Source organism: Pristiophorus japonicus, chromosome 1 (assembly GCF_044704955.1).
Source record: "Pristiophorus japonicus isolate sPriJap1 chromosome 1, sPriJap1.hap1, whole genome shotgun sequence".
NCBI lineage: Eukaryota > Metazoa > Chordata > Chondrichthyes > Pristiophoridae > Pristiophorus > Pristiophorus japonicus.
In genome coordinates this window covers 515,617,765-516,194,480 of record NC_091977.1, presented here as the reverse complement: position 1 = coordinate 516,194,480, position 576,716 = coordinate 515,617,765, and the positions used below count along the sequence as shown (strand labels likewise).

Genomic DNA, 576,716 nt, shown 5'->3' with positions numbered 1-576,716 from the left:
TGATCTGGCCGTGGACTCAGCTCCACTTACCCGCCCGCTCCCCGTAACCCTTAATTCCCTTATTGGTTAAAAATCTATCTATCTGTGACTTGAATACATTCAATGAGGTAGCCTCAACTGCTTCCTTGGGCAGAGAATTCCACAGATTCACAACCCTCTGGGAGAAGAAATTCCTTCTCAACTCGGTTTTAAATTGGCTCCCCCGTATTTTGAGGCTGTGCCCCCTAGTTCTAGTCTCCCCGACCAGTGGAAACAACCTCTCTGCCTCTATCTAGTCTATCCCTTTCATTATTTTAAATGTTTCTATGAGATCACCCCTCATCCTTCTGAACTCCAACGAGTAAAGACCCAGTCTACTCAATCTATCATCATAAGGTAACTCCCTCATCTCCGGAATCGGCCAAGTGAATCGTCTCTTTACCCCCTCCAAAGCTAGTATATCCTTCCTTAAGTAAGGTGACCAAAACTGCACGCAGTACTCCAGGTGCGGCCTCACCAATACCCTATACAGTTGCAGAAGGACCTCCCTGCTTTTGTACTCCATCCCTCTCGCAATGAAGGCCAACATTCCATTCGCCTTCCTGATTACCTGCTGCACCTGCAAACTAACTTTTTGGGATTCATGCACAAGGCCCCCCAGGTCCCTCTGCACCGCAGCATGTTGTAATTTCTCCTCATTCAAATAATATTCCCTTTTACTGTTTTTTTTCCCAAGGTGGATGACCTCACACTTTCCAACATTGTATTCCATCTGCCAAACCTTAGCCCATTCGCTTAACCTATCTAAATCTCTTTGCAGCCTCTCTGTGTCCTCTACACAACCCGCTTTCCCATTAATCTTTGTGTCATCTGTAAATTTTGTTATACTACATTCTGTCCCCTCTTCCAGGTCATCTATATATATTGTAAACAGTTGTAGTCCCAGCACCGATCCCTGTGGCACACCACTAACCACCGATTTCCAACCTGAAAAGGACCCATTTATCCCAACTCTCTGCTTTCTGTTAGCCAGCCAATTCTCTATCCATGCTAATACATTTCTTCTGACTCCACGTACCTTTATCTTCTGCAGTAACCTTTTGTGTGGCACCTTATCGAATGCCTTTTGGAAATCTAAATACACCACATCCATCGATACACCTCTATCCACCATGCTCGTTATATCCTCAAAGAATTCCAGTAAATTAGTTAAAAATGATTTCCCCTTCATGAATCCATGTTGCGTCTGCTTGATTGCACTATTCCTATCTAGATGTCCCGCTATTTCTTCCTTAATGACAGTTTCAAGCATTTTCCCCACTACAGATGTTAAACTAACCGGCCTATAGTTACCTTCCTTTTGCCTGCCCCCTTTTTTAAACAGAGGTGTTACATTAGCTGCTTTCCAATCCGCTGGTACCTCCCCAGAGTCCAGAGAATTTTGGTAGATTATAACGAATGCATCTGCTATAACTTCCGCCATCTCTTTTAATACCCTGGGATGCATTTCATCAGGACCAGGGGACTTGTCTACCTTGAGTCCCATTAGCCTGTCCAGCACTACCCCCCTAGTGATAGTGATTGTCTCAAGGTCCTCCCTTCCCACATTCCTGTGACCAGCAATTTTTGGCATGGTTTTTGTGTCTTCCACTGTGAAGACCGAAGCAAAATAATTGTTTAAGGTCTCAGCCATTTCCCATTATTAAATCCCCCTTCTCATCTTCTAAGGGACCAACATTTACTTTAGTCACTCTTTTCCGTTTTATATATCTGTAAAAGCTTTTACTATCTGTTTTTATGTTTTGCGCAAGTTTACTTTCGTAATCTATCTTTCCTTTCTTTATTGCTTTCTTAGTCATTCTTTGCTGTCATTTAAAATTCTCCCAATCTTCTAGTTTCCCACTAACCTTGGCCACCTTATACGCATTGGTTTTTAATTTGATACTCTCCTTTATTTCCTTGGTTATCCACGGCTGGTTATCCCTTCTCTTACCTCCCTTCTTTTTCACTGGAATATATTTTTGTTGCGCACTATGAAAGAGCTCCTTAAAAGTCCTCCACTGTTCCCCAATTGTGCCACCGTTTAGTCTGTGTTCCCAGTCTACTTTAGCCAACTCTGCCCTCATCCCACTGTAGTCCCCTTTGTTTAAGCATAGTATGCTCGTTTGAGACACTACTTCCTCACCCTCAATCTGTATTACAAATTCAACCATACTGTGATCACTCATTCCGAGAGGATCTTTTACTAGGAGATCGGTTATTATTCCTGTCTCATTGCACAGGACCAGATCTAAGATAGCTTGCTCCCTTGTAGGTTCTGTAACATACTGTTCTAAGAAACAATCCCGTATGCATTCTATGAATTCCTCCTCCAGGCTACCCCGTGCGACCAATCGATATGTAGGTTAAAATCCCCCATGATTACTGCCGTTCCTTTTTCACATGCCTCCATTATTCCCTTAATTATTGCCCGCCCCACCGTGAAGTTATTATTTGGGGGCCTATAAACTACGCCCACCAGTGACTTTTTCCCCTTACTATCTCTAATCTCCACCCACAATGATTCAACATTTTGTTCATTAGAGCCAATATCGTCTCTCACAACTGCCCTGATATCATCCTTTATTAACAGAGCTACCCCACCTCCTTTCCCTTCTTGTCTATCTTAACTCGAGAGAAGCGTTTTAAAGGCACACAGTGGGAAGAAATGACTTCCATCCAATTCTCCTCAGAAAATTTCCACTTCATTTTCTGATAATGCGCTACCTTTGATCTGAACAGCGATTCCATAGAAACATAGTGATAGACCTGTGATAATTCTATAACTGGGAACCATTGAATTCAAAGCAGGCCAACAAATTCCCATTGGGCAAGGACTGGCTCTCTTTATTCCAACCAACCATTTACTTCAAATAACAGAGAAGATTAATCTTAAGAATTCCTCAACATACACAAAAAGCAAGACCTATTGTAAATATTAGATAGTCTGCAGTCGTTGAATTGGTGAGTACTGGCAATATTTTATTAGTGCTTATTTCTCCCAAGGGCTGGAACTTGTATAGGTAGTCCAGTCACATAGAGAACGGCATCATTTTAAAGGCTCTAGTACCGCAAAGATCAAATAAATAAGCATTTTAAAAAGTGATAATTGGTACATTTAAACAATCAATCAATGGTCACAGAAAGAAAGACTTGCATTTATAAAGCACGTTTCACGATCTCAGGATTGGCTCCCAAATAATAATGACCAAATAATCTATTTTTGTTTTGTTGGTTGAGGGATAAATATTGGCCAGGACACCTGCCATAACTCCCCTGCTCTTCTTCGAAATAGTGCCCTGGGATCCGTTACATTCACCTGAGAGAGCAGACAGCGCCTCGGTTTAACGTCTCATCCAAAAGACAGCACCTCCAACAGCGCAACGCTACCTCAGTACTGTGCTGGAGGGTCAGCCTAGATTTTTGTACTCAAAACTCCGGAGTGGCACTTGAACCCACAACTTTCTGAATCAGAGGCAAGGGAGCCACCGACTGAGTCACAGCTGACACTGTTCAGTAACTGTTCAGAGCGTTATGATAGTTTTATGAAAAGATGTGATCAAATATAAGAGGAAACATATGCTGCTCATGGAATTAATACAATATACTGCACCATTCAATCCCGGAAGACCACAGGTTTAACCGTTGATCTCAGCTGAGGGAGCAGCAGGGATTTCATAATTGGGCTGCCCTGGGCCAGGGGAGGATATAAATCAGTCAGGTTCCATTGTTATTCAACAACCTGTGTCTAAAGGTCTGCAGACATTGGATAAGGGCAAGAATGGGTTCAGCTGCGATGTCTTTCCATAGTAAAATAGCCTGCTGAAAAAACATAAGTAATATTTTTATGTCCTCGTACAACATTTTAAACTAAAACTATCGTGGTAAAATGCCTTCAATGTCTCCCAAGCCACAAAGGCGTATGTGAGCTCTAACAGTCGTTTGTACAAGTACACACTGCCTCAGACTCCTACTCTTGATGAACTACTGTGCTTGTTGCTTTTGCAGTTTTTTCTCCCCCCACCACCCCTCCACCCTCCCACTCCTGAAGGTGCTGCCTCTTCCTGGGGTGTGGTTTAGGACATGCCAGCAGCCATACTAATCCTGACAAGTGACCATTCTTCATTTGTGAGGATGGACGATGAATACCAGCTCACCCATGGAGCACATCGCTGCCAAACCCAATCCTTGTTTGCACCCAGTATCCGCACAAATGCAGATAGCGGAGATGAGAACTAGGGTGCATAATCTTAGAATAAGGGGCCGCCCATTTAAAACTGAGATGGGGAGGAATTTCTTCTCTCAGAGGGTTATAAATCTGTGGAATTCGCTGCCTCAGAGAGCTGTGGAAGCTGGGACATTGAATAAATTTAAGACAGATAGTTTCTTAACCGATAAGGGTTTAAGGGTTATGGGGAGCGGGCAGGGAAATGGACCTGAGTCCATGATCGGATCAGCCATGATTGTATTAAAAGCGGAGCAGGCTCGAGAGGCCGTATGGCCTACTCCTGCTCCTATTTCTTATGTTCTTATAAATGGTGGTAATTTTGACTTTGTGCGGGCATGTAAAACAGGTGACTTCAATTCAAATAAAAATCAGGAGAGGTGTAGAGCGGGCTGTCGATTCGCTACCACTTCTTTTACTCTATCGCACAAAGTCAGAGTTACCCATACGCACTTTCTCAAAGCAGTAAGTTGATAGCAGCCAAGAATGGGAACCTTGACTAATCTTTCCCCTTCAGGGGCACTGAGTACAACTGCAATATCACAACGCATGCTCCGGTTGAGAATAGCTAACTCAGTCTGTCTGGGAATTTCATCTGGGACCTTCGAAGTATGATTGGCTTGGTGTTACACTGCACGGCATCTTTATCCATGAGCTCATCAGGACGACTCCTGAAAATGAATACTTAATGTTGCATATTCATGAAATGAATCACGAGCTTACCGACCCATTAGTGGGCATGCTTGTGATGGTCCTGTGGTGAGCAGACCCTTTCATTTCTTCCCGCGGGAAGCCTCTGAAAGCAAAATGTGGGCCGTTATATTACATTAGAATATAAATTAATTACACACTCTATCCTTCACAAGATTCCTCCGACCTAACTTGTGGATCTCGGGTAGAGATGTCTATTGGACATTGACTGGTGGCATGCAGGTAATAGGGAGAGTGGTGCTCAGAGTTCATGGGACTGGTGTTGAGCACGGTATTCCAGAGCCCCAGCACTAATGCAAAAGTGCCTTCATTAACCATCATATTGACAGCCTATATGGAACAGTTTATAATGATAGCCCAATAAAATTCACAGCAGCAACAAAAGTAATTGCATTCCAGAAACTTACATTTCTCCACAAGAAAATACAAATTTTAATCATCAGTTATGCAGCAGCACCCATGCTGAGCTCCATTCCTAACTGTCACGCCATCCACTTTAGCTTGATGAACAGTGCTTTGTCCCACAGAAGTCATTTCTAATGATAAAAAAAGTGTTTCGGTGCGAATCATCAACTGGTAACGACAGTGAACGTTACATTGTGGTATGTATTTTCATATTTTTAGATGTGGGAGACTGACTCATATAGAAATGTGATTTATATACTTGTTATTGTGATTTGTAGAAGAAAAACATGGAGAATAAGTGCGAGATGTTTACGTTGGAATCAATGGCCCCAAGTTTCCACATGATTTGCTCCTGATTTTTAGGAGCAACTGGTGGAGAACGGAGTATCTCAGAAATCGGAATTCTCCATATTTAAGTTTTCTGCAGTTCTAGTCAGGTAGAACAGTTTCACTTTTGAACAGAATTTTTTTTTCAAAAGGGGGCGTGTCCGGCCACTGACGCCTGCTCTGAAAGTTTCCACAGTGAAAACGTACTCCAAACTAACTTAGAATGGAGCAAGTGAAGATTTTTGTAGGCCTGAAAAAACCTTGTCTACACATTAAAAATTCAGGCGCAGGTTGCAAATTAGGCGTCGGGAACGAGGTGGGGGGGGAGGGGGGGGAAGTCATTACATTCTACAATAAATCCTTAGTTATACTTATACAAATATTATACAAATAATTCCAACCTGAATAAAAATTTATAAGCAAAGAAAAGATTAAATAAACCATCTTCCTACCTGTGTGAAAGTGCTTCAGGCAGGGAGAATGCTGCAGGAAGCCTCACAAGTTGAGGCAGCCGTTCCCGACAGCAGGGGGGGGGTGCGGGAGGCAGTGAGGGCCCGACCGACCGCAGCCTGGGGCAGGCAGTGAGGGCCCGACCGACGGCAGGGAGAAGGCTGCAGGAAGCTTCAGAAGTTGAGGCAGCCATTCCCTCCCCGCTCTCCCCCCTGCCGTCGGTCGGGCCCATCGGGAAACGGCTGCCTCAACTTCTGAGGCTTCCTGCAGCCTTCTCACTGCTGCAAGAAGCCTCAGTGCTGATCATGGAAGGGCAATGTGGTTTTATTAAAAAATGTTAACAATTGAACAGCTACAAAGAACTACAAAAATGGCCGAGTGCCAATGTTTCCTTCGCACTGCGCATGCGCGAACGCTCCAACGCGCACGCGCAGGGTTGCCGGCACGAAAAAAACTCATTTAAATGGTACCCGCCCCCTCCTACTTACAAAATCAGCGCGAGTGGTAGGCTCCGCCCCCTGGGCGCCGCGCCAAGCAGACATCGAGCTGCAAAGCGCTCGAGAATGGCGCGTTTTTTTTTCGGGCGGCGTTTTCGGCGCGAAAAACGGGCGCCCAGCTCGTGGGGCGCCTGTTTTGCCGCGTGTGGAAACTTGGGGCCATTATTTCCAGCATTCGCGCATGGAGTCATAAATATTCCCTTCTGGTGAGCATTCTGCTAACTGGTGAAGTACTCCTTCAGTAACTGTTTAAAACAGCACTAACCTAGCTGTAGACTTGCCAGAATGCACTTTGGCCCCGATATTGGTGGCCTTACCACCCACTGCTGCCTGCTGCCACCGACTGCTACCGAGTTTTCCTGACGTTTTTCTCTCCTCGACATTTTCCTCTTGGGCTGGATCGGGCGGGAGGGGAGCATCGCCCGGAACCGCCCGCTGACATCCTCTGGTGGCCAAGTCGCGCAAGTGGTCTCCCACCTGCTGAGATGCCGGATTGGTGTGGGTGGGAGTCGCCGGGAGTCGGCGGGACTCGGTGCCAGCAGGGGGATGGACCGCTGCATGGAGGTTGTTCGTACCCCGACGGTAGGTATGAAGACCTGCAAAAGAAGGATAGCGAACATCTTTAACATTTTTTTTTTACAGCGACTTACCTGGATAGGATCCCCTGAAGGTGTTCCGGTGATTTTTTTTTTTGTGATGTTTTTTACTTTTCAGATCTTCCGCCCTCCCTGGGCCAGCATTTATTGCCCATCCCTAATTTCCCTTGAGTGGTTTGCTGGGCCATTTCAGAGAGAAATTAAGAGTTAACCACATTGCTGTAGGTCTGGAGTCACATGTAGGCCAGACAGGGTAAGGACGGCAGATTTCTTTCCCTGAAAGACATTTGTGAATCAGATGGGCTTTTATGATAATCCAATAGATTCATGAGGCTTGAAATTGATTCCAAACTGCCACCGTCGGTATACCACCCAAAAAACCGCTAAGATTATTAAATTAAGGTCGGGGGAAAATTAATCAAAAAATGGAAAAAAATCCGCCCGGTGGGAAAAATCGCTGTTGTACGCGGATTCTCGGCGGAACACTGAGCCTCGTCAAATTTAGATTGAATGTTGATCAGGATACTGGAAGTACTTGATTTAACATCCCATCTGAAATGCCACATTTCAAATAATGCAGCATTCCCTCAGTAATGCACTGACATCTTAGCCTAGATTATGTGCTCCAGTCTGCTATGGGCTTGAATTTAGAATTGCGGGTATTGTATATACATTTAGTCAAGTTGGGCCTATGGAGGGAGGAAAACACAAAAAAATATTTTTCAATAAAACAAAAAAATAAAAAAATCGGAAAACATTCTCAGGGCCCTTTTCCACTGAATTACTGCAAAAGAATTTAAAAAATCTTTAGCTCTCCTTTTTTTGCAGGGTTTCATACCTACCGGCGAACAACGGCTGATTTCATGGGAGCATTTCTTTTTTCCTCACCTACGGGTCACGGCTATGACCAAACTTGGGCGGTCGTGGTTTTTCCGGCGGTGCATGCCAGCAGTCCGCTCCCCGGTGGTATTTCGAAGGCTGGTGGTTTTCCGCCGAAAACAAAGAATAACGCCAGAAAACCCAGCCCACGGTCACCGTTACAGAAACTAGCCTTTTTATTTAAATTCCAGAATAATTAATTAACTGGCAGGACTGACATATGAGGAGGGACTGGATCAACTGGACCTTTATACCTGGGAGTTTAGAAGGATGAGAGGGGGTCTCATAGAAACGTATAAGATTCTGACGGGACTGGACAGGTTAGATGCAGGTAGAATGTTCTTGATGTTGGAGAAATCCAGAACCAGGGGACAGAGTCTTAGGATAAGGGGTAGGCCATTTAGGACTGAGATGAGGGGAAACTTCTTCACTCAGAGAGTTGTTAACCTGTGGAATTCCCTACCGCAGAGAGTTGTTGATGCCAGTTCATTGGATCTATTCAAGAGGGAGTTAGATATGGTCCTTACGGCTAAAGGGATCAAGGGGTATGGAGAGAAAGCAGGAAAGGGGTACTGAGGTGAATGATCAACCATGATCTTATTCAATGTTGGTGCAGGCTTGAAGGGCCGAATGGCGTACTCCTGCACCTATTTTCTATGTTTCTATGTTTCTATGTAACTGAATTTAAACTCCCCAGTTGCCATGGTGGGATTTGAACTCATTAGTCCAGGCCTCTGGATAGCTCAGAAACATAATCATTATGCTACCGTACCCAATATTTGAAGAAATGTGATTTGAAAAGGTTTGTGATGCGATGTGCCTGTAAATAAATAACAAACTTGCATTTATAAAGCGCCTTATTATTCCTGAGGTTGTCCTAATGCACTTTACAACTGCCAGATTACTTTTGAAATTTAGTCGCTGTTATGTCGGCAAACATAGCAACCAATTTGTGCACAGCAAGGTCCCACAAATAGAAAATGGATGAATAATCAGTTAATCTGCTTTGGTTGTGTTGTTGAGGATTGAATGTTGACCAGGCCACGGGGAGAACTTGATTTAACATCCCATCTGAAATACCGCATTTCCAATAATGCAACATTCCCTCGGTAGTGCATTAGTGTCTTAACCTAGATTATATACTCTAGTCTGCTGTGGGTTTGAATTTAGAATTGCGGTGTATAATTATGGTATATAACACATTTAGCTTGCTGTCTGGGAACCAAAAATAATTATTTTTGTCTTTGATGTTTGTGATGCTTGCAGTCTCTGCCTGATGTTGTTTTGCTGACTCCTTCCCATCTTTCCCCTCATCTTCTTCTGACAATCCCTATCCACATTTTCACTTTATTTAAAACCAGGATTCCACTGAGCCAAACCCTGTCAATAAGGGAGCGTTTTTTTTTAATTACATAACCAAATCCACTACATAACAAAAGTTTAAAATACTGCATGCATTTTATGCCAATGCTTGACTTTGTTCCTCCTGCAGTTCTCCTTTCATTTTACTTCTCATATCGTTGACAGTACATGTACCATTTACAAGACGCACTGCAGGAACTCACCACGGCTTCTTAGACAGCACCACCCAAACCCACCGAGAAGGACAAGGGCAGCAGGCGCATTGGAACACCACCCCCCACCTCCACGTTCCCCTCCAAGTCACACACCATCCTGACTTGGAAACATATTGCCATTCCTTCATCGTCGCTGGGTCAAAATCGTGAAACTTCCTCCCTTACAGTACTGTAAAAGAACCTTCACCACACGGACTGCAGCGGTTCAAAATGGCGGCTCACCATCACCTTCTCAAGGGCCATTAGGGATGGGCAATTAATGCTGGCTTTGCCAAAGATGCCCACATCCCAAAAACAAATAAAAAATAACATGTGGACCATAGTTCTATTAAAAGGCCTGTACCTCAACCATTCTTAATTCTTCATGGCTAAGCCTACAGCAGGCTATTTGAGGAGAAGCATTGGAGTTAAGTGCTTGATTCACCTTTAACTGCTATTCACACGCAAGTACCTTCTAATAGAAAACATTTCAAGGCTGAGGAGAAAGAGCAGAGGTCTGGGACTAATTGGATAGCTCTTTCAAAGTGCCTGCACAGGCACAATGGGCTGAATGGCCTCCTTCTGTGCTGTATGATTTTATAATTCAAATAGGTGTCAGTGAGTAGAAATCTTGAGTGTGAACCCTGACTGATCTTTCATGTCCCTATCCAGGGGACACTTTGGCCAAATCCACCTTCCATTGCAGTCCCTGCTCAGATCAGCTAACTTAAGGGGCTCAATTTTCCCCAGTTATGTACACCGCCTTTTTTGGTTTAAATTTTAAAATCCAAGTTTCCCCAATCTTTCTACACTAGCGTAACTCAGTTAGTTACAAGTTTTTTTATGTTAGTTTCTTTTTGCGTCATGGTGGCGTCACATAGAAACATAGAAACATAGAAAATAGGTGCAGGAGTAGCCATTCAGCCCTTCGAGCCTGCACCACCTTTCAATAAGATCATGGCTGATCATTCACCTCAGTACCCCTTTCCTGCTTTCTCTCCATTCTCCTTGATCCCTTTAGCCGTAAGGGCCATATCTAACTCCCTCTTGAATACATCCAATGAACTGACATCAACAACTCTCTGTGGCAGGGAATTCCACAGGTTAACAACTGTCTGAGTGAAGAAGTTTCTACTTACCTCAGTCCTAAATGGCTTACCCCTTATCCTTAGACTGTGTCCCCTGGTTCTGGACTTCCCCAACATCGGGAACATTCTACCTGCATCTAACCTGTCCCGTCCCGTCAGAATTTTATATGTTTCTATGAGATTCCCTCTCATCCTTCTAAACTCCAGTGAATACAGGCTCAGTCGATCCAATCTCTCCGCGTATGTCAGTCCTGCCATCCCGGGAATCAGTCTGGTGAACCTTCCCTCAATAGCAAGAACGTCCTTCCTCAGATTAGGAGACCAAAATTGAACACAATATTCCAGGTGAGGCCTCACTAAGGCCCTGTACAACTGTAATAAGACCTCCCTGCTCCTATACTCAAATCTCCTAGCTATGAAGGCCTTCTTCACCGCCTACTGTACCTGCATGCCAACTTTCAATGACTGATGAACCATGACACCCAGGTCTCATTGCACCTCCCCTTTTCCTCATCTGCCCCCATTCAGATAATATTCTGCCTTCGTGTTTTTGCAACCAAAGTGGATAACCTCACATTTATCCACATTGTATTGCATCTGCCATGCATTTGCCCACTCACCTAACCTGTCCAAGTCACCCTGCAGCCTCTTAGCGTCCTCCTCACAGCTCACACTGCCACCCAGCTTAGTGTCATCTGCAAACTTGGAGATATTACACTCAATTCCTTCATCTAAATCATTAATTTATATTGCCTGATGTCAGCACCAGTTTTTCACAATTATGGAAGTTTGGCCAATTTACATTTCTCCTAGGACGGCCTATGTGACCACTCCCACTTAAGAGAAACCAACGGACATAAAAAAATCGGTGCAGAAAGATGCCGTTGTTTTTATGCGATGTTTTGGAGGGAGTCAAAAACACATAAATATCCATAAACAAGCTAAATTGCTAAAACATAAAACGCAGTAAATGGAAGTTTAATGGAATTCCTAAAGTTTTCATTTTTTTAAACCTGACACGCCACCACCAAACATCTCCAAACTGGGCTCAAGGGTCGGAGCGTCATCCGGCAGAATCAGTCCCTCGCCCGGACACGGGCTCAGGGCTCGGCTTGAAAAGAGGCTCGTGGGGAGGGGAGTGGGGGGATGTGCAAAGCGAATGGAAGGCATGAGAAGCCTATGCCACGCATCAAATGAAGCCCGTGGGGGAGGGGAGAGGTTCCTAATCGTTGTGCCTACTCAGACTTGGGTGTGGTCCATACTAGGACATCGACCTTTGGGAGAGTGAACAAAGAACCTGGTCCTGTCTGCCGTTTTGAGCTTCTTGCAAAAGTACAATTTAATCATGGGGGCAATATTGACAATGCCATACCTCGTGCCAGCCTTCTGCATGATGGTGCTGCGGAGGAGACAATTGATTCAACGTCATCGCATGAAAAACCTCAGAGCATGTAGAGTGATGGGCAGGAGACCTTACCCATGTCAGGTATATCGAGGCAAGCTTTCGTACCTGCACTTGAGTGACACAGACTGTGTGAGAAGACTGCGTTTCTGCAAAGAAGTTGTAACTGAGATCTGTGAGTTAGTAAAAGCAGACCTGCAACTTCGAAGTGTCAGGAGGACTGTTTTGCCAGTTGAAGTGAAAGTTACAGCCGTACTTTAATTCTATGCATCTGGATCATTCAAGGCCACAACTGGGGATGTGTGCACCATTTTTCAACATGCAACACATATCTGCATTCGGCAGGTGACTGCTGCACTATATGCCCGGAGGAATGATCGCCCAGGCAATGCGTGAAAGGGTTGTGGATTGCTGGCTTCCCAAAGGTACAGGGCTGCGTTGATTGTAGCCACAGCCTCCATTATTTCTTGATTTATATTCCATCCAACCGTGTAGCTACTATTAGGGGGTCTATAGATTACGCCCATCAGCGCCTTTTTCCCTTTATTATTCCTTATCTCCAACCTAATGATTCAACCTCTTAATCCTGTGAGCCAATATTGTTTCTCACTAATGCACTGATCCCATATTTTATTAACAGTGCTACTCCACCTCTTTTTCCTTTCTGTCTGTCCTTCTGAATTGTCTAATACCCCTGAATTTTTAGTTCCCAGTCCTGGTCACCTTGCAACCACGTACCTGTGATGGCTATCAGATCATACCCATTTGTATCTATTTGTGCCGTCAACTCATCTATTTTGTTACGACTGCTATGTGCATTTAGACAAAGGTGCTAATTAAATGGTGATAGCTTGGGAAATGTCGATGTAAAAAGGCATCAGTCATTGAAAGCAAACATACAGGTGCAGCAAACAGTTAGGAAGGCAAATGGTATGTTGGCCTTTATTGCAAGAGGATTTGAGTACAGGAGCAAGGATGTCTTACTACAGTTATACAGGGCCTTAGTGTGGCAACACCTTAAGTATTGTGTGCAGTTTTGGTCTCCTTACCATAGAGGGAGTGCAGCGAAAGTTCACCAGCCTGATTCCTGGGATGCCAGGACTGTCGTATGAGGAGAGATTGGGTAAACTAGGCCTGTATTTACTAGAGTTTAGAAGAATGAGAGGGAATCTCATTGACATGTATAAAATTCTGATGGGTTGGGACATACTGGATGCAGGGAGGATGTTTCCCCTGGCTGGGAAATCTAGAACAAGAGATCACAGTCTCAGGATACGGAGTAGAAATTTAGGACTGAGATGAGGAGAAATTTCTTCACTCAGAGGGTGGTCAACCTGTGGAATTCTCTACCACAGAAGGCACTGAATATATTTAAGAAGGAGATAGATAGATTTCTAAATACAAAAGGCTTCAAGGGATATTGGGAGAAAGCAGGAATATGATGTTGAGATAGAGGATCAGCCATGATCATATTGAATGGTGGTGCTGCCCTAAAGGGCTGAATGGCCTACTAGTGCTCCTATTTTCTATGTTTCTATATATATTTTCTGAACTTTATGAAGGTTGAAATTAAATGTTTAATGAGAGCACCTACATTTTGAATATTTATAATCAAGAAATTCATTTCAACACACAGAAAATATGCTGTGTAAAAGTGCAGTGAGAAAACTAGTGAGGCAAAAGAGATTAAAACATGTTCATTTCAAGAGTACTAAATAAAACATTGTTCTTACAGTTTATTAAATAGTCACTCTATTTTTGATTTCCATTTCCTACATTCACAATAAAGTGGAAACATCGCAAGGATACTCATTTCATTTGATATTATTGCAATGTGTCATCAGTGTGTATTTGTTGATCATACTAAAATGATCCATGTTATGATTTGGAAGTCAAGCTGGGCGCTTTGCAATCAGAATCACTCGATGCTATGTTGTGTTTCTTTCATAACATTTGAATTGTAAGGAAATTATTATCAAAATAAATAACTTCACTTTTTTCCGTTCATCAGGTTGTAAACAGAGGAGTTAATGACTTTACCCAGAAATTCTACATTTTTACAACACATTGGAGGTGGTGAGAAAGACGTTTCCTCTGTGTCTGCAAATGCACGTTGTGATAGAATAATAGTGTTATGTATGGAATAAAGGTTCAAACTGAGTACTGTTTAACTAAGCAAGGTACAACCTTGTCTCTTTTTTATTTAGGCCCAAAGTGCCTGACTCTCAAAATGGCTGGCCTTTTATATCTGAGCAGCACCATGTGCGTGCTGCTCAGTGGCCTCCAACAATGACATCATCTGAATGTACATACATGACAATATCCCCCTCTGAGATCTTATCACAGTCTTTCACAGGTTGAGACGGTCCGGTGCTTTGCGCTCCCGGGTTGACCGTCTCAGTTCGATTCCAGCCTTGAGTGAGTGTGCGGGGCCTGTTGTGACTGATGGCTGGATGACTGACTTGTTGGGAGTGGCAGCGGCCATATCAGGAATTGCAAGTCCATTTTTATTGAACAGGTCCGTGATGGAAATTCCAGGTTCACTGATGACCCTTGAGTCCTCTGAAGACTGCTGGTAGGTTGGTTGGTCGGTCATCGATGGTTTCTTCGTCTGACTGTTCTGGTTCGTCTATGTGCCTCAGCTTTGTCTGATCCATGTGTTTCCTGCAAGTTTGCTCATTCTTGAGCTTAATAACGAATACTCTGTTGCCCTCCTTGGCCATGACCGTACCAGCGATCCATTTGGGACCCTGACCATAGTTCAACGCATATACATGATCATTAACAGAAATCTCGCGTGACACAGTTGCGCGATCATGGTACCCCTGTTGACTTTGTCTTCTGTATTCAACATGATTATTTAAATCTGGGTGTACCAGAGATAGCTTGGTCTTAAGACCTCTTTTCATCATGAGTTCAGCAGGCGAGACCACTGTGAGTGTGTGGGGTCTTGTCCTGTAACTCAACAGTATGTAGGACAAGCGGGTCTGCAGTGACCCTTGGGTTACTCTCCTCATGCTTTGCTTGATCTTTTGTACATGATATATGCCATTAAGTTTCACAAACTCCTGAAACTCCTGACTGGTGAAGCATGACCCATTGTCGCTCACCACTATGTCAGGCAGACAAGACCATGTGTCGCGAACATGACATTGAGATTCTCTATGGTTGCCGTGAACGTGCTGGATGACATGATTATGCATTCTATCCACTTTGAATAAGCATCTACCATCACTAAAAACATCTTGCCCAGGAAGGGACTTGCAAAATCTACATGGATCCTCAACCAAGGTTTGGATGGCCACGACCACAGATTCAGCGGCGATTCTGCTGGTGTTTTGCTGAGCTGCATGCAAGTGTTGCACTGATGCACCCATGCTTCCAGCTCAGAATCAATTCCTGGCCACCATACATGGGACCTGGCGATGGCCTTCATCATCACTATACCTGGATGTGTGCTATGTAACTTACGCACGAATTTCCTTCTCCCTTTCTTGGGCATTACAATGCGATTGTCCCACAATATGCAATCTGTTTAAATAGACAGTTCATCCTTGCGACGAATATATGGTTTGGCCTCCTCGCACATTTGCTTAGGTATGGCAGACCAATCCCCTTTGAGGATGCAACCTTTTACCACTGATAAAATTGGGTCCTGGCTGGTCCAGGTCTTAACTTGTTGAGCCGTGACAGATGTTCCTTCAAAAGCACCATGATTAACATTAGATCCGCCGGTTGTGGCATTTCCACCTCCGGTGTGGGCAACCGGCTCAAAGCATCGGCACAATTCTCTGTGCCAGGTCTGTGGTGAATGACATAATCATAGGCAGATAATGTCAGCGCCCACCTTTGGATGCGGGATGAAGCATTGTTATTGATACCTTTGCTCTCGGAAAACAATGAAATGAGCGGCTTATGATCAGTCTCTAATCGAACCACAGACCAAACAGGTATTGATGCATCTTTTTAACATCGTACACACACGCTAAAGCTTATTTTTCTACCATGCTATTGGCTCTTTCTGCTTTAGACAAATTTTTGGGTGCATACGCGACAGGTTGAAGTTTCCCTGACTCATTGGCTTGTTGGAGTATGCAACCAATTCCATATGACGATGCGTCACAGGCCAAAACTAAACATTTACATGGGTCATAATGTACCAGCAGCTTGTTCGAGCAAAGCAGATTGGTGGCTTTCTCGAAAGCTCTGACTTGCGATACGCCTCACATCCAGTTGTCGTCTTTTCTCAATAGCATGTGCAGTGGTTCTAGTAAGGTGCTCAATTTAGGTAGGAAGTTACCAAAGTAGTTGAGTAGACCCAAGAACGAATGCAGCTCCGTCACATTCTGCAGCTTGGGTGCATTCTTGATGGCCTTGGATTTCACGTCAGTAGGTCTGATGCCATCAGCAGCGATTTTCCTCCCGAGGAATTCGACCGCTGGTGCCATGAAGACGCACTTCAAGCTTTTCAGTCTGAGTCCCACTCTATACAAACGCAGTAGAACCTCTTCCAGGTTGTTCAGATGTTCCTTGGAGTCACGAACAGTGATCAGGATGTCATCTTGGAACACGACGGTTCTGGGAACGGACTTCAATAGACTTTCCATATTCCTCTGGAATATTGTTGCAGCCGAGCGAATTCCAAAAGGGCACCTATGGTAAATAAACAGTCCTTTGTGCGTGTTAATGCATGTAAGTCTCTTCGATGTCTCGTCCAACTTCTGTGTCATATCTGTAGGGGATGGTGTCAGTGGGGTCAGCTTACCTTCCCTGACCCAGAGCGGTTACGAGTCGCTCCCACTCCCTGGTTCTCGAGCCTGGATTTATTAATCAGGGTGTGATAAAGTACAGCAGACAACTGTTTTGTACACTTTAAATGAGAGAAAACTCATCACTCTAATGGGGAATCCTTTACTCAAACACAAGAGAATACACAGCAGTACAATACCTCCCACCTCCCAATTCCCTCTATCTAACCAGGTTAGGCTCTGGGGCTTCAGGGACTATGCTCACCAATCCTTCCTTGACAGTCGGTATTGGGTCACGGTTTCGAGGTGCGTTGGATTTTGTCGATTCTGCTCACCGTATTAGGAAAAGGGGAGGTGCAAAGAGACCTGGGTGTCATGGTACATCAGTCATTGAAGGTTGGCATGCAGGTGCAGCAGGCGGTTAAGAAAGCAAATGGCATGTTGGCCTTCATAGCAAGGGGATTTGAGTACAGGGGCAGGGAGGTGTTGCTACAGTTGTACAGGGCATTGGTGAGGCCACACCTGGAGTATTGTGTACAGTTTTGGTCTCCTAACCTGAGGAAGGACATTCTTGCTATTGAGGGAGTGCAGCGAAGGTTCACCAGACAGATTCCCGGGATGGCGGGACTGACCTATCAAGAAAGACTGGATCAACTGGGCTTGTATTCACTGGAGTTCAGAAGAATGAGAGGGGACCTCATAGAAACATATAAAATTCTGACGGGGTTAGACAGGTTAGATGCAGGAAGAATGTTCCCAATGTTGGGGAAGTCCAGAACCAGGGGCCACAGTCTAAGGATAAGGGGTAAGCCATTTAGGACCGAGATGCGGAGGAACTTCTTCACCCAGAGAGTGGTGAACCTGTGGAATTCTCTACCACAGAAAGTTGTTGAGGCCAATTCACTAAATATATTCAAAAAGGAGTTAGATGAGGTCCTTACTGCTAGGGGGATCAAGGGGTATGGCGAGAAAGCAGGAATGGGGTACTGAAGTTGAATGTTCAGCCATGAACTCATTGAATGGCGGTGCAGGCTAGAAGGGCCGAATGGCCTACTCCTGCACCTATTTTCTATGTTTCTATGTTTCTATCCCGAATGTAGGAGAGGACGTCTTGCTGCGTGTTCCTCAGTTGGGTGGTGTCCGCTGATGCGGTAGGGTGCGTATTGAATTTATGGGGTAAGTACCCACTTTCTTCCTTCAGCAGTAGGTTTTAAAGTTCTTTCAGGTAATGTTTTACTCGTTGGTAGCTCAGGGATAGCTTGTAGAGTGGTAACAGCTTGCGAATCTTTGCGTTTTTGTAGAGTTGACTACGGTTTGGAAATCATTGGTCGCGGTGGCTCAATATTACCAATTTGGTTGCTGGTAATATCTTGGTGGTTGCTTCATGAGCCTCTTGCTGCCGTGGCGTGCTTGGTGTCCTGGTCGTTTGCGATGCTGTCTTGGTTGATGTTCTGAAGAATTAGGTTAACGAAGCTAGTGTGCTGGTCTTGAAGTCTGCCAGGTTTGAAGCATACGAAGCTGGTGGAGAAGCCAAGTGCAGTCCTGGCTGTAAAAACAGGCCTTAATTATACTTTGAGAGACTTCCTTATCTGTCCCCAAATCAACCTTGGTTCTTTGTTAAAGGTGTTGGAATATGTATGTGACATTTGGGTCCTCTAGGTAGGGTGATAATGTTTCTTCAGTGGTCGATTGTTTAAATGCTAATGTTTTCTAGGGGCAGGTTTCGGGGGTAAACAGTTCCCAGACAATTTGATTAGCTCCAATGTCCAAACTGGCCTTTCAGAGATTAACTCCACCCCTTTTCTTGCAGATCCAACATTCACCTTTTAAAAATCCCAAGCTTGGTTAAAACTCGTAGATTTCTTCCATAAGTATTTTAGGATCCCAAACTTTCTGGTAGATAGATCCAAATTAAATTTCCTTTCCAATGAGTCCAAACACTGGGGGGTTTTCCCATGAATTTTGCAACTCTACATATAGGCCGACGTCAAGTCCAGTTTTGTTAACGACTTCCCTCCGGCTAGCGTCGCAAACAAGTCACCATCAGCCTTCGGTAAAGGGTACTGATCTTGTTTTCAAATCCTGTTGATCGTAGCTTTGTAGTCTCCACAGATTCTGACTGTGCCATTATTTTTCAGCACAGGAACAATGGGTTTGGCCCATTCATTAAATTCGACCGGTGATATGATCCCTTCATGCTGGAGTCTGTCCAGTTCAATTTCGACCTTCTGCCTCATCATATACGACACTGCCCGAGCTTTATGATGGACGGGTCTTGCATCTGAGTCCACGTGGATCTGCACCTTGGCTCCCGTGAAGTTGCCGATACCCGGTTCGAAAAGCATGGGGAACTTGCTCAATACTTGGGCACATGTATCTCCCTCTGATGACAATGCCTTTATGTTGTTCCAGTCGTATCTGATTTTCTCCAACCAGCTCCTGCCGAGCAGCGTTGGGCCATTGCCTGGACCAATCCACAGCGGTAACTCGTGAACCGCACTGTAATATGACACATTAATTTGTGCGCTGCCAATCACCTTTATCAGTTCTTTGGTGTACGTGCGCAGCTTGGCGTTAACAGGGCTCAGCCTGGGCTTCACAGTCTTAGTATCCCACAGCTTATTAAATGCCCTCTCGTTCATGATCGATTGACTCGCCTTTGCAACTATATTGCTTAAATTGGCACTGCTGGTGCCGATGAGTTCCCCCACAACGCCAACACGGAGAAGTTGGATACATTCTTACTGGCGGACTTTGGGCAGCCACAGGTTTCGCGAACACAGCCGGATAGGCCCTGCCATGTGCCGCTCTGCCGAACACCGAATCAATCACATTTACAGTACTTGCCGGGGTTCGGTTCTTCACCGCTATTTGCTTTAGACTCCTGTCCGTCGTCATACATGATTGAGCGATCTGGATGGCCCTTTTTAAATCCAAATCCTCCACTGCCAGAAGTTTGCGTAGAATCACCTCGTGGTTGATACTGATAACAAAGAAGTCCCGCAGCATGTCTGCCAACACCGTCCCGAACTTGCACGGTCCCGCTAGACATCTCAGGTCGGCAACAAATTCTGCCGCGCTCTGGCCTTCCGATCGAACGTGTGTATAAAACCTGTATCTCAAGATAATGATGCCGTCATCTGGCTTGAGGTGCTCCCGTACCAATGTACAGAACTCCTCGTACGTTTTCTCTGTTGGATCACTAGGTATGAGTAGATTCTTTATCAGACCGCAGATCTTTGAACCGTACACAGTGAGGAACACGGCCCGGTGCCGATCTGCATCGTCAACCCCCTTCATTTCGTTGGCTACGAAGTACTGGTTCAAATGACTCACAAAGTCTGCCCAATCTTCTCCCTCCACAAATCGCTCAAAAAATCCAATCGTGCTAATTTTGCAAACAAAGGTTCTTGCATTCTTGTCGCCAAATGTTATGCATACAATAAAGGTTCAAACTGAGTACTGTTTAACTAAGCAAGGTACAGCCTTGGCTCTGCTTTATTTAGGCCCAAAGTGCCTGACTCTCAAAATGGCTGGCCTTTTATACCTGAGCAGCACCATGTGCGTGCTGCTCAGTGGCCTCCAACAATGACGCCATCTGGTGGCTACAAACAGAATGTACACACATGACACATAGAATCCTAGAAATTTACAGCACGGAAGGAGGCCATTTCAGCCCATCGTGTCCGTGCCGGCCGGACAAGGGCTACCCAAGCTAATCCCACTTTCCAGCTCTTGGTCCATAGCCCTGTTGGTTACGGCATTTTAAATGCACATCCAAGTATTTTTTAAATGTGATGATATCATCTGACTTGTAAAAACCTCCAAGGTTTAAAAAGAAGGCTGGTCATTTCTTGAGATATCCTGCGAACACTTGGAAAGCAGGGAAACCACTCTATTCCCAATCAAATATGTGGTACAGTGGGCCATGAAAAGGTGTGGTGAGGATGGAGGACAATATCAAGCCAGGATGGAGGGAAAGCACTTATCCTCTGATCTTGCAAATAGTGGGAAGAGGCTCTGGAGATCAAAGCTTTTAATTGAACAGAGGAGGACAGAGAAGTATATGATTGATCAGGGCGGGAAAGAAGTGGGCAAGTCACCCACTCCATTTTAACTGATTTCCGGAGGGTGGTGGGGTGTCTGGGCGGGGAAGGGTGGGGGTGGGCAGAGGAATTCAAATCGGGGGCATTTTTCTTGAATTTCTAATGAGAATACACTGCAGTGAGTATGATGGGGAATTATAAATGGCACCGCCATCATTCTAGACACAATTCCAGACACCTTCATTTAAAGCCGTCCTGACGATGCTTGGTTTTGCCTACCACTAATTAAACAGCTGTACACATATAGATTCATAATTGGTGAATTGCTTCTGTTTTGCCAAATTCTAGTATTAAGATGTTTCACTCATCCAAGATATAATGTTGGATCGGCATTTGAATATTACAGGAAAAGCTGGTACCAGCATTGTGGCAGGAGGGTCGAGCTGTGAGTCATCGCCGTACACACAGAAGCTGACCCTAAGTTTGTGGATGATGCTGTTGAGCAGGCCAGGCGTAGATGATGATTGGTGACCAATGGTAGAGCTCTGGACCTCACCAGAGGCAGATCATGTGGAGATGGGAGGATAAACGGTGTGAGGAGATGTAGTCACTGCATTGGGATGAGTAGGAGTGGAAGTAGAGACACAGGGAAACCGTGAAGGAGCAGGTGATGGAGGAGAATGGAGTGGCCTACAATGGCGAATGTGATAGAGACATTGAAGAAGACAAGGTGGAACAGTAAGCTGAAGCTGTAGTCACACAAGACATCATCGGTGGCTTTGACTAGGTGCTATTGCCTAGTGGGAAGCAATGTTAGTGACAGTACTAGAGTTACACATGCTTCATGTGTCTAGCATCTGCATTACCTTGTTTATATCACAAACTTCTCTGTATTGGTTGTGGATGTGCCCTTATTTGAGGGAGCATCCCCTAGTGAATGATTGGAAGGGATACAGAGACCCACTGTAATGGTTCAGGCTTTTGTCCCAGGTTTTTGTGGATATTGCAGGAATCAAGGGATATGGGGATTGGGCAGGAAAGTGGAGTTGAGGTAAAAGATCAGCTATGATGGTGCAAGGCAAAAGGAGAGGGTAATGGGACAAGTTAAGAAACAAAAGATGAATCTAGATAGGGTGTAAATGGAGATGGCAGAATCATCAACAGCTTCCACGGGAAAGAGAAAAAAGCAGAAAAAAAGAAAAAAAGTAGGGGCAGAGGTTATGATTTGAAATTGTTGAACTCGATGTTGAGTTCAGAAAGCTGTAAATTTCCTAAACTGACGATGAGATGCTGTTCCTCACGCTTGCGTTGAACTTCATTGGAACAGTGCTTCATTTACATACACTGGGTTGCAAATCCCAGTTTATTCATGGCGTACAGTTTTGGTCTCCGTATTTAAGAAAGGTTATACTTGCATTGGAGGCTGTTCAGAGAAGGTTCACTAGGTTGATTCCGGAGATGAGGGGCTTGACTTATGAGGAAAGGTTGAATAAATTGGTCCTCTACTCATTGGAGTTCAGAAGAATGAAAGGTGATCTTATTGAAACTTATAAGATAATGAGGGGGCTCGACAAGCTGGATGCAGAGAGGATATTTCCACTCATAGGGGAAACTAAAACTAGGGGACATAGTCTTAGAATAAGGGGCCGCCCATTTAAAACTGATATGAGGAGAAATTTATTCTCTCAGACGGTTGTAAATCTGTGGAATTCTCTGCCCCAGAGAGCTGTGGAGGCTGGGTCATTGAATATATTTAACACGGAGATAGACAGATTTTTGAGCGATAACAGAGTAAAGGATTATGGGGAGCGGGCAGGGAAGTGGAGCTGAGTCCATGATCAGATCAGCCAGGATCTTATTAAATGATGGAGCAGGCTTGAGAGGCCAAATGGCCTACTCCTGTTCCTATTTCTTATGCTCTTATGTTTCCCGATCTCTTTCCAGAACTGAAGCTGAGTAAGCAGAGCTGTGATTTATTCCTGTTATATTCATTTCCTTAATATAAACAAACAGACTGAGAGACTGACAAACGTCTCACCTCGTGAGGCGAGGTGTTAATATCGGAATGTTGCTGCTTCTTCCATAGTTTTTCCTAAATGGATCAGCAATCAGAGAGACTAGAATTGTCTTTTCAATTATCTATCAATCTGCATGTGTCAACGTTTCAAATAAATTATTCTTGCCGCCAAGCAACTTTTAATTTGTTTCTGCACAAATGCATTGAAACAAAAAGAACCCATTTAGGACAGACATTTCTCATTGAATACATAGTGAAAATCTAACTGTGTATCGGTTACCACTGTCACAAACTAATGGGGCCCTCTCAGAACTACAGCTGGATGAAATGAACTTTTTAAATCCGATTTCCACTATCTAACATCACGTAAAATGAAAATACAGAAATCTTCCCAACTGTTACACTTCCAAGTGCATCAGCAACTAACTAGTGACCTAGCAAGCCATTCCGTTGTATCACCTGCCATCAGCAGCTTAAGAAGGTCCACTGCCATCTTCTCAGGGCAACTGAAGTGGGGCTTTCAAGCTCTGCTATAATTAAAGGGTTCTTTCTAAGTTGCTTAAAGGGCAGAAGAGATACGTCAGAATGATTAACTGTTACAAGCTGTGTAACCTCAGGACAATTACAAATAGCCAAATTGTTGAACCACAGGAGGCTCAGAGGGGCAGTTAAACAGGACAAGGGGTCAAAAGTGACCCATTGGAGAAACTTCATCTGGTATGAGACATAGGCCAATGATTGTGTGACGCGAAAGGGAATTCGTCAATCAGCAATTGTGCACCCGGGCTTTGGGCCAATTAAACGGCATAGGGGGACCGTGCACAAGGCTGTGCACGGTCCCCCTATGTGTATAAAAGATTGCTTGTAACTTTGTATCATCGGAGAAGCCTGGCTACAGACAATCAGCAGGCAGGCTCACCACCGGTGCAAAATAAAGACTACTTGAATCTTCGAAACCAGACCTAGTGTTGAGTGTTTATTTTCAATACTCCACTACAGCAACTAGGGTTTGGGCAATAAATGTGGCCTTGCCAGCGATACCCAAATCCTGAAAATGAATAATCAAATAAAGCTCATCATCATCATCATCATAGGCAGTCCCTCGAAACCAAGGAAGACTTGCTTCCACTCTAAAATTGAGATATCAGGTGACTGAACAGTCAAATATGGGAATTACCGTCTCTGTCACAGGTGGGGCAGACAGTGGTTGAAGGAAAGGGTGGGTGGGGAGTCCGGTTTGCCGCACGCTCCTTCCGCTGTCTGCGCTTGGTTTCTGCATGCTCTCGGCGATGAGACTCGAGGTGCTCAGCGCCCTCCCGGATGCTCTTCCTCCACTTAGGGCTGGTCTTGGGCCAGGGACTCCCAGGTGTTAGTGGGGATGTTACACTTTATCAAGGAGGCTTTGAGGGCATCCTTGAAATGTTTCCTTTGCCCACCTGGGGCTCGCTTGCCGTGAAGGAGCTCCGAGTAGAGCGCTTGCTCAAATAAAGCGATAAGGTTTTAGAATCCCTTGTTCATGGTCTCTGTAACTATGTTCCAAGTGAGATAAAAGCAGCCATTCATTTGAACCCCAAATATTCCATAGCAGCAGCAGATTGCAGTATAGTCAACTATTGCCCCGTGAGTAAATAAATAGAAACTGCTTCCAATGGTTAAAGGACCAATAAGCAGAGGGCAGAGATTTAAGGTGATTGGCAAAAGAACCAGGCCAACATGAGGAAAAGCTTTTTTACACAACGAGTGTTTAGGATTTGGAATGGGCAGCCTGATGGGTGGTGGAAATAGCTTCAATAGTAGCCTTCAAAATGGAATTGGATAAATACTTGAAGGAGAAAGAATTTCAGGGATATGGGGAAAGAGCGGAGGAGAAAGAGCCAACTTAATGAGCCTAATGGCCTGGCCTCCTTTTGTGTAGTAATATTTTGTGGTTCTATGGGTGATTTTTTTTTTCTTTCCTTAACTAGGATCATTTAGTGCAAAGCGGGATCCTGGTCTGTATGCTTTAGTAGCAGAACCATTCGACTGCTACTCAACCCACTGGGCCATCTGTAGACTGTGAATTAAACAGAATACCTATTGTGAACCCTGAAAATGCAATAATAAAAGCTAATTTCAAACCACTGTGGTTCAAGCCGGAGCTCATTATATAGCCCAAAATTCCAAAAATGTGAAAAATGTTACCTACTTGTCAGTCTGACTGTTGCAGCTTTTATTAGGGATGGGGAGCAGGGTGAATGGATATTCTCTCTGTCGGCCCCATGGTAAGCATTGGCCGTTAATTCGAGGCCCCTACGGGTGCATACAAGGTGCGCATGTGGCAGTAGGGGCCCCACAAGTTCCGGGTTTAGGCACCTAAACCCGGGACTTGAGATCGCACGCATCCGGAAGTAAGGGGCCTCCGCAGGCGGAGAGTTGGACTATTTGCCCAACTTCCTATGACTGATAAAAGCAGGTATAAGGCTGCTCTTTTCTCAGCGTAAGACTTTTAAAGGACATAAAAATACATTTATTTCAATAATTTGTTGATTTAAAAACCTCTGAAATAAGGTAGGTTTATTTTTAGACCCTTTAAAATATGTAAATTTAGTTTTCAAAAAACTAAGTTTAGTTTTAAATAATTAGTTCAATTCCATTTTGATTAATTTTAAATATGTGATGTTTTTTAAAATGTATTTGAAGTGTTTGCATATTATTGGGGGTATTCCCATTCATATTTATGGTGATTCTGTACAAACAGAACTCAGCCCAAGTATGAATGGGAATATCCCTACTTTGATTGGTTGGGCTGGCCCACGTGATCCCAGGGACGCTTGCGAAGCACCTATGTCCCTGGGATACGTGGGCCTCTACGCAGGCCTTTGCGTAAATACCAGGACCGCAAGTCTCCGAATCTCCCAGACCACCAAGTAAGTTCGTAGAAATTTTTCAGGTCGGAGGCATCCGCCCACAGGAAGCCGCTGACCACAATTTCTGCATTGTTGTTTACTACCTGTGCAATATAGATATACAGAAGTTAGAAATTCAAGAGCTATGGAGGATGTGAGAGAAGGGAAGGCAAAAAACAAACCACGCAGTGATTGAATACTTCTTCCATGCCTTTGCAACCTCTAGACTTGGCAACGCACTCCTAGCTGGCCCCCTACGTTTCACCCTACTTGAGGTCACCCAAAACTCAGCTGTCCATGTCAAAACTCGCACCAAGTCCAGTTCACCCATCGCCTCTGTGCTCGCTGACCTACATTGGCTCCCAGTTAAGCCTCGATTTCAAAATTCTCATCCTTGTTTTCAAATCCCTTCATAGCCTCACCCCTCCCTATCTCTGTAATCTCCTCCAGCCCCTCAACCCCCCCGAGATACCTTCGCTCCTCTAATTCTGCCCTCTTGAGCATCGCTGATTTTAATCGCTCAACCATTGGTGCCAGTGCCTTCTGTTGCCTAAGTCCTCAGCTCTGGAATACCCTGCCTAAACCTCTCTGCCTTTTTACCTCTCTTTCTTCCTTTAAGACGCTCCTTAAAACCTACATCTTTCACCAAGCTTTTGGTCATCTGCCCTAATTTCTCCTTATATGGCTCGGTGTCAAGACTTTTGTCTCATAATACTCCTGTGAAACGCCTTGGGATGTTTTACTGCGTTAAAGCCGCTATATAAATACAAATTGTTGTTGAATCAAAGATGAATTTTCATTCTTGGATTGTGATGTTAGTTTTATGTTAGGTTAAGCAGCAGTCCAATGAATGAGCTCTGATCAAGGCACAATGTCCTCTATACTGTATTTTATATTCCTTTGACTCTCAATTAGACTACTTTCAGGAATAAAACCAGAAAATGCTGGAAACACTCAGCAGGTCAGCCAGCATAGTTAGCGTTACAGATCGATGACCTTTCAATGTCATCGACCTGAAACATTAACTCAGTTTCTCTCTCCACAGAGGCTGCCTGATCTGCTGAGTGTTCCCAGTATTTTCTGGTGCTATTGCTGATTTCCATCATCCGCAGTATTTTGTTTCTACTTTAAGGAGCTCTATACAAAATGATTTCTAATTCTCAGATTTCTATGAGGATATAGTTAGCCACAAGCTGAAATGGCAGCTACATGAATTGCACAAGTATTGATGTTTGTAACTTGTGTTAGGATTCCGTGAGGAATGAAATATATGATTTCTTTTGGTTTTCTTGGGGTGGAACATTAAAAACATCCTGTGATGATTCCGTTCCTTTATTGTGGCAAGACTTGTGAAAGTATGGTCATAATTCCTATACCATTGCAAGAAATTATCCCACAAACTGGTTTGGGAATCTGAATTTATTTTTACAAAGCTATAAGTGTAAATTCTATCAGATTGACAAAGGCAAGTTGAATTCATATTTCTTCCCAAATGGTTGATGTTTGTAGAGAGTGAAAATCCCATTAATTCCTGATCATTTTGTTTTCAGAAGTATTTAGTTGCGCTCCTACATTACAATGAAAAGCTTCCTGGATTGCTGTCAGATCTCCTGTGAGACCTTGCTGCTGCCATTCCTTCACATTGTAATTTATGTTCCTGCACTGTATTTTTTCTGGGATGTTCTTTAGTATTCGCATCCTTTAAACTACATCACTGGAGATGGAACTATTCTATTTTTATATGACCTTCACCAATACATCAGAAAATGACTCTCAGGATTGCTGCTGTACTTGGGAGGTATGTACTTGATGAATCTTCAGTCTGAATTCACTTCCAGAACTATTAAACATCCACTGCCTCCACCATTGGCACACCGTGGCTGCAGTGTGTACTATCCACTGGATGCACTGCAGCAAATCACCGAGGCTTCTTCTGCAGCGCCTTCCAAACCCGTGACCTCTACCACCTAGAAGGACAAGGGGGATGGTAACACAACCACCTCCAAGATCCCCTCCAAGTCACACACCACCCCGACTTGGACATATATCGCCGTTCCTTCATCGTGGCTGGGTCAAAATGCTGGTCCCCTTCCCTGACAGCACTGTGGGAGTGCCTTCACGACATGGACTGCAGCGGTTCAAGATGAAGGCCCACCACCCCCTTCTCAAAGGGCATCTAGGGATGGGCAATAAATGCTGGCCTTGCTACAGGCACCCATATCCTAAGAATGAATCAAAAAACTCTGTCGAGTGGAGGGTAGCCAATGTAACCCCACTTTTTAAAAAAGGAGGGAGAGAGAAAGCAGGGAATTATAGACCGGTCAGCCTGACCTCAGTAGTGGGTAAAATGATGGAATCAATTATTAAGGATGTCATAGCAGCGCATTTGGAAAATGGTGACATGATAGGTCCAAGTCAGCATGGATTTGTGAAAGGGAGATCATGCTTGACAAATCTTCTGGAATTTTTTGAGGATGTTTCCAATAAAGTGGACAAAGGAGTACCAGTTGATGTGGTATATTTGGACTTTCAGAAGGCTTTCGACAAGGTCCCACACAGGAGATTAATGTGCAAAGTTAAAGCACATGGGATTGGGGGTAGTGTGCTGACGTGGATTGAGAACTGGTTGTCAGACAGGAAGCAAAGAGTAGGAGTAAATGGGTACTTTTCGGAATGGCAGCCAGTGACTAGTGGGGTACCGCAGGGTTCTGTGCTGGGGCCCCAGCTGTTTACATTGTACATTAATGATTTAGACGAGGGGATTAAATGTAGTATCTCCAAATTTGCGGATGACACTAAGTTGGGTGGCAGTGTGAGCTGCGAGGAGGATGCTATGAGGCTACAGAGTGACTTGGATAGGTTAGGTGAGTGGGCAAATGCGTGGCAGATGAAGTATAATGTGGATAAATGTGAGGTTATCCACTTTGGTGGTAAAAACAGAGAGACAGACTATTATCTGAATGGTGACAGATTAGGAAAAGGGAAGGTGCAACGAGACCTGGGTGTCATGGTACATCAGTCATTGAAGGTTGGCATGCAGGTACAGCAGGCGGTTAAGAAAGCAAATGGCATGTTGGCCTTCACAGCGAGGGGATTTGAGTACAGGGGCAGGGAGGTGTTGCTACAGTTGTACAGGGCCTTGGTGAGGCCACACCTGGAGTATTGTGTACAGTTTTGGTCTCCTAACTTGAGGAAGGACATACATGCTATTGAGGGAGTGCAGCGAAGATTCACCAGACTGATTCCCGGGATGGTGGGACTGACCTATCAAGAAAGACTGGATCAACTGGGCTTGTATTCACTGGAGTTCAGAAGAGTGAGAAGGGACCTCATAGAAACGTTTAAAATTCTGACGGGTTTGGACAGGTTGGATGCAGGAAGAATGTTCCCAATGTTGGGGAAGTCCAGAACCAGGGGTCACAGTCTAAGGATAAGGGGTAAGCCATTTAGGACCGAGATAAGGAGAAACTTCTTCACCCAGAGAGTGGTGAACCTGTGGAATTCTCTACCACAGGAAGTAGTTGAGGCCAATTCACTAAATATATTCAAAAGGGAGTTAGATGAAGTCCTTACTACTCGGGGGATCAAGGGGTATGGCGTGAAAGCAGGAAGTGGGTACTGAAGTTTCATGTTCAGCCATGAACTCGTTGAATGGCTGTGCAGGCTAGAAGGGCTGAATGGCCTGCTCCTGCACCTATTTTCTATGTTTCTATGTTTCTATGAGATTATTTATAAGGTTTTGTAGAGGGCATGGTTCTGAAGCATGTTGGTGATAAAGACTCGGATTTGTACCCAATTTTCCAAGTCAAAATGTTCTAATCTGCTATACAAGGGTGGAACTAAGCAAATGCATGCCAAACGGATACAGGAAATACCAGAGGAAAGGCACACCAGCCTACTATTGCAGCCCCGCTAGATGTACATTAGTGGGTTCTGCCAGATTACAAACTCTGTTTTACAGACTGAATCTGACTGGTTGCCCAACTGATGCACTGATAGTTAAGGGACTGACTATAAATGCTCAGAATCAAACTGATTGATAATTACTGGAATAAAAGCAGCATCTGTAAATATTTGTATTGTTGGTCAGTAGAGCCCTGCTGCCCTCCACTCTTCCCAAACTACTTCCACTTCCCTTTAGGCTGGGAAATGGGACTTGGTCCTAAATGAGCAAACTAAAATGGTGTTGAATAGCAATCGAAAAGTTCCTTATAAAAATTGGAGTTAGAACTCATTGTTAGTGATTCTAATAGAAAGCTAATTGTCGGCTGTGATAATGGCTGGGGTAAGTGCATTTGGAAGTTGGCACCACAGATCTTTATGATGATAGCATTGTAACTAAGCAAACCAGCTGGCTATGAAGATTAAAGCAGCCTGAATAATAAAAAAACATTTTAAAGTTATAGAACTATATAGTTTTGGAGAAGTTTAGAGAAGTTTAGAGAAGTTTAGAGAAGATTAGAGAAGTTTAGAGAAGTTTAGAGAAGATTAGAGAAGTTTAGAGAAGTTTAGAGAAGATTAGAGAAGATTAGAGAAGTTTAGAGAAGTTTAGAGAAGTTTAGAGAAGATTAGGGGGCCGAAATTGTCTCTTAACACTGGAAAGTTTCAGCCATGGCTGCCATTATCAAAATTCTGCTCCTGCGGTATGCCGGCAGTGACAAGCTCCTTCCACTGCGACTCCGCTGCTGCAATCCGTCCTAAGTGGATCATCACAGTGCGCGCCGCCAATGTTCCTCCCGACGGCGAAATTCCGCCGTGAAAATCTTTGGCCCGGCAAGATTTCGGGCAGTGCCAAAACAAGTGAGGCTGAGGCCTTCTGCAATGGTGGTGCAGCTCCCCTTAAAGGGGATCTCCCACTGCCGCTGCCACCATATTTTTTTTTGTTGGCCACCTCTCTTGGGTGCCAGGCTGCTGGCCCGGCTGAAACTCTCCCTGGTGGCCCAGTGGACCGAAGTTAAAACATCGTGGCGGCTCTCTGCTTTAAGTGAAGGGGAGAACCGAGGTGATGCGGCGCCGTGATTATGTCCTCGCGGCAGTCATGACACTCCCCCACCCCCGTCCCGCCCAAACCTCCGCCGCATATCATCCCCTCTCGTGTAGTCACCGCCCTGCCAGGGAAAAAAACAAGAGTGGAATTTTGCTCAAGAAACCACATCAACCTCCGCGGCAGTAAAAACCATAGAAACGGGGTGCGTGCACCCCATTTCGGGCAGGGGGCGGGGAGCAGAGGGCAATTTCAGCCTCTCGAAGTTTGCAGAAAGACTGGCATTTATATAGCACCTTTCACGATCACTGAACATCACAAAGCACTTTATTGCCAATGAAGTACTTTTTGAAGAGCAGACACTGTTGTAACGTAGGAAACACAGCAGCCAATTTGCACGCAGCAAGCTTCCACAAACAGCAATGTGAAAATGACCAGATAATCTGTTTTTGTTACGTTGATTGTGGGATAACTCCCCTACTTTTTTTCAAAGCAGTGCCATAGGATCTTTTATGTCCACCTGAGAGGGGCCACAGTTTAACATCACATCTGAAAGGCAGCACCTCCAATAATGCAGCACAACCAACCTAGAGTTTTGTGCTCAATGTCTGGAGAGGGACTTGAACCCACAACAGTCTGACTGAGAGACACAGGTGCTTCCAGCTGAGCCACAGCACAGACAAGGCCGTTCAGCCTGTCATTCTAGGACAATCCAAAACTTATCCCAACTGCCCTGCTCTCCCTGCAGCCCTGTACCTTCCTTTTTGGCATGTATTCAACCAGCATTGTAACCCATGTATAAACTGACCTAAGTTGTACACTGTGAGAACAATGACCATTAGGTGGTGAACTTGTGGGAGACATTCCTAACCTGGACCTTCAGAGATAAAAGGGGAAGCTCCACCCATTTCCATGACTTGAGTGCTAAGGAATAAAGGACAGGTCACAGACTGATCTTCTCTCAAGCATGGGCCTCGTGTGCATTTATACTGTATAGTGAGGACGTATCAATGGCGAAGAGAAACTGGGATTTAAACCACGCGAGCATGGCCACAAGCAGAACAGACGAGAGGTACTGTGTTAAGCAATATTTGGGACAGAGATTCAACATTGTTAAAGCAGCACACAGTTCTCCAGGCAGACAAGGGCAATCGGGCATGCCCCAACATGTAGTCGAACCCAGAGGGGGAGTTCGACAGAGACAATGGCAAGCTGAACGGCGATTCACGCCATTGCAAGAGACAATGTGGCCAGTAATGGGGCCATCAACACCTGTTAATGGCGCACTCAAGGACAATCACAGGGGCAGTCAGGGACGATTGACTGGCAAGGGACCTTTTGTTTCCAACAACAGCTCAGGTTGGAGGTGGGGAGGCACACACTCAGCCGGAGTTTACAGAGATGAGCAAAATACCTGCAGAAATTGCAGAAATGAACGCTGGGGGAAATCGCTGGAAGCTGAAGTTCAGCGAGTTCATGTGGAGCACGTATACAGTTCATACACCAGGACGCCACCGATAATGATGAAAGTGCTCGTCCTCAATGGCATCCCAGTATCAATGGAGCTAGACACGGGGGCCAGCCAGTCCCTGATGGGTATCAAACAGCCAGCGAGGGAATGGAAGACCAGCAGGAAGAGTAGTGCAAGGAAGGTAGTGCAGGGATCCCCTGTGGTCATCCCACAGCAAAACAGATACACTGCTTTGAGTACTGTTGAGGGGGATGACTCATCAGGAGAGTGCAGCAGCAGTCAAGTTCATGGCACCGTGGCTGGCTCTGTTGCACAGGAGGGCAGGAAAAAGAGTGGGGGAGCGATAGTGATAGGGGATTCAATTGTAAGGGGAATAGATAGGCGTTTCTGCGGCCGCAACCGAGACTCCAGGATGGTATGTTGCCTCCCTGGTGCAAGGGTCAAGGATGTCTCGGAGCGCGTGCAGGACATTCTAAAAAGGGAGGGAGGACAGCCAGTTGTCGTGGTGCACGTTGGTACCAACGACATAGGTAAAAAAAGGGATGAGGTCCTACGAAATGAATTTAGGGAGCTAGGAGCTAAATTAAAAAGTAGGACCTCAAAAGTAGTAATCTCGGGATTGCTACCAGTGCCACGTGCTAGTCAGAGTAGGAATCGCAGGATAGCTCAGATGAATACGTGGCTTGAGCAATGGTGCAGCAGGGAGGGATTCAAATTCCTGGGGCATTGGAACCGGTTCTGGGGGAGGTGGGACCAGTACAATCTGGACGGTCTGCACCTGGGCAGAATCGGAACCAATGTCCTCGGGGGAGTGTTTGCTAGTGCTGTTGGGGAGGAGTTAAACTAATATGGCAGGGGGATGGGAACCAATGCAGGGAGATAGAGGGAAACAAAAAGGAGGCAAAAGCAAAAGACAGAAAGGAGATGAGGAAAAGTGGAGGGCAGAGAAACCCAAGGCAAAGAACAAAAAGGACCATTGTACAGCAAAATTCTAAAAGGACAGAGGGTGTTAAAAAAACAAGCCTGAAGGCTTTGTGTCTTAATGCAAGGAGTATCCGCAATAAGGTGGATGAATTAACTGTGCAAATAGATGTTAACAAATATGATGTGATTGGGATAATGGAGACGTGGCTCCAGGATGATCAGGGCTGGGAACTCAACATCCAGGGGTATTCAACATTCAGGAAGGATAGAATAAAAGGAAAAGGAGGTGGGGTAGCATTGCTGGTTAAGGAGGAGATTAAGGCAATAGTTAGGAAGGACATTAGCTTGGATGATGTGGAATCTATATGGGTAGAGCTACAGAACACCAAAGGGCAAAAAACGTTAGTGGGAGTTGTGTACAGACCTCCAAACAGTAGTAGTGATGTTCGGGAGGGCATCAAACAGGAAATTAGGGGTGCATGCAATAAAGGTGCAGCAGTTATAATGGGTGACTTTAATATGCACATAGATTGGGCTAACCAAACTGGAAGCAATACGGTGGAGGAGGATTTCCTGGAGTGCATAAGGGATGGTTTTTTAGACCAATATGTCGAGGAACCAACTAGGGGGGAGGCCATCTTAGTCTGGGTGTTATGTAATGAGAGAGGATTAATTAGCAATCTCGTTGTGCGAGGCCCCTTGGGGAAGAGTGACCATAATATGGTGGAATTCTGCATTAGGATGGAGAATGAAACAGTTAATTCAGAGACCATGGTCCAGAACTTCAAGAAGGCTAACTTTGAAGGTATGAGGCGTGAATTGGCTGGGATGGATTGGTGAATGATACTTAAGGGGTTGACTGTGGATGGGCAATGGCAGACATTTAGAGACTGCATGGATGAACTACAACAATTGTACATTCCTGTCTGGCATAAAAATAAAAAAGGGAAGGTGGCTCAACCGTGGCTATCAAGGGAAATCAGGGATAGTATTAAAGCCAAGGAAGTGGCATACAAATTGGCCAGAAATAGCAGCGAACCTGGGGACTGGGAGAAATTTAGAACTCAGCAGAGGAGGACAAAGGGTTTGATTAGGGCAGGGAAAATGGAGTATGAGAAGAAGCTTGCAGGGAACATTAAGACGGATTGCAAAAGCTTCTATAGATATGTAAAGAGAAAAAGGTTAGTAAAGACAAACGTAGGTCCCCTGCAGTCAGAATCAGGGGAAGTCATAACGGGGAACAAAGAAATGGCGGACCAATTGAACAAGTACTTTGGTTCGGTATTCACGAAGGAGGACACAAACAACCTTCCGGTTATAAAAGGGGTCAGGGGGTCTAGTAAGGAGGAGGAACTGAGGGAAATCCTTATTAGCCGGGAAATTGTGTTGGGGAAATTGATGGGATTGAAGGCCGATAAATCCCCAGGGCCTGATGGACTGCATCCCAGAGTACTTAAGGAGGTGGCCTTGGAAATAGTGGATGCATTGACAGTCATTTTCCAACATTCCATTGACTCTGGATCAGTTCCTATAGAGTGGAGGGTAGCCAATGTGACCCCACTTTTTAAAAAAGGAGGGAGAGATAAAACAGGGAATTATAGACCGGTCAGCCTGACATCGGTAGTGGGTAAAATGATGGAATCAATTATTAAGGATGTCATAGCAGTGCATTTGGAAAGAGGTGACATGATAGGTCCAAGTCAGCATGGATTTGTGAAAGGGAAATCATGCTTGACAAATCTTCTGGAATTTTTTGAGGATGTTTCCAGTAGAGTGGACAAGGGAGAACCAGTTGATGTGGTATATTTGGACTTTCAGAAGGCGTTCGACAAGGTCCCACACAAGAGATTGATGTGCAAAGTTAGAGCACATGGGATTGGGGGTAGTGTGCTGACATGGATTGAGAACTGGTTGTCAGACAGGAAGCAAAGAGTAGGAGTAAATGGGTACTTTTCAGAATGGCAGGCAGTGACTAGTGGGGTACCGCAAGTTTCTGTGCTGGGGCCCCAGCTGTTTACACTGTACCTTAATGATTTAGATGAGGGGATTAAATGTAGTATCTCCAAATTTGCGGATGACACTAAGTTGGGTGGCAGTGTGAGCTGCGAGGAGGATGCTGTGAGGCTGCAGAGCGACTTGGATAGGTTAGGTGAGTGGGCAAATGCATGGCAGATGAAGTATAATGTGGATAAATGTGAGGTTATCCACTTTGGTGGTAAAAACAGAGAGACAGACTATTATCTGAATGGTGACAGATTAGGAAAAGGGGAGGTGCAAAGAGACCTGGGTGTCGTGGTACATTAGTCATTGAAGGTTGGCATGCAGGTGCAGCAGGCGGTTAAGAAAGAAAATGGCATGTTGGCCTTCATAGCAAGGGGATTTGAGTACAGGGGCAGGGAGGTGTTGCTACAGTTGTACAGGGCATTGGTGAGGCCACACCTGGAGTATTGTGTACAGTTTTGGTCTCCTAACCTGAGGAAGGACATTCTTGCTATTAAGGGAGTGCAGCGAAGGTTCACCAGACTGATTCCCGGGATGGCGGGACTGACCTATCAAGAAAGACTGGATCAACTGGACTTGTATTCACTGGAGTTCAGAAGAATGAGAGGGGACCTCATAGAAACATTTAAAATTCTGACGGGGTTAGACAGGTTAGATGCAGGAAGAATGTTCCCAATGTTGGGGAAGTCCAGAACCAGGGGTCACAGTCTAAGGATAAGGGGTAAGCCATTTAGGACCGAGATGCGGAGGAACTTATTCACCCAGAGAGTGGTGAACCTGTGGAATTCTCTACCACAGAAAGTTGTTGAGGCCAATTCACTAAATATATTCAAAAAGGAGTTAGATGAGGTCCTTACTACTAGGGGGATCAAGGGGTATGGCGAGAAAGCAGGAATGGGGTACTGAAGTTGAATGTTCAGCCATGAACTCATTGAATGGCGGTGCAGGCTAGAAGGGCCGAATGGCCTACTCCTGCACCTATTTTCTATGTTTCTATGTTTCTATGAAAAGTTGTGGCCGTTCAAGGCCAGGATGCCAAAATTATCGCCGATTGACGCACAGCTGCAGAAATACACAAAGGAGGTCATTCTGGTGCTAGGCAGCGCCACGGTAGTCGTGACCCACAAAGATTCGGAGAACAGGTTGCCACTCTGGGTTGTCCCGGGGGAAAGTCCTGCACTGCTGGGGAGGAGTTGGCTTGCTATCATGAACTGGAAATGGGGCGATGTCAATGCAATTTCCTCTGTGGAGCAAGTATCATGCTCACAGATCCTGGACAAATTTGACTTATTATTTCAACCCGGCATTGGCACTTTCATGGGGGCCAAGGTAGTGATTTACATAAACCCGGACGCCAGGCCAGTACACCACAAGGTCAGAGCGGTGCCGTACGTGATGCGGGAAAAGATAGAAAGCGAATTGGACCGCCTGCTGAGGGAAGGCATCATCTCGCCAGTCGAATTCAATGACTGGGCGAGCCCAATTGTGCCGGTGCTCAAGGCGGATGGGTCGGTCAGGATATGTGGTGATTACAATGGTGATTAAATGAAATAGCAGGGCATTTGGAAAGCAGTGACAGGATCGGTCCAAGTCAGCATGGATTTATGAAAGGGAAATCATGTTTGACGAATCTTCCGGAATTTTTTGAGGATGCACCGAGCAGAGTGGACAAGGGAGAACCAGTGGATGTGGTGTATTTGGACTTTCAAAAGGCTTTTGACAAGGTCCCACACAAGAAATTGGTGTGCAAAGTCAAAGCGCATGGTATTGGGGGTAATGTACTTACGATAGAGAACTGGTTCGCAGACAGGAAGCAGAGAGTCGGGATAAACGGGTCCTTTTCAGAATGGCAGGCAGTGACTAGTGGAGTGCCGCAGTGCTCAGTGCTGGGACCCCAGCTCTTTACGATATACATTAACGATTTAGATGAAGGAATTGAATGTAATATCTCCAAGTTCGCAGATGACACCAAACTGGGTGTCGGTGTGAACTGTGAGGGGGACGCTAAGAGGCTGCAGGGTGACTTGGACAGGCTAGGTGAGTGGGCAAATGCATGGAGCTTGGAGCCTAGGCAACAGAAGGCATGGCCACCTATGGTTGAGCGATTATAGGGATGCTCAAGAGGGCAGAATTAGAGGAGCGCAGACATTTCGGTGGGTTGTGAGGCTGAAGGACATGACAGGTATAGGGAGGGGCGAGGCCATGGAGGGATTTGAAAATAAGATTGAGAATTTTGAAATCGAGGCGTTGCTTAACCAGGAGCCAATGTAGGCAGCAAGCACAGGGGTGATGGATGAGCGGGACTTGGTGCGAGTTAGGACACGGGCAGTTGAGCTTTGGTAGTGTAGAATGTGGCAGGCTAGCCACGAGTGTGTTGGAATAGTTAAATTTAGAGCTAACAAAGGCATGAATGAGGGCTTCAGCAGCTGAGGCAAGGACGGAGATATAAGAACATAAGAACATAAGAATTAGGAACAGGAGTAGGCCATCTAGCCCCTCGAGCCTGCTCCGCCATTCAACAAGATCATGGCTGATCTGGCCGTGGACTCAGCTGCACTTACCCGCCCGCTCCCCGTAATCCTTAATTCCCTTATTGGTTAAAAATCTATCTATCTGTGATTTGAATACATTCAATGAGCTAGCCTCAACTGCTTCCTTGGGCAGAGAATTCCACAGATTCACAACTCTCTGGGAGAAGAAACTCCTTCTCAACTCGGTTTTAAATTGGCTCCCCCATATTTTGAGGCTGTGCCCCCTAATTCTAGTCTCCCCGACCAGTGGAAACAACCTCTCTGCCTCTATCTTGTCTATCCCTTTCATTATTTTAAATGTTTCTATAAGATCACCCCTCATCCTTCTGAACTCCAATGAGTAAAGACCCAGTCTACTCAATCTATCATCATAAGGTGACCCCCTCATCTCCGGAATCAGCCTAGTGAATCGTCTCTGTACTCCATCCAAAGCTAGTATATCCTTCCTTAAGTAAGTTGACCAAAACTGCACGCAGTATTCCAGGTGCGGCCTCACCAATACCCTATACAGTTGCAGAAGGACCTCCCTGCTTTTGTACTCCATCCCTCTCGCAATGAAGGCCAACATTCCATTCGCTTTCCTGATTACCTGTTGCACCTGCAAACTAACTTTTTGGGATTCATGCACAAGGACCCCCAGGTCTCTCTGCACCACAGCATGTTGTAATTTCTCCCCATTCAAATAATATTCTCTTTTACTGTTTTTTTTCCCAAGGTGGATGACCTCACACTTTCCGACATTGTATTCCATCTGCCAAACCTTAGCCCATTCGCTTAACCTATCTAAATCTCTTTGCAGCCTTTCTGTGTCCTCTACACAACCTGCTTTCCCATTAATCTTTGTGTCATCTGCAAATTTTGTTACACTACACTCTGTCCCCTCTTCCAGGTCATCTATGTATATTGTAAACAGTTGTGGTCCCAGCACCGATCCCTGTGGCACACCACTAACCACCGATTTCCAACCCGAAAAGGACCCATTTATCCCGACTCTCTGCTTTCTGTTAGCCAGCCAATTCTCTATCCATGCTAATACATTTCCTCTGACTCCGCGTAATCTTTTGTGTGGCACCTTATCGAATGCCTTTTGAAAATCTAAACACACCACATCCATCGGTACACCTCTATCCACCATGCTCGTTATATCCTCAAAGAATTCCAGTAAATTAGTTAAACATGATTTCCCTTTCATGAATCCATGCTGCGCCTGCTTGATTGCACTATTCCTATCTAGATGTCCCGCTATTTCTTCCTTAATGATAGTTTCAAGCATTTTCCCCACTACAAATGTTAAACTATAGTTACCTGCCTTTTGTCTGCCCCCTTTTTTAAACAGAAGCGTTAGATTAGCTGCTTTCCAATCCGCTGGTACCTCCCCAGAGTCCAGAGAATTTTGGTAGATTATAACGAATGCATTTGCTATAACTTCCGCCATCTCTTTAATACCCTGGGATGCATTTCATCAGGACCAGGGGACTTGAGTTCCATTAGCCTGTCCAGCACTACCCCGCCTAGTGATAGTGATTGTCTCAAGGTCCTCCCTTCCCACATTCCTGTGACCAGCAATTTTTGGCATGGTTTTTGTGTCTTCCACTGTGAAGACCAAAGCAAAATAATTGTTAAAGGTCTCAGCCATTTCCACATTTCCCATTATTAAATCCCCCTTCTTATCTTCTAAGGGACCAACATTTACGTTAATCACTCTTTTCCATTTTATGTATCTGTAACAGCTTTTACTATCCGTTTTTATGTTTTGCGCAAGTTTACCTTCGTAATCTATCTTTTCTTTCTTTATTGCTTTCTTATTCATTCTTTGCTGTCGTTTAAAATCTTCCCAATCTTCTAGTTTCCCACTAACCTTGGCCACCTTATACGCATTGGTTTTTAATTTGATACTCTCCTTTATTTCCTTGGTTATCCACGGCTGGTTATCCCTTCTCTTACCGCCCTTCTTTTTCACTGGAATATATTTTTGTTGAGCACGATGAAAGAGCTCCTTAAAAGTCCTCCACTGTTCCTCAATTGTGCCACCGTTTAGTCTGTGTTCCCAGTCTACTTTAGCCAACTCTGCCCTCATCCCACTGTAGTCCCCTCTGTTTAAGCATAGTACACTCGTTTCTGACACAACTTCCTCACCCTCAATCTGTAATACAAATTCAACCATACTGTGATCACTCATTCCGAGATGATCTTTTACTAGGAGATCGTTTATTATTCCTGTCTCATTACACAGGACCAGATCTAAGATAGCTTGCTCCCTTGTAGGTTCTGTAACATACTGTTCTAAGAAACAATCCCGTATGCATTCTATGAATTCCTCCTCCAAGCTACCCCGTGCGATTTGATTTGACCAATCGATATGTAGGTTAAAATCCCCCATGATTACTGCCGTTCCTTTTTCACATGCCTCCATTATTCCCTTGATTATTGCCCGCCCCACCGTGAAGTTATTATTTGGGGGCCTATAAACTACACCCACCAGTGACTTTTTCCCCTTACTATCTCTAATCTCCACCCACAATGATTCAACATTTTGTTCATTAGAGCCAATATCTCACAACTGCCCTGATATCATCCTTTATTAACAGAGCTACACCACCTCCTTTCCCTTCTTGTCTATCTTTCCGAATCGTCAGATACCCCTGTATGTTTAATTCCCAGTCTTGGCCACCCTGCAACCACGTTTCTGTAATGGCCACCAAATCATACCCATTTGTAATGATTCGTGCCGTCAACTCATTTACTTTATTTCGAATGCTGCGTGCATTTAGGTAGAGTGTTTTAATACTAGTTTTTAAACCATGATTTTTAGTTTTGACCCCTCCTGCAGCCCCTTTATATTCAGTGGCTCTTTTTGTTTTTTGCCTTGGGTTTGTCTGCCCTCCACTTTTACTCATCTCCTTTCTGTCTTTTGCTTTTGTCTCCATTTTGTTTCCCTCTGTCTCCCTGCATTGGTTCCCATCCCCCTGCCATATAAGTTTAACTCCTCCCCAACAGCACTAGCAAACACTCCCCCGAGGACATTGGTTCCGGTCCTGCCCAGGTGCAGACCCTCCGGTTTGTACTGGTCCCACCTCCCCCAGAACCGGTTCCAATGCCCCAGGAATTTGAATCCCTCCCTGCTGCACCACTGCTCAAGCCACATATTCATCTTAGCTATCCTGCGATTCCTACTCTGACTAGCACGTGGCACTGGTAGCAATCCTGAGATTACTACTTTTGAGGTCCTACGTTTTAATTTAGCTCCTAGCTCCTTAAATTCGTCTCGTAGGACCTCATCCCTTTTTTTTACCTATATTGTTGGTATCAATGTGCACCACGACAACTGGCTGTTCACCCTCCCTTTTCAGAATGTCCTGCACCCGCTCTGAGACATCCTTGACCCTTGCACCAGGGAGGCAACATACCATCCTGGAGACTTGGTTGCGGCCGCAGAAACACCTATCTATTCCCCTTACAATTGAATCCCCTATCACTATTGCTCTCCAACTCTTTTTCCTGCCCTCCTGTGCAGAAGAGCCAGCCACGGTGCCATGAACTTAGCTGCTGCTGCCCTCCCCTGATGAGCCATCCCCCTCAACAGTACTCAAAACGGTGTATCTGTTTTGCAGGGGGATGACCGCAGGGGACCCCTGCACTACCTTTCTTGCACTGCTCTTCCTGCTGGTCTTCCATTCCCTATCTGGCTGTGGACCCTTCACCTGCAGTAAGACCAACTCGTTACATGTGCTACTCACGTCATTCTCAGCATCGTGGATGCTCCAGAGTGAATCCACCCTCAGCTCCAATTCCGCAACGCGGACCGTCAGGAGCTGGAGGCGGATACACTTCCCACACACGTATTCGTCAGGGACACCGGAAGTGTCCCTGAGCTCCCACATGGTACAGGAGGAACATATAACGTGACCGAGCTCTCCTGCCATGACTTAACCCTTAGATGCACTTAAATTGGCAACAACAATGCTAAAGTTTACTCACTGATACAGAAGAGAAAAAAGAAAAACTACTCACGAGCGATGTTACGGAGGTTGAGATAGGTGGTCTTAGTTATGCTGCGGATATGTCATTTCAGGATCATGTGATAGCTCATCTCAGGGTCAAATATGACATTAAGGTTGCGAACAGTCTGGTTCAGCCTCAGACAGAAGTTGGGAAGAGAGATGGAGTCAGCGGCTAGGGAACAGAGTTTGTGGTGGGGACCGGAAACAATGGTTTCGGTCTTCCCAATATTCCATTGGAGAAAATTTCTGCTCATCTGGAACTGGATATTGGGCAAGCAGTCTGACAATTCTGAGACCATGGAGGAGAAAAGAACAAAAGGGAAGGTCTGTGATAGGGTGGAAGGCAGGAGAGATTAAATGACAAAAGGGATGATGGTACGAGGCAAAAAGGAGATGGTAATGGGACAGGTAAAGAAACAAAAGATGGGTCTAGAAGAGGTGTAAATGGGAATTTCAGAATCAACAAGAACAGCAGTTGTCCGAAAAATGGGGGCAGAGGATTTACTCAAAAATGGTTGACCTCAATGTTGAGGCCAGAAGGCTGTAAAATGCCTAATCGAAAAATGAGGTGATGTTCGTCGAGCTTGCGTTCAGCTTCATTGGAAAAGTGTAGGAAGCCGAGGATGGAGAGGTCAGAGTGGGAGTGGAACGAAGAATTAATGTGACAGGCAACCGGAAGCTCGGGGTCACCCTTGCGAACTGAACGGAGGTGTTCCGCAAAGCGGGCACCTAATCTGCTGAGTATTTCCAGCATTTACCGTTTTTATTTCCGATTTCCACAACTATTTTGCTCCTGTTTTTCTTTTGTTTAAATGTGTTGAAAGCCTCTGTGTCTCACTCGCTGGGCTTCACTGACATCCTAGCTGTGAACACCGTGCCAGCTTGAACTGCTGATGTTGCGAGAACGCGGGGGACCAATGATTGGGCAAATGCATCAAATGATTGAGGAGTTTGTTTGGTACGGAAATGCTTCTTTTTTAATAACAGGATTACGTGTGAATGCTGGATGCGTGATGAACTAGTGCCAGAAGGAGCAGTACCCCTGGCTCTTTGGAATGCTGGCGTGCTGTCAAGCACCCTTGGAACCCTGGTTCAGCATTCTGGTGACGCCTTATTTAAACAAGCCCTGTCAGAGCTGCAGAGATTGCCCACTCGTTTAAGGTACGTGTTTCAGCCATAAATATATAAAACTCCGAGTTCTTTCAACCTTTTACTTCGAACCTTTCACAACCACAAACCTATATTTTGGTCTGAACAGTGGCAAACCTAACTTATATCCATATCAGCAATGGATCAAAACTTTTTGGTGTCTGTGAATGAACAATTACTGTTACTCTCTTTTAAGACCCTCTTTAAAACCTATCTTTTTGACCAAGCTTTTTGTCTCCTCTCTTAATAGCTCCTTCTTTGGCTCAGTGTGCATTTTCTGTCCGATTATGCATCTGTGAAGCATCCTGAGACTTTTTCCGACTTTAAAGGTGTTATATAAATGTAAGTTGCAGTCGTTATAAAGTATGTGCTGTCACTTGAGTGCTTATAGGAACTTCTCTATCTCACCTATTTAATCACTGGAGGGAAAAGTCATGCAAAGATTATAAATAGAAATTCAGCACATTCATCCATCTTCCTATCTCGACTGTTCAACCCTGGCAAGCTGCCCTACATAGATGAGGGGGATCTATGTATGTTGTCCTGCCCCAAACCCCAGGGCTAGAGGCACCAACTTGTTCCATGATCGTGTAAAATACAAGAGCAGGGAGGTTATGCTTGGATTGTGTAAAACATTAGTTAGGCCACAGCTAGAGTACTGCGTGCAGTTCTGGTCACCGCATTACAGGAAAGATGTGATTGGACCAGAGAGTGTACAGAGGAGATTTACGAGGATGTTGCCTGGATTGAGAATTTTAGCTTTGAGGAAAGATTGGATAGGCTTGGGCTTGTTTTCGTTGGAACAGAGGAGGATGAGGTGATCTTATTGAGGTGTATAAAATTATGAGGGACCTAGATAGAGTGGATAGGAAGGATCCATTTCCCTTAGCAGAGGAGTCAACAACAAGGGGGCATAAATTTAAAATAATTGGTGGGAGGTTAGTGTTGTGTATCTGTAAAGCATGCACTCCCATGTTCCGCCACCAGGGAGCACATCCCCTGAAGTCCCAAGGGATCCCAGCATCCCTTGGGAGCACTGTATATAAGCCGGCCCCTAAGTTACTCACTCTGGAGTGTCTTAATAAAGACTGAGGTCACTGTCGCTTTAACCTCCCTGAGTGCAGTCTCATCTGTGTTAGGAACACAACAACTGGTGACGAGTACACAAATCCAACGCAAAGATGCAGCAAACTGTGGGCATCCTGGAGAAGTTCTTGGAGGGTGAGGACTGGGAAGCCTATGTCGAATGGTTAGACCAGTACTTTGTAGCCAACGAGCTGGATGGAGAAGGAAGCGCTGCAAAAAGTAGAGGGGTCCTCCTCACGGTCTGCGGGGCACCAACCTACAGCCTCATGAAGAATCTTCTGGCTCCGGTGAAATCCATAGATAAGTCGTATGAGGAGCTGTGTACGTTCGGGAGCATCTTAACCCGAGGGAGAGCATGCTGATGGCGAGGTATCGGTTCTATACGTACCAGCGATCTGAAGGTCAGCAAGTGGCAAGCTATATCGCTGAGCTAAGGCGACTTGCAGGACAATGTGAGTTTGATGGCTACCTGGAGCAAATGCTCTGAGACTTATTTGTACTGGGCATTGGCCACGAGACCATCCTACGAAAACTTTTGACTGGAGAGACACCGACCCTCAGCAAGGCCATTGCGATAGCACAGGCGTTTATGTCCACCAGTGATAACACCAATCAAATCTCTCAGCACACAAGTGCTAGCAATGTTCATAAATTAACTGGAACTGTGTTTGCGAGTAGAAATGTGCAGGGCTGGAACCACGAGTCTGCAACTGCCAGCAGGCCTCAGGTGATCCAGATGACTCAGAGTCTGCAGAGAATGCAAGGCAATTCACACCTCGTTGGCATTGTGGAGGCTTCCATTCAGCCTATTCATGCCGCTTCAAAGGGTATGTTTGCAAGAGCTGTGGAACAATGGGGCACCTTCAACGAGCTTGCAGACGAGCCGCAAGCTCTGCAAAATCTGCTAACCACCACGTGGCAGAGGAAGATCGGTCCATGGTGGATCAAAGCAATTTCGAGCCTCAGAGAGAGGAAGCAGATGCTGAAGTACACGGGGTGCACACATTTTCGACAAAATGTCCACCTATAATGCTAAATGTAAAATTGAATGGCTTACTCGTAGCCATGGAAGTGGACACTGGCGCTAGCCAATCCATCATGAATAAAAAGATGTTTGAGAGACTGTGGTGCAACAAGTCACTCAGACCAGCCCTGAGCCCCATCCACACGAAACTGAGAACGTACACCAAAGAGCTTATCACTGTCCTGTGCAGCACCATGATCAAGGTTACCTACGAGGGCACGGTGCATGAACTGCCACTCTGGATTGTCCCGGGCGATGGTCCCACACTGCTTGGAAGGAGCTGGCTGGGCAAAATCCACTGGAACTGGGATGACATCCGAGAGCTATCACATGTCGATGAGGCCTCATGTACCCAGGTTCTTTACAAATTTCCTTCCCTTTTTGAGCCAGGCATTGGAAACTTTTCCGGGTCGAAGGTGTGGATCCACTTGGTCCCAGAGGCACGACACATTCACAACAAGGCGCGAGCGGTACCTCGCATGATGAGGGAGAGAGTGGAAATTGAGCTAGACAGGCTGCAACGCGAGGGCATCATCTCCCCAGTGGAATTCAGTGAGTGGGCCAGCCCGATTGTTCCAGTACTCAAAAGTGATGGCCCGGTCAGGATTTGCGGCGATTATAAAGTAACTATTAATCGCTACAGGAGCAATACCCGCTACCTAAAGCAGACGACCTATTTGCGACGCTAGCAGGAGGCAAGATGTTCACCAAGCTCGACCTGACTTCGGCCTACATGACGCAGGAGCTGGAGGAGTCTTCGAAGGGCCTCACCTGCATCAACACGCACAAGGGACTGTTCATCTACAACAGATGCCCGTTTGGAATTTGGTCGGCTGCAGCAATCTTCCAGAGAAACATGGAGAGTCTACTCAAGTCGGTACCACGCACGGTGGTTTTCCAGGACCACATATTGGTCATGGGCCGGGACACCGTCGAGCACCTACAAAACCTGGAGGAGGTCGTGCAGCGACTGGATCGTGTAGGGCTGCGGCTGAAGAGGTCGAAATGCGTCTTCATGGCAACAGAAGTGGAATTCTTGGGGAGAAAGCTCGCGGCGGACGGCATTCGGCCCACAGACACCAAGACGGAGGCTATCAGGAATGCGCCCAGGCCACAGAACGTCATGGAGCTGCGGTCATTCCTGAGACTCCTCAACTATTTTGGTAACTTCCTACCAGGGTTAAGCACCCTCTTAGAGCCCCTACATGCGTTATTGCGTAAAGGTGAGAACTGGGTAAGGGGGAAAAAACCAAGTAATTGCTTTTGAGAAAACCAGAAACATTTTATGCTCCAACAAGCTGCTTGTATTGTATGACCCGTGTAAAAGACTTGTGCTAGCATGTGATGCATTGTCGTAAGGAGTCGGGTGTGTATTACAACAAGCCAACGTTGCGGGGAAGTTGCAACCTGTCATCTATGCTTTCAGGAGCTTGTCTAAGGCCGAGAGGGCCTACAGCATGATTGAGAAAGAGGCATTAGCGTGTGTGTTTGGGGTAACGAAAATGCATCAGTATCTGTTTGGCCTCAAATTTGCACTGGAAACCGATCACAAGCCCCTCACATCCCTGTTCGCTGAAAACAAGGGGATAAATACTAATGCCTCAGCCCGCATACAAAGTTGGGCACTCGCGCTATCAACGCATAACTATACCATCCGCCACAGGCCAGGCACCGAGAACTGTGTGGATGCTCTCAGTCGGCTACCATTGCCCACCACGGGGGTGGAAATGGCGCAGCCTGCAAACCTGTTGATGGTGGCGCAGCCCACAGACTTGTTGATGGTCATGGAAGCATTTGAAAATGATAAATCACCTGTCACGGCCTGCCAGATTAGGACTTGGACCAACCAAGATCCTCTGCTGTCCCCACTAAAAAACTGTGTACTGCATGGGAGTTGGGCCAGCATCCCCGTTGAAATGCAAGAGCTAATCAAGCCGTTCCAGTGGCGAAAGGACGAGCTGTCCATTCGATTGCCTGTTGTGGGTAACCGTGTAGTGCTACCCAAAAAGGGCAGGGAGATGTTCATCTCGGATCTCCACAGCACACACCCGGGTATAGTAATGATGAAAGCGATAGCCAGATCCCATGTGTGGTGACCCGGTATCGACTCTGACTTTGAGTCCTTTGTACGGCAATGTAGCGTGTGTGCTCAGTTGAGCAACGCGTACAGAGAGGCACCACTGAGTTTGTGATCCTGGCCCTCCAGACCATGGTCGAGGATCCATGTCGACTATGCAGGCCCGTTTCTCGGTAAAATGTACCTGGTGGTGGTGGATGCTTTTTCAAAATGGATTGAATGTGAAATAATGTCGGGAAGCACCGCCGCCACCACCATTGAAAGCCTGAGGGCCATGTTTGCCACCCAAGGCCTGCCTGACATACTGGTCAGTGACAACGTGCCATGTTTCACCAGTACCGAATTTAAAGAATTCATGACCTGCAATGGGATCAAACATGTCACCTCAGCCCTGTTTAAACCAGCCTCCAATGGGCAGGCAGAGCAGGCAGTACAAACAATCAAACAGAGCCTCAAACGAGTCACAGAAGGCTCACTCCAAACCCGCCTGTCCCGAGTACTGCTCAGCTATTGCACGAGACCCCACTCGCTCACAGGGGTGCCCTTGGCTGAGCTACTCATGAAAAGGACACTTAAAACCAGACTCTCGCTGGTTCGCCCCAACCTGCATGATCAGGTAGAGAGCAGGCGGCAGCAACAAAATGTAAACGATGGTCACGCCACTGTGTCACGGGAAATTGATCTGAATGATCCTGTGTATGTGCTAAACTATGGACATGGTCCCAAGTGGATCGCTGGCACGGTGATAGCTAAAGAAGGGAATAGGGTGTTTGTATTCAAACTGGACAATGGACAAATTTGCAGAAAGCACCTGGACCAAACGAGGCTGCGGTTCACAGACTGCCCTGAACAACCCACAGCAGACACCATCTTTTTCGAGCCCACAACTCATACCCAAAGGATCAACGACACCACACCGGACCAGGAAATCGAACCCATCACGTCCAACAGCCCAGCAAGGCCAGGCTCACCCAGCAGCCCTGCAGGGCCAACAACACGCCAGCCCAGCGAGGGCACAGCCAACACACCAGAACAGACATTTGTACCGAGGCGGTCCACCAGGGAAAGAAAGGCTCCCGACCGCCTCACCTTATAAATAGTTTTCACTTTGACTTTAGCGGGGGGAGTAATGTTGTGTATCTGTAAAGCATGCACTCCCATGTTCCGCCACCAGGGAGTGCGTTCCCTGAAGTCCCAAGGGATCCCAGCATCCCTTGGGAGCACTGAATATAAGCCAGCCCCTAAGGCCTGTTACTCACTCTGGAGTGTCTTAATAAAGACTGAGATCACTGTCACTTTAACCTCCCTGGGTGCAGTCTCATCTGTGTTAGGAACACAACAGTTAGTATGCAGGTACAGCAAGTGATCAGGAAGGCCAATGGAATCTTGGCCTTTATTGCAAAGGGGATGGAGTATAAAAGCAGGGAAGTCTTGCGACAGTTGTACAGGGTATTGGTGAGGCCACACCTGGAATACTGCGTGCAGTTTTGGTTTCCATATTTACGAATGGATATACTTGCTTTGGAGGCAGTTCAGAGAAGGTTCACTAGGTTAATTCCAGAGATGAGCGGGTTGATTTATGAGGAAAGGTTGTGTAGGTTGAATTAGAATTCAGAAGAATGAGAGGTGACCTTATCGAAACGTATAAGATTATGAGGGGGCTTGACAAGATGGATACAGAGAGAATGTTTCCACTGATAGGGGAGACTAGAACTAGAGGGCAGAATCTTAGAATAAGGGGCCACCCATTTAAAACTGAGATGAGGAGAAATTTCTTCTCTCAGAGGATTATGGATCTGTGGAATTTGCTGCCTCAGAGAACTGCGGAAGCTGGGACATTGAATAAATTTAAGACAGAAATAGACAGTTTTTTAAACAATAATGGAATAAGGGGTTATGGAAAGCGGGCAGGGAAGTGGACCTGAGTCCATGACCAGATTAGGCATGATCATATTAAATGGCGGAGCAGGCTCTATGGCCTTCTCCTGCTCCTATTTCTTATGTTCTTAAGGTGTTATGTTTAGAGGGGATTTGAGGGGAAAAGTCTTTACCAAAGGGTGGTGGGGGTCTGGAACTCACTGCCTGAAAGGTTGGTAGAGGCAGAAACCCGCACCACATTTAAAAAGTACTTCGATGTGCACTTCAAGTGCTGTAACCTACAAGGCTATGGACCAAGAGCTGGAAAATGGGATTAGGCTGGATCGCTCTTTGTCGGCCGGCACGGACATGATGGGCCAAAGTGGCCTCCGTTCATTCTGTAAATGTCTATGATTCTATGATTTTATGTACCAATTGATCATGTCAATCTACACCTATCCCTGTATCCTACAGTTCCTTTCATAATCATATATTTATCTGGCTGTAATTATAAAAAATGATTACAAAATCACAGTTAGCTCGATCTATCTTCCCCATCCTCAACAGCAACAGAGTAAGGGAGTGGTAGCATAGTGGTTATGTTATGAGACTAGTAATCTATGAGCCCTGGATGAATGATGTGAAGACATGAGTTCCAATCTCACCACAGTAGCTGGGGAATTTCATTCCAGTTCATTAAATAAATCTGGAATATTTACAAGAATTTTGAATCTGCTTCCACCAACCTTTCAGGCTGTGCATTCCAGAGCCTAATAACTCGCATTGTACAGTAATCTCGCCTCTGGCTCTTTTTCCAATCGCCTTAAATCTGTGTCCTCTGGTTACCGATATTCCTCCCAGTGAAAACAACTGAGCATAAATAGCAACTGATGCACACAGGGCAACAAGACAATTTAGATGGGTGGGCGGAGGGAGAGGCTGGATCTTGACCAGAATTAACATTTTGAGGCCAGCATTCCTCAAGTTGGGTGGCCCTAGTGGAAAATTAAGACCGCCCAAAGGAAAAAAATTGTAACATTTCCCTACACCCCTTCCTAGGAACAGGTGCAGGGTGATTGTTGTATTTCTAAGCATGGTAGCTACATCATGGGATGTGTGATTATTTGTTCTCAGATTGTGGGCGTCGCTGGCAAGGCTGCATTTATTGCTCCTCCCATTATGCCCCAAGGACAATGAGAGTCAGTCGTGTAGTGTGGGTCGGGAGTCACATGTAGACCAGGCCAGCTAGGAATGGAACGTTTCATTCCTTTAAGGAGAGATGTGCTTGTGTTGGAGGCTGTTGAGAGTGGGTGCACTGGATTGATTCCAGAGATGAGGGGGTTGACTTATGAGGATAGGTTGAGTAGGTTGGGCCTATACACATTGGAGTTCAGAAGAATGAGAGGTGATCTCATTGAAACTTATAAGATAATGAGGGGGCTCGACAAGGTGGATGCAGAGAGGATATTTCCACTCATAGGGGAAACTAAAACTAGAGGACATAGTCTGAGAATAAGGGGCCGCCCATTTAAAACTGAGATGGGAGAAATTTCTTCTCTCAGAGGGTTGTAAATCTATGGAATTCTATTCCCCAGAAAGCTGTGGAGACTGGGTCATTGAATATATTTAAGGCGGAGATAGACAGATTTTTGAGCAATAAGGGTATAAAGGGTTATGGGGAGCGGGCAGGGAAGTGGTGCTGAGTCCATGATCAGATCAGCCATGATCTTATTGAATGGCAGAGCAGGCTCAAGGGGCCAAATGGCCTACTCTTGCTCCTATTTCTTATGTTCTTAAGTTTCCCGAAGGATATTAATGAACCACTTGGGTTTTTACAACAATCCGGTATCCGGTAGCATTTGTGGTTATTTTATCTGATGCCAGCCCGCAAATGACCAGATTTACTAAATTCGACTTCCCGACTTACTTTGCTTCCCGACGGTCTCTGGATTTCTAGTGCAGCGGTAGGTTGTCCTACCCTGTACAGTCGGCATAACCGACCCCTGGCACCCTGGGCGCTTGAAGCAGCATTGGCCTGCGCGCAGTGCAATGAACACAGCGAGTTCCTCACACCACTGCAACCACCAGTGGGAATGGTAACATAGTGGTTATGTTACTGGACTAACAACCCAGAGGCCTGGACTAGTGATCTGGCAGATGTGAGTTCAAATCCCACCATAGCAGCTGGGGAATTTAAATTTAATTCAACAAATCTGGAATGAAATGCTAGTATCAGTAATGGTAACCATGAAACTACCAGATTGTTGTTAAAAACCCATCTGGTTCACTAATGTCCTTTAGGGAAGGAAATCTGTCATCCTTTCCCAGTCTGGCAATGGGGTTGACTCTTTGTTGCCCTCTGAAATGGCCAAGCAAGCCACTCAGTTATTCAAGGGCAATTGGAGATGGGCAGGCCGTCCCATGAATGAATATAAATAAATTAACACAGGATGGTGCTTTGGACACACAGGCCACATTATCAGACCCAGCGGGTTTGTGATGATACTGATAGAATTACTAGTATCAATCCGCAAAGAATTACAGCATATTTCACCAGATAACTAGAGATGAGTGAGATTATTTGCCCCGTCTTTGCTCGTTCACATAGGAACAGCTTTGGTGGGCTGAATAGCTGGCTCCTGCATTGACGTTTTGTTTCTAGCCTAAAGCACTTCAACCAGCTTCGTCACCGCATCCAACAAGTGAACCCAAGTCAAGATTGAATACCCTTGTTTATCTGTCATATGAATATACTCATATATGAAGAGCCCTGAATTTTGAGTTAATTTTTGACTCCCCTCTCCCTGCTTTGAAACATGTCTACAATATTCTGTGGCATATTTTTACTATGGGAATGGCAGCACAATGGTTATGTTACTAGACTAGTAATCCATCCAATCACTCATAACAAACTGCCTTTTACTCTTTCTTACTGGTGTTGTGCTAGATTAAGCATTGAAGTGATTATCATCTGTCAATGAGTTCAAATCCCACCATGACAGTTAAGTTAAAAAATCTGGAATAAAAAGCGAGTGTGACCATAAATGGTGTAGTAAATATCCATCTGGTTTATTAATGTCCTTTAGGGAAAGAAATCTGCCGTCCTTACCCAGTGGTTGGCTCTTAACTGCCCTCTGAAATAGCATAGCAAGCCACCCAGCTGTATAAAACTGCTATGAAAGCAACAATAATAAGAATAAAACCAGATGGACCACCTAGGCACCGGTTTCAAACATGAAGCGACACACCTAGCCCAGTCCTCCTCACTAACATCTAGTTCCAAAATTGGGAGAGCTGTCCCACAGACTAGTCAAGCAACAGCCTGACGTACTCATACTCACCGAATCATACCTTTTAGCCAATCTCACCATCCCAGGGTATGTCCTGTCCCACTGGCAGGACTGAGCCACCTGAAGTAGCGGCACAGTGGTACACAGTCAGGAGGGATTGGTCCTGGGAGTCCTCAACATTGACTCCAGACTCTATATGGAGTACCTTTATCGCACAGACTGCAACAGTTCAAGAAGGTAGCTCACCCACCACCTTCTCAAGGGCAATTAGGGATGGGCAATAAATGCTAACCTTGCCAGCGACGCCTACATCCCAGGTACGAGTTTAAAGCATTTTTTTTATCCTAAAAGTACCTGACCCTGACTTCAAAGTGCTGATTCCTGTTGGACAAGATCATGGGCCAAATGTATTTCAGAGCAATGCAACAAGAGTTTGAAAGGTGAGAGGATGTGTTCAATGTGCATTTGGAAAATATTGCTGCAAATATGTAACATATGTCTCAATCACTCATAAACTGTCTTACTCTTTCTTATTGGTGCTGTGCTAGACTATGCATTGAAGTGATTATCATCTGTCAAGTACAATCTGTCTGTAGAATCTATAAGGCAAGGTGAGTGATTGACTTGTGAAAATGGAACATGGTTAATAATAATAGTATGTTTTATGATAATGCATTCACAGCTATTAGCATAGTTTTGATTCCATTCACTAGGTAACGTGATTACTTATTATTATTTGGGTAAATGAAGCAAAAATTATGAGTACTTTAATAGGACATGACAGTCAGTTCATTTTTGTTTTCCCTCTTTAGAAAAGCCCTGCTATAGTTTTATCGCACGCTCATTATCCTCTTTCTGCGAGGTTCAGCGATTATACAAGTTCAAGAGCCTGGCCTGGCATGTTTTCTGAAGCACCACTTTACATTATTGAATAGAGACTGTCACTTTTAAAAGCAAACAAGTAATGCATCAATCCATTTTCACTTCCTCCTACCGAGATTTGCGTTCAAATTAATGAACCTCCTGCCTGCCATGTACCAGATAAAGCCACATTTTAATCAAAGCACTATCAACGGCAGATATGAGTTCTAATATATTTATGTAAGATGTTCATTAGTGCAGCTCTAATAAGCTCATTAATAGTCTCCTAAAGCATCACTGTGTAATTACCAAGCTGCCCAGTATAAACAAGTGCTTCCTTGTTTACTTGCCCGTTTGACCCTTTCCCTCCAATCAGCTACCTCTTCCGTACACAGTTCTACTTTGGTCGTGAGCTATAATCACCTTTGAGAATTGTGGGTCATCAATTATCTGCTCGCATTTGATTCACCTTCTGTTTCACATCATACACTCATAGAAATTTACAGCACAGAAGGAGGCCATTCAGCCCATTGTGTCCATGCTGGCCGACAAAGAGCTATCCATTCCAGTCCCATTTTCCAGCTCTTGGTGCATAGCCATGTAGGTTACAGCACTTCAAGTGCATATTCAAGTACTTTTTAAATGCTATGAGGGTTTCTTCCTCTAACCACCCTTTCAGGCAGTGAGTTCCAGACTCCCACCACTCTCAGGGTCAAAAATTTCTCCTCAAATTCCCTTTAAACCAATTACTTTAAATCTATGCCCCCGGGTTATTGACCCCTCTGCTAAGAGAAATAGGTCCTTCCTATCCACTCTATCTCGGCCCCTCATAATTTTATACACCTCAATTAGGTCTCCCCTCAGCCTCCTCTGTTCCAAAGAAAACAAACCCAGCCTATCCAATCTTTCCTCTTAGCTAAAATTCTCCAGTCCAGGCAACATCTTCGTAAATCTCCTCTGTACCCTCTCTAGTGCAATCACATCTTTCCTGTAATGTGGTGACCAGAACTGCACGCAGTACTGTAGCTGTGGCCTAACTAATGTTTTACACAGCCCAAGCATAATCTCCCTGGTCTTATATTCTGTGCCTCAGCTAATAAAGGCAAGTATCCTGAATGCCTTCTTAACCATCTTATTTACCTGTCTTGCTACCTGCACTCCAAGGTTCCTCTATTCCTCTACACTTCTCAGTGTCCTACCATTTATTGTGTATTCTCTTGCCTTGTTAGTCCTCCCCAAATGCATTACCTCACACTGCTCCAGATTGAATTCCATTTGCCACTGTTCTGCCCACCTGACCAGTTCATTGATATCTTCCTGCAATCCGCAGCTTTCTTCTTCATTATTAACCACACAGCCAATTTTTGTATCATCTGCAAACTTCTTAATCATACCCCCTACATTCAAGTCTAAATCATTGATATATATACCACAAAAAACAAGGGACCTAGTACTGAGCCCTGCGGAACCCCACTCGAAACAGCCTTCTAGTCACAAAAACATCCATCAATCATTACCCTTTGCTTCCTGCCTCTGAGCCGATGTTGGATCCAACTTGCCACTTTGCCTTGGATCCCATGGGCTTTTACTTTCATGACCAGTCTGCCATGTAGGACCTTATCAACAGCCTTGCTAAAATCCATATACACCATGCACTACCCTCATTGACCCTCCTGGTTACCTCCTCAAAAAATTCAATCAAGTTAGTCAGACATGACCTTCCCGTAACAAATCTGTGCTGACTCTCCTTGATTAATCTGTGTCTTTCTAAATTAAGATTTATCTTGTTCCACAGAATTTATTCCAATAATTTTCCCACCACTGAGGTTAGGCTGACTGGCCTGTAATTACTCAGTCTTTCCCTTTCTCCCTTTTAAACAACGATTAAACGTTAGCAGTCCTCCAGTTCACCGGCGCCACACCTGTAGCCAGGGAGGATTGGAAAATAATGGTCAGAGCCTCTGCTATTTCCTCTCTTGCTTCTCTTAATAGCCTGGGATACATTTCATCCAGGCCTGGGAATTTATCTACTTTCAAAGCTGCTAAACCTCTTAATACTTCCTCTCTCGTTATGTTTATTTCAGCTAATATTTCACACTCTTTCTCCCTGATTGCAATGTCTGCATTGTCCCTCTCTTTTGTGAAAACAGGCGCAAAGTATTCATTAAGAACCATACCCACATCTTCCGCCTCCACACACAGGTTACCTTTATGGTCTCTAATAGGCCCTACTCTTTCTTTAGTTATCCTCTTGCTCTTAATATATTTATAAAACAGTTTTGGGTTGTCCTTGATTTTACTTGCCAATATTTTTTCATGCTCTCTCTTTGCTTTCCTAATTTCCTTTCTAATTTCACCTCTGCACTTTCTATACTCCTCGAGGGTTTCTGCAGTATTGAGCCCTCGGTATCTGTCATAAGCTTTCATTTTTTTCTTTATCCTACCCTGTATGCCCCCTGACATCAAGGGGGCTCTAGATGTCTTAGTCCCACCCTTTTTCTTTAAGGAACATACTAGCTCTGTACCGTCAAGATCTCCTCCTTGAATGCCTCACACTGCTCTGACCTTCAAGCAGCTGTTTCCAGTCCATTTTGGCTAAATCACATCTCAGCTTAGTATGGCTTTTCCCCAATTGAGAACTTTTATTCCTGGTCTATCTTTGTCCTTTTCCATAATTACCTAAATCTAACTGAATTATGATCATTACCACCAAAATGCTCTCCCACTGATACCCCTTCCACCTGCCCAGTTTCATTCCCTAAAACTAAGTCCAGAACCACACCCACTCTTGTTGGGATTGCTACGTGCTGACTAAAAAAGCTTTCCTGAATATATTTTAAGAATTCTGCTCCCTGTATACCTTTCACACTAATTCTATCCCAGTTAATACTAGGGTAGTTGAATCCCCAACTGTTACTTCACTATTGTCTTTGCACTTCTCAGAAATTTGCCTACATATTTGCTCTTCTATCTTCCTCCAACTGTTTGGGTGCTATAGTCCAACTGTGTGATTGCCCCTTGTTTGTTCTTCAGTTCAATGCATATGACCTCATTTGATGATCCTTCTAACATATCATCCCTCCTCACAGCTGTAATTGTTTCTTTAATCAATACTGCGACCCCCCCTCTTTTTTACCCCCCTCTCTATCCTGTCTGAAAACCCTGTAATCAGGAATGTTGAGCTGCCATTCCTGCCCTTCTTTCAGCCATGTCTCAATAATAGCTATAATATCATATTCCCACATAGCTATCTGTGACCTCAACTCAAGTGCCTTATTTCTTAGACTCCTTGCATTGAAGTATATGCCATTTAGTACTGCCAAACTGCCTTGTTATCTATTTTCTAGCCTTTGTTTTTGTTATATATGTAAACTTGTATTTACTCTGTACAGCCACCAGAGGGCTCATCCCCTGGAGTCCCAAGGGATCCCATAATCCCTTGGGAGCACAGGTATTGAAGGAGGCTTCACAGGTTGGAGAGCACTCTGGAGACCTGCAATAAAAGACTACGGTCACACTTTACTTTGAGCTCACTGTATTCAGTCTGACTCTTTCTCCATACACAACAATTGGCGATGAGATACAGATAGCGAATCCAAAGATGCAGAGAACAGTGGGCACCCTGGAGAAATTCTCGGAGGGAGATGATTGGGAAACTTTTGTGGAGCGACTCGACCAATACTTCGTGGCCAATGAGCTGGATGGGGAAGAGAGCGCTGCCAAACAAAGGGCGATCCTCCTTACCGTCTGTGGGGCACCAACATATGGCCTCATGAAGAATCTGCTCACTCCAGCGAAACCCACGGAGAAATCGTATGACAATTTGTACACACTGGTCCGAGAGCATTTGAACCCAAAGGAAAGCATTCTGATGGCGAGGTACGCGTTCCACACCTACAAAAGGTCTGAAGGCCAGGAAGTGGCGAGTTATGTCGCCGAGCTATGACGCTTTGCAGGACATTGTGAATTTGAAGGATATATGGAGCACATGCTAAGAGACTTTTTCATACTTGGCATTGACCACGAAACCATACTTCGCAAAATTTTGAATGTAGAGACCCCAACCTTGAGTAAGGCCATAGCGATAGCCCAGGCGTTCATTGCCACCAGTGACAATACAAAGCAAATCTCTCAGCACACAAGGGCTGCTACAAGTACTGTGAACAAAGTGATGTTGTTTTTGAATCGCAACCTACAGGGCAGGTCACATACCGGCAGCTACACGTCCGCAGATGTCTCAGAGTCCACCACCAAGGGTGATGAATGCAAGGCCATTAACACCTTGTTGACGCTGCGGGGGTGATCATCATTTCCATTCATGCCAATTCAAAGAGTATGTTTGCAAGGGCTGTGGAACAATGGGACACCTCCAACGAGTGTGCAGGCGAGCTGCACAGCCTGTTAAACCTGCAAACCACCATGTTGCAGCGGAGGACAGATCCATGGAGGATCACTATGAACCAGAGCCTCAGATCGAGGAGGCAGAGGTACATGGGGTGCACAATTCACCACGAATTGTCCCCCGATAATGCTGAATGTTGAACTAAATGGACTCCCGATGTCAATGGAGCCGGACACGGGCACGAGCCAGTCGATCATGGACAAAAAGACTTTCAAAAGGTTGTGGTGCAACAAGGCCTCAAGGCCAGTCTGAACTCCAGTTCGCATGAAATTAAGAACTTACATGAAAGAACTGATACCTGTAATCGGCAGTGCTACCGTAAAGGTCTTCTACAATGGAGCGGTGCACAAGCTACCACTCTGGGTGGTACCGGGCGATGGTCCCACGCTGCTCGGCAGGAGCTGGCTGGGAAAGATATGCTGGAACTGGGACGACATCCGAGCGCTATCGCCCGCTGACGACACTTCATGTGCCTAGGTCTTAAACAAATTTCCTTCACTGTTCGAACCAGGCATCGGGAAATTCCAAGGAGCAAAAGTGCAGATCTACCTAATTCCGGGGACACAACCCATTCATCATAAGGTGAGAGCAGTACGGTACATGATGAGAGAAAGGGTAGAAATTGAGCTAGACCGGCTGCAAAGAGAGGGCATAATTTCCCCGATCGAGTTCAACGAGTGGGCCAGTCCTATCGCCCCAGTCCTCAAGGGAGACGGCACCGTCAGAATCTGTTCTGTGGCGATTACAAAGTAACTATCAATCGTTTCTTCCTGCTGGACCAATACCCACTACCAAAGACCGACGACCTCTTTGCAACACTGGCAGGAGGAAAGACATTCACAAAGCTGGATCTGACTTCAGCCTACATGATGCAGGAACTGGAGGAGTCATCGAAGGCCCTCACCTGCATCAACACACACACAGGTCTTTTTGTTTATAACACATGCCCATTTGGAATCCGATCGGCGGTGGCGATATTCTAGAGAAACATGGAAAGCTTACTGCAGTCGGTCCTGCACACCCTGGTCTTCCAGGACGACATCCTGGTCACAGGTCGGAACACAGACGAGCATCTGCAGAACCTGGAGGAGGTTCTTAGTCGACTCAACTGCGTGGAGCTCAGGTTAAAACGCTCAAAGTGTGTTTTCCTTGCGCCTGAAGCGGAGTTCCTGCGAAGGAGGATTGCGGCGGATGGCATCAGGCCCACCAACGCGAAGACGGAGGCAATCGAGAACGCATCGAGGCCACAGAATGTGACGGAGCTGCTTCATTTCTGGGACTCCCGAACTACTTTGGTAACTTCTTACCGGGTCTCAGCACACTGTTAGAACCATTGCATGTCTTACTATGAAAAGGGGATGAATGTGTTTGGGGCAAAAGCCAAGAAAATGCATTTGTAAAGAAATGCATTTGCAAGAAAATTGTTATGCTCAAACAAATTGCTTGTGTTGTATGATCCATGTAAGCGCTTGATACTCGCATTTGATGCGTCATCATATGGCGTCGGGCGTGTATTGCAACAAGCTAATGATTTCGGTAAACTGCAACCGGTTGCTTATGCATCCAGGAGTCTGTCTAAGGCTGAGAGAGCCTACAGCATGATTGAGAAAGAAGCGATAGCATGTGTTTATGGGGTAAAGAAAATGCATCAATACCTGTTTGGGCTAAAATTCGAATTGGAAACTGACAATAAGCCACTTATATCCCTGTTCTCCGAGAGTAAAGCGCTAAATGCCAACGCACAGCCCGCACCCAGAGATGGGCGCTCACGTTGTCTGCATAAAACTACGCCATCCGCCACAGGTCAGGCACAGAAAACTGCACCGATGCTCTCAGTAGGCTGCCATTGCCCACCAAGGGGGTGAAAATGGTGCAGTCCGCAGCTCTAGCCATGGTTATGGAAGCATTTGAGAGTGAGCAATCACCCGTCACTGCCCGGCAGATCAAAACCTGGACAAGCCAGGACCCCTTATTATCTCTAGTCAAAAGCTGTGTGCTTCACGGGAGCTGGTCCAGTATTCTAGTGGAAATGCAGGAAGAGATAAAGCCGTTCCAGCGACGCAAAGATGAAATGTCTATACAGGCAGACTGCCTTCTGTGGGGCAATCGAGTAGTGGTCCCCAGGAAGGGCAGAGACACCTTTATCAATGACCTCCACAGTACCCACCCAGGCATCATAATAATGAAATTGATAGCCGGATCCCACGTGTGGTGGCCCGGTATCAATGCGGACTTAGAGTCCTGCATTCATAGTTGTAATACATGCTTGCAGTTAAGCAATGCACCCAGGGAGGCGCCGTTAAGTTTATGGTCTTGGCCCTCCAAACCGTGGTCTAGGGTACACGTCGAGTATACAGGCCCGTTCTTGGGTAAAATGTTCCTTGTGGTTGTAGATGCATACTCCAAGTGGATTGAATGTGAGATAATGTAGGCTAGCATGTCCGCTGTCACTACTGAAAGCCTGCAGGCCATGATTGCCACACACGGCCTACCCGATGTCCTGGTGAGTGACAACGGGCCATGTTTTCCCAGTGCTGAGTTCAAAGAATTCATAACCTGTAACGGGATCAAACATGCCACATCTGCCCCATTTAAACCAGCGTCCAATGGTCAGGCAGAGAAAGCAGTGCAAACCATCAAGCAAGGCTTGAAGAGGGTAACTGAAGGCTCACTGCAGACTCGCCTATCTCAAGTCCTGCTTAGCTACCGCATGAGACCTCACTCACTCGCTGGGATCCCACCTGCTGAACTGCTCATGAAAAGAGCACTTAAGACAAGGCTCTCGTTAATTCACCCTGATCTACATGAACAGGTAGAGAGCAGGCGGCTTCAACAAAGTGCATACTATGATAGCGCAAATGTGTCACGCGAGATTGAAATCAATGATCCTGTATTTGTATTAAATTATGGACAAGATCCCAAGTGGCTTCCCGGCACTGTTGTGGCCAAAGAGGAGAGCAGGGTGTTTCAGGTCAAACTTTCAAATGGACTCATTCACCGGAAACACTTGGACCAAATCAAATTCAGATTCACGGACTATCCTGAGCAACCCACCTTAGACCCTACCTTTTTTGATCCCCCAACATACATACCAATGGCAACCGGCACCACGGTTGACCATGAAGCAGAACCCTTCAACCACTGCAGCCCAGCGAGGGCCCAACAAATGATTCAACAACACCAGCTTTCACACCGAGACGATCAACCAGGGAAAGATGGGCCCCAGATCGACTCACATTGTAAATAGTTACACTATTGACTTTGGAGGGGTGTGTTGTTATATATGTAACCTTGCATTTACTCTGTACAGCCACCAGAGGGCTCATCCCCTGGAGCCCCAAGGGATCCCATAATCCCTTGACAGCACAGGTATTTAAGGAGGCTTCACAGGTTGGAGAGGCACTCTGGAGACCTGCAATAATAGACTAAGGTCACATTTTACTTTGAGCTCACAGTATTGAGTCTGATTCTATCTCAATACACAACAGTTTTCTCTGTCTTCCAAATTTGCTTACTAATTTTCTGCCTTCCATTTCCAGCTTTGCTTCTCGCCCTTCTGAATCTACTTTCAGGTTCCCACCCCAATGCCAAACTAGTTTAAAACTTCCCTAATAGCAACCCCCCACCCCCACAAGGATATTGGTCTCGGCTTGTTTGACTTGTTCAGGTCCCATCGCCCCCAGAAACTATTCCAATGCCTCAGGAATCTAAAGCCCTCCCTCTGGCACCATCTCTCCAGCCACGCATTCATCTGCTCTATCCTCTTATTTCTGTATTCACTAGCACGTGGCACCGGCAGTAACCCGGAGATTACTATCTTTAAGATCCTGTTTTTTAATCTCTTTCATAGCTCGCTAAGTTTCTACATGCAAGACCTCATCCCTCTTTCTACCTATGTCATTGACACCGATATGGAACATGACCTCTGGCTGATCACAATCTCCCCCTCAGAATATCCTGGAGACGTTCAGTGACATCCTTGACCCTGGCACCAGGGAGGCAACATACCATCCTGGAGTCACATCTGCAGCTGCAAAAACGCCTGTCTGTTCTCCTAACTATCGAATCCTCTATCACTATTGCTCTTCCACTCTCCTTCCTCCCCCCTGTGCAGCTGAGCCGCCCGTGGTGCCATGGACTTGGTTCTGGCTGCAGTCCCCAGAGGGCCCTCCCCAGTATCCAGGTCTGAAAACCAGATAGCGAGCGAGATGCACTCAGGTCACTCCTGACTTACCTGCCAGGTGCTCCTTGTCTGTCTGGCAGTCACCCATTCCCTCCCTGCCTGCATACTCTAAAGCTGCGGGGTGACCACCTCCTAAACATGCTATCCACGAAGTTCTCAGCCTCGCGGATGCACTGCAGTGATGTCAGCCGCCGCTCAAGCTCTGAAACCCGGAGCTCGAGCTGCTCTAGCTGGTGCCACTTCCCGCACACATGGTCGTCCAGGCCATGAGAAGCATCCAGGACTTCCCACATGGCACAGGATGCGCATTCCAAGGAACTGAGCTGCCCTGCCATGCCTCTATTTAATAGGCTATAGAAACATAGAAAATAGGTGCAGGAGTAGGCCATTCAGCCCTTCGAGCCTGCACCACCATTCAATAAGATCATGGCTGATCATTCACCTCAGTACCCCTTTCCTGCTTTCTCTCCATACCCCTTGATCCTCTTTAGCCGTAAGGGCCACATATAACCTCCTCTTGAATATATCCAATGAACTGGCATCAACAACTCTCTGCGGCCGGAAATTCCACCAGTTAACAACTCTCTGAGTGAAGAAGTTTCTCCTCATCTCAGTCCTAAATGGCCTACCCCTTATCCTAAGACTGTGTCCCCTGGTTCTGGACTTCCCCAACATCGGGAACAATCTACCCGTATCTAACCTGTCCAGTCCTGTCAGAATTTTATATGTTTCTATGAGATCCCCTCTCATCCTTCTAAACTCCAATGTATAAAGGCCCAGTTGATCCAGTCTCTCCTCATATGTCAGTCCAGCCATCCCGGGAATCAGTCTGGTGAACCTTCGCTGTACTCCCTCAATAGCAAGAATGTCCTTCCTCAGATTAGGACACCAAAACTGAACACAATATTCCAGGTGAGGCCTCACCAAGGCCCCGTACAACTGCAGTAAGACCTTCCTGCTCCTATACTCAAATCCCCTAGCTATGAAGGCCAACATACCATTTGCTTTCTTCACCGCCTGCTGTACCTGTATGCCAATTTTCAATGACTGATGAACCATGACACCCAGGTCTTGTTGCACCTCCCCTTTTCCTAATCTGCCGCCATTCAGATAATATTCTGTCTTCGCGTTTTTGCCCCCAAAGTGGATAACCTCACATTTATCCACATTATACTGCATCTGCCATGCGTTTGCCCACTCACCTAACCTGTCCAAGTCACCCTGCAGCCTCTTCGCTTCCTCCTCACAGCTCACACTGCCACCCAGTTTAGTGTCATCCGCAAACTTGGAGATATTACACTCTATTCCTTCATCTAAATCATTGATGTATATTGTAAATAGCTGAGGTCTCAGCACTGAGCCCTGCGGCACTCCACTAGTCACTGCCTGCTATTCTGAAAAGGACCCGTTTATCCCGACTCTCTGCTTCCTGTCTGCCAACCAGTTCTCTATCCACGTCAGTATATTACCCCCAATACCATGTGCTTTAATTTTGCACACCAATCTCTTGTGTGGGTCCTTGTCAAAAGCCTTTTGAAAGTCCAAATACACCACATCCACTGATTCTCCCTTGTCCATTCTACTAGTTACATCCTCTAAAAATTCCAGAACATTTGTCAAGCATGATTTCCCCTTCATAAATCCATGCTGACTTGGACCAATCCTGTCACTACTTTCCAAATGTGCTTCTATTTCATCCTTAATAATTGATTCCAACATTTTCCCCACCACTGATGTCAGGCTAACCGGTCTATAATTACCCGTTTTCTCTCTCCCTCCATTTTTAAAAAGTGGTGTTACATTAGCTACCCTCCAGTCCATAGGAACTGATCCAGATTCGATAGACTGTTGGAAAATGATCACCAATACATCCAGTATTTCTTGGGACACTTCCTTAAGTACTCTGGGATGCAGACTATAAGGCCCTGGGGATTTATCGGTCGTCAATCCCATCAATTTCCCAAACACAATTTCTTGGCAATAAGGATATCCTTCAGTTCCTCCTTCTCACTAAACCCTCGGTCTCCTAGTACTTCCGGAAGGTTATTTGTGTCTTCCTTCGTGAAGCCAGAACCAAAGTATTTGTTCAATTGGTCTGCCATTTCTTTGTTCCCCATTATAAATTCACCTGGATCTGACTGTCTTCACTAATCTTTTTCTCTTCACATATCTATAGAAGCTTTTGCAGTCAGTTTTTATGTTCCCGGCAAACTTCTTCTCGTACTCTATTTTCGCTCTCTTAATTAAACCCTTTGTCCTCCTCTGCTGAATTCTAAATTTCTCCCAGTCCTCAGGTTTGCTGCTTTTTCTGGCCAATTTATATGCCTCTTCCTTGGATTTAACATTATCCTTAATTTCCCTTGTTAGCCACGGTTGAGCCACCTTCCCCGTTTTATTTTTACTCCAGACAGGGATGTACAATTGTTGATCTTTAAATGTTTGCCATTGCCTATCCACCGACAACCCATTAAGAATCATTTGCTAGTCTATTCTAGCCAATTCACGCCTCAAACCATCAAAGTTATCTTTCCTTAAGCTATGAACTTACTTAGCAGAAATAAACTTTAAAATGTTAAAAAAACACTCAACAGCTACTCACCAATCAGCTTCTTTTCTTGTGCCGATGTCACTTAGGTTTTTCACTCTGACATCACACCTTCAAATGCTGCCTGTGTTAAGTTGCTCCCAGCTTGGGTCCTGCTCAGGTCTGATGCCTGTGGAACTTTGCATTGGTCTAATGGTTATGCTAGATCTGGGTTGCCAGCCACTGGATTTTGGATCAGACAGTACAGTTTTGGAGTATTAGCAATTGGAACTGGGATCGGCCATTCAATCCTTGAGCCTATTTTGGCAACAGCAACAACAACTTGTATTTAAATAGCATCTTTAACATAGTAAAGTATCTCAAGGCGCTTCACAGGAGTGTTTTAAGTCAAAAAGTTTGACACTGAATCACATAAGGAGAAATTAGGGCAAGTGACCAAAAGCTTGGTCAAAGAGGTAGGTTTTAAGGAGTGTTTTAAAGGAGAAAATAGAGGTAAATAGGCAGAGAGGTTTAGGGAGGGAATTCCAGAGCTTAGGGAATTCCAGGCAGTTTAAAGCATGGCCACCAATGGTTGAGGGATTAAAATCAGGGATGCTCAAGAGGGCAGAATTAGAGTAGCGCAGAACTCTCAGGCGGTTGTGGGGCTGGAGGAAATTACAGAGACAGGGATTCAATCAGAAGTGGTGTTTCATACAGACCGGTGCTGGGACCACTATTGTTCACCATTTACATAAATGATTTGGACTCGGGAATTAGAAATGTAATATCAAAATTTGCAGATGACACCAAAGTGGGAAGTATAGTTAATACTGAGGAAGACTGCGACAGAGTACAAGACGTTAAGAAACTTGAAGAGTGGGCGTGTAAATGGCAACTGAATTTCAATGTGGATAAGGGTGAGATGGAACCTTGTGGTTAGCGGAATAAGGAGAGGCTACCACCTCATTGGACAATAAGAGTCGAAGATCCGGAAATTGGGGGCGGTAACAGCCACGAGGCGGGAATTCCTGCGGCAGGCGCAGCAGTCCCGTCCCATGAGCTTTATTGGGCTTACCGCCCCCGAGAGGAAGTGAAACATAAAATATCGCGCTCCAGTTCCTCTTGCGGGCGGGACGGGGGCGCAAAGGGATGCGAATTTCCCAGCGCTTTGCGGGGCAGCTTTATGGAGCATAACCGAATTTTTGCTCCGGGGCACTACCGGTTTGTGCCGCCACTAATCTCCTGTGGAATTTCGTGGGAGTCGATAGCGGCCCTGTGCCTGTGTGAAAAGCCCTTTGCTAACGGGAGGCGCAAAGGACCCGAATTTTTCCCCCCCAAATGGGAAAGAGTCACATTTTTGCTGAAAGTGTGGTAGAAACTCCATTTATTTGTGTAAACGAGGTTTCTGTCCCACCTCCAGTGAAGATACAGTGGCGGAACAGGAACAGCTCCAAAAAAATTGAGGCCCCAGTCTTTATCTCATTGATGTTTGTGGGACCTTGCTCTATGCGTATTGGCTGCCGTGTTCACAGAAGTTACAACAGTGTCAAAAGTAATTAATTAGCTGCAAAGTATTTGGGACATCATGAGGATGTGAAAGGTGTATAAATGCAAGTTCTGCCTTTCATTGTCTTAACAGTGGTGAGCAAGCATCACACCAACCTCTCGGCCCACTGTTGACGCCGAATCGCTTTCATTTTTAGCATGATCGGCAAATAATTTGAAAACCAATTAGAACAAAAAGGAAGCCCTTGATTAATATGTTTATTTTCTAATTAGTCATACTAGAACAAGTAGACTATTTAAATGAATGAATAACAAATGAGCCAGGCAGGCTACCAAAAGAATTGAAGGATTACCCTGAACCTCAGATTTAGCTAAAATATGCATTTATGCACAAGGACTCCAGCATCCCAGTTAATGCTGTGAATCACTGTAATTAAGGGGATTCATTCTGAATGCAATTAGAGACCTCGTCAAAATTTCAATTCTCATTGATTGACAAGCTGGATCAATGTCAAAATACCAAGATATGTTTTCAACAAGAATTTAGACAGATTAATACGATAACAAATGATGAGAATTAAAGGAAATTATTTGGTTATTTTGGTGTTTTATGGTTAATAGATTATAAGAACATAAGACACATGGCTCCTCAACTTGCTCCGCCGTTCAATAAAATCATGGCTGATCTTCGACCTCAACTCCACTTTCCCGCCTGATCTCCATATCCCTTGATTCCCCTAGACTCCAAAAATCTATCTATCTCAGCCTTGAATATATTCAAAGATTCAGCATCCACAGCCCTCTGGGGCAGAGAATTCCAAAGGTTCACAACCCTCTGCGTGAAGAAATTCCTCCTCTTCTCTGTCTTAAATGGCCAACCCTTTATCCTGAGACTATGCCCTCTAGTTCTAGACACGCCAGCCAGGGTAAACAACTTCTCAGCATCTACCCTGTCAATCCCCTTCAGAATCGTGTATGTTTCAATGAGATCATCTATCATTCTTCTAAACTCCAGAGAATGTAGGCCCATTCTGCACAATCTCACATTATAAGATAAACTTCTCATCTCAGGGATCAATCTAGTGAACCTTCGTTGCATCGCCTCCAAGGCAAGTATATCTTTCCTTAGATAAGGAGACCAAAACTGTGCACAGTACTCCAGATCTGGTCTCACCAAGGCCCTGTACAATTGTAGCAAGACTTCCTTACTCTTATACTCCTACCCCCTTGCAATAAAGGCCAACATTCCATTTGCCTTCCTAATTGCTTGCTGTACCTGCATGCTAGCTTTTGGTGTATCTTGTACAAGGATACCCAAATCACTCTGAACACCAACATTTAAAAGTTTCTCACCATTTAAAAAATATTATGTTTTTCTATTCTTCCTAACAAAGTGAATAACCTCACATTTTCCCCACATTATACTCCACCTTACTGCCCACTCACTTAGTCTATCTATATCCTGGTGAGTGATACTTAAAGGGTTGATGGTGGATCGGCAATGGCAAACATTTAAAGATCACATGGATGAACTTCAACAATTGTACATCCCTGTCTGGAGTAAAAATAAAATGGGGAAGGTGGCTCAACCGTGGCTAACAAGGGAAATTAAGGATCGTGTTAAATCCAAGGAAGAGGTATATAAATTGGTCAGAAAAAACAGCAAACCTGAGGACTGGGAGAAATTTATAATACAGCAGTGGAGGACAAAGGGTTTAATTAGGAGGGGGAAAATAGAGTATGAGAGGAAGCTTGCTGGGAACATAAAAACTGACTGCAAAAGCTTCTATAGAAATGTGAAGAGAAAAAGATTAGTGAAAACAAACATAGGTACCTTGCAGTCAGATTCAAGTGAATTTATAATGGGGAACAAAGAAATGGTGGACCAGTTAAACAAATACTTTGGTTCTGTTTTCACAAAGGAAGACACAAATAACCTTCCGGAAATACGAGGGGACCGAGGGTCTCATGAGAAGGAGGAACTGAAGGAAATCCTGATTAGGCGGGAAATTGTGTTAGGGAAATTGATGGGATTGAAGGGCAATAAATTCCCAGGGCCTGATAGTCTGCATCCCAGAGTTCTTAAGGAAGTGGCCATAGAAATAGTGGATGCATTGGTGATCATTTTCCAACATTCTATCGACTCTGGATCGGTTCCTATGGACTGGAGGGTAGCTAATCTAACACCATTTTTTAAGAAAGGAGAGAGAGAGAAAACGGGTAATTATAGACCGGTTAGCCTGACATCAGTAGTGGGGAAAATGTTGGAATCAATTATTAAAGATGAAATAGCAGCACATTTGGAAAGCAGTGACCGGATTGGTCCAAGTCAGCATGGATTTATGAAAGGGAAATCCTGCTTGACAAATTTTCTAGAATTTTTTGAAGATGTAACTGGTAGTGTGGACAAGGGAGAACCAATGGATATGGTGTATTTGGACTTTCAAAAGGCTTTTTACAAGGTCCCACACAAGAGATTGGTGTGCAAAATTAAAGCACAGGGTATTGGGGGTAATGTACTGACGTGGATAGAGAACTGGTTGGCAGTCAGGAAGCAGAGAATCGGGATAAACAGGTCTTTTTCAGAATGGCAGGCAGTGACTAGTGGGGTGCCGCAGGGATCAGTGCTGGGAACCCAGCTCTTTACAATATACATTAATGATTTGGATGAGGGAATTGAGTGTAATATCTCCAAGTTTGCAGATTACACTAAGCTGGGTGGCGGTGTGAGCTGTGAGGAGGAGGCTAAAAGGCTGCAAGGTGACTTGGACAGGTTAGGTGAGTGGGCAAATGCATGGCAGATGCAGTATAATGTGGATAAATGTGAGGTTATCCACTTTGGTGGCAAAAACATGAAGGCAGAATATTATCTGAATGGTGGCAGATTAGGAAAAGGGGAGCTGCTACGAGAACTGGGTGTCATGGTACATCAGTCATTGAAAGTTAGCATGCAGGTACAGCAGGCAGTGAAGAAGGCAAATGGTATGTTGGCCTTCATAGTTAAGGGATTTGAGTATAGTAGCAGGGAGGTCTTACTGCAGTTATACAGGGCCTTAGTGAGGCCTCACCGAGAATATTGTGTTCAGTTTTGGTCTCTTAATCTGAGGAAGGACCTTCTTGCTCTTGGGGGAGTGCAGCGAAGGTTCACCAGACTGATTCCCGGGATGGCAGGACTGACATATGAGGAGAGACAGGATTGACTGGGTCTGTATTCACTGGAGTTTAGAAGGATGAGAGAGGATCTCATAGAAACAATATAAAATTCTGACGGGACTGGACAGGTTAGATGCAGGAAGAATGTTCCCGATGTTGGGGAAGTCCAGAACCAGGGGACATAGTCTAAGGATAAGGGATAAGCCATTTAGGACTGAGATGCGAAGAAACGTCTTCACTCAGAAAGTTGTTAACCTGTGGCATTCCCTACCGCAGAGAGTTGTTGAGGCCAGTTGATTGGATATATTCAAGAGGGAGTTAGATATGGCCCTTACGGCTAAAGGGATCAAGGGGTATGGAGAGAAAGCAGGAAAGAGGTGAATGATCAACCATGATCTTATTGAATGGTGTTGCAGGCTCGAAGGGCCGAATGGCCTACTCCTGCACCTATTTTCTATGTTTCTATCCCTTTGCAAATGCTTTGTGTTCTCTTCACAATTTACTGTCCCACCTAGCTTTGTATCATCAGCAAACTTGGACACATTACACGCGGTCCCTTCATCTAAGTCATTACTATAGATTGTAAATAGCTGAGGCCCCAGCATTGATCCTTGTGGCAGCCCACTAGTTACAGCCTGCCAACCTGCGACCAATATGCATGCTCATTAACCTACTCAAACATATTTACAAAATACTCAGTGCTGGTCAACTGAAAAGAACAACTAAAGAGATTTCTAGATAATTTTATCTGTAAACATATGGTATAATATTGCAATAATTACGAGAGATCCGGTAGCAATGAGTTATTTTAAAATCTCGACCTTGACTAGCATGCAAATTCAGGGCAATAACATGCAACGCTGAGCAACGTTGAGATACTTTGCTAGTAAGAGGAGGGGAAAGATTCCAATTTAGGTCAAACTTCAACCTCGAGCAGTTTCAGTGGAGATATTTCTGGGAACTTTTTTTTATTCATTCACGGGATATGGGCGTTGCTGGCAAGGCTGGTATTTATTGTCCATCCCTTATTGCCCTTTGATAAGGTGGTGATGATTCGCTGCAGTACGTGTGGTGAAGGTACCCTTCAATTAATTTAGCTGAACTTCAGGTAACATGGCTATAAAAAGGAAGTAATACACATAATTATATCAAGAAAACAAAACTGCATGGAGTAAAGTTGTGTTGTCTAAAGTTTGATTGTTTAAATATTAGCCTTGATAGAGCAGCATTTTTTCCTATACATCTATTCATATTTTCAAGTGATCCAGTAGTGACAAACATTCCTTTTTATCATATATAAAAGTAAAATACTGCGGATGCTGGAATCTGACATAAAAAACAAAATGCTTGAAATCTCAGCGGGTCAGGCAGCATCTGTGGAGGGAAACAGAGTTAATATTTTGGGTTGATGACCCTTTGTCAGAACTGGCAAAAGTTTGAAATTAGCAGATTCTTAAGGAGCAGTGAAAGGGGGAGGGGAGTAAAGAACAAATGGGAAGGTCTGTGATAGGGTGCAAGACAGAAGAGATTTGAGAGACAAAAGGGATGATGGGTAACTTGAGATGGTAAATGCAGAAGTTAGAAAAAGATGAGTCTAGATAGGGTGTGAATGGTGGAATAATTACTAGCCATGGGCGAGTTTTGGCAGATACTTGATCAAACACGAGAAAAGGAAACAGAAAGAACATAAGAACATAAGAAATAGGAGCAGGAGTAGACCATTTGGCCCCTCGAGCCTGCTCCGCTATTTAATAAGATCATGGCTGATCTGACCATGGACTCAGCTCCACTTCCCCGCCCGCTCCCCATAACCCTTGACCCCTTTATCGCTCAAAAATTTGTCTATTTCCACCTTAAATATATTCAATGACCCATTCTCCACAGCTCTCTGGGGCAGAGAATTCCATAGATTTACAACCCTCTGAGTGAAGAAGTTCTTCCGCCTCTCAGTTTTAATTGGGCGGCCCCTTATTCTGAGACTATGGACTAGAATTTCCCCTGGGATTGCTGCCACCGGATTCTTAGCGGTATTCCGGCAGTTGTGTCTTTTGAACCGTGGGAGTACTGCTGCAATTTTCAGTGGTTGAGTCTTGGCGGTGGCGATGTGTTGCTGTTGCAGTAGCAGGCCGGTAGCGGGCGGTGGCGAGGGGCCTAAAAGTCGGCGAAAGGCAAGCAGCACCCCTGGAAAACGTGCATTTTTTCTTCTCTGCGCATGCACGGGCATTCTCCCGCGAATTCGGGGTCAAAGGTGACCCTGCGCATGCGCAGAGAACACTGAGAGAGTGCTGGACATTTTGAAAGTGCAGAGGTGGGTCAATCTGAGAGAGAGGAGCTGTTGAATAAAATCTGTGTATAAAATGATTTGGAGTAGTATATTCACTATTAATTGATAATATAATATAACTTTTAATAATAATAGTAATAATAGTACATCATAAAAAATAATACTACTAATAAATAATAAATAATTATTTAAATGTAAATATATAAATCAGTATAAATAAGATGGAAAATCAAGCCATAGAAGTGGAGAGGGAGGTAGGTGATAGGAGGAGGGCTGTTTGTTTCTTCGAAGAAGCCCAGGAATCATTGTTCCACGAAGTGGAGGCCCGCTGGGATCAACTAACACGGGTGGGCGAGGAAGACCTGCACCAAACGTGTATCAAAGGTTATGGCGAGGGATCGCTGAGGCAATGTCATCCGTCGCACCCATGATGCGGGGGCCGAACTAATGTCGCAAACAGTGGAATGACATTGTTGGGTCTGCGAGAGTAAGTGATAACTTTTATCATGCACTGACTAATTAGTGCCACGTTTTATTATGTTGTAAAGCTTGGCGACATTTTTTATTACCCATCATCGATCTCATTGTGTTAGTCCTCTGTATTTTCATGTGTTCATTATGCAGCACTTGCGTGCTAACAGAACTTAACTGGTGCACTCATTGACGAAAAGACTGGGGACGGTTAATTGGGGATGTGTACATATATATGTGTATGTATGTGTTCCGTATTAGTAGCTGTGAAATTAGTTAACACATATTTTTTTTCACCTTTGCAGAAAAAATTAGCTGGCAATAGGGCGGAGGTCCGCAAAATGGGCGAAGGTCAGCCAAAGACTATTCCCTTAATAGACCTACAGGAACGCGCAGCAGCCCTGACAGGAGCATATGATTGCACTGCCATGTGTGTTGGTGCCGAACCAGTTCTCCAGGAGGGTACGTTTGCATAAGCTCTGGACTGTACTGTGGTCATTTAATTCAATCTTGTTTGGCAATATAATGTAGAATGTAATGTAATGCTGGGAGCATGAAATGTTGTTAGTTCTGACATGATTTTTTGGTTGATCACACTGTGCCACTTGGAAAACAAGTTTTGTTATGTCATGTAGTTTCTGTCTACTTTGCTTATGATAGTTTCATGTAATGATTCTCGGTAATATATGTGTGTTCTCGACACAAGCCTGTGTAAAGTGAATTGCTCTGGCATTACCTCTGACCCCTCTCCTCCCCTGTAGGCAACCATTAATGTTGTGTTTTTACAGTTGCACAGCTGGAGCCGCCTGCCCACCCCTGAGAGGAGTCATTCCAATAAGGAATGAAGAGACGGTGGTGGAAGAGATGGAAGAGATGGTGCTGCAGGAGCAGGAGGAATACAGTCCTCAAAACTTTGTCACGGTGGTGATGCAGGAGGAGGGAGGCGTGGCATGACTTCCTTTTTACCGGCGGCCACCGGTTGCTCGTCGGATTCCAACTTTCCTGGATCACGGTCAGAGGAAGTGGGACCAAGCGGCATGCAGCAATGCACACTGACCCCCATGCTGAATCCTCGGCGGCTGATCCGGCAAGGTGGGAATGCTGCGAGACAGGCAGATGCAAGCCTGGACATGGTGGGACTGTCCAGGATGAGCATCGACTTGAGTCGAGAGCTCCTCCACGCCATTGCTGGGTTGTCCGAAAACATCAGCCCGTCAATCGGAGGATATGCCGGAGCTGATTGCGGTGGTGAGGGAGAACACCCGGACCGCCAAAGCCAATGTTATGTGGCAATCGATGGTCATGGGATATGGCACTGCAACCCAAGATGTGGCCCTTACGGGAGTCGTGGTGCATCGGTGAGAGGCTCGGGAGGTGCGTGGAGAGACCTATAAAAAGGCCCAGCGTCTGAGAGTCATTGGGAGTCATGCTGCGTCAGCGAGAGGCACGGGAGGTGCGTGGAGAGGCCTATAAAAAGGCCCAGCGTCCGTGAGTCATCGGGAATCGTGGTACGTTGGCGAGAGGCTCGAGAGGTGCTTGGAGAGGCCTATAAAAAGGCCCAGCGTCCGTGAGTCGTCAGGAATCATGGTGCGTTGGCGAGAGGCTCGGGAGGTGCTTGGAGGGGCCTATAAAAAGGCCCAGCGTCCGTGAGTCATCAGGAATCGTGGTGCGTTGGCGAGAGGCTCGGGAGGTGCTTGGAGGGGCCTATAAAAAGGCCCAGCATCCGAGAGTCATTGGGAGTCATGGTGCGTCGGCGAGAGGCACGGGAGGTGCGTGGAGAGACCTATAAAAAGGCCCAGCGTCCGCAAGTCGTCGGGAATCGCGGTGCGTCGGCGAGAGGCTCGGGAGGTGCGTGGAGAGGCCAGCTGGTGCAGCTACAGGGAGAAGGCAAAAAAAGAAGTAGAAAGAAATCGAAAGGTGACGTCACAGCTGTGGCGTATGTAGCACACAAATCACTGACTCCACACGGTCTGGTGTTAATCTAACTGCGGTGACCTTCGTCCTTTATTGAACAGCTCCAGAGTGACTCTCAGGTGTGGTGGTCAGCCTTTTATACTGCCTCTTGCAGGTACTTTCAGGTCTCCCACCACAGCGCCCTCTGTGGTGTACCATTGTGCTTATTATGCATTTAAGGTACCAGGACGATACACACATCGACACATCACATCTCACTTCCCCCCCCAGGACGCAGGACGATACACACATCGATACATAACATCTCACTTCCCCCCCCAGTCCCGAAGCCGTTGCCGGGGATCTCGACCTTATTTGTCCAATGGAAGGCAGGTATGCATAGACATGTATGCTACATGTTTGTATGGTACATGTTATCTGGTACAGATGTTGTGTCAAAGGGTTGCGGGTACACTGAGCAGTTACATTAAATAGTTATTAACTGGTAACGGATCCCTGATTTCCTTATTACCTCTTAGCATTAATTGTACTTCATAGCCATTATTTTACACAAACACAGTGACCATTCAGCATTAAAATATTAATTCTTATTATAAATCCGTCATCTCACATTAACATAGCTCATTTTAGACTTGCTCTTGCCTTACAGAAGTCACTTTGTGGGGACCACCACTTGGTAAGGCCCTTTTAAGACTCCCGGGTGCATTTCCTTTTTAAGGCACCATCTTTGATGCAGCAGGATTCCACGAGGCTTCTCCTTGGGCGCCACCATCTTTGATGCTCTGCTGCTCTGCTGCTCTGGACACGAGGCCACCGCCATCTTGCTCTCCGCAGCTCCGGATGCCCTCCGCCACCGCAGTCTCCGCTCCCCTCCGCTGCCACCTGACTTGCCACCTCTCCTGCGGCCGTCATCATCGCTTCTCCGGTGGCCACCATAGCCGCCTCCCCTCGGCCGTCATGGCCACTCCAGCCGCCATACTTGCCGCCTCTCCTGCAGCCTCCGTAGAGGCCTCCTCTGCGGCCATCATGGCCGCCGACCTCCAGCTGCTGCTGCCGCCCGACTCTCCCTCCGCGCGGGCCCCTCCGATCCGCCGGCCATCCTGGATCCCTCGCACCCCGCCCGCAGCGCCCCGCCGGCTCACCCCCACCCCCCCCGCCCCCCACCCCACTAGGTCCGCCTCTGCAGGGCTGCATGCCTGTGGGGGCTAAGGCTGCAGGATCTCTGTGGCTTGAGCTCCGGGGCTGGGGCTTGCTCTGCTTGCCTGTGGGTGGATTGAGGCTGCAGCTCCAGCTCGGTCGGCGCTGCTCTCTGGGGACCCGGGGCACGGCAGCACCCCGGGGAGCAGCAGCCTGTGGAGTGGTGAAGTCTTCCCAGCTCCCACGGACCGTCCCCATCCACCTCCAGCCGAGGAGCGTCGGCCCATCGCCTGCAACGACCCACAAAGGTAAACTGTGCGTCTCGTCCCCGTGGGATACCTGCACCATCGCTCTGCCAAGAACAGATATCAGTTCCCTGGTGTAGGTACGCAGCTTCGCCGTGACAGGGACCAGCTTGGGTCATGCATCTGGGTTAATCCACAGTTTATCAAAAGTTCTCCGACTCATCAACGACGGACCCGAGCAGGTGTCCACTTCCATACTCAAAGGGACTCCGTTGATTTTTACTTCCATTATCACTGGGGCGAATTGTCGGTGCACGTGTACAGTCCCAACACCTCATCTTCTTCTGCCTGCTCCTCACTGAACAGTGGATCATCCCCCATCTTCTCAGCCACATGGTGAGTCTGATTTCTTTTACACATACGCTGAAGGTGGCCTTTCAGGTGGCAGGTATTGCACGTGTACTCCGCAAACCTGCACCGGTGAGCCCCATGGCTTCCTCCGCAGCGCCAGCATGGTGTTACTCGATTAGCCCCCCTCGGCGGACTCTGAGTTCCCGGACCCCGAGTTCCATGCTCTCTGCCCCGGGCACAGCCACGTTCGGCAGTTTTGTCCGTGGTGGGCGCTATCCTGTGGACAGTGCCTGCCGGGTTCGCGACTGTGTGGATCATTTGTTTGGTGCTGCACATCAAGGTCATATGTGCCCGGCTGATGATGATGGCCTTTGTCAGGGTGACTGTGGGTTTCGTGACTAGCAGCTTGTGAAGGAGGCCCTCATGGCCAATCCCCATAACAAAAACGTCCTGCAACGCCTCGTCAAGGTGTGCGCCAAAATCACACGGCGCCACGAGTCTCCTGAGGTCTGCAGCATATTTGGTGATATCCTGGCCCTCAGGTCTGCAGTGATGGTAAAATTTGTATCTGGCCGTGAGGATGCTCTCCTTCGGTTTCAACTGGTCATGAATAAGTTCAGTCAGCTCCTCATATGACTTGTCCCTGGCGCTCCCAGGTGCCAGCAAATCCCTGACGAAACAATAAACCTCATCGCCACAACTGGAAAGCAATATTGCCTTACGCTTCTCTCTCAGTGCGTTTGTGTCCTCCGTCAGATCGTTTGCTGTGAAGTAGTACTCGAGCCTTTCCGTAAAGGCCTCCCAATCATTGCCCACAGTAAAATCTTTTAGGGAGCCCAGAGTAGCCATGGTTGCGTGGAATTCATCCGCTTCCTTGTCGCCAATGTTGTGTCTGTAGCACACAAATCACTGACTCCACACGGTCTGGTGTTAATCTAACTGCTGTGACCTTCGTCCTTTATTGAACAGCTCCAGAGTGACTCTCAGGTGTGGTGGTCAGCCTTTTATACTGCCTCTTGCAGGTACTTTCAGGTCTCCCACCACAGCACCCTCTGTGGTGTACCATTGTGCTTATACATTTAAGGTACCAGGACGATACACACATCAATACATAACAACAGTCAAGGGGGTAAGTGATTGGCTGGTGATTGGTGAGTAGCTTTTCTTTTTCTTTGTTAAACAGTAAGTAACATTTAGCATTGTTGTTGCCAACTTAAGTGTATCTAAGAGTTAAGTCGTGGCTGGAGAGCTCGGACACGTGTTATGCTCCTCCTGTACTATGTGGGAAGTCAGGGACGCTTCCGGTGTCCCTGACGACTACATATGCGGGAAGTGCATCCGCCTGCAGCTCCTGACGGACCGCATTGTGGCACTGGAGCTGCGGGTGGATACACTCTGGAGCATCCACGATGCTGAGAATGACGTGAATAGCACGTTTAGCGAGTTGGTCACACCACAGGTAAAGGGTACTCAGCCAGATAGTAAATGGGTGACCAGCAGGAAGAGCAGTGTAAGGAAGGTAGTGCAAGGGTCCCCTGCTGTCATCCCCCTGCAAATCTGATACTGTTGAGGGGGGTGACTCATCAGGGGAGGGCAGCAGCAGCCAAGTTCATGGCACCGTGGGTGGCTCTGCTGCACAGGAGGGCAGGAAAAAGAGTGGGAGAGCTATAGTGATAGGGGATTCGATTGCAAGGGGAATAGATAGGCGTTTCTGCGGCCGCAACCGAGATTTCCTGGTGTAAGGGTCAAGGATGTCTCGGAGCGGGTGCAGGACATTCTGAAAAGGGAGGGTGAACAGCCAGTTGTCGTGGTACACATAGGTACCAACGATATAGGTAAAAAACGGGATGAGGTCCTACGAGACGAATTTAGGGAGCTAGGAGCTAAATTAAAAAGTAGGACCTCAAAAGTAGTAATCTCAGGATTGCTACCAGTGCCACGTGCTAGTCAGAGTAGGAATCGCAGGATAGCTCCGATGAATACGTGGCTTGAGGATTGGTGCAGAAGGAAGCGATTCAAATTCCTGGGGCATTGGAACTGTTTCTGGGGGAGGTGGGACCAGTACAAACCGGGCGGTCTACACCTGGGCAGAAGCGGAACCAATGTCCTAGGGGAAATGTTTGCTAGTGCTGTTGGGGAGGAGTTAAACAAATATGGCAGGGGGATGGGAACCTATGCAGGGAGGCAGAGGGAAATAAAAGGGAGACAGAGGCAAAAGATAGAAAGGAGAATAGTAAAAGTGGAGGGCAGAGAATCCCAAGGCAAAAAACAAAAAGGGCCACATTACAGCAAAATTCTAAAGGGGCAAGGTGTATTAAAAAGACAAGCTTGAAGGCTCTGTGCCTCAATGCGAGAAGTATTCGGAATAAGGTGGACAAATTAACTGTGCAGATAGCAGTTAATGGATACGATGTAATTGGCATCACAGAGACATGACTCCAGGGTGACCAAGGCTGGGAACTCAACATCCAGGGGTATTCAACATTTAGGAAGGATAGGCAGAGAGGAAAAGGAGGTGGGGTGACGTTGCTGGCTAAAGAGGAAATTAATGCAATAGTAAGGAAGAACATTGGCTTGGATGATGTGGAATCGGTATGGATGGAGCTGCGGAATACCAAGGGCAGAAAACGCTGGTGGGAGTTGTGTACAGGCCACCAAACAGTAGTAGTGAGGTTGGGGAAAGCATAAAACAAGAAATAAAGGATGTGTGCAATAAAGGTACAGCAGTTATCATGGGCGACTTTAATTTACATATAGATTGGGTTAACCAAACTGGTAGCAATGCGGTAGAGGAGGATTTCCTGGAGTGTATTAGGGATGGCTTTCTTGACCAATATGTGGAGGAACTGACTAGAGAGCTGACCATCCTAGACTGGTTGGTGTGTAATGAGAAGGGACTAATTAGCAATCTTGTTGTGCGAGGCCCCTTGGGGAAGAGTGACCATAATGTGGTAGAATTCTTTATTAAGATTGAGAGTGATACAATTAATTCAGAAACTAGGGTCCTAAACTTAAGGAAAGCTAACTTCGATGGCATGAGGCGTGAATTGGCTAGAATAAACTGGCAAATGATACTTAAAGGGTTGACGGTGGAGAGGCAATGGCAAACATTTATAGATCATATGGATGAACTTCAACAGTTGTACATCACTGTCTGGAGTCAAAATAAAACAGGGAAGGTGGCTCAACCATGGCTAACAAGGGAAATTAAGGATCGTGTTAGATTCAAGGAAGAGGCATATAAATTGGCCAGAAAAAGTAGCAAACCTGAGGACTGCGAGAAATTTAGAATTCAGCAGAGGAGGACAAAGGGTTTAATTAGCAGGGGGGAAATAGAGTATGAGAGGAAGCTTGCCGGCAACATAAAAACTGACTGCAAAAGCTTTTATAGATATGTGAAGAGAAAAAGATTGGTGAAAACAAACGTAGGTCCCTTGCAGTCGGACTCAGGTGAATTAATAATGGGGAACAAAGAAATGGCAGACCAATTGAACAAATACTTTGGTTCTGTCTTCACGAAGGAAGACACAAATGACCTTCCGGATGTACTAGGGGACTGAGGGGCTAGTGAGAAGGAGGAACTGAAGGATATCCTTATTAGGTGGGAAATTGTGTTGGGGAAATTGATGGGATTGAGGGCCGATAAATCCCCAGGGCCTGATAGTCTGCATCCCAGAGTACTTAAGGAGGTGGCCCTAGAAATAGTGGATACATTGGTAATCATTTTCCAGCAGTCTATCAACTCTGGATCAGTTCCTATGGACTGGTGGGTAGCTAATATAACATCACTTTTTAAAAAAGGATGGAGAGTGAAAATGGGTAATTATAGACCAGTTAGCCTGACATCAGTAGTGGGGAAAATGTTGGAATCTATTATTAAGGATGAAATAGCAGCGCATTTGGAAAGCAGTGACAGGATCGGTCCAAGTCAGCATGAATTTAAGAAAGGAAAATCATGTTTCACCAACCTTCTGGAATTTTTTGAGGATGTAACCAGTAGAGTGGACAAGGGAGAACTAGTGGATGTAGTGTATTTGGACTTTCAAAAGGCCTTTGACAAGGTACCACATAAGAGATTGGTGTACAAGATCAAGGCACATGGTATTGGCGATAATATATTGGCGTGGATAGAGAATTGGTTGGCAGGCAGGAAGCAGAGAGTCGGGATAAACGGGTACTTTTCGGAATGGGAGGCAGTAACTAGTGGAGTACCGCAGGGCTCAGTGCTGGGACCCCAGCTCTTCACAATATACATTAATGATTTGGATGAAGGAATTGAGGGTAATATCTCCAAGTTTACAGATGACACTAAACTGGGTGGCGGTGTGAACTGTGAGGAGGATGCTAAGAGGCTGCAGGGTGATTTGGACAGGTTAGGAGAGTGGGCAAATACATGGCAGATGCAGTATAATGTGGATAAATGTGAGGTTATCCACTTTGGTGGCAGAATATTATCTGAATGGCGGCAGATTAGGAAAAAGGGAGGTGCAACGAGACCTGGGTGTCATGGTTCATTAGTCATTGAAAGTTGGCATGCAGGTGAAGAAGGCAAATGGCATGTTGGCCTTCATAGCTAGGGGATTTGAGTATAGGAGCAGGGAGGTCTTATTGCAGTTGTACAGGGTCTTGGTGAGGCCTCACCTGGAATATTGTGTTCAGTTTTGGTCTCCTAATCTGAGGAAGGACGTTCTTGTTATTGAGCGAGTGCAGCGAAGGTTCACCAGACTGATTCCAGGGATGGCTGGACTGACATATGAGGAGAGACTGGATCAACTGGGCCTTTATACATTGGAGTTTAGAAGGATGAGAGGGGATCTCATAGAAATGTATAAGATTCTGACGGGACGGGACAGGTTAGATGCGGGAAGAATGTTCCCGATGTTGGGGAAGTCCAGAACCAGGGGACACAGTCTTAGGATAAGGGGTAGGCCATTTAGGACTGAGATGAGGAGAAACTTCTTCACTCAAAGAGTTGTTAACCTGTGGAATTCCCTGCCGCAGAGAGTTGTTGATGCCAGTTCATTGGATATATTCAAGAGGGAGTTAGATGTGGCCCTTACGGCTAAAGGGATCAAGGGATATGGAGAGAAAGCGGGAAAGGGGTACTGAGGTGAATGATCAGCCATGATCATATTGAATGATGGTGCAGGCTCGAAGGCCGAATGCCCTACTCCTGCACCTATTTTCTATGTTTCTATATTTCTATACCACCTTTGGTGACAGCACCTGATCGTCGGGAGGAACTAGTTTCTTCCAACTTTGAAGGTGGGTCCTCAGCAGCCCCATCTTCTCCAGGGCCTCCACACATAGTGCTGCCATTGTCGCCCACCCCCTCAGCAGTCATGCTCGAGGTGCTCTGCTGCTGCATGATGTACTAGTCCCGGCGTGGGCAGGGCCAGGGGTATTGATAGCGGGAGGAGGAGGAGGGGGTCAGAGCCAAGGATTGGCGGGGGGAGGGAGGGGTGGGATTGGGGAGGAAAGGCGTTGGGCAAGGTGGCCGCAGGTAGAATTGTGGGAGGGTACAGGGGTGGTTTGAGTGTTGTTTATACTGTTGTTGATGTTGTTGTTGCTGGTTGTTGTTGATAATGTTTTGTTTTGTAAAATTTTCATTCAGAAGAATTTTGTTATTTTATTACATTGTTAAAGTTTAATAGAAATTACAAATTTTAATAAACAATTTATTCAATTAAACCAAACTAATTCAACTAAACGACTGAGTCTCACTCACTTCTGTGACGGGGAAAATATGTCCCATATGACAACTTTTAGGAAACACAACTTTAAATGTGTGATTGCTGGTGTCCCTTGTAACTGTGTTGTTTGGGTTTTACTGTTGCCATATCTTAAGTTTTTAATACATCTATCAGAAACCAACCCAGCAGTGGAGGAAACAACTCAAAATACAACAGAAAATGTGGGAAAAACGTAGCAGTCAGTGAAAATTTGCAACGAGAAAATATACTTTATTATGCTTTAGATGTGTCCCCTTCACTAGATCTAAAAGCTGAAAAATAATATCAAAAATCCTTCTTTCTTTCATAAGGTGTAGTATTTTCTGGTAATCATCTGCAGATTGTCATTTGTTAAATCTGCAGTGATTTAATAATTTGCCAAGGCTTCAACTCGTGTCCAGTAACTCCCCCCACCCACCAATGCTCAAATAGCCTGTCAACACTGACTATCTAAGCTTACACATCAGAATGTCCTCTTGGCTGAGGCAATAGATGTTCCACTGTACCCAAGGGGAACCAGTGGATGTGGTGTATTTGGACTTCCAAAAGGCATCTGACAAGGTGCCACATAAAAGGTTACTGCACTAGATAAAAGTTCACAGGGTTGGGGGTAATATATTAGCATGGATAGAAAATTGGCTAACTAACAGAAAACAGAAAGTCGGGATAAGTGGTTCATTCTCTGGTTGGCAATCAGTTACTAGTGGGGTGCCATTGGGGTCAGTGCTGGGACCCCAACTATTTACAATCTATATTAACGACTTGGAAGAAGGGACTGAGTGTAACGTAGCCAAGTTTGCTGACAATACAACGATGGGAGGAAAAGCAATGTGTGAGGAGGACACCAAAACTCTGCAAAAGGACATACAGACTAAGTGAGTGGGCAAAAATTTAGCAGATGGAGTATAATGTTGGAAAGTGTGAGGTCATGCACTTTGGCAGAAAAAAAAATCAAAGAACAAGTTATTATTTAAATGGAGAAAGATTGCAAAGTACTGCAGTACAGAGGGATCTGGTGGTACTTGTGCATGAAACATAAAAGGATAGTATGCAGGTACAGCAAATGATCAGGAAGGCCGTGGGAATCTTGGTCTTTATTGCAAAGGGGATGGAGTATAAAAACAGGTAAGTCTTGCGACAGCTATATAGGGTATTCCAGCTATACCTGGAATACTGCGTGCAGTTTTGGTTTCCATATTTACGAAAGGATATATTGCCTTGGAGGCAGTTTAGAGAAGGTTCACTAGGTTGATTCCGGAGATGAGGGGGATTGACTTCTGAGGAAAGGTTGAGTAGGTTGGACCTCTACTCATTGGAATTCAGAAGAATGAGAGGTGATCTTATCAAAACGTATAAGATTATGAGGGGGCTTGACAAGGTGGATGTAGAGAGGATGTTTCCACTGATGGGGGAGACTAGAACTAGAGGGCATGATCTTAGAATAAAGGGCCGCCCATTTAAAACTGAGATGAGGAGAAATTTCTTCTCTCAGAGGGTTGCAAATCTGTGGAATTCGCTGCTCCAGAGAGCTGTGGAAGCTGGGTCATTGAATAAATTTAAGACAAAAATAGACAGATTTTTAAACGATAAGAGGATAAAGGGTTATGGGGAGCGGGTGGGGAAGTGGACCTGAGTCCATGATTGGATCAGCCATGATCGTATTGAATGGCGGAGCAGGCTCGAGGGGACGTATGGCCTACTCCTGTTCCTATTTCTTATGTTCTTATACTCCAGCAAGGTTCAATATTTTCAGAACATAAAAGCGGGGGAGGAGGTGGGAGGGGGGTGCATGGCAGTAACTCATCTTTATTAGGGGCAGATTTAAAAAATGGAATAAAATTTAGTCAGCCTAACCGCTGCAAATTCGGGGGAAATATTTTGAAGCAATAGAATTTTACTGATTGAGCTACTAATGTTCTCTGAATTGTGAGTGAATGGCAACAGTTGGGAACCCTGCAAAAGCAAGGAAGGGTTTCTGTAAGATTTTAGGGTAACAATACTTGTTTGAAAACACTGCAAAATAAAACAAGAGACAGGAAACAATTTGAATTAGCTAGCAATTTAAACCTCAGTTGCAATATTTTCTATGAGGCCTCGAGATTGCTGGGCTGACTGATTATCATTTGTTGCACATCAAATGCCCCTGTTTCTTCTTGTCCTCCTTCAATATACATTGGGAGTGAAAGGTAAACTAAAAACGCAGCCGTTTCTCCACAGAGAAAAAACAAAACAAAATGGAGGCATAACGCCGGGCCCAAGTAGGGTAAGTACCTAAAAAAATGGGCGATTTCAATCCTGAGCAATAACGGGCAGTAGCGGGTGGTAAAAACAACATTTTTGTGGAAATTTGCGCTGCAGCGGAATTTTGATCGATTTTTGGGCGGGAAACGTGGGCGGCGAAGTGCAGATAGTCGGGAGTAAAACGGGCATCCCGCTCATCTCTGGAATCAACCTAGTAAACCTTCTCTGAACTGCCTCCAAAGCAAATATCCTCCATCTCCAATTATCTGCAAAATATTTGCCCACTCACTTAGCCTGTCTGTATCCCTTTGCAGATTTTTTGTGTCCTCCTCACAATTTGCTTTCCCACCCATCTTTGTACATAGAAACATAGAAACATAGAAAATAGGTGCAGGAGTAGGCCATTTGGCCCTTCTAGCCTGCACCGCCATTCAATGAGTTCATGGCTGAACATTCAACTTCAGTACCCCATTCCTGCTTTCTCGCCATACCCCTTGATCCCTCTAGCAGTAAGGACCTCATCTAACTCCTTTTTGAATATATTTAGTGTATCATCAGCAAACTTGGCAACATTACACTCGGTCCCTTTATCCAAGTCATTAATATAAATTTTAAATAATTGAGGCCCCAGCACCGAACCCTGAGGCACCCCACTAGTTACTGTTTGCCAACCGGAAAATGACCCGTTTATTCCGGCTCTCTGTTTTCTGTTAGTTCGGCAATCCCCTATCCATTACCCCCAACCCTGTTAAGTTTTATCTGTGTTGTAACCTTTTATGTGGCACCTTATCGAATGCCTTCTGGAAATCCAAATACACCACATCCCCTTATTCACCCTGCTCGTTACATTCTCAAAGAACTCCAGTAAATTTGTCAAACATGATTTCCCTTTCATAATACCATGTTGGCTCTGCTTGATTGAATCATGCTTTCCCAAATGTTCTGCTGCTGCTTCCTTAATAATGGACTCCAGAATTTTCCCAACGACAGATGTTAGGCTAACTAGTCTATAGTTCCCTGCTTTCTGTCTGCCTCCCTTTTTAAATAGGGGCGTAAATTTGTGGTTTTCCAATCCGCTGGGATCTCCCCAGAATCCGGGGAATTTTGGTAAATTACAACCAATGCTTCCACTCTCTCTGCAGCCACTTCCTTTAAGACCCTAGGATTTAAGCCATTAGGTCCAGGGGATGTGTCCACCTTTAGTCCCATTATTTTACCGAGTTCTACTTCTTTAGTGATAGTGATTGTATGAAGTTCCTCCCTCACTATAGCCCCTTGATTATCCACTATTGGGATGTTTTTAATGTCTTCTACCATGAAGACCGATACAAAATATTTGTTCAACATCTCTGCCATTTCCCTGTTCCTCAGTATTAATTCCCCAGTTCCATCCTCTAAGGGACCAACATTTACTTTAGCCACTCTTTTCCTTTTTATGTACCTATTACTATCTGTTTTTATATTTCATGCTAATTTACTTATCTTCCCTCTCTTTATCATTTTTTTAATCGTTCTCTGCTGGCTTTTAAAAATTTCCCAATCCTCTGGCCTCCCACTAGTCTTGGCCACATTGTATGCCCTTGTTTTCAATTGCAATGAAGATGAACAAGGTAAAAGAGACAAACAGAAATCCCGTCTGAGGGAAGGGCATCTCAGCTCTCCTCTCCTTTCCTCTCCTGAAGGCAAAGACTGATAAAATTCTTCATGTGCAAGTGTAAATTTTGGGGAATTTTGAGCATGCTTCTACAGGGGGGCCGTTGTATAATATTTATTAAAAATGCTACTTTGAGCTAGGTGTAACTCTTAAGCGTAAACTCATGGGGCAGCATGGCTGGGAAAAGTAGATTAAGATTCAGATAGAGGTCTGAACCAGTGGGTTTGGAGAATGAAAGCTAGTGTAACATTCTAACGCTCATTCACACTCGTTGCCGTTGCGACAACTTTATTCAATTAAACTCATTGCCACATATTAGGCTGATGGATTACGTTCTGGAGGTGGTGGGGGGGTTGGCGGGGTGGGTGGGTGAGGGGGGGGGTGGGGTGGTGTAGTTAAAAAAAAGACAGGATATTGCAGAGGAAGGAGGTTAGACAGAGGTTCTGCCCTGGCCTGAAGGGGTTAATCACCAAGAATTTCTTCGGGGGTTTCTCTTGATCGTCCATCGTAACTTCGGTATAAGAACGGTGGAAACCTCAGATAGACATGTAAATGGAGTTGGTGCTGATCTTCCACTGAAGCTATGCTGGCCCCTGAGGAAATTGCTGTCAATTCTGTTTAAGCCAAATAAGATGATCCACTGATGTGGGAAGCAGAGCACGCGGTCTTTGCGTAAAGGTGCACTATTTTGTACTCTTATACAAAGACCAGAAATAAATTAATACGATCGTAACTGTTGCTCTGTATGTTCATGTGCCCTGAAATAAAGCGACTGACTGATTTGTATTAAGCCTTAAATCAGCAAGTGTTCTCTTAGTTTGTCTTGGGGGAGATTGAAGAAGCAGTCATGCAAAAGATTGAACCTGAGAAGATATCTAGAGCAGATCCAAATTTGTAACAGCGATCTCTTCTCAGAAGTGAGCTGGCTGCTAAATTAGAATGCAGCAAGTTCTAGGTGTACAGGATGCCTGCTCAAAACAGGCATTAGGCATCTGGCATATACTAATCGGGGTCTTAATACTGGTTGTAGGACCCCGATGCAAATTGGTTCTCAAATGGGTGAATACTGGGCCGTGCACTAACTGTCCAGTTGTTGTGGGTCTTCAGTGGCCTAACTAGCATTCATTAATGGAACCACTGGAGGCTATCTTCAAAGAAAAGGAAAGACTTGCATTTATATTCCCAACCTCAGTTCAGCATTAATGATCTGTCACTGGATCTCATACCATAATCATATTTACAGGGCACAATAAAGATACTTAGGAGTAAACATCATTATCACGCTAGCATTGAGTTCTTTAATCCGATAGTGAATTCCTGTAATTTGGAATTCAAATGGATTCCTAGTTTTGGAATCCCAAAAGCAAGCGAAGAGACGAGTGAAAAGATAATGGGAAAAATTTTCCGAGTTTGCCACCAAACACTAAAACATAAAAAAGTGAGTCAGGTACCCAAGGGTTCAGTAGTTCATAGAAATATAGAAACATAGAAAATAGGTGCAGGAATAGGCCATTCGGCCCTTCGAGCCTGCACCACCATTTAATATGATCATGGCTATCATATTACATCCCTGTGCCAAAAATGTGTGTAACCAGGTTTGGCAATCAAAGAATCAACTTGTCGAGTGAGGTCTCTTGAAAGGCAAGACATATAAGGTTGAATTCCTGTGGCAATTTGACTGACTGTCTGTCACACTGGTGAAAGAGCCTCAGATATTCAGGAATAATGGCATCAATGGTATATGAGAACAAAAGCAGGTTCTGGAAAGCGCCCAAGTAGTATAACAGCTGGTATTGATCCTGCAAAAAATGCCAATCTGAAAATTTATCTGAACTATGAAGGCAACGATGAAACTCCTGAGGAAACCACAGCATTTTTTTTGTTATAATGAAGGAAAGTCAATTCTGGGACCAAACCATTAGTGAACAAAGAACCAAGTAATAAAGCTTCAGAGGACAAAGTCTCGAGGGTTGATTCACAAACCTTTTATCGCAATGAAGAAGTAGCGGGGGTGAATTTCAGTGGGGGAAGCAGGGAGATGGGGGGCGGGGGAAGGGAGGAAACCAAGGGCGTCTTTGTCAGAAGCTTGGAAAAAAATGGCATGTTTTCATCCATGAGTTTTATTTTCCCTTTGGCACAAACGAAATGCATTCGGCCTATAAATGTGCCAGTTCTGTCGATTTAGTATGATTTACATTGTATCATGTTTAATTGGGTCCAATCCTTCAGCAAGGTGCGAACAAAATGCTGAAAGTGGTGGTTTTGAACATTTACTCCCTGGCTACAGACTATGTCTCATCTCCGCCAAAGAAAATAACAGTTGAAAGATTGGGGTCTTAGTCTGTTCAAATATCTTCACGTCTCTTTATGCTCCCGTCAGCCAACAAAGGTTAAACTGATGAGACACATGTGCTTGTTGGGGTGCCTCTGGCTTCATTCTGTTGTTATGATGCCTAACACAAATTTAGAAAACAGATAAAGCACCTGGCTGGTTTCGTATCAAATATCCAATATATGCGGTGGTAGTCTGAAGGGGATTATTATGATATCTGCAGTGGTCTGCAGAAAATGGATGGACTGTTCCCATTTTAAATCCCAACATATTATACATTAGAAATGCAAAATTTTTCATTCGTGGACTATCAATGGGCATAAAATCTACCAGTGTCTTTCCCATAGGCTTATCTTAAACAGAACTAGTGTCTATCTCTTTAAGCCGTTCCATCTTAATCTGTCTGCTCAAATCAAAGGTGTCTCATAATGATCTAATTAATGAGCCATGCTGATGTATCAAAGTTAGACTGTTGTACTTTCTCTGACCTTTGTGTCGGCTTGCTATGATATGAAATGATTTATAACTTCCCTTTGTGCAGAAGCCATCTTTCCTTTGCATTGCATTAATTGGAAAAGAGCTGATATTCAATGCAGTGTTAAACGGTCGGCCAGAGTAAATTTCCCCTAAAGCTACATTTTTGCAGGCAGCCTGACTTTTCACCCAACAGTCTACATTACATTTCATAACAAAAAAGAGGTGGACTGGGACATTGCACTGTCTTAAGCGATCATATTTCATGTAGCTTTAATGGCACACATGTTAATCTAAGAAAAGGAAAATCACTACCAAATTGTGCAGAAGTTTCATTTCTGAGTTGGCTCATTCATTTTCATAGGAACATAGGAACAGAAGTAGGCCATTCAGCCCCTTGAGCCTGTTATGCCATTCGATGAGATTATGGCTGATCTGCGACCAAACTCCATATAACCGTCTTTGGCCCATATCCCTTAATATCTTCGTTAACAAAAATCTATCAATCTCAGATTTAAAATTAATAATTGATCTAACATCATTTCACGTTTGCGGAAGAGAATTCCAACATTCTATCACCCTTTGTGTGGAAGTGTTTCCTAATTTCACTCCTGTAAGGTCTGCTTCTAATTTTTACACAATGCTCCCCTATTCCTAGACCTCTCAACCAGTGGAAATAGTTTCTCTCTATCTACCCTATCTACTGGGCTCTCCTCCCTTTGGTTCCGGTGTTTGGTCACCTTTGGTGGAGTGAAGTCTATATCGTGTTCTTCCTCTGCTTCTTCTATGGGGTTGCTGAACCTGATTTTTGTTTGATCTTTACGTGTTTGCGGCAGATTTATCCATTGGTGAGTTTAACTACCAGAATCCTATTTCCCTCTTTGGCAATCACAGTGCCTGCGAGCCATTTGGGCCCTGCAACGTAGTTGAGGACCAAAACAGGGTAATTTACATCAATACATCGCGCCCTCGCATTCCTGTCATGGTAGTTATATTATGATTGTCGCCTGCTCTCGACAATTTCTTTCATGGTGGGGTGTATAAGGGATAACCGGGTTTGAGCGTCCTTTTCATTAGCAGCTCTGTGGGTGGAACCCCTGTGAGCGAGTGTGGTCAGGATCTGTAAATAGGAAGCATGATAAGCGGGTTTGTACGGAATCCCCTTGGATTCTGAGCATCCCCTGTTTGATTATCTGCACTGCTCGTTCTGCCTGGCTGTTTGAGGCCGGCTTGAATGGTGCCGTTCTGACATGGTTAATTCCATTGCCTGCCATGAAGTCCTGGAATTCAATGCTTGTGAAGCACGGGCCATTGTCGCTGACCAAGATGTCCGGTAGACCGTGGGCGGTGAACATTGCCCGTAAACTTTCTACCGTGGCAGAGGATGTGCTTGAATTTAAAATGTCACACTCGATCCATTTGGAGTAGGCGTTTACTACAACCAAAAACATTATTCCCATGAAAGAACCTACGTAGTCCTCATGGATGCGTGACCAAGGCTTGGCGGGCCATGGCCAGGGGCTAAGAGGGGTTTCCTTGGGCGCATTGCCCAACTGGGCACACGTGTTGCACCTGCGATCACAAAGTTTCAGATCTGCGTCTATCCCTGGCCATCAAACGTGTGACCTGGCAATTGCCTTCATCATGACAATGCCCGGGTGCTCATTGTGGAGTTCTCTGATGAACACCTCTCTGCCCATCTTAGGCATGACTACGCGGTTTGCCCACAGTAGGCAATCGACATGAATCGAGAGTTCATCCCTGTGCCTGTGAAATGGTTTAAATTCCTCAGGGCATGCCCTGCACGTGGCTGCCCAGTCCCCATTCAGAACACATTTCTTGACTAGAGACAATAGCGGGTCTCTATTTGTCCAGACTTTAATCTGACGGGCTGTCACGGGTGAGCCTTCGCTTCCGAAAGCTTCAACAGCCATGACCATCTCAGCAGCATGCTCGGTAGCCCCCTCAGTGGTGGCTAGTGGGAACCTGCTGAGTGCATCGGCGCAGTTTTCGGTGCCCGGTCTGTGCCGAATTGTATAGTCATAGGCGACTAACGTGAGTGCCCACCTCTGTATGCGGGCCGATGTGTTTGCATTTATGGCCTTGTTGTCGGCCAAAAGGAACGTTAGGGGTTTGTGATCTGTCTCCAGCTCAAATTTCCTGCCAAACAGGTACTGGTGCATTTTCTTTACCGCATATACACATGTGAGCGCCTCCTTTGCTACCATTCCGTAGCCCCTTTCTGCCTGGGACAGACATCTGGTGGCATAAGCTATCGGCTGTAACTGACCCTTGGCATTGACATGCTGCAACACACACCCGACCCCATAGGACGACGCATCGCCCGTTAAAACAAGTTTCTTACATGGGTCATATAGTGTTAACAGATTGTTGGAACATAACAAATTGCGTGCTCTATTAAAAGCCCTTTCCTGGCTGTCCCCCCAGACCCATTCACGACTTTTGCATAGGAGCACGTGTAGCGGCTCTAGCAGCGTGCTCAATTTGGGAAGAAAGTTACCAAAATAGTTCAGGAGCCCCAGGAACGAACGCAGCTCCGTCGTGTTACAGGGTCTGGGTGCTCTCTGGATCGCTTCCGTCTTGGACGCAGTAGGGCTGATCCCGTCTGCTGCTACCCTCATCCCCAGGAATTCTACCTCTGGAGCTAGGAAGACACACTTCGCCTTTTTCAGTCGCAGCCCTACCTGGTTCAGTCTGCGTAGCACCTCCTCCAGGTTGTGGAGGTGTTCTTCAGTATTGTAACCCGTGATGAGGATGTCATCCTGAAAAACCACCGTCCCTGGAATCGACTTGAGGAGGCTTTCCATATTTTGTTGGAAGATCGCGGCGGCCGAGCGAATCCCGAACGGACATCTGTTGTACTCAAACAACCCCTTGTGTGTCATGATGGTGGTCAGCTTCTTCGACTCACTCGCCAGCTCCTGGGTCATGTAAGCCGAGGTCAGGTCCAATTTTGAAAAAAGTTTGCCACCGGATAGCGTCGCAAAGAGGTCCTCCGCTCTCGGTAGCGGGTACTGGTCTTGGAATGACACCCGATTGATGGTGACCTTATAATCACCACATATCCTGACCGACTCATCCGCCTTGAGCACCGGCACAATCGGGCTCGCCCAATCACTGAATTCGACTGGCGAGATGATGCCTTCCCTCAGCAGGCGGTCCAATTCGCCTTCTATCTTTTCCCGCATCATGTACGGCACCGCTCTGGCCTTGTGGTGTACTGGCCTGGCGTCCGGGTTTATGTGAATCACTACCTTGGCCCCCATGAAAGTGCCAATGCCGGGTTGAAATAATGAGTCAAATTTGTCCAGGATCTGTGAGCATGATACTCGCTCCACAGAGGAAATTGCATTGACATCGCCCCATTTCCAGTTCATGACAGCAAGCCAACTCCTCCCCAGTAGTGCGGGACCGTCCCCCAGGATAACCCAGAGTGGCAACCTGTTCTCCGAATCTTTGTGGGCCACGACTATCGTGGCGCTGCCTAGCACCGGAATGATCTCCTTTGTGTATGTCCGTAGCTGTGCGTCAATTGCCGATAATTTTGACCTCCTGGCCTTAGATGCCCACAACTTTTCGAACTGTTTGATACCCATCAGGGACCTGCTGGCCCCCGTGTCTAGCTCCATTGATACTGGGATGCCATTGAGGAGCACTTTCATCATTATCGGTGGTGTCCTGGTGTATGAACTGTATACGTGCTCCACATGAACTTGCTGAACTTCAGCTTCCAGCGATTTCCCCAGTGTCCATTTCTGCAATTTCTGCAGGTATTTTGTTCATCTCTGCAAACTCCGGCTGAGTGTGTGCCTCCACGTCCCCAACATGAGCTGTTGTTGGAAACAAAAGGTCCCTTGCCAGTCGATCGTCCCTGACTGCCCCTGTTATTGCCCTTAAGTGCGCCATTAACAGGTGTTGATGGTCCCATTACTGGCCGCATTGTCCCTTGCAATGGCGTGAATCGCCGTTCAGCTTACCATTGTTTCTGTCGAACTCCCACTCTGGGTTCGACTACATGTTGGGGCATGCCCGATTGCCCTTGTCTGCCTGGAGAACTGTGTGCTGCTTTAATAATGTTGAATCTCTGTCCCAACCATTCCTTACCACAGTATCTCTCGTCTGTTCTGCTAGTGGCCATGCTCGCGTGGTTTAAATCCCAGTTTCTCGTCGCTATTGATATGTCCTTACTACACAGTATAAATGCACACGAGGCCCATGCTTGAGAGAAGGTCAGTCTGTGACCTGTCCTTTATTCCTTAGCACTCAAGTGATGAAAGTGGGTGGAGGTTCCCTTTTTATACCTGAAGGTCCAGGTTAGGAGTATTTCCCACAAGTTCACCACCTAGTGGTCACTGTTCTCACAGTGCACAACTTAGGTCATATTAATAATGGGTTACAATGCTGGTTGAATACATGACAGTAAGCATTGTAATACCATCACCTGAGTGTCAGCTGTGTCTCAGTGTGTAGCACTCTCTTGCCTCTGAATCAGAAGGTTGTGGGTTCAAGTCCTACTTCAGAGACTTGAGCACAAATATCCAGGCTGACACTCCAGTGCAGTGCTGAGGGAGCAATGCACTGTCGGAGGTGCTGTCTTTCAGATGAGACATTAAACCGAGGCCCCGTCTGCTCTCTCAGGTGGATGTAAAAGATCCCATGGCACTATTTCAAAGAAGAGCAGCGGAGTTATCCCTGGTGTCCTGGCCAATATTTACCTATCAATCAAATAACAAAACAGATTATCTGGTCATTATCACATTGCTGTTTGTGGAAGCTTGCTGTGCGCAAATTGGCCGTCGTGTTTCCAATATTACAACAGTGACTACACTTCTGTATGCATGCTGTAAAGTGCTTTGGGACGTTTGGTGGTTGTGAAAGGCGCTATATAAATGCAAGTCTTTCTTTTTTTATATATCAATGTACTCCTCGAGTAAATACCATGTAATGAAAATGGACAATAATTTCATAAGATCTATGTATCTTTAAGAACTCAATTATAAAAGCTATAAAACATGTCTCAAAACTGACAGAAGAGAGAATTACTCACCTTTAGGAATAGATGTGAGTGTTCGAATAAAGGTACAGTCCACAAAATGATTAATGCTATTGTCAAAATCAGAGGAATGCTACCCCTTTAAGAGACTTTGGCCAGGACCCACATCAGTTCCCCTTATGCTGTCCTGTACAGCCCCTTCTCCTCAGGCAGTTACTCTCTTTTTCTTTTGATCAGAGCAGGAATTTCTGCATTGGCTCAGTATGATTCCACACGATCGCAGTTCCTTTGCAAAGGACATTGAAATATTCCTCCTGTTACATTTGAGATAGATTAACCATTCAAATATTAATGAAACAAGTTTACACACTAAAATTACATTTATTGTCATAAGAAATCCTCCCAGCAATATACAAAAAACAATTGAGAATAACAGTTAAATTAACCTTTAAAACATGACTACGGCTGTCTAGATTAGCATCCTAAACAAACCTGACGGTGCGGATAAATACACTGGATAACTAAATACCCCGAGAGAACAGCAACATGCAGACTGAATGGGATGAGTGGGAAATATGTGTGTTACGCTTTCATGTGAAGAATGAGGACTAAGCTGTACCTTTCTTTGTTTATTAAAGTCCACATACCTTCAATTAGTATCCCACGGTAGTTCATGGAGGAAAAAAAAGAAGCTTGTTCACTACGTATCCAGAGCAGGGCAAAGCTCTGTCATATTGCCCAGAGGTTGGAGAGCAGCGGGAGGCCCAGAGGTCGGAGGGCAGCAGGAGGCCCAGAGGTCGGAGAGCAGCGGGAGGCCCAGAGGTCAGAGAGCAGCGGGAGGTCCAGAGGTCGGAGAGCAGCGGGAGGCCCAGAGGTCAGAGAGCAGCGGGAGGTCCAGTGGTCAGAGAGCAGCGGGAGGCCCAGAGGTCGGAGGGCAGCAGGAGGCCCAGAGGTCGGAGAGCAGCGGGAGGCCCAGAGGTCAGAGAGCAGCGGGAGGTCCAGAGGTCGGAGAGCAGCGGGAGGCCCAGAGGTCAGAGAGCAGCGGGAGGCCCAGAGGTCGGAGAGCAGCGGGAGGCCCAGAGGTCAGAGAGCAGCGGGAGGCCCAGAGGTCGGAGAGCAGCGGGAGGTCCAGAGGTCAGAGAGCAGCGGGAGGTCCAGTGGTCAGAGAGCAGCGGGAGGCCCAGAGGTCAGAGGGCAGTGGGAGGCCCAGAGGTTAGAGAGCAGCGGGAGGCCCAGAGGTCAGAGGACAGCGGGATGCCCAGAGGTTGGAGAACAGCGGGAGGTATCGCGGTCGACGAAGCCTGGAGGTCGGAAGCATGGACCAACAGCGGGGTCGTGGCCCAGGAGCAGCGCAGCACGGACCAACAGCGAGTTCGTGAGGCCGCCATTGTCTATTAAACCTAGGGAGAGAGTTCCTGCGGAAGGAGGAAGGAGGACAGTAGGAGTATGCATGTGAATCAACAAGGCCCATACAGCAGAGCTGGTCTCCAGGCATCTTGGATCCCCATGCCACTGGACCAAGACCTTGCTCTGTCAAGCCCGTGTGGTAGCTGGGGTGCAACGACCAGGCATCGTTCACACTTTAAGATGAAGTTCGGGACCTGGAATGTCAGGTCCCTCATGGACAACTCCAACAGCAACAGAGCGGAATGCCGCACCGCTATCATTTCCCGGGAACTCAGGTGCTTCAACAAAGACATCGCTGCCCTAAGCGAGACCCAGCAGGCAGGGGAAGGCCAGCTCCAAGAACAAAGTGGTGGCTACACCTTCTTCTGGAAATGCAAACCAGAAGCAGAACGCTGCCTCAGTGGGGTTGGCTTCGCCGTAAAAAATTAACTAGTGGGCCGCCTCAGAGACACTGCAGGATAAACGAACGCTTCATGATACTTCGGCTCACCCTAGCCCGGAACCAATGTGCTACGGTCTTCAGTGCGTACACCCCAACACTGAAAGCTACAGACGAGACCAAAGAGGAACTCTACTCCAGCCTCAAACAATCCCTGTACCAAGTCCCAACGAGCGACAAACTGATCCTCCTTGGCGGCTTCAACGCCAGAGTCGGAAAGGACATTGACTTCTGGGGAGGTGTGATTGGCAGAGAGGGGCCAGGGAAAGCCAACTCCAGCGGTACCCTCCTCCTGATGAAACGCTTAGAACACGGCCTCTTCATGACCAATACCTTGTTCCATCAGAAGGACAAATATAAGGCCTCACTCCAAGCACTGGCATCTGCTAAATTATGTCATCGTCCGAGCGAGGGACCGCGAAGACGTGCACAGAAACATAGAAAATAGGTGCAGGAGTAGGCCATTCAGCCCTTCGAGCCTGCACTGCCATTCAATGAGTTCATGGCTGAACATGCAACTTCAGTACCCCATTCCTGCTTTCTCGCCATACCCCTTGATCCCCCTAGTAGTAAGGACTACCTCTAACTCCTTTTTGAATATATTTAGTGGGTTGGCCTCAACAACTTTCTGTGGTAGAGAATTCCACAGGTTCACCACTCTCTGGGTGAAGAAGTTTCTCCTCATCTCGGTCCTAAATGGCTTACCCCTTATCCTTAGACTGTGACCCCTGGTTCTGGACTTCCCCAACATTGGGAACATTCTTCCTGCATCTAACCTGTCTAAACCCGTCAGAATTTTAAACGTTTCTATGAGGTCCCCTCTCATTCTTCTGAACTCCAGTGAATACAAGCCCAGTTGATCCAGTCTTTCTTGATATGTCAGTCCCGCCATCCCGGGAATCAGTCTGGTGAACCTTCGCTGCACTCCCTCAATAGCAAGAATGTCCTTCCTCAAGTTAGGAGACCAAAACTATACACAATACTCCAGGTGTGGCCTCACCAAGGCCCTGTACAACTGTAGTAACACCTCCCTGCCCCTGTACTCAAATCCCCTCGCTATGAAGGCCAACATGCCATTTGCTTTCTTAACCGCCTGCTGTACCTGCATGCCAACCTTCAATGACTGATGTACCATGACACCCAGGTCTCATTGCACCTCCCCTTTTCCTAATCTGTCACCATTCAGATAATAGTCTGTCTCTCTGTTTTTACCACCAAAGTGGATAACCTCACATTTATCCACATTATACTTCATCTGCCATGCATTTGCCCACTCACCTAACCTATCCAAGTCACTTTGCAGCCTCATAGCATTCTCCTCGCAGCTCACACTGCCACCCAACTTAGTGTCATCCACAAATTTGGAGATACTACATGTAATCTCCTTGTCTAAATCATTAATGTACAATTTAAACAGCTGGGCCCCAGCACAGAACCTTGCGGTACCCCACTAGTCACTGCCTGCCATTCTGAAAAGTACTCATTCACTCCTACTCTTTGCTTCCTGTCTGCCAACCAGTTCTTGATCCACGTCAGCACACTACCCCCAATCCTATGTGCTTTGACTTTGCACATTAATCTCTTGTGTGGGACCTTGTCGAAAGCCTTCTGAAAGTCCAAATACACCACATCAACTGGTTCTCCCTTGTCCACTATACTGGAAACATCCTCAAAAAATTCCAGAAGATTTGTCAAGCATGATTTCCCTTTCATAAATCCATGCTGACTTGGACCTATCATGTCACCTCTTTCCAAATGTGCTGCTATGACATCCTTAATAATTGATTCCATCATTTTACCCACTACCAATGTCAGGCTGACCAGTCTATAATTCCCTGTTTTCTCTCTCCCTCCTTTTTTAAAAAGTGGGGTTACATTGGCTACCCTCCACTTCATAGGAACTGATCCAGAGTCAATGGAATGTTGGAAAATGACTGTTAATGCATCCACTATTTCCAAGGCCACCTCCTTAAGTACTCTGGGATGCAGTCCATTGGCCCTGGGGATTTATCGGCCTTCAATTCCATCAATTTCACCAACACAATTTCCCAACTAATAAGGATTTCCCTCAGTTCCTTCTCCTTACTAGACCCTCTGACCCCTTTTATATCCAGAAGGTTGTTTGTGTCCTCCTTAGTGAATACCGAACCAAAGTACTTGTTCAATTGGTCTGCCATTTATTTGTTCCTCGTTATGACTTCCCCTGATTCTAACTGCAGGGGACCTACGTTTGTCTTTACTAACCTTTACTAACCCACGCCACAACAGGAGCTGACAACTGCTGGACGGACCACCGCCTAATCCGCTCTGTCATCACCATCAACATTGACCCAAAACTGCGATGGCGACGGAAACAATGCCGCAGGAAAATCAACGCCGGTGCGCTCAAAGATCCTGCTAAGAAAGGCCTATTCAGCCAGCGCCTCGCTACCAACCTAACGACCCAGAGATGTAGAGTGTCCACAGTGCCTTGTCAACCCTCAAGGCTTCCATAACCAGCGCCTGCGAAGAGACGCTCAGTCACGTGACCAGAAAACACCCAAGACTGATTCAACAAGAATGACCAGGAGATCCAGGAGCTAATATGCTGCAAGCGCAAGGCATTCTTGGACAGGAAGCAGCAACACAACTCGAGGGCAAGAAAGCAGCTTTTCAGATGTCTGAAGGCCGAGGTCCAACAGAAAACTTGTGACCTAAAGAACAGATGGTGGGTGGAGAAAACACAAGAAATCCAGCAGCTAGCCGACAACCACGCCGTGCGGTGATTGTTCAGTACAGACGACCTACGGCCCAAGCACCCAAGGCCTTCCCCCATTGCGGGCCAAAAACAGAGAGGTATTCATCAAGGACAGAGAGGCAGTCAGTGCCCGCTGGAAGGAGCACGTCGAGGATCTCCTCAACCGAGACTCTGTCTTCGACGTGAGTGTCCTCGACCCCATCCCGCAGCATGCCACCCGCCACCATCTCAGCACAACCCCAGCCCGGCACGAGGTTGAAAAGGCCATCCGATAACTGAAGAACAACAAGTCATCAGGAGCAGATGGAATCCCCGCCGAAGCACTAAAACATGGCGGAGAAGCATTACTGGCGCGGATTCATGACCTCATCTTTCTTATCTGGACGGAGGAGAACATGCCAGGAGATCTCAGAGACACTGCAATTGTGACCATCTTCAAGAAAGGTGACAAGTCCGACTGCGGTAACTACAGAGGAATCTCCCTGCTGTCGACCACCGGGAAAGTCGTCGCAAGAATCCTCCTCAACCGCCTTCTCCCTGTAGCTGAAGAGCTCCTCCCAGAGTCGCAATGCAGATTCCGATCACTAAGGGGCACAATGGACATAATCTTCACCGCACGGCAGATACAAGAGAAATGCAGGGAACAGCACCAACCGTTGTACATGAGCTTCTTTGACCTCACAAAAGCCTTCGGCACTGTCAAATGTGAAGGATTTTGGGGCTTAATCCTCAGATTTGGCTGCCCTCAAAAGTTTGTCACCATCATCCGCCTGCTCCACGATGACATGCAAGCCGTGATCCTGATCAACGGATTCCACGTTCGGACCGGGGTCAAGCAAGGCTGTGACATCGCACCAACACTCTTCTCGATCTTCCTTGCTGCAATGCTTCATCTCACCCTCAGCAAGCTCCCCGCTGGAGTGGAGCTAAATTACAAGACAAACTGGAATCTGTTCAACCTGCGCTGCCTCCAGGCCAGATCTAAGGTCATCCCATCCTCAATCATCGAATTACTGTACGCAGGCGATGCCTGCGTCTGCGCACACTCAGCGGATGAACTCCATCGTCAACACCTTCACTGAGGCTTACAAGAGCATGGGCCTTACACAAAACATCCATAACAGACAGGTCCTCTGCCAACCTGCCCCTGCCACAATGCACTGCCCCACCGGTTATCAAAATCCACGACGAGGCCTTGAACCATTTTCCATACCTCGGGAGCCTACAGTCAACAAGCACAGACATTGACAATGAGGTCCAACACCGCCTTCAGTGTGCTAGAACAGCCTTCGGTCACCTGAGGAAGAGAGTGTTTGAAGACCAGGACCTCAAACCCGGCACCAAGCTCATAGTCTACAGAGCAGTGGTGGTACCCGCCCTTCTATATGGCTCGGAGACATGGACTATGTACAGCAGACACCTCAAAGCACCAAACGTTACCTCCGCAATATCCTGCAATCCATTGTCACTCAGGCCAACATCCCCAGCATCGAAGCATTGACCACGCTCGATCAGCTCTGATGGATGGGCCACATTATTTGTATGCCTGACATGAGACTCCCAAAGCAAACACTCTACTTGGAGCTCCGACTTGGTAAGCGAACACCAGGTGGGCAGAGGAAACACTTCAAGGACACCCTCAAAGCCTCCTTGATAAAGTGCAACATCCTCACTGGCACCTGGGAATTCCTGGCCCAAGACCACCCAAATTGGAGGAGAAGAATCCGGGAAGGTGCTGAACACCTCGAATCTCTTTGCCGAGAGCAAGCTGAAGCCATGCGTCGACAGCGGAAGGAGCGCGTGGCAACCAAGCCCCCCAATCTCCTGTTCCTCCAACCACTGCTGCCCCACCTGTGACAGCAACTGTAATTCTCACATTGGATTCTTCAGTCACCCCTGAGAACTCATTTGTAATGTGGAAGCAAGTCATCCTCGACTCTGAGGGACTGCCTATGATGATGATGAGTAAAATTAACATTACCCAGCAGAAGTAAAATTAGTAGCACTTGTTGAAAGAGAGTTGATAGCGAACAGCTTTCTTGGAACATCACTAACCTAACACAATAGGCAATAGAGTTTGGCTGAGTACCCCTTGATTCCATTAGGATTCCCTAATCCTTTAAGCTCATGGCAAAGAATGATGCAATGAACTAGCTAAGAAGTTGGTCATCGTTTTGACATAAAGGGTTGGATTTTCGGTCTTCTGCCGGCCCTCTTAGCGACCCTGAGGGGCGGCGATGGCAGTGGAAAGCACGTGCCCAGGCGGCCAGCTTCCAGGACCTTGCTGGGACATTTGGTGCCGGTATCGACGGGGCATCGAGCAGTATCGCCCGGGAGAGGCGATCTGGTGTGCAACGCGCCTGGTTGTGAGAGCGGCTCGATTTCTGGTTGCCGCCCAACCCTGAGCCGTCCATAGCGCCCCCTGCTGGGAACGCCTGTGAAAGCAGACTTTCCAAGTTTTAGCGGCCGCAGTGAGGGAAGTAATGCCGACCGCAGGTAACTGAATGTTTAAAAAAAAAAATTTGCGATTTATGTAGTGATGGAGTGAGCTCTGTATTGGGAATGTTTTTGGTGTATCTGATATGGCGCTCCACGGCCGGCTGTTTAGCTCTGGAGTTTCCTTGCTCAGCCAGCCTAGCGCCCTAAAAGAGGCGTACAAGGCCTCCTTTAGTGCCCTGCTCCAAACTCCGGGCCCAGCTGAGGAATTTTGTGGCGACAGATGCAAACCATTTGCCGGCGGAAAAATTTACCGCTCCGCCCGACACACCGCCCCAACTGAGACGCGACCAAATTTCTTCCCCCAAAGGCTTTGTTCTGTTAGACGCAGCATTGTCGGATTGTCTTGGTTATATGATTAGTTTAATAGAGTTCGCCTAATGCTTACATAGTGAAGTTCATAGTTCTTTTCAGACATGTTTAGCAACAAGGTAGAGGAGGCACCATAACATCCGCCACATGCAACTTAGACAGCACTGATTGCAGGAATTCCAGAATACTAATAGGTCAATCAGTTTTTAATAGTCGGCCGATAGGTGCTGGAATCCCTATCTTTTCTAGCACGGGTGATTCGTTCTGTGCCACCAAGCTGAGTCTTCAGTTAGAGCAGGATTCCGTCAACAAAAATGAGGTGCTACCTTGAAATTCCAGCCTGCCTGTTTTTGTGCCAAGTGGACTGAAGCTTCCTTGGCACTAATTCACCCACTGCATAAGCTCTCCAGACAGTGAACGGGTGTGAGCAGTAATGAATCAGAGATGGAGAAGGAGAATAAAGAGCATTTCCACGAGAATGTTGTGCTAAATTCTGACAGGTTTCTGCGACGCTTGGACCCAGTCTTATTAACATAGAAACATAGAAACATAGAAAATAGGTGCAGGAGTAGGCCATTCAACCCTTCGAGCCTGCACCGCCATTCAATAAGATCATGGTTGATCATTCACCTCAGTACCCTTTTCCCGCTTTCTCTCCATACCCCTTGATCCCTTTAGCTGTAAGGGCCATATCTAACTCCCTCTTGAATATATCTAACAAACTGGCATCAACAACTCTCTGCTGTAGAGAATTCCACAGGTTAACAACTCTCTGAGTGAAGAAGTTTCTCCTCATCTCAGTCCTAAATGGCTTGCCCCTTATCCTTAGACTGTGACCCTTGGTTCTTGACTTCCCCAACATTGGGAACATTCTTCCTGCATCTAACCTGTCCAGTCCCGTCTTTATATGTTTCTATGAGATCTCCTCTCATTGTTCTAAACTCCAGTGAATACAGGCCCAATTGATCCAGTCTCTCCTCATATGTCAGTCCTGCTATCCCGGGAATCAGTCTGGTGAACCTTCGCTGCACTCCCTCAATAGCAAGAACGTCCTTCCTCAGATTAGGAGACCAAAACGGAACACAATATTCCAGGTGAGGCCTCACCAAATGTTTAAAGAGTGTGTGTTTGGGCTGAGGGTTCATGCACCTGAAAATATGCAGTTGACACCTGCCAACAATCCCAAAACTCTAAGGTTGGCTTTTGCTGTGACTGTACTGTCTGAAAAATGAAAGGAAGGAAGACTGGCATTTATATAGCGCCTTTTACTACCACCAGATGTCTCAAAGCACTTTACAACCAATTAAGTACTTTTGGAATGTAGTCACTGTTGTAATCAGGGCTGGATTAAGGCTGCGAGGGGCCTAAGGCTAATAGGAGGGAAGGGCCTATATATGTACTATATATTGCATGCAATTCATAAAATCATCAAACAAATATAATTGTATATTTATCCAAATTTAACAACTAACAAAAATCAAAGTTATGTACATTAAAAACAGCATACAATTCAAACAGAGAATGGTTTCTTCCTGGTTTTAAACTGTGATATCAAAAACAAAATTCTTTGAATACATATTTTCAAACAAAGACTGGTAAGTTCCTGGCCTTGACTGTGGCAAACAAATGACAAAAATCAAAGCTATGTACATTAAAAAACCCAGCAAAAACAGCATACAGTTCAAACAGAGATTGGTTTCTTCCTTGCTTAAACTGCGATATCAAACTAAAAATTCTCTGAATAGTTCTCTTCAAACAAAGACTGGCCTTAGCTGTGGCAAAGTCGTGAATAATATAATCAAAATTTAAAGACATATAAAAAAAACTATTCAAAATGGTTTGTTTGGCACACATATATGAATAAGCTAACAGTAAATAACGTGTTGTCATTTTGATGACGTTATGAGGACAAATACTGACATGTTGATAAAACGAGGGGATGGCAAAGCTGAATCCTTACATCGTTACATGAACTGCAAAATTTAACATTTTGAAAGCCAGGCCAGAAAGTATTTTAGTGAATCCATTTTTCCCAAAGAAAACAGTATTGAGATGACTTTCTTGACTCAAAAACTACTTGACTTGAGAAAACAGGTCAGAATAACATAAGAATATAGGAACAAGAGCCGCTCAGGGTCACAAGGGTTTATTGAAGCTGCCCTCCCCCAAAAAACAAATGTTTAATTCCAATATAGTCTTTCAGACTTAATTTGGAGTATTCCTGTTTTACCCCCAGTAGTTTCTAGTAGGATATCGAGGGGTATCAATGAGGGATATGTAGAGGTATTCATGAGGGATATGTAGGGGTATCTATGAGGGATATCTAGGGGTATCTATGAGGGATATCTAGGGGTATCTATGAGGGATTTCTATGAGGGATATCTAGGGGTATCTATGAGGGATATGTAGGAGTATCTATGAGGGATATATAGGGGTATCTATGAAGGATATGTAGAGGTACCTATGAGGACATATATACTGTACTAAATACTTTTGACATTTGACTTTGATATCTACATTTCCACTTTCAAAGAATAAATGAAAATTCTTCATCCTTTCGTAAGGAAGGTGCAATGAGACCTGGGTGTCATGGTACATCAGTCATTGAAGGTTAGCATGCAGGTACAGCAGGCGGTTAAGAAAGCAAATGGCATGTTGGCCTTCATAGCGAGGGGATTTGAATACAGGGGCAGGGAGGTGTTGCTACAGTTGTACAGGGCCTTGGTGAGGCCACACCTGGAGTATTGTGTACAGTTTTGGTCTCCTAACTTGAGGAAGGACATTCTTGCTATTGAGGGAGTGCAGCGAAGGTTCACCAGACTGATTCCCGGGATGGCGGGACTGACCTATCAAGAAAGATTGGATCAACTGGGCTTGTATTCACTGGAGTTCAGAAGAATGAGAGGGGACCTCATAGAAACGTTTAAAATTCTGACGGGTTTAGACAGGTTAGATGCAGAAAGAATGTTCCCAATGTTGGGGAAGTCCAGAACCAGGGGTCACAGTCTGAGGATAAGGGGTAAGCCATTTAGGACCGAGATGAGGAGAAACTTCTTCACCCAGAGAGTGGTGAACCTGTGGAATTCTCTACCACAGAAAGTAGTTGAGGCCAATTCACTAAATATATTCAAAAGGGAGTTAGATGAAGTCCTTACTACTCGGGGGATCAAGGGTTATGGCGAGAAAGCAGGAAGGGGGTACTGAAGTTTCATGTTCAGCCATGAACTCATTGAATGGCGGTGCAGGCTAGAAGGGCTGAATGGCCTGCTCCTGCACCTATTTTCTATGTTCTATATTTCTATGTAAGCATTGACAATTATCAAACCTGATATTAATTATGCATTTATCCTATGAACAGCGTACATAACTCTCCAGATGAATTTTTGGGGGATGTTTATACATGTTTCAAGATTTATACACTCTTTGAGCCATAAGGACACAATGTTTTGCATCTCTGAAGATATAATTATGCAGTTATATAAGATATTGCTTAACCAAACTTGTGACAAAGATTTAGGGTTACTGATATAAAAATTAGGGTCTAAAGTCGAGGGCCTAAAAATATGAGGGCCTAAGGTTAATCTGGCCCTGGTTGTAATGTGGGAAACGCGGCAGCCAATTTGTACACAGGAAGCTCTAATAAAGCCATGTGATAATGACCAGATAATCTGTTTGCTTATGTTGATTGAGGGATAACTATTGGCCAGGAGACCGGCGATAACTCTTCTGCTCCTCTTCGAAATAGTGGCCATGGGATCTTTTGCGTCCACCTGAGAGAGCAGACAGGGCTTCAGTTTAACGTCTATACTGAAAGACGGCACCTCCGACAGTGCAACACTCCCTCAGCACACTGCACTGGAGTGTCAGCCCACATTTATGTGCTCAAGAACCCACAACCTTCTGACTCAGAGATGAGTGTGCTACCCACTGAGCCACAACTGAGCTGAAAGCAAGACAACAAAGACTTGTATTCCTATAGCACTTTGCACGGCTTCAGGACACCCCGAAGCATTTTACAGCCAATGAACTTTTGGTGTGTAGTCACTGTTGTGGCGGAGGTGCGGCGAATGAGTGTACGGGGCCCAGAAGAACCGAGGGCCCAGGGGCAGCACGGGCCAGCCCACACTGCGATATGTGTGTGCACTAGGTCCGTGCAGCAGAGCAGGTCACCCCGTCGTCCTGGTTAATCCTTGCCACTGGATAAAGGCCTAGCTCTGTCAAGCCCGTGTGGTGGCTGATGTGCAATGGTCACTACACGTTAAAAAAATCCACGCACAGGCATCTTCCACCCACCAACTGGAGTTTAGGACTGGAACATCGGGTCCTTCATTGAAACATCTGTGAACTCTCATAGAAGCAAGTCATCCTCATTCGAGGGACCGCCTATGAGGCTGAATGAACAACATTTTCTCTTTATTTACTCTATCTAATCCCTTCATGATTTAAAACTCCTCTATCAAATCTGCTTCAAGGAGAACAACCCAGCTTCTCTAGCCTATCCACATAACTGAACTCCCTCATCCCTGGAACCATTCAGTAAATCTCTTCTGCACCCTCTCTAAAGCCTTCACATCCTTCCTAAATTGTGGTGCCCAGAATTGGACACAGTACTCCAGCTGCGGCCGAATTAGTATTTTATATAGGTTTAGCAGAACTTCCTGGCTTTTGTACTCTATAATATGCCTCTATTTATAAAGGCCAGGATCCCATATACTTTATTAACTGCTTTGTTAACCTGTCCTGCCACCTGCAAAGATTTGTGCACAAGCAACCCCAGGTCTCTCTGTTCTTGCACCTTCATTAAAATTGTATTGTGTCATATGTATGGGTTTTCCTCAATTTTCCTACCACATGGTGTTTGCTGGGAGTTCAGTTAAGTCAAGGCAGCAGTACATGGTGTATATTTTAACACTGACGTCAGCCTATTAATCCATGATGTAGTAGGCTTGCCAGAGATAGATGGTTACCAGCAAATCTCAATGGTAAACTACTTGAATGATAATGCTTGCTCTATCAAAAAGTCTTTCCTTTTAAGAATTGTTTTCAAACTTCTGAAGCTGAGAATGGAGTGAGCCATTCTATTAGGTACCAGAAATTATTAGGAAAAGAAACTGTTGCCTTATCAGATAAAATTGTAATAAAAGAAATGTTGCCACCTTGAGGGAAAGTTCAGAAGAGGAGACGTGACATGTGACTGTGATTTTAGTAGAACCACTTTAAATTGTAGAATGTATCTTTATAGTGTTTCCCAAGCATGAACAATCCTACATTCCTATGGACATTTGGGAATTAGGGAAGAAGGAACTGCATTAGTTAAGTACATCTAGTGATTTTTTTTACCTTAACCTCTCCACAGAGTTGCATTTGCCATCTTCTTCCACTGCCACTTCTCCATGGTTTGCCTCCATGGGACTGCTCCTGTTTGGTTCCAGTCAGTGCATTCCAGCAAAGGTTTCTCCTTCGACTCCTGCACTTTCACCTCTGTTGTACCTCAAGGCTTCTTTCTTGGCTCCCCTTCTTTTCCTCATTTAGATGTTGCTTCTTGGTGATATCTTCCATAGCCATGGGGCCAGTTTCTATCTCTCAGTTGATGACAACCCGCTCTACCTTGTTGGCAGTGAATGGGTTAAAGCGGCGGGTGGAATACTGTGAGGATAACATGCACTGTTCTTATGCTGGGCACATAATGGAAAAGTATTGAATGCTGTTAGGCAATAGTTGGTAGAAATTGTTCAGTCTCATTTATGATTATAGGGATGAGAATGTACCAAGGAGTGGAAAAGTCTGAGCCAGCAGGAAAGACTTTAAGTATGTGAAAGGCAGGAGGTAACTCAGTGAGTATGTAAGATCCTGGCTACAGAACTGGAACAGTCTAGTTTTCTAGTGGGAGAACATTTAAACATTTTTGAGAGGCCATAGTATGCCATGATCATAGATGTTAAATGAGTGTATGTATTTGTTGTAGTATAAGGGGCCGATTTTCAGCATCTCACCGCCCATTGCTGCCGACTGTCATCGACATTCCTCCTGAAGATCCGCCCAGTGCCACTTTCGGGGTGGCCTGGAGCGGGCGGGAGGGGTGAGCCGCCGGGAGCCGCCCGTTGACGTCAGCGAATGGCCAAGTGGTGCAACTGAGCTCCCGCCCGCCGAGCTCCCAGATTCCTGTGGGTGGGAATCGGCGGGACTCAGTGGCAGAACAGGGGTGGACGGCTAGCTGGAGGCTGGTCTGTCCCAACGGTGAGTATGAAGAACCTGAAAAAAAAAGGTAAGTGAACATTTTAATATTTTTTTTCAACAGCGACTTACCTGGATGGGATCCCCTGAAGGTCTTCGGATACTTTAAACATTTTTTCCTGTTGTTTTTTTTTCAGGTCTTCGACCCTCCGTGGGCCCGACGCCATCCTCGGCGGCACTTGGGCGGCAAGCGCCTCTGCCACCGAGAATGAGACCTCCCGCCGCTGCTGCCCAGATTGGCGGTGTACGTCATCCATTTGCCACCCGCCAATCTTCGAGGGACCTCGGCCATGAATATCCCGCCCAAAGTACCGTCCGGTACCTCAGCAGCCATCGGCGGCACTTTGAGCAGCACTTGGCTGGGCAGAGGCCTTGATCAAAATCGGCCCCTAGGTGTGCAAACTACACTGGGGGCTTTGAGTACTCTGTTCCCAAGGGCTTTGAGCCAAGTCCCGATAGGTCTGCTATTTGTAAGTATTGCTTGCAGATATTATGCTACTTTGCTAATAAAATATTATCTTAAGTGTTTGCCAGCCTTATTTGGATGGAAGAAAGTTCAATATACTACTCCACCTCTTTCCTCAACTCCAAAACTATTTCTATGGTATCAGATTATCTGTCTAACATCAAGTTTTCGATCAGCAAGATTTTCCTCCAATTGATCATTCGGAAAAGGCAGTTGTCACATTCTTCCCCATGCCAAAAATACTGTTCTGATCCAGATTCAAACTCTCATATCCTGGACATCAGTCATTGAAGGTTTGCATGCAGGTACAGCAGGCGGTTAAGAAAGCAAATGGCATGTTGGCCTTCATAGCGAGGAGATTTGAGTACAGGGGCAGGGAGGTGTTACTACAGTTGTACAGGGCCTTGGTGAGGCCACACCTGGAGTATTGTGTACAGTTTTGGTCTCCTAACTTGAGGAAGGACATTCTTGCTATTGAGGGAGTGCAGCGAAGGTTCACCAGACTGATTCCCGGGATGGTGGGACTAACATATCAAGAAAGACTGGATCAACTGGGCTTGTATTCACTGGAGTTCAGAAGAATGAGAGGGGACCTCATAGAAATGTTTAAAATTCTGACGGGTTTAGACAGGTTAGATGCAGGAAGAATGTTCCCAATGTTGGGGAAGTCCAGAACCAGGGGTCACAGTCTAAGGATAAGGGGTAAGCCATTTAGGACCGAGATGAGGAGAAACTTCTTCACCCAGAGAGTGGTGAACCTGTGGAATTCTCTACCACAGAAAGTTGTTGAAGCCAATTCACTAACTATATTCAAAAAGGAGTTAGATGTAGCCCTTACTACTAGGGGGATCAAGGGGTATGGTGAGAAAGCAGGAATGGGGTACTGAAGTTGCATGTTCAGCCATGAACTCATTGAATGGCGGTGCAGGCTCGAATGGCCGAATAGCCTACTCCTGCACCTATTTTCTATCTTTCTATGTTTCTACACCACCAAGACCTCTATGCATTATGCTTAGTGCAAATAGCTTCACCGTCTAAAGGATAGGGTAAATATTTGATCCCTTTAGCCGTAAGGGCCACATTTAACTCCCTTTTGAATATATCTAACAAACTGGCCTCAACAACTTTCTGTGGTAGAGAATTCCACAGGTTCACAATTCTCTGAGTGAAGAAGATTCTCCTCATCTCGGTCCTAAATGGCTTACCCCTTATCCTTAAACTGTGACCCCTGGTTCTGGACTTCCCCAACATCGGGAACATTCTTCCTGCATCTAACCTGTTCAATTCCGTCAGAATTTTATATTGCCTACCCAACACTGTGGCATCCTTTGCCCTTAAACCTCGTCCCAAACCCTTTATTTCCCATAAATATGCCCTCCTGTGCATTTCCTGTTCCATTTCATTATTGGAGCAATTCTTTCAGATATCCATGAAACTCCCTCCCTAAATCCATATGCCTTGCTCCTCATCTTTAAATGCCTTCTCGAAACAAATCCAATCATTGATGGGCTTGCCGGTCTTTACTTTCACTTTCTTTTTGTACATCTTTGGATTAGAGAAAATACGTGTGAATTGCTGCCTCATATGGAAGGAGTGTCTGGGGCCCTGGGGGGTTGTGTGGGAGGAGGTAACTAGATACATGTTGCGTCCCCTGTGGCTGCATGGGACAGGGCAGGGGAAATGATAGTTGGAAGTCGGGATGGTGGAAGATGAATTGGGAATCATGGAGAAACGCTGGTCCTTCCCAAAGGCAGAGAGGAGAACATTTGCTTGGTGGTAGGATTGTGTTGTAAGTGGAGGAATGGGAGAAGACGACTTGCCAAATGCAGAGGTTGGTGAGGTGGAAGGTGAAAGAAACCCTGCACACACCTGTAACTTAAGCTACAAAGCCCTATTTTCTATGTTTCTATAATGGGGTACTGAAGTTGCATGTTCAGCCATGAACTCATTGAATGGCGGTGCAGGCTAGAAGGGCCGAATGGCCTACTCCTGCACCTATTTTCTATGTCTCTATGTTTCTAACCACCTGTTTTCACACATTGCTTTATAATCAAGGCCAGTCTTGGAGTGTCAGGTTTTGGGGAGATTGCCAGCTTTTCTGAGGCTGTTGGCCAACTTTTGCTGCTTTTCTAAGTTGGCATACACTCCTTCTTGTGCCAGGGACTGAGAATGAAAATATTATCTGGGTTTGTGATCTTAATTCTCTCGAGGTTCTAATGTTTGGATTCAGACCAGAGATGGTGCAATCTGTGAACAACAGTTCCTCTTTTGAATGTAGCATCCAGCAACTGGAAAGATCTGTTTTGTTTTCTAAAATGACTTTCGCTTACCAAATAAAGCAGGAATAGTGGAGACTTATCCTGTGCACAGCCATCTATCCTTTTACCTAGTACAGAATCAAAGAAATAACTGCAGAGGCAGCTCTAGTATGACCTGGTCCATGTCCTTGAGTTCCCCCCTCCCCTCCCCAACCCCGCTATCCTGAAGATATTGGCTCCTTGACAGGATATGATTCCACAGGCACAGGGTACCTTCCATTGCTTCACCCAATCACCACTTCTGTGTGAATCTTGACAGTTAGTGTGGCCGGAGATTTTTACAATGGCGGGGCAAGCATCACAACTGAATCCTATCCTATCCTCATATAACATCCACAAATACATCCTGGACAGACATGAGGAATGGGAACCCTGGATGATTTCTCCCCCCTCCCGAACCTCGGAGTGCTAACACTGCCTGGATGTGATCAACTAATTCAACCCAGACTGGAGGTCAAAGCAGGGAACCCTCCTGGCCTGTCGAGTTCAGCTACTTAATGCATAGATTTGCTGAGCCATTTGGGTTGCTCAAAATCAATTTAAAAGAGATATAAATATAGTGCACCCTGAAGGAATTACAAAATGCAAGTAATTAAATATTAAGACGTGCATTTATATAGTGCCTTTCATGGCCATCAGACGTCTCAAAGCACTTTACAGCCAATTAAGTAATTTTGGAGTGTAGTCAATGTTGTAATGTAGGAAACACAGAGGCAATTTGTGCACAGCAACTCCCACAAACAGCAATGTGATAATGACCAGATAATCTGTTTTTGTTTTGTTGATTGAGGGATAAATATTGGCCAGGACACCGGGTAACTCCACTGCTCTTCTTCAAAATGGTGCGATGGGATCTTTTACATCCACCTGAGAGGGCAGACAGGGCCTTATCTGCAAGACCTCCAACAGTGCAGCAGCCCCTAAGCACTGCACTGGAGTGTCAGCCTAACTTTTTGTGCTCAAGTCCCAGTAGCAGGATTGGAACCCTCAATCTTCTGACTCAGAGGCAAGTGTGCTACTCACTTAGCCACAGCTGACATCTGTGTGCAAATTGCGTGCAAATACTTTTATGCTTTTTCATAAAATGAAGCTTACTCTCAGTTTTATGTTGGCAGTTACCTGATAATTTAAATCTTTCAAATTTATATGTTCTTCTAACAACTTACTGTACGAAATTGTGGTTGATCCATTTTGGTTGCTAGCAGTCTTAGTCACACACACACACACACACACACACACACATACTCATACTCACAAAGATGGGCTGGGACATTATATTAATAAGCCCTTTCACACTTCACTCCAAATGAATTTGAAAAGCAACATCAGATGTTGGAAATTCGGACTTTTTATTTACGGGTAAGTTATGTCTTACACTGAACCCTAAAGACATCCATTACAATATTAAGTCTGAACAATATCTCAATATTTTCCAAAAAATTATCAATACTGTACACAGACAGTTGAACTGTTACAATAATTTAGTTAAAAATGCTTTCTCCCTAGTTAATGCAAGAAACACCAATAATTAAAATACAGTACATGATTAACCTCACAACTTCATTACAGTGGATTCTTCGTCTTTTTATTCCTCATAATTATGAGTGATGTTGGGGTACAGTAGCTATATACATGCACTAAAGTGCTATGGACCCAATGGCATGCAAGTCAAGTATTGTACCATCATACAGCTAACGTATTAAGACTGTCTGTATCTCTCCTTTTTTTTGCCTTTTACTCTAGCAAAAAAAAAATTAAAACTCTATTCAATATAATTTTTTTTTCTTGTCCCTAAACCTGTACGATGCAGCTCGCTTTGGTCGAGTTGCACCATGGACTCTTTGTATCAATTTATAACTAATGCTTCAATCAATAAGAAGCACTTTTACAAACTCGCACTGGCACCAATAGTAGAATAAAATTAATGCTTTATAAAATAATATTATTAGGACTATATTACATGGAAAACAATACAGTGCAATGTAAAAGAAAGGCAGCCCAAGTTACTGAGAGATCACTCCAACCCCATCAACTTCTCAGGATTCTGATTCATTTCTCTTCTTCCCTTGCTGCATAGACTTACTTGTTACAGGCAAATACCTGGACACCATAACCGTCATACTGAGGCGTGCAACGCTGTATGGTGATACTGAGGAAACTACTGTAAGCAATGAATTACAAGACTTTGTTGATATAATAGTTACAAATTTTATTGTAGATAATACTTAACATTTTTTTTTTTTGCATTTATTGGAATTTTTTGCTTGAAGAAGAATTCCTCCCACTTGACTTGACCTGATGCCCCCACGCAACCTTCAGGGATGGCAGGGCAATCTGAGCTGTCGACATCTCCACAGCCACTGCTGCTCCGTGATCAGCCAACAGAAGTTGCAACTTTGACAGGACGGGACCAACCATGTCGATTCCCATCTCTCCCCCCTTCCTCACCAGTGGACCACAAGGTCCTGTGGCTGATGGTCTGGTCCATAGAAAACAGACAAACTCATCCCAACTGCGGTTGCAGGTCTGATTAACAAGCCTCCCTGGGAACATAAACCGGTGTCCTCCATTTTAATAAGGAGCTCAACGCTATTACCGCAAGGCTTCCAGCTGTCCTGCACTGAATACAAATCACATGGTTTAAGAATTTAACTTGGTCCCTGCCTGTAGGCAGCAGTGGAAAAATAAATCCTCACTGCACAGCCCAAATGGTGGAAGAACAGAGAGGGGAGCCTTCACAGTCTATACTGTGTACATTTCAAATTGCTTTGTCTACTCTCCATAATGGCTAAATAAAAATAACAGAGACTCCTAAACAACTGTTCTACAAGCAAAGAAATCTCCATCTTTACAGCCATGTGTGCTAGCTGGTCTCAGGTTGGAGTACAGACATAGTGTTATAGGTTTGGTACACAACAGTTACTTCTCCATTCCTGATCTGTCGAATCCTTCGCAATTCCAACTGCGGACTAGGTTTGGCCAATTTGTTGAGCTGCTGTGACTGTGAATGGCAGTGTTTCTTGTCTTATTCACCTGTGGATCACGCAGACTTGTGCTCTGGGTCATGGTCTGGCACTGTTGCGGGCGGTTCACTGCTTCTGGGTTGTTCGGCGCAAGCTAAATCCCCAGAGGACGAAGACCGGGAGGCAGAGGGGGAGCGTGAAGCCCATCGCGATGGTGGACGTTGGTTGGCAGGTCTGGCGGGGCGTGAGAAGCAGGGTTCGAGTGGTGGAGCTACTGAGGACCAAGGTAACTCCTTTCAAGCAGAAAATAGAAGGAAAAAGGGAAGATTAGAACATTGCAATGGAAGAAAAACAATCAGATCCTATCAATCGGGTCTATCATCAGCTCAACTCAGCCTTCACTATTTCTTTCACTTCAATGAATTCTTGCTGCAGTTTTATAGAGATCACGTGTTAAGAGCACCATAGTTACCACTGGTCATTACTCCTGTTCTAGACTGTTCTCCACAGATATAAATGAGTTAATGACGTCAACAATGCCAGTCGATTAAACAAATGATTGAAAGAAACATGAAGTATTGTGTGATCAGGAGTACATTTCAAACTCATGGAGTATCTGTGCTCAGCCAGCCTTGTTCAATAATAACTGCTCACTTAATCTCACTCATTGGAAGCAGCCCAATTCTTACAACAATGCCAGTGTAATAGATCATATACATTTCTACGCGCAATGAATCCATTCCTTGCCAAGATTTTTCACAGAATCGAGTTTCAGGATCCCACATGACAAATCGTTCCCAGTATCCAATAACTGAATGGTTTTTAACTAGGGCTGAAGCACAGTGGATTTATTTTTTAAGCTCATGAAATTTGACAGCCATAATATTCGATTGCTCTTTACCCTGAAAGCTGACTGATGGAAAAATATCCTGGACAGAGGGCAGTTGAATTTGATTCAGGTTCCCGGGTAAGACCTGCGTGTGAAGCATCATGTAACTGAACAGCGAGCAGGGAATGGAGGGCTAGATAAATAGCAGAGGTCTTCTTGAAAAATCTTTGCTGGAAAGTATGGGTGTGTGGAAGTCATGGTCTCCACAGCAGAACCATATCCCAACACTCACTCTCCGGGCTCAAACATGAAGGCTAGCCATTTGGGAAAGATGGCTGTTCATTAGACTATATTTCAGCCAAAGTCAGCACCTTCACGGGAAGTGGAGCGACAAAGTCCAAATACTGGCACATGGCAGCTAGAGACATGTGGAAGCTGGAAAGTATCCTGCCGGTTGACATAATGATTTTGTTATTTATGTTTGGCAATGGGTGAGCATTTTCTTCGGAGCCCCTGAAGCTCCGTGAAGTCAAGGTGGTTCGAAGCACTTCATAGGAACATGCTACAATCTGTGTAGAACACCTCTAGGAAGTATTTTGGGCCTTTCCAACTTAGTGGAACCTTAGGGTTGTCCATGAAACAATAAACTCTGTGCAAAAGGTACACCCCTATCCATGGGTTTCGTTGCTTGGATCATAAGTGAACTTTTTGCAATACATCTCACATTTCTACTATGAAAGTACTGAAAACTGGAAGTAATCCTATAATGTAAAGTTTAAGGGGCAGCATTTTGACGCACCCATGATGTAGAAAGATGTGTGTTTGCATCCATGCCTCCCCACAGAGTAGGTTCCCTATCTCAGTTATGTCATCAATAGGAAGCACTGAGTGCAATCCAGGTACAGGTTGAATCTCCCTTATCCAGAACCACCCCTCGTCCAGACCATTCCCGGCCACCGGGTGGCGCATGCGCAGAACTCCGACATGAACAAATTGAAGTCCTTCCTCGCGGCCGACTCCCGCAATCGCTGGTCTGAGCCCGTGATCCACTACTTCCCCCCCCCATGATCTCCCTGACGCACGCCCAGCCCCAAGCCAGCCAGCCCCAGTATCCTCTTGCTCAATACCCATACCATCCAATTTAACTTGACCACCCCTCGCCCAGAAAAATCCATTATCCAGAACAGGCCAAGTCCTGAAGGTTCTGCATAAGGGAGGATCAACCTGTAGTTCCTAAACAGCGAGGGGAGGGTGAGGGAACACTGTAGAGCTACTTATCTAGGGCATCATCACCACACTCCCAGTGGCTGGCTGGACAGTGCCATCTGCGGAAGTCTGAGATCTACTTTGTCCTCTAGCCAAGGGAAGGTGAATACGACAGGAAGACTTCAGGGGGAGTAAAAAGGGAAACTACAATAAAATGAAAAACAAAAACCTGAACTATAGTCTCAACCTGTTCTGTGTTGTTAGTGTAGGGTCAGAGTACAAGACTGACAAAGAGTTAACCTTCGACCCATTCTTGTTATAGCAACTGAGTGCGTAGCATTCAGTCCGACCAACACTAAACAGGCTCAGGGAACCTGGAGACTAATAGGCTGCAAGATCAATTTGGGGTGTTTAAAATCAGGCACAGGCCATTTTCAAAGGTTGGAAAATTCTGAGGCTTAAACGAGAAAAGGTGCCACTTACACTCAAATAATTGAAAAAATACAAAAGGGTGGATGCAGTTGACTCCAAGTAGATACACACATGCACCTGATTCATAGGTAATCCAGATTAAAATCTATTATATATTAAAATAAAAGAGTGGGTTCCAACATTGCATTTCAAATTGCATTAAAAATGCCATTGTCTCTCTATAGGTAAATCCATTTTAAAATGTCAACATTTGCATGCGGTACCTGGCATGGTGCTGTGCTAGGGCATTTATACGTTAAATATGTCACATAACGCTATGTTGAAACGTAGGAGCTGATACTGTAATTTGAAAGTTGCGAGCCTTCATGCTGTTCCACATCCTGGTCTCTGGGTGGCTCTACCAGTATTTCAGTCCCACATTGACTCTGACGAGTATTATTTCCAAAGTGGAATATTGGAATGAAGGTAATGGATGTAAGCTAAGAAAACGAACCAACTTCCAGTCCATTTGTTTCCTTCCCCAACCTTTGAAAATGACCTGTTCCTTATTTGAAATTTCCCGTATTGATCTTATACTTGAGCAGTCTGCAGCTTCCTTGCATTCTGCATTAATGACCCAAACCGACATCCACCCTGAACAATTCTTCAGACTTGCCCCCACACTATGCTGTGACCTGTCGCACATTTTCATTGCCCCATTTATTCATTCCTTCTAATTCTGGCCTCCTGTGTATCCCTGGTTTTAATCGTTCCACCATCGGTGGCCGTGCCTTCAGCTGCCTGGGCCCTAAGCTCTGAAATTCCTTCCCTAACCTCTCCACCTCTCCTTTCTTTTCTCCTTTAAGACGCTCATTAAAACTTACCTTTTTCCCTCTTCCACCCTCCCCCTCTCCTTCCCTCCCACCCCCTCTCCATCCCTCCCTCTCCCTCCCCTTTCCTCCTTCCCTCCCTCCCCTTCCCTCCTTCCCTCCCTCTCTCTCTCCCTCTACCCTGCACTGACCGAGAATGGGTGTATTCCCTGTTTGTCCAGTGAATTGTGTCTCGAATTGTCCTTATCGATGTATGTTTTCCGAAAAAAACTGAGCCTGATGACTTGATGGGCTCACAATTGCCTTTTTAAATGATGTGTCTTCTGGTAGTGTGAATTTTATACTTCATTATTGTACCAAATATATATAGGGATTTGGTCATCTGCCCTAATATCTCCTTTTGTGACTCGGTGTCAAATTTTGTTTTATAACGCTCCTGTGAAGCGCCTTGGGACATTTCACTGCGTTAAAGACGCTATATAAATACAAGTTATTGTTAGTGGCAGCTCTCGCACCCCCTTGATGGTGATTGGGTGTGTGGCCCTGGCCAGTGGAACCTTCTCCAAGGAGCAGGAGTACACATCCTGAATGTTTTACATACTTGTTTTGGGCCCTGGTGTTTGATAATGTCCAATTGGGTGCCCCGAGTCCTTTAATTCCCAATTCTCACTCCTGTTGATTTGGCTTTTTGCAGATGCAGCCCACATTTCACCCCCCTCCTTTCCGAGTTGCCGCCCCCATATTCTGCTCTGCTACAATGAAAATCCAGACCTTGGGCTCAAGCGGGAGGAAAGAGAAACTTCATCCAAACCTCCCTCTGGGTCTGAGGGAGGGAAGGGAAGCTCAACACAATGCCCCCGCCCCGCTGAGCCAAGATTTCAGCCCTGCCTGAGGGAAGAGGGACTCACTGGAGCCCTCCCCTCCTCACTGAGATAGTCTCCGTGTCTCTCTCCTCCATCACATCCTTCTCCCCATCATTCTCCCCCCTTTCCCATCTTCCTCCTCTCCCCACTCCCCATCTCCTCCTTCATTCCCTCTCTTCTCCTCCTTTTCACCCACCCCCCTTTCCTCCTCTGCATACAGGGTGGAGTTATCCGCCGACCTACTTGACCTGAATACTGAATTTGGACTTGGCTCCCCAGGTGCCTGTCGCAGGAATCAACTTGTACAGTAGTAAAACCAATTCCCATTTATTCCTACTGTACAACATTCCTGGCAGAAGCATCATAATTCTTCCCTGTAAATTCCCTAAGCCAAGCGTAAAATATTCCTAGATTGCCTGGCTTAAACTGTTCAAAACATTAGATATAGTTCGTCTGCTGTCTGGTTTCAACGAGAGCCAGCAGAAATCCAAACTCTTTTGTGTCAAATCGAGGTTTTTATTCAGACTGAATAACTGAATGGGCGATTAAGGAGCTACATTACAAAAAATGGCTACTTCTATCCATAAATACAAAAAAAATAACATTTACAATTAATCCTGACCAAACAGTTCTAGACAAGCTGGGTAAAATATTTTTAAAGGGATTTAAAAGAAAGAAACTCTTCCATTTATATAGTGCCTTTCATGACCACTGGATGCCCCAAAGCGCTTTACAGTTGAAATACTTTTGAAGTGTAGTCACTGTTGTAATGTGGGAAACACGCCAGCCAATATGCGTACAGCAAACTCCCACAAACAGTAATGACCAGATAATCTGTCTTTGTTATGTTGATTGAGGGATATATACTGGCCAGGACACTGGGGATTACTCCCTTGCTCTTCTTCGAAATAGCACCATGGGATCTTTTACATCCACCTGAGAGAGCAGACCGGGGCCTTGGTTTAACGTCCGATCTGAAAGATGGCACCTCCGACACTGCAGCACTCCCTCAGCACTGCATTGGAGTATCAGCCTAGATTTTTGTGCTCAAGTCGCTGGAGTGGGACTTGAACCCACAGCCTTCTGACTCAGAAGCGAGGGTGCTACCCACTGATATACGCAAAGATTGTTCGCCAGACCCTGCAGGGAACTTCCGCAGTTGCATGGGACTGTCTCTTGCTGCTCTTTTGAGGGTTTACTATTACTTTGGGTGTTTGAGGTTTGCAAAGGAAAGTATTTAACATCTAATTTTAGTTTTCAGTAGGCGCAGCTAAAACGTGTTGCAGGTACTTAACACCTGACCAGCAGGCCAGCCAATCGAACAGAAGAAGTAAAGATTGTGATACTCTGGTGTGAACTGCAATTCAAAACCATTGAAACACCTGACATGGTAATGGGGAGAACAGGGCAACTATTTACTCTGAGTAATGTTGTTGTGCAATAGGTCTCTGCAGAGAAGGAGTCAGGAGGAAGGACACGCTATATAAGGCCCCATGACCCCCCTCGCTCAAGCACCTCGTGCAGCAGGTAAGGGAAGAAGTTGCAGACAGGGTGAATGCAGTGTCTGGGACCCGCAAAAGCTGCAGAAAGAGCAGGAAATATATGTCAGACCTCAGTAAATCTGCTGAGCAAGACAACAATATTTTCCTGCACGAAAAACACCTGCCCCAAGTGCGCAGACAAACAGTTTCTAACAGATGAATCCTTCCATGCTTGAAGATCCTAACAGTATGGTACCTGGATGAGTGCTGCCAAAATAGACCCAGGGGGAAAAGAATGCTTTGCTAGAATGGATGGCATCAAAGTATGCAAAGTTATTGTTACAATTAAGAATGCATCCAGCAACCTATGTCCACCCCAATAATTCTAAAAGGAGCTTTACACAAGCAAAATTCATTCTCATTAAGTAGCGCACTGTATGGGCCTGAAACTGTACAGCTCCAGCGCATAATCATGGCTCTATGTATTTTCAATATCTCTATAATATTCTTTGCTTGCAGGACAAATTGGCATATAATCGACAAGAACAGACATATACTGGTCCCAAGCAACTTAATGTTGACTCCTTTTGAAGAGGCCAGTACAGAAATCATTGGCTTGGAAATCATCAACGCAATGGGGAAGGCAAAACTGGAGGCCTCACCTGACCTCAGAGCCCGTAGCACCGTGTTCATGTCACGCTATGTGCCCCGACTAAGTGACTGTCACACATTCATGCACTCATCCGCAGTAGCACCATACAGCAGCAGAACTGAATTCTCCTCCGCAAACCCACCCTAAATCCTGCGGGATAGTGGTGGAAATGGTGGGAAAATGAGGCAGTGAGGCATACCGTCTCCACCCCCATTCTGACCTGTACTTTCCTCCCCAAGCCCCCACTCGGATTGCAGCTAGCCACCCCTTCCTCCACTGGTTACATATAAAGGCCAATAGGGGCCTGGCCTCCTACATAAGAATTAGGAACAGGAGTAGACCATCTAGCCCCTCGAGCCTGCTCCGCCATTCAATAAGATCATGGCTGATCTGGCCGTGGACTCAGCTCCACTTACCCGCCTGCTCCCCGTAACCCTTAATTCCCTTATTGGTTAAAAATCTATCTATCTGTGATTTGAATACATTCAATAAGCTAGCCTCAACTGCTTCCTTGGGCAGAGAATTCCACAGATTCACAACCCTCTGGGAGAAGAAATTCCTTCTCAACTCGGTTTTAAATTGGCTCCCCCGTATTTTGAGGCTGTGCCCCCTAGTTCTAGTCTCCCCGACCAGTAGAAACAACCTCTCTGCCTCTATCTTGTCTATCCCTTTCATTATTTTAAATGTTTCTATAAGATCACCCCGCATCCTTCTGAACTCCAACGAGTAAAGACCCAGTCTACTCAATCTATCATCATAAGGTAACCCCCTCATCTCCGGAATCAGCCTAGTGAATTGTCTCTGTACCCCTCCAAAGCTAGTATATCCTTCCTTAAGTAAGGTGACCAAAACTGCACGCAGTACTCCAGGTGCGGCCTCACCAATACCCTATACAGTTGCAGCAGGACCTCCCTGCTTTTGTACTCCATCCCTCTCGCAATGAAGGCCAACATTCCATTCGCCTTCCTGATTACCTGCTGCACCTGCAAACTAACTTTTTGGGATTCATGCACAAGGACCCCCAGTAATTCCTATTGCATTTCTCTCCTGCCTATCCCTGCTATTGCTGGTCCCCCCGTGACCACCTAGCAGAAGGTAGCGACAGGCCTGGGGTAGCGGAGTAATGGCCCCAAGTTGCAGTAATGGAGGGTGAGGCCTTCACAGATGCCTCCAATTTGGCCTCTACTCACTTACCCACATCGGCTTCGGCCTCAGGAGACTGAAAGGCTGCTCCTCCTGTCATCTTCAGGGCTCTTCTGCCCTTTTAAGGTCCCATTTGTAACGTTCCCCACTGCAGCACCACCAGAGTTTCCTCAGAGGGTCTTTTCTTGGCTATGGGACTCCGGCTGGGAGCCCATCCAAGGGTAATGAATCTTAACCCAGGAAGACAAGTCGAGGTTATGGCGGTGGCAGTGAGGATGGTTTTCTACGTCATGTTCAACAGGTTTCCCACACGATTCCCAACATCTGCAGATTTCTGCCTCCCATCAGATTTGTGTATTTTTCTGCACTTGTTGCATACTAATAAAAATACATTTTCTATATCTATAACACTGTTTCCCTTTGAGCAGCTGAAAGTAGGATGGGGGGAGGGCTCTGTGGGAGTGTGCCAATATTTACAGAGGACCCCTGACAATACGTTTACACTTGCAGAGGTCCCTGATTATGCCCGACACGAGATTCCAAAAACAAGTGCTCTACTCGGAGCTCCGACACAGTAAGCGAGCCCCAGGTGGGCAGAGGAAACGCTTCATGGACAGCCTCAAAGCCTCCTTGAAAAAATGTAACATCCCCACCAGCACCTGGGAATCCCTGGCCCAAGACTGCCCAACGTGTAGGAAGAGCATCCAGGAAGGCGCTGAACACCTCGACTCTCTTCGCCGAGAGCAAGCTGAAGCCAAACATCGACAACAGAAGCAGCGTGTAACAACCCAGGCCCCCCCACCCGCCCGTTCCTTCAACCACTGTCTGCCCCACCTGTGACAGAGACTGTAGGTCCCGCATTGGACTCTTCAGTCACCCTGAGAACTCATTTCTATTGTGGAAGCAAGTCATCCTCGACTCCGAGGGACTGTCCATGATGATGATGATCCCTGATCATGTGTTAATATTTGCAGGGGGGCGCCCCCAAAAAGAAAAGTTTGTAAGGTAACAGTTCTGATGTTAAGTCACATTGTGGATGGTCGCAATGCAGCAACTCGCCAAGGCTTCTTCGACAGCACCTCCCAAACCCAAGACTTCCACGATCTAGAAGGACAAGGGCAGCAGGTGCATAGGAACACAATCACCTCCAAATTCTCCTCCAAGTCAGACTCAGTTGGAACTTGCGCTTTGTAAGCTAGAATTTCTGGATCTTGAGAACCATAACCAGCGGAACCTAAAGGGATCCAGCTGGGAGCTGCTCAAACAAAAAAGCCCCAAAACTTTCAGAAATATCATTTCTTGTGGAGTCAGAAGGAATAGCAGTGTTTCTCATGGCTACAGAAAGCAATAGTGGAATACTGCCAGCCTGGTCTCACTCCCCTCCCGATCGCCTCACCGCCCCCTCCTGATCGCTCCCCACTACACCCCCCCGACCCCACCCCCCGCCCAACCCCCGCCCAACCCCTACCAGGCAAGCCATAGCACCGACTGAAAGTGGTTAGCTTCCAAGTGACCTGTGACAGGGTGTCGATGTCCTGGTCCCCCATGATGTTCAGATGATCAAAGTCTCACCATGACACCAGTCAGCATGTCTGTTGTCCACACCTTCTGGTCCGAGGCCACCAAATGAGATTTTACTCACAGAAGCAAGCTTGTAGAGAATCACTTCAATGCCTGGCCAAAACACGACAATTAGATGAGATATAACAGCTAATCTTGGAGTATAGTATCATTGTCCTTCACTTGTTCCTGGTGTCAGGACTGAGGTTTTATCTTGGGGATCTAGCTTAGCATTTATGGCTGAATGATTAAGGTGTACTTATGACTCATAATCAGCACAGTACATATCAGATTAGTTTAGTCAATCTAGGATTTACCTAATAATATTCTGCTTGACTCTCAGTATCAGTATCAAATAAATTTTATTAAAAATTACAATTGAAATATCTTCCTCTTTCAGGTAAATGCTATTTAGATAGGAAGGTTATAATTTGGCAAAATCATTGGATGGCAGAGATGTAATGATACAAGGTTGAAGATGATTAAAACACACTACTAGTGTTCAGCTCATTATGGATTTTAACATGAATTCTTAATGATTTTGGTACTGATATATTTAATTTTGGTTCACCAAATTAAGCTTACCCTAGAGTAGCTCAGCCAGTTGGAGGCTGGCTTAACAGACTGATTTATATTCTGTTCCCTTTTATCCTGCTGTTAAAATCCATTTTGCCTCACTCATATTGTTGTGTTGCATATTTAGCTTCCCATCCACAGTGTCTCTTGAATTGGTGAAGGGATGAGGGAGATAAGCGCCTTGACCCATTAGTGTTTTGCCACTTTGCCCTATGACAGCATTAGATGTAGTTAAGAACTCCATCCACAATGTGACTTAACATCAGCCTCAGGACTGTACTTTAAAAACTTTTCACATGCATCCTGACTTGGACATGAATCTCCATTCCTTCTACGTCACTGAGTCAAAATCCTGGACCTCCCTACAGTTTATGTGAGCACCTTCACCACACAGACTGCAGAGTTTCAAGAAAACGGCCCACCTTCTCCGGGCAACTGGGCAATAAATGTTGGCCTTGCTATCAATCCCAAAAATGAATATTAAAACAAACTCCAGCCTAATCGCTCATCCTCCTCCTGTCAGCCTCACTTATTGGGGGTAATTTTGACTTTGTGTAATAGAGTAAAATGTTGATTCAGCCACTCATTATTTATTTATTTTGTATTTATGAGATGTGGGCGTCGCTAGCAAGGCCAGCATTTATTGCCCATCACTAACTGTCCTTGAGAAGGTGGTGGTGAGCCGCCTTCTTGAATACAACTGAGTAGCAGAGGGCAGGTAAGAGTCAACTACATTGCTGTAGGTCTGGAGCCACACAAAGGCCAGACCGGGTAAGAACAGCAGATTTCCTTCCTTAAAGGACATTAGTGAACCAGATGGGTTTTTACAATTATCATGGTTGCCATTACTGATACTAGCTTTTTATTCCAGATTTATTTAATTAAATTTAAAATCACCAGCTGCTGTGGTGGGATTTGAACCCATCTCTAACAGATCATTAGTCCAGACCTCTGGATATTAGTCCAGTAACATAACCACTATGCTGCCATTTTCTTTAGATCTCCTTATGTTCCTGGGACAGCCTGCAGTGGTGAATTTAATGGAAAGGAAAATGGTTGATTCGTCATCGCTGTTTTACACGATCGCCCCAAAGGCAAAATTACCCCCATTGAAACCCAAACTAATCACATATCCCTCTACCTTAACACTTTTCTCCCTTACTCCTACGTGTCCCGTAGTGCGAACCTCGGCTGTTCAAATCAAAATTAAATTGCTAGGCCAAAAGAGACCAGATAGCAATTCAGTGAAACATCAGGGAGCGTGTGGATATGGACCTCGAGTGATTGGTTCATACCATTAAATCAGCACAAAATATAAAATATTAAAAATGTAATAAAAACATAAAATGCTGGAAACACACTGCAGGCAAATCAGCATGTGTGAAGAACAGAACAAAATATAAAAGGTGTTGTCATCGCCAGCAGATAGCAACTGCCATTGTGTAAGGGTCAACTTCGGGCAAGATAAACAGTGGAGCGCGTAGAGGGACCATCAACCTGTCTGCCTCTCATAAGAGCACTGAATATTTTTAAAGGATTAGGTGGATCTAACTCTTCCAATGTCTGAGCTGTGCCAAATTCACATTTTTCTAAAATAAATCCAAATTGGTGTAGGCTAGACTATTCTGGATTCAAACGTAATCTGCTAAATTGTTGGCCAAAATCAGTGGGTCAAAGTTCAAATGTAAACCAGTGATTAAGATCCTTAATTTGCACTTGAAACAGTCCTTTATCAAAGTGACATTAATTTAATATCGTCATTGAAAACGTGAATTTTGGAATAGATTGCAATCTGGCTAGGCCGGAGGGCATCACACAGTAACACTGGTGTAAATAGATTCTGCAGCTGTGCTGTAATCAGAGACACAGGCCCATTATTACTTAATACCCACTCTTTTCATTTTCAATGCAATGTGATACGCTGAACTTTGCTTTACAAACGCTCTCCAGTAAAAGGCAAAGTGGCACTGCCTTTGTACAAAAGTGTTTCGGTAAACTTTTTGAAGAACTATGTAAGATTTTTGTCATACCATCCCATGTTATGGAACGATGAGATCCAATTTAAGTAGCGTCTTCTGTCGTGTGTTTGCAAGGTAATGAAATACGTTTTTATGATGTTGTTATCCCTTTAAGGTTGCAGAATTACAATCACAAAAATTAAAAATATTTATTATTACATCCTAAATAATCGCGATGTTCGGACACATTTGTTCGACACTTTGCTTGTAAAGCAAAACAACTGCAGATTATCTATCAGAATGAATGGAAATATGAACCCAATAGTGAAAAAGGGTACAATTCCTGCCTCTTGCTCTGTTGAAACTCTCGATAATGTGCTATTCATTTAAAAAGGGGCTCTGTTAAGGTCTTGGCAGTGATACTGGATTATAGGAATTTATTATTGCTTTTTATTACTTACTCAGAGCTTCTGAATTGAAAAATGTAATGCCCCCTTTTTTAACTAGCTTGTAAACAGTGCTGGTAGATGTCACAGAAAATGAGTGGTCAAATATGCTGTGACATAATTAGAGACCTTTAGAATCACTTCTTATCGTTTGCCAACGATAATTTCTTACATTTTTGTGGGTTATTAGTAAAAAAACGATTTTTGACTAGTTTTTATCCTGAAAAATACCCCAATTCTGCTCCATGTGGATCCTGATAGGCACACATGACATACTGGTGATGTCATCACATACACGCAATTTACACCTCGTCCAGGCTAACATCCCCAGCATTGAAGCACTGACCATACTCGATCAGCTCCGCTGGGCAGGCCACAAAGTTCACTTGCCAGACACGAGACTCCCAAAGCAAGCGCTCTACTTGGAACTCCTTCACGGCAAATGAGCGGAAACGCTGCAAGGACACCCTCAAAGCCTCCCTGATAAAGTGCGACATCCCCACTGACACTTGGGAGTCCCTGGCCAAAGATCGCCCCAAGTGGAGGACGTGCATCCGAGAGGGCGCTGAGCACCTCGAGTCAGGCATCGGAAAGAGCGTGTGGCAAACCAGTTCCATCCACCCTTTCCCTCAATGACTATCTGTCCCACCATGACAGAGTCTGTGGCTCTCGTATTGGACTGTTCAGCCACCAAAGAACTCACTTCAGGAGTGGAAGCAAGTCTTCCTTGATTCCGAGGGACTGCCTATAATGATGATGATGATAATGACATCACCGGCATGATGTGTGCGCTTCCTGGGACTGATGTTAAGTGCCCTATTCTGGAGGTAAAGCCAGCTTAGGTCAGCCCACTTGTTCATATTGCTAGTCAAATTGCTTAACGCCTGTCTCACAAGCTGCTTTCTCACTGATAACACTGGGCTAAAGCAACCGAAAGCAGAGGGTAAAGGTCACCATCAGCTGACGTGTGACCAATGGATCAGTGCATGAGGTGTACAGAATAGTAGGGGATCTGAAGGTATTCCAGGATGATCCTAGAGTAGTGAGCAACAAGGTTAATTGCATTTATGTAGCACCTTTAAAGTAGCATAACATCCCAAGATGTTTCACCAGGAGGGTTATCAAGAAAAATCTGACACTGAGCAATATAAGGAGAAATTGGGATCGATGACCAAAACCTTGGTCAAAGAGGTAGGTTTTAAGGAATGTCTTAAAGGAGGGGAGGGAGGTAGAGAGGCGGAGAGGTTTAAGGAGGGAATTCCAGGGCCTCAGGCCCAGGCAGCTGAAGGCACGGCCACCAATGGTGGAATAATTAAAATTGGGGGATGTGTCATCATCATCATAGGCAATCACTCGAAACGAGGATGACTTGCTTCCACGCCAAAAAGGGATGAGTTCACAGGTGTTTCAAACTACATGTTGAAGGGTGGAAGATGCCTGTGCATGGATTTTTTTAACGTGTGGTGGCCGTTGCACACCAGCCACCACACGGGCTTGACAGAGCTAGGTCTTGGTCCAGTGGCAAGGGTTAACCAGGACGACTGGAGACTAGCTCTGCCACACGGACCTAGTGCGCATACACATATCACAGTGTAAGAGGCCAGAATTAGAGGAGCAGAGAGATCGCGGCGAGATGTAAAGCTGGAGGAGATTACAGAGATAGGGAGGGGCAAGGCCATGGCGGGATTTGAAAACAAGGATGCCAATTAAAAAACTGAGGCAATGCTGGATCGGGAGGCAATGTAGGTCAGCGAGTTTTGGGAGAGGAGAGCAGGGTCCGATAGTGTTTGTTCTGGTCCAGACAGATCTGATTGAACTAGTTGTGCACCATATACCTTCCAAGTCTGTACCCCATGGATATAAGGGAGTGAAAATTGGGAGGAGGGGGGGGGGGGGGGTTGGGCTTACTAGGAGGAATGACCAGGATGGGAGAGAGTCAGGGTTTTACTGGGGACAAGGGCATCAAAGGCGGAGACGAGGGAGCGATTGAGCAGATTGACAGATGCAGGATTATTGTGGTGACAGCAGGGCCAAAGGCTGGGCAGTTGGGAGTCTGAAAGTGCCGACGTAAGTGACTTGGGGGAAGTGTTTTTACCAGAACACAGAAGGAAGTGGGTTGGAAGACGGATGTGTGTGGTGAGGGAGATAAGATAGTGATCAGATATTGTCTTGTTTGTGAGTGAGACGATGGTAATAGAGTGGCCTTGTAAGATAGCCAGTATAGTCAGTTTTATGATGTCGGCAAATGTGGCATCCAGTTTGCATACTGCAAGTTCCCACAAACAGCAGAGGGAAAAATGACCAGCTAATCTGTTGTAACAACCATGTCCGAACATTCACATGTCTCTCCTGCTCCTACTCGTCTCTTAACTTGGATTATAGAGTCTGCGAGAGAACTGGTCAGCAGTGCGATAATTTTATTGCCAACAATCAATAAATAATTTCAACATCCTTAAGCCTGAAATGAATATTGCTATGAAGCTGCAGGTTATAACTTCATATCATAAAGAACACCTGCAGCAGCTGAATGGCCAGTTTTCAAGATCCTAAGTCGCAATTTAGTCATAGCCCAAAGGACAATGTGCAACTTATCTGTCTAGTTGTTAAGTCTCTTTGCAGTTTATACTTTCCTCGGGAACAACTGCTTTACCCATATGATTTAGCACAATCTGCAAACTTATGACACTCTGTATTTAATGCCGATATAGAAATAATTTATTACTACTAGCCTGCGTATGCTAAATAATAATAATTAATGCTCGTTAATTTCTTGGCCACTGGGAATTTTTTTTTAACGTGAACTAAAAAGGAAATGCTGCAAGGCATATGGAGAGGGCCAAAGAAAAAGAAAGAAAGACTTGGATTTATATAGCGCCTTTCATGACCACCGGACGTCTCAAAGTGCTTTATAGCCAATGAAGTAATTTTGGAGTGTAGTCACTACTGTAATGTGGGAAACAGTAAAAGGGAAGACATGCAGGAAAGCAGAGAGGTAGTCAGAAAGAACGACAAAAGAGTCGGCCAGAAGGAGAATCACAATTACGAAGACAAAATTTAAAAAAAAATTAACATGTTGAAAACACACATCAGGTCAGTCAGGACAAATAAAGAGAAATGACAGATTATGACAGCTAGCAGATAAACAGGCATTTTAGTTCAGGTTGGAAACAGAAAGAAAAAGCAGAGAGTAATGCAAAGAAAAAACAGATGGACTAATCGCAGAGAGGGAGCTGATGTGTTAATGACCTACAAACTGTTAAATTAAAGATTATTTGTGCTTCAAGATTGAAAACGAGCTATAACTGGCGCAGGACATGGATTTGCGTATACAAACAGCCTTCTGACTATTTCTGGGAGGAATGCTGGGTACCAGGTGTCCGAGAGGTGGTGCTGTTTCCATCCATTTGTAACTGCTGGACGTAAACTGGGTGGGCGGCCGCTGAAAACTCCAATTTTTAATAAGTGTTGTAGATTCATAGAATCATGGAAGTTTACAGCACGGAAGGAGGCCATTTCAGCCCATCGTGTTCATGCCGGCCAACAAGTGGTTATCGAACCTAATCCCACTTTCCAGCTCTAGGTCCGTAACCCTGCAGGTTACGGCACTTCAGATATTGGCAGAGTGCTTCTTTTTTTAAACAAAATTTACAATGTTTACTCAATGAATGAGGAAATGACTCTCTAATTAATTAATCTGTTTAGACCATTATGCCCGAGAAGCTAATGGTCGATACAAGTCTAATGGTTGGACTGAATGGCCTGTTTCTGTGCCATATGTCCGATGTAATCCTTTGTAATGCAGTAACATTAAAGAAGATGGATGGGAGGGGAAGGACCAAAGAGGATTCAGGAACCACATACGTTTTATAACTTTCTTATCTGAAAATCATTGTGGAAGCTGATTAAGAAAAATACTTTTTAAATGACTTGTACTATAGGGATTGTTTATAAAATCTAAAACTAATAAAAGAACAAAAAGAGATCCAGATTGAGAGAGGTTCGTTCTGCCCACTTTATCCAGAGTCCATGTATGATTACTGTATCAAAGACTTCCCTCCCACTCGCTTCCTTGATCCGCTACTTTAGGGAATGCTAATTTCCTTCCCCAGCCTTCAATGAAAAAATTACAATGTAATCTTTCTGGTCTGTCAAAATCGCTCCATGTATAATAAACAGAGAATCCTCAATGATGTTTCAGACGTTGATTTTAAATAATGAGGGAGCCCTGGGCTTCATTGAGAAATAAAACCACTATCGTCCCTCTCTGTCTATGACTTTGGCCGCATTGTGATAATGTAGAGAACAACTTATGAATAAACATCAACGTGTGCTTCACAAGGGTGCACGGCTTAGTGGGGTTTAAGGAGAGTCTCAAAGGAGAACATAAGAACAAAAGAACATAAGAAATAGGAGCGGGAGTCGAGCCTGCTACACCATTCAATAAGATCATGTCTGACCTGATCTTGGCCTTAACTCCACTTTCCTGCCTGCTCCCATAACCCTTGACTCCCTTAACATTCAAAGAGAGAGAGGGAGGAAAGAGAGGGAGAGGGATTTAGGGAAGGAATTCCAGAGAGAGGGACCTAAACGTACCTTTCCTCTCCAATGTCCTTGAACGTGTTCTCGCCTCCAAAATCCGTGCCCATCTATCTCGGAACTCCAGGTTTGAATCTCTCCAATCAGGTTTTCGCCCCTGCTGCAGTACCAAAAAGGCTCTTATCAAAGTCACAAATTACATCCTATGTGACTGTGACAGAGGTAAGTTATCTCTCCTCGTCCTTCCAGACCAGGCTGCAGCCTTTGACCATTCCATCCATCACCAACGCTTCTTCATCGTCGTCCAGCTGGGTGGGACTGCACTCGCCTTTTCTATTCTTTACCTATCTAATCGTAGCCAGAGAATCACCTGCAATGGTTTCTCTTCCCATTCTCGCAACGTTACCTCTGGTGTCCCCAAGGATCTATCCTTAGCCCTCTCCCATTTCTCATCTACATGTTGCCCCTCGGCGACATCATCTGGAAACACAGCGTCAGTTTCCACATGTACGCCGATGACACCCAGCTCTACCTCACCACCACTGCTCTCGACCCCTCCACGGTCTCTAAATTGTCAGACTGCTTGTCCGACATCCAGTTCTGCATGAGCAGAAATTTCCTCCAACTAAATATTGGGAAAACAGAAGCCAATGTCTTCAGTCCCCACCACAAACTCTATTCCCTGACCACCAACTCCATCCCTCTCCCTAACATCTGTCGGAGGCTGAACTCGACTGTTTGCAACCTTGATGTCATATTTCACCCTGAAATGAGCTTCCGACCACATATCCACAGCTTAACTAAGACCACCTATTTCCTCCTCCATAACACTGCCCAACTCTACCCCTGCCTCAGCTCATCTGCTGCTGAAACTCTCATCCATGACTTTGCCACCTCTAGACTCTCTCCCTAAACCTCTCTGCCTTGTTTTCCTCCTTTAAGACGCTTCTTAAAACCTACCTCTTTGTCCAAGCCTGCCTTAATTTCTCTTTATGTGGCTCAAGGTCAAACTTTGTTTTATAATACTCCTGTGTTGCGCCTTGGGATGTTTTACTACATTAAAGGCGCTATATAAATACAAATTGTTCTTGTTGCTGCTGTTGTAGTTGATAGTTGTAGTATCGCCTGCAAATTTCAACATCACTTCCTCGAGCTCTATATCTGAATCATTGATGCACACAGTAGCAGGAGCAGTGCCAGAACAGATCCCTGTTATCCACTTCCACTCGAAGAAATTGCCCGATTTTGTATTTCCTCCTTTTCACCAGTTTCCAATGCAATTTGCCGTCCTTCCACTAATCCATACCCCTTAATCTTCTCCAGCACTTTCCTGTGTGGGATCGAATTCAATTCCATATCTTGCCATGGTGGGATTTGCACTCACGAACGACACTCTGTGTTTCTATTCCAGTGCCGTAATCACTAGGCCACCATTCCCTGCCTCATAGACAGTTTTTGAATGTTCTGCAATACCAATAGCCGCTGAGCTTAACTTGATAGCATTTTCTAAGTAACAGTAAGCATAGAGGCAAAAAGAGAGAGGGAGAGATTCTATGAGATCAATCTCCATTAAAATGAGCTGTCTGTTGGGTGCAGCACTGACTCTCATTTAAGTTGCCGAACAGCCAGAATACAATGCAACCATGTAGTATGTATTCCAAACTGAGTTCTGACGAAGGATCACAGACTGAAACATTAGCTCTGTTTCTCTCTCCACAAATGCTGCCTGACCTGCTGAGTATTTCCAGCATTTTCTGTTTTTATATTATATATGTGGTGAGTATTGTTCAATCCCTGCAGTGCCCCCTTCACACCCAACAACATGGTTCCACTTTTATCCATCTCAATAACAAGCGATGTTGAGCGAACCCTGCTGGGATTTGAATCCAGGGCCTATTTAGCCCTGGGGCTGATAGTTAGCCGACCGAGCTGCCTAAACTCACAGCTACTGTGCACACATAAAAGAAGAATGAACTTGTGTTTATACGGAGCTTTTCACCTCAATCCAAAATGCTTCAAAAACAATGGAGTCATTTTGAAACGGAGTCACTATTGTAATGTTGGCAAATCCGGATCTAATTTGCACACATGAAAACATGTGGATGTTTTATGTCCACTTTAGCAGGTAGACGTAGTCTCCCATTTATGTCTCATCTGAAAGATGGCACCTCTGGCAATACAGCACTCCCTCTGTACTGCACTGAAATGTCAGTCTAGTTTATTGGCTCAAGTGCACCCAAATTTCAGAATATATATTTCAGCCACCCGAGCTCCATCACTACTCGGACATCACCAGCCTTATCTCGGAGTGGCATATCTTGGAGATCTAATAATGTGATATCAAGCTTCAAATGTATAAGCATCATTTACAAACAGAACTTTGTCTATTGGCTATCATATCACACTGCCCTTCAGTCAGTTCCTCAGCTGGAGCAGTTTACTTCCATAAAGGATTTGTTATGATTGTGTTCTGCTCTGAAGTGAAGAGTGACTGAGCACTGTTTCCGCTTTTTGTGCAGTGAAAGGAATAGATGCAGTACACATGAGCTAGAAACACGATGTTCCCAACATTGGCCCAACAACGAACATCAACCCTTGAATCTCAGTGGTCCTAAATTCCAAATCAGTCCTGGGGTGGCGGGGGGGGGGGAGGAAATGTGGTAGATCTACCGTCAGGAGAGCCAGAATGCAATTGGTGGAATGCAGTTCTGCTGGAATTCCCTTCCCCGCCTTTGCACTCCCGATCTCCCAGCTGCGGGGAAGGAAGCGTGATTCTTCTGCTTGCCGCCTTGCCACAACAAGGAAACATATCTCGGGAGAGTCCCCAGGCTCTCCTGGGAATTTCGCCCATTCCAGTCTCGGAGGAACTGATGCCAGCTGAGAGCTGGGGTGAGTCCGCACGAGGCACCAGTAAAAGCTCCAGAGGCCATTGATTACCCTGAGTCCAAGGCCATTCCCAAGCCTCTTCTCAGCTATCGGAGCGGCATGATGCCACTGGTCCATCCTTGCAGACATGGGTCGCCCGTCTCCATTATTTGGAACAGGGTCGGGGATTCCTGGATTTGGGAGACTTAGGGCTCGCTCTGCCACACTTGCGCCGATGAAGTGGGCCCATTGGAATTTTGGGGCCTAGGAAATCATCTTATATTGCATCAGTGTTGCCTTTCCACGCCCCATATTCTATCCTTAGGTCTTAAGTACATTTAATACATGTTGACTTAAGAGAAACCTCATGCTTTGACTTAAATGCTCTAGTTTTAGTACAGAGACTGGTCAAACACACTTCATTGAAGACAAAGTATTGGCCACCAAAGAGTTAGTGAGGAGACGCTATTGCCATCTATATGGACTGGATCCAGTTCCAGAGATTAACTGATTGTGCTGTAATCCCCGGTACCACCTAGCCTTTCCCTTCACCCCAACTTCCGTCAATGCCACTCAAATCTCATTCTCCTGAAATTGTATAACTCAGAATGTTTGGCAATGATAAACGTGATCAAAGAACATTCGATCCAGTTTCAACGCAGTAACACAGGTAACTCTTTCTTAAACTAAAACCAAGAATCTCTCAGCCAGTATTTATTAAACGGATAGTTCAAACGGCACTAAGGTTGGAAACAAAGAACTTACAGCAGTGAGGCAGGCAGGGTTAGAGTCCCCAGGGAGTGGTTAGTAAGAGAGTTTGGCTCTGGGCAGAACAGACAGGAGAAAAAAAATAAGACAAGATAAAGAGCAAAGTTACACATTGAAACAGTTGTTATTAAACAGGGGCAATAGGATCAGGTTTCTGAAGGCTGTAGGTAGTACTGCATTGCAGGACGCTCTCCAAATAGGTCTATCACAGATGAACAGGCAGATACTCGTACAACATGTCAGGGCTTATGATTTATTGTTTTACTAAAATAGTTGTTGAGATTATTTGACCATTTAAAGTTTAAAGTTTAATTTGTCGGTTTTAGTGCCCCTTTAATAAGGGAGCATTTGATTTACAGGTTCAATTAAAATAGTTGTAAACTTTCCCCACTGACTCAGTTACAGAATGGGAACTTTCCAACACGAGCAACCTATTGTAGCTCATTTGTAATTCTATTGTGGCATGTGCTAATTGTTCACTAACCGAAAATCGATTGACATCGGGTTTGACCAAAGTGTCTCCGATTTACTGTATTAGATGCAATGAGGTTTTGCAAATTTTCGGTAGACCTTGGGAGCAAAAGAGAACTGAAGATCTCAACATCCGCTGACTGTGCACATGCCCAGCAGCACAGACCTCCTATAGATGTCAGCAGTAGTTCTTAAAGGCTAACAACCCCTTCACCAGCCATTGAGTTAATACAAAACCTCATGCCCATTTACCCACAAGTACTGTAAACCCACAGATTATATACAAACGTTTAGAAATCAAAAAGAAACAGCTGAAAAATATAAATTTGATGTAAGATTACATATATATATATATAAATAGTTTAGACCTCGCAAATATAGCAAGGTATACAATTTCAAAGCTTTTTGTGTCTTCATTGCTGATGAAAATATAATCAATTTAAAATGCTTCAGTTCTGAGAGCAATGGCTGCCCACTGTAGTCAGCTGGGGACTCGTTCCTGTTTCTGGAATGCTGCTCATGTGCAGGCTTCTTCCTGAGATCATGCACATTATAGTAAACTGGCTTATTCACGTTGAAAACCCATGTCTAGGGCACATATGAACGCAATTCCTCTCTTCTTGCGGGAGAAGCTGGCACATAACAGTAAGGAGACAACCAGCAATGGTTTTATGAAAAGGAAATCATGTTTGACAAATTTGCTGGAGTTCTTTGAGGATGTAACGAGCAGGGTGGATAAGGGGGAACCAGGAGATGTCATGTATTTGGATTTCCAGAAAGCATTCGATAAGGTGCCACATAAAAGGTTACTGCACAAGATAAGAGTTCACGGGGTTGGGGGTAATATAATAGTGTGGATAGAGGATTGGCTAATTAACAGAAACCAGAGAGTTGGGATAAATGGGTCATGTTAAGGTTGGCAAACTGTAACTAGTAACTATTTACAATTTATGTTAATGACTTGAATGAAGGGGCCGAGTGTAATATAGGCAAATTTGTTGATAGGTGGGAAAGCAAGTTGTGAGGAGGACGCAAAGAATCTACAAAGGGATATAGATAGGATAAGTGAGTGGGCAAAAATTTGGCAGATGGGAGTATAATGTGGGAAAATGTGAGGTTATCTTGGTAGGGAAAATAAAAAAGCAAATTAGTATTTAAATAGGAAGAGATTACAAAATGCTGCGGTACAAAGGGATCTGGGGGTCGTTGTACATGAAACACAAATAGTATGCAGGTACAGCAAGTAATTAGGAAGGCAAATGGAATGTTGCCTTTATTGCAAGGGGGATGGAGTATAAAAGTAGGGAAGTCCTGCTACAACTGTACAGGATGTTGGTGAGGTCACACCTGGAGTACTGCGTACAGTTTTGGTCTCCTTATTTAAGGAAGGATATACTTGCATCGGAGGCTGTTCAGAGAAGGTTCACTCGGTTGATTCCTGAGATGAAGGGGTTGTCAAATGAAGAAAGGTTGTGTAGATTGGGCCTATACACATTGGAGTTTAGAAGACTGAAAGGTGATCTCATTGAAATATATAAGATTCTGAGGGGGATTGACAGGGTAGATGCAGAGAGGATGTTTCCCCTCGTGGGGGAATCCAGAATGAGTGGGGCATAGTTTCAGAATAAGGGGTCGCACATTTAAAACGGAAATTAGGAGAAATTTCTTCTCGCAGAGGGTCGTGAATCTTTGGAATTCTCTACCTCAGAGAGCTGTGGAAGCTGGGTCATTGAATATATTCAAGGCTGAGATAGACAGACTTTTGAACGATAAGGGAGTCATGGTTTATGGGGAGCAAGCGGAGAAGTGTTGAATGGCGGAGCAGGCTCGAGGGGCCAAATGGCCTGCTCCTGCTCCTATTTCTTATGGTCTTATGTTCAAAGGAGGAGGGCACGCTTCACAGCAGCATTGACCCCTGTGGAAAAGATCACCATTGACATCATAGGAAGACACACAGCAGTCAGCATTGGAGATGATGAGGGTCAGACCTAGCACAGCAGAGAGTGTGTCGGCATCTTACTTGGAATTTACAACACAGAGACAGGAAATTCGGCTCAACAGGTCCATGGCGGTGTTTATACTCCACACGAACCTACCCCCACCCCTCTTCATCTAACTCTATCAGCATATCCTTCTATTCCTTTCTCCCCATGTGCTTATCGAGTTCCCCCTTAAATGCATCAATGCTATTTGCCTCAACTACTCTTTGTGGTAGCCACTCTCTGGGTGAAGAAGTTTCTAACCACTCTCTGGGTGAAGAAGTTTCTGAATTCCTTATTGGATTTTGTTAGTGACTAACTTAGAAAGTCCCTAGTTCTGGTCTTGTCTAATGCGGTCATTAGTGCCAGACAGAGAGTCATGAGGCTAACCCTGGTGACCTGGGATCGGTGGGCTTGGACCTATTTACCAAGCTGGTGCTTGGCAGGGTAAGAGCTGCATTGGCATTTTGACGGTGATTCCATTTAAATATTTTTTATTTTAAAATAGCTGCTCCTTTCTCCCCCAAAGTGAATTCCTGACATCTTCATTGTTCTTCAGTTGGGAGGGTGGAGCTTCTCAGCACACAGACTCACAGATCTGATCTGACTTGCCTGAAAGTTTCTATAAATGTAGCAAATGGATACACCCACCCACGCCAGGTTCTCCCCGCTCCCATCCCTCACGGACCAACCAGACTGGACTGCCGGTTGTAGGGATCCCGAGTTCCAAATACCAGACAGGATGGGGTTTCCAGCCAGGAGTCTAATAACTGCAGTCAAGATTGGAGCTTGAACTGGAATTTCCAGGGAGGAGCATGCTGATATCATTTTCACCTGAACGGGAAGGCATCAGAGTAAGTGGCTATATTAGCACCAATAACACAATATACTGTATATTAGAACTGTTTATTTTCTAAAAATGTTGAAACCTAACATAAAGTTTAGGCCAGTGAAAGGGTTAGTAGCTTTCCAAATATACTTTTTGGAACATAAAATAAAATTGAAAATATTGCTGGTATTGTAGTTCTGTTTATAAAATCAACATAAATTGTTGCATTAATTGCAGTGAGCGCTGTTTCAGCTCACAGGTTGTTTATGACAATTACTACCCTTATAGTTGTGCACTGAGTTGCGCTGTAGGTTCACTCTGGACTCTGGTCCAATGTCCCCAGTTGTTTCAGTGTTTCTAACTCCAGACCTTTTAGATTAGATCGTGTGGCCGTGCAACAAAGATGGCCGTGCGATGAAACCTCGTCACAGAGGTTCTCTCGGAGACCCATGAGTTATATCGAATATTGGTTTGTGATGTTACAGCAAGCACTTGCTTATTCTGTGGGTCAGCAGGCTCCAACACCCCTGCACTCACGTCACTAGGAGGGGCCTTGCACTGCTCGGCTTGCTCTGGAGTTTTTCAAACTGAACTGAAGCATAAACTTTGAAATGTAAATTAGGTATCAGCCTCGTAGGAACAGGGGTAGGTCATTCAGCCCCTCAAGCCTGTTCCGCAATTTAATGAGATCACAGCTGATCTGTATCCTAACTCCATTTAACCTGCTTGGCTCCCTATCTCATAATACCCGTGTCTAGCTAAAATCTACCGATCTCAGATTGAAAATGATTAATTGAGTTAGCATCTACTGTTTTTTCGTGGGAGAAGATCACATTTCTACCGCCCTTTATGCAATGCAGTGTTTCCGAACTTTTCTCCTGAGTGGCCTGGCTCTGATTTTAAGGTCATGTCCCCGTCTCCTAGACTCTCCCACCAGCAGATAAAGTTTCTCTCTACCTACCCTATCAAGGCCTTTCAAAATCCTCAAAACCTAATTCCTAAAAGTCTCCTAATTGTAGGTGACTTATTTGTTAGCTTCTTCTTTCAGTCCTAGGCATTCACTGTGTAAACCAAAAGCAGTCTCAGGCTTATAGGGGTAAAAGGAATCATTTTCGACGGACTTATTCATCCTACAGATGGGGCAACATCTCAGTTGCAAGGCTCACTCGAGCTCATTTTAATTCCTGCCACTATCTCAGTCCTGACTGCTCGCACGCTCTTTCAGTAATTTCCTGCTCCCCTTTGCTGGCTCCTTCCTCTCCCACCACCACTGCTTCCCAAGAAAATTATGGATAAAAATAAAGTTAACAATTTTTCGAGGCCCTCTGACAGCTCAGTGACTTTGCTCAGTGAACCCCGAAGATCAAAAGTCCCTGCGTTCAGTTACTGGTCTGTGCTGAGCGAACTGATCTCAGATTGGACAGTGCTGCACATGCCTCAGTGCTCTTGGGTCATGCCGGGGAAATCGTTCAGGGTCCTGATCACTATCCAGCCACCCTTGCTGGAAAACATATGGACGGGGCCGTCAGGCAATGGTAGGATTGTGGTGTCCCATATGGTTAAATCACCAGCCAACTCTGGAAGTCCAAGTCACACGTGACCAATGCACCGAATGGATGCGGTACCAAAGGGCAAATGGTGCCAGTGGAAACACATCAGTGTCAGATCGGGTCTTTCAGGAGACGAAAGGAGAAAACTTACTCGTGGCCATACGCATGAAGTAAATCGACCTTCGCGCTGCCGACCCAAGATGAGATGCGACGGTGGTGGTAGGGGAAAAAAGGTCATGGCAACAGGGCTGGGGAACTGGCATCGTGAAAGTGGGCAGCATGTGCAGAATTTTCTAGCCACTGGAGTTGCCATGCAGTACAATATCAGGTCAGTCCAGCGGGAGGAGCAAATCTGGACCCTGAGTCTGGAATGAAGCACTAGCTCTCAGCATAAACCAGGCACTCAAGTGAGATCCAAAATAGAAGTTACAAACTGAGCCAATCCATCAGCTCCCCCCCGTGATTTTAATGTGACCTCAACAGATTAGCCACTGATCCGCAACTGCACCACAAAACAGACCAAGTCTAGGACAGGTTTCAAAGTGAGCACATTGAGATCCAATCCCTTGAGGTGGTGGCCCGAGAAGATATGCTTTTACTTTCGCTCTGATTACTGCAACACTTTGGCTAGGAAAGAGACTTGCAGATATTTACAAGGTGCAAAAGCCACTTGCTTTGTTTATTGCGGCAATTTGACAAATTTCCCAGCTCTCAGAGCTAAACCTGACACTGATTTAGAATCCAGGCTGGCTTTGTACATGCTCACCATGAACAAGGTCAAGAACTGGCTGAGAAAAAGCAGCAGCCTTTAACAGCAACCAATGTGAGAGGAATTTCATCTCGCTGCCTTGACCCACAATTAGATCCTTCAGTAAATCAATTCACCATCACTCGCATGGTGCGAGGATTTAGTTGACTGTCAAGTCCCAAATACAACTCTTGAGGCACAGAATTGGCTTGCCTCCCCTTGACCTGGAACCGTTTTGTGAATGCAACCACAGATCTTCTGCAAAGCACGCAGAAATATATATAGTTTTTTAATGATTAAAGTTTTACCTCAGCAACATAACGTAAACACCGCGATTCCAAGCAGAAAGCATAAAGAAAAAATATTACCTCAAGGGAGCCCGGGGAAGCTCCTTCTGCATCTTCTGCCTTCGTATCATCATTGGCAGGTTTCTGGTCGTTCAGCGCTTGAATTTGTTCCTCATTAAAGGCCTGCTCAAGAAGTTGTTTCTTTAAGGCCCTGGCAGGACTTTCAACAAGTGTGTATCCTGGAGAAATAGAGAGTTCCTGCTTCAGAACGAGATCCTCGCCGTCTGTTTCCAACTCTGATTCTAAGGTCACGCAGACTGGGCTTGGCGATCTGCCACGAACACTCTTCAAAAACTCTTGAACTAAGACATAGTTTGACCTGGCTTCTGCGGGCTTCGACCTACTTACGGGCCTGGACAACCTCTGTACAGTGTCACAAACTATGGGCGTGTGATCTATAATATTGAACAAGCTCGAAAGGCCATCATTAATGGTAGTGTGAACTGGGCTGTCTCGGGTGGTAGTCGACCTTGCCCAGGCTGATTCATTAAATCCTTTCTGTGGGTTGGCGGGCAAAACTCGATCTTTTGGCTGATCAGGTTTCAGTGGGGTTTTTCTTTGAAGCTTTGGGGAGCCATATTTTGGCGAACAGCACGCACGTTCAAATTTTGCCTGCATCTTCTCAACTCCAGGAGCCACCTGTTTGTTCCGCAAACTGCGCGAGGGCGATGAAACTGGGGTTGAGCCCCCCTTTGGTGTCAGACACTTGTGTGGACTGCTGGTGATGCTCCGAAGACACTCCGTCTGCAGACCTACACTGATGGTCTGGGTGGTCTGCGTTCCTGTACTTGTCACACCATTAGTCTGACATGCAATGTCTTTGAACTGGGGCTCCATCGAGTTAGAACGTATTCGACTTATGACTGAATGAGCTACTTCTTTCATGTCGTCACTCATGTTGCCAGATATTTTCAGATCATGCAGGGATGAAGCAAAGCCAACAGTACTACAGATCGGGTGCTCCATGGGATGGAGACTGCCCTCCAGCAGGTCTTTATGGTGTTTGCCAATGTCACACGGCCATCTTCCAAATACATCTGGGGATCCTCCCTTTGGCTCAGTTACATTCCCATTTGGCTTGATCTTGGAAAAAGTATAGTCTGAGTCAACCAATTTCGTCCCATCATTATTAGGATGTGCTGACCCATCAAACCTACGGATCACTGGTGGGCTGTGATAGAGTCGCAATCCTATTTTATCCGGAACCATGCTGCTTCGTTGTAGCTGCTTTTCAGCATAATCTTGGCTGCTCACTGTGTTGGTTGTCATAGTGACGCTAGTTGTGAGGTACCATGAAGTCGCTTGGAAAGGTTCTGAAGGTAAACCGCCAACCATTTTATCACTCTCAGTCTTTTCCGTCCAGGCTTCCGTTGGTTTATCCCGGTTGGTGTATTCCCAGTTTTTTCTGTTGAACTCTTCAATGTACTTCAGGTCATCTGGAGACAATGGTGGGGTCGTCTCATCCTTAGTTGTGTATCGGGGTGGTTCAGGATCACCAGGCAAATACTTCTCGGGGAGGAAAGGGGAACTGTCCATCAAACGTTGGAACTCGGACATGGAGGAAACCGACTTTGCCCTTTGAATAAAACAAGAACATTTTTAGTTGTATTTTGTGAATAAAAAATGACAGTGTACTGCTAACAATAATAGTGCTTGCGCCACTTCACACAATCAATTTCTTCGAGTCCCGTGACTGTTGTTATGTGGACAAATGCTTCAGCTGTTCTGCACCAGCGTTCCACAGTCAGGAACGAGGTGAAAAGATTATTAATCTGCTTTATTTTTGTGGTACTGGATGAAATGGGAATGTTGGCCAATACGTTGGGAAAGCTCCCTGCTCTGAATATTGCCATGTGATCATTATTGTCCACCTGAACCATTGGAAAAGGCAGTCAGGACCTCAGTTTGGCATTTCAACCAAAGGATGGCACCTCTGACACAGCAGCATTACTGCACTGATGCATCAGCCTCGATGGTGTACTCAAGTCCTGGTGCGGGACTCAAATCCGCAATCTTCTGACGCATACAAGAGAATTCAACCAATTGGTCCAAGATGTTATTGGAATACTTATTTTCACTGACTCATGCTGGGTTACAGGTCCATGGGTGTTGTTATCCCTTCACAACTTCACCAACCACATTCTTCACGCATGAACCTCAACAGTAAATGGTACACAAAGTTACATAGAATGAGTTACATAGCACAGAAACAGGCCATTTGGCCTAACAGGTCTATGCCGGTGTTTATGCTCCATACATGCCTCCTCCCCCTGCTCTTCAGCTAAACCTATCAGCATATCCTTCTATTCCTTTCTTCCTCAAGTGCTTATCTAGCTTCCCCTAAAATGGATCTATGCTATTTACCTCAACTACTCCTTATGGTAGCGAGTTACACATCTTTACCACTCTTTGGGTAAAGAAGTTTCTCCTTAATTTCCTATTGGATTTATTGATGACTATCTTATACATATGGCCCCTAATTTTGGTCTCCCCCACAAGTGGAAACATCTCTCTCCATCTACCCCATCAAACCCTTTCATAACCTTAAAGACCTCTGTCAGGTCTGTTTCCAATGGCTGAAGGGTCCAAAGAACCAGAAACGAGTGGTTAGGATTTGGAATCCACGGCCTGATAGGGTGGTGGATAAAGATTCAATAGTAGTTTTCAAAAGTGAATTGGATGAACCCTTAAAGGAGAAATTTGCAGGGATATGGGGAAAGGGCCAGGGAGTGGGACTAAGTGGATTGCTCTTCAAAAGAGCCAGTGCAGACTGGATGGGCCGAATGGCCTCCTTCTGTGCTGCACTATTTATGATTATGATTCTTTTCTAGAGAAAAGAGTGGGACCAATTGTGTCCTCATCCAACATCCACGTGCACTTTTCTTGGGCTCACTGGGTCGTGAATAGTTGCTGGACCTTAGCTGATTTTGTTCCTTTACCTAACCCAGAGATACAGCCACCAATTCCAGCATCTCTGCAGCTACCCCATCTGAGATCAGCTAACTCACCACACGTTAGTGATCAAACCCTGAGATCCTCCTGGTCTATATTGGGCTGTGCCATTACCAACTGAAAACTGGGGGGAGGGGGACACTAGGAAATGCGATCACTGTTGAGAGCTTTGGCTTTTTTTGATCACTAACAGACTAAGGAAAAGTGACGTTCTTCCAATTCACCCTAAAATTAATGCAGATAATTCGGCCCAAAGTCGATCAGCTAAAGTGATTTGCTGGAAGCATTTCTGCTCTCAATTCACATTTGGTATTAAAAGCTGAAACAGGGTTGGGATTTAAATGTCATAGCCCAGTATAATCACAATGGATTGAAAGACATGACAGGAAAACTTGAGGTGGAAGAATCATCTTTTGTCCTAGCTGATGTCAAAAAACAAGACAAACCCAAAAATACATTCGGAAGAAAGTAAGAGGGAAAAATTGATTGTCGGTCATTTTGAGGTGCTAACATTGCCTGGTTGCTAATTTTAGCGTCTGGTGATATTTAGCGCCTGTGGTAGCGATATTAATTTTTAGCACCCGAAGAGTGGCGTGAAGCGCTAAGGGAAGTGTTCCACACTTCTCTTAGGGTGCTAAGCCAATAGCGCTACTGAAGTTCTGGTGCTATAATACCGGCAAAGTAGTGCTCAAAGAGGAGGTCAGCTGGACCACCTGAAGAGTGAAAATAAATGGAAGGGAAGTGAGTCGAACATTTTTAAGCATCGGACAAAGTGAAACAAAGCTAAATAAAGTGCAAGTAAATGAAAAAATCTCACCTTCTAACTACTCACTTGATGATTTGTTTCAGTATCACCCCGGGAGCTTCTGGCATGTCTGCTTTCACCGGCACAATGAGCGCCAGGCGGTAAGGCAGGCGGACCCATTGAAGTCCCCGACCATGGCGCTACCGGGGCGTTCTACACGCATTGACGTCACCAAGTCGTCGGTGCTAGAGTGCGCAGTGCTAACTGGTAGTGCCGCCATTAATCCTCCAATCAAGTCCTCGGGAGGCACTGACAGTGCGGCACTCCAGCGGTAAGCGCTTAGCGCCCCTCTCCGGTGCTAACGGGTGGCGCTGTTCCATTCAATTTGTTTGCCCAAGGCATCTAATCAAACTTATTTTTCCTTAGGAAAATTGAAAACTGACGGACAGGAAAAGACCAGCTGGTACATCAAGCCTGTTCCTTCTACTCTAATTTCTCCCCCTCCCTTCAGGAAGGAACCAATTCGTGATGGCTCTACTGGCATCAGGTGATCGCTCGGAGTTTGTCCCCATGACCATTATTCATGTGTGAGTGGAGACAGTGCGGTAGACCTTTATGTGTGGTCCTTTTCGGGAAGGCAGAGTCACCAGGACCCATTTTGATGGTCAGGCCTCATGTCAGTCTGACGGGAAAGCTGGTGACATATTTTCCGTGCTGCTTCTCAACTTGCCGATAGGGGGAATGAGGGGGTGGGGGGGGGGGGGGGCGTCATAAAACCAGCAACTCCTTTGCAGAGCTGAGATGGCCATTTCAATTTAAAGGGGATTTTGAGGGGGGCGGGCGGCAATGGAGGCTCTGCAGATGGTCCAGCATTAGGCGGGAAGATTTCTGAGGGGCCAGAAGATGCAGTCATGCTCCTCCTGGCTCCACAAAAATCCGTAAAACCACTCACCTCTGGCAGTTTAGGAGCGGCCTCCAGTGAAGCCTTTAGGTTCCGCTGGTTAGACCACTCTGTATAGAGTTCCACTGGGCAGGGCATGCCACCCATTGGCACTCTGAAATGGCATTGGGGTCCTATGTACATGGTGTCCCGCCTATTTCCAGTGGCAGCTTTCCTATTTCCCAGCCTGGACCAAAATGGAAGTGGGGCAGGTGCCAGTGGCAGCGGGATGATAATTATTTTTTTCTTAAGCGCTTTCGATCTCGTTGCTGCCCCATTCGACAGGGCGGTAGAGGGATAAATATTGGCCCTAGTAAGTGCTGTGGGCTATTTTACCACATAGGGGTATCACAGCAGAACCCAGTCCCTGTCTTCACCCGATGTTCATAAACGTGCACATGCCTGCGGGCATCACAGTGGGCACATTTTCCGGCCCTAGCGCCAAGGCGAACTGTACAGTGGGAATAAAACACTGCTCGGAGAGCCAGCAAGCACTCATTGAACATCACACAACAAAACCCGATCGTGTACCTCTGAAGATTCGCTTTACGAGTTTCTTCTTCTTCTTGGAACTCAGCCGTGTCCTTCGTCTCACAGATTTCATTCAGAGCCTATAAAATGGAAAGAAGCACTTAAAGAACTTGGCATTTTACGCAGTGCTTATGCTGCAGCACATTGTTAACACTTGCACCGTTACACCCCATCGTTATGTCGCCCAATATAAAAAACGTTAGCAACAACCTTCCAGAGAAATCGGAACCCGCCACCATATCAATGTGTCAAACGGCGTATTACAGCAAGTGATGGTGAGTTCCAAATGTTCTTCAGCTTATGAAACAGATCTCTGCGGGTGACCTGGAGTGCCCTTGAACAGCTGATCTTTCATGCTCATTGAGAAATAAAGGAGCACAGCATTACCATGCAATGCATTGTATGCCTTTAAATACAATATTATAAGCTGCTCAATCACACTTCATTAAATACTATAATCAGACATACTGAAAGGCATCCTTAATTCATTATTAGGGGCAGTTCAACTTGGTTACTTTGATGATATAATTAGCACTGGAAAAATGTTATTCCTTGCTTCACAAGTTTGGGCTCTCTACTACAGGCAAATGTTGTCAAACTTGCACTTGTATAGTGCCTTTAATGTCGCAATCTGTCCAAGGCACCTGGCAGTTGGGTGCCAGGCCTAAGGAGGATTGGGTGGGGTGAAGAGCACCGTCTGCGAGATAGGCTTTAAGGGAACATTTGAAGGGAGGGAAAGATGCAGCAAAGGAAAGGGGTTTCGGGAGTGACTTCCAAAGCATGGAAGTGAGATAGCTGATGGCCCTGCCGCTGATGTTAAAGTGGTGGGAGGGGAAAATTTACAGCAGTCACAAATGGAAGAGGGGAGATGGTAGACAGGGGTGTAGTGTTGGAAGAATTGAATATTTAAGAGAGGGCAAGAGGGATTTGAGGACAAAGACGAGGATTTTGAAATCGATGCACTGAGGGACAGTGAGCCAATGGAAGGTGGCGACGATAAGGTCAATAGGTGAGCAGGATTTTAGCAGAACAGAATATGGACAATGGAGATCTGGGTGATTTGATATAAGGTTTATATAAGGTGAAACCAAAAGGCCAGCAAACAGGCATTGGAAAAATTGTCTGAAGGGGATAAATGTGTGGATAAGGGTTTCAACCGTGAAGTAGAGACAAAGACGGTTGATATTTCAGAGGTGGAAGTAGGCAGTCTTAGTAATCAATTAGATTTGGGTGTTGAAGCTCAGCTCAGGGACGAAGACATTGAGGCTGTGTACGATTGGGTTGAGCATGAGAGGGTATCCTGGAAGGGGGAATGTGATCTGCTGATCAGGATGAAGAGTTTCTGATGGCAACCAAACCGGATGCCTTTGCGCACTGTTGAGATATAGTTCATCCACAACTTGAGATGCCTGGCAGGCATTATTATTACACTGTAACAGGCATGGAAGTGGGTAGATAAAGCTGGGCATCATCAGCACACCCAACGCACATGCAATGTTTTTGGATAATGTTGCCAAGGGGCAACATGTTGATGAGGAATAGGAGGCGGTCAAGGATGGCACCCTAAAATGGAAACAAAAACTGGTCACTTGCCAAAACCTGCTTCTTGAACTTTAACCAGAACAAAACCTTGTAATCAAATAAGGACCTGAGGCAGAGGAGTGTTGCATCAAGGATAAGTTAGAAAAAGGAATAGCACTGAAGGATTGGAAATTAGAATGCAACAGGGATAGAAGTTATGCTACAGCTGTACAAAGCCCTGGTTAGACCACAGGTGGAGTAGTGTGAGCAGTTCTGGCACCACACCTTAGGAAAGATATATTGGCCTTGGAGGGAGTGCAGCTTGGATTTACCAGAATGTTACCCAGACACCAAAGGTTAAATTACGAACAGAGATTACACAAATTAGAGTTATATTCCCTAGAATTTAGAAGGTTAAGGAGTGATCTGATCGAGGCTTTCAGGATGTTAAGGGGGACAGATAGGGTAGATATAGAGAAACTATGTCCACTGGTTGGGGATTGTCTAAAAATTAGAGCCAGACCTTTCAGTAGTGAAATTAGGAAACACTTCTACACACAAAGGGTGGTAGAAGTTTGGAACTCCCTTCTGCAAATGACAATTGATGCTAGATCGATTGTTAATTTTAAATCTGAGGTTGACAAGATATTTGTTAACCAAAGATATTAAGGTATATGGGCCAAAGGCAGTATATGGAGTTAGGTCGCAGATTAGCTGTGATTTAATTGAATGGCAGAACATACTTAAGGGGCTAAACGTCCTACTCCTGTTCCTATGTTAACAGAGACAAAAACATTAATGTTACTTATAATCTGACCCCAGAAAAGTTGTCACGTGGAATATTCCAACCCTGGTCATATTATCATAATATGATTAATTCAATCATAAATACCAATTGTCTATATAGTCATCCTGAAAGAGTGACAGATTTGCCTGCAACGTGATTTCAAAGCTCTGCATTGACAGGATGCAAAGATGTGAGCTGAGGAAAGTATATTTTTGCCATTGTACTAGGGCATATTGGGTTAAAAAAGTTGCCGTAGCCAATTAGGCTCATCGCCGTAGGCAATTAGGCTCATACAGCAGTGCCTGGTCTCCAGTTGTCTTGGAGCCCTTTGCCACTGGACCAAGACCTTGCTGAGCTAAGCCCGTGCGGTTGCCAGTGTGCAACGGCCATCCCATGTTAAAAGAACTCACGCACAGGCATCTTCCACTTCGTTAACATGAAGTTCGGGACCTGGAACATCAGGACTCTCATGGACAACTCCAACAGCGACAGGCCAGAACACTGCGGGGTTAACGAACACCTCATGACTCTTCAACTCATCCTATCCCGGAACCAATGCGCCACAGTCATCAGTGCGTACGACCCAACACTCGATGCAATGGATGAGACCAAAGAGGGTTTTTATTCCAACCTGTCCTGCGTCCCCGCGGGTGACAAACTGATCCTCCGAGGTAACTTCAATGCCAGGGTCGGCAAAGACGCAGCCCTCTGGGGAGGCGTGATTGGCAGAGAGGGGGTAGGGAAAGCCAACTCCAGCGGTAAGCTACTCCGGATAAAATGTCTAGAACATGAACTTCTCATCACCAACACCCTGTTCTGCCAGAGGGACAAATACAAGGCATCGTGGCAACACCCTCGCTCCAAACACTGGCACCTGCTAGACTATGTCACTGTCCGAGCCAGGGATCGCAAGGATGTGCGCATCACCCGCGCCATGACAGGAGCTGACAACTGCTGGACGGACCACCCATTGGATCCATCATCAACATTAAAATAGCCCCAAAGCAGAAGGGGCAGCAGAAGCAGTCCCGGGGCACTAAAAGACCCAGCTAAGAGAGCCCTTTCCAGCCAGCACCTCACAGTTAACCTGGCACGCCTTGATGGCCCTGAGATGCTGAATGCCCACAGTGCTTAGTCTGCCCTCCAGGCCTCCATAACCAGTGCCTGTGAAGAGACACTTGGTCACTCAACCAGAAAATACCAGGACTGGTGTTGTTGAGAATGATCAGGAGATCCAAGAACTAATAGATCGCAAGCGCAGAGCATTTCTGAGCCTCAAGCAACAACCCAACTCAGGAGCAGCAAAGCAACATTACAGGCGGCTCAAGGCTGAGGTCAAACAAAAAACCCGGGACCTAAAGAACAGGCGGTGGATGGAGAAAGCAGAGGAGCTACAAAAACTGGCCGACAGCCAAGTTTTGCGAGATTCTTCATTGCAGTCAAGGCCATCTATGGTCCAAACTCCCACAGCCCCACCCCACTGCTGGCCAAGAACGGGGAAACACTCATCAAGGACACTGAGACTGTCAGGGCCCGCTGGAAGAAGCACTTCGAAGATCTCCTCAATCGAGACTCTGTCTTTGACTCGAGTGTTCTCGACTCCATCCCACAGCATGCGACCCGCCACCACCTCAGTGAAACCCCAACGCTGCACGAGGTAGGAAAGGCCATAAAACAGCTCAAGAATAACAAGGCTACGGGAGCGGATGGAATCCCTGCTGAGGCGCTAAAGTATGGGAGCTGTTAGCGTGGATACATAGCCTCATCTCTCTCATCTGGAGGGAGGAGAGCATGCCGGGAGATCTCAGAGATGCAGTGATTGTGACCATCTTTAAAAAAGGGGACAAGTCCGACTGCGGCAATTACAGGGGAATCTCCCTGCTATCAGCCACTGCGAAAGTTGTCACTAGAGTTCTCCTCAACCGTCTTCTCCCTGTGGCCAAGGAGCTCCTCCCGGAATCATAGTGCAGATTTCGTCCCCTTCGGGGCACAATGGACATGATCTTTGCAGCGCGACAGCTGCAGGAGAAATGCAGGGAGCAGCACCAGCCCTTATACATGGCCTTTTTCAACCTTACAAAGGCTTTTGACACTGTCAACTGTGAGGGTCTATGGAGTGCCCTCCTCTGTTTCGGATGCCCCCAAAAGTTTGTCAACATCCTTCGCCTGTTCCACGACGACATGCAGGCCAGGATCCTTACCAATGGATCCATTACAGACCCAATCCACATCCGGACCGGGGTCAAACAGGGCTGCTTCTTCGCTCCAACCCTCTTCTCAATCTTCTCGCTGCCATGTTCCACTTCACAGTCCGCTGGAGTGGAACTAAACTACAGAACCAGTGGGAAGCTGTTTAACCTACACCGCCTCCAGGCCAGGTCCAAGGTCACCCCAACCTCTGTCGTTGAGCTGCAGTATGCGGACAACGCCTGCATCTGCGCACATTCTGAGGCTGAACTCCAGGATATAGTCAATGTATTCACTGAGGCATATGAAAGCATGGGCCTGACGCTTAACACCCGTAAGACAAAGATCCTCCACCAGCCTGTCCTCGCCGCACAGCACTGCCCCCCCAGTCATCAAGATCCACAGCGTGGCCCTCGACAATGTGGACCATTTCCCACATCTCGGGAGCCTCTTATCAACAAAAGCAGACTTTGGTGCGGAGATTCAGTATCGCCTCCAGTGCGCCAGTGCAGCCTTTGGTCGCCTGAGGAAAAGAGTGTTCGAAGACCAGGCCCTCAAATCGACCACCAAGTGCATGGTCTACAGGGCTGTAGTAATACCCGCTTTCCTGTATGGCTCAGAGGCATGGACGATGTACAGAAGACACCTCAAGTCGCTGGAGATAGATCACCAACGATGTCTCCGCAAGATCCTACAAATCCCCTGGGAGGACAGGCGCACCAACATCAGTGTCCTCGTCCAGGCTAAGATCCCCAGCATTGAAGCACTGACCATACTTGATCAGCTCCGCTGAGCAGGCCACATAGTTCGCATGCCGGACATGAGACTCCCAAAGCAAGTGCTTTATGCGGAACTCCTTCGCGCCACCGAGCCAAAGGTGGGCAACGGAAACGTTACAGGGACACCCTCAAAGCCTCCCTGGTAAAGTGCGACATCACCATTGACACCTGGGAGTCCCTGGTCAAATACCGCCCTTAGTGGAGAAAGCGCATCCGGGAGGGCGCTAAGTACCTCGAGTCTCAACGCTGAGAACGTGCAGAAATCAAGCGCAGGCAACGGAAAGAGCGTGTGGCAAACGAGTCCCACTCACCCTTTCCCTCAACGACTCTCTGTCCCACCTGTGACAAAGTCTGTGACTCTTGTATTGGACTGTTCAGCCATCAAAGAACTCACTTCAGGAGTGGAAGCAAGTCTTCCTCGATTCCGAGGGATTGCGTATGATGATGATAATGGGATAAAAAAAACAAATTGTACATAACATGAGATCATGACCTGAGTAGATATAGAGCTCTATTTGGTGAGCCAAAATTGGGAAAAAATATATTTGAAGTTTCTAACTAAATAGCCATTAACTTGCCCTCCTTCTCCTCTCAAGGAGTATCCTGCTATCCCTTCACCCATACGAGAGGTGAAGCAGCTGGTGCTGTGAGACACCGCATGTAGATGTAGTATACGCACAGGCGGCCAGTATCATGCCTGAGTCCCAGTTGAGGCTCTGATGAAAATACAGCTGAGCATCCCCGTCCATTGCTGAGACAGCTCGCAAGAAGCAGCAACTCCTGTTGGCTGACATCTCCGCCAGGCACATTTCAAAAAGTTTTGCCTGTCCTTGACTAGGTCAAAGAACAGCTTACAACAGCAAAGGACTTCATCTTATCATTGCCCCCCTCCCCCACCCTTCCTTAGTTCACACAACAAATGCCGTTTGTGTGAAGTTAAGAACCATCTTATGTTATTTTGGGACATTTACCATAAATATACTTGAACAATAAGTGCTAAAATGGGAAATGATGACAGGGAGAAAATGTCTTTAAAAAAAAATGCTGACCACGATATAACAGAATTTGCTTCCGTACAAAACTACAGGCAGAGGCCGAGAAATTCGGTTATCATTGGTGCGGAGATGATGACACTTTTAGAGTGCGTGCCTGAAGATCTCAGACCCACGGCTTGCTCCAAATTAGGCCCGAGGCCTCATCTCCACGTCCTTTCTGGGGCGGTAGTGTGGCAGGCGGGTCGGGAGCGGGGCACGGCGCTCCGCACTGGGCCAAGTAGCAGGGGCTCTCCCCTTCATTAAAGGGGAGGGCCCTAGCTACAAACTCTGCAGGTAAGAACCGGGCCTCCATGGACAACCGGAGAGCGTGGGGTGCCGTGCCAAAAGCCCGGCAGTCAAGCAGAGTGCCGGGTTGAACGATCACGCACGGACCCCACGATTGCGACGCTCTGAAGAAAAACTGCACTTTTGTTTTTAAGATGGCCACCACCTCCCCTTTAAGTACCCCCCCTCGAGCAGCCTACAGCCCGGTTCATGTCCCTTGAAGCTGTCGCTGCCATCAACAGCTATAGGGAGCGCTCCCCAATTCTTATTCGAGAGAAATTGGGGTGCTGCGCAAGGTGATGACGTCGTCGGTGCTATGGATTACCGCTGCCGCTAAACTCTCACGGAATTTAGGAGTCGTTAGCGGTACTGCGCCCGGGCGGAAAGTCGTTTGTGAGGCGCTAACAAGATGTGCAAACAACTCGAATTTCTAGGCCTGTATGTTTCTTTGATGAAAAAAAATGTGGCATTTTCCCCAAATTAATAATGAACTGGCTGCTGTAAAGCCTCAGCATTCCCTGCCAGGTGTCTGCTTTGACAGTAGTTCAATTATGCAGCACCGAGTTATTTGGCCCCACTCACACCACTCTGTGCTCAGACAAAGTGGATCTCTCTCTCTATGCATACTTAACGGCATAAGCAGAGCTCTGCTCACCGCTGTCTGACAGCCAGGGAAATGTTTGATGTAGTTACTGTTCTGATGGTTCTTTATTAAAAATATCGGAGCTTTTATAAACTTTCAAAAGTCAGTTTTAACTTTTTTTTTATTCATTCATGGGATGAGGGCATCGCTGGTAAGGCCAGCATTTATTGCCCATCCCTAATTGCCTTTGAGCAGGTGGTGGTGAGCCGCCTTCTTGAACTGCTGCAGTCCATACAGTGGGTTGGTACAACTGAGTCACTTGCTAGGTCATTTCAGAGTCAAACACATTGCTGTGGGTCTGGAGTCACATATAATCAGGTACGGATGGCAGACTTCCTTCCCGAAAGGACATTAGTGAACCAGATAGATTTTTACAACAACCCAGTAATTTCACCATTACTGATACTAACTTTTAAAATTCCAGACTTATTTAATTAACTGAATTTAAATTGCCCAGTTGCCATGGTGCGAATTGAACGCATGTCTCCGGATCATTCACCCAGTAACATAGCCACTGTACCATACTGGCTGATGTAAGGTGCAGCCGTTTTACTGGCCGCAGCTGAGACTCCAGAATGGTATGTTGCCTCCCTGGTGCAAGGGTCAAGGATGTCTCGGAGCGGGTGCAGGACATTCTAAAAAGGGAGGGAGAACAGCCATTTGTCGTGGTGCACATTGGTACCAACGACATAGGTAAAAAAGGGATGAGGTCCTACAAAACGAATTTAAGGAGCTAGGAGCTAAATTAAAAAGTAGGACCTCAAAAGTAGTAATCTCGGGATTGCTACCAGTGCCACATGCTAGTCAGAGTAGCAATAGCAGGATAGTGCAGATGAATACGTGGCTTGAGCAGTGGTGCAGCTGGGAGGGATTCAAATTCCTGGGGCATTGGAACCGGTTCTGGGGGAGGTGGGACCAGTACAAACCGGACGGTCTGCACCTGGACAGGACCGGAACCGATGTCCTCGGGGGAGTGTTTGCTAGTGCTGTTGGGGAGGAGTTAAACTAATATGGCAGGGGGATGGGAACCAATGCAGGGAGATAGAGGGAAACAAAAAGGAGACAATAGCAAAAGACAGAAAGGAGATGAGGAAAAGTGGAGGGCAGAGAAACCCAAGGCAAAGAACAAAAAGGGCCACTGTACAGCAAAATTCAAAAAGGACAAATGGTGTTAAAAAAACAAGCCTGAAGGATTTGTGTCTTAATGCAAGGAGTATCCGTAATAAGGTGGATGAATTAACTGTGCAAATCGATGTTAACAAATATGATGTGATTGGGATTATGGAGATGTGGCTCCAGGATGATCAGGGCTGGGAACTCAACATCCAGGGGTATTCAACATTCAGGAAGGATAGAATAAAAGGAAAAGGAGATGGGGTAGCATTGCTGGTTAAAGAGGAGATTAATGCAATAGTTAGGAAGGACATTAGCTTGCATGATGTGGAATCTATATGGGTAGAGCTGCAGAACACCAAAGGGCAAAAAACGTTAGTGGGAGTTGTGTACAGACCTCCAAACAGTAGTAGTGATGTTGGGGAGGGCATCAAACAGGAAATTAGGGGTGCATGCAATAAAGGTGCAGCAGTTATAATGGGTGACTTTAATATGCACATAGATTGGGCTAACCAAACTGGAAGCAATACGGTGGAGGAGGATTTCCTGGAGTGCATAAGGGATGGTTTTCTAGACCAATATGTCGAAGAACCAACTAGGGGGGAGGCCATCTTAGAATGGGTGTTGTGTAATGAGAGAGGATTAATTAGCAACCTCGTTGTGCGAGGTCCCTTGGGGAAGAGTGACCATAATATGGTGGAATTCTGCATTAGGATGGAGAATGAAACAGTTAATTCAGAGACCATGGTCCAGAACTTAAAGAAGGGTAACTTTGAAGGTATGAGGCGTGAATTGGTTAGGATAGATTGGCGAATGATACTTAAGGGGTGGATGGGCAATGGCAGACATTTAGAGACCGCCTGGATGAACTACAACAATTGTACATTCCTGTCTGGCGTAAAAATAAAAAAGGGAAGGTGGCTCAACCGTGGCTATCAAGGGAAATCAGGGATAGTATTAAAGCCAAGGAAGTGGCATACAAATTGGCCAGAAATAGCAGCGAACCTGGAGACTGGGAGAAATTTAGAACTCAGCAGAGGAGGACAAAGGGTTTGATTAGGGCAGGGAAAATGGAGTATGAGAAGAAGTTTGCAGGGAACATTAAGACGGATTGCAAAAGTTTCTATAGATATGTAAACAGAAAAAGATTAGTAAAGACAAACGTAGGTCCCCTGCAGTCAGAATCAGGGGAAGTCATAACGGGGAACAAAGAAATGGCGGACCAATTGAACAAGTACTTTGGTTCGGTATTCACTAAGGAGGACACTAACAACCTTCCGGATATAAAAGGGGTCAGAGGGTCTAGTAAGGGGGAGGAACTGAGGGAAATCCTTATTAGTCGGGAAATTGTGTTGGGGAAATTGATGGGATTGAAGGCCGATAAATCCCCAGGGCCTGATGGACTGCATCCCAGAGTACTTAAGGAGGTGGCCTTTGAAATAGCAGATACATTGACAATCATTTTCCAACATTCCATTGACTCTGAATCAGTTCCTATCGAGTGGAGGGTAGCCAATGTAACCCCACTTTTTAAAAAAGGAGGGAGAGAAAACAGGGAATTATAGACTGGTCAGTCTGACATTGGTAGTGGGTAAAATGATGGAATCAATTATTAAGGATGTCATAGCAGCGCATTTGGAAAGAGGTGACATGATAGGTCCAAGTCAGCATGGATTTGTGAAAGAGAAATCATGCTTGACAAATCTTCTGGAATTTTTTGAGGATGTTTCCAGTAGAGTGGACAAGGGAGAACCAGTTGATGTGGTATATTTGGACTTTCAGAAGGCTTTCGACAAGGTCCCACACAAGAGATTAATGTGCAAAGTTAAAGCACATGGGATTGGGGGTAGTGTGCTGACATGGATTGAGAACTGGTTGTCAGACAGGAAGCAAAGAGTAGGAGTAAATGGGGACTTTTCAGAATGGCAGGCGGTGACTAGTGGGGTACCGCAAGGTTCTGTGCTGGGGCCCCAGCTGTTTACACTGTACATTAATGATTTGGACGAGGGGATTAAATGTAGTATCTCCAAATTTGCGGATGACACTAAGTTGGGTGGCAATGTGAGCTGTGAGGAGGATGCTATGAGGCTGCAGAGTGACTTGGATAGGTTAGGTGAGTGGGCAAATGCATGGCAGATGAAGTATAATGTGGATAAATGTGAGGTTATCCACTTTGGTGGTAAAAACAGAGAGACAGACTATTATCTGAATGGTGACAGATTAGGAAAAGGAGAGGTGCAACGAGACCTGGGTGTCATGGTACATCAGTCATTGAAGGTTGGCATGCAGGTACAGCAGGCGGTTAAGAAAGCAAATGGCATGTTGGCCTTCATAGCGAGGGGATTTGAGTACAGGGGCAGGGAGGTGTTGCTACAGTTGTACAGGGCCTTGGTGAGGCCACACCTGGAATATTGTGTACAGTTTTGGTCTCCTAACCTGAGGAAGGACATTCTTGCTATTGAGGGAGTGCAGCGAAGGTTCACCAGACTGATTCCCGGGATGGCGGGACTGATGTATCAAGACAGACTGGATCAACTGGGCTTGTATTCACTGGAGTTCAGAAGAATGAGAGAGGACCTCATAGAAACGTTTAAAATTCTGATGGGTTTAGACAGGTTAGATGCAGGAAGAATATTCCCAATGTTGGGGAAGTCCAGAACCAGGGGTCACAGTCTAAGGATAAGGGGTAAGCCATTTAGGACCGAGATGAGGAGAAACTTCTTCACCCAGAGAGTGGTGAACCTGTGGAATTCTCTACCACAGAACGTTGTTGAGGCCAATTCACTAAATATATTCAAAAAGGAGTTAGATGTAGTCCTTACTACTAGGGGAATCAAGGGGTATGGCGAGAAAGCAGGAATGGGGTACTGAAGTTGAATGTTCAGCCATGAACTCATTGAATGGTGGTGCTGGCTAGAAGGGCCGAATGGCCTACTCCTGCACCTATTTTCTATGTTTCTATGTATTGCACATTTTCATGCAAACCATGTTGAATCAGTGGAGTCTGTAATCTAACTGGCCTACATTGCAGAACACGTGGGAAAGGATATTCTTTTAATATTGCGTTTATGGATTTATAATTTTGTTCCATCTAGCACACAGAGTAAAGCTCCCCCCCATGAGGTTGTAAAAAAGTTAACTCATGCTTTCTGGAGTTTCAGGGAGGCCCAGTTCATGTTGTCGGGATGGATTGAGCGGTCAAAGTTCAGATGCAGCTTATGGTGCAACAATATCATCATATTCCCAAATATGTCACTGCACAGCTCCGCTTACAAACCCTGTGAAATGACATGGAGTTCATTTAACTAGCAGGCTCCTGCAAATGATGTAAAGAATCCCTGTGAAAGAAATGGTGCATCGGTTAGTAGAGCCATATACAGCAATATTTCTATTGTGTATACACCCGTTGACAGCAGATTCTGGCTGGCTGATGTCACAGTTAAGACTAACCTCACCAATGCAGACTGCAAAATTTTTCTTCTCGCTTTCCAAGCTGCGAGGCTGAGGAGCCTCGGCCTCACTTAATGAGTCAAGTGACAAGGCATCAAGGAACAAATTTGGAGCAGCGTGGCACCTGTCCCCTTCCTTCAGAGCCAAGGATGCAGCGTGTTCTCTGCACTGCTGTCCCTCAGATTCCGAGAAAGGCATGTGGCCTTGTGAGCGACGACTGTGAATGCTCCCTTTTGCCGGACATTGTCCGAAGGCCTCCAGGACTGGCTCCTGTTGGTCAGTGAAATGGCTTTCTCCTCGCCAGGGCCTGGCCTCTGTCTGAAGCTGCATTAGGAACACAAGAGGGTCGTTTCTAACAGGCAAACGTCTGAACAGCTGAACATGAAATGGAAGCAGCTGCCAGGGACTGTGGCATTATGTTGCAATGGTCCCCCACATGAATCACTAATACTCAGATGCCGCAAGAGCACACAGTAGCTAGGATGCTCACTAGTTTGATTGACTTCCATGCACTGACCTATGTTGGGTATTTCCTCTATCCCAAGTAGGAGCTCTGGAGGAGATGCAGAGGGGTTAAATTCACAGGAACCCAGATCACAGAGGCTGTCAGAATGTTACAAGGGCTACTTCTCAAAGCGTCACTTATTACCTAATTGCACTGTGATCGCTGTTTGTAGCAAAAGCTAGATTTAGGGTTGCCATGCTTCGCAAAGGCTCGAGCCAGGTGTGGGGCAGATGCGGACGTGAGATCACAGCTCAGGGTCTGATGTTGCCGATAAAAATTAACGCCTTAGTAACTTTAATAATGAAAGCCTCTGCATCACAAGCCACGACAGTAACTGGAAATAATGGACCTTATTTTAATACCATATATTTACATTTAGAAACTTCCATAAACCCTACCCAAAAATCAGACTGTCCAGTTCAAAGTCACAACCAAAGTTAGATTACAATATCATTCTCATTCTAGCAAAGTAGATCAACCTCTGCATACAAATGAAATACATTGATGTCCAAAGGAAGAAAAAACATTGTCCTTTTAAGGGGTTTGCATCATAATTAGCCATCTTAGTCAAGCGCTTTCCCCCTCTTCTGTTGTACATTAGACCTCACCTTGAGTCATGCCTTGGCAAGTAGGAACAATTAAAGAATGCAGCATTACACAGGAGCAATTTAACAGAAAGCTCCAAGCTCTGTAAGATTAGAAAGATAACCAAGGAGAAGGAACTTTGTATGTAGAGTCTGAATTGCGTTCAAAAGATGAGAAAGGCCATATTTACCGTGCTGTTCTCCCTCATTCTATCAATTGTGTTACACCAAATATAGGAGCACAACTTCATCAACATTACATTTTTTGGGGAAAACTTAGGAATATTAGGTGAAATAAAAATATGATTTTATGATCCTATATTTCCCACCTTCTGACCATATCTCTCAATCTCTTCTCTTTCCAGAAATATACCTAGTTTCCTCCTGGATCCATCTATACAGGATATTCAGTAGACTTCTCTGATAGCATTCCACCACTTCAATTAGCCTTTATGTAAGAAAGTTTTCCTTCTCACTCCTATCTTACTAATTTTTAATGAAAACTGCAAATGCTGGAAACACTCAGCAGGCCAAGCAGCATCTGTAGAGAGAGAAACAGAGTTAAAGATGTTGTAGATGAACAGTTTTTAAGCAAGTGCAGAGCCAGGGAACAGGGGGCATGAAAAGAACAAAAGGGGTAGGCCTGTGATAGGGTGGAGGGAACATAAGGAATAGGAGCAGGAGTAGGCCACCTGACCCCTCGAGCCTGCTCCGCCATTCAATAAGATCATGGCTGATCTGATCATGGACTCAGCTCCACTTCCCTGCCCGCTCCCCATAACCCTTCACTGCATTATCGCTCAAAAATCTGTCTATCTCTGCCTTAAATATATTCAATGACCCAGCATCCACAGCTCTCTGGGGCAGAGAATTCCATAGATTTACAACCCACTGAGAGAAGAAATTCCTCCTCATCTCAGTTTTAAATGGGCGGCCCCTTATTCTGAGACTACGGGCTAGAATTTCCCTAACTTGATTTTCTGGTGCTCTCACCCGACGTGCGCCGTTTCTGTCCACCTCCAAGTGCGCCGATAAAAAGACGTCGTAATCTGGCCGCTCCCCAGCCTCTCTTCGGTCGTGGCGCAGCGTGGCCCAATGGATTGGGGGTGGACCTCTGCACATGCGCGCTAGAGTCTATGCGCATGAGCCGTAGCTCCTAGCAGGCCGTTTCTGCAAACGCGCGCTGCAGGCTGTGTGGGAGGGGCCCGAAGCACACCGCCCCCTAGCCCTGGCCGAATGGGCTCCCTCATTGGCGGCCCGCTGCGTTCCCTAAGGTAGGACTTCTATTTTTTGTTATTTGTTATTTACTGATTGATTTTGGTGCTTTCGGGGCAGGGTTCCTTCTATTTTATTTGTTAATTAATTGCTTGTTACTTTTTGTGCTTTGTTTGGTGCTTGGTGGTGCTTTAAATGTAGTTACTTGCGCTGATTCCTTAACTGTAAGTAAGGTCTTTCTGTGCGGACAAAAGCAGACACATACGCTGCCCTAAGTTAGTTTAGTACAACTTTTTTTTGGCCAAATTGGCATAAATGGCGGAAGTGGCTGGGAACGCCCCCTGTTGAAAAAAAAACTGACCGAACAAAAAACCTAACTAACTCACTTACACTGGCGCAAATTAAATGGCCATATTTGCAACTGAAAAGAAACACCAGAAAGATCAAGTTACACCAAAAAAAACGATGCAACTCATGGGGAAATTTGGGCCCTATGTCCCCTAGTTTTCCCCTATGACTGGAAATATCCTCTCTGCATCCACCTTGTCGAGCCCCCTCATTATCTTATATGTATAATAAGGGAAGGAGTGATTAAATGACAAACAAGCGATGGTGCAAGGCAAAAAGGAGCAAGTACAGAATCAAAAGCTGGGTCCACAGGAGGTGTGAATGGTTGCAGCAGATAGCATAGAGTGAAGGAAGCATAGAACATCTGGCAATGAGAAGGCTATTCTGCCCCGGGAATGTGATGGAATAGAGTCTGGTAGACCCCAAGTGTGCAGACCAACCCCGTCCCCCCGATAGGAGAACCTCACCCCCAAGCACCAGCCCACACCTCCGCCACACCCAATGGCTCTGGTGCTGCCATCCTCCATTACCAGTGCCTGCTCTCAGAGAGAAAATGGAAGTGGTGGCTAAGGTCTAAAGGCGTCAAACTCAATGTTGAGTCCATAAGGATGCAAAGTTTCCAGCAGAAAGATGAGATGCTGTTCCTCGAGCTTGTGTTGAGCTTCATTCAGCGTAGGAGGCGAAGTACAAAGAGGTCAAAGTGCAAGTGGGATGGTGAATTAAAGCAGCCGGAAGCTCAGACTGTCGCTTGCGGTCTGAAGACAGGCGTTCAGCAAAGCGATCACTCAAACTAGGTTATGTTTTCCCAATGTAGCCGAGACAGTAATGTGAGCAGTGAATACAGCATACGAAGTTGGAAGAATTACAAGTAAATTACTGCTTCACCCTGTAGGAGTGTTTAGGGCCCTGGACTGTGGGAAGGGAGGAGGGGTTATTTTTAACCTGTAACTTTGAGTCCTTTGCTACAGCGAACAAGTTGCCTGGATTTACTTTTTCAGTCCCCATCCTAACCTCGAGAGATTTCATTTTAGTCATTGCAGTCTCCTATTTTCAAAAAGAAACCCACCTTCCTTAACCTTTCCTTATAATTTAAAATTCCTGATGCCTAGGATCATCTAGTTTACTCATGCCACACCCTCTCAAGGGCAGTTATATAATTTCTTGAATTAGTGATCAGAACTGTACGTTACTCCAGATAGAGTCAGACAAATCACTGTACGAAAACCAAATTACCTTTTTTGATTTATACTGTTCTTCTGCAACTTAGTACTTGACAGTTGTTTTTTTTTAACTGCAATCAAGCTGTTAGACTGAAATTTTATAGAATTATCAATAATAACCTCTAATTTCTTTCCTGATCAACAATTTGTATGACTGTTCCATTTAACACACTTTTGGTTCCCTGCCCTCATACTAATTACACTGGTCCACATTGAACTGTATTTGCCACTTCCTGGACCAGCTACCGAAAGATTCAAATCGTGCTAAATCTGGTTGCCATGTTGCTGATTACTTGCACCACCTTCTGTGCTAGAGTCATGAAGCAAATGGCTGATTTGGATATTCAGTTCTTTAGTAAAGAATACCGGGTGTAATATTTTCTCTGGTGTGACAGTTCAAATTCTCACCTCAGCATCGGAAAATAAACAATGGAAATTTAATACGATCCACCAAACAAACTTTCCATGTCATCAGCTATCACCATGGGAACAGAGGAGCAGTGGGCAGAAATTCGGTCCGTGCAGTGAGCATGCTCCTTTCACTAGAACAATAAGTCTTCAACGGTAAAATCAACCCCAGTGCGCGTGACCATAACATGTTCAATCACCCAGTGTGCATGACTGGGATATGCTTACAGAGGTTTGGATTTTCAATACATAACAATTTTTGAAGAAATACGGGAAGCACAGAATAGTGGGTCACAGCAGAAATGAGGTCACCTTACATTTGACTTCAACTGCATCAGCATAATGCTCAAATGTTGTGGGGAAGGGTACCACCAGCGTTCTATCCTGCCCACCTTGCTCAGGTGTCTATCCTCACCTTATGTGTTGCCCAAATTCCTTTTCTGATCCCAAAGGATGAGCAGATCCCATCCTTCACTCTTCTTTGTTCATCAGCCACCATTCTGTGATAATTCCCAGTCCATAACCTATTCTTTCCTTGAAACTTAGTAGTTGTTTACATGTCAAACCATCTTCCTATTTATTATGGAACCCTGTTGGTAGATGCTTTCCATCCCTTCAACGTCTGCTCTGTCTCACTATCACTGTTTCCATCCCATTCTTTTCTGCCCTGCTTTGCCCTTTATAAGAACATAAGAAATAGAAGCAGGAGTAGGACATTTGGCTCTTCGAGCCTGCTCCGCCATTCAATAAGATCATGGCTGATCTTCTATCAACTGCGCCACTGTGTTAGCCAATGGCTCAGTTGGTAACACTATCGCCTCTGAGTCAGAAGATTGCGGGTTCAAGTCCCAGTCTAGAAACTTGAGCACAAAAAATCTAAGCTGACACTCCAGTATAGTACTAAGAGAGTGCTGCACTGTCAGAAGTGTTGTCTTACGGATGAGACGTTAAACCAACCTGTCTGCCCTTTCAGGTGGATGTAAAAGGTCCCATGGCACTATTTTGAAGAAGAGTTATTCTTGGTGTCCTGACCAAGATTTATCCCTCAATCAACATAACAAAAACAAATTATCTGGTCATTATCACATTGCTGTTTGTGGGAACTTGCTGTGCGTAAATTGGGTGCTGCTCTTCCGACATTACAACAGTGACTACACTTCAATGTTACTTCATTGGCTGTAAAGTGCTTTTGGAAATCCGGTGATCATGAAAGGCCCTCTATAAATGAAAGTCTTTCTTTCTTACCTCAACTCCACCTTCCCGCACTATCCAATATCCCTTGATTCCCTTAATATCCAAAAATCTACTGCTCTCTGTTTTGAATATAAGAACATAAGAACATAAGAATTAGGAACAGGAGTAGGCCATCTAGCCCCTTGAGCCTGCTCCACCATTCAACAAGATCATGGCTGATCTGGCCGTGGACTCAGCTCCACTTACCCGCCCGCTCCCCATAACCCTTAATTCCCTTATTAGTTAAAAATCTATCTATCTGTGAATACATTCAATGAGCTAGCCTCAACTGCTTCCTTGGGCAGAGAATTCCACAGATTCACAACCCTCTGGGAGAAGAAATTCCTTCTCAACTTGGTTTTAAATTGGCTCCCCTGTATTTTGAGGCTGTGCCCCCTAGTTCTAGTCTCCCCGACCAGTGGAAACAACCTCTCTGCCTCTATCTTGTCTATCCCTTTCATTATTTTAAATGTTTCTATAAGATCACCCCTCATCCTTCTGAACTCCAACGAGTAAAGACCCAGTCTACTCAATCTATCATCATAAGGTAACCCCTTCATCTCCGGAAACAGCCTAGTGAATCTTCTCTGTACCCCTTCCAAAGCTATACTCAACAACTGAGCCTCCACAGTTTTCTGGGTAGAGATTCAGAAGCCTCTGAGTGAAGAAATTTCTACTTATCTCAGTCCTAAAGAGCAGATCCTTATTCTGAGACTCTGACCCTTGGTTCTAGACTCCCCAGCCAGGGAAACATCATAGAATCATAGAAGTTTATAATACGGAAGGAGGCCATTTCAGCCCATCGTGTCTGTGCCAGCCAACAAGAGACTATCTAACCTAATCCCACTTGCCAGCTCTAGGTCTGTAACCTTGCAGGTTACGGCACTTCAGGTGTACATCCAAGTGCTTTTTAAATGTGGTGAGGGTTTCTGCCTCCACCACCCTTTCAGGTAATGAGTTCCAGACCCCCACAACCCTCTGCGTGAAGAAATCTCTGCTCAAATCCCTTCTAAACCTTCTACCAATTACTTTAAATTTATGCCCCCTGGTTGTTGACCCCTCTGCTAAGGGAAATAGGCCCTTTCTATCCACTCTATCTAGGCCCCTCATAATTTTATACACCTCAATGAGGTCTCCCATCAGCCTCGTCTGTTCCAAGGAAAATAAATCCAGCCTATCTAACCTGTCCTCATAGCTAAGATTCTCCACTCCCGGCAACATCCTCGTAAATCTCCTCTGTACCCTCTCCAGTGCAATTCCTGTAATGCGGTGACCAGAACTGCATGCAGTACTCCAGCTGTGGCCTAACCAGTGTTTATACAGTTCAAACATAACCCTCCTGCTCTTGTATTCTATGCCTCGGCTAATAAAGGCAAGCATTCCGTATGCCTTCTTAACCACCTTATCTACCTGGCCTGCTACTTTCAGGAATCTGTGGATATGCACTCCAAGGCCCCTTTGTTCCTCTACACTTCTCAGTGTCCCACCATTTAATGTGAATTCCCTTTCCTTGTTAGCCCTCCCCAAATGCATTACCTCACACTTCTCCGGATTAAATTCCATTTGCCACTGTTCTGCCCACCTGACCAGTTGATCGATATCTTTCTGCAGTCCGCAGCTTTCTTCTTCATTATCAACCACACAGCCTATTTTAATATCATCTGCAAACTTCTTAATCATACCCCCTATATTCAAGTCTAGATCATTGAAGTGTATCACAAAAAGCAAGGGACCCTGCAGAACCCCACTGGATACAGCCTTCCTGTCACAAAAACACCCATCAACTATTACCCTTTGCTTCCTGCCTCTGAGCAAATTTTGGATCCAACTTGCCACTTTGCCCTGGATCCCATGGGCTTTTACCTTTTTGACCAGGCTGCCATGTGCGATCTTATCACCGCCATTCAATAAGATCATACCTGATCATTCCCTCAGTACCCCTTTCCTGCTTTCTCTCCATACCCCTTGATCCCCTTAGCCGTAAGGGCCATATCAACTCCCTCTTGAATATATAAGTGAAGTATGGATGCAAACACAATAAACATTATTTTTATCTGACCCTTTTCCCGTTGATTAATTGGTCCAATATCCAGAATATTAAACTCCAGCCCAGTTATAAGGGGAATCACTATCAGCAGAAAGAAACCCCAACTGTCAGAATGGACACGATGCAGTCTGGGGGAACAGTAGAATCCAACCCTTCCAGTCAATTGTGAACTCGCTGGTGTGTCAGCAGGTTGGATGAGGTAGTGAATCCCTTCCCACACACGGAGCAGGTGAACAGTCTCTCCCCAGTGTGAACTCGCTGGTGTGCCAGCAGGTTGGATGACACAGTGAATCCCTTCCCACACACGTTGCTTCGCTTAACAGCCTGGGATACATTTTATCCAGGCCTGGGGATTATCCGCTTTCAAAACTGTTAAACCCATTAATACCTCCTCTCTCACTATGTTTATTTCATCTAATATTTCACACTACTCCTCCTCGATAGTAGTGTCTGCATCGCCCCTCTCTTTGTGAAAACAGACACAAAGTTTTCATTAAGAAATATACCTACATCTTCTGCCTCCACACACAGGTTACCCTCTTACATAGAAACATAGAAAATAGGTGCAGGAGTAGGCCATTCGGCCCTTCGAGCCTGCACCACCATTCAATATGATCATGGCTGATCATTCCCTCAGTACCCCTTTCCTGCTTTCTCTCCATACCCCTTGATCCCTTTAGCCGTAAGGGCCATATCTAACTCCCTCTTGAATATATCAACGAACTGGGATCAACAATTCTCTGCGGCAGGGAATTCCTCAGGTTAACAACTCTTTGAGTGAAGAAGTTTCTCCTCATCTCAGTCCTAAATAGCCTACCCCTTATCCTAAGACTGTGTCCCCTGGTTCTGGACTTCCCCAACACCGGGAACATTCTTCCCGTATCTAACCTGCCCAGTCCCGTCAGAATCTTGTAAGTTTCTATGAGATCCCCTCTCATCCTTCTAAACTCCAGTGTATAAAGGCCCAGTTGATCCAGTCTCTCCTCATATGTCAGTCCCACCATCCCAGGAATCAGTCTGGTGAACCTTCGCTGCTCTCCCTCAATAGCAAGAACGTCCTTCCTCAGATTAGGAGACCAAAACTGAACACAATATTCCAGGTAAGGCCTCACCAAGGCCCTGTACAACTGCAGCAAGACCTCCCTGCTCCTATACTCAAATCCCCTAGCTATGAAGGCCAACACACCATTTGCCTTCTTCACCGCCTGCTGTACCTGCATGCCAACTTTCAATGACTGATGAACCATGACACACAGGTCTCGTTGCACCTCCCCCTTTCCTAATCTGCCACCATTCAGCTAATATTCTGCCTTTGTGTTTTTGCCCCAAAAGTGGATAACCTCACATTTATCTGCATTATACTGCATCTGCCATACATTTGCCCACTCACCTAACCTGTCCAAGTCACCCTGCAGCCTTTTAGCGTCCTCTTCACAGTTCACACCACCACCCAGTTTAGTGTCATCTGCAAACTTGTAGATATTACATTCAATTCCTTCATCTAAATCATTAATGTATATTGTAAAGAGCTGGGGTCCCAGCACTGGACCCTGCGGCACTTCACTAGTCACTGCCTGCCATTCTGAAAAGGACCCGTTTATCCTGACTCTTTGCTTCCTGTCTGCCAACCAGTTCTCTATCCACGTCAGTACATTACCCCCAATACCATGTGCTTTGATTTTGCACTTGAATTTCTTGTGTGGGACCTTGTCAAAAGCCTTTTGAAAGTCCAAATACACCACATCCGCTGGTTCTCCCTTGTCCACTCTACTCGTTACATCCTCAATAAATTCCAGAAGATTTGGCAAGCATGATTTCCCTTTCATAAATCCATGCTGACTTAGACCGATCCTGTCATTGCTTTCCAAATGCGCTGCTATTTTATCTTTAATAATTGATTCCAACATTTTCCCCACTACTGATGGCAGGCTAACCGGTCTAAAATTACCCGCATTCTCTCTCCCTCCTTTTTTAAACAGTGGTGTTACATTAGCTACCCTTCAGTCCATAGGAACTGATCTAGAGTCAATAGACTGTTGGAAAATGATCATCAATGCATCCACTATTCTATGGCCACTTCCTTAAGTACTCTGGGATGCAGACTATCAGGCCCCGGGGATTTATCGGCCTTCAATTCCATCAATTTCCCGAACACAATTTCCCACTTTATAAAGATATCCTTCAGTTCCTCCTTCTCTCTAGACCCTTGGTCCCCTAGTACTTCCGGAAGGTTATTTGTGTCGTCCTTCATGAAAACAGAACTAAATTATTTGTTCAACTGGTCCACCATTTTTTTGCTCCCCATTATAAATTCACCTGAATCTGACTGCAAGGGAACTACGTTTGTTTTCACGAATCTTTTTCTCTTCACATATCTTTCAAAGCTTTTGCAGTCAGTTTTTATGTCCCCAGCAAGCGTCCCCTCAAACTCTATTTTCCACCTTCTAATTAAACCCTTTGTCCTCCTCTGTTGTATTACAAAATTCCCCCCGTCCTCAGGTATGTTGCTTTATCTGGCCAATTTCTATGCCGCTTCCTTGGATTTAACACTAATTTCCCTTGTTAGCCACGGTTGAGCCACCTTCCACGTTTTATTTTTACTCCAGGCATGGATGTACAATTGTTGAAGTTCATCCATGTGATCTTTAAATGTTTGCCATTGCCTATCCACCGTAAATCCTTTAAGTATCACTCGCCAGTCTATTCTAGCCAATTCACGTCTCATACCATCGAAGTTACCTTTCCTCAAATTCAGGAACCTAGTCTCTGAATTAACTGTGTCACTCTCCATCTTAATAAAGAATTCTACTATATTATGGTCACTCTTCCCCAAGGGACCTCGCACAATAAGATTGTTAATTAGTCTTTTCTCATTACACATCACCCAACCTAGGATGGCCAACTCCCTGGTTGGTTCCTCGACATATTGGTCTAGAAAACCATCCCTAATACACTCCAGGAAATCCTCCTCCACCGCACTGCTACCAGTTTGGTTAGCCCAGTCAATATGTAGATTAAAGTCGCCCATGATAACTGCTGTACCTTTATTGCACGCATCCCTAATTTCTTGTTTGATGCTGTCCCCATCCTCATTACTAATGTTGGTTGTCTGTACACAACTCCCACTAGCGTTTTCTGCCCTTTGGTATTCTGTAACTCCACCCATACAGATTCCACATCATCCAAGCTAATGTCCTTCCTTACTATTGCGTTAATTTCCTCTTTAACCAGCAACGCCACCTCACCTCCTTTTCCTTTCTGTCTATCCTTCCTAAATGTTGAGTTCCCAGCCTTGGTCACCCTGGAGCCATGTCTCCGTGATGCCAATTACATCATATCCGTTAACTGCTATCTGCGCAGTTAATTCGTCCACCTTATTCCGAATACATAGAAACATTTCTAATCCGAATACTCCTCGCATTGAGGCACAGAGCCTTCAGGCTTGTCTTTTTAACACCTGTTGCCCATTTAGGATTTTGCTGTAATGTGGCCCTTTTTGCTTTTTGCCTTGGGTTTCTCTGCCCTCCACTTTTACTTTTCTTCTTTCTATCTTTTGCTTCTGCCCCCATTCTACTTCCCTCTGTCTCCTTGTACAGGTTCCCATTCCCCTGCCATATTAGTTTAACCCCTCCCCAATAGGACTAGCAAACACTCCCCCTAGGACATTGGTTCCTGTCCTGCCCAGGTGCAGACCATCCGGTTTGCATTGGTCTCACCTCCCCCAGAACCGCTTCCAATGTCCCAGGAATTTGAATCCCCCCCCTGCTGCACCACTCCTCAAGCCACGTATTCATCTTAGCTATCCTGCGATTCCTACTCTGACTAGCACGTGGCACTGATAGCAATCCTGAGATTACTACTTTTGAGGTCCTATTTTTTAATTTAGCTCCTAGCTCCCTAAATTCATCTTGTAGGACCTCATCCCATTTTTTACCTATATCTTTGGTACCTATATGCACCACGACAACTGGCTGTTTACCCTCCCTTTTCAGAATGTCCTGCACCCGCTCCGAGACATCCTTGACCCTTGCACCAGGTAGGCAACATACCATCCTGGAGTCTCGGTTGCGGCCGCAGAAACTCCTATCTATTTCCCTTACAATTGAATCCCCTATCACTATAGCTCTCCCACTCTTTTTCCAGCTCTCCTGTGCAGCAGAGCCACCCACGATGCCATGAACTTGGCTGCTGCTGCTGTCCCCTGATGAGTCATCCCCCTCAACAGTACCCAAAGCGGTGTATCTGTTTTGCACGGGGATGACCGAAGGGGACCCCTGCACTACATTCCTTCCACTGCTCTTCCTGTTGGTCACCTACCCCCTATCTGACTGTCTAACCTTTACCTGCGGTAAGACCAACTCACTAAACGTACTTTTCACATCATTCTCAGCATCGTGGATGCTCCAGAGTGAATCCACCCGCAGCTCCAATGCCACAGTCCGGTCTGTCAGGAGCTGCAGCCGGATACACCTCCCGCATATGTAATTGTTAGGGACACTGGAACTGTCCCTGACTTCCCACATAGTACAAGAGGAGCATAACACATGTCTGAGCTCTCCTGCCATGACTTAACCCCTAGATTAACTTAATTTGGCAACAATAATGCTAAAGGTTACTTACTGATAGAGAAAAGAAAAAGAAACTGGTCCCCACCCTTTCTTTAGTTAACCTCTTGCTCTTAATATATTTATCAAACATCTTTGGGTTTTCATTTATTTTACTTGCCAAGAATTTTTCATGCTCTCTGTTTGTTTTCCTAATATCCTTTTTAATTTCACCCCTGGACTTTCTATACTCTTCCTTGCGTCTACCCTGTCAAGCCCTGTCAGAATTTTATATGTTTCAATGAGATCACCTCTCATTCTTCTAAACTCTAAGGAATATAGGCCTAGTCTGCTCAATCTCTCCTCATAGCACAATCCCCCCCCATCACAGGAATCAGTCTAGTGAACCTTTGTTGCACTCCCTCTATGGCAAGTATATCCTTCCTTAGGTAAGGAGACCAGAATTGTACACAGTACTCCAAGTGTGGTCTCACCAGGGCCCTATATAATTGTAGTAAAACTTCTTATACTCAAATCCTCTTGTAATAAAGGCCAACATACCATTTGCTTTCCGAATTGCTTGTTGTACCAGCATGTTAACTTTCAGTGATTCATGTACAAGGAAACCCAGGTCCCTCTGAACACCGACATTTCCCAATCTCTCACCGTTTAAAAAATACTCTGCTTTTCTATTTTTCCCACCAAAGTGGATAACTTCACATTTCTCCACACTATGTTCCATTTGCCATGTTCTTGCCCACTCTATATCCCCTTGAAGCCTCTTTGTATCCTCCTCACAACTTACATTCCCACCTAGCTTTGAATCGTCAACAAATTTGGATATATTAAATTTGGTCCCCTCATCCAAATCATTGATATAGAACCCTGTTCACTGAACTTTGTTGGTAGGTCGTTATCATCTCTGCAAGTACTTTTTATTTAATGCATTAACACTTGCCTAGCTCGTTTATTGTCAATGATCATTATGAAAATTGTGACCACTGTTAAAATTATGAATATGTTTTAAAATAAAAAAATATCTGAACATACAATATTGATGGGCAGGAAAAGACCAGCTGGTCCTTCAAGCCTGCTCGTCACCACGATGGTCGGTCCTCCAAACATACAACTTAAAAGCACAAGCAGCAGCAAGGTTTTCTGGTGAAAGGCCAGTAAACATAGCGTGCCAAAAATCACAGTCTCTCTGGGCGGGTACAATATGTGCACGCACCTGTAGGGGCCTACAAGTGTCGGTTCTCGGAGCGTAATGCGCATGCGTCAAAACCCGGCACTTGCAAACTGCCAAAATTTCTCTTGATAGTTCAACGCATCCCCAGAAGGGCCTTTCTGGGTGGAGATTTGGGCTATTTGCCCAACTCCTGCCCAGCGACTGTCTTTCAAACTCTTACACCTGGTAAATGCTTAAGGCCTGCTTTTACCAGCGTAAGATTTTCAAAAGATAGAAAATTTAAATTTTATCAATAATGTGTATATTAGAAACCCTGTCCATTAAGGTAAGTTGATTTTTTACCCCTATTAAAACATGTTACCAAAATTATAAAAAAAACTTTATTTTTGTCTGAAACATTTAATTAAATTCCATTTCAATTAATTTTAAATATATGAAGCGTTTTTCTTATTTATTTAAAATGTTTGTGTTTTTGGGGAAATACCATTTTCATTGGTTGATCCGGCCCACGTGATCCTACGCTGCACATAAGCTCCTGGAATACTTGGGCACCTACGCTGGACTGTGCAGCAAGGCCTCGGAGCGCAAGTGTACGTTCCTCCGGGTCCACCCATCAGGTACTTTCATAAAACAATTTTTTAGTCGATGGCATCCGCCTGCAGGAAGCCTCCGACCGCAATATTTGGCCCATTATCTACCCCCTCCCCCCACAGGTTTCACTCTGGCCATTTGCGGGAAACAAAATCTTGCTGACTTTGCCTTCAGTGCTGGAAGTGTGGCTAGAAACTATGACAGAGTACTTTATATATTCAAGTTGCATTGCTGTTGGAATATGCAACCATTCCTTTAGCGTTAGACTGGCAAAGGCAAATGGCCAAATGAGACGTGTAAAAAATAAAAGGCCATATAAAAAAAACTCTGTTCCTATTAAACCAATACTATCTTCCTCATCTAAAGACTTCAGATTATTATTACTGTATCTAAAGAAATGTAATCAAGGAGCTCATGTCTCAATTACAGTGAGGCCCTGAGGGAGACAGGATTGGGAAGTGTTTCCTTGTGGAAAGATCAGCCAAGTGCCGGGCTTACCACTCCCCTCGTTGCTCTTCGGAGGAGAAATGTTTGTTTGTGTTATTGAACCAAATAGCTCTTGCACAAGAGATTCAAATTCTGGAGTGAACGGTCATGAAGAATGGGTGATTCAACTCACTTCAGCACTGCTTTCCATAGCTCAGCATTGCTGTGTTAGGCAGAGCACAATGCACTAACAATAACCGTGTAAAACACAGAGATCGTAAGCACAAATTTCTTAACAGAAATGTGCCAAATGTCTAATCTTTTGACAGTAGCATCCGTTTCATATGCAGCATGAATGGGGTGGCGAGAAGGTTTTAAGCAGCGGATGCAAGCACGAGAGTGCCCCAACTCCTGTCCCAAGTTTTAAGACACTGACTAAAGCAAGCTGCCTTCAGAGGAAGTCGATAGACCTTAAAACCCTCAGGAGACCGAATACCCCGGACAGTGACACCATTATGTTGTTTTCAACAACTCCCAGCTGTTACGAACACGGGTTGTGACACAGGATTCACATTTGAACACAGCAAGTTTCGTTCAACGGCCAACCCCATGTCACTTCCCTCGAGGCCTTGCTTTGTGTTAAGTGCCTATGATACAACACAATCACTGACGAAGATACTCAAGAGTCTGAGCAGCTTCATAAAATGTGGATTTTTCCCATGTTGGGAGCTCGCTTTAATCTTTCTTCTACAGCTACTGTTTGGTTATTCTCAAAACACCCCCACCCCCGCACCACTGAGAAGCTCAATCCACGCTATTAAAAAGAATTGGCTTTCAGCTGTTGGTAAGGGTTTGCGGTCGGTCAAAGATTTTTTAAATTTCATTATCAAACAGGGGCAGGCAGAGAACTGATTCACATCAGACATCCTTTAATCCACAAAGACTAATGGTGCAGGAAGCTGACTGTAGACTGACTGTACACGGTTACATCGCTGCTACCTCTATGTGTGTTGCAAAGCAGATACTGGAAACCACAAAACTCTCTATTGTATTATTCATTGATATTTTTTCTTTTAAATTCGATTTCGAGCTGCAACTGGATCTTTTGCATCTAGAAGTTTCTAACTAATAATTCTAACAGATCTCTGCCAGATGTTCCCAGCCACATTCTAGAGCAATGCTGAGCTTCTGAAAAGTGAAATTTTTCGCATTCCTGACTGTCAATTGAACCTGCCCCTGCACTTTCACACTTCAGCTCTCCGTGAAGGGCTGGCGTCAACAGATTTGAAGAAATATCAAAGTTACAAGTGTGGATGTAGAAAATCTGGAAATGAACAACAGGTTAGTCAGCATCTGAAAGAGAAAAGAGAGGTTAACATTTCAGTGACCTTCTTCAAGTGTGCAGTTCCAGCATTTTCTGTTTTGACTGAAGATGAATCAACCATTTTGTAACCTACATACTGCAATCGCAGCCAACAAGATAGTCATAAATCAAACAGCAGCGGTGCTTATGTCAGTTTAAGGCTAAGTCACTCTATTTGCACAGCACATGCTCCCATTTTAGTTTCTGCGCTGGTTTTGATGTTCACTTATTACAGTTTAATAACAATGAGGCCAGTCCTAATATCAAGGCACTTGAGCATTGTATTTAAGTGGAGGGTTATTTTGAATGTATTATGTGCATTTCCAAATGAAACAGGTGTGAGAGCACTGTCAGACTGTCTAGGCTCTATTAGCAAATGACTCAGGAAACCATCTGGTTCACTGTTACATTCTATCTCCTGTTTGGTTCTGTTGGCATCTTCCATCTGTTATTTCTCTGTCCTTGTCTCTAGGCCACTCCCAACTCTACCGCCTTAAGGGTGTGTAATATATTATGACAATTATATCTGCTGACACCACTCGGTATCATCATAGGCAGTCCCTCGAAATCGAGGAAGACTTGCTTCCACTCTAAAAGTGAGTTCTCAGGTGACTGTACAGTCCAAAAAGGGAATTACAGTTTCTGTCACAGGTGGGGCAGACAGTGGTTGAAGGAAGGGGTGGGTGAGGAGTCTGGTTTGCCGCACACTCCTTCCGCTGTCTGCGCTTGTTTTCTGCATGCTCTCGGCGACAAGACGCGAGGTGCTCAGCGCCCTCCCGGATGCTCTTCCTCCATTTTGGGCGGTCTTGGGCCAGAGATTCCTAGGTAACGGCGGGGATGTTGCACTTTATCAAGGAGGCTTTGAGGGTGTCCTTGAAATGCTTCCTCTGCCCAACTGGGGCTCACTTGCCATGTAGGAGTTTCGAGTAGAGCGCTTACAGACCTCTGGGAAGGTGTGATCGGCAGAGAGAGGGTAGGCAAAACCAACTCCAGCAGTACCCTACTCCTGACAAAAGGCCTAGAACATGTCCTTGTCATCACCAACACCTTGTTCCATCAGAGGGACAAGTACAACATATCACGACAACACCTTCGCTCGAAGCACTGGCATCTGCTCGACTACGTCATCATGCGAGCGAGGACGTGCATATCACTAAGTATGGTTGGATGCTGGTCCCCTCCCACTGCTGGCTCCAAAGGGCTAGAAATTCAACTAATTTGCACCTCCCGTTAGCGACCCCGGGGGGAACAAATGGGGGGCATATGAGATTGCAACCGGGCACGATGCCCAGAGGTCGTGCTGGGACGGCCTGTGAAAGTGGGCGGTCCGATCTCTAGTGGTTGCAGTGCAGTAAGTAATGTCCACCTCAGGTAAATGTGATTGTTTTTTTTTGCGATTTATGTTGTGGTGGCGTGAGTTATTTATTGGGAATGTTTTTGGTGGGGTTATTTTCTCCCCAGGCCTCTCTTAGAGCGCTCCGAGGTTGGCTGTTTACCTCGGGATTTTCACATGCTAAGCCGGCCTAGCGCCCAAACAGAGGTGTGCATCGCCTGCACCCCCCCTAGTGCTCCGCCCCACATTCAGGGCCAAGCTGCCCAATTTTGCTGACAGAGGCGCAAGCTTTTTCCAGGCGGTATCAGGACCGCCCTGCCGTCATTAACCGCCCCCTCACCCCCGAAATCTTAAAAGCCGAAAATCCAGGCCAAAGTTTCACTTGCCTCTGTGCAGCCTGACGAGAGCAGACTTGCTCCTCAAGGCCACATGAGGTTTAGGCCTCCCTGCTCCAGACCCCCCCCCCCCACCTTCTGTACTGTGAGACCCCTCCTCCTCCTCTTAGACTTAACCGAGTGCCAGCGGGCGGCCAAGCGACACAGGAATCTCTGCAGGCAAGTGTTCACTTCCCGCCCTGTTGTCGCTCATTCCGGGCGGGAAGTCAGCATGTTGATGAGGCTCGGAAGTTACAATGGCCTCCTCTGCTATTGATCCTCTTCTCACTTGACTTTACCCAGCAGGAAAAGAGTAACTTCCCCACTTAGGTCAGAGTTAAAATCGTGGTTGAGGCCCGATTACATCATCTGACGGCAACGTGCATATTTAAAGAGGAAGCCCACTGGTTTCAGCTGGAAGCTTTTATTGTCTGCTGAGAAGATCAGGTTAAAATTGATGATGACAAGGTCCAGGCAGGGCATGGGCACGTAAGTCGCATGGTCAAGTTAACCGCCTGCACGCCCAGTTTCCAATGGGAAAGTAGGGTTGAAATTGACCCCAAGATTTTTACTGTAATATACAGATGTTATTCTGCTGTGGACAGGCAGGAATCTAACTGAAACCACTGGTTTCCTAGGCACAGACCTGTAAGTAATTAAAATCCCTCCCCTTCGTAAACTTGAGGTCACCCAAATCCCGGCAGTCCATGTCATAACTCGCACCAAGTCCCGTTCACCCCTCACCCCTGTGGTCAATGACCTACATTGGCTCCCGGTTAGGCAACGTCTCGATTTCAATATTCTCATCCTTGTTTACAAATCACTTCATGGCCTTGCCCCTCCCTATCTCTGTAATCTCCTTCAGCCTCCACCCCCCCCCCCCCCGAGATATCTGCGCTCCTCAAATTCTGCCCTCTTGAGAATCCTTGATTATAATCACTCAACCATTGTTGCCTTCTGTTGCCTCGGCCCCAAGCTCTGGAACTCCCTGCCTAAACCTCTCCACCTTGCTAGCTCTCTTTCCTCCTTAAAGACGCTCCTTAAAATCTATCTCTTTGACCAAGTGTTTGGTCACCTACCGTAATTTCTTCTTATGTTGCTCGGAGTCAAATTTTTGTCTTATAAGACTCCTGTGAAGTGCCTTGGGATGTTTCACTATGTTAAAAGATGCTATATAAATACAAGTTGTTGTTGTATGCAATTGCTGTCTACAAATCTAACCTCCTGTTGTCATGTTTATTGCTCGCACTTTGGTACCAATTTTTCACACTGTAAATTCCTATGTACACACTTGACATTCATCATCATGGCATGTTGATTAACCAATTGATGCACTCAATACACGTTCTCAAAAAACTCTCGGCAATAAATTTTTTTCTCAGTAACTGAAATTTTTAATGTCCAAAGTAAAATGTTAAAACAAAATCAAAAGAATCAAAACATTACATATTTCACCATAACATGATTAAATTTATCAACTGAATTATTTTTGTGACTCCGTTAGCTGAAGATAGATCCTGCAGACAGAACATCTGGCAGTGTGCACAACTTTCCAGGAATACACCAGTAGCATCTTTGTTTCTCCCTGAGTCCCTAACAAAATCTATTTTGTTATTTTCAAAAAGTACTTGAGGAAAAGTTTTATTCAGGCACAAATTCTTATTGACTTGTTTTGTAAAACAGAGAAGATGGGCTGATTATAGTCTCTTTAGTGCCCTTTATTTTTGGCATAATGGAGTAGTAGCGAGTCGAAGGTGAAATTGGAGGACATACCGTTCAGTTCCCGCTGACATGTGGCTTGGTGCATGTGGGAAATAATTATCTGGGACTCCCGCTGGAAGCAGCATGGGGCCTGATTCAAGTATGACGCACATACGACCTGGATGCAATTTTGAATTAAGAAAGAAAAACTTGGATTTATATAGCGCCTTTCATGACCACCGGACGTCTCAATGCGCTTTACAGCCAATTAAGTACTTTTGGATTGTAGTCACTGTTGTAATGTAGGAAACACGGCTGCCAATTTGCGCACAAGCAAGCTCCCACAAACACTAATGTGATAATGACCAGATAATCTGTTTTTTTGTTATGTTGATTGAAGGATGAATATTGGCCAGGACACTGGGATAACTCCCCTGCTCTTCTTCAAAATAGCTCTATGGGATCTTTTATGTCCATTGAGAGAGCAGACGGGGCCTTCGGTTTAATGTCTCATCCGAAAGACTGCACCTCTGACAGTGCAGCACTCCTTCAACACTGCACAGGGAGTGTCAGCCAAGATTTTTTGTGCTCAAGTCCCTGGAGTCAGACTTGAACCTACAACCTTCTGACGTAGAGGCGAGTGTGCTACCCACTGAGCCACAGCTGACACTAATGAGAGTGCATTATGCTCGTGCTATGCAAACCCCACCCACTGAAAGTTTACATAAAGTAGCCAAACCAGCAGTCCTCAATACCGCTACTAAACTCATGTCTGACTAACTTGATTGAAATTTTTGAGGAGGTAACCAGGAGGTTCAATGAGGACAGTGCGTATGATGTAGTGTATATGGATTTTAGCAAAGCTTTAGCAGGTCCCACATGGCAGACTGGTCACGAAAGTAAAAGTCCATGAGATCTATGGCAAAGTGGCAAGTTGGATCCAAAATTGGCTCAGAGGCAGGAAGCAAAGGGTAATGGTTGATGGGTGTTTTTGTGACTGGAAGGCTGTATCCAGTGGCTCAGTGCTGGGTCCCTTGCTTTTTTGTGGTATATATCAATGACTTGGACTTGAATGTTGGGGGTATGATTAAGAAGTTTGCAGATGACACTAAAATAGGCTGTGTGGTTGATAATGAAGCAGAAAGCTGTGGACTGGAGAAAGATATCAATATACTGATAGTGCGAGCCTGGAGCAGCTGGAGGGAGATTTAAACATCAGCGTCTCCTGGCAACAGAGGCAGCTCGAGCCTGGAGCAACTGGAGGGAGATTTAAACATCAGCGTCTCCTGGTAACAGAGGCAGCTCAAGCCTGGAGCAGCTGGAGGGAGATTTAAACATCAGCATCTCCCTGACAACGGAGGCAGCTCGAGTCTGGAGCTATTACTGGTCATATCAGGAGGATAAAATGAGAAATAAAAAATAATACAATTATGACATTAAAGGATGGAGGACAATGATTGGTTCTTATAGATTAATTGAATCACTGGACAGTGAATGAATCTTAAAGACAGCTAATAACTGATTTAATTTGATTCAATTGCTGGTTTTTTAATTTTAGCTTAATTTATAATTATGGTATATCTTATTTAATTTTGTTTAATTTTGTTTAATTATAATTAATCTTTATTATACTGATTTTACTATTGTATACTTCTTATTGTATTATTTACAATGTAATTTGAATGTGTTATTTTTAACGTTTTTCGCCTGTGTCTATCTGCGTGCACATTTTGGCTGCCGCTTCGGACCTGAGCCTTTAACCTCTTTTTTTGCACTTTCTTCTCACTCTTTTTCTCTCTTTTCTTCAATGGTCAATATCTAAAGTGCTGTAAAATATTTGTGAAATGCCTTGGAACGTTTTATTACGTTAAAGGCGCTATATAAATAAAAGTTATTATTGTTATTACTGGTCAGGCGGGCAGAACAGTGGCAAATGGAATTTATTCCGGATAACTGTGGGGAGGTCTAACAAGGCAAGGGAATACACATTAAATGATACGACACTGAAAAGTGTAGAGGAACAAAGGGACCTTGGAGTGCAGGTCCACAGATCCCTGAAGGTAGCAGGCCTGGTAGATAAGGTGCTTAAGAAGGCATATGGAAAATTTGCCTTTATTAGTCGAGGCATGGAATACAAGAGCAAGGAGGTTATGCTTAAACTGTATAAAACACTGGTTTAACCGCAGCTGGAGTACTGCGTGCAGTTCTGGTCACCGCATTACAGGAAAGATGTGATTGCACTGGAAAGGGTGCAGAGGAGATTTACAAGAATGTTGCCTGGACCGGAAAATTTTGGCTATGAGGAAAGATTGGAGATGCTGGGTCTGTTTTCTTTGGAACAGAGGAGGCCAAGGGGAGACCTGATTGAGGTGTATAAAATTATGACAAGAGTCGATAGGAAGGACCTGTTTCCCTTGGCAGAGGGAAACAGGTCAACAACCAGGGGGCATAGATTTAAAGTAATTGGGGGGATGTATAGAGGAGATATGAGGGGAAATTTCTTCACCTAGAGTGTAGTGGGGGTCTGGAACTCACTGCCTGAAAGGGTGGTAGAGGCAGAAACCCTCACCACATTTTTAAAATACTTAGATGTACACTAAAAGTGCAGTAACCTACAGGACTACAGACCAAGAGCTAGAAAATTTGATTAGGCTGGATAGCTCTTGGTCAGTCGGCGCGGACTCGATGGGCCGAAATGGCCTCCTTCCATGCTGTAAATTTCTATGATAAACTGCAGCAGGTGTTTAAGAACTTTGAGCCCCCGGACCCCACCCTATGGCGTGGCCCTTCAGTTTCGATCCTAACTGGGGCTTGACTCCATGGAGGAATCCACTGGATCTCCCTCCCTCCTGCACATTCCCCACAGCCAATTTCACGGTTCGGTCTCAGTAAACTAAAGCCAGTGATCTTCTGCTGGTGAAACGGCAGCTCACTGATTTTAATGAGACCCAACCTCATATACGGCGGTGGTGTTGTGGTTCTGTTACTCGACCAATAACCGAGAAACGTGAATTCAAATCCCACCATGGGAGTTTTGAGAATTTGAAAAGTAAAAGTGATCAAGAAGCTGTCAAACTATCGTAAAAGCCCAACTGGTTCACTGATGTCACTTAGGGAAGTAAACATGTCCTACTTACCCGGTCTAGTCTATATGTAAACTACAGTCCCTCCCACACCAACTGCTCTCTGAACGGCTTTGTCAAACTGCTGTCAGTGATTGAAGAAACCAGTCAATCATCATCTTTTCAGGATTAATAGGAACGAGTAATAAATGCTGGCCTTGCCAGCACCACCCACATCCTAAGAAATAATTAAAAAATAGAGTAAACAGCCATTTGTGCCATTTCTCAGGGGTTTCCGGCAATCTTCCTCCGAAGTTATAACTGGAGAACAGAAGAACCCCCCCGTAGAAATTACTGATGCAAATATCTAAGTCCAACTGGTGCATCCTGCATGTCATCTTATGTTGCATTCTGAGCTTTTAAATGGGTATCTATGTGCCGTTCCCTGTCTTTACTCTGTTTCTGTCTCACAGTAAAAGAAAATGTAAATATTCTCATTATTATCAACACAACACAAGTAACAATTAGAGCTTTTAAAATTTAACTCACTTGTTTAATTATTTGAAAAAATAATTCAAATTAAGATAAAGAAAGACACTATTTGTGTGTGTATCTCTCTGTTCCCCGTGTTTCATTATGCCTGATAGCTGTTAGTAATTAAAATGTTTACATTTCCTAACTTAGCAACAAAACTCAGGTGACAATCAAAGGCTATCCGGTTAACACAACACTGGTGATAATTAGAGGTAGTTTGCTGCTAAATCAAATTTTGAGGGGAAAATGAACTCAAATTAGGATTATGTTGTTTCTCAGGGTTTGCCTGCCGATCTTCTGCCGATCAGGAGAACCTCCGTGGAAATTCTACTCCTCTGTTTCTCTCAGCTTAATGCACCTTCTGAAGAACACAAAATAAAAGCTGCAACAGATGTGTAATGAGCAGTCATTTTCTTTTTCACTCACACACAAATGCAAAGCCTATTTTTTTTTTAAAACAGACCTTTTTTTTAAAGTACAATTTAAAATTTACTTGAATAACATTTTTGTATTTTGTCTTCTAGCTTTTCTTTCAATTTTGAATAAAAACTAAAGGGATTCTGATCAATATTAAACAAGAATATTCCAGCAGACCTGCTACGGAGTGGTATTAATGCATCTTGGGAAATCAAGCACACTGCACATGCTCAAACTGTACATAGGAATATGGGAATTGCTAGATGAAGCAAGACCAAGATCCTTCTACTTCCCCTTCTACCATCCTGGTAGTCGCATGACACAATGATAATTCAGTCGCATTGTACAATCCAAATTCAGCTTATGACATCACAGCTCTGAACAAAAATATCAAGCCAAGGGTTTTAGGAAGACTGAAACCTTCAAGGAAAATCTTTAATGAAGGGATTAAAAGACACAAAAGACAATTCAGTGGTTAAGTTTAATCGTGCTATTGTGAAGTATATTTAAACCCTTATTTTAGCCATTAGAAATTTCAATTACTGAGCAAAAATTGGTGGCTGAAAAAAATTTCAAAACACATTTTGAGTAATCACCTGGTGGTGAGAGTTAGTCTGACAACTATGTATAGGTGGTTTCCATGATAAATGTGAACACAGGAATTTATAATGCTAAAAATGTGTCTGAAAAGATGGCAACAGTATTTTTTGGGGGTTATATATATAAAAGGGCACTCACTTATAGTTTTCACAGAATAAAGTTCAGAGTTTTGGAATTTAAGGCAAAACACCAGCAAAAATCTCAGAACACCATGTACTTTTACTGATACCAACTTTTGTTTTAAAACTGAATTTAAATTTTCAAACTCCACAGTGGGATTTGAACTCACATTTTCTGAATTATTAGTCCAGGCCTTTGAATTATGAGCCCAGTAGCATAATCATTACACTACCGTACCCCATTTTGCATTTAGATATTCAAGGCTGAGATAGACAGATTTCCAACTGCAGAAATTGCTCCTGAAACTCTCCAGAATCTTCAGAATCAGAAACCCTTCATTTTCATATAAAATGAAGGCGGATCATTGGAAAGGGGCAAAAAGCACAAGGGAGTGCTGGGGTAGTAATTTAACAGAGGGACACTGGTCGATATATCTTGTGCCTGATTTCCCTGCCACAAAAAGTGCACTTGCATTTTTTATAGTGCCTATCATGACAACAGGATGTCCCAAATAGCCTCAGGACATCCCAAAGCACTTTACAGCCAATTAAGTACTTTTTTTGATGTGTAATCACTTATAAAGTAGGAATTATGCACTGGAAATATGCCAGAAATGGTGAGGAAATTCACTCCCCCTCCCATGTTAATTACTTCTCGTGAAACCGTTAAAAGCGCCTGAAAGAATCGATTTATGATTTCACTGACAAATAGTAATGAATTCCCTACTGTGTACGACATTTCAGTACCATGCTACTATTCTCATGTCAGTCACTTTCTGTTACATGTAAGGTTGCATCTGCTGTCCAGGATGGTGAAGATTTCATGACGTTTATTATGAAGAACAGTACAGCTCATTCCCCCTGTTCTGACAAAAGGTCGTCGACCTAAAACGTTAACTCTGTTTCTCTCTGAGTATTCCCAGCATTTTCTGTTTCTATTTCAGATTTCCAGCATCTGCAGTATTTTGCTTTTGTGTCGTTCCCCCTTCTCTCTGACTCACTTAGTCCTGCAAACAAGATAAGCTATTGAGCTACTCTATCATTGCAAGCTGTCCCTGCAGTACTGCACATCCACTCTGCATAAAAGCAGTGAATATTCCACTGAGAGTAGCAATGGGTGCACTGCCAAACTTTAGTAGTCATACAATCATAGAAATTTATAGCATGGAAGGAGGCCATTTCAGGCCATTGTGTCAGCGCTGGCCGACCAAGAGCTATCCAGTCTAATCCTTCCTTCCAGCTCTTGGTCCATAGCCTTGTAAGTTACAGCATTTCAAGTGCATATCCAGGTACTTTTTAAATGTGGTGAGGGTTTCTACCTCTATCACCCTTTCAGCAATGAGCTCCAGACCCACCCCCCCCCCCACCCTCTGGGTGAAAAAAAATCCCTCAAATCCCCTCTAAACCTCCTAACAATCACTTTAAATCTGTGCCCCCTGGTTGTTGACCTCTCCGCTAAGGGAAATAGGTCCTTCCTTTCCACCCTATCTGGGCTCCTCAGAATTTTATACACCTCAATAAGGTCTCGCCTTAGTCTCCTCTGTTCCAAAGAAAACAACCCCAGCCGATCCAAACTTTCTTCATAGCTAAAGTTCTCCAGTCCAGGCAACATCCTCATAATTCTGTTCTGTACCCTCTCTAGGGCAAACACATCTTTCCTGTAATGTGGTGACCAGAACTGCAGTCAATGGAGTGTATTTTGTGCAACATTATGTAAGCCGCTTCAACCACAGATGGATTTTCAGGTGTTTTTTTCCCCTGACAAGCTGCTCCTTTTCACCCACCTGCTCCAGTTTGCCCTGCAGCTCCTTCATCTGCCATTCCCACTCGTGTCGCTCCCGGTCGAACCTATCCAGCAGCTCCACCTTCTCACGGTTCCAGTTCTTTTCAGAGTGCTGCAGCTGCCAGTGGAGATCCATGACCTGACTGTGACTGTCGGCCAGCAGTTTCCGGTGCTCCTCACGCTCCCGCTTGAACACTTCTTTGGGATCAACGGAGTCCTTCTTGCTGGACTGTTTTCCGAGCCCCTCTTCAAACTGCCACATAAAAATGTAGTTTTCAAATACCAAAAGTGCCATTGGTAAATGCTGGAAGTATTTCTTCAGTTCTAACATTAGGAACTCTCCTTAAAAATTAAAACAACAACAAATTGCATTTATATAGCGCCTTTAACATTGTAACCGGTCCCACGGCGCTTCACAGGAGTGTTATGAAACAAGATTTGACGCCGAGTCACATGAGGAGAAATTAGGGCAGATGCTTGGTTAAAGAGGTTTCAAGGAGTGTATTAAAGGAGGAAAGAGAGGTAAAGAGGTGGAGAGGTTTAGGGAGGGAATTCCAGAGCTTAGTGTGTTGGCAGCTGAAGGCACGGCCACCAATGGTTGAGCGATTAAAATCAGGGATGCTCAAGAGGCCAGATTTAGAGGAGCGCAGATATCTTGGGGGAGGGGTTGTGGGGTTGGAGGTGATACAGAGATAGGGAGGGGTTAGGCCATGGAAAATCTGATAAAAACCTGACAGGCTTAGTTGAACCAAGCACTTAGTGGGTAAATGCTCCAGCTGAGTGTGCCAAACAAGGAAGGTCCAATCCTCAATCAGTGCTATATAAATGCAAGTTGTTGCTGAGTTAGCTGCTTTCAGTGAGTCGAGCAGTAGAGGTGCCACAATTGACCTTTGCGTCTCGTCGGGTTAGACACAGGAAATAAAAATCTGCCAGGGCTCCTTCTATTCATTGCTATCCAATGATCCCTGCTGGAAAGTATACATGCATGGGCAGTAAGCGAGGAGAATATTGGGCTCCGCTGTGATGACCCTTATGGTCACATGGTCTGCTGACACTCGGGGGTGGGAATGGGGCCTAGAGAGTAGCCAGACCTGAGCGGGAGCAACACCAGGGAGGCACGGCCGATTTTATCGACTGGGCCGCATTAGCATGTTGCTTGGCAACAAAAGGGCCGGGGGAGGTGGGAGGTTGGGGGTGGGGGGGCGGGGGGAAGCCAAGGTCAGCGGAGGCCCAAGGTGTTCTTGCGGGACCCGGAGGAGTAATCCTGCTTCTCTTGACCCACATCAAAACTTCTAATGGAAACTGGACCTCTTCCGGCCCTCGATGGAGCTCCTGACAGCTTTGGCCTGGTGGGGAGGCAACCATCGTTCAGGCCTCAGGTAAAATTAGCAGACGGGCTCCGGTGATGTCATCGGCGCCTGATCTGCATATTTAAAGCATTCCAGCGGGTGTTTTTGCCTCCCGCAATTTAACATTGCAGTCGGCCAGATCGGGGCAGGATGTCATTGGCTCTGTCCCCACACCATCTTAACTACCTGCCCAGGGGGGAATAGGGTTGGGGGGGGGGGGCGGGGGTGGGTTAAAATTCTCCTTTCACTGCCCATGTTCACACATGAAGAATGAGCAGCAGGGTTCAGTATACCCTGAGGGCAGCTGATACACGTGCAACTGTAGCCCTAACAGGAGAGCCAGCATCTTCGGGTGAGGAGGGCTGAAATTGGTGGGAAAAGTCTGAGCATGTGGTGGACCTTCTCTGGTCATGTATCCACCCCTTCAAAGGGCCACTGTCACACTCAGCATGGCAATAATGTTACAGGCTCCTGTGAAATTTCATTCGCAATGTAGCTGTCGATACTAAGTGACGGCTTTTGCAAATGGATTTGCTAAAGCTGTGGTTGATCGCCACTATTTTTAGCATATATAGTATGTGGCGCTAAATGGCACACAAGAGGGAATGAGAGCAATGTATCCAAACCTCTCGTCACACGGTTGTGGACGGTTTTCCTTGCACTGCTTACATACTGATCAATAAAAGTGTTGCCAATTACCTGGGCAATTTGACATTTTTGCTCGATGTATTCCATTTCCCAGGCAGCTTTTTCATTTGAAAACTGCTGCTGTAGTTCACAGCGCCGTTTCTCCTCGTCCCCGATCTCATCACCAAACTGCTCCAAAATAGTCTTCAGAGCAATCAGAATCCTTCGGTTTTCTCTGGCCTGCAGAAATGAGGAAATCACTTAGAATTGCATTGAGTGTGCAAAAGAAAGAAAGACTGGCATTTATAGAGCGCCTTTCGCGACCAAAGCGCTTTACAGCCAATGAAGTACTTTTGGAGTGCAGCCACTGTTGTAATGTGGGAAAGGTGGCAGCCACTTTGCACACAGCAAGCTCCCACAAACAGCAATGTGATAATGACCAGATAATCTTTTTTTTTGTTATGTTGACCGAGGGATAAATATTGGCCCGGGACATCGGGAATAACTCCCCTGCTCTTCGAAATAGTGCCGTGTGATCTTTTACGTCCACCTGCGAGGGCAGACGGGGCCTCGGTTTAATGTCTCATTTGAAAGACGCACCTCCGACAGTGCAGTACTCCCTCAGCACTGCACTGGAGTGTCAGCCTAGATTTATGTGCTCAAACCCCTGGAGTGGGACTTGAACCCACACAACAAGATGCCATTCAGCCCATTATGGCTGTGCTGGCTATTTGAAATAGCTATCCAATCAATTCCACTGGCCTGCTCTTTTCCCATAGCCCCGCAAATGTTTCCTTTTCAACTGTTCCATTCCGGTGTTTATGCTCCAAATGAGCCTCCGCCCATCCCTCCTCAACAACAACAGCAACAACAACTCGCATTTATATGGTGCAGTTAACATAGTAAAACGTCCCAAGGCGCCTCAAAATTTGACACCGAGCCACACAAGGAGAAATTAGGGAAGACGACCAAAAGCTTGGTCAAAGAGGCAGGTTTTATGGATCCTCTTAAAGGAGGATAGGGAGGTAGAGAGGCAGAGAGGTTAAGGGGGGGAATTCCAGAGGTTAGGATCTCAGCAGCTGACGGCACGGCCACCAACGGTGGAGCGATTATAATTCGGGATGCACATGAGACCAGAATTAGAGCAGCGCAGATATCTCAGAGGGTTGTGGCACTGGAGGAGGTTACAGAGATAGGGAGGGGCGAGGCCATGGAGGGATTTAAAAATAAGGTTGAGAATGTTAAAATTGAGGCGTTGCTTAACTGGGAGGGGTAGGTCAGCGAGCACAGGGGTGATGGGTGAATCTAACGCTGTCAGCATAACCTTCTATTCCTTTCTCCCTCGTGTGTTTATCTAGCTTCCCCTTAGATGCATCTGTGCATTTCGACATAGTTAGCTGTTTTTAAAATGGGTCATGGAGTTCTTGGATCGTTCCCCAATTTTCTGTGCCATTAATTTAACTCCTTTCTCTTCTAATGATGGTAACCAGCTGGATTACAATTCCATGGACAATGACAGGCCTATATGGTCATTCTTTATGTGACGTGAAGAGTAAAAAGTATTCGGCGGGCTATTTAACAATGGAGGTCATTGTATCCAAGTCATAGAATCATAAAATGGAGTGGCAAGAGCACTTCAGCTAGTCCCACTCCCCTGTGCTTTCCCCATAACGCATACAATTTTTTTTCTTGCAGGTACTTATCCAATTCCCTTTTGAAAGCCGTGAGTGAGTTTGCCTCCATCACCCTTTCAGGCGGTGCATTCTAGATCCTAACCACTCGCTGTGGAAAAGTTTTTTTTATGTCGCCTTTGGTTCTTTTGCCAATCACCTTAAATCTGTATCCGCTGGTTCTTGATCCTTCTCTCTATCTACTCTGTCCAGACCCCGTCATGATTTTGAACACCTCTATCAGATCTGCTCCCATCAGATTTGTCTGGTCAGATCCAACTCTGATCCTATTTTAAGCCCAAAAGCCACATGAAATTCCCAGCAGGGATCACTACACCACAATTAGTAGTGGGAACCCAGGACGACTTTATTTTCTCCTGGCCAGAGGCAGGGAACTGTTACCATCATGGAACTGTTCACTGTTACCATCACGGGGCCCAGAAGAGCCGAGGGCCGGGGGCAGAAGGGGCCAGGTCACACTGCGATATGTGCGCGCGCTAGGTCCGTGCAGCAGAGCAGGTCTCCAGTATTCCTGGTTAACCCTTGCCACTGGATAAAGGCCTAGCTCTGTCAAGCCCGTTTGGTGGCTGATGTGCAACGGTCACCACACGTTAAAAAAAATCCACGCACAGGCATATTCCACCCCCTCAATTGGAGTTCAAGATTGGAACATCGGGTCCTTCATTGAAACATCTGTGAACTCTTGTGGAAGCAAGTCATCCTTGTTCGAGGGACCGCCTATGATGATGATGATTTTAACACAAAACTTACCGTAACACTTGTGCATGGAGTTTTGCAACAATGTACAGAAGTTCTCCTATTTGTTGTCAAGCATAATTCTTTTACTCGAAATGTGGTCCAAAAGCCTTAAGTCAACTAGTAATATACTAGATATACTTCATGTATATCGTCATATTTCTGTGTAGCCTTGATAATATCCACAAGATGGTCTTGATAATATCTACAAGGTGGATAAGACAGAAACTGCAATTTGTCTTCGTGTCTCTGGGCTAGGGAAGGCAGAAAGAAAAAAAAAACTGCTAGGGTTCCTGCTCCAGATCGAGGTCTAGTGACCTATTTTTTATTCATTCAAGGACAGCATTTGTTGCTCATCACTGATTACCCTTGAGAAGGTGGTGGTGAGCTGCCTTCTTGAACCGCTGCAGTCCGTGTGGTGAAGGTACTCCAACAGTGCTGTTACGGAGGGAGTTCCAGGATTTTGAGTTCCAGCGACGATGGAAGACTTGGATTTATATAGTGCCTTTCATGACCACTAGATGTCTCAAAGCGCTTTACCGCCAATTAAGTATTTTTGGAATGTAGTGTCATGTGGGAAACGCGGCAGCCCATTTGCGCACCGCAAGCTCCCACAAACAGCAATGTGATAATGACCAGATAATCTGTTTTTGTTATGTTGATTGAGCAATAAACATTAGCCAAGGCACTGGGGATAACTCCCTTGCTCTTCTTCAAAATAGTGTCATGGGATCTTTTACGTCCACCTGAGAGGGCAGATAGGGCCTTGGTTTAATGTCTCATCCGAAAGAATCCCTCAGCACTGCACCAGAGTGTCAGCCTAGATTTATGTGCTTAAGATTCTGGAGTGGATCTTGAACCCACAACCTTCTGACTCAGAGGTGAGTGTGCTACCCACTGAGCCACAGTTAATACACCAAAGGGACGGCAAGTGCTGTCGAAGAAGCCTTGGCGAGTTGCTGCAATGCATCTTGTAGATGGTTTAGGGATGTCCTGAGGTTGTGAAAGTTGCTATATAAATGCAAGCGTTTCTTTTTTTCTGTAATGTTAAGACTTTTTGTGAGTCTGTAAGGACTGACTCATGCTGGGTTAAATGTTTCGGTGTTGGTCTTGCTTGCTCTAACACAAAAATCCTTGAGATGGAATACAAGGCTACTTTGATGTCTGAGCCGTAATGAATAGTAGCTCAATTAGTACTCTACTGTGAACAGAGATTATGCTAGTAGACTGTGCAGTGCGTGTAGACAACATGGACATGTTCTGCACTCTCGAACTTTGCAGTGTCAAATGCATCATATAGGTCTCACTGTGGCCTGGCCTGGTCCTTTATGTCACAAATCAAATCTTTTGAAACCTATTTCAATATTGGTCTTGGATCTGCTGAAGAACCTGCAAATAGCAAGACGTGGCTACGACACTTGTCACAGAAAACAGCTTACTGACCCTAACTGTCTATGATTGTGTATTAAGACTGGCGATTCAGGTGAGGGTATGGAGGGGCTGCCTGTCTCCATGGAAACATACCCCAGCATGAGTCGGGAAAACATTGGAAAATAATAAAAGGCACTAGCGATTAATATTACAATTCCGGGCCGGGGTGGGGAGGGGGGCATATAACTCCAATACTGCAACTTATAAAAGATTTGCATATAAATGCTTCATATATCATGAATTAATTTTAAGTGCATAGTAAAATGTAACAGGAAATTTGCAAATATCAGAATTCCACATATGCCAATGAAATCAATGGCCACGTAATCTGTTCCCGGTGGTCTCGGTTGAAGGATAAATATTGGCCAGTGCACCAGACAAACTCCCTGCTCTTTTTTGAACAGTGCCATTGGATCTTTAACATCCCCCTGAACAGAAAGGTTGCAGTTCAGATTATTTCATCTGAGGTATGGCCCCTCCAATACTCCAGCATGCCTCAGTTTTGCGTTGGCGTGTGATCCCAGATTATGTGCTTAAATTAGCGTTGGATGTATTCCTGGAGATTTCAGCACATGACCTCCCATCTCCAACCACCACGGCCAGTCAAACACCCTTTTTGCCCCCCATTTCCAATATTTCTAAAACTAATAAACAAAAGTATAAAAAAACATAATGTTTTTTTTATTGCCGCTGTGATTTTGCTCCTGGGTGGCTCGCAGCAGTATCCCGGAGATTAATCTCCAATTTCTGGAGACTCCAGGGCGATCCTGGAGAGTTGGCAACCCCTAGGTTAAGACCTGGTGTGGGACTCGAACCCACAACCTTACGAGCCAGAGGTAAAAGTGCTACCACTACATACAATGCCGTGCGACTGACAGGACAGTGTAATCTCACCAAAGGAAATCATTGCTACCATTGCAGAAAACGTTTCTCTTTGTCTGTATACAACAACAGCAAAAATGCACTATTGAGTCGACATGTACCGAGATGAGGTGAGACAGACGGAAGGTGACTGATGATATCGTGGAGCCCCCTTGCGATTCTCTTGCATCCCCAGTTTGAAAACCACTGGTGTATACACTGCTCTATACCCCGGAACCCAAATGTGCCTAATGAAGCAATTTGAACTACTCGTAAACAATGGGGAGTAGTGAGTCAGAGCAACCTCTGTTAAGCCAGGGATGCCAGCCAGCTAGCTCGAGTCTCCCATGTGTTCAATAGAATCATGCTTCCTTTGCCTGGAACCAATTTGCTAATAGGTTAAAACTATTTGGCTGGAGGAAAGGGAGGATGTACAGTCACCTTGAATAAATAAATTACCAATTCTAACAGGCTCCCCATACTTAACGATTTTCCAGTACTGCTGTCCTCATGGCCAGAATACACAGTGAACTCTGTCCAAGTGTCTATACCTTTGGCATCAAGTACATCAACGCCACTACAAGGTCATAATATCAGAAGCAAAGTTGTAGCTTTAAAATGTAATAGTTGAATGAAAAGCAGAGCAACAGGAACTTTTAAAGAAATCTAAAGTTACAAGCTGGTCGTGGGTTGTCTCAGTTGATTCTATACTGACTGTTTGGCCCCGATTTTAACTCACGGTGGATTCCCCACTCAGGCCCGAGTTAAAATCACAGTCGGGACTCAATGATGTCATCGGGCCGCAACATGCATAAGAACATAAGAAATAGGAGCAGGAATAGACCACTTGGCCCCTCGAGCCTGCTCCGCCATTTAAGATCATGGCTGATCTGATCATGGACTCAGCTCCACTTCCCTGCCCGCTCCGCATAACCCTTTATTCCTTTATTGCTCAAAAATCTGTCTATCTCCACCTTAAATACATTCAATGACCCAGCCTCCACAGCTCTCTGGGACAGAGAATTCCATAGGTTTACAACCCTCTGAGAGAAGAAATTCCTCCTCATCTCAGTTTTAAATGGATGACCCCTTATTCTGAGACTATGTCCCCTAGTTTTAGTTTCCCCTACGAGTGGAAATATCCTCTCTGCATCCACCTTGTTGAGCCCCCTCGTTATCTTATATGTTTCGATAAGATCACCTCTCAGTATTCTGAACTCCAATGAGTATAGACCCAACCTCTCAAACTATCTTCATCAATCAACCCCCTCATCTCCGGAATCAACCTAGTGAATATGTAAAGAAGCACCCTGTTGGCTCTGGGTGTCTGTCCTTGTTGCCTGCTCAGGAGAGCGGGTTAAAATTGCAGATGTTGCGATCATGGGAGCTTTCGGACAGGGAAGAGCCAGAGCGATTTTGACTGCCCAACCGCCAGGTTTCTGTTGAGCAAGGAGGGTTAAAATCGCCATATGTAGCCATTCCAAGTGGGAAATAGTTTTAGGGGAAATAATGCAGTCTATCCACAGGCCAATGCTCAGTGTTATTTTTCACTTATGGTGGATAAAAATGCAGTTCTCTCCCCTGGGTCTCCTGTGTAATGCAATGTTCGAATGGCGTATCAGCTTAATTCTACAGCTGAATTTGTTATTTCCTCAATACCCATAAGGAAGCTACAGGCTTGGTCCTATAGCATAGAAACTGGACAGGACATTTCCCCCTCGGCATAAAGCTGGAGTAAAATTGCTTCTGCATCAGCTGCTGCCATGGACAATATGGCTTGAGCACAAGATGGAAACACCCTGGGAGTAGGGGCCCATCTATTAGTTGATCGTTGTAAAAAGGTTTACTTTCGACCTATATAGCATTGTCAGTATAGGCTAATGGGATGGGAATATCGCACCTCAATTGGTAAACACTTCACTTTGCATATTATCGACTGAAATTCTGCACTTCCTGTGCAAACGCAGTACACCGCAGGTTGAAATAAAGTGTGAATTACAGGGACAAATTAGAACCCAAGGCAAAAATGTTGACCAAACTTGCTGGGTTAGAAAACCATGGAATGTTGGTTTTAAACCTGGGTAAAAAAATCTCAAAATGTATGTCAGTTGGTAGCACTCTCACCCAGTCAAAAGCTGGTGGGTTCAAATCCCACTCCAGAGACTTGAGAACAAAAATCTAGGCTGACACTCTAGTGCAGTGCTGAGGGAGTGCTGCACTGTCAATGGTGCCGTCTTTCAGATGAGACGTTAAACTGAGGCGCCGTCTGCTCTCTCAGGTGGACGTAAAAGATCTCACGCCACTATTTCGAAGAAGAGCAAGGGAGTCATTACCACATTGCTGTTTGTGGAAGCTTGCTGTGTGCAAATTGGTTGTCGCGTTTCCTACATTATAACAGTGACCACTCTAAAATTACTTCAGTGGCTGTAAAGCGCCTTGAGACATCCGGTGGATGTGAAAGACTCTATATAAATGCAAGTCTTTTTTTTCTCAAAAGCGAGGAATGGCCATTTGGAGGTCTGGTGACCTTAGAATCAACAAGAATGCACCAACAGCAGGAGAGGAGGGGGAAGGAAAGGTTGAATGTTAAGATTAGCTTTTCTGCCGCCGTGACTCGAGCAGCTTTTACTTGTCCTCTGCATCTTTGAAAAAATGCTGGCGCAGCACAGAAGGTGCTGGGTATCCACAGGCACTGGGACAGACAGGAACGAATCAGACAATGTCAGCAGAAAAGTGTGGATAAGGACAAGCAATGTCGGGAGAAACTTTGTGAGAGGAATTGCTGGAGGCAGGAACGAGACCTGCTTAAACATCTAAAATTCTTAAGGGGCATGACAGGGTTAATGCTGAGAAAATGATTTTGAACAAATATTTTGTATCGATTTTCACGGTAGAAGACACTAAAAGCATCCCAATAATAAATATTGGGGTGGGGGGGAGGTGGAACTTAAGATAATCACTATCACTAGAGAAAAGTACTAGGCAAACTAATGGGACTAAAGGTGGACAAGTCCCCTGGACCTGATGTCCTGCATCCTAGGATCTTAAAAGAAGTGCCTTTAGAGATAGTGGATGCATTGGCTGTAATCAGCCAAAATTCCCTGGATTCTGGAGAGGTTCCAGTGGATTGGAAAACCACAAATGTAGTGCCCCTATTTAAGAAACTATAGACCAGTTAACCTAACAACTGTCTTTGGAAAAGTGCTGGAGTCCATTATTAAGGAAATAGTAGCAGGACATTTAGAAAATCCTAATACAGTCAAGTCGAGTCAGATGGTTTTATGAAAGGGAAATCATGTTCGACAAATTTGCTGCAATTCTTTGAGGATGCAACAAGCAGGGTGGAGAAAGGGGATGTGGTAGATTTGGATTTCCAGAAGGCATTCGATAAGGTGCCACATAAAAGGTTACTACACAGCTCACGGAATTGGGGGTACGGATACGACCTTCCAAATCTGGAAACCTCAGGACCGAGGCCGTTCTGGATTTTGGGTATTTCCGGATTTTGGAATATATTTTCGACGTCCCAAATCCAGAAACGCCTGGATATTTCCGGATTTCGGAGATGAAATCCAACATCCTAAATACGGAAACCTATTTGGTTCTACTGGTGACCTGTAGTTAGTAAGAAAAAAACCACCCGGGAAAAACCTGCGTTGCAGCCCTTGGGACAACGGTAGGTATGAAGACCTGCAAAAATGTTAAGTTAAAGTTTTATTTTTTTATTCTTTTGCAGCGATTCAACAGTTAAGTGTCTTGTGAATGTTTTGTGATTTTTTTTTTGTTTGTTTTTTGCAATTTTTTTATTGGTGTGTGTGCCTGTGTGTGTCGGGTGGGGGATTTTTTACTGTTGTGAAAAAAATGTCCAGGTTTCGGAAAATTTTTATGAATTTCAGACAACCCCTCCACCGATCTGCCCGATGTCCGGTTTTCAAAACATTCCGAAATTTGGAACTCCGGATTTGGGAGGTTGCATCTGTAGTATATTAGCATGGATAGAGGATTGTCTAACTAATAGAATACAGAGAGTTTGGATAAATATATTATTTTAAGGTTGGCAAACTGTAACTAGAGGGTGCCACAGGGATCAGTGCTGGGGCCTCAACTATTTACAATCTATATTAATGACTTGGATGACGGAACCGAGTGTAATGTAGCCAATTTGCTGATGATATAAAGACAGGTGGGAAAGCACATTATGAAGAGGACACAGATAATCTGTAAAGGCTAAGTGAGTGGGCAAAAATTTGGCAGATGGAGTAAAATGTGGGAAAATGTGAGGTTATCCATTTTGGTAGGAAAAATAAAAAAGCAAATTTTTATTTAAATGGAAATAAATTACAAAATGCTGTGGTACAGTGGATCTGGGGGTCCATGTACATGAAACATAAAAAGTTAGCATGCAGGTACAGCAAGTAATTAGGAAGGTAAATGGAATGCTGGCCTTTATTGCAAGGGGGATGGAGTATAAAAGTTGGGAAGTCTTGCTACAATTGTACAGGGCATTGGTGAGACTGTACTGTATACAGTTTTGGTCTCCTTATTTAAGGAGGGATATACTTGCATTGAAGGCAGTTCAGAGAAGGTTCACTAGGATGATTCCTGAGATGAAGGGGTTGTCTTATGAAGAAAGGTTGAGCAGGTTGGGCCGAAACACATTGGAGTTCAGAAGAATGAGAGGTGATCCTATTGAAATGTGTAAGATTATGAGGGGGCTTGACAGAGTAGATGCAGAGAGGATGTTTCCCCTCGTGGGTGAATCTAGAACTAGCAGGCATAGTTTCAGAATAAGGGGATGCCCATTTAAAATGCACACGAGGAGGAATTTCTTCTCTCAGAGAGTCGTGAATCTTTGGAATTCTCTACCCCAGAGGGCTGTAGATGCTCAGTCGTTGAGTATATTCAAAACATATGTCGACAAATTTTGGGGCACTAAGGGAATCAAGGCCTATGGCGATAGGGCAGGAAAGTAGAGTGATGAATGGCAGAGCAAGCTTGAGGGGCTGTATGGCATATTGCTGCTCCTATTCTATATGTTCTTAGACACCATGGGCCAATTGGCCTACTTCTGTGCTGTAAACTTCAATGATTCTAAATGTCAGTACTCTCAGATGGGGAGTGGAGAAAGTTAATATATTTTATTTTGAAAAGAGCAGTTTCCTTTTCATCAATAAGTGAGGATCCCATTCATGATCTCCCCCGATGACACTGAGAATTTACCCAGTCAGTAGCTAAGCCACATAGACCAAGAAGGTGCAAGGCTCGGCCTATGCTAAGTTAGTTGACATTCAGCAATGGCAACAATCGAAGAGATGATAATTGGTCTCGGTGCCTTCTGGGTTAGGGAGATTAGTAAACCAAATCAACCAGGGATCCTGCTCCTAATTGCTGTCCAGTGACGCCTGGCAGTGTCTCCGTGTGCAGGCTGAGTATGAACAGGTTCCAGCTTGGCTGTGGTGCAACCCCTCGTTGATATTCAGTGTCGAAGCTAACATGAGTAATGGTGATTTGTTCAGGGAACCCGGAGGACGACAGGCAGTGGTTGAAATGGACCCCAAGGAATCAACTCCTTCAGGAGAAGAGGTGCAAGACTGGCCAACAGGAAGTTCTGTATCTTGCAACCTTCTTAGCCGGATTGTGGCCTATGTCAATGTGCGATTGAACTGGCTGCAATCAGTGTAGAATGAGAGCCAGCATAATCATTTCAACCCTGTGAGGGGAAATCATGTTTAACTAATTTACTGGAATTCTTTGAGGATATAACGAGCATGGTGGCTAGATGGATGTAGTGTATTTAGATTTTCAAAAGGCATTCGATAAGGTGCCACACAAAAGGTTACTGCAGAAGATAAGGGTACTTGGAGTCAGAGGAAATGTATTAGCATGGATAGAGAATTGGCTGGCTAACAGAAAGCAGAGAGTCGGGATAAATGGGTCCTTTTCGGGTTGGAAATCGGTGGTTAGTGGTGTGCCACAGGGATCGGTGCTGGGACCACAACTGTTTACAATATACAGAGATGACCTGGAAGAGGGGACAGAGTGTAGTGTAACAAAATTTGCAGATGACACAAAGATTAGTGGGAAAGCGGGTTGTGTAGAGGACACAGAGAGGCTGCAAAGAGATTTAGATAGGTTAAGCGAATGGGCTACGGTTTGGCAGATGGAATACAATGTCGGAAAATGTAAGGTCATCCACCTTGGGAAAAAACACAGTAAAAGGGAATACTATTTGAATGGGGAGAAATTACAACATGCTGCGGTGCAGAGGGACCTGGGGGTCCCTGTGCATGAAACTCTTTTGAGCGCAGAGGGACCTGGGGGTCCCTGTGCATGAATCCCAAAAAGTTAGTTTGCAGGTGCAGCAGGTAATCAGGAAGGCGAATGGAATGTTGGCCTTCATTGCGAGAGGGATGGAGTACAAAAGCAGGGAGGTCCTGCTGCAACTGTGCAGGGTATTGGTGAGGCCACACCTGGAGTACTGCGTGCAGTTTTGGTCACCTTACTTAAGGAAGGATATACTAGCCTTGGAGAGGGTACGAGACGATTCACTAGGCTGATTCCGGAGATGAGGGGGTTACCTTATGATGATAGGTTGAGTAGACTGGGTCTTTACTCGTTGGAGTTCAGAAGGATGAGGGGTAATCTTATAGAAACAGTTAAAATAATGAAAGGGATAGACAAGATAGAGGCAGAGATGTTGTTTCCACTGGTCGGGGAGACTAGAACTAGAGGGCACATCCTCAAAATACAGGGGAGCCAATTTAAAACCGAGTTGAGAAGGAATTTCTTCTCCCAGAGGGTTGTGAATCTGTGGAATTCTCTGCCCAAGGAAGTAGTTGAGGCTAGCTCATTGAATGTATTCAAATCACAGATAGATAGATAGTTAACCAATAAGGGAATTAAGGGTTATAGGGAGCGGGCAGGTAAGTGGAGCTGAGTCCATGGCCAGATCAGCCATGATCTTTTTGAATGGCGGAGCAGGCTCGAGGGACTAGATGGCCTACTCCTGTTCCTAATTCTTATGTTCTTATGCATAGATGCATTTAAGGGGAAGCTAGATAAGTATATGAGGGAGAAAGCAATAGAAGGCTATGTTGATGGAGTTAGATGAAGTAGGTTGGGAGGAGCCTCGTGTAGAGCATAAACACTGGAATAGACCAGTTGGGCCAAAAGGCCAGTTTCTGTACTGTAATTTCTACGTAATTCTATATGTAATAACAACGATTGTCATGTAAATAAAGTTTGTATAGCACGCATTTGGGTCACATGAGAAGCCATCAATCACGTTAACCCTGGGAAGTGCATGCAAAGCAAAATGCTTTCAAGGAATCTAAAGTGACTCCACTTCAAACAAGCTCAGCTCACTGCCAATCATTTGGTAGCAACACTGTGTGGTCAGGGTAACTTTCACATGTTCACTGTCAGCACAAACATTTATAAAACTGAATCCTGTGACTCACATATGTTTAGAACTGAGCGACAGCACAACAAACCATCTAGCGGCTGCTGGAGGGCATGCGGAGGTCGTTAAGGTCTTGTTGGAGGCTGGTGCTGATGGCACCGATGAGAACACGGTGCGTATTAACCTAATAGAGGTCTTTAAAATTATGACGGGATTTGTCAGAGTAGATGTAAAGAAGATGTTTACACTTGTGGGAGAGTTCAAAACTAGCGGTCGTAAATATACGGTGGTTACTAATAAATCCAATATGGAATTCAGGAGAGACTTCTTTACTCAGAGAGTGGTTAGAATGTGGAACTAGCTACCACATGAGGTGACTAGCATATTTGCATTTAAGGGGAAGCTAGATAAATGCATTAGGGAGAAAGGAATAGAAGGATATGTTGATGGGGCTAGATGAAGAAGGGTGGGAGGAGCCTCTAGTGGAGCATAAACACTGGCATGGACCTGTTGGGCTGAATGGCCTGTTTCTGTGCTATAATTTCTTTGTAATTATATATGTAATAACAACTGTTGTCAAGTAAATAAAGCTTGTATAGCAAGCATTTGATGGACAGAGACCAATTTGGACACCAAAATAATTCATTTTTCCGCTGCTCTGATTGTCATTTGGGTACCAATTAAAGTGGAAACGTGAGAAGAAGACCAATCTTTCACACCGGGCTAATTATCCGTGGCCTACAGGAATGAGAAATTCTACTCATTCATTCATTATAACCTGTTCAGTAAAGCACTATAGTTCCTAACAAAGCTGCTCCCTAAAGGACTGCAGATGTCCTTTACTCGGCAACATTGCTCTGTAATGAGCACATGGTCCTCCAGTGCTGTATCTTCTTACAACTTCAGAACCTTTATTAAGAAAAGACAATTGGACTCAACGGCCTCGATATAAACCCCCCCCCCCCCCTCCCCCTGCCCTCCCACCCATGATGGGCGCATTACAATCCTGCCGCACATGCACCCATTGCTGTTTTTACAGCGGCGGATATCGTGACATCCGAGTGTCCCGCCGTGGAGGTGGGATGCCTTATTAACATATTTAAATCGGGTTCAACTTGCGAGGTAAGTGCCATTTTGCACTGCTTGTGGACCGGGGGAGCAGGAGCGCTCCCCTGGCCAATTGTGGGCTATCTCTCACCCCTCCCGATGTCCCATCTCCATCTCCCCTGCATTGATGTACAATCCACCGCCCACCCCACCCCCCCCGCAACCATGATGTCCGACCTTCCCACCCCCTCGCGATTGCCGAGGAATGTCCCCACAAGGGACTCTGGCTGCGACCTCCTGCCACTGGTTTATCCTCCCAGCCACTGGCCAGTTTGTTCATTTAGCCGGCTGCTGAACGGGAATAGGATCCCAATAAATATAATGAGGTCCTGTCGATAAGTTAGTAAATATAATGAGGTCCTGAGTCCAGTGCTATGCGGTTCAGGCCAGAGCTGCGCGGATGCCCCGCCAAGTGCTGACGCGTTATAACGCCCTTCCACTTCCATTAAAGGGGAGGGCCGCTGCACATGGTCCTTTGCTGGCCACTGGTGGACCACAGGGAATGTGTTAGACCAGGCCAGCACCACGGCACCCAAAACGGAGTACCGCGCTGCATGATGGCGACCTGGTCGGCGCTAGGGCTGTCAATGTTGGGCCGACTCAAGAGTCGGTTGACAAATAAAGATGGCGGCCTGGGGCGCTAAAGACCCCCTTTAAGGGGCGGCCCGGCAGCGGATGACTGCCAGCTTCGCGACCCACGGGGCAATTTCCCCCATGGGGCAGAAAGGGGTCGGCGCGAGGCGGTGAGGGGTTGCCACACACGCCGATGACATCATTGCCGGTTGCGTGCCGGCCCGGGGTGCTAACCGCGGTGCTACCAGGAAAGCACCCCCCCCCCCCCGAAACCTCCGGGGCAATTTTCAGCAAAAGCCCCATTGCGCCCCGTTAGCAACCCCCAGAGGCGCTAACTGGGCTACAAAATGGGACAATGTCATCCCCAAAGTGCTTTATAGAACTGAATTGACTATATGGTTGGTTGGCCAATATTAGCAGCCTGCCATTGAAGCATTCTGCCCATAACTGGATCCCCCCCCTCAGTGATACTGGAAACGTACACAATCAGCCTACAAACTTAGTGCTTGTTTACTAGCTCCCTTGTCTGTAATGTTTGGCTGGCTCTGCTTTACCATTTTGTGTCCAGGGAGAATTGATGCTAAAAAATGCAGACCAGTGGGTAGAAACACAAAGAGCTAAATTTACGGCTTAATGCTGTAACACAAAGAATTTTTTAAAAAGCTAGCTCTGGATACAACTTTTTAAAAAAGTGGTATCTCCGGATTGTATTGGTACTGTTCGCTGGGTTGGAACTGGGGTTTGGTGGGGGGGATGGGGTCGTGGGTGGGGGCGGAGTATGACTAGAAGGTCAGTAATTTAGCTTCTCCCCATTTGTTTCTTCAAAACATGTGACGTTGCTTGGAAATAATGCCCTGTAACACTGAGGTAAATGGAATGTCAATGGTTCAAAACATATATTTTTCTAAAAGCTTTATGCCAGTATAAAGCTGCTGATCTGAGGATCAACCTGGAATGAGGGGGTTGTCCTATCAGGAAGGGTTGAGTAGATTGGGCCTATACTCTCTGGAGCTTAGAAGAATGACAGGTGATCTCATTGAAAGATTCAGAGGGGGATTGACAGGGTAGATACAGAGTGGTTGTTTCCCATGGCTGAAGGGTCTAGAACTAGGGGGCATCGTCTCAGGATAAAGGGTCCGCCATTTAAGACTGAGAAGAGGAAGAATTTCCACAGAGGGTGGTAAATCTTTGGAATTCTCTACTCCAGAGGGCTGTAGATGCTGAGTCGTTGAGTATATTCAAGGCTGAGATAGATAGATTTTTGGTCTCTAGGGGGAATCAAGGGATATGGGGATCGGGCGGGAAGGTGGAGTTGAGGTCGAAGATCAGCCATAATCTTATTGAATGGCAGAGCAGGCTCGAAGAGCCGTATGGCCTACTCCTGCTCCTAATTCTTATGTTCTGGCTTCATAGTGGTACTTACGGCAGTCCTTGTGACTTCACACAGCAATGCGTACACAGCGTTTAATAAAAACTTTAATATTCAGTGAGTGAAGAGGGTTCTACCTTTCTTCACAGGAAGATGAGTGGGAGCTCTGTAACCTTTGTCACCTGTTTCATTAACAAAATCCACTCCGCTATATACTCCTTAATGAACTATAATGGGAACATTAGTGGTGAAGAATAATGATTGACAGCCACTCGGCACATCGGCTGATAAGACCCGTCTGTCATTGCTCAAGTTTCCAAAGTGACACACGGCACGTTATAAGGTCAGGCTCACTCTGATGATAAACCCATAGCGAAACTAAATGACAAGATGCGATTGCTGAGAAAAACTGTCCTCTTTTTCTATGCGCATATTCAACTTTCTCGTGATTGAACACCAACACGCAGTGCCATCTGCTTTCCTTGACCAGATGACGAGACATTAGTTCCATTCCTAGTTTTGCCATCACTTGACATGTTCATCACTGTTTGCAAAAGAATTAGGTCAGTTCTCACCCAGGTTGCTAAATAATCTGTTTCACTGCTCCAAGATGCTCCATGTTGGTTTTTATGGGAAGCATTAACACAGCAGTATGTGCCTTTTGTGACTGTACCTCTTCTTGCATAGTATTTAAGGCACAGAAACATGCCATTTAGCCCAACAGGTCCACGAGCCTCCTCCCACCTTTCTTCATCTAACCCCATCAACATATCCTTCCATTCCTTTCTTCCTCATGTGGTTTAACTAGATTCCATTATTTATCTTTGCAGATGACACCAAATTGGGGATAAAGTCAATACTGAGGAGGACTGCAACAAGTTACAGGAGGACATAAATAAACTTGCAGAATGGGCATATTATTGGCAAATTAAGTTCAACACAGATAAATGTGAGGTATTACATTTTGGTAGGAAGAATAGGGAGGTCACTTATTATTTGGAGGGTGCGAGTCTAGGTGGGGTAGATGAACAAAGGGATCTCGGAGTACAAATACACAAATTACTAAAAGATTCAACACAGGTTAGCAAGGCCATTAAAAAAAGCAAACCAAGCACTAGAGTTTATTTCTAGAGCTATAGAATTGAAAAGTAGGAAAGTTATGGTAAACCTGTATCGAACCTTGGTTAGAAACATAGAAACATAGAAAATAGGTGCAGGAGTAGGCCATTTGGCCCTTCTAGCCTGCACCGCCATTCAATGAGTTCATGGCTGAACATTCAACTTCAGTACCCCATTCCTGCTTTCTCGCCATACCCCTTGATCCCCCTAGTAGTAAGGACCTCATCTAACTCCTTTTTGAATATATTTAGTGAATTGGCCTCAACAACTTTCTGTGGTAGAGAATTCCACAGGTTCACCACTCTCTGGGTGAAGAAGTTCCTCCGCATCTCGGTCCTAAGTTAGACCACACTTAGAGTACTGCATACAGTTCTGGTCGCCATGATATAAAAAGGATAGAGAGGCACTCGAGAGGGTGTAGAGAAGATTGACAAGGATGATACCAGAAATGTGAAGGTATACCTATCAGGAAAGGATGAACAGACTGGGTTGTTTTTCTCTTGAAAAAAGAAGGCTGAGGGGGGACCTAATAGAGGTCTTTAAAATTATGAAAGGTTTTGATAGAGTGGATACAGAGAGAATGTTTCCATGGAGTACAAAAGCAGGGAGGTCCTGCTGCAACTGTATAGGGTATTGGTAAGGCCGCACCTGGAGTACTGCGTGCAGTTTTGGTCACCTTAAGGAAGGATATACTGGCTTTGGAGGGGGTACAGAGACGATTCACTAGGCTGATTCCGGAGATGAGGGGATTACCTTATGATGATAGATTGAGTAGACTGGGTCTTTACTCGTTGGAGATCAGAAGGATGAGGGGTGATCTTATAGAAACATTTAAAATCATGAAAGGGATAGACAAGATAGAGGCAGAGAGGTTGTTTCCACTGGTAGGGGAGGCTAGAACTAGGGGGCACAGCCTCAAAATACGGGGGAGCCAATTTAAAACCGAGTTGAGAAGGAATTTCTTCTCCCAGAGGGTTGTGAATCTGTGGAATTCTCTGCCCAAGGAAGCAGTTGAGGCTAGCTCATTGAATGTATTCAAGTCACAGATAGATAGATTTTTAACCAATAAGGGAATTAAGGGTTACGGGGAGAGGGCGGGTAAGTGGAGCTGAGTCCATGGCCAGATCAGTCATGATCTTATTGAATGGTGGAGCAGGCTCGAGGGGCTAGATGGCCTACTCCTGTTCCTAATTCTTATATTCTTAAGTTCTTATGTACTTGTGGGGAAGAACATAACTAGAGACCATCAATATAAGATAGTCACCTAGAAATCCAAAATTCAGGAGAAACTTCTTTACCCAAAGTGTGATGCGAATGTGAATAGTATAGATGCATTTAAGGAGAGGCTAGACAACCATATGAGGGAGAAAGGAATCGAGGGTTATGCTGATAGATTTAGATGAGGAAAGACGGGAGGAGGATTGAGTGGAGCATAAACGTCGGCATGGACTAGTTGGGCCGAATGGCCTGTTTCTGTGCTGTATATCCTATGTAATTCCCCTTAAATGTATCTATGCAAGTCAATCAACTACTCCTTGAGGTAGCGAGTTCCACATTCTAACCATTCTCTGGGTAAAGCAGTTTCTCCTGAATTCCCTATTGGATTTATGAATGACGATCTTATATTTATGGCTCCTAGTTCTAGTCTCTCCACAAGTGGAAACATCTTCTCTATGTGGTGGAGAGCTTTGGAAACCATAGGTCCAAAGTCACCTGTTCCTCCTAGGCCTAATACACTTACCACATGTCACGTCTCAATTGCTCACATACTATATCCAAAATAGGATAATCAACTCTGTGTCTTCCCAATTAGTTGAAACGTCTCAAAGGGCAATGAATTACTTTCAGAGTGCAATCATCGGGAGACTTTAGAAAAAGCACAATATGAAAGAATTCTGGACTGAGCACAGCAGTAGGGGACCTAACCACTGAAAGATGGCTCAGACTTTTTGGACATATAACAAGAATGCATTAAGATATATTGCTGAAGGCTGTTAGCGCTCTTGGGTAAGGGGTTCAGGTTCCAGGGGAGATCAAGAAACCATTAGTCAGCCAGTGGCTCAATTGGTAGCACTCTCATCTCTAAGTCAGAAGGTTGTGGGTTCATGTCCCACTCCAGGACTTAATCTAGGCTGAAACTCCAGTGCAGTGCTGAGGGAGTGCTATGCTGTCAGAGGTGCCATCTTTTGGATGGGACATTAAATCGAGGCCCCGTCTGCTCTCTCAGGTGGACATAAAAGATCCCATGGCATTATTTCGAAGGAGATCAGGGGAGTTTTCTCCGGTGTCCTGCCCAATATTTATCCCACAACCAATATCATTAAAAAAACAGGTTATCTGATTATTATCAAATTGCTATTTGTGGGATCTTGCTGTGCTCAAATTGGCTGCTGCACTTCCTGCATTACAACACTGACTACACTTCACAAATGGCTGTAAAGCACTTTGGGACATCCGGTGGTTGTGAAAGGCGCTATATAAATGCAAGTCTTTCTTTATGCTAACAACAAAGCTCATCAAGCTAAGCATTTTAATTTTAAGGAAGCAACGCACTTCTCATTTTACAGAAAGGGGCTGATATAGTTTTATTCATTTAAGAGCCGTCCGCTGGTCTGTTAATGAAAGTCACGCAGCTTCGTCAACTGGCTCTTTTGAAGAACAACGTAAAAATTCTGACTAACTAAAGTGGCAGAGAATGGGACGGGAATAGTGCGCGGGGTGGGGAGGTTGGAGAGGGAAAAAGGATAAAATACAGCAGAAAATGACCCCAAGCGATTTGATGCCACGCACCTGTTTCTGGTGTTGAAGTAACTCTTTTGTCTGTAGCTGCGGTCTATGGTCATCACTCTCCGCAGAGGAAGACTGGGAGTAATCAGACAGCACGCATCCACTGTCCTCTTGCTCAGGGTTCAGCTCTTTCTGATCGAGAAGCAGGTTCAATTCAGGCAGGTTTTCAATCTGTTCAAACTGAAAACACATTATCGTATGTTAAACAAGCCGTTGAAATGTTAACCATGGAAGCTTACATTCAACACAGTTAGATTAAACAGTAATTCTCTCAAATTTTCCCTCAGTGACGCAGCTTTCATTTTTTTTTAATGTAAGATATCTTGCAACATTTTTGGTGTTCTCACTAAAAGCCGACATCTTCCTTCAGCTCAATCCTTGCGATCAGTGGTCTGGTGCTTTCTGCAAGGCACTCAGGTGTCTGGTTCTAGAGCAGTGGTGCACAAATTACGGCCCGTGGGCCATAACCAACCTGCCAGGCCATTCTATCCAGCCCGCTGGATGGGACAGAAATAGAATGCGAGCCGGAGTGCGAGTTGCACATTCATCGATCCACTTTCACTTCCCGTGGGTCAGAGACAGACCCGAACTGCAGCCAAGGAAAAACCATACTTTATTCAAATTAATAATTCGCAAAAGCGATTCTCCCTGGCCCGATTTTAAAAGGATCCGTTCCGTGATTCTGGGCTCCAATGGCGGATGTCTGTACCCAGAATGCACTGCGTACTCGAATATGCCCTATTCATTTTAGAGTGGCAGCGTGGCTGCTTATCTCCACAACTCTTTTACCGAAGAAAGTGACCGGTGCTGCATCTTTCCTCTCCCGGTATCCAGAGTACGGCGACAGGCGAGTTTTCATCTGGCACCAATTGGGACGGCTTTAATAATCTTTGCAGAGGGGCATAAGGATGACTGAGGTGGGGAATTGATGCTAACACAGGCTCTAAAGAGGGTACAGTTCTATTTAACAGCACTGATTTACAGAGACCAGAAGATATCACAACATTTTCAACTTTTATCGTTGATTCATTTCTAAGCAGTGTCGAATATATGTGTATATATCATCATCATAGGCAGTCCCTCGGAATCGAGGAAGACTTGCTTCCACTCTTAACATGAGTTCTTAGGTGGCTATACAGTCCAATATGAGAACCACAGTCTCTGTCACGGGTTGGACAGACAGTAGTTGAGGGGAAGGGTGGGTGGGGAGTCTGGTTTGCCACACGCTCCTTCCGCTGCCTGCGCTTGATTTCTGCATGCTCTCAGCGTTGATACTAGGAGGAGCTCAGCGCCCTCCCGGATGCACTTCCTCCACTTAGGGCGGTCTTTGGCCAAGGACTTCCAGATGTCAGTGGGGATGTCGTACTTTATCAGGGAGGTTTTGAGAGTGTCTTTGTAATGTTTCCTCTGCCCACCTTTGGCTTGTTTGCCGTGAAGGAGTTCAGAGTAGAGCGCTTGCTTTGGGAGTCTCGTGTCTGGCATGCGAACTATGTGGCTTGCCCAGCTGAGCTGATCAAGTTTGGTCAGTGCTTCAATGCTGGGGATGTTGGCCTGGACGAGGACACTAATGTTGGTGCATCCCAGAGGATTTGTAGGATCTTGCGGAGCAACTTGAGGTGTCTATTGTACATAGTCCACGTATATAAGAGAGCATCTGACTACTATCTGAATTTAGGTTTATGCAATGTATATCTTTATGCAATGTTTATGTTTATGCAATATTCGCTCAAATTTTTTTCCGCACGCGGTCCCTTTAAACATGCTGCGCGGCCAGCCACTATGTAGCTGCGCATGCGCAGTATCTCTTCCAGTGGCAGGAGCTGGGGAGGGCCTGCGCGGGACCATGCCATTGTTGCGCGATCGTGCAGCCCCGCGCCTTCGGGGTAACATTGGTGGGCAGCCATCAACAGCTCACCAAAACTTGTTAAGTGGCCCTCCAGCCCAATAATTGCCCACTCTTGTTCTAGAGGCTTAAAACAAATGGCGATGTAAACTGGCTGCACAAGAGCTTGGGTACTTTCACAGATCAGTTCAGTTGAAAATGATCCATCCAACCGTACAGTCTTCCCAGTTTAGCATTTAGCTGTTTGTTAATTGAATTACTTGCCCTGGCCACCTGATGATGTCAATCAGCTTGCGTAGCCTCATATTAGACCAAAACCTCAGTGCATCTCATAAGAACATAAGTACTAGGAACAGGAGTAGGCCATTTTACCCCTCGAGCCTGCTCTGCCATTCAATAAGATCATGGCTGATCTGATCATGGACTTCCCTGCCCGCTCCCCATAACCCTTTATTCCCTTATCGCTCAAAAATCTGTCTATCTCCACCTTAAATATATTCAATGACCCAGCCTCTACAGCTCTCTGGGGCAGAGAATTCCATAGATTTACAACCCTCTGAGAGAAGAAATTTCTCCTCATCTCAGTTTTAAATGGGCAGCCCCTTATTCTAAGATTATGTCCCCTAGTTTTAGTTTCCCTTGTGAGTGGAAATATCCTCTCTGCGTCCACCTTGTCGAGCCCCCTCATTATCTTATAAGTTTCAATAAGATCACCTCTCATTCTTCTGAACTCCAATGTGTATAGACCCAAACTACTCAACTTATTCTCATAAGTCAACCCCCTCATCTCCAGAATCAACCTAGTGAACCTTCTCTGAACAGCCAGCATTGCAAGTATATCCTACCTTAAATACGGAGACTAAAACTGTACGCAGTACTCCAGGTGTGGCCTCGCCAATACCCTGTTCAGCTGTAGCAGGACTTCTCTGCTTTTATACTCCATGCCCCTTGCAATAAAGGCCAACATTCCATTTGCTTTCCTGATTACTTGCTGTACCTGTATACTAACTTTTTGTGTTTCGTGCACAAGGACCCCAGGTCTCTGTACTGCAGCACTTTGCAATTTTTCTCCATTTAAATTATAATTTGCTTTTCAATTATTTCTGCCCAAGTGGATGATTGCTCTTGGCTGATTGTCACTAGCCTCCTGTGTCATTCAATTATCCAGCTCCAAGCATAAGTGTAAATGTTGTGGACCGTAAACCAAGTTATTATAACACCTGTATTTTAACACATCATCTGTCAGCAATAAACAGCCGGATTCTGCCATTTGCTCACTGGGAAACATTTATATCCGTGCTTTTCCCTTGCCTTGCTTCTGAGCTCCATATACGTTGTCCAACGTGCTCTTCCACCTCCCGACAAGTTCAGCTCACAACGGTCCCATCCTGCTTATACAGCAGCAGCTTCATTATAGACGCTGAGAGGTTGTTTCCCCTGGTTGGAGTGTCTAGAACTAGGGGGCACAGTCTTAGGATAAGGGGTCGGCCATTTCAGACTGAGATAAGGAGGAATTTCTTCACTCAGAGGGTTGTGAATCTTTGGAATTCTCTGCCCCAGAGTGCTGTGGAAACTGAGTCTCTGAATATATTCAAGGCTGAGATCGACAGATTTTTGGAGTCTAGGGGAATCAAAGGATATGGAGATCAGGCAGGAAAATGGAGTTGAGGTCAATAATCAGCCATGATCTTATTGAATGGCGGAGCAGGCTCGAGGGTCCATAGGGCCTACTCCTGCTTCTTATGTTCAAGATAAAAACTACAAATGCGGGAAATCTGATCGAAAGACACAAATATGCTTAAAAATACACAGCAGGCCGGTCAGCGTCTATAATGAGAAAAGACACGTTCCAACGTTCTGGGCATACCATTTGTTAGATGGACAGTGAGACAATGATGACTCATAGAAAGGACTGAAGAAAGTGAAGATGGGAGCGGGGGCAGAGTAGTTTGAAGAGACACAGTAGAGGTGCCACAAGAGCATGCAAAATTTTAAAAAAGCATTAAAGAAAGAGAAAAAAGTGTAACAGGTCCAGACCCCCACCAATGCTGTGATCTGCCCAACCCCTTTATCAAAGGTCACTGTTGTTTTACAAAAAAAAAAACAGATTTCAAACGATCCAGTAGCCAAATTTTCATTGGAACATATCCACATTAATCATGTTGCTGCAAATGAACAGCAAGGTTGATATGCACAGGAAACTGCCGATGACACCGCTCCTTTAAATGAACCAGTCCATTTAACATGGAGGCAGCATTTGTTCATGTCAACCAGATCTTGTCCACAGTACTCAAAATTCAAGTAACTCAGCGCCCTGCAATGAATTCCATCACAGCTGCAAGGAACTCTGGTGCTCTGACTGTCTCTCTCTCCATTCTGTTTGATTTGACTGAGAATAGCTTAACATGATCTCTACTTTTCATGCTACAGGTTGCACGTCTGAAATCCGGGGTTCCGAAATTCGGAATATTCCGGGCCGATCCGTGGCGGGGTCATCCGGAAACCGGAAAATGTTCCGAAATATGGACTCCCCCACCTCGGCCGCCTGACCTCCCCCCTTTACCTCGGCCGCCCGACACCCCCCCTCCCCCCTTTACCTCGGCCGCCCGCCACCCACCTCTCCTCCCTACCTCAGCCCAGGCAAAGACGTTCCGAAATCTGGAAATACCCGGAATCCGGAATGCCCTGGGTCCCGAGGTTTCTGGATTTCGGCCATCACACCTGTACACTGTTCCATCCTGGGGTGAAACTACACGGTCATCCCTGGTACGATGTGCCAGCTTTTGGGTTGCATTAAACCAAGGTTCTGTCTATCCTGTGGGATAGGTGGTTAGCCTGGGGAGATTTTATGATGGTTATAAACTTAAGTAATATCCTGTCGCAGGAGGAAGAAAGGGAGGCTTATCATGGAATTACAGAATGAAACAGCACAGAAGGAGTCCATTCGGTGCATCGTGCTTGTGCCTGGTCTTTGGTAGAGCTATCCAACTAGTCCCACTCCTCCATCCTTTACCTATAGCCCTGCACATTTTTTTCCCTTCAAGTATTTATCCAATTCCCTATTGAATCTTTCTTCACCACCCTTTCAGGCAGTGCATTCCAGATCATAACAACTCACTGTGTAAAAAAGTATTGCCTCATGTCACCTCTGGTTCTTTTCCCAATCGCCTTAAATCTGTGTTCTCTCCTTACTGACCCTTCTACCACTGGAAACGTTTCTCCTTATTTACTCTGTCAAAACCGTTCTTGATTTTGAACACCTCTACTCCAGTCTCTCGTCATAACTGAAGTCCCTCATCCCTGGTACAAATCTGGTACATCAATTGAAGGACTTGGCCTGTAACCTTATCCTTCAACTAGTACAATATTCATTCCAGGATATTATTGTTTAATTTAGGCATTGTCACTGGAAGCAAACACAGATTAGATATGCTTGATGTAGTAAAAACACAGTGCTATGTATATTTGTGCTAAAATATAAGAATATCGTGCTGGATTCAAAAACACAATGGAGGTCGAAATTCAGTTTATACCGCCACCTGTTACCGCGTGTGGGAGGCGACTAACAGGCGACAAAGGCCTACCTTCGACGGTAAGCAGTGTCCAGGCCCCGACTGAAATTGAGTTGACTCTTTGGCAGAGGCGTCAAGAGGCAACACTGCGCCGGCTAACACCACCCGCGTGGTGACATCATCCCGCGTGGTGACATCATCCAGCACACAAAGCCTCTTTGACGCCTCTGTCGCGATATTTGCTTTGTATGGTTGCTGTTCCGGCAGGCGGCCATACAGCCTGAATAAAGTGGTGGTTAAACAGCGGAACTCGGGCGGAATCAGCCAGAGAGCAAGGTAAGTTTATTTCTTTCTTTTTTCATTAGTTGTAACAGCGGGGAAGTTTGTGTGCGGGTCGGAGAAGTTTGAGGTTTTTTTCTTTCTTCCCTTTTCTTCCCGTTTTCCAGCTAGCATAGTGGCAGCTTCCCGATGTGAAAGTCAGTAGGCCTCCTGAGCTCCCGCCCAAGGAGGAATGTGCAATACCACTTTTTAGCACTGCTCTCTCATCTTTGGGTGTAAAAACTGAATTTGGCAGTTGGAGCCTAGACCTAGCACCTGGCGGTAAAATCAGCACTCCGGCGGTGACACCGCCTCAAAAACGGCGGCACCGAATTTCGACCTCAAAATGCTCTTAGAGTTTTTGACTATTTACCAAATCTCACTTCCAATGCAATATACTGTGAATACTCAAGACTAAAAACAAACGCTAGGTACAGAGTTGATGATGCAGAGTGCGTCCTACCTCTAGTATGTCCTCCCCACCGTACTCTATTTTCTTGCCTTGTCTCCAATGTTTGAGCAGCCATTTAAGTTTGACATAGAACAGGAAAGTGTGCTGTTTGAACATTCTCATTTCCTGCAGCAGCAAGGTCCTCTCGTGACTCCATGACTTCTGCTCCAGTCTGTTCTGCAAGTTTAGGCTTTGCACCTCAAAGTCTTTCCTCAGCAGGTTCTTCTGGTTTTCCTCCTCAATCTGTGGCACAATTAGTGGCAAAGAAAACCCAATTATTACCAGCACAATCCATTAAGCTTAAAATTCAAATATAACACATCTTCCAAGGATTTACTGAAAGCTGAAAAAAAGATAGTCTGGACTCTATTCTAACCCACTCCACCCCAACCCCTGCCAAAGACACAGACACACACGCTCAAGAGAAGCATTATTAGGAGATACTGAGAAATGTAGAGGAACAGAGGGACCTTGGAGTTCATGTCCACAGATCCCTGAAGGTTGCAGGACAGGTTGATAAGGAGGTTATGAAGGCATATGGGATACTTGCCTTTATTAGCCAAGGCTTAGAATACAAGAGCAGGGAGGTTATGCTTGAACTGTATTGGCCACAGCTAGAATACTGCGTGCTGTTCTGGTCACCACATTACAGGAAAGATGTGATTGCGCTAGAAAGGGCACAGAGGAGATTTATGAGGATGTTGCCAGGACTAGAGAGTTTTAGCTATGAGGAAAGTTTGGATAGGATGCAGTTATTTTCTTTGGAGCAGAGGAGGCTGAGGGGAGACTTGGTTGAGGTGCATAAAAGGATGAGGTCCTAGATAGAGTGGATAGGAAGGACCTATTTCCCTTGGCAGAGAGGTCAATAACCAGGGGGCATAGATTTAAAGTAAAAGGATTAGAGGGGAGCTGAGGAGATCATTTTTCACCCAGAGGGTGTGGGGGTCTGGAATTCACTGCCTGTAAGGGTGGTAGAGGCAGAAACTCAAATCACATTTATAAAAGTACTTGGATGTACACTTGAAGTACTGTAATCTACAGAAGCAACGGACCAAGATCTGGAAAGTAGGATTACGTTGGGGAGCTTGTTTCTATCCGCAGACACGATGGACCGAATGGCCTCCCATGCTGTAAATTTCTATGATTTTAAGATGTTTTCAAACCAAACACAAAGAATGACTAAAAAAATGATTAAGAAAGGGAAGATAGACTATGAAAGTAAACTAGCATGAAATATAAAAACAGATAGCAAGAATTTCTATAGGTATACAAAAAGGAAAAGGGTGGCTCGAGTAAATCTTGGTCCCTTGAAGGACGAGACCGGGGAATTAGTGATCGGGAATATTGAGATGGCAGAAACTCTGAACAGATATTTGGTATCAGTCTTTACGGTAGAGGACACTAACAATATTCTGACAGTGGATAGTTTAGGGGCTATAGGGGGGGGGGAGGAACTTAACACAATCACAATCATTAAGGAGGTGGTACTCAGTAAAAATAATGGGACTAAAGGCGGATAAATCCCCGGACCTGATGGCTTGCATCCTAGTGTTGTAAGAGAAGTAGAGGCAAGGATTGTGGATGCATTGGTTGTAATTTAGCAAAATTCCCTGGATTCTGGGGAGGTCCCAGCAGCAGGAAAACTGCAAATGTAACGCCCCTATTTAAAAAAGGAGGCAGACAAAAAGCAGGAAACAAAAGACCAGTTAGCATAACATCTGTGGTTGGGAAGATGTTGGAGTCCATTATTAAAGAAGCAGTAGCAGGACATTTCGAAGAGCAAAATTCAGTCAGGTAGAGTCAGCATGGATTTATGAAGGGGAAGTCATGTTTGACAAATTTGCTAGAATTCTTTGAGGATGTAACAAACAGGGTGGATAAAGGGGAACCAGTGGATGTGGTGTATTTGGACTTCAAGAAGGCATTTGACAACGTGCCACATAAAAGGTTACTGCACAAGATAAAAGTTCACAGGGTTGGGGTAATATATTAGCATGGAGAGAGAATTGGCTAACGAACAGAAAACAGAGAGTAGGGATAAATAGTGCATTATCAGGTTGGCAATCAATAACCAGTGGGGTGCCACAGGGATCAGTGCTGGGACCCCAACTATTTACAATCTATATTAACGACGTGGAGGAAGGGACTGAGTGTAACGTAGCCAAGTTTGCTGACGATACAAAGATGGGAGAAAAAGCAATGTGTGAGAAGGACACAAAAAATCTGCAAAAGGACATCGACAGACTAAGTGAGTGGGCAAAAATTTGGCAGATGGAGTATAATGTTGGAAAGTGTGAGGTCATGCACTTTGGCAGAAAAAAATCAAAGAGCAAATTATTATATAAATGGAGAAAGATTGCAAAGTGCTGCAGTACAGCAGAACCTGGGGGTACTTATGCATGAAACACAAAAGGTTAGTATTGCAGGTACAGCAAGTGATAGAAACATAAAAGCATAGAAAATAAGTGCAGGAGTAGGCCATTCGGCCCTTCGAGCCTGCATCACCATTCAATAAGATCATGGCTGATGTTTCACCTCAGTACCCCTTTCCTGCTTTCTCTCCATACTCCTTGATCCCTTTAGCCATAAGGGCCACATCTAACTCCCTCTTGAATATATCCAACCAACTGGCATCAACAACTCTCTGCGGTAGGGAATTCCACAGGTTAACAAATCTCTGAGTGAAGAAGTTTCTCCTCATCCCAGTCCTAAATGGCTGACCCCTTATCCTTAGACTGTGTCCCCTGGTCCTGGACTTCCCCAGAATCGGGAACATTCTTCCTGCTTCTAACCTGTCCAGTCCCGTCAGAATTTATATGTTTCTATGAGATCCCCTCTCATCCTTCTAAACTCCAGTGTATAAAGGCCCAGTTGATCCAGTCGCTCCTCATATGTCAGACCAGCCATCCCGGAAATCAGTCTGGTGAACCTTCGCTGCACTCCTTCAATAGCAAGAACGTCCTTTCTCAGATTAGGAGACCAAAAACTGAACACAATATTCCAGGTGAGGCCTCACCAAGGCCCTGTACAACTGCAGTAAGACCTCCCTGCTCCTATACTCAAATCCCGTAGCTATGAAGGCCAACATACCATTTTCCTTCTTCACCGCCTGCTGTACCTGCATGCCAACTTTTAATGACTGATGTACCATGACACCCAGGTCTCGTTGCACCTCCCCTTTTCCTAATCGACCGCCATTTAGATAATATTCTGCCTTCATGTTTTTGCCCCCAAAGTGGATAACCTCACATTTATCCACATTATACTGCATCTACCATGCATTTGCCCACTCACCTATCCTGTCCAAGTCATCCTGCAGCCTCTTAGCGTCCTCATCACAGCTCACAACACCACCCAGATTAGTGTCATCTGCAAACTTGGAGATATTACACTCAATTCCTTCATCTAAATCATTAATGTATATTGTAAAGAGCTGGGGTCCCAGCACTGAGCCCTGCGGCACCCCACTAGTCACTGCCTGCCATTCTGAAAAGGACCCATTCATCCCAACTCTCTGCTTCCTGTCTACCAACCAGTTCTCTATCCACTTCAGTACATTACCCCTAATACCATGTGCTTTAATTTTGCACACCAATCTCTTGTGTGGGACCTTGTCAAAAGCCTTTTGAAAGTCCAAATACTCCACATCCACTGGTTCTCCCTTGTCCACTCTACTAGTTACATCCTCAAAAAATTCCAGAAGATTTGTCAAGCAAGATTTCATAAATCCATGTTGACTTGGACCGATCCTGTCACTGCTTTCCAAATGGGCTGTTATTTCATCTTTAATAATTGATTCCAACATTTTCCCCACTACTGATGTCAGGCTAACCGGTCTATAATCACCCGTTTTCTCTCTCCCTCCTTTTTTAAAAAGTGGTGTTACATTAGCTACCCTCCAGTCCATAGGAACTAATCCAGAGTCGATAGACTGTTGGAAAATGATCACCAATGCATCCACTATTTCTAGGGCCACTTCCATAAGTACTCTGGGATGCAGACTATCAGGCCCAGGGGATTTATCGGCCTTCAATCCCATCAATTTCCCTAACACAATTTCCTGCCTAATAAGGATATCCTTCAGTTCCTCCTTCTCACTAGACCCTCGGTCCCCTAGTACTTCCGGAAGGTTATTTGTGTCTTCCTTCATGAAGACAGAACCAAAGTATTTGTTCAACTGGTCTGCCATTTCTTTGTTCCCCATTATAAATTCACCTGAATCTGACTGCAAGGGACCTACATTTGTCTTCACTAATCTTTTTCTCTTCACATATCTATAGAAGCTTTTGCAGTCAGTTTTTATGTTCCCGGCAAGTTTCCTCTCATACTCTATTTCCCCCTCCTAATTAAACCCTTTGTCCTCCTCTGCTGAATTCTAAATTTCTCCCAGTCCTCAGGTTTGCTGCTTTTTCTGGCCAATTTATATGCCTCTTCCTTGGATCAGGAAGGCCAATGAAATATTGGCTTTTATTGCAAAGGAGATGGAGTATAAAAGCAGGTTAGTCTTGCTACAGTTTTACAGGATATTGGTGAGGCCACACCTGGAATACTGCATGCAGTTTTGTTTTCCATATTTACGAAAGGGTACACTTGCTTTGGAGGCAATTCAGAGAAGTTTCACAAGGTTGATTCCAGAGATGAGGGGGTTGACTTATGAGGAAAGGTTGACTAGGTTGGGCCTCTACTCATTGGAAGTCTGAAGAATGAGAGGTGATCTTATCAAAACGTATAAGATAATGAGGGGGCTTAACAAGGTGGATGCAGAGAGGATGTTTCCACTGATAGGGGAGATAGAACTAGAGGGCATAATCTTAGAATAAGGGGCTGCCCATTTAAAACTGAGATGAGGAGAAATTTCTTCTATCAGAGAGTTGTGGATCTGTGGAATCGCTCCCTCAGAGAGCTGTGAAAGCTGGGACATTGAATAAATTTAAGACAGAAATAGACAGTTTCTTAAACGATAAGGGAATAGGGGTTATGGAGAGCGGGCGGGGAAGTGGACCTGAGTCTATGATCGGATCAGCCATGATAGTATTAAATGGTGGAGCAGGCTCGAAGGGTCATATGGCCTTCTCCTGCTCCTATTTCTTATGTTCTTAAATGCAAATTTAGAGGTCGTTGAATACTGGGTAATGAATCTTGTCTCATCATGGATCAAAAATAGAGCAATTTTAAAAGCTTTTTGCACCTCAGCATCAAGCAATTGCAGGCCACATACAGCACAGGTCAGAAATAGCTTTGTACTGCCTCCACACCGTACCCAATTGAGAGTTAAGCAGAGTGACACTTAATTCTGCCACACCAAGATTTGGATCTCTCAGATTAAGTGTGCCAGGCCTGTGCCAACTGGTGCTAAGCGATAGGCTCCTGTATGCTGTGGATTTGTTGGAGCTCGGTTAACATTGACAAAATACACACAGGCAGCAGAAAGAGAAGACTGCCTTCTCACCAGCTTGACTTGGAATTGAATCCATCTCAAGATGTAAAAGGGCAGTAAACTAACCCACTGTACTGCCCACAGTTTCCCTGAGACACAGGAAGTTCCTCATCAACTTGCCTATGATTCAGGCCCTGTGTTCTAACCCATTGCTTCACCCACTATAAATCAGATCTTAATAAAGTGCTGTATATAATTGTAAACCACACTGCGCAAGCATGTAAAAGTATGTCTTTAATCACCAATGCAGCTGAAGCATAATAAATGCCTGTAGTCATCTTTGGTCCAGTGACCTCAGCTGGCAGGACTTAAAAGATCTGTGTTGCAAAAGGAGCTATTAGGTCAATGACATTACATTCTGGAAATTAAACATTTGTTGCACAAAATAATGAGTGCATTTTGTCAAGGGAGCATATTTGTTTTCCGGGGGAATTTTTATCTCATGATAAATCTGCCTCTATATTTTCCACATGGACGCAATCCTCTACCAATGTTTCTGAACCTCAGTGTAGCTTTGTGAAGAAGTTCACTCGAGGGATAGAACTGAAAAGTAGGGAAGTTATGCTAAACTTGCATCGAACCTTGGTTAGACCACACCTGGAGTAGTGCGTGCAATTCTGGTCTCCATATTTATAAAAAGGATATAGAGGCAATGGAGAGGATGCAGAGAAGATTTACAAGATGATACCAGAAATGCGAGGATATATATATCAGGAAAGGATGAACAGGCTGGGTCTCTTTTCGCTTGATAAAAGAAGGCTGAGGGGTGACCTAATTGAGGTCTTTAAAATTATGAAAGGTTTCGATAGCGTGGATACAGAGAGAATGTTTCCACTTGTGGGGAAGAGCATAACTAGAGGCCATCAATATAAGATCATCACCAAAAATCCAATAGGGAATTCCGAAGAAGCTTCTTTACCTAGAGAGTGGTGAGAATGAGGAACTCACTACCACAGGGAGTGGTTGAAGCGAATAATATAGATGACTTTAAGGGGAGGCTAGACAAGCATTTGAGGGAGAAGGGAATAGAGGGTTATGCTGATAGCTTTAGATGAGGAAAGACGGGAGGAGGCTCGAATGAAGCATAAACGCTGGCATGGACTGGTTGGGCCGAATAGCCCGTTTCTGGGGCTGTATATATCCTGTGTAATCCTATGTACCCTTTTCATTTTTTCACCAGTGGAGGACACTACTGCTTCCCCTTTACGCAGTGCGCTGTGGGAGGCATGACATCATTGTAGCTGTAAAATTCTGCACAGAATCTTGGCTCGGAGCAACATGACATTTATCCATTTTGTTCCAGAGCTGAAATTCTCTGGAAAAGTTTACAGTAAGCCTACCACAAAGCCCAAGCTCTGGCTACAATGACATTATCCTTCCTCAAATACACTGCAGGAAAGACAAGCATTGCTGCACCAGGATCGTGAGGAGAAAAACAAATTGTAGATTTGTACACAACACACAGTTCAAAACAATTTGGAGAAGGCCCAGTTTGAGTTAGTGGCTGAATTTTATGCATAGACTCATACAGCAGAGGAGGAGGCCATTCATCCCATCGTGCCTGTTTCCAGCTCTTTGAAAATGCTAACCAATTATTTTCACTCCAGTACACTTACCCCTTGAATCCACCTCCACTACTATTTTAAGGACTGCATTCCAGATCATCACGACTTGCTGTATAAAAAAAATATATATCCTCATGTTCCCACCCCTCCCCAGCTTTATTGACAGTTATCTTTATACGTATGTCAAGTGGAGTAAAGCTCTCTGGATTCTATCCTGTCCGATCACTACTATTTCTCCTTCACTGCTACATTGGCAGCATCCCCTTCTCTAGTGAAAACAGATGCAAAGTACTCATTTAGTACCTCAGCCATGCCCTCTGTCCCCACAAGAAGATCTCCTTTTTGGTCCCTAATTTGGCCCACCTGTCCTCTGACTATCCTTTTACTATTTATGTGTTTATTAACGACTTTTGGATTCCCTTTTAGGTTGCCCGCTATTCTATCCTCATACTCTCTCTTTGCCCCTCTTGTCCTCTTTTTTAGATCTATGTTCTAGATTTAGCTTGGTTCTGTACTGTATTATGAACCTTACAATTGTCATAAGTCTCCCTTTCCTGCCACATTTTAACCTCTAGATCTTTAATCATCCAGGGAGCTCTGGCTTTGCATGCCCTTTCTTTCCTCCTCAAGTGGAGCAGAGCTCTCTGCTTTGAATGCTAACTACGCTACTTCATCAGGAAAGGAAAGGTCAACCTGAATGTTCAAGAACGATAGGCTTTTGCCAGGACCATGAGCTACCTATGGGCAAAATGGCAAGTAACCTGCTCCCAGGCCTCCATTAAGAACAGACTGTCAGGAAGCATGCCCTTCCACCCCAGGGTCTCTGCTTGGTCGCTCCCCACAGTACCATTGTCAAGACCGGTGATCCGGAACAGGAGAATTAAACCCATCTTGCATCACTGTCACAGCAACGGGGATGTCCAACTATTTGGAGCTGGGAGCCAGATACAAGCCTCGTCCATTATAAAAGCGAGGCTCCCCCTACACAAATAAGCAAGCTCCCTGCACACGACAAAGCGAGACCATGCGATACTCCCATCGTAGAGACTCAGCAACATAGGAATTGCTAGATGTAAAAAAAACAGCGGCCATCTAGTTCACCTTCTACCATCGTGGTAGTCGCATGATACAACAATTCATCACATCATAGGCAGTCCCTCAGAATCGAGGAAGACTTGCTTCTACTCCTGAAGTGAGTTCTTTGGTGGCTGTACAGTCCAACACGAGAGCCACAGTCTCTGTCACAGGTGGGACAGATAGTCGTTGAGGGAAGGGATGGGTGGGATTGGTTTGCCGCATGCTCTTTCCGCTGTCTGCACTTGATTTCTGCATGCTCTAGGCATTGAGACTCGAGGCTCTCGACGTTGAGACTCGAGGTGCTCAGCGCCAACTCGGATGCACTACCTCCACTTAGGGCTGTCTTGGGCCAGGGACTCCCAGGTGTCAGTGGGGATGTTGCACTTCTTCAGGGAGGCTTTCAGGGTGGCCCATCTTTGGCTCGTTTGCCGTGAAGGAGTTCCGAGTAGAGCACTTGCTTTGGGAGTCTCGTGTCTGGCATGCAGACTATGTGGCCTGCCCAGCGGAGCTGATCGAGTGTGGTCAGTGCTTCAATGCTGGGGATGTTAGCCTGAATGAGGACGCTGATGTTGGGGATACAACAATTATGGTGTTCTTCAATAAGCATGGCAATCACTCGCTATCAATTAGTCTACAACAATCCCAGATATGAGGGAAGGGAAACCTCTAGTAATGGAAAGCTTTGGGAACTAGAGGTTCATTCTCCTTTCCTCTTATCCTTTCTCCGCCTATCCGCCCCACTTCACCCCTCATTCTCCTCCCCTTTCCCTCACATCCTTCCCCCTTCTTCACGTTATCCCCACCCCCAAAGACTGGCCCCTTCATTTTCCTCATTCTTTTATCTTCCTACCCACCCCCTCCTTTCAGGAACACAGGAATTGCTAGACGAGAAAAGACCATCTTCTATCGAGTTCGCTTTCTATCATCCTGGAGCATCCGCCTCCGTTTCAGAAGCCCCCTATAGTTTGTCACCATCCTCCGCCTGCTCCACGATGACATGCAAGCCATGCTCCTGACCAACGGATCCACCACAGACCCAATCCACGTCCAGACCGGGGTCAAGCAGGGCTGCATCATCTTGCCAACCCTCCTCTTGATCTTCCTCGCTGCAATGCCCCATCTCACCCTCAACAAACGGCCCGCTGGAGTGGAACTAAGCCATAGAACCAGTGGGTACCTGTTCAACCTTCGTCGCCTCCAGGTTAGATCCAAGGTCATCCCATCCTCTGACAGCCTCCTTGATAAAGTGCAACAACCCCACCGACACCTGGGAATCCCTGGTCAAAGACCGCTGTATGTGGAGGAAGAGCATTCGGGAGGGCGCTGAGCACCTTGAGTCTCGTCGCCGAGAGCATGCAGAAATCAAGCGCAGGCAGTGGAAGGAGCGTGCGGCAAACCAGACTCCCCACCCACCCTTTCCTTCAACGACTTGTGCCAGAGACTGTAATTCCCGTATTGGACTGTACAGTCACCTGGGAACTCAGTTTTAGAGTGGAAGCAAGTCTTCGATTTCGAGGGACTGCCGATGATGATGATAAGTTGCATGTTACAACAATAATGGAATTGTTAACGAATCAGAGCATCAATCTCTATCAACGAGTCTACAACAGACCCAGACATGACCTGAGAAAAACCCCAGTGGTGGAAAGCTTTGGGAATCATAGGGCCAAAGTCATCTGTTCCTTCCAAGTATGCTACACTCACCACATGTCATGTCTCAAATTACTCATATACAGTAACCCAAATAGGATATGCAACTCTATCGCATTTCCCACATGTTGAGCTCTCAATCTCAAGTACCCTGATGAAAGTTGCAAAGAGTAGGCCAGGCCTACATAGGGAAGCGCAGAGAGTGGCAGAGAATTCCTTCCCCTCTTTAAAATTACTCGGCCTGGAAGACTGGTAAAGGCTGCTCCCTCATTGGTCAGAACCCTCCAATCAGGGAGCAACCTTTCCAGCTCTCTCGGCTCAGAGATTTTAACCAGTTTGAAGTGCTGAAATCGGCTTTCCACACAAGTGAAGGCAGGATTAAAGAAGTTTAGGGGACGATGTAAAGAAGCTCATGGGCCACATTTGGCCTGGGGCTATGTCTTGAACTTCAGTGCCATAGCATAGTGTACTTGTAAAGAAAGACTTGAATTTATATGACACCTTTCACGACCACCGAACGTCTCAAAGTCCTTTACAGCCAACTAATTACTTTTGGAGTGTAGTCACTGTTGTAATGCACCAGCCAACTTGCGTACAGCAAACTCCCACAAACTGATATGTGTGATAATAACCAGATAATCTGTTTTTTTGGTTATGTTGATTTAGGGATAAATATTGGCCAGGACACCGGGAATAACTCCACTGCTCTTCTTCAAAATCGTGCCATGGGATCTTTTACGTCCACCTGAGAGAGCAGACAGGGCCTCGATTTAACGTCTCATCCATAAGACGGCACCTCTAACAGCGCTCAACTCCCTCAGCACTGCACTAGAGTGTTAGCCTAGATCAATGTGCTCAAGTCTCTGGAGTGGGACTTGAACCCACAACCTTCTGACTCAGAGGCAAGTATGCTACCCACTGAGCCACAGCTGACACTCTGTAGCACTCCAATCAGTGAGAATACCATTTTTTTGTATAAATTTCTTTGAGAACTTGCATTAATCTACTTGAATAATTTACATCAGCAATTGTCCGTACCCACCTGAATAATCTTGCTGGTGAATCTTTCGTTTTCTCCCTCCCGAAGCTGTCTTTCCTGTTCCAGGCAAACCTGTAGCTCTTGAACAGATAGATTCTGTTCTGGTAAAACATGGGATTCCCTGAGCTGTTTATTTGAGACAAATGAACAAGTTCAGTTGAAGCCATATAAATAAACATCCCTGGACCAGAACTCCTGCTCACGTATTTCTCAGTTATTACAAAAGTGATAATGTAGCCTCCACCCTTGATATTACATAACTGCGCATGATTGTGAAATCTAAAATAAAGACTACCCACTTGTTAGTGAAAATTTCAGCAGCTCAAGTACTGCAATAGTGTACCAATTAAAGCTTGAGCTGCAATAAATTTGCTTCTGTACTGGAAAAGTCAGAGTGACAACAAAATGGATCTCCCATTTCATGACAACTTTTCTGGTAAAATTAGTAACAGGAGAAAGTTCACCCCAAGCATTGAATCAGTTTCAGTATTAAACATGCTAAATATTTATAGACAGTGCTATCAGTACTGAGCTGTGTCAGACAAGCTCATTCTCAAAATGCGGGCTTGTATTCAGCATTATTGCCTGCTGTTTCTGATTATTGAATCCTGACGTTTCTAACTGCTATTCCTCACTAATAAACAACTGGGGATTTGACCTTAAAGATAACTTATGCCTGAGTTGCATTAGTACCACACACTCGATTTGTTTCTTGTGCTACTTTCAAACCTTTGCTCACCACCAGATACCAATAGCAGCATCATGGTCTAGCTTTAATCCTAGAGGGATTCACGCTGCAGAATAGAGTGGGAGAACAAAGTAATGTCTCTCCTTACTGAACAGGTTAATAAAAAAGGACCAAAATAAAATTGTATGTACACATCTATCTCGTTCTCCTCAATCTCCACAACTGTTTTTGCGCTCTGCTGCTCTCCCCATCATTATCCTCTCCAGTTATTGAGCGTCTTGCTCTTCCTGTGATCGCTCCTGTATTTTCCCTCTTCCTCTTAGAAACATAGAATGGTACAGCACAGAAGGAGGCCATTCGACCATTGAGTACAGGGGCAGGGAGGTGTTGCTACAGTTGTACAGGGCCTTGGTGAGGCCACACCTGGAGTATTGTGTACAGTTTTGGTCTCCTAACTTGAGGAAGGACATACTTGCTGTTGAGGGAGTGCAGCGAAGATTCACCAGACTGATTCCCGGGATGGTGGGACTGACCTATCAAGAAAGACTGAATCAACTGGGCTTGTATTCACTGGAGTTCAGAAGAGTGAGAGGGGACCTCATAGAAACGTTTAAAATTCTAACGGGTTTGGACAGGTTGGATGCAGGAAGAATGTTCCCAATGTTGGGGAATTCCAGAACCAGGGGTCACAGTCTAAGGATAAGGGGTAAGCCATTTAGGACCGAGATAAGGAGAAACTTCTTCACCCAGAGAGTGGTGAACCTGTGGAATTCTCTACCACAGGAAGTAGTTGAGGCCAATTCACTAAATATATTCAAAAGGGAGTTAGATGAAGTCCTTAGTACTCGGGGGATCAAGGGGTATGGCGTGAAAGCAGGAAGTGGGTACTGAAGTTTCATGTTCAGCCATGAACTCGTTGAATGGCGGTGCAGGCTAGAAGGGCTGAATGGCCTGCTCCTGCACCTATTTTCTATGTTTCTATGTTTCTATGACCCATCGTTCCTCTGCTCGTTCTTTGGTAGAGCTCTCCAATTTAATCCCTTGCTCGTTCCCACAGCCCTGGACATGTTTTTCCCTTCAAGTCTTTATACAATTCTCTGTTGAATGTCACTATTGAGTCTGCTTTCACCCCCCTTCCAGACAGTGCATTCCAGATGACAACAACTCGCTGTGTAAATAATTGTACCCTCATGTCGCCTCTGCTTCTTTTGCCAATTATTTCAAATCTGTGTCCTCTGGTTACTGACCCTCCTGTCACTGGATATTTACTCTATCAAAACCCCCATAATTGTGAACACCTCTATTAAATCTTCATAACTCTCTCTGCTCCAAGGAGAAGAATCGCAGCTTCTCTGCAGTGGATCAAGAAGGCGGCTCATCACCAGGGCAATAAGGGATGGGCAATAAATGCTGGCTTTCTCAGCGAAGCCCAAATCCCGCATATGTATAAAAAGAACTCAATCAAAACCATTCGAGATTCTGAACACCTTGATCAAATCTCCTCTTAACTTTCTCTGCTCTAAGGAGAACAGCCCCAGCTTCTCCAGTCTATCCACGTAACTGAAGGTCCTCGTCTAGCAAATCTCCCCTGCACCCTCTCCAAGGCCTTGGCATCCTTCCTAAAGTGTGGTGCCCATAAATGGACACAATGCTCCAGCTGAGGCCTAACCGGTGTTTTATGACTGACTGCAAAAGCTTCTATAGATATGGGAAGAGAAAAAGATTAGTGAAAACAAACGTAGGTCCCTTGCAGTCAGATTCAGGTGAATTTATAATGGGGAACAAAGAAATGACGGACCAGTTAAACAAATACTTTGGTTCTGTTTTCATGAAGGAAGACACAAATAACCTTCCGGAAATACTAGGGGACCGAGGGTCTAGTGAGAAGGAGGAACTGAAGGATATCCTTATAAAGCGGGAAATTGTGTTAGGGAAATTGATGGGATTGAAGGCCGATAAATCCCCTGGGCCTGATAGTCTGCATCTCAGAGTACTTAAGGAAGTGGCCCTAGAAATAGTGGATGCATTGGTGATCATTTTTCAACAGTCCAACAGTCTGTCGACTGAGGATCAATTCCTATGGATTGGAGGGAGGCTAATATAACACCACTGTTTAAAAAAGGAGGGAGAGAGAAAACGGGTAATTATAGAACGGTTAGCCTGACATCAGTAGTGGGGAAAATGTTGGAATCAATTATTAAAGATGAAATAGCAGCGTATTTGGAAAGCAGTGACAGGATCGGTCCAAGTCAACATGGATTTATGAAATCTTGCTTGACAAATCTTCTGGAATTTTTTGAGGATGTAACTAGTAGAGTGGACAAGGGAGAACCAGTGGATGTGGTGTATTTGAACTTTCAAAAGGCTTTTGACAAGGTCCCACACAAGAGATTGGTGTGCAAAATCAAAGTGCATGGTATTGGGGGTAATGTACTGATGTGGATAGAGACCTGGTTTGCAGACAGGAAGCAGAGAGTCAGGATAAACGTGTCCTTTTCAGAATGGCAGGCAGTGACTAGTGGAGTACCGCAGGGCCCAGTGCTGGGACCCCAGCTCTTTACAATATACATTAATGATTTAGATGAAGGAATTGAGTGTAATATCTCCAAGTTTGCAGATGACACCAAGCTGGGTGGCGGTGTGGGCTGTAAGGAGCACGCTAAAAGGGTGACTTGGACAAGTTAGGTGAGTGGGCAAATGCATGGCAGATGCAGTATAATGTGGATAAATGTGAGGTTATCCAATTTGGTGGCAAAAACACGAAGGCAGAATATTATCTGAATGGCGGCAGATTAGGAAAGGGGGAGGTGCAACGAGACCTGGGTGTCATGGTCCATCAGTCATTGAAAGTTGGCATGTAGGTACAGCAGGTGGTGAAGAAGGCAAATGGTATGTTGGCCTTCATAGCTAGGGGATTTGAGTATAGGAGCAGGGAGGTCTTACTGCAGTTGTACAGGGCCTTGGTGAGGCCTCACCTGGAATATTGTGTTCAGTTTTCATCTAATCTGAGGAAGGATGTTCTTGCTATTGAGGGAGTACAGCAAAGGTTCATCAGACTGATTCCCGGAATAGCGGGATTGACTGATGAGGAGAGACTGGATCAACTGGGCTTTTATACACTGATGTTTAGAAGGATGAGAGGGGATCACATAGAAACTTGCAAGATTCTGACAGGACTGGACAGGTTAGATATGGGAAGGATGTTCCCGATGATGGGGAAATCCAGAACCAGCGGACACAGGCTTAGGTTAAGGGTAGGCCATTTAGGACTGAGATGAGGAGAAACTTCTTCACTCAGAGAGTTGTTATCCTGTGGAATTCCCTACCTCAGAGAGTTGTTGATGCCAGTTCATTGGATATATTCAAGAGGGAGTTAGATATCGCCCTTGTGGCTAAAGGGATCAAGGGGTATGGAGAAAAAGCAGGAAAGGGGTACTGAGGGAATGATCAGCCATGATCTTATTGAATGGTGGTGCAGGCTCGAAGGGCCGAATGGCCCACTCCTGCACCTAGTTTCTATGTTTCTATGTTTAGGATAACTTCCTTGCTTTGTACTCCATGCCTCTAATAATAAAGTCAAGGATCCCGTATGGTTTTTCAACAGCCTTCTCAACTTGTCTTGCCACCTTCAGCAGTTTGTGTTCATAGACCCCCAAGCCTCTATGTTCCTGTACCATTTAGTTCATATTGCCTCTCCTCATTCTTCCTACCAAAATATTTCACTTCGCACTCTTCGGTGTTAAATTTCATCTGCCATGTGACTGCCCATTTGACCGTTCTGTCGATGTTCTCCTTTAGTCTGCTGATACCCGCCTCATTGTTTACTACATTTCCGAATTTCGTAGTATCGTCAAATTATGTCCTGTATACCGAAGTCCAGGTCATTAATATATTGAAAAAGAGCACCGGTCCTAATATTGACCCCTGTGGAACACCACTGTGTACCTTATAGAATCATAATGGGCTGGATTTTCTGGTTCTTTGCGTTCCGGGTTTCGCATGGGAGTGGCGTGAAAGGCGGCGATCCGGTGCCCTGTACCCGGTCGCGATCCTCCGGTCCGTTTCTGCGGCGCCGGGTGTGCACACCTCTGGTTGTGACACCGGTAGGAGTTTGGACTTCTCCCTGACCCGTCCGCCTGAAAGTGTGCCCACAATGACTGCCTGGGAAATCGGAGCGGTCTAGCCATGCTGGCGGTGAGGAAGATAAAGTACTCCGAAAATAAGTTCTTTCATTTTTTTGGCGATTTGTGTTGTGGTGGCGTGGGCAATGGTTTGGGAGTTTATTTTGTGTTTTTTAAGGTTCCCAAGCCTCTCTCAGAGCACACACGGCCCGGCAATTTAGTTCACGAGTTTCCCATTTTTGCCCCACGAAAAGTGTCCAATGTCTCCCTTCGCGCTGTACCCCCTGACGCAGGGCCCAGACGCCCAACTTCCTTACCAAAGCGCAGACTATTCCCGGCCGGTATCTTTTCCACGCACCTCCGTTTTTGCCCCAAAAGCAGAAAAGCCAACATTCCAGCCCTTAGTCATAGCACGAAAGAAGCCCATTCGGCGCATCAAGACTGTGCCGATTCTCAGCTAGTCCCACTCCCCCCCGTCCTTTCCCCGTAGCCCTGCATTTTTTTTTCCTTCATATACTTATCCAACTCCCTTTTGAAAAATGAAATTGAGTCTGCCTCCACCACCCATTCAGGCAGTGCATTCCAGATCTTAACCACTCGCTGCGTAAAAAGGTTTTTTCTCACGTAGCTTTTGGTTCTTTTGCCAATCACCTTAAATCTGTGTCCTCTGGTTCTCGATCTTCCTGCCAATGGGAACAGTTTCTCTCAATCTACTCTGTCCAGACCCCTCATGCTTTTGAACACCTCTATCAAATTAAATGGAGAGAGACTACAGAATGCTGTGGTACAGAGGGACCTGGGGGTCCTTGTACATGAAACACAAAAAGTTAGCATGCAGGTACAGCAAGTAATCAGGAAGGCAAATGGAATGTTGGCCTTTATTGCAAGGGGGATGGAAAATAAAAGTAGGGACATCCTGCTACAACTGTACAGGGTGTTGGTGAGACCACACCTGGAGTACTGCGTACAGTTTTGGTCTCCTTATTTAAGGAGGGATATACTTGCATTGGAGGCAGTTCAGAAAAGGTTCACTAGGTTGTTTCCTGGATTGAAGGGGTTGTCATATGAAGAAAGGTTGAGCAGGTTGGACCTGTACTCACTGGAGTGTAGAAGAATGAGAGGTGATTTTATTAAAACATAAGATTCTGAGGGGGCTTGACCGGGTGGATGCAGAGAGGATGTTTCCACTCACGGGGGAATCTAGAACTGTGGGCATAGTTTCAAAAAAGGGGTTGCCCATTTAAGACGGAGATGAGGAGGAATTTCTTCTCTCAGAGGGTCATGAATCTTTGGAATTCTCTACACCAGAGAGCTGTGCAAGCTGGGTCACTGAATATATTCAAGGCTGAGATAGATAAATTCTTGAACTACAGGGGACTCAAGGGTTATTGGGAACAGGCAGGAAAGTGGAGTTGAGGCCAAGATCAGATCAGGGGCTTTATGGCCTACTCCTGCTCCTAGTTCTTGTGTTCTCCTCTCAATCATCTCTGCTCCAAGGAGAACAGCCCCAGCTTCTCCAGTCTATCAATGTAACTGAAGTCCGTCATTCCTGGAATTATTCTCGTAAATCTTTTCTGAACCTTCTCTAAGGCCTTCACATACTTCCTAAATTGTAGTGACCAGAATTGGACGCAGTATTCCAGTTGGGGCCGAACCAGTGTTTTATCAAGGTTCAGCATAACTTTCACACTTTTGTACTCTATACCTCTATTTATGTTTCTACCAAAATGCATCACTTCACATTTTTCTGCATTAAATTTCATCTGTCACGTATCCATCCATTCCACCAGCCTGTCTGCTTCCTGAAGTCTATCACTCTCCTCCTGACTGTTCGCTATACTTCCAAGTTTTGTGTCATCTGCAAATTTTGAAATTGTGCCCTGTATACCCATGTCCAATTCATTAATATACATTAAAAAAGCAGTGGTCCTAGAACTGACCACTGGGGAACACTACTGTATACCTTCCTCCAGTCAGAAAAACAACCGTTCACTACTACTCTCTGTTTCCTGTCACTTAGCCAATTTCATATACAGGCTGACACTGTCCCTTTTATTCCAGGGCTTCAATTTTACTGGCGAGCCTATTATGTGGCACTTTGTTGAATGCCTTTTGGAAATCCATGTACACTACGTCAACCACATTACCCTCATCAACCCTCTCTGTTGCCTCATCAAAAAACTCAATCAAGTTGGTTAAACACGATTTGCCTTTAACAACTCCATGCTGGCTTTCCTTAATTAATGGACCCCTCTCTTCTGTCGGAAAAACAACCATTCACCACTAGTCTCTGTTTTCTCTCCAGGAGCCAATGTTGTATCCATGCTGCTACTGTCTCTTTAATCCTATGGGCTTTCCTTTTGCTAACAAGTTGATTATGTGGTACTTTGTCAAATGCCTTTTGAAAGTCCATATACAGCCCATCAACCACACTACTCTCTCCATTACTTCATTAAAGAACTCAATTAAGTTAGTTAAACACAATTTGCCTTTAACAAATCCATGCTGACTGTCAATCATTAGTCCATACTTTTCCAAATGCCAATTAATTTTATCCTGGATTACTGTCTCTAAAAGTTTCCGACCATCAACGTTAGGCTGATTGGCACATAGTTGCTGGGATCATCCCTCTCCCATTTTTTACACAGGGGAGTAACATTTTCAATTCTCTAGTCCACTGGCACCATCCCCACATAGAAATATAGAAACATAGAAAATAGGAGCAGGAGTAGGCCATTCGGCCCTTCAAGCCTGCACCACCATTCAATAAGATCATGGCTGATCTGATCATGAACGCAGCTCCACTTCCCCGCCTGCTCCCCATAACCCTTTACTCCCTTATCGCTCAAAAGTCCAAGTAGGATTGGAAGATTACATAAGAACATAAGAAATAGGAGCAGGAGTAGGTCATTTGGCCCCTCGAGACTGCTCCGCCATTCAATAAGATCATGGCTGATCTGATCATGGACTCAGCTCCACTTCCCTGCCCGCTCCCCATAATCCTTTATTCCCTTATCGCTCAAAAATCTGTCTATCTCCGCCTTAAATATATTCAATGACCAGCCTCCACAGCTCTCTGTGGCAGAGAATTCCATAGATTTACAACCCTCTGAGAGAAGAAATTTCTCCTCATCTCAGTTTTAAATGAGAGGCCCCTTATTCTAAGACTATGTCCCCTAGTTTTAGTTTCCCCCATGAATGGAAATGGCCTCTCTGCATCCACCTTGTCAAGCTCCCTCATTATCTTATATGTCTCATTCTTCTGAATTCCAATGTGTATAGGCCCAACCTACTCAACCTATCCTCATAAGTCAACCTCCTCATCTCCAGAATCAACCGAGTGAGCCTTCTCTGAACAGCCTCCAATGCAAGTATATCCTTCCTTAAATATGACCAAAACTGTACGCAGTACTCCAGGTGTGGCCTCACCAATACCGTATACAATTGTAGCAGGGCTTCTCTGCTTTTATACTCCATCCCTCTTGCAATAAAGACCAACATTCCATTTGCCTTCCTGATTACGTGCTGTACCTGTATACTAGCTTTTTGTGATTCATGCACAAGGACCCCTGAGTCTCTCTGTACTGCAGCACTTTGCAATTTTTCCCCATTTAAATTATAATTTGCTTTTCTATTATTTCTGCCAAAATGGATAACCTCACATTTTCCAACATTATACTCCATCTGCCAATTGTTTGCCCACTCACTTAGCCTGTTTATATCCCTTTGCAGATTTTTTGTGTCCTCCTCAACAATTTGCTTTCCCACCCATCTTTGTATCATCAGCAAACTTGGCTACGTTACACTCGGTCCCTTCATCCAAGTCATTAATATAGATTGTAAATAGTTGAGGACCCAGCACCGATCCCTGCGGCACCGGACTTGTGGCCAGAGTCTTCGCAATTCCCACCCTTCCTTCCCTCAGTAACCTAGGATGCTTCCCATCCGGGCAGGTGACTTTTGTACTTTGAGGACAGTCAACCTTCTAAGTACCTCTTCTATTTTTATCCTATCCAACAAAGCTACTGCTTCCTCCTTTACTGCTACATTGGCAGCATTCTCTTCTCTCGTGAAGACAGATGCAAAGTACACATTTAGTACCTCAGCCATGCCCTCTGCCTCCACAAGGAGATCTCGGGGAAGAAATTGCCCCCCTCTTTAAGGTCTTTCCAACCGGGGGCAGTCGGATGTTCCGACCCATCCCAAACCTCGACACGGACCCCTTTCCGCCCCGCAGGGAAATTGGCCCACAGGAGCCGAGCCGCTGCCGCTTGGTGCCCCTAACAGCTTTTCCCAGCGGGAAGCTGCCCTTAAAGGGGAGGTCGTACCGCCGTGGCCGCCATTTTATATTAATTGTCGACCGACTCTGAAGTCGGCCCGACAATGGCGGCCACGGGTTCGGCTGGGCTGCCAACAGTCAACCTGGGATTCCCTCTTGGGTGCCGGGCCATTGGCCTGGCTGAAGCCCTCCCTGGTGGCCCAGTGGGCGCCACTAAAGTGGCTGCAGAGCTCGCAGCGGCCCTCCCCGTGAACTGATGACACCGTCCACCTTCTATCCCACTCCTGACGCACTTCCACCCCTCAGCCGCCCCAAACACCGCCGCAATGAATTCAAACATAAAAAGAGGGCAATTTCCCTCTATGCTCCACCCCATGGATTCGGGCGGAGAATATTCATTTAATTCGAATTTTCCGCCCCATTTGGGGTGGAGGGCAATTTCGGCCCCCTCCGTTTTGGTCCGTAATCAGCTCCACCCTACCTTTCATTACCCTTTTACTATTTATGTGTTTACAACAGACTTTTGGGTTCCCTTTTATGTCAGTCACTAATCTGTTCTCATACTTTCTCTGTGCCCCTCTTATTCCCTTTTTGAGATCGCCTCTGTACTTTCTATATTCCGCTTGCTTCTCTACTGTATTATGAACCTTACATTTGTCATAAGCCTCCTTTTTCTGCCTCATTTTAACCTCCACATCATCCAGGGAGCTATAGCTTTGTATGCCCTTCTTTTCCCCCTCGTGGGAATGTTACAAAGCATTTATAGCACAGAAACAGGCCACTTAGCCCAACAGGTCCATTTTCGTACTTATGCTCCAGATGAGACAAATGTATCTAGTCTGTACTTGAACCACCTCCTCTTTGAAGGCCTCCAATTATTCAATTACTGTTTTGCCTAGCAATTTTTGATTCAAATCCATCTGGGCCAGATCCCTTTTCAACTCCCTCCTTCAGTTATGTACTTTTAAATTTGATTGTACCTTGTCCTTTTCCGTAACTATTCTAACTTGATATTATGATCGCTGTTCCCCAAATGCTCCCCCTCTGAAACATGCTCCACTTGCCCTATTCCCCAGAACTAGATCCAGCACTGCTTCTTTCCTCATTGGGCTGGAGATACACTGATCAAGAAAGTTCTCTTACACACATTTCTGGAATTCTTCCTCCTCTTTGCCCTTTACACTATTACTATTGCAGTCTATATTAGGGTAATCAAAGTCCCTCATTATCACTAATCTGTAGTTCTTGCATCTTTCTGTAATTTACCTACAAATTTGCTTCTCTATCTCTTTCCCACTTTTAATGCCTGTAGTATACAACTAGTAGTGTAATAGCTCCTGTATTGTTCCTTAACTCTAACCAAATAGATTCAGTCTTTGATCCCTCAACCACATCATCCCTCTCTAATGCTATAATAGTTTATTTAATCAATATTGCCACCCTCTCCTTTTTTCCTTCCGAATGTTTCCTGAATACCTTTTAGCCAGGAATACCGGGCCTAAAATTCCGGCCTCACTGGGTCCGTATGAAGTGCGCATGGACCCAGCGAAGCCTCATTTCGGGGCACGGTGCATATGATCCGAAAACGGCTTTTCCAATCTGTCAAGATTTCTCTTGACAGATCCTCCATATCTCCAGGAGAAGGACATCCACGCGGGAGAGATTGGGCTATTTGCCCAAATCATGTCCAGTGAATGTCCTTCAAACTTTTACGTCTGGTAAAAGCAGGCGCATAGCTTACTTTTACTAGCGTAAGAGTTTTAAAACATATAAAAATTAAATTAGAATACACATTTTTATAGTAAAAACGCTGCCCATTAAGTTTCTTTTAAACCTTATTAAAACATATTAAATCAAATTCTAAAAAATATTTCTTTTTTCTAAAACATTTAATTAACTTTAATTTCAATTAATTTTAAATATGTGAGGGTTTTTTAAATTTATTATGCTGTGTTTCTTGTTTTAGGGGGTTATTCTCATTGATTGTAATGGGAACTCGTAAAAATGGAGTTGCTATTATTATCAATGAGAATACTGCGAGTGATTGGTGGTCCAGGCCCACGTGACTCCGGCTTTTCCGTACGTACGGGGAAGTCATCTCACTGTACGCTAGGCACAGAATGAAGGTCTCCGACCGGAATCAAAGGGCCTCCAGGACTACCAGGTACTTTCGCAAAAACCTTTCGGGTCGGAAGCATTCGTCCGAAGGAAGCCTCCAACGGGAATTTTACCCTCATTAAGTTCCCAATCCTCCTGTTTTTTGAGCGAGGTCTCTGTTATCGCCACTACATCATAGTCCCAAGTGGTGACTTGGGCCTGCAGCTCATCCAACCTTATTTATCACACTAAGTGCATTTACGTATTATGCACTCCAAATCTATCTTAGACTGCTTTGCCTTTGCTCCCTGTCTGATTCCTCCTATTGCTGAACAATTCACCTAGCCCAGTCCTCTGTGCACCTTGTTTCATCCTGGTCCCCTGATCCCATCGCCCTGCCAAATTAGGTTAACCTCTGAGAGTTACTCCTCTCGTTTGACCTTTCCCTCATATCCCGCAACGCAGTTCCGTTCCTCATTTATTACCCATCTGTCTGCCTCCATTGTGGAATACTGGCAGTTTCCCAAACACTTAACTCTAACATTCATCGGAGCAGCTTCACTGATAGTATTCACCAACATTTGCAGTGCAGACACAAGCTGTGACACACAACATCTCATTAACCTGTACTGAAGTGCATCATAGAATTCTAAAATCGCAGTAGTAAACCAAACCAGCTTAATTTAAAGTTGATACTTTTTCCATAAGAACATAAGAAATAGGAACAGGAGTAGGTCATTTGGCCCCTCGAGCCTACTCTGCCATTCAATAAGATCATGGCTGGTCTGATCTTGGACTCAGCTCCACTTCCCTGCCCGCTCCCCATAACCCTTTACTTCCTTATCGCTAAACAATCTGTCTATCTCCGCCTTAAATATATTCAATGACCTAACCTCCACAGCTCTCTGAGGCAGAGAATTCCATAGATTTACAACCCTCTGAGAGAAGAAATTTCTCCTCATCTCAGTTTTAAATGAGCAGCCCCTTATTCTAAGACCATGTCCCCTAGTTTTAGTTTCCCCTATGAGTGGAAATATCCTCTCTGCATCCACCTTGTCAAGTCCCCTCATTATCTTATAAGTTTCAATAAGATCACCTCACATTCTTCTGAACTCCAATGTGTCCAACCTACTCAACCTATCCTCATAAGTCAATCCCCTCATCTCCGGAATCAACCTAGTGAACCTTCTCTGAACTGCCTCCAATGCAAGTATATCCTTCATTAAATACGGAGACCAAAACTGTACGCAGTACTCCAGGTGTGGCCTCACCAATACACTGTACAATTGTAACAGGACTTCTCTGCTTTTATACTCTATCCCCTTTGCAATAAATGTCAACATTCCATTAGCCTTCCTGATTACTTGCTGTACCTACATACTAACTTTTTGTGTTTCAGGTGTCTCTGTACTGCAGCACTTTACAATGTTTCTCCATTTAAATTATAATTTGCTTTTCTATTTTTTCTGCCAACATGGATAATCTCACATTTTCCAACATTATACTCCATCTGCCAAAATTTTGTCCACTCACTTAGCCTGTCTATATACCTTTGCAGATTTTTTGTGTCCTCCTCACAATTTGCTTTCCCACCCATCTTTGCATCATCGGCAAACTTGGCTACATTACACTCGGTCCCTTCATCCAAGTTGTTAATATAGTTTGTAAATAGTTGAGGACCCAGCACCGATCCCTGCGGCACCCCATTAGTCACTGTTTGCCAACCGGAAAATTACCCATTTATCCCAACTCTGTTTTCGGTTAGTTAGCCAATTCTCTATCCATGCTAATATATTACCCCCAACCCCATGAGCTTTTATCTTGTGCAGTAACCTTTTATGTGGCACCTTGTCGAATGCCTTCTGGACATCCAATTACACCACATCCGCTGGTTCCCCCTTATCCACCCTGCTTGTTACATCCTCAAAGAACTCCAGCAAATTTGTCAAATATGATTTCCCTTTCATAAAACCATGCTGACTCTGCCTGACCGAATTATGTTTCTCCAAATGTCCTGCTGCTACTTCCTTAATAATGGACTCCAGCATTTTCCCAACCACAGATGTTAGGCTAGCTGGTCTATAGTTTCCTGTTTTTTGTCTGCCTCCTTTTTTAAATGGGGGCATTGCCAATTGAAACAGCCTATTTCATATGAACAGAAGAACAGTCATGTTTAAGATACGGACATTCGGTCCATCCGAGGTCATCCCTCTAGGAACCAAATTGCAACATCCGATTGATTTTCTCTTTATTACTGTACTTCACATAATAAACCTGTTTATTTCAAATATTATTTCAAACACTTGTTGCTCTTTGGGTAAAAATATTCTTCCTAAAATATCTGCTTTAAATCTACTTTCCACTCATATACAGTTTGTGTGTCCTCTGCTTCTCCTTTTCTAGGACTATCAATATGTCAGCAAAACTCAGCTCTCGGGGCGGTTTTTAACATTCACCCGAAATGGGCGTGGCCTTTCTGGAGCAGTCGTTACATCCACCCAAATCCAGCATTGGATGGCCTGGCCATAATTAGGTTCAGGCCTCATCAGCATAATTCAGGCCAACTACCAAGCGGTTAATGAGCATCAGCCGGCACTTGCGACACGAGGGGGCCAAAACCCCAGCGGCTCCATGAGCGAGCCAAGCCAAGCCAAGCCAAGTTTGGCACTAAAAGTGTGTGGGTGTGTGTGGGGGGAGCAAGGGGGCAGGAGGGGAGCAGGGGGGCAGGAGGGAAGCTACCCAGCGTCTGGCAGTGGGTCATAGTACTTTCATATACACATCCGTATTCAGTAGACACCTCAAATCGCTAGAGAAATACCACCAACGATGTCTCTACAAGATACTGCAAATCCCTTGGGAGGATAGACGCACTAACGTCAGTGTTCTCGATCAGGCCAACATGCCCAGCATCGAAGCACTGACCACACTCGACCAGCACCATTGAGCGGGCCACATCGTCCGCATGCCAGACACGAGACTCCCAAAGCAAACGCTCTACTCGGAACTCCTGCACGGCAAACGAGCCCCAGGTGGGCAGAGGAAACGTTTCACTGATACCCTCAAAGCCTCCTTGATAAAGTGCAACATCCCCACCGACACCTGGGAATCCCTGGCCAAAGACCGCCCTAAATGGAGGAAGAGCATCCGGGAGGGCGCTGAGCACCTCGAGTCTCGTCACTGAGAGCATGCAGAAATCAAGCGCAGGCAGTAGAAGGAGCGTGCGGCAAACCAGACTCCCCACCCACCCTTTCCTTCAACAACTGTCTGTCCCACCTGTGACAGAGACTGTAATTCCTGAATTGGACTGTACAATCACCTGAGAACTCACTTTTAGAGGGAAGCAAGTCTTCCTCGATTTCATGGATCTAATAAACCACAGCATGCATTCATGTGTCCTGTACACAATTAACAAGTGCAAGCGCGAGGGACGACTTTAAGGAAACCTCGCACACGTCACAAACTCACAAAATCCGCCTTCTTTTGAAAATACTGTCACAAATACATTGTGAATAAAAATCTGTTCCACTGAGGCATTTCTCTACGATTGCAGTGTGTATATGATTGCGTGGGACACTGTCTCGCTGATAATAAATTGATGTTCTGGAAGGTCAGAACGTTTTCAATACTGACTGGATGCCAGAAACAGAAAAAAAACAAATTTCTAAAAAGTAGGATCATGATTACGCGATTCACCCCCCCACGCTGGAAACAGACAATTCACATTGCACAAGCAGAGAGTCAGTGTGGTTAGGCCCCACCCTGGGACAGGCCCCAGTATCATTATACAGGCCTTCAGTCTTCACTCTGGTTTGTTTCTAGTCTATCTGCATTTTTTTGTTTCTTAATTTCATACTTTCCTATTTTCTCCCTCCTCTCCCATGAAAGGGAGAGAGCGAGAGAAGATACTTCCATAGACAATCAGTGCTTTTCCTTGGTTAACCCATCAGACGCTGGCTAAGTAAGAGTATTATTAAAAAAGCAGGAGCAGGACATTTGGAAAAGCAAAATTCGGTCAGGCAGAGTCAGCATGGATTTATCAAGGGGAAGTCATGTTTGACAAATTTGCTGGAATTCTGTGAGGATGTGACGAACAGGGTGGATAAAGGTGATGTGGTGTATTTGGACTTCCAGAAGGCATTTGACAAGGTGCCACATAAAAGGTTACTGCACAAGATAAAAATTCACGGGGTTGGGGGTAATATATCAGCATGGATAGAGGATTGGTTAACTAACAGAAAACAGAGAGTCGGGATAAATGGTTCATTCTCAGGTTAGCAATCAGTAACTAGTGGGGTGCCGCAGGGATCAGTGCTGGGACCCCAACTCTTTACAATCTATATTAACGACTTGGAAGGAGGGACCAAGTGTAATGTAGCCAAGTTTGCTGACGATACAAAGATGGGAGGAAATATAATGTGTGAGGAGGACACAACAAATCTGCAAAAGGACATAGACAGGTTAAGTGAGTGGGCAAAAATTTGGCAGATGGAGTATAATGTTGGAAAGTGTGAGGTCATGCACTTTGGCAGAAAAAAAATCAAAGAGCAAGTTATTATTTAAGTTGAGAAAGATTGCAAAATGCAGCGGGACCTGGGGGTTCTTGTGCATGAAACACAAAAGGATAGTATGCAGGTACAGCAAGTGATCAGGAAGGCCAATGGAATCTTGGCCTTTATTGCAAAGGGGATGGAGTATAAAAGCAGGGAAGTCTTGCTACAGTTATACAGGGTATTGGTGAGGCCACACCTGGAATACTGCGTGCAGTTTTGGTTTCCATAATTACGAAAGGATATACTTGCTATGGAGGCAGTTCAGAGAAGGTTCACTAGGTTGTTTCCGGAGATGAGGGGGTTGACTTATGAGGAAAGGTTGAATAGGTTGGGCCTCTACTCATTTGAATTCAGAAGAATGAGAGGTGATCTTATCGCAACGTATAAGATTATGAGGGGGCTTGACAAGGTGGATGCAGAGAGGATGTTTCCACTGATAAGGGAGACTAGAACTAGAGGACATAATCTTAGAATAAGGGGCCGCCCATTTAAAACTGAGATAAGGAGAAATTTCTTCACTCAGGTTTGTAAATCTGTGGAATTCGCTGCCTCAGAGAGCTGTGGAAGCTGGGACATTGAATAAATTTAAGACAGAAATAAACAGTTTCTTATATGATAAGGGAATAAGGGGTTATGGGGAGCAGGCAGGGAAGTGGAGGTGAGTCCATGATCGGATCAGCCATGATCGTATTACATGGTGGAGCAGGCTAGAGGGGCCGTATGGCATACTCCTGCTCCTATTTCTTATAAGAACATAAGAAATAGGAGCTGGAGTAGGCCATTTGGCCCCTCGAGCCTGCACCGCCATTCAATAAGATCATGGCTGATCCGATCTTGGCCTCAACTCCACTTCCCACAATCCTTGACTCTCTTCTCGTTCAAAAATCTGCCTATCTCCATCTTAAATATATTCAATGACCCAGTAAGAACAAAACCAGCCATGCGCCTCATCGAACCCACAGACCATGTACAATTCCACGGACTCTACTGCACCCAGTTGCATTTCTAAAAGAAAGTTTTTCATAAATACTCACTGATCCCAAAAGTTATGCAAGCAAATACTCCAGGATATTCATAAATGCTCAAACCACCATTGGTCAACCTGTCCCACACAGACAACATCTTGATCCCTGCAGCATGAGATCCCCTTTTGCCTCCTCTACAGGCCTCCTGTGTATTGATGATCAAAGGCAGATTGGCAAAGCGAGCCCGACGGGACAATCCCAATGGTTAATATCGGGCAACACAGGGATTTGAACCCATGCCTCCTAATTGGGAATCCAACACGGCAGGACTGCAATTTCTAGGTCACACAAAGTTCTGTCCCTCAAAAAAAAACGCAAACAGCATTTACCAATAACTAATGTCTTGAGTTACCTCTGTACTGAAACAGCTCTCGTCTTCTGTCCTATATATTTTGTAGTCTCCGTCTGCTTTGCGATTTTGGTCCACAGCGCCTGGAATCTGAAGGGTCTCTTGTTCTTCACTGTGTTCGGGGACTAGCTGCCATTCTGGCTGGTCCCTCAGTTTGGGCTGTTGAGTGCATGGGCGATTTAACAAAAACAACAGAGGACAGGGGGGAGAAATAAAAAAAAAAACAAAAATGGGTATAGTAGACGACTAAAAAACTACAAGACAAAGAAAAGCATGAAAAGGAAAACCAACTTAAACACAGTGGCATAAGAGAGTGATGAAAACAGAACCAAAATGAGAATGAGCAAAATGATGGGCTGAAACATCTGAAAAGTAAAAAGAGAAAGAGAGGAAAAAAGAATGCAAACACTGGTTATGAGGCGCATGCAATGAAGGATGCATGAATCAAACCAACGGCAAGCTTACAGATCGTGAAAGAATTTGGCGACAAGGTTTGCCCAGCCTCGCAGGAGCCATGCAGAAAGCATCATCCAGGGGTGGTTCTTCGGCCAAAGGCACGTACCATCCACAAATCCTCGTGCTGCCTGTCCGAGGACACCGTGCGCTCCCTTGCGTAGAGGAGAGGGGAGCGTTTGATTTCACGGTGCGCGCACCTTGTGTCTTTCCGTGGATCATTTTAGCGAATTGTGCATCTTGAACCGCCTCTGGTATTCTGTAATTCAACTCATGGAATCGGATCGGAAGAATTCCTTACTGATCGGGACTTCTTCCCTTAATGAGTGGATAAGCCCACACTTTTACTGTTGGTGATGTCAGTGGATGAATGATCGCTTTTTTTAAACATAAGTGTTATTTCAATAGGGGTCTCACCTCACTTGCGGAAAAATGTATTAAACATTCGTCTGCCAATTGTAATTTTTAGGAAGTTTAGTGATGTTTATGAACTATTCTGTGCTTAGTCTGAACCATCTCTAAATGTGCCATGGGCAGTGTTGAGGAGATTAATCTTTTCTATTTCCATTTCCTCTCTGAGGGCAGTGGGTCATACTGATGGCAACAGGCCTCGGGCACCTTGCTAAAATGGTCATTCTTAGCATCTGAAGCTGGACAGTGATTGTCAGCAAACTATGGAAGGCACTAAGATAAGCTCCAAACTATCGACAATCAACACGACACTAGTCAGTGATTAGTGGCCTGGTAGTGTTGTTTTCCCCTCCATGGCAGGGGAGAGGTGGGGTTCAGGCTTGCAATTTGAAGTTTGTGCACATACTTCCCGATCTGGCTTCCCCCGCCCCATTTGCCACCATTGTATAATCAACCCAGGACTCATCGGGGAGGGACAAATAGAATTGTAACTGGTGAGATTCGTCTGTTTGATGCTGGTAGAACAGCAGAGTCTCACAGCTCATCAATATGCTCTGTTCACCCATTTACAGATCTCCCCGGCCTACCAAAGAAATCCATCAAACTCCTTACCACTTATAGTTGTAAATTAATTTAAAACATTCATTAAGGTTTGGTATAAACTTTAGTCAGCTGTCAGCTACTATGAAAGCATGGCTTCTAATTGCACCAGTATATAGGGAATCAAGGGATATGGGGATAGTGCAGGAAAGGGGAGTTGAGGTAGAAGATCAGCCATGAACTGAGTGAATGGCGGAATAGGCTCGAGGGGCCAAATAGCCTATGCCTGCTCCTAATTCTTATGTTCTTTTGTTATGTCAATGCACATAGGAACAGCAGCAGGCCATTCAGCCCCTCGAGCCCATTCCGCAATTCAATGAGTTCATGGCTGATCTGTATCCTAACTCCATTTACCCGTCTTGGTTGCACATCCCTTAATACCCTTGTCTGACAAAAACCTATGTATTTATGGGGAGAGTTTTATTAGCTTTATTTAACACTCCAGTGTGATGAGCTGAGCGAACGGCAGCAGAACAGAAAATGGGCAGGGCCAACATCGCAGGATGCACACCCCCACTGTAGCCCTGCAAAATAAAACTGTGTGCTGTGGTGCAGGCCAGGCTTCTTAGTATAAGGACACTGGAGTCAAACTGTCGAGCATCCACCTCTTTCCCCACCGCGATGAACTAACTCAGCATAAAGCAGGTGTTGGTCCTAGTTTGTTCGGGCCAGTGCCCCATAACATGGCTTGTTTAACCACTGAGCTATCAGGGTGTATGCGTCGTGCATGTTTACCATTCCATAACACGAACACCCTCAGCTTTATGAGCATGCTCAAACAATGCAAACAAGGTTGCCATATTTTGCAGAGTTCAAAATCAAATGGGGGGGGGTGGGGTCTGACAGCAAGGGGTCCGGTGGGGGGGGAAAGGTAGGAAAGGGGTTAATCACGGTTTTAAATCTGAGATGAAGCCAAGGAAGACTCATCCAAATCTTTCATAACCCAAATAATTAACGTGTGCTTGTCACGTGGAGAAAAGCCTGGACTTTTATTCGAGGATCAGATATTTTAAAAATGTGCAGTCAGCCATTTTCAGTTATTCAATTCTAGGATGTGGGCGTCGCTGGTAAGGCCAGCATTTAGTGCCCATCCTTAACTTCCCTCAACAAGGTGGTGGTGAGACACCTTCTTGAATATACCTGAGTGTCTCGCTGGGCCATTTCAGAGGGCAGTTAAGAGTCAACCACATTGCTGTGGGTCTGGAGTCACATACAGGCCAGACCGGGTAAGGACGGCCAATTTCCTTCCCTAAAGGACATCAGTGAACCGGATGGGATTTTACGACAATCCGGTAGTTTCATGGTCACCATTACTGACACTAGCTTGTTTATTTATTTATTTACTGAATTTAATTTCCCCAGCGTGGTGAGATTTGAACTCACTTCTCCGGATTGATTAGTGGAGGCCCCTGGATTACGAGTCCAGTAACATAACCATGATGTGACTGTTTCCTGTAAGCAGACAAGTGGGAACCCTACTTTGCTTCAGGAAGCAGGCAGTAAAACATCGCTCACACCAGTATTTCAGTCAGACAGCAGGTTTGCAGCTCTTGGCCAACACGCTGAAGGTGCAGCTTCCAACATTTGGGGGAAATAGTACAGAAAGAGGAAAAGCATTTCCTTCTCCTTCCCTCGGCCGGCTATTGCGGACTTGCTCGAGCCCAGGGCTGCAGCAACTGCAAGCTTCCCCTTTTCCCCCCCACCCCGTAATCACTTAGCCTGACTATTACCTAGAGAGTGTATGGGCTACAGTAACAAACACAACATTGTGCACTATTGAATTTATCACTGCACCTGATCCATGATGGTCCTGGAACACCAGAGGACAAGTAGATCACTGCCCTAAGATCTACACGGGGTAGAAATTTTATTTCTGCGCCCACCAATTCTCTGCATTAAAGTGAAAATCTCACACTGGCAAGCACAGGAGCAGAATTTGTATCTTTTTTATGAAAGATGAAAGGAATTTCTACAGTATGGCCTACTCTAAAAAGGCACTTTTAAAGTAAATTGAAGTTTCTTTAATTAAAACAAAAATTTAGAATTCGAATAATGCTATACTTTAAATAGTTGAGTTATATTTGAGCTGGTCTCTATATGTTTTTCAATCTCGTTTGTAAATATTCTCTGCTCGCTGGAGTCCAACATCTGACTAGTAGTTGCTCTTTTCCTTTTTGTTTTGAGGCTTCACATCAAAATCCATGAGCTGAGTTACAGAATGTATTTAGTAGATGTTTTAGTGCAGTTTGGTTTATGCTTAGTAAAGAAGCAAAACTATAATTTAGTTTAAAGGCAGTAGCAGAAGCAACAGCAGCAATAGCACGTATCTACAACAGACAAGGCCTGTGCTTACCTGGAAGTCCGTGATGAGCTCCTTCCCCAGCGTGCCGACGGGAGAGTCTCGCGACATGGACGTCACGGAGGAAAGGAAGCTCGCAGATTCCGTCAGATTCGGCATCGGCGAGAGATCGTCCATTTGTTCCCTGAGCCCTTCCCCGAGGTGGTCGACTTTTTCCATGAAGATGTGCAGCTCCGAGCGGAACGCCTTCATCTTGGTGTTGATGGTATCCAGCAGCTCGGGCTCATTCCTGCTTTCGCTCCGCTCCCCGTCTTCGTTGAAGCCCTGGTCGGAGGCGGTGCTCGTCGCCAGCAGCTTGGCGTCATAGATCAGGCTGTCGGTGTCCGTAATCAGGCGCTCCACAGTTCTGCCCAGGCGCTCGGCCTCGCGCTTGATGTTGACGAGAGACTCGGTGTCCTCCTGCTTCCTCAGCAGCTCCAGGGCGCAGATGTCGCCGATGTCCAGTGGCTTGCCGCCGCCGCCCGCCGTTTTCTCGCACACCTCCTCGGAGTCGCTCTCCCCGCCGATGGGGCCCTCCCGTTTGGGCTGCGGGGTGGCCCGGCTCTCCTCGCCGTCGCTCTCCTTCTTGCCCGGGTCGCTGTCGGCGTCGCTGTCCCGGGGGCTGGCGGTGCGCAGGCCCAGGTGGGCCGCCAGGTCGCAGCGCTGCACGTTGGAGATCAGCACCCGGTTCTCGTACTGCAGCTTCATCACTTTGCCGCTCAGCTCGTTGATCTGGAGCCGGGCCGCCTTCAGCTCCTCCTGTAGCGAGCCGCCAGGCCGGGGCACCCCGTCCTCGATCCAGGCCGGCTCCTGGCCCGGCCCGCACTTCAGCGTGTTGAGCTCGTTGGTCAGCTGCTTGTTGTGGTCCTCGATTTCGCTGATGGAGCGCCGCAGCAGCTCGGCCTCTTCCTCCACGAACTGCAGGTGCCGGCGCAGCTCGGCAGCCGACTCCACCGAGTCGCCGTGCGGCGAGGTGGGGATGCTTGGCACATGGTCCCGGTTAAGGCAGTCCCTGTCGTACTGACACTTCATATCCTCCATCTCGGCCTTGAGCCCCCGATTCTCCACCTCCAGCTCCACGATCTTCCGGCCCAGAATGTTGGCCTCCTCCTCCACCAGCTTGAGCCGCAGCTTTAGCTCAGCCTCCCTGGTACTGGGGGGCCCTCCAGCCTCGCCGGTGGGAAGTGGGCTATCCACATCCCCGTAGATGGACTTGTACTTCTGTAACTCATGCTCCAGTTCGTCCTTCTCCCTTCCCAGCTTTGCCATTTTCTTGCGCATCAGGGACCCCTCCTCCTTTGCAAACTGGAGCTGGCACTTGAGGTCAGCGCTATCTTCCTGAATTTAGAAAGATTAACAGGTCATTGAGCTCTACAGAAGGTCAATGTTAAAGCGTTGATCACAACTAGAAGAACCAGTCACACCACAGGCTTCCCATCATTTACCCCAAAATTCAGCATGCACAGTTTCGAAGAGTGGACGGAACAAGGTTTTTCGGTGATGTACCTAAGGACCTAGACATGTGAAAGGACTGATTCTGTGGTCCAGCACGATTGGTGCAGAATGGCACTCACAGGGAGTGTTGACCGGGAAGTTGTCAGCTTAGGGCATCTGATTTCCCATTGATTTAAACAGAAGGAAAATCAGATACTGCGGATTGGTTAGCACTCCGTGAAAGCGCCACACTGCACCTGGAGCGCCCAACTGTGGATTCTTATACACTTTAAAGGCTGGGCATTGTAAGGTCTTCCCACGTTGTGCCAAAGGCTCATAATACAGCCTTAACAAAGGACCGCATGAAATTCTTTCAGTCATAGACCCCCCCATGAAGTCAATCTACACAAGATCGAAGAACTGAACACAGGCAGGCCTTTCCGTGCTGTAACCCAATACCCAACACATACAGCTCTACTGCCTTCCCAAACTATACACAGGGAGGCACATAGGTAAGTGATTTAAAATAACTTCCTTTCCACTTTTAAGTTTGTAATTATCTGAGACCACTGGTTTGGATCACTGAACTCTGAAAGGAAAAAAGACTTGCATTTATATAACGCCTTTCACAACCACCGGATGTTCCAAAGCGCTATACAGTAAATCCATACTGCATGCCCAGGTCAGCTCGTGGCTGTGCAGTGAATCTATTCCCATTTGAGGCGTTGATCGCTGGTGCACACTATACGTGTAAGGCTTTGATGTGGAGAATTTAAATCAATTTTAATTTGAGCACATTCCATTTAGATCAACTCTGAAGGACGATGAAACAGCTGTAGAGTGCATACCAGGCGTCTCCCCTTGGGAGAGGGAGGGGAGAAAGGGGAGTAAGTCAGAGGCAAATTGCCCTGCAACAACTTGCATTGATATAGCACCTTTAACGTAGAGAAACGGCTCAAGACGCTTCATAGGAGCGCAATCAGACAAAAAGCTCGGGGCCACATTTGTACTTGGTTAATGGGAGATTGAAAGCAATCTAATGAGGCGAAAAATATACCAATGAAAGGTGGCCACGTAAAACCCATTTTTGTAATGGAAAGCAATGCCTCACTAAAGGCATTGTTTTATTTTAAAGTCGGAACGTAGAAAAAAATTAGAACCTAGCTTTTAAATACAAAAGTTCATCGGCTCTTCTGGGAATGCCGATCCATGGTACAGCTCCATAGCTGCCATTCCACATGCGTAAGTCTACACAGCGTGTGGCTGCAGGCTATTTAACCATGTGGGGCATCGCAGAGAGCCTGCTCTGTTGCCACAGGACGTCACACGAGCAGGGGTCACTGGACAGCCAACGGGCACGACAAATCTGGGCGATTCTTTTTTTGTCCCTCCCTACCTAGCCTGGGGGTTGAAGCCAAAACTAATTTTTCATTTGACATGCGGGGAAGGGCAGGTGCCTCCAGAGAGAGGAGGAAGCTGAAATAGTGCTGCAAGTCAATCACTCACAGCCCAGTGTTCTGGGCCGGTATGTGTGCAGAAGTCCGAGGGAGCAGGTTTTAATGAGGTGGGTCGATCATTCAGTCTGTCTGAGGGAGAATTGAAGATTGAATGTAGGGTCTCCACCGGCCCACTCCTGATGCATCGTGCTGGGCAGCTGGCTATTGGCAGCTGCCTAGCAACAGGCTGCATTCCTTTCAGACAGGGCGGTGCACGGCACACGGCAAATCAGTGAGGGGAACACGTGCCTTACAGGAGGATAAAACCTTCGAGCATTACCACTCCAAAAACCATTGGTTTAAGTTCAAACGGAATGGTGAGTTAAGTTACTAGTTGATAAATTGGTCCACATGGACTGTTTTACTTTGGGAAGAGTGAGTAGGGAATTGAGAAATACTATGCTTCTGTGCTAATTGATGAGATTCGACAAATTCACGGCTATTTAAACACTGTCAGGTTGAATAAGCGAACACGGGCCGGGTTAAGAGGTGTTGGAATCCTGCTCAGCTTGTTGAAGAGATACACCCATCAAATATATCTCAAGAATGGGACTCCAGCACCAGTGTAGCAATACTGAGCCACTGTGTCGGGCAGGTTTTTGGCCCCAATTACATACGGGAAAAAAATACACACAATGTAACATTACATTTAAACTGTGCCTGATCAGGGGGTATGGAGAGAAGGCAGGGGTGGGGTACTGAGGTTGCATGATCAGCCATGATCATATTGAATGGTGGTGCAGGCTCGAAGGGCCGAATGGCCTGCTCCTGCACCTATTTTCTATGTTTCTATGACCTCTGACCTAGGAGCAGCAGATGCTAACACTGCGAGGAGAGGGGCAATTTTAACCCACCACGCCCGGCGGTTACTGAGTGGTTAAAATCGCCCTATTCCCACCCACTGCCGCTTTCACTGGATCTTTTTTTTCAGGCGGACAAGGCACCCACCTGACTCAGGAACCTCATCAATACAGACAATCGAGGTTGCCGAAACTATGACCTTTCACTTAAAGAATAGCAGGAGTGTGCTGGAAACAAGCACATTCCCAATTACTTGTCTGCTTAATGACCGTCTTGGTGCCTTTAATAATAATTGATAAAACCCCACATATTTTCCTCATTAAAAATGAATCTATGTCTGGGGCATATTGCTGCCAATTAATTTGGTGACGTAATTATGATGTTATCTGTTGCAGGGATGTTAGTGTGAAACTACGTGGAGCATGCTTTGTGAAAATCCTCGCGATGCCTGCCTTTTCGTGGGATATGTGGAACATAGTTTGTAAAAAGACGAAGAGTCACAGACACGAAACGTTAACTCTGTTTCGCTCCACAGATGCTGCCTGACCTGTTGAGATTTCCAGCATTTTCTGCTTTTATTTCAGATTCCAGCATCTGCAGTATTTTGCTTTTGTGTGAGTGTGAGGCTTTACTGTCGAAACCACTGAAATTGTGCTGAGATTCAGCTGGCACATACTTTTTAACGTTCCCACAGCTGTTTCCCATCATTATTTTAGGGAGAACAGAGTGAGACTTGTCTCCATGGAGTAGCGTTAATCACCCATTGTCACCAACTGGGAGCAGGCACTCACGTCTAATGTTAAATACTATAGCACCGGGGCATGAGTGGGGCCTTGGTGATGGTAGTGGTGGGGTAGTGGGAGGGTGGGGGTGGGGTACGGAGGGATGGGGGTGGGGGGGGGTAGTGGGAGGGTGGGGGTGACGGTGGGGGTGGGGCAGTGAAGGTGGGGGCAGGGGGGGGTCGGGAAGCGCCCATGACAGCAGCCGCGTGAGCCAGGGGCCATTTTAACTCCCTGGCCTCGATTCGGTGTTGGAGGACGCATTCCAGGCGGGAATCACCAGGGGAATTCACGCGGCTGAACAGCACCGCCATGACTAGATTGAATGGTCCCCCGTCACTAAGCCCCCCCATTGCTCCCTCCGGACCCAAGAGTTAACCGTAAAAAAAAATTTCCAAATCCAAACTTACCCGGGGCCTTTTCTGGCCCTGATCCTGCCACCAAGTATCACCAGCGGGTCTGGCACCGTGCGTGACTCGCGTCACCCCTGGGTCAGGATCGAGCTGGGTTCCAAATGACCCCGCTGAACCCTGCTGACCATTACAGTTTAACCAAGCCACGTCACTGCTTGCTGCCAGGTTGCCCTGGCGGCTCGAGCGCTGGGCGCAATTTTGGTCCGAAACTTTTACAGTTAAATGAGGCCCCCGCCTGCTTGTGATGGGCACCTCTCCTGAAACCAAAATTAGCGCTGTTGAAATGGCGATAACGCGACTGTGTCGAGAACAAGCGCCTGACTAGGCAGGCAGGGTTAAAATTGGTCCTCATATATTTTATATGGTACTTGTTTATAATTGTTTATATATATGTTCAAAGAGCCGGCACAGGCACGATAGGCCAAATGGCCTCCGGTGCTGTAAGATTCTATAATTCTACTTATATAGACTTGCATTTATATAGCCCCTTTCATGACCTCAGGATGTCCCAAAACACTTTACAAGCAACTTTTGAAGTGTAGTCACTGTTGTAATTTTGTACTAAAGACATCGTACTTTTTCTCCCCTATAAGATGGCTTCAGATCCAGGGCGATGCAATCATCCACACTACTGTACTTTTCCTCATAAACTATATAAATATATACATATAAAGATTTGGATATTAGTCAAAAAAAATTGCCAGTAATTCGTGTTACTGTTTCAGAATGTTTTTTCACCCCAAAATACAGTGGAACCACAATAACTTGCACTCCCATCATCTGCTGTAATTTGAGCCCATATTGGGAACTCAGTGCGATTGGGGCTGTCAGCGTTTTATTCTGTTTCAGAATAGGAGGACCTTTTAATGTTAATAAAGAGCTCCGCTGATTTTCAAGTAGTCAGTTCCGCTGAGATCAGCATATTGAAGTGTGACTGACAGGATCACCGGAGCGAGTGGCCCCTTTAGTCCTCAAATCCATAGCTGGGGAGGTATGCTTGGCATTGGTGAAACACTTCTGAGTGGGCTGGCTTAGTTCCAAAGGAGTTCAGGAGGTCAGGCAGCTGTCATAGTGGGGGGGGGGGGGGGGAGAGGAGGGCGCGGGGGGAGCAGCGAGCCAGCAAATCAGCTGATGGTGAGGATTGAGACGAGCAGGTGGGGAGAGGCAGAGTTTACCAGCAGCGTACAGTAACTCGGGGACTTGCGATTATCCAGTAATTTAAGAACATAAGCAAGCCAGAGATATGAGAATAAAGACACGACTCATCAACCACACTCCTTGCAAGGCACCACAAGCTTAAGAGCCGACTCCTTGTCGCCGACAATGAAGTCTGGCAACGTGAAACTGTGCCACAGGATTTCAAAGATGCAAAAATGTGCATTTCTACCAGGGTGCGTTGTCACGCCTATCGGTAGCAGGTAAAATTCTCGCCTCTATCATCCTCTGCTGACCGAACGAACAGCTAGCGAAAAATATTTCTTCCAGAAATCCAATGTGGTTTCGGGCCGGTCGTGGAACGTCCAAGCATGATTTCTTAGCCCGCCAAATTCGGAAAAAAGTGTAGACAAGAGCATCAGGATCTCTGCGGCTTTTGTTGACTTGACAAAATAATAAAGAGAGGGAAGATAGATTATGAGAGTAAACTAGCAATAAATATAAAAACAGATAGCAAGAGTTTCTACAGGTATATAAAAAAGAAGACAGTGGCTAAAGTAAATGTTCGAGGTTGAGACTGGGGAATTAATAATGGGGAACGGGGAAATGGCAGAGACTTTGAGCAAATATTTTGTAGCGGTCTTCACGGTAGAAGACAGTAAAAATATTCCAATAGTGGATAATCAAGGGGTTATAGGGAGGGAGGAACTTAATATAATCACTGTCACTAAAGAAAAAGTATTCGGTAAAATAATGGGACTAAAGGTGGACATGCCCCCTGAACCTAATGGCTTGCATCCTAGGGGCTTAAAAGAAATGGCTGCAGAGATAGTGGATACATTGGTTGTAATCTACCAAAATTCCCTGGATTCTGGGGAGGTCCAAGCAGATTGGAAAACCACAAATATAACACCCCTATTTAAAAAAGGAGGCAGACAGAAAGCAGGAAACTATAGACTAGTTAGCCTAACGTCTGTCGCTGGGAAAATGCTGGAGCCCATTATTAAGGAAGCAGTAGCAGGACATTTGGAAAATCATGACTTAATCAGGCAGAGTCAGCATGGTTTGATGAAAGGGAAATCATGTTTGACAAATTTGCTGCCGTTCTTTGAGGATGTAATGAGCAGGGTGGATAAGGGAGAACCAGTGGATGTAGTATATTTGGATTTCCAGAAGGCGTTCGATAAGGTGCCACATAAAAGGTTACTGCACAAGAGAAAAGTTCACGGGGTTGGAGGTAATATATTAGCATGGATAGAGGATTGGCTAACTAAAAGAAAAGAGTTGGGATAAATGGGTCATTTTCCGGTTGGCAAACTGTAACTAGTGGGGTGCCACAGGGATCGGTGCTGGGGCCTCAATTATTTGCAAACTATATGAATAATTTGGATGAAGGGATTGAGTGTAATGTAGCCAAGTTTGCTGATGATACAAAGATAGGTGGGAAAGCAAGGTGTGAAGAGGACACAAAAAATCTGCAAAGGGATATAGACAGGCTAAGTGAGTGGGCAAAAGTTGGCAGATGGAGTATAATGTGGCAAAGTGTGAGGTTATTCACTTTACCAGAAAAAATAAAAAAGCAAATTATTATTTAAATGGAGAAAAATTACAAAATGCAGCAGTACGAGGGAGCTGGGGGTCATTGTGCATGAAACACAAAAAAGTTGAGTATGCAGGTACAGCAAGTAATCAGGAAGGCAAATGGAATGTTGGCCTTTATTGCAAGGGGGATAGAGTATAAAAATAGAGAAGTCCTGCTACAACTGTACAGGGTATTGGTGAGGCCACACCTAGAGTACTGCGTACAGTTTTGGTCTCCTTATTTAAGGAGGGATATACTTGCATTGGAGGCAGTTCAGGGAAGTTTCACTAGGTTGATTCCGGAGATGAAGGGGTTGACTTATGAAGAATGGTTGAGCAGGTTGGGCCTGTACTCATTGGAGTTTAGAAGATTGAGAGGTGATCTTATCGAAACATATAAGATAATGAGGTTGCTCGACAAGGTAGATGCAGAGAGGATATTTCCACTCATGGGGAATCTCGAACTAGAGGGCATAGTTTTAGAATAAGGGGTCGCCCATTTAAAACTAAGATGAGGAGGAATTTCTTCTCTAATTCTGTGGAATTCTCTGCCCCAGAGAACGGTGGAGTCATTGAATATATTTAAGGCAAGAGATAGACAGATATCTGAGCGATAAGGGAATAAAGGGTTATGGGGAGCGGGCAGGGAATTGGAGCTGAGCCCATGATCAGATCAGATATGATGTTAAATGGCGGAGCAGGCTCGAGGGGCCAAATGGCCTACTCCTGTTCCTATTTTTTATGTTCTTATGCTCTTATTCAGTTCTGTTCATCGTGATGTCTGTGGGAGAGTCTTCCAGAGTTCTGATGCCCCGGTAGATTCGAGAACATGGTTTGCCAATTACACGTTGGTATGAAGGTACAAAGTAATAGATCATAGTCACGTGTCTTCACCATTTGCAGTCACTAACACCATCAAACAAGGCAGTGTTCTAACCAAACCCTCTTTAGCACACTGTTTGCTGCAGAACTGCTCAAGGAGTTCAAGCACTGTGACAGGAAACGACACCACTCGCTGCGTAGACTTGCACATGAAGAATGTAGATAACATGCTTTTTGCCCAGGACTGCATGTTATTCGCTTACATTCTTGACGACATCCAATTGCTCTCCAACTGCTTCGCTCAGGCGACACAGCGCTTTGTCCTTACAATCAAACCAAAAAAGGACTGTAGTCGTGTCCAGCGCATGCCTGACCAACTAGCCACACCCCCTGTGGCTTCGAACAATAGCTGACCACTTCAGATCATGGACAAATTCTGCTACCGTGGTTGCTTTCGCTCATAGGATGCCACAATCGACTATGGCGTCACCCACTGGATTGGCAGGGCCACTGGCAGACTCGAGCGGAGACTCTTGTAGGAATGAGGGGTAAGCCTGATGACCAAAGTCAGTGTATACCAAGCTGTTGCCCTCACCACCCTACTATAGGGATCGGAGTGCCGAATCTGCTACCGTCATAACATCAAGCGACTTGACCATTTCCACTTGCGCTGTTGACCAAGTATCACTGGCATCAAGGGTAAGGACAGGTGGCCTAACATTTGTCCTCAAATGCCGCAATAGAACTGGAATTGAGGCCACGATCAAAAAGGTACAACTGCGTTGTTGTGGACACGTCGCTCGTATGTCTGATTATAGAATTACCGAAGCCATCTTCTATGGCGATCTGTAATCTGGGTGTCTCAACAGGGGTGGGCAGATGAAACGCTTTAAAGACACACCAAAGGCTGCTGTAAAACCTTACGACATTAACCCCAACACCCGTGATCACGATGGCGTCATGTCCGCCGGGCCGCGCCTGGCACTCAAGGCAACTGATCGACCCGCCTCAACAGGCTTTCCTTGCAATAGATGCACCTGTAACTGTTCGACCAGGACTGGCCTCATCTCCCCGCAGCTCACCCACCGAGACTCATCCTTTGGTCCAACAGGAGACTCCAGCTTAACGTGCATGGAAAAGGTGTATCCAATAAATGAATTCAAACTGAGCGGCAAGAGTAGGACAAGGGGGACGCTGCTTCAAACTGGTTAACGGCTCCTTTAGGAGCGCTATCGGGAAATGCTTCTTCACATAAAAAGTGACCAAAGTGCACTCTCTGGTAGAGTGCCGGAGGCGAAAATGCTGGACGTATTTAAGAAACAACTGGATGGCGCAAGGTGGGGAGTGTTGGGTCTTTCTGGATGGAGCAAATAAGATGGGCCAAATGACTCTCCTCCATATTCAGCTTGTGACCTTGTAACCAAGGGCTTGCTCTCCCCCACCCAAGAGTTTCATACTCTGTTCCTGTTTGGATTATCTACCAGGGTACTTTGCTGGCTGAAGTGGTTAAGCCCATCTCGCAATTGCTGTTATTTGTGTTGGGTGAAATATTGTGTTGGGTGAATTAATTTTCCTGATGCTGTCGAGCAGCTGGGACAATAACAGCTTCCGTCCCCCTCACCTCCTCCCTCCCCCATTTCCCCCCCACCCCCGATTGATTCATCAGCACTCACCATTCACACAAAAATATACACGAGGAAGTCATGAATAAACCTAGGAGTAAAAAGGTTAAAATTAAAAACGAGTTTATTGTTAATTTTTTTATATCTGCTTATTGCAGAGACTCTTCAAAAAAAAATGAAGGATCGTTGAATTAAATCATCACAGTGACAAGTCAGCCTAAAGGTATCTGTACCAAGCAGGAATTGAATCAAGCACGCATGGCCAAGTGAGCTCATTACGGTGGAGTTGGGGGCCCCCCTGAGTGCTCATACATTACCTGAGTAGCACTTTTCTTATCCTTGTAAAGCTCTCGACTGCCTCTTCTTTTCAAAGAGCTCTGCAAGACACAAAAGCCAAAGTGCTATCGTGAAAAAAAAGATAAGAGATAACATGAACATCCATAGCAGGGGCTGGGGGGAAACCAAAATCATCACCCACTTACAAAAAGGTTTAAAATAAGCAGCTCGACACCTCAGTTAAAATGGTAGGCAAGTGTGAGAAGAACATGTGAAGGGTTTGCATGCTCACAGTTATTTTTAGACCTGTGTATAATAATTGTACCGGGCGGCAGACAATGGCACGGCAATCTTTTCAGTATTGCTGCTTTTATATGACAATTGGAAACATTCTTCATTCTGTAAGGCTTTGAGCGCTGAAATCCATCCCAGCACATAACCTTCCTGACAGGCCTGTTGGATGATTTTCAGCTCAGTTCTACAGCTTGACTAGTCATCAGCTTTCCTGGGTACAGCACTCTTGCTGCCCTCGGGCAGGTTATCGATGGAAGCTGATAATCCTCAGACGACCTCTGTCTCAAGACTCCAATCCTTTTTTAAAAGCTACCATTAATCACAGTCCTCCTCTGCTTTTAACAGTTAAGTCTTTAAACACATTAGCCTCCACTTTGTTAACTGATTTTTTTTCCTCTCCCTTTTTCGCACAGTGTTACTGGGTGGTGAGTTCCAGTGTATCATACCTAACCCAGTAGGTTGGTGGAAGCACCATACATTCAGAGGTAGATCTTCCTGTTATTCAGCTTGGGGGGGGGGGGGGTATTGGATCACCTGGAAATTGTTCATTGAGGAAAATTGGATGGGGTGGAAAGTTATGGATATTGGAGCCCCCCTGATTTACCGCCTGTCATGTATTTGCTTCATGGGTTCTTTGCTTACGAACTAGCTGGTTCATTAGCAAAGGTTGAACAAGCAAACTGAACCCGACCAGTTCATCCACTAGGCTCACAACTGCAAGCCTCATCGTGGAGAACCTGAATCAACTGACTGAGGTTTTATTGAGTTTTGTGAACATCACATGACTGGCTAAGCCATTCACAGTGCAACAGCTCTACAACTATTTTAGTTGTATCAGTAATCAAGTGCCCTCCTGATTAAAGGGGGGCATACTCCAAAAACTTTTCAAGTTCCCCCTTGTTTTTTTTTGAGGGCACTAAAAACACAAATTATACAAGTGCCCCCTGGCTAAAAGGAGGTGGGGGAGCACTAAAACCGACAACTTAAACAAATTAAACTTAAGACATTAAGGTCAAATTAAAATTTGGTTGCCAGGGGTGATGATGCTCCAGTCCCTCCGGTGCCCACCTCTCGCGGAAGGCCGCGAGCGTATCGGTGGACACCGCGTGCTCCATCTCCAGGGACACCCTGGCTCGGATGTTCAACAGCTCCACAAGCCTGTGAGCATGCTCACAGGTGCATACATTACTCCGTCCATTTAAATTAAATTGGGCAGGCAAGGTCATGCATTTGTATTCCTGCTGGCCTGATTATCCTCAAAGTCCCGTATCCAGAAGATCCAACAAGTTCAATAACAGGAAAATCTTTCTAAAATTTTTAAATAGCACATTTATTTAACTGTCGTATATATTTTTTTTTAAAAACACAAATTAAATTGTGACATTCTGGAAGGATTTAATATCTTTTTCGACCAATTTTCTTTCCTTCCCCTTGGAGGATGCAGACTCATTCCAACTCTCGATTGCTATTCTTCAGCCTAGGCCGTTAGCATTTGGCGGGCTATTTGATTGTAGCATGCGTCACCACCAAGCCCAAATGTGTCCTCAGCTGATCGGCCTTGCACATGCATTTTCAGGAGCGTCCGCTTGATGCCACTTGATACTTGTTGCCAGTTATCTGCAGAATTTTCATCCGTTTGACACACTTCCACTTCAAATCAGCATAAAGGTCTAGAATTCCGTCCGCCACCCTGCCCCAAATCAGGTGGGACACCGATGGAGAAAAGTGGAGAAAATCAACTGTAGTTCCTCTCTGGGGTAAGGCGGGGGGAGCGGGAAAGGGGGGGAAATCAGTCAAAATCAACTAACTCTGCACAAACAAGGCAGCCAAACAAGGAGCCTTCCGAATTGATAGGCTCAGCTACTTCTTGGCTTACCCAGCTCAGCCATTGGGGGAGTTTTTCAACTCGGACTAGCCAGGGTTACCTCTAACGTTTGGGCTGGATTTTCCATTACCGGCCTCTACAGCTTCAGACGGAACACCCACCTGCCACCTCGACCCCGCCATGACCTCAGGTATGGGTACTGAGGCATTATGGGGGAAATTTTAACTGGGAGCAGATTTCAGGTGGGGTCGTCCTGGGCCCAGAAAGATAAGTTACTAACTTACCTTTAAAGGCCTCTGCTTCACTGCCTGCCTCAGCTGCCTCTAAAAAAGTTTTATTTTAAAAGGCTTTAAAGTGGACTTTCAAAGAAGGGGAAAGTGGCGATGAGCTGGAATGAAACTGGAAGCAGGCGGTAAGTTTCCCGAGGTGATTTTAACTGCATGGCCGCCCCATTCCTGGCTGGTGGGGCCCAGGTCTCGGTTTAGAACATCCGCTACATATTCACAGCGAGCTCCTCCATCGCCAGCGCCTAGTATTTTGTACCTTGCTTTATTTTTAAGTCATTATCAAGCGTTCAATGATTCCGCTCTCTCAGTTAGAGAGGGTTACTGACGCTTGGCCCTCGACATTTTCTGGTTACATTCTTTGCCGTCCTACTATGTTCAGGTTTCACACCTCGTTACGATGCAGTGGATATTTGGCCTCCAAGGGTCATGTTCCAATGAAGATGAAATATGTAAAATACCAGCGACCTTCATTTCCACACCTGTTCTCCATTGGCGCCCTTGCTCCAGAATCGCTATGTTCACTGAGGTTAAGGTGGTCGATTTGGGGAAACATGGAAACATAGAAAATAGGTGCAGGAGCAGGCCATTCGGCCCTTCAAGCCTGCACCACCATTTAATATGATCATGCAACCTCAGTACCCCACCCCTGCCTTCTCTCCATATCCCCTGAATCTTTTAGCCGTAAGGGCCACATCTAACTCCCTCTTGAATATATCTAACGAACTGGACTCAACAACTTTCTGCGGTAGATAATTCCACAGGTTCACAACTCACTGGGTGAAGAAGTTTCTCCTCAACTCGATCCTATATGGCTTACCCCTTATCCTTAGACTGTGACCCCTGGTTCTGGATTTCCCCAACATCGGGAACAGTCTTCCTGCATCTAACCTGTCCCGTCCTGCACCAAATTGTGAAGAAAGCCTTTAGAACTTTCAAATATGTTGCTCATGCACCACGTTGCCTTTTTCCAAGCGACTCATCTGTACAACCCGCAGCTTTGAAAGATTTGCTTCAGTTTAAAATTCATTCTGGAAAGTAGACATGGGGCTGGATTTTCCGTCTTCTGCTGCCCCTGTTAACGCCCCAGAGGGGCGGCAAGAAGCACTTCCGGGCGGACGGACAGCATGCAGCGCCTCGCCGGGATATTCGGTGTGGTTTGGAGGGGACGCGGAGCATTATCGCCTCCGGTTGCAACACCGGCTCGATTTTCGGCTGCCGCCCGACGCGTAGCGCTCTGCAGAGAGCCGTGCTGGGATCGCCTGCGGAAGCTGCCATATTGTGTGGTAAGCAATGCTGACCTCAGGTAAGTGCGATTGTTTATTTGTGTGATTTATGTTGTGGTGGCGAGTTATGTATTGGGAATGTTTTTGGTGGGTGTTTTTCAGGTTTTTGTTTTCACCCTAGCCCTCTCTCAGTGCGCTCCGAGGCTGGCTGGCTAGCTCTGGATTTTCGCTTGCTCAGTTGGCCTAGCGCCCTAAGAGAGGTGTACAACGCCTCCCTTAGTGCTCCGCCCCACACTCAGGGCCCAGCTGATGCATTTTGCTGATGAGGCGCAAACTGTTCCCGGGCGCAAACTTTACTGCCCCGCTGCCATTACCGCCCCAAAATGAGCAGAACCGAATATCCGGCCCCTCCAGTTTTAAGGCCTCAGGGCAGGAACATGCAATGGGGCTCCCAAGTGCTAACATTTTCATTATTGCTCTTCCCCTATTTCGCCACCCTCTTTTAAGGTTCCTCCACAACGCATTACTCTGGACTAGAAAGGTGGCCAGATAAGCTGCTCCATGGACCCGTGCAAAGGTCACTCTGTAGATGACCTCGAAAGAGATATGTCAGAACGCCCTGTGTTGACTTCAGTTTTCTCTCCTGTTGCTAGGCAGATACATGTGGTTTACACTCAGCACCTCCCTGGGAGTCAGGTTGCGATCATGAACTTGACATGTGGGAAATACTCAGGATTCCTTACACTTTCACTGTCTGCCAATGCGCAGACAGAAACGCATGTATACTGGCAGGTTGTCACAGCATAATATATACTTATTTCCCTCAGTCTTTCCTTTTCTCCAACAATCTACAGGCCTTTAAAACCCCAGTTTAACATCACTACTCACTACCTCTTGAGTTACTTTGCTTTTCTCCTGCGGTTTCAAATTTGGTGGTGTCTGTGCTATCTTCTTTCAACCTCATTTCCCTTTAAGGATAGCGGTGTCCGGGCCTTCAATGTAATGAAGGCTTAGACAACTCGGAGCTTTGCTGATGTAGAGGCTAAGCAAAGCCTAGATTACAGTTACACCTTTGTGCAGCAGAAGATAATACGAGAAAGTGCTGTACTATGCCCTTATATTTAATTATCCGTCAGATCCTGGCCACATATTAGACAAATACCACGCACACGGTTATAAATAAACTAAGTTCATCATGTCAGACACCATCTTGGCCTCACAGGTGAAACCAATAATTTCACCCGCAAGAGGCCAAGGTCACCACACTGAATGTTGAGCAATCCAGAACCTCCGTATGAAATGTGGCTGTGAGATTGCTCACGGATGTGGGTGAGAGTGCAGAACAGAGACACTGTGAATCCCGTTGTGCTTTTGCTGCATTCCTCTGAATCCTATTTTGTCTTGGGTGAGCATGTAGGAGGAGACGACAATCTCCAAGCTCACTGAGCAGCCCTGAGCTTAATCTTCCCTTGTACTCTTGCAGACCTTGATCTGTGGCAAGGCCCACAGCCGCTTCCAGCCTTCACATGTATTACTGTCTATTGCTGATAAATCAGAAATATTTGCCACAAAAACAAGATTGTGCTGCTTAGATCATTGAAAATCAAAGAATTCTGCACCAGTGATAAAGACTTAAGAACATAAGAAATAGGAGCAGGAATAAGTCATTTGGCCCTTTGAGCCTGCTCCGCTATTTAATAAGATCATGGCTGATCTTCTAACTCAACTCCACCGTCCCGCACTATCCCCATATCTTCAATACTTCTGATTGCATTTATATAGTGCCTTTCACGACCTTAGGACGTCCCAAAGCGCTTTACAGCCAATGAAACACTTATTGAAGTGCAGTCACTGTTATAATGTAGGAAACGTGACAGCAAATTTGCACACAAGCTCCCACAAACAGCAATGTGATAATGACCAGATAATCTGTTTTAGTGATGTTGATTGAGGGATAAATATTGGCCAGGACACTGGGGATAACTCCCCTGTTCTTCTTCAAAATAGTGCCATGGGATATTTGATGTCCACCTGAGAGCAGACAGGGCCTCGGTTTAACGTCTCATCCAAAAGACGGCACCTCCGACAGTGCAGCACTCCCTCAGCACTGCACTGGAGTGTCGGCCTAGGTTTTTGTGCTCAAGTCCCTGGAGTGGGACTTGAACCCACAACCTTCTGACTCAGAGGCGAGTGTGCTACCAGCTGACACTAGTGCACCAAGCCAGTAACAAGAATCATGGATATTATATTAGTATTTCTGAGACACCCTTTTCATATTTTACAGGTTCATATGAAAGGATTTGGCATATTAGAGAGTTTTATAGAGCAAGCTGGCAGCAGGTTTTTCTCTTAGTGAGAGAGCCATGAACAATGTGACTTATATCCTGCTATGGAACTCAAAATATTACTTGGCACTTACAAATGAGAATTCTATGGAGATTTGTCAAAGGGTGTGTTACAAATATGTTTTATAGAGCAGGTCAGAGGCTGGGTATTCTGCGGCGAGTGTCTCACCTCCTGACTCCTCAAAGCCTTTCCACCATCTACAGGACACAAGTCAGGAGTGTGATGGAATACTCTCCACTTGCCTGGACGAGTGCAGCTCCAACAACACTTAAGAAGCTCGACACCATCCAGGACAATGCAGCCCGCTTGATTGGTACCCTCCACCTTAAACATTCACTCCCTCCACCACCGGTGTACCGTGGCTGCAGTGTGCAACATCTACAAGATGCACTGCAGCAACTCGCCAAGGCTTTTTTGGCAGCACCTCCCAAACCTGTGACCTCTACCACCCAGAAGGACAAGGGCAGCAGGCACATGGGAACACCACCACCTCCACATTCCCCCTCCAAGTCACACACCATCCTGACTTGGACATATATCGCCGTTCCTTCATCGTCGCTGAGTCAAAATCCTGGAACTCCCTCCCTAACAGCACTGTGGGAGTACCTTCACCCCACGGACTACAGAGGTTCAAGTAGGCAACTCACCACCACCTCCTCAATGGCAATTAGGGATGGGTAATAAATGCTGGCCTTGCCAGCGATGCCCACATCCCAGGAATGAATAAAAAGAAACATACAGTGCAGCAAGGGTTATTTTAGAGGGTGTGTTCATTACGGAGAGGGGCATGTTACAGATAGATGTGTTTTACAGAGAATGTGCTCTGCAGCAAGGAGTATTTTATAGGAGGTCTACCTTACTGAGATGGGTGTATTACATGGAGGGGAGATTTACAGTAGAAATACATTGCACGGAGAGACATTTTATATGTTTTACAAATTGGTGTACAGCGAGGGGTGCATTCAGAAGTGTCTCTGTTAATGAGGGGACTGTGAAAAGAAAATGCATCATACACAGAGTTGTGGTGCGCTGAAGGGGCTGCAGGACTGAAACTTCAGACAATTGATTAATCTTCATTGAAGAACATGAAAAAGATTTAAGTAAAACCTAAGGGTGTGATACTGAAGCCACAAATTAGCTTGCAGCTCACATTCCTGGCATTGCTGTAACCCTATCCTTCACAATGGTTGAATTGACTGCATATGTTATATGTTTTGAAGATGCCATTGAACCACTGAGTGTGTGATGCAGATACTGGTAGATACTGCAAGGCAACTCAGCCTGGGGCAAGTACTATAAACTAGCTATCTCCAGCTGAGGTAACTCCACCGCTTGATGACTCGAGCACAGCAAAGAGCCAGTGTTGGTAATCCAAGAGCCATGTCACTCTCAAGTTTCCAGCCAGCTGCATAGATGCATGGAGACAGGCAGCTAAAAATACTGGGGAACGAACAAAAAGAGAGCAAGTAATGCATGGACTGTGTACGGCATTGGACAAACTCCAGGGATATGGGGCCCCTTCCCAATGACCAGCCTCCTACTGACCCCAAGCAACTCACCCATGATCTTATCGAAACATATAAGATTATGAAGGGACTTGACAAGGTGGATGCAGAGAGGATGGGGGAGACTAGAACTAGAGGGCATGATCTTAGAATAAGGGGCCGCCCATTTAAAACTGAGATGAGGAGAAATTTCTTCTCTCAGAGGGTTGTAAATCTGTGGAATTCTCTGCCTCAGAGAGCTGTGGAAGCTGGAACATTGAATAAATTTAAGACAGAAATAGACAGTTTCTTAAACGATAAGGGGATAAGGGGTTATGGAGAGTGGGCAGGGAAGTGGAACTGAGTCCATGATCAGATCAGCCGTGATCTTATTGAAACATAGAAAATAGGTGCAGGAGTAGGCCATTCGGCCCTTCGAGCCTGCACCACCATTCAATATGATCATGGCAGAGATTTGAGAGACAAAGGGGACGATGGGCTGAATTGAGATGGTAATAGCACAGGTGAGGAAACATCGGTCTTCGTCCTCCTACGCAAGCTCGAGGAACAGCACCACATCTTCCGGACTCAACATCGAGTTCAACAATTTCAGATCATACCTCGGCCCCCATTTTGTTCCCTTTCCTTGCTTTCTTTTTTAATAAAACTCCCCCCACCCCTCCCCACTTTATTTTTAGTTTGCTTTTCTCTGCTTTCCGTGGCAGCTGGTAATCATTCTGCCATTCACACCCCGTCGAGACCCACCTTTTGTTTCCTAACCTGTGCCATTACCATCTCAATTCAGCCCATCGGCCCCTTTGTCTTTCAAATCTCTCCTGCCTTCCACCCTATCACAGACCTTCCCATTTGTTCTTTCCTCCCCTCCCCCTATCACTGCCCCTGCACTTCCTTAACAATCTGTTACATCTCGAACTTTTCCAGTCCTGACGGAGGGTCACAGACCTGAAACATTAACTCTGTTTCTCTCTCCATCGATGCGGCCTGAGCCGCTGAGATTTCCAACATTCTCTGTTTTTATTTCAGATTCCAGCATCTGTAGTATTTTGCTTTAGTATTAGTAATAAACCAGCTCTAGTACCGAGCAACTTCACTTCATATACAGTACAGGTGCGACTTCCGAAATCCAGAAACCTCAGAACCGAGGCTGTTCCGGATTCCAGGTATTTCTGGATTACAGAACGTCTTTGACTGAGCCGAGGAAGGTAGGTAGGGGGGTCGGTCGGTTAGGCTGCCGGAGATCAGGGGGGTCGTTCGGGCCGAGGCCGGGGGAGGTCCAGCTGAGGCTGGGCGAGGTCGGGGGGAGGTCGGAGCGAGATGGGGGAGGTCAGGCCGAGGTCAGGCCAAGGCCGGAGTAGGTCGGGGCGAGGCCGGGGAAGGTCGGGGCGAGGCAGGAAGCGGTCGGGCCGAGGTCGGAGGAGGTCGGGGGGTGGGGGGGAAGCCGGGGGAGGTCAGGCCAAGGATGGGAGAGGTCAGGTCAAGGCCGGAGTAGGTCGGGGCGAGGCAGGGAGCGGTCGGGCCGAGGTCGGAGGAGGTCGGGCCAAGGCTGGGAGAGGTCAGGTCAAGGCCGGAGTAGGTCGGGGCGAGGCAGGGAGCGGTCGGGCCGAGGTCGGAGGAGGTCGGGCCAAGGCTGGGAGAGGTCAGGTCAAGGCCGGAGTAGGTCGGGGCGAGGCCGGGGAAGGTCGGGGCGAGGCAGGGAGCTGTCGGGCCGAGGTCGGAGGAGGTCGGGTCAAGGCTGGGAGAGGTCAGGCTGAGGTCAGACCAAGGCCGGAGTAGGTCGGGGCGAGGCCGGGGAAGGTCGGGGCGAGGCAGGGAGCTGTCGGGCCGAGGTCGGAGGAGGTCGGGTGGGGGGGGGGAAGCCGGGGGAGGGCAGGTCAAGGCTGGGAGAGGTCAGGCCGAGGTCAGACCAAGGCCGGAGTAGGTCGGGGCGAGGCCGGGGAAGGTCGGGGCGAGGCAGGGAGCTGTCGGGCCGAGGTCGGAGGAGGTCGGGTGGGGGGGGGGAAGCCGGGGGAGGGCAGGTCAAGGCTGGGAGAGGTCAGGCCGAGGTCAGGTCAAGGCCGGGGAAGGTCGGGCCGAGGCAGGGAGCGGTTGGGCCGAGGGAGGTCTGGGCGAGGCCGGGGGAGGTCGAGCTGAGGTCGGGCGAGGTCGGGTGGAAGGCCAGGGGAGGTCGGGCGAGACGGGGGGAGGTTGGGCCAAGGCAGGGAGAGGTCGGGCCGAGGTCAGGGGAGGTTGGGCTGAGGCCGGGGGAGATAGGACCGAGGCAGGTCGGGCCAAGGCAGGGGAGTCCGGATTTTGGAACATTTTCCGATTTCCGGAAGACCCCACCACGGATCGGCCCGGTGTCCAGATTCTGGAACATTCCGGATTCTGGAACTCCGTATTTTGGATGTCGCACCTGTATTTTATGTATGTAATTGTGTAATTGGTAAAATAGCATGTACTCTATCAAACCATGACTGAGGTCACGTGTTGCTGTCGGCAAAGTGATTTCCCACCGGGAACATACACTGGAAAACTGGACGTGCAAAACTTCGGTTGGAAAACTGTGCACAGTGCTTGCCCAAACAATATTCCAGACCCCGGGTCACCCCACCCACAGTGCAAGGTCAGAAACTGACCCCGGGTTACCCCACCCACAGTGCCAGGTCAGAAACTGACCCGGGGTCACCCCACCCACAGCGTAAGGTCAGAAACTGACCCCGGGTCACCCCACCCACAGCGCAAGGTCAGAAACTGACCCCGGGTCACCCCACCCACAGCGCAAGGTCAGAAACTGACCACGGGTCACCCCACCCACAGCGCAAGGTCAGAAACTGACCCGGGTCACCCCACCAACAGTGCAAGGTCAGAAACTGACCCGTCAGAAACTGACCCCGGGTCACCCCACCCACAGTGCAAGGTCAGAAACTGACCCAGGGTCACCCCACCCACAGTGCATGGTCAGAAACTGACCCCGGGTCACCCCACCAACAGTGCAAGGTCAGAAACTGACTCCGGGTCACCCCACCCACAGCGCAAGGTCAGAAACTGACCCCGGGTCACCCCACCCACAGCGCAAGGTCAGAAACTGACCCCGGGTCACCACACCCACAGCGCAAGGTCAGAAACTGACCCCGGGTCACCCCACCAACAGCGCAAGGTCAGAAACTGACCCCGGGTCACCCCACCAACAGCGCAAGGTCAGAAACTGACCCCGGGTCACCCCACCAACAGCGCAAGGTCAGAAACTGACCCCGGGTCACCCCACCAACAGTGCAAGGTCAGAAACTGACCCCGGGTCACCCCACCCACAGAGCAAGGTCAGAAACTGACCCTGGGTCACCCCACCAACAGTGCAAGGTCAGGAACTGACCCCGGGTCACCCCACCAACAGCGCAAGGTCAGAAACTGACCCCGGGTCACCCCACCAACAGCGCAAGGTCAGAAACTGACCCCGGGTCACCCCACCAACAGCGCAAGGTCAGAAACTGACCCCATGTCACCCCACCAACAGCGCAAGGTCAGAAACTGACCCCGGGTCACCCCACCCACAGTGCAAGGTCAGAAACTGACCCCGGGTCACCCCACCAACAGCGCAAGGTCAGAAACTGACCCCGGGTCACCCCACCCACAGTGCAAGGTCAGAAACTGACCCCGGGTCACCCCACCAACAGTGCAAGGTCAGAAACTGACCCCGGGTCACCCCACCAACAGTGCAAGGTCAGAAACTGACCCCAGGTCACCCCACCCACAGTGCAAGGTCAGAAACTGACCCCGGGTCACCTCACCCACAGTGCAAGGTCAGAAACTGACCCCGGGTCACCCCACCAACAGTGCAAGGTCAGAAACTGACCCCGGGTCACCCCACCCACAGTGCAAGGTCAGAAACTGACCCCGGGTCACCCCACCCACAGTGCAAGGTCAGAAACTGACTCCGGGTCACCCCACCCACAGCGCAAGGTCAGAAACCGACCCCGGGTCACCCCACCCACAGTGCAAGGTCAGAAACTGACCCCGGGTCACCCCACCCACAGTGCAAGGTCAGAAACTGACCCCGGGTCACCCCACAAGCAGTGCATGGTCAGAAACTGACCCTGGGTGACCCCACCCACAGTCCAAGGTCAGAACCTGACCCCGGGTCACTCCACCCACAGTGCAAGGTCAGAAACTGACCCCAGGTCACCCCATCCACAGTGCAAGGTCAGAAACTGACCCCAGGTCACCCCACCAACAGTTCAAGGACGGAAAGTGACCATAAGATGTAAACCTCTTTAAAAAAAAATGAAAGGGACAATGTAAATCTATTAAAGGCTGAAGGTTTGTCCTGCACTGACCTGAGGCAAAGAATCGACTTAAAACACATACACGTTTGACATGAGTGAGCTTCCAATTTGTTTTTAGTAACAGTATCCACATGTGAGAGTTGGCACCTAGCTAAGTGTCCTGATTAGTGGGTTTCATAAACACAACTGGCGTTTTGAGGATATTAAACCCCTTTCATTGCTGCGATAATTAAAAAAAATAGTAAAATTAAAAAATAATGAAAATCTATCAGATTTAGTTGGCGCATTCTGATTGAATTTGTTTTGTTCTGGTTCCTAAGGGGTCTCAAGTTGGTTTCAGTGCCATTAAATAGCACTGACTGACATAGGGTCTCATCATCATTGAGAAAGGTTCACATTTGTCCAGGGTGTGACAAAAGGTACACTGGGAATTCTGCCTCCAGTATCTTGATTGCTCTTTGAAAGAGCCAGCACACTTGGTGGAGGAATGGCCTCCTTCGGTGCTGTACTATTCTTTGATTCTATGTTATTAATCATTTAAAACAGGAACACATGATTCTTTAAGGATCCAAAATGGATCCCACAGATATTGTCCGAAGCACAGTGTTAGCTAACCTGGGATTTGTGCGAATGGAGTGTAAATCTGTTGTAAGATTACATTCTTTTAAATAATCTTCCCATCTCTATCTCAATAGCCTCTTATGGTGAAGCATCCCATGGTCTAATAGCCCTCAGTTCAAGAATGTTCCCAATGTTGGGGAAGTCCAGAACCAGGGGTCACAGTCTGAGGATAAGGGGTAAGCCATTTAGGACCGAGATGAGGAGAAACTTCTTCACCCAGAGAGTGGTGAACCTGTGGAATTCTCTACCACAGAAAGTAGTTGAGGCCAATTCACTAAATATATTCAAAAGGGAGTTAGATGAAGTCCTTACTACTCGGGGGATCAAGGGGTATGGCGCGAAAGCAGGAAGGGGGTACTGAAGTTTCATGTTCAGCCATGAACTCATTGAATGGCGGTGCAGGCTAGAAGGGCTGAATGGCCTGCTCCTGCACCTATTTTCTATGTTTCTATGTTTCTAAGTACATTCCATCCGGTGAGAATCTCCGGTCTCCGTTTCATTGTTCTTCACTCCCAACAGTGGAGAACATCTTTCAATGTTTATTTACAGTAAGGTCCCCAGAGTACGATCACAATTCACCGCCTGCTGCTCACACTGCTCCTCACAATGTGCTCCTCACACTGCTCCTCACACTGCTCCTCACACTGCACTCCTCACTCTGCTCATCACACTGCGCTCCTCACACTGCTCTTCACACTGTGCTCCTCACACTGCGCTCCTCACACTGCTCCTCACACTGCGCTCCTCACACTGCTCCTCACACTGTGCTCCTCACACTGCTCCTCACACTGTGCTCCTCACACTGCTCCTCACACTGCGCCTCACACTGCGCTCCTCACACTGCGCTCCTCACACTGCTCCTCACATGCGCTCCTCACACTGCTCCTCACACTGCTCCTCACACTGCGCCTCACACTGCTCCTCACACTGCTCCTCACACTGCGCCTCACACTGCGCTCCTCACACTGCTCCTCACACTGCACTCCTCACACTGCTCCTCACACTGCTCCTCACACTGCTCCTCACACTGCGCTCCTCACACTGCGCTCCTCACACTGCTCCTCACACTGCGCTCCTCACACTGCTCCTCACACTGCACTCCTCACACTGCGCTCCTCACACTGCTCCTCACACTGCTCCTCACACTGCTCCTCACACTGCGCCTCACACTGTGCTCCTCACACTGCGCTCCTCACACTGCGCTCCTCACACTGCTCCTCACACTGCGCTCCTCACACTGCGCTCCTCACACTGCTCCTCACACTGCGCTCCTCACACTGCTCCTCACACTGCACTCCTCACACTGCGCTCCTCACACTGCTCCTCACACTGCTCCTCACACTGCTCCTCACACTGCACCTCACACTGCGCTCCTCACACTGCGCTCCTCACACTGCTCCTCACACTACGCTCCTCACACTGCTCCTCACACTGCTCCTCACACTGCGCTCCTCACACTGCTCCTCACACTGCTCCTCACACTGCGCTCCTCACACTGCGCTCCTCACACTGCTCCTCACACTGCGCTCCTCACAAAGCTCCTCACACTGCGCTCCTCACACTGCTCCTCACACTGCGCTCCTCACATTGCTCCTCACACTGCGCTCCTCACACTGCTTCTCACACTGCTCCTCACACTGCGCTCCTCACACTGCTCCTCACACTGCGCTCCTCACACTGCTCCTCACACTGCTCCTCACACTGCTCCTCACACTGCGCTGCTCACACTGCGCTCCTCACACTGCACTCCTCACACTGCGCTCCTCACACTGCTCCTCACACTGCGCTCCTCACACTGTGCTCCTCACACTGCGCTCCTTACACTGCGCTCCTTACACTGCGCTCCTCACACTGCTCCACACACTGCGCTCCTCACACTGCTCCACACACTGCGCTCCTCACACTGCGATCCTCATACTTCGCTCCTCACACTGCGCTCCTCACACTGCTCCTCACACTGCGATCCTCACACTGCGCTCCACACACTGTGCTCCTCACACTGCTCCTCACACTGCACTCCTCACTCTGCTCATCACACTGCGCTCCTCACACTGCTCTTCACACTGCGCTCCTTACACTGCGCTCCTCACACTGCTCCACACACTGCGCTCCTCACACTGCTCCACACACTGCGCTCCTCACACTGCGATCCTCATACTTCGCTCCTCACACTGCGCTCCTCACACTGCTCCTCACACTGCGATCCTCACACTGCGCTCCACACACTGTGCTCCTCACACTGCTCCACACACTGCACTCCTCACACTGCTCCTCACACTTCTCCTCACACTGCGCTCCACACACTGCGCTCCTCACACTGCGCTCCTCACACTGCGCTCCTCACACTGCTCTTCACACTGCGCTCCTCACACTGCTCCTCACACTGCGCTCCTCACACTGCGCTCCTCACACTGCTCTTCACACTGCGCTCCTCACACTGCTCCTCACACTGCGCTCCTCACACTGCTCCTCACACTGCTCCTCACACTGCGCTCCTCACACTGCTCCTCACACTGCGCTCCTCACACTGCGCTCCTCACACTGCTCCTCACACTGCGCTCCTCACACTGCGCCTCACACTGTGCTCCTCACACTGCGCTCCTCACACTGCTCCTCACACTGCGCTCCTCACACTGCGCTCCTCACACTGCTCCTCACACTGCGCTCCTCACACTGCGCCTCACACTGTGCTCCTCACACTGCGCTCCTCACACTGCTCCTCACACTGCGCCTCACACTGTGCTCCTCACACTGCGCTCCTCACACTGCTCCTCACACTGCGCTCCTCACACTGCGCTCCTCACACTGCTCCTCACACTGCGCTCCTCACACTGCGCTCCTCACACTGCGCTCCTCACACTGCTCCTCACACTGCGCTCCTCACACTGCGCCTCACACTGTGCTCCTCACACTGTGCTCCTCACACTGCGCTCCTCACATTGCTCTCCTCACACTGCTCCTCACACTGCTCCTCACACTGCGCTCCTCACACTGCGCCTCACACTGTGCTCCTCACACTGTGCTCCTCACACTGCGCTCCTCACATTGCTCTCCTCACACTGCTCCTCACACTGCTCCTCACACTGCGCTCCTCACACTGCGCTCCTCACACTGCGCTCCTCACACTGCGCCTCACACTACGCTCCTCACACTGCGCTCCTTACACTGCTCCTCACACTGCGCTCCTCACACTGCACCTCACACTGCGCTCCTCACACTGTGTTCCTCACACTGCGTTCCTCACACTGCGCTCCTTATACTGCGCTCCTCACACTGCGCTCCTCACACTGCACCTCACACTGCGCTCCTCACACTGCGTTCCTCACACTGCGCTCCTCACACTGCGCTCCTCACACTGCTCCTCACACTGCGCTCCTCACACTGCTCCTCACACTGCACCTCACACTGTGCTCCTCACACTGCTCCACACACTGCGCTCCTCACACTGCGCTTCTTAAACTGCGCAGCTCACACTGCTCCTCACACTGCGCTCCTCACACTGCGATCCTCATACTTCGCTCCTCACACTGCGCTCCTCACACTGTGCTCCTCACACTGCGCTGCTCACACTGCGCTCCTCACACTGCACTCCTCACACTGCGCTCCTCACACTGCTCCACACACTGCGCTCCTCACACTGCGATCCTCACACTGCGCTCCACACACTGTGCTCCTCACACTGCTCCTCACACTGCACTCCTCACTCTGCTCATCACACTGCGCTCCTCACACTGCTCTTCACACTGCGCTCCTTACACTGCGCTCCTCACACTGCTCCACACACTGCGCTCCTCACACTGCTCCACACACTGCGCTCCTCACACTGCGATCCTCATACTTCGCTCCTCACACTGCGCTCCTCACACTGCTCCTCACACTGCGATCCTCACACTGCGCTCCACACACTGTGCTCCTCACACTGCTCCACACACTGCACTCCTCACACTGCTCCTCACACTTCTCCTCACACTGCGCTCCACACACTGCGCTCCTCACACTGCGCTCCTCACACTGCGCTCCTCACACTGCTCTTCACACTGCGCTCCTCACACTGCTCCTCACACTGCGCTCCTCACACTGCGCTCCTCACACTGCTCTTCACACTGCGCTCCTCACACTGCTCCTCACACTGCGCTCCTCACACTGCTCCTCACACTGCTCCTCACACTGCGCTCCTCACACTGCTCCTCACACTGCGCTCCTCACACTGCGCTCCTCACACTGCTCCTCACACTGCGCTCCTCACACTGCGCCTCACACTGTGCTCCTCACACTGCGCTCCTCACACTGCTCCTCACACTGCGCTCCTCACACTGCGCTCCTCACACTGCTCCTCACACTGCGCTCCTCACACTGCGCCTCACACTGTGCTCCTCACACTGCGCTCCTCACACTGCTCCTCACACTGCGCCTCACACTGTGCTCCTCACACTGCGCTCCTCACACTGCTCCTCACACTGCGCTCCTCACACTGCGCTCCTCACACTGCTCCTCACACTGCGCTCCTCACACTGCGCTCCTCACACTGCGCTCCTCACACTGCTCCTCACACTGCGCTCCTCACACTGCGCCTCACACTGTGCTCCTCACACTGTGCTCCTCACACTGCGCTCCTCACATTGCTCTCCTCACACTGCTCCTCACACTGCTCCTCACACTGCGCTCCTCACACTGCGCCTCACACTGTGCTCCTCACACTGTGCTCCTCACACTGCGCTCCTCACATTGCTCTCCTCACACTGCTCCTCACACTGCTCCTCACACTGCGCTCCTCACACTGCGCTCCTCACACTGCGCTCCTCACACTGCGCTCCTCACACTGCGCCTCACACTACGCTCCTCACACTGCGCTCCTTACACTGCTCCTCACACTGCGCTCCTCACACTGCACCTCACACTGCGCTCCTCACACTGTGTTCCTCACACTGCGTTCCTCACACTGCGCTCCTTATACTGCGCTCCTCACACTGCGCTCCTCACACTGCACCTCACACTGCGCTCCTCACACTGCGTTCCTCACACTGCGCTCCTCACACTGCGCTCCTCACACTGCTCCTCACACTGCGCTCCTCACACTGCTCCTCACACTGCACCTCACACTGTGCTCCTCACACTGCTCCACACACTGCGCTCCTCACACTGCGCTTCTTAAACTGCGCAGCTCACACTGCTCCTCACACTGCGCTCCTCACACTGCTCCTCACACTGCGCTCCTCACACTGCGCTCCTCACACTGCGCTCCTCACACTGCTCCTCACACTGCGCTCCTCACACTGCTCCTCACACTGCTCCTCACACTGCTCCTCACACTGCGCTCCTCACACTGCGCTCCTCACACTGCTCCTCACACTGCGCTCCTCACAAAGCTCCTCACACTGCGCTCCTCACACTGCGCTCCTCACATTGCTCCTCACACTGCGCTCCTCACACTGCTCCTCACACTGCTCCTCACACTGCGCTCCTCACACTGCTCCTCACACTGCGCTCCTCACACTGCTCCTCACACTGCTCCTCACACTGCGCTGCTCACACTGCGCTCCTCACACTGCGCTCCTCACACTGCTCCTCACACTGCGCTCCTCACACTGCTCCTCACACTGCGCTCCTCACACTGCTCCTCACACTGCTCCTCACACTGCGCTGCTCACACTGCGCTCCTCACACTGCGCTCCTCACACTGCTCCTCACACTGCTCCTCACACTGCTCCTCACACTGCGCTCCTCACACTGCGCTCCTCACAGTGCTCCTCACACTGCTCCTCACACTGTGTTCCTCACACTGCTCCTCACACTACGCTCCTCCCACTGCTCCTCACACTGCTCCTCACACTGCGCTCCTCACACTGCGCTCCTCACACTGCTCCTCACACTGCTCCTCACACTGCGCTCCTCACAGTGTGCTCCTCACACTGCTCCTCACACTGCGCTCCTCACACTGCGCTCCTCACACTGCTCCTCACACTGCGCTCCTCACACTGCGCTCCTCACACTGCTCCTCACACTGCGCTCCTCACACTGCTCCTCACACTGTGCTCCTCACACTGCTCCACACACTGCGCTCCTCACACTGCGCTCCTTACACTGCGCTGCTCACACTGCGCTCCTCACACTGCTCCTCACACTGCGATCCTCACACTGCGCTCCTCACACTGCTCCTCACACTGCTCCTCACACTGCGATCCTCACACTGCGCTCCTCACACTGCGCTCCTCACACTGCTCCTCACACTGCTCCTCACACTGCGCTCCTCACACTGCACTCCTCACCCTGCTCCCACGCACTGCGCTCCACACACTGCGCTCCTCACACTGCGCTCCTCACACTATGCTCCTCACACTGCTCCTCACACTGCTCCTCACACTGCGCTCCTCACACTGCTCCTCACACTTCTCCTCACACTGCGCACCTCACACTGCTCTCCTCACACTGCTCCTCACACTGTGCTCCTCACACTGCTCCTCACACTGCGCTCCTCACACTACGCTCCTCACACTGCGCTCCTCACACTGCTCCTCACACTGCTCCTCACACTGCACTCCTCACACTGCTCCTCACACTGCTCCTCACACTGCGCTCCTCACACAGCGCTCCTCACACTGCGCTCCTCACACTGCTCCTCACACTGCGCTCCTCACACTGCGCTCCTCACACAGCGCTCCTCACACTGCGCTCCTCACACTGCGCTCCTCACACTGCTCCTCACACTACGCTCCTCACACTGCGCTCCTTACACTGCTCCTCACACTGCTCCTCACACTGCGATCCTCACACTGCTCCTCACACTGCGCTCCTCACACAGCGCTCCTCACACAGCGTTCCTCACACTGCTCCTCACACTGCGCTCCTCACACTGCGCTCCTCACACTGTGCTCTTCACACTGTGCTCCTCACACTGCGCTCCTCACAATGCTCCTCACACTACGCTCCTCACACTGCGATCCTCACACTGCGCTCCTCACACTGCGCTCCTCACACAGCGCTCCTCACACTGCTCCTCACACTGCGCTCCTCACACTGCGCTCTTCACACTGTGCTCCTCACACTGCTCCTCACACTGCGCTCCTCACACTGCTCCTCACACTACGCTCCTCACACTGCGCTCTTTACACTGCTCCTCACACTGCTCCTCACACTGCGATCCTCACACTGCTCCTCACACTGCGCTCCTCACACTGCTCCTCACACTACGCTCCTCACACTGCGCTCCTCACACTGCTCCTCACACTACGCTCCTCACACTGCGCTCCTTACACTGCTCCTCACACTGCTCCTCACACTGCGCTCCTCACACTGCTCCACACACTGCGCTGCTCACACTGCTCCTCACACTGCGATCCTCACACTGCGCTCCTCACACTGCGCTCCTCACACTGCGCTCCTCACACTGCTCCTCACACTGCGCTCGTCACACTGCGCTCCTCACACTGCGTTCCTCACACTGCTCCTCACACTGCTCCTCACACTGCGATCCTCACACTGCGCTCCTCACACTGCGCTGCTCACACTGCTCCTCACACTGCGATCCTCACACTGCGCTCCTCACACTGCGCTCCTCACACTGCTCCTCACACTGCTCCTCACACTGCGCTCCTCACACTGCGCTCCTCACACTGCGCTCCTCACACTGCTCCTCACACTGTGCTCCACAAAGCTCCTCACACTGCGCTCCTCACACTGCTCCTCACACTGCGCTCCTCACACTGCTCCTCACACTGCGCTCCTCACATTGCTCCTCACACTGCGCTCCTCACACTGCGATCCTCACACTGCGCTCCTCACACTGCGCTCCACACACTGCTCCTCACACTGTGCTCCTCACAAAGCTCCTCACACTGCGCTCCTCACACTGCTCCTCACACTGCGCTCCTCACACTGCTCCTCACATTGCTCCTCACACTGCGCTCCTCACAATGCGATCCTCACACTGCGCTCCTCACACTGCTCCTCACACTGCGCTCCTCACACTGTGCTCCTCACACTGCTCCTCACACTGCGCTCCTCACACTGCTCCTCACACTGCGCTCCTCACACTGCGCTCCTCACACTGCTACTCACACTGCGCTCCTCACACTGCTCCTCACACTGCTCCTCACACTGCGCTCCTCAAATTGCGCTCCTCACACTGCTCCTCACACTGCGCTCCTCACACTGCTCCTCACACTGCTCCTCACACTGCGCTCCTCACACTGCGCTCCTCACATTGCTCCTCACACTGCTCCTCACACTGCGCTCCTCACACTGCTCCTCACACTGCGCTCCTCACACTGCGCTCCTCACACTGCTCCTCACACTGCGCTCCTCACACTGCGCTCCTCACACTGCGCTCCTCACACTGCTCCTCACACTGCGCTCCTCACACTGCTCCTCACACAACGCTCCTCACACTGCTCCTCCTCACACTGCGCTCCTCACACTGCTCCTCACACTGCGCTCCTCACATTGCTCCTCACACTGCGCTCCTCACACTGCTCCTCACACTGCGCTCCTCACACAGCGCTCCTCACACTGCGCTCCTCACACTGCTCCTCACACTGCGCTCCTCACACTGCGCTCTTCACACTGTGCTCCTCACACTGCTCCTCACACTGCGCTCCTCACACTGCTCCTCACACTACGCTCCTCACACTGCGCTCCTTACACTGCTCCTCACACTGCTCCTCACACTGCGATCCTCACACTGCTCCTCACACTGCGCTCCTCACACTGCTCCTCACACTACGCTCCTCACACTGCGCTCCTCACACTGCTCCTCACACTACGCTCCTCAAACTGCGCTCCTTACACTGCTCCTCACACTGCTCCTCACACTGCGCTCCTCACACTGCTCCTCACACTGCTCCTCACACTGCACTCCTCACACTGCTCCACACACTGCGCTGCTCACACTGCTCCTCACACTGCGATCCTCACACTGCGCTCCTCACACTGCGCTCCTCACACTGCGCTCCACACACTGCGCTCCTCACACTGCTCCTCACACTGCGCTCCTCACACTGCTCCTCACACTGCGCTCCTCACACTGCTCCTCACACTGCGCTCCTCACATTGTTCCTCACACTGCGATCCTCACACTGCGCTCCTCACACTGCTCCTCACACTGCGCTCCTCACACTGTGCTCCTCACACTGCGCTCCTCACACTGCGATCCTCACACTGCGCTCCTCACACTGCTCCTCACACTGCGCTCCTCACACTGTGCTCCTCACACTGCTCCTCACACTGCTCCTCACACTGCGCTCCTCACACTGCTCCTCACACTGCGCTCCTCAAATTGCGCTCCTCACACTGCTCCTCACACTGCGCTCCTCACACTGCTCCTCACACTGCTCCTCACACTGCGCTCCTCACACTGCGCTCCTCACATTGCTCCTCACACTGCTCCTCACACTGCGCTCCTCACACTGCGCTCCTCACACTGCGCTCCTCACACTGCTCCGCACACTGCGCTCCTCACATTGCGCTCCTCACACTGCTCCTCACACTGCGCTCCTCACACTGCTCCTCACACTGCGCTCCTCACACTGCGCTCCTCACACTGCGCTCCTCACACTGCTCCTCACACTGCTCCTCACACAACGCTCCTCACACTGCTCCTCTTCACACTGCGCTCCTCACACTGCTCCTCACACTGCGCTCCTCACACTGCTCCTCACACTGCGCTCCTCACACTGCTCCTCCTCACACTGCACTCCTCACACTGCTCCTCACACTGCGCTCCTCACACTGTTCCTCACACTGCGCTCCTCACACTGCGCTCCTCACACTGCAACTCACACTGCGCTCCTCACACTGCGCTCCTCACACTGCTCCTCACACTGCTCCTCACACTGCGATCCTCACACTGCGCTCCTCACACTGCGCTCCTCACACTGCGCTCCTCACACTGCGATCCTCACACTGCGCTCCTCACACTGCGCTCCTCACACTGCGATCCTCACACTGCGCTCCTCACACTGCTCCACACACTGCGCTCCTCACACTGCTCCTCACACTGCGCTCCACACACTGCGCTCCTCACACTGCCCCTCACACTGCGCTCCTCACCCTGCGCTCCTCACACTGCTCCTCACACTGCGCTCCTCACACTGCGCTCCTCACACTGCTCCTCACACTGTGCTCCTCACACTGCTCCTCACACTTCGCCTCACACTGCGCTCCACACACTACGCTCCTCACACTGCGTTCCTCATACTGCTCCTCACACTGCTCCTCACACTGCGATCCTCACACTGTGCTCCTCACACTGCTCCTCACACTTCGCCTCACACTGCGCTCCACACACTACGCTCCTCACACTGCGCTCCTCACACTGTTTCTCACACTGCGATTCTCACACTGCGCTCCTCACACTGCTCCTCACACTGCGCTCCTCACACTGCTCCTCACACTGTGCTCCTCACACAGCGCTCCTCACACTGCTCCTCACACTGCGCTCCTCACAAAGCTCCTCACACTGCGCTCCTCACACTGTTCCTCACACTGCGCTCCTCACAAAGCTCCTCACACTGCGCTCCTCACACTGCGCTCCTCACACTGCTCCTCACACTGCGCTCCTCACACTGCTCCTCACACTGCGCTCCTCACATTGCTCCTCACACTGCGCTCCTCACATTGTTCCTCACACTGCTCCTCACACTGCGCTCCTCACACTGCTCCTCACACTGCTCCTCACACTGCGCTCCTCACACTGCGCTCCTCACACTGCGCTCCTCACACTGCTCCTTACACTGCGCTGCTCACACTGCTCCTCACACTACGCTCCTCACACTGCTCCTCACACTGCGATCCTCACACTGCGCTCCTCACACTGCTCATCACACTGCGATCCTCACACTGCTCCTCACACTGCGCTCCACACACTGCGCTCCTCACACTGCGCTCCTCACACTGCGCTCCTCACACTGCTCCTTACACTGCGCTGCTCACACTGCTCCTCACACTGCGCTCCACACACTGCGCTCCTCACACTGCGCTCCTCACACTGTGCTCCTCACACTGCGCTCCTCACACTGCGCTCCTCACACTGTGCTCCTCACACTGCTCCTCACACTGCTCCTCACACTGCGCTCCACACACTGCTCCTCACACTGCTCCTCACACTGCGCTCCTCACACTGCTCCACACACTGCACTCCTCACACTGCTCCTCACACTGCTCCTCACACTGCTCCTCACACTGCGCTCCTCACACTGCTCCTCACACTGCGATCCTCACACTGCTCCTCACACTGCTCCTCACACTGCGCTCCACACACTGCTCCTCACACTGCTCCACACACTGCGCTCCTCACACTGCGCTCCTCACACTGCGCTCCTCACACTGCTCCTCACACTGCTCCTCACACTGCGCTCCACACACTGCTCCTCACACTGCTCCTCACACTGCGCTCCACACACTGCTCCTCACACTGCTCCTCACACTGCTCCACACACTGCGCTCCTCACACTGCTCCACACACTGCGCTCCTCACACTGCTCCTCACACTGCGCTCCTCACACTGCTCCTCACACTGCTCCTCACACTGCTGCTCACACTGCTCTCCTCACACTGCTCCTCACACTGCGCTCCACACACTGCTCCTCACACTGCTCCTCACACTGCGCTCCTCACACTGCGCTCCTCACACTGCTCCTCACACTGCGCTCCTCACATTGCTCCTCACACTGCGCTCCTCACACTGCTCCTCACACTGCTCCTCACACTGCTCCTTACACTGCGCTCCTCACACTGCTCCTCACACTGCGCTCCTCACACTGCTCCTCACACTGCTCCTCACACTGCGCTCCTCACACTGCGTTCCTCACACTGCTCCTCACACTGCGCTCCTCACACTGCTCCTCACACTGCTCCTCACACTGCGCTCCTCACACTGCTCCTCACACTGCGCTCCACACACTGCTCCTCACACTGCTCCTCACACTGCTCCTCACACTGCGCTCCTCACACTGCTCCTCACACTGCTCCTCACACTGCGCTCCTCACACTGCTCCTCACACTGCGCTCCACACACTGCTCCTCACACTGCTCCTCACACTGCGCTCCTCACACTGCGCTCCTCACACTGCTCCTCACACTGCGCTCCTCACTTTGCTCCTCACACTGCGCTCCTCACACTGCTCCTCACACTGCTCCTCACACAGCGCTCCTCACACTGCGCTCCTCACACTGCGCTCCTCACACTGCGCTCCTCACACTGCGCTCCTCACACTGCTCCTCACACTGCGCTCCTCACACTGCTCCTCACACAGCGCTCCTCACACTGCGCTCCTCACACTGCGCTCCTCACACTGCGCTACTCACATTGCGCTCCTCACACTGCTCCTCACACTGCGCTCCTCACACTGCTCCTCACACTGCGCTCCTCACACTGCGCTCCTCACACTGCTCCTCACACTGCTCCTCACACTGCGCTCCTCACACTGCGCTTCTCACACTGCGCTCCTCACACTGCTCCTCACACTGCTCCTCACACTGCGCTCCTCACACTGCTCCTCACACTGCGCTCCTCACACTGCGCTCCTCACACTGCTCCTCACACTGCGCTCCTCACACTGTTCCTCACACTGCGCTCCTCACACTGCTCCTCACACTGCGCTCCTCACACTGCGCTCCTCACACTGCGCTCCTCACACTGTTCCTCACACTGCGCCTCACACTGCGCTCCTCACATTGCGCTCCTCACACTGTGCTCCTCACACTGCTCCTCACACTGCGCTCCTCACACTGTTCCTCACACTGCGCTCCTCACACTGTTCCTCACACTGCGCCTCACACTGCGCTCCTCACACTGCGCTCCTCACACTGTGCTCCTCACACAACGCTCCTCACACTGCTCCTCCTCACACTGCGCTCCTCACACTGCTCCTCACACTGCGCTCCTCACACTGCTCCTCCTCACACTGCACTACTCACACTGCTCCTCACACTGCGCTCCTCACACTGCTCCTCACACTGCGCTCCTCACACTGCTCCTCACACTGCGCTCCTCACAATGTTCCTCACACTGCGCTCCTCACACTGCGCTCCTCACACTGCGCTCCTCACACTGCAACTCACACTGCGCTCCTCACACTGCTGCTCCTCACATTGCGCTCTTCAAAATGCTCCTCACACTGCGCACCTCACACTGCTCCTCACACTGCGCTCCTCACACTGCTCCTCACACTACGCTCCTCACACTCCTCCTCACACTGCGCTCCTCACACTGCGCTTCTCACACTGCGCTCCTCACACTGCGTTCCTCACACTGCGCTCCTCACACTGCGCTCCTCACACTGCGCTCCTCACACTGCGCTCCTCACACTGCTCCTCACACTGCGCTCCTCACACTGCGCTCCTCACACTGCTCCTCATACAGCTCCTCACACTGCTCCTCACACTGCGCTCCTCACACTGCGCTCCTCACACTGCTCCTCACACTGCGCTCCTCACACTGCCCTCCTCACTGCTCCTCACACTGCGCTCCTCACACTGCTCCTCCTCACACTGCACTCCTCACACTGCTCCTCCTCACACTGCGCTCCTCACACTGTTCCTCACACTGCGCTCCTCACACTGCGCTCCTCACACTGCAACTCACACTGCGCTCCTCACACTGCTGCTCCTCACATTGCGCTCTTCAAACTGCTCCTCACACTGCGCACCTCACACTGCTCCTCACACTACGCTCCTCACACTGCTCCTCACACTGCGCCTCACACTGCTCCTCACACTGCGCTCCTCACACTGCTCCTCACACTGCGCTCCTCACACTGCTCCACACACTGCGCTCCTCACACTGCGCTCCTTACACTGCGCTGCTCACACTGCTCCTCACACTACGCTCCTCACACTGCGCTCCTCACACTGCTCCTCACACTGCTCCTCACACTGCGATCCTCACACTGCGCTCCTCACACTGCGCTCCTCACACTGCACTCCTCACCCTGCTGCCACGCACTGCGCTCCTCACACTGCTCCTCACACTGCGATCCTCACACTGCGCTCCTCACACTGCGCTCCTCACACTGCGCTCCTCACACTGCGCTCCTCACACTGTGCTCCTCACACTGCTCCACACACTGCTCCTCACACTGCGTTCCTCACACTGCTCCTCACACTGCGCTCCTCACACTGCGCACCTCACACTGCTCTCCTCACACTGCTCCTCACACTGCGCTCCTCACACTGCGCTCCTCACACTGCTCCTCACACTGCTCCTCACACTGCGCTCCTCACACTGCGCTCCTCACAAAGCTCCTCACACTGCGCTCCTCACACTGCTCCTCACACTGCGCTCCTCACACTGCTCCTCACACTGCGCTCCTCACATTGTTCCTCACACTGCTCCTCACACTGCGCTCCTCACACTGCTCCTCACACTGCGCTCCTCACACTGCTCCTCACACTGCGCTCCTCACACTGCGCTCCTCACACTGCTCCTCACACTGCTCCTCACACTGCGCTCCTCACACTGCGCTCCTCACACTGCTCCTCACACTGCGCTCCTCACACTGCGCTCCTCACAATGCTCCTCACACTGCGATCCTCACACTGCACTCCTCACACTGCGCTCCTCACACTGCTCCTCACACTGCGATCCTCACACTGCACTCCTCACACTGCACTCCTTACACTGCGCTGCTCACAATGCTCCTCACACTGCTCCTCACACTGCGCTCCTCACACTGCTCCTCACACTGCTCCACACACTGCGCTGCTCACACTGCTCCTCACACTGCGATCCTCACACTGCGCTCCTCACACTGCTCCTCACACTGCGATCCTCACACTGCGCTCCACACACTGCGCTCCTCACACTGCGCTCCTCACACTGCTCCTCACACTGCGCTCCTCACACTGCGCTCCTCACACTGCTCCTCACACTGCGCTCCTCACACTGCTCCTCACACTGCGCTCCTCACATTGCTCCTCACACTGCGCTCCTCACACTGCGATCCTCACACTGCGCTCCTCACACTGCTCCTCACACTGCGGTCCTCACATTGCGCCTCACACTGCGCTCCTCACACTGCGATCCTCACACTGCGCTCCTCACACTGCTCCTCACACTGCGCTCCTCACATTGCTCCTCACACTGCGCTCCTCACACTGCGATCCTCACACTGCGCTCCTCACACTGCGATCCTCACACTGTGCTCCTCACACTGCGCTCCTCACACTGCTCCTCACACTGCGATCCTCACACTGCGCTCCTCACACTGCGCTCCTCACACTGCGCTCCTCACACTGCTCCTCACACTGTGCTCCTCACAAAGCTCCTCACACTGTGCTCCTCACAAAGCTCCTCACACTGCGCTCCTCACACTGCTCCTCACACTGCGCTCCTCACACTGCGCTCCTCACACTGCGCTCCTCACACTGCTCCTCACACTGCGATCCTCACACTGCGCTCCTCACACTGCGCTCCTCACACTGCTCCTCACACTGTGCTCCTCACAATTCTCCTCACACTGCGCTCCTCACACTGCTCCTCACACTGCGCTCCTCACACTGCTCCTCACACTGCTCCTCACACTGCGATCCTCACACTGCGCTCCTCACACTGCTCCTCACACTGTGCTCCTCACACAGCGCTCCTCACACTGCGCGCCTCACACTGCGCTCCTCACAAAGCTCCTCACACTGCGCTCCTCACACTGCTCCTCACACTGCGCTCCTCACACTGCTCCTCACACTGCGCTCCTCACATTGCTCCTCACACTGCTCCTCACACTGCGCTCCTCACACTGCTCCTCACACTGCGCTCCTCACGTTGCTCCTCACACTGCTCCTCACACTGCGCTCCTCACAATGCTCCTCACACTGCGCTCCTCACACTGCTCCTCACACTGCGCTCCTCACAAAGCTCCTCACACTGTGCTCCTCACACTGCGCTCCTCACACTGCGCTGCTTACACTGCGCTGCTCACACTGCTCCTCACACTGCTCCTCACACTGCGCTCCTCACACTGCGCTCCTCACACTGCGCTCCTTACACTGCGCTGCTCACACTGCTCCTCACACTGCTCCTCACACTGCGCTCCTCACACTGCGCTCCTCACACTGCTCCTCAAACTGCGATCCTCACACTGCGCTCCTCACACTGCGCTCCTCACACTGCTCCTCACACTGCTCCACACACTGCGCTGCTCACACTGCTCCTCACACTGCTCCACACACTGCGCTGCTCACACTGCTCCTCACACTGCTCCTCACACTGCTCCACACACTGCGCTGCTCACACTGCTCCTCACACTGCTCCTCACACTGCTCCTCACACTGCGATCCTCACACTGCTCCTCACACTGCGCTCCTCACACTGTTCCTCACACTGCGCTCCTCACACTGCTCCTCACACTGCTCCTCACACTGCGCTCCTCACACTGCTCCTCACACTGCGCTCCTCACACTGCGCTCCTCACACTGCAACTCACACTGCGCTCCACACACTGCGCTCCTCACACTGCGCTCCTCACACTGCTCCTCACACTGCGCTCCTCACACTGCGCTCCTCACATTGCTCCTCACACTGCGCTCCTCACACTGCTCCTCACACTGCTCCTCACACTGCGCTCCTCACACTGCTCCTCACACTGCGCTCCTCACACTGCTCCTCACACTGCGCTCCTCACACTGCACTCCTCACACTGCTCCTCACACTGCGGTCCTCACACTGCTCCTCACACTGCTCCTCACACTGCTCCTCACACTGCGCTCCTCACACTGCGCTCCTCACACTGCGCTCCTCACACTGCGCTCCTCACACTGCGCTCCTCACACTGCGATCCTCACACTGCGCTCCTCACACTGCTCCTCACACTGCGCTCCTCACACTGCGCTCCTCACACTGCTCCTCACACTGCGCTCCTCACACTGCTCCTCACACTGCGCTCCTCACACTGCTGCTCACACTGCGCTCCTCACACTGCTCCTCACACTGCGCTCCTCACACTGCGCTCCTCACACTGCGCTCCTCACACTGCTCCTCACACTGCGCTCCTCACACTGCGCTCCTCACACTGCTCCTCACACTGCGCTCCTCACACTGCTCCTCACACTGCGCTCCTCACACTGCTCCTCACACTGCGCTCCTCACACTGCTCCTCACACTGCTCCTCACACTGCGCTCCTCACACTGCTCCTCACACTGCTCCTCACACTGCGCTCCTCACACTGCTCCTCACACTGCGCTCCTCACACTGCGCTCCTCATACTGCGCTCCTCACACTGCTCCTCACACTGCGCTCCTCACACTGCGCTCCTCACACTGCTCCTCACACTGCGCTCCTCACACTGCGCTCCTCACACTGCGCTCCTCATACTGCGCTCCTCACACTGCTCCTCACACTGCGCTCCTCACACTGCTCCTCACACTGCGCTCCTCACACTGCGCTCCTCACACTGTGCTCCTCACACTACGCTCCTCACACTGCTCCTCACACTGCGCTCCTCACACTGTGCTCCTCACACAACGCTCCTCACACTGCTCCTCCTCACACTGCGCTCCTCACACTGCTCCTCACACTGCGCTCCTCACACTGCTCCTCACACTGCGCTCCTCACACTGCTCCTCACACTGCGCTCCTCACACTGCTCCTCACACTGCGCTCCTCACACTGCTCAACACACTGCGCTCCTCACACTGCTCCTCACACTGCGCTCCTCACACTGTTCCTCACACTGCGCTCCTCACACTGCGCTCCTCACACTGCAACTCACACTGCGCTCCTCACACTGCTGCTCCTCACACTGCTCCTCACACTGCGCTCCTCACACTGCGCTCCTCACACTGCTCCTCACACTACGCTCCTCACACTGCTCCTCACACTACGCTCCTCACACTGCGCCTCACACTGCTCCTCACACTGCGCTCCTCACACTGCGCTGCTCACACTGCTCCTCACACTCCTCCTCACACTGCGCTCCTCACACTGCGCTCCTCACACTGCGCTGCTCACACTGCTCCTCACACTCCTCCTCACACTGCGCTCCTCACACTGCTCCTCACACTCCTCTTCACACTGCGATCCTCACACTGCTCCTTACACTGCGCTCCTCACACTGCTCCTCACACTGCGCTCCTCACACTGCTCCTCACACTGCGCTCCTCACGCTCCTCACACTACGCTCCTCACACTGCGCTCCTCACACTGCTCCTCACACTGCTCCTCACACTGCGCTCCTCACACTGCTCCTCACACTGCGCTCCTCACACTGCTCCTCACATTGCGTTCCTCACACTGCGCTCCTCACACTGCTCCTCACACTGCGCTCCTCACACTGCTCCTCACACTGCTCCTCACACTGCGCTCCTCACACTGCTCCTCACACTGCGCTCCTCACACTGCTCCTCACACTGCGCTCCTCACACTGCGCTCCTCACACTGCTCCTCACACTGCGCTCCTCACACTGCGCTCCTCACACTGCGCTCCTCACACTGCTCCTCACACTGCGCTCCTCACACTGCTCCTCACACTGCGCTCCTCACATTGCGCTCCTTACACTGCTCCTCACACTGCGCTCCTCACACTGCTCCTCACACTGCGCTCCTCACACTGCGCTCCTCACACTGCGCTCCTCACACTGCGCTCCTCACACTGCTCCTCACACTGCACTCCTCACACTGTTCCTCACATTGCGCTCCTCACACTGCTCCTCACACTGCGCTCCTCACACTGCTCCTCACACTGCTCCTCACACTGCGCTCCTCACACTGCACCTCACACTGCGCTCCTCACATTGCGCTCCTCACACTGCTCCTCACACTGCGCTCCTCACACTGCTGCTCACACTGCGCTCCTCACACTGTTCCTCACACTGTGCTCCACACACTGCGCCTCACACTGCGCTCCTCACATTGCGCTCCTCACACTCTGCTCCTCACACTGCGCTCCTCACACTGTGCTCCTCACACTGCGCTCCTCACACTGCTCCTCACACTGCGCTCCTCACACTGCTCCTCCTCACACTGCGCTCCTCACACTGCGCTCCTCACACTGCTCCTCACACTGCGTTCCTCACACTGCGCTCCTCACACTGCTCCTCACACTGCGCTCCTCACACTGCTCCTCACACTGCTCCTCACACTGCGCTCCTCACACTGCTCCTCACACTGCGCTCCTCACACTGCTCCTCACACTGCGCTCCTCACACTGCGCTCCTCACACTGCTCCTCACACAGCTCCTCACACTGCGCTCCTCACACTGCTCCTCACACTGCGCTCCTCACACTGCTCCTCACACTGCGCTCCTCACACTGCTCCTCACACTGCGCTCCTCACATTGCGCTCCTCACACTGCTCCTCACACTGCGCTCCTCACACTGCTCCTCACACTGCGCTCCTCACACTGTTCCTCACACTGCGCTCCTCACACTGCTCCTCACACTGCGCTCCTCACACTGCGCTCCTCACACTGCACTCCTCACACTGCTCCTCACACTGCTCCTCACACTGCGCTCCTCACACTGCTCCTCACACTGCGCTCCTCACACTGCGCTCCTCACACTGCTCCTCACACTGCGCTCCTCACACTGCTCCTCACACTGCGCTCCTCACACTGCGCTCCTCACACTGTTCCTCACACTGCGCTCCTCACACTGCTCCTCACACTGCGCTCCTCACACTGCGCTCCTCACACTGCGCTCCTCACACTGCTCCTCACACTGCTCCTCACACTGCTCCTCACACTGCGCTCCTCAGACTGCTCCTCACACTGCGCTCCTCACACTGTTCCTCACACTGTGCTCCACACACTGCGCCTCACACTGCGCTCCTCACATTGCGCTCCTCACACTCTGCTCCTCACACTGCGCTCCTCACACTGTGCTCCTCACACTGCGCTCCTCACACTGCTCCTCACACTGCGCTCCTCAGACTGCTCCTCACACTGCGCTCCTCACACTGTTCCTCACACTGTGCTCCACACACTGCGCCTCACACTGCGCTCCTCACATTGCGCTCCTCACACTCTGCTCCTCACACTGCGCTCCTCACACTGTGCTCCTCACACTGCGCTCCTCACACTGCTCCTCACACTGCGCTCCTCACACTGCTCCTCCTCACACTGCGCTCCTCACACTGCTCCTCACACTGCGCTCCTCACACTGCTCCTCACACTGCGCTCCTCACACTGCGCTCCTCACACTGCTGCTCACACTACGCTCCTCACACTGCTCCTCACACTACGCTCCTCACACTGCGCCTCACACTGCTCCTCACACTGCGCTCCTCACACTGCGCTGCTCACACTGCTCCTCACACTCCTCCTCACACTGCGCTCCTCACACTGCGCTCCTCACACTGCGCTGCTCACACTGCTCCTCACACTCCTCCTCACACTGCGCTCCTCACACTGCTCCTCACACTCCTCTTCACACTGCGATCCTCACACTGCTCCTTACACTGCGCTCCTCACACTGCTCCTCACACTGCGCTCCTCACACTGCTCCTCACACTGCGCTCCTCACGCTCCTCACACTACGCTCCTCACACTGCGCTCCTCACACTGCTCCTCACACTGCTCCTCACACTGCGCTCCTCACACTGCTCCTCACACTGCGCTCCTCACACTGCTCCTCACATTGCGTTCCTCACACTGCGCTCCTCACACTGCTCCTCACACTGCGCTCCTCACACTGCTCCTCACACTGCTCCTCACACTGCGCTCCTCACACTGCTCCTCACACTGCGCTCCTCACACTGCTCCTCACACTGCGCTCCTCACACTGCGCTCCTCACACTGCTCCTCACACTGCGCTCCTCACACTGCGCTCCTCACACTGAGCTCCTCACACTGCTCCTCACACTGCGCTCCTCACACTGCTCCTCACACTGCGCTCCTCACATTGCGCTCCTTACACTGCTCCTCACACTGCGCTCCTCACACTGCTCCTCACACTGCGCTCCTCACACTGCGCTCCTCACACTGCGCTCCTCACACTGCTCCTCACACTGTTCCTCACATTGCGCTCCTCACACTGCTCCTCACACTGCGCTCCTCACACTGCTCCTCACACTGCTCCTCACACTGCGCTCCTCACACTGCACCTCACACTGCGCTCCTCACATTGCGCTCCTCACACTGCTCCTCACACTGCGCTCCTCACACTGCTGCTCACACTGCGCTCCTCACACTGTTCCTCACACTGTGCTCCACACACTGCGCCTCACACTGCGCTCCTCACATTGCGCTCCTCACACTCTGCTCCTCACACTGCGCTCCTCACACTGTGCTCCTCACACTGCGCTCCTCACACTGCTCCTCACACTGCGCTCCTCACACTGCTCCTCCTCACACTGCGCTCCTCACACTGCGCTCCTCACACTGCTCCTCACACTGCGTTCCTCACACTGCGCTCCTCACACTGCTCCTCACACTGCGCTCCTCACACTGCTCCTCACACTGCTCCTCACACTGCGCTCCTCACACTGCTCCTCACACTGCGCTCCTCACACTGCTCCTCACACTGCGCTCCTCACACTGCGCTCCTCACACTGCTCCTCACACTGCTCCTCACACTGCGCTCCTCACACTGCTCCTCACACTGCGCTCCTCACACTGCTCCTCACACTGCTCCTCACACTGCGCTCCTCACACTGCTCCTCACACTGCGCTCCTCACATTGCGCTCCTCACACTGCTCCTCACACTGCGCTCCTCACACTGCTCCTCACACTGCGCTCCTCACACTGTTCCTCACACTGCGCTCCTCACACTGCTCCTCACACTGCGCTCCTCACACTGCGCTCCTCACACTGCACTCCTCACACTGCTCCTCACACTGCTCCTCACACTGCGCTCCTCACACTGCTCCTCACACTGCGCTCCTCACACTGCGCTCCTCACACTGCTCCTCACACTGCGCTCCTCACACTGCTCCTCACACTGCGCTCCTCACACTGCGCTCCTCACACTGTTCCTCACACTGCGCTCCTCACACTGCTCCTCACACTGCGCTCCTCACACTGCGCTCCTCACACTGCGCTCCTCACACTGCTCCTCACACTGCTCCTCACACTGCTCCTCACACTGCGCTCCTCAGACTGCTCCTCACACTGCGCTCCTCACACTGTTCCTCACACTGTGCTCCACACACTGCGCCTCACACTGCGCTCCTCACATTGCGCTCCTCACACTCTGCTCCTCACACTGCGCTCCTCACACTGTGCTCCTCACACTGCGCTCCTCACACTGCTCCTCACACTGCGCTCCTCAGACTGCTCCTCACACTGCGCTCCTCACACTGTTCCTCACACTGTGCTCCACACACTGCGCCTCACACTGCGCTCCTCACATTGCGCTCCTCACACTCTGCTCCTCACACTGCGCTCCTCACACTGTGCTCCTCACACTGCGCTCCTCACACTGCTCCTCACACTGCGCTCCTCACACTGCTCCTCCTCACACTGCGCTCCTCACACTGCTCCTCACACTGCGCTCCTCACACTGCTCCTCACACTGCGCTCCTCACACTGCTCCTCCTCACACTGCACTCCTCACACTGCTCCTCACACTGCGCTCCTCACACTGCTCCTCACACTGCGCTCCTCACACTGCTCCTCACACTGCTCCTCACACTGCGCTCCTCACACTGCGCTCCTCACACTGCAACTCACACTGCGCTCCTCACACTGCTGCTCCTCACACTGCGCACCTCACACTGCTCCTCACACTGCGCTCCTCACACTGCTCCTCACACTACGCTCCTCACACTGCTCCTCACACTGCTCCTCACACTACGCTCCTCACACTGCGCCTCACACTGCTCCTCACACTGCGCTCCTCACACTGCGCTGCTCACACTGCTCCTCACACTCCTCCTCACACTGCGCTCCTCACACTGCTCCTCACACTGCTCCTCACACTGTGCTCCTCACACTGCTCCTCACACTGCTCCTCACACTGCGCTCCTCACACTGCTCCTCACACTGCGCTCCTCACATTGCGCTCCTCACACTGCTCCTCACACTGCGCTCCTCACACTGCTCCTCACACTACGCTCCTCACACTGCTCTTCACACTGCGCTCCTCACACTGCTCCTCACACTGCGCTCCTCACACTGCTCCACACACTGCGCCTCACACTGCGCTCGTCACACTGCGATCCTCACACAACGCTCCTCACACTGCTCCTCACACTGCGCTCCTCACACTGTGCTCCTCACACAACGCTCCTCACACTGCTCCTCCTCACACTGCGCTCCTCACACTGCTCCTCACACTGCGCTCCTCACACTGCTCCTCACACAACGCTCCTCACACTGCTCCTCACACTGCGCTCCTCACACTGCTCCTCACACAACGCTCCTCACACTGCTCCTCCTCACACTGCGCTCCTCACACTGCGCTCCTCACACTGCTCCTCCTCACAGTGCACTCCTCACACTGCTCCTCACACTGCGCTCCTCACACTGCTCCTCACACTGCGCTCCTCAAACTGCTCCTCACACTGCGCTCCTCACACTGTTCCTCACACTGCGCTCCTCACACTGCTGCTCCTCACATTGCGCTCTTCAAACTGCTCCTCACACTGCGCACCTCACACTGCTCCTCACACTGCGCTGCTCACACTGCTCCTCACACTCCTCCTCACACTGCGCTCCTCACACTGCTCCTCACACTGCGCTCCTCACACTGCGTTCCTCACACTGCTCCTCACACTGCGCTTCTCACACTGCGCTCCTCACACTGAGTTCCTCACACTGCGCTCCTCACACTGCGTTCCTCACACTGCTCCTCACACTGCGCTTCTCACACTGCGCTCCTCACACTGAGTTCCTCACACTGCGCTCCTCACACTGCGATCCTCACACTGCGCTCCTCACACTGCGCTCCTCACACTGCTCCTCACACTGCGCTCCTCACACTGCGCTCCTCACACTGCTCCTCACACAGCTACTCACACTGCGCTCCTCACACTGCTCCTCACACTGCGCTCCTCACACTGCGCTCCTCACACTGCTCCTCACACTGCGCTCCTCACACTGCTCCCCTCACACTGCGCTCCTCACACTGCTCCTCACACTGCGCTCCTCACACTGCTCCTCACACTGCGCCTCACACTGCGCTCCTCACACTGCTCCTCACACTGCGCCTCACACTGCGCTCCTCACACTGCTCCTCACACTGCGCTCCTCACACTGCGCTCCTCACACTGCGTTCCTCACACTGCGCTCCTCACACTGCGATCCTCACACTGCTCCTTACACTGTGCTCCTCACACTGCTCCTCACACTGCGCTCCTCACACTGCGCTCCTCACACTGCTCCTCACACTGCGCTCCTCACATTGCGCTCCTCACACTGCTCCTCACACTGCGCTCCTCACACTGCTCCTCACACTGCGCTCCTCACACTGTTCCTCACACTGCGCTCCTCACACTGCTCCTCACACTGCGCTCCTCACACTGCGCTCCTCACACTGCGCTCCTCACACTGCTCCTCACACTGCTCCTCACACTGCGCTCCTCACACTGCTCCTCACACTGCGCTCCTCACACTGCGCTCCTCACACTGCTCCTCACACTGCGCTCCTCACACTGCTCCTCACACTGCGCTCCTCACACTGCGCTCCTCACACTGCTCCTCACACTGCTCCTCACACTGCTCCTCACACTGCGCTCCTCACATTGCGCTCCTCACACTGCTCCTCACACTGCTCCTCACACTGCGCTCCTCACACTGCTCCTCACACTGCGCTCCTCACACTGTTCCTCACACTGCGCTCCTCACACTGCTCCTCACACTGCGCTCCTCACACTGCTCCTCACACTGCGCTCCTCACACTGCTCCTCACACTGCGCTCCTCACATTGCGCTCCTCACACTGCTCCTCACACTGCGCTCCTCACACTGCTCCTCACACTGCGCTCCTCACACTGTTCCTCACACTGCGCTCCTCACACTGCTCCTCACACTGCGCTCCTCACACTGCGCTCCTCACACTGCTCCTCACACTGCTCCTCACACTGCGCTCCTCACACTGCTCCTCACATTGCGCTCCTCACACTGCTCAACACACTGCGCTCCTCACACTGCTCCTCACACTGCGCTCCTCACACTGTGCTCCACACACTGCGCCTCACACAGCGCTCCTCACATTGCGCTCCTCACACTCTGCTCCTCACACTACGCTCCTCACACTGCTCCTCACACTGCGCTCCTCACACTGTGCTCCTCACACTGCGCTCCTCACACTGTGCTCCTCACACTACGCTCCTCACACTGCGCTCCTCACACTGCTCCTCCTCACACTGCACTCCTCACACTGCACTCCTCACACTGCTCCTCACACTGCGCTCCTCACACTGTTCCTCACACTGCGCTCCTCACACTGCGCTCCTCACACTGCTCCTCACACTGCGCTCCTCACACTGCGCTCCTCACACTGCGCTCCTCACACTGCTCCTCACACTGCGCTCCTCACACTGCGCTGCTCACACTGCTCCTCACACTCCTCCTCACACTGCGCTCCTCACACTGCGCTCCTCACACTGCGTTCCTCACACTGCTCCTCACACTGCTCCTCACACAGCGCTCCTCACACTGCGCTCCTCACACTGCGTTCCTCACACTGCGCTCCTCACACTGCGCTCCTCACACTGCTCCTCACACTGCTCCTCACACTGCGCTCCTCACACTGCTCCTCACACTGCTCCTCACACTGCGCTCCTCACACTGCTCCTCACATTGCGCTTCTCACACTGCGCTCCTCACACTGCTCCTCACACTGCGTTCCTCACACTGCGCTCCTCACACTGCGATCCTCACACTGCTCCTCACACTGCGCTCCTCACACTGCTCCTCACACTGCTCCTCACACTGCGCTCCTCACACTGCGCTCCTCACACTGCTCCTCACACTGCTCCTCACACTGCGCTCCTCACACTGCTCCTCACACTGCGCTCCTCACATTGCGCTCCTCACACTGCGCTCCTCAAACTGCTCCTCACACTGCGCTCCTCACACTGCTCCTCACACTACGCTCCTCACACTGCTCCTCACACTACGCTCCTCACACTGCGCCTCACACTGCTCCTCACACTGCGCTCCTCACACTGCGCTCCTCACACTGCGCCTCACACTGCGCTCCTCACACTGCTCCTCACACTGTGCTCCTCACACAACGCTCCTCACACTGCTCCTCCTCACACTGCGCTCCTCACACTGCTCCTCACACTGCGCTCCTCACACTGCGCTCCTCACACTGCCCCTCCTCACAGTGCACTCCTCACACTGCTCCTCACACTGCGCTCCTCACACTGCTCCTCACACTGCGCTCCTCACACTGCTCCTCACACTGCGCTCCTCACACTGTTCCTCACACTGTGCTCCACACACTGCGCCTCACACTGCGCTCCTCACACTCTGCTCCTCACACTGCGCTCCTCACACTGTGCTCCTCACACTGCGCTCCTCACACTGCTCCTCCTCACACTGCGCTCCTTACACTGCTCCTCACACTGCGTTCCTCACACTGCTCCTCACACTGCGCTCCTCACACTGCTCCTCCTCACACTGCACTCCTCACACTGCTCTTCACACTGCGCTCCTCACACTGCTCCTCACACTGCGCTCCTCACACTGCTCCTCACACTGCGCTCCTCACACTGCGCTCCTCACACTGCGCTCCTCACACTGCAACTCACACTGCGCACCTCACACTGCTCCTCACACTGCGCTGCTCACACTGCTCCTCACACTGCGCTGCTCACACTGCTCCTCACACTCCTCCTCACACTGCGCTCCTCACACTGCTCCTCACACTGCGCCCCTCACACTGCGTTCCTCACACTGCTCCTCACACTGCGCTTCTCACACTGCGCTCCTCACACTGCGTTCCTCACACTGCGCTCCTCACACTGCGATCCTCACACTGCGCTCCTCACACTGCGCTCCTCACACTGCTCCTCACACTGCGCTCCTCACACTACGCTCCTCACACAGCTCCTCACACTGCGCTCCTCACACTGCGCTCCTCACACTGCTCCTCACACTGCGCTCCTCACACTGCTCCTCACACTGCGCTCCTCACACTGCTCCCCTCACACTGCGCTCCTCACACTGCTCCTCACACTGCGCTCCTCACACTGCTCCTCACACTGCGCTCCTCACATTGCGCTCCTCACACTGCGCTCCTCACACTGCTCCTCACACTGCGCTCCTCACACTGCTCCTCACACTGCGCTCCTCACACTGCTCCTCACACTGCGCTCCTCACACTGCTCCTCACACTGCGCTCCTCACACTGCTCCACACACTGCGCCTCACACTGCGCTCCTCACACTGCACTCCTCACACTGCTCCTCACACTGCGCTCCTCACACTGCTCCTCACACTGCGCTCCTCACACTGCTCCACACACTGCGCCTCACACTGCGCTCCTCACACTGCTCCTCACACTGCGCTCCTCACACTGCTCCTCACACTGCGCTCCTCACACTGTTCCTCACACTGTTCCTCACACTGCGCTCCTCACACTGCTCCTCCTCACATTGCGCTTCTCAAACTGCTCCTCACACTGCGCTCCTCACACTGCTCCTCACACTGCGCTCCTCACACTGCGCTCCTCACACTGCTCCTCACACTGCGCCTCACACTGCGCTCCTCACACTGCTCCTCCTCACATTGCGCTTCTCAAACTGCTCCTCACACTGCGCACCTCACACGGCTCCTCCTCACACTGCGCTCCTCACACTGCTCCTCACACTGCGCTCCTCACACTGCTCCTTACATTGTGCTCCTCACACTGCTCCTCACACTGCTCCTCACACTACGCTCCTCACACTGCGCTCCTCACACTGCTCCTCACACTGCGATCCTCACACTGCTCCTCACACTGCTCCTCACACTGCTCCTCACACTGCTCCTCACACTGCTCCTCACACTGCGCTCCTCACACTGCTCCTCACACTGCGTTCCTCACACTGCGCTCCTCACACTGCGATCCTCACACTGCGCTCCTCACACTGCGCTCCTCACACTGCTCCTCACACTGCGCTCCTCACACTGCGCTCCTCACACAGCTCCTCACACTGCGCTCCTCACACTGCTCCTCACACTGCGCTCCTCACACTGCTCCTCACACTGCGCTCCTCACACTGCTCCCCTCACACTGCGCTCCGCACACTGCTCCTCACACTGCGCTCCTCACACTGCTCCTCACACTGCGCTCCTCACATTGCGCTCCTCACACTGCTCCTCACACTGCTCCTCACACTGCTCCTCACACTGCGCTCCTCACACTGCGCTCCTCACACTGCGCTCCTCACACTGCTCCTCACACTGCGCTCCTCACACTGCTCCTCACACTGCGCTCCTCACACTGCTCCACACACTGCGCCTCACACTGCGCTCCTCACATTGCGCTCCTCACACTGCTCCTCACACTGCGCTCCTCACACTGTTCCTCACACTGTTCCTCACACTGCTCCTCCTCACATTGCGCTTCTCAAACTGCTCCTCACACTGCGCTCCTCACACTGCTCCTCACACTACGCTCCTCACACTGCTCCTCACACTGCGCCTCACACTGCTCCTCACACTGCTCCTCACACTACGCTCCTCACACTGCGCTCCTCACACTGCTCCTCACACTGCTCCTCACACTGCGATCCTCACACTGCGCTCCTCACACTGCGCTCCTCACACTGCTCCTCACACTGCGATCCTCACACTGCGCTCCTCACACTGCGCTCCTCACACTGCGCTCCTCACACTGCTCCACGCACTGCGCTCCTCACACTGCTCCTCGCACTGCGCTCCTCACACTGCTCCTCACACTTCTCCACACTGCGCTCCTCACACTGCTCTCCTCACACTGCTCCTCACACTGCGCTCCACACACAACGCTCCTCACACTGCGTTCCTCACACTGCTCCTCACACTGCGATCCTCACACTGCGCTCCTCACACTGCTCCTCACACTGCGCTCCTCACACTGTGCTCCTCACACAGCGCTCCTCACACTGCTCCTCACACTGCGCTCCTCACAAAGCTCCTCACACTGCGCTCCTCACACTGCTCCTCACACTGCGCTCCTCACACTGCTCCTCACACTGCGCTCCTCACATTGCTCCTCACACTGCGCTCCTCACATTGTTCCTCACACTGCTCCTCACACTGCGCTCCTCACACTGTGATCCTCACACTGCGCTCCTCACACTGCGCTCCTCACACTGCTCCTCACACTGCGCTCCTCACACTGCGCTCCTCACACTGCGCTCCTCACACTGCTCCTCACACTGCTCCTCACACTGCGCTCCTCACACTGCGCTCCTTACACTGCGCTGCTCACACTGCGCTCCTCACACTGCGCTCCTCACACTGCTCCTCACACTGCTCCTCACACTGCGCTCCTCACACTGCGCTCCTTACACTGCGCTCCTCACACTACGCTCCTCACACTGCGCTCCTCACACTGCTCCTCACACTGCTCCTCAAACTGCGATCCTCACACTGCTCCTCACACTGCACTCCTCACACTGCTCCTCACACTGCTCCTCACACTGTGCTCCTCACACTGCGCTCCTCACACTGCGCTCCTTACACTGCGCTGCTCACACTGCTCCTCACACTGCTCCTCACACTGCGATCCTCACACTGCGCTCCTCACACTGCGCTCCTCACACTGCGCTCCTCACACTGCTCCTCACACTGCTCCACACACTGCGCTCCTCACACTGCTCTCCTCACACTGCTCCTCACACTGCGCTCCTCACACTGCTCCTCACACTGCGCTCCTCACACTTCTCCTCACACTGCTCCTCACACTGCGCTCCTCACACTGCGCTCCTTACACTGCGCTCCTCACACTGCTCCTCACACAGCGCTCCTCACACTGCGTTCCTCACACTGCTCCTCACACTGCTCCTCACACAGCGCTCCTCACACTGCGTTCCTCATACTGCGCTCCTCACACTGCGATCCTCACACTGCGCTCCTCACACTGCGCTCCTCACACTGCTCCTCACACTGCGCTCCTCACACTGCGCTCCTCACACTGCTCCTCACACTGCTCCTCACACTGCGCTCCTCACATTGCGCTCCTCACACTGCTCCTCACACTGCGCTCCTCACACTGCGCTCCTCACACTGCGCTCCTCACACTGCTCCTCACACTGCGCTCCTCACACTGCGCTCCTCACACTGCTCCTCACACTGCTCCTCACACTGCGCTCCTCACACTGCGATCCTCGCACTGCGCTCCTCACACTGCGCTCCTCACACTGCGATCCTCACACTGCGCTCCTCACACTGCGATCCTCACACTGCGCTCCTCACACTGCGCTCCTCACACTGCTCCTCACACTGCTCCTCACACTGCTCCTCACACTGCGCTCCTCACACTGCATCTCACACTGCGCTCCTCACACTGCACTCCTCACACTGCTCCTTACACTGCGCTCCTCACACTGCTCCTCACACTGCTCCTCACACTGCTCCTCACACTGCGATCCTCACACTGCTCCTTACACTGCGCTCCTCACACTGCTCCTCACACTGCTCCTCACACTGCTCCTCACACTGCGCTCCTCACATTGCGCTCCTCACACTGCTCCTCACACTGCTCCTCACACTGCGCTCCTCACACTGCTCCTCACACTGCGCTCCTCACACTGCTCCTCACACTGCGCTCCTCACACTGCTCCACACACTGCGCTCCTCACACTGCTCCTCACACTGCGCTCCTCACACTGTGCTCCTCACACAACGCTCCTCACACTGCTCCTCCTCACACTGCGCTCCTCACACTGCTCCTCACACTGCGCTCCTCACACTGCTGCTCACACTGCGCTCCTCACACTGCTCCTCCTCACACTGCGCTCCTCACACTACTCCTCACACTGCTCCTCACACTGCGCTCCTCACACTGCTCCTCGCACTGCGCTCCTCACACTGCGCTCCTCACACTGCGATCCTCACACTGCGCTCCTCACACTGCGCTCCTGACACTGCACTCCTCACACTGCAACTCACACTGCGCTCCTCACACTGCTGCTCCTCACATTGCGCTCTTCAAACTGCTCCTCACACTGCGCACCTCACACTGCTCCTCACACTGCGCTCTTCACACTGCTCCTCACACTGCGCTCCTCACACTGTTCCTCACACTGCGCTCCTCACACTGCGCTCCTCACACTGCGCTCCTCACACTGCAACTCACACTGCGCTCCTCACACTCCTGCTCCTCACATTGCGCTCTTCAAACTGCTCCTCACACTGCGCACCTCACACTGCTCCTCACACTGCGCTCCTCACACTGCTCCTCACACTACGCTCCTCACACTGCTCCTCACACTGCGCTGCTCACACTGCTCCTCACACTCCTCCTCACACTGCGCTCCTCACACTGCTCCTCACACTGCGCTCCTCACACTGCTCCTCACACTGCGCTTCTCACACTGCGCTCCTCACACTGCGTTCCTCACACTGCGCTCCTCACACTGCGATCCTCACACTGCGCTCCTCACACTGCGCTCCTCACACTGCTCCTCACACTGCGCTCCTCACACTGCTCCTCACACAGCTCCTCACACTGCGCTCCTCACACTGCGCTCCTCACACTGCTCCTCACACTGCGCTCCTCACACTGCTCCTCACACTGCTCCTCACACAGCTCCTCACACTGCGCTCCTCACACTGCTCCTCACACAGCTCCTCACACTGCGTTCCTCACACTGCGTTCCTCACACTGCGATCCTCACACTGCGCTCCTCACACTGCGCTCCTCACACTGCAACTCACACTGCGCTCCTCACACTGCTGCTCCTCACATTGCGCTCTTCAAACTGCTCCTCACACTGCGCTGCTCACACTGCTGCTCACACTGCGCTCCTCACACTGCTGCTCCTCACATTGCGCTCTTCAAACTGCTCCTCACACTGCGCAACTCACACTGCTCCTCACACTACGCTCCTCACACTGCTCCTCACACTGCGCTCCTCACACTGCGCTGCTCACACTGCTCCTCACACTACGCTCCTCACACTGCTCCTCACACTACGCTCCTCACACTGCTCCTCACACTGCGCTCCTCACACTGCGCTCCTCACACTGCGCTCCTCACACTGCTCCTCCTCACACTGCACTCCTCACACTGCTCCTCACACTGTTCCTCACACTGCGCTCCTCACACTGCTCCTCACACTGCGTTCCTCACACTGCTCCTCACACAGCGCTCTTCACACTGCGCTCCTCACACTGCGTTCCTCACACTGCGGTCCTCACACTGCGATCCTCACACAGCGCTCTTCACACTGCGCTCCTCACACTGCGTTCCTCACACTGCGATCCTCACACTGCGTTCCTCACACTGCGCTCCTCACACTGCGATCCTCACACTGCGCTCCTCACACTGCGCTCCTCAAACTGCTCCTTACACTGCGCTCCTCACACTGCTCCTCACACAGCGCTCTTCACACTGCGCTCCTCACACAGCGCTCTTCACACTGCGCTCCTCACACTGCGTTCCTCATACTGCGCTCCTCACACTGCGATCCTCACACTGCTCCTCACACTGCGCTCCTCACACTGCTCCTCACACTGCGCTCCTCACACTGCTCCTCACACTGCTCCTCACACTGCTCCTCACACTGCGATCCTCACACTGCGCTCCTCACACTGCTCCTTACACTGCGCTCCTCACATTGCGCTCCTCACACTGCTCCTCACACTGCGCTCCTCACACTGCTCCTCACACTGCGCTCCTCACACTGCGCTCCTCACACTGCTCCTCACACTGCTCCTCACACTGCGCTCCTCACACTGCGCTCCTCACACTGCTCCTTACACTGCGCTCCTCACACTGCTCCTCACACTGCGCTCCTCACACTGCTCCTCACACTGCGCTCCTCACATTGCGCTCCTCACACTGCTCCTCACACTGCTCCTCACACTGCGCTCCTCACACTGCTCCTCACACTGCGCTCCTCACACTGCTCCACACACTGCGCCTCACACTGCGCTCCTCACACTGCGCTCCTCACACTGTGCTCCTCACACAACGCTCCTCACACTGCTCCTCCTCACACTGCGCTCCTCACACTGCTCCTCACACTGCGCTCCTCACACTGCTCCTCACACTGCGCTCCTCACACTGCTCCTCCTCACACTGCACTCCTCACACTGCTCCTCACACTGCGCTCCTCACACTACTCCTCACACTGCGCTCTTCACACTGCTCCTCAAACTGCGCTCCTCACACTGCTCCTCACACTGCGCTCCTCACACTGCAACTCACACTGCGCTCCTCACACTGCTGCTCCTCACATTGCGCTCTTCAAACTGCTCCTCACACTACGCACCTCACACTGCTCCTCACACTGCTCCTCACACTGCTCCTCACACTACGCTCCTCACACTGCTCCTCACACTACGCTCCTCACACTGCGCCTCACACTGCTCCTCACACTGCGCTTCTCACACTGCACTCCTCACACTGCGTTCCTCACACTGCGCTCCTCACACTGCGATCCTCACACTGCGCTCCTCACACTGCTCCTCACACTGCGCTCCTCACACTGCTCCTCACACTGCTCCTCACACTGCTCCTCACACTGCTCCTCACACAGCTCCTCACACTGCGCTCCTCACACTGCTCCTCACACAGCTCCTCACACTGCGTTCCTCACACTGCGCTCCTCACACTGCGATCCTCACACTGCGCTCCTCACACTGCGCTCCTCACACTGCAACTCACACTGCGCTCCTCACACTGCTGCTCCTCACATTGCGCTCTTCAAACTGCTCCTCACACTGCGCAACTCACACTGCTCCTCACACTATGCTCCTCACACTGCTCCTCACACTGCTCCTCACACTGCGCTCCTCACACTGCGCTGCTCACACTGCTGCTCACACTGTGCTCCTCACACTGCTCCTCACACAGCTCCTCACACTGCTCCTCACACTGCGCTCCTCACACTGCTCCTCACACTGCTCCTCACACTGCGCTCCTCACACTGCGCTGCTCACACTGCTGCTCACACTGCGCTCCTCACACTGCGCTCCTCACACTGCGCTCCTCACACTGCTCCTCACACAGCTCCTCACACTGCGCTCCTCACACTGCGCTCCTCACACTGCTCCTCACACTGCGCTCCTCACACTGCTCCTCCTCACACTGCACTCCTCACACTGCTCCTCACACTGCGCTCCTCACACTGTTCCTCACACTGCGCTCCTCACACTGCAACTCACACTGCGCTCCTCACACTGCTGCTCCTCACATTGCGCTCTTCAAACTGCTCCTCACACTGCGCACCTCACACTGCTCCTCACACTGCTCCTCACACTGCGTTCCTCACACTGCTCCTCACACTGCGCTCCTCACACTGCGTTCCTCACACTGCGGTCCTCACACTGCGATCCTCACACAGCGCTCTTCACACTGCGCTCCTCACACTGCGTTCCTCACACTGCGATCCTCACACTGCGTTCCTCACACTGCGCTCCTCACACTGCGATCCTCACACTGCGCTCCTCACACTGCGCTCCTCAAACTGCTCCTTACACTGCGCTCCTCACACTGCTCCTCACACAGCGCTCTTCACACTGCGCTCCTCACACAGCGCTCTTCACACTGCGCTCCTCACACTGCGTTCCTCATACTGCGCTCCTCACACTGCGATCCTCACACTGCTCCTTACACTGCGCTCCTCACACTGCTCCTCACACTGCACTCCTCACACTGCGCTCCTCACACTGCTCCTCACACTGCGCTCCTCACATTGCGCTCCTCACACTGCTCCTCACACTGCGCTCCTCACACTGCTCCTCACACTGCGCTCCTCACACTGCGCTCCTCACACTGCTCCTCACACTGCTCCTCACACTGCTCCTCACACTGCGCTCCTCACACTGCGCTCCTCACACTGCTCCTCACACTGCTCCTCACACTGCGCTCCTCACACTGCTCCTCACACTGCGCTCCTCACATTGCGCTCCTCACACTGCTCCTCACACTGCTCCTCACACTGCGCTCCTCACACTGCTCCTCACACTGCGCTCCTCACACTGCTCCTCCTCACACTGCTCCTCACACTGCGCTCCTCACACTGCTCCTCACACTGCGCTCCTCACATTGCGCTCCTCACACTGCTCCTCACACTGCTCCTCACACTGCGCTCCTCACACTGCTCCTCACACTGCGCTCCTCACACTGCGCTCCTCATACTGTTCCTCACACTGCGCTCCTCACACTGCGCTCCTCACACTGCGCTCCTCACACTGCAACTCACACTGCGCTCCTCACACTGCTGCTCCTCACATTGCGCTCTTCAAACTGCTCCTCACACTGCGCACCTCACACTGCTCCTCACACTGCGCTCCTCACACTGCTCCTCACACTACGCTCCTCACACTGCGCCTCACACTGCTCCTCACACTGCGCTCCTCACACTGCGCTCCTCACACTGCTCCTCACACTGCGCTCCTCACACTGCTCCTCACACAGCTCCTCACACTGCGCTGCTCACACTGCTCCTCACACTGCTCCTCACACTGCGCTCCTCACACTGCGCTGCTCACACTGCTCCTCACACTGCTCCTCACACTGCTCCTCACACTGCTCCTTACACTGCGCTCCTCACGCTGCTCCTCACACTGCGCTCCTCACACTGCTCCTTACACTGCGCTCCTCACACTGCTCCTCACACTGCTCCTCACACTACGCTCCTCACACTGCGCTCCTCACACTGCTCCTTACACTGCGCTCCTCACACTGCTCCTCACACTGCTCCTCACACTACGCTCCTCACACTGCGCTCCTCACACTGCTCCTTACACTGCGCTCCTCACACTGCTCCTCACACTGCTCCTCACACTACGCTCCTCACACTGCGCTCCTCACACTGCTCCTCACACTGCTCCTCACACTGCTCCTTACACTGCGCTCCTCACGCTGCTCCTCACACTGCGCTCCTCACACTGCTCCTCACACTGCGCGCCTCACACTGCGCTCCTCACACTGCTCCTCACACTGCGCTCCTCACACTGCTCCTCACACTGCGCTCCTCACACTGCTCCTCACACTGCGCTCCTCACACTGCTCCTCACACTGCTCCTCACACTGCTCCTCACACTACGCTCCTCACACTGCTCCTCACACTGCGCTCCTCACACTGCTCCTCACACTGCTCCTCACACTGCTTCTCACACTGCGCTCCTCACACTGCGCTCCTCACACTGCTCCTCACACTACGCACCTCACACTGCGCTCCTCACACTGCGCTCCTCACACTGCTCCTCACACTGCGCTCCTCACACAGCTCCTCACACTGCTCCTCACACTGCGCTCCTCACACTGCTCCTCACACTGCGCTCCTCACACTGCGCTCCTCACACTGCTCTCCTCACACTGCTCCTCACACTGCGCTCCTCACACTGCGCTCCTCACACTGCTCCTCACACTGCTCCTCACACTGCTCCTCACACTACGCTCCTCACACTGCTCCTCACACTGCTCCTCACACTGCGCTCCTCACACTGCTCCTCACACTGCGCTCCTCACACTGCTCCTCACACTGCGCTCCTCAAACTGCGCTCCTCACACTGCAACTCACACTGCGCTCCTCACACTGCGCTCCTCACACTGCTCCTCACACTGCTCCTCACACTGCGCTCCTCACACTGCTCCTCACACTGCGCTCCTCACATTGCGCTCCTCACACTGCTCCTCACACTGCACTCCTCACACTGCGCTCCTCACACTGCTCCTCACACTGCTCCTCACACTGCGCTCCTCACACTGCTCCTCACACTGCGCTCCTCACACTGCTCCTCCTCACACTGCGCTCCTCACACTGCGCTCCTCACACTGCGCTCCTCACACTGCGCTCCTCACACTGCAACTCACACTGCGCTCCTCACACTGCGTTCCTCACACTGCTCTTCTCACACTGCGCTTCTCACACTGCGCTCCTCACACTGCGTTCCTCACACTGCGTTCCTCACACTGCGCTCCTCACACTGCTCCTCAAACTGCGCTCCTCACACTGCGCTCCTCACACTGCTCCTCACACAGCTCCTCACACTGCGCTGCTCACACTGCTCCTCACACTGCTCCTCACACTGCTCCTCACACTGTGATCCTCACACTGCGCTCCTCACACTGCGCTCCTCACACTGCGCCTCACACTGCTCCTCACACTGCGCTCCTCACACTGCGCTGCTCACACTGCTCCTCACACTGCTCCTCACACTGCTCCTTACACAGCGCTCCTCACGCTGCTCCTCACACTGCGCTCCTCACACTGCTCCTTACACTGCGCTCCTCACACTGCTCCTCACACTGCTCCTCACACTACGCTCCTCACACTGCGTTCCTCACACTGCTCCTCACACTGCTCCTCACACTGCTCCTTACACTGCGCTCCTCACACTGCTTACGCTGCGCTCCTCACACTGCTCCTCACACTGCTCCTCACACTGCTCCTTACACTGCGCTCCTCACACTGCTCCTTACACTGCGCTCCTCACACTGCTCCTCACACTGCGCTCCTCACACTATGCTCCTCACACTGCTCCTCACACTGCTCCTCACACTGTTCCTCACACTGCGCTTCTCACACTGCTCCTCACACTGCTCCTCACACTGCGCTCCTCACACTGCGCCTCACATTGCTCCTCACACTGCTCCTCACAGTGCTCCTCACACTGCTTCTCACATTGCGCTCCTCACACTGCTCCCCTCACACTGCGCTCCTCACACTGCGTTCCTCACACTGCTCCTCACACTGCGCTTCTCACACTGCGCTCCTCACACTGCGTTCCTCACACTGCGTTCCTCACACTGCGCTCCTCACACTGTGATCCTCACACTGCGCTCCTCACACTGCGCTCCTCACACTGCTCCTCACACTGCGCTCCTCACACTGCGCTCCTCACACTGCTCCTCACACAGCTCCTCACACTGCGCTGCTCACACTGCTCCTCACACTGCTCCTCACACTGCTCCTCACACTGCGCTCCTCACACTGCGCTGCTCACACTGCTCCTCACACTGCTCCTCACACTGCTCCTTACACTGCGCTCCTCACGCTGCTCCTCACACTGCGCTCCTCACACTGCTCCTTACACTGCGCTCCTCACACTGCTCCTCACACTGCTCCTCACACTACGCTCCTCACACTGCGTTCCTCACACTGCTCCTCACACTGCTCCTCACACTGCTCCTTACACTGCGCTCCTCACACTGCTTACACTGCGCTCCTCACACTGCTCCTCACACTGCTCCTCACACTGCTCCTTACACTGCGCTCCTCACACTGCTCCTTACACTGCGCTCCTCACACTGCTCCTCACACTGCGCTCCTCACACTATGCTCCTCACACTGCGCTCCTCACACTGCTCCTCACACTGTTCCTCACACTGCGCTCCTCACACTGCTCCTCACACTGCTCCTCACACTGCGCTCCTCACACTGCGCCTCACACTGCTCCTCACACTGCGCTCCTCACACTGCTCCTCACACTGCTCCTCACACTGCTTCTCACACTGCGCTCCTCACACTGCTCCCCTCACACTGCGCTCCTCACACTGCTCCTCTCACTGATCCTCACACTACGCACCTCACACTGCGCTCCTCACACTGCGCCTCACACTGCGCTCCTCACACTGCTCCTCACACAGCTCCTCACACTGCTCCTCACACTGCGCTCCTCACACTGCTCCTCACACTACGCTCCTCACACTGCTCCTTACAATGCGCTCCTCACACTGCTCCTCACACTGCGCCCCTCACACTGCGCTCCTCACACTGCTCTCCTCACACTGCTCCTCACACTGCGCTCCTCACACTGTGCTCCTCACACTGCTCCTCACACTGCGCTCCTCACACTGCTCTCCTCACACTGCTCCTCACACTGCGCTCCTCACACTGCGCTCCTCACACTGCGCTCCTCACACTGCTCTCCTCACACTGCTCCTCACACTGCGCTCCTCACACTGCGCTCCTCACACTGCGCTCCTCACACTGCTCCTCACACTGCTCCTCACACTGCTCCTCACACTACGCTCCTCACACTGCTCCTCACACTGCGCTCCTCACACTGCTCCTCACACTGCGCTCCTCACACTGCTCCTCACACTGCAATTCACACTGCGCTCCTCACACTGCAATTCACACTGCGCTCCTCACACTGCGCTCCTCACACTGCTCCTCCTCACATTGCGCTCCTCAAACTGCTCCTCACACTGCGCACCTCACACTGCTCCTCACACTGCGCTCCTCACACTGCTCCTCACACTACGCTCCTCACACTGCTCCTCACACTGCGCCTCACACTGCTCCTCACACTGCGCTCCTCACACTGCGCTGCTCACACTGCTCCACACACTGCTCCTCACACTGCTCCTTACACTGCGCTCCTCACACTGCTCCTCACACTGCGCTCCTCACACTGCTCCTCACACTGCTCTTCTCACACTGTTCCTCACACTGCTCCTCACACTGCTCCTCACACTGCTCCTCACACTGCGCTCCTCACACTGCTCCTCACACTGCGCTCCTCACACTGCTCCTCACACTGCTCTTCTCACACTGTTCCTCACACTGCTCCTCACACTGCGCTCCTCACACTACGCTCCTCACACTGCTCCTCACACTGCGCTCGTCACACTGCTCCTCACACTGCTCCTCACACTGCTCCTCACACTGCGCTCCTCATACTGCTCCTCACACTGCTCCTCACACTGCTCCTCACACTGCGCTCCATACACTGCTCCTCACACTGCGCTCCTCACACTGCGCTCCTCACACTGCTCCTCACACTGCTCCTCACACAGCTCCTCACACTGCTCCTCACACTGCGCTCCTCACACTACGCTCCTCACACTGCTCCTCACACAGCTCCTCACACTGCTCCTCACACTGCGCTCCTCACACTGCTCCTCACACTGCGCTCCTCACACTGCTCCTCACACTGCGCTCCTCACACTGCTCCACACACTGCGCCTCACACTGCGCTCCTCACACTGCGCTCCTCACACTGTGCTCCTCACACAACGCTCCTCACACTGCTCCTCCTCACACTGCGCTCCTCACACTGCTCCTCACACTGCGCTCCTCACACTGCTCCTCACACTGCGCTCCTCACACTGCTGCTCCTCACACTGCACTCCTCACACTGCTCCTCACACTGCGCTCCTCACACTACTCCTCACACTGCGCTCCTCACACTGCTCCTCACACTGCGCTCCTCACACTGCTCCTCACACTGCGCTCCTCACACTGCGCTCCTCACACTGCGCTCCTCACACTACTCCTCACACTGCGCCCCTCACACTGCTCCTCACACTGCGCTCCTCACACTGCTCCTCACACTGCGCTCCTCACACTGCTGCTGCTCACATTGCGCTCTTCAAACTGTTCCTCACACTGCGCACCTCACACTGCTCCTCACACTACGCTCCTCACACTGCTCCTCACACTACGCTCCTCACACTGCGCCTCACACTGCTCCTCACACTGCGCTGCTCACACTGCTCCTCACACTCCTCCTCACACTGCGCTCCTCACACTGCTCCTCACACTGCGCTCCTCACACTGCTCCTCACACTGCGCTTCTCACACTGCGCTCCTCACACTGCTCCTCACACAGCTCCTCACACTGCTCCTCACACTGCTCCTCACACTGCGCTCCTCACACTGCGCTCCTCACACTGCTCCTCACACTGCGCTCCTCACACTGCGCTCCTCACACTGCTCCTCACACTGCACTCCTCACACTGCGCTCCTCACACTGTTCCTCACACTGCGCTCCTCACACTGCACTCCTCACACTGCTCCTCACACTGCGCTCCTCACACTGCTCCTCACACTGCACTCCTCACACTGCTGCTCCTCACACTGCTCCTCACACTGCGCTCCTCACACTGTTCCTCACACTGCGCTCCTCACACTGCACTCCTCACACTGCTCCTCACACTGCGCTCCTCACACTGTTCCTCACACTGCGCTCCTCACACTGCTGCTCCTCACATTGCGCTCTTCAAACTGCTCCTCACACTGCGCAACTCACACTGCTCCTCACACTACGCTCCTCACACTGCTCCTCACACTGCGCCTCACACTGCTCCTCACACTGCGCTCCTCACACTGCGCTGCTCACACTGCTCCTCACACTGCGCTCCTCACACTGCGCTCCTCACACTGCTCCTCACACAGCTCCTCACACTGCGCTCCTCACACTGCTCCTCACACTGCGCTCCTCACACTGCGCTCCTCACACTGCGCTCCTCACACTGCTCCTCACACTGCTCCTCACACTGCGCTCCTCACACTGCGCTCCTCACACTGCGCTCCTCACACTGCTCCTCCTCACACTGCACTCCTCACACTGCTCCTCACACTGCGCTTCTCACACTGTTCCTCACACTGCGCTCCTCACACTGCTGCTCCTCACATTGCGCTCTTCAAACTGCTCCTCACACTGCGCACCTCACACTGCTCCTCACACTGCTCCTCACACTGCGTTCCTCACACTGCTCCTCACACAGCGCTCTTCACACTGCGCTCCTCACACTGCGTTCCTCACACTGCGATCCTCACACTGCGATCCTCACACAGCGCTCTTCACACTGCGCTCCTCACACTGCGTTCCTCACACTGCGATCCTCACACTGCGATCCTCACACTGCGTTCCTCACACTGCGCTCCTCACACTGCGATCCTCACACTGCGCTCCTCACACTGCGCTCCTCACACTGCTCCTTACACTGCGCTCCTCACACTGCTCCTCACACAGCGCTCTTCACACTGCGCTCCTCACACAGCGCTCTTCACACTGCGCTCCTCACACTGCGTTCCTCATACTGCGCTCTTCACACTGCGCTCCTCACACTGCTCCTCACACTGCGCTCCTCACACTGCTCCTCACACTGCGCTCCTCACACTGCTCCTCACACTGCTCCTCACACTGCGATCCTCACACTGCGCTCCTCACACTGCGCTCCTCACACTGCTCCTTACACTGCGCTCCTCACACTGCTCCTCACACTGCTCCTCACACTGCTCCTCACACTGCGCTCCTCACATTGCGCTCCTCACACTGCTCCTCACACTGCTCCTCACACTGCGCTCCTCACACTGCTCCTCACACTGCTCCTCACACTGCGCTCCTCACACTGCTCCTCCTCACACTGCACTCCTCACACTGCTCCTCACACTGCGCTCCTCACACTACTCCTCACACTGCGCTCTTCACACTGCTCCTCACACTGCGCTCCTCACACTGTTCCTCACACTGCGCTCCTCACACTGCGCTCCTCACACTGCGCTCCTCACACTGCAACTCACACTGCGCTCCTCACACTGCTGCTCCTCACATTGCGCTCTTCAAACTGCTCCTCACACTGCGCACCTCACACTGCTCCTCACACTGCGCTCCTCACACTGCTCCTCACACTACGCTCCTCACACTGCTCCTCACACTACGCTCCTCACACTGCGCCTCACACTGCTCCTCACACTGCGGTGCTCACACTGCTCCTCACACTCCTCCTCACACTGCGCTCCTCACACTGCTCCTCACACTGCGCTCCTCACACTGCTCCTCACACTGCGCTTCTCACACTGCGCTCCTCACACTGCGTTCCTCACACTGCGCTCCTCACACTGCGATCCTCACACTGCGCTCCTCACACTGCGCTCCTCACACGGCTCCTCACACTGCGCTCCTCACACTGCGCTCCTCACACTGCTCCTCACACAGCTCCTCACACTGCGCTCCTCACACTGCGCTCCTCACACTGCTCCTCACACTGCTCCTCACACTGCGCTCCTCACACTGCTCCTCACACAGCTCCTCACACTGCGCTCCTCACACTGCTCCTCACACAGCTCCTCACACTGCGTTCCTCACACTGCGCTCCTCACACTGCAACTCACACTGCTCCTCACACTGCGCTCCTCACACTGCGCTCCTCACACTGCGTTCCTCACACTGCGCTCCTCACACTGCGATCCTCACACTGCGCTCCTCACACTGCGCTCCTCACACTGCAACTCACACTGCTCCTCACACTACGCTCCTCACACTGCTCCTCACACTGCTCCTCACACTGCGCTCCTCACACTGCGCTGCTCACACTGCTGCTCACACTGTTCTCCTCACACTGCGCTCCTCACACTGCGCTCCTCACACTGCGCTCCTCACACTGCGCTCCTCACACTGCTCCTCACACAGCTCCTCACACTGCGCTCCTCACACTGCGCTCCTCACACTGCTCCTCACACTGCGCTCCTCACACTGCTCCTCCTCACACTGCACTCCTCACACTGCTCCTCACACTGCGCTCCTCACACTGTTCCTCACACTGCGCTCCTCACACTGCAACTCACACTGCGCTCCTCACACTGCTGCTCCTCACATTGCGCTCTTCAAACTGCTCCTCACACTGCGCACCTCACACTGCTCCTCACACTGCTCCTCACACAGCGCTCTTCACACTGCGCTCCTCACACTGCGTTCCTCACACTGCGGTCCTCACACTGCGATCCTCACACAGCGCTCTTCACACTGCGCTCCTCACACTGCGTTCCTCACACTGCGATCCTCACACTGCGTTCCTCACACTGCGCTCCTCACACTGCGATCCTCACACTGCGCTCCTCACACTGCGCTCCTCAAACTGCTCCTTACACTGCGCTCCTCACACTGCTCCTCACACAGCGCTCTTCACACTGCGCTCCTCACACAGCGCTCTTCACACTGCGCTCCTCACACTGCGTTCCTCATACTGCGCTCCTCACACTGCGATCCTCACACTGCTCCTTACACTGCGCTCCTCACACTGCTCCTCACACTGCGCTCCTCACACTGCGCTCCTCACACTGCTCCTCACACTGTGCTCCTCACACTGCTCCTCACACTGCGCTCCTCACACTGCGCTCCTCACACTGCTCCTCATACTGCGCTCCTCACACTGCTCCTCACACTGCGCTCCTCACATTGCGCTCCTCACACTGCTCCTCACACTGCGCTCCTCACACTGCTCCTCCTCACACTGCACTCCTCACACTGCTCCTCACACTGCTCCTCACACTGCGCTCCTCACACTGCGCTCCTCACACTGCGCTCCTCATACTGTTCCTCACACTGCGCTCCTCACACTGCGCTCCTCACACTGCGCTCCTCACACTGCGCTCCTCACACTGCAACTCACACTGCGCTCCTCACACTGCTGCTCCTCACATTGCGCTCTTCAAACTGCTCCTCACACTGCGCACCTCACACTGCTCCTCACACTGCGCTCCTCACACTGCTCCTCACACTACGCTCCTCACACTGCGCCTCACACTGCTCCTCACACTGCGCTCCTCACACTGCGCTGCTCACACTGCTCCTCACACTCCTCCTCACACTGCGCTCCTCACACTGCTCCTCACACTGCGCTCCTCACACTGCGTTCCTCACACTGCTCCTCACACTGCGCATCTCACACTGCGCTCCTCACACTGCGTTCCTCACACTGCTCCTCACACTGCGCTTCTCACACTGCGCTCCTCACACTGCGCTCCTCACACTGCGCTCCTCACACTGCGCTCCTCACACTGCGTTCCTCACACTGCTCCTCACACTGCGCTTCTCACACTGCGTTCCTCACACTGCGCTCCTCACACTGCGCTCCTCACACTGCGCTGCTCACACTGCGCCTCACACTGCTCCTCACACTGCGCTCCTCACACTGCGCTGCTCACACTGCTCCTCACACTGCTCCTCACACTGCTCCTCACACTGCTCCTCACACTGCGCTCCTCACACTGCGCCTCACACTGCTCCTCACACTGCGCTCCTCACACTGCTCCTTACACTGCGCTCCTCACACTGCTCCTCACACTGCTCCTCACACTACGCTCCTCACACTGCGTTCCTCACACTGCTCCTTACACTGCGCTCCTCACACTGCTTACACTGCGCTCCTCACACTGCTCCTCACACTGCTCCTCACACTGCTCCTTACACTGCGCTCCTCACACTGCTCCTTACACTGCGCTCCTCACACTGCTCCTCACACTGCGCTCCTCACACTATGCTCCTCACACTGCTCCTCACACTGCTCCTCACACTGTTCCTCACACTGCGCTCCTCACACTGCTCCTCACACTGCTCCTCACACTGCGCTCCTCACACTGCGCCTCACACTGCTCCTCACACTGCGCTCCTCACACTGCGCCTCACACTGCTCCTCACACTGCGCTCCTCACACTGCTCCCCTCACACTGCGCTCCTCACACTGCTCCTCTCACTGATCCTCACACTACGCACCTCACACTGCGCTCCTCACACTGCTCCTCACACTGCGCTCCTCACACTGCTCCTCACACAGCTCCTCACACTGCTCCTCACACTGCGCTCCTCACACTGCTCCTTACAATGCGCTCCTCACACTGCTCCTCACACTGCGCTCCTCACACTGCGCTCCTCACACTGCTCCTCACACTGCGCTCCTCACACTGCGCTCCTCACACTGCAACTCACACTGCGCTCCTCACACTGCGCTCCTCACACTGCTCCTCCTCACATTGCGCTCCTCAAACTGCTCCTCACACTGCGCACCTCACACTGCTCCTCACACTGCGTTCCTCACACTGCTCCTCACACTACGCTCCTCACACTGCTCCTCACACTGCGCCTCACACTGCTCCTCACACTGCGCTCCTCACACTGCGCTGCTCACACTGCTCCTCACACTGCTCCTCACACTGCTCCTCACACTGTGCCTCACACTGCTCCTCACACTGCTCCTCACACTGCGCTCCTCACACTGCTCCTCACACTGCTCTTCTCACACTGCTCCTCACACTGCTCCTCACACTACGCTCCTCACACTGCGTTCCTCACACTGCTCCTCACACAGCGCTCCTCACACTGCTCCTCACACTACGCTCCTCACACTGTTCCTCACACTGCTCCTCACACTGCTCCTTACACTGCGTTCCTCACACTACTAACACTGCACTCCTCACACTGCGCTCCTCACACTACGCTCCTCACACTGCGCTCCTCACACTGCGCTCGTCACACTGCTCCTCACACTGCTCCTCACACTGCTCCTTACACTGCGTTCCTCACACTACTAACACTGCACTCCTCACACTGCGCTCCTCAGACTGCACTCCTCACACTGCTCCTCACACTGCTCCTCACACTGCGCTCCTCACACTGCACTCCTCACACTGCTCCTCACACTGCTCCTCACACTGCGCTCCATACACTGCTCCTCACACTGCGCTCCTCACACTGCTCCTCACACTGCTCCTCACACTGCTCCTTACACTGCGCTCCTCACACTGCTCCTCACACTGCGCTCCTCACACTGCTCCTCACACTGCTCCTCACACTGCTCCTTACACTGCGTTCCTCACACTGCTCCTCACACTGCTCCTCACACTGCGCTCCTCACACTGCTCCTCACACTGCTCCTCACACTGCTCCTCACACTGCTCCTCACACGACGCACCTCACACTGCTCCTCACATTGCGCTCCTCACACACTGCTCCTCACACTGCGCTCCTCACACTGCGCTCCTCACACTGCTCCTCACACAGCTCCTCACACTGCGCTCCTCACACTGCTCCTCACACTGCTCCTCACACTGCGCTCCTCACACTGCGCTCCTCACACTGCGCTCCTCACACTGCTCCTCACACAGCTCCTCACACTGCTCCTCACACTACGCTCCTCACACTGCTCCTCACACTGTGCTCCTCACACTGCATCTCACACTGCGCTCCTCACACTGCTCCTCACACTGCGCTCCTCACATTGCGCTCCTCACACTGCTCCTCACACTGCGCTCCTCACACTGCTCCTCACACTGCGCTCCTCACACTGCTCCTCACACTGCGCTCCTCACACAACGCTCCTCACACTGCTCCTCCTCACACTGCGCTCCTCACACTGCTCCTCACACTGCGCTCCTCACACTGCTCCTCACACTGCGCTCCTCACACTGCTGCTCCTCACACTGCACTCCTCACACTGCTCCTCACACTGCGCTCCTCACACTACTCCTCACACTGCGCTCCTCACACTGCTCCTCACACTGCGCTCCTCACACTGTTCCTCACACTGCGCTCCTCACACTGCGCTCCTCACACTGCTCCTCACACTGCGCTCCTCACACTGCGCTCCTCACACTGCAACTCACACTGCGCTCCTCACACTGCTGCTCCTCACATTGCGCTCTTCAAACTGTTCCTCACACTGCGCACCTCACACTGTTCCTCACACTGCGCTTCTCACACTGCTCCTCACACTGCGCTCCTCACACTGCTCCTCACACTGCGCTCCTCACACTGCTGCTCCTCACACTGCACTCCTCACACTGCTCCTCACACTGCGCTCCTCACACTACTCCTCACACTGCGCTCCTCACACTGCTCCTCACACTGCGCTCCTCACACTGCTCCTCACACTACGCTCCTCACACTGCTCCTCACACTGCGCTCCTCACACTGCGCTGCTCACACTGCTCCTCACACTCCTCCTCACACTGCGCTCCTCAAACTGCTCCTCACACTGCGCTCCTCACACTGCTCCTCACACTGCGCTTCTCACACTGCGCTCCTCACACTGCGTTCCTCACACTGCGCTCCTCACACTGCGATCCTCACACTGCGCTCCTCACACTGCGCTCCTCACACTGCTCCTCACACTGCGCTCCTCACACTGCGCTCCTCAAACTGCTCCTCACACAGCTCCTCACACTGCGCTCCTCACACTGCTCCTCACACTGCGCTCCTCACACTGCGCTCCTCACACTGCTCCTCACACTGCGCTCCTCACACTGCACTCCTCACACTGCTCCTCACACTGCGCTCCTCACACTGCGATCCTCACACTGCGCTCCTCACACTGTTCCTCACACTGCGCTCCTCACACTGCGCTCCTCACACTGCAACTCACACTGCGCTCCTCACACTGCTGCTCCTCACGTTGCGCTCTTCAAACTGCTCCTCACACTGCGCAACTCACACTGCTCCTCACACTACGCTCCTCACACTGCTCCTCACACTGCTCCTCACACTGCGCTCCTCACACTGCGCTGCTCACACTGCTCCTCACACTGCGCTCCTCACACTGCGCTCCTCACACTGCTCCTCACACAGCTCCTCACACTGCGCTCCTCACACTGCTCCTCACACTGCGCTCCTCACACTGCGCTCCTCACACTGCTCCTCACACTGCGCTCCTCACACTGCTCCTCCTCACACTGCACTGCTCACACTGCTCCTCACACTGCGCTCCTCACACTGTTCCTCACACTGCGCTCCTCACACTGCAACTCACACTGCGCTCCTCACACTGCTGCTCCTCACATTGCGCTCTTCAAACTGCTCCTCACACTGCGCACCTCACACTGCTCCTCACACTGCTTCTCACACTGCGTTGCTCACACTGCTCCTCACACAGCGCTCTTCACACTGCGCTCCTCACACTGCGTTCCTCACACTGCGATCCTCACACTGCGATCCTCACACAGCGCTCTTCACACTGCGCTCCTCACACAGCGTTCCTCACACTGCGATCCTCACACTGCGTTCCTCACACTGCGCTCCTCACACTGCGATCCTCACACTGCGCTCCTCACACTGCGCTCCTCACACTGCTCCTTACACTGCGCTCCTCACACTGCTCCTCACACAGCGCTCTTCACACTGCGCTCCTCACACAGCGCTCTTCACACTGCGCTCCTCACACTGCGTTCCTCATACTGCGCTCTTCACACTGCGCTCCTCACACTGCGCTCCTCACACTGCTCCTTACACTGCGCTCCTCACATTGCGCTCCTCACACTGCTCCTCACACTGCGCTCCTCACACTGCGCTCCTCACACTGCTCCTTACACTGCGCTCCTCACATTGCGCTCCTCACACTGCTCCTCACACTGCGCTCCTCACACTGCGCTCCTCACACTGCGCTCCTCACACTGCTCCTCACACTGCGCTCCTCACATTGCGCTCCTCACACTGCTCCTCACACTGCGCTCCTCACACTGCGCTCCTCACACTGCGCTCCTCACACTGCTCCTCACACTGCTCCTCACACTGCTCCTCACACTGCGCTCCTCACACTGCTCCTCACACTGCGCTCCTCACACTGCTCCTCCTCACACTGCGCTCCTCACACTGCTCCTCACACTGCTCCTCACACTGCGCTCCTCACACTGCTCCTCACACTGCGCTCCTCACATTGCGCTCCTCACACTGCTCCTCACACTGCGCTCCTCACACTGCTCCTCACACTGCTCCTCACACTGCGCTCCTCACATTGTGCTCCTCACACTGCTCCTCACACTGCGCTCCTCACATTGCGCTCCTCACACTGCTCCTCACACTGCGCATCCTCACATTGCGCTCCTCACACTGCTCCTCACACTGCGCTCCTCACATTGCGCTCCTCACACTGCTCCTCACACTGCGCTCCTCACACTGCTCCTCACACTGCGCTCCTCACACTGCGCGCCTCACACTGCGCTCCTCACACTGCTCCTCACACTGCTCCTCACACTGCGCTCCTCACACTGCTCCTCACACTGCGCTCCTCACACTGCTCCTCACACTGCGCTCCTCACACTGCTCCTCACACTGCGCTCCTCACACTGCTCCTCCTCACACTGCACTCCTCACACTGCTCCTCACACTGCTCCTCACACTGCGCTCCTCACACTGCTCCTCACACTGCGCTCCTCACACTGTTCCTCACACTGCGCTCCTCACACTGCGCTCCTCACACTGCGCTCCTCACACTGCTCCTCACACTGCTCCTCACACTGCGTTGCTCACACTGCTCCTCACACAGCGCTCTTCACACTGCGCTCCTCACACTGCGTTCCTCACACTGCGATCCTCACACTGCGATCCTCACACAGCGCTCTTCACACTGCGCTCCTCACACAGCGTTCCTCACACTGCGATCCTCACACTGCGTTCCTCACACTGCGCTCCTCACACTGCGATCCTCACACTGCGCTCCTCACACTGCGCTCCTCACACTGCTCCTTACACTGCGCTCCTCACACTGCTCCTCACACTGCGTTGCTCACACTGCTCCTCACACAGCGCTCTTCACACTGCGCTCCTCACACTGCGTTCGTCACACTGCGATCCTCACACTGCGATCCTCACACAGCGCTCTTCACACTGCGCTCCTCACACAGCGTTCCTCACACTGCGATCCTCACACTGCGTTCCTCACACTGCGCTCCTCACACTGCGATCCTCACACTGCGCTCCTCACACTGCGCTCCTCACACTGCTCCTTACACTGCGCTCCTCACACTGCTCCTCACACAGCGCTCTTCACACTGCGCTCCTCACACAGCGCTCTTCACACTGCGCTCCTCACACTGCGTTCCTCATACTGCGCTCTTCACACTGCGCTCCTCACACTGCGCTCCTCACACTGCTCCTTACACTGCGCTCCTCACATTGCGCTCCTCACACTGCTCCTCACACTGCGCTCCTCACACTGCGCTCCTCACACTGCTCCTTACACTGCGCTCCTCACATTGCGCTCCTCACACTGCTCCTCACACTGCGCTCCTCACACTGCGCTCCTCACACTGCGCTCCTCACACTGCTCCTCACACTGCGCTCCTCACATTGCGCTCCTCACACTGCTCCTCACACTGCGCTCCTCACACTGCGCTCCTCACACTGCGCTCCTCACACTGCTCCTCACACTGCTCCTCACACTGCTCCTCACACTGCGCTCCTCACACTGCTCCTCACACTGCGCTCCTCACACTGCTCCTCCTCACACTGCGCTCCTCACACTGCTCCTCACACTGCTCCTCACACTGCGCTCCTCACACTGCTCCTCACACTGCGCTCCTCACATTGCGCTCCTCACACTGCTCCTCACACTGCGCTCCTCACACTGCGCTCCTCACACTGCTCCTCACACTGCGCTCCTCACACTGCGCTCCTCACATTGTGCTCCTCACACTGCTCCTCACACTGCGCTCCTCACATTGCGCTCCTCACACTGCTCCTCACACTGCGCATCCTCACATTGCGCTCCTCACACTGCTCCTCACACTGCGCTCCTCACATTGCGCTCCTCACACTGCTCCTCACACTGCGCTCCTCACACTGCTCCTCACACTGCGCTCCTCACACTGCGCGCCTCACACTGCGCTCCTCACACTGCTCCTCACACTGCTCCTCACACTGCGCTCCTCACACTGCTCCTCACACTGCGCTCCTCACACTGCTCCTCACACTGCGCTCCTCACACTGCTCCTCCTCACACTGCACTCCTCACACTGCTCCTCACACTGCTCCTCACACTGCGCTCCTCACACTGCTCCTCACACTGCGCTCCTCACACTGTTCCTCACACTGCGCTCCTCACACTGCGCTCCTCACACTGCGCTCCTCACACTGCAACTCACACTGCGCTCCTCACACTGCTGCTCCTCACATTGCGCTCTTCAAACTGCTCCTCACACTGCTCTCCTCACACTGCTCCTCACACTGCGCTCCTCACACTTCTCCTCACACTGCTGCTCCTCACATTGCGCTCTTCAAACTGCTCCTCACACTGCGCACCTCACACTGCTCCTCACACTGCGCTCCTCACACTGCTCCTCACACTACGCTCCTCACACTGCGCCTCACACTGCTCCTCACACTGCGCTCCTCACACTGTGCTGCTCACACTGCTCCTCACACTCCTCCTCACACTGCGCTGCTCACACTGCTCCTCACACTGCGCTCCTCACACTGCGTTCCTCACACTGCTCCTCACACTGCGCTTCTCACACTGCGCTCCTCACACTGCGTTCCTCACACTGCGCTCCTCACACTGTGATCCTCACACTGCGCTCCTCACACTGCTCCTCACACTGCGCTCCTCACACTGCTCCTCACACTGCTCCTCACACTGCGCTCCTCACACTGCTCCTCACACTGCTCCTCACACTGCGCTCCTCACACTGCTCCTCACACTGCGCTCCTCACATTGCGCTCCTCACACTGCGCTCCTCACACTGCGCTCCTCACACTGCTCCTCACACTGCTCCTCACACTGCGCTCCTCACATTGCGCTCCTCACACTGCTCCTCACACTGCGCATCCTCACATTGCGCTCCTCACACTGCTCCTCACACTGCGCTCCTCACATTGCGCTCCTCACACTGCTCCTCACACTGCGCTCCTCACACTGCTCCTCACACTGCGCTCCTCACACTGCGCTCCTCACACTGCGCTCCTCACACTGCTCCTCACACTGCGCTCCTCACACTGCGCGCCTCACACTGCGCTCCTCACACTGCTCCTCACACTGCTCCTCACACTGCGCTCCTCACACTGCTCCTCACACTGCGCTCCTCACACTGCTCCTCACACTGCGCTCCTCACACTGCTCCTCCTCACACTGCACTCCTCACACTGCTCCTCACACTGCTCCTCACACTGCGCTCCTCACACTGCTCCTCACACTGCGCTCCTCACACTGTTCCTCACACAGCGCTCCTCACACTGCGCTCCTCACACTGCGCTCCTCACACTGCAACTCACACTGCGCTCCTCACACTGCTGCTCCTCACATTGCGCTCTTCAAACTGCTCCTCACACTGCGCTCCTCACACTGCTCCTCACACTGCGCTCCTCACACTTCTCCTCACACTGCTGCTCCTCACATTGCGCTCTTCAAACTGCTCCTCACACTGCGCACCTCACACTGCTCCTCACACTGCGCTCCTCACACTGCTCCTCACACTACGCTCCTCACACTGCGTCTCACACTGCTCCTCACACTGCGCTCCTCACACTGTGCTGCTCACACTGCTCCTCACACTCCTCCTCACACTGCGCTCCTCACACTGCTCCTCACACTGCGCTCCTCACACTGCGTTCCTCACACTGCTCCTCACACTGCGCTTCTCACACTGCGCTCCTCACACTGCGCTCCTCACACTGCTCCTCACACTGCGCTTCTCACACTGCGCTCCTCACACTGCGCTCCTCACACTGCTCCTCACACTGCGCTCCTCACACTGCGCTCCTCACACTGCTCCTCACACAGCTCCTCACACTGCGCTGCTCACACTGCTCCTCACACTGCTCCTCACACTGCTCCTCACACTGCGCCTCACACTGCTCCTCACACTGCGCTCCTCACACTGCGCTGCTCACACTGCTCCTCACACTGCTCCTCACACTGCTCCTCACACTGCTCCTTACACTGCGCTCCTCACGCTGCTCCTCACACTGCGCTCCTCACACTGCTCCTCACACTGCTCCTCACACTGCTCCTCACACTGCTCCTTACACTGCGCTCCTCACACTGCTCCTCACACTGCTCCTCACACTACGCTCCTCACACTGCGTTCCTCACACTGCTCCTCACACTGCTCCTCACACTGCGCTCCTCACACTACGCTCCTCACACTGCTCCTCACACTGCTCCTTACACTGCGCTCCTCACACTGCTCCTCACACTGCTCCTCACACTGCTCCTTACACTGCGCTCCTCACACTGCTCCTCACACTGCGCTCCTCACACTGCTCCTCACACTGCGCTCCTCACACTGCTCCTCACACTGCTCCTCACACTGCGCTCCTCACACTGCTCCTCACACTATGCTCCTCACACTGCTCCTCACACTGTTCCTCACACTGCTCCTCACACTGCGCTCCTCACACTGCGCTCCTCACACTGCTCCTCACACTGCGCTCCTCACACTGCGCTCCTCACACTGCTCCTCACACTATGCTCCTCACACTGCTCCTCACACTGCTCCTCAACTGCGCTCCTCACACTGTGCCTCACACTGCTCCTCACACTGCGCTCCTCACACTGCTCCTCACACTGCTCCTCACACTGCTTCTCACACTGCGCTCCTCACACTGCTCCCCTCACACTGCGCTCCTCACACTGCTCCTCTCACTGCTCCTCACACTGCGCTCCTCACACTGCGCTCCTCACACTGATCCTCACACTACGCACCTCACACTGCTCCTCACACTGCGCTCCTCACACTGCTCCTCACACTACGCTCCTCACACTGCTCCTCACACTGCTCCTCACACTGCGCTCCTCACACTGCTCCTCACACTGCTCCTCACACTGCGCTCCTCACACTGCTCCTCACACTACGCTCCTCACACTACGCTCCTCACACTGCTCCTTACACTGCGCTCCTCACACTACGCACCTCACACTACGCTCCTCACACTACGCTCCTCACACTACGCTCCTCACACTGCTCCTCACACTGTGCTCCTCACACTGCTCCTCACACTGCTCCTCACACTGCGCTCCTCACACTGCGCTCCTCACACTGCAACTCACACTGCGCTCCTCACACTGCGGTCCTCACACTGCGCTCCTCACACTGCTCCTCCTCACATTGCGCTCCTCACACTGCTCCTCACACTGCTCCTCACACTACGCTCCTCACACTACGCTCCTCACACTACGCTCCTCACACTACGCTCCTCACACTGCTCCTTACACTGCGCTCCTCACACTGCTCCTCACACTGCTCCTCACACTACGCTCCTCACACTACGCTCCTCACACTGCTCCTTACACTGCGCTCCTCACACTACGCTCCTCACACTACGCTCCTCACACTACGCTCCTCACACTGCTCCTCCTCACATTGCGCTCCTCACACTGCTCCTCACACTGCTCCTCACACTACGCTCCTCACACTACGCTCCTCACACTGCTCCTTACACTGCGCTCCTCACACTACGCACCTCACACTACGCTCCTCACACTACGCTCCTCACACTACGCTCCTCACACTGCGCTCCTCACACTGCCCTCCTCACACTGCGCTAACTCACACTGCGCTCCTCACACTGCGCTCCATACACTGCTCCTCACACTGCGCTCCTCACACTGCTCCTCACACAGCTCCTCACACTGCTCCTCACACTACGCTCCTCACACTGCTCCTCACACTGCTCCTCACACTGTGCTCCTCACACTGCTCCTCACACTGCGCTCCTCACACTGCTCCTCACACTGCGCTCCTCACATTGCGCTCCTCACACTGCTCCTCACACTGCGCTCCTCACACTGCTCCTCACACTGCGCTCCTCACACTGCTCCTCACACTGCGCTCCTCACACTGCTCCTCACACTGCGCTCCTCACACTGCTGCTCCTCACACTGCACTCCTCACACTGCTCCTCACACTGCGCTCCTCACACTGCGCGCCTCACACTGCGCTCCTCACACTGCTCCTCACACTGCTCCTCACACTGCGCTCCTCACACTGCTCCACACACTGCGCCTCACACTGCGCTCCTCACACTGCGCTCCTCACACTGTGCTCCTCACACAACGCTCCTCACACTGCTCCTCCTCACACTGCGCTCCTCACACTGCTCCTCACACTGCGCTCCTCACACTGCTCCTCACACTGCGCTCCTCACACTGCTGCTCCTCACACTGCACTCCTCACACTGCTCCTCACACTGCGCTCCTCACACTGCGCGCCTCACACTGCGCTCCTCACACTGCTCCTCACACTGCTCCTCACACTGCGCTCCTCACACTGCTCCTCACACTGCGCTCCTCACACTGCTCCTCACACTGCTCCTCACACTACGCTCCTCACACTGCTCCTCACACTGCTCCTCACACTGCGCTCCTCACACTGCGCTCCTCACACTGCTCCTCACACTGCGCTCCTCACACTGCGCTCCTCACACTGCTCCTCACACTGCGCTCCTCACACTGCTCCTCACACTGCTCCTGACACTGCTCCTCACACTGCGCTCCTCACACTGCTCCTCACACTGCGTTCCTCACACTGCTTCTCACACTGCTCCTCGCACTGCGCTCCTCACACTGCTCCTCACACTGCTCCTCACACTGCGCTCCTCACACTGCTCCTCACACTGCGTTCCTCACACTGCTTCTCACACTGCTCCTCGCACTGCGCTCCTCACACTGCCCCTCGCACTGCTCCTCACACTGCTCCACACACTGCTCCTCACACTGCGCTCCTCACACTGCCCCTCGCACTGCACTCCTCACACTGCTCCTCACACGGCTCCTCACACTGCTCCTCACACTGCGCTCCTCACACTGCTCCTCACACTGCTCCTCACACTGCGCTCCTCACACTGCGCTCCTCAGACTGCTCCTCACACTGCGCTCCTCACACTGCGTTCCTCACACTGCGCTCCTCAGACTGCTCCTCGCACTGCGCTCCTCACACTGCTCCTCACACTGCGCTCCTCACACTGCTCCTCACACTGCGCTCCTCACACTGCTGCTCCTCACACTGCACTCCTCACACTGCTCCTCACACTGCGCTCCTCACACTGCGCGCCTCACACTGCGCTCCTCACACTGCTCCTCACACTGCTCCTCACACTGCGCTCCTCACACTGCTCCTCACACTGCGCTCCTCACACTGCTCCTCACACTGCTCCTCACACTACGCTCCTCACACTGCTCCTCACACTGCTCCTCACACTGCGCTCCTCACACTGCGCTCCTCACACTGCTCCTCACACTGCGCTCCTCACACTGCGCTCCTCACACTGCTCCTCACACTGCGCTCCTCACACTGCTCCTCACACTGCTCCTGACACTGCTCCTCACACTGCTCCTTACACTGCGCTCCTCACACTGCTCCTCACACTGCTCCTCACACTGCGCTCCTCACACTGCTCCTCACACTGCGTTCCTCACACTGCTTCTCACACTGCTCCACGCACTGCGCTCCTCACACTGCCCCTCGCACTGCTCCTCACACTGCTCCACACACTGCTCCTCACACTGCGCTCCTCACACTGCCCCTCGCACTGCACTCCTCACACTGCTCCTCACACGGCTCCTCACACTGCTCCTCACACTGCGCTCCTCACACTGCTCCTCACACTGCTCCTCACACTGCGCTCCTCACACTGCGCTCCTCACACTGCTCCTCACACTGCGCTCCTCACACTGCGTTCCTCACACTGCGCTCCTCAGACTGCTCCTCGCACTGCGCTCCTCACACTGCTCCTCGCACTGCGCTCCTCACACTGCCCCTCGCACTGCTTCTCACACTGCTCCTCACACTGCGCTCCTCACACTGCTCCTCACACTGCACTCCTCACACTGCGTTCCTCGCACTGCTCCTCACACTGCGCTTTTCACACTGCGCTCCTCACACTGCGTTCATCACAATGCGCTCCTCACACTGCGATCCTCACACTGCGCTCCTCACACTGCGCTCCTCACACTGCTCCTCACACAGCTCCTCACACTGCGCTCCTCACACTGCTCCTTACACTGCGCTCCTCACACTGCGCTCCTCACACTGCTCCTCACACTGCGCTCCTCACACTGCTCCTCCTCACACTGCACTCCTCACACTGCTCCTCACACTGCGCTCCTCACACTGTTCCTCACACTGCGCTCCTCACACTGCAACTCACACTGCGCTCCTCACACTGCTGCTCCTCACATTGCGCTCTTCAAACTGCTCCTCACACTGCGCACCTCACACTGCTCCTCACACTACGCTCCTCACACTGCTCCTCACACTGCGCCTCACACTGCTCCTCACACTGCGCTCCTCACACTGCGCTGCTCACACTGCTCCTCACACTGCTCCTCACACTGCTCCTCACACTGTGCCTCAAACTGCTCCTCAAACTGCGCTCCTCACACTGCGCTCCTCACACTGCTCCTCACACTGCTCCTCACACTGCTCCTCACACTGCTCCTTACACTGCGCTCCTCACGCTGCTCCTCACACTGCGCTCCTCACACTGCTCCTCACACTGCTCCTCACACTACGCTCCTCACACTGCGTTACTCACGCTGCTCCTCACACTGCGCTCCTCACACTGCTCCTTACACACTGCTCCTCACACTGCTCCTCACACTGCGCTCCTCACACTGCGCTGCTCACACTGCTCCTCACACTGCTCCTCACACTGCTCCTCACACTGCTCCTTACACTGCGCTCCTCACACTGCGCTCCTCACACTGCTCCTCCTCACACTGCACTCCTCACACTGCTCCTCACACTGCTCCTCACACTGCGCTCCTCACACTGCGCTCCTCACACTGCGCTCCTCATACTGTTCCTCACACTGCGCTCCTCACACTGCGCTCCTCACACTGCGCTCCTCACACTGCAACTCACACTGCGCTCCTCACACTGCTGCTCCTCACATTGCGCTCTTCAAACTGCTCCTCACACTGCGCACCTCACACTGCAACTCACACTGCGCTCCTCACACTGCTGCTCCTCACACTGCGCTCCTCACACTGCTCCTCACACTGCGCTCCTCACACTGCGCTCCTCACACTGCAACTCACACTGCGCTCCTCACACTGCTGCTCCTCACATTGCGCTCCTCACACTGCTCCTCACACAGCTCCTCACACTGCTCCTCACACTGCTCCTCACACTGCGCTCCTCACACTGCGCTGCTCACACTGCTCCTCACACTGCTCCTCACACTGCTCCTTACACTGCGCTCCTCACGCTGCTCCTCACACTGCGCTCCTCACATTGCTCCTTACACTGCGCTCCTCACACTGCTCCTCACACTGCTCCTCACACTACGCTCCTCACACTGCGTTCCTCACACTGCTCCTCACACTGCTCCTCACACTGCTCCTTAAACTGCGCTCCTCACACTGCTTACACTGCGCTCCTCACACTGCTCCTCACTCTGCTCCTCACACTGCTCCTTACACTGCGCTCCTCACACTGCTCCTTACACTGCGCTCCTCACACTGCTCCTCACACTGCGCTCCTCACACTATGCTCCTCACACTGCTCCTCACACTGCTCCTCACACTGTTCCTCACACTGCGCTCCTCACACTGCTCCTCACACTGCGCTCCTCACACTGCGCCTCACACTGCTCCTCACACTGCGCTCCTCACACTGCTCCTCACACTGCTTCTCACACTGCGCTCCTCACACTGCTCCCCTCACACTGCGCTCCTCACACTGCTCCTCTCACTGATCCTCACACTGCGCTCCTCACACTGCTCCTCACACTGCGCTCCTCACACTGCTCCTCACACAGCTCCTCACACTGCTCCTCACACTGCGCTCCTCACACTGCTCCTCACACTACGCTCCTCACACTGCTCCTTACAATGCGCTCCTCACACTGCTCCTCACACTGCGCTCCTCACACTGCGCTCCTCACACTGCGCTCCTCACACTGTTCCTCACACTGCGCTCCTCACACTGTTCCTCACACTGCGCTCCTCACACTGCTCCTCACACTGCGCTCCTCACACTGCGCTCCTCACACTGCAACTCACACTGCGCTCCTCACACTGCTCCTCCTCACATTGCGCTCCTCAAACTGCTCCTCACACTGCGCACCTCACACTGCTCCTCACACTGCGCTCCTCACACTGCTCCTCACACTGCGCTCCTCACACTGCTCCTCACACTGCTCCTCACACTGCGCTCCTCACACTGCTTCTCACACTGCGCTCCTCACATTGCGCTCCTCACACTGCGCTCCTCACACTGCTCCTCACACTGCTCCTCACACTGCGCTCCTCACACTGCTCCTCACACTGCGCTCCTCACACTGCTCCTCCTCACACTGCACTCCTCACACTGCTCCTCACACTGCTCCTCACACTGCGCTCCTCACACTGCGCTCCTCACACTGCGCTCCTCACACTGCTCCTCACACTGAGCTCGTCACACTGCGTTCCTCACACTGCTCTTCTCACACTGCGCTTCTCACACTGCGCTCCTCACACTGCGTTCCTCACACTGCGTTCCTCACACTGCGCTCCTCACACTGCGCTCCTCACACTGCGCTCCTCACACTGCTCCTCACACTGCGCTCCTCACACTGCGCTCCTCACACTGCTCCTCACACAGCTCCTCACACTGCGCTGCTCACACTGCTCCTCACACTGCTCCTCACACTGCTCCTCACACTGTGATCCTCACACTGCGCTCCTCACACTGCGCTCCTCACACTGCGCCTTACACTGCTCCTCACACTGCGCTCCTCACACTGCGCTGCTCACACTGCTCCTCACACTGCTCCTCACACTGCTCCTTACACAGCGCTCCTCACGCTGCTCCTCACACTGCGCTCCTCACACTGCTCCTCACACTACGCTCCTCACACTGCTCCTTACACTGCGCTCCTCACACTGCTCCTCACACTATGCTCCTCACACTGCTCCTCACACTGCTCCTCACACTGTTCCTCACACTGCGCTCCTCACACTGCTCCTCACACTGCTCCTCACACTGCGCTCCTCACACTGCGCCTCACACTGCTCCTCACACTGCGCTCCTCACACTGCTCCTCACAGTGCTCCTCACACTGCTTCTCACACTGCGCTCCTCACACTGCTCCCCTCACACTGCGCTCCTCACACTGCGTTCCTCACACTGCTCCTCACACTGCGCTTCTCACACTGCGCTCCTCACACTGCGTTCCTCACACTGCGTTCCTCACACTGCGCTCCTCACACTGTGATCCTCACACTGCGCTCCTCACACTGCGCTCCTCACACTGCTCCTCACACTGCGCTCCTCACACTGCGCTGCTCACACTGCTCCTCACACTGCTCCTCACACTGCTCCTCACACTGCTCCTCACACTGCGCCTCACACTGCTCCTCACACTGCGCTCCTCACACTGCGCTGCTCACACTGCTCCTCACACTGCTCCTCACACTGCTCCTCACACTGCTCCTTACACTGCGCTCCTCACGCTGCTCCTCACACTGCGCTCCTCACACTGCTCCTTACACTGCGCTCCTCACACTGCTCCTCACACTGCTCCTCACACTACGCTCCTCACACTGCGTTCCTCACACTGCTCCTCACACTGCTCCTTACACTGCGCTCCTCACACTGCTTACACTGCGCTCCTCACACTGCTCCTCACACTGCTCCTCACACTGTTCTTTACCTGCGCTCCTCACACTGCTCCTTACACTGCGCTCCTCACACTGCTCCTCACACTGCGCTCCTCACACTATGCTCCTCACACTGCTCCTCACACTGCTCCTCACACTGTTCCTCACACTGCGCTCCTCACACTGCTCCTCACACTGCTCCTCACACTGCGCTCCTCACACTGCGCCTCACACTGCTCCTCACACTGCGCTCCTCACACTGCTCCTCACACTGCTCCTCACACTGCTTCTCACACTGCGCTCCTCACACTGCTCCCCTCACACTGCGCTCCTCACACTGCTCCTCTCACTGATCCTCACACTACGCACCTCACACTGCGCTCCTCACACTGCTCCTCACACAGCTCCTCACACTACGCTCCTCACACTGCTCCTCACACTGCTCCTCACACAGCTCCTCACACTACGCTCCTCACACTGCTCCCCTCACACTGCGCTCCTCACACTGCTCCTCTCACTGCTCCTCACACTGCGCTCCTCACACTGCGCTCCTCACACTGCTCCTCACACTGCGCTCCTCACACTGCGCTCCTCACACTGCGCTCCTCACACTGCTCCTCACACTGCTCCTCACACTGCTCCTCACACTACGCTCCTCACACTGCTCCTCACACTGCTCCTCACACTGCGCTCCTCACACTGCTCCTCACACTGCGCTCCTCACACTGCGCTCCTCACACTGCGCTCCTCACACTGCAACTCACACTGCGCTCCTCACACTGCTCCTCACACTACGCTCCTCACACTGCTCCTCACACTGCAACTCACACTGCGCTCCTCACACTGCGCTCCTCACACTGCGCTCCTCACACTGCGCTCCTCACACTGCAACTCACACTGCGCTCCTCACACTGCTCCTCACACTGCGCTCCTCACACTGCTCCTCCTCACATTGCGCTCCTCAAACTGCTCCTCACACTGCGCACCTCACACTGCTCCTCACACTGCGCTCCTCACACTGCTCCTCACACTACGCTCCTCACACTGCTCCTCACACTGCGCCTCACACTGCTCCTCACACTGCGCTCCTCACACTGCGCTGCTCACACTGCTCCTCACACTGCTCCTTACACTGCGCTCCTCACACTGCTCCTCACACTGCGCTCCTCACACTGCTCCTCACACTGCTCTTCTCACACTGTTCCTCACACTGCTCCTCACACTGCTCCTTACACTGCGTTCCTCACACTGCTAACACTGCACTCCTCACACTGCGCTCCTCACACTGCTCCTCACACTGCTCCTTACACTGCGCTCCTCATACTGCTCCTCACACTGCTCCTCACACTGCTCCTCACACTGTGCTCCTCACAATGCACTCCTCACACTGCTCTCCTCACACTGCTCCTCACACTGCTCCTCACACTGCGCTCCATACACTGCTCCTCACACTACGCTCCTCACACTGCTCCTCACACTGCTCCTCACACTGTGCTCCTCACACTGCTCCTCACACTGCGCTCCTCACACTGCTCCTCACACTGCGCTCCTCACATTGCGCTCCTCACACTGCTCCTCACACTGCGCTCCTCACACTGCTCCTCACACTGCGCTCCTCACACTGCTCCTCACACTGCGCTCCTCACACTGCTCCACACACTGCGCCTCACACTGCGCTCCTCACACTGCGCTCCTCACACTGTGCTCCTCACACTGCGCTCCTCACACTGCTCCACACACTGCGCCTCACACAACGCTCCTCACACTGCTCCTCCTCACACTGCTCCACACACTGCTCCTCACACTGCGCTCCTCACACTACTCCTCACACTGCGCTCCTCACACTGCTCCTCACACTGCGCTCCTCACACTGTTCCTCACACTGCGCTCCTCACACTGCGCTCCTCACACTGCGCTCCTCACACTGCTGCTCCTCACATTGCGCTCTTCAAACTGTTCCTCACACTGCGCACCTCACACTGCTCCTCACACTGCGCTTCTCACACTGCTCCTCACACTACGCTCCTCACACTGCTCCTCACACTACGCTCCTCACACTGCGCCTCACACTGCTCCTCACACTGCGCTGCTCACACTGCTCCTCACACTCCTCCTCACACTGCGCTCCTCACACTGCTCCTCACACTGCGCTCCTCACACTGCTCCTCACACTGCGCTCCTCACACTGCGCTCCTCACACTGCTCCTCACACTGCGCTCCTCACACTGCACTCCTCACACTGCTCCTCACACTGCGCTCCTCACACTGTTCCTCACACTGCGCTCCTCACACTGCACTCCTCACACTGCTCCTCACACTGCGCTCCTCACACTGTTCCTCACACTGCGCTCCTCACACTGCTGCTCCTCACATTGCGCTCTTCAAACTGCTCCTCACACTGCGCAACTCACACTGCTCCTCACACTACGCTCCTCACACTGCTCCTCACACTGCGCCTCACACTGCTCCTCACACTGCGCTCCTCACACTGCGCTGCTCACACTGCTCCTCACACTGCGCTCCTCACACTGCGCTCCTCACACTGCTCCTCACACAGCTCCTCACACTGCGCTCCTCACACTGCTCCTCACACTGCGCTCCTCACACTGCGCTCCTCACACTGCGCTCCTCACACTGCGCTCCTCACACTGCTCCTCACACTGCGCTCCTCACACTGCGCTCCTCACACTGCGCTCCTCACACTGCTCCTCACACAGCTCCTCACACTGCGCTCCTCACACTGCTCCTCACACTGCGATCCTCACACTGCTCCTCACACTGCGCTCCTCACACTGCGCTCCTCACACTGCGCTCCTCACACTGCTCCTCACACTGCGCTCCTCACACTGCGCTCCTCACACTGCGCTCCTCACACTGCTCCTCACACTGCTCCTCACACTGCGCTCCTCACACTGCGCTCCTCACACTGCGCTCTTCACACTGCTCCTCACACTGCTCCTCACACTGCGCTCCTCACACTGCGCTCCTCACACTGCTCCTCACACAGCTCCTCACACTGCGCTCCTCACACTGCTCCTCACACTGCGCTCCTCACACTGCTCCTCCTCACACTGCACTCCTCACACTGCTCCTCACACTGCGCTTCTCACACTGTTCCTCACACTGCGCTCCTCACACTGCAACTCACACTGCGCTCCTCACACTGCTGCTCCTCACATTGCGCTCTTCAAACTGCTCCTCACACTGCGCACCTCACACTGCTCCTCACACTGCTCCTCACACTGCGTTCCTCACACTGCTCCTCACACAGCGCTCTTCACACTGCGCTCCTCACACTGCGTTCCTCACACTGCATCCTCACACTGCGATCCTCACACAGCGCTCTTCACACTGCGCTCCTCACACTGCGTTCCTCACACTGCGATCCTCACACTGCGTTCCTCACACTGCGCTCCTCACACTGCGATCCTCACACTGCGCTCCTCACACTGCGCTCCTCACACTGCTCCTCACACTGCGCTCCTCACACTGCTCCTCACACAGCGCTCTTCACACTGCGCTCCTCACACAGCGCTCTTCACACTGCGCTCCTCACACTGCGTTCCTCATACTGCGCTCTTCACACTGCGCTCCTCACACTGCTCCTCACACTGCGCTCCTCACACTGCTCCTCACACTGCGCTCCTCACACTGCGCTCCTCACACTGCTCCTCACACTGCTCCTCACACTGCTCCTCACACTGCTCCTCACACTGCGATCCTCACACTGCGCTCCTCACACTGCGCTCCTCACACTGCTCCTTACACTGCGCTCCTCACACTGCTCCTCACACTGCTCCTCACACTGCTCCTCACACTGCGCTCCTCACATTGCGCTCCTCACACTGCTCCTCACACTGCTCCTCACACTGCGCTCCTCACACTGCTCCTCACACTGCGCTCCTCACACTGCTCCTCACACTGCGCTCCTCACACTGCTCCACACACTGCGCCTCACACTGCGCTCCTCACACTGCGCTCCTCACACAACGCTCCTCACACTGCTCCTCCTCACACTGCGCTCCTCACACTGCTCCTCACACTGCGCTCCTCACACTGCTCCTCACACTGCGCTCCTCACACTGCTCCTCCTCACACTGCACTCCTCACACTGCTCCTCACACTGCGCTCCTCACACTACTCCTCACACTGCGCTCTTCACACTGCTCCTCACACTGCGCTCCTCACACTGTTCCTCACACTGCGCTCCTCACACTGCGCTCCTCACACTGCGCTCCTCACACTGCAACTCACACTGCGCTCCTCACACTGCTGCTCCTCACATTGCGCTCTTCAAACTGCTCCTCACACTGCGCACCTCACACTGCTCCTCACACTGCGCTCCTCACACTGCTCCTCACACTGCGCTCCTCACACTGCTCCTCACACTGCGCTCCTCACACTGCTCCTCACACTGCGCTCCTCACACTGCGCTCCTCACACTGCTCCTCACACTACGCTCCTCACACTGCGCCTCACACTGCTCCTCACACTGCGGTGCTCACACTGCTCCTCACACTCCTCCTCACACTGCGCTCCTCACACTGCTCCTCACACTGCGCTCCTCACACTGCTCCTCACACTGCGCTTCTCACACTGCGCTCCTCACACTGCGTTCCTCACACTGCGCTCCTCACACTGCGATCCTCACACTGCGCTCCTCACACTGCGCTCCTCACACGGCTCCTCACACTGCGCTCCTCACACTGCGCTCCTCACACTGCTCCTCACACTGCTCCTCACACTGCGCTCCTCACACTGCTCCTCACACAGCTCCTCACACTGCGCTCCTCACACTGCTCCTCACACAGCTCCTCACACTGCGCTCCTCACACTGCTCCTCACACAGCTCCTCACACTGCGCTCCTCACACTGCTCCTCACACAGCTCCTCACACTGCGCTCCTCACACTGCGATCCTCACACTGCGCTCCTCACACTGCGCTCCTCACACTGCAACTCACACTGCGCTCCTCACACTGCTGCTCCTCACATTGCGCTCTTCAAACTGCTCCTCACACTGTGCAACTCACACTGCTCCTCACACTACGCTCCTCACACTGCTCCTCACACTGCTCCTCACACTGCGCTCCTCACACTGCGCTGCTCACACTGCTGCTCACACTGTGCTCCTCACACTGCTCCTCACACTGCGCTCCTCACACTGCGCTCCTCACACTGCGCTCCTCACACTGCTCCTCACACAGCTCCTCACACTGCGCTCCTCACACTGCTCCTCACACTGCGCTCCTCACACTGCTCCTCCTCACACTGCACTCCTCACACTGCTCCTCACACTGCGCTCCTCACACTGTTCCTCACACTGCGCTCCTCACACTGCAACTCACACTGCGCTCCTCACACTGCTGCTCCTCACATTGCGCTCTTCAAACTGCTCCTCACACTGCGCACCTCACACTGCTCCTCACACTGCGCTCCTCACACTGCTCCTCACACTGCGTTCCTCACACTGCTCCTCACACAGCGCGCTTCACACTGCGCTCCTCACACTGCGTTCCTCACACTGCGGTCCTCACACTGCGATCCTCACACAGCGCTCTTCACACTGCGCTCCTCACACTGCGTTCCTCACACTGCGATCCTCACACTGCGTTCCTCACACTGCGCTCCTCACACTGCGATCCTCACACTGCGCTCCTCAAACTGCTCCTTACACTGCGCTCCTCACACTGCTCCTCACACAGCGCTCTTCACACTGCGCTCCTCACACAGCGCTCTTCACACTGCGCTCCTCACACTGCGTTCCTCATACTGCGCTCCTCACACTGCGATCCTCACACTGCTCCTTACACTGCGCTCCTCACACTGCGCTCCTCACACTGCGCTCCTCACACTGCTCCTCACACTGCGCTCCTCACATTGCGCTCCTCACACTGCTCCTCACACTGCGCTCCTCACACTGCTCCTCACACTGCTCCTCACACTGCGCTCCTCACACTGCGCTCCTCACACTGCTCCTCACACTGCTCCTCACACTGCGCTCCTCACACTGCGCTCCTCATACTGTTCCTCACACTGCGCTCCTCACACTGCGCTCCTCACACTGCGCTCCTCACACTGCAACTCACACTGCGCTCCTCACACTGCTGCTCCTCACATTGCGCTCTTCAAACTGCTCCTCACACTGCGCACCTCACACTGCTCCTCACACTGCGCTCCTCACACTGCTCCTCACACTACGCTCCTCACACTGCGCCTCACACTGCTCCTCACACTGCGCTCCTCACACTGCGCTGCTCACAGTGCTCCTCACACTCCTCCTCACACTGCGCTCCTCACACTGCTCCTCACACTGCGCTCCTCACACTGCGTTCCTCACACTGCTCCTCACACTGCGCTTCTCACACTGCGCTCCTCACACTGCGTTCCTCACACTGCGATCCTCACACTGCGATCCTCACACTGCGCTCCTCACACTGCGCTCCTCACACTGCTCCTCACACTGCGCTCCTCACACTGCGCTCCTCACACTGCGCTCCTCACACTGCTCCTCACACTGCGCTCCTCACACTGCGCTGCTCACACTGCTCCTCACACTGCTCCTCACACTTCTCCTCACACTGCGCCTCACACTGCTCCTCACACTGCACTCCTCACACTGCGCTGCTCACACTGCTCCTCACACTGCTCCTCACACTGCTCCTCACACTGCTCCTTACACTGCGCTCCTCACGCTGCTCCTCACACTGCGCTCCTCACACTGCTCCTTACACTGCGCTCCTCACACTGCTCCTCACACTGCTCCTCACACTACGCTCCTCACACTGCGTTCCTCACACTGCTCCTCACACTGCTCCTCACACTTCTCCTTACACTGCGCTCCTCACACTGCTCCTCACACTGCTCCTTACACTGCGCTCCTCACACTGCTCCTTACACTGCGCTCCTCACACTGCTCCTCACACTGCGCTCCTCACACTATGCTCCTCACACTGCTCCTCACACTGCTCCTCACACTGTTCCTCACACTGCGCTCCTCACACTGCTCCTCACACTGCTCCTCACACTGCGCTCCTCACACTGCGCCTCACACTGCTCCTCACACTGCGCTCCTCACACTGCGCCTCACACTGCTCCTCACACTGCGCTCCTCACACTGCTCCCCTCACACTGCGCTCCTCACACTGCTCCTCTCACTGATCCTCACACTACGCACCTCACACTGCGCTCCTCACACTGCGCTCCTCACACTGCGCTCCTCACACTGCTCCTCACACAGCTCCTCACACTGCTCCTCACACTGCGCTCCTCACACTGCTCCTCACACTACGCTCCTCACACTGCTCCTTACACTGCGCTCCTCACGCTGCTCCTCACACTACGCACCTCACACTGCGCTCCTCACACTACGCTCCTCACACTGCTCCTCACACTGCTCCTCACACTGCGCTCCTCACACTGCGCTCCTCACACTGCTCTCCTCACACTGCTCCTCACACTGCGCTCCTCACACTGCGCTCCTCACACTGCTCTCCTCACACTGCTCCTCACACTGCGCTCCTCACACTGCTCTCCTCACACTGCGCTCCTCACACTGTTCCTCACACTGCGCTCCTCACACTGCTCCTCACACTGCTCCTCACACTGCTCCTCACACTACGCTCCTCACACTGCTCCTCACACTGCTCCTCACACTGCGCTCCTCACACTGCTCCTCACACTGCGCTCCTCACACTGCTCCTCACACTGCGCTCCTCACACTGCGCTCCTCACACTGCAACTCACACTGCGCTCCTCACACTGCGCTCCTCACACTGCGCTCCTCACACTGCTCCTCACACTGCTCCTCACACTGCTCCTCACACTGCGCACCTCACACTGCTCCTCACACTGCGTTCCTCACACTGCTCCTCACACTACGCTCCTCACACTGCGCCTCACACTGCTCCTCACACTGCGCTCCTCACACTGCGCTGCTCACACTGCTCCTCACACTGCTCCTCACACTGCTCCTCACACTGTGCCTCACACTGCTCCTCACACTGCTCCTCACACTGCGCTCCTCACACTGCTCCTCACACTGCTCTTCTCACACTGCTCCTCACACTGCTCCTCACACTACGCTCCTCACACTGCGTTCCTCACACTGCTCCTCACACTGCGCTCCTCACACTGCTCCTCACACTGCTCCTCACACTGTGCCTCACACTGCTCCTCACACTGCTCCTCACACTGCGCTCCTCACACTGCTCCTCACACTGCTCTTCTCACACTGCTCCACACACTGCTCCTCACACTACGCTCCTCACACTGTTCCTCACACTGCTCCTCACACTGCTCCTCACACTACGCTCCTCACACTGCGTTCCTCACACTGCTCCTCACACTGCGCTCGTCACACTGCTCCTCACACTGCTCCTCACACTGCGCTCCTCACACTACGCTCCTCACACTGCTCCTCACACTGCTCCTCACACTGCTCCTCACACTGCTCCTCACACTGTGCTCCTCACACTGCGCTCCTCACACAGCTCCTCACACTGCTCCTCACACTACGCTCCTCACACTGCTCCTCACACTGCTCCTCACACTGTGCTCCTCACACTGCATCTCACACTGCGCTCCTCACACTGCTCCTCACACTGCGCTCCTCACACTGCGCTCCTCAAACTGCTCCTCACACAGCTCCTCACACTGCGCTCCTCACACTGCTCCTCACACTGCGCTCCTCACACTGCGCTCCTCACACTGCTCCTCACACTGCGCTCCTCACACTGCACTCCTCACACTGCTCCTCACACTGCGCTCCTCACACTGTTCCTCACACTGCTCCTCACACTGCGCTCCTCACACTGCAACTCACACTGCGCTCCTCACATTGCGCTCTTCAAACTGCTCCTCACACTGCGCAACTCACACTGCTCCTCACACTGCTCCTCACACTGCGCTCCTCACACTGCTCCTCACACTGCGCTCCTCACACTGCGCTCCTCACACTGCAACTCACACTGCGCTCCTCACACTGCTGCTCCTCACATTGCGCTCTTCAAACTGCTCCTCACACTGCGCACCTCACACTGCTCCTCACACTGCTCCTCACACTGCGTTCCTCACACTGCTCCTCACACAGCGCTCTTCACACTGCGCTCCTCACACTGCGTTCCTCACACTGCGATCCTCACACTGCGATCCTCACACAGCGCTCTTCACACTGCGCTCCTCACACAGCGTTCCTCACACTGCGATCCTCACACTGCGTTCCTCACACTGCGCTCCTCACACTGCGCTCCTCACACTGCGCTCCTCACACTGCTCCTTACACTGCGCTCCTCACACTGCTCCTCACACAGCGCTCTTCACACTGCGCTCCTCACACAGCGCTCTTCACACTGCGCTCCTCACACAGCGTTCCTCATACTGCGCTCTTCACACTGCGCTCCTCACACTGCGCTCCTCACACTGCTCCTTACACTGCGCTCCTCACACTGCTCCTCACACTGCGCTCTTCACACTGCGCTCCTCACACTGCGCTCCTCACACTGCTCCTCACACTGCGCTCCTCACACTGCGCTCCTCACACTGCTCCTTACACTGCGCTCCTCACACTGCTCCTCACACTGCGCTCTTCACACTGCGCTCCTCACACTGCGCTCCTCACACTGCTCCTCACACTGCGCTCTTCACACTGCGCTCCTCACACTGCGCTCCTCACACAGCGCTCCTCACACTGCTCCTCACACTGCGCTCCTCACACTGCTCCTCACACTGCGCTCCTCACACTGCGCTCCTCACACTGCGCTCCTCACACTGCTCCTCACACTGCTCCTCACACTGCTCCTCACACTGCGCTCCTCACACTGCGCTCCTCACACTGCGCTCCTCACACAGCGCTCCTCACACTGCTCCTCACACTGCGCTCCTCACACTGCTCCTCACACTGCGCTCCTCACACTGCGCTCCTCACACTGCGCTCCTCACACTGCTCCTCACACTGCTCCTCACACTGCGCTCCTCACACTGCTCCTCCTCACACTGCACTCCTCACACTGCTCCTCACACTGCGCTCCTCACACTGCTCCTCACATTGCGCTCCTCACACTGCTCCTCACACTGCGCTCCTCACACTGCTCCTCACACTGCTCCTCACACTGCGCTCCATACACTGCTCCTCACACTGCTCCTCCTCACACTGCACTCCTCACACTGCTCCTCACACTGCTCCTCACACTGCGCTCCTCACACTGCTCCTCACACTGCGCTCCTCACACTGCTCCTCACACTGCTCCTCACACTGCGCTCCATACACTGCGCTCCTCACACTGCTCCTCACACTGCGCTCCTCACATTGCGCTCCTCACACTGCTCCTCACACTGCGCATCCTCACATTGCGCTCCTCACACTGCTCCTCACACTGCGCTCCTCACATTGCGCTCCTCACACTGCTCCTCACACTGCGCTCCTCACACTGCGCGCCTCACACTGCGCTCCTCACACTGCTCCTCACACTGCTCCTCACACTGCGCTCCTCACACTGCTCCTCACACTGCGCTCCTCACACTGCTCCTCACACTGCGCTCCTCACACTGCTCCTCACACTGCGCTCCTCACACTGCTCCTCCTCACACTGCACTCCTCACACTGCTCCTCACACTGCTCCTCACACTGCGCTCCTCACACTGCTCCTCACACTGCGCTCCTCACACTGTTCCTCACACTACTCCTCACACTGCGCTCCTCACACTGCTCCTCACACTGCTCCTCACACTGCAACTCACACTGCGCTCCTCACACTGCGCTCCTCACACTGCGCTCCTCACACTGCTGCTCCTCACATTGCGCTCTTCAAACTGCTCCTCACACTGCGCTCCTCACACTGCTCCTCACACTGCGCTCCTCACACTTCTCCTCACACTGCTGCTCCTCACATTGCGCTCTTCAAACTGCTCCTCACACTGTGCACCTCACACTGCTCCTCACACTGCGCTCCTCACACTGCTCCTCACACTACGCTCCTCACACTGCGCCTCACACTGCTCCTCACACTGCGCTCCTCACACTGTGCTGCTCACACTGCTCCTCACACTCCTCCTCACACTGCGCTCCTCACACTGCTCCTCACACTGCGCTCCTCACACTGCGTTCCTCACACTGCTCCTCACACTGCGCTTCTCACACTGCGCTCCTCACACTGCTCCTCACACTGCGCTCCTCACACTGCGCTCCTCACACTGCAACTCACACTGCGCTCCTCACACTGCGCTCCTCACACTGCGCTCCTCACACTGCTCCTCACACTGCTCCTCACACTGCTCCTCACACTGCGCACCTCACACTGCTCCTCACACTGCGTTCCTCACACTGCTCCTCACACTACGCTCCTCACACTGCGCCTCACACTGCTCCTCACACTGCGCTCCTCACACTGCGCTGCTCACACTGCTCCTCACACTGCTCCTCACACTGCTCCTCACACTGTGCCTCACACTGCTCCTCACACTGCTCCTCACACTGCGCTCCTCACACTGCTCCTCACACTGCTCTTCTCACACTGCTCCTCACACTGCTCCTCACACTACGCTCCTCACAATGCGTTCCTCACACTGCTCCTCACACTGCGCTCCTCACACTGCTCCTCACACTGCTCCTCACACTGTGCCTCACACTGCTCCTCACACTGCTCCTCACACTGCGCTCCTCACACTGCTCCTCACACTGCTCTTCTCACACTGCTCCACACACTGCTCCTCACACTACGCTCCTCACACTGTTCCTCACACTGCTCCTCACACTGCTCCTCACACTACGCTCCTCACACTGCGTTCCTCACACTGCTCCTCACACTGCGCTCGTCACACTGCTCCTCACACTGCTCCTCACACTGCGCTCCTCACACTACGCTCCTCACACTGCTCCTCACACTGCTCCTCACACTGCTCCTCACACTGCTCCTCACACTGTGCTCCTCACACTGCGCTCCTCACACAGCTCCTCACACTGCTCCTCACACTACGCTCCTCACACTGCTCCTCACACTGCTCCTCACACTGTGCTCCTCACACTGCATCTCACACTGCGCTCCTCACACTGCTCCTCACACTGCGCTCCTCACACTGCGCTCCTCAAACTGCTCCTCACACAGCTCCTCACACTGCGCTCCTCACACTGCTCCTCACACTGCGCTCCTCACACTGCGCTCCTCACACTGCTCCTCACACTGCGCTCCTCACACTGCACTCCTCACACTGCTCCTCACACTGCGCTCCTCACACTGTTCCTCACACTGCTCCTCACACTGCGCTCCTCACACTGCAACTCACACTGCGCTCCTCACATTGCGCTCTTCAAACTGCTCCTCACACTGCGCAACTCACACTGCTCCTCACACTGCTCCTCACACTGCGCTCCTCACACTGCTCCTCACACTGCGCTCCTCACACTGCGCTCCTCACACTGCAACTCACACTGCGCTCCTCACACTGCTGCTCCTCACATTGCGCTCTTCAAACTGCTCCTCACACTGCGCACCTCACACTGCTCCTCACACTGCTCCTCACACTGCGTTCCTCACACTGCTCCTCACACAGCGCTCCTCACACTGCGTTCCTCACACTGCGATCCTCACACTGCGATCCTCACACAGCGCTCTTCACACTGCGCTCCTCACACAGCGTTCCTCACACTGCGATCCTCACACTGCGTTCCTCACACTGCGCTCCTCACACTGCGCTCCTCACACTGCGCTCCTCACACTGCGCTCCTCACACTGCTCCTTACACTGCGCTCCTCACACTGCTCCTCACACAGCGCTCTTCACACTGCGCTCCTCACACAGCGCTCTTCACACTGCGCTCCTCACACAGCGTTCCTCATACTGCGCTCTTCACACTGCGCTCCTCACACTGCGCTCCTCACACTGCTCCTTACACTGCGCTCCTCACACTGCTCCTCACACTGCGCTCTTCACACTGCGCTCCTCACACTGCGCTCCTCACACTGCTCCTCACACTGCGCTCCTCACACTGCGCTCCTCACACTGCTCCTTACACTGCGCTCCTCACACTGCTCCTCACACTGCGCTCTTCACACTGCGCTCCTCACACTGCGCTCCTCACACTGCTCCTCACACTGCGCTCTTCACACTGCGCTCCTCACACTGCGCTCCTCACACAGCGCTCCTCACACTGCTCCTCACACTGCGCTCCTCACACTGCTCCTCACACTGCGCTCCTCACACTGCGCTCCTCACACTGCGCTCCTCACACTGCTCCTCACACTGCTCCTCACACTGCTCCTCATACTGCGCTCCTCACACTGCTCCTCACACTGCGCTCCTCACACTGCTCCTCCTCACACTGCACTCCTCACACTGCTCCTCACACTGCGCTCCTCACACTGCTCCTCACATTGCGCTCCTCACACTGCTCCTCACACTGCGCTCCTCACACTGCTCCTCACACTGCTCCTCACACTGCGCTCCATACACTGCTCCTCACACTGCTCCTCCTCACACTGCACTCCTCACACTGCTCCTCACACTGCTCCTCACACTGCGCTCCTCACACTGCTCCTCACACTGCGCTCCTCACACTGCTCCTCACACTGCTCCTCACACTGCGCTCCATACACTGCGCTCCTCACACTGCTCCTCACACTGCGCTCCTCACATTGCGCTCCTCACACTGCTCCTCACACTGCGCATCCTCACATTGCGCTCCTCACACTGCTCCTCACACTGCGCTCCTCACATTGCGCTCCTCACACTGCTCCTCACACTGCGCTCCTCACACTGCGCGCCTCACACTGCGCTCCTCACACTGCTCCTCACACTGCTCCTCACACTGCGCTCCTCACACTGCTCCTCACACTGCGCTCCTCACACTGCTCCTCACACTGCGCTCCTCACACTGCTCCTCACACTGCGCTCCTCACACTGCTCCTCCTCACACTGCACTCCTCACACTGCTCCTCACACTGCTCCTCACACTGCGCTCCTCACACTGCTCCTCACACTGCGCTCCTCACACTGTTCCTCACACTACTCCTCACACTGCGCTCCTCACACTGCTCCTCACACTGCTCCTCACACTGCAACTCACACTGCGCTCCTCACACTGCGCTCCTCACACTGCGCTCCTCACACTGCTGCTCCTCACATTGCGCTCTTCAAACTGCTCCTCACACTGCGCTCCTCACACTGCTCCTCACACTGCGCTCCTCACACTTCTCCTCACACTGCTGCTCCTCACATTGCGCTCTTCAAACTGCTCCTCACACTGTGCACCTCACACTGCTCCTCACACTGCGCTCCTCACACTGCTCCTCACACTACGCTCCTCACACTGCGCCTCACACTGCTCCTCACACTGCGCTCCTCACACTGTGCTGCTCACACTGCTCCTCACACTCCTCCTCACACTGCGCTCCTCACACTGCTCCTCACACTGCGCTCCTCACACTGCGTTCCTCACACTGCTCCTCACACTGCGCTTCTCACACTGCGCTCCTCACACTGCGTTCCTCACACTGCGCTCCTCACACTGTGATCCTCACACTGCGCTCCTCACACTGCTCCTCACACTGCGCTCCTCACACTGCGCTCCTCACACTGCTCCTCACACAGCTCCTCACACTGCGCTGCTCACACTGCTCCTCACACTGCTCCTCACACTGCTCCTCACACTGCGCCTCACACTGCTCCTCACACTGCGCTCCTCACACTGCTCCTCACACTGCTCCTCACACTGCGCTCCTCACACTGCTCCTCACACTGCGCTCCTCACATTGCGCTCCTCACACTGCTCCTCACACTGCGCTCCTCACACTGCGCTCCTCACACTGCTCCTCACACTGCTCCTCACACTGCTCCTCACACTGCGCTCCTCACACTGCTCCTCACACTGCTCCTCACACTGCGCTCCTCACACTGCTCCTCACACTGCGCTCCTCACATTGCGCTCCTCACACTGCTCCTCACATTGCGCTCCTCACATTGCGCTCCTCACACAGCTCCTCACACTGCGCATCCTCACACTGCTCCTCACACTGCTCCTCACACTGCGCTCCTCACACTGCGCTCCTCACACTGCTCCTCACACTGCGCTCCTCACACTGCGCTCCTCACACTGCGCTCCTCACACTGCGCTCCTCACACTGCTCCTCACACTGCTCCTCACACTGCGCTCCTCACACTGCTCCTCACACTGCGCTCCTCACACTGCTCCTCACACTGCGCTCCTCACACTGCTCCTCACACTGCGCTAATCACACTGCTCCTCCTCACACTGCACTCCTCACACTGCTCCTCACACTGCTCCTCACACTGCGCTCCTCACACTGCTCCTCACACTGCGCTCCTCACACTGCTCCTCACACTGCGCTCCTCACACTGCTCCTCCTCACACTGCACTCCTCACACTGCTCCTCACACTGCTCCTCACACTGCGCTCCTCACACTGCTCCTCACACTGCGCTCCTCACACTTCTCCTCACACTGCTGCTCCTCACATTGCGCTCTTCAAACTGCTCCTCACACTGCGCACCTCACACTGCTCCTCACACTACGCTCCTCACACTGCGCCTCACACTGCTCCTCACACTGCGCTCCTCACACTGTGCTGCTCACACTGCTCCTCACACTCCTCCTCACACTGCGCTCCTCACACTGCTCCTCACACTGCTCCTCACACTGCGCTCCTCACACTGTGCTGCTCACACTGCTCCTCACACTCCTCCTCACACTGCGCTCCTCACACTGCTCCTCACACTGCGCTTCTCACACTGCGCTCCTCACACTGCGTTCCTCACACTGCGCTCCTCACACTGTGATCCTCACATTGCGCTCCTCACACTGCTCCTCACACTGCGCTCCTCACACTGCGCTCCTCACACTGCTCCTCACACAGCTCCTCACACTGCTCCTCACACTGCGCCTCACACTGCTCCTCACACTGCGCTCCTCACACTGCGTTCCTCACACTGCGCTCCTCACACTGTGATCCTCACATTGCGCTCCTCACACTACGCTCCTCACACTGCTCCTTACACTGCGCTCCTCACACTGCTCCTCACACTGCTCCTCACACTACGCTCCTCACACTGCGTTCCTCACACTGCTCCTCACACTGCTCCTCACACTGCGCTCCTCACACTACGCTCCTCACACTGCTCCTCACACTGCTCCTCACACTGCTCCTTACACTGCGCTCCTCACACTGCTCTTCACACTGCTCCTCACACTGCTCCTTACACTGCGCTCCTCACACTGCTCCTCACACTGCGCTCCTCACACTGCTCCTCACACTGCGCTCCTCACACTGCTCCTCACACTGCTCCTCACACTGTTCCTCACACTGCGCTCCTCACACTGCTCCTCACACTGCGCTCCTCACACTGCGCTCCTCACACTGCTCCTCACACTGCTCCTCACACTGCTCCTCACACTGCGCTCCTCACACTGCGCTCCTCACACTGCTCCTCACACTGCTCCTCACACTGCTCCTCACACTGCGCTCCTCACACTGCGCTCCTCACACTGCTCCTCACACTGCTCCTCACACTGCTCCTCACACTGCGCTCCTCACACTGCGCTCCTCACACTGCTCCTCACACTGCTCCTCACACTGCTCCTCACACTGCGCTCCTCACACTGCTCCTCACACTGCTCCTCACACTATGCTCCTCACACTGCTCCTCACACTGCTCCTCAACTGCGCTCCTCACACTGTGCCTCACACTGCTCCTCACACTGCGCTCCTCACACTGCTCCTCACACTGCTCCTCACACTGCTTCTCACACTGCGCTCCTCACACTGCTCCCCTCACACTGCGCTCCTCACACTGCTCCTCTCACTGCTCCTCACACTGCGCTCCTCACACTGCGCTCCACACACTGCTCCTCAACTGCGCTCCTCACACTGTGCCTCACACTGCTCCTCACACTGCGCTCCTCACACTGCTCCTCACACTGCTCCTCACACTGCTTCTCACACTGCGCTCCTCACACTGCTCCCCTCACACTGCGCTCCTCACACTGCTCCTCTCACTGCTCCTCACACTGCGCTCCTCACACTGATCCTCACACTACGCACCTCACACTGCTCCTCACACTGCTCCTCACACTGCTCCTCACACTGCTCCTCACACTGCTCCTCACACTACGCTCCTCACACTGCTCCTCACACTGCTCCTCACACTGCGCTCCTCACACTGCTCCTCACACTGCTCCTCACACTACGCTCCTCACACTACGCTCCTCACACTGCTCCTTACACTGCGCTCCTCACACTACGCACCTCACACTACGCTCCTCACACTACGCTCCTCACACTACGCTCCTCACACTGCTCCTCACACTGTGCTCCTCACACTGCTCCTCACACTGCTCCTCACACTGCGCTCCTCACACTGCCCTCCTCACACTGCGCTCCTCACACTGCAACTCACACTGCTCCTCACACTGCTCCTCCTCACATTGCGCTCCTCACACTGCTCCTCACACTGCTCCTCACACTACGCTCCTCACACTACGCTCCTCACACTGCTCCTTACACTGCGCTCCTCACACTACGCACCTCACACTACGCTCCTCACACTACGCTCCTCACACTGCGCTCCTCACACTGCAACTCACACTGCGCTCCTCACACTGCGGTCCTCACATTGCGCTCCTCACACTGCTCCTCACACTGCTCCTCACACTACGCTCCTCACACTACGCACCTCACACTACGCTCCTCACACTACGCTCCTCACACTGCTCCTCACACTGCTCCTCACACTGTGCTCCTCACACTGCTCCTCACACTGCGCTCCTCACACTGCTCCTCACACTGCGCTCCTCACATTGCGCTCCTCACACTGCTCCTCACACTGCGCTCCTCACACTGCTCCTCACACTGCTCCTCACACTGCTCCTCACACAGCTCCTCACACTGCTCCTCACACTGCTCCTCACACTGCGCTCCTCACACTGCGCTCCTCACACTGCTCCTCACACTGCTCCTCACACAGCTCCTCACACTGCTCCTCACACTGCTCCTCACACTGCGCTCCTCACACTGCTCCACACACTGCGCCTCACACTGCGCTCCTCACACTGCGCTCCTCACACTGTGCTTCTCACACAACGCTCCTCACACTGCTCCTCCTCACACTGCGCTCCTCACACTGCTCCTCACACTGCGCTCCTCACACTGCTCCTCACACTGCGCTCCTCACACTGCTGCTCCTCACACTGCACTCCTCACACTGCTCCTCACACTGCGCTCCTCACACTGCTCCTCACACTGCTCCTCACACTGCGCGCCTCACACTGCGCTCCTCACACTGCTCCTCACACTGCGCTCCTCACACTGCTCCTCACACTGCGCTCCTCACACTGCTCCTCACACTGCTCCTCACACTACGCTCCTCACACTGCTCCTCACACTGCTCCTCACACTGCGCTCCTCACACTGCTCCTCACACTGCGCTCCTCACACTGCTCCTCACACTGCTCCTGACACTGCTCCTCACACTGCTCCTTACACTGCGCTCCTCACACTGCTCCTCACACTGCTCCTCACACTGCGCTCCTCACACTGCTCCTCACACTGCGTTCCTCACACTGCTTCTCACACTGCTCCTCGCACTGCGCTCCTCACACTGCCCCTCGCACTGCTCCTCACACTGCTCCACACACTGCTCCTCACACTGCGCTCCTCACACTGCCCCTCGCACTGCACTCCTCACACTGCTCCTCACACGGCTCCTCACACTGCGCTCCTCACACTGCTCCTCACACTGCTCCTCACACTGCGCTCCTCAGACTGCTCCTCACACTGCGCTCCTCACACTGCGTTCCTCACACTGCGCTCCTCAGACTGCTCCTCGCACTGCGCTCCTCACACTGCTCCTCGCACTGCGCTCCTCACACTGCCCCTCGCACTGCTTCTCACACTGCTCCCTCACACTGCGCTCCTCACACTGCTCCTCACACTGCGCTCCTCACACTGCGTTCCTCGCACTGCTCCTCACACTGCGCTTTTCACACTGCGCTCCTCACACTGCGTTCATCACAATGCGCTCCTCACACTGCGATCCTCACACTGCGCTCCTCACACTGCGCTCCTCACACTGCTCCTCACACTGCTCCTCACACTGCGCTCCTCACACTGCTCCTCACACTGCTCCTTACACTGCGCTCCTCACACTGCGCTCCTCACACTGCTCCTCACACTGCGCTCCTCACACTGCGCTCCTCACACTGCTCCTCACACTGCGCTCCTCACACTGCTCCTCCTCACACTGCACTCCTCACACTGCTCCTCACACTGCGCTCCTCACACTGTTCCTCACACTGCGCTCCTCACACTGCTGCTCCTCACATTGCGCTCTTCAAACTGCTCCTCACACTGCGCACCTCACACTGCTCCTCACACTACGCTCCTCACACTGCTCCTCACACTGCGCCTCACACTGCTCCTCACACTGCGCGCCTCACACTGTGCTGCTCACACTGCTCCTCACACTGCTCCTCACACTGCTCCTCACACTGCGCTCCTCACACTGCGCTGCTCACACTGCTCCTCACACTGCTCCTCACACTGCTCCTCACACTGCGCTCCTCACACTGCGCTCCTCACACTGCGCTGCTCACACTGCTCCTCACACTGCTCCTCACACTGCTCCTCACACTGCGCCTCACACTGCTCCTCACACTGCGCTCCTCACACTGCTCCTCACACTGCTCCTCACACTGCTCCTCACACTGCGCTCCTCACACTGCGCTCCTCACACTGCGCTGCTCACACTGCTCCTCACACTGCGCTCCTCACACTGCTCCTCACACTGCGCTCCTCACACTGCTCCACACACTGCGCCTCACACTGCGCTCCTCACACTGCGCTCCTCACACTGCTCCTCACACTGCGCTCCTCACACTGCGCTCCTCACACTGCGCTCCTCACACTGTGCTCCTCACACAACGCTCGTCACACTGCTCCTCCTCACACTGCGCTCCTCACACTGCTCCTCACACTGCGCTCCTCACACTGCTCCTCACACTGCGCTCCTCACACTGCTGCTCCTCACACTGCACTCCTCACACTGCTCCTCACACTGCGCTCCTCACACTGCGCGCCTCACACTGCGCTCCTCACACTGCGCTCCTCACACTGCTCCTCACACTGCGCTCCTCACACTGCTCCTCACACTGCTCCTCACACTACGCTCCTCACACTGCTCCTCACACTGCTCCTCACACTGTGCTCCTCACACTGCTCCTCACACTGCGCTCCTCACACTGCTCCTCACACTGCTCCTCACACTGCTCCTCACACTGCTCCTCACACTGTGCTCCTCACACTGCTCCTCACACTGCGCTCCTCACACTGCTCCTCACACTGCTCCTGACACTGCTCCTCACACTGCTCCTTACACTGCGCTCCTCACACTGCTCCTCACACTGCTCCTCACACTGCGCTCCTCACACTGCTCCTCACACTGCGTTCCTCACACTGCTTCTCACACTGCTCCTCGCACTGCGCTCCTCACACTGCCCCTCGCACTGCTCCTCACACTGCTCCACACACTGCTCCTCACACTGCGCTCCTCACACTGCCCCTCGCACTGCACTCCTCACACTGCTCCTCACACGGCTCCTCACACTGCGCTCCTCACACTGCTCCTCACACTGCTCCTCACACTGCGCTCCTCAGACTGCTCCTCGCACTGCGCTCCTCACACTGCTCCTCGCACTGCGCTCCTCACACTGCCCCTCGCACTGCTTCTCACACTGCTCCCTCACACTGCGCTCCTCACACTGCTCCTCACACTGCGCTCCTCACACTGCGTTCCTCGCACTGCTCCTCACACTGCGCTTTTCACACTGCGCTCCTCACACTGCGTTCATCACAATGCGCTCCTCACACTGCGATCCTCACACTGCGCTCCTCACACTGCGCTCCTCACACTGCTCCTCACACTGCTCCTTACACTGCGCTCCTCACACTGCGCTCCTCACACTGCTCCTCACACTGCGCTCCTCACACTGCACTCCTCACACTGCTCCTCACACTGCGCTCCTCACACTGTTCCTCACACTGCGCTCCTCACACTGCTGCTCCTCACATTGCGCTCTTCAAACTGCTCCTCACACTGCGCACCTCACACTGCTCCTCACACTACGCTCCTCACACTGCTCCTCACACTGCGCCTCACACTGCTCCTCACACTGCGCGCCTCACACTGTGCTGCTCACACTGCTCCTCACACTGCTCCTCACACTGCTCCTCACACTGCGCTCCTCACACTGCGCTCCTCACACTGCGCTGCTCACACTGCTCCTCACACTGCTCCTCACACTGCTCCTCACACTGCGCCTCACACTGCTCCTCACACTGCGCTCCTCACACTGCTCCTCACACTGCTCCTCACACTGCTCCTCACACTGCTCCTCACACTGCGCTCCTCACACTGCGCTCCTCACACTGCGCTGCTCACACTGCTCCTCACACTGCTCCTCACACTGCTCCTCACACTGCTCCTCACGCTGCTCCTCACGCTGCTCCTCACACTGCGCTCCTCACGCTGCTCCTCACACTGCGCTCCTCACACTGCTCCTCACACTGCTCCTCACACTACGCTCCTCACACTGCGTTCCTCACGCTGCTCCTCACACTGCGCTCCTCACACTGCTCCTTACACTGCGCTCCTCACACTGCTCCTCACACTACGCTCCTCACACTGCGTTCCTCACACTGCTCCTCACACTGCGCTCCTCACACTGCTCCTCACGCTGCTCCTCACACTGTGCTCCTCACACTGCTCCTTACACTGCGCTCCTCACACTGCTCCTCACACTACGCTCCTCACACTGCTCCTCACACTGCTCCTCACACTGCTCCTTACACTGCGCTCCTCACACAGCGCTCCTCACACTGCTCCTCACACTGCTCCTCACACTGCGCTCCTCACACTGCTAACACTGCGCTCCTCACACTGCTCCTCACACTGCTCCTTACACTGCGCTCCTCACACTGCTAACACTGCGCTCCTCACACTGCTCCTCACACTGCTCCTTACACTGCGCTCCTCACACTGCTAACACTGCGCTCCTCACACTGCGCTCCTCACACTGCTCCTCACACTGCTCCTCACACTGCGCTCCTCAGACTGCTCCTCGCACTGCGCTCCTCACACTGCTCCTCGCACTGCGCTCCTCACACTGCCCCTCGCACTGCTTCTCACACTGCTCCCTCACACTGCGCTCCTCACACTGCTCCTCACACTGCGCTCCTCACACTGCGTTCCTCGCACTGCTCCTCACACTGCGCTTTTCACACTGCGCTCCTCACACTGCGTTCATCACAATGCGCTCCTCACACTGCGATCCTCACACTGCGCTCCTCACACTGCGCTCCTCACACTGCTCCTCACACTGCTCCTTACACTGCGCTCCTCACACTGCGCTCCTCACACTGCTCCTCACACTGCGCTCCTCACACTGCACTCCTCACACTGCTCCTCACACTGCGCTCCTCACACTGTTCCTCACACTGCGCTCCTCACACTGCTGCTCCTCACATTGCGCTCTTCAAACTGCTCCTCACACTGCGCACCTCACACTGCTCCTCACACTACGCTCCTCACACTGCTCCTCACACTGCGCCTCACACTGCTCCTCACACTGCGCGCCTCACACTGTGCTGCTCACACTGCTCCTCACACTGCTCCTCACACTGCTCCTCACACTGCGCTCCTCACACTGCGCTCCTCACACTGCGCTGCTCACACTGCTCCTCACACTGCTCCTCACACTGCTCCTCACACTGCGCCTCACACTGCTCCTCACACTGCGCTCCTCACACTGCTCCTCACACTGCTCCTCACACTGCTCCTCACACTGCTCCTCACACTGCGCTCCTCACACTGCGCTCCTCACACTGCGCTGCTCACACTGCTCCTCACACTGCTCCTCACACTGCTCCTCACACTGCTCCTCACGCTGCTCCTCACGCTGCTCCTCACACTGCGCTCCTCACGCTGCTCCTCACACTGCGCTCCTCACACTGCTCCTCACACTGCTCCTCACACTACGCTCCTCACACTGCGTTCCTCACGCTGCTCCTCACACTGCGCTCCTCACACTGCTCCTTACACTGCGCTCCTCACACTGCTCCTCACACTACGCTCCTCACACTGCGTTCCTCACACTGCTCCTCACACTGCGCTCCTCACACTGCTCCTCACGCTGCTCCTCACACTGTGCTCCTCACACTGCTCCTTACACTGCGCTCCTCACACTGCTCCTCACACTACGCTCCTCACACTGCTCCTCACACTGCTCCTCACACTGCTCCTTACACTGCGCTCCTCACACAGCGCTCCTCACACTGCTCCTCACACTGCTCCTCACACTGCGCTCCTCACACTGCTAACACTGCGCTCCTCACACTGCTCCTCACACTGCTCCTTACACTGCGCTCCTCACACTGCTAACACTGCGCTCCTCACACTGCTCCTCACACTGCTCCTTACACTGCGCTCCTCACACTGCTAACACTGCGCTCCTCACACTGCGCTTCTCACACTGCTCCTCACACTACGCTTCTCACACTGCTCCTTACACTGCGCTCCTCACACTGCTCCTCACACTGCGCTCCTCACACTGCTCTCCTCACACTGCGCTCCTCACACTGCTCCTCACACTGCTCCTCACACTGCGCTCCTCACACTGCTCCTCACACTGCGCTCCTCACACTGCTCTCCTCACACTGCGCTCCTCACACTGCACTCTTCACACTGCTCCTCACACTGCTCCTCACACTGCGCTCCTCACACTGCTCCTCACACTGCGCTCCTCACACTGCTGTCCTCACACTGCGCTCCTCACACTGCGCTCCTCACACTGCTCCTCACACTGCGCTCCTCACACTGCTCCTCACACTGCTCCTCACACTGCTCCTCACACTGCTCCTCACACTGCGCTCATCACACTGCTCCTCACACTGCTCTCAAATTGTGCCCCTATTTCTTCTGGTTGGGTTGTCAGTGACAAAGAGGTATCATTTTTAAATTGTCACTCAGAAAATTGGCAGAGATGTTATCAGAAATTTCTTTAACAGAGGGATGCTGGAGCATGATATGCTTCACCACAGGGAGCGATTAAGGCAGATACTATTGCAACTTTTAAGGGAAAATTAATTTAATATTTGAAGCAGTGAAAGAGACAGCACTGTGGAGAGAGAGCAGGCACATGAGAAATAGGAGCAGGAGTAGGCCATGCAACTCCTCGAGCCTGCTCCAGCATTCAATACGATCACGTCTGATCATCGACCTCAACTCCACTTTCCCGCCCGATCTCCATGGGCTCGAACCTCCACATTTGAGATTATTGTCCAAAAATGGGTGTTTTTTCCGGCGTGGTCATTAAAAAATGTTTTTCAGATCGCCGGCTTCTCACCCATTCTCAAATAACTTGGTTTTCATTTTTGAAAATGGGCATTACCGCGAGCGACATCAAATGGGCGGTAGCGTTAATTTTTCCTGACATTCTGCCGTAAAGTGTGGCCATTCTTAGTAACGGCATGGCAACGCTTGATTTCCGCGATTCTAGAGGTCAAAGTTCATCATGACATGCGCAGAAGAGGAGACAGAGAGCGAGCGAGCTTAAAGCCATTCAAAGCGTGTGTGGCTGTGGTTTGTGCTTGTTTGGCTGTTGTGGGAGGAACAATGGAGATTTACCAGCATCAAAAAGCCCACTGAGCACCAACAACATTGTTGGCACCGAGTTTTTGTCCAACAAATAACAAATAAAATGGAAGGGATGGAGGAGGCCCTGGAGCTGGTAGCCAGGAACACTGGTGACAGAGGGCTCCCAGTGGTCCTGGAGCACCCCACTGCATCCCAAGGGGACGCACCCCCATTGTCAACCACACGAGAGCCAGCAGCAACATCTTGCTTATGGCTCGGATCACGCTCCCACCTCAGGACCATCCTCTCCCGTATCCGTCCAAGCAGCGTTTCGGCCATTACCCACCCCACTACCCCCCACTCCCCTCCACCCCCCGCCCCCGCAAATGAAGCTTTGCCTGAGGACCTCCTCAGCCCGGGGGCTTGGAGTCAGGAGGGGAAGGGGTAGAGATGGAGAGGAGAAGCGGGGTGGGGGGGAGGGCGGGGAAGGGTTGGTGTGTACAGAAATACTGATGATTTCAGATTAATGTTCGGTTTTAATGTTTTTTATTTAACAAAACCTTGCAGCACGTTGGCTCAGATAGCTGCACCATTTCAAGCTGGTGATTCTTTAATATCAAAGGGTATAATCACACTTAACTCCAATTAACTTAAATGTTAACTGTCACCAAGGTGATGCCCACCATTGATGTATGACCTGCACATCCAGCAGTGTGTTAGCCTTGTAAATAACACCAACTTTCTTTCAGGCAAATCATAGAAACATAGAAAATAGGTGCAGGAGTAGGCCATTCGGCCCTTCGAGCCTGCACCACCATTCAATATGATCATGGCTGATCATGATGAGCTCCTGACTGTAAGGCTCTTGCAGTTATCATGCCACCATGGGCCCTTTCATGCGGTCTACAGGGGGGCGGGGGCATGGCTTCAGCGTCAGCCTATTGTCTGGCCCGATGTCAGCGTCCGCCTCCTCGTCCTCCTCATTCTCCTCTTCCTCTCTCTGGTGAGGTGGACTGTCAGACTCTTCAAGCAATTCTTGTCCCCTCCTGATAGCCAAGATGTGCAGCATGGAGCACACCACCATGAATTGAGCGACCTGCTCAGGGTAGTATTGGAGCTCGCCTCCTGAGTGGTCCAGGCATCTAAAGCACTGCTTCAACACTCCAATGGTTTTCTCCACAATATTGCGAGTGGCCCTGTGGTTCTCGTTGTATCGCCTCTCGGCCTCGGTGTGGGTGTCACTCAGGGGGGTCATCAGACAGGTGGCGAGGCCATATCCTTTGTCATCAAGCATCCAGCATTGACCTTGTGGCTCATTGTTAAACAAGTCAGATACAGTGCTCTCACGCAGGATGTGAGCATCATGGATACTGCCCGGAAATTGAGCATTCACTGCCATAATAATTAGCTGGTGGTCGACAACCTGTTAGACATTCAGGGAGTGGAATCCCTTGCGGTTCCTGAAAACTTCAGCATTCTGAAAAGGTGCCGCATCACGATGTGCGTACATTCTATTGCTCTCTGCACCTTGGGGAAGTTTGCAATTATAAGAATCCTAGAGCCCTCTCTGTGCCTGGTCATAGGGAAGCTGATCAAGTCCCTCCTGCGTGCATACAGGGCTTCAGTGACCTGTCTAATGCAGCGACGTGTGGCATGCTGAGAAAGTCCGCAAATGTCGCCAGCTGTGGCCTGAAACATTGAAACATAAAAACATAGAAAATAGGTGCAGGAGTAGGCCATTCGGCCCTTCTAGCCAGCACCGCCATTCAATGAGTTCATGGCTGAACATGCAACTTCAGTACCCCATTCCGGCTTTCTTGCCATACCCCTTGATCCCCCTAGTAGTAAGGACTACATCTAACTCCTTTTTGAATATATTTAGTGAATTGGCCTCAACAACTTTCTGTGGTAGAGAATTCCACAGATTCACCACTCTCTGGGTGAAGAAGTTTCTCCTCATCTCGGTCCTAAATGGCTTAGCCCTTATCCTTAGACTGCGACCCCTGGTTCTGGACTTCCCCAACATTGGGAACATTCTTCCTGCATCTAACCTGTCTAAACCCGACAGGATTGTAAACGTTTCTATGAGGTCCCCTCTCATTCTCCTGAACTCCAGTGACTACAAGCCCAGTTGATCCAGTCTTTCTTGATATGTCAGTCCTGCCATCCCGAGAATCAGTCTGGTGAACCTTCGCTGCACTCCCTCAATAGCAAGAATGTCCTCCTTCAAGTTAGGAGACCAAAACTGTACACAATACTCCAAGTGTGGCCTCACCAAGGCCCTGTACAACTGTAGTAACACATCCCTGCCCCTGTACTCAAATCCCCTCGCTATGAAGGCCAACATGCCATTTGCTTTCTTAACTGCCTGCTGTACCTGCATGCCAACCTTCAATGACTGATGTACCATGACACCCAGGTCTCGTTGCACCTCCGCTTTTCCTAATCTGTCACCATTCAGATAATAGTCTGTCTCTCTGTTTTTACAACTAAAGTGGATAACCTCACATTTATCCACATTATACTTCATCTGCCATGCATTTGCCCACTCACCTAACCTATCCAAGTCACTCTGCAGCCTCATAGCATCCTCCTCGCAGCTCACACTGCCACCCAACTTAGTGTCATCCGCAAATTTGGAGATACTACATTTAATTCCTTTGTCTAAATCATTAATGTACAATGTAAACAGCTGGGGCCCCAGCACAGAACCTTGCGGTACCCCACTAGTCACTGCCTGCCATTCTGAAAAGTACCCATTTACTCCTACTCTTTGCTTCCTGTCTGACAACCAGTTCTCAATCCACGTCAGCACACCCAATCCCATGTGCTTTAACTTTGCACAATAATCTTTTGTGTGGGACCTTGTCGAAAACCTTCTGAAAGTCCAAATACACTTCATCAACTGGTTCTCCCTTGTCCACTCTACTGGAAACATCCTCAAAAAATTCCAGAAAATTTGTCAAGCATGATTTCCTTTTCACAAATCCATGCTGACTTGGACCTATCATGTCACCTCTTTCCAAATGCGCTGCTATGACATCCTTAATAATTGATTCCATCATTTTACCCACTACCAATGTCAGGCTGACCAGTCTATAATTCCCTATTTTCTGTCTCCCTCCTTTTTTAAAAAGTGGGGTTACATTGGCTCCCCTCCACTCCAGAGGAACTGATCCAGTGTCTATGGAATGTTGGAAAATGACTGTCAATGCATCCGCTATTTCCAAGGCCACCTCCTTAAATACTCTGGGATGCAGTCCATCTGGGGATTTATCGGCCTTCAATCCCATCAATGTCCCCAACACAATTTCCCGACTAATAAGGACTTCCCTCAGTTCCTCCTTCTTACTAGACCTCTGACCCCTTTTATATCCGGAAGGTTGTTTGTATCCTCCTTAGTGAATACCAAACCAAAGTACTTGTTCAATTGGTTTGCCATTTCTTTGTTCCCCGTTATGACTTCCCCTGATTCTGACTGCAGCGGACCTACGTTTGTCTTTACTAACCTTTTTCTCTTTACATATCTACAGAAGCTTTTGCAGTCCATTTTAATGTTCCCTGCAAGCTTCCTCTCGTACTCTATTTTCCCTGCCCTAATCAAACCCTTTGTCCTCCTCTGCTGAGTTTGAAATTTCTCCCAGTCCCCGGGTTCATTGCTATTTCTGGCCCATTTGTATGCCACTTCCTTGGCTTTAATACTATCCCTGATTTCCCTTGATAGCCATGGTTGAGCCACCTTCCCTTTTTTATTTTTATGCCAGACAGGGATGTACAATTGTTGTAATTCATCCATGCAGTCTCTAAATATCTGCCATTGCCCATCCACTGTCATAGAAATATAGAAACACCGAAAATAGGTGCAGGAGTAGGCCATTCGGACCTTCTAGCCTGCACCACCATTCAATGAGTTCATGGCTGAACATGCAACTTCAGTACCCCATTCCTGCTTTCTTGCCATACCCCTTGATCCCCCTAGTAGTAAGGACTTCATCAAACTCCTTTTTGAATATATTTAGTGAATTGGCCTCAACAACTTTCTGTGGTAGAGAATTCCACAGGTTCACCACTCTCTGGGTGAAGAAGTTTCTCCTCATCTCGGTCCTAAATGGCTTACCCCTTATCCTTAGACTGTGACCCCTGGTTCTGGACTTCCCCAACATTGGGAACATTCTTCCTTCATCCAACCTGTCTAAACCCATCAGAATTTTAAACGTTTCTATGAGGTCCCCTCTCATTCTTCTGAACTCCAGTGAATACAAGCCCAGTTGATCCAGTCTTTCTTGATAGGTCAGTCCCGCCATCCCAGGAATCAGTCTGGTGAACCTTCGCTGCACTCCCTCAATAGCAAGAATGTCCTTCCTCAGGTTAGGAGACCAACACTGTACACAATACTCCAGGTGTGGCCTCACCAAGGCCCTGTACAAATGTAGCAACACCTCCCTGCCCCTGTACTCAAATCCCCTCGCTATGAAGGCCAACATGCCATTTGCTTTCTTAACTGCCTGCTGTACCTGCATGCCAACCTTCAATGACTGATGTACCATGACACCCAGGTCTCTTTGCACCTCCCCTTTTCCTAATCTGTCACCATTCAGATAATAGTCTGTCTCTCTGTTTTTACCACCAAAGTGGATAACCTCACATTTATCCACATTATACTTCATCTGCCATGCATTTGCCCACTCACCTAACCTATCCAAGTCGTTCTGCAGCCTCATAGCATCCTACTCGCAGCTCACACTGCCACCCAACTAAGTGTCATCTGCAAATTTGGAGATACTACATTTAATCCCCTCGTCTAAATCATTAATGTACAGTGTAAACAGCTGGGGCCCCAACATAGACCCTTGCGGTACCCCACTAGTCACTGCCTGCCATTCTGAAAAGTCCCCATTTACTCCTACTCTTTGCTTCCTGTCTGACAACCAGTTCTCAATCCATGTCAGCACACTACCCCCAATCCCATGTGCTTTAACTTTCCACAATAGTCTCTTGTGTGGGACATTGTCGAAAGCCTTCTGAAAGTCCAAATATACCACATCAACTGGTTCTCCCTTGTCCACTCTACTGGAAACATCCTCAAAAAATTCCAGAAGATTTGTCAAGCATGATTTCCCTTTCACAAATCCATGCTGACTTGGACCTATCATGTCACCTCTATCCAAATGCGCTGCTATGACATCCTTAATAATTGATTCCATCATTTTACCCACTACCGATGTCAGGCTGACCGGTCTATAATTTCCTGTTTTCTCTCTCCCTCCTTTTTTAAAAAGTGGGGTTACATTGGCTACCCTCCACTCGATAGGAACTGATCCAGAATCAATGGAATGTTGGAAAATGACTGTCAATGCATCCGCTATTTCCAAGGCCACCCCCTTAAGTACTCTGGGATGCAGTCCATCAGGCCCTGGGGATTTATTGGCCTTCAATCCCATCAATTTCCCCAACACAATTTCCTGACTAATAAGGATTTCCCTCAGTTCCTCCTCCTTACTAGACCCTCTGACCCCTTTTATATCCGGAAGGTTGTTTGTGTCCTCCTTAGTGAATACCGAACCAAAGTACTTGTTCAATTGTTCCCCGTTATGACTTCCCCTGATTCTGATTACAGGGGACCTACGTTTGTCTTTACTAACCTTTTTCTCTTTACATATCTATAGAAACTTTTGCAATCGTCCTAATGTTCCCTGCAAGCTTCTTCTCGTACTCCATTTTTCCTGCCCTAATCAAACCCTTTGTCCTCCTCTGCTGAGTTCTAAATTTCTCCCAGTCCCCGGGTTCACTGCTATTTCTGGCCAATTTGTATGCCACTTCCTTGGCTTTAATACTATCCCTGATTTCCCTTGATAGCCACGGTTGAGCCACCTTCCCTTTTTTATTTTTACGCCAGACAGGAATGTACTGTTGTTGTAGTTCATCCATGCGGTCTCTAAATGTCTGCCATTGCCCATCCACAGTCAACCCCTTAAGTATCATTCGCCAATCTATACTAGCCAATTCACGCCTCATACCTTCAAAGTTACCCTTCTTTAAGTTCTGGACCATGGTCTCTGAATTAACTGTTTCATTCTCCATCCTAATGCAGAATTCCACCATATTATGGTCACTCTTCCCCAAGGGGCCTCGCACAACGAGATTGCTAATTAATCCTCTCTCATTACACAACACCCAGTCTAAGATGGCCTCCCCCCTAGTTGGTTCCTCGACATATTGGTCTGGAAAACCATCCCTTATGCACTCCAGGAAATCCTCCTCCACCGTATTGCTTTCAATTTGGTTAGCCCAGTCTATGTGAATATTAAAGTCACCCATTATAACTGCTGCACCTTTATTGCATGCACCCCTAATTTCCTGTTTGATGCCCTCGCCAACATCACTACTACTGTTTGGAGGTCTGTACACAACTCCCACTAACGTTTTTTGCCCTTTGGTGTTCTGCAGCTCTACCCATATAGATTCCACATCATCCAAGCTAATGTCCATCCTAACTATTGCATTAATCTCCTCCTTAACCAGCAATGCTACCCCACCTCCTTTTCCTTTTATTCTATCCTTCCTGAATGTTGAATACCCCTGGATTGTGATTTCCCAGCCCTGATCATCCTAGAGCCACGTCTCTGTAATCCCAATCACATCATATTTGTTAACATCTATTTGCACAGTTAATTCATCTACCTTATTACGTATACTCCTTACATTAAGACACAAAGCCTTCAGGCTTGTTTTTTTAATACTCTTTGTCCTTTTAGAATTTTGCTGTACAGTGGCCCTTTTTGTTCTTTGCCTTGGGTTTCTCTGCCCTCCACTTTTCCTGTCAACCCCTTAAGTATCATTCTTCAATCTATCCTAGCCAATTCATGCCTCATACCTTCAAAGTTACCCCTCTTTAAGTTCTGGACCATGGTCTCTGAATTAACTGTTTCCTTCTCCATCCTAATGTAGAATTTCACCATATTATGGTCACTCTTCCCCAAGGGGCCTCGCACAATGAGATTGCTAATTAATCCTCTCTCATTGCACAACACTCAGTCTAAGATGACCTCCCCCATAGTTGGTTCCTCGACATATTGGTCTCGAAAACCATCCCTTATGCACTCCAGGAAATCCTCCTCCCCCGTATTGTTTCCAGTTTGGTTAGCCCAATCTATGTGCATATTAAAGTCACCTATGATAACTGCTGCACCTTTATTGCATGCACCCCTAATTTCCTGTTTGATGCCCTCCCCAACATCGCTACTACTGTTTAGAGGTCTGTACACAACTCTCACTAGTGTTTTCTGCCCTTTGGTATTCCGTAGCTCCACCCATACCGATTCCACATCATCCAAGCTAATGTCTTTCCTTACAATTGCATTAATTTCCTCTTTAAACAGCAACGCCACCCCGCCTCCTTTTCCTTTCTGTCTATCTTTCCTAAATGTTGAATACGAGGCATTGAACAACAGTGCCGCGGTGACTTTGACTGCGACGGATGGTGCTGGCAAACTGCAGATCTGCCCTTATCAGCAGGCATACCTCAGTGATAACCTCTTTGTGGAAGCACAGTCTCCGAAGGCAGGTGGTGTCGGGCAAGTCGAGGTAAGAATGCTTCTCCTTGTACTTGCGGCGGGTGTAACGTCTGGTCCTCATCTGTCTGTCACTTCGTACATTGGGCACATAATGCAGTGGAGCATTCCTTCGGCGATGTCGAATCTGCTGCAAGTATTTGGTCACCAAGAGAGAGTAAGGACAGGCCCCATTGCAGCAGCTCTCTGTTTTCCACCGATTGCACACAAACAACGAATGTCCCGATGAGCGCACCTCTTCAATTCCAATCGGTCACAGTGTGGTCAAGATGTTTTTAGAGATGTTCACATCAACTCCAACGACCTGCAGAGTACATCCGAAGTCCGCCGAGGTTGAAGCACAGCAGCCTTTTAAAGGACGCGACATGTGATCTACAACATGACATCCATAACGCTTTGATTCATCCCGGTTAGCTCCACTTTTTGTGGGCATTTTTTTGAGCGAGAGATATTGTGGCCGAATTGTGTGCGAGATGGTGAAACTGGCGATGGGTGATCTCCATGGTTGCTAGTTTCGGTAAATATGCTCTTTACGACAAAAAAGTCGGCGGGTGTTGATACTGAATCTCGGTGTTAATTCCGTGCGGAAAGTAACGCTGGGCGATACTATGGGCGTTGAATTCGCCTATTCTGTTGATTCCGCCCCAAAAAAGTGGGCGGGCGGTAATATTTTTCCCGGCGTTAAGCACATGGGGAAAGTAACGCTCAGCGGTAAGTTTCCGAAAAATGCCCGCCAGTTTCCATTTTGTGCCAAAAGTGGACGTTAAGCAGGCAAAAAAAGTGGAGGTTCTAGCCCCATATCTCTTGATTCCCATCGTGCCCCAAAATCTATCGATCTCTGTTTTGAATGTACTCATCGACTGAGCATCCACAGCCCTCTGGAGTAGAGAATTACAGAGATTTACAACCCTCTGAGAGAAGAAATTTCTCCTCAGCTCAGTCCTAAATGGCCGACCCCTTATCCTGAGACTGTGACCTCTAGTTCTAGACTCTCCAGCGAGTATTGTTTTGTATTGCTCCAGCAAAATGCTAGGGCAGACGTGATGGACCAAATGGACTACTTCTGTGGTTCTATGGTTTTATGAGACACAGACAAACACGAGAGAAAGAGAAAGAGAAAGAGAGAAAGAAAGAGAATTTACAATTTGAAAACAAATCATTGTTCTCAGATTTGTGTATCCAGTTGCAGTGGTGGGTGAAACATTAATTATTTGCAGTTGATTAGAGAGCTCAAGAGTACATTTATACCAGGAAACAATAATAACATTCAGAATTCAATGCTTGCAGTGATCTCTTGGCAAATTACAAACAGTGATGCCAGACCTGTGCCCTATTCTCTCCCACCAACCCCCGCAGTGCTAAAAGACCCCCCCAAAATCTCCCAGTGGGCCAAAGTCCATATACCACCATCAATCAGGCCAAGCCCCAGGTTCCACTCACGGTATAAACTAACACGTGAGGATCACATCCTGCAGAACCTCAGCAAAGTTCATTGGAGGAAGGAAGAAGAAAATCAGGGGGAGGGGAGAATTCTCTTTTCCCTGCAGGTCAGTGAGTCAGAAATCCAGGGATTAATCTTCACTGCATGATACTGGGGGTGCAATCATACGATAACGGGAGCCTGATGCACTTCAGGGATTATTAAGTCAAAACTCAGCTGTATAGGATGTGACCAATGGGCAATAATATCAGTGCATCGAGCTCCCATTCTCTGGAACATTGGCCATGAAGGCCTGCAGTGCTGGAGGTGCTCAGTTTGCCTTAACATGGAAGGTGAATGCAGAAGGAACGTAACGATGGCACACAACTTCTGCACTAGGCTTGTTAGACCACTGACTTTCATTTAACTTAAGTGCTCGAGCAATGTTTCAAGCCGCACAGTGCCGATTTGGAATGGATGCGGAAGAGAGACTGTACTGTATGCAACTGTGAGTATGCTCACAGGTTTGTAGAGCAGTTGCACTGTGAGTGGCTTAGCCAGTCATGTGATATTCACCAGGCTCAATAAAACCCCAGTCAGTTGGATCTAGGTCATCCACGATGAGGTATGCGGTTGTGAGTCTAGTGGATAAACTGCTAATGTGTAGTGTGATTGTTAAACCTTGGTTATTAAACCAACTAGTTCTTAAAAGCAATGCGTTGCTATGAATTCTTAAGCAAAGAACCCATAATACATTACAGAGGCCAACTTTAAATTTAAAGAAAAAGCAGGCTCCTTTGCTCTTTGTCTCCCTAGCACCCAAGCCAGCAATGCTGGGTACTTACTATGCTTCCTCTGACTCCCAAACACCTCCACCAAGCCTCTGGCAAAGTGCGCAGCACATGAACAGACAGACGGAGGCCCTTCACTTGCCTTGTTAATCAGGCCCTGATATTCTTGGCATGCTGTGAGAGAAGATCAGGATGAGCTCTCGCCACGATTTTCTTCAATCACATTTTGTTAAGATTTTTGGCTTGACTGTAATGAAACAATATTGTTCGGGTGCCAGTGACTTATTTTTGGACACAGCAGGTGCTCTTAGATGACAAGTAAAATCAAGGACAACCCAAAGATGTTTCATAAATACATTAAGAGCAAGAGGATAACGAGAGAAAGAGTAGGGTCTTTTAGAGACCATAAAGGAAATCTGTGTGCGGAGGCGGACGACGGGGGTACGATTCTTAATGAATACTTTGCATCTGTTTTCACGAAAGAGAGGAGCAATGCAGACATTGCAATGAGGGAGGAGGAGTGTGAATTATTCGATGAAATAAACATAATGAGAGAGGAAGTATTAAGGGGATTAGCAGCTTTGAAAGTGGATAAATCCTCAGGCCCGGATGAAATATATCCCAGGCTGTTAAGCGAAGCAAGAGCAGAAATAGCAGAGGCTCTGACCATCATTTTCCAATCCTCTCTGGCTGCTGGTGTGGTGCCGGAGGACTGTAGGACTGCTAACGTTGTACCATTGTTTAAAAATGGAGAAAGGGACAGACTGAGTAATTATAGGCCAGTCAGCCTAACCTTGGTGATGGGAAAACAATTGGAAAAAATTCTATGGGTCAGGATAAATCTTCATTTAGAAAGACACGGATTAATCAAGGACAGTCAGCATGGATTTGTTAAGGGAAGGTCGTGTCTGACTAACGTGATTGAATTTTTGAGGACGTAACCAGGAGGGTCGATGAGGGTAGTGCATTTGATGTAGTGTATATGGATTTTAGTAAGGCTTTTGATGAGGTCCCACATGGCAAACTGGTCCTGAAAGTAAAAGCCGATGGGAACCAGGGCAAACTGACAAGTTGGATCCAAAATTGGCTCAGAGACAGGAAGCAAAGGGTGTTTCTGTGACTAGAAGGTTGTTTCCAGTGGGGTTCCACAGGCACAGGGCTCAGTGGTATATATGGTGATGTGACACGAGACTCCCAAAGCAAGCGCTCTACTCGGAACTCCTTCATGGCAAACGAGCCAAGGGTGGACAGAGAGGACACCCTCAAAGCCTCCCTGATAAAGTGCGGCTTCCCCACCGACACCTGGGAGTTCCTGCCCGAAGACGGCCCTAAGTGGAGGAAGTGTATCCGGGAGGGCACTGAGCACCTCGAGTCTCATCACCGAGTGCATGCAGTGGAAGGAATGCGTGGCAAACCTGTCCCACCCTCGCTTGTCCTCAACGACTGTCTGTCCCACCTGTGGCAGGGATTGTGGCTCTCGTACTGGACTGCTCAGCCACCTAAGGATTCATTCTAAGAGTGGATGCAAGTCTTCCTCGATTCCGAGGGACTGTCTATGATGATGATGATGATGATGAGACTTGAATGTAGGGGGTATGATTAAGATGTTTGCAGATGATACAAAAATTGGTCATGTGGTTGATAATGAAGAAGACTGCTGTAGTCTGCAGGAAGATATCAATGAACTGGTCAGGTGGACAGAAAAGTGGCAAATGGAATTTGAACCGGAGAAGCGTGAGGTAATGCTTTTGGGGACGGCTAACAAGACAAGGGAATACACAATAAATGGTAGGACACTGAGAAGTGTAGAGGAACAGAGGGAACTTTTTCCACAGATCCCTGAAGTTAACAGGGCAGGTAAATAAGGTGGTTAAGAAGGCGTACGGGATTCTTACCTTTATTAGCCGAGGCATAAAATACCAAGAGCAGGGAGGCTATGCCTGAACTGTATAAAACACTAGTTAGGCCACAGCTACAATACTGCATGCAGTTCTGGTGAACACATTACAGGAAAGATGTGATTGCACTTGAGAGGGTACAGAGGAGATTTACGAGGATGTTGCCTGGATTGGAGAACCTAGGCTGACATTCCAGTGCAGTGCAGAGGGAGCGCTGCACTGTCGGTGGTGCCGGCTTTCGATAAGACATTAAACTGAGGCTCCGTCTGCTTTCTCACATGGATGTAAAAGATCCTATGGCGCTATTTCGAAGAAGAGCAGGGGAGTTATCCCCGGTGTCCTGATCAATATTCATCCCTCAATCAACATAACAAAAACAGATTATTTGGTCATTATCACATTGCTGTTTGTGGGAGCTTGCTGTGCACAAATTGACTGCCGTGTTTCCCACATTACAACAGTGACTACACTCCAAAAGTACTTAATTGGCTGTAAAGTGCTTTGGGACGTCCGGTGGTCATGAAAGACGCTATATAAATGCAATACTTTCTTTTCTTTTTTCTTTTCTATGAGGAAAGATTGGATAGGCTGGGTTTGTTTTCATTGGAACAGAGAAGGCCTGGGGGGAGACCTAATTGAGGCGTAAAAACTTATGAGCAGCCTAGATATAGTGGATAGGTAGGAGCTATTTCCCTTAGCAGAAGGGTCAATAACCCAGGGGCATAGATTTAAAGTAATTGTAGGCTTAGAGAGGATTTGAAGAGAATATCTCGTCGCCAATTGTTATGTCTTTAGATGCTCTGATAATGACTCCACGTGGCAATGTGTTGTACTTGAACAATAGTGACCTTAGTCCTTTATTGATAATTCCAGAGTGAGGATCACACCTGGTGCCCTGCCTTTTATACTAGGCCAGGCACACCTGTACAGGTAACCTGCAAGTCTCCTACTGCGGTGCTCTCTGGTGGCACACCTTGTAACAGTGCAAGGAGTAACCATCTAGGATACATGCCATAAATGATTTGGATGAGGGAACCAAATGTAATATTTCCAAGTTTGCTGACAACACAAAACTAGGTGGGATTGTGAATTGTGAGGGGGATGCAAAGACGCTGCAAGGCGATTAGGATAGGTTGAGTGAGTGGGCAAACACATGGCAGATGCAGTACAATGTGGATAAATGTGAAGTTATCCACTTTGGTAGGAAAAACCTACGGACAAAGTATTATTTACATGGTGATGGCTCGGGAAGTGTCGATGTACAAAGGGATCTGGGTGTCCTTGTACACCAGCCTTTGAAACCAAACATACAGGTGCAGCAAGCAGTTAGGAAGGCAAATGGTATGCTGGCCTTCATTGCAAGAGGATTTGACAGGAGCAAGGATGTCTTACTACAGTTATACAAGGCCTTGGTGAGACCGCACCTGGAGTATTATATGCCATTTTGGTCTCCTTACCTAAGAAAGGATATACTTGCCATAGAGGGAGTGCATGGCAGGAGAGATTGGGTTGACTAGGCCTGTATTCACTGGAGTTTGGAAGAATGAGAGGGGATCTCATTGAAACGTATAAAATTCTGACTGGGTTGGATAGACTGGATGCGGGAGAATGTTTCCCCTGACTGGGAAGTCTAGAACAAGGGTCACAGACTCAGGATGCGGGGTAGGAAATTTAGGACCGAGATGAGGAGAAAGTTTTTCACTCAGAGGGTGGTGAACCTGTGGAATTCTCTACCACAGAAGGCTGTGGAGGCCAAGTCACTTAATATATTTAAGAGGGAGATAGATAGATTTCTAGACACAGAAGGCATCAAGGGGTATGGGGAAAAAGCGGGAATATGGTGTTGAGACAGGATCAGCCATAATCATATTGAATGGCGGTGCAGAGTCGAAGGGCCGAATGGCCTACTACTGCTCCTATTTTCTATGTTTCTGTGTTTCTAATTATTTTCAACCAGAGGGTGGTGGGGGTCTGGAACTCACTGTCTGAAAGGGTGGTAGAGGCAGAAACCCTCACCACATTTAAAAAGTACTTAGGTATGCACTTGAAGTGCTGTGACCTACAAAGCTACGGACCAAGAGCTGGAAAGTGGGTTTAGGCTGATTGAAACATAGAAACATAGAAAATAGGTGCAGGAGTAGGCCATTCAGCCCTTCTAGCCTGCACCGCCATTCAATGAGTTCATGGCTGAACATGCAACTTCAGTATCCCATTCCTGCTTTCTCACCATACCCCTTGATTCCCCTAGTAGTAAGGACTTCATCTAACTCCTTTTTGAATATATTTAGTGAATTGGCCTCAACAACTTTCTGTGGTAGAGAATTCCACAGGTTCACCACTCTCTGGGTGAAGAAATTCCTCCTCATCTCGGTCCTAAATGGCTTCCCCCTTATCCTTAGACTGTGACCCCTGGTTCTGGACTTCCCCAACATTGAGAACATTCTTCCTGCATCTAACCTGTCTAACCCCGTCAGAATTTTAAACGTTTCTATGAGGTCCCCTCTCATTCTTCTGAACTCCAGTGAATACAAGCCCAGTTGATCCAGTCTTTCTTGATAGGTCAGTCCCGCTATCCCGGGAATCAGTCTGGTGAACCTTCGCTGCACTCCCTCAATAGCAAGAATGTCCTTCCTCAGGTTAGGAGACCAAAACTGTACACAATACTCCAGGTGTGGCCTCACCAAGGCCCTGTACAATTGTAGCAACACCTCCCTGCCCCTGTACTCAAATCCCCTCGCTACGAAGGCCAACATGCCATTTGCTTTCTTAACCGCCTGCTGTATGCCAACCTTCAATGACTGATGTACCATGACACCCAGGTCTCTTTGCACCTCCCCTTTTCCTAATCTGTCACCATTCAGATAATAGTCTGTCTCTCTGTTTTTACCACCAAAGTGGATAACCTCACATTTATCCACATTATACTTCATCTGCCATGCATTTGCCCACTCACCTAACCTATCCAAGTCGCTCTGCAGCCTCATAGAATCCTCCTTGCAGCTCACACTGCCACCCAACTTAGTGTCATCCGCAAATTTGGAGATACTACATTTAATCCCCTCGTCTAAATCATTAATGTACAGTGTAAACAGCTGGGGCCCCAGCACAGAACCTTGCGGTACCCCACTAGTCACTGCCTGCCATTCTGAAAAGTCCCCATTTACTCCTACTCTTTGCTTCCTGTCTGACAACCAGTTCTCAATCCATGTCAGCACACTACCCCCAATCCCATGTGCTTTAACTTTGCACATTAATCTCTTGTGTGGGACCTTGTCGAAAGCCTTCTGAAAGTCCAAATATACCACATCAACTGGTTCTCCCTTGTCCACTCTACTGGAAACATCCTCAAAAAATTCCAGAAGATTTGTCAAGCATGATTTCCCTTTCACAAATCCATGCTGACTTGGACTTATCATATTACCTCTTTCCAAATGCACTTTATTGGCTGACACAGACATGATCGATTGAATGGCCTTATTCTCTGCTGTACATTTCTATGCTTCTATGACATCTGCTGTTGACGTCCCATTCACCCATCACCCTTGCATTTGTTGACCAACATTGGCTCCCAGTCCAGCAACGCCTCAATTTTAAAATTCTCATCCATGTTTTCAAAGCTCTCTATGACTCGCCCATTTCTATCTCTGCAACCTCCTCCAGCCCGATAACCCTCCAAGGTTTCTGCGCTCCTCCAATTCTGGTCTCTTGCACAGCCTCAAATTGTATCGTATCACCATTGGTGGCTGGCAAGGTCCTAAGCTCTGGAATTCCCTCCCTAAACCACCCTGCTCTCTAGATCTCTCTCCTCCTGTTAGACGCTCCTCAAAACCTACCCTTTAACCAAGCTTTTGGTCACCTGTCCCAATATCTCCTTATGTAACTCGCTGTTTGACTGCGCCCTGTGACGCCCTTGGGACGTTTTAGTACGTTAAAGGCGCTATATAACTTCAAGTTGTTGTTGTTGACGGACCATGGGCACGATTTTATTTCCAAAGTGTGATTAACTGGTTCAGAGCTGAAGAAAGGCCAACCTTTCCTACATCATCATATGCAGTTCCTCGAAATCGAGGAAGACTTGCTTCCACTCTAAAAGTGAGTTAGGTGACTGAACAGTCCAATACTGGAATTACAGTCTCTGGCACAGGTGGGACAGACAGTGGTTGGGGGAAAGGGTGGGTGGGGAGTCTGGTTTGCCGCACGCTCCTTCTGCTGCCTGCGCTTCTTTTCTGCATGCTCTCGGCGACAAGACTCGAGGTGCTCAGTGCCCTCCTGGATGCACTTCCTCCAGTTAGGGCGGTCTTTGGCCAGGGGCTCCCAGGTGTAGGTGGGGATGTTGCATTTTATCTGGGAGGCTTTGAGGGTGTCCTTGAAACGTTTCCTCTGCCCATCTGGAGATCGCTTGCTGTGTAGGAGTTCCGAGTAGAGCGCTTGCTTTGGGAGTCTTGTGTCGGGCATGCAAACAATGTGGCCTGCCCAACGGAGCTGGTTGAGTGTGGTCAGTGCTTCGATGCTGGGGATTTTGGCCTGACGTTGGTGCGTCTATCCTCCCTTTCCTACATTACAACAGTGACTAAACTTCAAGAGTACTTATTGGCTGTAAAGCGCTTTGGAACATCCTGAGGCCTCTTTCACTCCCACCATAATACCGACAGCAAGAGCTAAAACTGCTGATGTCACCGTGGCTTCTACTTGATATATGGTGTTGGGAGCTCTTGGGAGGAGAACAGGTGCGATTATCTGTCAAGTTGTACAATATATTTGTCTATCAACTGTCACAAGATGTTTATTGGAATAAATACCCAGCTTTTTCTTTGACAAGGTAGAATTAAATCCTTGACATGTCCCTGAATCTGACACTGGGCCGTCACAGTCTGGTGGGCAGTTTACTTCTAGCATTACTCAATAATCCTTTAACTCTGATGGGTGCTGCTCCAGTAGTGAACAGCTGGAATGTATCCCAAATATCAGAGTGGTGGCCACTGCTGTACTGAGACAGACAGACAGTATTCCACTCCAGGGTCTTGAGCACATAAAATCTAGACTGACACTCCAGTGCAGTACTGAGGGAGCGCTGCACTGTCAGAGGTGCCGTCTTTCGGATGAGACGTTACACCGAGGTCCTGTCTGCTCTCTCAGGTGGACGTAAAAGATCCCATGGCACTATTTCGAAGAGCAGGGAAGTTATCCCCGGTGCTCTGGCCAATATTTATCCCTCAATCAACGTAACAAAAACAGTTTATCTGGTCATTATCACATTGCTGTTTGTGGAAACTTGCTGTGCGCAAATTGGCAGCCGCGTTACCCACATTACCAGAGTGACTACACTTCAAAAGAACTTAATTGGCTGTAAAGCACTTTGAGACGTCTGGTGGTCGTGAAAGATGCTATATAAATGCAAGTCTTACTTTTTAATTTTTTTTTAATGTGATGCAATTGAGTGGCTGCTGCTCTGAAGTGGGTGGCTTTTGGATTAAGTCAGAACATTCCCTGGCTGGAGCAAGCCACCACTTTCATCTTGATGCTAGTTAATTAAGACCTTCTCAAGCCAGCTAGGTAACTGCATGTGCAGTTAGATACGGGACGAAATGAAGGTGGAGTCTTTAGCCGTTGAGGCTAGCTCATTGAATGTATTCAAATCACAGATAGATAGATTTTTAACCAATAAGGGAATTAAGGGTTATGGGGAGAAGGCGGGTAAGTGGAGCTGAGTCCACGGCCAGATCAGCCATGATCTTGTTGAGTGGCGGAGCAGGCTCGAGGGGCTAGATGGCCTACTCCTGTTCCTAATTCTTATGTTCTTATGTTCTTATGTTCCAATTCTAACGAAGGGTCATCGACCCGAAACGTTAATAACTCTCTCTCCTGCGACAGTTGGAACTGGTGCTCTCCACTCTCTCTCTCCCGTGACAGTAGGAACTGGTGCTCTCCGCACTCTCTCCTGCGACAGTTGGAACTGGTGCTCTCCACTCTCTCTTCTGCGACAGTTGGAACTGGTGCTCTCCACTCTCCCGTCCTTATGTATATCAGTAATTAACTTTTAGCATTGTTGTTGCCAATTTAAGTTATCTAAGGGTTAAGTCATGGCAGCAGAGCTCGGACACGTGTTACGCTCCTCCTGAACTGTGTGGGAAGTCAGGAACACTTCCGGTGTCCCTGACAACTACGTGTGCAGGAAGTGTGTCTGCCTCCAGCTCCGACAGACCGCGTTGCGGAGCTGGAGCTGTGGGTGGGTTCACTCTGGAGCATGCACGATGCTGAGAATGATGCGAATAGCACGTTTAGTGAGTTGGTCTTACCACAGGTAAAGGGTCCACAGCCAGATAGGGAATGGAAGACCAACAGGAAGAGTAGTGCAGGGAATGTAGTGCAGGGGTCCCCTGCGGTCATCCCCGTGCAAAACAGATACACCGCTTTGGGTACTGTTGAGGGAGATGACTCATCAGGGGAGGGCATCAGCAGCCAAGTTCATGGTCCCGTGGCTGGCTCTGCTGCACAGGAGGGCAGAAAAAAGAGTGGGAGAGCAATAGTGATTGGGAATTCAATTGTAAGGGGAATAGATAGGCGTTTCTGCGGCCGCAACCGAGACTCCAGGATGGTATGTTGCCTCCCTGGTGCAAGGGTCAAGGATGTCTCGGAGCGGGTGCAGGACATTCTGAAAAGGGAGGGTGAATAGCCAGTTGTCATGATGCATATAGGTACCAACGACATAGGTAAAAAACGGGATGAGGTCTTACGAGACGAATTTAGGGAGCTAGGAGTTAAATTAAAAAATAGGACCTCAAAAGTAGTAATCTCAGGATTGCTACTAGCCAGAGTAGGAATCGCAGGATAGCTCAGATGAATACATGGCTTGAGAAATGGTGCAGAAGGGAGGGATTCAAATCCCTGGGACATTGGAACCGGTTCTGGGGGAGGTGGGACCAGTACAAACCGGACAGTCTGCACCTGGGCAGGATCCGAACCAATGTCCTAGGGGGCAGTGTTTGATAGTGCTGTTGGGGAGGAGTTAAACTAATATGGCACGGTGATGGGAACCTATGCAGGAAGACAGAGGGAAATAGAAGGGGGGCAGAAGCAAAAGATAGAAAGGAGAATAGTAAAAGTGGAGGGCAGAGAAACCCAAGGCAATAAGAAAAAAGTGCCACATTACAGCAAGATTCAAAGGAAATGTGTTAAAAAGACAAGCCTGAAGGTTCAGTGCCTCAATGCGAGGAGTATTCGGAATAAGGTAGATGAATTAACTGCACAGATAGCAGTTAACGGATACGATGTGATTGACATCACGGAGACATGGCTCCAGGGTGAGCAAGGCTGGGAACTCAACATCCAAGGGTATTCAGCATTTAGGAAGGATAGACAGAAAGGAAACAGAGGCGGGGTAACGTTGCTGGTTAAAGAGGAAATCAATGCAATTGTAAGGAAGGACATTAGCTTGGATGATGTGGAATCTGTATGGGTGGAGCTGCGGAATTCCAAAGGGCAGAAAACGCTAGTGGGTGTTGTGTACAGACCACCAAATAGTAGCAGTGAGGTTGGGGACAGCATTAAACAAGAAATAAAGGATATGTGCAATAAAGGTACAGCAGTAAACATGGGCGACTTTAATCTACATATAGATTGGGCTAATCTAACTATGCGGTGGAGGAGGATTTCCTGGAGCGTATTAGGGATGGTTTTCTCGACCAATATGTCGAGGAACCAACCAGGGAGCTGGCCATCCTAGACTGGGTGATGTGTAATCAGAAGGGACTAATTAGCAATCTTGTTGTGCGAGGCACTCTGGGGAAAAGTGACCATAATATGGTAGAATTCCTTATTAAGATGGAGAGTGACAAAGTTAATTTGGAAACTAGGGTCCTGAACTTAAGGAAAGGTAACTTCGACGGTATGACATGTGAATTGGCTAGAATAGACTGGCAGAGGATACTTAAAGGGTTGACGGTGGATAAGCAATGGCAAACATTTAAAGATCACATGGATGAACTTCAGCAATTGTACATACCTGTCTGAAGTAAAAATAAAACTGGGAAGGTGGCTCAACCATGGTTAACAAGGGAAATTAAGGATAGTGTTAAAATCAAGGAAGAGGCACATAAGTTGGCTAGAAAAAGCAACAAACCTGTGGACTGGGAGAAATTTAGAGTTCAACAGAGGAGGACAAAGGGTTTAATTAAGAAGAAGAAAATAGAGTACGAGAGGAAGTTTGCAGGGAACATAAAAACTGACTGCAAAAGCTTCTATAAATATGTGAAGAGAAAAAGATTAGTAAAGACAAACGTAGGTCCCTTGCAGTCGGATTCAGGTGAATTTATAATGGGGAACAAAGAAATGGCAGACCAATTGAACCAATACTTCGGTTCTGTCTTCACAAAGGAAGATACAATAACCTTCCGAATGTAGTAGGAGACAGTGGGTCTAGTGAGAATGAGGAACTGAAAGATATCCTTATTAGGCAGGAAATTGTGCTCGGGAAATTGATGGGATTAAAGGCCAATAAATCCCCAGGTCCTGATAGTCTGCATCCCAGAGTACTTAAGGAAGTGGCCCTAGAAATAGTGGATACATTGGTGATCATTTTCCAACAATCTATCGACTATGGATCAGTTCCTATGGACTGGAGGGTAGCTAATGTAACGCCACTTTTTAAAAAAGGAGGGAGAGAGAAAGCGGGTAATTATAGACCGGTTAGCCTGACATCAGTAGTGGGGAAAATGTTGGAATCAATCATTAAGGATGAAATAGCAGCCCATTTGGAAAGCAGTGACAGGATCGGACCGAGTCAGCATGGATTTATGAAAGGGAAATCATGCTTGACGAATCTTCTGGAATTTTTTGAGGATGTAACTAGTAGAGTGGACAAGGGAGAACCAGTGGATGTGGTCTATTTGTCCTTTCAAAGGGCTTTTGACAAGGTCCCGCACAAGAGATTGGTGTACAAAATCAAAGCGCATGGTATTGGGGGTAATGCATTGATGTGGATAGAGAACTGGTTGGCAGACAGGAAGCAGAGAGTCAGGATAAACGGGTCCTTTTCAGAATGGCAGGCAGTTACTAGTGGGATGCCGCAGGGCTCAGTGCTGGGACCCCAGCTCTTTACAATATATATTAACAATTTGGATGAAGGAATAGAGTGTAATATCTCCAAGTTTGCAGATGACACTAAACTGGGTGGCGGTGTGAGCTGTGAGGAGGATGCTAAGAGGCTGCAGGGTGACTTGGACAGATTAGGTGAATGGGAAAATACATGGCAGATGCAGTATAATGTGGATAAATTGAGGTTATCCATTTTGGGGTCAAAAACACGAAGGCAGAATATTATCTGAATGGCGGCAGACTAGAAAAAGGGAAGGTGCAACGAGACTTGGGTGTCATGGTTCATCAGTCACTGAAAGTGGTCACGCAGGTACAGCAGGCGGTAAAGAAGTCAAATGGTATGTTGACCTTCATAGCTAGAGGATTTGAATATCGGAGCAGGGAAGTCTTACTGCAGTTGTACAGGGCCTTAGTGAGGCCTCACCTGGAATATTGTGTTCAGTTTTCGTGTCCTAATCTGAGGAAGGACGTTCTTGCTATTGAGGGAGTGCAGCGAAGGTTCGCCAGACTGATTCGAGGGCTGGCTGGGCTGTCATATGAGGAGAGACTGGATCAACTGGGCCTTTATTCACTGGAGTTTAGAAGGATGAGCAGGATCTCATAGAAACATATAAGATTCTGACGGGACTGGATAAGTTAGATGCGGGAAGAATGTTCCCGATGTTGGGGAAGTCCAGAACAAGGGGACATAGTCTTAGGATAAGGGGTAGGCCATTTAGGACTGAGTTGAGGAGAAACTTCTTCACTCAGAGAGTTGTTGACCTGTGGAATTCCCTGCCGCAGAGAGTTGTTGATGCCAGTTCATTGGATATATTCAAGAGGGAGTTCGATATGGCCCTTACGGCTAAGGGGATCAAGGGGTATGGAGAGAAAGCAGGAAAGGGGTACTGAAGGAATGATCAACCATGATCTTATTGAATGGCGGTGCAGGCTCGAAGGGCCGAATAGCCTACTCCTGCACTTATTTTCTATGTTTCTATGTTAACTCTGATTCCTCTCCGCAGCTGCTGCCTGACCTGCTGAGTATTCTCAGCGTTTTCCATTTTTTATTGCAGATTCCAGCATCTGTGGTATTTTGCTTTTGTGTAATGGAGGAATGTTATAATTCAATAATGCCGGTGTTACAGTGGCAATAATCTAAAATAGGAGATTGTATTCTGATTCCACCGAAATACTAAACTGAGCAAAATATTTAGGGCAAATGAATGACACGTCTCTCAGAATTCCAGCATTTCGTTGCTCAGACGTTTTGGAACCATCATACAAAGAGGCAGCTTGAATCCTGTGAGGACCAGGTTATCATTAGAAACAGCGTGAGAATGTTCTCTATACGAAATAAAGAATTCCCTGGCTGTAATAGCTCACTGCTCTAACGTTTTGCTTTCTTGTTCGTATGGGATCGAAAAAGAACCGGGTGTTTTGTGAGGTATATCTGAAGCTATTTATCAAAGGTTTCCTATTACAAGAACAATTGCACAGCTAGAGTCGCCTTACAGGACATTAAGGAGCCGAAATTGCTCCTCTCCTTCAGGCCTGTTAGCACCGCAAATCAGCGGCCACCGTGCCGAGTCGCGGCCGACAATTCGTGGAATGGATGCCTTTAGCCCAAGTGCCCTCCCGAGTTTTCTCGGCGGTACACCGATCCCCCCCCATCGCTCCGCTGCTGCCGATCCATGGTAAGCGCTTCAACACCGTGCGCACCGCCGGTCTACACCCCACCAATGGTGACATTCCCCTCTGAAAATCTTTGGCCTGCCCTGCGGTGCCAAAACCTGGTTATTCCCAGTGTTCCAGTCAGGCTGCGGTCTTCTGCAATGGTGCTGTGGCTTCCCTTAAGGGGAAGACGCACTGCCGCTGCCGCCATGTTTTTTTTTTGTCGGCCGACTGCCAGATCGCGGTCAGTTATGCCCCCAGCTTTAGCCGGGCCCCCGACAGGCAGCCTGGCACCCCCCTCTTGGGTGCCAGGCCACTGGCCCCGCTGAAACCCTCCCTGGTGACCCACTGGGCTGAAGTTTTAAAATGGCGGAGGCTCTCCCCTTTAGGTGACGCGGTGCCGTGATGATGTCATCGCGACGGTCACTCCGCACCGTCCCCAACTTCCGCCCCTCAGGTGTTTTCACCGCTGCGTTTCTGCCCCTCAAGTGCTGTCACCGCCCCCATTGAGAGCGACATCCGGATCCAAGGGAAACAAAACAACAGTGCCGAATGTCGCTCAAGAGGCGATCTGAACCACAGTTGCGGTAAAAACCATTAAAACGGGGTGGGCAGGGGGCAATTTCTACCCCTAATTCTCCACTCCATTCCCACTCTGACCTCTCCGTCCTCGGCCTCCTACACTGTTCCAATGAAGCTCAACGCAAGCTCGAGGAACAGCACCTCATCTTTCGTTTAGGCACTTTACAGCCTTCTGGACTCAACATCGAGTTCAACAATTTCAGACCATAACCTCTGCCCATATTATTTTCACTATCCTCCCTTTTTTTTTAACAAACCCCCCTTTTTTTCTCTTTCCCATGGCAGCTGGTGATGATTCTGCCATTCACACCCCATCTAGACACATCATTTGTTTCCTAACTTGTGCCTTTACCATCTCATTTTTCCCATCATCCCCTTTGTCTCTTAAATCTCTCCTGCCTTCCACCCTATCACAGACTTCCCTTTTGTCCTATCCTCCCCTCCCCCTTTCAATGCCCCTGCCCTTCCTTAAGAATCTGTTACATCTCGAACGTTGCCAGTTCTGACGAAGGTTCACAGACCTGAAACGTTAACCCTGTTTCTCGCCACAGATGCTGCCTGACCCGCTGAGGTTCACAGCATTCTCTGTTTTTATTTCAGATTCCAGGATCCGCAGTATTTTGCGTTTGTTCCGGGACATCTTGCCTGGATTAAAGGTTCCCATCAAACGTTTATAACTCTGAAAGATTTATTACATGGCTGCACTCTATGAAAAATAGGCAGCCCACAGTTTGTTTTCATGACATGATGGACTGCTGACGAAAACAATGCAGCAGTCAACCGTGTGAGTCCAGCCAAGGCAACCTGTGTGTACCTCACATGTAAGGAAATCCCAACTGTAAGCAAGTCTCTCTCCCCTGTTTCAGCTCGCTTACATCAATCCTAGCAGCGATACATGAACATAAGAACATAAGAAATAGGAGCAGGAGTAGGTGATTTGGCCCCTCGAGCCTGCTCCGCCATTTAATAAGATCATGGCTGATCTGATCTTGGGCTCAGCTCCACTTCCCCGCTCGCTCCCCATAACCGTTTACTCTCTTATCACTCAAAAATCTGTCTGTCTTTGTCTTAAATATATTCAATGACCCAGCCTCCACAGCTCTCTGGGGCAGAGAATTCCACAGGTTTACAACCCTCTGAGAGAAGAAATTCCTCCTCATTTCAGTTTTAAATGGGCGACCCCTTATTCTGAGACTATGTCCCCTAGTTTTAGACTCCCCCACGAGGGGAAACATCCTCTCTGCATCTACTTTGTCGAGCCCCCTCATTATCTTATATGTTTCAATAAGATCACCTCTCATTCTTCTGAACTCCAATGAGTACAGGCCCAACCTGCTCAACCTATCTTCATAAGTCAAACCCTTCATCTCAGGAATCAACCTAGTGTATTAGACGTGTATTGTATACAGATCCTGACAGTGTGAAAGCAACCCCCCTCACAAATTAATCACCTTTCCAAGATTTGTTTGCAATTTGCTACCACGTGTCATGGTTACACAATCCCTGTCTGATCCTCTCTATCAGTGAACCACATCACCTCCAACAAGACATCTCCTGTTTTCACCACCCACTGCAAGCACAGTGATTGGAAATGGGAAATGAATGATTGGGGCTTTACTACGGGAATCTACCCAAGAACACGGAGAGATTGGATCCAATAAAATCCGAGGGAAAATAACGTGCTTGCATGTTCAATGTTTTTTTATTGCAGCAGTTACATAAATCGTGAACCAGCGCGGGCCGACTATAAACTCAACAATCCAGCTAATAAGGTCAACCTGATCTGTTAATGCAGCAGTCAGTGGTATATGGCCATCAGGTCGAACGTTTCCATTCCTGACATTTTTTATTGGTTATCTATCCAAAATCTAGAATGTAGAATTTCTTGGCTTTGCCCAGGCACTATTGGTGAAGCAGGCCAGTGCTTCAACAAGCTGCACAATGGACCAATAAAATGGCTGCATATAGTGACACCACTGTTCCTGGCCAGAATGGAGATGATTGGGTCATTCCCTCGTCAATCATGCCTTGTGACCCCATTGCTGCAGGTGACTGGGACTGATTGTAGGTACATGGTTTGCAGTTACCTATCCCCCACTTGCTGCGATTTGCTGGAGAAATAATCCATTTTTATTATGTAACCATCGTCCACTCACTACATTAACAACATAAGAAATTGCTGCAGGAGTAGGTCATTTGGCTCCACCATACAATAAGAGGGCCAGATTTTCAGCAGGTTTGCGACCGGGTTTTCGCTGTGATTTGACCCTCCGCAGCGAAAACCCGGTCGCAAAGCCCGAGCGGGATCCTCGGGTACCTGTTTGGGCGACGCTTCCAAGTACCGCCGCGGAGAGGTGCGTCGACGTACAACGACTTGGATTGCGTTTGCTTCCGAGTTTCAGCCGCGCCCAGAATAGCGACAGGTCAAACCTGTCGGTGCAGCCCCGCCAGCAGCGGTAAGTACGAAAACCTTCAAAAAAATGCACGTTAAAGTTTTTATTTTTTTATTTTTTTGCAGTGATTTGATAGTTAAGAGTCTTGTAAATGTTTTTGGAATGTTTTTTGGAATTTATTTTTCTTTTTTTCCCCCCTCCCAGCGCTCCCGGTCCAGGACTAAAGTTGCCAAAATTCGCGGTTTGTGCCGCGAATGCTTGTGCCTCCCTTACCGATGCACCACTGGCACAGATGTAAAGGCCGAAACTTCGGGCTAAAAACGGTAGCGCAGCGAAAAAGGTAAGTTTCATGTATTGTTACCGTTTTCGCCAAAAAAAAACGAAAATCTGGCCCCGTAGCTGATCTTCTACCTCAACTCCACTTTCCCGCACTATCACCACATCCCTTGATTCCCTTAATATCCAAACATCTATCAATCTCCGTCTTGAATATACTCAACGTCTGAGCTTCCACAGCCCTCTGGGGTAGAGAATTCCAAAGACTCCCCACCCTCGGAGTGAAGAAATATCTCCTCATGTGGCCGACCCTTTATTCTGAGACTGTGACCCCTGGTTCTAGACTCCCCAGCCAGTGGAAACATTCTCCCTGCATCTACCCTGTCAAGCCCTGTAAGAATTTTGTATGTTTCAATGAGATCATCTCTCATTCTTCTATAGGGCATATCGGCCGAGTCTCCTCAATCTCTCCTCAACGGACAATCCCCCCATCCCAGGAATCAGTCTGATGTACCCTTGTTGCACTCCCTCTAAGATAAGTATATCCTTCCTGAGGTAACGAGACCTAAACTGTACACAGTATTCCAGGTGTGGTCTCACCATAATTGCAGTAGGATTTATTTACACTTATACTCAAGTCCTCTGCATTTTGCTGGATTAATCAAACTGCTTTTATCAGGATGTTACTGTAATTTCGGTCATGAGTTCTGTTTCCTCTAGATTGTAGGGACTCTTTTTAAATAGACTCTGTAGACTGTTTGGTGTAGTGCGCTGTTTAAATAGACTTTGTCTGCAGTAAAATAGACCATAGGCTGTGAGCCCTGTTGTAAGTCCCACAACTCAATGACTGACACAGTGGCGCCAATAGACACTCGACCAACCTCAGACGTTCTATCAGGTGGAGCTGCTAAAAGCAAAGTAAGATTTCCCGAAAGGAACACATGGGAGAAAAGATGAGAGAATCGATTACCCGCACCCACCGCTGCACACTCCTTTACATCAAGCGGAACTTTGGGAGATGACATGTCGCATATTTGCTAGCGCAGATTGGAAATAATGCATTCATCATCATCATAGGCAGTCTCTCGAAATCAAGGAAGACTTGCTTCCACTCTAAATCTGAGTTCTCAGGTGGGAATTACAGTCTCTGTAACAGGTGGGGCAGACAGTGGTTGAAGGAAAGGGTGGGTGGGGAGTCTGGTTTGCCGCACGTTCCTTCCGCTGCCTGCGCTTGGTTTCTGCGTGTTCTCGGCGACGAGACTCGAGGTGCTCAATGTCCTCCTGGATGCTCTTCCCCCGCTTTGGGTGGACTTGGGTCAGGGACTCCCAGGTGCCGGTGGGGATGTTGCACTTTATCAAGGAGGCTTTGAGGGTGTCCTTGAAATGTTTCCTCTGCCCACCTGGGGCTCGCTCGCCGTGTCGGAGTTCCGAGTAGAGTGTTTGCTTTGGGAGTCTCATGTCGGGCATGCGGATGATGTAGCCCGCCCAACGGAGCTGGTCGAGTGTGGTCAGTGCTTCGATGCTGGTGAAGTTGGCCTGAGCGAGAACATTGACGTTAGTGTGTCTAACCTCCCAGGGGATTTGCAGGATCTTGCAGAGGCAGTGCTGGTGGTACTTCTCCAGCGCTTTGAGGTGTGTACTGTATATAGTTTCCTTAACCGAGACTCTGCCTTCAGCATGAGTGTCCTCGACTCCATCCTGTAGCTTGATACCCGTCACCATCTCAGCAAAACCCCAGCCCTGCACAAGGTAGAAAAGGTCATCCGTCAGCTCAAGAACAACAAGGCATCAGGAGCAGATGGAATCCCCGCTGAGGCACTAAAGTATGGCGGAGAAGCACTATTGGCACGAATGCATAACCTCATCTCTCGTATCTGGAAGGAGGCGAGCATGCCGGTAGATCTCAGAGATGTCGTAATCGTGACCATCTTCAAAAAAGGGGACAAATCCGACTGCGGCAACTACTGTCGGCCACTGGGAAAGTCATCACAAGAATCCTCCTCAGCCGTCTTCTCCCTGTGGCTGAAGAGCTCCTCCCAGAGTCACAGTGCGGATTCTGTCCACTAAGGGCTACAACGGACATGATTTTCACCGCGCGACAACTACAAGAGATGTGCATTGAGCAGCACTAACCCTTGTATATGGCCTCCGATGACCTCACAAAGGCCTTTGACACTGTCAACCGCGAGGGACTATGGAGCATCCTCCTTCGTTTCGGCTTCCCCCAAAAGTGTGTCACCATCCTCTGCCTGTATAGTGCATTACACAAAGAGGGAAAACCAAAAGAAGAAAAAGTGACAAATAAATAAGACAAGAAGAAATGTATCCTGCAATGTGGGGTTTAAAGCTAACCAAAAACTAGAGAAACCATGGGCATAAATATCATTTTTGTCACAACTAGCACCACAGACAACCACACGGTATTTTTTGAGGACTTGCTAAATCCATTTTATTGGAGTTTCACATGGGATTTAACACCACAGAAAAAAAGGAGTTTAACAAGATCCAGCATGGGCCATTAGACATGGCTGTGTTTATTGGGAACCTGACAATATATTCATCGAAAGAAATTTAGTCAGAGGACTGAAAAGCATTTTCTGCATCTGACTGGGTATAAGATTGCTTTGTTTTGGCCAATACAGGTCTTGTTTTTGAAGGATAAATAGCCTAACATGTGTTAGTGTAAGGATACACTGGCTAAAGCTCATGTTAAAATAGGTAGAACCAAGTGGATAGGCTGAACTAAAACAGCAGACAGGAGACTCCCTGACACTTAATTATCAACGTAAAGCCTTTCCTCGGAAGATTTAAAGAGGACTGGACTCCTTGTGTAACACTCCACCCAAGGAGATTCAATAACATTTAAAACTATCACACATACCCTACCCAGAAGTGAAATTTCCATGACATCATCAATGACTGGTGTTGTGTTGACTAGAAAAACTGAACTTGAGCCATAACTTGAGTTCAGGGATTCACCGAGTTAGAAAGTGCGGCATCTGTTCTCTCGGTGGAGAAGCAGTCAATGCTCCTTTACTGGAAAATTGACCCTATACAGATTACAATACCCCAACGGATGAAGTGATCTTTGCTCTGGTATCAGACACTGCTGGTGCTGGTGATCAAGAAAAAGATTGTGAGAGTCACACAGGACACGATGCTTTCTCCCTAACCTTACAACTGAATGCAGAATGTGTCTCAGACATTGCTTTCCAGGCACTGTTGGCCTACTCGCAGTGTCCAACAACTGATTCTCAGTCTGAGCACTCAGTTCTTGCTCTTTGAATAACTAGATTTCAAGGCATTAACCGTGGAATGTGGAAGACTGAGTGACATCATCCTTTCTTCCAGGATCATTTTCCGCCATCTCACAATGAGCCTTCTTTGATAGTTTGGAACAGGCCCTGCACTATGAAAAGACAGCATGTCACTGTGCATTGCTGAAAAGATTCTATGACAGGATGTGAAGCATTTGGAATATGAAAACGGGCATCGATTAATGCAGTCCTCAGGATGAACTTCATCAAAGCAATGATGCTCATTAGCATATATTTTGAATGAAGGACTTAAGTGTGGAAGTTTAAAATTGAACTGAAATCTTTCAGTATCAACGTTAAGATTTGGATGGTCAACAGGAAAGAAAATCCTACAAAAGAATCACAAGAATGTTAACCAACGGTCTTGCATGGTGTAATGGTCCTTTTCTACTGCCCCCTGGCGGGAGTGGGTCCCAGGAAACTTGTTTCACGCACCTTGCACCCAGAGTTGAATTTGCAAACCAATGATCACGTGGAGGGTAAACACAGGCCGAATGATCTGTATTCTGTGTGTTTCTATGACCATGTCTGCTGGAATACACTTCAGCTCATTACAGAGAAACTTGGCAATGTCCTTAGTGCAATTGGAGTGTTCCACTTTCAATCATAGAATTAAGGCATAATTCAGCTATTCAATGAATTAATAACACGATTAATGAAAGAAAAGGACAGCGTAAAGGTTGAGTTAAAGAACTTTGCTACTGTAGAACATCACTAAAGAGAGAGATGAAGAAAAGAAATTAATGAAAGGGTGAAAATAAGCACTAAATGGGTGCTGTGCTAATAAGATATGCCAGTTTGAAAGTCTGGTTTTAGTCTGCAATTTTGGGGCTAATTAACGATCGCCATGATTTAAACTTGTCTCGATGTGCTAAAACAGACATCTGGAGGTTTAGCAGTCAAGTGCTGTTTGGAAGCAATTTTAGTGGAGCGGAATGCGTAGCCTCCACACGCCGATTTCCACTGAAGGTGCGCATCATCATCATAGGCAGTCCCTCCAAATCGAGGCAGACTCTCTAAAAGTGAGTTCTCAGGTGAGTACGGTCCAATACGGGAATTACAGTCTCTGTCTCAGGTGGGTGAAGGAAAGGGTGGTGGGAAGTCTGGTTTGCCGCACACTCCTTCCGCTGCCTGCGCTTGTTTTCTGCATGCTCTCGGCGACGAGACTCGAGGTGCTCAGCGCCCTCCCGGATGCTCTTCCTCCACTTAGGGCGGTCTTGGGCCAGGGATTCCCAGGTATCGGTGGGGATGCTGCACTTTATTTTATGCATTTTATGAAGGTGTGCAGTGCACTAGCTGACACACAATGGCTGCCTGGCCTCATCTTCTCCTCCCATTCCTCCTCCAGACCAAGAGGAACCCCGAGCAAGATCCCATGAACAAGCATTCCTGTTCTCCTGCTGGCCGCTATAAGGTCTCCAATAAGGTAGAGTAGCACAGCATTCACTCTCTTTAGGTGAAGTCTTCAGAGAATTTCCCGAAAAAGATATTGAAAGACTATTGGTGAAATCTTGACAAAATGTCCCAGAAAGATTCCCGATTTGTCTCAAAAGTCCTCTTCAAACACAGTCTATCTCCAGCAACAATGAACAGTGAAAGCTGCGCATGGCTTTAAGTAGCGCTAGAAATCCACAGCAACGACTTCTTTACTTCTGTTCAGCTGGTCGTTGTTAGGAGAGGTTGTTAATTGAAGCACTAGCATGCAGCCTCTTTAATGGGTGCTAGCAAGCATTTTGATTGTCAGTCAGAGCCTTAACAATCCTGAGGGCAGGCGTTTCTAGCGCACGCTTCAACTCCTTTACCAAGATGGCGTCTTGTGCTAAAGGCGGGCTAAACTGACGTTGCTGCTCAAGACCCCATTTGGCCACCTCGGAAGTTCGTTAGCGCCTGAAGTGTATGGGGAAAATCGCCCCCTAAGAGATGTATTATCCTTTTTATTCACAAATTAAATGATTACTATAGGACTTAATATTCCAAATGAAAATGGTGGACATACATGACTTTGTGCAATATAAATCAATCAAGAGGCACTTATAATAATACTCCTCATTCAACTAAATTGCACTTAACAGGTTTAATGATGACCATTTTGTTCATCCAGCTGTGGAAGGCACGAAACTTTTAAGGTTAATCATCTCAGTGACAAGTGCTAGTGCTCGGGGCTCCTGATTGAAAGAAACCTAATGAACCACAGTGAGCCTTTTATGGTGGGAGTGGAGGAGATCCAAAATTTGACATTGAACCCAAAGAACAAGTCAGTAGAGGTGTCAACAAAGGGTGGACCTCAGCAAGAACCCGGGAAGATATCCGGAAGTTTACAGCTTGAAAAGGAGCACCAAAGTGAGGCAAGTATATTACCCTGCCTTAATGTGGAGATGAAGGGCAGATGCGGTGAATGCATTTGTGTTAAAAGACCAATAGGAAGAAGCTAAACTCACCCACATTGCATAAGAACATAAGAAATAGGAGCTGGAGTAGGCCATTCAGCCCCTCGAGCCTGCTCCGCCATTCAACAAGATCATGGCTGATCTTCTACCTCAACCCCACATTCCCGTACTATCCCCATATCCCTTAATTCCCTTTGTTTCCAAAAATTTATCGAGCTCTGTCTTGAAAATACTGAACAACAGAGTATCCACAGCTCCCTGGGGTAGAGAATTCCAAAGATTCACAACCCTTTGAGTGAAGAAATTTCTCCTCATCTCAGCCCTAAATGGCCGACCCCTTATTCTGTAACTCGGTGGATGATTTCCCAGGTGCTAAGTCAGACACTCTTAATATGGAAACAAAGGGAACACATTTTGAAGTACAACGTTCTTTCATTGTACAGAAAATAGTCCTTTTTTTCAAAAGGAACATAAACTAAAAATAAACAGGAAAATAAACTAGCAGTTACCTGACTGAAAAAACATCTAATGGAAAGTCACTGTGCATTCACAAGTTATAAAAAGGGCTCTGAGATGATAGGTAGTTAAGATGCTAATGGGCTAATGTTGATTGTTTCCTCAAAGACTATGAATAACAGCATCAGCAATCAAAAATACCTCACGCCCAATGTGTTGGAAAGTTTTGATCCCTTTTCTCTGGCTGTGAACAGCATGAGATAAAATATAATTAGGTTGCTGAAACAGAAGCTTCGAGCCAGTCATACCGCAAAGGTTTGAGGCGGTAGGAGAGACTGCAGCACTTCGAGAATAAGTCCCACCTTCACCTTCTCAAGGGCAACTAGGAATGGACAATAAATGCTGCCTTGCCAGCGACCGCCACCCAGAGAATTTTATTTTTAAGAACATTTCATTAAGAAGTAAAACATTTTTTTTTGGGGGGGGGGGGGGGGGTGGCATGTGCTACATTTTAGCATGGGAGTAAGGTTCAGCAGGCAGTATCGGGTACAGTGACTTAGTGGTTATGATACCGGACTAGCAATCCAGAGGTCTGGGCTAATGATCCAAAGACATGAGTTCATATCTCAGCACGACATCTTTATTAAATAAATCTGGAATAAATAAGCTAGTATCAGTAATGGTGACCATGAAACTAATGGATTGTCGTTAAATACCCATTTCGTTCACTCATGTCCTTTAGGGATTGAAATCTGCCGTCCTTACCCGGTCTGGATTATATGTGACTCCAGGCCCACAGCAATGTGGTTGACTCTTAACTGCTCTCTGAAATGGTTGAGCAAGCCACTCAGATGTAACAAACCGATATGATACACCTCACGGACAGCAGTGGTTCAAGAAGGCGGCTCACTACACCCTTCTCAAGGGCAATTAGGGATGGGCAATAATTGCTAGCCAACACCCACATCCAATGAATGAATTTTTTAAAAAAAGAAAGAACATTGTTAACACTGGTCATGGACACTGATGGAACAAAATGCCTTCCGACTGAAGTGCACCACAGGATTTGTGCCATGTATAGTCGATGGCACCCTGGTGCAGAAATCCATTGTGGGCACTCTCACATCGTCCACCTGGTATATGCTATGTTTGCTATTCGGTTCTATTGAAGTGAATGAGGCTGAACATTGGGTGGGCAGTATGGTGGGCAGCCGATGGGATACCGTCCATGATGAATTTCCACTTCCCCTGTATCTACAGCTGCCTCTGTCTGTCCAGGTGTTTTCCACTGGTCGGCATCCTTTCGTCTACTTTTTCCCATTGCAAAAGAAAAAAATGGGCCTGTACGTAGAACGGTATTGAAAGGACACAGGGACCAAGGCACAGGGGAAACTATCCACCCCTCCTCAGCATGAGGCGCAGGAGATTTTAACTGCCGGGAGCTCAACTGCATGATCCCTGTCAAGTCTCCCGCCCAAAACAGGCTTGGATAGGAGTGCTAGCTGGCCGGCAGGCAGAAGGGGAATTTTAGGCCGGTCTCAGGGAGTTGAAGGCTTCGGGTGGGAGAAGTGGGGTCAGGAGTCACAGTCAAGAGGAGACCTAAAATTTCCTTGTGGAGCACGAAGGAACTCTCCCGTTCCTCCTGTTCCGCTTCTCTGGGTCTCTTCGCTCCCCGGATCTGTTAGCCGTCAGATTTTACTGGCGAGTCTGGCACTGGCGGAATGTCCTGATTTTTAGTTGAGGCCCCGACTGCAACATGTCCGGGGTAGAAGCAAAAACAGAAAGTAATCTGTCCTTATAATAGAGAGGGTATGGGGTCTGAATTCAGCTGAAGGTTAGACAGGGTGCCAGGGCGGCAAACGGTTCAGTCTGAGACGGTGGCTAAGGAGGGAAATCAAACCAGTGGCAAGGGGGCAGAATTTGTGGAAGGAACCGAAGATGATGGATTAGGTGTTCCTCATGTTGAGCTGCAGGATTGATGCAAGACTGGATGCTGGGACAAACGATCTCGCAAAAGGTGTCAGCGGGTTGGTGGTGAGGTAGAGCTGGGTGGTTGTTGGCGGCACACATGTCAAAACTGAACCTGGGCCTTCGGATTTTGCCATTGAAGGGCAGCATGTAGTTGAGGAAGAGGAAAGGGCCATGGATTAATTCTTGGGAGACTCCACAGTTGAGCGTCCATGGGTGGAATGAAAAGCAATTGCCGAAATGCACAGGCATAGGAACATAGCAACAGGTCTGCACCTGGGCAGGACGGGAACCAATGTCCTAGCAGGAGTGTTTGCTCGTGCTGTTGCGGAGGGGTTAAACTAATATGGCAGGGGGATGGGAACCTATACAGGGAGGCAGAGGGAAGTAGAAGAAAAAGATAGAAAGAAGAAAAGTAAAAGTGGAGGGCAGAGAAACCCAAGGCAAAAAGCAAAAAGTGCCACATTACAGCAAAATTCTAAAGGGACAAAATATGTTAAAAAGACAAGCTTGAAGGTTCTGTGCCTCAATGCGAGGAGTATTCGTAATAAGGTAGAAGAATTAACTGCGCAGATAGCTGTTAACGGTTATGATGTAATGATGTAATTGGTATCACGGAGACATGGCTCCAGGGTGACCAAGGCTGGGAACTCAACATCCAGGAGTATTCAGCATTCAGGAAGGATAGACAGAGAGGAAAAGGGTGGCGTTGCTGGTTAAGGAGGAAATTAACGCAATAGTAAGGAAGGACATTAGCTTAGATGATGTGGAATCGGTATGGGTGGGGCTTGGGAATACAAAAGGGCAGAAAACACTAGTGGGAGTTGTGCACAGACCACCAAACAGTAGTAGTACGGTTGGGGACAGCATCAAACAAGAAATTAGGGATGCATGCAATAAAGGTACACCAGTTATCATGGGCGACTTTAATCTACATATTGATTGGGCTAACCAAACTGGTAGCGATGCGGTGGAGGAGGATTTCCTGGAGTGTACTAGGGATGGTTTTCTAGACCAATATGTCGAGGAACCAACTAGAGGGCTGGCCATCCTAGACTGGGTGATGTGTAATGAGAAAGGACTAATTAGCAATCTTGTTGTGCGAGGACCCTTGGGAAAGAGTGACCATAATATTGTAGAATTCTTTATTCAGATGGAGAGTGACACAGTTAATTCAGAGACTAGGGTCCTGATCTTAAGGAAAGGTAACTTCGATGGTATGAGACGTGAATTGGCTAGAATAGACTGGCGAATGATACTTAAAGGGTTGACGGTGGATAAGCAATGGCAAACATTTAAAGATCACATGGATGAACTTTGACAATTGCACATCCCTGTCTGGAATAAAAATAAAATGGGGAAGGTGGCTCAACCGTCACTAACAAGAGAAATTAAGGATAGTGTTAAATCCAAGAGGCATATAAATTGTCCAGAAAAAGCAGCAAACCTGAGGACTGGGAGAATTTTATAATTCAGCAGAGGAGGACAAACATTTTAATGAGAAGGGGAAAATAGAGTCTGAGCGGAAGCTTGCTGGAACATAAAAACTGACTGCAAAAGCTTCTATAGATATGTGAAAAGAAAAAGATTAGTGAAGAAAACCGTAGGTCCCTTGCAGTCAGATTCAGGTGAATTTATAATGGGGAACAAAGAAATGGAAGACCAGTTGAACAAATACTTTGGTTCTGTCTTCACAAAGGAAGACACAAATAACCTACCGAGGGTCCAGTGAGAAGGAGGAACTGAAGGAAATCCTTATTAGGCGGGAACTTGTGTTAGGGAAATTGATGGGATTGAAGGCCGATAAATCCCCTGGGCCTGATAGTATGCAGAGTACTTAAGGAATTGGCCCTAGAAATAGTGGATGCATTGGTAATCATTTTCCAACAGTCTATCGACTCTGGATCAGTTCATATGGACTGGAGGGTAGCTAATGTAACATCACTTTTTCAAAAAGGAGGGAGAGAGAAAACGGGTAATTATTGCCTGATATCAGTAGTGGGGAAATTGTTGGAATCAATTATTAAAGATGAAATAGCAGCGCATTTGGAAAGCAGTGACAGGATCGGTCCAAGTCAGCATCGATTTATGAAAGGGAAATCATGCTTAACAAATCTTCTAGAATTTTTTGAGGATGTAACGAGTAGAGTGGATAAGGGAGAACCAGTGGATGTGGTGTATTTGGACTTTCAAAAGGCTTTTGACAAGGTCCCACACAAGAGATTGGTGTGCAAAATGAAGGCACATGGTATTGGGGGTAATGTACTGACGTGGATAGAGAACTAGTTGGCAGACAGGAAGCAGAGATTCGAGATAAATTTTCAGAATGGCAGGCAGTGACTAATGGGGTGCCGCAGGGCTCAGTGCTGGGACCCCAGCTCTGTACAATATACATTAATGATTTGGATGAAGGAATTGAGTGTAATATCTCCAAGCTTGCAGACGACACTGAGCTGGGTGGCGGTGTGCGCTGTGAGGAGGACGCTATGAGGCTGCATGGTGACTTGGACACAAGAGGCAAACTCATGGCAAATGCAGTATAATGTGGATAAATGTGAGGTTATCCACTTTGGGGGCAAAAACACAAAGGCAGAATATTAGAAACATAGAAACATAGAAAATAGGTACAGGAGTAGGTCATTTGACCCTTCGAGCCTGCACCGCCATTCAATAAGATCATGGCTGATCATTCCCTCAGTACCCCTTTCCTGCTTTCTCTCCATACCCTTGATCCCCTTAGCTGTAAGGGCCATATCTAACTCTCTCTTGAAGAGATCCAATGAATTGGCATCAACAACTCTCTGCGGCAGGGAATTCAACAGGTTAACAACTCTCTGAGTGAAGACGTTTCTCCTCATCTCAGTCCTAAATGGCCTACCTCTTATCCTAAGACTATGTCCTCTGGTTCTGGACTTCCCTAACATCAGGAACATTCTTCCCGCATCTAACTTGTCCAGTCCCGTCAGAATCTTATGAGTTTCTATGAGATCCCCTCTCATCCTTCTAAACTCCAGTGAATAAAGGCCCAGTTGATCCAGTCTCTCCTCATATGACAGTCCAGCCATCCCGGGTATCAGTCTGGTGAACCTTCACTGCACTCCCTCAATAGTCCTTCCTCAGATTAGGAGACCAAAACTGAACACAATATTCCAGGTGAGGCCTCAGTAAGGCCCTGTACAACTGCAGTAAGATCTCCCAGCTCCTATACTCAAATCCCCTCGCTATGAAGGCCAACATACCACCTGCTGTACCTGCATGCCAACTTTCAATGACTGATGAACCATGACACCCAGGTCCCGTTGCACCTCCCCTTTTCCTGATCTGCCGCCATTCAGATAATATTCTGCCTCGTGTTTTTGCCCCCAAAATGGATAACCTCACATTTATCCACATTATACTGCACCTGCCATGTATTTGCCCACTCACCTAACCTCCACAAGTCACCCTGCAGCCTCACAGCTCACACCGCCACCCAGTTTAGTATCATCTGCAAACTTGGAGATATTACACTCAATTCCTTCATCTAAATCGTTAATGTATATTGTAAAGAGCTGGGGTCCCAGCACTGAGCCCTGCGGCACTCCACTAGTCACTGCCTGCCATTCTGAAAAGGACCCGTTTATCCCGACTCTGCTTCCTGTCTGCCAACCAGTTCTCTATCCATGTCAGTACATTACCCCCAATACTTTGATTTTGCACACCAATCTTTTGTGCGGGACCTTGTCAAAAGCCTTTTGAAAGTCCAAATACATCACATCCACTGGTTCTCTCTTGTCCACTCTGCTAGTTACATCCTCAGAAAATTCCACAAGATTCGTCAAGCATGATTTCCCTTTCATAAATCCATGCTGACTTGGACCGATCCTGTCACTGCTTTCCCAATGCGCTGCTATTTCAGCCTTAATGATTGATTCCAACATTATCCCCACTACTGATGTCAGGCTAACCAGTCTATAATTACCCATTTACTCTCTCCCTCCCTTTTTAAGAAGTGGTATTACATTCGCAGTCCTCCAGTCCATAGGAACTGATCCAGAGTCAATACACTTTTGGAAAATGATCACCAATGAATCCACTATTTCTAGGGCCACTTCCTTAAGTACTCTGGGATGCAGACTATCAGGCCCCGGGGATTTATCAGCCTTGAATCCCATCAATTTCCCTAACACAATTTCCCGCCTAATAAGGATATCCTTCAGTTCCTCCTTCTCACTAGACCCATTGTCCCCTAGTACATTCGGAAGGTTATTTGTGTCTACCTTCCTGAAGACAGAACCGAAGTACTGGTTCAATTGGTCTGCCATTTCTTTGCTCCCCATTATAAATTCACCTGAATCCGACTGCAAGGGACCTATGTTTGTCTTCACTAATCTTTTTCTCTTCACATATTTATAGAAGCTTTTGCAGTCAGTTTTTATGTTCCCTGCAAGCTTCCTCTCCTACTCTATTTTCCCCCTCTTAATTAAACCCTTTGTCCTCCTCTGTTGAATTCTAAATTTCTGACAGTCCTCAGGTTTGTTGCTTTCTCTAGCCAATTTATATGCCTCTTCCTTGGTTTTAACATTATCCTTATTTCCCTTGTCAGCCACGGTTGAGCCACCTTCCCCGTTTTATTTTTACTCCAGACAGGGATCTACAATTGCTGAAGTTCATCTATGTGATCTTTAAATGTTTGCCATTGCTTATCCACCGTCAACCCTTTAAGTATCCTTTGCCAGTCTATTCTAGCCAATTCATGCCTCATACCGTCGAAGTTACCTTTCCTTAAGTTCAGGACCCTAGTTTGCGAATTAACTGTACCACTCTCCATCTTAATAAAGAATTCTACCATATTATGGTCACTCTGCCCAAAGGGGCCTCGCACAACACGATTGCAAATTAGTCCCTCCTCATTACACATCACTCAGTCTAGGATGGCCAGCTTTCTAGTTGGATCCTCGACATATTGGTCGAGAAAACCATCCCTAATACACTCCAGGAAATCCTCCTCCACCACATTGCTACCAGTTTGGTTAGCCCAATCTATATGTAGATTAAAGTCGTCCATGATAACTGCTGTACCTTTATTGCATACATCCCTTATTTCTTGTTTGATGCTGTCCCCAACCTCACGACTACTGTTTGGTGGTCTGTACACGACTCCCACCAGCGTTTTCTGCCCTTTGGTATTCCGCAGCTCCACCCATACCAATTCTACATCGTCCAAACCAATGTCCTTCCTTACTATTGCATTAATTTCCTCTTCAACCAGCAACGCCTACCTGCCTCCTTTTCCTTTCAGCTTATCCTTCCTAAATGTTGAATACCCCTGGATGTTGAGTTCCCAGCCTTGGTCACCCTGGAGCCATGTCTCCGTGATGCCAATTACATCATACCCGTTAACTGCTGTCTGCGCAGTTAATTCGTCCACCTTATTCCGAATACTCCTCGCATTGAGGCACAGAGCCTTCAGGCTTGTCTTTTTACAATTTTGCTGTAATGTGGCCCTTTTTGTTTTTTGCCTTGGGTTTCTCTGCCCTCCACTTTTACTATTCTCCTTTCTATCTTTTGCTTCTGCCTCCATTTTATTTCCCTCTGTCTCCCTGTATAGGTTCCCATCCCCCTGCCATTTTAGTTTAACTCACAGCACTAGCAAACACTCCCCCTAGGACATTGGTTCTGGTCCTGCCCAGGTGCAGACCATCCGGTTTGTACTGGTCCCACCTCCCCCAGAACCGGTTCAAATGTCCCAGGAATTTGAATCCCTCCCTTTTGCTTCACTCCTCAAGCCACGTATTCATCTGAGCTATCCTGCGATTCCTACTCTGACTAGCACGTGGCACTGGTAGCAATCCTGAGATTACTAATTTTGATGTCCTATTTTTTAATTTAGCTCCTAGCTCCCTAAATTCATAGGACCTCATCCCGTTTTTTTACCTATATCGTTGGTACCTATATGCACCACGACAACTGGCTGTTCACCCTCCCTTTTCAGAATGTCCTGCATCCGCTCCGAGACATCCTTGACCCTTGCACCAGGGAGGCAACATACCATCTTGGAGTCTCGTTTGCGGCCGCAGAAACGCCTATCTATTCCCCTTACAATCGAATCCCCTATCACTATAGCTCTCCCACTCTTTTTCCAGCTCTCCTGTGCAGCAGAGCCACCCACGATGCCATGAACTTGGCTGCTGCTGCTCCCCCCTGATGAGTCATCCCACTCAACAGTATCCAAAGCGTTGTATCTGTTTTGCAGGGGGATGACCGCAGGGGACCCCTGCGCTACCTTCCTTGCACTGGTCTTCCTGTTGGTCACCCATTATCTGAATGGCGACAGATTAGGAAAAGGGGAGGTGCAACGAAACCTCGGTGTCATGGTACGTCAGGCATTGAAAGTTGGCATGCAGGTACAGCAGGCGGTGAAGAAGACAAATGGTATGTTGGCCTTCATAGCTAGGGGATTTGAGTATAGGAGAATGGAGGTCTTACTGCAGTTGTACAGGGCCTTGGTGAGGCCTCACCTGGAATATTGTGTTTAGTTTTGGTCTCCTAATCTGAGGAAGGACATTCTTGCTATTGAGCGAGTGCAGCGAAGGTTTAGCAGACTGATTCCCGGGATGGTAGGACTTACATATGAGGAGAGACTGGATCGACTAGGCCTGTATTCACTGGAGTTTAGAGGGATGAGAGGAAATCTCATAGAAACATATAAAATTCTGACAGGACTGGACAGGTTAGATGCAGGAATAATGTTCCTGATTTTGGGGAAGTCCAGAACCAGGGGACATTGTCTAAAGATAAGGGGTAAGCCATTTAGGATTAAGATGAGGAGAAACTTCTTCACTCAGAGAGTCGTTAACCTGTGGAATTCTCTACCGCAGAGAGTTGTTGATGCCAGTTCATTGGATATATTCAAGAGGGAGTTAGATATGGCCCTTACGGCTAAAGGGATCAAGGGATATGGAGAGAAAGCAGGAAAGGGGTCCTGAGATGAATGATCAGCCATGATCTTATTGAATGGTGGTGCAGGCTCGAAGGGCCGAATGGCCTACTCCTGCATTTTTTCTATTTTTCTATATTAAGAGCAGGCCATTCAGCCCCTCGAGCCTGCTCCGCCATTCAATGAGATCACGACTGATCTGTGACCTAACTCCATGTACCGTCCTTTGGCCCAGATCCCTTAATACCTTTGGTTGACTGCAAGCTAGCAATCTCCGATTTATAATGAACAATTGAGCTAGCATCAATTGCCGTTTGTAGAAGAGCGTTCCAAACTTCTACCACTCCTTTGTGTGTAGAAGTGTTTCCTAATTTCACTCATGAAAGGACTGGCTCTAATGTTTGGACTATGCCCCCTAGCCCTAGACTCCCCAACCAGCAGAAAAAGTTTCTTGCTTGCTCGGTAGGAATGGAACATGTGAGATCAGCCCCATGAACTGGACAATGGAGCAGAATGGTGTGGTCAACCATGAATAATGCTGCGTGCAGAATTGAGGTGGGATAATGTCGCTGTCAGAAAAGATGGCGTCCTCGTGTCGACGGGTCAGTGTTGTTTTTGAAATGTCAGCTTTTTTTTTACAACTGTGTAAAATTATTTTTAAGTTTTTCTGCAGCTATTAGTCAACCTCCGCTCGTTTTCTGGGTTGGCATGTATGCATATGGTGCGATGAATTGTGAATAATCTCAATTTGATTGCAACCCAGAAAGCATAGTACAACAAACCAGCTGGGCCTTTTTAAATCATTGGCATCACAGCAAAGTCAAAGAAGAAGAGTTAACGGGCGACTTTAATCCTACCCGGCGGGAACCGGGTAGGGGGACTGACTAGCCAATGTCCTGTCCCATTCCTGCTGTCTTCTATTTAACATGCTCTTCTGAGCAGGCGGCAAAGACACCCGCCTGAAGCCAGCAGGGTCCTTCGTTAAATATATAGATCGAGGTCCAATTACATCATCGAGCCCCGACTGCAATTTTAACTGGTGGCCTGGCTGGAGCCAGCATTGTGGCTTTCCCACCAGATGAAGATGTCAAGAAGAGGAGCTGGGAGCCAAAAGAGGCACAACAAGGTGAGTTTTTGTAAAGTTATTTTTAAGGGCTTAATTCTGCCGAGATCGGCGGGGGCGGCGGGGGCGGGGGGGGGCCCGGGTGGGTATTGGTACAGACCTTGCCACCGTTCGCCCAATTCCCACTGCAGGTTAAAAGTGAGCCTTTGGTGAAAACCAGTAAGGTGGTAAAAGTGCGGTTATAGGATGGTTATGGCTAAACCCTATAATCACAGCGAGTTTCGATTCACCAATGTATTTAACATTGATTTTGCCGTGTTTTGCATCTTTGTTGTTTTAAAGAGCAAATATAAATAGAACTTAAAATCCCAGAGTAGAGAAGGTTAAAGGGAGATCTAATAAACATTTTCAAAATTTTGAGTGTTTGAGAGTAAATAGTGAAAAGATTATTTCCACTGATCAGTAACAAGGGGGCATAAATTTAAAATTAATATTAGAAGCATAAAAAGGAGATGTTAGAAAGAATTTTACATGCATGAGGTTAACATGCTGCAGACTGTGTGTTCATCTCCATGTAATATACACTAGCTGCTGAACACTTGGTAAACTAATGTGGGAAGAAAAACAGAAAAGGACCCATATTATATTCACCTATTATGATTTAATTCCATTTTACTGTTGCTGCAATGCCAATTGATACCCTTTTCTTGAATATTGTTCTCACAATATCACGTCTTTTAGTGTTCGAATGGAAGGCGTTCCCCATTTTTACTTTGAAAATATTGCTAATATACAATCATCTGAAGTATCATGAATGTGGATGGAAGTAAACACGTTAATTCAAAACCTTGTGGTTCTAATGAGGTTCCTAAATGCTTCATCAATTCAGTGACAGCCTTGTAATGAGATCCACATCAATCACTATTAACAGTGCAACCTTGGGAGTGCTGAGACAATTTATAACTATTACAAGCCAGCGAAATTTCAGTTTTCACAGTGAATCAGAGCAGGAAGAGCAGTAAAAATCTATCTTGACGCTGCTTAAATGATTGCAATCTGAATTATTGTCAACAAAATCTTCATTCTAAGGTGCTTCGCACTAGTTGCAGTATAACATCAGTTAGAATGAACCAACATTTGAAACTTTATTTATTATATATTAAAAATGGTGTGTAAAAATAGTAAACTCGGCTGCCCGTGTCCTAACTCGCACCGGGATTACCCATCACCCCTGTGTTCGTTGACCTACATTGGCGCCCGGTTAAGCAACACCTCGATTTTAAAATTCTCATCCTTGTTTCCACATCCCTCCATGGCCTCACCCCGCCTTCCTCCTCCTACAACCTCCCCGAGATGTCTGCGCTCTTCTAGTTCTGGCCTATTGAGCATCCCTGATTATAATCGCTCAACCATTGGTTCCCGTGCCTTCTATTGCCTAGCCCCGAAGCTCTGGAACTCCCTGCTTAAACCTCTCCATCTCTCTACCATTCTTTCCTCCTTCAAGACCCTTTTTAAAATCTCTTGGTCATCTGTTCTAATATCTCCTTATGGGGCTCTGTGTGAAATTTTGTTCAATAAAGCTCCTTGAGATGTTTTACTATATTAATGGCACTATATAAATATAAGTTGTTGTTAGTAGTGCACCTGTAGCTGCCATTGTGAGTGTAACGTCACGTGACTCATTAACTTAATTGGAACTCCTCAACATTACATGCCAGACTCCTGTGGTCTCTTCTTCCATCCATACATTCAAAATTGGCATGCATTTTGAGAATCCATGATGACCTTCCTATTTAAAACTTCAAAGTAATTCTCCTATCTTATTTTCTATAAAACCAGCTGAAAACTAAAACACAGATTGTTCCCAGATGCAATTTATCCGGACAATAGTGGAAAGTAGAATTGGGAAGAATCATTTGCAGTGGCACCAGCATTATACGGCTCCCATGGCCAGAGCTTGAACATTTTTTTTTAAAACAAATTCTCTTTGAAGTTCTGGGAATTATAATTATTATCTCCAAAATGAAATCCTGACTGTTGATATGGACTCTTCCAACCCCAGCAGCCTTCATAGTTCCAAATCCCAACATACCTCAGAGCACCAGTACTAGCAACATCATCATAATCATTCTCATCGTCGTAGGCAGTCTCTCGGAATCGAGGAAGACTTGCTTCCACTCTTAATATGAGTGCTTAGGTGGCTGAACAGTCCAATACGGGAGCCACAGTCCCTGTCACAGGTGGGACAGGCAGTTGTTGAGGGTAAGGGAGGGTGGGACAGGTTTGTCGTACGATCCTTCCGCTGCCTGCTTGATTTCTGCATGCTCTCAGTGATGAGACTTGAGGTGCTCAGCGCCCTCCCGGATGCACTTCCTCCACTTAGGACGGTCTTTGGCCAGGGGCTCCCAGGTGTCAGTGGGGATGTTGCACTTGGGGATCAGTGAGGCTTTGAGGGTGTCCTTGTAACGTTTCCTCTGCCTCGTTTGCCATGAAGAAGTTCCGAGTAGAGCGCTTGCTTTGGGAGTCTCGTGTCTGGTATACGGACAATGTGGCCTGCCCAGCGGAGCTGATCAAGTGTGATCAGTGCTTCAAGGTTGGGAATGTTAGCCTGGTTGAGGATGCTAATGTTGGTGCATCTGTCCTCCCAGGGGATTTGTAGGATCTTGCAGAGTCATTGTTGGTGGCATTTCTCCAGCAACATACAATAATTCTAGTATTTATCAGTGGGGGAAGGAGAAGAATCCAGGAAAATCATTGATCATTGACTGAAATGCGCAGCAATAGCTATGGACCAGCAATATGTCAAAAGAGCAGTAAGCCACATTCATAGAACGTACATCAGCAGTCAACACCCAGACATATCTGAAAGAGCCTAATCAAGTTCCCTTCCCTCCCACAGTATGGTAAACTCTTGCACATCCACCTCAAAACTGACAAAAGAAGACGACCCAGGTAAATCTTCCTACCTTTGCCTCTTCTCGCCTCTGCCTCTTTACTTCCCTTACCATCCCCCTGCACCGTCACCCCATCTCCATCTTCTTTTCCTACTCATCCCTCTCCGTCTCCCATCTTCTCTGCACTCTACCTTCCCACTGCTTTCCTTTTCCCTCCTCTCCCTTCCCATCTATCTCTCTCTTCCTCCCTCGTCCCCATTTTGGTCCTATTATATTCTCGCCCCGTAACTCTGCTTGACCTAAATAGTATCCTTGGCCTTGACCCCTGGGTGCAATGCCATGGGAGATTGACTAGACGATTTTTTTCTTGAAGATACAGAATGCTGGGACACAAATGCAATTCCAAAATAGCGGATGACGGCCATAATGCAGAAGCCAGGGAGTTTCCACATGGAAGAAAATTAAAGTGAGTCATCTTGGGTTATATTTGGGCCTCTTAGTGTCAAGCTCAGAACAATACTTCTGATGGCCTACTTGCCCTTTCATCTACACTTGGTGTACGGCCTGGAGATACCAGAAAAAAATAAGAATCAAAAGAAAAATACAGCATAGAAACATAAAAAATAGGTGCAGGAGTAGGCCATCCAGCCCTTTGAGCCTGCACCACCATTCAATAAGATCATGACTGATCATTCCTTCAGTACCCCGTTCCTGCTTTCTCTCCATACCCCTTGATCCCTCTAACCACAAGGGCCATATCTAACTCCCTCTTGAATATATCCAATGAACTGGCATCAACAACTCTCTGCAATAGGGAATTCCACAGGTTAACAACTCTATGAGTGAAGAAGTTCCTCCTCATCTCAGTCCTAAATGGCTTATCCCTTATCCTTAGACCAGTGTCCCCTGGTTCTGGACTTCCCCAACATCGGGAACATTCTTCCTGCATCTAACCTGTCCAGTCCCGTCAGAATTTTATATGTTTCTACGAGATCCCTTCTCATCCTTCTAAACTCCAGTGAATACAGGCCCAGTCAATCCAGTCTCTCCTCATGTCAGTCCTGCCATCCTGGGAATCAGTCTGGTGAACCTTCACTGCACTCCCTCAATAGCAAGAACGTCCTCGGCAAAGTAAAAATTAACAGTTATTTGGCTCTCGGTTAAAGTTGCACTTACAATACCCGATCAATGTCCCCACTTTCAACCACAGAGAACTCCTCCCATCAGCTATCATTTAGGCTTCTTTGACTGTGATGATCAATTTAGTGCCAAATTATGACTTATTTTTGTATTGTGTGTTCACACTGATAAGGAACCGAGAAAACAGCAGACAAGTTTAATATATTTAGGACAGTACTGTCTGTGGGAATGCTGCATTGTCAGAGGTGCTATAATTTGGATAAGACATCAAATCGAGGCCCCAAATCACTTGTTTGTAATTATAGATGTAGAAAAATATTTTTCTGAAATAGAAATTCCTTCCGTTGATTTACAAGTTCTGATTTCAAATGGTTTATTCCAGAGACGCTGATGCCCAAAGCCAGACAACTGTCGGGCATTGTGGCTACATTTGCAGTGCATCCATTATCTGACTGCTAACCAGCAGTAGTTTCACCAGCTGGTATTCTTTCTGTGTTCGGACAGATGCTCCCCCCATTGGTTTAATCAATTCCAATTGATGCGGGTGTTCAAATGCCTTCAAGACTACTGGTTTCTCATAGTTATGCATAGAATGATTCCTCCTCTGAATGAACTTCTGGAATTCATTGTAAACCATTTTGAAGAAGTGAAGAGGAATTCTCCCAATGCCCTGGCCGACAATTTATCCCCTCAATCCCCATCACTATATTAAAAAAAAAATTATCTGCTCATTTATCTTATTGTTGTTTGTGGGAGCTTGAGTGCAAATTGGCTGCTGCGTTTCCCTATGTAACAACTGCAACAGGGATATGGTCGCATCATGATTACATCACTGGACTAACAATCCAAAGGCCTGGACTGTTGATCTGGAGACACAAGTTCGAATCCCACCATGGCAGCTGGGGAATTTAAATTGAATTAATAAATAAATCTGGAATAATAGCTTATAGTGACCATAAAACTGTCGTTAGAACCCATCTGGTTCACTGATGTCCTTTAGGGAAGGAAATCTGCCGTCCTTACCCGGTCTGGCCTATATGTGACTTCAGACCCATGCTAATGTGGTTGACTCTTAACTGCCCTCTGAAATGGTGGCTCACCACCTCCTTCTCAGGGGCAATTAGGGATGGGCAATAAATGCTGGCCACATCCCAGGAATTAATAAATGAAAAAACCTACACTTCAAAAATATTTCATTGGCTGTGAAGTGCTTTGGGACGTCCTGAGGCCGTGAAAGGCAGTACAGGTTGAACTTCCCTTTTCCAGAACTCCCTTATCCAGAACCACCCCTCGTCTAGAACCATTCCCGGCCACCGGGTGGCGCATGCGCAGAACTTCGACGTGAACAAATTGAAGTCCTTCCTTGATGCCGACTCCCGCAATCGCTGGCCTGACCCCGCGATCCACCACCCCCCCCCCCACCCCACCCCCCATGATCTCTCTGCTGCACTCCCAGCCCCAAGCCAGCCAGTTCCGATATCCCCTTGCTCAGTACCCGTACCATCCAATTTAACGTGACCACCCCTCGTCTGGAAAAATCCCTTATCCAGAACAGGCCAGGTCCCGAGGGTTAGAAACATAGAAACATAGAAAATAGGTGCAGGAGTAGGCCATTCGGCCCTTCTAGCCTGCACCGCCATTCAATGAGTTCATGGCTGAACATGCAACTTCAGTACCCCATTCCTGCTTTCTCACCATACCCCTTGATTCCCCTAGTAGTAAGGACTTCATCTAACTCCTTTTTGAATATATTTAGTGAATTGGCCTCAACAACTTTCTGTGGTAGAGAATTCCACAGGTTCACCAATCACTGGGTGAAGAAATTCCTCCTCATCTCGGTCCTAAATGGCTTCCCCCTTATCCTTAGACTGTGTCCCCTGGTTCTGGACTTCCCCAACATTGGGAACATTCTTCCTGCATCTAACCTGTCTAACCCCGTCAGAATTTTAAACGTTTTTATGAGGTCCCCTCTCATTCTTCTGAACTCCAGTGAATACAAGCCCAGTTGATCCAGTCTTTCTTGATAGGTCAGTCCCGCCATCCCGGGAATCAGTCTGGTGAACCTTCGCTGCACTCCCTCAATAGCAAGAATGTCCTTCCTCAGGTTAGGAGACCAAAACTGTACACAATACTCCAGGTGTGGCCTCACCAAGGCCCTGTACAATTGTAGCAACACCTCCCTGCCCTTGTACTCAAATCCCCTCACTATGAAGGCCAACATGCCATTTGCTTTCTTAACCGCCTGCTGTACCTGCATGCCAACCTTCAATGACTGATGTACCATGACACCCAGGTCTCTTTGCACCTCCCCTCTTCCTAATCTGTCACCATTCAGATAATAGTCTGTCTCTCTGTTTTTACCACCAAAGTGGATAACCTCACATTTATCCACATTATAAGGGAGGTTCAACCTGTATATAAATGCAAGTTCTTTCTTTCCATTATACGCAGGAGCCAATAAGTCGCAGAGAAGAACAGTCCTGTTCCAGCTGGCTGCATTAGATGCATTAGATAAACAAGCTAAGTGAGTGGGTAAAAATTTGGCAGATGGAGTATAATATTGGAAAGTGTGAGAAACATAGAAACATAGAGAATAGGTGCAGGAGTTGGCCATTCGGCCCTTCGAGCCTGCACCACCATTCAATAAAATCATGGCTGATTAGCCATGATCTTATTGAATGGTGGAGCAGGCTCGAGGGGCCGAATGGTCTACCCCTGCTCCTAATTCTCATGATCTCATGTTCTTATGTTCTTATGTAAAATTCGGTCCGAGTCGGGAAGGAGCGCGCTTTAGGTCATATACTGTCCAGCCCCACGGCAACACATTCTACACAGAATGATTAGAGACTGAAAGCACGAGTGGGAGAAGTGATTTAAAAACACAACCCAGAGAATTTATTTGACCATTTTGGTCATTGCAGCACCTGAAGCTTAACAATCCTCGACGTAAAAATGGGATAAGAACAGGCCGTGTAGTTCACTGGAGCTCGAATTCTCTAATGATGGCAGCCAGCTGCATTTCGAGCACTTTCTGTTTCTCCTATTCTGCTTGCACTGGCAGATTACTTCAACCATTTATCACTCTTTGAGTATCTGTTTTAAATTTACTCTGCAACCCTTTCAAGTTCTGTTCTCTGGTCTCACTCCACCACTTCTGGCATTATCTCCTCTGTCATTTAATATTTCATAGATCTCAGCAAGGCCTTTGTTTTAAAGTATGAACTAGCTTGTCCTATTTGTTCCCAGGATGTGGGTGACACTTACAGGACTACATTTATTGCCCATCCAGTTTTAAGACGGAATGGCCTGTTACACCACTTCAGAGGGCATACTTAAAAGTCACCCACACAGTGTGGGACAGGAGTCACGCGTAGGCCAGACCGGGAAGGTTCCCTTCCTAAACGACATTAATGAATCAGTTGGGTTTTTACAACAATCCAGCAGTTTTCATGGTGATTTGTTTCTGATGCAAGTCTATAAATTACCATATTTATTGAACTTAATTCCACAATTTGCTAAGGTGGGGGATTAATATATTATGTATATATTACACAATACGTACATTGTGCCTTTCATATCATCGGGGCATCCCAAAGTGCTTCACAGACACTTTTTATGAAGTATCCTAAATCGCACCTAGTCCCTTTCAGCCATCACGCCTGTGCTCACTGACCTACATTGGCTCCCGGTCTGGCAACACCTCAATTTTAAAATTCTCATCCTTGTTTTCAAATCCATCCATGGCCTCGCCCCTCCCTATCCCTGTAACCTCCTCCAGCCCCCAAACCCTCCAAGATAACTTGCGCTCCTCCAATGCTAGCCTCTTGCGCATTCCCAATTTCAATCGCTCCATCATTGGTGGCCGTGCCTTCAGTTGCCCAGGCCGTAAACTCTGGAATTCCCTCCCTAGACCTCTCAGCCTTTCTCTCTCTCTCTCTCCTCCTTTAAGATGCTCCTTAAAACCTACCTCTTTGACCAAGCTTTTGGTCATCTGTCCTAATATCTCATGTGGCTCGGTGTCATATTTTGTTTCATAATGCTCCTTGGAACATTTTACTAGGTTAAAGGCGCTACATAAATGCAAACTATTGTTTTAGTCACTGTTATACAGGCAAATATGGCAACCAATCTGTGCACAAGTTCCAACAAACAGCAATGACTAATTAATTTGTTCTTGGTGGTTTAACCATTTTTAGTGATTGTATAGTCTGCGATCATCCAATCTTTCTTCACAGCTCATTCCATTTGCACTTGGGGTCAGTCTTGTTGTTCTTTCCTGCGCTCTCTCCAATGCAGGTACGTTTTTATGGTGATCAGAATGGAGTGTAGATAATCTCACATGCAGCCAGATCTTGTGTTTTCTCAGTCAGCCAACTGCTCTTATTCAAAGCAGGGAGTTCCCTTGGTGTCAATACTGACCCCCACCCACTCCCACAAAACCAATACCACCATAAAAATTAATGGTCATTCATCGTGTTGCTGCTTTTAGTGATCTTAGTGTTCAAAATGGCTGCTATGTTCTCCTACATAGCAAATGTCTGCATTTTGAACTAATTCATTGTTCATGACACACTTTAAGATGTCTTTGAAAAATGTGATGAAGCTATACATAAAAGGTACGTTTTTCTTTCTTTGTGCTTCAAACCTACTTGTGCTCCTTCACTACAAGCTGATATATATATATTTGTATATAGAAAGAAAGACTTGGATTTATATAGTCCCTTTCATGACCACTGGACGTCTCAAAGCGGGGCCCGATAGTCTGCATCCCAGAGTACTTAAGGAAGAAGCCCCAGAAATAGTGCATGCATGGGTGATCAATTTCCAACAGTCTATCGACTCTGGATCAGTTCCTATCGACTGGAGGGTAGCTAATGTAACACCACTTTTTAAGAAAGGAGGGAGGGAGAAAACGGTTAGCCTGACATCAGTAGTGGGGAAAATGTTGGAATCAATTATTAAAGATGAAATAGCAGCGCATTTGGAAAGCAGTGACAGGATCGGTCCAAGTCAGCATGGATTTATGAAAGGGAAATTCTGCTTGACAAATCTTCTAGAATTTTTTGAGGATGTAACTGGTAGAGTGGACAAGGGAGAACCAGTGGATGTGGTGTATTTGGACTTTCAAAAGGCTTTTGACAAAGTCCCAAACAAGAGATTGGTGTGCAAAATTAAAGCACATGGTATTGGGGGTAATGTACTGACGTGGATAGAGAACTGTTGGCAGACAGGAAGCAGAGAGTCGGGATAAACAGGTCCTTTTCAGAATGATAGGCAGTGACTAGTGGGGTGCCGCAGGGCTCACTACTAGGACCCCAGCTATTTACAATATACATTAATAATTTAGATGAAGGAATTAAGTGAGTAATATCTCCAAGTTTCCAGATAACACGAAGCTGGCTGGCGTTGTGAGCTGTGAGGAGGGCGCTAAAAGGCTGCAGGGTGACTTGGACAGGTTAGGTGAGTGGGCAAACGCATGTCAGATGCAGTATAATGTGGATAAATGTGAGGTTATCCACTTTGGTGGCAAAAACATGAAGGCAGAATATTATCTGAATGGCAGCAGATTAGGAAAAGGGGAGATGCAACGAGACCTGGGTGTCATAATACATCAGTCATTGAAAGTTGGCATGCAGGTACAGCAGGCGGTGAAGAAGGTAAATGGTATGTTGGCCTTCATAGCTAGAGGATTTGAGTATAGGAGTAGGGAGGTCTTATTGCAGTTGTATAGGGCCTTCGTGAGGCCTCAACTGGAATATTGTGTTCAGTTTTGGTCTCCTAACCTGAGGAAGGATATTCTTGCTATTGAGGGAGTGCAGCAAAGGTTCACCAGACTGATTCCTGGGATGGCAGGACTGACATATGAGGAGAGACTGGATCGACTGGGCCTGTATTCACTGGCGTTTAGAAGGATGAGAGGGGATCTCATAGAAATATATAAAATTCTGACGGGACTGGACAGGTTAGATACAGGAAGAATGTTCCCGATGTTGGGGAAGTCCAGAACCAGGGGACATAGTCTAAGGATAAGGGGTAAGCCATTTAGGACTGAGATGAGGAGGAACTTCTTCACTCATAGAGTTGTTAACCTGTGGAATTCCCTACCGCAGAGAGTTGTTGATGCCAGTTCATTGGATATATTCAAGAGGGAGTTAGATATGGCCCTTGTGGTTAGAGGGATCAAGGGGTATGGAGAGAAAGCAGGAACGGGGTACTGAAGGAATGATCAGTCATGATCTTATTGAATGGTGGTGCAGGCTCAAAGGGCCGGATGGCCTACTCCTGCACCTATTTTCTATGTTTCTATGTTCCTATGTTTACAGCCAATGAAGTACTTTTGGAGTGTAGTCACTGTTGTAATGTGGGAAACCGGGCAGCCATTTGGCGCACAGCAAGCTCCCACAAACAACGATGTGATCATGACCAGATAATCGTTTTTTTTGTTATGTCGATTGAGTGGTAAATATTGTCCAGAACACCAGGGATAACTTCCCTTCCCTTCTTCGAAAACATGCTATGGGATCTTTTATATTCAGTTGAGAGAGCCGACGGGGCCTCGATTTAACGTCTCATCTGAAAGACGGCATCTCCGACAGTGCAGCGCTCCCTCAGCACTGCACTGGAGTGTCAGCCTCGATTTTTTGTGCTCAAATCCCTGCAGTAGGACCTAAACCCACAACCTTCTGACCCAGAAGTGAGAGTGCTACCCACTGAGCCACAGCTGACACTATATATGTCTATATATATATATATATATATATATACACACAAAATCTCCACTTCTGTTCCACAAGGAGAGAAGTGAAATTGATACCAGGAGCATTTTCACTCAGCTCATTGTCTCCCGAGTACACCGAGAAATCACAGACAGGCTCTTTGCAACATTGCAAATGCAATTCATGTTAAAAGGTCTCAAGGAGCCTGTACTTTTCCACATCAAAACTGCCATAGTTGAACAAGATTTAAAGGGGCTGTAACTGTCTTGTACACAAACCTAGTAAGGCAGGATCTTCACGGGGGAGAGTGAAGGGGGAGGGGTTAACTGATAGGGAATTGGTTTAGGAAGGAAGGAAAGAAAGAAAGAAAGAAAGAAAGAAAGAAAGAAAGAAAGAAAGAAATAAAGAAAGAAAGAAAGAAAGAAAGAAAGAAAGAAAGAAAGAAAGAAAGAAAGAAAGAAAGAAAGAAAGAAAGAAAGAAAGAAAGAAAGAAAGAAAGAAAGAAAGAAAGAAAGAAAGAAAGAAAGAAAGAAAGAAAGAAAGAAAGAAAGAAAGAAAGAAAGAATTGCATTTACCTTTCACGACCTCAGGATGTTCCAAAGCGCTTTACAGTCAATGAAGTACTTTTGAAGTGCATTCAATGTTGTAATGTAGGAAACGCGACAGCCAACTACGCACAGCGAATTGGGAACCAAAGTCTGGATTAGAGCTGGAGCCAACTAAATTACATTCCAAATTGAAGTTTAACATTAGCAGCCACTCATGAGTAACCAGCATTGTTAAACCTTCTGATTCTTGAGTTTCATTCTTACCCCAGAATTCAGGTCAAAAATTTGGATGAGACCAGCTAAAGAAAATACTAGACACAACGAAAACTGGACACGCATCATCAGGAAACTGGGGTTTAATTAGTAGTTTTTGGAAGGAAAAAATAAAATACAAGTAATAAGAAACATTTACAACTGTCTCTACAGAGGATAATGGTAAAAGATCTGATCCGTCATTAGTTGCATCCCCAGCATCCCCTCCCTCATAAGAACATAAAAAAATAAGAGCAGGAGTAGGCCACACGGCCCCTCGAGCCTGCTCCGCCATTCAATAAGATCATGGCTGATCTTCGACCTCAACTCCACTTTCCCGCCCGATCCCACATTCCTCTAGAGTCCCAAAATGTAAAAATCATGGAACAGTGTACGACCGTGGCCACTGAAGCTGTGCTCAGTCTCAATGCTACTTATCTCCACTCAGAGAGGTCAAAGATCTCGCTGTGCTGAGCAGAGAAACTATATTCTGCACTGCACCAGAAACGCAAAAAAGGCAACAATGATGCTCCGGGATTTTATTATTTCTGATTTCATAATTCATATTTCACCAATTAATCATCGGGTGTAATGGTAAAATCAGATGGTTTGATCATTGCAGCAGTCTATGCTAATTTACAGAGTAGCAACATATTTGTATTTCATTTTACAGGGCACGGGAAAGTGAACCTTTACACTCAGAAAGGCAAGGTATGTTCCCAGGGTCCCCGGCTGTGGCCCTCAGTCGCCAGATTCCCATTCCCTGTCGCCAGCGAATCTGGTCGGGTGGGACTCCAGGAACTTTCATTGAACTGAGGCCCTGCCTCCCCTTGTAAAATCGCTGACCTAGTGTCCACACTTCCAGAGTAAAAGGATAAAAACATAAGAACATAAGAAATAGGAACAGGAATAGGCCATACGGTCCCTCGAGCCTGTTCCGCCATTCAATAAGATCATGGCTGATCCGATCATGGACTCAGCTCCATTTCCCCGCCCGCTCCTCATAACCCCTTATCCCCTATTGTTTAAGAAACTGTCCATTTCAAATTTATTCAATGTCTCAGCTGCCATAGCCCTCTGAGGCAGTGAATTCCACAGATTTACAACCCTCTCAGAGAAAAAATTTCTCCTCATCGCTGTTTTAAATGGGCGGCCCCTTATTCTAAGATCATGCCCTCTAGTTCTAGTGCTTCACAGATTTCCGTTGCAGTCATATCTCAACTAATTCAAATGAGATTTTCTTCCTCCTTTTTTTCCCCGAGTGTAAAGAGGAAACAATTTATGTGACCACATATGGTGCCGATGCTCAGAAGGCATTGAAAAGGCAGCTGGGCAGCATAAGTGCTTGCTAAAAAAATACGGTAAAACCTCAAAAAGGAACTACATGCTACTGAACAGCTGCATTAGCATTAATGGAATAAAGGGAGATATGTGGATACTTGTTGGCCTCCGTTGGACAATATTTGTTGCTCTGGTTATATTTTAGCACAGCTGGTTAGAGGTAGCTGCCATCTTGTGTAGAATCGTTTCTGAGCCATCAAAAATTCCCAAATTAGCATTAAGGGGAAATCTACCCACAATCCACTGCCCTCTTCATGGTGCCAAACAGGAAGAAGCTCTGCACAACATATGTCTCTGGCCCTCTGCAGTGCCAAAGCATAAAACAGATGAATGAGGTAAAGCAAAATACATTTATATAATTAAAAATGCATACATTGATATGGAGCCTAAGGTCTCAAAGCGCTATGCCCTGTGCTCGCTGACCTACATTGGCTCCCGGTAAAGCAACGCCTCCATTTTTAAATTTTCATCCTTGTTTTCAAATCCCTCTCAATCTCTGTAATGTTCTCCAGCCCCACACCCATCCCAAGATATCTATACACCTCCAATTCGGCCCTCTTGAGCATCTCCCATTTTAATTGCTCCACCATTGGTGGCCGTGCCTTCTATTGCCTAGACCCCAAGCTCTGGAACTCCCTGCCTAAATCTCTCCGCCTCGCTACCTCTCTTTCCTCCTTTAAGACACTCCTGAAAACTGACCTCTTTGACCAAGCTTTTGGTCATCAACCATAATGTCTCCTTATGTGGCTTGGTGTCAAATTTTGTTTTATAATGCTCCTGTGAAGCGCCTGGGGATGTTTTACTATGTTAAAGGCGCTATATTAAGAAAAGTTGTTGCTGGTATTGCTGAATTGCTGTTGGGAATGTATCACTTGCTACACAGGTGGATGAGTATATGGTTATCTGCTTATATAAAAGTTAGGATTATGCTTGTAAAGTCCTTACTCTACAGTATGAAAACACATGAGGCACACTCTGGGGATAAGGTCACCTTCTGACCTTAACTCTTTATTCACAGGACTCCAAAGACGATGATCCTGCGTGGGACCTCCCTTTTTATACCTGTGTGATCAGGTAAGGAGTGGCTCCAACAAGTTCACCACTTGTGGTCAAGGTGTGCATCTTGGTTGAGTGTATACAGTAATACAGTGGTGTTACATTGTGGTTACATACATGACAATGCTTCCTCTTTAACCTTGATTTATTTTATATTGGGAAGACAATGCATTTCATTTCTGCTCCGCCCATATAAAACAATGGCTTCAAGAACAGAATTACCTCTTCTTAACATGACCTACTTTTGTTTTTCTAAGTGTGATTTACACCAGACCCATGCAAAATAACATAAAAAAGGAGAGACTGAAATGGCATTTTGCCCGCTTAAGCATTTGTAGTGTTTCCCTGGCAAAGCTGAAATACATAAATCAAAATTATTTTAAACAGTAAAGACTGCAGCCGTTTTCTATGCCTTAATATGGGCAACACAGCCGACAGTACCAAGCACAGCAGCCACTGCGAGAATAGATTTCTCAACGGATCTTGGTTTAAGTCTCGTTTGGTTTTGCTTCCAGCATTACAACAGTGACGACACTTCGAAAGTAGTTCATTGGCTGTGAAGAACTTTGGGACATCCTGAAGTCATGAAGGCAACTGCTTTGTTCTTTCTAAGGGCTGGATTTTCCGGGTGCTTTGTGCTCCGGGTTTCGCCCGGGGGCGGCGTGAAAGGTGGCGACGAGGTCTCCCGGTTGCGAGTTTGGACTCCTGCCCGATCCGTCCGCCCGGAAGTGCGCCCGCAATGATCACCTGGGAAATCAGAGTGGTCCAGCATTGCCGGCGGTGGAGAGGAAGGTAATGGACACCACAAGTAAGTGCGAGTGTTTCTTATTTTACATTTGTGTGCGACTTGTGTTGCGGTGGCTTGGACAATGCTTCAGGAATGTTTTTGTGGGATTTTTAGGGTCCCACTCCTTCCCCCCCCCGCCCCCCCAGGTCTCTCTCGGAGTGCTCCCGGCCTGGCTCTTTAGCTCAGGAGTTTTCCTTCCTTGCGCCAGGAGAGGTGTACAGTGCCTCCCTTAGCACTGCGCCCCCTGACGTAAACATCCTGTACCCTCTCCAAGGCCTTGACATCCTTCCTCAAGTGTGGTGCCCTGAATCAGACACATTACTCCAGCTGAGGCCTAACCAGTGATTTGTACCGGTTTAGCATAATTGCCTTGAATCTGTATTCCGTGCTCCTATTTACAAAGCCAAGCATCCCTTACACGTTCTTAAGTCGATGTATTCACCGAGGCATATGAAAGCATAGGCCTTACACTTAACATCCATAAGACAAAGGTCCTACACCAGCCTGTCCTCCTCGCACTGCCTCCCAGTCATTCAGATCCACGGCGCGGACCTCGACATCGTGGACCACTTCCCATACCTCGGGAGCCTTTTGTCAACAAAGGCAGACATTGATGCGGAGATTCAACGTCGCCTCCAGTGCGCCAGTGCAGCCTTCGGCCGCCTGAGGAAAAGAGTGTTCGAGGAACAAGACTCAAACCTACCACCAAACTCATGGTCTACAGGGCTGTAGTAATACCCGCCCTCCTGTATGGATCAGAGGCATGGACGATGTACAGAAGACACATCAAGTCGCTGGAGATATATCATCAACGATGTCTCTGCAAGATCTTGCAAATCCCCTGGGAGGACAGATGCACCAACATCAGTGTCCTCGCACAGGCTAACATCCCCAGCATTGACCACACTCGATCAGCTTCGCTGGGCAGGCTACTTAATTCACATGCCAGACAAGAGACTCCCTAAGCAATTGCTCTAGGCGGAGCTCCTTCATGGCAAACGAGCCAAAAGTGGGCAGCGGAAACGTTACAAGGACACCCTCAAAGCCTCCCTGGTGAAGTGCGACATCATCACTAATGCCTGGGTGACCCTGGCCGAAGACCGGCCTAGGTGGAGAAAGTGCATCTGGGAGGTCCTCGAATCTCAACGCTGCGAGCTTGAAGAGGTCGGGCGCAGGCAGCGGAAGGAGCGTGCGGCAAATCAGTCCCACCCCCCCCCCATTCCCCCGACGAGTATCTGTCCCACTTGTGACAGGGTCTGTGGCTCTCATGTTGGACTGTTCATGCACCAAAGGACTCATTTTAGGAGTGGAAGCAAGTCTTCCTCGATTCTGAGGGACTGCCTATGCTGATGATACTTTCTTAACCATCTTATCAACTTCCCCTGCCACCTTCAAAGATTTGTGAATATGCATCGCCAGGCCACTCTGCTCTTGCAACCCCTCAAAATAGCATTGTTTAGATTATACTGCCTCTTCATATTCTCCTCCCAAAATGCATCACTTCACACTTATCTGCATTAAATTGCATCTGCCATGTGTCTGCCCATTTCAACAGTCAATGTTCTCCTGAAGTCCCCCGCAATCTTCCTCACTATTTCCTACATTGCCACGGTTTGTACCATCATCAAACTTCTAAATTGTACTCCCTAGACCCAGGTCCAGGTCATTTATATATAACAGGAGGAGCAATGGCCGTATACCAACCCCCTGGGGGCACCTCACAGCATACTTTTCTACAGTCTCTCTACTCTCTGCCTCCTATTACAGAAAATTGAAATCCTACGTAAGCCAGCTCTAGGAATTTGCTTGTTCGGTCCCTGGTGCCAGCCTCTCTCATCAGCCAAAACTGGTCTGATTGAAATGGATAGAAACATGAAGTTAACATCAAGGAAAACAAAGGAAATTTCCAGGCATAGAGTAATACATCAGAACACGAATTAGTGAGCTGATGCATTTTTTATTTTTTGGATGTAGCGAGCAAAGGGTTATTTCTGTCTTCACCAAAGCAATGCGCTGAATGTAGTAACACTCTCCATCCCCATGGGCAACCCATATCAAAGTTGCAGAGAAGTCAAGGAGGGATAAAGCTTGCAATACAGATTAAGTGTGAGATGGTGCGTTTTGGTAGGAAGAGTAAAGGGGCCTTCGACTCCTTGGAAAACGGGAGTCTAAATGGGGTTGAGGCACAAAGGGATCTAAGGGTGCAGATTCACCAGTCATTCAAAGTGGTGACGCAGGACACCATTTAAAACGTCAAGAGGATTCAGAGGGGATGGAGCCAGTCGTGCAGCAGAGTAGATAACGACCTACTTCTGTACATCAGGTCCTCTGATAGAGCTCCAGATTTCATTACTCTTCCAAGAAATTAGTATGCTAATAAATATAACACGCTCTAATCTTCTATTTTAATTAGCAAGACCTGAAAGACTCTAGTCACTGACCTATTTCTGTCAGTCTGCCTGTGTATCAGGGTGCCTGTAACAGCAAGAAAGAATTGGTGAAACAAAGATACTTTCTGTGGTAATATAAAATAAAAAGCAGGTGCTGGATTTGTCAGTCTCCTGTCATCTATCTATTAAGCAATTAAAAGTCTTGTATATAGCTCACACTTGTTGTAAGTGTCATACCTACTTCCTGTAATGCTGTCCCTATCTCACTCTATCCAACACTCTTTGATGGTAACACCCCATTGTTACAAAGCAGCATATCCTCTGACTGACTGTGAACAATTAATAGTGTATTGTATTTGAAGCTTTACGTGAGGAAACTGCAGTCACATACTTATCAGCACTCTCTCAAACAACAGTCATTGTATTGAAAGAGGCCGTTCAATTAACTGCTTAACTCCTTGATAAGGTGCAACATCCCCACCGGCACCTGGGAGTCCCTGGCCAAAGACCGCCCAAAGTGGAGGAAGGGCATCCGGGAGGGCGCTGAGCACCTCGAGTCTCGTCGCCGAGAGCATGCAGAAAGCAAACGCAGGCAGCGGAAAGAGCGTGCGGCAAACCAGACTCCCCACCCACCCTTTCCTCCAACCACTGTCTGTCCCATCTGTGACAGAGACTGTAATTACCGTATTGGACTGTTCAGTCACCTGAGAACTCACTTTTAGAGTGGAAGCAAGTCTTCCTCGATTTCGGGGGACTGCCTCTGATGATGGTGGTGATGATCCCCATTCACACGCTGGTGGAGCCCTACCTTCACCTCACAACGCACTGAACAAGACTTTGTCCCTGCTGCTTCCCATTACTGTGAAATAAAACCGAGAGAGCATCCTCGGTAAAGGAAGAAAGACGTGCGTGTATGTAGCGCCTTCACAACCTCAGGATGCTCCAAAGCACTAACTCAGAGGCGAGAATGCTACCCACTGAGCCGAGGTTGACACCATATATAAACATGTATTGATATATGTGTCTCACCCTTTCCTGAGAAGGCGAATGCTATGGAGACAGGCTTAATAAGGAACTTTTCTGGCACCATCAATCCTGGGAAATGCTCTTCGCCTCACAGCGTTCTTTGCTTTCTCCTGCTTAGCAATGAGAGAAAGCCAAGTATCACTGAAAGCCAGGACTTACTGACTCAGTGCAAGTGGGGCTAGATCGAAGTCTGAGGGCCCAACGCAGGTTCCCACGGTGGGCCTGTAGCCCGTTTAATGCCTACATCTGAATTACACAATACGGTGTAACTTCATTAAAACTGGTCTTGCGTCTAGAGTTTATTATGAAGCTCTATCTCAGGCGAAGCACTTAGCATGATGCATCTTTATCTACCAAAAGCATAGCGAGTGACTGTCTGATCAGCAAGGTGAGTCATGGTTTATCAGCTCCTGTCACATCCCTTGAAGAGAAAATATTTTTTTTTGTAGAACAAAACAGTGCAATTTAATGATCCAACAGGCATTCTGAATATCTATCCTGCTTTAATCCAGTTGTGTTGCGAGGTCAACCCTCACCCCTCTCCCCCCTCCCCTCCACGGACACTCTCATTCTCTAAAACACATCTGATCCCACTACTCTGCTCTGCTTGACCAAACTAGGCCATGAGCATCATTTTAATATTTGATGTTACTGAGAAATTAAGGCAGCACCATTAGCCATCATCAGACACACTATAGGCAGGGAAAACAGTGTTCTAAATACAGTGTGCTTTCATCTTGTACATTCTTGGACATTAAACTCCCTCAGACAAGGCGGTACATGTTCTGCCCTTGGCTGATGGGCCACTGGCCCAACCAAAACCCTCCCTGGTGGCCCAGTGGGCACCAGGAAAGTGACTGTGGTGTTCGCAGCGGCCCTCCCCTTTAAAAGGGGAGAGACATTGTGACACATTAGCGTGGTGCTGAGCCTCACTCCCCGCTAACACCACTCCTCTGATACCGCCCCGCGGAGGGCAATAACGTCTCTGATACCGCCCCGCGGAGGGCAATAATGTCTCCGATACCGCCCCGCGGAGGGCAATAATGTCTCTGATACCGCCCCGCGGAGGGCAATCCAGCCTCTGATACCGCCCCGCGGAGGGGAATTGTGCCTCCGATACTGCCCCGCAGCAGGGAATCGAGCCTCTGATACCGCCCCGCGGAGGGCAAAAGTGTTTACGATACCGCCCCACAAAGGGGAATCCAGCCTCTGATACCGCCCCGCGGAGGGCAATAACGTCTCTGATACCGCCCCGCGGAGCGCAATCCAGCCTCTGATACCGCCCCGCGGAGCGCAATCCAGCCTCTGATACCGCACCCCGGAGGGGTATTGTGCCTCCAATACTGCCCCGCAGCAGGGAATCGAGCCTCTGATACCGCCCCGCGGAGGGCAATAGTCTCCGATACCACCCCGCGATGGGGAATACAGCCACCGATACCACCCCACAGAGAGGAATTGTGCCTCTTATACCGCCCTGCGGAGGGGAATCGAACCTCCAATACCGCCCTGCGGAGGGGAATCGAACCTCCAATACCGCCCTGCGGAGGGGAATCGAACCTCCAATACCGCCCCGCGGAGATGAATCGCGCCTCCGATACCGCCCCGCGGAGGGAAATCGAACCTCCGATACACCCCCGCGGAGATGAATCGCGCCTCCGATACAGCCCCGCGGAGGGGAATAACGTCTCCGATACCGCCCCACGGAGGGGAATAACGTCTCCGATACCGCCCCACGGAGGGGTATCTAGTCTCCGATACCGCCCCACGGAGGGGAATAACGTCTCCGATACCGCCCCACGGAGGGGTATCTAGTCTCCGATACCGCCCCGCGGAGGGGAATAACGTCTCCGATACCACCCCACGGAGGGGTATCTAGTCTCCGATACCGCCCCGCGGAGGGGAATAACGTCTCCGATACCACCCCACGGAGGGGAATCTAGTCTCCGATACCGCCCCACGGAGGGGAATCGTGCCTCCAAAACCGCCCCGCACATTTTTTTCAGACAAAGTCCCCCATTCAGCGGCATTTAGCGGCTCATTTCGCCGGGCACTAAATATTTATTTAATTCAAATTGTGCGCCGCAAACGGCAATTTTGCCCCCAGTGAGTGTGGGCTGGCAATTCAACTGTGGCAGCACACAGGTGAGCCCAATCCCCAACATCCACATTACAAGGTATATGGCACAGACACAGGCCATTCGGCCCAACCAGTCCATGCCGGGGTTTATGCTCCACGTGTGCCTCCTCCCATCTGTCCTCGTCTAACCCTCTCTGCATAACCCTCCACTCCCTTTATTTTATGGAACAAAACAGGCATACTGAATATCTGACGAAGGGTCATCGACCTGAAACGTTAACTCTGTTTCTCTCCACAGATGCGGCCGGACCTGCTGAGATTTCCAGCATTTTCTGTTTTTATTTCTGAATATCTGTCCTGCTTTAATCAAGTTGTGTTGCGAGTGTATGTACATATACATATACGTGTATACTTTCCAACAGGGGTAACTGGATGGTGATCAAGAATGTGAACCCTATCTAATGTTCCCATTCTTTAGTCCGTTTCATTGGGTACGGTAGGGTAGTGGTGGTGTTCCTGGACTAGTAATCCCGAGACCTGGACTAATAATTCAGTGCGATCTGAGTTCAAACCCCTCCATGGCAGTTTGAGAATTTCAATTCAGTTTAAGTCTGAAAATAAAAAGCTGGCATTAGTAAAAGTGACCTTAAAGCTGTCAGATTATTGGTGAAAACCCAACTCGTTCACTAATATCCTTTAGGGCAGGAAACCTGCTGTCCTTACCCAGTCTGGCCTATATGTGACTCCAGTGGATGACTCTTAAAAGCCTTCTGAAGTGGCAGAGCAAGCTACTCAGTTGTACTGGGACTGGGCAATCATCGTCATCATCATAGGCAGTCCCTCGGAATCGAGGAAGACTTGCTTCCACTCTTAAAATGAGTCCTTAGGTGACAATAGTCCAATACGAGATCCACAGTCCCTGTCACAGGTGAGACAGAGAGTCGTTGAAGGAAAGGGTGGGTGGGACAGGTTTTCCGCACGCTCTTTCTGCTGCCTGCGCTTGATTTCTGCACGCTCTCGGCGATGAGATTCGAGGTGCTCAGCGCCCTCCCGGATGCACTTCCTCCACTTAGGGCGGTCTTTGGCCAGGGTCTCCCAGGTGTCAGTGGGTATGTTGCAATTTATCAGCGAGGCTTTGAGGGTGTCCTTGTAACGTTTCATAATGTAACGCTGTAATGCTGGTGACGTCCTGAGAGCAAATCATAATTTTTTAAAATTGAGTTTTTCCTCCCTGCTTTCAGGGATGCTGAGGCCAATTGTAGGGTCCCTATTGCCCCCGACCCCAGGCTGACAACAGCTCACTCAGCACAGACTAGGGATCAAACCTGAGACTCTCTTGCTCTGTATGGTTCAGCACTCAGCCACTAAGCCCGGGGGGAGCTGGAATAATGAGGCCAAAAATTCTGCCGTAATTCCCATCGTCACTCCAGTCGGATTACCCGCTAGGGGGTGCAAACGAGGCCAGGTGACCTGTGGAATCAGGTGCCAGGATTCACTGGGAGCCACCGACCATACAGAATAAGGCAAATAGTGTGGGAGAGGGTGGGGACTCCCTTACTGAGTGTCAGCTGTGGCTCAGTGGGTAGCACTCTCGCCTCGGAGTCAGAAGGTTGTGGGCTCAAGTCCCACTCCAGAGACTTGAGCACATAAATCTAGGCTGACACTCCAGTGCAGTGTTGAAGAAATGTTGCACTGTCGGAGGTGCCGTCTCTCGGATGAGATGTTAAACCGAGTCCTGTCTACTCTTTCAGGTGTATGTAGAGGATCCCATGGCACTACTTTGAAGAAGAGCAAAGGAGTTATCCCCAGTGTCCTGGCCAATATTTATCCCTCAATCAACATAACAAAAACAGATTATCTGGTCATTATCACATTGCTGTTTGTGGGAGTTTGCTGTGCACAAATTGGCTGCTGTGTTTCCCACATTACAACAGTGACTACACTTCAAAAGTACTTCGTTGATTGATATGAGCTTTGAGAGGTCCGGTGATCATGAAACGTGTTATATAAATCCAAGTCTTTCTTTCTTTTCTTAGTTGGGATTTCCTGTATCACTAGCCCTCATTTCCTTGGCAATGCACCAAGCCTGCCGGCCAGCCAGCCAAAGGACTAGACTGGGCCTGTAGATCATGCACCTCTCTCTTGTGGGTTTTCATCCTTAATATTGTCAAATTATTTTTATAAATAAAAGTGATAGAATGCTGGATTTGATTTTCCCTTGGATCTCCTGAGTTCATTAAGGAAGATATTCATTTTAAAGTTAAATACATTTTTTAAAAATGAAGATATTTCATATTTGAATTTTCCTCCACAAATGGCCATCCCAGGTATCAGGAATGATTGTGGCTTCTATGCTTATCCAGGATAATGCGTGAGTACTGCAGTTCTAAGTCCTAACCTTAAACTCTGACTATTCTATTTTACCTTTCTGGTTCTTTCAACCATTCAGCAAAGGGCTTTAGGCTTCATTTCTAAACGAGAATTATGTTGCTTTGTCTGTGCTTAAGAACATAAGAAATAGGGGCAGGTGTAGGCCATTTGGCCCCTCGAGCCTGCTCTGCCATTCAATAAGATCCTGGCTGATCATCAACTCTCAACTCCACCTTCCTGCACTATCCCCATATCCCAACAGTGACTACACTCCAAATAGTGCTTCATTGGCTGCAAAGAGCTTTGAGATGTCCGGTGGTCGTGAAAGGCGCTATATAAATGCAATTATTTCTTTCTTTCTTTCTTCGTTTCCAAAAATGTATCAACCTCTGTCTTGAATATACTCAGTGACCGAGAATCCGCAGCTCTCTGGGGTAGAGAATTCCAACTTAGCTTCTTTTTGCTGCTTGTTCTATGGTGGGTTCTTTTTGAACTACACGATACTTCATAGAATTGGAGATCACCAAATTCACTTTGCAGCAACTCAGAGTGTTCAGGATAATGGCTGGGACCCAATGTATCTTTTAAAGGTAACACCTGCTCTGATCTCACAGTTACTCAGCTCTGATCGTAAGTCTCGCCTTGACTGGTTCAAAGCCCTTTACATAACCTGGTTACCCTGAGTTCCACTGACAGGGAAGACTAGAACTAGGGGGCATAATCTCAAAATAAAGGGCCGTCCATTTAAAACTGAGATGAGGAGAAATTTCTTCTCTCAGAGGGTTGGAAATCTGTGGAATTCACTGCCTCAGAGAGCTGTGGAGGCTGGATCATTGAATATATTTAAGACAGATAAGGGATTAAGGGGTCATGGGGAGCGGGCAGGGAAGTGGAGCCGAGTCCATGATCGGATCAGCCATGATCATATTAAATGGCGGAGCTGGCTCGAGGGGCCATATGGCCTATTCCTGCTCCTATTTCTTATGTTCTTATGTTCTCAGGACTCTTTACTGATGCTGGCGTTAGTGTGGGCAGCTGATTCACACAAACTTCCCAAGCGTAGAACTCCTGACCTCAAAAGCAATTAGTCACTCTTCCTACCTCCTGTAGTAACATCGTGTTGAACACAGTCCCTTTACTCTAACTTATTCTTTCTCAGATCTCCATAGTGTAGAACTCTCTCGGTCTCCCCCTCATCCTAATATCTCACAACTCTTACAACCAAATCTAACCACTACCTCTTTATTTACTTTGTCAACTCTTTTACCCTTTTCAACTTCGGTGTTGTATTTCACTATGGACCAGGGACCTTCACATTGGATTTAGAAATATAAATTATACAAGAATAAACTCGGAATGGTTTATGTTGTTACCAGATCACAGTCTTAAATTTTGAGATACCCTCTATTGGATATAATTCTCTCTAAAGCTGATTTTTTTCTTGTAGGTTATATTTTCCTATTTAACTACGTATATTTTTCAGCAGCAATTGCTAGTTGCATTTTCAGTGGTTGGATGTTAAGCGCTAAACCACAAAGAGCGTCTGCTCTTTACTTTACTTGTTCTTGGGATGTAGCTGGCAAGGCTGCATTTAGTGCCCATGCCCAGTTGCCCTGAGAACATGGTGGGCTTTCTACTTGAACCGCTAATGATTGTTCATAACGGAATGTCTTGCTAGGCCATTTCAGAGGGCATTAAGAGTTCACTACGTAGTACAGGACATGAATTTGTTTTATTATTCCTGGGATGTGGGCGTCATTGGCAAGGCCAGCATTTAATGCCCATCCCTAATTGCCCATGAGAAGGTGGTGGTGAGCTGCCTTCTTGAACCGCTGCAGTCCGTGTGGTGAAGGTACTCCCACAGTGCTGTTAGGGAGGGTGTTCCAGGATTTTGACCCAGCGACGATGAAGGAACAGCGATATATTTCCAAGTCAGGATGGTGTGTGACTTGAAGGGGAATGTGGAGGTGATGGTGTTCCCAAGCAACTGCTGTGTAGACCAGACCAGGTAACGGTAGCAGGCTCCCTTCTCTGAAAGACATTAGTGAACGATTCAGATTTTTATGGAAATCCAGACGCCTTTTCGGTTACTTTACTGGTGCTGGTCCACAAATGACCTGATTTATTGAGTTCAGTTTCAATATTTGCCATTGTGAGATTTGAACTCAACTCTGGGTTGCTGGTATAGAGCCATAACCACACGACTAATGTACTTTTATGTAATAGACCTGCCAGCATTGCCAAGTTGTGTTTGGTAGCAAAGATACCAGTAACATGAGTGAATGTTTCTGCGTAAATCCAAATAGCTAATGGCTCTGAGTGAATACAAGACTATAATTTAACATCATGTTGCCTTTAACATTGCTTGACTGCATTTGCTTGGCTTCTAACATCTGAACCCCTCAATTAAAGCCTTCTGTCTGTACTATATTCATGCTATTTATTCCTCTTTAATCTGCAGTTAAGCAAACCCAGACCTTATTTGTCAAAATTCAATTGCATAAACTATCCCTCCACCAGAACATTCAACAAGTGGCAAAATAAAAGTAAACTTATTGCAAGTGTACTCTCCAGACTCAATAACCGTTTCAATTTGGTTTCTTAACTGCAGCTTCCTGGATGCAATGGAGACGGGAACCATTGGAAATCCAGCAAGGGAAGCTTTCCTACCAGGCCCACGTCCCTGTCAAGTCAGGCTGTGGTATTTTTTTTAATTCTCCGAGCCTCATTTCTGAAGCAATGGGTGAGTTTCTAAGTCACACCACTGCTTACCTGACTCAGCGTTAAAATCAGAGACCGACTCGTGTCCCCTGATTCTGGCCGATGCTCATCTCCTGATGGGCCTCTTGTGGAAATTCAGGGCCTGTAAACATCATTCAAGTATTTCCTGCCTCAGCATTGTGTTACTGGCCAAAGCGTTGCTACGACCAATTTTAAAGGGCCCCTAACCTACTGCAAATTGAACACAGGTGATATGGTGGGGCCAGAAATACCACCAGGAACACTCCACCAAAATTCACCTGACTCTAGCCCTTTGACAATTCACTGGGGTGAAGGTGTGAGGATATAGGTGGGTACAAACACCTGATCCATCAGAAAAATCGAGGTCCACCTGTCCGTACCAAGACATTACAAACCCTCTCAGTCCAGGTAATCTTAGTGCTACTTTACGCTGTCAATCACATTGGGGCCGACATTGGTGAAGAGCAAGGGCCGCCCAAGGGACCGCCGATGGCCACCGAGATACCTGACGGTACTCTGGGTGGGGTTTTCATCAAAAAGCTCCTTGAAAGGGCAGCCGGCGGCAGAAGAGGGACTTATGCCGTCAATCTGGGTGGCAACGGGCGGGAGTCGGCAGCAAGGCCATCAATTTCGACCCCATTGTTTTTACAAAGAAAGAAAGAAAGCCCTCTTTAGCTGAGGGCCTTATCTAAACCCTTGGACTAAATGACAACTCTATTACTCCTACTTCCGCCAGCCCTTGAATCTGTACAAAACACTGCGTGATGCCAGAGCAATAAATTAAAATTGAAATTTCACACTCAGGGTATCACAATGAAGCTGTAGCTTACTCCTCAGTTAACAACGTTAATAAAACCAGAAAAACCTCATTAACAATGCAGGGATAAAAAGATAAACTGTGAGAGCCAGAAACTTGAACTAAAAATAAAATAGCACAGCACGTCAGTCAGTTTCGGAAAGAGAAAAGGAAAATTAATCCATTCTGACTGGTAGCGCTAAGACAAATATAAAAATAAAGGAAAGGGAAGTTACAAAAATTGGTCAGGGAGGATGTTATTGAAGCTGCCAAGTTTCTTATGGATATAGATAAATTCAACATTGAAAATGTGTTTGCAATTGCCACAAACTCTAGAACATAGGGCAAAGCTTCATAAGAATATAAGAAATAGGAGCAGGAGTAGGCCATATGACCCCCTCGAGCCTGCTCCACCATTGTATAAGATCCTGCTCAACCTTCAACATCAACTCCATTATCCCGCCCAATGACCATATCCCTTTGATTCTCTTAGAGTCCAAATTTCTAGCTATCTCAGCCTTGAATATACTCCACGCGAGACTTCCTATTGGCGAGAAAGCAGGAATGGGGTACTGAAGTTGCATGTTCAGCCATGAACTCATTGAATGGTGGTGCAGACTCGAAGGACCGAATGGCCTACTCCTGCACCTATTTTCTATGTTTCTATGTTTCCTAAGCAATTGCTCTACTCGGAACTCCTTCACGGCAAATGAGCCAAAGGTGGGCAGCGGAAACGTTACAAGGACATCCTCAAAGCCTCCCTGATAAAGTGCAACATCCCCACTGACACCTGGGAGTCCCTGGCTGAAGGCCGCCCTAGGTGGAGAAAATGCATCCGGGAGGGCGCAGAGCTCATCGAATCTCAACGCCGAGAACGTGAAGAGATCAAGCGCAGGCAGCGGAAGGAGCGTGCGGCAAACCAGTCCCACCCACCCCTTCTCTTGACGAATGTCTGTCCCACCTGTGACAGGGTCTGTGGCTCTCGTATTGGACTGTTCAGCCACCAAAGAACTCACTTCAGGAGTGGAAGCAAGTCTTCCTCGATTCCGAGGGACTGCCTATGATGATGATGAATATACTCAAACACTGAGCATCCAGAGCCTTCTGGGCTCAGAAGATAGGAATGGATACATTTAATAACTTTACTCAGGTGGTGAATGTGTGAACTGGATTATCTATAAAGGCGCTAGAGACAGATATAGGGGTCGAAATTGGGTTGCTGACGCCACCCGTTACCGCCGGTGGTAGGCAGCAAACAGACGGCAAAGGACTACCGTCGTCGGTAAGCAGCATCGACGCCTCATCCTAAATTGAGTTGACTCTTTGGCAGAAGCGTCAAGAGGCAACTCTGTGCCGGCCAACGCCACCCGGGTGGTGATGTCATCCAGCGTACAACCCCACTTTGATGCATGTGTCGTGATATTTGCTTTGTACGGCTGCTGTTCCGGCAGGCGGCCGTACAATCTAAATAAAGTGGTGGTTAAAGAGCGGATCTCGGGCAGAATCTCTTTATTTATTTCTGCATGTTTTCATTTGTTTTAAGAGTGGGGAAGTGTGTGTGTGGAACGGAGAAGGTTTAGTTCATTTTTTTCTTCCCGTCTTTTTCCTAGCATGGCGGCAGCCTCCCATCGGGAGATTCAGTCGGCCTCCTGAGCTCCCGCCCAAGGGTGAGTATGCAACGCCACTCTTTAGTGCTGCTCTCTCATCCTTGGGTGTTAAAACTGAATTTGGGACTTTGAGGCTGCGTCTAACGCCTGGCGCTAAAACCAGCACTCAGGCAGTCAGACCACATCAATTTCAACCCCATGATGTGGAAAACTTTCACGGAGAATTGAATAGATATTTGAGAGAGTGGTCAATTGGGAGGTATTGAAGGACTGAACAGAAAGACTTCTGGCTCTGTGCTGAGAGCACTTGATCTTGTGTTCCTATGAACTGTATCTTTCAGGTGCTGACTGACCTGCTGTGTATTCCCAGAATTTTCTATCTTTATTTCATGATAGTTCAATTTTTCAATGACCTGAGTGTTATGAACAGATTTTTAAACGATAAGGGGATAAGGGGATATGGGGAGCGGGCAGGGAAGTGGAGCTGAGTCCATGATCAGATCAGCCATGATCTTATTAAATGGCGGAGCAGGCGCGAGGGGCCGTATGGCCTACTCCTGCTCCTATTTCTTATGTTCTTATTGTTATGTATTTAACCCCTTGTAACCTGCATCACACCTGTCCACCAGAGGGCCTACCTGTTGGAGTCCCTTGGGAGCACACCCACCCATGAGGTACCTGCACTCTGGAACTATAATAAAGGAGCTAAGGTCACACTTGCTCATTACACACAGTACTCGGTCTGACCATTTATTATGAGTATAACACTTATGTTCTTATATTCTTATCACTTCATGGAAGTCTTCAACCAATCCTTTGGTCACCTCTGTTAACTCTTATCCTAACCCCTGCTCTATTTCCTTGCACTTTTGTGAAGCATTTCTGGATTTTTATTTCCCACTGTGTTAAAGGCTACATGAGGCTGGCTAAAAACAAATTGTTCGGAGTATCTAATCTGATTCTTATTTCAATTCCTGAGACCGAGCAACTCCCTGCTGTTTGAAATCAGTTGCGAAGCTTCTTTTTAAAATGGTTAAGAATGGAACAGTCAGGCACAATGTAGCCGCTGCCTACGCAGTTGGTTTGTAAATGGGTTTAACCACCGCGGTGTACGAAGGGCACGACTGTGCTACCAGAAAGTCACACAATCACAGGAAGCAGATCTTATCTGGATCCTGTTTACATTCAAACTAAACGTCAACATGCGACATTCTCAATGCTAAAATTGGCAGTCAAATTGCTGGAGAGCTACAAGGGCAACTCTGAGAAATCCAGGTGACTATCTCGCCCATGTACTTGGATTCCTGAAATGTTCCCCAATCCAGGCAGGTGAGATATTGCACAGTTTGATATCAGGACAGCAGCACAGGCAGCTTGGGAAAACGTTGCAAGAGGACGATGGGGTCAGCTGTGTCAAAGGCTGCAGAGAGGTCAAGGAGGGTTAAGCACCAAGGTCACAGTCGCAGGAGATCCTGTTCGTGACTTTGTTTATGGCCATTCTGGTGTTGCGAGAAGTGCGGAAACCTGACTTGAGGGATTCAAGCAGGGAGTTGCGGGAAAGATGGGCACGGGACTGAGAGGCGACAACCAATCAATCCAAGAGCTTTTGAGAGGGACGGGAAATTAGAGATGGGTGACAGTTCAAAAGGATAGCGGGATCAAGCCTGAGTTTTTGGGTGGGTGGGGTTGATATGACAGTTTTAAAAGGGAGGGGTTCAATGCCAAGGGAGAAAGAATCATTTACAATGTCAGGAGTATGGGAGCCAGTATGGGAAGTCGGGCAGTCAGGAGTTCAGTGAAAATGGGGCTGAATGAGGAGGAGTTGGGTCTCATGGCCTTTATTGCAAGGGGGGGGTGGAGTATAAAAGCAGGGAAGTCCTGCTACGGCTGTACAGTGTATTGGTGAGACCTCACCTGGAGTACTGCGTACAGTTTTGGTCTCCGTATTTAAGGAGGGATATACTTGCATTGAGGGTTGACATATGAAGAAAGGTTGAGCAGGTTGGGCCTATACCTTTTGGAGTTTAGAAGCATGAGAGGTGATCTTATTGAAATATATAAAATACCGAGGGGGCTCGACAAGGTTGATGCAAGAGGATTTTTCCACCAATGGGGGAAATCTAGAACTAGGGGAGCATTGTTTAAGAAGAACTTGTCGCCCATTTGTAACTGAGATGAAGAAGAATTTCTTCTCTCAGAGGGTTGTAAATCTGTGGAATTCTCTGTCCCAGAGAGCTGTGGAGGCTGGGTCATTGAATATATTTAAGGCGGAGATAGACAGATTTTTGAGCAATAAGGGAATGAAGGGTTATGGGGAGTGGGCAGGGAAGTGGAACTGAGCCCAAGATCAGATCAGCCATGATCTTATTGAATGGTGGAGCAGGCTTGAGGGGGTCAAATGGCCTACTCCTGCTCCTATTTCTTATGTTCTTATGTGAGTTGATCTCTGAGAAGGTATGGGAAGAGAAACTAGAGAGATGGGAGTTCAGGGATAGTGTAGTGGGGACTGGGGGGAAGGTTTGGCTTGGTAGGCAAGGAGAAGGCAGGGAGCAGAGGCAGTTGAATGGAAGATCTCTCTGTTATGAAGAAATCCATCAGCGGCTCCCACATAATAAAGGTGAGGGTGGAGGGAGCAGCAGAGTGGGAATTAAGGAGGTGGTCTGCAATGCAAAAAGGAGCCAGGGGTTACGTTTGCTCTCCAAGATGATCCTAGATTGTAGCAGAGAAAAGCAAGGAGTGCTAGAGTTTGATATGGTCCAATCTGATCTGGAAACTTAGCGAATGGCTACGGTTTGCACCTCTTGGACTTATAGGAGTAAAGATTGGAGCTGTACAAGGGTGGGGGCTGGGCGACAGGGATGGAAGACAGGGAAAGTTTTGCTGAGGATGAGGATATCAAGAGGTGAAGGTGAAGGAGTGACTGAGTAAATCAAGAGTGATTGTGATAAAGAAAGACAGACTTGCATTTATATAGCGCCTTTCATGACCACCGGACGTCCCAATGTGCTTTTGCAGCCAATGAAGTACTTTTGGAGTGAAGTCACTGTAGTAATGTAGGAAACACGGCAGCCAGTTTGCGCACAGCAAGCTCCCCCAAACAGCAACATGATAATGACCAGCTCATCTGTTTTTCTGATGTATATGTTGATAAACAGGAATTTGAGAGTGTGATTGTGAAAGTTTTTACCGGGGTGGATGCAGAAGGAAGTGGAGTGGTGAGGGAGACCAAGTACAAGTTGAACTTTCCTTATCCAGCACCCTTGGGTCCTGGGGCCTGTGCCGAATACGGGATTTTGCCGGATGAGGGGAGTCAGCCCGAGGGGGACGGAGGGGGGCGGAGGCAACCTGAGGCCGGGGTGGGGGCGGAGGGAGGTGGCCCAAGGTCGGGGTCAGGGGGAGGAGGTTGGCGTGCCACGAAGGAAGTATCGATGCGGCCTCGGCGAGCCGAGTGTTGGCACGGGCCCAAAGTCGGGATGGAGGTCAGCCGCGTTCTGCACATGCACCCCCGGCCGCCGGAATCATGCCGGACGAGGGGTGGTGCCGGATAAGGGAGTCCCGGATAAGGAAGGTCCAACCTGGAAATGGCCTGGTCAACCACAGGGGTTGAGAGGCCATGGAAGATAGTGAAGCTGTAGGGGTAGCTGTGAATATGGGAAAGGACATTATATGGAGATATAAACAGTTAAGAGAGGACAGGAATTTTTCCTCATGGAGGGACGGAACAAAAGAGAGGGAAAGTGGGCCACAGGAACCGATATCATGCATCTCCTATTAGCAATATCAAGAATGGTGTTGGCACAAATCTGTTTGCCCAGATTGTGCTGCGTATTACTGGGAAGAAGCCAAGATAAAGGTACCATAAAACTTTAAAGTGGGTTTCCATGTAATATTTTTGCCAATGTTACCACAGAACATTATCATAGAACCATAGAATTTACAGCTCAGAAGGAGGTAATTTGGTCCATCACATCTGTGCCAGACGAAAAAGAGCTATCCAGCCTAATGCCACTTTCCAGCTCTTAACACATAAGAACATAAGAAATAGGAGCAGGAGTAGGCCATGCAGCCCCTTGAGCCTGCTCCACCATTCAATAAGATCATGGCTGACTTGATCTTGGCCTCAACCCCACTATCCTGCCTGTTCCCCATAACACTTGACTCCCCTTGGTCCGTAGTCCTGTAGGTTGCAGCACTTCAAGTGCATATCCAAGTATAGGTCGAACCTCCCTTATCCAGAACTCCGTTATCCAGAACCACCCCTCGTCCAGAACCATTCCCGGCCACCGGGTGGCGCATGAGCAGAACTCCGATACATATCCTTTGTCATCAAGCATCCAGCATTGACCTTGTGGCTCATTGTTAAACAAGTCAGATACAGTGCTCTCACGCAGGATGTGAGCATCATGGATGCTGCCCGGAAATTGAGCATTCACTGCCATAATAATTTGCTGATGGTCAGCAACTTGTTGGACATTCAGGGAGTGAATCCCTAGCGGTTCCTGAAAACTTCAGCATCCTGAAAAGGTAATGGCCTACTCCTGCACCTATTTTCTATGTGTCTATGTTTCTATGAACAAATTGAAGTCCTTCCTGGTTGCCGACTCCCGCAATCGTTGGCCTGATCCCACGATCCATAACCCCTGTCCATGATCTCTTGCCGCACGCTCAGCCCCAAGCCAGCCAGCCCCGATATCCCATTGCTCAGTACCTGTACCATCCAATTTAACGTGTCCACCACTCATCCAGAAAAATCCCTTATCCAGAACAGGCCAGGTCCCGAGGATCCCGGATAAGGGAGCTTCAACCTGTACTTTTTAAATGCGCTGAGGATTTCTGCCTCTGCCATCCTTTCAGGCAGTGAGTTCCAGACCTCCACCACCCTCGTGGTTGACAATATAAGGATGGAGGCATTTGTTAGTAGAAGGCATTCCACAGGTAACGTGCCGCACCGACACTATAATCGGAAAAGTGACTGAACTATAATCTTTCATCGACTGGAATACACTGGAAGTCTGGCTCCTTGACAGCTAGCGTCAAGATTTGCATAAAACGCACCAAATACCAACAGAGCTGGACTGCAGTGATTGTCAGGCACTGCTCTGTGCCAGGCACCGGTGAGAAGTGAACAGCCCCACCCACCCCCCCCGCCCCACACAGCCTGTCTGCTGCTTCTTGCTATATTGCTGGCTGCAGTTTTACACTTTGGCCGACTGCTTCAAATAACTGCATTTAAATTCTACTTTGATGCTATTTCTCTATTTCTCTGCACTGCCAAAGAAATGGAGTATTTGAACAATGGGCAAATGAATAGTAACGGTGGAGGCGAAGAGGATGGAATGCAGCCCAAGTATTGGTTAGCACTACTCTGGGCAGGGGAATGCATTTGAACTCAACTATCCTTGTATGCCAATGACATTTAAAATGCTGACAGCCTAGATATTATCCTCCTGAGCATTGAGTGACCACATTAACTATGATCTCCAGCTCCACGAGCGCTATAATTTTGCTCCTGTCTGTAATTTGAACAATCTATCAACATTTTACTATTTTATTCTTATCCTGAGAGAAAGGAAAAGATTTCAATGCTGAATGGATTAGTATTCAATACATGATTAGACATTTTTCAGTTTAATATCACTGGCTCGACAGCACTGGCTGAAGGACAGGAGCTGCATACTAATTAATGCTTCTGCCCTACATTAAATCTGCTGATGGCCCTGCATAATACAGCACCGCTGAAATCAATGTGTATTTTATGCACCAGGTCACTGCACAAAAGCCTTCATTCACAACCAAAGGAAACTAATTTGTCTGTACAACAATGACACCGAGAATCAGCAAAAGATGATACTTCACAATTCTCCTCTTATCAGGAATAGCACAGTTCTACGCGGTCCAATTGTATGTCTCCACACAGCATGAATTCTACGCTCCTTACTAATCCTTTAATACAACCTTGTCTCTTTTAATAAAATGACTTATGTGCTGGAGAAACAGAAGCATAGCTGACAGCTGCGCATTCATAAAGATATGGGGCTCAATTTTCCCCAATGCCGTTTTTTGCCGTATTGCTAGAGTTACGCCCATTTTTTGGGGGCCCCGACTACTCCGAAAAAGTAAGCAGTAAGTTTCCCCGTTCTATTTTTTTAAACTGGCACCGCGCAGCCTGTCCTTTAGCTTTGGGGGGGGGGGGGGGGTTGGAGCCTAATGTCTGCACAAAGAAAATGATGCCCCTCCCCCCCTCTGCGCATGCGCGATTTTAAAAAAGGCCGATTTTGACGTGATTGCTACGGGCGCGCATGCCCAGTACAGCTCCCGGTCTGCATTCGGCCATTTTTAAAGAGCCAGTTGTGTGTGAGAACTTTCTCTCATTGGAAAAATCGGAGCTGCAATATAAGATGCAACTCAAGGACCAAGAATTTCTCACAGGATGAAGTGGAGTCACTAGTTACTGTGATTGAGGCCAGATGGCACAAGCTGGACACCAGCAGAGGTCGCATAAAAGTTGCACCAAAAGAAATGAAGAAACGCTGGAACCAACTTGCAGAAGATTACTTTGCAATGGTGACCACCCTGAGGCCTGGAGACCAGTGCAAAAAGAAGTGGCAGGTTTGGTCAAGTAGTTAGTGTAAGTAATATTTTCATTTATTCAATGGAATTGCAATTGTAAATGTGACCATCTGTGTATGTCCCACCCAGCAGAAAGACACCCTCTCTAAAAGTTGTATTTTCATTTTTGCAGAGGAAGGTGGCACACAACAAAAGGGAAAGAACTCGAACAGGAGGAGGCCCGGCAAATCTGCACCCACTGACACACTTGGAAGGCAGGGTCGCTGCTTTGATGGGTCTTGCCTGGAGAAAAGCAACCACCACTGTACAAGCTGTATGAGGGAGAGGGTAAGTCCTGTAAATTCCACAGTCTGGCTTTGCTAAATGTTAAGTACTGCGCGGGCTAGCCATGCTTCGGTTCATGGGGATGTCTCCATCAGCTACGCTTCGGTTGATGCAATGTGCTATCATTCATCGTGGTCCTTCAAATCAGCCTGCTGCCTGCGCTGTATGAGCCTACTCATGCACCCACCCTGCCCCCTCCTCTGCTGCTAACCATTTGTCTGTTCTGTTATATTTTGCAGAACTTGAGGCCAATCCTGACGATGCAGAAGAAGATTCAGACGAGGACGAGCCTGAAGAGGAGAACATCTTCCAATCCCAGCTTCCAGACCAAGAGCATGGGGGTGAGGGTGAGGGGGAGGAGGAGGTGATAGATGAAGCCCACACTGTTGTACTCACTCTGGAGGAGGTGCAGATGCCACCCATTGAGGTGCCAGTCCCTTTCCTGAGTGGTACGAGTGTTGTTGGGACATTCCATGGTTTCCCACAGTCCAAAGCTGGGGATTCCAGTGGGATGCAGCAAGGCACACCCAGGGCGCCACCGTCCGAGGCTGCGGGTCCCCTTGCGACACAGTGAGCCACACCCAGGGTGAGAAGGGGAAGGAGAGCTCGACAGCTCTCTCCTAAGGTGCAGGATCTAACAGATGTGGTTCAGATGATGGCAATGAGTGCGGAGAGCATTGACCTTACACGATCACTCCTGGAAACCATCAGTGGGGTGGGTGATAAGGTATCGCGACTGTCGGGAGAAGTAACAACACTCTCACGAGAAATGGGAAGACTGTCCGGGAACATGAGGGAGGGAATGTCTCAGGCAATGGATACAATGTCGGCGAACATGAGGGATGGTGGATACAACTTCGGCGAACATGAGGGATGGAATGTCGCAGGTAGCTGATGTGCTGTCAGTGAACATGAAGGAGGGAATGTCACAGGTAGCTGAGACACTGTCGGCGAACATGAGGGAGGGAATGTTGGAGGTAGTTGAGACACTGTCAGGGCACATGAGGGAGGGAATGTCGGAGTTAGCTGCTGCAATAAGGGAACATGCCCAGACCCCGTGCTCATTGACAGAATCAACTGCTAGTCCCACTCCAATCCCCAAACCAGCCTCTAAAGAGGCCCAAGCCGGGCTTCCACATAACCACCTGCACCCACCCATCAAGAAGTGCGCATTACCAGAGATGTTTGAAAGAATAAGTTTGGTACCAACCCGAGAAACGCTGCTGGGCAGGGGTGGAGTCAACAAGACCAAACGCAGCGGGCGGTCTTAGAATAAGGTGGAGGAGAGATGGAGAGATGGGTGCAGCCTTTCTTTGCTGATGTTGTTATTATTGTTTTTACTGTTGTAACTGTTCTCAAATTCAAAGTTTTTTGTAAGTTATGTAAATTTACAAGTTTAAAAGTGATGTTAAAGTTTTTAAGTGATCTCAGAGTTCGTAAGTGATGTTAAAGTTTGTAAGTGATCTTAACTGAAAACTTTAAAGTTTGATACAAGAATATTTTTATTAAAGTTAAGTTAAATACAAACAAGTGTTTGTTAAACTTTTGAATAAAATATATTTTAAATTATAACTGAATCATTTCCATTACTTGTTCCATTATTAACGCAACTTTTTGAAGTAAAGACGAATTATTTCCATTATTTGTTCCATTAACACAACACAACATTATGGAACAGGTCCAAATAGTAAACATGGTCCATGTGGAATCGTTGCCGCTGAGCCTTCAGGCAGCAATGAGCTGCTGGCAAAGGACTCGAGCAATCGTTAAAGGGGCACGACGACCTGCCCTCCTCCGCCGTCGTGCTCCGGGTTCAGGTAGTTGCATGACTTCTTTGTCCTCCTCCTCCTCCTCGTCGTCATCTGCATCTTCCTACTCATCATCAGCCACTCTCACCTCAAGTGGGTCTTCTACTACCAATTGCTGCTGCCTCATGATGGCTAAGTTATGCAGCATGCAGCACACAACAGTAAACTGACCGACAATCTCAGGGGAGTATTGCAAGTAGTCTCCGGAATGGTCCAGGCAACGGAAACGCTGTTTCAAGATGCCAATGGTCCTCGCTATTATGCTACGCATCGCAATGTGCAACATGTTGTATTCGCGGTTGGCAGGGGCGTCATGAGCCAGGTGGCGAGGCCGTACCCTTTGTCTCCCATTAGTCAGCTCTGCCCTTCTAGCTGCTGCTGAAACTTGGCAGATTTAGCACTCTCGCGTCGGATGAACACATCATGGGTGCTCCCAGGGTATCTTGCATCAACTGACATGATGTGATGCATGTCGTCACACACAAGTTGCACATTAGCGGCGTGGAAGCCTTTTCTGTTCCTGTGTATCTCGGGTTCCTCCAAAGGAATGTGGGGACTATCAATGCAGTTTGGGAAGCCAGCAATCCTGGAGAAGCCCACAGCCCTTTCACGCATTGCCTGGTCATGGGAAATTTGATGTAGTCATTTCTCCAGGCATATAGTTCAGCAGTCACCTGCCGAATGCAGATATATGTTGCATGTTGAGAAATGGCGCACACATCCCCAGTTGTGGCCTGGAACGATCCAGATGCATAGAATGAAAGTGCAGCTGTAACCTTCACTTCAACTGACAAAGCAGTCCTCCTGATGCTTCTAGGTTGCATGTCTGCTTTTACTAACTCACAGATCTCGGTTACAACTTCTTTGCGGAAACACAGTCTTCTCACACAGTCTACATCACCGAGGTACAGGTTTGAACGCCTGTCTTGCTATACCCGATGTGGGTAAGGCCTCCTGCCCATCATCCTACGTGCTCTGAGGTTGAATCAATTGTCTCGTCCGCAGCACCATCGTGCAGAAGGCTTGTACGAGGTACGGCATTGTCAGTATTGCCCCCATGATTAAATTGTACCTTTGCAAGAAGCTCAAAACAGCAGGACAAGCTTCTTTGTTGTCTCTCTCCTCAAGGTCGACACCCTAGTATGGACCACACCCAGGTCTGAGGATGCACAATAGACTTGCTTAGATCGGGAAACACCCCCCGCCCTCCCGCCCTCCTCCCCACCCCCCAAGCTTCATTTGATGCTACTTGCTGCATAGTGTATGGGTTCTTATCCCTTCAGTTCGGCTTCCACACACCCACATCCTCCGGGCTTCAAGAAGCCGAGCCACAAGCCCCTGTGTCTGGGTGAGGGACCGATTCTGCCGGCTGATGCTCCGAGCCCGGTTTGGAGACGTTCGGTAGTGGCGTGGCATTTTTTTTTTAATTCAAAATTAAAGAATTGCATTAAACTTCCATTTTCTATCTTTTCAGTTGGAAAAAATTAAGCATATTTAATGTGTTCTTGACTCCCTTCAAAACTTCACATAAAAACAATGGCGGCTTTCTGCGTCGATTTTTTGATGTGCGCTGGTTTTCCTTAAGTGCCCAGAAGGTTTTTCGGGAGTGGTCACATACGCCGTCCTAGGAGAAATGCAAGTTGGCCAAACTTGTATAAATGTGAAAAACTGGCGCAGACAGTAGGTTACGCAAAAAAAAAACTAACCTAAAAAAATCGTTACTAACGGAGTTACGCTGGTGCACAATTTTTGGGTTTTGTCATTTCGGCCAAAAAAAGCGGCGCGCGCCAAATAAACGGTGCAAATCACTGGGGAAAATTGAACCCATAATAACGAGCATCTCATGAAAAAAGACAAGTATTTCCAATTTATTCCCCCAAATGCAGACATGTAGCATCCTCTGCTCAGGTTTTTATACATTGTGGAACCACTCCCAGTGATCGCCTGTGTTGCAAATTCATCTGGTTTATTGTGTGGAATGTGACAACTAGTATCACAGCACATGTGCGATTGCCCTAAAGCTGTGTTTGCAATGATGGCCACGACACTGGGAAAGGCCATTACAGGTCTTCAGTCAGAATAAAATGGCCGCCCTGAATGCACGCTCTGGCTAATTCAGCAAACTTTACACATGGACATGCACCATATGTTGGACAACTGTTGAGGAGCGCTAAATGTTAGAACATTTATTCAAATGTATATTATTAATGAAAGAATGTTGACCTTTATTCTATTTGACATGGTTTTATTGCACTCGTGATGACTAGCAGATGTTAGAGAAGCTCAGATGTAATGGATTCACAGCCGATGTGAGCTGCACCACAGTTGGATCTCGGTCACTGACAAGAATTTGAATCTCCTCCAACTCCAAGTTTAAATCAGGTCTTGAAAGCCCACATTCTAGTATGTAAAGCTAAATCTGGTCCTGATGTCAAATATTAAAACCAAGGAGCCCAACTCAAGATGGCAATAGTTCTAACTTTTGCTTGAATGCTGCATCACCGAGACGAAGCAGCCCACCATTTTGTGTTCATCCACCCCACCGAAAAGTGCCTAAATTAGACAACCATAACTCCATCAGAAATTGTACATCTCACCCAATAAACCACCAGTGGGTACTATTTGATAAACCAACAGTGGGTACTATTTATCTAAAAAAAAAATTGTTGCTATCACTCACTCTCCATTCTGTCAGGAAAATCCACAGGAGATATCATCCACCCAACAGTGTGAGTACAAGGAGGAGCATTTCTCCTCTGTGCACATTTATTAACAGCAGGGGGTCACACCAGCTAACAGGGTAAAGTTCAGGTATTCCTGGGGGGAGGGAACTGAAATGAAAAGCATTGCAAGGAACTGTTCTGATTGACGTCTCACCCCCAACCTGGATCCGTAACCCAGAGGAAAGCGAATCCCCCATACCAAAGAATAACCTGAGCTCACTCTGTCTCTCCTGCCTGCCGGCACATTAGTGCAAGAAAATTAATGTTCCATTTAGTTTTCTTATCTTACTTCACATTCATTCAGTTGATTCCTGCACAGTGCTAAGCTGAAAAGCAACGTGACCCAACAGCTCAGAAGTAATGTTGTAAGCATCGAATCCCCAAGGATTTATTGGCCATTGTCTGGACATTGCATTTTAATATTTTTCTCACCGCAGAAAAAGCTGGAAGCTGTTTATGGGAGGGACCCGGGTGCTGCTCCATGTTGGACAGAGAATGATGGGCAGGGGATCTGGGAAGACAATGGCCAAGATAAGGCAATTCATTGCAGGTGATGAGCAGATGGCGAGTCCGTTGTTAAGCAACTTGTCAAGAACTTGTCAAAGGCAGATCAAGTGAACTGATCAGTGATCGAGCCATTAACTGGATGAGATACCAGAACAACAGAAAGCCATTAAGCCCAGACCAGTCGGAAGCAAAAACCCATCACTGGACTCAAAACAGGAAGCCCCGAAAACAAGGAAACTTTAGTGGGCCAAAAGAAGACACACCCACAGGAAGCCTCGAAACAATCTTTATTCAGCCTGAAAGGGCGGACATTATTGGGATATAAAAGAGACCGTGTGGCCACACATCGCTCTCTTGCTCTCGTTCACCTCGGCTCTACAAGGACCAAGCCCTCTGTATGGGATGGAGCGATGAAACCAGAAGAGACATGTTTTCATCAGGAGAAGCAGCGAGTAAACCAACGAATCAGTGAGCATCATTTCTGCACTCACATCCTTTAAGATCACGGCCACGGTGTGAGGGGGTATCGTGGGTTCTCCCAACGTATATTTTAGGGGGTTTCAGGAGAGGTTTTAGATGTGGGTACTTCGCGATAGGGGCCTGTTTAGATGGGTCAGACTGTGTATTGTACTGCATTTGTTTGTTTTAAACACCAGAGTGTGTGTGGTTTTACTGGGTGCAGGTGTGTGTTTTAACTTTAATAAAAGCATTGCCGGTACTCGGACCAAGGTACCCGTCCCTGACTCATTCATCTGTTCAGTACAGTAATCATTCCCAGCGTTAGAACTATTGTAAATTGGGGGTGCTTCGAAAACATCTAAGGGAAACCACTTACAATTATTTGTGATTAATTTCTCTGTTTATCTACGATATCAACATTGTGTGCTCTAGTCCTGCAGCAGCTTCTTCACCCTCCATTTCACAGTCATCTTTAGAGTGCCTAAAGATTACATTCTTGGGTCTTATTTATATGTTGCCCATTGGAGTCACTAACCACATGATCAATTCCCCACACTACCTGTACCTTTACAACACCACCCTCGACCCCACGACAAAATCAGTGTTGTTGAGATTTTCTCTCCAAAATCAAGTTCTGAACTATCTCCCGAAGACTGAAGCCATCTGGCTCCATCAAAACTCCATTCCTCAACTCCCACCACCACTGAAATCTTTATCCTTGCTTTTGTCACTTCCAGCCTTGAATACCTCTTGCCAGCCTCCCAGTTTCCATCCTACACAACCTCTAACCCATTCAGAACTCTGCACCCTGTCCCGCACTAAGTGCCTCTCACCGTCGCTCCTGTCCTTACCAACTGGCTCCCTATCACCTCAGGGCATCAAACCCAAAATCCTTGTCCTTGCTTACAAGTTCCTCCATGGCCTCAGGGCGCCCTACCTCTGAAATCGCCCCTTTTTCTTTGGTCCTCTGACTCTAGTGCCGTAAACCTTTCGCTGCATTGGATCCACTCTCTGAAACTGACTCCCTGCACAACTTTACTTTACTGCTTTCCTCCCCTTTAAAACCTCTTTAAAAATCTATCTTTTCAGGGGGGCTTTCAATCATCCCTTGCAGCTGTTCCATCTGTTTCTCCTCTGAGAAGTATCTTGGGACATTTTCTCAAAATCTGTCAGGGGTCCTATTCTGAATCTCTATTCACAAAGATATCAATGGTAAGTACAGATAAAGAAGGTCTTCATCCCATCTTTCGGTAGAAATCTACAGCCCTTCCCACCATAACATCGAACTGCTTTTTGAATGATTCCAGATTTTTTGACTCCACTGCCCTATCCAGGAGACCATTCCATGTATTAATCACTCTTGCAAAGAATTGCTTCCTGACTTAAATCATGAACATGCCTTTTACTTGTTTGCCCCAGTGTTCAATTGTGTCACAATTGTGGTTTAACTTGAAATACTGTCACGATCAACTCTTTCTTTTCCACGTAGTTTTGCATTTGGCTGGTTATCGATGCAAGACTAATGTGTCCGTATTTACCCGAGTTTATTTTGTTGCCTTTTTTGAAACTATGTACCAACTGAGTCTGTTTCCAATTCAGTGGGACCATTCACTTCCTCGATGGATTATCAGTACTTTGCAGGTTCCATCCTCAGTCTCATTTAGCACCATTGGATATATACTGTCCGTCCTGGGGATGAATCTGTTCTGAGCCCTTTAATCCTGCCTCGATTCTCTATGCACGTGATGTCAAACTCATTAAAGTTTAATTATAGAAACTCTGGCATGAAACTATTTTCTGCTCCAAAGAATACTTCCAGGAAATGATCATTTAATAGGTTAAATGCTTTTAGTTTGACCTTGTTTGAATCCTAAACCTCTTCGATTATCCTGTTGTTTTAACATTGCAATCCAGTAACTCTAGCCACGTGTGTACAGGACTGGGTTTGGCTGGGATACTCGTCATGGTCAATTTGCCTGCATAAGCTCATTTTGAAGAACGGTCCTTATGGCAAGTTAGGAAAGGAACCTTTACCCCAGAAAGAGGGAAAGGAAGGGAAAGGTCAAATCCAGCACTGATCGAAACAAAAAGGGAATTTTCCCATTTCAATATAATTGAAACTAATAATGGTCTTCCTTTTTAAAATAATGCAATAATACTATCATGTATCATCACTTTGGACATATAAGAATTTAAGGCCACGACATGTGAGCACACTGTCAAGACATCTGATTAAAAGTCATTAATTTAAAGTCACAGATATTATTGCATTGTGGAGAAATCTGATCTTAAAATCATAAATGTTACCAGATTTTGCAGAAATCTGATGTTAAACATAAGAACATAAGAACATAAGAATTAGGAACAGGAGTAGGCTATCTAGCCCCTCGAGCCTGCTCCGCCATTCAAAAAGATCATGGCTGATCTGGCTGTGGACTCAGCTCCACTTACCCGCCCGCTCCCCATAACCCTTAATTCCCTTATTGGTTAAAAATCTATGTGTCTGTGACTTGAATACATTCAATGAGCTAGCCTCAACTGCTTCCTTGGGCAGAGAATTCCACAGATACACAACCCTCTGGGAGAAGAAATTCCTTCTCAACTTGGTTTTAAATTGGCTCCCCCGTATTTTGAGGCTGTGCCCCCTAGTTCTAGTCTCCCCAATCAGTGGAAACAACCTCTCTGTCTCTATCTTGTCTATCCCTTTCATTATTTTAAATGTTTCTATAAGATCACCCCTCGTCCTTCTGATCTCCAACGAGTAAAGACCCAGTCTACTCAATCTATCATCATAAGGTAACCCCCTCATCTCCGGAATCAGCCTAGTGAATCGTCTCTGTACCCCCTCCAAAAATAGTATATCCTTCCTTAAGTAAGGTGACTCAAAACTGCACGCAGTACTCCAGGTGCGGCCTCACCAATACTCTGTACAGTTGCAGCAGGACCTCCCTGCTTTTGTACTCCATCCCTCTCACAATGAAGGCCAACATTCCATTCGCCTTCCTGCTGCACCTCTCATACTCTATTTCCCACCTCCTAATTAGACCCTTTGTCCTCCTCTGCTAAATTCTAAATTTCTCCCGGTCCTCAGCTTTGCTGCTTTTTCTGGCCAATTTATATGCCTCTTCCTTGGATTTAACACTATCCCTAATTTCCCTTATTAGCCATGGTTGAGCTACATTCCCCGTTTTATTTTTACTCCAGACAGGGATGTACAATTGTTGAAGTTCATCCATGTGATCTATAAATGTCTGACATTACCTATCCATTGTCAACCCTTTAAGTATCATTTGCCAGTCTATCCTAGCTAATTCACGTCTCATACTATCGAAGTTACCTTTCCTTAAGTTCAGGACCCTAGTCTCTGAATTAACACTGTCACTCTCCACCTTAATAAAGAATTCTACCATATTATGGTCACTCTTCCCCAGAGGGCCTCACACAACAAGATTGCTAATTAATCCTCTCTCATAGAAACATAGAAAATAGGTGCAGGAGTAGGCCATTCGGTCCTTTGAGCCTGTACACCATTCAATAAGATCATGGCTGATCATTCACTCAGTACCCCGTCCTGCTTTTTCTCCATACCCCTTGATCCCTTTAGCCGTAAGGGCCATATCTAACTCCCTTTTGAATATATCCAATGAATTGGCATCAATCACCCAGTCTAAGATGGCCAGCCCTCCAGTTGGTTCCTCGACATATTGGTCTTGAAAACCATCCCTAATACACTCCAGGAAATTCTCCTCCAACGCATTGCTACTGTTTGCTGGTCTGTACACAACTCCCAGTCGCGTTGCCTGCCCTTTGGTATTCCGCAGCTCTACCCATACACCTGTACAGATTCCGCATCATCCAAGCTAATGTCCTTCCTTACTATTGCGTTAATTTCCTCTTTAACCAGCAACACTACCCCCCTCCTTATCGCTCAAAATCTGTCTATCTCCGCCTTATATATGTTCAATGACCCAACCTCCACAGCTCTCTGGGAGAGAGAATTCTACAGATTTACAACCCTCTGAGAGAAGAAATTTCTCCTCATCTCAGTTTTAAATGGACGGCCCCTTATTTTGAGACTATGTCCCCTAGTTTTAGTTTCCCCTATGAGTGGAAATATCCTCTCTGCATCCACCTTGTCGAGCCCTCTCATAAGTTTCAATAAGAATTTTAAAGTCAGAGGTTTCATTACACTGTGGAGGAATCCAATCGAAAGTGTGATATCTATGCCACCTGGCGAACCATTCAGAGTAGCATTGGTGGATGCCAGAAGTAACTTACTCAATCTCCCTCCCAGCAATGGTACTGCACAGCTCAAGGATATCACGGGAGAGAACAATGGGTGAAGAAAATGAAGGGCAAATATCCTGTTATATCAATCACAAATAACAATAGCTACAACTTTAAACAAACATGATTGCAATGGGTCGAATGTGAATGATTTAGACTTGAATGTTGGGGGTATGATTAAGAAGTTTGCAGATGATACAAAAATTGGCGTGTGGTTGGTAATGAAGAACAAAGCTGTAGACTGCAGGAGGATATCAATGGACTGGTCAGGTGGGCAGAACAGTGGCAAATGGAATTCAATCCAAAGAAGTGTGAGGTCATACATTTGGGGATGTCGAACAAGGCACAATAAATGGTAGGGCACTGAGAAGTGTAGAGGAACAGAGGGAACTTAGAGTGCATGTTCACAGATCCCTGAAGGTAGCAGGACAGGTAGATAAGGTGGTTAAGAAGGCATTCGAGATACTTGCCTTTATTAGCCAAGGCATAGAATATAAGAGTAGAGAGGTTATGCTTGAACTGTATAAAACATTAGTTAGGCCTCAGCTGGAGTACTGCGTGCAGTTCTGGTCACCACATTACAGGAAAGATGTGATTGCACTAGAGCGGGTACAGAGGAGATTTACGAGGATGTTGCCAGGACTGGAGAACTTTAGCTATGAGGAAAGATTGGATAGGCTGGGGTTGTTTCCTTTGAAACAGAGGAGGCTGAGGGGACACTTTATTGAGGTGTATAGAATTATGAAGGACTTAAAGATAGAGTGGATAGGAACAACCTATTTCCCTTAGCAGATGGGTCAATAGATTTAAAAACCAGAGGGCATAGATTTAAAGTAATTGGTTGAAGGTTTAGAGGGGAGTTGAGGAGAAACTGGACGGACACGTGGCAGATGAAATTCAATGGAGAAAAGTGTGAGATGATATATCTTGGTAGGAAGAATGAGCAGAGCCAATACAAGCTAAATGGTACAATTTTAAAGGTGGTGCAAGAACAGAGAGACCTGGGGATGTTTGGACACAAATCTTTGAAGGTTGTCAGGACAGGTTAACAATGCAGTTAATAAAGCACATGGGACCCTGGGCTTTATGAATAGAGTACAAAAGCCAGGACGTTATGCTAAACCTATATAAAGCACTAGTTCGGCCGCAGCTGGTGAATTGTATCCAATTCTGTGCACCACACTTTAGGAAGGATGTGAAGGCTTTGGAGAGGGTAGAGAAGAGATTTACGGGAATAGTCCGGGGATGAGGGAGCTACGTGGATAAACTGGAGAAGCTGGGGACGTTCTCTTCGCAGCAGGGAAGGCTAAGAGGAGATTTGACAGAGGAGTTTAAAATCATGAAGGATTTCGATGGAGTAAATAAAGAGAAACTGTTTCAAATGGCTGAAGGGTTGATAACCAGAGGGCCCAGATTTTAGGCGATTGGCAAAAGAACCCGCGGCGACATGAGGAAAAACTTTTTATGCAACAAGTGGTTCGGATTTGGAATGTACTGCCTGATGGGATGCTGGCTACAGATACAATAGTAATCTGCCAAAAGGGAATTAGATAAATACTTGAAGGATAAAATATTGCAGGGCTATGAGGGAAAGAGCGGGTGTGTGGGACTAACTGGATTTCTCTTCGAAAGAGCCAATGCAAAATTAATAGGCTAAATGGCCTCCTTCTGTGCTGTACTATTCTATGAGTCTATGATTCTATAATAGTCCATAGTATTTTTTTTGATATAAAGCATTTCAAGAATCTAGGCTTGAAACACAGCAGCATTGGAGAGTCTAATAGTCCAGTGGGGCACCTTAAAATCTAGCTGCAATGAAGTCGTGTGAAAAATTAACACTGAACTTCTCTTTATCAGCACATTTCTGACAGTATTGTGTTGTAAAAAGATACAGCTAAACAACTCAGCAGTCTTATTTTATGTCCTGGCATTAAAAAACAGTGCTGAACAAAATAGCAGTTACACACCACACTTGGCCAATACAATAGGCTGATTTACAAAAAACGTATCTCGACACTCCAAGTGCAGAGCTGAAATGTGCCCTATCAGACACATCACAGGTTCAAAGATAAACATAAGAACATAAGAAGTAGCAACAGGAGTGGGCCATACGGCCCCTTGAGCCTGCTCCGCCATTCAATAAGATCATGGCTGATCTAATCATGGACTCAGCTCCACTTCCCCGCCCGCTCCCCATAACCCCTTATCCCCTTATCATTTAAGAAACTGTCTATTTCTGTCTTAAATGTATTAATGGCCCAGCTTCCACAGCTCTCTGAGGCAGCGAATTCCACAAATTTACAACCCTCTGAGAGAAGAAATTCCTCCTTATCTCTGTTTTAAATGGGTGGCCCCTTACTCTAAGGTCACGTCCTCTAGTTCTAGTCTCCCCCATCAGTGGAAACATCCTTTCTGCATCCACCTTGTCAAGCCCCCTCATAATCTTATACATTTCGATAAGATCACCTCTCAGTCTTCTGAATTCCAATGAGCAGAGGCCCAATCTACTCAAACTTTCCTCATAAGTCAACCCCCTCATCCCCGGAATCAACCTAGTGAACCTTCTCTGAACTGCCTCCAAAGCAAGCATATCCTTTGGTAAATATGGAAACCAAAACTACACGCAGTATTCCAGGTGTGGCCTCACCAATACCTTGTATAGCTGTAGCAAGACTTCCCTGCTTTTATACTCCATCCCCTTTGCAATAAAGGCCAAGATACCATTGGCCTTTCTGATCACCTGCTGTACCCCTTTTGTGCTTCATGCACAAGTACCCCCAGGTCCCGCTGTACTGCAGCACTTTGCAATCTTTCTCCATTAAATAATAACTTGCTCTTTGATTTTTTTTCTGCCAAAATGCATGACCTCATACTTTCCAACATTATACTCCATCTGCCAAATTTTTGCCCACTCACTTAGCCTGTTTATGTCCTTTTGCAGATTTTTTGTGTCCTCCTTACACATTGCTTTTCCTCCCATCTTTGTAAAGTCAGCAAACTTGGCTACGTTAACACTCAGTCATTAATGTAGATTGTAAATAGTTGGGGTCCCAGCACTGATCCCTGCGGCACCCCACTAGTTACTGGTTGCCAACCAGAGAATGAACCATTTATCCTGATCTGGAAAAAGAAGTCATAGCAGCAGGAATGCACTCCAATCTGATATTTTACAATAAAACCACCAGTGGATTTTGGTTACCTGAATGACAGAATACTTAGAATAAAGTCTGAATATGCAGGAAATTTCAGTGCAGGAACAAACAATGTCAGCAGAAATGAACTGACACGAACAGCAGTGTCCGATTAAAAGCAAGAGGTGCATTAGTATGTTACTAGAGGTTGGGTACGAAGCAACGAGCATTAACATCCAGAGCTAGCCAGTTTTGGGCTGCACAGAGGCAAGCAATTGCTGATACACTGTTGGAACCAGCAGGCAATGGGATACAGTTCATGTCCAGGATAGTGGCTGGGGTTAGAAGAATAATCATCATATGTAACTAGTAGAGTAGACAAGGAAGAACCAGTGGATGTGGTGTATTTGGACTTTCAAAAGGCATTTGATAAGGTCCCACACAAGAGATTAGTGTGCAAAATTAAAGCACATGGTATTGGGGGTAATGTATTGAGGTGGATAGAGAACTGGTTGGCAGACAGGAAGCAAAGAGTAGAAATAAACGGGTCCTTTTCAGAATGGCAGGCAGTGACTAGTGGGGTACCGCAAGGTTCAGTGCTGGGGCCCCAGCTATTTACAATATACATTAATGATCTGGACGAAGGAATTGAGTGTAATATCTCCAACTCTGCAGATGACACTAAGCTGGATGGCAGTGTGAGCTGTGAGGAGGATGCTAAGAGGCTGCAGGATGATTTGGACAGGTTAGGTGAGTGGGCAAATGCATGGCAGATGCAGTATAATGTAGATAAATGTGAGGTTATCCACTTTGGTGGCAAAAACAGGGAGGCAGATTATTATTTCAAAGGTGGCAGATTAGGAAAAGGGGAGATGCAACGAGACCTGGGTGTCATAGTACATCAGTCATTGAAAGTTAGGATGCAGGTACAGCAGGCGGTGAAGAAGGCAAATGGCATGTTGGCCTTCATAGCGAGAGGATTTGAGTATAGGAGCAGGGAGATCTTACTGCAGTTGTCCAGGGTCTTGGTGAGGCCACACCTTGAATATTGTGTTCAATTTTGGTCTCCTAATCTGAGGAAGGACCTTCTTGCTATTGAGGGAGTGCAGCGAAGGAGTGCAGACTGATTCCCGGGATGGCAGGACTGACATATGAAGAAAGACTGGATCGACTAGGCTTATATTCACTGGAATTTAGAAGAATGAAAGGGGATCTCATCGATACATATAAAATTCTGATGGGATTGGACAGGTTAGATGCAGGAAGAATGTTCCCGATGTTGGGGAAGTCCAGAACCAGGAGACATAGTCTAAGGATAAGGGGTAAGCCATTTAGGACTGAGATGAGGAGAAACTTCTTCACTCAGAGAGTTGTTAACCTGTGGAATTCTCTACCGCAGAGAATTGTTGATGCCAGTTCACTGGATATATTCAAGAGGGAGTTAGATATGGCCCTTACGGCGAAAGGGATCAAGGTATGGAGAGAAAGCAGGAAAGGGGTACTGAGGTGACTGATCAGCCATGACCTTATTGAATGGTGGTGCAGGCTCGAAGGGCCGAATGGCCTACTCCTGCACCTATTTTCTATGTTTCTATGATGGCATCAGTTTAAGATTTATCCTGTGGCACCGAGAATAATGTATTTGCTTCATTGGTTCTTTGCTTAATACTTCATAGCAACACATTGCTATTAAGAACTAGTTAGTTTATTAGCAGCGGTTTAACAATCACACTGCACATTACCAGTTCATCCACCAGGCTCACAACCACCTGCCTCATCATGGATTCCCCTAAACCTAACTGGCCGGAGTTTTATTGAGTCTTGTGAACATCACGTGATAGGCTCACAACTCAACAGCTTTCCAACTATTTTAAGTAAAACATTTAAATCAAGTGCTCCCTTTTGACAAGGGCACTAGAACCCACAAATTTCCAAATAAAACTTTAAATGGAAATTTAAATCCAATTGCCGGGGGCGATGATGCACTCCAGTCCCTCTGGTGCCCATCTCTCGTGGAAGGCCATGAACGTACAGGTGGAAAAGCAATGTCAGAAGTGGGATTCGAACCCATGTTCCTAGAAAGGGACCAGAATACACCAACCTTTGGTAAGGTAAGAGTTACAGTCCTTGTGTCTGGCGCGTTAGACCACTCGGCCATCCTAACAATGGACTCAACAGCTTGACAACTATTTTGGTTGATCTGCAGATCAAATGCCCCCTTATTAAAGGGGCACTAAAAACCGACAATTAAACAAAAGAAACTTTGGACAGTAATCGGATCAATTAAAATTTGGGTGCCGTGGCTGATGATGCACTCCAGTCCCTCCAGCGCCCACCTCTCGTGGAAGGGCACAAGTGTACCGGTGGACACCGCATGCTCTCAACAGCTCTACAACTCTTTTGTTGCAAAACAAAAACAATTAAATCAAGTGCCCCCTGATTAAAAGGGGGGGACACTCCAAACAGTTTTCAAGTGCCCTTTTTTTGTTTTTTTGGGTTTTGTGTGGGTTTTTTGGGGAACTAAAACCACGAATTATACAAGTGCCCCCTGGCTAAAATGGGAGGAGGACACTAAAACCCGTCAATAAAACAAATTAAACTTTAAAACATATAAAATCAAATTAAAATTTGGTTGCCGAGGGTAATGATGCACTCCAGTCCCTCCAGCACCCACCTCTCGCGGAAGGGCACGAGCATACCAATGGACACCGCGTGCTCTCAACAGTTCTACAAACCTGTGAGCATACTCACAAGTGCATACATCACACCGGGTACATGGTTCCACTGGTATGAAATGTAAACAGCAGCCATGTGGCACCGCGCTCCTGACTCAGGGTGGGGTGGGGATGCTCCACACGTAGCTGATTACTACAGACTATCGCCCCCCACGACACTAGGAAAGATCCGCAACACAAAAGGAAAGTCACAACGGAGAAAGGCTTGTGCGTGCAACGTTGCGTCACCGTCAAGTGTTTTTGACTCCGTCCTATAGCGTATACCTGCTGGGTTTCCAAACACCGATGGCCAAGACACGCAGGGTGGCTTCTACATGCGGCAGCACTGTCCAACATGAGGAGCGTCTGAGATGCTCAGGACCCTCCGCTTACCTCTTTGATCCTGTCCAGCTCATTCTGCAGTGTTTGCTTTGAGATTTCGACTTCAATTAGCCTCTGTCGAAGGGACTCGTTCTCGTCTTCTACATTTACACGCTTTTCCTCGACGCTCTCCAGTTCGTGGTGCAGGCGCACGGACACGTCTTTGGCAACCTGGGAACAAGAGCAAAACAACAAAGTCAGCGCAATTCAAATTGCTGGCATGCCCTGGAATGGCATCCTTCACAATAATTCCTCAAGGCTCTCTATAGTGCATTGCATAATGTGATACTGCAGCATACAGATTGGGCTTCGGTTCATGTTGTGTTCTCAGCTCATTGGCAACGGTAGAGGGTGCTACAGGTAGGCTTGGTGTCCCTTGGCTGAAAGGGTCATAATGAGCCCCATATGTGTGTCTCTGTGTGAGTGTGTCTGTAAATGTGTGTGTCCGTGTATGTGTGTCTGTGTCTGTTTGTGTGTGTCTGTGTATGTGTGTGTCTGTGTGTGTGTGTGTCTGTGTGTGTGTGTGTGTCTGTGCCTGTGTGTCTGTGCCTGTGTGTGTGTCTGTGTGTGTGTGTCTGTTTGTGTGTGTCTGTGTGTGTCTGTGTCTGTCTGTTTGTGTGTGTATGTGTGTGTATGTGTGTGTGTGTGTGTCTGTCTGTGTATGTGTGACTGTGAGTGTGGCTGTGTATGTGTGTGAGTGTGTCTGTGTGTGTGTGTGTATGTGTGTCTGTGTGTGTGTGTGTCTGTGTGTGTGTGTCTGTATGTGTGTGTCTGTGTCTGTGTCTATGTGAGTGTATCTATGTGTGTGTGTGTGTGTCTGGGTCTGTGTGTGTGTGTCTGAGTGTGAGTGTGTGTGTGTGTATGTCTGTGAGTGTGTGTGTGTGTGTCTGTGTGTATCTGTGTATGTGTGTGTGTGTCTGTGTGTCTGTGTGTGTGTATGTCTGTGAGTGTGTGTGTGTGTGTGTGTGTGTGTGTATCTGTGTGTGTGTATGTGCATGTGTGTGTGTATGTGTGTGTGTGTCTGTTTCTGTGAGTGTGTGTATATGCTCAGGATAGGAATGGGTGACTGTGATGCCTTTCACAGTTGACTTGTCTGCCAACAATTACTGGCCAGGCTCAGACACTAAGAATTATCGCTTGGCTGAGTGGTCTGAGGGCAAGGCTTGTAGAATACTATCACAGTGGCTTCAGGAGGCGGAAAAATTGGGAAGCAAAATATTATTGTTGTGGAAAAACAGATACTTGCTTCACAATGAGTAAATTTTTGGGCTTCCTCACAGTGCGGTTATTTGGTGAGAGAAAAAGTTCTCCAAATTGATTTTCATTTATTTTCAACCGTTGACACAATGGCCGGGATATTCTCCTTCACACTCCTGGAGCACGGCAGAATTTTTGCGCACACGTACAGACACACATGGTAAGAATTTTGAAAATTTAAATTTGAAATATAAGAACAAGTTAATGCATAAGTGAGCACAGCGCTCACGGAGGCGTGAATGACATTCATGCATAAAAAGAAAAAGTTGCAAGCGCTGAAAGGTGCAGCTTACACAAAACATTGCCGATCTTTCCTTTTAACTATGCTAGTGGACCTGTTATGAATTTCCAAAATGTTCTATTTTTATGATGTGTACAGAAGTGTACATGTGTATGAGTATGGCAATTCATATGAGTAAGAATGTGTATGAATGAGTCATCTGAATGAGTGGGTGCACATGAATGAATGAAGGTGTATGTGACTGAACATGAATGAAACTGGTTCGAGAGCGGCAGTTTGTAAATCCGAGATCGAGTAAGGGAGATTAAACGATTCTGTCAGTACACAGTTGGCTGGTGTGTAGATAGGTTTAATGCTGCTGAGCTAAGTGGCACGGATACAGACAACAGAAGCGGGACTTGTAGCTGGGTGAAGATTTTTCTCTCCCCCACCCTGCAAAAGTACATTTGTGGCATTGCTGATCCAGCATTGCACTGGTATCTCGTGGAACACTCTGCACTTATTGGCCCTGAAATTGCGGCCTCTCTGGGTGCGTACGATGTGAGCACGTGCCCGAAGAGGCTCCACAAGTTCCGGGTTTAGGCGCGCGATGCCCATGTACTGCAATCCACAATGCCAGTTCCAACGCATCCCCGGGAGAAGGGCCTTCGCGGGCAGAGATTTGGGTTATTTGCCCAACTCTTGCCCAGCGAATGTCCTTCAAACTCTTATGCCTGGTAAAAGCAGGCATAAGGCTTGCTTTTACTAGCGGAAGAGTTTTAAAAGATAGAAAAATTACATTTTATCAATAACTTTTATATCAAAAACCCTGTCCATTAAGGTAAGTTTATTTTTAACCCTATTAAAACATTTTGGAAACATTTTGAAAAAAATAAATTTTTTCCTCAAACATTTTATGTAATTATATTTAAGTATGTGAGACGTTTTATTTATTTATTGTGTTGTGTTTCTGTGTTTTTGGGGTATGTTCTCATTGATAGTAATGGGAGCTTGTACAAATGGAACTCACTCATTATTAGGTGATTGGTGGTCCGGCCCACATGATCCCAGGTTGCGCTTACGTTCCTGGGATATGTGGGCCTCTGCGCTGGGCTGCGCATCTAGGCCTCGGAGCCGGAAGTGTTCATTCCTCCGGGACCACCAGGTACTTTCGTTAAAACATTTTTGGTCGGAGGCATCTGCCCGCCCGGAATTGTTGTCCCATTTTGTTCATGGGTACTTAGAACAAGGTTATTGAATTGACCAGGCACAGTGTGCCAAAGGGATCCACCTTACCTTCAAGTCTTGCTCCAGATTTCTTATCAGCTCCCCGTCCACTTGGCCAGTCTGAGCGACTTTGAGGCTCTTCTGCTCGGCTTTCCTGAGACGGTACTGCAGAATCCGGCAGTTTTTGTTGGCACGATCCACCTCTCTGCGGAGCTCCTGCAGCTGGTATACGTCCTCCTCCAGATAGCTGTCCCGCATTTCTTCCATTTCCGATCGTAGCTCATCCAACTCATCCTGGGCAGGAAACATGCACACACCGCTAATTAGCACCGGTATAGCCACAACATTCGCTGTCGCCTTCTTCCAATGTCTCATAGAAACATAGAAAATAGGAGCAGTTGTGGGCCATTCGGCCCTTCGAGTCTGCACTGCCATTCACTATGATCATGGCTGATCCTCTATCTCAACACCATATTCCCGCTTTCTCCCCATACCCCTTGATGCTTTTTGTGTCTGGAAATCTATCTATCTCCCTCTGAAATATATTCAGTGACTTGGCCTCCACAGCCTTCTGTGGTAGAGAATTCCACAGGTTCACCACCCTCTGAGTGAAAACATTTCTCCTCATCTCGGTCCTAAATTTCCTACCCCGTATCCTGAGACTGTGACCCCCTTGTTCTAGACTTGCCAGCCAGGGGAAACATCCTCCCCGCATCCAGTCTGTCCCAACGCAGTCAGAATTTTATGCGTTTCAATGAAATCCCCTCTCATTCTTCTAAACTCTAGTGAATACAGACTTAGTCGACCCAATCTCTCCTCATTCGACATTAGCACTGAATGTAAAGTGAAAGAGCCAGGTGCAGGCTGCATGGGTGCAGTTACGATCAATGGCCTCCGTGCAGTGGGATGGCACTGGAGTGCCGGTGTGCCAATTCTCAATGTGGCGGGCGGGGGAGGGGTCGGTGGAGTGAGGGGACGGAGGCTGACTTGAGCCTCACTCTCCCCACATTTCTGATCCGAGTCATTATAAGTGGGACGGCTGCAGTGTCTTCCAGACTGGAGGAGGAAACATTGGCTGAGAGAGTCACACCTCTCGTCTCCTGGCAGCGAGCTACAAGGGGCATTGGAAGTAAATGATGCACCTGCCCTCGTGACTACCTGTCAGGCCAGCCGGACAAAGAAAATGGGAGGAGCAGGGGAAAACGTACTCAGGAACATATCCTCTTGGGAGAAAAAGGAAGTGAAAATTAAGATTTAGTTACACAAATCTCACAGTTTGCACTTGTATTATAGGGGGCTTTTTTTCTGAACAAACTCTGCATTTTATAGTTTTGGTTTTTTGTGTGAATCTTGTACTCGAAAACGGGAGAGATTTCAGAGTTGGGAGAACGAGGAAGTATTTTTTTTTTCTTTTCACACACAACATCATCAGAGGCCAGCGGCCTTTATTCTGTTAATCTGCCTTTATTCTGTCTCAACAGTTGATCATAACCTCAGAGGCACAGCCACCACTTCCATCAATGGCCCATTAGCATCTCACACATTAGTCACTCTCGTTCACAATTTGGCAGCAATTTGGGCCAAAATCGTGGACGGTTTTAAGTTTGAACATTTTGAAACTGCAGCACTTGGCATGGCAATCGAGGCTGGATTGAAAACCAGGTTTGGAAGGTGAAAGGACACTTTTTAAAATTTACTGCTTTACCTCCTGCCTGCGGATTAAGGGGAGTCATTGCCCACTCCGCTGGAAACGGGAGGCGCCTACCCTGTTTCTCGTGTTTTTACCGGCACGGTGGATGCGGTGGCCTCTTGAGCAAAATTCCGCTCTTTGGCTTTTTTTTCCCGGCGGACCGGAAGTCAGTCATAATGGGGGCGGCAGTGCGGCAGTCTGGAGGGGCGGAAGTTGGGGGCGGGTGGACTGTCCGCCGCTGTCAGTCATGACATCACAGTGCCGTCGTGTCACCACGGCTCTCCCCTTCACTTAAAGGGGAGAGCTTGCGCGATTCTTTAAGTTCAGTCCACTGGGCCACCAGGGAGGGTTTCGGCCTGGCCAGCGGCCTGGCACACAAGAGGGGGTGTCAAGCTGCCTGTTGGCGGCCCGGCCGAACCCAGGGACATAATTGTCGGCCCGACATGGCAGTCGGATGACAAAAAAAAAACATGGTGGCAGCGGCAGTAGGTCCTCCCCTTTACGGGGAGCCGCACCGCCATTTTAGGAGGACTACACCCTCGCTGCACCGGCAGAAAAAAGCAGCTTTTGGCATCGCGAGGCGGGAGCAAGATTTTTTCGGCGGAATTTCGCCATCGGGGCTGGGCGGGGGGGGACATTGGCGGTGCGCGCTCTGCTGATGCACTTAGGATGGAGTGACAGGAGCGGAGCGGATCACCGCTGGGATATCGCAGGAGCGGAATTTCCAAAATGGCGGCCATTACACCAAAAATCAGCGGCCGTTGCACTCCGCAGCGTGGCTGCCGATTTTCAGCGGTAACAGGCCTTAAGGGAAGGGGCAATTTAGGCCCCAAAACTACTTTGAAAAGAAGTGTTAATGGATGCAGTGTTGACTCTAATATTTTGTACTTTTACAAAAGACAAATCCCTCAAAACACTTCCCCCTCGGCTGAGAAAAAGTACCTGTGCTCTGTAAACTATCTTCCCGACTTCACACACATCCACAATCAACATTTAATGTATTAATCACATGCACAAACATTTTTATGAGGTAATTAGTGTGAGAATTTCCACATGCATGCCACAAGTGGGGGAATCTACAGGCGCAGTTCAGAAAATAATGATTTTAATGGAAGGAAAATCACAGCCAAGCGCGCCCACAGTTTTCGGAAATGCACGGGCAGCGGGGAAGGTTGCCCACACACCGACACACACACAGGAGATGACCTCCCAGATAAACCACTTGAAAAAAGAAAAAAAACATTTCAGGATATAGAGAGTAGATAGAAGTGCTATCTATCTACTGATACAAAAACAAAATACTGTGGATGCTGGAAATCTGAAATAAAAACAGAAAATGCTGGAAATACTCAGCAGGTCAGGCAGCATCTGTGGAGAGAGAAACACGACCTTCTCACAGATACTGCCTGACCGGCTGAGTGTGTCCCAACACTTTCTGTTCTTGTTTCATCCAAAACTCGGCTGCCTGTGTCCTATCTCGCACCAAGTCCCAGTTCACCCATCACCCCTGTGCTCACTGACCTACATTGGCTCCCGGTTACACAACGCCTCGATTTTAAAATTCTCATGCATATTTTCATATCTCTCCATGCCCGCGCCCCTCCCTATCTCTTTAATCTCCTCCAGCCCCACAACTCTCCCCCCCCCCCCTGCCCTCCCCGAGATGGTTGCACTCCTGTAACAGAAAGCTGGCTAACAGAAAGCAGAGAGTCGGGATAAATGGGGCCTTTTCGGGTTGGAAATCGGTGGTTAGTGGTGTGCCACAGGGATCGGTCCTGGGACCACAACTGTTTACAATATACATAGATGACCTGGAAGAGGGGACAGAGTGTAGGGTAACAAAATTTGCAGATGACACAAAGATTAGTGGGAAAGCGGGTTGTGTCGAGGACACAGAGAGGCTGCAAAGAGATTTAGACAGGTTAAGCGAATGGGCTAAGGTTTGGCAGATGGAATACAATGTCGGAAAGTGTGAGGTCATCCACCTTGGGAAAAAAAACAGTAAGTGGGAATATTATTTGAATGGGGAGAAATTACAACATGCTGCAGTGCAGAGGGACCTGGGGGGCCTTGTGCATGAATCCCAAAAAGTTAGTTTGCAGGTGCAGCAGGTAATCAGGAAGGCGAATGGAATGTTGGCCTTCATTGCGAGAGGGATGGAGTACAAAAGCAGGGAGGTCCTGTTGCAACTGTGCAGGGTATTGGTGAGGCCACATCTGGAGTACTGCGTGCAGTTTTGGTCACCTTACTTAAGGAAGGATATACTAGCTTTGGAGGGGGTACAGAGACGATTCACTAGGCTGATTCCAGAGATGACGGGGTTACCTTATGATGATAGATTGAGTAGACTGGGTCTTTACTCGTTGGAGTTCAGAAGGATGAGGGGTGATCTTATAGAAACATTTAAAATAATGAAAGGGATAGACAAGATAGAGGCAGAGAGGTTGTTTCCACTGGTCGGGGAGACTAGAACTAGGGGGGAGCCAATTTAAAACCGAGTTGAGAAGGAATTTCTTCTCCCAGAGGGTTGTGAATCTGTGGAATTCTCTGCCCAAGGAAGCAGTTGAGGCTAGCTCATTGAATGTATTCAAGTCACAGACACATAGATTTTTAACCAATAAGGGAATTAAGGGTTACGGGGAGCGGGCGGGTAAGTGGAGCTGAGTCCACGGCCAGATCAGCCATAATTTTGTTGAATGGCGGAGCAGGCTCGAGGGGCTAGATGGCCTACTCCTGTTCCTAATTCTTATGTTTTTATGTAATTCTGCCCTCTTGAGCATCCCTGATCATAATCGCTCCACCAGTGGTGGCCGTGCCTTCTGTTGCCTGGGCCTTAAGCTCTGGAATACCCTCCCTAAAGCTCTCCACCTCGCTTTGCTCCCTTAAGGCGATCCTTAAAACCTACCTCTTTGACCAAGCTTTTGGTCACCTGCCCTAATGTCTCCTTATGTAGGTCGTGTCAAATTTTGTTTTATAACGCTCCTGTGAAACGCCCTGGGACATTTCACTACGTTAAAGGCACTATATAAATATAAGTTGCTGTTGTTTCTATCGACTGATATGTATCGATCAAATGGCTGCCTGTGGTGAAATTTCTGTGATTCGATGAAACTTCTATCCCAGCTCTCTGTTCTACCCCTAACTCTACCAAACTAATTTTGCTGCTTTGTGATGTTCCTGACGTATGTGTTCGTTGCTGATGGGACAGTATTTGTGAGACTGCAAAGCTAAAGCTAAAGCAGCCTCTTACAATTCTAACCAGCGCAGGTGCTCCTTAGTAACATTCTAATGTTTAAAAAAAAAGTTAAACTCTGAATATATATCTTTTGTGTTCTTGCCAGATTTATGTTACCCGCCCTCCACCTCTGCTAATAAGAAGGTAGGGATTGAATCTCGGCCACGCCCCTCCTATTTATAAGCGATCCGCTGCTGTATTTTATTTGACTAAGATTCAACAGTAAAACTGGCGGCTAGATTAAGAGTTTGAACCTTTTGAACACTGAGTCCATTAAGCTTTGTTAGCTCAAGGGTTCTCTTTAATAGAGAATACTATTATTTGACAGAGGTTTGGGAGGGAAGCGACTCTGAACTTAAAGTAACGCTCTTCATACACTGTAAAACCAATCAAGAAGATAAACTGCCCATTTTCTCAGGGATAAAGCAACCAGCTGGAGACCACCCCACACCTCCCGTGTCAGTCACTAACTAATCGTGGAGCCTGTGTTGTCGCCTCACATTCTCCACAAGGCCATCTCCCATCCATGGCAACTTTATTCTGCAGTAAGTTTACTACGTGATAGCTGTTAAGTAATTTTCCATTTCAGAAAATGTTTTAAAAATTCGGTTTCTGCTGCGTTGAATACAGAGGAACCTCAAGTCCTTGTTGTAAATCGAGCCTACCCCCCGTGACCCAGAGGGTAATAGAGGCGGGCGGATGATCCAAATGACACTGCCGCTGATTGATGCTCTGAGCGTTGAATAGTCCGCACTCACTCCTCCTTTCCCCATCAATCCTTTCTGAGTCACTAACCGCCACTGGTCCTGCCCGTATTCCAAAGCACTCCTGGCTGGCCTCCCACATTCGACCCGACGTAAACTAAAGGTGTTCCAAAACCTGGCAGACCGTGTCCAAACTTGCACCAAGTCCCACTCATCCATCACCCCTGTGGTCACCGACCTACATTGGCTCCCGGTTAAGCAACGCTTCGATTTCAAAATTCTCATCCTTTTTTCCAAATCTCTCCATGGCCTCGCCCCTCCCTATCTCTGTAATCTCCTCCAGCCCCACAACCCCCCCGAGATGTCTGTGCTCCTCTAATTCTGTCCTCTTGAGCATCTCTGATTATAATCGTTTAACCATCGGTGGCCGTGCCTTCAGCTGCCGAAGCTCTGGAACTCCCTCCCTAAATCTCTCCACCTCTCTACCTCTCTTCTTGGAAGTATATTGCCGTTCCTTCATCGTCACTGGGTCAAAATCCTGGAACTCCCTAACAATCAAAGGTGACGTAAGAAAAAGCCGTGATCTTGTTGGGTGATGGAGCGGGCTCGAGGGGCTAGATGGCCTACTCCTGTTCCTGGTTCTTATGTTCTTATGTTCTTATTAATGTTGGGGAAGTCCAGAACCAGGGGTCACAGTCTAAGGATAAGGGGTAAGCCATTTAGGACCGAGATGAGGAGAAACCTCTTCACCCGGAGAGTGGTGAACCTGTGGAATTCTCTACCACAGAAAGTTGTTGAGGCCAAATCACTAAATATATTCAAAAAGGAGTTAGATGTAATCCTTACTACTAGGGGGATCAAGGGGTATGGCGAGAAAGCAGGAATGGGGTACTGAAGTTGCATGTTCAGCCATGAACTCATTGAATGGCGGTGCAGGCTCGAAGGGCCGAATGGCCTATTCCTGCACCTATTTTCTATGTTTTTTCTATTTTCCTCCTTCAAGACGCTCCTTAAAACCTACCTCTTTGACCAAGCTTTTGGTCACCTGCGCTAATTTCTACTTATGCAGCTCGGTGGCAAATATTTTATCTCGTAATACTCCTGTGAAGCGCCTTGGGACGTTAAACGCGCTATATAAATACAAGGTGTTGTTGTTGTTGTAAATCAGGTCCATCCCCCGCGACCCAAAGTTGTAATAGAGGCAGGGGCTGATCCAAATGACTGATGCTCTGAGCGTTGAATAGTCTGCACTCACTCCTCCTTTCACCATCAATCCTTTCTGAATCACTAACCTCCACTGGTCCTGCCCGTAAGATAAGCAAGCGCTGGAGAAACTGATCGCTTGCTCAGGATTTCCCAGCGTAACGCACCATCGGCTAAATCTGACTGAACCTGCTAAAAACACAACCCCCACCCCGCCCAGCGCCAACCACCAACCCTAGATACAGAAATGAGAGCTACGGGCAGTATGTACACTCCTGCTGCGTCCCACCCGCATACGCCAAGGCACCGATCTCAGTGGAGTTGGCCACTATAAGTCAGTATGGAGCTTGCCTGTTTTGAAAGATATTGCTGTGCCAGTGACGTACACTGTCACTGTGACAGGCCACCCTCTGTGTCGATTTTAAAGCTGGCAGTCCCACTGTGATCCACACTGTATTGACGCCCTTGCTGTAAGTGGGTGCATATTGCCGCGAGCGTTTGCCTCTGTAATTTGGGGCCACGGTTACCATCAGAGGGCACTCACCACTGTGGCAAGTCAAGTGCTTGTGATCACAGGTAGGTACGGGGGGGGGGGGGCGGGGGGGGGGGTGAGTTGTGAGCTCGCAGATTAGCTGATGGAGCAGCTGTACAACTCCAGACGTTTCTGTTCACGGGACGAGAGCAGATGCCTATTGCTGGGACCTGTCACCTGCCCTTCTCACAGATCATCAACAAGAAGATAACAGGAGCAAGAATAATCACTGCACCACATTGCTGTTTGTGGGAGCTTGCTGTGCGCAAATTGCCTGCCGCGTTTCGCTATACTATAGCGGTGGCTACACTTCAAAAGTATTTCAGTGGCTGTAAAGCACTTTTGGATGTCATGAGGTTGTGACAGGTGCTATATAAATGCAAGTCATTCTTTTTTTTAATCATTTTATGTACAGCCATTTCTGTTCAATTTCAATCATTTGTTTTGCTTCCACAGTTCCAGTCTTTTACCTTTATTGATTTTTTTCAGAATTAATTGGATTTTAATCGGGTGAAAGTGAGCACAATTTGTTCAATGATGACCATATTCATAATGCGTAGGATTGATGATCCGAATCACGCCGTTTTTAAAAAGCTGCATTCGGCTGGTAGTTTAAGGCTCGAAACTGGCAACCCGTCTCCACCAGCTATATAGGTATATAATTTCTGTTTTGCACTTTGTACCAGTGACCCTAGACACTGGTCTAAGTGGCTTGGGCAATCACTGGCCTTAATTCAGCAAACTCGATTTCACCATTGACTTTAATGGTGGGCGGGCAGAACTATGAGCAGTACAAAGGTTCCCAAGAAATAATGGTGTGGCATATGCTGTAAATGAGCATCCAGGAGGGCGCTGAGCACCTCGAGTCTCGACGCCGAGAGCATACAGAAAGCAAGCGCAGGCAGCGGAAAGAGTGTGCGGCTAACCAGACTCCCCACACACCCTTTCCTTCAACCACTGTCTGTCCCATCTGTGACAGAGACTGTAATTCCCGTATTGGACTGTTCGGTCACTTTTAGATTGGAAGCAAGTCTTCCTCGATTTCGAAGGACTGCCTATGATGATGAGATGTTCCATTACTATGGTGCAAGTTCTCAGCAACTTCCAGCTCTGTTATTGAAATTATGGTCCCCTTACAAAGGGGGCTGAGGGGGCTGAGCTGTCCACTTTCCGGGAGGTGGGCCTACAATATTCTCAACTAGGCACCATTCTATGTCGTACCCTGAATCAGGCAGTATAACCAGCTGTGTCTATAGTGGTGCAGGTACCTGCCATTGGTACTTAAATGAGGGAACCTTTCCCTAATCCCAGACAGGCGAGGCCAACACTTACACAAGAATGTGGCCCACCACTGATTTTCAGGGCTGGGATGTTACAGCAAACTTCTAATACTGAAGCAGTCCATACCCACATGCAGCAAGACCTGGACAACATTCAGACTTGGGTTGATAAGTGACAAGTAACATTCGAGTCACACAAGTGTCAGGCAATGACTATCTCCAACAAGAGAGAGTCTAACCACCGTCCCTTGACATTCAACAATATTACCATCACCGAATCCCCCACCATCAACATCATGGGGGTCACCATTGATCAGAAACTTAACTGGACCAGCCACATAAATACTGTGGCAACAAGAGCAGGTCAGAGGCTGGGTATTCTGCGGTGAGTGTCTCAGCTCCTGAATCTCCAAAGTCTTTCCACCATCTACAAGGCACAAGTCAGGAATGTGATGTAATACTTGCCTGGATGAGTGCAGCTTCAACAACACTCAAGAAGCTCGACACCATCCAGGACAAAGTAATCCACTTGATTGACACCCCATCCACCTCCTTAATCATTCACTCCCTCCACCACCGGCTTACCACGGCTGCACTGTGTACCACCTACAAGGCTTCTTCATCAGCATTTCCAAACCCACGACCTCTACCACCTAGAAGAATAAGGGCAGCAGGTACATGGGAACACCACCCCCTCCACGTGCCTCTCCAAGTCACACACCATCCTGACTTGGAAATATATCACCGTTTCTTCATCGTCACTGGGTCAAAATCCTGGAACTCACTCCCTAACAGCACTGTGGGAGTTCCTTCACTACACGGACTGCAGCGGTTCAAGAGGGCAGCGCACCACCAACTTCTCAAGGGCAATTAGGGATGGGCAGTAAATGCTGGCCTTGCCAGCGACACCCACATCCCATGAATGATTATAAAAAAATAACGGCTTTAAGCCTGTTTCACCAGGCGTACGAGTTTTAAGGACATTTGCTGGGCAGGAGTTGGGCAAATAGCCCAAATCTACGCCCTCGAAGGTCCTTCTCCCGGGGATGCGTTGGAACTGTCAAAAGAAACGCAAGTGGCGGATTTCGGCGCATGTGCATTGCGCGCTGAGAACCGGCACTTGCGAGGCCCCTATGGGTGTGTACGCACACCCTACGTGCCCATAGAGACCGCGATTTTTGGCCCAACATTTTTATTTAGCACCATGTAGTTTGGGTGATTTAATGGAACAGGATTATGAACGTCAGTTGATTAGAGAAATCTCTTTAACGACATCAGCGTAAACCAAGTCATGGGTTAAATTCAATCACCTGGAGAAATCCAGTCTGATTTTAACATTTTTCCGCTCTGCAAAAAGCAACATAATCTGTAGATGTGAAAAGTTATAAAGGCGAGTTACAATGGCAGCTTGGTGCAGCAACCTCTCTTTTCCAAATTATTTTGTCAGCTTTTGTTCTAGCTTCCCTGGGCACACATGCAACCTTGGAGTTCACTGATGCCACCCTGGGCTGCCTACTCAGAGTTACACAGATAACTCTTCCTCCAATACCCTCTCCATGCCCTATGGCAAACCTTCTGCACTCCAGACTGAAACCTCCCCATGAAAGAATGGCTGAGATCTCCCTTCAGTTGCATGGAGGATTGTGAGTACAGATGCGTGTTTCATCACTCTATTGCCCTGTGCATTGATCTCTAACAAGCTGCATTATCCACTCGGGATCTTGACAGTGTGGTAGCAAACTGTTTCAAAAATTTGCAAGAAACTAGTTCCAGTCCATTTATTTACATCGGATGCAAAGCAGACTAGGCCTTTGAGCTTTTAAAAATCACAGCCATGTTTCCTCAATCAAGCAATTACAGCCCGATTATTCTGCCACCATTAGTGGGAAAAGGAATCATTATCACTCTTCAAGTGTTCACCTGCTGCGTGCAAGGGTCATGGGGAGCAGCTAGCGTGCTTTTAGAAGCATGAGATCGTGCCTCATGAATCAGATCACCCCTCAACCGTGTAAAATGACAAGAATACAAACCACCTGTCCACATCATTTAACCCTTTAAGCCCTGGTATCATGCTGGTGTATCTGCGCCGTACCCCTTCCAAGACCAATATGATTTTCCCAAGGTGCGGTGCCCAAAACTCAACGCAGTGCTCCAGATGGGGTCTGACCAAGGCTCTGAATGACTGAAGCTTCACTTCCTCACTTTTGAATTCCAATCCCCTTGAAATAAAGGGCAACATTCCATTAGGCCTTTGATTGCTTTTTGTAGCCATTCACTAGCTTTTTAATGATTTGTGTACCTGGACACTGAAATCCCATTACCCCTCCACACCTCCTGGTCTCTCACCATTAAGAAAATATTCCAATTTGTCTTTCTCAAATGCAAGTTGAATGACCTCACACTTCCCCACCTGTAACTCCATCTACCATAAGCTTTGCCCATTTACTTAATCTATGTCTCGTTGTAAAATCCTGCTCCCATCCACGCAATTCATGATGCTTCCTAAGTTAATGTCATCTGCAAACTTACATATACAATTCTCTAATCCTTCATTCGAATCATTAATATATCATTATCATCATAGGCAGTCCCTCGAAATTGAGCTTCCACTCTAAAGGTGAGTTCTCAGGTGTCTGTACAGTCCAATACGGGAATTATAGTCTCTGTCACAGGTGGGACAGACAGTGGTTGAGGGAAAGGGTGGGTGGGGAGTTTGGTTTGCCGCACGCTCCTTTCGCTGTCTGTGCTTGTTTTCTGCATGCTCTCAGCAACAAGACGCGAGGTGCTCAGCGTCCTCTCGGATGCTCTTCCTCCACTTAGGGAGGTCTTTGGCCACGGATTCCCAGGTGTCGATGGGGATGTTGCACTTTATCAGGGAGGCTTTGAGGGTGTCCTTGAAATATTTCCTCTGCCCACCTGGGGATCGCTTGCCGTGTAGGAGTTCCGAGTAGAGCGCTTGTTTTTGGAGTCTTGTGTCAGGCATGTGGACGATGTGGCCCGCCCAATGGAGCTGGTCTATATGGCAAACAGCTGATGTGCCAATGCAGGTCTGTGGGGACCACCACTTGCCACATCCCGCCAATCAGAGAGCGACCCCTTTATCCCTACTCTCTGTCACCTATGTCACAACCAATGAAAAATAGAAACAGATATGGATGTGATTATAGCCATCTGGTGAATCTGCAGCTGTTAACAAAAGGCTGATCTGGTTCTTAGGGACTGTATATTGGAAGTGGTTATTTTAACTCTATACTTAAACATTACTTAAATTGTCCAGGGCCCCAAACACTCCTTCTAGGTGAAGCAGCGATTTACTTGTACTTCTTTCAATTTAGTGTACTGTATTCGCTGCTCACGACATGGTCTTCTCGACATTGGGGAGACCAAACGCAGATTGGGTGACCGCTTTGCGAAACACCTTTGTTCAGTCCATGAGCGTGACCTGGGCTTCAGGTCACCTGTCACTTTAATTCCCCGCTCCATTCCCACTCTGACCTCTCCGTCCTCGGCCTCCTACACTGTTCCAATGAAGCTCAACGCAATCTCGAGGAACAGCACCTCATCTTTCGTTTGGGCACTTTACAGCCTCTGGGCTCAACATCGAGTTCAACAATTTCAAACCATAACCTCTGCCCGTTTTTTTTTCCCTTTCCTCCCTATTTTTTTTAACAAACAACCTCCACCTTTTTATTATTTTTCTCTTTCCCATGGCAGCTGGTGATGATTCTGCCATTCACCACCTCCCCCCCCCCCTCATCTAGACTCAGCTTTTGTTTCCTAACTTGTGCCATTACCATCTCGTTTTTGCCCATCATCCCCTTTGTCTCTTAAATCTCTCCTGCCTTCCACCCTCCCACAGACCTTCCCTTATGTTCTTTCTGCCCCTCCCCTTTTCAGTGCCCCTGCATTTCCTCAACAATCTGTTACATCTCAAACTTTTCCAGTGCTGACAAAGGGTCACAGACCTGAAACGTTAACTCTGTTTCTCTCCACTGATGCTGCCTGACACGCTGAGATTTCCAGCATTTTCTGTTTTTATTTCAGATTCGTGGCTCCGCAGTATTTTGCTTTTGTATTACTTGAACTCTATTGGGAATACTGCATGCAGTTCTTCTCGCCCAACCTTCGAAAGGTCGCTGCTGCAGTTGAGGCAGCGAAGAGTTGCAAGAATGATCCTGGGACTCGCGATTATAAATTATGACGAGAGATACACAGACTGAACTTGTTTTCATTGCACAAAAGAATATTTAAAGAGTCTTTAGAATTGAGAAATAGACTGCCAGAAAATCTAACGGAGGCCAAGTTGATTACTTCCTCCATAAAGAAGTTGGATGAATATCCAGTTTGGAACCAAATCAGAATTGATGCGGACTGAAAGGTATGGTGCTGGACTATAACTCTCAGTCTGCATCAATTCCATCACCTCTGATCTGGGTCCAAACTGGATATTCATCCAACTTCTTTATGGAGGAGGTAATCGTACTGTGGCAAGATGTGAAATTGAGTTTTTCTCCTACATACTGCCCAGGCATGTGATAGAGGCATTAGAGCTTTCTGCCCAGATATGGGAACAGTACTTAAATCTTGGTGGGACTTGGGCTTTAATGAATAGTCAAGTTTTAATACAACACTTTCATTCCATAATTGCCACCCATATGATAATCACTGCAAGGAAAGTTATACTCCAGGAGGTCTAGACTTGTGTGCTAAATATATTGTAAATTCTAAAGTTTATAGTACAAATTATAGTGTCGAGAAACTTTGTCCAGTGGCAGATGGGTCGCTAATCAGAGGACACAGATTTAAGATGATTGGCAAAAGAATTAGAGGCCAGATAAGGAAAAATATTGTTACACACCGAGTTGTTATGATCTGGAATGCACTGCCTGGAAGGGTGGTTGAGGCAGATCCAATAATAACTTTCAATGGGAATTGGACAAATACTTGAAGGGGGAAAATGTGCAGAGCTATGAGGAATGGGCAGGGGAATGGGACTAATTGAACAGCTCTTTCTAAGAGCCAGCACATTATCCGAATGGCCTCCTTCTGTTCTGTATCATTCTATGATTCTATGAAATTATTCACAGATAGGTGTAGGGAATTTATAAGGGTTTCAGCATGGTCCAGAGCTAATGTACATAAAATACAGCTATCAGGATAGTGAAGCAACAAGGCAGCAACTTTCCAAGCACTCTTAGGGTAACGGAGTGGCAGGATTCTCAAAACGCTTCCATGAATTTGAAGGGGCAGAATAAAAATATTGAATGGATTTGTGTGTAAAACAAAGTAATAGAAAGAAACTGATACACTTGGAAAGGTAGACGTTACATTCGGTGAACTTCGTGAACAAATGCTCAATGTGCTTGTGTTACATTCCTCTGCAGGCAGAGCCTTGAGTCTCAACGCCGAGAGCATGCAGAAACCAAGCGCAGGCAGCAGAAAGAGCGTGCGGCAAACCAGTCCCACCCACCCTTTCCCTCAACAACTATCTGTTCCACCTGTGACAGAGTCTGTGGCTCTCATATTGGAGTGTTCAGCCACCAAAGAACTCACTTCAGGAGTGGAAGCAAGTTTTCCTCAATTCCGAGGGACTGCCTATGATGATGATGATGGTGATGATATTCCTCCGCGTGCTATTTTCTACAAAGGCATTAAACCACTCAATTTGAAAGCGTTAACTCCTATTTGTAAGTTGCGCACGCAGTAACGTAATTTAACGAGCACATTAACCGTTTATAAACTCAACCCTATTTATACAACTTATGTGGTCAATAATGTGGCACGATAAATATGCACATTGCAGAATTTATTGCTCAAATACGAGATTAGAAATCTGACCGGAACTACTTCACCAAAAATAATCCCCCATTGGAAAAGAAAGAAAATTAAACAGCTGTCCGCTGACAGGGTTGGCATCATGAGCATCAGCTGTAACCATAGCAACTCGTTCTGGAGTCCGGATACTACAAACACCAAATATCTTACACTGTGGCTGATCCTAAATAAAAGGAAAACATTCTCACCCTTCCACAGGGGAACTACTTACAATCAGTCCTTAATTAACCCCACGGCAAAACTAAAACCACCAAAATATCCAAATTATAAAAATTTGCATAGTCTCACAATAATCAGCAGCCACGAATACTCCATCACCACATCCTCTTAACGACCGCCCGCTAACCAAGAGCATCACTCACAGTTGTGGTGATGTCACAGGGTGCTCTAAGGTGCCACTGCACAGTAAGCTGTCCTGTGCTAAAACAGCTCCATTGCTAAAATGTACATCAACTGTATATATTAAGAAACCAGCAACGAAACTCATAAAACGGTCCCCTAAAATTAACCATTATATCTCACTTCTGGAACTGCTTCGGAAACACCTCCCAAACCCACGACTTCCACTACCTAGAATGACAAGGGCAGCAGGCGCACGGGAACACCATCACCTCCAAGTTCCCCTCCAAGTTACACACCATCCTGACTTGGAAATGTATCGCCGTTCCTTCATCGTTGCTGGGTCACAATCCTGGAACTCCCTCCCTGATAGCACTGTGGGGAAACCTTCACCACACGGACTGCAGCGGTTCAAGAAGGTGGCTCACCACCACCTTCTCGAGGACAATAAGGGATGGGCAATAAATGCTGGTCTTGTCAGCGACGCCCATATCCAGGACCGAATATAAAAAAGTAAAGCTCACATTAAACAACTATCTATACACTATCCACCACAATGTTGTGATGATTTCAGATAAGAGTAATGATGGGGGAGGGAAATGCCTACTTGATCTGTGAAAAACACAAAGATGAGTATTGCTAATTACAGGTCAATCACTTGCAGTGGGAGTAATTTGAGGTGATAAATTGAAAATATCACACACAAAGCTTATTGGTTCCACATTAAAGCACATTGATCAAAATTCACTCTTTCCCTTAGTGTATTACCATTGCTGCATATTTAAACCTAGTGACGGCATCACTCTATCTATTATATATACACCGTACAGCCTTCAGGCAAATGGGTGGTCGTTCAATGCGAGTGTGTCATCGAAACATAGAAAATAGGTGCAGGAGTAGGCTTCGAGCCTGCACCACCAATCAATATGATCATGGCTGATCATGCAAATTCAGTACTCTATTCCTGTTTTCTCTGCATACTCTTTGATCCCTTTAGCCGTAAGGGACACATCTAACTCCCTTTTGAATATATCTAACGAACTGGCCTCAACAACTTTCTGTGGTAGAGAATTCCACAGGTTCACAATTCTCTGAGTGAAGAAGTTTCTCCTCATCTCGGTCCTAAATGGCTTACCCCTTATCCTTAGACTGTGACCCCTGGTTCTGGACTTCCCCAACATCGGGAACATTCTTCCTGCATCTAACCTGTCCAATCCCGTCAGAATTTTATATGTTTCTATGAGATCCCCTCTCATTCTTCTAAATTCCAGTGAATATAAGCCTAGTTGATCCAGTCTTTCTTCATATGTCAGTTCTGCCATCTCGGGAATCAGTCTGGTGAACCTTCGTTGCACTCCCTCAATAGCAAGAACGTCCTTCCTCAGATTAGGAGACCAAAATTGTACACAATATTCAAAGTGTGGCCTCACCAAGGCCCTGTACAACTGCAGTAAGACCTCTGTGCTCCTATTGTCAAATCCTCTTGCTATGAAGGCCAACATGCCATTTGCCTCCTTCACCATCTGCTGTACCTGCATGCCAACTTTCAATCACTGATATACCATGACACCCAGGTCTCGTTGCACCTCCCCTTTTCCTAATCTGTCATCATTCAGATAATATTCTGCCTTCCTGTTTTTGCCACCAAAGTGGATAACCTCACATTTATCTACATTACACTGCATCTGCCATGCATTTGCCTACTCACCTAACCTGTCCAAGTCACCCTGCAGCCTCTTAGCATCCTCTGCACAGCTCACACTGCCACCCAGCTTAGTGTCATCTGTGAACTTGGAGATATTACATTCAATTCAAGTGCCATGTATTGTGGCCTGTGCACATCATACATCATAGGGGTACAGCAGCTTGGTGGTTATGTTACTGGACTAGTAATCTAAAGGCATGTGTTCAAATCTCACCATAGCAGCTGGGGGAATTTAAATTCAGTTAATTAAATAAATCTGGAATTACTGGGTTGTCATAAAAAACAGTTCACTAATGTTCGTTAGGGGAGGAAATCTGCTATCCTTATGTGACTCCAGATCTTCAGCCATATGGTCAACTCTTCTCGTTGAAATGGCCGAGCAAGCCACTAAGTTGTACCAAACCGTCACGACCAAGTTACAAGGACTGCAGCAGTTCAATTAGGGATGGGCAATAAATGCTGGCCTGGACAGTGACGCCCACATAACATGAATGAATAAAATATAAAAATACTGGAATCAAGAAACATACTTTATTATAATTATTATATCAATTTAGTATATGTAATTATATATGCCTACATATACTAATATCTACAGTACGTAAGTACTACATTACATGCAGCACGTAGACAACACATGCACATAGTGTGTGTGTGTGCAACAGAGCGCTATAGTGAATACACCCAGCTTGGAGCCATTCCAGCAAAACTTGGAATCCAGCCACAGACAACAGAAAAGTTGTCTTTTAAAAATGTATTTGAAACCGTTATGTTTAAAACCCAACATATTACTACGAACCAATGCTAAACAAAAATTATGCAGTCTGGTTTTAATTGATATCACTGCTCAACTGACTGTTTCAAATCTGTTTATGATATGATTCAACGAGAAGTTTAAACAATGCAATGCTGATTATGAACTGACCAATTCTGACCAGGTCTGATTTAGTTTGATTCATCCAGTGTGGCCGCAAATGACTGTCTAACGTTCCAACATAAAAAGCAGGAGGAATATCTCCTGCAGGCTCGATAACAAAGAATATGTAAATGATCCCACCGGAATATGAATAAGCTTTTGTTGTAACAGCTTTGTGTGGGGATCAGTCATCTGGCCGGAATACTATTAGAATAAGCTGAAAGGACCTGCGGGCTCAGTGCATTGTACGGCAATATATACAAATAATGCATAGCCAGCCGTTCATTATCTGGCAATGTGAGTGTGTTATTACTGTGGCCCCAGCTGGCTAATAAGGAACACAGACTCAGGACATTAACTGACTTGTAGCAAACTGTCACTTTGTCAACAGTGATATACATCACCCCGCCATTCCATGTAATCTTATTTTTTATTATTATTGGGCTATAATTAGTTAGTTAGTTAGACTTGCCTTTTGCATATTTTGTTTTTTTAATTTTTTGCGCAGCAAGCTGATAACGTCGCAGCGAGAGGAAGCAGGGTATCTGGGACCCGAGTGAACAGGGAAAGCAACTCTGTATCTCCTTAACCAATCAGATTGAAGGATCGAGAAATAAACAGCGCTAGGACTAAGAAGCAGGTGCAAATTAGAGTGGGTTCATTCAATGACAAATCAGAAAGAGAAATAAAGGGAGGGGAAGAACAACTTGAAAAGAGCCGAGAGAAAATAGAGGCAGAAGGGAAAAGTTAAAAAAAAAATGTTAATTTAAATCTCCAACAACAATTAAAAGAAGAAAGAATGAAACTCCACACTTGTAATCGTTAACTTTCAATGCCAGAGAGGTTGACTGGCAGTAATTAAGACTTATGTCATTAAAGCGGTACTTATACTTGAAATGACTTGACTTAACTTCCTGCAGCATAAGAACATAAGAAATAGGAGCAGGAGTAGGCCATTTGGCCCCTCGAGCCTGCTCCACCATTCAATAAGATCATGGCTGATCTGATCATGGGCTCAGCTCCACTTCCCTGCCCGCTCCCCATAACCCTCTACTCCCTTATCGCTCAAAATCTGTCTATCTCCACCTTAAATATATTCAATGACCTGGCCTCTACAGTTCTCTGGGGCAGAGAATTCTACAGATTTACAACCCTCTGAGAGAAGAAATTCGTCCTCATTTCAGTTTTAAATGGGCGGCTCCTTATTTAAAACTATGCCCCTTAGCTCTAGATTTCCCCATGAGTGGAAACATCCTCTCTGCATCTACCTTGTCCAACCCCCTCATTATCTTATATGTCTCAATAAGATCACCTCTCATTCTTCTGAACTCCAATGAGTATAGGCCCACCCTACTCAACCTATCTTCATAAGTCAACCCCTTCATCTCCGGAATCAACTGAGTGAACCTTCTCTGAACTGCCTCCAATGCAAGTATATCCCTCCTTAAATAAGGAGACCAAAAGTGAACGCAGAATTCTGGTGTGACCTCACCAATATCCTGTATAGTTGTAGCAGAAACTCTGCTTTTATACTCCATTCCCCCTTGCAATAAAGGCCAACATTCCATTGGCCTTCCTGATTACGTGCTGTACCTACATACTAACTTTTTGTGTTTCATGCATAAGGACCCCCAGGTTCCTCTGTACTACATCATTTTGTAATTTTTCTCCATTTAAACAATTTGCTTTTTTTATTTCACACTTTTTATTTATCACACTTTCCCACATTATTCTCCATCTGCCAAAGTTTTGCCCACTCACTTAGCCTGTCTATATCCCTTTGCAGATTTTTAATGTCCTTCTCACAACTTGCTTTCCCACCCATCTTTGTATCATCAGCAAACTTGGCTACATTACACTCGGTCCCTTCATCCAATTTTAAATAGTTGAGGCCCTAGCACCGATCCCTGCGGTACCCCACTAGTGACTGTTTGCCAACCGGAAAATGACACATTTTCCTGACTCTCTGTTTTCTGTTAGTTAGCCAATCCTCTTATCCCCCAACGCTGTGAACTTTTATCTTGTGCAGTATGATGCACCTTATTGAATGCCTTCTGGAAATCCAAATATACCACATCCAGTGGTTCCCCCTTATCCACCCTGCTCATTACATCCTCAAAGAACTCCAGCAAATTTGTCAAACATGATTTCCCTTTCATAAAACCATGCTGACTCTGCTTGACTAAATTATGCTTTTCCAAATGTCCTGCTACTGCTTCCCGAATAATAGACTCCAGCATTTTCCCAACGACAGATGTTAGGCTAACTGGTCTAGTTTCCTGCTTTCTGACTGCCTCCTTTTTTAAATAAGGGGCGTTACATTTTCAGTTTTCCAATCCACTGGAACCTCCCCAGAATCCAGGGAATTTTGGAAGATTACCAAATCTATAAGTTTACCACGCAAATACAGCAACTTCACGACATTCAATGCATTTCAATGGTGCGGCAGACAGCGAAATGCTGATTCCGCGAAGCTAAAGGTGGAGCGGCGAAACTCAAGAGAGCAACTATTGGATTTTTAAGTTTAATTGCACATCTGCCCCTCCCCTGAAGTTGCTGTACCATTTGCGCACAAATAACGTTATTTTGACGGCAAAATCTGGCCCATTATGATTGCTGGGTGCCTCTGTATCTCCACTGGGAGTTATTTTCCTTGTGTCAACAATTGCACCTATCTGAGCAGCGACGTGTCTTTGGCTGTTTGACTGTGCACGGTGGGTGCTCGTTTAACATTGTATCAGTGTGTGCTTGTCCCGATTTCAGCGCTCCTTCCAACATTCAAAAAATGCTCATTATGTAAAACTAAATCCAACTGCTTTTTTTTTCAAAAAAAAGAAAATCTTGCAGACCCATCTGGAGACCGGCATCTTTTAGAAGCGTATCAAAAAAAATAAACGGCACCACTGTCCAACCAGAGCTCCCTGACGCACTCTCCCCCAACTCAGCCCCCCTCCGCCAGACAGCTCCCGTTGGCTCATGTGGAACCTGTGAATAGTGACAGGGGCTGGATGGTCTGTTTGAAACAAGATCCCGCAGCGTTAAAAATAAACAGTGTCCAGAAGCACCGACTGCAAAGCCACTCGAGCACAGCACACTACTACCAACTGTCTGTGCAGCCAATAAGTCGATAAGCAATACTTTATTCTTTTTGACATTTATTTTAAAGATGCCATGCCATGCACTAACATTATTGTAAAATATATATTTGGGGAAGGGGGGGGGGAATCATATTCAAATCAAATTGGGCTGGGAAATCATAAACGAGGAGACCTTAATGAGAAAAAGACATTTAAAATACCAGCATAATCAAATCAAATTAGGAAAAAATTGGCAAAGAATGTATGGGACAGAAAATGAAATCATAATTAAATCAAATTGGGGGAAAAGTCATAAATGAAGGGACCTTAGTGATAAACACATTTAGCGGACTAAAAATACAATCACAGTCAAATCAAATTAGGAAATTATGGGCCAAACATGTAAGGGGCAGAAAATAAAATCATAATTACATCAAATTGGGGAAAAAGTCATACATGAGTGGATTTTAGTGACAAGAAAATTAGGGGACAAAAATTAAAACGATCTTATTATCAGTCATTTTTGGAGGCAAAAACCCCCCTTGTGGCAAGGTTTGAATGTCTCTCACCTTCAGGTAGTCGTTTTCCGAGCGGAGTTCCTCGATCTCCCTTAGCAGCTCTTCCTCCAACCCGCTGCCGCCGCCGCTCTCTGCCGGCTCGGCCGGGGGGCTGGGGGCTTTGCCGGCCCGGACATCGTGCCTGAGCTTGGCCGAGGAGCCGCTTGTCAGCGGCGGCTCGCTTTCTGCGGGACTGGCGGCTTTGCCCGGGGACCGGCGCTGCTGCTGCTGTTGTTGTTGCTCGGGGCTGAGGGGCGCTCCGGCCGGCGGTGGCAGCGCCGCTTGCTCCCGGTTGCCTTTGCCCTTCCTAGCGCCCTCGGCGTCGCTGGAGCCGGTGCACGACTCGGCGTCGCTGGTGGTGGCCGCTTCGTGAGCCAGTCTCTGCTCGTCCGACAGCGGCTCGGAGGCGCAGTCCGACAGGTCGGAGCTGCTGTCGGTGTGGCTGATCTTGGGCAGCGGCAGCCCCAGCCCGGGGCTCCCGGGCAGCAGCCCCAGCCCCAGCCCCGGGGAAGGAGGGGAGGGAGCTGGCCCCGGCTCGATCAGCAGGCATTTCTTGGCTTTCCTGGCTTGGCTCTTGTGATGATGTTCTCCACCTCCAGCACTCTGTGGCTGTTGCTGCTGCTTGCCGCCTCCTCCTCCTTTCTCCTGGTGAGCTTTGGAAGAAGCCCTTTTGCTGAAGTGTGAGGAGGACAGCGGCGATTTAGTGGACGGCGCTTTGCCCGGAGAGGCTGCTTTGTCCTTGCAGCCCAGGGCGCCGCTGCGCCTGGACAGGCGGCTCTGAGGAGCCAGCACCCCGGGGACCTGTTGCTGGAGCTGCTGCTGCTGCTGCTGGTGCTGGTGGTATTTGGAGAGGGAGAGAGACGCCACCGAGGAGGAGGAAGAAGATGAAGACGACTTGCAAGGCAGCGACGGCTTGGCAGACGCACGGCAGTGAAGGTCCTTCAAGGGTCTGGCAGGCGAGGGAGCTCGATTCAGCCGCTTCTTCTCCACATATTGCTGCTGTTTGAGCTCAGTGCTCCCATTCACCGTCTCCATCCCCGCACAGCAGCTCCACAATCTGCAGTCCCCGCCGAGCAGCCCTGCAAAACCACTCTCTCTCCCTTGTTGTGTGCATCACTTCTCTTTTAAATGATTATTCTTAGTTTTTTTTCTCTTGGTGTGTGAGTCTTGCTCCAGAAGTATTCTGATGGTCCAGATCAGATCCACTCAGTCTTTAAAACCCAACACACACACACACTTGGCAAAATAAATGCAAATACAAATTAATGGCCATCTCTCCTCTTTAATCCTCAGATCCAGACCGAAAGGGCACAGCCATGGGCGTGATGTGGCATTCTTTGCCTCCAACCCTCCCTTTCTCTGTTGTGGCTTATGTTTCCTCCATGCCTGTCCCCTCTCTACCCCTCTGTTGTCTCTATCCCTCTCTCTCTCTCTCTCTCTTTCCCCCTCTCTCTCTCGGCTCCCGACCTGATTGAGAAAAAAAATAAAAAGCTGCAACCTCCTAGTCGCTGGACGCATGCGCTTGTACTCAGCCACCCCCTCTACTGTAAACTGGGAGCCAGTGGTAGTCAATGCAGCCAGTCGGTTGTAGCCCTGGTGCGTACGTAGAAAGAGACGCGCGCACGGTTTACATGCGAACAGTTGGAGTATTTAGTCGTGTCATATGTCCAATATTTTCTATGGGTAGGACTGACATTTCTTTCCATTGATTCCTGGGATGAGAGAGTTGTCCCTTGGGGAGAGATTGAGTAGATTGAGTCTATACTCTCCAGTGTTTAGAAGAATGAGAGGTGGTCTCATTGAAACATACTGAGAGGGGGATTGACAGGCTAGATGCTGAGTCCAGAGCCGAGGGGGCATAGTCTCAGGACAAGGGGTCGGCCATTTAAGACTGTTCTCTACATTGAGGGTTGTGAATCTTTGGAATTCTTAACCCCAAAGGACTATGGATGCTGAGTAGTTGACCCTATTCACAGCTGAGATAGATATATTTTTGGACCATCTTCACAACCGAGGTAGATATATTTTTGGACTCTAAAGAAAGAAAGACTGGGATCTTTATCTTCTTCTTAGGCAGTCCCCCGGAGTCGAGGATGACTTGTTTCCACACTACAATGAGTTCTAAGGTGACTGATGAGACCAATGCGGGATCTACAGACTCTGTCACAGGTGGGGCAGATGGTGGTCGGAGGGACGGGTGGGTGGGGTGCTTGATTTGTCGGACGCTCCTTCTGCTGTTTATACTTGGTTTCCACGGGCTCCCGGCGAAGAGACTCGAAGTGTTCGGTGCCTTCTCGGGTGCTTCTGCTCCACTTTGAGTGGTCTTGGGCCAAGAGTCGGTGGAAAATGTAATGATTTATATAGCGCCTTTCACGACCATCGGACGTCTCAAAGCGCTTTACAGCCAATGAAGTACCTTTGGTGTGTCATCACTGTTGTAATGTAGGAAATGTGGCAGCCAATTATTGCACAGCAAACTCTCACAAACAGCAATGTGATAATAACCGATAATCTGTTTTTTTGTTATGTTGATTGAGGGATAAAAATTGGCCAGGACACCGGGGATAATTCCCCTGCTCTTCTTCGAAATAGTGTCGTGGGATTTTTAACGTCCACCTGAGAGAGCAGACGGGGCCTCGGTTTAACGTGTCATCTGAAAGACGGCACCTCCGACAGTGCAGCCCTCCAGCAGCACTGCACTGGAGTGTCAGCCTAGAATATGTGCTCTAGTCCCTAGGGGAATCAAGGGATATGGGAATCGGGTAGGAAAGTGGAGTTGAGGTCAAAGATCATCCATGATCTTATTGAATGGTGGAGCAGACTGGAAGGGCCGTATGGCCTAATCCTGCTCCTAGTATGTTCTGTTCTGTTCTTATGTTCTTTTTGATGTCGACTGTGCAGCCAGTAGTAGGGGACGAGGGACTGCCTATGATGATGAAGATGATGAGTAGGGGACGTTGCCAACTCTCCAGGATTGCCCTGGAGTCGTCAGGAATTACAGAAAAAAAAGACTTGCATTTCTATAGCTCCTTTCACAGATAATGACGTACTTTTGAAGTATAGTCACTGTTGTAATTGCATTTAAAAAAAATGTTTTTGAACATTCTCGTTTATTAGTTTTAGAAATATCGGACATTGGAAATAGACTGTTTGACTGACAGTCAATAATCATCCAATGGGGTAAGGAAGAATGGGGTATGGGGTTCACATTCCGGTTAGCATGGCAGGCGACTAATGGCTAGGGGGTGGGACGGGATGGATGAAAGTCGTGTGATGTAACCTCCAGGAATACATCCAATGTTCAGTGTCAGCTGTGGCTCAGTGGGTAGCACCCTCATCTCTGATTCAGAAACTTGTGGTTTCAAGTCCCACTCCAGCAACTTGAATATATAAATCTAGGCTGCAGAACTGAGGGAGTGCTGCCTTTCGGATAAGACTTTAAACCAAGGTCCTGTCTGCTCTCTCAGGTGAATGTAAATGATCCCATGGCTCCAGTGGTTATGAAAGGTGCTATATAAATGCAAGTCTTTCTTTCAACCAGATTTGGCAACCCTAACCATAAGTTCAGGCTTGTGAATGTTTTTATTCCCCTTCCAGTTTTAGTGTGTAGTTTAAGCATAAAATATCAAAACCAGACCAAAGTCCTGCACAAACCACCAGGACCTGGAAATGGAGATCAGGTCCCAGGTCCCAGGTCCACACACAGGTGAATGATGAGGGTATACAATAGTTGAACTAAATTGCCCAAATACAGTTTCTTTAAAGTTATTTTCCTAAATCCTGTCCATCCTTTGACATGGACTTGGTAAAATCTGGGCACTCTGACATCTGACAACCCTGACTCTGCTAATATATATCTTCGTACAAAAAGTAGGTATAGTAAGTAGGCTGCACAATGTTCCGTGCTGCCTTCATAGGCTCCTTCCCTCCCTTAAAGGGAAGGGCCATTACTGAGGGACTTGCAAGGTAATGATTCGACTGGTTGTCAACAGCACCTGCGATCCGCCACGATCAGCCCCAAGCACTCTAATAGAGTGCAGGGCTGATCAATCGCATCATTAGTAAAATTCAAAAATGTTAGAGAGGGGTGAAAATTTTATTTCGGCCTACCTGACCACCAATGCCTTTAATTACCGGCTGACCTCACAACGCCTTCTGCAGCTGCCGTTGTTGATGCCTGGCGATGCTGCAGGGGGCGGAAGCGAATTTAGGATCCGGGGCGGTAACAGGGTGCTGCACACCAGAAGACGTCATGATCTTCGGGGCGCTAGAGGTCGTGACATTAAGATTTACCGCCAGCACTAACCTGCAAGGGAAGTTCACGGGCATCAGTACGTACTTTCACCGCTCTTGGTCGAACGCCGTTAGTGCCCCGTTATCGCCCCAGGAGGCGCTAATGGGAGTTGCAATGGAAGCCAATTTCTCCCCCCTAAGAAGCAAAGACAGTGTTATTGCTGCACTTGTACATATTTATGCTCTGATTGTACAACTGTTACTGGAACCAAAATTCACACCCTTAGTGTTCCCTGTCCAATATAAACAAGCTATATATTTTGAGGCCCTTTATGTCCTTTTAGGGTCATCAGGAGTAAGTCTGAATTCCTGGAGGAATTTCGCACTGCATTGACAGAGACAAGTTGGAAACCCCATTCATCATGTATGGATCAAGAAACACTTGTGTATATACAAATCTCCTTGAAATGTATAATAGTTGTTGATGTATTGCTGCCTCCTTTATTAGCAGCACTGGGTGATTGCATTTCAGGGTGCCTAACTAATTTTGCAATCCCAGCAAAATTGGGGTTTGCACTCCTGTAGATGCACTTGCATCAGTAGCGTGGGCCACGACAAATTTCACAATGGAGTCCTATTCTATGCTTTGAATAAACTGCCCAGACAACTTGTCTTGTAGTCTCAAAGCAAAATACTATGCATGTTGGAAATTTGAAATAAAAGCAGAAAATGCTAGAAATACTCAGCAGGTCAGGCAGCATCTGTGGAGAGAATTTTTTTTTAACGTTTCAGATCAATGACAGGCCTGTGCGAGACCTCCAGACCACTGCATGACCACGCAGCCGCACCGCTTAATGGAACATTGCCGATAACCCACTGATACTCGTTTCTGAACTTAAAACAGCAACTCAACACGAGGGTAAGAAAGCAGCTCTACAGACGGCTGAAGACAGAGGTCCAACAAAAAGCTCGCGACCTAAAGAACAGATAGTGGGTGGAGAAAGCACAGGAGATCGAGCAACTAGCTGACAACCATAGCGTGTGTGGATTTTTTAGCGCAGTCAAGACCACCTAAGGCGCAAGCAACCAAGGCCCTACCCCACTGCTGGCCAAGAACGGTGAGGTACTCATCAAGGACAGAGAGGCAGTCAGTGCCCGTTGGAAGGAGCATTTCAAACACTCTTAACCAAGACTCTGTCTTCGACGCAAGTGTCCTCGACTCCATCAGGCAGCATGTTACCCACCACCATCTCAGCCCGGCACGAGGTAGAAAAGGCCATCCACTGAAGAATAACCAGGCAACAGGAGCAGATGGAATTCCCGCCGAAGCACGAAAGCATGGCGGAGAAGCACTTTTGGCACAAATACATGACCTAATTTCTCTTATCTGGAAGGAGGAGAGCATGCCAGGAGATCTCAGGGACACTGTAATCATGACCATCTTCAAAAAAGAGACAAGTCCGACTGGTAACTACAGAGGTATCTCCCCACTGTCGGCCACAGGGAAAATCATTGCAGGAATCCTCCTCAATCGTCTTCTCCCTTGGCTGAAGAGCTCCTCCCAGAGTCGCAATGTGGATTCAGCCCACTGAGGGGTACAACGGATATGACCTTCACCACGTGACAACTACAAGAGAAATGCAGGGAACAGCATCAACCCTTGTGCATGACCTTCTTTGACCTCACAAAGGCCTTTGACACTGTCAACCGTGAGGGATTATGGAGTGTCCTCCTCAAATTCGGCTGCCCACAAAAGTTTGTCACTATCCTCCGTCTGCTCCACGATGACATGCAAGTCGTGATTCTGACCAATGGATCCACCACAGACCCAATCCACGTCCGGACCGGGGTCAAGCAGGGCTGTGTCATCGCTCTTTTGACACAAATACATGATCTAATTTATCTTATCTTTTCGATCTTCCTTGCTGCAATGCTACATCTCACCCTTAGCAAGCACCCCGCCGGAGTGAACTAAATTATCAAACAGATTGGAATCTGTTCAACCTTCGCCGCCTCCAGACCAGATCCAAGGTCGTCCCATCCTATGTCATTGAACTACAGTACGTTGATGACGCTTTCATCTGCGCACACTTGGAGGCTGAACTCCAAGCCATCATCAACACCTTCACCGAGGCGTACGAGAGCATGGGCCATACGCTAAACATCCGTAAGACGAAGGTCCTCTACCAACCTGATCCCAGCAGACAGCACTGATTATCAAAATCCACGACGAGGCCTTGGACAATGTGGACCATTTTCCATACCTCAGGAGCCTACTATCAGCAAGGGCAGACATCGACGACGAAGTCTAACACCGCCTCCAGTGTGCCGGCTCAGCCTTCGGTCACCTGAGGAAGAGAGTGTTTGAAGACCAGGACCTCAAATCTGGCACCAAGCTAATGGTTTACAGGGCAGTAATGATACCCGCCCTCCTATATGGCTCAGAGACATGGACTATACACTGCAGACACCTCAAAGCGCTGGAGAAGTATCACCAGCGCTGCCTCTGCATGATCCTGCAAATCCATTGGGAGGACAAATGCACCAATGTTAGTGTTCTCGCTCAGACCAACATCCCAGCATTGAAGCATTGACCACGCTCGATCAGCTCCATTGGGTGGGCCACATCGTCCGCATGCCCGACACGAGACTCCCAAAGCAAGCGCTTTACTTGGAACTCCTACACGGCAAGTAGGCCCCGGGTGGGCAGAGGAAACGCTTCAAGGACACCCTCAAAGCCTCCTTGATAAAGTGCAACATCCCCACTGACTCCTGGGAATCCCTGGCCCAAAACCGCCTAAAGTGGAGGAAGAGCATCTGGGAGGGCGCTGAACATCTCCAGTCCCATCGCCGAGAGCATGCAGAAACCAAGAATAGAGAGCGGAAGGAGTGTGCATCAACACAGACTCCCCACCCACGCTTTCCTTCAACCACTGTCTACCCCACCTGTGACATAGACTGTAGGTCCCACATTGGACTGTTCAGTCACCTGAGAACTCACTTTCAGAGTGGAAGCAAGTCATCCTTGACTCCGAGGGACTGCCTATTATGATGATGATATTCACCCTGAAACTACAGCCAGAATCCCCCTGCACAAGAAAATGATCATGCTCCCAGTTGGTGCCACTTTTAACAGACCTATCGCTCTCCTTATCTTCTTGGACTCTGATTGGACTCAGCTTCAATGTGAATGTGACAACTCTGAACTGGGAGCCTTAGTCACAGCTGATCTGGACTTGGACTTCAGACTGACCTAAACCAAACTGAGAGATATAAAGGGCGATGTATGGTACCACTCAAGGAACTTGAACACAGAAATGTAGGCAGTGCAGTGCTGAGGGAGTGCTGCACTATCGGAGGTGCCGTCTTTCAGCTGACTTGTTAAATTGAGACCCCGTCTACCCTCTCAGGTGGATGTAAAAGATCCCATGGCACTATTTCGAAGAAGAGCAGGGGAGTTGTCCCGGCGTCGTAGCCAATATTTATCCTGCAATCAACAAACAAAACAGATTATCTGTTCATTATCACATTGCTGTTTGTGGGAGCTTGCTGTGCGCAAGTTGGCTGCCGTGTTTTCCACATTACAACAATGACCACGCTCCAAGAGTACTGTGCTGCAATGTGCTTTGAGACGTCCGGTGGTTGTGAAAGGCGCTATATAAATGCAAGTCTTTCCCACTTCTCTCAGGGCACATCGTCACACATTCAGCTCAGCACCAACGTTTGTAAACCATTCCCTGGGCAGTTTACCTGCAGTAATGTACCCAGGTTTCACTCAGCCCTTTGCTGGCTGCTCCTCTCACGGCGCTGCTTACGCTCCTCACGTTGCTGCTGCTGTTTTTGGCTCCGCAGAAAGTGCTGGGGGCAGGAGGAGATTGACGGGGGGTGGGGGGGGCGCGGGGCGCTGCTGCTGTGGGAAATTTAAAGCACAAAGATCTCCTGGGGCTGCTAGCCTGGGAGATCCATGGCCCATTTTGCGAGATGCCCAGGCAACCTGAGAGGGTTGGCAGCAATACCTTGCAAAGAAAAAGTTAAGAAGGCATTGCAACTTGCAAACATGATGCTTGTTACAAGGTTGATAAATGTGTGCGCTACAGGCTGCCTGGTGAGGCAGATGTTTCCTGAGGTGTCTTGGAAGGATTCAGTAGCATGAAAGCCTCATGCTGTGTAACTTTCATTTCTGTGGGAAGTGCTGCCTCGAATCCAGATGTTGTCCGCAGGTCATTGTGCAGGAGACGGTAAAAGTCGATGACAGCCTTTCACGTGAAGCAGATGTGGTACAGACAGGTCTTCTCTGACATGTCCAGATACATGAAGGGTGGTCTATTTGCAACTGCTTGAAATTGTTCGATGCTGAACCAGACCTTCCACCAACATTGCCTCTCTTTCACCCTGTCTTAGCTTCTCTGCTGCTGAAACACTCATCCATCCCCCTTTCAGTTCCAGACTTCAATGCTCTCCTGACAGGCCTTACATTTTCCACCCACCATAACCCTGAGCTCATTCAAAGCCCTTGTGCCCATGTCCTAACTCGCAGAAATCAGCCCTGTGCTCGCTGACCTACATTGGCTCTCAATCTAGCAACGCCTCGATTTTAAAATTCTCATCCTGGTTTTCGAATCCCTCCATGGCCTCGCCCCTCCCTATCTCTGTAACCTCCTCAAGCCAGCAAGAAAATAAAAAAGTAAAGACTTACATTTATATAGCGACCACCAGACGTCTCAAAGTGCTTTACAGCCAATGAAGTTCTTTTTGGCGTGTAGTCACTATTGTATTGCAGTCAATTTACGCACAGCAAGCTCCCACCAACAGCAATATGATAATATCCAGATCATCTGTTTTTGTTATGTTGATTGAGGGATAAATATTAGCTAGAACACCGGGGATAACTCCCCTGCTCTTCAAAATAGTGCCGTGAGATCTTTTATATTCACCTGAGAGAGCAGTCAGGGCCTCAGTTTAAAATCTCATCTGAAAGACAGCACCTCCAACAGTGAAGCACTTTCTCATCACTGCAGGAGTGTCATAGAAAATAGGTGCAGGAGTAGGCCATTCGGCTCTTCGAGCCTGCACCACCATTCAATAAGATCATGGCTGATCATTCCTTCAGTACCCCTTTCCTGCTTTCTCTCCATACTGTGGAAATGTATTTTTATCTGAGCTGATACCACACGGTATTTTTGTGCCGTTTTTAATATATAACAAAATGGAGTCCTGGTCCTTCCAGAAATTTCTGCATAAAGCAGTCGGCTGGCACAAACAGCTAAACCTGGCTTGAAATGGCTGATAGCCACCAGACAGCTAGGAGGCAAGTCCTGCTGAGACAAGTACCCCCCCCCCCCCCCATGGTGCTCTCCTATTGTCTATACGACACCAGTTCCACGCCACCCCACCCTTTTCGAAGTACTCAAACCACCAGCCATTATCTCTTGTACAGACCTCATCCATTTGATGCAAAAAGATAACTGACCAAGAAACTGGACAATCCTGACACAATGCAAGACAGGTAATAGCTCATTACCACATTCTCATCGAATAATGGCCAGTTGGCCAACTAATAACCCTGACAAAAGAAAATATCTGGAAACCATGTCAGGACAAGGATGTAGTAATTAACTCTTTATCTGTATTCACTGACTGCGAGACAGAGCCAATACACAGGGAGAGGCCATAACTTGGGTTTTACTGTATAAATATCTCGTGAAACTGTACCATTTGGGGAGGTGTTCACTTAGCCATTGACTGAGTGTGACCTTTCCCTTGCTAGCAAGTAAATTAAAGAAACTTCTGCCGGAGCTGAAGGTGTCTGAGTCATTTATCAGAGGTCGCCATTCAGATAATATTCTGTCTTCGTGTTTTTGCCCCCAAAGTGGATAACCTCACATTTATCCATATTATACTGCATCTGCCATGTATTTGCCCACTCACTTAACCTGTCCAAGTCACCCTGCAGCCTCCTAGCGTCCCCCTCACAGCTCACATTGCTACCCAGTTTAGTGTCATCTGCAAACTTGGAGATATTACATTCAATTCCTTCATCCAAATCATTGATGTATATTGTAAAGAGCTGGGGTCCCAGCACTGAGCCCTGCAGCACTCCACTAGTCACTGCCTGCCATTCTGAAAAGGACCCGTTTATCCCGACTCTCTGCTTGCTGTCTGCCAACCAGTTATCTATCCACGTCAGTATATTACCCCCAAAACCATGTGCTTTGATTTTGCACACCAATCTCTTGTGTGGGACCTTGTCAAAAGCCTTTTGAAAGTCCAAATACACCACATCCACTGGTTCTCCCTTGTCCACTCTACTAGTTACATCCTCAAAAAATTCCAGACGATTTGTCAAGCATGATCTCCCCTTCATAAACCCATGCTGACTTGGACCGATCCTGTCACTGCTTTCCAAATGCGCTGCTATTTCATCCTTAATAATTGATTCCAACATTTTCCCCACTGCTGATGTCAGGCTAATCGGTCTATAATTACCCGCTTTCTCTCTCCCTCCCTTTTTAAAAAGTGGTGTTACATTAGCTACCCTCCAGTCCATAGGAACTGATCCAGAGTCGATAGACTGTTGGAAAATGATCACCAATGCATCCACTATTTCTAGGGCCACTTCCTTAAGTACTCTGGGATGCAGACTATCAGGCCTGGGGATTTATCGGCCTTCAGCCCCATTAATTTCCCTAAAACAATTTCCCGCCTAATAAGGATATCTTTCAGTTCCTCCTTCTCACTAGACCCTCGGTCCCCTAGTACTTCCGGAAGGTTATTTGTGTCTTCCTTCGTGAAGACAGAACCAAAGTGTTTGTTCAAATGGTCTGCCATTTCTTTGATCCCCATTATAAATTCACCTGAATCTGACTGCAAGGGACCTACGTTTGTCTTCAATAATCTTTTTCTCTTTACATATCTATCGAAGCTTTTGCAGTCAGTTTTTATGTTCCCGGCAAGCTTCTTCTCGTACTCTATTTTTCCCCTCTTAATTAAACCCTTTGTCCTCCTCTGTTGAATTCTAAATTTCTCCCAGTCCTCAGGTTTGTTGCCTTTTCTGGCCAATTTATATGCCTCTCCCTTGGATTTAACACTATCCTTAATTTCCCTTGTTAGCCACAGTTGAGCCACCTTCCCCATTTTATTTTTACTCCAGACAGCGATGTACAATTGCTGAAGTTCATCCATGTGATCTATAAATGTCTGACATTGCCTATCCACCGTCAACCCTTTAAGTATCATTTGCCAGTCTATTCTAGCCAATTCACACTTCAAACCATCGAAGTTACCTTTCCTTAAGTTCAGGACACTAGTTTCTGAATTAACTGTGTCACTCTCCATCTTAATAAAGAATTCTACCATATTATGATAATTATCCCCCAAGGGGCCTCGCACAACAAGATTGCTAATTAGTCCTTTCTCATTATACATCACCCAGTCTAGGAGGGCCAGATCCCTAGTTGATTCCTCAACATATTGGTCTAGAGAACCATCCCTAATACACTCCAGAAAATCCTCCTCCACCGCATTGCTACCAGTTTGGTTAGATTTTTGTGCTCAAGTCTCTGGAGTGGGGCTTAAACCCACAACCTTCTGACTCAGAGGTGCGTGTGCTACCCTGTGAGCCAAAGCTGACACTCAAAAGGACTCAAAATCAAGGCTATCAAGTTGTGATGCAGTTCTTCATAGTCTTCCATTACAACAACAACAGCAACTTATATTTATGTAGCGCCTTTAACATATTAAAACATTCCAAGACGCTTCACAGGAATGTTATCAAACAAAATTTGACACCGAGCCATATAAGGAGATATTAGGGCAGAGCTAAGATAAAGAGGTAGGTTTTAATGAGCGTCTTAAAAGGTGTAAAGAAGCAGAGATGTTTAGTGAAGAAATTCCAGAGCTTTGGGCTTCGGCAGCCGATGGCACAGCTGCCAATGGTAGAGCAATTAAAATCGGGGACACTCAGGAGGCCAGAATTGGAGGAACACAGGTATCTCGCAGGATTGTGGGGCTGGAGAAGGTTACAGAGATAAGGAGGGGCAAGTTCATGGAGGAATTTGAAAACAAGGATGAGAATTTTAAAATCGCAGCGTTGCTCACAGGAGTGGTTGGTGAGTGGTACTTGGTGTGAGTTAGGACACAGGCAGCAGAGTTTTGGATGACCTTAAATTTACAGAGGTTAAAAGATGGGAGGCCTGCCAGGAGTGCGTTAGCTTAGTCAAGTCTGGAGATATCAAAGACATGGATTACTATTTTATGTTGATAAAGATGAGAGTATCAGTTCTGTGAAATAAAATTAGTTCAACTTTTGGCACCCAAGACAAAATTTAAGAAGTACAATCCTTGCACAGAGCTTTGTCCGTTGCAGGGTGCATATCAAGATTTTGCATCCGATTGTACAGATAATCAGGGACAGAAAATCGTGGTCAGAGCACCTAAATTCCTGTATTCCCAACAGGTGCAGGTCTATGCTGAGGGTGGGGGGGAGGGCGAGGAGGGGGATGCGGGGGTGGTAAATTCATTAACTTACTCTTTTACAGTTAGTATCAAATGTTCCCAGGCTAGGGAGACGGTGGCTTAGCTGCAGAATGAACTAAACCCTGTCACAATACAACTTAACTTTAACATCAGAATCGCAGTCTTGACTACATCAGGATATTTTCATGTCCTGCATGGCATTACATTTTCTTTTAAGTGTGACTGATAATTAGGGCCAAATGATACGCGGTTTTGTGCTGTGGACTTACACTCACTTGAAATTCAGTTTAGGAGCACCCATCCAGCAAACAGAAGACTGTCATGACTAAAGGTTGGAATAAATTTGAACGCAAGTCCAAAAGGTGAATGGACAGTTTCGTAATCCAATGCAAACCACTTCTTAAACTGCATCACACAGTATAACAATTTTTATTGAGAAATCATAGTAAAGAATCAAGTTTCATTGTGCAGTTCAAGAATATACAATGGTATAAGAATATACAGATCCGTAATTCTTAATTTTGCTATATATTAAAATGTTCTGCCAGACCAAAAGGCTTTACAAAGTGAAATAAAGTTGGTGAATGTAACAGACTGTCTTTCACAGATAGATGGAGATGGATGACCAGCTTTGAGCAGATAGCAGACCTGGACAGAAACATAGAAACATAGAAAATAGGTGCAGGAGTAGGCTATTTGGCCGTTTGAGCCTGCACCACCATTCAATATGATCATGGCTGATCATGCAACTTCAGTACCCCATTCCTGCTTTCTCTCCATACCCCTTGATCCCTTTAGCCGTAAGGGCCACATCTAACGCCCTTTTGAATATATCTAACGAACTGGCCTCAACAACTTTCTGTGGTAGAGAATTCCACAGGTTCACAACTCTCTGAGTGAGGAAGTTTCTCCTCATCTCAGTCCTAAATGGCTTACCCCTTATCCTAAGACTGTGAGCCCTGGTTCTGGACTTCCCCAACATCGGGAACATTCTTCCTGCATCTAACCTGTACAGTCCTGTCAGAATTTTATATGTTTCTATGAGATCCCCTCTCATTCTTCTAAATTCCAGTGAATATTAGCCTAGTCGATCCAGTTTTCTTCATATGTCAGTCCTGCCATCCCGGGAATCAGTCTGGTGAACCTTCGCTGCACTCCCTCAATAGCAAGAATGTCGAGGAGGAGTTCGGGCAGTCGAGAGGCTAAAAAAAGCCCAGCGGGTGCGTCGGAGGCGGTGGCAGTCGAGGAGGAGTTCGGGCAGTCGAGAGGCCGACAAAAGGCCCAGCCGGTGCAGCTGCAGAGCGGAGAGAAGGCAAAAAAGAAGTAGAAAGAAATTGAAAGGTGATGTCACAGCCAAAGGTGTAAGTGATTGGTTGGTGATTGGTAAGTAGTTTTTCTTTTTTCGTTTCTTTATCAGTAAGTAACATTTAGCATTGTTGTTGCCAAAATAAGTTTATCTAAGCGTTAAGTCATGGCAGGACAGCTCGATACATGTTATGCTGCTCCTGTACTATGTGGGAAGTCAGGGACGCTTCAGGTGTCCCTGACGACTACGTGTGCGGGAAATGTATCCACCTCCAGCTCCTGACAGACCGCATTGCGGCACTGGAGCTGCGCGTTGATGAACTCTGGAGCATCCACAATGCTGAGAATGATGTGCATAGCACGGTTAGCGAGTTGGTCTTACCGCAGGAAAAGGGTACACAGCCAGATAGTAAATAGGTGACCAGCAGGAAGAGCAGTGCAAGGAAGATAGTGCAAGGGTCCCCTGCGGTCACCTCCCTGCAAAACAGGTACACCGCTTTGGGTACTGTTGGGGGGGATGACTCATTAGGGGGGAGCAGCAGCAGCCAAGTTCATGGCACTGTGGGTGGCTCTGCTGCACAGGAGGGCAGGAAAAAGAGTGGGAGAGCAATAGTGATCGGGGATTCTATTGTAAGGTGAATAGATAGGAGTTTCTGCGGCCGCAACCGAGACTCCAGGATGGTATGTTGCCTCCCTGGTACAAGGGTCAAGGATTTCTAGGAGATGGTGCAGGACATTCTGAAAAGGGAGGGTGAGCAGCCAGTTGTCGTGGTGCATATAGGTACCAACAATATAGGTAAAAAACGGGGTGAGGTACTACAAGACGAATTTAGGGAGCTAAGAGCTAAATTAAAAGTAGCACCTCAAAAGTAGTAATCTCAGGATTGCTACCAGTGCCACATGCTAGTCAGAGTAGGAATCGCAAAATAGCTCAGATGAATACGTAGCTTGAGGAGTGGTGTAAAAGGCAGGGATTCAAATTCCTGGGACATTGGAAACGGTTCACGGGGAAGTGGGGCCAGTACAAACCGGACGGTCTGCACCTGGGCAGAACCGGAATCAATGTCCTAGGGGGAGGGTTTGCTCGTGCTGTTGGGGAGGAGTTAAACTAATATGGCAGGGGGATGGGAACCTATGCAGGGAGACAGAGGGAAATAAAATGGAAGCAGAAGCAAAAGATAGAAAGGAGAATAGTAAAAGTGGAGGGCAGAGAAACCCAAGGCAAAAAACAAAAAGGGCCACATTACAGAAAAATTCTAAAGGTGCAAAGTGTGTTAAAAAGACAAGCCTGAAGGCTCTGTGCCTCAAGGCGAGGAGTATTCGGAATAAGGTGGACGAATTAACTGCGCAGATAGCAGTTAACGGATATGATGTAATTGGCATCACGGAGACATGGCTCCAGGGTGACCAAGGCTGGGAACTCAACATCCAAGGGTATTCAACATTTAGGAAGGATAGGCAGAGAGGAAAAGGAGGCGGGTAGGCGCTGCTGGTTAAAGAGGAAATTAATGCAATAGTAAGGAGGGACATTAGCCTGGATGATGTGGAATCGATACGGGTGGAGCTACGGAATTCCAAAGAGCAGAAAACGCTAGTGGGAGTTGTGGACAGACCACCAAACAGTAGTAGTGAGGTTGGGGACAGCATCAAACAAGAAATAAGGGACGTGTGCAATAAAGGTACAGCAGTTATCATGGGCGACTTTAATCTACATATTGATTGGGCTAACCAAACTGGTAGCAATGTGGTGGAGGAGGATTTCCTGGAGTGTATTAGGGATGGTTTTCTAGACCAATATGTCAAGGAACCAACTAGAGAGCTGGCCATCCTAGACTGGGTGATGTGTAATGAGATGGGACTAATTAGCAATCTTGTTATGCGAGGCCCCTTGGGGTAGAGTGATCATAATATGGTAGAATTCTTTATTAAGATGGAGAGTGACACAGTTAATTCGCAAACTAGGGTCCTGAACTGAAGGAAAGGTAACTTCGACGGTATGAGGCGTGAATTGGCTAGAATAGACTGGCAAATTATACTTAAAGGGTTGACGGTGAATAAGCAATGGCAAACATTTCAAGATCACATGAATGAACTTCAGCAGTCGTACATCCCTGTCTGGCGTAAAAATAAAACGGGGAAGGTGGCTCAACCATGGATAACAAGGGAAATTAAGGACAGGGTGTTAAACCAAGGAAGAGGCACATAATTTGGCTGGAAAAAGCAACAAACCTGAGGACTGGGAAAAATTTAGAATTCAAGACTAAGGGTTTAATTAAGAGGGGGAAAATAGAGTATGAGAGAAAGCTTGCAGGGAATATAAAAACTGACTGCAAAAGCTTCTTTAAATATGTGAAGAGAAAAAGATTAGTGAAGACAAACGTTGGTCCCTTGCAGTCGGATTCAGGCGAATTTATAATGGGGAACAAAGAAATGGCAGACCAATTGAACAAATACTTCGGTTCTGTCTTCACGAAGGAAGACATAAATAACCTTCCGAATGTACTAGGGGACATTCTAGTACTAGTGGGTCTAGTGAGAAGGAGGAACTGAAGGATATCCTTATTAGGCAGGAAATTGTGTTCGGGAAATTGATGGGATTGAAGGCCGATAAATTCCCAGGGCCTGATAGTCTGCATCCCAGAGTACTTAAAGAAGTGGCCCTAGAAATAGTGGATGCATTGGTGATCATTTTCAAACAGTCTATCGACTCTGGATCAGTTCCTATGGACTGGAGTATAGCAAATGCAACACCACTTTTTAAAAAAGGAGGGAGAGAGAAAACGGGTAATTATAGACCGGTTAGCCTGACATCAGTAGTGGGAAAAATGTTGGAATCAATCATTAAGGATGAAATAGCAGCGCATTTGGGAAGCAGTGACAGGATCGGACCAAGTCAGCATGGATTTATGAAAGGGAAATCATGCTTGATGAATCTTCTGGAATTTTTTGAGGATGTAACTAGCAGAGTGGACAAGGGAGAACCAGTGGATGTGGTGTATTTGGACTTTCAAAAGGCTTTTGACAAGGTCCCGCACAAGAGACTGGTGTGCAAAATCAAAGCGCATGGTATTAGGGGTAATGTACTGACGTGGATAGAGAACTGGTTGGCAGACAGGAAGCAAAGAGTCGGGATAAACGGGTCCTTTTCAGAATGGCAGGCAGTGACTCATGGAGTGCCGCAGGGCTCAGTGTTGGGACCCCAGCTCTTTACAATATACATTAACGATTTAGATGAAGGAATTGACTGTAATACCTCCAAGTTTGTGGACGACACTAAACTGGGTGGCGGTGTGAGCTGTGAGGAGGACGCTAAGAGGCTGCAGGGTGACCTGGACACGTTAGGTGAGTGAGCAAATGCATGGCAGTTGCAGTACAATGTGGATAAATGTGAGGTTATCCATTTTGGGGTCAAAAACACGAAGGCAGAATATTATCTGAATGGCGGCAGATTAGGAAAAGGGGAGGTGCACCGTGACCTGGGTGTCATGGTTCATCAGTCACTGAAAGTGGGCATGCAGGTACAGCAGGTGGTGAAGAAGGCAAATGGTATGTTGGCCTTCATAGCTAGGGCATTTGAGTATAGGAGCAGGGAGGTCTTACTGCAGTTGTACAGGGCCTTAGTGAGGCCTCACCTGGAATATTGTGTTCAGTTTTGGTCTCCTAATCTGAGGAAGGACATTCTTGCTATTGAGGGAGTGCAGCGAAGATTCACCAGACTGATTCCAGGGATGGCTGGACTGTCATATGAGGAGAGACTGGATCAACTGGGCCTTTATTCACTGGAGTTTAGAAGGATGAGAGGGGATCTCATAGAAACGTATAAGATTCTGACGGGACTGGACAGGTTAGATGCGGGAAGAATGTTCCCGATTTTGGGGAAGTTCAGAACCAGAGGACATAGTCTTAGGATAAGGGGTAGGCCATTTCGAACTGAAATGAGGAGAAACTTCTTCACTCAGCGAGTTGTTAACCTGAGGAATTTCCTGCCGCAGAGAGTTGTTGATGCCAGTTCATTGAATATATTCAAGAGGGAGTTAGATATGGCCCTTACGGCCAAGGGGATCAAGGGGTATTGAGAGAAAGCAGGAAAGGGGTACTGAGGGAATGGTCAGCCATGATCTTATTGAATGGCGGTGCAGGCTCAAAGGGACGAATGGTCTACTCCTGCACCTTTTTTCTATGTTTCTATGTTTCTTTGTTTCTATGTTTCTATGTCCTTCCTCAGATTAGGAGATCAAAACTGTACACAATATTCAAAATGTGGCATCACCGAGGCCCTGCACAACTGCAGTAAGACCTCCCTGCTCCTATACTCAAATCCTCTCACTATGAAGACCAACATGCCATTTGCCTTCTTCAACTCCTGCTGTACCTGTATGCCAACTTTCAATGACTGATGTACCATGCCACCCAAGTCTCGTTGAACCTCCCCTTTTCCTAATCTGTCATCATTCAGATACTATTCCACCTCACTCTTTTTGCCACCAAAGTGGATAACCTCACATTTATCTACATTATACTGCATCTGCCAAGCATTTGCCCACTCACCTAACTTGTCCATGTCACCCTGCAGCCTCTTAGCATCCTCTTCACAGCTCACACTGCCACCCAGTTTAGTGTCATCTGCAAACTTGGAGATATTACGTTCAATTCCTTCGTCCAAATCATTAATGTATATTGTAAATAGTTGGGGTCCCAGCACTGAACCGTGCTGTACCCCACTAGTCACTGCCTGCCATTCTGAAAAGGACCCGTTTATTCCTACTCTTTGCTTCCTGTCTGCCAACCAGTTCTCTATCTACGTCAATACATTACCCCCAATACCATGTGCTTTAATTTTGCACACTAATCTCTTGTGTGGGACATTGTCAAAAGCCTTTTGAAAGTCCAAATACACCACATCCACTGGTTCTCTCTTGTCCACTCTACTAGTTGCATCCTCAAAAAATTCTAGAAGATTTGTCAAGCATGATTTCCCTTTCATAAATCCATGCTGACTTGGACCAATTCTGTCGCTGCTTTCCAAATGCACTGTGATTACGTCTTTAATAATTGATTCCAACATTTTCCCCACTACCGATGTCAGACTAACCGGTCTATAATTCCCTGTTTTCTCTCTCCCTCCTTTTTTAAAAAGTGGGGTTGCATTAGCTACCCTCCAATCCATAGGAACTGATCCAGAGTCTATAGAATGTTGGAAAATGACCACCAATGAGTCCACTATTTCTACGGCCAATTCTTTAAGTACTCTGGGATGCAGACTATCAGGCCCTGGGGATTTATCGGCCTTCAATCCCATCAATTTCCCTAACACAATTTCCTGACTAATAAGAATTCCCTTCAGTTCCTCCTTCTTGCTAGACCCTAGTATTTTCGGAAGGTTATTTGTGTCTTCCTTAGTGAAGACAGAACCAAAGTATTTGTTCAATTGGCCTGCCATTTCTTTGTTCCCCATTATAAATTTGCCTGAATCTGACTGGAAGTGACCTACATTTGTCTTCATTAATCATTTTCTCTTCACATATCTGTAGAAGCTTTTGCAGTTAGTTTTTATATTCCCTGCAAGCTTACTTTCATATTCTATTTTCCCCCTCCTAATTCAACCCTTTGTCCTCCTCTGCTGAATTCTAAATTTCTCCCAGTCCTCAGCTTTGCTGCTTTTTCTGGCCAATTTATATGCCTCTTCCTTCGATTTAACAATATCCCTAATTTCCCTTGTTAGTCACGGTTGAGCCACCTTCCCCATTTTATTTTTATGCCAGACAGGGATGTACAATTGTTGAAGTTCATCCATGTGATCTTTAAATGTCTGCCATTGCCTATCCACCATCAATCCTTTAAGTATAATTTGCCAGTCTATCCTAGCCAATTGACATCTCATACTATCAAAGTTACCTTTCTTTATGTTCAGGACCCTAGTCTCTGAATTAACTGTGTCACTCTCCATCTCAATGAAGAATTCTACCATATTTATGGTCACTCTTCCCCAAGGGGCCTCGCACAACAAGATTGCCAACTAATCCTCTCTCATTACACAAGACCCAATTTAGGATGGCCTACTCTCTAGTTGGTTCCTCGAAATATTGGTCTAGAAAACTATCCCTAATACACTCCAAGAGATCCTTCTCCACTGTATTGCTACCAGTTTGGTTAGCCCAATTTATATGTAGATTAAAGTCATCCATGATAACTGCTGTACCTTTATTGCACTCATCCCTAATTTCCTGTTTGATGCCATCCCCAACCTCACTACTACTGTTTAGTAGTCTGTACATAAATCCCACTAGCGTTTTCTGCCCTTTGGTGTTTCGCAGCTCTACCCATATAGATTCCACATCATCCACGCTAATGTCCTTCCTTACTATTCCTTCCTTACTATTGTGTTAATCTCCTCTTTAACCAGCAACGCTACCCCACCTCCTTTTCCTTTCTGTTTATCCTTCCTGAATATTGAATACCCCTGGATGTTGAGTACCCAGCCTTGGTCACCCTGGAGCCATGTCTCCGTAATCCCAATTACGTCATATCCGTTAACAGCTATCTGCGCAGTTAATTCATGCGCATTATTACGAATGCTCCTCTCATTGAGGCACAGAACCTTCAGGCTTGTTTTTTTAACACGCTTTGTCCTTTTCGAATTATGTTGTAATGTGGCCCTTTTTTATTTTTGCCTTTGATTTCTCTGCCCTCCACCTTTCCTTATCTCCTTTCTACATTTTACTTCCATCTACTTGCATTCTCCTTGCATAGATTCCAAACCTCCTGCCATATTAGTTTAAACCCTCCCCAACAGCACTAGCAAACACTCCCCCTAGGACATTGGTTCCGGTCCTGCTCAGGTGCAGACCACCCGGTTTGTACTGGTCCCACCTCCCCCAGAACTGGTTCCAATGTCCCAGGAAATTAAATCCCTCCCTCTTGCACTATTCCTCAAGCTACATATTCATCTTAACTCTCCTGCTATTTCTACTCTGACTAGCACGTGGCACTGGTAGCAATCCTGAGATTACTACCTTTGATGTCCTACTTTTTAATTTAACACCTAGCTCCCTAAATTCAGCTTATAGGACCTCATCCCATTTTTTACCTATATCGTTGGTACCTATATGCACCACGACAACTGGCTGTTCACCCTCCCCCTCCAAAATGTTCTGCAGCCGCTCCGAGACATCCTTGACCCTTGCACCAGGGAGGCAACATACCATCCTGGAGTCTCGATTGCAGCCGCAGAAATGCCTATCTATCCCCCTCACAATAGAATCCCCGACCACTGTAGTTCTCCCACTCTTTTTCCTGCCCTCCTATGCAGCAGAGCCACCCCTGGTGCCATGAACTTGGCTGCATGGCACAAGTGGTCATGACTGCAGGGGATGGTCCTAGACAACAAGGATAAACAACCCCCCTTAGATTTTGCATTCTTTGTGTCTACAACACAGAAGCCGCAAGGTTGTAAAATGACTTTTGGTGGCTAAAGGGAGGAGTCAAATCTTGGATGTTCTGAAAAACAAGACACAAGGTAACACGTGAAATGTGACTGAATGGCTTACTGCCCCTTCTGTAAACTTTTATGAATGACTGAACAATTTGAGCTTTGATAAAGGCAGCTAAGGGGTAACACACAGGATGTGTGGGTGTGAAAGTTTGACAGCTCAAACAACTCGAGTCGAACATTAAAGGAACGCATCTCACAGTCTTTGAATGATTGATTTACTGAGAAAGGCAAGAAAAACTGTATAAAAACAGTGACTGAAAGGTATCAGCACTGCAGTTGGAAGGAGTGGCCTGGGAACAACCTTCTCGCCTATGAAGAGCACAACAGTCGGAAGAAGGTGGCCCAGTCATCACGTCTACAAGGATCTACAATCAATGCTGGACAGGCTGCAGGTGGTTATATGTATGATTCCTTGTAACATTATTGGTGTACTGCTCGAATAGTGGTTGGGGTTTTGTATCTGTCTTCGGAACAATCAAAGGTTAAAGGCAGAACTCATGTGCCTTGTGCAATTTCTCATAGGTCTCAAGTTCGAACTCTATAACCTGTTAGACGGGGCGAGGGGTAATTCTGCACGTCTTATAGTGGCTGGAAATAGTAAAAGCGAAGATGAACCAAAATATGAAATATTGATTAAATGGCTTCGATTTTACAAGCCCAGGGGGAGGAAATGAAGGCTGAAGAAAGTAAGGAGCTGCAAGTTTTGAGTTCTTGGGAAATGATGACTTAAAAGACTGATAATGTTTGATTTTGATAGACAGAGGCGAATGAACGGAGCATATAGGGTATATTAAAAGCTTAGATGAACAAGAGAGAAATTATTAGAGGACCAATGATCATAGTGTTATCAATAAAATACAAAAGAGAATGCAATGGCAACAGCTCAGAGGTAGAAAGGGACCAGCTTTTTCTTGCATATCTTTGAAGAATTGTAGATACAATGTCTATTGAAAGGCACAGAGGGGATCAACATTTAACAGAAAGGCCACGCAAAAGCACTGTGAAAGGCTGGGAACTATTTTTAATCAAGCAGTAGTACGACACAGGTGGAAACCTGTCATCATGTTTCAGAATCTTTAAATCAAGCCACTAAGCAATCTAGAGGCAGAGTTTCTCTACAGGAATCACAAAGCATATTCAGCCCGTCTGCCACCATCAGCACATTCTGCAAGTTAATGTTCACGTCGCCGGAAACTGCCACAAAGCCTTCATTTTAGCAAGTGTCAAAGTGGCTCCTGGGGGATCAAGGTTAGACTCCGCTGTCACGGCGCATGACACCACTGTAGTAACCGAGAACATCAGCTGGATCCAGATATAATGAAGTGCATGCCTCCTGCAGAGTTATTGTTGAGCACATCATTGGCATGCTGTATCATAGCATCATAGAATGGTTACAGCAGAGAAGGAGGCCATGCGGCCCATCGAGCCTGTGCCGGCTCTCTGCAAGAGCACTTCAGCTAGTCCCACTCCCCCACCCTTTCCCCGCAGCCCTGCAAAAATATTTCCTTTGGGTACTTATCCAATTCCCTTTTGAAAGCCGTGATTGAGTCTGCCTCCATCACCCTTTCAGGCAGTGCATTCCAGATCCTAACCACTCGCTGCGTAAAAACGTTTTTCCTCATGTCGCCTTTGACTCTTCTGCCAATCACCTAAACTCTGTGGTCCTCTGGTTGTCAACCATTCCGCCAATGGGAACACTTTCTCTCTATCTGCTCTGTCTAGGTCCCTCCTGAAGTAGCACCTCAAGTGCCTGGGTGTCTTGCAATACAACTCAACAAGGGTTTGAAGGATTTTTTTCCCCCTTTACCGCATGTTGAAATGAAGCATCATTAAAGAAGTCCCCAAAACGCAGCAACGGAATTGCCAAGAGGAGCTGGAGCAATGGCAGGAGCCGGTGGAAGAGAACGTTTTGTTGGCTGCAAGAGAAATTCATTCAGCTCTCATGAAGAAGAGCTGAATTGCAACTGTGTTCCAGTTAAATCTTCCTCATTCCCTCCGCGCATACACCTTCACCAACAGTTCCTTCCCTTTTCAACTCACAAATCTGTCATTCATGCCACCGGATGAAAGTTACTCTCTACATGAGCAACAAATATCATATTTTTACTCTCCAAACACTGTGAGGCTAGAAATTCGTTGGCTCAGTGATATGCATTCGCCACAAGAATTTCTTCTCTCAGAGGGTTGTGGATCTTTGGAATTCTCTACCCCAGAGAGCTGTGGAAGCTGAGTCAATGAATATATTCAAGGCTGAGATAGACAGTTTCTTGAATTATAGGGGAGTCAAAGGTTATGGGAAACACGCAGGAAAATGGAGGAGACCAAGATCAGATCAGCCATGATCTTATTGAATGGCGGAGCAGGCTCAAGGGGCCATATGGCCTACTCCTGCTCCTATTTCTTATGTTCTTATGACTGAGGCGCAAGGCAAGCTATCCTTCTGAACAGCACCACCAGTTATTCCTGCTCACTGGTGTTGAGTATCTCACTCAGTGTAATCACACTCTACATCCCTGGTATGAATGGCTCTGCACTGGTGCTTGTGAGAGATTGAGCGAGTGACAGAGTATGGTGTGAAATGCTGGCTTAAGGGAAACATTTGTAGGAATATGGGGAAAGAGCAGGGAAGTGGGACGAATTGAATAGCTCTTTCAAAGAGCCGGAATAGGCACAGAGGTCTCCTTCTGTATAATTCTATAGTAAATAGATGCACTGGAACTGACTCATAACCAGGCACATGTAGATAAAGAAAAGAGAAGAGGTTACATTGGTGTGCTGAGGAGCAGACTCTACATCTAACGTACAGAGCAGGAGTGACACTGCTGTCTGAGGGGTACAGTAGGATAAGAGGAAAGAAAAGCATAAATTCTTCATGAAACCAGAGCTGGCTAGTCTCCAGACTTTGATATCACCAGAACTCCAATAGACCTCTCCAAAGGTTATAGGTTTGTGGGGCTGCCACTTGTCACTGCTCATTTACAGAAAGAAAAACTTGCATTTATATAGCGCCTTTCACGACCACCGGACATTCCAAAGCGTTTTACAGCCAATCAAAATACTTTTTGAAGTGTGGTCACTGTTGTAATGTAGGGAACGCGGCAGCCAATTTGCACACAGCAAGCCCCCACACACAGCAATGTGATAATGACCAGATAATCTGTTTTAGTGATGTTGATTGAGGGATAAATATTGGCCATGACACCAAAATGGAAAGATGTCTCAGCACCGATCCTTGGAGCACAGCCCTGTCTGCATTCCGCTAATCCAAAACACATTCATTTATCTCCAACTCTTTGTTTTCTGTCTCCTCACCATCTCTCTATCCAGGTAGCTACATTAGTTTGATACAACATGCCTCCATTTTTATAACAAGTCTCTTATACGGCATCCATCATATTCCCGTCATCTATACGCTCTTGTCAGTAATTTTCTTTGAGGGTTCTCCTGATCACCCATCATAACGTTGGTGAAGGATCTGCAGAAACCTTTGAGAAACAACATAAATGGCGAGTTGTTGTCGTGCTTCCAGTATGTAGATCGTACATACTGGAACCAAAGTGTGGCGGTGGAAGGTGGTGGATATTGAGTTCAATGAGAGTGGTGTTGACGAAGAAAAAGGCTTTACACTGGATGGCATTTTGCCTTTTGAGTGTTGTGTGGCTGCATACATCCAGGCGAATATTACCTACCACCTTTTCACTCCAAGCCTGGATGATCCAAGATCTACTGTAAGCTGAAATGGTAAGCTTCTTTATTGGAGGGGTTGTGAATCGAGCTGAACACTGTGGAGTTGTCAGCAAACAGCCCCACTCCTGATGATGGTGAAAAGAAAGACCATTGATGAAGCCCCAGAAGATGCTAATAATGCTTCCCTGAGGAAGTCCTGCAGCAATGTCCTGGGTGGTGATGGCTAGCCTCCGGCAACTACAGCCATCTTCCTTTGTATCAAATGTGACTCCAGCCACTGGAGAGTTTTCGCTGACCCCATTAACCTCAGTTTTACTGGAGGCATGCAGGATCCCAGGCAGAAGAGGCCCAGGTATGTTCTTTTTTGTTAAGTTTATTTAACGTTTCCTTGTGGGCCAGGAGCAGTGACACCAAGGAGTGCTCCCCCTCGCCCCACAAGCAAACCTTGGGCTTCCTTTGCCCTGGGCTTGCCCCACTCTTGACCGAGATCATGACAGACCTTCCTCCTCCTTGCCAGGGACCGTTTCCTTGGGCTCCCAGTGGCATCCTACCACCGCGCATTTTCCCCAGCACCCTCTATGTCATCTCTGCCAGCTTCGGGCAGGAGTCAGGGTGGAGAAGTTAAAATCAGGCCTGGGAGTTAAAATGGCCCAGGCCTGAATCCCCACACACTGCACTTATGTCCTAGGTTAAAATCGGAGCATTTGTGTTAAAAATGTTTGGCTGTATCCCTTTGAGGGCACAGATTTTAGACCCAAGTGGCTAGAAATTCCTGTAAAGCTGCAATGGCAACTTATATTCAGTGGGGAGAGATTTCTCGAAGCTTGTCTGGAGTGCCTCATATCCTGTCCCAGATCCTGGGATCAGGGGCGTTTGCCGAGGGTGCCCACACTACTTTTGGTGTTACTGGATTGCTAAGTCTCAATGAGGGGACAAAATGTTGGAGTGGCATCTTGTACAACGATAAGGGGCCAGAAGTTACCCCAAATTTGACATGTTTTCACAAGTTCAAACTCGCTGTTGGGCACTTGCATTTAGGGCACTCAGAGGTACGGTAACATAGTGGTTCTATTACTGGACCAGTAATCCAGAGACCTGGACTAATGATCCAGTGACATGAGTTCAAATCCCACCGCGGCAGCTGGGGAATTTAAATACATCTGGAATTAATAAAAAGCTAGTATCGGTAATGGTGACCATGAAACTACTGGATTGTCGTAAAAACCCATCTGGTTCACTAATGTCCTTTAGGGAAGGAAGCCTGCCGTCCTTACCTTGTCTGGCCTATATGTGACTTCTGACCCACAGCAATGTGGTTGACTCTTAACTTCCTTCTGAACATCCACCACCTTCTCAAGGGCAATTAGTGATGGACAATAAATGCTGGCCATGCCAGCGTTACCCACATCTCGTGAATGAATATCAAAAAAAATTCACACACTTGGGGTCCTACTTCCACTACAATCCGATCCTGGCATTCTATGTACTCCTGCATCGAGACTGCATGTTTCAAGTGATGCTCACTCTGCAGTTAGGGAGGAGCAGTGAGGCGGAGGAAGGGAAGTAGGCAGTGATTGGTTGGGGAAGAAGGAGAACTCAGCTAGAGTCAGTGCATGCAGTACATGAGAGTCTGAAATTGTTTGATAGATATGCAGTGTTTCGATAGTTATGATGCAGACAAGGACGGTAACATAAAGGAAGGAAATTACAAGCAACTCCATGGCACTGTGCGATGGAATAGTCCTGTGAAGCACCTTGGGACGTTTCACTACGTTAAAGGCGCTATATAAATACAAGCTGTTGTTGTTGATGGAATAAGTAGCTACTCAAAGAGAAAGAAATGTTAGTGTCAGGAAAGGGCAAGTGGTAGTTCTGGGCAATCCTATCATTGGAAGGGTGGAAAGCCCAGTCTGCAATCGCAACAAGGGATCCAAAACTGTTTGTGGCATCCAGGTCCAAGGTTAAGGGTCATGACAGAACAGGTAGATAACAAAGGGTGGGTGATCGACCTAAAATCATGATTCACCTTAGAAACAATGACTTAGAGAAGAACAGCTTTGTATGTATTGGAATGGGTGATTGGTTCGTTAGATGTTGGTTTGAGGTAATAGTCTCAGGATTACTCCTGGTGCTACATAGTAGACCAGATAGGGATGAGCAGATTGTAGAATCATAGAAATTTACAGCACGGAAGGAGGCCATTTCGGCCCATTGTCTCCATGCTGGCCGACAAAGAGCTATCCAGCCTAATCCCACTTTCTAGATGCTGGGGTGTGTACTGTTCCTCCACTCTTCGATACCTCTTAGAAGCGGGATTTCTTTTTCATGTAAAATGCTGGTGTCAGGAGTATTCAAGCATGGTAGAAAAAAAGTACTTGCATTTATATAGCGCCTTTCACGAGCTCAGGATGTCCCAAAGCACTTTACAGCCAATTAAGAACCTTTGAAGTGTAGTCACTGTTGTAGGACACTCGCCTCGGAGTCAGAAGGTTGTGGGCTCAAGTCTCACCCCAGGAACCCGAGCACAAAAAATCCAGGTCAACACTCCAGTGCAATGCTGAGGGAGTGCTGCACTGCCGGAGATGCCGTCCCCCGGATGAGACGACAAACCGAGGTCCCGGTCCACTCTCTCTCTCAAGTGGACGCAAAATATTCCATGGCACTACCACTGCTATCAAATGCATTGCGTTAAGTTCCTATTTACAGGCACAGAAATGAAGGCAGCTGGTCTCCACTCAGTTGGAGATACATGTTCAAATATTGATGCAAGATTGCAGCACCAGGTCTCACGATAATGTGGCATGCTGCACATTTTCACAACTTGGTCTTTAATATACTCTGATAGTATGCTGGTTAGCACATCTGTTTAAAATTTCTTTGCGTGCTATTTTAATGATCTTTAACGCCATCTTATAAAAGGCCAACGGTTAAAATAACACAGAAGCGACTTACATGAATGGGCTAACCAGCGCACTTCCAAAGGAACTTACCCTCCCCGTAACACACCCCAGTATACCTGTGAGTTAACCATATGAGTAGGCATATGTTCTCTGATGTACTATGAATTCCACATAGAGAGAGGTCCTGTGGGAAGGAGGAAGGAAGGAAGACAGTAGGAGGATGTTTGAGTTTGTGTGTATGTATTGGCACGTGCGGCGGAGCCTGGTCTCTAGTCGTCTTGGATCCCCTTGCCACTGGACCAAGACCTTACTCCGTCAAGCCCGTGTGGTGGCTGGTGTGCAATAGCCACCCCACATTAAAACAATTCACGCACAGGCATCTTCCACCGTTTAAAATGAGTTAATTAGTCAGCTGAGTACTCATTTTTAGTGTGGACGCAAGTCATCCTCGACCCTGAGGGACTGCCTAAGAAGAAGAAGAAGACTTTCCAGATCTTGGTCCGTAGCCTTGTAGGTTATGGCACTTCAAGTGCATATCCAAAAGCTATGAGGGTTTCTGCCTCTAACCCTCCTTTCAGACAGTGAGTTCTAGACCTCCACCACCCTCTGGGTGAAAATATTTCTTCTCAAATCCCCTCTAAATCTTCTACCAATTACTTTAAATCTATGCCCTCGAGTTATTGACCCCTCTGCTAAAGGAAAGAGGTACTTCCTATCCACTCTATCCAGGCCCCTCATAATTTTACTTACCTCAATTAGGTCTCCCCTCATCCTCCTCTGTTCCAAAGAAAACAAACCCAGCCTATCCAATCTTTCCTCATAGCTAAAATTCTCCAGTCCAGGCAACATCCTCGTAAATCTCCTCTGTACCCTCTCTAGTGCAAACACATCTTTCCTGTAATGTGTGGACCAGAACTGTACGCAATACTCCAGCTGTGGCCTAACTAGTATTGTATACAGTTCAAGCATAACCTCCCTGCTCTTGTATTCTATGCCTTGGCTAATAAAGGCAAATATCCCAAAGGTCTTCTTAACCACCTTATCTACCTGGCCTGCTACCTTCAGGAATCTGTGGACATGCACTCCAAGGTCTCTTTGTTTCTATACACTTCTCAGTGTCCTGCCATTTACTGCGTATCCCTTGCCTTGTTGGACCTCCCCAAATGCATTATCTCACACTTCTCCGGATTAGATTCCATTTGCCACTGTTCTGCTCACCTGACCAGTTCCTTGATATCTTCATGCAGTCTGCAGCTTTCTTCTTCATTATCAACCACCAATATCAAGATCAAACACCAATATACAGCTTGACAGACAGGCCTATAATTTCTGGTGGACGCCCCGGTCGGAGATCAAGGGATGCCTGAACAATGGCACAAATGACTAAAAACAGGAATTCAATCCATTTCTATAGAGTTTCTGTTGATCTGCCACCAAGGTTAACAATCAAACCAGATTAGCCATGATCTTATTAAATGGCGGAGCAGGCTCAAGGGGCCAGGTGGCCTACTCCTGCTCCTATTTCTTATGTAAAGTTATGGCATGAGATCAGGAGAACCCAGGGAATTTCGTCCACATGGTGCAGAAGGGAGGATTTCCAATTTCTAGGGCATTAGGATCTATTCTGAGAAACTCTTTCTCAAATAGTGCCATGGGATCTTTTACATGCACCTGACACAGCCTCAGTTTAACATCTCATCTGAAAGACAACATCACAGCACTCCCTCAGGGATGCATTGAAGTGTCAGCCTGGATTATGAGCTTAAGTCTTGAATCCACAACCTCCTGACTCAGAGGCGAGAGTGCGATCGCTAAGCCAAGGCTGACAACTACCATTAGATACACATAATTCTGATGCTCCACTCGGCTAGTGGAAGTGAATCAGAGCAGGCCGTAAGTCTGCTGATGCCAAGAGACCCGGACAACCATGTCAAATTGGGGGAATCCTTGCAAAATCACGGTTGGTGGCCTTTGCCTGCAAGGACGCTTCAGTGGCAGCCATCCTCATCTGATGTTGGTGAGCAGAACTAGGAGGACCAAAGCCTTTCCCAGGGCAAAGAAGTTAAAGATATCTTCAGCTCCGAAGGGAGCCCATGGATGTCTTTTTCATCTGTGTAAGGCCTGGGGCTTTTCCTGGGGTCATTATTGTAATGTATGCACCTGTGAGCATGCTTGTGGAGCTGTTGCCGGAGGGGAGTGGGCAGGTCGGAGGCCCACCTTGTAGGACTGCTCCTGGGCCTGGCCAAAGTGGCCCTTAACCGGTCCAGGCAGCGGGCAGTCGAGGGGGTCATTCACTCCGACTGCCTACCTCTCTTCCACGGATATGTTCACGCCAGGGTGTCCCCGGAGATGGAGCACGCAGTGTCTACCGGTACGCTCACGGCCTTCCGCGTGAGGTGGGCGCCGGAGAGACTGGAGTGCATCATCACCCCCCGGAAACCAAATTTTAATTTGATTGGTTTAAGTTCACTGTAAAGTTTTATTTGATAATTTGTGTCTTCTAGTGTCCCTTTAATTTAATAAGGGGACACTCGGTTTTAAGTTCTACTTAAAATAGCTGTGGAGCTGTTGCACTGAGAGTGGCTTAGCCAGTCACGTGATGTTTACAAGACTCAATAAAACCCCAGTTAATTGAGTTCAGATTCTCCACAATGAGGAGTGCAGTTGTGAACCTGGTGGATGAACTGGTAGGGTTCAGTTTGATTGTTAAACCTTTGCTAATAAACCAGATAGTTTGTTACAGCAAATGTGTAGCTGTGAATTCCTAAGCAAAGAACCCCTGAAGCAGATACACTACAATCATGAAAGTCATGCAAGCTTGCAGTGCTGTTAATACCTTATAAGGACATATTGGGCAGAATTCCGAGCTTGGCTTGGGAAATCCCCCTGACATACTCACTTTACACGGTGGGGAAATAAGGTGTAGGACTTGCTTAATCTTCCCTACCGGAATTTAAAGTGGTACTCGGGATGGAGTGGAATCCTAGTGGAAAACTGGGTTCCATCCCAAATCTGGCCCAATGTTACCTAAGTTGCAGCATTGAGCCCCAGTGGAATTTAGGGACAGAATAATTTACATTGCGTAGGTAGTTATTCAGCTCCTAGTGGTTCAGGTGGCAAAGCACTTAAAATTCTATTATACTGTGGAAGAGGCTAACCATACAGTTAAAACCTTTGGGTTAGAAATGCATTATAGCCAAGGAATGGATAGTGTGTCAGTAAAAAAGTTGGAGAATTAATGCCAGGCGCAAATGCTTTAGGCTGCATGCAAAATTCGTCTTCACTGCTCAATAAAATGATTAGGGGGCGCGGACATTGGGTCATGTCCCGTTTGGGAGCGGTAACCGAGTTGGGGCGAGACTTCCTGTGCCTAGCGTGGAAGGCCTGCCCCAGCTGCGATGGTGCCCTACGCCAGGGGCAAGCCCGCTTTCCTGGCCAAACCATATGCACGCTCGTCCTGCTTCTCTCTGGTGATTGGGAAACCAATGTAATCCCTTCTCTGCCGTAGAAAGCTTCAGTGACTTCCCGGATGCAGCGATGGATGGATAACTGTGAGATGTTAGCTATGTGTCTCCTGTTACAGACTGGAAGGATCCGCTTGTGAAGAAATTGAGGGCCACAGTGACCTTGACTGCTACTGGGAGGGCCCAGGTCTGAGGCTGGAGGTTTGCTTGCAAGAGATGGCAGAGTTCTGTGACCATCTCCTTGGTGAAGTGAAGCCTTTTAATACACTGCTTCTCGCTGATTGACGGTAGGAGTGTTCTCGGGTAGGGCCTCCTGTAAAGAGCCCTGATGGCTCACCTCCTCTGCTCACATGTTCCCATCTTTCTCGCTGCCTATGCTCCATCCGTCGTAGATCCTGGAGGGCGAGGTGGCATGCTAGTATAGCCCCCATTAATGTTACCAAGTGTAGCTGGTTTAATCTTTGAAGAATAAATGTAGCCACTTTTTAGTTGCCAGAAGACTCTTGATACAATAGAACCTTGAAATTATTGAATGAAACTGTTACAGTGGGTGAAACTAACAAAAAAAAACACTGAAACAGCATTAATCTGATAGCTGCGAGTGCTTACTGATGATCCCTGTATATAATGTACCTGCAGACGGCTTCCTGGTGCTGCAAGTCAGCTCTCCCTGTCGGTGAGGTGAGTTGCAAGAATGAATTTGCAAATTGGGTGGTCAGTGAGCATTGTACGCTCACTGACTTCATGACTACCGGCCGTTGATCTTCCGGGCAATACGTCTGACCCGGCATCACTGTGGAGCGGGGGGGGGGGGGGCTGAGGGGGGGGGGGATTTGCCATCTACTGGTGCTAATGGGAGGTGCTAAGCGGACAATTTTCTCCCCCTTGTTTCTTGCTCAAAATGGTAGCTCATTCAATGGTTATTACCCTTCACCTTGCAGAAGAAGGTGGTCATTACTGGGGGAGAGCACCACAGGATAGTTAGGAGCACACAGTAGATAAAATCAATTCAAAAGCAAAATATCACGAATACTGGAAATGTGAAATAAAAGCAGTAAATGCTGGAAATACTCAGCAGGTCAGGCAGCATCTGTTAACGCTTCAGGTCAAACTTTTGTCAGAACTGAAAAAAGTTACAGATATAACGGGTTTTAAGCAAGTACGGGGGGAGGGGAATAAAGAACAAAAGAGATAGGGTGGAAGGCAGGAGTGATTAAATGACAAATGGGATGATGGTGCAAGGCAAAAGGAGATGGTAATGGGAAAAGTAAAGAAACAAAATATAAAATCAAGTGCACAGTTCAAGGAGACCCTACTAGTGATCATAGGCTGTGAAGCCTTCAAAGGGGTTCCTCGAACGAGGATGACTTGCTTCCACGAGAATTCACAGATGTTTCAATGAAGGACCCGATGTTCCAGTCCCGAACTCCAGTTGAGGGGATGGAAGATGCCTGTGCGTGGATTTTTTTTTAACATGTGGTAACCGTTGCATATCAGCCACCACACGGGCTTGGCAGAGCTAGGCCTTTATCCAGTGGCAAGGATTAACCAGGATGACAGGAGACCTGCTCTGGTGTACGGACCTAGTGCACACACATATCGCAGTGTGGGCAGGTCCGTGCTGCCCCATGGCCCTTGGCTCTTCTGGGCCCCGTACCCTCATTCGCCGCACGTTTGCCCATGATGTTCCAGGGCCCGGCGCTCCAGCTCTCTTTATAGCCCCGACCTGCGGTAGTGTTCTCGCACAGGTCAGTGCGGCCCATGATGCAACAGTTCTAGTGAACCAAAAAGGCAACCCACGTATCTTTTGTTGGAACCTATCAGGTTCATTATGTGAAAAGCGAAATCCCCCAAATCGCTGTCCCATACAGCTACTGCCCCATTGTTCGAAGCTGCAGCTTCTCAAAACATCACTCGTTTCAGCCAGAGATTGTCATTGACATTGACATGCACAACCTTTCTTTATCTGTAATTACAAACAGCCCTGCTAATGAACATCATGGGATTTCCTGCAGGAGCATGAAAACCATGGGTGCACCCGATGATGCCCTATACTAAGGCAAGGAAGTGCATCCGGGAGGGCGCTGAGCACCTCGAGTCTCGGCGCCAAGAGCATGCAGAAATCAAGTGCAGGCAGCGGAAAGAGCATATGGCAAACCAGCCCCAAACACCCTTTCCCTCAACGACCATCTGTCCCACCTGTGACAGAGACTGTGGTTCTCGTATTGGTCTGCTCAGCCATCCAAGAACTCATGTTAAAAGTGGAAGCAAGTCTTCCTCGATTCCGCGGGACTGCCTATGATGATGTGATACTAAGGCAATCTACACCTTTGCTAGAACTGTGTCTGCTTCTTCATTGCTGCTTCATTCCAGTGCCTAACTTAATGGCCCTGAAATCCCGATCCTCTGCTTCCTACGGGTGCCCGCCAGAAAAAGGCTAAAAAGATCCACACCGAATTTTTCCTGATGCGCCCACAAGAGATCCCGGTCCTGAGGCCTCCTTTCCTTGCGCATTGGAGCGCGTACATGTTGGGACGTCCGTAGGAGTCACGTGGGCCTGGACACCCAATCACGGTAAAGTATTTTCTCATCCACAGTAATAGGAGTTTTGTAAGTCCAAAATGCCTATTACTATGAATGAGAAACATACCCTGTTGAGGAGGAATCTCCCTTTCTCCCCAGCGGATCCACTGAAATAATGGATCGACACTCTTGATGAATGACAGACTCAAAGAGATAGGTTAGAAACGATTTATTCCGGCATTTGCAGGGGAATGTCTGATCTTCAAAAATCCAAAAGTCTCTCTGGCCTTTATACAGATTCTTAGTGGGCCAGCCTGTAACGTATCTTTTGAAGTGCAGTGATCTAACTGCCACAAACAACACAGATGTAAGGCAGAGACAAATTTGTTACAGTATTTGGTTCAATAGGAAACATTTAGTTCATAAAGCACAGAAACATTTGTTAATATGAAAGATGGGAATTTTAGTTAGATCACAGCACAACATCATTTGTTAACACTAATGAAAGATGGGAATTTAGCTCAGTTAAACATTGGTTTAAAACATTTTTTAACCCTTATCAGACTGCCTGCTGTGTGAGCTGATCCCTTCATCTTCCCGAGCATTTGGCTTCTTTGAATGTGTTATCTCTGCCTCTCGGAATGTGTTTGTTTCTACAGGTTTGACTTTATGGGCTTTCTCAGCCTGCTCCACATTCTTTAAGAGTTAAACACATAAACTGTTCCATGTATTCCTTCAAATTTAAAGTTCATTTTCCTATCATATATAAGCGAGTTTTACATACAATCTGTTGATAATTTCGTACCCTACTACACCCTCAAACACCCAAACACTACATAAAACATTTAAAAAACCTCACATAAATACAGTATAGAAATTAAAGTTGATAGAAATGATTTTGAAAAAAAAATTTGCCAATTTAAAAAAAGTTTTTAATTATGGTTTAAAATAAACTTACCTTAGTGGACAGGGTTTTTAACATTAAAATGTGTTTTTTTAATGTTATTTTTATATGTTTTAAAACTCTTTTGCTGGTAAAAGTAGACTATGCACCTGCTTTTACCAGGCGCAAGAGTTTTAAGAACATTCAATGGCAAGAGATGAACAAATAGCCCAATCTCTGCCATGGGAATGTCATTCTCCCTGAGATGTGTGCGATCTGTCAAGCCAGAAACTTGACAAATAGAAAAAGCTGGTTTTCGGTGCATGCAAAATGCGTGCCGAAAACTGGCTTTTGCGATGCCTTCCCAGGTCCATACACACTTGAACTCGGGGAGGCTGGGATTTCAAGGCCATTCTAGTCACAGGCATATCAAAACAGGGGCTTTGTGGCCTCTGCATTTTAGTGGTGAATTGCAAACTAGCTGTTCCCTCTGAAGTCTTCTGAAGGTGCCTGAAGGACGCTGTTAACATAAACATTTAGTCTCAGCAATACTGTTACCATGACTGGAAGTATGTGTTGGCTTTGCTACTTGAGAGTGCAGCTGTGGTTCTAGAAGATGAGAATTCCCAAGTGACATCCCTCGAGAGGTGTACAGCATTTCTTGCTGAGGTGGAGTTACCCCTGTCACCTACGATAGACATATTGTGTGAGTAAGGGGTATGGGAGCATAGTGGTTATGTTATTGGACTAGCAATCTGAAGATGCGAGTTCAAATCCCACCATGGCAACCGGGGAATTTAAATTCAGTTAGTTAAATAAATCTGGAATAAAAAGCTACTATCAGTAATGGTGACCATGAAACTACCGGATTGTCAGAAAAACCCAACTGGTTCACTAATGTCCTTTAGGGAAGGAAAACTGCCATCCTTACCCGGTCTGGCCTATATGTGTCTCCAGACCCACAGCAATGTGGTTGACTCTTAACTGCCCTCTGAAATGGCCTAGTGAGCCACTCTGTCATACCAAACCGCTATGACAAAGTCAGCACTGTATGAGTACCTTCACCACAAGGACTGCAGCGGTTCAAGAAGACGGCTCACCACCAGCTTCTCAAGGGCAATTAGGGATGGGCAATAAAAATGCCAGCCTTGCCAGTGACACGCACATCCTGACTGAAAGAAAAATAGTGTACCGTGAGACCCCTCCTCTGGTCTCTAACCTCCTCTCCTGCTATTCCTCCTCCTCCAATATGTTTAGCAAAGTGAGACTTGCTGTTGCTCCTATTCTGCAATATGCAACAAAACTAGTTCACTAGTTCCACAGATGTCTCTTACTTTGCTCCATGCTAAACCCTCATGTGTCCTCTGCTTCTTGAAGGCCTGGTTTTTATTGGCGTCAGTGACAAGATCCTACAAATCCCCTGGGAGAACATTAGCGTCCTCGACCAGGCCAACATCCCCAGCATTGAAACACAGACCACACTTTATCAGCTCCGCTGGGCAGGCCACATTGTCCGCATGCCAGACACGAGACTCCTAAAGCAAGCGCTCTACTCGGAGCTCCTTCACGGCAAACGAGCCAAAGGTGGGCAGAGGAAACGTTACAAGGACACCCTCAAAGCCTCCCTGAGAAAGTGCAACATCCTCACTGAAACCTGGGAGTCCCTGGCCAAAGACCGCCTTAAGTGGAGGAAGTGTATACGGGAGGGCGCTGAGCGCCTCAAGTCTCATTGCTCAGAGCATGCAGAAATCAAGCACAGGCAGCAGACAGAGCATGCGGAAAACCTGTCCCACCCTCCCTTACCCTCAACGACTAGCTGTCCCACCTGTGACAGGGACTGTGTTTCTCGTATTGGACTGTTCAGCCACCTAAGGACTCACTTTAAGAGTGGAAACAAGTCTTCCTCGATTCCGAGGGACTGCCTATGATGATGATGAGTGAAGTGTAACTTTGCAAGAACCACATTCATTACTACGTAACATGTCCATAACAAGCAACAAATAAAACTCTGTTAATGACGGGTTTATGCATCAGCGTATTCCAGAATTGGTTATGCATGGGAGCAATTTTCAGGAGTAATAATCAGAGCCTCACTGTTAGTGTTAATATGACAAATTACTACATCTAAATGCACACTTAAAGCAAACACAGCTCTAATGCACAGAACAACTTGCTCTCATTAATCTTTTAGTAGTAAATGACTTGCCCATAAATTGAAACCATAGTGCAGATGGCAACTGATGGAGATTTTAGAAATAGCAGTGAGGCAGAAAGGTCAGCTTCAGGCTAAACATCTGAGACATTGCAGATGACAGTCCCAAGTTCTCTTGTTTAAGGCTGCACAGACTCTACAAGGTGATGAATAACAAGCAGCAGATGTGTGGTTAACACACACGGGAACCATTCGCGACAGGAAGGAGAAGAAATATCTATTGAAAAATGCTACACACCCAAACAAAGTAACAGATAATCATTATAAAAGACATAATGCAGTTAAACATCGGGCAACAAAAAGAGAACAGTTAATGGGTGAGCATTCCTTGGATCATTTGCAGTGAGATAGAAGGGAAAGTTTTGCTGAGATAATGATGGTAGAAGTACTATAGGGGAACTTTTACCAGACAGAAAGGTATTGTTTGTTTGGACTGTGTTAATTTTTAACTATCATTAAATCTGCACGCTATTCATGCAGATCCCAATTCTGGAAAACCCCAATTGACAGAGGTTTTGTTTTTGCATTTTAATTCTATTAGCTGTAAGCTTTGTGCTTTGAATGAGTTGGGGAGTGGTAGGATGGTTTAAATGTGGGGGTTCAGAAAGGTTTAGGTGTCCTCCTACAGGAAACACAGAGAGTTAGTATGCAGGTACAGTAAGCAATTAGAAAGGCAAATGGCATGTTGGCCTTTATTGCAAGGGGTTTAGAGTATTAGAGTAAGGAAGTCTTGCTGCAATTGTGCAGGGCTTTGGTGAGACCACACCTGGAGTACTGTGGACAGTTTTGGTCTCCTTATCTGAGGAAGTATTTACTTGCCTTAGAGGCTGTGCAACAAAGATTCACAAAATTGATTCCAGGGATGAGGAGAGATTGAGTAGATTGGGCCTATACTCTCTGGAGTTTACAAGAATGAGAGGTGATCTCATTGAAACATAAGATTCTCAGGAAGATTGACTGAGAGGTTGTTTCCTCTGGCTGGAGAGTCTAGAACTAGGGAGCATAGTGTCAGGATAAGGGGTCGACCATTTAAGACTCAGATGAGGAGGAATTTCTTCACTCAGAAGGTTGTAAATCTTTGGAATTCTGACCTGAAAGGGCTGTGGATGCTGAGTCACTGAGTATAGTCAAGGCAGAGAGAGATAGATTTTGGGACTCGAGGGGAATCAAGCGATATGGGGATCGGGCTGGAAAGTGGAGTTGATGGCGGAGCAGGCTCGAGTATGGCCTACTCCTGCTCCTAATTCTTATGTTCTTAGAAACCAGGTGATTAGTTCTAGTCTGTGGAGCAGTGTGTTTACCACAAGGCTGATTTGTGATTTTACTCTACACTATGAGTGTTTAATAAATCATGAGAAACATTTCAACAAAAAAAAGTCATTGCTGTGTTCCGAATATTTTTTCTTTCTGAGACTGTTATTCAGAATGTTAACATTCCAATTTTGTAGTGCAGATAAACAAATTGAGCACTGGAGAAAACTTTAGTCCCGGATGACATATACTTTGGAGTCAAACACAGTTGATGAATTGCCTTCCTCGCTGAAATCCAATCCCAAGACACAAGCTCTGCTTTGACTGTAACCACGGAGCAGACTCATCTTGATTTCCCTGACCTCTGTTCTTATCCCCGTGAGTCACACCAATGTCAAGGAAGCTCTGAGATTGACAGCACCCATAGGCAGTCCTGTGGAAAATTGAGACATTAGCAAGAGCTACTACTGCAGGAACAGTAGAGAATGGCCAACTTAGAGCCAAATAGTAAGAGTTGCTTCAAAGTGGCAAAGATTCTCTTTATTCTATTTATTTATGCATAGTATGGAGAAGGATTGCTGTGATTGTTACTTTCAACCACATCATAAATGCATTGATTCTAGGAACATAGGAACAGGAGTAGGCCATTGAGTCCTTCGAGCCTGCTCAGCTATTCAATGCGATCATGGCTGATCTGCAATCCAACTGCATATACCCGCCTTTGGCCCCTATCCCTAAATAACTTTGGTCAACAAAAATCTATCAATATCTGAATTAAAATTAACAATTGACCTAGCAACAATTGGCATTGATGGAAGACATAGATGATCAGCCATGATCTTATTGAATGGTGGTGCTGAAGGGCTGAATGGTCTACTACTGCTCCTATTTTCGAACATCTACCACCCTTTGTTTGTAGAAGTGTTTCCTAAATTCACTCCTGAAAGGTCTGGCTCTAATTTTTAGACTATACCCCCTTGTCCTAGAATCATAGAAATTTACAGCACAGAAGGAGGCCATTCGGCCCATCGTGCCCGTGCCGGCTGACAAAGAGCTATCCAGCCTAATCCAACTTTCCAGCATAAATATGTGCCCCCTGGTTATTGGGCCCTCTGCTAAGGGAGATAGGTCATTCCTATCCACTCCTTCTAGGCCCCTCATAATTTTATACACCTCAATAAGGTCTCCCCTCAGCCTCCTCTGTTCCAAAAAAAACAATCCCAGCCTGTCCAATCTTTCCTCATAGTTATAATTCTCCAGTTCTGGCAACATCCTCGTAAATCTCGCTCTGCACTCTCTCTCTATTGTACACATCTTTCCTGTAATGTGGTGACCAGAACTGCACATAGTACTCAAGCTGTGGCCTAACCAGTGTTTTATACAGTTCAACCATAACCCTGCTGCTCTTGTATTCTATGCCTTGGCTAATAAAAGTAAGTATCCCGTATGCCTTCTTAACCACCTTATCTACCTGTTCTGCTACCTTCAGGGATCTGTGGACATGTTACTTTTGTGACCAGTCCCTCTGTTCCTCTACACTTCTCAGTGTTCTACCTTTTATTGTGTATTCCCTTTCCTTGTCAGCCCACCTCACACTTCTCTGGATTGAATTCCATTTGCCACTATTCTGCCCCCCTGACCAGTCCATTGATATGCAGTCTACAGCTTTCTTCATTATCAACCACACAACCAATTTTTGTATCATCTGCAAACTTCTGAATCATACCCCCTACATTCAAGTCCAAATCATTGATATATACCACAAAAAGCAAGGGACCTAGTACTGAGCCCTGCGGAACCCTACTGGAAATAGCCTCCCAGTCACAAAAACACCCATCAACCATTACCCTTTGCTTCCTGCCTCTGAGCCAATTTTTGATCCAACTTGCCACTTTGCCCTGGATCCTATGGGCTTTTACTTTCATGACCAGTCTGCCATGTGGGACCTTATCAAAAGCCTTACTAAAATCTTTATAGATTACATCATAACGCACTACCCTGGCGTTAGAATGTTTCGGTGCAAGGGATGTCGCAGTAGTGTGGGGCGGATGCTCTTTACCTTTCCGCCATTGTTTATTATTCATAGGTTTATATGTAACCTTCAGGGCTGCTGATCGAGGGCCGTGTGGCTCTTTGTTGGTCGGTGCGGATATGATGGGTTAAAATGGCCTCCTTCTGCACTGTAGATTTCAATGGCCCTGAAATTCTGATGTCCCGGGTCAGTACGAAGTTCCTACGGACCCGGGAAGGCAACGGAAAAGCCAGTTTTCAACACGTAATGCGCATGCGCTGAAAACCGGCTTTTCCGATCTGTCAAGTTTCTGGCTTGACAGATCTCGCGTATATCGGGAGCGAGGACACTTGCTGGGCAAGATTTCCGATATTTACGAATATCTTGCCCTGCAAATGTCCTTTAAAATCTTGCGCCTGAAAATGCAGGTGTATAGCCTACTTTTACAAGCACAAGTGTTTAAAAATACACAAAAACATTTTAAAATAAAGTTAGAAAAATACATTTTATTTTTTAAAACCCTCCCCACTACGGTAAGTTTATTTTAAGGGTTAATTAAAAAACTTTTTAAAAAGTTGGGAAAATATATATTTTTTAATATAAGAACTTTAATTTAAATGAATGTTAAATATATAGTTTATTGTTTATTGTGTTTTGGGGGGGGGTTCTCATTCATAGCAATAGGAGTTCCGGACTTACGGAACTCCTATTACTATGAATGAGATAATATACTAACCTGATTGGCTGCTGTCTCCAGCTCCTGGCCTGCGCACGTCCCCACGTGAACACGCTGCGAGGCGCAGTCACCAGAGGCCTTAGGCTCGGAAGTTCGAACGGGCGCAACAGCAACAAGTGCGCATCTTTTTTCCCTATTTCACTCATTTACCCGCGGAAAGACCTCAATCGGAATTTCAGGCCCTATGTTTCTATTAACCCTCCTTGTTACCTCTTCAAAAAATTCTAGCAAGTTAGTCAGACATGAGCTTCCTTGACTCCCCAATCAGCGGAAATAGTTTCTATCTACGCTATCTGTTTGCTTTAATATTGAAAATGAAAGTATTTACTGTTTCACTGCGCATAGTGACTGAACAATTTTTTCTCCATATGTTTCGCCTTAAGCAGCTTAGTGTTACTGGGTTAGGGTCTTGCGTTCCGGTGCTGATCACCAACTCTGGTTGACAACACTATAGTCCATCTTGAATGAAAACGATTTTCTTTGAAGTATTTGATACCGTCCACTCTTTCGTATTGAAAGCTCACAGGTGGACGTAAAAGATCCCATGGTACTATTTCAAAGAAGAGCAGGAGTTATCTCCGGTGTCCTGGCCAATATTTATCCCTCAATCAGCATAACAAAAACAGATTATCTGGTCATTATCACGTTGCTGTTTGTGGGAGCTTGCTGTGCGCAAGTTGGCTGCCGTGTTTCCCACATTACAACAGTGACTACACTCCAAAAGTACTTCATTGGCTGTAAAGCACTTTGAGACGTCCGGTGTTTGTGAAAGGCGCTATATAAATGCCAATCTTTTTTATAGGTGCTTCAGATTCCAAGGTGTGAGTCGCAGTGCCCTCTTGTGTTAACCCTTGACAAAGACTTCTCTAATTCCCATTTTGTTTTGTAGGATGAGGCCCGAGAATGTTTGAATATTAGTGTAAGCAGTACAGCCTTGAGTTTAGTTAATATACAGATGTTATTTATAAATGAAAAGTAATTCTTTTCACCTCACGCTGTTGCAATTGGACTTCTTACAACCATCTTCTTGATGTTGCAGAAGCTGTGTGTGAAAGCAAGATTGCATTTGTGAGTTAGTCTTGTCTATCAGCGCCCCCTGCTGCTCATTGCTGATTGACTGTTATTCATTAGTGTCATAAAGGAACAAAAAAATGTACCATCAACTTGAGCTACAAGACAGGAATCAAATATGGGTTTATTTTTTTCCACAACCTTTTAAAATTAACCTAGCAATCCGTGGCGTGTGTTGTAAAGAGTTATGTGGCAGCTTATCTGATATTTTAAGGGTGATATTCCTCTGCGCACCATTTTATTTGAAGTCAATGGAAATAAAAATGAAGAGAGATGGGCTGATTCGCTATCACCCATGTCACACTATTGCACAAAATTACCCTAATTAAACGTTAAAATAAACAGGTTAACAACTGCATCGTAAGATTGTAGAATTTTACAATACAGAAGGAGGCCATTTGGTACATTGTGCCTGAGCTACCTCTCTGAAAGAAGTCTCCAAGTACTCCCATTTCCCCACATACCCGATCAATATTTATTCCTTTTCCAATTCTTGTCCACTTCCCTTTCAAAAATAATTATGGATTCTGCTACCACCATTGTTTCTGGTAGGGCCATTCTATGTCCTTGCAACTCTCTATGTTAAGAAACATTCTTTCAAACTCAAACTAGTTCATTTGGTGAGGACCTTAAATTTACACCCTCTAGTTACTGAATCGCCAACCAGTGGAAACAGCTTTTCCCAATTTACCATCTCCGCATCAAAACACCATACCCATTAACCAAAAATAGCTCGCAGAGAAAATATATCCTCTCGAGAATGAATAAGCAAATTTTATTAATTGTAGTGATATGATCAAGAGGATTCATCTACAGGGAAAATATATAAATGATTTACGATATGTATTACATCTTATTTCATTGGAAAATCAACATACATAAAGATTCAGTGGAAATAACTCATAAATTTATTTTATGGAGGAGAATGAATTTGCGTAACTCGCTGTTAAAAATAACCCGAGAGCATCTATATCTTGAAGCTCATATTTTATGAGGTGATGCATTATGCAGAATTGCTTTGCCGGTGCTGTCTTTGATACTGAATGAATCAGTATTGTTTGTTAGGTTCAGACCTCATTCTGAGCCTAGTTAACACATATCAACACACACAGTGATAGGGAACTCAGTGTTCCTGGGCTAGGGAGGGGAAAATCAGCCAAGGTTCCCATTCCAGATCATGCTTCAGTGATCCCTGCTGAACTGCTGGGTTTGAACAGATTTGAGCCTGGCTATGATACACTTCACTCCCCCTGCCCAAGGTGAATAATGGCCACTTATCATAATCATCATAGGCAGACCCTCGGAATCGAGGAAGACTTGCTTCCACTCTAAAAATGAGTTCTTAGATGACTGAACAGTCCAATACGAGAAACACAGTCCCTGTCACAGGTGGAACAGACAGTCGTTGAGGGAAAGGGTGGGTGGGACAGGTTTGCTGCACGCTCTTTCCGCTGCCTGCACTTGATTTATGCACTCTCTTGGCGATGAGACTCGAGGTGCCCAACACCCTCCCGGATGCACTTCTTCCACTTAGGGTGGTCTTAGGCCAGGGACACCCAGGTGTCGGTGGGGATGTCGCACTTTATCTGGGAGGCTTTGAGGGTGTCCTTGAAATGTTTCCTCTGCCCACCTTTGGCTCATTTGCCGTGAAGAAGTTCCGAGAAGAGGGCATGCTTTGGAAGTCTCATGTCAGGCATGCGGACAATGTGGCCTGCCCAGCGGAGCTGATCGAGTGTGGTCAGTGCTTCAATGTTGGAGATTTTGGCCTGGTCGAGGACACTCATGTTGGTGTGTCTGTCCTCCCAGGGGAATTGCAGGATCTTGTGGAGACATAGTTGGTGGTATTTCTCCAGCGACTTGAGGTGTCTACAGTACATTGTCCATGTCTCTGAGCCATAAAGGAGTGCGGGTATTACGACAGCCCTGTAGATCATGAGCTTGGTGGCAGATTTGAGGGCCCGGTCTTCAAATACTCTTTTCCTCAGGCGGCCGAAGGCTGCATTGGCGCACTGGAGGCGATGTTGAATCTCGTCGTCGATGTCTGTCCTTGTTGATAAGAGGCTCCCGAGGTATGGGAAATGGTCCACGTTGTCCAGGGCCGCACTGTGGATCTTGATGACTGGGGGGCAGTGCATTTAGGTGAGATACTAAAGGCTGTTCACCACCCACAGAACTGTACACCAACAAGCAGTTAATATCTTCAGATGAGAAAGGGAGGAGAGATAACTGGCAAAGAAAACAAAGGATTGTGTTTTAAGTATGTTATTAATAATACATCCAGTACTTAAACTTCAGGGCTTGGATGATAAATGCAAACCATTAAATATTGTGGTTATTGTATCACCTGATTGGGTTCATCTTACAATCTAATCAAGAAGGTTGAGGGGTGATTTAAATGAGGTGTTTAAAATAATAAAGGGGTTCAATAAGGTGCATACAGGGAAACTTTTTCTTCTGGTGGGAGAATTCAGAAGCAGAATCAGAGCTAATCCTTTTAGGAGTGAAATTAAGAAGCATGTTTTCCACACAAAGGGTCATGGAAATCTGGAACACTCTCACCCAAAAAGCTATTGAGGCTGGGGGTCAATCAAAAAATTTCAAAACTGAGATTGAGCGATTTTTGTTGGGGCTTCAGATTTCCACAGCCCTCTGGATGGTGGGTCAGTTGAAATTTACAAGATTGAGATCAATAGACATAATACATCCTGGTGTCAAAGAGTGAAATCCGAGTAGTAATCACCTTTGATGGAGTCCTGTGGTATTGTCATTTCATTTTGAGTGATGTAATGCCCTGCTTTGTTGCTGCAATGTTCAGCTGTAATTTCACAAATAGTCTACTTTCATCTAACTAGCCATGCCTCGCAGCATTTTAAAAAACTTAAAAAGAGGAATCTGGACAGATAGAGAGAAACTGTTCCCCTTGGCAGAAGGGTCGAAAATCAGAGGACACAGATTTAAGGTGATTGGCAAAAGAACCAAAGGCGATGTAAGAAAAAACATTTTTACGCAGCAAATGATTGAGTTCTGGAATGCACTGCCGGAAAGGGTGGTGGAGGCAAACTCAATCTTATCTTTCAAAATGGAGTTGGATGAGTAACTATGGGGAAAGGGCGGGGGACTGGGACTAGCTGAGAGTCGGCACGGGCTCAAAGGGACCAATGATCATCTTTGGTGATGAACTGTGGAAGCTGGGACATTAAATAAATTTAAGACAAAAATAGACAGTTTCTTAAACGATAAGGGGATAAGGGGTTATGGGGAGCGGGCGGGGAAGTGGAGCTGAGTCCGTGATCAAATCAGCCATGATCTTATTGAATGGCGGAGCAGGCTCGAGGGGCCTTATGGCCTACTCCTGTTTCTATTTCTTATGTTCTTATGTAACCATTCTATGATTCTATGACCTGGATTTGATTTCTCCGATCATCATCCTTTCAGTGAAAACAAGTTCAACTCTGAGTCTCTCTTCATGACTGAGAGTTCGTGACCAGAATGATCCTTATATTCCCTGTTCTGAACCTTCAGTAATGCATCTTTTGAAGGTAGGGTCCCTAAAATTACGCACAATATTTTAAATGTTGCTCAACATAAATTTAGAATAACTTATTTTGATATACAGTAAAATGTTTGAGATGTAGCCTGGTATTTAATCAGATTTGTTAATCGATAGCTTCTTGAAGCTTTCGGTAAATGATCAATATTCATCGTCAACCCATTTTCTTCTCCACTTGTACTAATGGTCAGCACTTGTACTAAATGAATTTCTGGTGATTAACATTTAATTCCAACGGCCATTTTACACACACGTTGGAATTGTCTTCATACCCGAGTCGCTGTGCAATTGATTTTTTTTCTAAATATCAGCATGGATGTTTGACATTTCCTGCTCCAATACACTTTACCGGAAATATATCTCTATTTAATTCTATTTGTAATTCCCTAGCCATACATTTAATGACCTCAGATCTCTTTAAATGCATTTTCTCCTTTAAGTTTGTCACCCAGTCACAAAGCTTGAAACGGTAAGCAGAGTTTATGATACTGCAATACACGCTAGCCGTCACTGAGTTTATCCGTGGCCGTCACTGCCTCCTCAAACACAGCGTATTCATTTTTTTGGAACAGGAAACATTACATTTGCTCAACAGGTCCTATTTTGACAAAAGGATCACTTTCTTTTTGTAAATATTTCTCTTTTTGGGCAACTGGCATCAGTATCGAGTGTTTCCAGATCATGTTTCATGCGGAGCAACGCTGCTGCCACCCTGCGCAAACAATATAAGCATCAGCGCAAGAGCAACAATGGGCCATTCTGTAACTTCTCACATCAGTAACTGAGTTTCAACCTTGCACTTGTCGCCTACCTCTAGCTGCCCGAGAAGGTGGTAATGAGCAATGTTCCCTGTAACGATCATTTGGTGTGCGGTCCCTTTAATAGGCTGCACGGACAATTCAATTTTTCGCACGTGCTCAGATTGTTGCATTGAAAAGCCAGTGAATGGCCTGCTCGGGACCTCCAGACCGCTGCGCAGCTGCACGGCCACACAGCTTAGCGGGAGTGTTGGTGCCGAGTCCTCTCGTTGAACGACTGCAGTCCGGGTGGCAATGGTGCTCTCACAATAGAGTTATGTCGGGAATTCCAGGACACGGACCCAGCAACTATGAGTGTAGAACGTGCAAGTTGGGATGGCGTGTGACCTGGAGGGAAACATGGAGGCGATGGTGTTCCCACACATTGCTGCTCTTGTCCTTTGTGGTTGTAAAGGTTACAGGGGAAGGGAGTGGACATTGGGATGTCTGATATGTGAAATGGAAATATCACACTGGTAGAGTGAGGGGTGCTCCTCCAAGTTTGGATTGTTGCTGGCCAGAGTAGAGGGAGCTTCATTCTACACAAACTTTACTACAGCTGTCCTGGGAGTGCTGGAAATGTACAGCAGGTCCTATAAAAAGAAAAGATACAGATACTGATGAACCTGTTGAGCATTTCCATCAACTTCTGTTTTGATTTCAGGCTTCCACCATTCCGTTTAAAAAAAAATAGTATTTAAAAAATTCATTCCTGGGATCTGGGTGTCGCTGGCAAGGCCAGCATTTATTGTCCATCCCTAATGCCCAACTCCTGGAGGGAGTTCCAGGATTTTGACAATGAAGGAACAGCGATATACTTCCAAGTCAAGATGGTGTGTGACTTGGGAGGGGAACGTGGAGGTGATGGTGTTCCCATGCACTTGCTGCCCTTGTCCTTCTAGTTCATAGAAGTCGTGGGTTTGGGAGGTGCTGCCAAAGAAACCGTGGCAAGTTGCTGCAGTGCATCTTGTAGATGATACACACTGCAGCCACAATACGCCGGTGATGGAGGGAGTGAATGTTGAAGGTGGTGGATGAGGTACCAATCAAGCGGGCTGCTATGTCCTGGATGGTATCGAGCTTCTTGAGTGTTGTTGGAGCTGTGCTCATCCAGGCAAGTGGAGAGTATTCCATCACACTCCTGACTAGTGCCTTGTAGATGGTGGAAAGGCTTTGGGGAGTCAGGAGGCGAGACACTCGCCGCAGAATACCCAGCCTCTGACCTGATCTTGTAGCCACAATATTTATGTGGCTGGTCCAGTTAAGTTTCTTGTCAATGGTGACCCCCAGGATGTTGATGGGGGATTCAGCAATGGTAATGCCATTGAATGTCAAGAGGCGGTGGTTAAACTCTCACTTGTTGGAGATAGTCATTGCCTGGCACTTGTGTAGCGCGAATGTTACTTGCCACATCAACCCAAACCTGAATGTCATTCAGCTCTTCCTGCAAAATGATTGATTCTAACACTTGTTGCAAAGATTAAAAACCCATTGTTCCCCAACATATAAGAACATAAGAAATAGGAACAGGAGTAGGCCATACGGCCCCTCGAGCCTGCTCCGCCATTCAATAAGATCATGGCTGATCTGATCAGGGACTCAGCTCCACTTCCCCGCCCGCTCCCCATAACCTCTTATCATTTAAGAAACTGTCTATTTCTTCCTTAAATTTATTCAATGTCCCAGTTTCCACAGCTCTCTGAGGCAGCGAATTCCACAGATTTACAACCCTCAGAAGAAATTTCTCCTCATCTGTTTTAAATGGGCAGCCCCTTATTCTAAGATCATGCCCTCTACACGAATAACCTTCGCCTTCAGAAACGAAAAACAAAAATCACTCCCCTCCCTACTCTCCAAAAAATTGTGGAAAATATTAACAAGGCAGCCTAATGTTGATAAATCAGACTTCTGCCCAGTGCTATGGCTGAGCAACTGTTGTCCTATTGCGACACCTGGTGGCTGTTCTATGTTTCTGCAACTTCTCTGACATGAGTCCTTGTCAATGATTTTTTTAATTACCTATTTAATTCTTAGTTAATTAGCAATTTTATGTTAATTTTCTACCATACTATTCAAAATAATTTAAAATATTTACCGGGGAATTAGTAACTCTCCAAAGGCCATTTCACTAAACCCACAGCACCAATTTAACTACTTTAGTTAATCAGCTAGAAAGAGAGTTACCAATTTGGGATTCAGTAAGGAAATAGGTACCAAAAAAAGGGTAACCAATAAAATCATTTTAAAATATTTTAATTAGTTTAGGTATCAGGGTAGTTATTCCTGCACAATAAATAGTTAATACCATAAAGTTTTCAATCAGTTTTGGTCGGAATTAATTAAATGATTTACAAAAAATAAGTATAGTTAAGATTCTTTGTCTGTTCATTAATTTGTGACAAGGTACAAGTGGTAGTTATTTAAGCTTCTTGAATATGTCTTAAGTCCAGTGTGCCCATTACAGCTAAAATTGAGACATCCAAGTCTCACCAGTGAAAGTGCACATCAGTCGCACACCTGATTTTATTTCAAATGCAAATGTTATTTCAACCAAACAAGTGACAACTGAATAGGTAAAGAATGTATTAATAGCATGCCAGAAGAGCTACCAATTTAGGAATCAGTTAGGAAATAGCTACCAATAAAAGGGTAACCAATAACATAATTTTAAAATATTTTTTGAAAATCATTTCAGCTGACATCAGTAAGCTGGGGACTTGGTTGTGAAATAAGATGTCGAACAATGACATAAAAGACTACTTACTTCACGACAAAATCTAATTTAGAGAGAGATATGCATTATAGGAAGCCTCCTCACATTGTCAGGATGTCCCAAAGTGCTTTACAGCCAATTGAAGAAATTTGTGGCAGTCCGTGTGCACAAAGCAAAGTCCTACGAACAGCAAATCACTGGTTTGAAGTTGGTTGAAGAATGAATGTTGCCCAGGAGATCTCTCTACTCTTATTTGCGATCTTAAATTCCAAAGTGAGCAGGTAGTCTAACATTTCATCCAAAAGATGGCACCTTCAACAATGCAGTAGTGCATTCAGATGCAAACCTAAAATATGCACTTTTGTGCAAAGCGTGGTTTTAATGCATAGCTAGAGTTGCCAACCCTCAAGGATTAGCCTGGAGTCTCCGGGAATTGAAGAGTAATCTTCAGGACACTGCTGTGAACAGCCCTGGAAAAGAAACATTGGAGCATTTTTTTAAAGTTTTTTTTTCAATTTCTTTGAACACTTCTGTTTATCAGTTATAAAATGATTAGATGGGGAAAAAAGGATATTGGCCTGACGATCAAGATTCAATTGGGTAATGAGTCTTTTCTCTTTCCATTTGCTGTGGGAAGGCAGTACGCCGTGATGATGGACGTGCTGGGAGACCAATGGCGAGATCATGGGGGCGGAGCAATGGAAGCAGGAGGTCGTGTGATAAAACCTCCAGGAATACATTCAACCAAAGTTTGCAACCCTATTTACAACCTGCAGACAAAGCGAAGTGTTGTACCAAATGAGCCAATCTCTAAAATTATTTATAGGGCTGCCACTTGTGTGCATAAAACTCTCAGAAGGTACCAGTCACTACAAGCAATCTGTGATAGAGCCTGAATGTGTGTCAGCCATGGCTCAGTTGGTAGCACTCTTGCTTCTGAGTCAGCAGGTTGTGGTTTCAAGTCCCACTCCAGAGACTGGAGCACAAATATCTTGGCAGGGAGTGCTGCACTGTCGGAGGTGCCGTCTTTTGGTCGAGGCGTTAAACCAAGCCCCGTCTGCTCTCTCACGTAGATGTAAAAGATTTCATGGCCTTATTTTGAAGAAGAGCAGTGGAGTTATCCCCAGTGTCCTGGCCAATATTTATCCCTCAATCAACATCACTATTAAACAGAATATCTGGTCATTATCACATTGCTGTTTTTGGGAGCTTGCTGTATGCAAATTGGCTGCCATGTTTCCTACAATAGTGACTACACTTCAAAAAAGTACTTCATTGGCTGGGATGTCCAGTGGTCGCAAACAACGAGCAAAAGGGGAATCAAACAAATCATGTCAAGAACATTTGAAAATATCTTCAGCTGCCATCTTGTTTTCTCACTTGGCAGTGGACAGAGTACAAAATAAGATTTCTAATACAGACAAAAAAAACTGTAAAATTCACAAACCTGCCTATAGAATGGACTCTTAAACACAGTTTAGATCAGCTGCCTTTCTCTTTGGTCCAAACATGGACAAAAGAGCTGAATTCCAGAGGTGAGGTGAGAGTGATTGCCCTTGATATCAAGGCAGTATCAAGGAGCCCTAGTAAAATTGAAGTCAATGAGAATCAGGGGGAAAACTCTTCACTGGCTGGAGTCATATCTAGCACAAAGGAAGATGATTGTGGTGGTTGGAGGTCGATCATCCTAGCCCCAGGACAAAGCTGCAGGAGTTCCTCAGGGCAATGTCCCAGGTCCAACCATCCTCAGCTGCTTCATCAATGACCTTCCCTCCATCATAAGGTGAGAAGTGGGGAGGTTCGCTGATGACTGCACAGTGTTCAGTGCCATTCGCAGTTCCTCAGATAATGAAGCAATCCATGCCTGCATGCAGCAAGACCTGGACGACATTCAGGCTTGGGCTGATAAGTGGCAAGTAACATTCACACCACACAAGTGCCAGGCAATGACTATCTCCAACAAGCAAGAATCTTAACTACTGCCCCTAGACATTCAACAGCATTACCATCACCGAATCCCCCACCAACATCCTGCGGGTCAGTATTGTAAAGGGTTAATAGGTTCACTGAATCAACAATCACAAAGGCAGTCTTGTTAATGGTTTTACTTGCTCAACCATTGTAAATTTGCTTGTAGGTTAATGCTTTCTGTCTGTAAAACAGAAAGACATGATCACCAAGGCCAGTCTTGTTGATGGCTTTACACAAAGTCACTGGGGCCGAAATTATCCCTTCGCTTAAGGCCTCTTACCACCGGAAATCAGCAGCCACGCTGCAGAGTGCAGTGGCCGCTGACTCTTCGTGGAATGGCCGCCACTCACCCAATTGCACTGCCAGTTTCCCGGCAGTGAGCATCATCGCACTGCTTCCCCCGTGCTGACGGCCAACACCCGTAAGTGCGTCATCAGAACGCGCACCACCGAGGTCCCGGGCCGGAAGCCACATTCTGCTGGAAAAATCTTGCGACCGCTCGATGGTGCCAAGAGTAGGTTTTTTTGCTCGGTGCCTAGTTCCTGATGCACACCGCCAGTGTTCCTTAAAGGTCTTTTGCTTTTTGGTGCATTTGTGTCGGTGACTTTTTCACTGTCTTTGAGAGCCAGTGTGAGGATACTACAGTGCGCGATTGTTTGAGAGTGCTGCAGGCGCCTCCACCTGCAGAACAGGGAGCCGACATCGAGGAGGCTGGGCTAGGGGAGGGGGTGGAAATGGGGGCAGTGCTGGCAGGCCAATGCCTCCTACATATTGTGCGTGCTGCCGAGGCACACAGAAGGCGGCACTGGGTCCAATGGCTGTAGAGGCAGCGGGTAAGGGCTGTAGCAATCATGGCGGCCCAGCATGGAGAGGGCCAGTGAGATGGCAACAGAGGTGAGGCCAGTCCCTGCCACAGGAAGGCCCTCAGCAAAGGCATCCCCGAAGGAGAGTGAGTTATGCGGATCCCCCGCACCAGATACTGGGCCAGCAGGACAGGAGGCAGCCTGCAGCGGAGGCAGATGCTGGGCAGCAGCAGCCTGCAAAGGCAGATGACCAAGCAGACCAGCAGGGAGATGCCAATGAGGCACAACAGAGAGCAAGACAGCTGCACAGACGTGGGCGTGGAAGGCCATAATCGACAAAAGGTCACACATCACCAATTCTCGTACAGATGATCAATGCCTGCTCAGGCTACGATTCCGCAAGGCAGACTTGGAGCCACAAACACAGGTGAGGACAGCCCTGAGTGTGGCATCCAAGGTTACAATCGCCCTGGACGTTTTTATGCCACTGCAGACATCGCCAACATCTCGCAGTTTGCAGCACATGAATCCATACAGGTCACAGGTGCTCTCTATAGGAGGGCCAATCATATCTCCTTCCCTATGAGCAGGGACAAGCAGTTGGAGCGGCAGACTGGATTCCTGCACATTGCCTGTCACTTTAATTCTCCACTCCATTCCCACTCTGACCTCTCCGTCATCAGCCTCCTACACTGTTCCAACTAAGTTCAACGCAAGCTCGAGAAGCAGCACCTGATCTTTCGTTTAGGCACTTTACAGCCTTTTTGACTTCATCGAGTTCAACAATTTCAGAACGTAACGGCTGCCAATCTTTGACTCTTTCTCCTCCCCCCCCCCTCCACACCTCACACAGAGCCGGTTTCTTTTTTCTCCTCGTCTCTAATGGCAGCTGGTCATTATCCCACCATTCACATCCTATCTTGACTAATGTTTTTCTAACTTCTGGCATTACTATTTCGTTTTGGCCCATCATCCCTTTTGTCTCTACTCTCTCCTGTCTTCCAACCTTCCCTTTTGTTCTTTCTTCCCCTTCCCCCTTTCAGTGCTTCTTAAGAATCTATTCTTTCCGATCACTCTCCAGTTCTGACCAAGGGTCATCCATCTGAAACGTTAACTCTCTCTCCACAGGTGCTGCCTCACCCGGAGATTGACAGTATTTTCTGCTTTTACTCCTGATTCCAGTGTCTGCAGTACGTTGCTTTTGTACCATGCATCTTCCCCTGTATTAGATTAAGGGTGAGTGGCACAGACTCTGGATCAGCAAACTTTTTTCAATTTTGCTGGATTCACCGAAGGGTGGAAAAAGGATGTCCATCTACCCTAGCTCTAAAAGAGAATATAGACCCTTCAGAACCATGTACCTGAAGAGAATAGCAGTGATCAGAACCTTGCATTGCCTGTTTCCACAGTCAGTTAGTACCAACCTGCTTAAAACGGTGACCAAAAGCTTCTTTGTAGCTGGAGTGCGCGCGGGGGGAGGGGGATGAAACAGAGGAAACATGTCTACTTGGTGATGTTAAAAACCATGGGGGCTGTGTAAACTTCTAATTTTATTTGGCCACAATAAAATTCAATGATTTTGCATTTCGTTTTACTTCCCCTTTAAAAAGCCTCTCTTCCTGCAAACAACTTGCACCGGAGGTTCTGGAGCAGTAATAAAGACTATTGAAGGTTTGCAGAGGATGCGATACTTAAGAGTGAAGGAAAGATCTAAATTATATATAGCACCTTATGTCTCTCAAATGTCTTTGATATGTAGTGATGGTGATGTGAGCACAGCGAGACTCCTATTTGGAAGAACACATCCTTTGGAGGTCCTAATCATGCAAGAAACTATGGACATAGTAATCCATTAGAAACCTAGTCAGTATTGAAGCCGAAGTAATGGCGATAATTTCTGAGGTATGAGGACAGATACAGCAGTCACGTGCTCCATTGTTGTGCTTGCCTGGTTACTCCAAATAAAAGCCACAACCTAGAAAAAGATATCACATGTTATAAAGCAGGGCATATATCCTTTGAAGGAAGGCCTTGAATGATCTCACGATGGGCCCTGCTAAAGGCCCAAAATCAATAAACATTGGTCCACAAAAACCACACCCCCACAATTCCAAGTCAGCATTAATTTTAGGCATCATTAAGGCCAAAACTTGGAACAACAAAAATTCCAAATCTTCTCAAAAGCTTATTTTTTCATGAGCAAGTACATAATCGCATAGCGCTGTTAATCATGCATAGTAACTTCGAATTTCTGTGCGCATGGCACCAAGGTGCAGCTGTCTCTAAAAGAGCTCAGGAATGATCTCGAACAATGTCCACCTTTACTGCTGAGAAAACCAGGCATTTCCCCACCTGGACAAGAGTCTCATCCTCATATATAGATACATAGGACACAGCACAACTTCACACCTCTGTATCATAACTATAATTTCCACATTCTTCTGTGTGGATCTATTCATCTCCAATGTTTAAAAAAACGAAAGACTGAGCGCTCAGTAGTTTATGTATATATAGTTTTTAATAGGTCACAATTTTACATACCATGCTTTCATTTTAATCCATCAAAAAAAAATCAGCTAAACCAACAGAGACTTCACTTTTTAAATAACACATGCACTAATAGGTCGGAAGACCCACTTCATACTCTACGTAAAGCAATGTCTTCGATCACAATCTGGAATCAATAGCTGTATAGGTGCAGAGTGAATCTGCCCTGTTGTGGGTTCCACGATACATAATGCTCTTTAAGTTATCAAAATTACTTCCTTGACCATTAATATAAACAAAATGAATACTGTACTCTTATTTCACATATTTCTACAACAATCTGCAATACTGAGTATGGAAGCTACTCTGTTGCTCGCAGTGCGAGCCACGTCTGGAAGAATATTCTTCAAGTAAAAACACACCCATTTTACAATGTGCTTGGCACCTGAAATTGAAAGCTAGTAACGTTTATGAGGGAGTGCTGTTCATTGTTACGGTGCAAATATGAGGTTCAGTCACTTGCACAATCAAAACGGTTTTGTTCAGACCAAAATTTAAAATATTTGATCTTAATAAGGCAACTTTTATAAAAATGCCCACTTGAAATTTCATATATGCTACAAAATATCCACTTAAAATCTTAGCCCTTACCACCCCCAGCTTGTAGTGTAGGTGCTTCCACAGTGAGCACAAAGTGTGTTTTTTCAACAGTCAACTTTTTGATTAGTACTGAAGCAGGAGATTGATTTTTGCTCCTGCAAACACTATATATAGTGTTATGTCTTTAAAACAAAGTAAATTTAAATTTAAATTGCATGACCCTGTTCTAAAACTGTGCACCGAATATTCACTGTAGGGCCAATTTTTTTATGTTACAAATATTATACACTAGGTTTTCTCCGAATGACTGAAATCACAATTTAGCGTTTCCGTTTTTAGTTCCCAACACTTGAGGGTTGTACTTCCTGGCAGTAAAAAGTACATATTTGCAGTTTCTGCACCAACATACAAACCCACAAGACTAAAATCGTGTACCAATGGGATTCCCTTACATGCATTAATTATTAGAACTTTCAAAACCTCCCAAAGTATGTTCATTTTGTCTGGGGTCCGCAGAGACTTTCCGTGGGTCCGCGAAATAACGGGGAAAGTGCTGCCGGAGGCGGGCTTGGTGCGAGCCGGGATCGGAGTGCGGTTGCCACATGTGCAGCGCAGAGTGGGCTCGATGTTTCACCTAGGAGGGGAGCATGCGAGGAGGAAAGCCGATTCCAGCACGAAGATCGGCGGGAGAGGAGCTGACGGAACTGACCAGTGACCGTGCACTCTAACTTTCTGTCCACACCTTCTGTCGATCCCCTATTTTAGGGGCACTTTCCCTCTCTTACCTGGAGGAAAAAACATCACACCAAGAATAGGCAGACTCTGCGGTAAGAAGCAGGCACACCCATCCCACTGATACCTGTAAGTAAATACCTATTTTCTTAAAATCATAATTAAAACACTCTTAGATGCAGCACTTTCATATTATGGGTATTATAATTTAGTTTGGGGGGGGAGGGGGGGGTTCGGTGATTACTAATCCATTTGAAAAGGGTCCTTCAACCAAAACGGTTTGAAGACACTGCATTAGTTTCTCGAACGTGCCTATCTTGCACTAGTCAGGAAAGGAAGGTAGCATTAATGTAGCAAGACTACAGACAACTGTAGCATTATAGTAGTAATTGGACAGCCCTTTTCAGCTGGCTAATTTACTTTAGAGTACCAAAAAAAAAGACTCCCTTTCGAATTAGAAATACCTGGTACTGCACGCCGACAATAAATACAGTACGAGAATAGAAAACATCAATGTTGCCATCAGAGATCAGAGGATATTAAAAAAAAAATAAAACATGTGCAGTTATTCCGAACAGTGTCATTTGATCCTATACCATTTTAAAATCTCACACAGATACAAAGTTAGTCGGAGCTCCTCTTTGATCAGTGCTACAAAGTGCAACGATGACAATGGCGAGACTGATTGTATTGCAGCAACGTACAGACACGAGTACGAGCGCAGTATGGCGTGGGGGCGGGGGAGGAGAAGCACTGGTCAGCAGCATCGGATGTTCGGCCGAAGTGGTGGGAGTTCCGGAGGAATTTCGGGCTCCGGCTGCAGCGATAGGATGCTGTTCGATAGTTCGCGTCTGGGTACATCGGGCATCTGTGATTAGGGTGGGGATAAAACAATACATTTCTTGACGTTTCAAAATTGATTACAAGAGAATCCAGATGAAAGATTCAAGCACACTTCAGATAAGAAAACTGCAACTTTAAGTATTATGGCAAAATGTTTTATTGTATAGTTATTTGTGTAATTTTCCAAGCCAATGGCCCATCGCTCAACATTGTAGTGTTCCAGCACAGAAACAGATAATTCAGTCCAACACAGATGTATTTAAAGTGAAGTTAGATAAGAGCATAAGGGAGAAAGTAACTGAAGATTATGCTGAAAGGGTTAGATGGAGAGGGGTGGGAGGAGGATGCTAAGAGTTGTGGAATCCACGCTGTTTATCAATGTACAAGGCATGCACATGGCACGGTGTGTTGAAAGTCACCATCGGCAACAATTTTGGCCACTAGCCATTCCCCAATGATTGGGGTTATCCATTTATCCAGCAAGTGATAGTAGTCACTTGTTCCGCTGCTAGCGTTTATGTTCAATACCCCAGAGAGGGCAGCCCTGAAATTGGGTGGGCTGTTGTCAGTAGTAGCACTGTGAAAGGGGCACACTCAAAAATAGTCCAAGTTATTTCTTGAAGGCTAACTACAAGTTTTGCATTCATTTCGCTGTTTGCTATGAAATAAATTGCTAGCACTATATATCATTGGGCAATACATGAAAGCAATACCTGCCACTAGCACTCAACAACCTGATGCATCATCTGTTAGATCAGATTTCTTTGGAAGTAGAAGGAAAGGGGGAAAAAAAGGGAGATAAAACCAATTGTGTTTCTAAGTTGCTGCCATGTATAGCAACACCACCAGAGGAGCATGATAATGCTTCAAAACCATATTGGCGTTGGTCCAAGTTTATACACCACTTTTGGACTGATATTTGGAATGCAACATTGTTAGCTGCCAAAGTAATATGAACTCAATTGCCCCTGAATCATATATAAATAAAAGACAGATCACATGAATGTTATTAGTAGATCCTTACGTTCCAACTCTTTGTTCTTTAATTAAATGAACTTGCCTTATTTAAGATGTCATCCACAAGCTTCAAAAATATCTCATTGACATTATAATTGTCTTTTGCACTGGCTTCACAGAAACGCATCCCAGTTATCTGCAGGGCAAACTAAGGAAATGAAACATTACATATATTTAACAAGGCGATCTGTAGCCAGAAGTTCATTTTTATTTTAAATTAAGAATTGCACTAAAAGTGGCAACAAGTCCATTTCAATTAGAAAAGGTACGATAGACAACTTATGCAATGCACACAAATCTAGTCGGACAAAAATCAGAAGGAAAGCATGAATCACGGAAGAGTCTCTTGCAAGCTAAGCAGATCCTCAACAAACTCGGAATTAAGTCATTGAACCCTCTCTCCCATCATATTCTACAAAGACCCAGCCAAAGTGATGGAATATTCTTTAACCATGTCTGCTGAACTTGTTTTACTGTTGATCATATCACAAATAGTTACATCTCAAATTTCTTTAAGACTTCTGCAGCCAATCTGAAGTTTTATGCCATTATCTTTGGTCCCCGCCACAAACTGTTCCCTAACCACTGACCCCATCCCTCTCCCTAGCATCAATCTGAGGGTGAACAGGACTGTTCGCAACTTAGGTGTCATATTTGATCCTGAAATGAGTTTCCAGCCACATATCCGCGGTATAACTAAAACCGCCTTTTTCCATCTCTAACATTGGTTGCCTCCACCCCTGACTCAGCTCTTCAGCTGCTGAAACCCTCATCCATGCCTTTGTTACCTCTGGACTTGACTACTCCAAATCACTCCTGGCCGGCCTCCCATATTCCACACTACGTAAACTTGAGGTCATTCAAAACTCAGCAGCCCATATCCTAACTCGCACCAAGTCGCAATCACCCATCACACCTGTGCTTTCTGACCTTCATTGACTCCTGGTTAAACAATGCCTCAATTTCAAATTTCTCATTCTTGTTTACAAATCACTCCGTGGCCTTGCCCCTCCCTATCTCTAATCTTTTTCAGCCTCACAACTCTACGAGATTCTGCGCTCCTCAAATTCTGGCCTCTTGAAAAGTCCTCATTATAACTGCCAACCATCGGTGGCCGTGTCTTTAGCTGTTTGGGCCCTAAACTCTGGAACTCCCTCCCTAAACCTCTCTTTCCTCCTTTAAGACGCTCCTTAAAATCTATCTCTTTAAACAAGCTTTTGGTCATCTGCCATAATTTCTTCTTTTGTGGCTCGGTGTCAAATGTATCTGTTTTGTCTTGTGACACTGTTGTGAAGTGCCTTGGGACATTTTACTACGCTAAAGGCGCTTTTTAAATAAAAGTTATGAATAGAAGTTTTAGCTAGTTAAATGGAGAATTCCTAATGACCTGGACTGAGAAATTCCAACACAGTGGTCAAATTTGCAGATTATACCACACTATGAGGGGCACTGGATTCAGAGGAGGCAGCTCAGAAAAACATACAAGTGGGCAGAACAATGCCAGATACAATTTAATGCAGAGAAGTGCAAAGCATTGAATTCAAGAAGAAATAATGGACAGATGTACTCCATGACTGGTGCTGAAACAGCTAAGGATGAAGTTGACCAAGACCTAGGAATCTTAATGGACTCAACACACATTGAATCAACAGCAATCAACAAATAAAACTACAGTCAGAACAGTAGAATACAAGTCAGAGGAAGTCGTGATCAAACTGCATAATGCACACGAGAAGTTAAGGGGATGAATATGGTTAGTCTAGAATATTACTTAAAATTAAAATGAGAGTAGGAGAGTACACATATTCTAGATAGTTAAAGATAAATTGAGGACTGATGTTAGGAGGTGGTTCTTCACACTAAGTGTGATTAATATACAGAAGAGACATCCAGGAAATGTAGTGGAGGTAAAAATCCTGGCATCTTAACAACTGGATCTCTCTACATGGATAGATTAAAAGGGGTCAAATAACCTCCCTATCTGTAATTATCTGTATCTCATTGTCTATGACAATGGTAAACACTAGGATGAACTCCTTGTAACTACAGTTTGAGGAAGACTTTTAAACAAGTACTTTCTGAGCAAATTTACAGTTGGAAGTCCCACTTCACGACAGTGAGTCTTATTACAGGTTTATTTCCTACCTTTTCTCCCTGCTGACGAGAGATCGCTCGGTCAACTTCACAGTCTAGCTTATTTCCCACTAATAGAAGCTCTGCATCTTCTGAAGCATACTGCATTTCATAAAACAAGTGAATGAACATTTGTTAGAAATAATAGGTAGTGCGATGTACAGAAGGACTGTATTATTAACCCGAATGGGTAGAAAGGCTCGAGACATTTTGTTGAGCATCTCCAATAACTCCCAAATGAGCAATAGGACCTTACAAACATGGTTGATGTGTATTTGCTTTTCTTTTTCCATGGAATGAATTTTCTGTCTACAAAATCATCACTGACCACTCCCCAGTCTAATAAAAAAACACCTCGTCTTTTCCCCCTGCCAAAGATAAATGACCAGTTAATCTGTTTAGGTGCTGTTGGTTAAGAGAGGACTGTTGGCCAGGTCAATGGAAGAACTACCTGCTCTTTGAAAAACTGCCATGGGATTTTTACCTCCACCTGAACAGGCAGATGGAGCCACAGTTTAACAAATGACACCTCTGACAATGCAAACACATTCAGTATTACACTGAAGTATCATCCTGAATAATGTCCCAAAGCGCTTTACACCCAATTAACTACTTTAGACAGTCTCCACGTACTCAAACCATGTGTCAAAGGAAAAGGAGGTGGGGTAGCACTATTAATAAGGGATGAGATCAGTGCAGTGGTGAGAAATGATATTGATTCAGAAGATCAAGATGTAGAATCAGTTTGGGTGGAGATAAGAAATAATAAGGGAAAGAAGTCACTGATGGGCCCCCAAACAGTAGCCACACTGTAGGACAGAGTATAAATCAGGAAATGATGGGGGCTTGCAAGAAAGGTACGGCAATAATCATGGGCTATTTTAATCTTCATATTGATTGGACAAATCAAATTGTCAAAGAGGTCATAGGGTATGCGGGATGGTTTCTTGGAACAATACGTTGTGGAACCAACCAGGGAGCAGACTATTTTAGATCTGGTAACGTGTAACACGTCTGGGTTAATTAGTGATCTTGTAGTGAAGGATCCTCTTGGGAAGAGTGATCATAAAATGGTAGAATTTCAAATTCAATTTGAGGCTGAGAAAGCTCGGTCTCAAACTAGTGTTCTGAACTTAAATAAAGGTAATTACGAAGGTATGAAGGCAGAGTTGGTTAAAGTGGACTGGGAAAATATATTCAAGGGTAAGATTGCAGAAAAGCAGTGGCAAGCAGTTAAGGAGATATTTCATAATTTCAGCAAAGATATATTCCAGTGAGAAACAAAGGGCTAGATTTTCCCTAAAGCCCCTCACTACCCGATTGCTGCCAGAAACACTGCTAACATTCTGCAACTAATGCTGGCAAATAATCGCCATTTTAGAATTTTAGGTGTCTCGAGAATGTTTTATTAACTTTAATTTCCACAATTAAAAGGTAAAAGACATCGCTCGGCGAGAAAATGGATCTTGCACCAAGATTCTTGGCAGTTAAAAGCGAAACTAGGTGAAACGGACGGTTCTTACTGGAATGGACTGTAAGTATTTAAAATTTAGTCCGAGGCTGCGGTTGGGCCTGGGGGGGTTGGCGAAAAACTCAACTTTTTCACTTAAACAAAAAATAAAAAGTTAATAAAACATTCTCAAGACACTTAAAATTCTAAAATGGCGATTATGTTAAGAAGAATTATTAAAAAAACCTTTAACTTACCTTTCTTTGCCGGGTACTCACCTACTGCCCTGTTCTGGCAGCATTTTGTGGGCAGTTTCCTCGGCGGTGTGCATGGGTCCCCATTGAGGCAAAACTTAGATCCTGGCGGTTTTCTCGGCGGTGCACGTAGATGCACATGGGCGGTTTGCTCCCCGGCGGTCTTTTCAAAATGTGGGCGGAACTCTTTAAAAAAAATAACGAGGAAACTTTCGCCGGGCGGTTTTTCATCACAAAACAGCTGTACCGCCGAGAAAACCACTGAAAATGAAGGCGAAAGTCTAGCCCAAAGACTAAGAGAAGGATGAACCATCCTTGGCTAACTAAGGAAGTAAAGGATGGTATCAAATTGAAAACAAAGGCATACAATGTTGCAAAGGACAGTGGAAGGCCAGAGGATTGGGACATTTTTAGAAACCAGCAAATGGCAACTAAAAGAATGATAAAGACAGAGAAGATAGCATATGAGAGTAAACTTGCAAGAAATATAAAAACAGACAGTAAGAACTTCTACAGGTATATAAAAAGGAAGCAAGTAGCTAAAGTAAACGTTGGTCCCTTAGAGGATGAGACTGGGGAATTAATAATGGAAAACAGGGAAATGGTGGAGACTTTGAACAAATATTTTATATTAGTCCTCACGGCAGAAGACACTAAAAACATCCCAATAATTGATGATCAAGAAGCTACTGGGGGGGGGGGGGGGGGGGGGGCGGTGGGGGGACTTAAAACAATCACTATCAGTAGAGATAAAGTACTAGGCAAGAATGGGAAACAGGGAAACGGCAAAGATTTTGAACCGGTCTTCATAGAAGACACTAAAAGAATCCTAAAATTGATAATCAAGGGGCTATTGGGAGGAGGGAAATTAAAACAATCACGATCACTAGAAAAAAAGTACTAGGCAAACTAGTGGGATTAAAGGTGAACAAGTCCCCTAGACCTGATGGCCTGCATCCTAGGGTCTTAAAAGAAGTGACTGCAGAGATAGTAGATGGATTGGTTATAATCTACTTAAATTCCCTGGATTCTGGAGAGGACCCAACGGATTAGAAAACCGCAAATGTAACACCCCTATTTAAGAAAGGAGGGAGACAAAAAGCAGGAAACTATAGACGAGTTAGCCTAACATCTGTTATTGGAAAAATGCTGGAGTCCATTATGAAGGAAGGAATAGCAGGAAATTTAGAAAATCATAATGCAGTCAAGCAGAGTCAACATGGTTTTATGAAAGGGAAATCATGTTTGACAAATTTGCTGGAGTTCTTTGAGGATGTAACGAGCAGAGTGGATAAAGGGGAATCAGTAGATGTTGTGTATTTGGATTTCCAGAAAGCATTCGATAAGGTGTCACATAAAAAGGTTACTGCAAAAGATGAGCTTATGGGTTTGGGGGTAATATATTAGTGTGGATAGAGGATTGGCTACTGAACAGAAAACAGAGAGTCGGGATAAATGGGTCATTTTCAGGTTGGCAAACTGTAACTAGTGGGGTGCCACAGGGATCAGTGCTGGGGCCTCAACTATTTCCAATTTATATTAATGACTTGGATGAAGGGACCGAGTGTAATGTAACCAAATTTGCTGATGAAACAAAGATAGGTGGGAAAGCAAGTTGTGAGGAGGACGCAAAGAATCTACAAAGGGATACAATAGGCTCAGTGAGTGGGCTAAAATTTGGCAAATGGAGTACAATGTAGAAATATGAGAGGTTATCCACTTTGGTACGAAGAATAAAAAAGCAAATTATTTAAATGGGGAGGGATTACAAAATGCTGCGGTACAGAGGGATCGGAGGTTCTTGTGCATGAAACACAAAACGTTAGCATGAAGGTACTGCAAGTAATCAGGAAGGCAAATGGAATGTTAGCCTTTATTGCAAAGGGGATAGAGTATAAAAGCAGGGAAATCATGCTCTAACTGTACAGGGCATTGGTAAGACCACACCTGGAAAACTGCATTCAGTTTTGGTCTCCTTATTTAAGGAGGGATATACTTGCACTGGAGGCAGTTCAGAGAATGTTCGTGAGGTTGATTCCTGAGATGAGGGGGTTGTCATATGAAGAAAGGTTGAGCAGGTTGGGCCTATACTCATTGGCGTTTAGAAGAATGAGAGATGATCTTATTAAAACAAAAAATTCTGAGGGGGCTCGACAGGGTAGGAGAGAGGATGTTTCCCCTCATCTAGAACTAGGGAGCATAGTTTCGGAATAAGGGGTCGCCCATTTAAGACAGAAATAAAGAGGAATTTCTTCTCTCAGAAGATCATGAATCTTTGGAATTTTCTACTTCAGGGAGCTGTGGAGGCTAGGTCTTTGAATATATTTAAGGCAGAGATAGACAGATTTTTGAATGATAAGGGAGTCAAGAGTTAAGGGGAGCGGGCGGCGAAGGGGAGTTGAAGCCAGGATCAGATCAGCCATGAGCTTGTCGAATGGCAGAGCAGGCTTGAGAGGCCAAATGGCACACACAAGCTTTCCTTCTCTTCAGCACTGGCCTTAATTTACCAAACCCTCTATGGTTATGATGGAGAGGCTAGTACTGCACCAATCATTGTGTATTAAAAAAAAGGGACATTACATCAAGACAGTAATGATTACGCACACGACTGTGCCAATAAAAACTGTGGTTCCATCATAAAAATATGGGTGAAAATTTTTTATTGTTATATTGCTTGACTTATAATGGGGAAATATTTTCTAATCAAGACCAAAGACACTCCGGCCCAGCTTTTAAAAAAAAATACCAGCTAATATCAAAGGAAAATATTAATGGGAGACTTGGGCTGTATAGGTCCTGCAATTTTACAAATTATTAGGAAAATTCAAATCTATAGGATAGTAATACAAATGGCATCAATTTTAAGAGGCTTAAAACACTTTTCATTAATTTAAGTTATTTGGACTAACACTTCGATGAACATGTACAACTACATCTGCATTACCTTGTCAATCATTTTCATCCATTTCGGTACATCTTCAAATGTTTCTTTTTTAGTAATGTCATACACTAAGACAATTCCCTTGGCACTCCTGTAGTATGCTGAGGTAATGCTATTGAATCGCTCCTGCCCTGCAGTATCCCTGAAGAAAAATGTGATTGAAAAAGTCAGAAGAATATTTGCAGTTGGGTACATCAAAGAAGCACATCCATTCTGGTACATTGGCCAGTTGGTTGCTTTCTCCCTAATCAGCCTAATCAAACCATTTTGGAGTTCTGCAGTCATATTGCTAATCCAGGACACTGCAATTCAAAGATTCTTGTAGTTCTCTCAGTATTAAGGTCCACAAGATCTCTGGTTTATTAAAATAATTGGTCAGAACAGTACTCCAACCAGATACTCAGCACCTGGTAAATACCGGTCTGTTGGTTAGGGAGAAAAATAAAACGGGCCGGACTGAATACATAAAACATTACCGTAGAATATTAGAAGTGCAGATTTCCTTTAGATGAATCATACTGATGGCCAATACTTAACTTTAAATATGTTTAGAAAAAGGGCTGCAATATTACTCATTAATTAAAAAAAGATAGCCTGGCAGCTAAAGAATCCAAAAGAGATTTATTAAGCTCAGTAACTTTATTTTGACCTGCATGGGGTAGAAGGATGAACACAAATGATCAGTAATATCAAACTCACAATACAGCTTGAATAAAGTAGTACATTTTACCTCCATAAGCTCCTGTAGATACAGTGCTATTATTTGCCAGCCTCTTGCAGCCAGATCTTAAGAGTCACACAGATGAGGGATGAGAACACACAGACAGTTAGAAATTAGACTACTGTTAACTGGAGACTATGGATGAGTGAGGAATCTCAGAGTGGCGCAGCATTCCGAAGCCAAAGTCCTGCTGGGAAGTGGGGGGGCGGAGTGTTAGTAAGCTTTTGATAAACATTCACAAGAGTGCATGAAAACAAAGACAACTGACAACAAACCATGTGTCACACAGACTTTATCTGCCAGAATATCTATCTGCATTACTCATTCTCACTGACGGGGCGGTATGGCAGCCAGATGTCATTTAGGAATACTGGAATCCTACATACCATGTATTAGTGCACATAGCAGCAGCGGTCCTATAGGCTTGTTAAATGCTTTGTGTTAAGTAAGACCGAAGAAAATTTGCTGGAACACTCAACGTTGGCACAGGTGGTTTATACTCAAGACAGTCAACAATTATTTTTTTGTTGTCTACTATTTGCAAATTCTTAAATTTTGAATACGGTTTACTCTTGATAAATGGAAGTAATTCTTTGCACAAAAAGCTTGGATTATCCAATAATTTGAATTGCGTGACTTTGAATTAAGACTGTGTTACAGTTTACTAAAAATAATAAAGACAGTACCTAAATTAGCAGGAAGAATTGACACTAATTGAACAGACTACTTTACATTTTAAGCTGCTATCTCAGTTTCTCATGCTGTAGGCTTCTGCCTATTCTGCTTCAGTAGAAATGCCACATGTTCGCAGACAGGAGGCACAGTTTCTGCTACAAAAGGCAAGTTGTGATCATCTTTTCTTTCCCTCCCATAACACAGGGAAAAATATAGGAAATATCCCACTAGTCACCAAGGGGAAATATAGGAAATATCCCACTATTCACCAAGGGGGCCAGAACAAGGGGAAGCCTACTGGCTTGGCCTCACAGTGGCTGATTAGAGGTGCAGTCGGGGCGGCTTGAAAACAAGTCACTTGCTATACTCTCGTGGGGATGATAGTGTTGGGGCAAAGGTACAATGTGAAATGATCGCTAAAGGAACTGGTAAGAATGTGTTGAACAGAACACAACACAACTGGACTCTGTCCAGGACACCTTGGATATTCCTTTGCCTCAGATCTTTAAGATGACACAAGTGTAGCCAGTGTGAAGCAGACTGGTTAAGAAGAGGTGAAAGTAAAACCTCAGGTTGAAAGATCCAGGATAATCGTAAAAAGAACTAGACAATTTACTGTAGTTAAAATACAAGTAAAAATCCACCTTCAGTTTTTTAAAAAAAAATGAAAAATATACAGTTGATACACATAGTGTTGATATCTCGATTGGTCACTGAATATATTTAAGAGGGAGATAGATTTCTAGAAACAAAAGACATCAAGGGATATGGGGAAAAAGCAGGCATATGGTGTTGAGATAGAGGATCAGCCATGATCATATTGAATGGCGGTGCAGACTCGAAGGGCCGAATGGCCTACTACTGCTCCTATTTTCTATGTTTCTACGTCTCAAACATTTTTAGGGCAGAATTAGATAATATATTGCCACAAAACAGCCCATCAGAAGCGGAAAACCAGCCCGTGCCAAGGAGGAGATTGTAAGAGAAATTTCATCAGTCAGAAGTAGTGGGAGAGGAATATATACAAGTCAATAGCTGGAAACGTGTAGGTCACTTACCAGATTTGTAATCTAATTTTCTTCCCTCTTAGCTCTACTGTTTTGATTTTAAAATCAACACCTATAAACAAAATACAGTAAAAGGAAGAGGAGGAATAAGAAGCAAAAGCAAACACAAGGCTGAATTCAAAAGCAAAAGCAAACGTTAAGGTCAAAAACGAAAGAGACTCGTAATTTTTTAACTTCAGTAATTGAAGTAAAATGTGAATAAGAACTAAAAAGTTAGTCTTATGTAGACATTTTCTTATTCCAACAGGATACATAGCACTGTGCAAAAGCACACTATCGTATCTCAAGAAAGGAGGATAGAAAAAGGTAAGCCACCCAACACATTAGGAGATACTGTAACTTTCTGCACACATGGTGTACATGCATACGAAATGCATGCACTCTATTTTGGACCATGATCTTGTACGGTAGCATAGCGTTTAGGTTACTGGACTAGTAATTTAATAGGCCTGGACTAATGATCCATGATATGAGTTCAAATCCCACCACAGCAGCTGGGGAATTTAAATTCAGTTAATTAAATGGGGAATCACAGGATGTGAATCACGGAATGTGGGGATCGAGCGGGAAAGTGGAGTTGAGGTCGAAGATCAGCCATAGGCCTTGTGGCCTACTCCTGCATCTATTTCTTGTGTTATGTAATACAATAAATATTTTAGCAACATTTTCCAAACAATATACACTATACCTCCAGTATGGTGTCTTAAATGTACCACAAATGAAATATTAGTGCAGTAAATTAAAGAAAATATATAGCACATCAACAGGCCAGAATGTATTACAATAGTCAGTCACTTATCAGGGCTGAAACTAGGGCATCAAGGCTTTTTGACTAGAATAATTCAATCCAGTTCTCACAGAGCACTGCGTGTCCTGCTGCTATATGGACGGGGTGATTTAGCAGACTTCTTTTCATTTACTTTTAAATTTAACCATACAGAATTGGAGTTTTATCTCTATGGCATGGAGTTAAATTGAGAGCTGGCTGAGTTTTTATTCTCGGATTCTGGTCACTTGTCCTTTGGACCAGCTTGACCATCATTTGGTTGATCATGGCTGCATTCAACAGATACCATATGTGAGAACAACTGCATACCCATTTTGGAAAAAATAGGTTTGTATGTAGCAGATGCTCGGTTGTTAATGTGCTCAAGAACTTCAGATGCAATTACAAAATGGTGCATGTTCTGTGGAAAGTAATTACAGTATCCCTTGGAGGTAAATGAACAGAGGAGAGATCCACACCCAACAGAAACTCAGAACGCAATGACGTGCAGCTGTCGGAAGGCGGCCCAGAATGAAGCTTAGCCAGAAACAAAATGGACTATGTATCAAAGTATTACGGTTTAAATGCAATAGTCAGTTTTAAGAAAAAAGTATTGACTTTATACAGAACAGTGTTTCTAACTATCCTTAGCACCTGTTGAAATTTTTTATGTATGGGTCAGAGGTATTAGGGGAGGAAAATACCCGATTAATCTCCCAATACTTTTTTAAAAATCTGGACAAACTAGCAATGCAAAATAGCTTCCTAAAGTTAATACAGGTTGACTCTATTGTGTTCCGAACACAGATGAGGTTGCACACAGGGAGGTTAAAGTAACAGTGACCTCAGTCTTTAACAAGACACTCCAGAGTGAGGAACAGGCTTATATACAGTGTTCCCAAGGGATGCTGGGATCCCTTGGGACTTCAGGGGATGAGCTCCCTGGTGGCGGAACATGGGAATGCATGCCTTACAGATACACATCATCACTCCCCCCTCAAAGTCAAAATGAAAACTAAATACAAGGTGAGGCGGTCGGGAGCCTTTCTTTCCCTGGTGGACAAATGCCTGTTCTGGTACGTTGGCTGTGCCCTCGCTGGGCTGGCGTGTTGTTGTCACTGTAGGGCTGCTCGGTGAGCCTGGCCTTGCTGGGCTGTTGGGCGTGATGGATTAGATTTCCTGGTCCGGCGAGGTGTCGTTGATCCTTTCGGTGTGTCTTGTGGGCTCGAAAAAGGTGGTGTCTGCTGTGGGTTGTTCAGGGCAGTCTGTGAACCACAGTCTCGTTTGGTCCAGGTGCTTTCTGCAAATTTGTCCATTGTCTAGTTTGATTAAACACCCTACTCCCTTCTTTAGCTATCACCGTGCCTGCGATTCACTTGGGACCATGTCCATAGTTTCACACATACACGGAGTCATTCAGATCAATTTCCCGTGACACAGTGGCGCGACCATCGTTTACATTTTGTTGCTGCCGCCTACTCTCTATCTGATCATGCAGGTTGGGGTGAAACAGCGAGAGTCTGGTTTTAAGTGTCCTTTTCATGAGTAGCTCAGCCGGGGGCACCCTTGTGAGCGAGTGGGGTCTCGTGCGGTAGCTGAGCAGTACTCGGGACAGGTGGGTTTGGAGTGAGCCTTTTGTGACTCGTTTAAGGCTCTGGTTGATTGTTAGTACTGTCTGCTCTGCCTGCCCATTGGAGGCTCGTTTAAACGGGGCCGAGGTGACATGTTCGATCCCATTGCGGGTCATGAATTCTTTAAATTCGGCACTGGTGAAACATGGCCCGTTGTCACTGACCAGTATGTCAGGCAGGCCGTGGGTTGCAAACATGGCCCTCAGGCTTTCAATGGTGGCAGTGGCGGTGCTTCCCGACATTATTTCACCTTCAATCCATTTTGAAAAAGCATCCACCACCACCAGGAACATTTTTACGAGAAACGGGCCCGCAAAGACATGGATCCTCGACCATGGTCTGGAGGGCCAGGACCACAAACTTAGTGGTGCCTCTCTGGGCGCGTTGCTCAACTGAGCACACACGCTGCATTGCCGTCCACAGGACTCTAAGTCGGAGTCGATACCGGGCCACCACATGCGGGTTCTGGCTATCGCTTTTATCATTATTAAACCCGGGTGTGTGCTGTGGAAATCCAAGATGAACGTCTCCTTGCCCTTTTTTGGTAGCACTACGCAGTTACCCCACAACAGGCAGTCAGCCTGAATGGACAGCTCGTTCTTTCGCTGCTGGAAAGGCTTGATTAGTTCTTGCATTTCAACGGGGATGCTGGCCCAGCTCCCATGCAGTACACAGTTTTTTTTTTTACTAGGGACAGCAGAGGATCTTGGCTAGTCCAAGGGCTAATCTGGCGAGCCGTTACAGGTGATTTATGATTTTCAAACGCTTCCATGACCATCAACAAGTCTGCGGGCTGCGCCACCATCAACAAGTTTGCAGGCTGCGCCATTTCCACCCTTGTGGTGGGCAATGGTAGCCGACTGAGAGCATCTGCACAGTTCTCGGTGCCTGGCCTATGGCGGACGGTATAGGTATACGCTGTTAGCGCGAGTGCCCACCTTTGTTTGAGGGCTGAGGCATTAGTATTTATTCCCTTGTTTTCAGCGAACAGGGATGTGAGGGGCTTGTGGTCGGTTTCCAGTGCAAATTTGAGGCCAAACAGGTACTAATGCATTTTCTTTACCCCGAACACACACGCTGATGCCTTTCTCAATCATACTGTAGGCCCTCTCGACCTTAGACAAGCTCCTGGAAGCATAGGCGACAGGTTGCAACTTCCCCGCAACGTTAGCTTGTTGTAATACACACCCGACTCCGTACGGCGACGCATCACATGCTAGCACAAGTCTTTTACACGGGTTATACAATACAAGCAGCTTGTTGGAGCATAAAATGTTTCTAGCTTTCTCAAAAGCAATGACTTTGTTTTTTTTCCCCATACCCAGTTCTCACCTTTGCACAATAACACATGTAGGGGCTCTAAAAGGATGCTTAGCACCGGTAGGAAGTTACCAAAATAGTTGAGGAGTCCCAGGAACGACCGCAGCTCCGTGACGTTCTGTGGCCTGGGCGCGTTCATGATAGCCTCTGTCTTGGTGTCTGTGGACCGAATGCTGTCCGCCGCAATCTTTCTCCCCAAAAATTCCACTTCTGTTGCCATGAAGACGCATTTCGACCTCTTCAGCCGCAGCCCTACGCGATCCAGTCGCTGGACGACCTCCTCCAGGTTTTGTAGGTGCTCGGCGGTGTCCCTACCTTTGACCAATATGTCATCCTGAAAGACCACTGTGTGTGGCACCGACTTGAGTAGACGCTCCATGTTTCACTGGAAGATCGCTACAGCCGACCGAATTCCAAACGGGCATCTGTTGTAGATGAACAGTCCCTTGTGCGTGTTGATGCAGGTGAGGCCCTTCAAAGACTCCTCCAGCTCCTGCGTCATGTAGGCCGAAGTCAGGTCGAGCTTGGTGAACGTCTTGCCTCCTGCCAGCGTCGCAAATAGGTCGTCTGCCTTAGGTAGCGGGTATTGGTCCTGAAGCAAGAAACGATTAATAGTTACTTTATAATCGCCACAAATCCTGACCGTGCCATCACTTTTGAGTACTGGAACAATTGGGCTGGCCCACTCACTGAATTCCATTGGGGAGATGATGCCCTCGCGTTGCAGCCTTTCCACTCTCTCCCTCATCATGTGAGGTACCACTTGTGCCTTGTGGTGAATGGGTCGTGCCTCTGGGACCAAGTGGATCCACACCTTCACCCCGGAAAAGTTTCCAATGCCTGGTTCAAAAAGGGAAGGAAATTTGTTAAGAACCTGGGTACATGAGGCCTCATCGACATGTGATAGCGCTCGGATGTCATCCCAGTTCCAGCAGATTTTTCCCAGCCAGCTCCTTCCAAGCAATGTGGGGCCATCGCCCAGGACAATCCAGAGTGGCAGTTCGTGCACCGTGCCCTCGTAGGTGACCTTGACCATGGCGCTGCCCAGGACAGTAATAAGCTCTTTGGTGTACGTTCTCAGTTTCGTGGGGATGAGGCTCAGGGCTGCTCTGAATGCCTTGTTGCACCACAGTCACTCAAACATCTTTTTGCTCATGATGGAATGGCTAGCGCCAGTGTCCAGTTCCATGGCTACGGTAAGGCATTCAATTTTACTTTAGCATTATAGGCGGACATTTCATCGAAAATGTGTGCACCCAGTGTACTTCAGCATCTGCCTCCTCTCTGAGGCTCGAAATTGCCAGATCTCTTCCTCTGCCACGTGGTGGTTAGCAGGTTTTGCAGAGCTTGCAGCTCGTTTGCAAGCTCGTTGGAGGTGCCCCATTGTTCCACAGCTCTTGCAGACATACCCTTTGAAGAGGCATGAATAGGCTGAATGGAAGCCTCCTCAACGCCAACAAGGTGTGAATTGCATTGCATTATTCCTTTGTTGGGGACTCTTGAGTCATCTGGGTCACCTGAGGCCTGCTGGCAGTTGCAGACTCGTGATTTCTGCCCTGTACATTTCTGCTCGCAAACACAGTTCCAGTTAATTTATGAACATTGCTAGCACTTGTGTGCTGAGAGATTTGTTTGGTATTATCACTGGTGGACATAAAAGCCTGTGCTATCGCAATGGCCTTACTGAGGATCGGTGTCTCCACAGTCAAAAGTTTTCGTAGGATGGTCTCGTGGCCAATGCCCAGTACAAAAAAGTCTCTGAGCATTTGCTCCAGGTAGCCATCAAACTCACATTGTCCTGCAAGTCGCCTTAGCTCGGCGACGTAGCTCGACACCTCCTGACCTCCAGATCGCTGGCACGTATAGAAACGATACCTCGCCATCAGCACGCTCTCCCTCGGGTCAAGATGCTCTCGAACCAGTGTACACAGCTCCTCATATGACTTATCTGTGGGCTTCACCGGAGCCAGAAGATTCTTCATGAGGCTGTAGGTCGGTGCCCCGCAGAGTGTGAGGAGGACCGCTCTCCTTCTCCGTCCAGATCGTTGGCTACAAAGTATTGGTCGAGCCATTCGACATAGGCTTCCCTGTCCTCACCCTCCGAGAACTTCTCCAGGATGCCCACAGTTTGCTGCATCTTTGCGTTGGATTCATATTCTTGTCGCCAGTTATTGTGTTCCTAACACAGATGAGGCTGCACACAGAGAGGTTAAAGTAACAGTGACCTCAGTCTTTAATAAGACACTCCAGAGTGAGGAACAGGCCTTAGGGGGCCAGCTTGTATACAGTGCATCCCTTGGGACTTCAGGGGATGAGCTCCCTGGTAGCGGAACATGGGAGTGCATGCTTTACAGATACACAACAGAACCTCCCTTACCCGGCACCCTCGGGACCTGGCCTGTGCCGAATAAGGGATTTTGCCGGATGAAGGGAGGTCAGCGGCCAGACAAGGTGGGGCAGGGGGGTTTAGGGCAGGAGGAGAAGAGAGGCGGCCTGAGGTTGCGGGCGGGAGGGGGGGGGGGGGGGGGGGGTGGGGTGGTTGGTCGGCGCGGTCCCCAGGCAGGCAGGGTGTTGGCACAGCCCCAAAGTCGGGATGGAGGTCAGCCTCGTTCTGTGCATGCGCTCCCAACCGGATGTGGGGTGGTGCCGGATAAGGGAGGGCCAACCTGTACTTTACAAATTAAAGCACTTTTATATAGTAACTATGCTCAACCAAGGCAGCATTCAGCCAAATGTGGCACCAAGGAACCCTTCAAAAATTGAGGTCAATGGAAAAATCCGCCAATAGTCACAGTCATACCTGACACACAGGAAGATGGTTGTGGTTGTCAGATGCCAACCAACACAGCCCCAGAACATTTCTGTAGGAGTTCCTGCGGACAGCATACTTGGCTCAACCATCTTCAGCGGTTTCATCAATGATCTCCCCTCCATTATTAGGCAAGGAATGGGGCTGTTCGCTAACTGTTCTAGAGATCCATTTGGCTCCATTTAAACTCCTCATGTTAAGCTCCTAGACAACAACCAGGCTTGAAGCTGGTTAACTATTTTCAAGATGTCCAAGTTTCTCCTTTCATTATTCCACAATTTTTTTTTTTTACTGGGGAATAAAATGCCCTTAATTAAATCAAATGTCTAATGTCCAAAATGAGGTACAGTATTAATCAAGTTCAACAGTATCACCATCACTAACTCAACATCAACATCGTGGGGTTCAACAATAACTAGAAGATAACCAACTTCGAGGATACAAAAGCAGGACAGAGGCTGGGTACTCTCAAATGGCTTACCTCCTAGAATCATAGAATGGTTACAGTATTGTAGGAGGCCATTCGGCTCGTCGAGCCTGTGCCTGCTACCTGCAAGAGCACTTCAGCTAGTCCCACTCCCCCGCCCTTTCCCCATAGCCCTGCAATTTCTTTCCCTTCGGGTACTCATCCAACTCCCTTTTGAAAGCCACGATTGAGTCGGCCTCCAGTACCCTTTCAGGCAGCGCATTCCAGATCCTAACCACTCGCTGCATAAAAAATTTTTCCTCATGTCGTCTTTGCTTCTTTTACCAATCACCTTAAATCTCTGTCCTCTGGTTCTCGACCCTTCCGCCAATGGGAACAGTTTCTCTCTATATACTACAACTACAACAATTGTACATTCCTGTCTGGCATAAAAATAAAAAAGGGAAGGTGGCTCAACCGTGGCTATCAAGGGAAATCAGGGATAGTATTAAAGCCAAGGAAGTGGCATACAAATTGGCCAGAAATAGCAGCGAACCTGGGGACTGGGAGAAATTTAGAACTCAGCAGAGGAGGACAAAGGGTTTGATTAGGGCAGGGAAAATGGAGTACGAGAAGAAGCTTGCAGGGAACATTAAGACGGATTGCAAAAGTTTCTATAGATATGTAAAGAGAAAAAGGTTAGTAAAGACAAACGTAGGTCCCCTGCAGTCAGAATCAGGGGAAGTCATAACGGGGAACAAAGAAATGGCGGACCAATTGAACAAGTACTTTGGTTCGGTATTCACAAAGGAGGACACGAACAACCTTCCGGTTATAAAAGGGGTCGGGGGGTCTAGTAAGGAGGAGGAACTGAGTTGAATCCTTATTAGCCGGGAAATTGTGTTGGGGAAATTGATGGGATTGAAGGCTGATAAATCCCCAGGGCCTGATGGACTGCATCCCAGAGTACTTAAGGAGGTGGCCTTGGAAATAGTGGATGCGTTGACAGTCATTTTCCAACATTCCATTGACTCTGGATCAGTTCCTATCGAGTGGAGGGTAGCCAATGTAATCCCACTTTTTAAAAAAGGAGGGAGAGAGAAAACAGGGAATTATAGACCGGTCAGCCTGACATCGGTAGTGGGTAAAATGGTGGAATCAATTATTAAGGATGTCATAGCAGTGCATTTGGAAAGAGGTGACATGATAGGTCCAAGTCAGCATGGATTTGTGAAAGGGAAATCATGCTTGACAAATCTTCTGGAATTTTTTGAGGATGTTTCCAGTAGAGTGGACAAGGGAGAACCAGTTGATGTGGTATATTTGGACTTTCAGAAGGCGTTCGACAAGGTCCCACACAAGAGATTGATGTGCAAAGTTAGAGCACATGGGATTGGGGGTAGTGTACTGACATGGATTGAGAACTGGTTGTCAGACAGGAAGCAAAGAGTAGGAGTAAATGGGTACTTTTCAGAATGGCAGGCAGTGACTAGTGGGGTACCGCAAGGTTCTGTGCTGGGGCCCCGCTGTTTACACTGTACATTAATGATTTAGATGAGGGGATTAAATGTAGTATCTCCAAATTTGCGGATGACACTAAGTTGGGTGGCAGTGTGAGCTGCGAGGAGGATGCTGTGAGGCTGCAGAGCGACTTGGATAGGTTAGGTGAGTGGGCAAATGCATGGCAGATGAAGTATAATGTGGATAAATGTGAGGTTATCCACTTTGGTGGTAAAAACAGAGAGACAGACTATTATATGAATGGTGACAGATTAGGAAAAGGGGAGGTGCAAAGAGACCTGGGTGTCATGGTACATCAGTCATTGAAGGTTGGCATGCAGGTGCAGCAGGCGGTTAAGAAAGCAAATGGCATGTTGGCCTTCATAGCAAGGGGATTTGAGTACAGGGGCAGGGAGGTGTTGCTACAGTTGTACAGGGCATTGGTGAGGCCACACCTGGAGTATTGTGTACAGTTTTGGTCTCCTAACCTGAGGAAGGACATTCTTGCTATTGAAGGAGTGCAGCGAAGGTTCACCAAACTGATTCCCGGGATGGCGGGACTGACCTATCAAGAAAGACTGGATCAACTGGGCTTGTATTCACTGGCGTTCAGAAGAATGAGAGGGGACCTCATAGAAACATTTAAAATTCTGACGGGGTTAGACAGGTTAGATGCAGGAAGAACGTTCCCAATGTTGGGGAAGTCCAGAACCAGAGGTCACAGTCTAAGGATAAGGGGTAAGCCATTTAGGACTGAGATGCGGAGGAACTTCTTCACCCAGAGAGTGGTGAACCTGTGGAATTCTCTACCACAGAAAGTTGTTGAGGCCAATTCACTAAATATATTCAAAAAGGAGTTAGATGAGGTCCTTACTACTAGGGGAATCAAGGGGTATGGCGAGAAAGCAGGAATGGGGTACTGAAGTTGAATGTTCAGCCATGAACTCATTGAATGGCGGTGCAGGCTAGAAGGGCCGAATGGCCTACTCCTGCACCTATTTTCTATGTTTCTATGTTTACTCTGTCTAAACGCGTCACGATCTATCAAATCTCCTCTCAACCTTTTCTGCTCTAAGGAGAACAACCCCAACTTTTCCAGTCCATCCACGTAACTGAAGTCAGTCATCCATGGAACCATTCCCGTAAATCTTTTCTGCACCCTCACTAAGGCCTTCACATCCTTCCTAAAATTGGACACAATACTCCAGTTGAGGCCGAACCAGTGTTTTATAACAGGTTCATCATAACTTCCTTGCTTTTGTATTTATGAAGCCCAGGATCCCATAAGCTTTTTTAAACCGCTTTCTCAACTTGCCCCGCCACCTTCAACGATTTGTACACATACACCCCCAGGTCTCTATGTTCATGCACCCACTTTATAATTGTATCCTTTAGTTTATATTGCCTCTCCTCGTTCTTCCGGACCCTGTAATGCTTCTCCAACATCTTCAAGGCTCATCAAGAATGTGATGGAATACTCATCACCAGTTCGTGCGTGTGCGGCTGTAATAACACCATTGAACACAAAGCAGTCTACGTGATCAGCACCTCTGCCACGGAACTCAACATCCTACCCCCTCTGTTGCTGGCGCACCATGGCGGCAGTCTGCACAATACACTACAGCAGCTCACCAAGGTTACTTCAACAGCACATCCAATCCCCAACACCTTGTCATCTAAAAAGGACAAGAGGGTCAGTATCACAGGAACACCATGACCCACAAGTTCTTTTCTAAGTCTCACACTGTCCGGACAAAAATTCCTCCATTATTGCAGAGTCAAAATCCTGTCATTTCCTATTTAAAACTATTGCGGAAGCACCATCATCAGAAGGACTATAGCAGTTCAGAAAGTGGCTCACCACCATCTTCTCAGAGCATAGAGATGAGCAATAAGTGCAGCATGGCTTTCATTGCCCACATTCCAAGAACATTTTTTTGAAGTAACTTATCCAGGAAAGAGAGAACCAAAGACATACATAAAATATGTACTGTAACATACAACATTGTAAAAAGGCAGTGACACTGATATGTATAGCTGGCAGTCAAATACAATAAATGTCTCCAAGTGAGAACACCAATGTGCATACTACCCTCCGGCATTAATCACAACCAGTTTGGAGAATGGACAGTGCAAAGGATCTTCTCTTTCTTCCTGTCCCCCCGAAATGTGTTTTGAAAGTTAGAGTTCCTTTAAACAGCTGAGGATTGCCACTAACGCTTAACTATTTTCAAGATGTCCGAATTTCTCCTTTCATTAGTATTAATTTACATAGTACTCATTTCTGCACACTTAATCAATCTGTTTCCCCATCATTATTTTTGTCTGTCAAAATTTCACCTTTTCTTTCATAAGAACTTAATAAATAGGAGCAGGAGTAAGCCATACGGCCCTTCGAGCCTGCTCCACCATTCAATAAGATAATAGCTAGTCATCGACCTCAACTCCACTTTCCTGCCCAATCTCCATATCCTTTGATTCCCCTAGAGTCCTAAATGGCTTATCTCTTATACGGAGACTGCGACCCCGGTTCTAGACACTCCAGCCAGAGGAAACAACCTCTCAGCATCTACCCTGTCAATCCCCTTCAGAATCTTTTATGTTTTAATCAGATCACCTCCCATTCTTCTAAATTCCAGAGTATAGGCCCATTCTATACAATCTCTCATCAGAAGACAGCCCCTCTCATCCCATTCATTTACATCCTCCAACAGCATCTCTTTATTCACTCTACTATAGTTTGGTGCTTTTTAGATTTTAAAAAACCCTCCAGTTTGATCGAATGTTTCTGGGGGTCTGAGGACGGTGGCACTCAGAGACCCACCGCTGCCACTTCCATTCAAGTGCCCTGCATTTGGAGGTGTGTGCAGGTTCAACTGTGGGTTATGGCATCTACACAAAGGTGGGCCTCCAATGCCAGGTTCCTCCAACTTTATAATGGAGAATGCCACAAATGGTAAGAGACATCGGACAATGACGGCACATTCAGTGTAAAAGTGCTTCTTTCTGTCCCATAACGTTCTCAATTATAAATTCTTTCCTATTCTTATCCGGTCATTAAAGACCTGCTAGTTGTAAGAGATGCAATGAGCAGAAAAAAGTGCAAGTGGATCACTGCGTTTGAAGACCACAGGAGTAATTGGAGTACAAATAAATTTGTTAAAATTTGTCAATGTTCTTTGCACACCATGACCTGAAGTGTCACTTTATTCGCACAGTATGTAGCATTGCTCTTGTTATTGCAATAGCTTACTGAGTTGACACAGCTTACCTCCTGTTCCCCTAGTCTTTGGATAGCAGAACAAACACACCATCAGACCAAGGCTGTAAACTTGGGAGGCAGATTTAATAAAAGGTAAAAGTTAACCAACAACACAGAGCATGTATTGGGGCCTGTCTGTTGGGAAAATTGGGAGACATTCTTGGAAAAGTAAGAATTTACAATCAACATCCATTCTCACAACAAAAATCAGGATTGGAAGCAAAGAGAGTGAGATTTGCTAACTCCTGGAGTAGAATTACAAATAACTGATAATTATAAAGGATGTTCTACTCATTCTGTTCCAATTATAGCTGGTGAGCAAAGGTTTCTTTTTTAAAAACAAGTCCATCCAGATTTTTTTTCACCAAATGTTCTAGAAAGTGGAAATTATTGCAGACTCAACTCCTAATCAACTGGGGGAGGGGAGGGGGGAAATGAACAAGTTGCATACCTAGCAGGAAACAAACCAGGTTACCAGTGCTAAAAGACACAATTACAACAGTAGATTAAGGGATTTCAGTGTAGGTGACCTGGCAGTGAAACACTATGGGTAGAGTTGAGGTGATGCTTCAGTTGTGCAGATCCTTGGGCAGACCTCATCTGGAATACTAGGTTCAGTTTTGGGCACTGAACCTCAGGAAAGATATGTTGGCCTTGATGCACCAGATCTTGTGTTATGGGGACAGGTTTCATAACCTTGGCTTGTACTCCCTTGAGTTTAGAAGATCGAGGAGCATCTTAATCGCGGTGTTTAAGATGATAAAAGGATTTGATAGGGTAGAGACAGTGGGCTCAAAATTGACCAGGAGTTGCTCCGTTTTTTTGGAGCAACTTGATTTTTCTGGAGTATCTTAAAAATCCACATTTTGCACATTCAATTTGCGCCAGTGTAAGCGAGTTAGTTAGGATTTTTTTTAGTTTAGTTTTTTTTTCAAAAAGGGGCGTTACCAGCCACCTACACCCATTTTGGCCATTTAGGCCACTTTGGCCAGCTAATAGTTACTCCAAACTAACTTAGGCCAGCGTATGTGGTCACTTGTGAAAACCCTTGCGGAGAGTTAAGAAATCAGCGCAGGCAGGTACATCGGAGGCCAGCAGAACTTAATGACTTGACTAAAGAATGTGACTAGGATCAAACAGCTATACAGGACATAAGAATATAAGAAATAGCAGCAGGAATAGGCAATACGGCCCCTCGAGCCTGCTCTGCCATTCAATAAGATCATGGCTGATCTGATCACGGACTCAGCTCCACTTCCCTGCCTGCTCCCCATAACCCCTTATCGTTTAAGAAACTGTCTATTTCTGTCTGAAATTTATTCAATGTCCCAGCTTCCACAGTTCTCTGAGGCAGCGAATTCCACAGATTTACAACCCTCAGAGGAAATTTCTCTTCATCTCTGTTTTAAATGGGTAGTCCCTTATCATATGTCAAACTTCACAAAGTTAATTTACTATATAACAGAAACATTCATGGAAGCTTAAACTACAAAAATAAAAGAAGTAAAAGATAGTTGAATTAAATGGCCCTAATCTCTCAACTAATTTAAACAACTATTTGTTTGCAATGATTATACTGGGCCAAAATTGAGCCCATATTATCTAAATAAAGTTACTTCAATAAATAAGATATTCTCTCAGTGTTCCTCCGTCAATTATGTTCTTCTTTCACAATAGCACCAAGTAAATAGGCTTGACAAACGGTCACCACTATTCACAAGAGATAAAACATACTTAGATAATTTTTTCAAAATATCCAAATAAAAGATAGAAGTAAGTCTTACCCTACCTTCATCTTCAGCCCGGGAAGGCAGCGGGCCGGCCTGTGCAGTAGGCCACTCAGCCTGGGATAGGGGCGGAATGCATCAGCAGCTGGTATGATGATGATGATCGGGTCCCAAGCTGTAGCACGCATACTGAGAGGCTGGGGGCAGGAGCTAATGCGCATGCCCGCACATTCCAACGCGCATGTGCAGACGTCCCGGCACTGTTTTCAGCGTGGGACGCTGGCTCCGCCCCCGACCCGACAGGCCATGCCGCGCGAAGACCCAGGAGAGGCCGGACAGCGTCCAAATTGGGGAGCGATTTTTTCGGAGCACTTTTCCACGCAGAAAAGCGGCGCATCTACGGTGAGTGCGCCGAAAAAAGGGGTGGGCCAATTTTGAGCCCATTAAAACCATTTCCTCTAGTGAGGAAATCTGGAACTGAATCCTAAAATTAGAGCTAAGCCTTTTAAGTGAAATCGGAAGCACATTTTCACACACCTGTTTGATCAAGCGATTAGTCACCCGTCCTAATATCTCTCACTCTCTCCCTCAAAAGGCTTGTGAATGCTGGGTCAATTGAAATTTTCAAGATGGAGATCGATAGTTTGCACCTCATTAAGGTGCAATTACTTTGTATACTTAAACTCCTCAAGTGGAAAGGGTTTATTCAACCACTGAAGTTTTTCTTGAAATATGAAGCACTGAATTTGCAAGTACAATGGAATCTTGTTACATTTAATAGTTTGGGGCAAACAAAAATGTCGAACATAACTAAATTCATATAAATTGGCCTACGTGTATAACTGGCAAACTGTGTTAGCACAAACGTGCTTGCTATATGCGATGGGGAGCATAAAATTCTCCCCATTTTTTTCCGGTCCGCGGCCCCTTCACAGAAATTTAACATTGGGGAAAGCTGGTCCCGGGCGGCGTGAGACCGGTAGAGCGCTGCGTGGCCAGGTAGTTTAGAGTTGGTGAGTAGTCTATCTACTTTCTGCGTGCTTTTGCCCCCACTCTTCCACCCACCATACACCCAAACTCTACTATCTATAGTCAAATTCACACCAAGTCCCGTTCACCCATCACCCCTGTGCCCGCTGGTCTATCCTGGCTCCTGGTCCACCAACACCTAGATTTTAAAATTCACATCGTTGTGCTGAAATCACTTCATGGTCTCGCCCCCTCCCTAGCTGTAACCTCCTGCAGCCCTACAACCAACCGACAACTCTGGCCTCTTGTACATCCCCCATTTCCTTTGTCCCAGCATTAGTGGTCTCAGCCTCAAGTTCTGGAATTCCTAAACCTTCCCACTTCCTTGAAGATGTTCCTTAAAACCTACCTGTTTGATCAAGCGATTAGTCACCCGTCCTAATATCTCATTTGGCTCTGTCTCAATTTTTGTCCGAGTACACTCCTGTGAAGCACCTTGGGACGTTTTATACGTTGCTGTCATACTTTGTGCGTAAATTTTTTCCATTAAAATTCATACAGTGGAAATGCTCAGGTGAACACATCACCAAATTACACAATCTGCCCATCAGGATGCCAATCTGCTCACTGGGTTGCCACAACTACTCAACATTGAGTTCAAGAATTTCAGATCATAACCACTGCTCCCATTTTGTTTTTTAGACAGTAGGTGCTGTTGCTATTTACAGCTCCTCTCGACCCATCTTTTGTTTCTTTACTTGTCCCATTACCATTCCCTTCTGCTTGCACCATCATCCCTTTTGTCATTTAATCACTCCTTCCTTCTACCCTCTCAGACCTACCCTTTTGTGCTTTCCTCACCGTGCCCTGCTTTCCCTGCCCTGGTCGCTGTTTTGGAGTGTGGGCAGGAACATCGGCAAGGCCCAGGTACAGAAGAGTGGGAAGGTCAGGGCGGATGAGTGGCGCGTATTTGTGGCGAGATGCGGTGAATGTTTATGGCGGCGGAGCGGTGAGAGATCATGGCGGAGGTGCGACAGATGAGGCTCCAGGGCCCAAGGTCAGCACGGGCCAGCCCACACTGCGACATGTGTGCGCACTAAGTCCGTGCAGCAGAGCAGGTCTCCAGTCGTCCTGGTTAATCCTTGCCACTGGATAAAGGCCGAGCTCTGTCGAGCCCGTGTGGTGGCTGGTGTGCAACGGTCACCACACGTTAAAAAAAATTCACGCACAGGCATCTTCCACCCCCTCAATTGGAGTTCAGGACTGGAACATCGGGTCCTTCCTCGAAACACCCATAAACTCGTGGAAGCAAGTCATCCTCGTTCGAGGGACCGCCTATGATGACGACTTGCTTAAAACCTGTTGCATCTCTAACCTTTGTCAGTTTTGATGAAAGGCTAACAACCCAAAACGTTAACTGTTTCCATCATTTTCTGTTTTTATTCCAAATTTGTGTTACTAGGGAATAAAATGCCCCAAGTAAATCAAATGTCTAATGTCCAAAATGAGAGACAGTATTAATCAAGTTAAAATAATTAAATTACATATTTCACAATAATAAGATTACAGTTAGCCACTGAATTCTTTCATGCTTTTAATGTTTTCAATGTCTTGAAGGCTTCAGCTCTCCAAAATCCTGGGCTTTAAGTTCTCCATACTGCTGAGCATTGTGACGCTGTGAGCAGAATTTGGATTGTGCAGTCTGAACATATCCAGCGTACCTCATTTTCTCGGATGCATCAGCGCCTTTCAATCTGCTATACTGAATAGCAGATGTGCTACTTCACTCGTTGGATTTTAATTATACATTGTGATTTTGTAGGTGGCAGGTGTTAAAAGTTCTAATATGTTATATGAAGACATGTGGTTACTTTAATTAGACCTTTGTTGGCTCTCAGCATGAATCTATTCATTGCAAACTGCCGATTGGACATCGGCCGTCTCAATTTCTCTGCTCCCCTCACTCACTCCAACCTACCTCCCTCTGAACTTGCAGCACTCCGCTCGCTCAGATCCAACCCCAACCTGGTCATCAAACCTGCTGACAAGGGTGGCGCTGTTGTTGCTTGGCAAACTGACCTCTACCTTGGAGGCTAATCGGCAACTCTCTGACACCTCCTCCGACTTCCTCCTGGACCATGACCCCACTACTGAACATCAAGCCATAATTTCCCAGACCATCACTGACCTCATCTCCTCTGGAGATCTTCCCTCCACAGCCACCAAGTTCCCCAACCCCGCACAGCTCCTTTCTACCTATTTCCCAAGATCCACAAACAGGATTGCCCCAGTAGACCCATCGTTTCAGCCTGTTCTTTCCTCCTATCTCTCCTTGTTCACTCTCTTCCCACCTACATCCGCGACTCCTCCGACGCCCTCCGTCATTTAACAGTTTCCAGTTTCCCGGCCCCAACCGTCTCCTTTTCACCATGGACATCCAATACCTCTACACTTCCATCCCTCACCAGGATGGCCTGAGGGCGCTCCACTTCTTCCTCGAGCAGAGGCCCGACCAGTCCCCATCCACCACCCTCCTCCGCCTGGCTGAACTTGTCCTCACATTGAACAACTTTTCCTTTAACTCCACTCACTTCCTCCAAATTGAAGGTGTTGCTATGGGAACCCGTTTGGGTCCTAGCTATGCCTGCCTTTTCGTGGGATATATGGGACATTCTTTGTTCCAGTCCTACTCGGGTCCCCTCCCTCACCTCTTTTTCTGGTACATTGGTGACTGTATCGGTGCCGTTTCCTGCTCTCACCCTGAACTTGAAAATTTCATTCACTTTGTATCCAATTTCCACCCTTCCCTCACCTACACATGGTCCATCTCCGACTCTTCCCTTCCCTTCCTTAATTTCTCGGTCTCCATTTCTGGGGATAGGCTTTTGATCAGTATCCACTATAAGCCCACTGACTCTCACAGCTACCTGGACTACACTTCCTCCAACCCCGCATCTTGGAAGGACTCCATTCCATTCTCCCAGTTTCTCTGTCGCATTTGCTCTGACAACGCCACCTTTCACACTAGTGCCTCTGACATGTCTTCCTTTTTCCTCAACCGAGGATTCCCCTCCGCCGTGGTTAACACGACCCTCGACCGTGTCTGTTCTACTTCCCGCCCCTCTGCACTTAGAAGCATGACAGGGTTCCCCTTGTCCTCACCTTTCACCCCACCAGCCTTCACATTCAACGGATCATCCTCCGCCATTTCTGCCACGTCCAGAGTGATCCCACCACCAATCACATCTTTCCCTCCCCTCCCCACTCTGGTGAGATGGGGAGGCCAGCGGGACATCGAGGAGGCGGAGCGACAGCGTCGGGAGACCTATAAAAGGCCCGGCAGTCGGAGGGAGCGGTGTGAAGAGTCGGGGAGGCCAGCTAGAGCAGCTGCAGGGAGAGAAGGCAAAAGAGAAGTGGAAAGAAATCGACGGATGACGTCACAGCCAAGAGGGTAAGTGATTGGTGAGTAGTTTTTCCTTTTCTTTTCCTTTATCAGTAGGTAACCTTTATCATTGTTGTTGCCAAATTAAGTTAATCTAGGGGTTAAGTCATGGCAGGAGAGCCCGGACACGTGTCATGCTCCTCCTGTGCTATGTGGGAACTCAGGGACGCTTTTAGTGTCCCTGACAACTACATGTGCGGGAAGTGTATCCTGCTGCAGCTCCTGACAGATCGCATTGCGGCACTGGAGCTGTGGGTGGATTCACTCTGGAGCATCCGCGATGCTGAAGACGCCGTGAATAGCACATTTAGTGAGTTGGTCATACTGCAGGTAAAGGTTACACAGACAGATAGGGAATGGGTGACCAATAGAAAGAACCATGGAAGGAAGGTAGTGCAGAGGTCCCCTGCAGTCATCCCCCTCCAAAACAGATCCACCGTTTTAGGTAATGTTGGGGGAGGGGTGGGGGTGGAGATGATTCATCATCAAGGGAGGGCGGCAGCAGCAGCCAAGTCCATGGCACTGTGGGTGGCTCTGCTGCACAGGAGGGCAAGAAAAAGAGTGGGAGAGCTATAGTGGTAGGGGATTCTATTGTGAGGGGAATAGATAGGCGTTTCTGCGGCCGCAATCGAGACTCCAGGATGGTATGTTGCCTCCCTGGTGCAAGGGTCAAGGATGTCTCGGAGCAGCTGCAGGATATTTTGGAGGGGGAGGGTGAACAGCCAGTTGTCGTGGTGCATACAGGCACCAACGATATAGGTAAAAAAAACGGGATGAGGTCCTACAAGACGAATTTAGGGAGCTAGGAGCTAAATTAAAAAGTACAACCTCAAAAGTAGTAATCTCAGGATTGCTACCAGTGCCACGTGCTAGTCAGAGTAGGAATTGCAGCATAGCTCAGATGAATACGTGGTTTGAGGACTGGTGCAGAAGGGAGGGATTCAAATTCCTGGGACATTGGAACCAGTTCTGGGGGAGGTGAGACCAGTACAAACCGGACGGTCTGCACCTGGGCAGGACCGGAACCAATGTCCCACGGAGAGTGTTTGCTCGTGCTGTTGGGAAGGGGTTAAACTAATATGGCAGGGCGATGAGAACCTATGCAGGGAGACAGAAGGAAGTAGAATGGGGGCAGAATTAAAAGATAGAAAGAAGTAAAGTAAAAGTGAAGGGCAGAGAAACCCAAGGCAAAAATCAAAAATGGCCACATTACAGCAAAATTCTAAAGGGGCAAAGTGTGTTAAAAAGACAAGCCTGAAGGCTCTGTGCTTCAATGCAAGGAGTACTCGTAATAAGGTGGGCGAATTAACTGCACAGCCAGCAATTAATGAATATGATATAATTGGCATCACGGAGACATGGCTCCAGGGTGACCAAGGCTGGGAACTCAACATCCAGGGGTATTCAACATTCAGGAAGGATAGACAGAAAGGAAAAGGAGGTGGGGTAGCATTGCTGGTTAAAGAGGAAATTAACGGAATAGTAAGGAAGGACATTAATTTGAATGATGTGGAATCTGTATGGGTGGAGCTGTGGAATACCAAAGGGCAGAAAACACGAGTGGTTGTGTACAGACCACCAAACAGTAGTAGTGAGGTTGGGGACAGCATCAAACAAGAAATTAGGGATGCGTGCAATAAAGGTACAGCAGTTATCATGGGCGACTTTAATCTACATATACATTGGGCTGACCAATCTGGTAGTAATACGGTGAAGGAGGATTTCCTGGAGTGTATTAGGGATGGTTTTCTAGACCAATGTCAAGGAACCAACTAGAGGGCTGGCCATCCTAGACTGGGTGATGTGTAATGAGAAAGGACTAATTAGCAATCTTGCTGTGCGAGGTCCCTTGGGGAAGAGTGACCATAATATGGTAGAATTCCTTATTAAGATGGAGAGTGACACAGTTAATTCAGAGACTAGGGTCCTGAACTTAAGGAAAGGTAACGTCGATGGTATGAGACGTGACTTGGCTAGAATAGACTGGCAAATGATACTTAAAGGGTTGACGGTGGATCAGCAATGGCAAACATTTAAAGATCACATGGATGAACTTCAACCATTGTACATCCCTGTCTGGAGTAAAAATAAAACAGGGAAGGTGGCTCAACCACGGCTAACAAGGGAAATTAAGGAAATTAAGAACGTTGAATACCCCTGGATGTTGAGTTCCCAGCCTTGGTCTGAGCGTAATCTTTGGCTGGCTCCCCCCACCCCACTGAGCCGGTTTCTTTCTTTCTCCTTGTCTCTAATGGCAGCTGGTCATTATCCTGCCATTCATATCCTATCTTGGCTAATGTTTTTCTAACTCCTGTCATTATCATTTGAATTTGGGCCATCATCCCTTTTTGTCTCTCCAATCTCTCCTGTCTTCCAACCTATCACAGACCTTCCCTTTTGTTCTTTCTTCCCCCCCCACCCTTTCAGTGCTTAAGGACCCGTTCTTTCCGAACATTCTACAGTTCTGCCGAAGGGTCATCAACCGAAAATGGTATCTCTGCTTCCTCTCCACATGCTGCCTGACCCGCTGAGATTTCCAGCATTTTCTGTTTTTATTCCAGATTCCAGCATCCGCAGTATTTTGCTTTTGTATGAATCTATTCAGTGTTGGGAGAGCCCAGTTTTGACCCATCTCAGTAGCGAATAGCAAACACATGACCTTGTAAGTTTGCATTTGGCTTTCTAACAATCCCATTGGCTGCTGATGAGCACTCGGCCAAATAACATTTCTACGTTTGACTCAGAGCTTCAGACCAATGCCAATAAAATCAGGTCCTGGGGGGGGGTCGGGGGGGGAGTTGAGTGATCCGACGGGTTTCAATTTCTACGATAACGCCACTGAACTCTAGCTCTGTGCACAGCTCTGATAAAGACATTGCCGCAATAAAGTCCCTGTGCTGCTCCCAGGTGCGGCAGCCCACTTCTTTCACAGCAGCCAGTCAGTGCAGCACAACTGCTGTTTTGTTCCCCGACGACAGCAGGGATGCTATTTCAGAGGCGGATTTTGAAGTAGGTACACAGGCTTATTCAATATCTTGACCAGCAGATGAGCTGGTTTCCCAAGCTTCGACCAGCTCAGGAAATCAGATGATCCGAGAAGCTGAAGTTCAGATGGCCCTTCAGGGTGACAGACCGGGCAACCTGAATTTGACCCACTATCACTACAAAAAAGGTACCCAAGTTGATAAGTCACTTCTCGCACACACAGATGGACATATCAAGCCTTGAGCTTGGGCTACTTGTGTGGAATAAACTGCTTATATATCATAGCTTGCTATATCCAGAGAGGGGTGCAAAAACCTCTGGTGTAAGCAGTCTATGTTGCTTCCACACACTCAACGTAGCTTCTAGTCCCACTCCATGAGCCGTTTTTTTTTTTTTACACAGAGGCTCCAACTGTGTTGTCAATCAGAAATGTCCTTGAACCACAAGCGAATGAATGCCAGGCACTCAACATCATGTAGGTAAACTAATTTACAGCACAGATCTGATAATTGTCACTTTTACAATCAAAGCTTGGCTTCACCCAACCACTAATTTTTCATTTCTCTCTCTCTTGCTCCTTTCCTCCTCTGATCAGCCATATTCATTTCTTCCCTAAAAATTACACGATAGTAAAAAAAAATCTACATTAACTTGTCTAAACCGTTTGCATCGAAGTACTTTTCCCAATCTAACTCATTATCCACATTCTAGTGGCATCAGTTTGATTACTCCAGCTGAACTTTTCACCGAGTATTGCAAGATAATAATAAATTCACAATCAACTTTGTGGCTAACCTTTATATGTAGAGAACATGGTACTATAGAAGCAACAGAACTTTGATATCCCAGAATTGGTCACAGACTCTAATATTTATCACATTAAATTCAGTAGTATACAAATTAAATCTAATGAAATTGTGACAATAATTCCAAGCCAGATTATCCAAATATAAACACATTATAACTTTACAAGAGTGCTCATAGATACTTATTACATGTGGGTGTCTGCAATAGATTCTCAACAACTTAGTGCCTTTAACGTAGTAAAAGGTCCCAGGACACTTCACAGGAATATTAACAAAATTCGACACCAAGCCACAAAAGGAGATATTCGGGCAGATGCTTGGTCAAAGAGAAAGAAAGACTTGCAATTTCTACAGCGCCTTTCACGACTACCGGACGTCCAAAGCGCTTTACAGTCAATGAAGTACTATTTTTCTTAAAGTGTAATAACTGTTGTGGTGTCGGAAGGAGCATATTAAAAAGGAGGAAAGAGAGGTAGGAGTTTAGGGACGGAATTCCAGAGTTTAAGGTCTCAGCAACTGAAGGCATGGCCACCAATAGTAGAGAGATTAAAAACAAGTCAAGTCCTTGGAGAAAGTAACAGAAATATGCTACTGGCTTGGAATTATTGTCCCTTCCCCCTGTAGTATCGCCACCATGTTTATGTACTACTACAGAAAAAAAAATTCAGAGGTCGAGCAAGTGCAATGTGTTGACACTCTCCTGAGGCACATTAGTGCTGATGTAGTTCCCAAATGATCTATGCAGACACACGAGCTGGTGTTTTGACGGATGAAATCTGTTTATTTGTCCACTGGGAGTTCAGTACAGTGTGAAAACTGACAGGAGCCGAGCCCAGCAATGCTGCAATGTGGGCCCCTTATAGGTGGTGATGCGCAAGCTGTGTGATTGTGTGTGTGTCTGCAAGCTTGGGTCACAGGCCAGGGGCATCAGACCCGCCAATCAGTGAAAGAAAGACTTGCATCGATATAGCACCTTTCACGACCACCGGACATCCCAAAGCGCTTTACATCCAACAAAGTACTTTTTGAAGTGTAATTGCTGTTGGAATGTAGGGAAACACGGCGGCCACTTTTCACACAGCAAGCTCCCACAAACAGCAATGACCAGATAATCTTTTTTCTGAGTGATGTTGATTGAGGGATAAATATTGGTCAGGACACCGGGGATAACTCCCCTACTCTTCTTCAAAATAGTGCCATGGGATCTTTTACGTCTACACGTTTAATGTCTCAAACTAACGATGGCATCTCTGAAGGTGCAGCTCTCTCAGCACTGCAGTGGAGTGTCATAGAACGGTTACAACACAGAAGGCCATTCGGCCACCGATCCCATTCCGGTCTCTGCAAGAGCACTTCAGCTAGTCCCGCCCCTTCCCCGTAGCCCTGCACATTTTTTTCCTTCAGTTACTTATCCAATTTCCTTTTGAAAGCCACGATTGAGTTTGCCTCCATCACCCTTTCACGCAGTGCATTCCCGATCCTAACCACTCGCTGCGTCAAAAAGTTTCCCCCTCATGTTGCCTTTGGTTCTTCTGCCAATTACCTCTGGTTCTCGACCCTTCCACCAATGGGAACAGTTTCTCTCCATCTCCTCTGTCCAGATTCCTCATGAGTTTGAGCACATCTATCACATCTCCTCTCAGCCTTCTCTGCTCCAAGGAGAACAACTCCAGCTTCTCCAATCTATCCATGTAACTGAAGTCTCTCATCCCTGGAACCATTCTGGTAAATCTTTCCTGCACCCTCTCTAAGGCCCTGACATCCTTCCTAAAGTGCGGTGCCTAGAATTAGACACAATACTTCAGCTGAGGTCGGACCAGTGTTTTATAAAGGTTCATCATAACCTCCTTGTTTTTGTACTCTACTTAGATGTGCCCCTACGGCTAAAGGGATCAAGGGGTATGGAGAGAAAGCAGGAATGGGGTCCTTAAGTGCATGATCAGCCATGATCATATTGAATGGTGGTGCAGGTTCAAAGGGCCGAATAGCCTACTCCTATTTTCTATGTTTCTATGCCTGTATTTATGAAGCCCAGGATGCCGCAAACTATTCTTTGAACCGCTTTCTCATGTATAAGTGCATGTGCCCGGCAACAATTTGTGCACATATGCCCCCAGGTCTCTCTGTGCCTGCAACCCCCTTTTAACATTGTACCCTTTTAGTTTATATTGGCAGCTTAGGTGGTTTTGTGATCAGCTCTCTCTGGAATGGGACTCGAACCCTCCATCCTGCTGCCTCAGAGGGGAGAGAGTGCTAGCCACTGAGCCACAGCTGACAGACATCTTTGATCAGACCTCTTCCCTCGGTCAATCCTCTCTCCCAACACACACCCACCCGCACGTACGTACCGACGGTGGATTTGCAGGCCTCACTGAACGTGTCGTCCGTGAAGCGCTCCATCAGGCTGGTCTTGCCCACGCCGCGGCTGCCGATGATGATGACCTGCAGCTTGTAGTCGGCCGGCCGCGGCGGCGGCCTCCGGCGCCGGGAGTTGGCGGGGCTGGGTCCGGGGCTGTGCGAGCCCCCGCTAGCGGACAGGCTGTTGGCCGAAACCGACCTGGAGTTGGAGCTCAGGCCGGTACCCACGCCACCGCCGGCCCCTCGCCTCTTCGGTACGGCCGTCCGATCCATCGGCCTCGCTCAAACCGCCGCCGTCACGCCAACAACAACAAGCCTCCTCTAGGCTGAGCCAGCTGACTCCTCCAGTATCCCACATCGCACTGCAAGGGCCGCCTGACGTCATGACATCACCGCTATTAAATGGGGGGCAGGAGGGCTTTCAATTGCCTTTCAACTATTTTGGTAGAAACTTTCATTCAAGGGCCCCTTGTTTTTCTTTGAGGGCACCAAAAAACCCACAAATTAACCATTGACCATGAAAGGGAAAATCAAATTCAAATTCTGTTCCCGATTGAAATTGGACAGGAAAAATGTTCTCGATGTTGGGGAAGTCCAGAACCAGGGGTCACAGTCTAAGGATAAGGGGTAAGCCATTTAGGACCGAGATGAGGAGAAACTTCTTCACTCAGAGTTGTTAACCTGTGGAATTCTCTACCGCAGAGAGTTGTTGAGTCCAGTTTGTTAGATATGTTCAAAAGGGAGTTAGATGTGGCCCTTGCGGCTAAAGGGAACAAGGGGTATGGAGAGAAAGCAGGAAAGAGGTACTGAAGTTGCATGATCAGCCATGATCATATTGAATGGTGGTGCTGGCTCAAAGGGCCGAATGGCCTACTCCTGCATCTATTTCCTATGTTTCTATGAAATGATGCACTCCAGTCCCTTGGGTGCCCATCTCTCGCTGAAGGCTGCGAGCGTCAACCGCCTTTTAACCCAACTTGACCTAACATGGGTGAAGAACCAGAGGACACAGATTTAAGGTGATTGGCAAAAGAGCCAAAGGCGACATGAGGAAAAACCTTTTTTACGCAGCGAGTCGTTAAGATCTGGAATGCACTGCCTGAGAGGGTGGTGGAGGCAGATTCAATCACGTCTATCAAAAAGGAGTTGGATAAGTCCCTGAAGGAAAAAAAATTGCAGGGCTACAGGGAAAGGACAGGGGGGAGTGGGTCTGGCTGAAGTGCTCTGGCAGACAGTTGGCACAGGCCGAATGGCCTCCTGTGCTATAACCATTCTCTGATTCTACTAAAGACTTGAATTTCTATAGTGCCTTTCACGACCACCGGATATCTCAAAGCGCTTTACAGCCAATTAAGTACCTTTCAAGTGTTGTCACTGATGTAATGTAGAAAATGCGCAGCTAATTTGCACACAGCAAACTCCCACAAACAGCAATGTGATAATGACCAGATAATCTCTTTTTGTTATGTTGATTGAGGGATAAATATTGGCCAGGACACCGGGACCATTTCTCTGCTCTTCGAAATAGTGCCATGGGATTTTTTACGTTCACCTGAGAGGGCAGATGGGCCTTGGTTTAATGACTCATCCGAAAGATGGCACCTCCGACAGTGCAGCACCCCCTCAGGACTGCATTGGAGTGTCAGCCTATATTTTTATGCTCAAATTCCTGGAGTGGCATATGAAACCACAACCTCCTGCCTCAGGCGAGAGTGTTACCTGTTATATATGTAAACCTGTAAATACAATGTTTAACCACCAGAGGGCTCATCCCCTGTAGTTCCAATGGATCCCACAATCCCTTGGGAGCACAGGTACATAAGGAGGCCTTACAGGCTGAAGAGGCACTCTGGAGACCTGCAATAAAGGATTTTGGTCGCACACTACTTTGAGCTTACAGTATTTAGTCAGACTCTTTAAATTCAATACATAACAACTGGAGACGAGATACAGATGTCGAATCCCAACGCAACAATGCAGAGAACCGTGGGCATCCTGGAGAAATTTTCGGAGGGAGATGATTGGAAAACCTTCGTGGAGCGACTCGACCAATACTTCGTGGCCAACGAGCTGGCAGGAGAAGCGAACGCTGCCAAACAAAGGGCGATTCTCCTCACCGTTTGCGGGGCACCAACGTATGGCCTCGTGAAAAATCTGCTTGCTCCAGCGAAACCCACAGAGAAGTCGTACGATGATTTGTGCACAGTGGTCCGGGAGCATCTAAACCTGAAGGAAAGCGTTCTGATGGCAAGGTACCGGTTCTGCACGTTCAAGAGGTCTGAAGGGCAGGAAGTGGTGAGCTACATCGCCGAGCTAAGGGGCCTTGCAGGACATTGTGAATTTGAAGGACAATTGGAGCACATGCTCAGGGACTTCTTTGTACTTGGCATTGGCCATGAAGTAATACTTTGCAAACTTTTGACTGTAGAGACACCAACCTTGAGTAAAGCCATAGTGACAAGACCAAACAATCTCTCAGCACACGAGTGCTGTTGCAAGTACTGTGAACAAAGGAATGTTGTTTTCGAATCATAACGTACAGGGCAGGACTCACATGCGTGCAGCTGCCATGTCTCAGAGTCCACCATCAAGGGTGGTGAATGCAAGGCCATTAACACCTTGTTGGTGCTGCGGAGGTGATAATTGCTTCCATTCATGCCGCTTCAAAGGATACGTTTGCAAGGGCTGTGGAACAATGGGACACCTCCAACGTATGTGCAGGCGAGCTGCTAATCCTGCAAACCACCATGTTGCAGAGGAGGATAGATCCATGGTGGATCATGACGAACCAGAGCCTCAGGCTGAGGAGGCAGAGATATATGGGGTGCACACATTTACCATAAAGTGAACCCCGATAATGCAGAAGATTGAATTAAATGGACTTCCAGTGTCAATGGAGCTGGACACGGGCGTGAGCCAGTCCATAATGAACAAAACGACTTTCGATAAACTGTGGTGCAGTAAGGCCTCAAGGCCAATCCTGACTCCAATTCGTACTAAACTGAGAATGTATACAAAGGAACTGATTCCCGTAATCGGCAGTGCTACCGTAAAGGTCTCCTACGATGCAGCAGTGCACAAATTACCACTCTGGGTGGTACCGGGCGATGGCCCCACGCTGTTCGGCAGGAGCTGGTTGGGAAAGATACACTGGAACTGGGACGACGTCCGAGCACTCTCGTCCATCAATGACGCTTCATGCGTCCAGGTCTTAAGCAAGTTCCCCTCGCTGTTCGAACCGGGCATCGGGAAGTTCCAAGGAGCAGAAATGCAGATCCATTTAATTCCGGGGGCATGACCCATCCATCACAAGGCGAGAGCAGTACCGTACATGATGAGAGAGAGGGTGGAGATCGAGCTGGACCGGCTGCAACGAGAGGACATCATTTCGCCGATCGAATTCAACGAGTGGGCCAGTCCGATTGTTCCAGTCCTCAAGGAAGACGGCGCCATCAGAATCTGGTGATTCCAAAGTAATTATCAGTTGTTTCTCCCGTATGGGATTGAATCCGCGACCTTGGCATTATTAGCACCCTGCAGGATCAATACCCGCTATCAAAGGCAGATGACCTATTTGTGATGCTGGCAGGAAGAAAAACGTTCACGAAGCTGGACGTGACCTCGGCCTACATGACGCAGGAACTACAGGAATCAACGAAGGGCTTTACCTGCATCAACACACACAAAGGTCTCTTCATTTACAACAGATGCCCGTTTAGGATTCAATCAGCTGCGGCAATATTCCAGAGGAACATGGAAAGCTTGCTGAAGTCGGTTCCGCGCACTGTAGTCTTCCAAGACGACATCTTGGTTACAAGTCGGGACACTGTCGAGCATCTGCAGAACCTGGAGGAGATTCTTAGTCGGCTTAATCATGTGGGGCTCAGGTTAAAACACTCCAAGTGCGTTTTCCTGGCACCTGAAGTGGAGTTCCTGGGGAGAAGAATCGCGGCGGATGGCATCAGGCCCACCGATTTGAAGACGGAGGCAATCAAGAACGCACTGAGACCACAGAACGTGATGGAGCTGCGGTCGTTTCTTGGACTCCTGAACTACTTTGGTAACTTTTTACCTGGTCTAAGCTCACTGTTAGAACCACTGCACTCTTTTACTGCGTAAAGGAGATGAATGGGTATGGGGTAAAAACCAAGAAAATGCCTTTGAGAAAGCTAGAAAACTGTTATGCTCAAACAAATTGCTTGTGTTGTATGATCCATATAAGTGTTTGGTACTAGCATGTGATGCGTCGTCATACGGTGTCGGGCGTGCATTGCAACAAGCTAATGAATCTGGGAAATTGCAACCGGTTGCTTATGCATCCAGAAGTCTGTCTAAGGCTGAGAGGGCCTACAGCATGATCGAAAAAGAAGCATTAGCATGTGTTTATGGGGTAAAGAAATGCATCAATATCTGTTTGGGCTCAAATTTGAATTGGAAACCGACTATAAGTTACTTATATCCCTCTTCTCTGAAAGTAAGGCGATAAATACGAATGCATCGGCCTGCATCCAGAAATGGGCGGTCAAGTTGTCCGCATACAACTACGCCATCCGCCACAGGCGAGGCACAGAAAACTGTGCCGATGCTCTCAGTAGGCTGCCATTGCCCACAAGAGGGTTGGAGATGGCGCAGCCCGCAGACTTAGTTATAGTAATGGAAGCATTCGAAAGTAAGTAATCACCTGTTACCGCCCGACAGATTAGAACCTGGATGAGCCAGGACCCCTTACTGTCCTTAGTAAAAAAACTGTGTGCTCCACGGGAGTTAGTCTACTGTCCCGTTAGAGATGCAGGAAGTAATAAAGCCACACCAGCGGCGCAGAGATGAAATGTCCATACAGGCAGACTGCCTCCTGTGGGATAATCGGATAGTGGTACCTAAAAAGAGCAGGGACATCTTCATTGGTGACCTCCATAGTACCCACCCAGGCATTGTAATGATGAAAGCGATAGTCAGATCCCACATGTGGTGGCCCGGTATCGATGCGGACTTAGAGTCTTGCGTGCACAAATGTAACATATATCCCCTCATAAGCAATGCACCCCAGGGAGGCGCCACTAAGTTTATGGTCCTGGCCCTCAAAACCGTGATCCAGGGTTCATGTCAACTACGCAGGCCCATTCTTAGGAAAAATGTTCCTTGTGGTTGTAAATGCGTATTCCAAATGGATTGAATGTGAAATAATGTCAACAAGCATCTGCTGCCACCACTGAAAGCCTGCAGGCCATGTTTGCCATGCACGGCCTGCCCGATGTCCTTGTAAGTGATAATGGGCCATGCTTCATCAGTGCCGAGTTCAAAGAGTTCATGACCCATAATGGGATCAAACATGTCACTTCGGCCCCATTCAAACCAGCGTCCAATGGTCAGGCAGAGCGAGCAATGCAAACAATCAAGCAGGGCTTAAAAGAGTAACTAAAGGCTCACTGCAGACTCGCCTATCCCGAGTCCTGCTTAGTTACCGCACAAGACCCCACTCGCTCATTGGGTTCCCCCTGCTGAACTGCTCATGAAAAGGGCACTAAAGACAAGACTCTCATTAGTCCACCCTGATCTACATGAACAGGTACAGAGCAGGCGGCTTCAACAGAATACATATCATGATCATGCAAATGTGTCACGTGAAATTGAGATTAATGATCCTGTATTTGTGTTAAACTATGGACAAGTTCCCAAGTAGCTTCTCGGCACTGTCGGTGGCCAAAGAGGGGAGTAGGATGTTTCAGGTCAAAATTTCAAATGGACTCACCTGCAGGAAACACTTGGACCAAACCAAACTCAGATTCACGAACTATCCAGAACAACCCACAATAGACCCCCCAACACACACACAAGTGGCAACCGACTCAGTGGTTGACCACGAAGCAGAATCCATCACTTGCAGCAGCCCAGCAGAACTCACCACACCTTGCAGTCCTGCAAGGCCAGCTGCGCAGCAGCCCAGCGAGTGCCCAACAAAAGACTCACCAAAACCAGCATTTGCACCGAGACGATCAACCAGGGAAAGGAAGGCCCCAGACCGACTCTCCTTGTAAATAGTTACACTATTGACTTTGGAGAGGGGGGGGTGGTGTTATATATGTAAACCTGTAAATGCAATGTTTAACCACCAGAGGGCTCATCCCCTGGAGTCCCAAGGGATCCCACAATCTCTTGGAACACCTGAGGCCTCACAGGCTGGAGAGGCACTCTGGAGACCTGCAATAAAGGACTACGGTCACACACTACTTTGAGCTTACAGTATCTGGTCAGACTCTTTATTCAATACATAACATTACCCACTGAAGCAGGAAAAAAAATTACGTGATATACATCAATGGGCAGGCCACATTGTTCGCATGCCTGACACAAGACTCCCAAAGCAGGCGCTCTACTTGGAACTCCTACATGGCAAGCAAGCCCCAGTTGGGCAGAGGAAATGTTTCAGGGACACCCTCAAAGCCTCCCTTAATAAAACGCGACATCCCCACTGACACCTGGGGGTCCCTGGCCAAAGACCGCCCTAAGGGGAGGAAGAGCATCTGGGAGGGCGCTGAGCACCTCGAGTCTCATCGCCAAGAGCATGCAGAAAGCAAGCGTAGGCAGCGGAAAGAGCGTGTGGCAAACAGACTCCCCACCTGTTATGTATGCCTTGTTAATGACTCCACGAGACAGAGGTATGGTACTTAAACTGAGAAAACTGCAGTCCTTTCTTTGCAGCTCCTAGAGTGAGGACACCAAGAGGTGAGCTCCCTTACTGCAGGTAACCCTTAGCTCTCCAGCAGCAGCACCCTCTGGTGTACAGGTAAGGTATGTACAGAGTGAAGGTACATTCAGTGTCACAGACATCAAAAACAATACAAGCATGCATACATAACAACACTCCCCCCGCCCCCCCCCTGCTGGAACTGGGATGACATCCGAGCGCTATCACATGTCGATGAGGCCTCATATACCGGTTCTTAACAAATTTCCTTCCTTTTTGAGCCAGGCATTGGAAACTTTTCCGGGGCGGAGGTGCGGATCCACTTGTTCCCAGTGGCACGACCCAATTCACCACAAGGCACGAGCGGTACCTCACATGATGAGGGAGAGAGTGGAAATCGAGCTGGACAGGCTGCAACGCGAGGGCATCATCTCCCCAGTGGAATTCAGCGAGTGGGCCAGCCCGATTGTTCCAGTACTCAAAAGTGATGGCACGGTCAGGATTTGCGGCGATTATAAAGTAACTATTAATCGTTTCTCGCTACACGACCAATACCCGCTACCTAAGGCAGACGACCTATTTGCGATGCTGGCAGGAGGCAAGACGTTCACCAAGCTCGACCTGACTTCGGTCTACGTGATGCAGGAGCTGGAGGAGTCTTCGAAGGGCCTCACCTGCATCAACACGCACAAGGGACTGTTCATCTACAACAGATGCTCGTTCGGAATTCGGTCGGCTGCAGCGATCTTCCAGAGAAACATGGAGAGCCTACTCAAGTTGGTACCACACACGGTTTTTCAGGACGATATATTGGTCACGGGTCGGAACACCGCCAAGCACCTACAAAACCTGGAGGAGGTCCTCCAGCGACTGGATCGCGTAGGGCTGCGGCTGAAGAGGTCAAAATGCGTCTTCATGGCAACAGAAGTGGAGTTTTGGGGGAAAAAGATCACGGCGGATGGCATTCGGCCCACAGATGCCAAGAAGAGGCTATCAGGAATGCGCGCAGGCCACAGAACGTCACGGAGCTGTGGTCGTTCCTGGGACTCCTCAACTACTTTGGTAACTTCCTACCGGGGTTAAGCACCCTCTTAGAGCCCCTACATGTGTTATTGCGTAAAGGTGAGAACTGGGTATTGGGAAAAAAACCAAGTCATTGCTTTTGAGAAAGCCAGAAACATTTTATGCTCCAACAAGCTGCTTGTATTGTATAACCCGTGTAAAAGACTTGTGCCAGCATGTGATGCATCATCGTACGGAGTCGGGTGTGTATTTCAACAAGCTAACATTGCAGGGAAGTTGCAACCTGTCGCCTATGCCTCCAGGAGCTTGTCTAAGGCTGAGAGGGCCGACAGCATGATTGAGAAAGAGGCATTTGCGTGTGTGTTCGGGGTAAAGAAAATGCATCAGTACCTGTTTGGCCTCAAATTTGAGCTGGAAACCGACCACAAGCCCCTCAAACCCCTGTTCGCTGAAAACAAGGGGATAAAAACTAATGCCTCAGCCCGCATACAAAGATGGGCACTCGCGCTATCAGCATATAACTATCACATCCGCCACAGGCAAGGCACCGAGAACTGTGCGGATGCTCTCAGTCAGCTACCATTGCCCACCATGGGTGTGGAAATGGCGCAACCTGCAAACTTGTTGATGTTGGTGCAGCCCGCAGACTTGTTGATGGTCATGGAAGCGTTTGAAAATGATAAATCACCTGTCATGGCCCACCAGATTAGGACTTGGACCAGCCAAGATCCTCTGCTGTCCCGAGTAAAAAACTGTGTACTGCATGGGAGCTGGGTCAGCATCCCCGTTGAAATGCAAGAGCTAATCAAGCCGTTCCAGTGGTGAAAGGACGAGCTGTCCATTCAGGCAGACTGCCTGTTATGGGGTAACTGCATAGTACTACCCAAAAAGGGCAGGGAGACGTTCATCTCGGATCTCCAAAGAACACACCCGGGTATAGTAATGATGAAAGCGATAGCCAGATCCCATGTGTGGTGGCCCGGTATCGACTCTGACTTAGAGTCCTGTGTACGGCAATGCAGCGTGTGTGCTCAGTTGAGCAACGCGCCCAGAGAGGCACCACTAAGTTTGTGGTCCTGGCCCTCCAGACCATGGTCGAGGATCCACGTCGACTATGCGGGCCCGTTTCTCGTTAAAATGTTCCTGGTGGTGGTGGATGCTTTTTCAAAATGGATTGAACGTGAAATAATGTCGGGAAGCACCGCCACTGCCACCATTGAAAGCCTGAGGGCCATGTTTGCCACCCACGTCCTGCCTGACATACTGGTCAGTGACAACGGGCCATGTTTCACCAGTGCCGAATTTAAAGAATTCATGATCCACAATGGGATCAAACATGTCACCTCGGCCCAGTTTAAACCAGCCTCCAATGGGCAGGCAGAGCGGGCAGTACAATCAACCAGAGCCTTAAATGAGTCACAGAAGGCTCACTGCAAACCCGCCTGTCCCGAGTACTGCTCAGCTACTGCACGAGACCCCATTCGCTCACAGGGGTGCCCCCGGCTGAGCTACTCATGATAATGACACTTAAAACCAGACTCTCGCTGGTTCACCCCAACCTGCATGATCAGGTAGAGAGCAGGCGGCAGCAATGTTGCGCCACTGTGTCATGGGAAATTGATTTGAATGACCCTGTGTATGTGCTAAACTATGGACATGGTCCCAAGTGGATCACGGGCACGGTGATAGCTAAAGAATGGAGTAGGGTGTTTGTAGTCAAACTAGACCTTGGGCAAATTTGCAGAAAGCACCTGGACCAAACGAGGCTGCCATGAACAACCCACAGCAGACACCACCTTTTTCGAGCCCACAACACACACACCCAAAGGATCAACTACACCACCCCGGACCAGGAAATCGAACCCATCACGCCCAACAGGCCAGCAAGGCCAGGCTCACCCAGCAGCCCTGCAGGGCCAACAACACGCCAGCCCAGTGAGGGCACAGCCAACACACCAGAACAGACAGGCGGTCCACCAGGAAAGAAAGGCTCCCGACCGTCTCACCTTGTAAATAGTTTTCACTTTGACTTTGTGGGGGAGTGATGTTGTGTATCTGTAAAGCATGCACTCCCATGTTCCGCCACCAGGGAGCACATCCCCTGAAGTCCCAAGGGATCTCAGCATCTCTTGGGACCACTGTATATAAGTCGGCCCCTAAGGCCTGTTCCTCACTCTGGAGGTCATAATAAAGACTGAGGTCACTTTTACTTTAACCTCCCTGTGTGCAGTCTCATCTGTGTTAGGAACACAATACCATCATAATCATTAGAAATTACAAGCTTGTTCTTAACCTTACTTACATAAGCATTCATTTCATTTTTCACATCAGTGACTCTGGAATCACAATTCCTCTTTGCATTATCATATCTGTAATCGCTAACTGCATTTTTAACTATAAAGTCCTTGTCATCTTTCGATTGAAACTGTCCCTTTAAATTCTTTGGGTTACCGGTCTCCTTTAAGGGGGCCTTCCAATCCGGTTCGCCGCTCGGTGCCACGTGTCGCTCCTCCAACACTGCCCCTCGTGGTCGGTCGCGGCCATTTTGATTTTAGGTTCTTCGCCTCGTGGTGCGGCCACCATCTTCTCACTCTCCTGCAGGTAGGCTGTGGTGATCTTTTCCTCCTCAGGTTCGGCCATGGACGTCAGGAATCTACTTTTCTCGACGATGTTTGTCTCTTAGAGTCCTGCCCCTGCCCGGAAGGTGAAGTTTGGATTTTCAGTTCCGGAGATCTCGCCACGGTGTTGCAAAGTTGTCGCCGTGCAGTCGAGCTGGACAGTGGGATCTCTAGGTGCAGCGATGGATCCATGTTCGGGGCTACATGGGATGTCGATTTCTGGAGCCCGGAGGTCGTCATCACTTAGACCGACTTAGACCTGCTTCATCCAACTTCTTCCAGCAGCGTTGGACCATCGCTGGCAATGATCCACAGGGGGGGTTTGTTCATCACGCTGCCCTGGGAGGCCTGGACGTCCACGCTGCCAACAACTGGGATTTAACTTTTGGTGTAGGTGAGCAGTTTTGCCTGGGTTGGAAATAGTTTTGGTCGGTTGGCAAATTGATCCAAAGTTTTTCAAAGGTTGTCGGGCTCATCAAAGACAGGCTCAGCCCTGTGTCCATCTCCATCGAAACTGGAACTCCGTCGATGTCTACTTCCATCTTCCACGGTGAACTTTCGGTGGAGCAGGTATAAATTCCGTACTCTTCTTCTAGTGGTTGAGCAGCTTCATCTTCATCTGTCTCGGAGCCCCGGTGATCAGCCAACTCTTCAGTGACGCAGTGAGTAAAGGTTGGGGATAGCATCAAACAAGAAATAAGGAATGTGGGCAAATGATACTTAAAGGGTTGACGGTGGATAGGCAATGGCAAACATTTAAAGATCACATGGATGAACTTCAGCAATTGTACATCCCTATCTGGAGTAAAAATAAAATGGGGAAGGTGGCTCAACCATGGCTAACAAGGGAAATTAAGGATAATGTTAAAGCCAAGGAAGAGGCATATAATTTGGCTAGAAAAAGCAACAAATCTGAGGACTGGGAGAAATTTAGAATTCAACTGAGGAAGACTAAGGGTTTAATTAAGAGGGGAAAAATAGAGTATGAAAGGAAGCTTGCAGGGAACATAAAAACTGACTAGCATCAACAACTCTCCGTGGGAGGGAATTCCACAGGTTAATCACTCTTGAGTGAAGAAGTTTCTCCTCAACTCAGTCCTAAACGGCCTGTCCCTTATCCTAAGACTGTGTCCCCTGGTTCTGGACTTCCCCAACATCGGGAACATTCTTCCCGCATCTAACCTGTCCAGTCCCGTCAGAATCTTATATGTTTCTATGAGATCCCCTCTCATCCTTCTAAACTCCAATGAATAAAGGCCCAGTTGATCCAGTCTCTCCTCATATGTCGGTCCAGCCATCCCTGGAATTAGTCTGGTGAACCTTCGCTGCACTCCCTCAATAGCAAGAACATCCTTCCTCAGATTAGGAGACCAAAAATGAACACAATATTCCAGATGGGGCCTCACCTAGGCCCTGTACAACTGCAGTAAGACCTCCCTGCTCCTATACTCAAATCCCCTTGCTATGAAGGCCAACATACCATTTGCCTTCTTCATCGCCTGCTGTACCTGCATGCCAACTTTCAATGACTGATGAACCATGACTCCCAGGTCTCGTTGCACCTCCCCTTTTCCTAATCTGCTGCCATTCAGATAATATTTTGCCTTCGTGTTTTTGCCCCCAAAGTGGATAACCTCACATTTATCCACATTATATTGCATCTGCCATGTATTTGCCCACTTGCCTAACCTGTCCAAGTCACCCTGCAGCCTCTTAGCCTCCTCCTCACAGCTCACACCGCTGCCCAGTTTAGTGTCATCTGTAAACTTGGAGATATTACACTCAATTCCATCATTCAAATCATTAATATGTATTGTAAAGAGCTGGGGTCCCAGCATTGAGCCCTGCGGCACTCCACTAGTCACTGCCTACCATTCTGAAAAGGACCCGTTAATCCCGACTCTCTGCTTCCTGTCTGCCAACCAGTTCTCTATCCACGTCAGTACATTACCCCCAATACCATGTAGTTGAAGCTGGAGACACCTCCTGCGCACATGGTTGTACGGCTGCGCGAAGCGTCCAGGACTTCCCACATGCTGCAGGACATGCACTCCACAGGACTAAGCAGCCCTGCCATCCCTCTAATTAAACTTATATGATTATAAAAGAGAATCAAACAGCCAATCACCTACTTGCCCGGACGAGGGCTGTGAGAGGGCAGACGTCGGAAACGCAGTTTGGAGCCGAATCCGAAATCAGCAGAGCACAAGGGAGCAACGCATTCAGCAGCAGAAGGTCAGTGAGGAGCGGGAGGCCCTGAACCTGGAGCTGGAAAGTGGGATTAGGCTGGATTGCCTCTTGTTGGCCGGCATGGACATGATGGGCCAAAATGGCCTCCTTCCGTGCTGTAAACTTCCATGATTCGAAGTGGTTAGGATCTGGAATACACAGTCAGAAAGGCTGGTGGAGGCAGAATCAATCTGGCTTTCCAAAGGGAAGTTGCAAAGCAATAGGGAATGGGTGGGTAGTGGGACAAGCTGAAGTGCGCTTACAGAGAGCCAGCACGAGCTTGACGGGCCGAATGGATTCCTTCTGTGCTGTAACCATTCTATGATTCTATGATCCAGGGTGACCAAGGCTGGGAACTCAACATCCAGGGGTATTCAACATTTAGGAAGGAGAGGCAGAGAGGAAAAGGAGGCGGGGTGGCGTTGCTGGTTAAAGAGGAAATTAATGCAATAGTAAGGAAGGACATTAGCCTGGATGATGTGGAATCGGTATGGGTGGAGCTGCGGAATACCAAAGGGCAGAAAACGTTAGTGGAAGTTTTGTACAGACCACTAAACAGTGGTAGTGAAGTTGGGGCCAACATCAAACAAGAAACAAGGGATGTGTGCAATAAAGGTACAGCAGTTATCATGGGCGACTTTAATCTACATATTGATTGGGCTAACCAAATTGGTAGCAATGCGGTGGAGGAGGGTTTCCTGGATTGTATTAAGGATGGTTTTCTAGACCAGTATGTCGAGGAACCAACTAGACAGCTGGCCATCTTAGACTGGGTGATGCGTAATGAGAAGGGACTAATTAGCAATCTTGTTGTGCGAGGCCCTTGGAGAAGAGTGACCATAATATGGTAGAATTCTTTATTAAGATGGAGAATGACACAGTTAATTCGGAAACTAGGATCCTGAACTTAAGGAAAGGTAACTTCGACGGTATGAGGCGTGAATTGGCGAGAATAGACTGGCAAAGGATGCTTAAAGGGTTGATGATGGATAAGCAATGGCAAACATTTGATCACATAAATAAACTTCAGGAATTGTACATCCCTGTCTGGAGTAAAAAATAAAGTGGGGAAGGTGGCTCAACCGTGGCTAACAAGGGAAATTAAAGATAGTGTTAAAACCAAGGAAGAGGCATATAAATTAGCTGGAAAAAGTAACAAACCTGAGGACTGGGAGAAATTTAGAATTCAACAGAGGAGGACTAAGGGTTTAAAAAAGATGGGGAAAATAGAGTACGAGAGGAAGCTTGCTGAGAACATAAAAACTGACTGCTAAAGCTTCTATAAATATGTGAAGAGAAAAAGATTAGTGAAGACAAATGTAGGTCCCTTGCAGTCAGATTCAGGTGAATTTATAATGGGGAACAAAGAAATGGCAGACCAATTGAACAAATACTTCAGTTCTGTCTTCACGAAGGAAGACACAAATAACCTTCCGAATGTACTAGGTGACAGTGGGTCTAGTGAGAAGGAGGAACTGAAGGATATCCTTACTAGATGGGAAATTGTGTTAGGGAAATTGATGGGATTGAAGGATGATAAATCCCCGGGGCCTGATAGTCTGCATCCCAGAGTACTTAAGGAAGTGGCCCGAGAAATAGTGGATGCATTGGTGATCATTTTCCAACAGTCTATTGCTTCTGGATCAGTTCCTATGGACTGGAGGGTAGCTAACGTAACACCACTTTTTAACAAAGGAGGGAGAGAGAAAACAGGTAATTATAGACCGGTTAGCCTGACATCAGTAGTGGGGAAAATGTTGGAATCAATCATTAAGGATGAAATAGCAGCGCATTTGGAAAGAAATGACAGGATCAGTCCAAGTCAGCATGGATTTATGAAAGGGAAATCATGCTTGACGAATCTTCTGGAATTTTTTGAGAATGCAACTAGCAGAGTGGACAAGGGAGAGCTAGTGGATGTGGTGTATTTGGACTTTCAAAAGTCTTTTGACAAGGTCCCGCACAAGAGATTGGTGTCAAAATCAAAGCGCATGGTATTGGGGGTCATGTACTGACGTGGATAGAGAACTGGTTGGCAGACAGGAAGCAGAGTCGGGATAAACGGGTCCTTTTCAGAATGGCAGGCAGTGACGAGTGGAGTGCCGCAGGGCTCAAAGCTGAGACCCCAGCTCTTTGCAATATACATTAACAATTTGGATGAAGGAATTGAGTGTAATATCTCCAAGTTTGCAGATAACACTAAACTGGGTGGCAGTGTGAGCTGTGAGGGGATGCTAAGAGGCTGCAGGGTGATTTGGACAGGTTAGGTAAGTGGGCAAATGCATGGCAGATGCAGTATAATGTGGATAAAAGAGAGGTTATCCATTTTGGTGGCAAAAACACGAAGGCAGAATATTATCTGAATGGCGGCAGATTATGAAAAGGGGAGGTGCAACGAGACATGGATGTCATAGTACATAATTCATTGAAGGTTGGTATGCAGGTACAGCAGGCGGTGAAGAAGGCAAATGGTATGTTGGCCTTCATAGCTAGGGGATTTGAGTATAGGAGCAGGGAGGTCTTACTGCAGATGTACAGGGCCTTAGTGAGGCCTCACCTGGAATATTGTGTTCAGTTTTGGTCTGAGGAAGGATGTTCTTGCTATTGAGGGAGTGCAGCGAAGGTTCACCAGACTAATTCCAGGGATGGCTGGACTGTCATATGAGGAGAGACTGGGCCTTTATTCACTGGAGTTTAGAAGGATGAGAGGGGATCTCATAGAAACGTATAAGATTCTGACGGGACTGGACAAGTTAGATGCGGGAAGAATGTTCCCGATTTTGGGAAGACTAGAACCAGGGGACATAGTCTTCGGATAAGGGGTAGACCATTTAGGACTGAGATGAGGAGAAACATCTTCATTCAGAGAGTTGTTAACCTGTGGAATTCTCTGCCGCAGAGAGTTGTTGATGCCAGTTGATTGGATATATTCAAGAGGGAGTTAGATATGGCCCTTACGGTTAAGGGAATCAAGGGGTAAGGAGAGAAAGCAGGAAAGGGGTACTGAAGGAACGACCAGCCATGATCTTATTGAATGGCGGTGCAGGCGCGAAGGGCTGAATGGCCTACTCCTGCACCTATTTTCTATGTTTCTATGATTCTATAAATGCAAGACTTGCATTTATGTAGCACCTTTCATGACCACCGGACGTCTCACAGCGCTTCACAGCCAACGCAGTACTTATTGAAGTGTAGTTACTGATGTAATGTAGGAAACACGGCAGCAAATTTGCATCACAGCAATCGCCCACAAACAGCAATGCGATAATGACCAGATAATCTGTTATTTTAGTGATGTCGATTGAGGGATAAATATTGACCAGGACACCGGGGATAACTCCCCTGCTCTTCTTCAAAATAGTTCCATGGGATCTTTCACGTCCACCTGAGAGGTTTAGCGTCTAATCCGAAAGACGGCACCTCCGTTAGTGCTGCACTCCCTCAGCACTGCATTGGAGTTCTTGTGTGCAAGAACCCCCCCCCTTTTTTAGGATTGTCAACTCTTCATGATTGTTATGGAATCTCCAGGAATTAATAATTAATCTCCTGGACCCTGCTCCTAGCAACCCAATAGAATACAATCCGAGAGAGCTTAAAAATAGTTTGTTTCCCTCTAATTTAAAAAACTGTTTAATAGATTAGATATAAAAATTTGGGAGACGGGCAACAAAACTGACTGAGTGAGCAGAGCGGTTAGAGATGGGAGGCCTCGTCAGTTAACATAGAAACATAGAAACTTAGAAAATAGGTGCAGGAGTAGGCCATTCGGCCCTTCGAGCCTGCACCACCATTCAATAAGATCATGGCTGATCATTCACCTCAGTATCCCTTTCCTGCTGTCTCTCCATACCCCTTGATCCCGTCAGTCGTAAGGGCCATATCTAACTCCCTCTTGAATATATCTAATGAACTGGCATCAACAACTCTCCGCGGTAGAGAATTCCACAGGTTAACAACACTCTGAGTGAAAAAGTTTCTCCTCATCTCAGTCCTAAATGGCTTACCCCTTATCTTTACACTGTGACCCCTGGTTCTGGATTCCCCCAAAATCGGGAATATTCTTCCTGCATCTAACCTGTCCAGTCCCGTCAAAATCTTATGTGTTTCTATGAGATACCCTCTCATTTTTCTAAACTCCAGTGAATACAGGCCCAGTCGATCCAGTCTCTCCTCATATGTCAGTCCTGCCATTCCAGAAATCAGTCGAGTGATACTTCGCTGCACTCCCTCAATAGCAAGAACGTCCTTCCTCAGATTAGGAGACCAAAACTGAACCCAATATTCCAGGTGAGGCCTCACCAAGGCCCTGTACAACTGCAGTAAGACCTCCCTGCTCTTATACTCAAATCTACTAGCTATGAAGGCCAACAATCCATTTGCCTTCTTCATCGCCTGCTGCACCTGCATGCCAGCCTTCAATGACTGATGTACTATGACATCCAGGTCTCGTTGCACCTCCCCTTTTCCCAATCTGCCACCATTCAGATAATATTGTGCCTTCATGTTTTTGCCACCAAAGTGGATAACCTCACATTTACCCACATTATACTGCATCTGCCATGCATTTGCCAACTCACCTAACCTGTCCAAGTCACCCTGCAGCCTCTTAGCATCCTCCTCACAGCTTACACCGCCACCCAGCTTAGTGTCATCTGCAAACTTGGAGATATCATTCTCAATTCCTGCATCTAAATCATTGATGTATATTGTAAATAGCTGTGGTCCCAGCACTGAGCCCTGCGGCACCCTAATAGTCACTGCCTGCCATTCTGAAAGGACCCATTTATCCCGATTCTCTACTTCCTGTCTGCCAACCAGTTCTCTATCCACGTCAATACATTACCCTCAATATCATGTGCTTTAATTTTGCACACCAATCTCGTGTGGGACCTTGTCAAAAGCCTTTTGAAAGTCCAAATACACCACATCCACTGGTTCTCCCTTGTCCACTCTACTAGTTACATCCTCAAAAAACCCAAGAAGATTTGTCAAGCATGATTTCCCTTTCATAAATCCATGCTACTTGGACCGATCCTGTCACTGCTTTCCAAATGGGCTGCTATTTTATCTTTAATAATTGATTCCAACATTTTCCCCACTACTGATGTCAGGCTAACCAGTCTACAATTCCCCGTTTTCTCTCTCCCTCCTTCTTTAAAATGTGGGGTTACATTCGCTACCCTCCAGTCCATAGGAACTGATCCAGAGTCGATAGACTGTTGGAAAATGATCACCAATGCATCCACTATTTCTAGGGCCACTTCCTTAAGTACTCTGGGATGCAGACTATCAGGCCCCGGGGATTTATCGACCTTTGGATTTATCCCATCAATTTCCCTAACACAATTTCCTGACCAATAAGGATTTCCTTCAGTTCCTCCTTCGCGCTAGAACCTCGGTCCCCTAGTATTTCTGGAAAGTTATTTGTGTCTTCCTTCGTGAAGACTGAACCAAAGTATTTGTTCAATTGGTCTGCCATTTCTTTGTTCCCCATTATAAATTCACCTGATTCTGACTGCAAGGGACCTACGTTTGTCTTCACTAATCTTTTTCTCTTCACATATCTGAGAGGGGACCTCATAGAAACATATAAAATTCTGACGGGGTTAGACAGGTTAGATGCAGGAAGAATGTTCCCAATGTTGGGGAAGTCCAGAACCAGGGGTCACAGTCTAAGGATAAGGGGTAAGCCATTTAGGACCGAGATGCGGAGGAACTTCTTCACCCAGAGAGTGGTGAACCTGTGGAATTCTCTACCACAGAAAGTTGTTGAGGCCAATTCACTAAATATATTCAAAAAGGAGTTAGATGAGGTCCTTACTGCTAGGGGGATCAAGGGGTATGGCGAGAAAGCAGGAATGGGGTACTGAAGTTGAATGTTCAGCCATGAACTCATTGAATGGCGGTGCAGGCTAGAAGGGCCAAATGGCCTACTCCTGCACCTATTTTCTATGTTTCTATGTTTCTATGTAAGCTTTTGCAGTCAGTTTTTATGTTCTCAGCAAGCTTCCTCTCATACTCTATTTTCCCCCTCCTAATTAAATGCTTTGTCCTCCTCTGCTGAATTCTAAATTTCTCCCAGTCCTCAGGTTTGCTGCTTTTTCTGGCCAATTTATATGCCATTCCTTGGATTTAACACTATCCCTAATTTCCCTTGTTAGCCACGGTTGAGCCACCTTCCCCGTTTTATTTTTACTCCAGACAGGGATGTACAATTGTTGAAGTTCATCCATGTGATCTTTAAATGTTTGCCATTGCCTATCCACCGTCAACCCTTTAAGTATCATTCATAGAAACATAGAAAATAGGTGCAGGAGTAGGCCACTCGGCCCTTCTAGCCTGCACCGCCATTCAATGAGTTCATGGCTGAACATTCAACTTCAGTACCCCATTCCTGCTTTCTCGCCATACCCCTTGATCCCCCTAGCAGTAAGGACCTCATCTAACTCCTTTTTGAATATATTTAGTGAATTGGCCTCAACAACTTTCTGTGGTAGAGAATTCCACAGGTTCACCACTCTCTGGGTGAAGAAGTTCCTCCGCATCTCGGTCCTAAATGGCTTACCCCTTATCCTTAGACTGTGACCCCTGGTTCTGGACTTCCCCAACATTGGGAACATTCTTCCTGCATCTAACCTGTCTAACCCCGTCAGAATTTTATATGTTTCTATGAGGTCCCCTCTCATTGTAGCCAATTCACGTCTCATACCTTCGAAGTTACCTTTCCTTAAGTTCAGGACTCTAGTCTCTGAATTAACTGTGCCACCCTCCATCTTAATAAAGAATTCTACCATATTATGGTCACTCTTCCCCAAGTGGCTTCGCACAACAAGATTGCTAATTAGTCTTTTCTTGTTACACATCACCCAGTCTCGGATGGCCAGCCCTCGAGTTGGTTCCTCGACATATTGGTCTAGAAAACCATCCCTAATACACTCCAGGAAATCCTCCTCCACCGTACTGTTACCAGTTTGGTTAGCCCAATCTATATGTAGATTCAAGTCGCCCATGATAACTGCTGTGCCTTTATTGCACGCATCCCTAATTTCTTGTTTGACACTGTCCCCAACCTCACTACTACTGTTTGGTGGTCTGTACACAATTCCCACTCGCGTTTTCTGCTCTTTGCTATTCCGCAGCTCCACCCATACAGATTCCACATCATCCAGGAATATGTCCCTGACCAAGGTTGACACCCCTACCTCCCCATTCCATTAAAGTTTGGCGGCATAGGCCCTTGTCCTACAATGAATGAAAAGAAAGGCGAGAAGGAACCTACCAAGCTCCTGAATGTTCACCCTATTGGTTAGATGGTGCTATCTCAGGCAACACTTTTGCCCTCGTTGCATCTTTGGAGCTTGTTCCTGAATGGCCCGATGTTTCTTCCTATGTTCTAATGATGTGGCGCGCTGAGGGGTCAAAGTTAGAGGCCAGGTATATAATGCTGTCCTGAGAGACAGCAGTAGCAGGCATCTCAACTCTTTCCCTGACATTCCACTTCCGTCCCCGATGATTAGTGGGGTAATTGATTTAATTTTCTTTGTTACGTCTAGACTTGACTATTCCAATGCATTCCTGGCTGGCCTCCCACGTTCTACCCTCTGTAAACTTGAGGTCATCGAAAACTCTGTCGCCAGTGTCCTAACTTGCAACAAGTCCTATTCATTCATCACCCCTGTGCTCGCTGACCTACATTGGCTCCCGGTTAAACAACGCCTCAATTTAAAAATTCTCATCCTTATTTGCAAATCCTTCCATGGCCTCGCCCCTCCCTATCACCAGCTCCACAATCCTTCCAAGATATCAGCGCTCTAATTTTGGCCTGTTGAGCATCCCTGATTTTAATCGCTCCACCATTTGTGACCGTCCTTAAGCTGCTCAGGCCCTAAGCTGTGGAATTCCCTGCTTAAACCTCTCCGCCTCTCTACATCTCCTTCCTCCTTTAAGACGCTGCTTAAAACCTACTTCTTTGATTAAACCTACTTCTTTGGTCATCTGCATTAATATCTCTTTGTGTTGCTTGGTGTCAAATTTTGTTTTTTAAATACTCCTGTGAAGCGCCTTGGGAAGTTTTACTTTGTTAAAGATGCTATATAAATACACGTTGTTGTAATAATCAGATCCTGAGAAACAGCGGCATGTATCGTGACTGTCATAGTCTGGAAACCAGTATTTTAGGCAGCATGAATTCTCTCCCCTTATTGCCACCGTAGCTGCATTTTCTGCTTCCATTGAGGTAGATGGATCAACTGGTCTCTGGCCACTTGTTAGGTGGTGTAAGCTCCAAATTCCAATGAAGTTGCCACATAACTCAGTGATGTCCACAATGAACTAGAAGTTTTCCTGATGTTGCTATTGGATTTGAATCTTGCTGGAAGGAAATTAAGAGTCAACCACATTGATGTGGGATTGGAGTCACATATAGACCAGACTGGGTAAGGACCATAGGTTTTACGACAATACGACAGCATCATGGTCCCTTTTACTGATTATTTCCAGTCTTTTTTTCCCCAAACAGAATACATATCCTCAAGCTCAATGGTGGAAATTGAACTCCACGACCCCTATAGTCTCACAATGGCCAGACTAGTAAATGCCATGACAGCATTTGAAGGGTGAAATAGTGCACTGTACATCTAGTTTTTTATTAGTGAGTCTGAATGAAAATCCCAGCATAAGGGGTAAATTTTCATCTTTACCACATGGGCAGTAACTCGATTTTAATTCCACAATAGAATGAAAATAAGGCATTTTTATAACAGGCATGCTCCTCTGGGTTGCAGCGCAGAGAGTGAAAGTGAAAATTTACCTCAATGTTTATTATTGGACTAATTAATATGGCATTTGCATGGGTGCTATGACATGTGACACTGCAGTCATCCCAAACAATCATACTAAAATAGAATGATAGAGTCATAACGGGGAACAAAGAAATGGCAGACCAATTGAACAAGTACTTTGGTTCAGTATTCACTAAGGAGGACACAAACAACCTTCCGGATATAAAAGGGGTCAGAGGGTCTAGTAAGGAGGAGGAACTGAGGGAAATCTTTATTAGTCGGGAAATTGTGTTGGGGAAATTGATGCGATTGAAGGCCGATAAATCCCCAGGGCCTGATGGACTGCATCCCACAGTACTTAAGGAGGTGGCCTTGGAAATAGCGGATGCATTGACAGTCATTTTCCAACATTCCATTGACTCTGGATCAGTTCCTAT

General features: G+C 47.6%; 2 protein-coding genes across 3 annotated transcripts; both read right to left on the bottom strand.

The window, feature by feature from the left end:
- Positions 1-110,462: 110,462 nt before the first annotated feature.
- On the bottom strand, positions 110,463-465,406 carry LOC139277476 (microtubule cross-linking factor 1). Of its 2 annotated transcripts, XM_070895978.1 has the most exons (15): positions 463,979-465,406; positions 442,963-443,187; positions 440,202-440,360; positions 249,981-250,040; positions 239,576-240,898; positions 235,762-235,917; positions 218,653-218,775; positions 207,894-208,124; positions 201,761-201,937; positions 182,755-182,922; positions 180,708-180,959; positions 143,312-143,391; positions 138,165-139,719; positions 135,321-135,503; positions 110,463-112,388 (listed from the first exon to the last, which is right to left on the bottom strand). In XM_070895978.1, exons 1-15 carry the CDS (start codon positions 464,999-465,001, stop codon positions 112,173-112,175), a joined length of 5,931 nt encoding a protein of 1,976 aa, XP_070752079.1. In that variant the 5' UTR covers positions 465,002-465,406; the 3' UTR covers positions 110,463-112,172. The 2 variants fall into 2 exon arrangements, with proteins under 2 accessions (XP_070752079.1, XP_070752088.1); XM_070895987.1 differs by lacking the exon at positions 135,321-135,503.
- Positions 465,407-518,542: 53,136 nt separating this feature from the next.
- On the bottom strand, positions 518,543-555,295 carry rab12 (RAB12, member RAS oncogene family). Its single transcript, XM_070895965.1, has 6 exons — positions 554,935-555,295; positions 530,955-531,015; positions 528,504-528,642; positions 523,868-523,957; positions 521,766-521,870; positions 518,543-520,730 (listed from the first exon to the last, which is right to left on the bottom strand). The coding sequence occupies exons 1-6, from the start codon at positions 555,215-555,217 to the stop codon at positions 520,620-520,622; spliced, it is 789 nt and encodes a 262-aa protein (XP_070752066.1). The 5' UTR covers positions 555,218-555,295; the 3' UTR covers positions 518,543-520,619.
- Positions 555,296-576,716: the final 21,421 nt, after the last annotated feature.

Bases quoted from the DNA above. Each gene is read 5' to 3' on its own strand.
- rab12 (XM_070895965.1), bottom strand. From the start codon at position 555,217: ATGGATCGGACGGCCGTACCGAAGAGGCGAGGGGCCGGCGGTGGCGTG. The intron at 531,016-554,934 runs GTACGTACGTGC...TTTTGTTTATAG, and splicing joins GGCCTGCAAATCCACCGTCG to GTGTTGATTTTAAAATCAAA. The intron at 528,643-530,954 runs GTAAGTGACCTA...ATTTTTCTTCAG, and splicing joins AAAATTAGATTACAAATCTG to GGATACTGCAGGGCAGGAGC.
- LOC139277476 (XM_070895978.1), bottom strand. From the start codon at position 465,001: ATGGAGACGGTGAATGGGAGCACTGAGCTCAAACAGCAGCAATATGTG. The intron at 218,776-235,761 runs GTAACTCAAGAC...TCAAATAAACAG, and splicing joins AGAGCTGTTTCAGTACAGAG to CTCAGGGAATCCCATGTTTT. The intron at 201,938-207,893 runs GTAGGACGCACT...ATGTGTTTTCAG, and splicing joins GTGGGGAGGACATACTAGAG to TTTGAACAGATTGAAAACCT.